Source organism: Larus michahellis, chromosome 14 (genome assembly GCF_964199755.1).
Source record: "Larus michahellis chromosome 14, bLarMic1.1, whole genome shotgun sequence".
Lineage (NCBI taxonomy): Eukaryota > Metazoa > Chordata > Aves > Charadriiformes > Laridae > Larus > Larus michahellis.
In genome coordinates, this window is record NC_133909.1 from 744,484 (window position 1) to 1,216,879 (window position 472,396).

At 50.6% G+C, this 472,396-nt stretch overlaps 6 protein-coding genes across 29 annotated transcripts; 2 read left to right on the top strand and 4 right to left on the bottom strand.

The window, feature by feature from the left end:
* Positions 1–6,793: 6,793 nt before the first annotated feature.
* LOC141751366 (myosin-3-like) lies at positions 6,794–34,258 on the bottom strand. Its single transcript, XM_074607985.1, is given in 40 exon segments — positions 6,794–6,996; positions 9,547–9,684; positions 9,806–9,901; positions 9,978–10,082; positions 10,175–10,345; positions 11,675–11,800; positions 11,927–12,130; positions 12,216–12,524; positions 12,723–12,847; positions 13,495–13,660; positions 13,897–14,080; positions 14,292–14,488; positions 15,004–15,122; positions 17,428–17,554; positions 17,663–18,052; positions 18,432–18,522; positions 18,608–18,753; positions 18,834–19,010; positions 19,389–19,631; positions 19,789–20,044; positions 20,121–20,257; positions 20,349–20,472; positions 22,195–22,312; positions 22,404–22,491; positions 24,177–24,253; positions 24,423–24,732; positions 25,377–25,547; positions 25,997–26,146; positions 26,348–26,466; positions 27,015–27,153; positions 27,234–27,337; positions 28,672–28,803; positions 28,872–28,920; positions 29,241–29,333; positions 29,854–29,959; positions 30,041–30,068; positions 30,813–30,969; positions 31,052–31,195; positions 33,436–33,647; positions 34,206–34,258. Coding segments are annotated over 39 exon segments (5,826 nt in total). The 5' UTR covers positions 33,622–33,647; positions 34,206–34,258; the 3' UTR covers positions 6,794–6,972.
* Positions 34,259–48,354: 14,096 nt separating this feature from the next.
* On the bottom strand, positions 48,355–59,526 carry SCO1 (synthesis of cytochrome C oxidase 1). 2 transcript variants are annotated; one of them, XM_074607212.1, is made up of 6 exons: positions 59,369–59,526; positions 59,153–59,243; positions 58,115–58,312; positions 57,094–57,186; positions 56,871–56,986; positions 48,355–52,054 (listed from the first exon to the last, which is right to left on the bottom strand). In XM_074607212.1, the coding sequence occupies exons 1-6, from the start codon at positions 59,510–59,512 to the stop codon at positions 51,926–51,928; spliced, it is 771 nt and encodes a 256-aa protein (XP_074463313.1). In that variant the 5' UTR covers positions 59,513–59,526; the 3' UTR covers positions 48,355–51,925. The 2 variants fall into 2 exon arrangements, with proteins under 2 accessions (XP_074463313.1, XP_074463312.1); XM_074607211.1 differs by having other exon boundaries at positions 59,153–59,246.
* Positions 59,387–62,304, top strand: ADPRM (ADP-ribose/CDP-alcohol diphosphatase, manganese dependent). Its single transcript, XM_074607209.1, has 3 exons — positions 59,387–60,130; positions 60,710–60,826; positions 61,061–62,304. Exons 1-3 carry the CDS (start codon positions 59,572–59,574, stop codon positions 61,345–61,347), a joined length of 963 nt encoding a protein of 320 aa, XP_074463310.1. The 5' UTR covers positions 59,387–59,571; the 3' UTR covers positions 61,348–62,304.
* TMEM220 (transmembrane protein 220) lies at positions 60,506–69,503 on the bottom strand. Of its 4 annotated transcripts, XR_012589850.1 has the most exons (8): positions 69,389–69,501; positions 69,251–69,280; positions 67,765–67,825; positions 65,695–65,818; positions 64,833–64,892; positions 61,780–61,907; positions 60,693–60,793; positions 60,506–60,561 (listed from the first exon to the last, which is right to left on the bottom strand). XR_012589850.1 is itself a non-coding variant. In XM_074607215.1 (7 exons), the coding sequence occupies exons 1-6, from the start codon at positions 69,458–69,460 to the stop codon at positions 61,820–61,822; spliced, it is 435 nt and encodes a 144-aa protein (XP_074463316.1). In that variant the 5' UTR covers positions 69,461–69,501; the 3' UTR covers positions 60,657–60,793; positions 61,780–61,819. The 4 variants fall into 4 exon arrangements, 3 of the variants coding, with proteins under 3 accessions (XP_074463316.1, XP_074463314.1, XP_074463315.1); XM_074607215.1 differs by lacking the exon at positions 60,506–60,561 and having other exon boundaries at positions 60,657–60,793; XM_074607213.1 differs by lacking the exons at positions 60,506–60,561; positions 60,693–60,793 and having other exon boundaries at positions 61,596–63,542.
* Positions 69,504–77,551: 8,048 nt separating this feature from the next.
* On the top strand, positions 77,552–184,070 carry MAP2K4 (mitogen-activated protein kinase kinase 4). Of its 5 annotated transcripts, none has more exons than XM_074607131.1 (11): positions 77,552–78,143; positions 115,357–115,459; positions 134,697–134,871; positions 144,931–145,050; positions 158,091–158,210; positions 159,900–159,951; positions 160,344–160,471; positions 176,005–176,082; positions 177,139–177,287; positions 179,730–179,775; positions 180,945–184,070. In XM_074607131.1, the coding sequence occupies exons 1-11, from the start codon at positions 78,068–78,070 to the stop codon at positions 181,056–181,058; spliced, it is 1,161 nt and encodes a 386-aa protein (XP_074463232.1). In that variant the 5' UTR covers positions 77,552–78,067; the 3' UTR covers positions 181,059–184,070. The 5 variants fall into 5 exon arrangements, with proteins under 5 accessions (XP_074463232.1, XP_074463231.1, XP_074463235.1 ...); XM_074607130.1 differs by lacking the exon at positions 77,552–78,143 and adding an exon at positions 78,416–78,634; XM_074607132.1 differs by lacking the exon at positions 77,552–78,143 and adding an exon at positions 113,793–114,896.
* Positions 184,071–194,075: 10,005 nt separating this feature from the next.
* On the bottom strand, positions 194,076–454,897 carry MYOCD (myocardin). Of its 16 annotated transcripts, XM_074607629.1 has the most exons (14): positions 454,771–454,897; positions 311,761–311,990; positions 222,384–222,449; positions 217,232–217,287; positions 212,629–212,704; positions 210,118–210,279; positions 206,048–206,223; positions 205,202–205,327; positions 204,417–204,679; positions 203,904–204,057; positions 201,769–202,722; positions 198,403–198,516; positions 197,384–197,441; positions 194,086–196,701 (listed from the first exon to the last, which is right to left on the bottom strand). In XM_074607629.1, the coding sequence occupies exons 2-14, from the start codon at positions 311,906–311,908 to the stop codon at positions 196,133–196,135; spliced, it is 2,922 nt and encodes a 973-aa protein (XP_074463730.1). In that variant the 5' UTR covers positions 311,909–311,990; positions 454,771–454,897; the 3' UTR covers positions 194,086–196,132. The 16 variants fall into 16 exon arrangements, with proteins under 16 accessions (XP_074463741.1, XP_074463731.1, XP_074463739.1 ...); XM_074607630.1 differs by lacking the exon at positions 198,403–198,516 and having other exon boundaries at positions 194,083–196,701; XM_074607638.1 differs by lacking the exons at positions 198,403–198,516; positions 311,761–311,990; positions 454,771–454,897 and adding exons at positions 221,448–221,574; positions 232,969–233,336 and having other exon boundaries at positions 194,083–196,701.
* Positions 454,898–472,396: the final 17,499 nt, after the last annotated feature.

The window sequence follows — 472,396 nt, forward strand, 5'->3', positions numbered from 1 at the left end:
AGTCACATGAAGGCGAGTTCAGCTGCCTGCATCACAGTTAAAGCACTGGGGCCCCAGTTCTGCATTTGACCTGAACGTGTCCATTGGCTGCTCCTGCTCCACTTGGCTGACAAAGGGTACATGGCTTTCTGCAATGCTGCTGGTTCTGGAGCAAGCTTGGAGCAAGCCTTGCCTCTGTCTTCCTCACCAGGGAAGGGATTGGTGGACGGAGGCCTCTTGCTGATAAGCAAAAAATAGGTTTTCAGGTCCACAGGCATTGCTTTAATTTGTTGGTGCCCAAGAGAAGTGACGTTCCCCTGCACCACAAACTGAGCCCCAGCTGAGCGCTGGAAGTACCTGGGCAGCTGCTGTGCTCCCTGTGGGACAGCACGTTCCAGGAGGCCACAGCGAGCACCCAGACGCTGGGTTGGCACAGCATCATTCCACAGACGTCAAAGGGGCCGCTCCTGATTTATGGTCTTACCGGGGAGAGCACACTCGGGCCTGCTTCTGATCTTTAACATTTCAGCTGAGAAAGGGGCTGTGCCGGAGCAAGTCTCTCTCGGGTAAGAATAGCATCTGCCGTCTTAGGACACAACGCAGTTGTCCCGCTCCTACGTGGCAGCACATTGCGCTGAGATATAGAAGGCAACCTACCCGCCCAGGAATGTCTTCGAGCGCTATTAGTGGAAGCGTATCAGCTACACAAACAGGCATGACCCCGCACAGGAGTCTTGCAAGAGCGGGGCTATTTTGAGCTTCTGACAGTGAGGATGAAGGCAGACAAATGAGGGGCTGATCCTCCCAGCATGGGCAACCTCCAAAACTCTCTGCGGCCTTGTCTCCTCCTCTGGGAATGACTTGTGTGAAGGCTGACGGGCGATTTGGTGGGACCTCAGAGCCCAGGAGGCAGGGGCCAGGAGGGAGCTGTGAATGTGGGGGGACGCAAGGCTAGGCCTCAGTCCCACCACACGGCCCACCGTGCTGATGGCAAGTCCTGCCTGAGGCTGTGCACCTGTCCCCAAGCTTAGGGCACACAGCTGCCTGCTTTATTTTTGACTGCATCCGTGAGAGCTAGAGAGATGTGAGAGGTGTGTAACTGCGTGCAAGGGAAACACAAATCCTTTTCATCCAGGAGGGTATTCTCTTGCCACCTGAAGCTCTCTGTCTCTGAGGGGTTCTTTGGTATCATGGATGTCTGAAATGCCTCTTTTCCTCTTCTTCCCAGCCATTTCAAATCTCCTCCCCAACTAATTCCCATCCTTTTAACATGCTCTTTCTTGTTCTGGTATGGATTTCTTTCATTCAATTATTTTTTATGTCTCTTTCATGTTTTGTTTGTTTCATGTCCATTGCTTTGTGAAAACAGGATCTGCACATTAAGCTCTCTGGGGAAAAAAAAAAACCACTCTCCTAGAAAAGTTTTCCAGCTGGATCAGCTGGCCTAGTCAGTCTCCCTTGGGACTCCACATTCGGCTGGACTGATGCACACAGCAGTGTTAGCAGGCAGGAACAAGTGGTCAGGGGATTGTTAAAAAGTACTGCCACTAAATGCAATCCTGCAGCCTTAGGGGATGGATCTGATGCTAGCGCTTGGAAGAAGGCCCCTTGGCACAGTGCCAGCCTCCTGAGCTGTTCCCAGGCATGTCCAGGACTCCTGCAGATGAAGACTCAGTTGGTTCAGCTGGCAGACCAGAGGAACAAATATTCATTCATGGGCATGTCATTTGCCCAGCCGTCTAATAAGTTAAACTGATTCCTCCTACAACCCTCAGTAGTATGGCTTTGCCAAGCACCTCAACGCTAATTGGGCATCCCCTGTGTCTATCACAAGACAGCACAACTGGGTATGGGCAGTGCGAACAGCCCCTCCTCAGCTGCTCACCTAAAGATCAGGCTGGTGATAAAAAGAAAGGCTTTATCCCCCCATCTTGGTGCCATGTGATGAGGCTCGGGTTCCTACAGAGCAGCCTTGCCAGGTGGAGATTCAACCAGGATCTTAAAACCTTCTCCCTGGTGTGGCAGGCTGCGTGATGGAGATGTCGGACAGGACTGTGTCCTCCTCTGAGGCTCCCCAGCAGTGGAGTGCTCCTGTTTGTGCTGCCCTGAACCATCATGGCTCAGCATGGGCCAAGCTTCCTTGCAGTAACTCGAGCTGTGAAGCTTTATGACCATGGCCATGCATTTCTTTCAATTTGTTTTATTCTTCTTGCATGAAATTGGCAGTATACAAAGTAGACCACAGGCTTTCCTCAGAGCTGCATTGCTACCAGCAGGCTCTGAGCCCAGTTCTGTAGTCGTGCTCTCAGGATCCTCAACTCCAAACTAGCCAGACCGACCTACACACATGGCATTTTACGCCAATGCAGGCACAATGGTCTCCAGATACAGTCAACCTGAGGACTCAAGGCTACCAGGTGGGAAAGCCAGGCTCCCCCCACTTGCCATTCAGCCAACCCTGTCATGAGTCAAAGCCAAAGCATTAATGCAAAAGAAAGTGAATTCCCCCTCTTGGAATGGGAGAGAGCCCCGTTGCCAGCAGAAAGGACCTGCTGGGGTGAGGGTAGTGATTATCCTGCTAAAGTCTCATCCCTGCAGATCCCCACTCCTCAGGCACTGCTGGGGCTGCTGTGCTCTGCCGACTGTGCTTGAGCAGGTGGGAAAGTCTCAGAAGTCCAGGGACTGTGTAGTTGGGCAAGAGCAATCAGCAACTTAGTACCAGAAGCAGGAAAGAGAGCTGGGAGGCTTACATGACATATCCAAGCTGATGCCTGGATACTTTGGCATGATTAATGACAGTCCCCTGATTCAGGTTGCTGGACTTTCCTAGCAGTTAGTAATTTCCCATTGGTTTTGCACAACTACCCCTAAGCAAATCACAGCTGCTTTCCTACAGGTCTATGAAGTAGATTATTGTACTGTGCGACTAGCTGTTTTACACTGTGGGCTAGGCTCAAGAACGTGACCTAAGAGCAAAGCAGGACTTTGGGTCGCATCCTGAGACAGAGCAGCATGCAGTGAACTACTGAGAACAAGATGCAGGCAGTCCCCTGGAAAAGCGCCATTTCCAGGCAGCACGAGCTGAAACAGAAGTCTTCCCTTGGGAAAGCAAAAGACCAACACATCCAGATCTGTCCCAACTGGTGTGAAAAACTAGCATTTGATTCTGGTTCCCCCAGCTAACAGGGCCATAACAGCAGATGGAGGCCCCTCTTGAAAGGATCATGGTGTGGGGACAGTTTTTGAGGAAACTAAGGGCTAGACTGACTGAGAAGGTTTATCAAAGTTTCAGGTTTCTCAGACAAGCTGAAGATCTTGCATCTCATCAATTCAGTATCTCATGAGGTTATTTTTTGGGCAGAGCGATAGAAGGACTTGGGCCATTGCATAACAATCATTATCAAAGACTTCTAAACCCATCTGTATCTAGGGCAGTAGTTCACAGACCTCTGGAGAACAAGGTGAGAGGAGAAATCAGTAACTGCAAACCCTGCTCAACCCGGCAACAGTTCTGTTTATCTTAGACCAGGAATCTGTGGGCAACAGTTAATTATCTGAGCAAAACAGAGTCCCTGTACTGGTGTTTGCAGATGATCTTCTTCCAGGTCTTGGGACAGAATGAACAACTTGACTGATGACAGCAAAGTTGGTTGCAAGCTCTGAGGACACAAGTATGGAAGTATGGAAGTGCCATAGGCTTTACAGCACCTTGGCATTCGACTCATTCATGATGAACAGTTGTGAAGGTTTAATAGTAACCAAAGTACTAAACATGGTGGTCCCAGTGGGTTTAGAGAAATATCTGGGTATGAGGGTGGATTCATAGTTTGGACCATCAAAATGAGATCTCACTTCCAAACTAGACTTGTAGATTAAACCCACACAGAAGAAGAAAATGCTTAATGTGTTCATTGTTCCAAAAAGCCCCATCTATTTTAAACTGCATTTCATATATAAAGGACAGTACACTCACTTTTTTGGATACCAGTATATGGCAGTAAGGTCCCTCCATATCTCCACATGCATGTATAGTCTTCTGTATTCAGTAACAAGAGGTGGGAATGGATGGACTCACAGCCTCATTCCCTTGTCCAAGCGTGGTGCTTGCACAGACTTGCTAACTCAGAAACATGGCAACTCATCAGAGTGTCCTGGAGTGTGGATTTGAGAAAGGACATAAGAATTGAGAATTATTTTTTTTGAGAAAGGACACAAGAATGTGGCTGAATGCAGGAGATAAAAGTGAGACACCCAATTTTCATGCTCTCAACCTCAATTTCGTAATGCCCCAAGTATTAAAGGATGCCAAGGAAATGGTGAGTAACTGAGAGACCTCCTACGCAATATCAGGTGCTCTAAATCTTGCAACTGAAAAAAAAAAAATCACCAGTGGACTAAACTGCCTAGAAAGGCATGCTGTGTGGTACATACTGACAACTCCAGCAGGAATAACCAGATCTAGATTTAGCAAGGAAACCCCGAGAAACTCCTCTTTGTGGCACTACTAAACTACTGTGTGAAGCTACAAGAAACTGCACATCCCACCGGAGAGTTATGAGGTCAGAGCCTAGAAAACACATGAAAGCACTGCAGACACCATCCCAATGATTCTGAGACCTGGTCCCACACTTTGGGAGCCCACCTGGCAGCACTAGTAAATCCAATCAGTGAGCACAAGTTCATTGGTAGCCTCATAAAGAAAGAAATAATGGGCAGGGTCTTGCGAGCCCCATCCTAGAAGAGCAGTTAAAGAGCTCAAACTGAGCTTGTGTTTGTGAATAACAGAAGTGCCCACATGTCAGGGAAAACTGTCAGTGACAAGAGAAACAACTACGCTAGAAAATAAAATACATTGCTATCAGTTTTTGCTAGAACAAATGAAAAATCTGACACTTTCTAAGGAGCATGTACATTGTGTTTTCCATGGGGGCCAGAGGGGAGTGATGCGGGAGGTGGAGGGACCTGATGACCTCCAGAGTTCCCTTCCAACTTCAACCATTCTGTGATATGTGGAAAACAGAGAAACAGTGAAATGTCAGAGCAATGGTGGATTGATGGACTGCTCTGTAAGTTGGCTTTGCTGTGCTCTGCAGGCATGACAATGTCTTTGCCAACCTGGGAAGCCATGACACACCACCTTAGTTTCTGCAGTGGTTCCTAGGTGGTACCTCTGGCACGGAACTCTGAAGGTTTTTGTTCTCAAACTGAGAAACCACTTACAGTTCACGCAGACTGAACCAGGGATGTGGATCTCCAGGTTATCTGATGCAAGGAAGTGACGTACTAACCGGCTGCCACAGGGCACCGTTTGTTTGGACAAGGTGGTGTTCAGCAGCGGGTCCCATCTGTTACACAGCTCTACCTCCCTTTCTGCACACTGAAGTACAAATCCCACGTCAGGTGGGCCAGATGTGTCTGGCACATAGGATCTCAGTGCGAAGGGTACAGTGCAGTGCTACAAATGAGTGAACTGTTGACCTCGTGTGGTGGCAGCCAAGTGATTAAGGCACCTGATAATTTTGTGGTAATGGAAGAAAAAGGTCTGCCATCCAACAGGAGCATCCCTTACATAGGTAATGTTGGACCAGTAAGGATTAGGCAGAGACATTGACCATGATGGTAAGGCCATCCTGACTCTTTGCCAAGGAGCATGAGTGCACTGGATGAGGACAAATGGGAGAAAGTGGGGGTCTAATAGGGAGCCATGGTGAAACCTTCAAAGGTGTCATGGGAGGGACAGGTATCTTCTGTTTTTATTAACTCTTCGTAGTTGAAAACTAAGAGGTGAGGCCCATCCTTTTTCAGACAGGAGTGACAGAACATCGTAGTTTTCTCCTCTCCCGTCCTTGTAACTGACAGCAGAAGCAGGCCAGACTGCTGCCTGAGTGCTGGTGTGGCTGTGTCCTGGAGTCAGGTAAGGTGAGATGGATTTGGATATACCTTTCCGCGGCACATAGACACAAAGCAGTCAGCTGGCACTTCACAACAGTGTCAGCATCCCATTTGACCCAGTATCCAGTGCTATGCACAAACTGATTCATCTTCTCAGTGCACTGGGATGTCTGCACAAAGGTACCCCATTCACTCTCTACCCCTTACTGTGCTGCCAGGTATGTCTCCTCAGTAGTCTTGCCCAGTGCCAAAGTATCTGGGTTTTCTCACTACCTGCAAGCCTGCAGTTTCAACTATACCACACATACGCCACAAAGTAGCTGAACATGTATTTCTCTTTGGGAAACACCAAGCAGAGCTATGGTGCCCAGTGCCCCTGGGGAGATAAGCTTCAAGCAGCTATTCAGATTTTCCTGCTAACATTACAGACTATTTGTTAACTATTTCCAATGTAACAAGTATGTGAGACACCTAAGTTCAAGCCTTCATCTGCTCGGAGCTGCAACACTGGAGCTCAGAAGCAGGCCAACATTCTGAGCTGACGTTTGAATACAAGGAGATTAGAAATACTTGATCTGTAACGCACACAGATGGCTGCGGGCTCATGGGCTGGGTCAGTCTTGTTCTTCCATGCAGAGATACAGCAGTGAAACTAAGCAGGAATGCTGTAATTTTGTTCATGTTGCTTGTTTGACATACCACATCCACTCATACAGTAGTTTATTCTCAGCTTCATTTAACAGGGTCGGGATATCTGCTTTCAAGCAGAAGGTATGGGGGAAGGCTATCGAACACCTAGATTTTAAGGTCAGGACAAAATTACTAAAACAAGATCATAGCAGTAAGACTTGAACACGCAGTTTTGACTATGCTTAACTTAACTTAGAAAAAAAAAATGACTCTCATCTGAACATCAACATTTGGAGCATCTGAAGTTGCAGATATCTACTTTATTGACACTGGTACAGCAGCAGAGTGACAGAAAATGTTTATGTCCATAAGCAAATGAAAGATTACTTCCTACCAGTGTAGCTCTAGCTACTGCAAATCCACAGCTGGACAGATAGCTGGGGTGTAAGTTCTGGTTATCCCAGAGGAAGCTCATTTTTTACTTCCTAACACCACCTGGAAAGGAGAGGCTTTGTTTAATCCACCCACGTCAAGACGAGTCTTTAGTCCCTAAAATCATCTGCCTCAATGCAACAACCAGCTAGGATGTGCAAGTGGAGCCCAGGTCAACGTAGCAGTGTCTGTAACCCTTAAGACTACACATCATCAAACGTTATGCTGTCAGACTGAGGTTGAAATGGAGAAACATATCTGTTGGCTTTTCTGAAGTGCTACTTTGCTGTTGCAGTGCTTAAGCAACCCACACCCCCATCCTCTGGGGCAAGTAGGATCCCAGCAATTCCAAAAGCGAATGTAAAGCATGGAAGGGAGTAAAAGGATGTATTGATCCATTGTATCTATTAAAATATTCAGGCATTACAATTCTGAATTTTTAGGCCTCTCAGAGCAGAATCCAGAACTCGTGCCAGGTGCCCAGGGTCCATAGATACTGCACAGTATCAGGCACTTCAAAGCAGGATCTGAAACTACAACATATTGCAGAAAGAGTTGCCCATAGTCAGTATGTTCAACATGCCTTTACCTGGGGATACCCGATAGAAGCTATCTGAAATCTTGCCCCTGTCTGGGCTTTCAACTCAATTACAGATTCAGCTCAGTGGAAAGAGACCTGGGAGTCCTGGCGGACAACAGGGTGACCATGAGCCAGCAATGTGCCCTCGTGGCCAAGAAGGCCAATGGCATCCTGGGGGGCATCAAGAAGAGTGTGGCCAGCAGGTGGAGGGAGGTCATCCTCCCCCTCTGCTCTGCCCTGGGGACGCCACATCTGGAGTGCTGTGTCCAGTGCTGGGCTCCCCAGTTCAAGAGGGACAGGGAACTGCTGGAGAGGGGACAGCAAAGGGCTACCAAGATGATGAGGGGACTGAAACACCTCTCTGATGAAGAAAGGCTGAGGGATTTGGATCTCTTCAGTCTGGAAAAAAGACGCCTGAGGGGGCACCTTATCAACGCTTGTAAATACTGAAAGGGTGGGTGTCAGGAGGATGGGGCCAGGCTCTTTTCAGTGGTGCCCAGGGACAGGACAAGAGGTAATAGGCACAAACTTGGCCATAGGGAGTTCCACCTCAACAGGAGGAGGAACTTCTTTGCTGTGAGGGTGGCAAAGCCCTGACACAAGCTGTCCCGAGAGGTGGTGGAGTCTCCATCTCTGGAGAAATTCCAAACCCGCCTGGAGGCATTCCTGTGCCACCTGCTGTGGGTGACCCTGCTCTGGCAGGGAGTTGGACTGGGTGATCTCCAGAGGTCCCTTCCAACCCTATGATTCTATGATTCCCTCTATAAGGTAATCTCATGTCTAGAGACTTTGCTCAGGAACCTGGACACAGCCTTCCAAGTGCTTCCACTGGGGTCTGGGCAGGATACCCTGATAAGCACTGAGGAGTCAAATCCTTTTACTGGCTTTGTGGCATTAATAGCACAATGGCATTAAGTGACTCATTGAAAGTTGCACACCAGGCTCTGGCAAAACCAACATCGTCTATTGAGTCTGAGGCCTGAGCCTTCAGAAGAAAGCATGTTCTCCATAGTGTCTCTTCTAGAATTAAAATGCTGTATGACTAAGAGGATGCTGTGGGTAAGCAGAAGGCAGCCTGGAGCCAAGGCTCTCCGTTTCCTGCATACATGCTCTAGGCACTAGTAATTTTTTCAAAATATGAACTGAGGGTATTTTACCTCCAACCAAAAACTGAGCTAGACTAGTGCAGTCAAAAGGTGTTACACCTGTAAAGATCAGATTAGGAAAATTAGGCTCCAGATCTTGTACCAAACAGTCTTGTTTGGTACAACTGCCAGGGAAGTTCAGCTAAGGACACAGTGCTGCTGCACATTTCTCAATCAGAACATTAATTCTGCCTAAGGCTCACAGGAAGGTTGTTTTAGGAATGTTCGGAGTTAGGCTGGCTCTCATTCTTCCACTTTATGAGGCAGTTCCTTAAATCCGAAACTAATGTGATAAACTAGCCAGAAGGCTCATGCTTGGCACCAGAGCCTAAAATGCCAGAGTCACAGAATCATAGTATCACAGAATGGTTTGAGCTGGAAGGGACCTTCAAAGATCATCTAGTCCAAAACCCCTGTCATGGACAGGGACATCTTTCACTTGATCAGGTTGCCCAAAGTCCTGTCCAACCTGAGCTTGAACACTTTTGGTGATGGGGTGTCCACAACTTCTCTGCGCAACCTGTTCCAATGTCTCACCACCATCATCATAAAATACTTCTTCCTTATGTCTAACCTAAACCCACCCTCTTTCGGTTTAAAACCAGTGCCCTTTGTCCTGTCACTACAGGCCCTGGTAAAAAGTCTTTCTCTGTCTGTCTTTATCTGTCTTCTGCCCTTTATATATTGAAAGGCCAGAATAAGGTCTCTTCGAAGCCTACTCTTCTCCAGGCTGAAGAACCCAAATCCTCTCAAGTCTTTCTTCAAAATCCCTTCCTTCCAGAACCGTTCTTTCTGGCTACACCCATCTGCAAGGCACAAATCTACTGCTTGACCTGCTTGAGCAAACAGTACAAACTTGCACACCTGCCTCCTGCAATAAAGGCTTACCTTTGTAGAAGGCACTTCTCGGGTTTTAGCTCTGAGCTTGTTTACTTGACTCTCAGCAATATCTGCCCTCTCCTCGGCCTCTTCTAGCTTATGCTGTGCTTTTCGGAATCTGGAGAGATTAGTATTGGCTTGTTCACCCTGAAATGGCAAAACAAAAGGAACTGACAACCACCTGGCAACATGCTGGTGCACAGAGCCAACTTTTAAACTGACAGTCTGTTTATGGTAAATAAGTATTTGCTTCAGTTGAGTGACTCACAGCTTCCTCAGCTTGTCTTTTGTAGGATTTGATTTTCATCTGCAGTTTATCTACCAGATCTTGTAACCTCATCATGTTCTTCCTGTGTTCTTCATTCTGTGGAAACGGAATGTGAAATTATACGTCCCTGTGAGACAAAACATCAGGAGAATTGCTTTCTAGTTATATGTACCTGAAAAGTAAGCTCTTTGACATGCCGCTCATATTTGCGGATGTTTTTCATAGCCTCTGCAGATTGTTTATGTTCTTCTTCCAGCTCAGCTTCTAACTCTCGGATCTGGTGAATCAACCATCAATTAGCTTGAGCCCTCACACAGGACTCAGAGAGGAAAGGTATCTTTGACATTCACGTTCAGTGCTGGTACCCACCCTGGCCTCCAGCTTCTGGATTTGCTTCTTGCCTCCCTTCAGTGCCAACTGCTCAGCCTCATCTAGACGAAGCTGCAGGTCCTTCACCGTCTGGTCCAGGTTCTTCTTCATCCTCTCCAGGTGGGTGCTGGTGTCCTGCTCCTTCTTCAGCTCTTCTGCCATCATGGCCGCCTTGGAAGGGAGATGACACAAGAAACTGGAAGTATGTGAAAGAACAGTGCATGCTGTGCACCATCTGAAGTTTTACTCCTGGTTCCTGCTGGCTTTTCCTGCTACTGCACTTTCTGCTTCGTTTTTTCTTTTTTTTTCTGTGACACGCGATAGTGGAAGAAACATGATAAGAAATAGTAGGAAAAAGGATGGGAAAAAAATCTGCCTTGCTGCACACATGGAGCTTGGAACAACAGAAAGGGTAGATGCTCTGTTCCACTGTACGCTCATGACTCTGACTCGCTGGCACCCAGGTGCCACGGCGTAGAGCAGGAGCCACAGCAAAGCTGGGGAGCAGGGCACAGCACAGCCACCGCTTCTCTGCACAACACACGTGGGGCATGACGGAGTCTGTGCGCTGTGACTTAGTGCGCGCCCTGTAACTGCCCCAATAGCCTGGATGGCCAGTGTTACGAGGCAGAAGATAGTTTAAAACAATCTATATTATTTAAGACTAAACTAGGACATATTTTGCTTTCAAGCATTTGATTCCCACACGATCAAATTAAGTATTTTTGCTCACAAATAGTGCAAAATTCAACAAATTGCTTTGGCAGTAAAATACCTGAAAAAGTCTAAATTGAAACATGTGAGAATAAAATAATGGCATTAGAAGTTTTAGAAATATATAAATATATACGTGGGTGTGCATAATTCATTGTAATACTCCATTTCTGTTTTATTCAAACAGAATAGAAATTATTATAAAAAAAAAATCACTTTCATGAGCAAGTGGAGATGTTTTCCTTCAATTTTAACCTCAAAGAATGTTTTTAAGTTTTAAGATTTTGTTTTGATCCTATGTATCAAAAATCATTAGCAGGTTGGGTTTCCTAATACACCAGCCCTACTGCCTGCCTGAGCTTCACTGGACGTGCACAGGAGGATATAGCACCAATATTGAATGGCAATTCACAATTCTCATTTGCAAAGTTCTTAAATAGGATTTTGAAAAGATAAATATTTAAACAAATTAGGCACTGTATTGGTTTCCATATTGCAGAATTTTTTGTGGCTTACATTTTCGTGCAGCACTGGAGAAAGTTATTTGTTTTAGACTGACTAAATGTGTGTTTAGTTCATTATGATGACAACAGCCCCAATAATTCATCTGTCAGCAGGCCAATTTCCCTGTTGTTCTAACCCTCCTTTGACACATAGCCTCTTCATCCGGGCCCACAGACTGGTTCTTTGTCCAACTTGTGACAAGAGTATTTACACTAACTCCCAGCAGCAATGCCATTGGGAAGCCCTGAAAATTCGAAGAGAAAAACACAGTAACATCCTCACATCTGTGATTGCCTTCTTTGCTCTTTCTTCAGCATTTTTTGCTTCATTCGTAATATCTTCCATCTCAGTTTGGATTTGTGCCATATCAGTTTCAAGCTTCTTCTTTGTATTAAAAAGGCTGGTGTTCTACGAAGGAGAAAGAGAGGCTTTGAGTGTCTCTCTTTGGGCTCTCACACACAGAGACCACGAAATCATTCTTACTCTCCGAATCTCTAGATGCAAATATATGTCTGCCTTAGCAAAGCAAACTACCTGGGTATGGAGGAGCTCCACACGTCCAGTGGCATCCAGAAGCTCCTGCTCAGCCACTTTCCTGGAGCGCTCCATCTGCTCCAGGGCTGCCCGTAGCTCCTCAATTTCAGCCTGCAGCAGGTTTGCTCTGTGCTGCACCATGGCCACCTGCTCCTTCAGGTCCCCCTGTGTCCTGAGAGTGTCGTCCAAGTGCAGCTCCGTGTCCTAAATATGAAGAGCCAATTATATCCTAATTAATTTCTTGGATACTTTGCTTAAAAATAAATCAACCAGAAAGGTAAACCAAGACCTTGAGAACTCCCTGGATGCTATGCAGGTGTTTCTGTGCCTCGGCAGCCTGGCTGTTGGCATGGCTCAGCTGGATCTCCATTTCATTCAGGTCTCCCTCCATCTTCTTCTTCAGCCTTAAGGATTCACTTTTGCTCCTTATCTCAGCATCCAAAACACCCTGCATTGTCTCCACAGTCCTTTGATGGTTCTTCTTTAACTGGCTGATCTCCTCATCTTTCTCAGCAATCTTTCTGTCAATTTCTGATTTAATCTGAGTCAGTTCTTGGTTGACACCAAGGATTTTGACCTCTTCATGCTCAAGAGCTGCCTTTAAAAGAAAAAGAGAAAAAACAAACACAAAAGTAACATTTCAGAGAACACAATCATTGTGATGTTACTCAGTGACTTCACACAAACTCCTTAGGTTTGTGGCAATCAGCCTTGCACACAGCCAGTGCCCAGGAGAGAGAATAGAAAGCATTTGGACTGCTCTCTACTTTTTCCAGCGATATTTAAATTAACTCACCTCTGCCTCCTCCAGAGCTACCTGCAGCTCAGATTTTTCTACTTCGGCCTGCTTTTTGGCTTTCTCAAGGTCTCTGATCATTTTGCCATTTTCAGTAATTTGTTCAGTCAGATCAGCTATTTCCTCTGTGAGATAAGACAGACATCAGCCTGCGGCAGCCAGAGAAGCTGAACTCTATGCTCTGTGACTGTGTTCAACACCTCTTTTGTATATCTGCATACATACATATGCATACGCATACGTACACGTGTAGACAGTTGTATATGTGTATGTATATGTACATACAGATAAAAACAGATACAATCAATTCATGCAGGATGACAAAACCACAGGGCCATCAGTGCGCTTTCACAGCCCTGCTTACAGAGAGCCTGGAAGACACCTGCATGTGTTTATGTCTCTGGACAGGCCATCACGGTAACGCTACAGGTCTTGTCATGATACGTTCACAGCGCATCTGTAAAACTCACTTTCCCAAGCTCTACAGCCTCCTCAGGGCACCACCCTTACCTGGGAGTGGCACCTAAATGCCCTCGATCTTACATCTCTGCAGCAGATCATGGTGAGCCGGGACATTTCATTTGCTTTATTACATCAGTCACTTTACAAACGTGCTCGACAACTTTTGCTGAGACTTTTATATTCTCAATTAAAATGGAGAGAATAGTAATGACAGAGCCCTGTACTTTAGTGTACCTCGTGCAGACCTGAGCAATGCCTTGTTGTGGTAGGACTGTGAGCAGCTAATGGGAAGCCAGAGCCAAACACTTACGCTGGAGAGTCTTGTTTTCCCGTTTGATTGTTTCGAGCTGATCTAAGGTTTCCTCATAGGTATTTTTCGCTTTGAAAAGCTCTGTGTTCAGCAAGCGTGATTCTTTAGAGAGAGCTTCCCGCTCCAGCTGGCTCTCCTCATACTTTCCCTTCCATTCTGCCACCACCTGAAAGGCACCATCTTTTATTCCCTGCTAGTACTGAAAATGTGATTTTATTTGTGGCTATTTTCTGTACTAAATAAATACTGCAGTCTCTGAAAACAGGACAAATTCCTATTGCCATGCTCTAGAGGAGTTATAACTGTTAGACTCAACTTGATTTCAGTATTGATTTAAGTAAGGAGTATTAGTTTGGCCTTCGAGGAAGGCTAGACTTAAAAGATACTGTGCTCACTTATCACCTTATCAAAGTTCTGCTGTTTCTTCTCAAGGGCAGCTGCCAATGTGTTTGCTCTCTCTTTATCCACTGTCAGATCCTCCACCTCCCCCTGCAACTTCAATTTCATCTTCTCCAAGGAGACACACTTTGAATTCACACTCTCCGCCTGCTGCCCTGTTTCCTGGAGACGCTGAGAGAGCTTTTTCCTTAAGAAATATGAACAAAACAAGCATATAATTCAAAAAATCAGTGTATTTTGTACATAATGTAATGAGTACAATATCGGAAGTCGTTTTTTTTTTAATTAAATGCATATGCAAACCCCAATAAAATAATTTACATTTAGCTACTAAAAGTATATCTGTGTTCTGTACAATGCACGTAACATCTGGCCAGTTCAGCCCATCTATCCCATACTTGGCCTCCTCCAGCTCCTCCGTGCGCTGAATGGCGTCCGTCTCGTATTTGGTTCTCCACTGGGCCACTTCGCTGTTGGCCTTGGACAGGGCACGCTGCAGCTCCCCCTTGGCCTCCTGCTCCTCCTCATATTGTTCCCGCAGCAAGTCACAGTCATGGCGAGCAGACTGCAAGGCGCGGGCCAGGGCGTTCTTGGCCTAAAAATTACCCACAATAGCACGTATTTATGTTAGCTATGGCCAGCAGATGACCCCATGACCTTACACACTAAAAATATGGTCACTGAGGCTTGGGCAGAAGACAAAGGGCCAGAGGTTTACAAGAGTTCAGGCAGCTATCTTCAGCTGCAGCCAACTTTTCTCAGCTCTACCACCAGAAAAGACCAAGAGTGATGCTCTCACCTTGGCATATGCTGTAGCTTTTCTTCCCTGGGACTACAGAAGCAAAAAAAAAAAATCAATAGACCAAGGCTTCAAAGTTAAAAAGCACGTGAAAAGAATTAACCAAAAAGTGAAACCACTTACAATGTGTCAGAGACCTCCTTAGCAAAGCAGTTAAACACAGTGCTCACTGTACGCATTCTGCCCAGCAGTAATTTCATTGTGTTAGACTGTAGGCAACAATACTTACAAAGCTGCAAAAGTGTTTCTTAAATGAACTGAGGCCCTGATACATTTTGAAGCCTTAGCACGTGCTCAGCAGTTAGCACTACCTTGATCTCTTCCTCTAGCTGCCTTGTAAGCTCTTCTATTTGCTGCGTGACTGCCTGCTTGCTTCTGGACAGTTGCAATGTCATGGTTTCTTTCTCTTGGAGTTGACGGCTTAGATCACCTGTGACAAGAGAAGACAAGTTTCCAGCACTACCCAGATTAAGCATCCTGAAAACATGCAGATATAAATAATAATCAGTAACAGACAAGTGGAATCACACAACGTTGTTTACCTCATCAGTTGTTACCTTTACGTACGTACTTTTACCATTCTTATTTTACCATTCTCTTTGCATATATATTTTTTACCATGTCATCTTTTCTCTTAGCATAATGCAAGGTTTGGTAATGAAATTATGAGACAGATGTCTTCCCCCACATTTATCTATTCTATCTCCTTAAACATTACTCCTATTCCGCTTTAATCCTGAGTTTTACTGTTCATTCAGACCTCCATATACATGTGCTTAACCCCCAATTTTCTCAGCTTTAACTACTTAAGGGCATAGCACTTATTTTCTTAGTTTCAAACCTTCCTTTCTCTTTCCTTTCTTGTTTGTTATACCTTCTAAATTTCTTCTACACTGACAACCTTTTTTAAAAGAAGATTAGGGAAACTGGCAATCCTGTCTCCAGTTCAAGATGTTTTTCTTCAAGTTGTATCACCCTTTCTAGCTTATTCTGTGTTTTCTTCCCATTCCGTTTTACCATACCTTCCACTAAACACTTTAATAGTCTCCACCTAATCTCCACAGGATTAGTAATTTCTTCTGCTTTCCTACCTCTGCTACCAATGTTTACTTGACCTCTCCTTTCTCTATCCATACTATTCATTTTAGGTATATCCTAAAATTTCACTTCATAAGCTTTACGATAACTGGAAAACATTTATTCTACATCACTCTCTGTCCTGTGGGCTGAAGTAACACCTCTCTACTTTCTTGGAGAGGTGCCTATAGTCCATGCTGTCATCTCTAGAATTCTTGGGACTTCTTGCAGCCCCTCAGTATCATCTTTTTCAGCCTTTTCCTGAGCCATTTTAGATTTTTTTCTCAAGCTTTCAATTTCATTCTAAGATTCCCCTTGAGCACTATGCACAACGACGTTACAACAAGCTGGTCAGATTTACAGAATCATCTTGCAAGCATGATCACTTCAAAGAGATCACTCAGAAGAAAAGAAGAAAGAATTTGGTTATGGTCTGTGTGTTCCCACATCTGTGTGTTCCTCCATCAAAAGGTGTTGTAAATTCCCTTTTCCCTGACCAGGGATGGACATGGGGGAGTCACAGATCACAACCAGTATTTATTTGGACACCTTTAACTAATTAAGTTGCTGCAGTTATTAGCCTCAGGCTGTTACTCTTAATGCCAGGCAACTCTGAACTCAGCACATTCACACATTCCTTCACAGCTCACTCGCACACACGTTCAGCCGTATCTCCCTAGTAGGAGCGATACCTGTTGGGCCAACCCCAGCCTCAGGGGCTCCCGTTTTCACCAGGGTGTATGTATAATCCCATAGTCTTTGCATATTGCAGCCACCACCCTCTTGGATGTGGCCCCAGTCATACAGCCCCCTTGTTGATGCTGGTGTTTGCCCGTGGCCTTGGGCTGATTTGGCAGACCTTGGCGGTTCTTGTGGATTCATCAGGACCACTACCTTCCAGAGACTTCCAGATTTTGGGAGACTTTCACATGCTATGCCCTCTTTGGTCTGCTGTTTCCTTGTACCTACATCTCCGTCCACATACAGATGTGCCTACAGAGTTCGTTCACATGAATTCATATAAATTCACTTAAAAAGGGTTTTCATGGCAGGCAGAGCCCTATGGATCAGCTGCTAGAATAGCGTATGTCAGAACTCCCTGATCTACTATTGTGTAAAATCCCTAGAATTCAGAAGGTTAGTCGAAGCCAGTTCAGTGGCATTTTAATTTGAGATGTCCGACCTTGCAGTCAATCAGAGCAAGGACCTTTCATGCTTGTCACTCACACCGTTCCCAGAAGCCTGCGTGGGAGCAGCACCAAGCTTCATGAGGGTAGCACATACACAGATGCTGTACACACAGTGGACACGTGCACTCTTGGAGGAGAAAGTGCAGTTCTAACAGGTTGCTCAAATCATTTGGGACTGTCCCAAATTCCTAGTCCCCCTGCATGGAATCAGCGAGCTATGTCACATCATTCTGGGAATTATTTACCTAAGCAAATAATGCTTGCAATTGGCATATGAACTCTAAAGTGTCACTCATGAACTCATCTCCTTTCATTTATTTCTAATGTTGTCTGTGCCTGTACCAATGACTCTGAAAGCAGAATATGGACTTGGGAACAATTAGGTCTCACTCATGGTACTCGCTAGAGGGTCTTTCTGCTACTGAAGGGAAAAAGTAGCCCCTCAGCAGATCTTTGTGCCTTCCTTACCGGACTCTGTCTGGAGCTGGGCTTTTTGTATCAACATCTCGTTCATATTTCTCTGGTTTTCCTCAAATTTGCTTTTCATATCTCTCATCTGGTCTTCCAGTGTGTGGTATATTTTTTCCAGATTAGCCTGAAAGAGAGTAAGAAAGTGGAATCTGTGTATGCGTGCTTGAATTGCATTAAATTCCCACCAGACAGAAATATTCCCAATTCAAGTATTTCACTTATAAAGAAACACCTTGGACTTAGTAATGGTCGTTGTACTACTGGCCAAGTCATCAATCTCCATCTTCAGCTCACTCTTCTCCTTCTCCAGCTTCTGCTTCACTCGCTGCAGGTTGTCGATCTGCTCCCCAAGCTCAGCTGTGCTGTCCGCATGCTTCTTCCGCAGGGCGGCAGCCGTGGCTTCATGCTGCAGCGTGGCCTCTTCAAGGTCACGACGCATCTTCTGAAACTCTGCCTCACGCTTCTTGTTAAGTTCAGTTTGAGCGCTGGTGGCTCCTCCAGCCTCCTCAAGTCTTTCACCGATTTTCTCAAGTTCATTAGCCAGCTCATCACAATGTTTCTCTGCTTTTACCCGTGTCGCTTTCTCACTCATGGTTTCCTCTTCCAGCTCTGCAACACGGGCCTGAATCATGAGGAAATGGCATATCAGGAATCATTAAGGGGAGAGATAATTCAATGCTCAGGTTAATGCCTAATTGCCATAGCAGAATACCAATCCCATTGTTTTGGGGACTATAAGCAAAACAAAGTTCCTTTGAATTTTAATGCTTTGCCATTGGAGGTGAAGGCTTACCAACAAGACAAGACCTACCGATCAACTCATACTAACTTTAGATCGTGGCTTTCGGTTGTGGGAAGAAAATTATTACAACCTATCGAGGTGATTGCTGTGACTGAGTCAGAGATTTTATCAGTGACCAACTGTGGACAAGCATTATTCATGCTTCTACATTTTCACCAAACAAACAGTAAAAATGTTACAGTTACATAAAGTCTCTTGCCTGCAATTCTCTGATCTTCTTCTGCAATTGAATACGTGAACTCTGCTGTTCTTCAATTTTATTTTGCATCTGGTTAAATTCAAAGTCTTTCCTGTAAAGGAAATGTTCTTTTAATAAAAAGAAAATATGTCCAGTTAAAAACAAATAGTAAATTTGTCACCATTTTTTTCTCATACTTCTTTAATTTTTCATCTAAATGTTGTTTATCATTCTCCAGATCCACTATGGTTTCCTGCGCAAGTTTCAAGTCTCCCTCAAGCTTTCTCTTTGCTTGTTCAAGATCCATACAAACTTTTCTTTCCTGTTCTGAAGATCCTTCAACCTGTAACACAGAAATATATCAAGATGACCAATGGAACAACTGAAGAATCTGCCCCTTTTCCTCGTGTTGACTGTGCTCACATGGTTCACTTGTTGCTCCAGCTTGATCCTGGCTTTGGTGAGGGTATTAACTTTGTCCTCCTCAATTTGTAGGTCATCCAGTGCCTGCTGGTGGGCTTCTTGCAGGGCCTTCTTCTCCTTGACTAACTTCACAACAGTCTCATCCAAACCTGTCATTTCTTCAGTTAGATTTTTAACCTATTTTAAGGTAAAATACTTGAAGGTCTCTAATAATTTTGGCTTTTGTATAGGTTAGTGATCACACAAAGGTAATAAACACATTGCTAGACTACCAAAGAGTCTTAATTAGTTCCATTATATGGTCAGACTATACAATATCTCTGCTTACGTATCCACCCTTCTGAAGCCACAAGGCAATTCTGAACTTTCATTTTAAAGCATTTTGTATGCTTATGGGCTGGTTTTCCTGCACAATAGAGGTGACCAAATTTAACACCAGGCCCATAGATTTCCTTATACAACATCGTGTTATTGTTCAAGTTGACTGCACCCTTACATCCTATATATAGACAGAGTAACTATTATTAAACATGCAAATAGCAGAAATAAAACTACCTTGTTTTCCGTGGCGTGCTTTTCCTTTTCAGACTTGGCCAATGTTAACTCAAGGTCATCAATATCTTTCTTCAGGTCAGAGCACTCATCCTCCAGTTTCCTCTTTCTGGCTGCCAGATCAGCATTTATCTCCTCTTCATCCTCTAGTTTTTCCACTACCTCCTTTATTCTTGCTTCCAGATGGAATTTTGCTTTGATCAGCTGGTCACATCTTTCTTCAGCATCAGCCAAATTTTCATTTTCCTTTTTACAGAACACAGAAATGTGTTTCATTGTCACACATTGGAACTGACACTTGCAGAAATCACCTGCTCATTATGCAATCAGAACATGAAATAACAGAACACTCAGACAAAACTGATGTGATCTGACAAGCCAAGGATGGTTTTAAATTACGTACAGTCTGTACTTGCAGCTGCAGGTCCTTCTTCTCTTGCACCAGAGTCACCATTTTTTCTTCCAGTTCTTTCCTCTTGATTTCTGACTTAGCCAGTTCTTCTTTCGTCCTCTGAAACTCTTCCTTCATCATGGCCATTTCTTTCTCAGTTTCCACACTTTTTAAGAGGGGTTTTATCTTGAAGTACAACTTCATCCAGGGCCAGTGCTTGACATTCATGAATGCACGAATGTTGTACTGGATGCAGAAGATGGACTCCCTGAAATCACAGTGATCCATCAGTACTGTGTGAAAAGCACAGCTTTGGGGAACCAGACCTTGCAGAAGATACCCACCTTCGGTCTAACATTCTTTTCAATTCAAGTCTCCTGAGGTATCCCCTGCAAAAAGCCTGTGTCTGTGTGATCAGTTGTCCTAAGCAATCATCTCGCATCTCTTCCAGGACACCTAGCAAACCTGCCTTGAAGAACACCTGCAATCAAAGAGCAGAGATCAGTCATTGCCAGGCTTATATTTTAATGCAATGAATGATTATTCATTGTGTGGAAAAATGTAATGTTTACCTTAGTGTGTCCAAGTTTGTACTGAGTATGATCTATCTCAATGGAAGACAGCAGCCTTTCACATGCCTTCTTGCTATCAATAAACTGTCCTTCTGGAATGACACTGGTGTTCAGAAGGCGGTATCTGACAAAATAAAGGCAAAAAAGCTCAACTGTCGGTATCATTTCAGTGCACAGGATGCTACAAGAGCAGCTGTCACTTTGAAGACACGGAGTTAGGCTGAGTCTGACTCACACCTCCAGCCTTAAGTAGCAAACAGTCAGCAGAGCAGTTCAGGAGGTTCCCAGCACATGTTACAGCCCTCGCTGAGACTGAGGGCATGGATGGTCTGTTCTCCGGACCTGAGAGACTCTGCTCATCTATGTCACAGTCATTTACATTAATCTAGTGGGGCAGCTCACTGGGTTAGCTGTAAATTCAAAAAATTAATGGATTTTAAGAATGGGGGGACTGCTGCAAGTATCTAATCTGACCTCCTGTACAACACAGGTACACGGTCCTCCCAGTCCCTTGTTCATCCAGCCCCCATTTTGTCATTAATCTAGTACACGTGTTTTTAAAAAAGAAATTTCAATCTTATTTGATGCCTTCAAACCTTTAGTGTCCCAGGTAAGCTATTCACTCTCACTGTAGGACAGGTATACTTCACTTCTACCTTGACAACATCCTTTTTTAGGTCCCACCCTTGGACTTCTGCTTTGAGTCTGTCTTTTTGATGACAGTTTCCTGTATATTCAGAAATCTTTACACCCGTAGGCTCTCTACACCACAAATAAATCATCTGTTAATGTACAGTTTCATGAGTTAAATAGTTTGATTTAACTCTCACTGCACTTGAGTTCACATTTGTCCTGTAGCTCTTCTCTGAACCATATCCAGCTTCTCGCATTCCTCCTGAAGTACATAAACCAGAATTAGACATAGTATCTAGCAATGTATTCTTCCTAATCCTCCATTGAGAGATTATTCCACCCCCTATGCTTTTCAGCATGCCTCTCTTCACCCATATACAAATCTGCCCACACACATCAGTGCCTTGGGAAGTCGTCTTCAGTGAGCGCCCAAAATGCCACTGCTCCCATTTTCAATGCCCCTGCTCCCCAGGATACCCCGTTCAGTGCTGTAAGTGTGCTGTACTCTCTTTGTTCTTAGAGATCTGACTGTACATTTGCTTTTTCAAATACAACAAGCAGATGACCCCAGCTAAATTTAGCAACCCTTTGCAAATGTCCTATCTGCATGGCAGTTCCGGAGTTAAAGTCGTTTGTGGGTTTTTTTAATCTATAAAATAATGTAGCTAAGGCGCTGCAGAAATGTTAGCCCTGTACAAAATCAGAGTGCCATGTGGAACTAATTTAGATGTCCCGGTGAAGTCTCTTTTGTTAATGTAGCTACATTTGCCAGTCAAGCTTGTAATTTCATCAGAAAAGTGGTATCGGGTTTAACACAATTTCCTTTCAGTAAAACTATCCTAGTTAAAATTATTCAAACAGCATTCTTCAAACTTCTACTAGATAATGGTTAAATATAGGATGCGGTACAGACCACCCTCCGTATTTTTGCTGAAACATGCTTGTGTCAAATTTGAGAATTTAAACAAAGAATATCCAAACAATCACATGAGCGTGAATGAAGTGAAAATACATTTTGGCATATGATATTCAGGAAGTTATTTGGGTGGGCACTGCCCACACAGACCCTGCTATTAGAGATGTCTTCATACTTTCCATAGTTGTTAAATATTAAAATAGTCTTTTCCTAAGAACTATATCATTGACTTGTTTAGCAAGACTTTTCTCTCAAATGAACTGGGCTCGATGCAAACGCAAGAATGTTATTACAGACCTTTGCTTAAAATCCCCATATAATATCTTGTTAGGAAATCCTTTCCTGCAGATTCGAATGCCTTCCAGAACACCGTTACATCTCAGCTGGTGCAGAACAAGCTTGTGATCCATCAGGCCTATGACAGTGCAACATGGGGATATATTGATTTTTCTAGCATTGGTCAATTGGTCATTCTGCCAATTTCTACTCCGTGTTCTATAAATTACCTGGGGTCTTTGTTTCATTGGGAATGATACAACGCACAAAATGAGGATGAGTTGTTCGCAAGTTGGACATGAGCTTATTTAGATTTTCCTGTAAAAAAGAAATCATCTGCAATCTCTATATTACTTCAAGACATAATGCAAATATTCTCAGTATGATTTGACTCTGATTAAAAAAAAATTCAGAAGTTTTTCCCTCTAGTGAATATTCTACAATCCTATGTAGGCATCAGCAAAGTAAATAGCTACTAACAGTGGATACAACTTTCCTCCAGTTTTAAAATGACCTTAGTGGTTAGAAACTAATCATAAGAGCTATTAAACAGGATGAGGATGGGAAGAAACGAACAATATCCTGGGATACCAATATCTTGTCTTTCTTGATCAAATGAATGAATGGCTTGAACTGTTGTTTTTATTATTTAGATATATTAGCTATGTATATTTAAAAGAGAATTGAGCCACAAACCCCACTTCAAGTGCTGTGTCCACTTTTGGGCCCCTCACCACAAAAAAAGACATTGCAGTGCTGGACCGTGTCCAGAGAAGGGCAACGGAGCTGGTGAGGGGTCTGGAGCACAAGTCCTGTGAGGAGCGGCTGAGGGAGCTGGGGGTGTTCAGCCTGGAGAAAAGGAGGCTGAGGGGAGACCTTCTCGCTCTCTGCAGCCCCCTGAAAGGAGGGGGTAGCCAGGGGGGGTCGGTCTCTTCTCCCAAGGAACAGGCCATGGGACAAGAGGAAACGGCCTCAAATTGCACCAGGGGAGGTTTAGGACGAATATTAGGAAAAATTTTTACACTGAAAGGGTTATTAAGGATTAGAACAGGCTGCCCAGGGAAGTGGTTGAGGCACCATCCCTGGAGGTATTTAAAAGCCGGGTAGACATTGTGCTTAGAGATATGGTTTAGTGATGGTTTTGTCAGAGTTAGGTTGATGGTTGGAGTAGATGATCTGAAAGGTCCCTTCCAACCTGGGCAGTTCTATGATTCTATGACATCAGAAGTCACCCGCTCTGCAGTATAGGTTTTGTTAACTTTGCATTTCTTGAATCATCCCATGCAATAATGACATACATAATGAATAAGGCCCACGCCACAGCCGGGTGGATGCTGCACTCCTCATCCTGCCAGGAAGGGCTGAGCCTGCACCTGGCCCAAGGATATAGATATGTCACAGCAGCATCAAGGGGCTGCAACGTGTAATTTGTGTTGTCCACACTGACTGCAAGGCACTGGTTGCCACACAATGCCCTGTACTCAGAGAGACACTTCCTGGAAGAAGCCAGTTACAACCAACTAAGGGAAGGATGCTGTGAGCACCAAAGGTCAAAGCCAAGACAGCCTTTGGTCTCTCTTGAAACTGTGCAACCTGATCAAAGCACATGGATTCCCTTCTCCACCACCATCTCATTGGACTGCATCAGCAAAGTACAATTCAAATTGACCTTTACCGGATCCCAGAGGTAACTTTCCACAGTATGGTATGGCAACAGAGAAAGTGGGAATGGTGAACTAGTGCAGCCAGGTCTGACAGGACTGGCCCAGGTTGCCCAGGGAGGTTGTGGATGCCCCATCCCTGGAGGTGTTCAAGGCCAGGCTGGATAAGGCTTTGACCAGCCTGGTCTGGTGGGAGGTGTCCCTACCCAGGGCAGGGTGGGGGGAATGAGATTATCTTTAAGGTCCCTTCCAACCTAAACCATTCTGTGATTCTGCGTGTGTGTGACTGCCTTCTCTCCATTTTCTGCATCTGAACCATGCTGTGCCAGAGAACACACCTACCCGAAAGAGTACAGAGACAGTTTGGAAGGAAGAGCCCTTTTTCTTGGTTCCTTTCTTCTTAATACCACCACCTTCAGCTGGAAAATGAGATGACAGTCCAACTGAGGTACTGCTGTAGATCCCTTTGACAGCATTATAATTGTGCATCTAATACATAGAGCACAAATGCTGACACAACACTGATTCAAGTCAGGTGATAGGTACAGTAGGAAACACAGGACAGGAGACATAATCCTCTGACCTTACCTTCATCTATGGAAGTAAAAGTGGCATAAAGATTGCATAAAATTTTCATAGATGATTTCTGGTACAGCCCCACAACAGTTTCATTCAGGGGGTCCTTGTTCTTCTCAAGCCAGCCAGAGATATTGTAGTCCACTGTGCCAGCGTAGTGCACCAGGGAGAAGTGGGCCTCAGCCTTGCCTTTGGCAGGCTTGGGCTTCTGGAAGTTGCTGGACTTGCCCAGGTGCTGGTCGTAGAGCTTGTTCTTGAAAGAGGTGTCAGTTGCCTTGGGGAACATGCACTCCTCTTCCAGGATGGAGAAGATGCCCATGGGCTGAATAGAAAAAAGGTGTTTTCAAATAAGAGTAATTCAAGTTATAATAACATGGAGTGAAAGAAATGCCGTATTTAGAGTACTGGAGGTATTTTACAGAGAATTATCTTGGAAGGAGCAGATAAACAAGATTTTTTGTGAACACCTGGCAAGATACTCAAAAGCACCAGATTTTCATAAATAGGCTTTTGCACTACCTAGACATTGTCTGGAAAACAAAGAAAGCCAAGCAAAAACTGTGCGGTAACTTCTTGGAATATAGTAGTGACTTGTCCTCACGCAGGAGGTAAAAGCAGGCAGACATGAGGCATTTGAATTTAATTGAGAGGAAAACCCAAGGAGGAACCAATATGCAAAGACAGAATACAACTGGGACAAATATGATAATGAAATGACAATTTAGAATGATGTGGAAGAAAGAAAAACAGAACAGAGAAAAAAAAAGCAATGTCTTTTTAGACGGCAGAATACACTTCCAGTCACTGGATAACTAATCACAAGGGTTATGTTTAAAGGAAGGCAGGAGGTAAGGAGTCCTGGAGGCTTCACAGAGAGAGCGTACTGGAGGCGCTCAGTGCAAACACTCTTAAGAAACGCTTCCAGGTCTGATTTGTGTGATTGCATAAGTCGTGTAAGAAACTCACCTTCTCAATGAGCTCAATGCAGGCAGCGAGGTCCATCCCAAAGTCAATGAATGTCCATTCAATTCCTTCCTTCTTGTACTCCTCCTGCTCCAGCACGAACATGTGGTGGTTGAAGAACTGTTGCAGTTTCTCATTGGTGAAGTTGATGCACAGCTGCTCCAGGCTGTTGAACTAATATTTGAGTAAATGTGTAAATATTGTTAAATCAACTCTCATCAATTTATTTCATACAGATGTCAAGCCAAGGTCAGCCAGACTATCCCTGAAGCGTTTTGATAATAGCGCAGAGGATATATCATGGGTGGTTGAGGGTTACAGAAGAGTTGTGCTGTGCAGCACATGGCTGATGCAGCCTGCGTTGGTGTGTTTTTGGGTGACCCTAATGTCACTAAATACACATTCTATGGGGAGGGTGACAGCAGCTTCATGGCTATGCTTCTGCTGTTTCTTTTCTCTTACAAAGCGGGTGATGGATCTACAAAGGCAGAAGCAGGTTCAGAGAGATTGGCCCTCTTCTTGAGGGCTGCCTTGGGGTGAGGAGGAAAGGTCCAAAAAGTGAAACAAAAGGAAAACGTGTTTAAAGACAGACAGAAGTCTGAGAGTGCTATGTGAAAACAAACCTCAAAAATCTCAAAGCCAGCAATGTCTAAGACCCCAATAAAGTGCTGTCTTGGCAGCTTTGTATCCAGTTGTTGGTTGATGCGCATTACCATCCACAAGAAGAGCTTTTCGTAGACTGACTTGGAGATGGCATTGACTGCCTGGTGCACCTGCAGGGAGATGGTTCACACAGTTGTGTCAGGGCACTGCTACTGCATCACCAGAATAAATCACCCTCCACCACGCACAGATACTGCCAGCCCACAGAGTGCGTTAACAGGCCTTAATGGTCTTGACCATCCTCAGCCGTGACCTGCACCCACTCCTGTCCCTTAAGGAGAGGATGGCCCCTGCTGCTCCCTGACACTCACCTGATCCACTGTTTGGCCCTTCACGACATATTCATTTCCCACTTTCACCCGGGGATAGCACAAAGCTTTCAGCAAGTCCGCTGAGTTCAGGCCCATCAAATATGCTGCTTTGTCCGCCTCTGTAAAACAAACAAACAAAAAAAAAAACACACAAAAAAAACCCTGAAAGACTTTCTTCTTAACTGGGACAGACAGAATGCGTGGGAGCCAGCCAGACCTCGCTCTGAAACCTGGCAAACTAGTTGGCTTTACCCTATCCACAAAGCTTCACCAATATTCTCATTTACTTTTCCAAATAGCCTTGCAGGGCTGGTCCTCATGATTGAGTGGCTATGGCAGCCCCAACAGTGTGGTAAAACCAGTGAGTGCACTGGTGATGGGACAACAGAATGCTTTTCCCTGCAGGCCACTTCTCCACAATGTCACCCAAACAGAACAAGTCTGGATGTTTTACCAGAAACCGGTGAATTCTACAGTAACATGTCCCAGGCACAAGGTCCTTCAGCAGAACCATCAGGAATAAAGTGGTAAAGTGGATGCAGAAAGTGACTCTACAGGAGATGATAAATTGAAGGTTGAACCTCCTTTTTACTCTTATCAAGGAACATCTGCTTTCCTGGTACAAAACCAGTTGGAAATTAATCTCTCCAAGCCATGAATGCATTACCTTCCGTGCCATCTGGCTCTGCCTGCTCTTCACGTGGTTTCTGCTTGAACTTCATGTTCCCATAGTGCAGGATAGCCCCTGTCAGTTTGTAAATCCCCATTCTCTCATCAGGGCTGAAGCCCAAAATGTCGATGGCTGCCTGCAGACCAGATAGATCAGCTGGTTATAATGGTGGTGATGGTAAAAGTGATACTGTCTCCCCTTCCTAAGTGTACTCACATCTGTGGCAACAAGCTCCTCCTGGTCATCAATGCTGGCTACAGAAATCTCCCCTTGACTGATGAAGGGGTAGTCGTATGGGTTGGTTGTGATGAGGAGCATCTCTGAAAGGCAAACAAAGGAGTGAGAGCCAGATCCTGGCAGTGAAAATGGAACAATGGCTCAGCAAGGTTTCACAGGATCTTTTTCCTTTTGTACCCCCAGCTCTTGGTTTTCTATTAAGAGGCAAGAAAGACAGAGTGAAGCCATTCATCTGCCTTCCACTGGATGAGCAGAAAGTCTCAGAGAAGTTCTCAGTCCCATCAGTTTAATATGCTTGGAGCTGGGAGCTGAACATTCAACGCTGGCAGACAAGGAACAAGGGCAATCCAAAGAAACAGCTTTTAAGAAGGACACCTCTAGGTAAGACTCGTATGTGCTTATCCTCATACATGACATATACTAACCCATCCTGAATGCCCTTTGCACCCACTGGGGTTGTGTGCTAGTGCAATAAGGGATACAAACATGCATGTTTATCTCATTTTCAGTCCTGAATCCTATTGCAGAGCAAGAGGAGAAGCAAAGGTGTGCAGATGTGCAGTGGGGTTGTGCAGCGTGCAGGAGAGGAAGCCCTCCATACAGTGAAAATGAATCCATCTGTGTCCTTGTACAGTCCCCTGGCACACGGCAATCTCTCTGGGAAGGGGAGAGAGAGGCGGTAAATGTCGGGAGGGCACATAGAGGGAGGGTGGGGATCAGAGCTCCACCTTGGGAGATGTTCTGTGGACAGTTGGGAGGGATGGGCAGAGTGAGGTGAGGACGAGTGCAGTGGTTGAATGTGTGGCAAAAGGGTTTGGGACCGCTGGCGGGGCATGGGTGGGGTATGCCATGGGAGTGGGAAGGGGAGAAGGCTGGAGGGGCTATACTGGAAAGGGGGAAGAACTTTTGCCCATATGATGAAGGGTTCAGATTTTGTAGATCGAGGCATCTGGCCATCCTGCACCCAGGGAATTTCTCACCTTTCTATCGAAGATTATTCACAGGACCTGGCCCATATAAGTTGGACTTTCCACACAAGCAGGAACAGTCAATTAGCCACCCCCCCCACCTCACCTGCACACAGTTTGCATTAGAACTTACTCAGGGAAGATAAACTGGAGGCGGAGTAACCCCTAGGGCGACACTGTTAAGCAGAGATAAAAGTGCTGTGTACAGCTTTGGTAGCCCAGTCGTCACTGGCGTTGGAATACAGAGGACACAAATAAGCACGTGATCAAAGCTTCAGTGCTGCGTGCAGCCTGAGGCACCTGCTGGAAGGGGAAGCTGGGTGCCTGTGACACATGGTGCTAGGCCAGCAGGTGCCACTGGACCCTCTGTCACTGAGCTGGCATATTTAGGGAAAAGTTTCCCATGTTGATTTTACTGTAAAACACCAGCAGGTGATCGCTGTCCTTACCAAGCAGTTCAGGCTTCTTATTGGAGAGGATCTGGTAGAAGATGTGGTAGCTTCTCTCAGCTTTCAGCTGGAAGGTGACTCTTGACTTTTCCAGCAAGTCTGTAATATGCATGCACGTATAAATTTTTCAAGCTCTTCTTTGCTTCACAGGAAAGCAGTAACCCCATTCCCCACCATTTACTCACAGGTCTCAATGTCACCAGAAGCCAGTTTTCCAGAGGTACCAAAATGAATACGAATGAATTTACCCTGGCAAGCAGACAAAAGGTAGTGGTCAGTGCAGTATTCTCAGGGTACGATGCCAGAGCGATTTTCTCTCTTGAATCCCAGTGAGAGCATCTCCAAATCAGTCTGGATTATCTTAGATATTCAAAGATGGATAAAAGGAAACAGTTTGCTGCCGCCCACGCAGCTATGAGCATGAAACAGCTGTAAATACATTAGTATCTGACAAACAACCAAGAAATTTGTCAGCAAGAACATTTCTCCCAGTGACTCCCAGTTGCAAGTAAGAAGCAGGCAAACAGGATTAGAAATGCAGGAGGCCAGAAAGAAACACAACAACTCACAAAGCGCGAGGAGTTGTCATTTCTCACAGTCTTGGCATTCCCGAAGGCCTCCAGCAGTGGGTTAGCGCTGATTATTTGATCCTCGAGCGTACCCTGAAAGAACATTTGAATAATTACTGAAAAACACCAGGGGCTATGTGGTAGGAAAAAGTTACTCTATTGCAGCTTGCCTGACCACACGTGCAACCACGTGCCCTTCATTTCAGCTGTACCGTGTTACTACAGCATCTTCTCCACTGCAGCGTCAAGAACCAGCACCGTGTGTAAATGGTAAATAATTCATTTTTCTCATATTCAGAATTTCTCCCATGGTCAGAGCTCTCATCTCTCCGCCACAGGGACAGACTGGTCCACATGAAGAAACTGGAGCCTCTGATTCTTCCCGGACACCAAAGCCCCAAACTGTGTTTCACCTGGGCAGTGACAGTGGCAGCTCTGGTATTTGCTGTGGTCCTAACTGCCTATCAGCCCCTGGCCTTACTGGCCCTCGAGAGAGTGGCTGAAGCTAATAAAAGGTATTTCATGTTTTGAGGTAAAGGTCACCCACGCTCTCTGCAGCCACGAGCGGGTAACATCCCGCACTGCCCCCCTGCCAAGCCTTTCTCCCTCACACCTTCATCCAGGACTCCTTCCTGGCTACTTCCCCGCTCGCTGCAATAGTTGCGAAGTACTGGATGACACGCTTCGTGTTCACGGTCTTCCCTGCACCGGATTCTCCGCTGCTGAAAGAAAGCACAGAGCGAAGAATTATCTGCCCACTTTTTGTTGGAGACAAAGTTCAAAGCGACAGATGTACTTACGTGATTAGGATAGACTGATTTTCCCGATCTGTCAAAGAGAAAAATAACTGCAGTCAGAGAAGCTGTAGGGAAAAGTCCTGGTTCTCAGGTAGCCCATGACCTAGTATCCATCAAAGGCAAAGAAACAAAATCTCTGCAAGCAAAATTGAAAAGACGCACGGTCTTTCTCTTCTTCTCTCTGCCCCTCCCCATACTCTGCTTTTTGTCTTCTCTTCTTCACTTTTGCTCCATCCTGTACTCTCCTCTTTGCTTCTATCTTCACCATTCTTTACCTTTATTACTATTTAATATGGGACAGGACTCAATTCAAACTAAAAACATGTATTTTGGTGAAAATATTTCTTCCAGCTCTGTTCTGAACAGAGCCACGTGCTTGTGTGCTGACTGGGGACCTCCCGGCTGGCGTGTCCTACCCGACCACAACTGCCCTTCGCAGTGGTTCCTGTTATGGTGCTTCGCTTAGTACTTAGACCAGAAATACAGATCATGTGCAGCACAGCACTTCAAAAATAAAAAGCCTACTTCAGGAGACAGGGAAAACTGTCTGGAGCTGGTTTTGCATCACCTAGCAATAAAACATCTAATTCCATAGCACAATAGTTGGGAGCCCAAGCAGATAATCTGCAACGTGCCAAGGAACAAGGAATTAGGGTAGCACACTGTGAGATGGCAAAGGCAACAGAGTCCAGGCAGATAAGGAATGGCATTTGGCAGAAGTAGTGTTTCTGACACAGTTTTTTCCTATGGGTCTGGTCAAAATCGAAAAGCTCACCGGTCAGCATGGACTGATAGGCGTTGTCAGAGATGGAGAAGATGTGTGGAGGGGCCTCCTGGCGCTTCTTGCCTCGGTAGGCCAACACCACCTCCGGGTTGTACACCGGCAGCCACTTGTAGGGGTTGACAGTGACGCAGAAGAGACCCGAGTAGGTCTGCAGGAAAAAACCCAGAAGAGTCACTGAAATCCATCTCCTGGCAGCTGGATTTTCTCCTTTGCCATGAGAGGGAACTTACATAGATCATCCAGGAGCTGTAGCGGTCCTTGAGGTTGTAGAGGACAGCAGGTTCATGCAGGTGGGTCAACATGGCCACATCCTCAATTCTGTCAAACTTAGGTGGGTTCATGGCATATACATCATCAGGTTTGACAGCAACCATCTATCATTCAGAAACAAAGAGTTAACCTTGATTCAGCAACTTTCAATGCTCCTTCCATGTGTACACACAGAGACACAAACACAGAGAAGTAATAACATTTGCTAAGTGTGCTCTAATTCTGATTTTTCTTTCATTAAACTGTGCAAAACAAGGTATGGCTGTTACAGGGCAGATACTGCTTCCAGCCAGGAACTCTACAACACTGACAAACTTATAGGATATAAATTTACTCTTCTGGAATTGCTACAACCACACAGGCAGAGTTTGCGCTGGGCAGATCTTTCTCCACATTATTGCTGCTTGTGAACTTCAGCTCGCTGCTGCTCACGGCTGTAACCACCTGGCACACAACCGCTGGCCGGTCTACCTTTCATTCTCCAAGAGATGCACTGCACGTTGCCAGAGAGACAGGACACTAACAGCACAAGATTTGTCAACAGCAAATCCTTCCTTGGAACAGATTTGTTCCACTCCTGCCAGTTGCCATTCCTAATTAAACAAAGGCTCTAGCCCTACCAAACAGCACCGTCTACTGGGCTCACACCGCGGACGAGCACCCTGTCGCACAGCCAGAGCCCGTGGATACGCTGGGGTGGCCAGATGCGCAGGAAGGCAGATGTACACAGATGGCAGCAGCTTATCTTGGCCACACTGAACCATGAAGGAACTTGAAAATCCTGTTGCCATTTCTCCAGGTGGTTTTTCCCGCTGTTTTTATCCATTGCTTTTATGCTGTAACTGCTGCTCCCATGGACTGGCCGAAGCTGACTGGTGCAATCCAAGGAGGAAATGGTGTTACTGCAATCAGATTTGATTTGGAAAGATTGAACACCATTTCCAAGCTCAGGTCCCGACTAGTGGAATAATCTTGGGCTTCTTTTGACAAAGCAAGAACTACAGGCACAGTTTTCAAAAGCAGCTCTGTGATATGTGCCCCTAAATACCTTTCTAAAGCGTTCAAACACTTGAGCAATTAGGATTCACAGAAAGTCTCTGTATAGAGTAAGAGATCGTGCATTAACTGCTACTCACAGGACATATCTGGGAGTCACTATAGTTTTCTAACATAATGCCAGTTCAATGCTCAGAAGAGGGCAGGAAGCTCTAGAATATTAGGAATTATTAGAAAAGAAAGGGAGAAAAGAAGAGAGTTTTACTTAGGATGTGTCTGACAGTTCAATCACACCTTCATTACTGATCACAGGATATAGTTGTACTAGAAACCATACAGAGAAGGGAAACAAGGATAGTTGCAGGTATGAAACAGCTTTTCTATGTGGAGAGCATAACTTGATTGTGAAACTTTTGCAGTTTGCACAGTCAGGAATGGCAGAGACAACCATGGCCATCGCAAGGGAGCGTTACTCACTTTTTCTCCTTGTGAAAAAATAAGCAGAGATTACCAGGCTGTACATTGCAGAAAAAGGAAGCACTTTACACAGACTCCGATTTTAAACTGTGGAAATCTTTCCCACAGGACACTACAGAGGCAAAAAGCTCCAATGGATGTAAAAAAGCCAGCCCCGGGACAGCAGGTCCTTGTGCACAGCAGTCTGCTGCAGCCTCTGCTCAGTCACACATCTGCGACTGCTGGAGGCGGGGGTGAACCAATGGATGTCTGCTTTATTCTTTATTTGCTTTATTCTCTTTACTCTTAAAAATTCGGTAGCGCCTGCAGTCAAGACGTTGGTTGAGGTGGTTCTTTGGGCCGCTGCAGCTTTTCGTACAAAAGTTATCAGGACAAGCTGCTAAGACATTGCAGCGTTTTTGCAAGATTAACACCTTGGAGGCTCCTTTAGGAAACTGTTCACAGCCAGCGACACTGCTAAAAAATTCACATGCAAAGGGGACTTTCAAGTAGCTGCCCGCTCTGCTACCAGTAAAGGAAGGAATTTATCGGTGGATATGACAGTATTAGGTGAGAAAGGGTTAAAAACAAAGATTGAGGAGCGCTAAGACTGGCAAGGCTACAACCCAACCTGTTTCAGAGCATTGCCCGATCTTTAAAGCCTAAACCAGGAATTATTATCCAGTGGATACCTTCATCCAAGCATCCAGACCAATACGTTCCTCTGGAGGCTGGGCTGGTCCCATCAGAGGGTAGGGCAGTGCAGATGCTGGGCAGTGCAGGTTTCTCACCTGAGCCAGTCTCGCGCTTTCTGTGTTCCTTGCCCGCCCTTAGCAGAGGTCCTGGGCCCTCAGCAGGGCAGGGAGGAGCAGGCTAGGAGGAACGCACTTACTCTGCCATCCTCTGTCTCAACAGTTATCTTCCCATCCTGTGCAGCCTTGATCTTCCCTTTGGTGTACTCCACCTCGGGGTCAGCCACAAAGCAGTAGGTCTTGGCGTCAAACGGCTGGTTCTGGGCTTCTATTCTCTCCTTCTCTGATTTGCGAAGGTACGGTGCAGCCTCACCAAAAACCTCCATGCCAGCGTCTCTGCTCACGGCTGAAGCTGAAAGACAGACCCTGCTGTGCTGGTCCCCTCTGAGGTCCTCAGAGTTGGGCAGAGTGGAGCTGAATGTCCACCAGCCTCCCAGGTTGGCTGCTCTAAGAGCACCCTTCCCATCTCTCGGATGCGTGCTGCAAGGTCTTGAGGGAGATATTTGCCTTTCAAAGCCAGAACGTACAAAAGGAACAAAGAAGAGCTGCCACCCTTCATGGCCCCAAGGAAAGGGGATCCATGCCTGAAGGAGCAGGAGGGCTCCCTGGGGAAGTGTGGCAAAGGGGAGGGATCTCTGAAAGACTCATGTTGTCCTTAGTAAGACTGAATCCCTAAAGCCTGTTTTTCTTTGAGTTCTCCACTTATGATTTCCCCCACTCCCTTTTAACAGGGAGCCTGTCCTAGTCCTCTGGTGGGCAGCCGTAGCGGGCAGGAACGGACACATGCCATGGCCCATTAAAGCAGCTCATGCAGGGAGGAGAATGGGGACCTGCCCACGGTGAGTGCAAGGGAAGAGCCAGCTCACACCAGTCTGGGCAAGCTATTAGTTTTCATGCCTTGAATTCTCACCTTAACAATCAGTCAACAGAAAGAAGGAAGGAACGAGCTGACATCTCTGATCTCTGAAAGAGAGAGAGCAAAAGGTCAGACTCCAGCTGAGCTATAGCTTCTCCAAAGGCCCAATACCTCTCACTTACTGAGAGCAACCACTCCAGTTGAGGACCAGCAAAGCGAACTGCAGATACTGGTCCTTCCTTACCCAGGGAATGGTCCAGCCGGGAATCTAGAGCAGATTTTTCACCGCAGTACTACAGCCTCGTGAAGCTTCAAGCACAGGGAACAGCACCTGTGGCAGGAGCCCTCCACCCCTCTACATGGCCATGAGCATGGAACAGGGGATTGGAAGCCACCAACAAGAGCTTTCTCCTTGACAGCTTTTATAGGCTCAGCCCCTTCCCTTAGCTCGGCCCCTTCCCTATATTTGGAAGGAAGGGACTGACAGTCCCGCCTGCTCACCAATTCATGTTCATTTTCTGCCATATACAGTATGTAAAGAAAGGAGACGCTCTTTTTTCCAATTTTAGTAACTTCAGGACCTAACTGGCTTGTAGACTCTTTGTTGTGAGAATCTGCTCTACTGGGAACATGGTCTCCTGCCAGCCACGGCCGGCACGTCACTCGTACTTGCTCTCACCTATGTCAAAGAAATAATAGTCCAGGAGGGACCTGCCCCACTGCTCCTGCTCATGGGATGACTGGGCAGAGTTGCCCAGTGGCAAGGAAACACAAAGTAGCTACCCATGGGTTGGAGGGCAAGGCCGTGGGAAGGGAAAAAGGTGAGGAGGATTTACGTAGGATTGGTTATGGCAATCCTTGTGGCTTCGCATCACTGCATGGGTCAGGGAGGGTGGGAGGGGAGGCTGTGACTAAAGTATGATGTGACAAACCGTGGCGAAATAGCGGCTAATCAGAGAGAACAGCACCCAAATCTAGCTAGGGATGGACATCTCATGAATGCCAAACCCTGAATATGCTACAGAAATTTAGCTTCAAACAGTGCTTTGGCTGCCGAGGACGTTCGCTACCGCTGCTGCCAAAAGGAGCAGCAGAAGCCATGTCACACAGAGCTATCAGGTTCTTAGCCACAGCTGATTGCAATTCCCAGGTGAGAAGGACATTGGTAAGGGGCCGTAGCAGCCACCAAAACACTGAGCACTAGTGACCCAGAGCACCACTGTCATGAGAACCCCTGGGGCGGTAGGTTTGGCCATGCCTGGGGACAGGCAGAGCTGTGTCGGAGGAGAAGCAGGCTGTGCAAGCATACGCTGCACCTACGCAACTCCTGCTTGGGCAGCAGAGGCCGAGGACTGGCAGCCAGGCACGGCCAGCGCGGGCTCAGACACCAGAGCAGGGCTGTGCCACAGGCTTCCAGGACCACGCTGCCAAACCACCACCTGATCCACTTTAGCCTACACGTGTGCCCTGAGAAGTGCAGGAAACCAGTGGGAATTAGCACGGAGAAAAACAAAATTGTAGTGAGATTCTCCAGCTCTGCAGGAGAGGCGGGGGGCCAGGCAGGACCCGGAACTGAGCTCTCCCATCTTGGGGAGAAGCACCACAACCAGCAGCAGCACAGCCAGGCCCCTGCTGGGTTACTCTCCTTCTGGCCCAACAACCTGTGTTCTCGATTGCACGTTTTCAACGAGATAAACCCCTCACCAACTCTTGCACAACTCATAAACACTTGCCAAGGGGGTATGAACCGCCTTTGGACCAGGGTGGGCTTTGAATGGCAGTCTTGCAGTCCCAAATGCTCTATTTGGTTGGTGCAGAGCAGACAGGCAACGGCTGCAAGTGGAGCTCACCTGGCAGAGCAGGTGAGGACAGCAGTCAGCAGGAGCCATGGGAGCCTTCATGCCTGAGTGGATAGAGGTGGCTTCTGGTGCATGAGGGTCTCCTCTGCCCTGAGTCATCCTGCCTGATTTGGGCATTTTCAATTCAGTATCACCCATTGGCCCCCAGCACTGAATGCACGCTCACCCAAGGCTGCAGCACCAGCCTTCCCTCACCAGAACAAAGCCTACAGGACTTGCGTGAAAGCCAGAAGCCTACCCCATACAGCTCCTGCCACCACCCAAAGCACCAGCTGGAGCACCCTGGGGCACCTGCAGCTGCTTCTGCGGCATGGGGGACATTACCTTGTCTCTCAGACACGGTGGCTGGCCCCACTTGCGTTTGCCTGAGGACAGCTGACCCTGTGGTCTTGCAGGAGCGTCATTGTCACTAGTGTTCTGACAAGCATGTTCCGTGTTGCCCTTAATTTCATTTAAGGTCACTAAAAATGGACACCACAGCCACATACCTCATGAACCATGAATTCCTAGAATCCCCCTAAGCCTGGAGGATGAGGGAAAGCTTTTTTTAGCAAGCATCCCCTGCAATCGGCCCTTTGAACTCAGCACAGTGGATGTACTGAGTGACTGCAAAAAGCCGAGATGCACCAGACCAACTATCAGTTAGGGACTTTGTCCTAATACTAAACTGTCAATGGGATCCAGCCATGCCCACAAGCAGGGGGACCAGACCCTGCTCCCCACACCCAGCTGTGGGATCCGAGCAAAGAGCACCCGCAGGCAGCGAGAGCCACTCTCCCTGTTTTCTCTCACTGGTTTGGGTGCCCAGCTGGGAGCAAAGTGCAGGAGAACAATTAGCAATGACCAGTGACCCCAAGGTAGCCAGCCCCAGCTGCCAACTGGTCACAGGCATCTGCTGAGCTCTGCACCAGCAACATACTGGAGTGTTTAAAACCATTTGCATGCAGCCATTGTCTCAAATGCTGTAAATCAGGGCCATCCAGTACATCCACAAGTGGTAGTATCATTTCATGTTCTCCCCAGCTCAGCAAGGGTTAGTAGCTAAAAAAATACACATTAATTACTTTCAGCTCTCTAAGTAATTCTGATCTGTGAACTATGCAACCAACAACAACAGCCATTGCTACCCCATGCTCGCTATTTGAAAAGGCCCCACTTTTCCTCATAGCAGTCACACTCTCATTTCTAGCAGTTCTTCATCGTTGTATGAAAACATTTCTCAAGATAACAGTTGCTGTAAAGCCTTACCAGAAGGTAGCCTGGGGCAAGGGCTGAGAAACAAAAATGGGCCTGTTACACTGCAAAGCAGGAATGCCGAGAGACTCGGGCAGTGCAGATGAATTTGCACACTAGATTTTTGGGTTTTTTTTCTTTGGTCTTAAGGACATGCATTAGATTTTTCTGGCTCAAGAAACAACTGTACAAACCTTTCTATGTATAACTGTACAAACCTTTGTATGTTCAGATTTGTCTGAGTTTTGGAGCCTTTAAATGTTTGCCAAGCTGTATGAATGATAGATCTAAAACTTAAGTCTCTTTTTATAAATTACAATGGGAGTTGAATGAGTGGGACACTGCAGGTCTTTCAACCCAACCAAGGAGATTCCAAAATTTCAGCAAGCTAAAGAACGATGACTGCTTTTATTCTATGTACCTGGAGTTTTCCAGAAAGCAACTGCTTTAGAAATACTCTGCATTTCACTCTGCCAAGGTGGCTGTTCTTCCACTCTGCAGAGTAGAAGGAAACCTGGCTGCAGCCTGGCGGGTCCAGGGCTCAGATGGTGGACTTTTTGCTCCCAGTACAATGTCTGGGTTTTGGTCCTATTCCTGTAGAGAGATCATAGAATCACAGAATGGTTCAGGTTAGAAGGGACCTTAAAGATCATCTCATTCCAACCCAACACCTCCCACCAGCCCAGGTTGCTCCAAGCCCCGTCCAACCTGGCCTTGAACCCCTCCAGGGATGGGGCAGCCACAGCTTCTCTGGGCAACCTGGGCCAGGGGCTCACCACCCTCACAGCAAAGAATTTCTTCCTCAGATCTCATCTAAATCTCCCCTTTTTCAGTTTGAAACCGTTACCCCTCAATCCTATCATTACACTCTCTGATCCAGAATCCCTCCCCATCCTTCCTGTAGGCCCCCTTCAGGGACTGGAAGGCCGCTATAAGGTCTCCCTGGAGCCTTCTCTTCTCCATGCTGAACAATCCCAGCTCTCTCAGCCTGCCTTCACAGCAGAGGTGCTCCAGCCCTCGGATCATCTTCATGGCCTCCCTCTGCTGGACCCTATTCCAATAGGTCCATGAACTTCTTGTGCTGAGCCACCTCTGCACTTGTGGAGGATCCTGCCAGCCCTCAGGAAACCCCAAAGCTGCCTGTGCTGTGGCTGAGCGGACTGAGCAAGATGAGCGCAGACCTTGGGCTTGCTGCTGTGAACCCACATTGAGGTCCACCACATCTCAGTTCAAGGTGCCTGTGGCCCAGAGCAAGGGTTCAGCTGCACGCCCGTGCTCAGAGCAATGGCCCCCTTTAATGGGCATCTTTTCAAATGTGAACAAAATGCACTAAAAATTTAAACTAAGTTAAGAAATGGTGTGGTGCTCTTACGGTTTGAGGAACTGACAACAATTTACTGCTGTTTAGACAATTACTCCCTCACCCAATACCCCTCCCGACCTGGGAAGGGGAACTGGGGAAAAAACAAGGAAACCCTTAATAAGACTCTATTAAGAGTCTTAATAGATTAAGGATAAATACTTAATATTAACAATACTAAAGAGCCACTATTGATCCCGATACCAATATCAAATATCCAGGGATAACAGCCCATTCCATCAGCAGAAGCCGTGCACTCCCAGCTGGGACAGCAAACGTGGGACGCTGCGAGCGCTGCGGCTGCGGGAGGAGGGAAGGGCTCAGGGCTCCGGCACCGGGGCGAGGAGTTCTCAGGATGGCAGCCATCAAGGGAGAGAGAGAACTTCGCAGCAAAGTTTCTAATTTATATCGAATGGGATGTTCATGGTATGAAATAATCCTGTTGTCAGCTTGGGTCAAGTGCCCGGGTCTCGCTCCTCCTCATCCTCAACACTGAGACCTTGAAACCCGCACCCCAGAGCTGGCTAGACAGTAAATATTTTCACTAATTCAGGCACTGGAGTCTTCTAAAAGTGCAGTTTTCCCAAGCATTAGAGGAGAAATAGTTCTGTGTTGCTCCACAGGACAGGTACAAAGGGAGAGGTCGGCGGATGAGGAGGGATATCTCACCTTCTCACCAGCCTGTACCTCACACACGGACTCTCAGGAGCCATCGTTGCTGCTGTGAGCTGGCGCTCCCAAGAGCTCGTGCTCCCAAGAGCCTGGAGGGCAGCTGTCGGACAAACCTCAACCCGGCACCATCCCACCAGTGCCACAGGGCACCTTCAACAGCCCAGGCGCAGCCCAACGTGAGCAGGTCCGTGTACGCAGCACCAGCAGGGATGGGGCTACTGGGCCTTTCTAAAAACAGTCTGGTCTCGTGGGCCACTGGAAATTACTCCAGTGAAGGCAAAGGTCTAATTAAAGGGCTTATAAGTAAATCTGATCTTTTTTTTTTTTCTGAGAAATATAAATTATATAGAAATGAGCACTCTAAAAAAGCCAGAGGCTAGCATCACACCCTCTTCTGCACTGCAGCTTTGCATTACAGCCGCTGTTTCCAAAGTCCCAAGTACTAAAACCACCTGGAATAAAGTATACAGATTACATGTGCATCAAACTGCATCTAAGCTAAATTATTGCTGCAGCCAAATGTTTTCTGACACACAGAATGGTGCTCATTGCTGCATTCCTCCTAATCTTCACCAGCTTCTGGTTTCCATTACTTTCAGCTTTCTTGAGAATAAAAGGACTGGGCTGGCCTTTTCCCTGCCGGCTGCCTACGGGGAAAGTTTCCATGAAGAGTTCAGCAAAATACATCCAAGGACCGAGGCTTGGAGCGTGTGTCCTGCAGGGACCTGCAGTGGGTACACTGCGCACGTGCACAGCCGAGATGTGCAGGATCTTTTCAACAGGGGAAAATAGACCCAAAAGCAAAATGAAGACCACAGAGTCAGAGTCAATACCAGACTGTGCCACGCTGATCTCCTCGCAAAGCCCTTCTCTCTGATTTGGTCCCTAAGATCATCCAACACAGAGCACCAACCTGGGACCCAGCATGGGGAACAAATCACCGGCTAATCACCCAGCCCTCCTCCAGAGACCTCACAGTGTCTCCACCATGCTCTGGGGCTGTCCCTCTCTTTCCAGGGACATCTCCCAGGCTGATGAGTGCCTCTGTGCCTCACTTCACGGCCCCAGGCTTGGGCGCGGGGGGTTAGGTCTCATACCCCTGAGTCAGGGGGACACAGCTCCCATGCATGGCGTGGGCAAGGGAACGGTGCTGGGTCTCAGGACCTGGCCAGGGGGGAGGCCCATCAGCTGGCTGGGGCTGAACCAAGAGTCACAGCTGGCGGAGAGACCCAGAAAGGGCTGCAGGGACCACAGCTTGCTGGAGGACCTTCAACAGTGCCCACACAGGATGCTGGTTACTGCAACAGGCCACCAGTAGGTATGGAAAACAAGAGGACCAAATCCCAGCAAATCATACCTCAAGCTCCACCCTCACATAACCCTAACCATGATGAAGAAATGCCTAAGCGTAAGCGGCCATTTCAGAGGGTGTGGGAGCCAAGGGTGTTACACAGAATGGGCAACATTCATTCCCAGTATTTTCTTATAAAATCAAAGGATGCTTATTTCTTGGCCTTGCAAGAGCTAGATAGGGAAAAGCAGCCTTTTTGTTCTCCATGTTGAGTGCCTGGACTTCCCTTCTTAGCTCAGAGCTCTGGGCTCCTTGCTCCTCTGGACTCAGTGCTACTTGTGCCTGGGGCCACCCTGCCTCTCGCCCCCACCAGGCAGTCAGAGGCGGTGCCAGTCGATTGCTCCTGCGAACGGGCCAGCTGCACGTGGGGTTGGGACAAGTGGGCTGCTGCCTCAACAGGGTACAAGACTGCCCCTTGTGAAGAAGCACTGACACCATCCCACCACAAGGACTGCCATAAGCTCTGCTGCTTGGTGTTTGGGCAGGCATGAAATCATGTCCTAGGAAAAGATGAGATTTTGGGTGAGACTAAGGGCAACAACACCCTGCTTCAGCTTCTCACAGGCAGAGGACAGTGAAACACCTTCCTTTACCACCAAAACCTTCCCCAGAGCGCACATGTAGGTGCACATCTACTTGCGAAGAGCCCTGGGGAACAGCAGCTGCACTTCTATCTGTTGCTCCATGCTGCCAACACCATTTGCAGGCACAGAGCTGTCCTGAGGTGAAGGTCACAAGGGTGCTATCACAGCCAGCTGCATTGCCTTGCAAGGCTCTCTGCTCCTGGTTTTGCCAGGGAGCTTTTATTACTGCCTTCAGATAAGGGCACTCATGGCTCAATATACCCCCACAAATTAAAGGTGGATTTACTGGTTGGTGTCCATCTATTTTTGCACAAAGAACTTTGGGAGAATGAGGAGGTTTTGTAAGCTGTAGCTGAGTAAGTTCCCTGGCACGCTGAAGGAACCTACTTTATTAAACTAGTAATACACAGCTTAAAACACGGAATGAGCTGGCGCTTGCACAGAGACAGATGCAATCGTTCCTGCCCAGGTCTCACCAGCACAGATCCTCATACCCCCAGGAACACGCACAACTGATGCAGAGCTGTCAGAAGTCAGGGGCTAGATACTCTCACTTCAAAAAAAAAAATCAGTTTCCGTTTGAACCAAACCATACCTTTGAAATTCTCTTCTAAGGGGGAAAGAGTGAGCTTTTTGCTTTTCTTTTTAGGGGACCAAACCTAAGAGCAATCCAGAAAAACTGACCTGCTTATCAGTTCACATCTAAAAGCAAGGACTGTGGCCATTGCCCCTGTAGCACAGCCCAGAATATCTGCTTCACTAAGTATCCCCTCACTGCCCCATGGCTGGGGAGCTCTCGAGCAGCCCCAGCTCACGCTGTCCTGGAGCCACAGCTCCTGGGTCTTCCACGTGAGCACCCTACCCCAGCAGCAGGGACTGGAAAGCCTCGGCTGCAACCAGCAACCTCAGTGCATCGTGGCAGGCTGTTCATAGCCCTGTTTGACTGCTCAGCAGTCCACGCATCGCTTGTTTTACCTGACAGAAGATCAATACTGATTTGCAGCTATGTGGCGAAGAGCACAGCCTTCAGCTCCAACCTGTAGTTCACCAAAGAGCACGCGAGAGCCCTCTGTCATCCCACAGTGCTGGCTACGAGCCGATGGGAGCGCACCTTCATAACGATGAAGTGAGAAAAGGCTCACAAAATGTACGTATTTGCAAAGTTACTGGAGAAAGGGAGGATGAGCTACAGCACCTCAAACCACACGTAGCCTTGACCCAAGATAGAGATCAGGAAGAGCCTGTTTTTCCCTCAAGTTGCTACTAGCTAGCAAGCAGCAAGGATTAGACGGTTCCGGGTGGCTGCAGGAGGATATTAAGTTTCAGCCAGCTTTCTTCAATGGCCAGGCATCTTTGCCACTGAAACTCAGTGCCACCAGCTGCCATTTCTGAAGGACTGCCAAGACAACAGCCTCATTGTACCATGCCTTGCAGCACTCTGTGGTGCTCTTCAGTCCATCATTGCCAAAATGCCGCCAAGCAGGGCTGGCTGTAACATTTCTATCAGCACTAAGGAGCTTGAACCCTGAGTGCTTCAGGGCCCTGAGTCTTCATCAGGTGAACCCCTGTGTGAGCAGCGGGTCAGGGAAAAGCAATAGGGCTGGGAAGAGCCTGGAGGGATGCAGGGCGTGTGGCAGCCACCGTGGAGGAGACACGAGCAGAGCGACAGCCACATGGCCATGTGTCATCTCAAGTGCACACCTCGGTCTCCATGCAGCCCACTGTTGCCCCCAGGTCTGTCCCATCCCTTGGCCTCATGTTAGTGTTTTTTGGTGCCCTCTGCACAACCTGCTCGAGCCTGTACTTAAGCCTGCTGTGCCCGCAGCAACCTCCCTGCTCCCTCCCGTACCCCCAACACCCAGGAAGAGGGACCCAATACACAAAGGCAGTTTCCAATCAAGGAGCCACCGCAACCAGCACAGAAGAGCTGTCCTGAGCTCTGCACCCCTCTTCCCTGCCCTCTCCCACTGTCACTGCAGCTGGCCCCTGAGTCAAGTTGGCTGGTTCGTGCTCTGGAGTACTCCTGGGGTTGGCTTTGTCTCAAAGAATCACAAAATTGCCCAGGTTGGAAGGACCTTTCAGATCATCGAGTCCAACCATCAACCTAACTGACAAAACCATCACTAAACCATATCTCTAAGCACTATGTCTACCCGGCTTTTAAATGCCTCCAGGGATGGTGATTCCACTTCCCTGGGCAGCCTGTTCTCAAACAATAGCTAAAACTAGGGCACCCTGCATTGCATTTGAAGGGGCACAAACTGGTTTAAAACGTTCTAGCTCACACACTAGAAGTTTAACTTAATATAAACTCTTACTATAATTCATGCTACTTTATACTTCAGATATGTTACCAGTAATTTAGAGCCAAATCCTTAATATAATCTGCAAACCTAGAGAGGCTGTCGTGGTTTAGCCTCAGATGGCAACAAAGAACCACGTGCCGCTCGCACGTGCCTTCCTAACACAGGAAGGATCGTAAGAAAAGGCAAGACTCTTGGGTTGGGACAAAGGCAGTTTAATAGGACAGTAAAGGGAACAGGCAAACAACAACAACAACACGGACAGGGGAATATACAAACGCGATTACGGAACCGCCGCTCCCCGCCGCTCGCCGACCGGCCGGACCCGGGACGCCCCAGCCCGCTTTTAAGCAGCAACTTCCTGCCCCCTCCCCCGGCAGCTCAGGGTGGGCGTGGCTCACATGGCATGGAATACCAGGAAAAGTTAACCCTATCCCCACCGGAACCAGGACAGAGGCCTACAGGCATCCAGGCACCTGAAACCAAGACGAAAATCCTCTAGACTTTCACTGACTCCGCCAGCTTTGTCCCCTTTCTGAAAAGAGCAATTGCAGTGCCAGCATCCAAGAGAGACTTGCTGTATGTGGGCCCCCACTCTTCTCCAGTGCACTCCTTGCAGGCAGGGCTGAGGTACCCGAGCCCTCGAGAAGGATATCGTTTCAGATACAGCTCTTTCCAGTGCTGTGTTTTGACCAGATGAGACAGTTCCTTGCTCTGTGTGTTGGTACAAACCCGAGCTGAGCAGAGCATTGCCAGTGACTGCTCAGCCCCCAGCACCCTGCAGGCCCCAGGCTCACAAGCTCCTAGTCCAGAGACTCATCAACCCCTGGAAGCACACGGGCCAGCTGGCACCATCAGGAAGCACTGGCTGAATATAAGTTTTAAACCAGAGCAGGGCAGGTTTAGGTCAGACATCAGGAAGAAGTTCTTTCCACTGAGGGTGCTGAGACACTGGCCCAGGTTGCCCAGAGAGGTGGGGGAGGCCCCACCCCTGAAGACATTCAAGGCCAGGCTGGATGAGGCTCTGAGCGACCTGATCCAGTTGAAGATGTCCCTGCTGACTGCAGGGGGTTGGACTAGATGGCCTTGAGAGGTCCCTTCCAACCCAACACATTCTATGACTCTATGATAAGTGGTCAAGGAAGATGACTGATGTCTGTGGACCTGGAGCCTATCAGGACACTCTACCTTGTTGCCAGACAGCAGAAACGTCTATTTTTCCTCCCTCGCGTGAGTCACTCCATCAGACGGGGAGTTTGCTTGGAGGCAGCAGGTAAATTCAGTGCTGTGGGAAATACCTGCCCTGGAATTGTCCTGAACAGTCCCTCCAGGGCACAGCAGGTTGCTCTGGCTGGGGACAGTCACGAGTGGTTAAAGACACTACCATGGTTCAGGTACACGAGGGGACTGCAGCCAAAGAACTGTGTCAACGCGTACGACCCAGGTAGTCCTCATGGCCCAAGCGCAAGGCTCAGGCTGAAGCAAGAGATCTCTCCAAAAGCACCTGGTCCCACGCTGGGGCACAGCTCAAGCTCAATCCGAGTAGAGAGTGGGGCTGCTCAGCAGCTCCTGGTCAGAACAAGCTGCTCTGAAATGAACGCTGAGGACCAGGCACTAACTGGATCAGGCCAGGGAGCCACGTCCTCTCTGCTGCGCTCGCCTGCTCAGGGCACAAGTGAGCTCGTCAGCTGCCGCGCACGCGGTTTCAGAGCTGGAGAGCAGATGAATTCCCATGTCGCAGGCCATTTGATCCAGGGCAATTCTCCTTAAGCTCAAACCTGGATTTGGACTGAGCCCTTTTGACTATCATGGTAGGCATATGGAGCTTTTTCACGCTGGCAGTACACATGTGACAGAGCATGGAAAAATAAAACCTGATTTGGATTTTGCCCTGATGACTGTGGACTGATGCCCAGTCTGGCTCCTGCATCCTCTCAAGAGACTACAGCCAAGATAAGGCCTAACTTTCCTGATAGGTTTCTTTTTTAAGTGCAGGGGCAGGGGGGGAAATAAAAAATAAATCAATGAAGAGGGAAAAATACCCCACAGGAATGTGTTTGAAGCACTTTTCTGGGCATGTAAAAGAGGTGGTGACTGGGAACAGTCAGTGTGGATTTACTAAGAGGTAACTCACATCTGACCATCCCGATTGCCTTTTATGACAAAACGGCCAGATCTGTGAACGTGGGGAGAGCAGTGGGTGCTGCCCAACCTCAGCCACGATATTCCTGTGTCCAAGCTGAGTTTACAGTCTGGATGGGAGGGCAACTAGATGGGTAAAGAACCTGGCTGGGCAGCAAGACTCAGAAGACAGTTGTAAATTGGTCACACGCATAGGTCAGTCCTGGCAGTTTCCCTGTTTAGCGATGACCTGGCAGAGGCAACCCCACATTTGTTTATAAAGTTTGCAAATGGCGGCATAGTGGGGGGAGCAGCTGATACCCTCTAGGTCAGAGCTGCCACCCAGAGGGATGGGCTGACAGGAACCGTATGAAGTTCAACAAGGACTAATGCAAAGTCCTGCACCCCGTAAGGAAAACATCCATGCAAAAACAAACGCTGGGAAGTGACAGGCCAGGGGGCAGCTTGGGGAAAAGAATGTGAGGTCAAGACGGTCAGAGGCCTGGAGCCAGCCATCACATACAACAGGAGGAGAGGCTGAGGGAGCAGGGCTTGCTCAGCCTAGGAAGGAGAGGCTTCAGGAGGACCTAACAGCAGCCTTCCAATACCTACGAGGAGGTTATCAAGAAGGCAGAGTCAGGCTCTTCACCCTGGTGCACGGTGAGGGAACATGAGTTTAAATGCCAAAAGCTCAGACTGGATACAAAGAAAAAGGTTTGCTCTAGTGGAAACATTTTTGTACCCACCTAGAGAGGTTGTGCAGCTTCCATCCTTGGAGGTTTTTAAACCCTAGCTTGCCCTTGAGCAACCCAGTGTGACCCCATAGCTGTCCCTGCTTTGAGCAGGAGGTTGAACTACAGACCTCTCGACGTTCCTTCCCATCTGAGTTATTCCGTGATCTGGACTGCAAACGCAACATCAGGCTCTGCAGACATTTGAAGCCATGGTCTCTGTACCTCTTCAGTCCCTGGCTCTGCCTGTGCTGGTAGCGAGAACATTCCTAAAACAGCCAGCTTCACCCATGTGTCTTCGGTATCGCTCAGCTCAGCTCCTCCATGGGCTACATGCACAGCACATAAGGAATGCGTCGCCTTCCCTGGGTAGACAAATGGAGCCGTCCCGCATTGCTCAGACATCTTGTCGCTAGTCCCCAGCCTGGGATGGCATCAGCTCTGCAGTTGGTATTACAGATGCCAGCAGCTCTGGAAAGATGCCATTTTCCACTGGTATTTTATGGGACAGGTAGGCTGGGGGTGGGCGTGGTGTGGGCACACACAGCCATACTCATCAAACTGGCCTCTGCCAGGCTTGTATCTACTGTCCCTCTGTCCGCCGGGTCTCCCTGGGTCCTCGTTTGCCCGAGGTAACAGCAGTTCACCTTCACGGCACCGGTATCCAACAAATTTGGTTCCCAAGCGAAACCTGTAGTCTGGTAATGTTTCCATAGGGGAGAGCCACTTCGGGAGCCAGGCCGCCCCCACCGCAGCCCAGCTCCCAGCACAGCCACCGCAGGGAGTCCCCTCGTACACTCCCCCTGGCCAGACCTGAGCTCCCTCTTTGTGGGCCTGGCACGATGAGCACAGGGGGAATTTGCTTTATTTCTAATACCGAAGAAACACTGGACATTTGCTGACAAAGGGTCTCCAAGCCCCCTCAGCATATTCCCTTTCCGCCACTCCATATCCACCCCTGGAACAGCTCTGCTTCCTCCTGGTGAGCATTCAGCACAGCCCTTGGTCCTCCTAAACACCCAGGGAACAGAGCTGCGTTCTCTGCTGTCACCAAGGTTGGGCAGTGAAAGTATAACACCTGCCTAAACAACAGATTTTTATTTAAATACATAAATAAATAAACCCCCCCAAAAAAAAAACAAACCATAGCAACAACAAAAAAAACCCACACCCCATTTCCAAAGAAAGTTTACCTCCTGGGAAAAGCCAATGGAAAAAGAGATGGGCAGGGTCAATGTGAGAGGCAGAAAGCAGCAGCACATCAGCTGCTCCCACTGCCAGGAGGGCAGGCACGTGCTCGAGGGCTGTGACACGACCCACGGGCCGGTCCCTCCATCCGAAATCTGTCTGTGCCCTTCCCACAGGCCGCCCCAGCCTGCCACAAGCTTCCCGTGTCAGCTGGCTCTGCCTTTCAGGGCACATAAAAACAAGTTAAAGGACATGACATTTATGCCAAAACATCTGGGAGAAGACAGAAATTTTACATTTGTCTCTGTAGGGGGAAGTCAGCTGCAAATTCGCTTCAGGAAAATAAATGCAGATAGAGTGATCACTGACACCTGCAGCCCACAGACTTTGTACCAAGTTTGCAAAACCTCGGGACAGAGGCTTTGAGCCTTGCCTCATCCAAGTTTCGACTGGCTTGTACTTTGTTTTAACTTGGCCTAGCTGCGATACCAATTTTTTTTCTTCTGAGGAGGTGGTTCTGGCTGATTCATTTTATTTTTATTTATTGCTGCTTCATACAACCCTAGTTTTATACAGATTCCACTCTGTGTAGAATAAGGTATTTGTCACTAACATACTGATGCGATATGAAGAAATACAAGCCTGATGGGGCAGCAGAGACCTCGAGAAGTGCAAAGGATGCTGTGTAGAGAAGTGCAGCCACGGGATGATAGAGAGATGGGTCAGAGACTTAGCCCTGGAGACTCCACAGCCATAAACAACTCGAGAGTTGCCAAATAAAGAAATACAGACCTGCAGGAGTTACCCATGAAAACCAGTTTTATCCAGAGACAAGTGTCCAATGTATACAAAAATGCATGAGAGATGTAATATGGAGTCACATAATGGAAAAAAGGGAGCATCCTGTGGTATGACTGACCTCACTACAGTTGCACAGATAAGAGAGGTGAACAGTAGCTGTTTAATAGCAACCTGCCATTATCCAGCAGGAACAGGAGTCAATTTTTCTCTTTCCTGCTGCCAGTAACAAGTGACCAGAATGTGCTGAAGATCACTGCACCACCAGCCTAGCCCCTCTCATGACATTTTTCACAAGCATTTCCTTTACATCAGTTAAACCCGCTCCCTTAAACCCGCCTCCTGCTGCAGAGCACGCACATGCCCCTTCTGTGCTTCCATTTAGGGGAAGACTCAGGGAAACTGCCACACTTTTCACACATGGCCCCCTGTGAAAAACAGAGGGGCAATAAGAGTCCCCAAACACAAAGAGAGGTCTCAGTCCCAGGAGGCTGCGTGCTGGCATGGCAGGGAGAAACCCCTTGTGGCACGATACGCCATGCTGGCATTTCAGTGACTGCTGCTGGCAGAGACCCCCAACACCACCAGAAGAGACGGGTCCCCAGGCCAAGCCCTGTTGCTGGCAGAGGCTACCACATACAGCAAATTCAAACCACTCCTCTACTTAGTGGCCAGTTAAGTAAAATGGGTTTTCAATAAACACACCCTCTCTCACCCTTCGCCCCACGATCAACCTGCTGCATTTTTAGCTTTGAAATATTGTCTCTTTCCCATTCCTTCTGGAGACAGATATGGCTGAAAAACATGTATTATGAATCTTTTCAGTCCCTAAAAATTCAAATTACAGTATTAAAATTTGACTTTTCTCCACAGGATATTTTAAGCACTTGGCTGTAATCAAGAGAAGCACAAACAGACTTTAAAGAGGCAAACAAAACAGCCTCCCAGATCAGCTGCTCTATCTCTTAGTCACATTCCCACCAGGTCTTCTATGTCAGTATTTTCAAGAAACACAGAAGAGAGAGGAATGGACTCTAATACAGAAGCAGCAGCAAGACAGGCAGGACAAATTCCCCTCCCACCCCCAAGGAAAATATTCAGATTGTTTCTGACTTGATCAAAAAGGAAAAAATTATTTCCCCAATGAAAATGAGGTAAATAAGAACTTGGGGACATACAGCATGTGAGAGGGCATTAAAAAAAGCTGCACACATCTGCACTGTCTCCGCCAGCAGTACTCACTGATAGTTTGTGTTCGTTACCAATTAATACGCACAGCTTGTCCACTATAGACTGACCCTACTGAATGGCCAGAGTGTTGGGCCACTGATACTCCTAAGGAGGTGGTATTTCGATGTTGCTTTTATCACAAGAGCAGATAAATATCATTTACCCCACCTTCTATATCCTAGTGCACTGCGTTGCACAAGTCATCCTCAAAACAACTGCAACAGAAGTTCAAAAAGGAGGTGATTTTCCCTGGTAAAGGTCACGATGAAAAAAGGAGAGACACACACGCTCCCTGGAGCGGGGAGGCTCAGAGCACTGAGTGAGCACAGCCTCAACACGACAAATTTCACAGAAACACAGAAGTGTTTGTTGGAAGGGAGCTCCAGAGCTCTCCGGTCCAGCTTCCCACAGGACCAGGTCAAGCCATGGCCTGTCTTGTTCCAAAATGAACTGGTGCACAGCCACCTGGACAAAGAAATGCAGAACTAGTAGGTGCCAAAAGTCAGCTCTGAAGGAAAGTTTTGAAAATAAATTACCTCCAGGATAGTGGGGGAAAAATAAAAGGTGAGGAAAGGCTCGTTAGTCACCTGCAACCACTCCATGAAAATAAAATCATCATTGCCAGGGTGCCACCTACCACCGACACTAATATTATTGATAACACCTTGGATCTGACATAGCCTCTAATTGACAGAAGACTTGAAGTGTGAAATTTCCTTTGGTAGTCATTCTTATTGCCTATTGCAATCAAGCCAGACACCACAAGGAGGAAAAAAAACCTAGCTTCCTTTTCAGACCTTGAGTTTAATTCTAAGACACTTAGACACTTCTTAAAACTCCCACTGTAAACTGATAAAGAAAAGCTCTTGCTGATCCTTCAGCAAAACAGAAAAACAGAAACAGAAAAAAAAACTTCTTTAAACTATCTACTATTTGAGGGGGAAATTCTATCTTGGAATTTCAGGAATCTTCCTGTCTTGACAGAGCTTTATCAGAAGAGTGCAGTTTTAGACATATTCTATCAGAGTAACCTTCCCTATACTCTCAGGAGGTCGCCATAGTATAGGGCAGGTGATGTGGACCTACACTACTTCTTCATGCTTTATAACTGCTCTGGGACAGGTTAAGTTTATTGTTTTTCAGGATTTTGAAAAGATGGAAGTTTACCATAGACACTGCACCTTCCCTCGGACAGGAATGCTCTCTTCCAACCCCCACACTCAGAAGAACGCCAGCGCTACCAGCAGGAACACTTGTGTTCAGCTTGAAACACTCTGGGACTTGCACCAAGAACTTTTCTGTTTTGTCTCCTGTGGGCCATTCTCTGGGGTTCAGCTACCTTAAAAAAGCATATTCAGCTTACTGTTTACAGTCCTACAGAGAAACACTATTTTCTAAAAAGAGATAAAACACAGCAAGAATATGAAGCTTGACCAGTATACAAAGTTCCAATGATACTCTAGTCAAACCTAAAACGAAAAAAAAGAAATATATTGCTATATATTGCTTATACAAAGCAATCTTTATTTTCAAATGCTGCATTGATAGAATTTATCTGACTGACATCCCTATGCACAGACACAGACCCCATTCATCCTTCCCACTTCACTGTTCAGCATAGCACAATCGGGCCAACTATGCATAAAACCATTTAGACCAGAAGAAAAATCTATTTGCAACCCATTAATCATTTGCTTATAAGTTAACAGAATTCACTTGGAAAAAATCACCAAGAAAAAACATTTCATTTCTGCATTCAAATGAAGAAGAGATCAGGCACACCACAGGGCTGGTCCCACGCGTGGAAGCTGCTGATGCTTTCAGTGCTCTTCACCTCCTTAACCTTGATAAAGAAGTACTCTTAAGGCTCTGCTGCTCATGTTGTAACTGCCTCTCCCAGAAGGCAAAACAGTGCAGAAAGAAAAGGGCAGGGGTCCTCCAAGAATGCCATGGCCCACATGGCTTTTCATCAAGTAATCAACCTTCTGCAGTAACCATCCTTCACTGATGTCTTGCCAACATATACCAATTAATTTTACCAGTAATACACGCGCTTCTCCCAAATGAAAAGTGTTTTCCATTTTTTGCTCCCAACAACGTTTCAGAGAAGTCCCAAATTTCATTCTGTAGCCTAGATCTTGCCACAAATAATATCCACGGGGAAGGCTTTATAGAGGTTTTTGATAATGGTATTTTGCAGAAGTATGGTTGGCCTTTCTTGTTTGGAAGAAAGGAGGCATGTGGCGACAGGAAGTTACGCTTGTAGCTTCTGCTTTAACTCCAATGCCCAATTACAGCCAAACCTACAGGTGACGTTCACATCAATCTTTGAAGAACTTTTGTTTTAGGATCTGTATTTTCTCATGTGTGCAGCAATAGAAGCAGAAATCTCAGTGCTCCTCTTATTCTGGCCATAATAGTCCACAAAGTCACCATCTGGCCCGAGGAGGTACATTATTATCGTGTGATCCACCTGCAAGAGAGCACATCGTGGCTTGGTGAAAAAGATCATAGAATCACAGAATACCAGGTTGGAAGGGACCTCAAGGACCATCTCGTCCAACCTTTCTTGGCAAAAGTGCAGCATAGACAAGATGGCCCAGTACCCTGTCTAGCTGAATCTTTGAAGTGTCCAATATTGAGGACACTTCCCTGGGGAGATCATTCCCATGGCTGACTGTTCTCATTATGAAAAATTTTCTTCTTCTGCCCAATTGGAACCTCCCCAGGAGTAACCTGTACCCATTACCCCTCATCTTTTCCATGTGACTGCTTGTAAAAAGGGAGTCTCCGTCTTCCTTGCAGCCACCCTTTAAATACTGCAACATCCCGCACATCTCTCAAAGTCAGCAGTAACAGCATCCCATTCAGCCTTTCGTTCAGCTGTCTGACAAGACTTCTCACCAAGAAGCTAAAGCAAGATAAGGAAAACCTCATCACCACCTTGGCGACCTCTTCTTGTTTTACCCAAGAAAAGAAACAGAGAAAACCAGTTGCATACTCAGAACGTATGAAGAATGCATAAGACAACAAGTCTTCCGTAATCTGCTGGCACCCTTGCTGCAGCACAGACAAGGCTGGGGGCAATCCTGCGGGCTAATGGTCTTTTCTCCTCACTTTTCCCAGTTTCCTTCTACTTCTCATGATGCTTCATGACCCCTACAAGGTATTCAAGCTCCTGCTGCTAATGTGATGTAGATCCAATATAAACAGAGGTATTTCATTAAACCAAGTTCACTGTCAGTGCAAACAATGGGACCAAGGGCACCACTGGGATACAGGAGCTGGCAGAGAGAAATATATGTGCTGGGAGGGGGCTCCCTCTACTGTCCGAACTGAAATAACCTTAAAAAAATGTTCAAAGTAACAATTTCTTGCACGTTCAAGATATTCCAATTTGATTTATATAAAAATTAACTTCTCTGTAAATTTATTTAAAATGCCACTGCAAGTACTGTCTGCATCTAACTGTGACAACATGAGCAAAGACACAAAATACTGAAAATGGAGGCCATGAAGCTGCAACTACTCAAGTGACTACATCATCTCACTGCCACCAAAGAAAAAGAACTGAAAGGGACTTACGCAGTGAGACTTACAACTGTGTTTGAAATTAAGAAATCACACAAACATTTCCAGTACCACAAGGTAAAAGGATGCATTAAACTTAACGGGACTTCGGTCACTGAAAGCGTGTTTCTCAAAATTTTATTTACAAATGTTTAATTCAAATATTTTAATCTAGTTTCAAATGTTCAATTTAGAAATCAAACAATTTAGATCCTTCAACTGGAAACTAGCCAAAAAAAAAAAATCAGATAGCCTGCTCAGAATCTTAACTCCCCAGCCTATGGAAGATTAAATACAGTCAGAATGGAAAAAATACCACTGCTCTTCAAGCTGTGCCTGAAGCCTGCACTGTTCCCACTGTATGCACATAAGATCATCATTCAAGTTTCAATGAACCTTCCAAGCCACGGAATAAAACAAGTAAATTGTATGTTCTGGTATTGAGAATTATAAAATTGGGATTATTAAAGAAGAGCTGGTAATATTCAAGTAATACTTTAAAATTTCAAACAGAAGTTTAGAAATTACTCATCTCAATGCTCTTTTCAAGTCGAAACAGGCAGCAAAGTTTAATTGCCTGTAGTGCCCCTCTTCCTCTTCCCCACCTCCCAGCAGCGTGCGGAGAAAACAGAACCCGCTCCTGCACAAACATCAGCCTTAATCACCAACTGGCAGAACAGGCCCATGCAAGACATAATGAGTGAAAAAAAAACCTTACTGGAAGAAATGTCAGAGTAGTAATTACATGAATAAGTCTCAGGTAAGCACAAAACCAGCCTCGAGCTCTCCCTCTGAGGCCTGTTGTTACAGAAACCTGTGTCCTCTGGCCTTCCTGCCCTGAACACACAGAGCTCACTGACTCCCAAAACCAAGAGCCTATAACAAACCCTGAAGGGATGCAGGTATACTCCTCCTCGGCACCACGTCTGGGGCCTCCAGGCTGCCTCAACTTCAGTTCACTCATTTAGTGTCAGATTCTACCGATTTTTTCCCCTCTCCTGAGCAGGGATCCTTTGCCAATCCTGTTCCTATAACCTATTCTTGCATTTCCACCAGCGCCCTTTTATAAATCTGATTTTAAGCACTACCTTTAGATTGATTTCACATTGATGCTAGATTGATTTAAATTGGTGTTGAACTTCTCTAGCAAGCTTCTCTCCTCCATGCAAATACAGTATCTTAGACACCGATGGCTGCAGCTATTGAGTTGCCACTTTAAATGAAGACAAATTCTTGATCTCCCACTTCACACTTCAGTAACGTAGAGCAGTGCACATCACCACTACAATTCCACCTTCTCTTTACTGAGATCATGTGCTGCTCTTGCTGTTTCTTTCTGTGCACCACTTCTTTGTTCCACCAATCTTTCTGTCCATGTGGATAATTTATTTGCTGCAGTCAGGTGGTTTTAAAAAATAGATTGAGAATAGACAATACTGGATTAGACCAAAACCAATCTGCCTCAGCATCCTACCTCAAATAGTGGCCAACAGTGGTTACTTTAAAGAAAAATATAAAACCAGCACCAAAAATGTGTTCTCTTCCTCTATTATCTCCCAGTTTCCAAAAAATTTTGTCCCACAGACTTCCTGAGCTAGGCAAGACTTCTGTGCATTTCATAATCATCAAGAGACTGCTTTTTCCAAAGACTAACAACAATTCTTCCTGTGGACTCCCATAAACTTCTACCATTTGCATCTGTAGCGAGGGATTCCACTTCTCACACGCCCATTTCATAGAATCATAGAATCGCTGAGGTTGGAAGGGACCTTTAAGATCATCAAGTCCAACCATTAACCTACCCCAACAAAAACCACTTCTAAACCATGTCCCTAAGTACCACATCTACCCTTTTTTTAAACACCTCCAGGGATGGTGAATCCACCACCTCCCTGGGCAGCCTATTCCAATGTTTAATAACCCTTTCAGTGAAAAAATGTTTCCTAATATCCAATCTAAACCTCCCCTGACATAACTTGAACCCGTTTCCTCTTGTCCTATCACTTGTCACCAGGGAGAAGAGGTCAGCCCCCATCTCTCTACAACCTCCTTTCAGGTAGTTGTAGAGGGTGATAAGGTCTCCCCTCAGCCTCCTCTTCTCCAGGCTAAACAACCCCAGCTCCCTCAGTCGTTCCTCATAAGGTTTGTCCTCCAGACCCCTCACCAGCTTTGTAGCCCCTCTCTGGACACGCTCCAACACCTCAATGTCCTTCTTGTCGTGAGGGGCCCAAAACCGAACGCAGTGCTTGAGGTGGGGCCTCACCAGTGCCGAGTACAGGGGGATGATCACTTCCCTAGTCCGGCTCACCACACTATTCCTGACACAGGCTAGGATGCTGTTGGCCTTCTTGGCCACCTGGGCACACTGCTGGCTCATATTCAGCTGGCTGTCCACCAACATCCCCAGGTCCTTTTCTGCCGGGCAGCTTTCGAGCCACTCCGCCCCAATCCTGTAGCGCTGCATGGGGTTGTTGTGACCCAAGTGCACGACCCGGCACTTGGCCTTGTTGAACCTCATACCACTGACCTCAGCGCATAAGTCCAGCCTGTCCAGATCCCTCTGCAGAGCCAACCTACCCTCAAGCAGATCAACACGCCCGCCCAGTTTAGTGTCATCTGCAAACTTACTGAGGGTGCATTCGATCCCCTCATCCAGATCATTGATAAAGATATTAAAGATTAAAGATATTAAAGAGCCCCAGCACCGAGCCCTGGGGGACACCACTTGTGACTGGACACCAACTGGATTTAACTCCATTTACCACCACTCTCTGGGCACGGCCATCCAGCCAGTTTTTTACCCAGCGAAGAGTACACCTGTCCAGGCCATGAGCAGCCAGTTTCTCCAGAAGAATGCTGTGGGAAATCGTGTCAAAAGCTTTGCAAAAATCCAGGTAGATAACATCCACAGCCAACAAGAACCACCACCTTTCTTTTGAATTTTAGTTTCCTTTAATGCCTTTACTTCTTGTAATGAAGAGAAAAAAGTGAAGACCATATAACGTGTATCCTCATTTGTACCTCCTCCAGTTTGCTCAGGATGGGGCAAGTCAGGAAGGCCTTGGCAGCAGCTGAGTCCTATAACCAGTCCTATTCACTTCCAGGCAGTAAGTTTAGCCTCACTTAAACCTCGTTTTCCCCCTTCACACTATTACTCTACATATTTTATTCCCACTTAATTTAGTATTAACATGTTCTCTCTTCCAGGTCATTTGGCACAGGAGGAAGATCCCCACAGTATCTGCATAGAGACTTTGCATCATCCAAGTCTCTTGCCAGGAAAACCTCACTCCTCAGTGTCAGTTTGGCAGGCAATGACTTGTTACTCACTTTCCCCTCTCATTTATCCCTCTTCCTATTGCCTTAATTTCACAGTTCCATTTTGACTTTGGAGCACACAGGAAAACAGCCAAACAAAAAAACATTACACTACAGAAAAAAATTCAAATTAGTGCCAGGCTTGCTAGTTCATATGGTGTTCTGTATGCAGGCCTGGGATTGTACATTTTTTAGAACGTGTTTCAATGAGGTTCTGAGCTTGTAAGAGGGCACCTTGATTCTGAGTGAGATCTCTAAAATACAGCTTAATACATTGGTGCAACAGGGCTCCACCATGTAGATCTTCAGCACAGTTTGCAACAGCTGCCTTCTGACTATAAAATCTATATTCTGCTCTTATCCAAAGCTTTTCATTAGGCAAAGGCCCTGCATTCACTTACTATGTAATCACTGTCTTCATCTTTGGGACCTTCACTGTAATACACACGGTAAGCTTTGGCCACTTGGTCAATCTGTGCCTTGGTACCAGTCAATCCGATCAGCTTCGGAGAAAATTCTAGACAGAGAGAAGATATTTAGATGTTTTAGTGAAAAGAATCCCACCAAGAGCTCCTTTTCAGTGCTTTACATGCTGCAAGACATCGAGGAAGAAATCAGTAATACCTTTAACATATCTGGCAATGGCTTCTTCGTTGTCCCTCTCAGGATCAATGGTGATGAACAGTGGGGTCAGATTAGGCAAAGATGGAATTCTATCTGTGACATAAGCAATTATTATTTTTCTTAGAAAAATAAAAGTCATTTCTCACCTCCCTTCAAACAAGCTCACAGCCAAGCTACCGTAACATCAATCCAAGCCGACTCTAAGTGACAAAAAAAGCCATTTGGTGCAGCTTAATTTATGCAATTTGTGAATGAAGCAAATACCATGAAATCAAATGCTCGGTGCTTTGTGCTGGGTGCAGGTACATTTCCAGCCCTGGAGACCAGGATTTCCAGCTGGAGACCCTGCCCTGCTTAGGATAGGGCTCTGATGCAGAAAATGCCACGGCATGATGTGCGTATCGAAGCACAATGGTCAATAAAAAGAGAGGACGCCTGTGATGGTGGAGCAGGATAGGTGAAGACACAATTCAGGCTCTTTCCCTCATGTTCCAGCCATAGCCTTCACTATATTTTCTTCACTTTAGTCCCTGCTCCCACCTGCTTGGTTACTATCACCCCTGCTCCATAACTCTTCAGGGCCTGCAGGCTGAGAAACCCACCTCTGTCACACATCCTTCCCCCAACCTCCATTCTACAGCACAGTCACTCTCAGAAAGGACTCTCACAGAGATTTGTTCTCTCAATGAATAAAATAGAGAGGAAAAACCCTAACACACCCCACAACCACTTCTTGGCAAAAATACAACGCAATGGCCCTGCTCCCTGTAACCTGCCACCGTCACATTCTATTATGAAAAAGTCCCCTGTTGCAGAAAGATCAGTGCTGTCATGCTCTAAATATCAGATCCCAGTGACAGTCAAATTGACGTATGTATTATTAGCAATTAATTCAACAACCAAATAGTAGCCAACCGCATTTTTTAAAAAAGACCATCACTTATTATGATTTGTGATATTTTACCACAGTAAACCTGGACCTCCCATAAAAAGGGCCATTATGCCAACTGAATTCCCATACCAATTTCATCTACCACTTCAATCATTTTCTCCAGTTCATCAGGACAGATGTCAGGGCAGTGTGTGAAGCCGAAGTAGATCAGCACCCACTGGCCGATGTAGTCCTTGCTGGTCCTGGGCTGTCCCTCATGGTTGACGAGTGAGAAGGGCCCTCCTAGAAGCGGTTTCCCAATGCCTCGGTTTCGTTCCTTCTCCAGCTCTACAAAAAACAAGTTGGGATCAAACACATCCATGCTGCGAGATCCATGCTGCCTCCAGGCGAGCCTCAGGAGCTGTCGCAGAGCCACAGCCCAGGGCATCGAGACGTCCAGATCTACCAACCCCCACTGCGCTGAAGCCTAATGCAGACCAGACTTCCAAAATGCATTCCATTTTCGGTAAAATCAAATACATCACTAAACTCCTTTGAAACATAACAATCTCTTTCATTGTTATCTGATTGTATTTCTATTTAAGAAAAAAGAAAAAAAGAAAGCAAAAGATAAAAACAGGTACCTGGCTTGCTGTGAAACAGAAAAACCAGCATCCTTTGCAAACTGAACATATCCTAAAAGCTGTAATATCACTGATTTTCAGCTTTAAAAACACGAAAATGAAACCCGTGGGCAGTTACAGCAGGACAGGGAAACACAGGCCTACACTAGAGAGAGGGAAACCAACCTGCATGGAAATCCCCACCGCATACCTGCGCCGCACCGACCGGTGTGCACAGCCAAGCGCAGCTATTCCACAGCAAAAGCAGATTTAAGAATTTCACAACGCTTAACCTTGAAGGCATTTTTAAAAATTTTCTGCAGCACTTATATACACAGAGGCACAAAGTGTCACCGCGAGAAGCATAGTGCGATTCAGTGGAATGCCGAACGGGGTAAAATACAGTCGAATACAAGAAATCCATCATCTAACCACAAAAAAAAAAATACATCACCGAATACAAAATAAGACACTCCTGCTGCTTCTCCCGCCCGGCCGCAGGCTAGCAGCCCAGGCCGGGTCCCTCTGAGGCGGGAAGGCTCCGGTCCCCCCCGCCTGCACTCACCCTCCTCCTTCTGCCTCTTCACCTTCTTCATGACGGCCAGCAGCCCCCCGCACAGCACGAAGGTGGCCGCCAGCGACCGCCACGACACCAGCTGCTGAGGAGAAGCTGGTTAGTGACTGAAAAGGCGGGGGAGCAGGGGTGACGCAGGCCGTCCCGCCGCCCCGGACTCCTCCACTGAGGGACGCGGCTCCCGCCCTCCCTCCCTCCTTGACTCACCCTCCTCTCCGCGCCCGGCCGCGGGCCGCTGCCGGGCGGCGGCAGGCGGGACAGCGGGCGGCTGCCGGGCGCCGGCAGAGCCGCCCGACACGCGCCCGGCAGCCGCCATAGCAGCGCCACCCGCCCACAGCGCAGCGCCGCCATCTTGTGGCCCGCTCTTCCGCGCCCGCCTCTTCCGCCCCCCTCAGCCGGGAGCTGCCGCCATGGAGGAGGCGCCGCCGCCGCTCTTCGCCTTCGGTGTTATCGCGGATATCCAGTACGCGGACGCGGAGGACGGCTACAACTTCGGTGGGTACCAGCGGCGGTATTATCGGCAGAGCCTTCACCTGCTGTGGGACGCTGTGGAAGCATGGGCGGCAGAGAAGCCGCCGCTCGCCTTCGTACTGCAGCTGGGCGACATCATCGATGGCCTCAACGCCCGCAGCGGAGAGTCCGAGGGTGCCTTGGCACAGGTGCTGGCAGCGCTGGGGCAGCTGCAGGTGCCGGTGCATCACACATGGGGCAACCACGAGTTCTATAACTTCAGCCGGGCCCGCCTGGTGCACACCGGCCTCAACAGCCGGCCCGCCGGGGCCGTGGCTGGCCCACCAGCCGAGGACTGCCACGCCTATCACTTCAGCCCGACCACGCGGTTCCGCGTCGTTGTGCTCGACGCCTACGACCTGAGCACCGTGGGCAGGGAGCCAGACAGCCCCCGCTACTGGGAGTCCCTGCAGCTTCTGCGGGAGAAGAACCCCAACGACAACCTCAACAGCCCCGCAGGTACCCAGCTCGACCCTTTGGCAGGGAGTGCGGGCGGCTGAGCCTCCGCTTCCCAGAGCGATAAGGTGGCTCCCGGGGCTGACATGTGGTTCCCTGGGGGCTGAGGCATATGCCCCGTTTCTGCCCTCCTCCTTCACCAGCCTGCTGTCACCTGACCACCGTCAGTGGGTCTCTAGGTGGGCACAGGAGATGCTCCCCCATCCCCATCATGCTGCTCTGGTGCTTTTGGGATGGGCTTATGTTGTGCTCTGTGCCCTGTGGTACCAGAACCACAGCTGTTGGTGCAGCGGCTACTGCAGAGTGTCGAGTGATGTCCACACCATCCCATGGTGGTGAGGGGGGACACGCAAGAGTGGAAACCCTGCCCGTGCAGTGTAACCAAAACCCCCAGAAACACTAACAAGTCGTTTTATCTTGTTTGTCCAGGAAGGCTGGAGTTTTGATTCAAGGGATGCAAAAAAAAAAAAAAAAAGGTTGTAAAAGTAAACCACCTATCATAAACAGACTTACATAAGGCAAGCAATTAGGGAAGCCACAAGAGGTGCATGCAACTATGCCTAACCTTTTTCTTCATTGCAGGACTCGAAGAACCTCGGTTTGTAGAGTTTAACGGAGGATTTAGCCAAGCCCAGTTGGACTGGTTCAATGAAGTCCTCAAGTTCTCTGATGAAAACCAAGAAAAAGTTGTAGTTATGGGTAGGTGGATATAAGCAAAAAAAAAAGTTATGTAGCCAGTGTATGTTAGATGAGGAAAACATGTAGCAGCTCTGTAGCTCCACTGTGTATGTGACCTGTGAAGCAGGAGAATAGCAACAGTGTCTCACACTTGGGTGAGCTTTCTCTGTACAGTTAGCTGTCTGAACTTCCCAGCAATGAAGGCAGAGTTAACGCTTCAAGTAACTCTCCTGCATCTTTCCCTCTGAACTGCAGGTCACCTGCCCATTCATCCCGATGCTTCAAACGGAGTTTGCCTAGCCTGGAATTACGAAGATGCCCTTTCAGTCATACACTCCCATCAGTGCGTGGTCTGCTTTCTCGCAGGGCACCTGCACGACGGTGGCTATTGTTTAGACTCTCATGGAGTTCATCATTTGACTTTGGAGGGGGTTATTGAAACTCCACCAGAAAGCAATGCCTTTGGAACTATTTATGTCTATGAAGATAAAATGGTATTAAAGGGAAGGGGCAGAATTTCAGATAGAGTTATGCATTTCTGAAAATGGTAAGCAAATACAAATCGCTCTTCTTCAGGAAGTACTCTGACAAAAGCAGGGGATTCAGCTTATTATGTGCTTGTAGAAAGATGTGCGTGGCTGATCCTTATAGCTTTAACTCAAACACTTTTCTCTCGGATACAGAATTTTAGAAATTACATTTCTGTAAGAAAACAGACCTAGTTTCTTCATGGAGAAGAGAGAAGGCCAGTAACCATGTTTAAAATAAATATACTTGAACGCAGAATGTTGACTTCAAACACCCAATCCTGACCGGATTGCTATTTATTGTGAAAAAATGCAAACTATATTCTTAATATTGTCCAAAAAAAGCCTATTTTTTTATATCAGTCAGAATTAAAGTGTGCAGAGTTGCACCTGCCCAGCTGCCTTTCAGTATTTTTTTTGAACACTGTAGTCAATAATGTCTCTCACCTGGCAGAATTCGTCCATCATGTAGCCTAATGCAGTCTTCTTAACACTGCTTTAAAAGACTGTGGGAAAGCAACAGAAGATCAGCGAGGAGGACTGTAAACATGCTCAAGTGACTCGAACCTAGGGTACTGGAAAACACATATATCACACTAATTGTTATTCAGTCTCAGGTGCTTGCAAGAAAAGCACTTGCACTTAGATAACATAAGTCTGTGATGGACTCAGGGACACCTTATCTAGCCGCTTGAGAATCCGAGCCTGTTGTTGAAGAAGACCAAAGCACGGGAAAACTATGCCTGTTTGAACCCTTTAAATACCAGCAAGAACAGGGAGTCTGCGCGCGCTCTTGGAGTCCATGCACGCTCTTGCTAACAAGGACTCTCTCGCTGCCAAGGACTCTTGCTAACAAGGACTCTCTCACTCCGTGGTGCCCGCAGTCCCTGCTTGCGTGCCTCTGCCTGGGTGTTGCTTCAGAGATTCCCCGGTCTGTGAGGTATCAGGATTAAACTTGTTCTTTGCCTTTCATCCGTGGTTTGGTGGTTGTTCCTGCGTCCTGCCTGCATCGGCTCACACAATGACTAAAGTAATTTTCAAAAAAATCTAAGCCCAAGGAAACTGGAGACCATCTATGCTACATCAGAGCACAGCGCAGAGGGGCCCAAACTAAAAAAAAAAACCAAAACATTCAAGACAATAAGGCTACGGCATCGTGCAATGCTGCAGATGCACCTGCTGGGATCTACGTGCGCACAGCTGCAGCAGTACTGAGCGAAAAAGCCCTGATGTGGGAGGATCTAAAACATGCTGCTGTGCTGCATCTGGACCTGTTCTGGCTCTCACACACAGCCAGCTTGTGTGTCCAGCACATTCACCTGTGCTTTCTTCTCCAGGATTAGCAGCAGTGGAACGTGCTTACTGTCGCTGTGCTGCTATGTGGGTTCTGCTCGCCAGGAACAGAAATTCTGTGAGAAGCAGAGTTGTGATAGTGACCGTGTCTGCTGGTGGCAGCCTTGAGCACGCATCTCACAGAAAATAAAGATATGGAAGCTTTCATTGAATTTTCTTTAGAAAAATAGTATTTATTACTGTGTAAAACCAGTGATTTTCAGTTAAAGATAATAGCAAAAATATTCCTTCAGATATATTCTACCACATGATTTTAGTGTAGGAATAGAAATACAGACTGCTGAATTTCTCAGTTAGTCTCAATGGACTGTCCAGGCAGATACCTGCGACTTTGATGGTTGTAAATAGTCATTTATTGAAACAAAGTGTTTGCTTTACTTTTCCCTTATGTAACAGGAACAGTAGATTTCCCAAAATACAAGGTGGTTGGAGAGTGATCCAGGGATGCCAGGATATCTTATCTTGAATATACCATTAGAACACACATTAGATCCACAGTGCTCTGAAAATGTATGAAGAAGGCAGCTGAACAACAGTTCCCATAGAAAAATTCTCCACTCAGATTTGACAGTGTTCCTCAGTTTTTTTAACAAATCTCAAACGGCATTGCTGGAGGCAGCCAGGCGTTCTTGGGTCATCTCAAACTGATACTAACTTTTCATTAAGAACCAAAAGCAAAGGCAAGTAAGGTCAGAATATTTATTCTACACTTTCTTCCACCCAGTTAAATCACTGTTTTGCAGTGCGTTGGCCAAGATGCTCGCATCTCTTTGTTCAGGTAAATGTACAGCCAGGAAGCAAAGGGGAAGAGGGCGACCACAATGGCAGCAATCAAGCGAACTCCACCCAGTGGCCTCCTACAAAGAAGCAAACGCATCAGAGCTACTTCAAATCAGACTGCTATGAACATTCACACCTGGCTGCACTTGCAATGACACTCTATATTCACTAAAGACAGCAGAGTGCCTTTGGCCACTTTAATGTAGCTCCTGTGGATGCATCAGCAGAGTCCTTCACTGGAGAGGCACCACATGCCAGCAGAAAAAAAAGTTTTTCTACCGCCTCAGGCTACATAAACCAGGTGAAAAAAAGGAAAAGCACCCTGCTTGCCCAGAGCACCCGTGACATGTTTTCCCAGCACAAACGTACTGTTTGGCAGGTTGGGATTTCTCATGCTCCTAGCTAGCAGGAGCTTGGCAAAACTGCTGTAGCACAGTCCTCTGAAGAGGCTGGAGAGGAAAAGTGTGGAGCCACTGCAGCCAGGCAGCCACCCAGAACCTTCTGCCAGTTCTGCCTGCATCACCCGCCTGCTCCGGTGGGCGCAGCAGACACCAGTACAGAGACCCTCACCAGAAAGTTCTGTAAATTGGGAGCAATGGCAGAAATGGCTTTGCAGTTCATTAGCAGTTGTGGCCAACACTTGCTACCCTGTTCCACAGAAGGGGCGCACTGTCCTTATTCAGAGGGAGAATATCTCCTGCGCGTTATGATCATCTTATATCAGATGAGCCGAGGGCTGGAGCCCCTCTGCTGTGAGGACAGTCTGAGAGTTGGGGGGGTTCAGCCTGGAGAAGAGAAGGCTCCAGGGAGACCTTATAGCGGCCTTCCAGTCCCTAAAGGGGCTACAGGAGAGATGGGGAGGGACACTTTATTAGGGAGTGTAGCGATACGTTTTAAACCAAAAGGGGGGATTTAGATGAGATCTGAAGAAGAAATTGTTTGCTGTGAGGGTGGTGAGCCCCTGGCCCAGGTTGCCCAGAGAAGCTGTGGCTGCCCCATCCCTGGAGGGGTTCAAGGCCAGGCTGGACAGGGCTTGGAGCAGCCTGGTCTGGTGGGAGGTGTTGGGTTGGAATGAGATGATCTTTAAGGTCCCTTCCAACCCAAACCATTCTGTGATTCTCTGATTATGGCAGGGAGAGCAGAAAAGAATATTTCATGTAGCTTTACTTTCCCCTCACAGACTTTTATCTGTGCAAGATCCTACAGCCTGTAGCACCAGCTGCTACTGAACAGTCTCAGATACCTAAGCAGACAGTGACATGAAGCAGAAAAACAAGCAGCCAAAATCAACTATGTGTTTTCAAGAAGCTAGTCACTAAACGTGAATATATGAATGGATTGGGGAAAAAAAAGGAAACAAAACTTACTTTGCTGAACTGCGACAAAGACTCATCCATATTGTAATAATCACCAGACCAAACAACTCTCTGAAAAGCCAAAGTAAAAAACAGATCAGAAAATAATACAAGGAGATGTTTACTTCTAAAAAATACAAATTTTGTCTCCACAACAATAGTGTACGTATTCATTACCTCCTTTTGGAGAAGTTTAACATATTTCACTAGAATTATAATTATAAAGGTATTTACATGGACGAACTTGGCCTCCCACCACAAATCTACAAACAACGTGACCCAGCTATACAGCTGCAGAAATTCCTGCTTTCGCTTTTTGTTCTGCTGCTAAACTTACATTCCACAGCACATTTCCCTCATTAGCAGAGAGCAAAGCGGTATTCCAGACAGTAAACAGCTGCAGTAGCTGCCGGTGCTTCCCCTCAAATACTGAGCAAGCACCTGCTTAGGGCAACAACCAAATGTCCAGGTGAGAAATCCTCCCCGGCAATTCAGAGGACTCAGCGGCCCCTGCCAGATAAACATGTGGATGGTATTACCTCAAGAGTTTTTAAACATTAATTCCCATTCCTACAGTTGCTGCAAGAGAACACAAAGCTGTTTCACTGTGATTGTGCCCTGGTCTTTGAAAGCCCGAACTGTCCCCAATCAAATCCAACTGCCCCCAATCAATCACGACTGTTCACTCGCCATTTAGCTCTTTCGTCTGACAAATCGCTGGTTTGGAGCACTATGGTCCCTCCTCCTTGGTTTGATCCCCTTGGACCAACAGCACTCACTGCAACAGCCCGGCTAATAAAGTTTAGCAAGGCGACCACCTGGATATGGCCTGTTGTGCTGAATTCGTGCGGGGAAAATAAAAATCACTGCTTACCTGCCTTCCTCTTCGTGCAAAATGTTTCCTTGAGTGTAGGCAAACAAAGAGCAAGCCAAGGCAATGGTCCCAACAATACAACCAGCAGAATGAAGGTCACAGAGGCTCCTCCAAACGCCATTATCTGAGGAAAAAAACCAGACTGCCAGCAACTGCAATGTAGTATGAAATACAGGCTACGAATCGAAAAGCAACTGAGTTGCTAAAAAAGATGCCTCCAGCAAACACAACATCTTGGGCAGGAAGATGGAATTAATACCAGCATCTTTTAGACCAGTGAAAGCTGCTAAAATGTGCTGTTGAAAATAAAAACTAGCGGGCTTGGGGCTTGCTTTGCTAGGAATGCAACTTCTTGGCAGCAGCACCTCAAGGAAAATAGTTTCCTATTCTCTCCAGCAAACAAAACAGGCTCCAGCATTCAACATGCATGGAAAAAAATAATCACAAAGCACATTACAAATGAAGGTTCTCTTAAGCAGGAGGAACGGCCTTTCCGGAGCTCACAGCCATAACCAGATGCTCAGCGTGACCCCAAGGGACCACCGGGGCCCGGGGAGGGAGCCCCAGGTCCCAGCCAGACATCAGGCTACCACCGCACTGTAGGGAGCGTCTTCCCTCGCACTCCCCAACAAGCCTCTGCCTGAGCTTTGCCCGTGATGATGAGCAACGCGGATGACATCTCTGCCTGGGCACCGATGTTTTTAAACAGAGAAATACAGATGATGTGAAAGATCTGAACGAGCCCACAGATGCTTGTGGTTTTCCATGTCCATTCCCAGGGGTTCATGGGGGAGAGGTGAGCAAACGAGACAGGCACAGACACGGGCATTTCTCGCTGATCTCAGCAATGTCAACAGCAAAAACAGTAAAGTTCAAAGTAGTCTTTTCTGAGCACTGACCCCTCCAGGCAAGCATTAAAGATGATGAGCTGCCAAAATTCAGGAGCTCTGTGTGACCCAACGTTGCAATCGATTCCCCATTTGGCTGAACTTGCTGCAGCTCAGCAGAGGCAGAATCTGTGTTTTCCACAGACTTGAATGGCAAGTATCCCTAGGTGCATTTACAGAAATGTCCAGTTCTACAACAGGTGTGCTATTTTAATCTTTATTTTCCACAGATCTTGGCACAAGTAACAAAAACCTACTTGTGAGTTCAACATGCAGATTCTCTTGACCAGCCAAATGCCGTTATGTTGAAGCAACACCTATTACGCAAATAAACCTCCCCTGAAATGTTCAAAACCACAGGCAACCAACCCTCATGGGTTTTGGCTTTATCAACGCTGACGTTTTATACATTCAAGACAGCCAGAATGCTGAGAGACTGCAATGGTGTGATTTGAGTGACAACAGCATGCACGCCTCAAGATTTTCTTTTTTGGCTAAGTGTGGTTTTAGTTTTTTCAGAGTAAGTATTCATCCAGAAAAGATACAGTCACTTTGTGTATATAAAATGTCATTATTTTAAAATTATTTCGTCTGGATGAAAATACAAAAAATGAACAATTTTCTGGAGTCCTGGACCAAATCTGATCTGACAGATTCTCAACGTGTGATGTGGCATTAACTCCCTTGGCATACGCACTTGAAAACTCATCCATTGCACTGAAGCCTCTATAAACACCCCCATCGCTGCCCGCGCTGTTATACCCTACACTGAACAGGACCTTTAGCTCTTTCAAAGGACCGCGCAGAGCTCAACTGCTCTTCATGACGTAGATAAGCAAAAATGCAGGTTTGCAACAAGGAAACAAAGTGAATTAATGTGCTAACGTCGACAGCTGAGCCAGGTTCAAGAACGTCCTCCCAGGCTTGTGCTCCACTCGGCTCTGAGCGCTGGAATCAGGGTGCAAAGGTAAGACCCTCCCCGCAGCAGGCCTTCACGCAGGGCTCCTTTGTTCACCTGCAGCACGGCCCACCACAAGCACTAACCTAACGACCAGCTTTTTGCCCTCAAAAGGTAGCAAGACATGTTTCCTTGTGGCCTGATCTTAATCTGTGATTCAATGAAAAAAACCTTTCAGAGGCAAAATTTGAGCAGAGACTCTGTTTTGCACACCCAATATCATACCTGTTACTGAGGGCTTAATGCTGACAAGCAGCGTCAGGGCAGATGGCACTAAGTAGGCAACCTGTTAAGGAAACATAAATCTACTCTGTAGCAAAACTTAGCAAGATAAGGAAGCAGAAGCCCCATCCACATCAACGCTCTTCCCCTTCACAGCAGTTTGTCAGACGCGCAGAAAAGCTGCCAGTCCCACTCCCTCTGGCATTGCCTGGCCCCTCTAGCGCCCATCTTATCATAGAACGCTTTAGGTTGGAAGGGACCTTAAAGCTCATCCAGTGCCACCCCCTGCCCTGGGCAGGGACACCTCCCTCCAGACCAGGTTGCCCCAAGCCCCGTCCAACCTGGCCTTGAACCCCTCCAGGGATGGGGCAGCCACAGCTTCTCTGGGCAACCTGGGCCAGGGGCTCACCACCCTCACAGCAAAGAATTTCTTCTTCCGATCTCATCTAAATCTCCCCTCTTTCAGTTTGAAGCCATTACCCCTTGTCCTATCACTACATGCCCTTATTTTAAGTCCCTCTCCGCTTGTCCTGTAGCCCCTTCAGATACTAGAAGGCTGCAATAATGTCTCCCTGGAGCCTTCTCTTCTCCAGGCTGGACAACCCCACTCTCTCACAGCAGAGGTGCTCCAGCCCTTTGAGCACCTTCACCATCACCACCCAAAATCCTGGGCCATCAGCTGAGTGCCAGTCCTTGTTCCTCAGCTTCTGGGTTACCTCATCCTCGCTGCCCAACCAGCCGCTGCAGAGCCCCTGAGCTGCACATTGATCCCTCAGGATTGTCCCTACAGGATACCCCCCGGTCCCCCAAACCCTCCACCTGAGCAGGAGCACCCTCTGCCATCACAGCCCAGGCGCTTTCATCTGGGCTCACCTGTGCAAGGGATGGCCCCCTGCACAAGGGACATGCAGGGGACAGCCCCTGCCCACCCAGCAGCTCCTGCCACATGCAGAGACATTCCCCCTTGCCCCTCAGCTCCAGTCCCTGTGCACAGGGGGCCAGGGCCGCTGGGCCGTTCGTGTGCCTCAGAGAGGGCTGGCAAAGCTGAGGTTTGTCTCTACATCTCCTCTCGGGAGCAAGGAAGCCCTGCTGAGCTGAGTGGGAGCAGAAGGCAGCCAAGCTGGTGACTCAAGGCAAGCAGAGGTGGCCCGGAGAGGGGGGCTGGAGCGCCCTGGGGGGATCGAGAGGAGTTTGGGGTGTTCTGCACAGGGAACCAGCGCTCTGCGGGGGGTAGATGCCACTCTGAGGCGAAACAAGGAAAATCCTGGAAGCACGGTGGGATTCCAGCCGCCGCCGCAGTACAGATGGTTTTCCCGGCGCCTGCTCGGTCTTCAGCCGAAGGCAGGGAGCGGGTTTCCTCCGGCGGCCCCGGCTGCGACCAGGCCCCTGCGGACGGGCTCCACGGAGCGGGGCCGGGGCCGGGGCCAGCGGGGACCCCTCGGAGCAGGGAGAAGAGCCGGCCCCGGCGGGAAGGGCGACCCGTACTCACCGTCCACAGCGCGGCGTCGGGGTCATTCACCTGCAGCGGGAGACGCGCTCTGAGCCCGCGGCCGCCCCCGCCCGGGCCGGGCCGCGCCCCGCGGGAGGGCACCGGCGGGCACCGGGAGGGGAGCGGCCCCGCACTCACCTGCACGGCGGCCGCCAGCCCGAAGAAGGCAGCCATCAACAGGTTGCAGATCCGCCACAGCAGCCCCGCCATGGCCGGCGCCGCCGCCGGGGCGGGTCAGGGCCGCGGGGGAGGGAGCTCCCGGGGCCCCGCCCGCCGGGCCCGCGCCCGGCCGCCCCTGCCGGGGAACGGGGTCGGTGCAGCCGGGAGTGCTGCGGTGTGGGGGACGGTCAGCCTGGCTTGGTCGTAGCTACTGACATTTTAGAGAGATTTTTAGAGGTTGAAAAATGACTGTTTTCAAAATCGAGACAAAATGTCTTCATGGAAAGACACTGAGGGGCTGGAGCGTGTCCAGAGAAGGGCGACGGAGCTGGTGAGGGGTCTGGAGCACAAGTCCTGTGAGGAGCGGCTGAGGGAGCTGGGGGTGTTCAGCCTGGAGGAGGCTGAGGGGAGACCTTCTCGCTCTCTGCAGCCCCCTGAAAGGAGGGGGTAGCTGGGGGGGGGGTGTCTGTCTCTTCTCCCAGGAAACGGCCTCAAGTTGCACCAGGGGAGGTTTAGGACAGATATTAGGAAAATTTCTTCACTGAAAGGGTTGTCAAGCGTTGGAACAGGCTGCCCAGGGAAGCAGTTGAGGCACCATCCCTGGGGGTATTTAAAAGACAGGCAGATGTGGCGCTGAGGGACATGGTTTAGTGGTGGATTTGGCAGTGTTAGCTTGTTGGACTCAATGATCTGAAATGTCCCTTCCAACCTAGACAATTCTATGATTCTATGAAATTATGCGTCACTACTTACAATACGTGTATTCCAGGAATTACAGGAAAGCAAGTGTTGTTCTGTCTTTCACCTGTTGTATCACAGGTTGTATCACCTATTGTATTACACAAACCAGTCTGCACATAACAGGTTGTCCATCAGGGAGCTCCTCAGGCAAATAAGTCCAAGTACCTCCTGGACTCCATGAAGAAAAGCGTGACCAGCACATTGCAGGGATTTATTATTCCTTCTTTGACCCAGTGCTGGTGTATCTGCAACTTTCTGTCCTGCCAGGGACCCCACTGAAGGATGTGTACCTGGTGGGGTTAACCAGCATCAGACCCGCTGTGCCTGAACCTGACCCTGACCCTGACCCTGGCCCTAGCCCATAGGTTGACTTCCCAGCTTGACCTCAGGCTTGCCTTGTCTCCATGAATGTGGATGGTGATCTGGATTCTCTGTTGGATCTGGTTGCAGTCCCTGGGTCTGCCCTGCTTTCCCTGTGCCAGTGGGATGGGCATTGCCCATGTCTCCTTGGCCATGGTGTCCCTCCCTTAGTGAGCAGCCGGCCCTCGCTGCTCCCTGATGAGCTCCTTCCCCCAGTTCAGTAGGTGTGTGCCGGTGGCCAGGGAGGGTGGGAAGGTGATGTCAGGGCAGCAGGGGAAGGCTGGAGAGCTGAGTCCTGGTGCAGACTGGCTGAGGCTGAGATGGCTGTGGAGCTGCACCGCTAGTCACCACAGTGGCTGACGGGGGCTGGAACATGCCTGAGCGTGGGGAGTTCCTCTGCAGGGGCTGGGAACAGCCGTGGCTGGCAGGGCAGCTGCAGATCAGACCGCGCGTGCTGACACTGCTGGGCAGGCACCAACTACTACTGCTGTTTTGAGGGATACCTCCGAGGTCAGGCAGGACTATGCAAGACCAGATATTCTTTTATTCAGGATAGGGAAGGCAAAATAAGGAACTACTACAAATCCTGAAGTTTGTACCAAAACTAATTATGAACAGTGAGGTTTCCGCTGAGTTTCTGTCCAGTCTGTCCTCATAGTCAAGAACCAGCCTGTTGGTTGCAAAGGACATTGCGAGCCCACCTACATCCACCTACATGTGAGAGGTTTGTGTTTGTTATAGTTAACTTTGGCACCAGGTGTCTGAAAGGTTTTTTTCTCTACCGTAGAAGTAACTAAGCTGACTGAGAGCTGGCATGGCTGAAGAGAAGTAACTGTCTCCAGAAAGGCCTCCTGTTACACAGCAAGAGTGAACACCAACTCCAGGGATCCCCAGGGAGCTCGTCACAAGTGTCTCCTGTCTCACAAGGGCCATGAACAGATGTGGCGCTGGGTGTCATGGCTATGCCATGGCTTGGAAATTTGGTGGTGTTGAAGAACCACAGGTGTAGGGGAGGGACAGTGAGTCAGGGATAAGAGGAGACTTCTTTCTTTTCCTTGCCAAGAGATTGGGATTTAAATGGAAATTTATGTAATGACTCAATGGTCTAGAATTAGTCTTGCATTTATGAAGAGATTCAGTCTTTTTGTGTTGTCTGGAGAACCAAAAGCATATTACTCAGAAGAATAGTGGTGCTTCATCTTTCGCTGATCATTTATGACCAAAAGTGATAATTAGTGATGAACTGAAAGTGGGCCCTTTAGGAATGTTTTATCTACCACATCCACCCCTGAGTCTCTGTCAGATCATTTCTCCCACTGATTTCAGTGACAGCGTAATACAGTCCCCTCAGCCCCCAACAGAATTAAATCTTGCTGAACTGTTATGCAGAGGACGTGTGAATGTGTCCACATTTGTGGAGAGGATTAATGCTCGTCTTCTCCTCTTATGTTCAGCTGAGTCTTTCCTTGAGCAGGTTATGAGAGATGAAATTACTGCAGAGAAAGTCACAGAGAAGTAAGAGCCGTCTTTGTAAATGGCTGCTATTGTTAGAGCTCCGCTGAGTAGGCTTTATGGTTCATAATAATCGTGTTATTCTGTACATTAAACAACTGCTGGCAGCTGCAGGCAGAAAAGCAGGCTATGTTCACTATAACTAAATCCCTCATGACATTTAAATTGATTCACATTCCCATCCTGAAGCCCAGGAAAATTAAACCACTCTCTACAGGCGCCCTTAAGAGTACAACTTTCCTGTTCACAAGCTCTCTGGGAAGGGACTACAGATGCTTAAAGGAAAGGTGGGGAACAACACATTTTGTTCTCTTATCAAACTCAGCCTGACGCATGGATTAGCAAGAGCAACAGTCCAAACGTGCCTGCAATTTCTCAGCGGGTCCCCGTGGAGCCGCACTCCCTCACTGGGGCACCGCGAACTACACCACGCTCCTGGTTGGGGTTTCTTAAGGAGGCAGGACCTCACTGGAGAGCACTCAGCGACATTTGTCTCTGTGCTTTAACCTCTGTCCCCAGATCTTCAGTCCCTTCCCCTCACCTCGAAAGGCGCAGAGCTCTAGTAATGAGCCTGGTAATGTGCTCTCGTGACGAATCACTTTCGTGCTTTGTTTCCAGGCCCAGGATAAGCTTTTGAATGCATTTCTAAGGCAGGGGAGGTATCTCAGGGTAGAAAATGGACATGTCAAGGACTAAAAAGTAACAGCGGTGTTAATAAGAGAGAAGAATGTAAGAGAACAGTGTGTTTTTCATTAGAGTCATTTATACAATAGGAAAGTAAAAGCAGAGAAGCTTTTCAGGCACACCAGTTCTTCTTTGTGTGGGAAACAAAACCCTGAATTACCTTCCGTTTTTTCCAACTGATCTTGTGAAAAGTCAGCTGCAATGGACTCTATGGCTCTTTCATTCATCTGGTCACAAGCCACTGAGCAAACCCATACACCCCCCTGGTTTCTGTGCTGCTCTTTGCCGCAGCACCAGTGCTGGGCTGCAGGTCCGCAGGGGAGACCGCGACTTCTGGAGAGCAGCTGGGAGAAACTGGTGGAGACTGGGAGAGAGGCAGAGAAACAGCCGGACAGGCACGTCCAGGGCCCTGCGTGGGGTGGGACAGGACTTCAACCAAGGGGAAGGGGCTGGCAGAAAGCAGCTCCTCCTGGGCACTTGGGAGGGACAGCACGGAGGGTTTGGCAAGTCTGTAAGTGAGCAAAGTTCAGTGGCACAAGAGCAAGAGAGGGCAAAAGGCCAGTTCGTCTCCTGTGAGGGCAGGGTGGGAGGGAAGGGATTGCTTCACCAACCAGGGCATCAGACGCTGTCTCATTCTCTGCTGCTTTAATTCAAAAGCAATCTGGCCATAGTATATATTTAAGAAATAGAAAGGTTTTTCAGTGGTTGGTGTTCTTACTCTAAAGAAAAGGTCGAGGCTGTTCACTTTAAAGCTTTACCAACTACCACGAGGACTTCCTATCACCACCCCCGCCATGGACAGAGGAGACTTCTCTGTCTGAAGAGAGTCTCCAGCAATACTGCTTTCTCCCACAAGAGGGAGGCCAAGAACATTTAGTACCCCTGAGTATAATTAGAGCTACCTGAAAATTAGTTCCTCAATATTAGGTAAAACATTTTCCCTCCTTACGCCTCTCTGGGGTCTGCTGCTCCGCTCATAGAAGCCCAAGCTTATCGGCAGTTCAGGAACTTCGCCTGTAAAGGCCAGAGGTGATAAAGGCATCTGGAGCACAAGTCTGGTGAGGAGCAGCTGAGGGAGCTGGGGGTGTTCAGCCTGGAGAAAAGGGGGCTGAGGGGAGACCTTCTCGCTCTCTGCAGCTCCCTGAAAGGAGGGGGTAGCCAGGGGGGTCTGTCTCTTCTCCCAGGAAATGGCCTCAAGTTGCTCCAGGGGAGGTTTAGGATGGATATTAGGAAAAAATTCTTCACTGAAAAGCTTGTCAAGCGTTGGAACAGGCTGCCCAGGGAAGTGGTGGAGTCACCATCCCTAGAGGGATTTAAGAGATGTGTAGACGTGGCGCTGAGGGACATGGTTTAGTGGTAAGCTGGCAGTGCTGGGTTAATGGTTGGATTTGATCATCTTAAAGGTCTCTTCCAACCATATGATTCTATGATTCTAAATGAGAGTATTGCAGAGATGGACCCAGCAGCCAAGCTGTGATATTAGGAGAGCCAGGCTGCTTCCCAAGAGCCTGTACCAGAGATGTTACTGAAGCATTGCCAAAGCCACGCACCCCAGTGACCCACTCCATAACAGCACTCATCCTTGTGGACACTGATGGCACTGCCAGGAATGACAGCAGATTGGTTTTGACCAGATCAAAACTGGTGAAGAGGCTCCAGGTGGACAGGGGAGAGCTCGGGGGCTTTGCTGTGTGTCCTGGCCCCAGGACCCTGACTGCAAGTCAAACAGGGACATGTGGAAATAAATGTATGGTTACACAGCTGATAACGCCAAAAAAGCTTTGGTTTTAATTGCCTTACGGAGTGGGTCGGGTGCCATGAGCAAGGGAAGGACAGAGCCCCCCTTACTGAGACGGGGAGGAGCTCCATCTCACCTGATTTACTGACTTTGGGGGACATATGTCTAAAGTGTCTGACAGATTGACCTCCTTCTCATCCTTGTTATAATCCTATATTAACCACCTTCTTCCTACCTCATTAGTTTTATAGAGCTCACCCAAATTGATCTTGTTTATGCTTTGTCAGCTGCTTTCTTTAATCCTAATTTAAAGTCCTTCTCAATTCCCGAAAAAGGTTCTGGAACAACTCGTTAAACAAGGCACCTGTATGCAGCTGGACTACAACAAGGGGACGGACAACAGCCGCCGTGAGCTCAGCAGGAGCAAGTGCTGACAAACCAGCCTGATGTCCTGCTACAGCACGATGTTTTAGGCATAAAGTGAAAGGTAGCAGATGTCATACATGTTGACTTTGGGAAGGTTTTTAACACTGGCTGTCCTGACCCTCTCCTAAGAAGATAGGACCACATGGTGAGTGCAAGACTGGTGAGATAATTGTACCTCAAGTGCTAATTACCAGTGGTTGTCAAAATGGAAGGACACATTTTGATGCCACATCTTTTTTAATTACTTTAGTTAACAGCCTGGATGATTAACACCCATGATTGCCTTATTAAACCTGGAAATTACTGCAAGCTGTGAAGGACAGCAAAAACGACAGAATTCAGCACTAAAGTGACCAATGGGCTGAAACTGACGAGGCAAAGTTCAACAGGTATAACTTCAAGAGTAACCTTTATGACCAGTGAGCAACAAAAATACAACAGAGGGAACAACTTGGGTGGATGCAGTTTTTCAAAAAGGGGTCCAAGGTATAATGGAGGGCAAGCTGAACACCGGGAATGGGAAAGGCACCACACCGGAGCCTACGAGCCAGGAGCGTGCCCTCCAAGACAAGCTGGAGTAATATGCCTAGCTAGGGAGACTGTGCTTCAAAAAATACAAACCAACAGGAAAAAAAAAGTCAAAGAGGGTCAGTGAGGAGGCTGGGAGGCACAGAAACCATGAAGAAAGGCTGAAAGAATTGAGCTGATGTAGTCTGTAGAAGAGAAAGCGGGAACAAGGAGAGGAAGGGAAACATTGCAGTCATGGAGGGCCTAAAAGGTCATTTCAAAGAAGGCCACAGCAAGCAGGACAGGATATAAAGGATTTCAGCTCAGACAAAAAAGCTTAAGTTAGCCTTTCAGATAATGTCAGCATAGAAGTGTGCCAGAACAGATTGCTGAGGGATGGCGCAATCTCCATCACTGGAGGTCTTTAAGAACAGGTTTCACAAACATCTGTCAGGACAGGTAGTGTTGATCCTCCCAGATTTGCAGGGGGAGCGGGATAAGCAGTACGATTTTACCTAATTGTGAGCAAACCACATACAGGTGGCACCAAGCAGAGGTCAGCTGTCAGCTTCTGCCAGTGTTTGCCAGCTGGCGGTGGGTTTCTGCACCATGGCCTGCAAGATGCCAACTTTGGAGCTGCACTGTCGGTGAAGGCAGAAGAGAAGGCTTAAGGAAAGGGAAAAGAAAGGAAAGTTGTGGAACTACGGGTGGGGGGAATGTCTTTTGCATCAAGACCTGGACTGCAACCCCTCCCCAGGAGTTTAACTCTCAGCATTTAAGGCTAGTTTTTCTGGTAAGAGTAAGCAGTTTAATAAGCATCAGGTGGCTTTGGAGCACTTTGGAAAAAAAAGCTGGGAGAAGCCTGGGCGGGTTGGGTGAAGAAATAAGTCTTCACTCTTTCCCCTGGGGGCTGTTTTAGCCAAAGATTTTACTTTGGTCCCCACCTAAGCTACCTTACGGCTGTGCTGCTGCTGTGCCTGACCACGTCCTGGAGCCATGACCCAGACCCTGACCTGGGGACTTGACTTAACCTCAGACCTGCCTCATTGCAATAGACTTGTCTGGAGTCCGGGCTGAACCTGGTTCCTGCCATGGGACCTGCCCTGCTCAGGTCTGGGCTCCTGCCGCCGAGGCTGCTGCCCATCCACTGTTGACCCACTCCGTGCAGAGCAGCCGTCCTTGGTGCTCCCTGGCATTTCGTAGGTGGACGTAGGGTTGGGATCCCACTTTGTGCTAGGTGTTGAGGTGTCCCATATGGGAATACGGGAGGAGAGGATAAGGGCACACCTCCACCGGACATGCGTGCTCATGCTGCTGCATGCCGTGGGGCCTGTGGTCTTTGTTACAGGCTCTGCCAGGCACTGGCACTGATTGTTACCACCCGTGCTGCCCACACAAACCACATTCAGGAAGGGCTGTTCTTGTGGGAAGCTCTGGGTGCAAGTGCTTCCTGCTCCTCTCCAACCAAAGCGATGGAGGGGACAGCTTTGAAAGAGTCAGCAGTGTGCCCAGAAAGAGCAGAGGCCAGGGTGGGACAGTGTAGGGTAGCAGCCTAAGTTCAAACCTAGCAAACAGGCTACTGGGATTTTGGGCCGAGTGGGTGAGGAGGTGATGGTGTTTCCCGAGGCCAAGAAAAGCTGCATCCCTGACAGGGAGGAAGATGGCTTTGCTGGACTAGCAGGAGTTAGGAGGATAGAGCAGAAAGAGGGAGGTTGTCAAGACCAGCTCTGCCCCCTTCGCCCCCTTCTCCCGTCTCCTGACAAAGGCGAGCTCTGCGGAGCATGAGATATTCACTGGAGAGCAGGGTTTAGGCAGAAGGGTGGGCTCCTTCTGTGCCCCAGGGACTACTTCTTGGGTCTCAACCCATTTCCCTGAGCCCATGTGCAGGTGAGCAGGGAAACCAGAAGACTCTAGGACGGGAGATGTTTTCCCAAGCTCAAAGCACAAGAGGAAAGAAAAATCTTGGCCTTAACATGAGGTGAGATAAATAAATATGAGCTGAGCTGGAGGAGAAAGAAGAAAAAAATGAGGGCCAGAAGGGGAGGCAGCTCCTGCCCCAACCCTATTCCCCCCATTGCATCTGCACTTGCACATAAGGTAATGGTTTTGAGCTTCTGGAGGCACATCCAGTGTATGTTCAGGACTTGAGGTATTTGCTCCATCACCACCTTCATGAGAAGCACGGAGAAGGCTGGGCAAAGGAGAAGCAGGGAAAGAGTCTGCATGCTGCTGTCTAGCACTCGGGTGTCCAGCTCTTTCATCAGCGGATCTCAACTCATAGAGGAGGTCATTATTATTTCTGTTACACAGATGAGGAAGCAAGGACTCTCATAGGTGAAGTGACTTGCCCAAATCATGCAGCGGCTGGAAAGAGATCCCCCCGCCCGCCCCCGAGAGATCTCTGGGGGACCCTTTTCGCTGCTCTAATTCCTGGCATGTGCTGTGCCTACGACTAAGGCTGTAAGTTCGCTGGAGTTAGAGGTTGGATCAGAAACAACGCGCTGGAATGAACAGCAGTGGCTAAGGGAGGAAAGAAAAAGCGGAGGAGATCGTTGGTGGCAGAAAGGGGACGATGCCCTGGGCATCATGGAAACCACAGGAGGGAAGCCATGCCCTGCGGTGGGCAGGGAAGAGGTCTCGGGGAAGACATGAGAAGTTTGCAAGTAGCTGCTTGAGTGGGAGGAGAAGTCATGGGTGAAGATGAGGAATCCGATAAAACTGCCTGGACCAGCCACCGGTCCCCAAGGGCCCTCCCGGAGCTCGCAGGTGGGAGACGCGGGAGAGCGGCCCGGGGCTGCCGGGCAGAACGCTGAGCGCTGCGGGCGCAGGGCGCGGGCGATGCCCCCCTGCCGGGGGAGGCCGGGGCGGAGCGGGGCCGGCACCGGGCAGGGGTCTGGGGGCGAGCGCGGCCCCGGGGGCGGCGGGGGCTCCCCGCTCCCGGCGGAGGCAGCGCCCGCTCCCGCCCCCGCCGCAGCGGCTGCCGCAGGGCGCCGGGGCTGCGGGCGCCCCGCCTGGGAGGGGTTAAGCGGCGGCCCCAGCCCGGGGGCGGACGGGGCGGCTGCGGCGGCTGCTATACGGCGGCGGGGCTCTAGGTGTCCTGCCTGGGAGGGTCCCTGCTGCATTGCAGCCGCCGCGCTGCTCCCTCTCCGCGCACACAATGGCGACTCCCAGCCCCAGCAGCGGCTCCGGCGCCGGCGGCGGGAGCGGGCCGGGCGCGGGCGGCCCGCAGGCGCACGCCGCCGCCAGCAGCATGCAGGGTAAGCAGCCCCGCGCTAGGCCGCGGCCCGGCCGGCGCTTCCGGGCCGGGCGGCGCGCCCTGCTCTAGGCCTCGGCGGGCCGGGCCGGGCCCCGACAGCGCGGTCCCCGCCGCCGCTCTCGCCCGGAGAACCGCCCCCCGCCCGAGCAGGGGAGCGCGGCGCCGGCCGCCCTGTGCCCCCGCGCTGGGGCCCGGGCGGGCCGCGGCGCTGGGGGACCCCGGGGCGCGGCCGTGTCCGCCGTCCGGAGCGGCGCTGCCCGTGGGGATCCCGCCCCGGGGTGCCGGGCAGCGGGATGGGCTCGGGCCGGCCCCGGCCGGCCGCGCTCTGGGCCTGCCCCGCCGCTCCCCGCGGCTGCCGCCTCCCGCCGTGCCCGGCGGGCTCCCCGGAAGGAAGGGCGGCCCTGGCCGGGGCCGCCGAGGGGCGCGGAGCCGGGCGCGGAGCCCTGCCCCGGGCGGCGGGGGGAAGCCGCGGGGCGGGACAATGGCCGGCTGGACGCCGCCGCCGCTGCTCCCGGCCGGGGAGGGCTCCGCGGCCTCGCCGGGGTGCCCCGTGCAGGCCGCGGCCGGCAGCATCCCGAGGCGTCTCGGGGGGGACCCGGCCGGAGCGAGGGGCGCCGGGGGCGGCCCGTCCCCTCGCCCCGGGAGGCGGCCCCGGCGGGGAGCGGGCGGGTGGCCCGGCCGGTGTCTGCGGACGCCTGGGCCTCGGCCCCGCTGGGCGGCCAGCGCGGAGCGCCCGGTCCCTCGGTGTCCGTTGGTGTGTTTGTGTGGAGGCAGATGTTTCAGTCCCAGCAGTGCAGCGGGGGACTTGTGGTTCAGTTTTGTTTTATTCTGATGGAAATTTACAGTGCTATGGCAGGGTCACGTTGCCAGGGTTCCCGCCTGCGCCTGGTGATGGTTGAGCAGTCTTGTGAAAACGGTGGATATTTATTTTTCAGAAAAGCTGCAGCTTTCAAGTTCTTCCTTTAAAGTTAGACCACTGAAAAATGCTCTCTGCTTGAGCAACAGTTAAGGCTTCATTAGGCAGGGGTGATGCACGGCTGGTTCTTTTTTTTTTTAATTTAATACAGGGATGGTAATACTGAAGAAGCTGTTTCCCCTGTTTTGGGAACTCTTTATTTTTTTATAGAAGAAGGAAGGTGTGCTCCCTCTGTGAGAGGTGCAGGTGCTCTCAGCAAATAATGTTTGTCACAGTTGTTTGCTGTACTGTGTGTTCTGTCCTGCTAGGACAGACTGCACCAAGACCAGTGGGGACCTGTTCGGGCTGAGAACTGATCATATAAACTAAAGAGTTTGGTATACTTGGAATAAAAAGGTGAAATTTTGCTGTTTGCAGCTTCCGCCATGTGAAGCTCTCGTGTGTGCTGGAATGGAGTGGGGACCTGTTGGGCCTTGGGAAGGTGGTGGTATCCATATTTACAACACCTTTGAAAAACCAGAATCCCAAACCGTCTAAATTAAACACATGGATTAAAAACTTGACCATGATATGCCAAAACAGTTGCAATAAAACAAGAAATAGCCTCGTTGCAGTGCAGTTACATCACTCTGTGTTGCCCCTTGTATTTCCACCTGACCCCTGGTTTTCATGTTAATGACCGTTACCCTGAATCCCGGGTATCTTCAGGGCTGAGAGCTGGTTTCGCACCCTGACTCCAGAACCCGTGATGCCCTGTAAGATGGAGCATCTCCATCCTTTCTCCAGGTGGAGGAAGGGCTGTTGTTTCTGCTGTAATTGGTTTTAAGTGGCTGTTTAAATGTGAATTCAGGACAGGGATGGTTTGATGATATGCAAATGCTTGTGGTGAAAGCTGGTGTTAGGGTTTGTTTAATTTTAAGGTAACAGCTAAGTGTTTGGGTGTTTTGGGAGGAGCTGAGGGTGGGATCTGGAGGAGCAGGTAGCTGTGATATTGGTGGTGAAGGCGAGTTCCTGGAACCAGCGAAGAAACTCCACCCCAGGAGGACAACCCTCTGCTGCCGCACGACCGCCTGTGCAGAGCCGAGGGAGCCTGGGGGTGGGATGGGAAGGGGCTGGATGCGTCCACAGTTTGCCAGCGCAGGCCTGGCTGCTCTCAGAGGTGGCCTTGTCCCCAGCACCTGTCCCATTGATGCCAAGGCAAGCCGAGCTGTCGCAAAGTGAACCCACCAAAAAGTGGTGAGTTGTCCGCAGTTTGGATGCCCAGCGTTTGCTCGTGGTGGGGTTGGGCAGGCGCTGGTGCAAGGGAGGTGCAGGAATGTATTGCTGGGTGGGGAGAAAAGTAGGTAGGGCTGCGTCAGTGTTGATTTAATTGGCTTAAACAGTACGGCGAGGTGGAGCGGGGAAGTCATTAAGCTGGAAACGGGTAATTATATTTTAAAAAAAAAAAAAAAAAGCTTTGCTCAGTTAACTTTCAGCTAGAAATGTTCTCTGACCTGGCTTGTGCAACTGCTGCTGTGAGGGAGGTGGTGGGAGCAGGAGAGGGTGGGACAGCTCTCACCGTCCTGGGGGCCGTGGCGGTTGCTCCTCTGGACAGCCATCAGAGACCGTGAGATTTGGAGGCTGTGCGCGGAGGACGTGTGCTGGGGCGGGCTGGCCGGAGGGGAGAGCCTCTTGCAGGGGGTTCCTGTTTTGTACAGGGAGTCTGCTGCCGGGGAGTTTGGCAGGGGCTGGAGTGGGGCTACAGGAGAGAAGTCTTCATGGAAGTTGAGCGTTTGGAGCTAGGGTAGCAGATCCAGAAGGTCTCTACAGGCCACCCTGTTCTGTTTTTAATTCAATATCCTACAGTGTTTTTGATATGCACAGGCTAAAGCCCTTCCAGGTGACAGTACTGAGACAAAGGGACACCTACCTGTCCTCATGCTGGGCTTAGCGTGCAGCCATGCTCCTCAAGCCTCATGATCAAGCAAGGGGTTGCTTCATGTCTTCTCACCCTTAGTGTTCTGCGTGCCCCACCTTCATGCTCGCGTCTTCTCCTGGCTAATGGCATCAGCTGTTCATGCCCATGAATCCGGGAGGTTCGTTTCTTCCCAAAGGGTCCCCCTGGCCAGTGTGTTGACGGTGCTGTGTTCAAGGCACAGCTGGCGGCTCAGAGACCAAGAAGAGCTGGAATTATAAGTATTGAAAATAGAATCTGTTTCATAATTTTTGAAATTCTTATTTGTTAAGTGAAAACTCAATTCTCTCTGGATGCTGGTGACTGCTGCTGTGAAGAATTGTTGTCCTCCTTAGTTATGTGTTGTTTTAAAAGTCTGGGAGCAGTCCTGTATGTTTAGTGTCCTGGATGTTTGGGAAGTAGGATCCCACTTTGACAGTGATTTAAGAAAAAACAACACCCAAGTTGTAATTGGAGCAATTTTGCATTTTTCTCAATGCCAAAATTAGTAATAGTCTTTACTGCTGACATTATGTAGAAAATTACCATTTGAAGAATGGTGATGTGAATTCTAGAAAAGTAATTCATTCCAAGGCATAGGAAGAATTTTGATTCTATTTGCAACCTGTGGAGTCACTTGTCTTGCTTCCAGTGCCAAGCAAGAGCTGGAACCGCTTATAACTGGCTGTTATGGGTTCAGCTCTTGCGTACGGCATTCGGGAAGACTGGAGGAACTGGGACTTCTCAAAGTACTTGCTGCTTGGTGTGCTCTGGGGTCTTTCAGAAGCAAAGCATATGTACTGTATGTGATGGTTCAGATGTACTGGGTGGGAATTCCCGACCTGTTCAGCTGGAATTTGGGATTTACAGTTCCCTTCACATGTGCGGTCCTGTCTACTCCCCCATTGAGGCCTTTGCCCTCTCTACCCTACTCCAGCCATAACCTTTTTGTTTTGTTTTTGGCAAAAATCAGAGAAGGTCCGTACCTGGTCAGAAAGACCTCTGTGGATACAAGGAAGGAGCCTGGGCTGGGAGGTTGTCCAGGGGTGTATGTCTGAGCGCATCAAGAGACTAACTAGAGTGTCGCTCTCGCCCTTGGATGCTGGTCATCACGTCAGTGATGTTCTGGAGCTGGGAGATGGGTTTCTGCCTACATACGAGGAAGGTACGGGCTCTGTACCTTTCTCTGCCCGATGGAAAAGAGTTTCTGGGAGGCTTTTTGAGAGGTCAAGAATCGTTGTGTTTGGCAGATGAAAGAACTAGTGAGTGCTGTGGTGGACTTTGTTGGTCACTGTGGTCAGATGAATTTGGTGTCAGTGTGTAACCTACGCTGTGTCTCTGGGGTAGTCATAGTTACTTCAGACAGCACTATCAAAAGCAGAATATTACTTGAAACAGTTTGTGGGCATCACTGTGACTGGTACAATCCTTGGCACAGGAATTCGGTAAGAGATGCCATGACTCCTGTATCCTCCTCATCCTGTTAGTGTCACTGCCTTTGTGAGTGCAAGGAGTGACCAGAGCAGCTCCTCTCCCCGCTGCTGGAGGTGCTCCTGGACGCAGGCCTGGCAGGAGGAGAGGGATGAGATGTTGATGCCTCAATATTGAGATGGTGGATCTGCCGGGGCGCAGTGTGGGCACTGTGGACTGTTCTCTCTGAGCAGGAGGCCATAATGGATGGGGAAAGTAGGAGGAGCCCCAGCAAACCTGGTGATTTGCTTAGGGAACCTCAAAGAGGGGAATTCGGGGAACAAGAGGACAGTGGGGAGGTGGAGGGTTGTGAAGCAAAGGGAGCAGCAAGCCTGCAGCAGGTTAGGTATGAAGCAATGTATGAATGGTCTGGTAAAATGAAACGTGATGTAGATAAGAAAACAAGGAAGATAGACAAGAACAAGATAAGAAAAGAGGCGGGGGCTGGAGGGGAGGATTAATCCTTGTCCTCAGTAGGTAAACTACGTGTTATCTACGTATTAATTACCTGTTCTTGTTCTAATGTAGGCAAAGTTAGTTGTATCTCTAGCGGGTGGGGGCTGATTGAATAAAATCAGAAGATGACTGCACTTACTCTTGCCCACAGTGGAATTATAAGACTGGTGTGTGTCAACGTACGCTGCTGGTGCAAGTTGACACTGGCAGATTTGTCAGCTCGATGGGTGTATGTCTACTTGGACACGTCTGCATGTATTCTGGAAGGTAGAGATAGTTGTGCGGTGAGCAAACCGGTGTATTTCAGTTCATTTGTGCCTAGCAGTTTATTCCTGTGCAGCCTCTCTGCCAGGATATGGCTGACCGTATCAGCTTTGTGTTGGAGCCTTCGTGCACACCTGTGGGGGCAGGACTGTATTTGTACGTAAGCATATGTTTTTCCATTTCAGCTTTCCATTTTGGTTTACTTGTAATCAACTGACAGTCCTAATGTGTATGTTTTCCTGGTAAAGGGGCAGCCCAAAATTACTGGTTAGTCTCATCAGATGCTGGGATGCTTTTTCAGTTATTTGATGCTGATTTCAGGGAACTGACAGGAGTGGAAATAGCACCGTTGCCTGTCAAAACGAGGGCTGTTCTGCCAGAGAAAGATGAGTTTTGTGAGGAAGCAAAACAAAAAACAAAAAACAAAAAAAAAAAAGAAAAAAAAATGTGTACTTTACAAACTTGCTTTTGTTGCGGAGTCTCCTGAATTAAATTTATTCATAGTCCCAGTGTGCTTGCAGTGAAGCATTACTTACAGGAGTCTTGTGTAACCACGTTAAGCTCTGCGTGTATCAAACAAACATAAACACCTTGTTAGCATCATACAGCTGGGATGCGATTGCTGCCTTTGAAGTCAGACGTCTTCTGTTGGATTTAGGTTTGATACGATTTTATGCGAGTTGAAAGAAAAATGGAGGTCTGCTTCCCGATGGGAGGAATGGCTGCTGTCTCCTGTGGGGGCCGGAAAGGAAAGATTAATGAGAGGAAGAAGCTGCGTGGGGTGTTTGTGTAGTGCTCTGCCATGCAGGGCAGGAACCGGCGGCATAATGTCCACCCAGGTGTCACTGAAGCACTTTTATAAAGAAAGTACAAAAATCTCTGAATGTATGTGATGCTTCTGGCATCTTCTCACAGGCTGGAGTGGACTGATCTGGACCAACTTTCAAAGGCGCTGGTTGTGTTCCCCGATCTCACGTACCTTATTTAAAATGGATTGCATTGTATTCACCAAGGATACAAATGCCTCCTTAGATGTGTGTGGGTTTTGTTGCCCTTCTGCTGCGTGCTGAGACAACAGCGTCCCACTCAGGCAGGTGGGAATGGCAGCAGCAGGCTTGCTGAAGAAAAGCAGGCTGATTTTTGGCAGTTGAACCTTTTCACTGTGGTTCAGGAGTTGTCACCTTGGGGCGTGAGCTCTTCCATGGATATTCTGGTCAGGATGGATGATTATTGTGGTACGGTCTGGCCTCCTGCTTTGGAGGGATGAACAGATGTTTTGGAGATTCCTGTGTTGATCCTGGTCATTTGTGGTTGGGCTCTAACATCTCTTCTACAATGAGAAACCCTGTTCCTGTAACAGGAGAATCTGTGTCTTTAAGTCAATTGGTCCAGTAGTTATTTCATTTTTAAGTTGTTTAAGCTGGTTTTTTCTCCTTTTTTTTTTTTGATTCGTTTCTGGGGGTTGATTGCTGGCAGAGGAGCCTTCCTCTAGCAATCTCCCCGTGCTGCTCACTTGGCCAGTGTCTTCAGTAATGCGAGTCCTGCCCTGTGTTACTGGAGCCTGCTGGCGTTCCCTGCAAAGGGCTTTTCTTTTTCTCCCGGATCCTCAGGTTTTTTTTTACATGGCAGGCTTGTTTGAGTGCCGAAGAAATGTGTGAGCGGTGGGTAAATGACAGTGCAATGCCTGTTGAGCGCTGAAAAATGTCTTCCTTTTTAAAAGATGTGTTGCTATAGCTGGATTAATTAACGTGCGGTAGTTACTCGTGGTAATTCCCTGGTGAGAGACACTTCACCTGTGTTTCTTCAGTTCCACTCATACGTAACTTGAGTACTGTGTCTCTGCTAGGCTTTGACGGTGGAATAGCTGAGGGATGGTAGTTATCCCTCCCTGTGCACGTGCTGCTCTTTGGTGGCAATGACGCTTCTGTTGGAGGCGTCTGAAACAAGAGCCATGAGGCTTGACCCTCTCAGTAAGCAACTGACTTGGATGTTTAGGGTGACTGTTAAAATACCAAAATATTTAACTGTCAAAATCAATGAGAAAGGGCTCTAAGTTATTCTGAAGTTGTTTAGTGGTGAAGTTATTGTCTGTAAAGCATAAATAGCAGGGAGAGTGCATTTCAACTCCTTCTCCTGGGCTGGGGTTGCAGGAAGGATTTGAGCAGCCTTGAAGCCCCCTTTGGTTTTCACTCGGTCACCAGAGAGGTGGTGGAAGCCCCATCCCTGGAAGTTTTTAAGGCCAGGCTGGACGGGCCTCTGAGCAGCCTCATCTAGTGGGAGGTGTCCCTGCCCATGGCAGGGGGTTTGGAACTAGATGGTCTTTAGGGTCCCTTCCAACCCTAACAATTCTATGATTCTGGTTGTCCGAACGAGACAGAGTAATTTTTGCTGTGAGCCTGCACCCTGTTTCCTCTCCTTACTCCACCTCCTTGTACCGCTGCTGAGTTGTTAGACAAGTTACCTCTGTTACAGACCTCTTGCTGAGGCTTGCTGGGTGGACTTGTGTAAACTGTATGTGAGATGCTTGGAAAAGTGCCACTGCAGGTGTCACGACATGTGGCAGACACTCCGAGGGGTATTCCTTTGTTACCAGCTTTGTATTGACTGTTGTTAGGGACGTACCTGTAACATAGACAGCCCCTCTATCTGTTCACCTTGTAGGCCTCTCCTTTGTTGAGGCCGTGTCAGTGCCCTCAGATCGTGACCGGTCCCGGCTGAGGAGGGGACAGAGCTCCCTGAGGGGTAGGATGGTGCTGTTGGGGCTGGCAGAAGGGGGGAACCCCATTTTCCCAGGCACAGGTGGAGAGCATGGTGGGTTGGCACCATCACTCGTCAGACCGTGCCTGTATGGCACGCTGGGGTATGTTCACCCAAAATCCCCTGCCTGGGGGGATTGGCCTAAGCCTAAGTTCTTTGCTCGCATCGGGAAGCAGGTCTCCTCGCGAGCTCCCGCCAGGCGCTGACACCGTGTCAGCGGCCAGACAGCCCCATAGCTGGCGTTGCTGGCAGGGCAGAGGTGTGCGCCGTCCGCCCCACCGCCTCTGAGCAGCCTCTGCGCCCAGGCTGTCCCGCTGCCAAAGAATTCGTGCAGCCTCCCCAGCCGCCGTCTCTCCGGGGCGCGTAGCTGGAGTGAGTGAGGGGCTCGAGGAGTTCATCTGGCTCCTATTTTCCTTTTTTTTTTTTTTTTTTTTTGTGTATGTTTTTGCTTGTCAGGGATCAAGCAAACTTCCACAGTTGTATTGTGCTGGCCAGCTGCAAGTATAAGAAATCAGTGCTCTGGTATACGATAACTTATGACTTACAAAAGCACAATATTGGAGCTAGTTAGCTTCCTGCCTGCCTTTAATCATGGTGTTTGTACCTCTTTTTTTTCTGAGGCACTTCTTGAAGATGAAGGAAAGGATAGACTGCAGGGAGATGTGCAGTGGGGCAGACTTGGGCTAATTCATGTGATTTAATACGGTAAACTCGGAGCACCCAGAGGACAGGAGGGACTCATTTTAAACAAAAGGATGTAAAAGAAGACCCATAAACTTTGTCAGCCAGATGCATTTGGAAATGGCAATAAGGAGGGAAGGGAGAATCGAAAACTTGCTCTGCTGCAGCGTTTGAGTGTGCCTCGGCAGAGCTTTGTGTCAGCCGAGCGTCTGCGTTCAGGAGTCGGTATTCTGGACAGGCTGCATTGCTGACTTTGGCTTTAAACTTTTCACTTCATTTGAAATTATGTTAAGCTGTCTCTTATGGGCATCTGCAATCTCACTGAGATTTTTTTCATTCGAGGAGAGGCTTTAGATTTTGAAGATACCCATGAAGTGTGTTTCTTGGTCTACTTAGGCTGCTGTTGCTTCAAGATAAGTTCTGCGGTTTGCACGGCTGCAGCGTGTTTGTGCCTCCCTGTGGTTAGGTGGAAAGGTGCGAGCATGACTTTTATCAGATGTCATAGGTTTATTTAAGTTCCTGTGCGCAGAGTCTGTGAATTTTTGAGAGGAGACCAGGCTATCAGTAAGCAAAGCTCCTTGTGGAGATGCCTGCGCAGACCCTGCACAGGGCATCTGAGAGATCCTTGGCCAGGATCTGCGTCAGGACCGTCATGTGGTGCTGCAGAGCATCTTCCAAAATGTGTGACCTTGACTCCTCAGGCTGTAGCCCTCCGTGGAGGGATCTCTGCTAGTGCTGTTTGTGAGGAAATACAACATGGGGTTGCCAGGCATCCGCTCCCCGGCTCCCTCCCAGCTCTGCTCTCCAGCGAGCCGTTCACGTGAATGCGTGCAATAACTGTGCTTAGCAGAGTATGGCCCATTAACTTTTGTATGAGCATCAAGGGAGATGGAGAGTATGTATATTGCACAAATTGCGTATTTATTAGCTGCTAAATTGATTTCCTCTTCTGCAAATCGAAGCCTTTGTGTTTGCCCTTTACTGGAGGCAGAGCGAGCCCTCCAGGAAGCAGACGGCTCGCGCTGGTCCTGGAGCGAACAAAGAGTCCCAGCGCCAGGAATTAGCCTGCGTTTTGAATAATTTATCTGATCTTTCTGAGGTGCTTCAGGAGATGCCCTGTGGCGTAAGGAGGACAGCTGTTGGGAGCAGACAGAGCTGAGCCGAAAGGGAGTCGGTCCTTTTATCAGCTTTTGTCTGGGTTTATTTTTTTCTGTGGTCCAAAAAGGGTTTTATGGTTTGCTTTGGACCTAATTCTCTGGAAGTGGTTCTCTGAACTGAATTAGCCATCACTTTGCTTTTGGACCAGAGAGCAAAGTGTTTGTACTTTGAAGAGGTTTGTGGACAGAGATAAAACAGTTTCCTTTTAAAAAAACACACGGCTGTGTTGCTTTGACCTGGGAGGGGTTATGGACTAAGATAAAAGCATTGCCTTTGGAAATCCCTTCTGGGGAGCGATGGGACCGTGTCTAAGTTTTCCTGTAAAGCCCAGTTCCCCTCCTGAACAGTGTCAGTTCAGGACCTGGTATCATGTCAAACACTGGAAACTCTCGCCCTACCTTTGATGTCCTCTTCTTTCCTCCAGCCCCGCTCAGAAAACCTGGATGGCGGAGGGCAGGAACGGGGAGGATGATCAGAACCACTTCGTGTAGGGCTGGCCAAGACTGGTGGCCCAGAGCCGAGGATAGACGTGGGAGTTTTGTCCTTTCTTCGAGGTACTTTTTGCCTTGGGGTGGCGGGAACAGTCAGCGTGTGTAAACTGGGGTGTTTGGATGTCTGCTTTTAAAGCTGGTTTCCTTACTGATTTGTGGAAAAGTAGAGGCCAGGTCTCTCCTTTCTGGTCTGATGTAGCCCAACTGTCGTGACTGGAAAGGGTGACTGTATGGTATAAGCGCATATGCAAGTTTATGCAAAGGAGTTGTGAAAGAGCTGGGATGTCTATTGGAAGAAGAAGGGGTTGGGTGACAAGGTCCGGAGACGCGCTGCTGTAGGCAGCAGCTTGGCAGTTGAGTTCTTGCTGCACTGGGGGCACACGCTGTTGAATATCTGAACGAGCTTGCCAGCCTTCTCCTGGAAATGCAAAATCCATTTTAAAAATATGTTTCTAATTAATTTATTTATTTTTGAGAAGTGTTGGAGTAACATCCTGGAATTTATCTGCCCAGCTGGTTATACCAGAGTTGTGGCCAAATACGTTTCCTGGAGGTTAAGCTTTGCCACTGTGTATCAGTGCTAGACATCCTCGGGGCTGAGAACAAGAATTTACTCTCTGGCCTGTTCCAGTGGCTTCATCCCTGCAGATCCTGCCGACGAGGAACACAGTGTAACAAACGGGAGAAGCATCCTTTTGGCAAGCACTGAAGTGGCAAAGATTCAGAGAGGAGTGGTGGGAGCTGGTGTCTGTGGCCCACGAGTGTCTCCAGCGCAAGTGTACAGGGCTCAGCTGGTTTCCCCATCAGGGGCATGATTTGGGATCCTCTGTGACTCGAACTGCAAATTCCGAGTCTGATTTGTCAGTACGGCTGCTTTTTTTCCTGCCCTACAAAAATAAACTGTAAATGAAGAATGTGTGAATGCAGGGTTTATTTCAGTGAAGACGTTAAATGTTTCTGGGGCTGGTCATTTGCTTTAATATAGATGGGTCTTAGTCACGACTGACTTGAACGGGAGCCCGTAACTGAACTGGCAGGAGGGAACCTGCTTCATCGCTGAGCTGCCAAAGGTCTGAGCTGCGCCCTGCCTCGTGCCAGGGCCCTGTGCTGCTCACAGCACCTGGGACGGAGTCCAGGAGCCGCTTGTCCATGGTGCTATTTCCATTTAGTAAATAGAAGCTTTCTGGGAAGGTTTGTGTTGGGTTTCCCTCTCAAACCTGATTAATACTCTGACTTCTTTGGCAGCGAAGCTCTGACTGCCCAGCGTTCGCGTCCTCGGAGTAATCCTGTGCTGGCACGTCATGGGTCTTTGAGACCCAAACCAAACACAATGAACGCTCTGTGGCGATGTTCTTCAACTGGTTGGTTGTCCACACTGTGGAGCAATGTGCCAAACTGCGGATGTAATAATACTGGGGTCAAAATCTTGCTGTCCCTTCGGGCATCGCGTTCAAGAGGTGTGTGTTTAGCAACCAGTATTGGTTGCTCCGTGGCAGCTGAACTGGTGGAGGTGAAGGTTGGGTCGTCTTTGCCCAACCTGGCGGGAGCTGCTGCTGCTTTGCTGCCCAGCAGGAACAGTCATTGACTCATGTGCCAGGAGAACAAGCGACTCTCGGTCAGTGTTACCTCCGGAGAGGTCCATGGATGACTAAGCCGAGTGTCCCCGTTCACTGCGGGTTATCACAGCGGTCTCACAGCAATAGTTTCTTCCAAATTTTTACCCATAGTTAAAGTCTGTAAGCTGCCGCTGTGACGTGCTGGAGGAAGAGGCTGTTCCAGGTACTTTGGATGTTGCAGAAGTGGTAATTGTGAACAGATCTTGCATGTGATCCTGTGAAGTAATTTTGCCCAGTGCTTCAGAGGAGCAAGGTACTGGTATGTGCTAGAGGAAAAGTTCCCTCCATCCCAAGCCTGGCAGTTGTTTTGGGAGGCTATGAGTTTGATATGCTCTGGTCCGTGCTACGACTCAAAGACAAAATCCCTTGGAAATCTCCTTTAAAAATAAAATAAAAATAATCACGGAATGGAGACGCAATGAGAGAATTCTGTCTGGTGCTCCCCGCTGTGTGCGCAGACACCACGCTCGCTCTGCGTGATCGGCTGGAGCCCAGCTCCTACCGTAAGCCCTTCACTCCCCCCTTAGCGCTACTGGAAAGCCCAAGAAATCCTAGCACAAGTTTAATATTTTATCTCCAGTAGTTATCACTTTCTACCTCATAAGTAAGCATTTCGAGCTCCTTTTTAAAAACAGTTTGGACTCTGCTTTCCAGAAGACAATTTCAGTCATTAGCTGGAGATGTTCTTTCAATTGCCAGGCTGCGGTGGTTTCGTGACACTGTGTAGCTGTTGATCTGTCACCTACAACATGCATGCTGCTGCCCCCTCCGTAAGGCCTGTTTCTTGGAGGTGTTTCAGGGCGGGATGGCATTCCTGCCCTGGCATGCCTTGGGCTAGGCAAGGAACCAGCCTCTGCTGCCCTTTCCAGGAAACGGATGCTCTGCTCCCGCTGGTGGGAGGTTATTTGTGGTGACTTTGGAGTTCACTTTGAATCTTGAGTTTATCGACGGCCTCACACAGGGTAGAAGATGTGGGCAGCAGGACCAGGCTGATGCCTCCAGCTTCCCCATTCCCCTGGGCAGCAGCACCAGAAGCAGCCCCCAGCTGGGGATTGGCCGCGGGCAGAGATGAGCATTGCACAGCTGATACAAGGGGGGCACCGAGCAGCTCCCACCTTCTCAGCAAAAAATCGTGAGTTCTGCTGTAGTGGAGAAATCGCGACATCTTAATCCAAGGCATTGCACGTTCAGTTTTCTCTGGGGTGATGGCGAGCAGCATTGGCTCTGGCCATAAGCTGTGCGCAGATGGCTGTGAAGGTGGAAGACTTTCATTTGTGGCGCTCTGACACCTCGCGAGAGCCAGGAGGACCTTTTGGTGTTTTTGTATGGGACAGTCAGATTTTTGTATGCAAAATTGGTGCATGAGTTCCTTTTTTGGGGAGCTCTGAGGGAGAAGGAGTTAATGGGGACAAGGGCAAGGGAAGAAGATAGCTGGATCTGTGTTGGGGCTACTGGCTGATATTTTTGCAACAGTCTTCTGTTACCCAGCGTGAGACCGTGGGGATTAGCTGGGCAGACTCCCAGGCTCCTTCCGTACTGAAGACCCGCCTGCCCTCCGCACAGCGGTAGAGCTTTTTTCCAAGGACTTTCAAAATCCAGCGGAGTTGGGGACTTTTGTTGAGAGACTCTATGGTGCTTATTTCTTTAGAGAAACTTTCTCTTTGCCCCTAGTTCTGGGACTTCGAAAGAATGAAAAGACTCATATTACCCCCCCCCAAAAAATCGTGTCTGGCATAATAGCTTATAATAACATGATCTAAAAGGAAAGTAAGGAGATGATCAGAAAGGAGGGGCTTTCCTACCCATCGCGTGATTAGCTGATGCATTTCTTATTTTCACTAATTGATTTATATCAGTATTTCTAATAAGATTTCAGAGCCTTTAAATTGGCATTAGTAGACTTCTACGGCTAATTGCAGTTACGGTTCTTGCTTGATTATTGCCCTCTGAACATATTGCCAGGCTGCTGCGGCAGCTTGCTTGTTATTTTTCAGTTTTTATACATTCTTGTAGAGAGAACCAATTGAAAAAAAACACAAATTAAGTCTGTTTCAGGAGGTTGTGTAAGTTGTAGCTGCTGGTGTGAGGGGACACCAGGTCTTGTGAGACTCATGGTGAAGTCCAGAGCTGGCAGTCGTGCTGCTGGCTGGGACCCGTCGGGGGAGACAGCAAGGCTGGATTTTTTTTTTTTTTTTTGGTGTCTCCATGGTGTTGGATTACATAGTTTTTGTGCACTTCTCCTTACTCAGAATCAAAAATGTCCCATATTTTTTGTATCGGAGGTTACATTAAATTCAAACGTGCCTGCAGCACAGAGGGTGTGTTTTGCGAGCTAGAATGGTCGCCTGGGTCAAGCCCTTAGGCTGGGTGATGAGCGCAGACCTTCCTCCCTGGTGGATGATGTTTCTTATTCTGGTGGCCAGCAGACGGTGATGTGCTCGTGCTCTTTTTGCTGCGTGCTTGGCACATGCGCGTGTGCCATGCTGTTGAGGCGCTGAAGTTCAGAATCTGTCTCTAGGTGCTTCTGAGCAGCGCTGGGGAAGCTCCAGCCAGGTCCCCCCTCTCTGGGTGTCTTTATAGCTTTACTTGCCACATGATGAGGTGAGGGTGTGGAGACAGCAGAGTTCATGTTTGCTGTGGTAGTGCGTATAGCTGACATCCCGTATGGCCACGATGAGAGAGGTGATTCTCCCCCTCTACTTTGCTCTGGTGAGACCCCACCTGGAGTATTGTGTCCACCTCTGGAGCCCTCAGCACAAGAAGGACATGGACCTGTTAGAGCGGGACCAGAGGAGGCCATGAAGATGATCCGAGGGCTGGAACCCCTCTGCTGTGAGGACAGGCTGAGAGAGTTGGGGTTGTTGAGCCTGGAGAAGAGAAGGCTCCAGGGAGACCTTATAGCGGCCTTCCAGTCCCTGAAGGGGGCCTACAGGAAAGCTGGGGAGGGGCTGTTTGCAAGGGCATGTAGCGATAGGATGAGGGGCAATGGTTTAAACCAGAGCAGGGCAGGTTTAGATTAGACATCAGGAAGTTCTTTCCACCGAGGGTGGTGAGACACTGGCCCAGGTTGCCCAGAGAGGTGGTGGAGGCCCCATCCCTGGAGACATTCAAGGCCGGGCTGGATGAGGCTCTGAGCAACCTGATCTAGTTGAAGATGTCCCTGCTGACTGTAGGGGGTTGGACTAGATGGCCTTGAGAGGTCCCTTCCAACCCAACACATTCTATGATTCTATGATAATGTGTTGTGCAGACTTAACGTGGCTCATACTGGTTCTGGGGTGATGGATGGTTCCGATATAAACATCCTAGAAGCAGTCAGAGGGAATACCCATCTCCATTGTCTTGGTCAGCAGTGGGCCAGGGCTGGTCTTGGCTCTGCTGCTGGCTGGACACCTGCTGCCCGTCACAGAATCATAGAATGGTTTGGGTGGGATGGGACCTTAAAGCCCATCCAGTGCCACCCCCTGCTCTGGGCAGGGACACCTCCCACTAGACCAGGTTGCTCCAAGCTCCATCCAGCCTGGCCTTGAACACCTCCAGGGATGGGGCATCCTTGGGTGGCCACTGTGCCTGAGGGAGATACCACTTGCAGGCCTTGCTCCAGGTGCTCGGCACGTGATTGCAGGGAGCCCTGTGCTTCCCATGGCTGGAGTGATGTCAGATCCCTTGAGCAATGCTGCCTTTCGCCTGCCCTTAATTTGTCAGCTTCAAAGGTAAACTGGTCAGAAACAGCAGCCTGTGCCTTCCTGAGAGCGCCAGGGTGCTAATTCCCCGTGCACGCGCTTTAGTGCCTGCACCACCGCAGCCTGATAGATCGCATGTGGCTCTTGGGAGTGTTGGTGGGTTGTTGTTATGCAGAAAACCTGTAATAATTTGTTGTCGTTTAGACAATTATTCTGTCACCCGATGACCCCTCCCCACCCAGGAAGGGGAACCAGGGAAAACAAGGAAACACAATGGTTGACATGTAAATAGATTAAATAGGGTAAGACTAAATAATTAACAACAAGAATAAAGAACCAGTATCAATCCCAATACTAATATAAGGTATACAAGGATTATACCCAGCCCATTCCATCAGCAGAAGCCGTGCGCTCCCAGGCGGGACAGCAAACGTGGGACACTGCGAGCGCTGCGGCTGCAGGAGGAGGGAAGGGCTCAGGGCTCCGGCACCGGGGCGAGGAGTTCTCAGGATGGCAGCCATCAAGGGAGAGAGAGAACTTCACAGCAGTGTTTCTAATTTGTATTGAATGGGATGTTCATGGTATGAAATAATCCTGATGGCAGCTTGGGTCAAGTGCCCGGGTCTCACTCCTCCTCATCCTCAACACTGAGACCTTGAAACCCGCACCCCAGAGCTGGCTAGACAGTAAATATTTTCACTAATTCAGGCACTGGAGTCTTCTAAAAGTACAGTTTTCCCAAGCATTAGAAGAGAAGTTAGTCCAGTGTGGCTCAAACCAGGACAGTTGTCTTCCCTGCTGAGGCAGCTGGAGCTTTGCCATGGTCTGTCCCTCATATCAAGCAATGGATCCGTACCCAGGTCTGAAGTGACGTTACTCCTGGTGTCACCTTGGGCTCGCTGTGGAGGGGACGCAGCTCTGGGCAGAGAGGCAGGGGGCTGCGGGCTGTGCCGCTCACCCCATGTGGACTGTCCTTGGCAGCACCTGCCTTGGGGTATTACAGTAAGTTGTAGTTCTGGGCTCCCCGGTTCCAGAAGGACAGGGAACTGCTGGAGAGGGGACACCAAAGGGCTACCAAGAGGATGAGGGGACTGGAACACCTCTCTTGTGAAGAAAGGCTGAGGGATTTGGGTCTCTTCAGTCTGCAAAAAAGACGGCTGAGGGGGGACCTTATCAACGCTTGTAAATACTGAAAGGGGGGGTGTCAGGAGGATGGGGCCAGGCTCTTTTCAGTGGTGCCCAGGGACAGGACAAGAGGTAACGGGCACAAACTTGACCATAGGGAGTTCCACCTCAACATGAGGAGGAACTTCTTTGCTGTGAGGGTGGCAGAGCCCTGGCACAGGCTGCCCCGAGAGGTGGTGGAGTCTCCGTCTCTGGAGACATTCCAAACCCGCCTGGAGGCATTCCTGTGCCACCTGCTCTGGGTGACCCTGCTCTGGCAGGGGGTTGGACTGGGTGATCTCCAGAGGTCCCTTCCAACCCTATGATTCTACGTGTCCCCACGCTGGCCAGGCGTGGTGGCTGTGGGTGGGTGCTGCCGCTTGCTGTGCCAGGTCTGATGTCTGGCTGCGGTGGCCGTGCTGGGGAGCTGGAAATGGCCTGGGCACGTGCGGCTGGACTGAATAGTTTAAAACACTACTTCATATGAGCAGGCTTAATGCAAACCTTCAACTTTCTGGGGACAAAACAACCATGTTACCACCAAACTCTCCTGGCAGAGCTGTTCTGTTCAAGTAGGCTTTTTATAACGAGCGGCAAGAAGTGCCCAAACAGCTGGAGAAGACAAGCCCTCCTGCCAGTACCCTCATCTCCTCAGTGCCTGTGGGTCCCGGCGCTGCTCCCTTGCTGCTCTGTTGGGACGTGCAGTCCCTCGGGATTGGTTTATGAAGTGATGGATCCTGACATGATGGGATTGCTCTATATCCAAAGCAACGCAGTCTAAAGTTTGACCTAAAAAAGTCATTTTATTTGTCATTTTAGAGTTAATATTGAAACATAAAACATGATTCTTAAGTGATGCGCTGCTTTGACTTTCTGTGAATGTCTGTCTTGCTTTAGGCTTTCAGATGAACTTCTGTGAAAAGGCGCAAAGCAAGCTATGCATTTTTTTTTTTAGTATTACCGTGCTTTTTTTCATCAGTCTTGGTACTGGGAATTTTGCTTTTTCTTCCAACTAACCAGTTGCGGCAGTCCTGCTCCTAAGAGAGCCTCCATTTTTCCCAGTGCTAGTGAAGGAAAAGCTCAATTAAGGCTTTTAAAAGGTCACTAATTGCTGAGGTGGCTTTATGCCTTCAGTGTTACCTGTAAGAGAAGAGCAGCGCTCCGTGACCATCCCGGCACACTAAGTGTCGATGCAGTGTATGGAGCACCGGCGACTCGCTGCCTCCTAAATTGCTAAAAAACCCACCAGCCAGGTGGGATTTGGCAGTTTGATTTGCACTTGTTAAAACGTCCACTGAGCGAAGGCCTGCCCGCTTGCATCCTTTTATGTGGCAGCGAGGGAGATCATCACCTTACAGGGGGAACACCCGATTTCTGTCGGAAGAGCAGGCAGCACGGGCACTGGCTCCTCGCAGGGGCCGCCTCCGGCCCTGCTTCTTCCTGGGAGGTGAGAGCAGGCAGGGAGGTCCGAGACGTTGTCCCGGGGACTCGGGGAGCTTGGTAGGATTCATCTCTGTTTTCTGTCACTGGCTGAGGCTGTGCACGGCTCAGGCGCCCGCTCGGAGTACCCTCTGTGGAAGGCGAGAGATTTATTAGAAACCAAGTCTCTGCTCCCCCCACCGCCCCCGTCCCTTGTTCTTTTTAATCTGAATTGTAGAAATCGTCTGACTCTGCATTTCTTTCAATTTGCCTTTAGATTTTTTTCCTATTTACGCTCAATGTGCGTATTTGTTACAGCTGTTCTAATATCCTGGAGATTCAGTTGTTAATGTTTCTTATACAGTCGGTGTCTTCGGGTATTATCTGGGTATACTTGGGGACCCCTGTTCACACGTTTCTTCTGAGATACTGCGTATAGAAAACCCATTGTTGTCCATAGTTTTTCACAGACTGATGCTTTTCTGTCCTGGAAGAGCTGAGAGGGACGTGTGCCCCGGTGTTACAGCCCAGAGTGAGCCTGTCTGTCAGAATTGCTCCCCTACGACAGGGCTGGGAAATGTGTGCTTTTTTTTTTTTGTTATTAATACAATTTTCTATTGGCACAGGATATACAAATCTTTAGGGAACTTGATGTTTGAAGCGGGAATCGCAAATCTCTTTTGCAAGCTAGAGCTGTGTGGCAGGACTGGAGTTAGACTTGCAGACCTTTCTGGTAAATCCCTGAGACGACCGTGATGGAGATGTGAAAAGAGGTGGAAGAGCAGCGTGTGCCGGGGCGTGCGGGCTCCGCTGGGGCCTGGCCGGCGGAGCTGCGGTAACGGCTCCGCAGGTGAGACCGAGCTGCAGACAGGACTTGCTGCTGGGAACAGCTGGCATGCGATGTCTTATACGAACCTTGGCTGCTTAAGGAGGTTGACTAATATTTATTGAGGATGATGGCTTACTTTTGCATCAGTCTTTTTGCCAATTCCCGGTTGCCTGGCACGTTAAGAAGACTGTAAAAGCTTTGGCAGGGTTTTTAGTTACTTCCCCAGCAAGTGCTTTTCATCTGGCGCTGGGATCTTCTGTCAGGCATAGGCAGTCCAGGTGCGTTGGAGGGGTTGACATCTGCTACAAAGCAAAAAATCCTCAATAAATGATATTTCAGGAAAAAAAAAAAAGAGGTTTGTCATCAGAGGGTTCTGCGAAATAATGTTGTCCAGAGCTCAGCAGCTGACTCTGATGTTAGGTAGCCCCAGAAGCAAACTGGTAACAAATGGGGCCTTACGGAAGGGAATTTGTTGTTTCCCATTGCAGGGGTGGACGGGCTCTGAGGCTGCCGTAAGCTGAGCACCAAATAAGCAGTGACTCCTTTCTGAACAGCTCGGTTGGCTGTGGTGGTTATCTGAAAGGTAGGAAAAACATGTGAACGGTTTTGCTGGTGGCAGGAGAAGACTGCACAGCACAGTGCTGGGGCTGCTGCTGCCGTAAGGACTTCAAGAGAGCAGGCGACAAAAAACCCTCCAGCATCACCGTGGATTTATGACGCTGGTAGTTTTGAAGGGAAAATGCGTTAGAGTTTCCAGCTTCTGACTGCAGTGCGGTCTGTCCTGGAGCGGTGGTGTGCCGCAGCCTGTGGGGCTGCTGGTGGAGGAACCCCCTGTGCGTTCCCCGCGTGGGGGGCTCCATCACGGACCCTCGCGGCAGGCAAGGCTGTAAAATATTTCCAATAAAATAGCTTGTCTGACTCCAAGGAGGTTGCAATTCGGGTGTGGCAGACCTAGGAGGCTGAAAGGCATTAAAACCAGCCCTAAACCAATACTTTACAGAATCACAGAATGGCAAGGGTTGGCAGGGTCCTCTGGAGATCACCCAGTCCAACCCCCTGCCAGAGCAGGGTCACCCAGAGCAGGTGGCATAGGAACGCCTCCAGGCGGGTTTGGAATGTCTCCAGAGACGGAGACTCCACCACCCCTCGGGGCAGCCTGTGCCAGGGCTCTGCCACCCTCACAGCAAAGAAGTTCCTCCTCATGTTTAGGTGGAACTCCCTATGGTCAAGTTTGTGCCCGTTACCTCTTGTCCTGTCCCTGGGCACCACTGAAAAGAGCCTGGCCCCATCCTCCTGACACCCCCCTTTCAGTATTTATAAGTGTTGATAAGGTCCCCCCTCAGTTGTCTTTTTTCCAGACTAAAAAGACCCGAATCCCTCAGCCTTTCTTCATCAGAGAGATGTTCCAGTCCCCTCATCATCTTGGTAAAAAAGAGCAACCTGCCTTTCGCAGCTGCCTGCCAGAGCACTGTGCTTTACCTTAAAAATGGGGAGAATACCTAAGAGCGGTTTTAAAAATGGTGCTGTACATGGCTTCCTTTTGCTGCCGGGGAGCTCCTGCATAGTGCAGATTTTCATCCCCAAGAGGTGTTGTGACAGACATGACGTGTGTTTCTGTAAGAGCAGCTGCCAGTGTGCATCCAAGGGTAGGTTGTCTTGGTTTGAATGCTTGAAGTCATATGTGACCTGAGTTTTATTCCAGGGAAGGTTTCATGTGCTGCTAAGGGAGAAGAGCGTCTCCTTGCACGTTGCAATTGGCCTGGTTTCCTCGCTGCTTTGGAAACCTGTGTAAAGTATGTTCAATCGGCTGTTCCCTGGAGTTAGTCATTGAATCACAGAATGGTTTGGGTTGCAAGGGACCTTAAAGACCATCCAGTGCCACCCCCTGCCCTGGGCAGGGACACCTCCCTCCAGACCAGGTTGCTCCAAGCCCCGTCCAACCTGGCCTTGAACCCCTCCAGGGATGGGGCAGCCACAGCTTCTCTGGGCAACCTGGGCCAGGGGCTCACCACCCTCACAGCCAAGAATTTCTTCCCGATATCCAATCTATATCTCCTCTCTTTCCACCATTGAAAGTATAGATGAAGGATCTGAATTGGGTCAACAAGAAGCGTCACCCTAACGCATTAAGGTCCTGGGAGAGCGCGCGTGGCTCCGGGAGGGGGTCTGGGCAGGATGGGGGGAGCCTGTGGTGTGGCGGGGCCGGATTCCAGCACCCTCCTGCCAGCAGAGACGAGGATGGATGTCACCCCGAGAGCCGTCAAGAGGACAGGGTGGCTTTTTCCCCTCTAGATTGTAACTGGTTGAATCAAGAAGCGAACCGTTAGGAAGGTACTCAAGACTCTCTTGACAGAGCAAATACCTGATTTTTCCGGTGCTCAGTAGATGTTGGAGCGAAGGTGGTGCTGGCAGAGGGCAGGAGGGGTCTCTCTGGGTCTGGCACTGGGTGGCATGTGCCTGTTGCCCCCTCCCAGTAAGTGACGGTTTCTGCTGTGGATCCATTTCTTTGCCAGAGGAACACCATCTAGCCTTTAAGCTGAAGGTGTTTTTTTTGCGCCGAGAAGGGAAAAGGTGGTTGCTGTTCCCCGTGCGGGAGGGTGAAGGGTGTGCAGAGGAGGGTCCTCTGTTTGTTGTAAATGAGAGGAGTGTCACACAGGTGTCTGAGTTTCTCTTGTAAGCTGTCGAGAAGCGGCAGGATTTGATCCCCAGCTCTCTGCATCTCTTTCATGGAAAACCAGCAGCAGGTGTCTGGGTTCAGGACGGCAGCTTTGCCTTACTGAGTCGTCAGGGAAAGCTGCGCGCTGTCACCGAGGCGCGAGCTCTGGCGACGTTCTGTTGAGCTGTATGTGAGAGCAGGCAGCAGCCGGTTTAGTAATAAACTCTGAACGAGGGGGAAGGTTCCAACGTGACCCGCTCACCACTGACCTCAAGGGAGCAGCTTTTTGCTGGTGGTTCTGCTCTGGGTGCTGGGGTGCTGCTGCTGGATGCCACGTGGACCCTCCCGGGCTTAAATCCCCTTCCCATCCCCAGGGAATTCCTCGCGCTGGGCTCTGCCTGCGCCCACCGGCCCTCTCCGGAGCAGCCCGGCTCCCGGGGGGCTGCTTCCCCATGTGTTGTTTGCTAACAAGTCCGTATAGCAAAAAGGAAAGGGTCGGGGGCTGTTCGTTCTTTCTTTCTTCGTATTTTTTTTGCTGTTTCTTTTGGGATCGCAAATATCAAAACAGTTAGAAGGGCATTTCCCAGACTTTGATATCAAGATCATTTCCCAGTGTAATTTTATTTCTCCAAAGAAGAAGCCCCGTAGCACTAAAGGAATGCCATGAACAAGTCTATTTTTGTAGGCTAGCTGTTTCAGTGCTTTGGCTACTGTGGCAGTTTGTTGTTGTTGGTTTTTTTAAAATGCTCTGTGTGTGTGCAGTGACACTTTTTGGGGTGGCAGCTGTTGTATTTCCATGGCAGCAAGGGTTGCACTTTTATTGGGCTTCACTTCAGCGACTTTCTCGGGTTTTGTTTTGAGAATGAATCAACTTCATGTAGCTTTTTGTGCTCTGGAGCACCGCTTTGCTAACCTTTCAGGACTGTTATTTTCCAGTGTTGGGTACAAAGTGCCCTTCAAGGGACACGTGAGACTTAAACGTGTCACATTATACAGTTTTCTGCCTGTCCTGTACTTCATGGGTCGTATTTAGGGGGTTTAATGGGTGGTATATGTGTTATTCAAGAATATTCTGAATTATATCAGCATCGCTGGCCCCACTGCTGCCAGAAACCTGATTTAATCATCTCGGGGGCAATTTTCATACAACCTATAAGTGAAGAAAGATACAGCTTTAACAGGGCTTTTTGTCAGAAGATATTTCTGATTCATATTTTCTTTCCTAGTATGTACCAGAACAGATTTTTCAGGATACTGACTTTGGGTTTTTTATATCAAGAATCTTCTCTTGTACTATAAATCTTAACATACAGGACAGGAGAAATCAGTGTGCGTAGTTTTCTTCTTTTGTAACCAATATGTAGAGCTAAAGTGGTGATGTTCCAAAAAACGTCTGCTTTATGCGTTTAATTACTGGTGAAATGACTATTTTATCTTTCTGGTTGAATACATTGAATACAAGAAATGGAAGCAGTCCAATCATCAGATATGAGGAAATAAAAACAAAAATTAAAAAAAAAAAAAAAAGAAATCAAGAACAACTCAAAGGAGAGTCTGATCTAATGAGCTTCTTAAACGGTGTGAAAACTGGCTTATTTGAATCCAATAACCTTTCCATTTCAAACATGGATTTTCTGCGTTAGGGGAAAGTTGCTTGCTTTAACAAGGCTGGTTTTGCTAAATTTGCTAAACTGACCTTATTAATTTTTGAGACTGTGTTTAAAACCAGAATAACACATTTTTTGAAACTTAATTTGTTTAAAAAAAAAAGTGTTTTTCTTTTTTACTTTTTTTTTTTAAAGTAAGCAATTTGGATTACAGTGCTGTCTGCTGTAGCGCAGGAATAAGACCAAAACAGAGGATGTATATGCCTGGTTAGGAATATACCTTTTGGAGGGAAAACAGCATTTCGCGATATGTAACATGTCTTGTTTATAGATGTGCCAGGGGCTAACGCTGGCAGTTAGCTAGAGGCGGAGCATGAAAAGTGTCTGCTGGATGTCTCATGGTGAGAGGACCACTTCACAGTTAGAGACAGTTCGCTGAAGAACTGTCTTGTTGTTTCTCAAGTATCAGCAGAATAAAGCTGAGGTGATTCTTACCAGCTTTTGTCCGTAAATCAGGAATTGGAATTATTTGCTGTAGTTTATAGCCCTGCTTGTTTAGTCTCTGTTTCCTTGTCCTCAAGCTCTGGAAGAAGAAAGTTTGGTTAGACAGAAGGATGGCCAGCAGTGGCCGTGGACTTACACAAGTAAACGTTACTTCTGGCCGACACTGGCTGCTTGTGGGTCCTGCTTCAGGTGACTGCGTGCCAAGGAGCAGAGCGCTTTGGGCTGGGTGGTAGAAGGAGACCAGAGCTCTCGAGAGGAGTTACCTCCTGACTGTGATTCATGTGCTGGAGCCAAGCTCTTCAGGGGCTTGGTTTCATCCTAGCTAGAAACACTGGGATTTTACTTGTCTGGAACCACCCAGAAAAGGAAAACCACAAAACCATCAGCTTCCTGCTTTGCAGGTTAATGTGGTGCAGCTCTTCATTTCTTTATACTCTTACTTTCTGCGCAGTCTGTGCTCTCATTAGGAATGGCTATATTAAGATCAGTAGTTATATTTTCTTTTTTTGTATCCTCTTAGATCCATCCCCTCTGCCCTAAGCAGGTGCGAGTTCTGTGTTTAGAGTTGCATCAACTGATACACCAAAGTCTGTGGAGTTTGTTGCTGCAGATCCCTTGGCTGTTAGTTCACGGGCAGAGTTGGTTGTGCGCAACTATCCAGGTCTTCCTTTGGGAAGAAATGTAAACGTTGTAACGCTTCCATCTGTATTATCTTGGTTAACGAAAATGAAGACTTCTGCCACATAGGTAAGTATCCACAAAAAGTATGAGAGCAGACCGCTGTTGGCCTGTTAGAGGCAGTTTTGGCATCTGCCAAGCCCTTGACAGCGGCAGCGCTGTGACCGAGTCCCTCGCTGGTCCAGCCTTCGGTTGAGGCATGGAAGAGGTTTGGTACCTGCTGCCTTCTGTCCTTCCAGCACAGCAGCGAGGTTCGCTCCTGGCATTTCAGGTCTTTTGGCCATTGAATGGAAACATTGAGCAAGTGTGCCATCACTGTGCATCTTTCTGAAGAGGCTTTGATGCTGCCAGGCTGTTAAAGCTGCAGATTCGGTTGGAACAGGGCTCGGTTTTGGGGCCAGTTTTGTTTAATATCTTTATCAACGATCTGGATGAGGGGATTGAGTGCACCCTGAGTAAGTTTGCAGATGACACCAAGCTAGGTGGGAGTGCTGATCTGCTTGAGGGTAGGAAGGCTCTACAGAGGGACCTGGACAGGCTGGATCCATGGGCCAAGGCCAACTGTATGAGGTTTAATAAGGCCAAGTGCCAGGTCCTGCATTCGGTCACAACAACCCCAAGCAACGCTACAGGATTGGGGCAGAGTGGCTGGAAAGCTGCCCAGCAGAAAAGGACCTGGGAGTGCTGGTGGAGCCAGCTTAACATGAGCCAGCAGTGTGCCCAGGTGGCCAAGAAGGCCAACAGCATTCTGGCTTGTATCAGGAATGGCGTGGCCAGCAGGAGTAGGGAAGCGATCGTGCCTCTGTACTGGGCACTGGTGAGGCCTCACCTCGAGTGCTGTGTTCAGTTCTGGGCCCCGCTGTACAAGAGGGACATTGAGGTGCTGGAGCGTGTCCAGAGGAGAGCGACCAGGCTGGTGAGGGGTCTGGAGACCAGGTCATGTGAGGAGAGGCTGAGGGAGCTGGGCATGTTTAACTTGGAGAAGAGGAGGCTGAGGGGAGACCTCATTGCCCTCTACAACTACCTGAAAGGAGGGTGGAGAGAGGTGGGTGTTGGCCTCTTCTCCCGGGTGAATAATGACAGGACCAGAGGAAATGGGCTGAAGTTGTGGCAGGGGAGGTTTAGATTAGATATTAGGAAGAATTACTTTACTGAAAGAGTGGTCAGTAGCCCACAGCCTGCCCAGGGAGGGGGTTGAGTCACTATCCCCAGAGGTGTTTATGAAATGTCTAGATTTGGCACTTCAGGGCATGCTCTAGCGGCAGAGATTGTAGGTTGTTTGGTTGGACTCGATGATCTCAAAGGTCCTTTCAAACCATGAAGATTCTATGATTCTATGAAACACTGATCGTCGGGCATTGCCGTGCATGTCTCAGCAGTGTGGAACGAGGGCTCCTTGCTAGGCTCTGCTTCACAGCATATTACTAATTCGTATTGAAGGCTTCAGAAGACAGAATAAAGCTTGAATTTTTATGAGTGCACAAGATGGTAACTTTTTTTTTCCTGTAAGAACCCAACAGCTGGTGTTCGCAGTATATAGTGGTGTGATGTTTAGTCGGGCCTCTGAGGTGCTCATTAGAAGTGCATTATTTTGGTGCTGAGAAATAACTGGACTTAGAGACGTGTTTGGCTGTTTCTGCTGGATTTCAGCAAGAAGAAAGGTTTGAACAAAATAATGGAAAATAAACCAAAGTTTGCTTAAGTTTTTAGGTTTTTTGCTGCTTATTTTTATGCCTCACAGTGTGAATTTTCCTTCATTTTTCCCCCTCTCCAATTCCTTGAAAAGCAAAGTAATTATGGTGCTCAGAGAAGAGCTACGACATGGTAGCAGGGGACTTGTGGCCATGTGAAAGCATGCTGGGCAGACCCCGGTGCTGGATTGCGTGTGTCCGTTGCGGCATGGAGGGTCTGCTGTCCTGCGAGACAGGGCAGGAGCATGTGTGGACCCAGCAGAGGCGACCAGACCTGTTGTGTGGCCATGGTGAGGTCGATGCTGCTGCTGCGCCGAACTGGACTGTGGAAATTCAACAGCCTCATGTTGTGTCTGAAATGCAAGTGCCAGGGAAGGACCCACGCAATGAGGGGAGAGGGCGGATGGTGACAGGGTGGTGGGCACAGGTGGCAGCTCCTGTGTCTTCTGACAGCCTGCTGCATGTAGATGAGCTGCTGGGTTGGGCTTGTGTTGCACAAAGTCCCTTCGTGTCTGAGGGCTGGAGAGCCAAGGGTTGTGTTGTGCGAACTCCTGCCAGCTTGACATGACGGGAACCAAAAGCTCCCAGGAAGACAAGAGGATGGAATACAAACAAGGAAGTAAAACCCAGCAATGGTTCCTTCCAGTCCCTGAAGGGGGCCTACAGGAAAGCTGGGGAGGGGCTGTTTGCAAGGGCATGTAGCGAAAGGACGAGGGGCAATGGTTTAAACTAGAGCAGGGCGGGTTTAGGTCAGACATTAGGAAGAAGTTCTTTGCACTGAGGGTGGTGAGACCCTGGCCCAGGTTGCCCAGAGAGGTGGTGGAGGCCCCATCCCTGGAGACCTTCAAGGCCAGGCTGGATGAGGCTCTGAGCAACCTGATCCAGTTGAAGATGTCCCTGCTGACTGCGGGGGGGTTGGACTAGGTGGCCTTGAGAGGTCCCTTCCAACCCAACACATTCTATGACTCTATGATAATGTGTTGTTAATGGTTATTAAATGCAGGGATACCGTGGCTGGCTGAGGAGGTCCTTGAGCTGAAAGGGGTTGGAGGCTGAGAGAATACCTGAAAGAAGGATGTCATGGAGTTGGTTATTGCCCTCTTTGCTGGCATCTTCTCGGGGGCATGGTGGGCACAGGACACTGTGCTAGATGGGCTGCTGCAGCTGTTCTTACGCTCTGTGTCTTTGGGTCTAGCTCTTACCTTTTGTATTAAAACACCTTTTTTCTGAAATTACGAATTGAAGAAGTATAAAAATAGATCATTGCCAATGTACAGGTACTGTTTTGGAAGCTTATCATAAAATTGCCTTGGATTTAGTTTGTAAAAGTTCTCTGAAGAAGTTAAAAGTAGTAAGAAAAAAAGAAAGTACTTTCAAAGACAACTAAAAACTTTTTTGGGACCACGTGTTCCTACATGTTTTTAAGATCCAGACTGAAATCTTTCCCAGTGCAACACGATGCAGATAGATAAATATTTTTTAAAGAACCCTGCAGCTGAGACCAGGTTTTCAGAAAGGCTCAGCTCCTCTCTAAGTCTGTAAAAGCAATGACTAGATGTTCCTAGGACACCTGGGAGCTCACAAGCAAGAAACCAGCTTAAATGAAGCAGATCCAAACTTGAAAATTTGGCTTGGCATATTTTTAGCTATGCATAGATATGAGGTGATAGTATGTGGAAAAATCAGCATATATTGCAAAGTTTTGGATTCAGCCACGGAGATCTGCTCCCTTGCATTGCAAAGGATTATTTCTTGTGGAAATAGTGGCCAAGAGGAGAGGCAGCCTGATGCTGGGATCAAAGCAGTGCCCCTGCCGGGTGGAGTTTGGAGCGTGTTAAAAGCTTGCTCTGGGAGGAGTCTCTTCACCCTATCACAGGTTGTTTGCAATGTTTTATTTGTGCATGTTAGTGCAGCTTTAACATTTTCACACACATACGCACTCTCTCTGTTATTCAGCCAGTCGGTGACAGGTAACACGTGCTGGTGACTATTCTTTTTCCCCCGACTCTGAAGGGTTCCTGAGATGTTCCTCTCGGCCTTCTCTTGCCCAGTTTGACTGGTTGTTGTTTCAAAACAACTCAATCCATTTTCTTAAATATGCCCTATATGCGTGTGCTACATGTGGCTTAACAGTAAAACGAGGTGACAGCATTGCAGTGATGGCATCCATGTGTGTGTGCACCATGCGCCACTCTCGTGGCTTAAAGGTGAAGCAAGGAGACAGCATTGCAGTGGTGGCATCCTTAGGTGGGCCTTTGGCTGAGGTCTGGCTGGGCGCGCGGTGCTGGCCTTGCCCACTTCTTTGGTGCCTGCCTTTCTGGCTCGCCCTGTGCTGCTGAGCTGCATCTCAGGTTGCCTGGCCCTCTGCTGAGGGAGAAGGTTGTGTCCTGTCCTGCAGCGCCATCCCAGCTCCCACCTGAGCAGATGGCCTGGCTGTGGCCTGTAGTAGTGCTTTGGTGCCTACACACATTGCACAGAGGCTGCCAAGGGCTCGTTTTAGGGGGCAACGTGAATGTAGAGTTGCACCGGGATCCGTATCTTTTGGGTTTGGTGTTGCCTGACTGACCCTGGGCCAAAACCTCTTGTAGAAAAGCAGTGCTTTGTCAGTCAGTGACTTCCCCGGAGGTGATACGAACCTCAACAAATACCCCCTTGGTTTAGGAGGCTTAACGGGGAGAGACAAAAATGAAGCCTCCTGTGCCGCGAGGGCGTGGAGCAAAATGTTTGGCGGTGGGGGAGAGCAGTGCCGGGACAGGGAGGGAGCTGGGCAGGGGGAAGGCAGGGACAGGGACGCTGAAGTCCCTTTCACAGCTTCTTCCTGAGAGGTAGCAAGTGACAACGTGGTGAGCAGAGGGCTGGAAACCTGTGTGACAGCCCTTGGGAGAAGCAAGAGAGGAAGACGTGTGCAGGAGGAGGAGTCAGATGCTTCCCTCATTTCTGTTGGCATCTTGGGGAACATTTTGCTTAAGTGAGTCCAGACTTGCTCTGCTAATCCCACCTGAGACATCACTGAGTCACCGCCCCGTGGACCTCTCCTCTGTTAGAGAGTTATCAGCAATTACACTTAGGAAATCCAGACCTGCTGTGTCAGGAGATGCCTCCTGGCTTGGTGGCCGAGGGTTTTCCTTGTCCTTCCCTACGGATGTCAGGGCAGCAATTCCTGAATCCCTGTGCTGTTTCTTGCTTTCAGCAGGATCCACTTGTGGTCTCTTTTGTCTTCAGAATTTAAAAAACCTGATATACTAATGCCAAGGTGGACAGAATCGGTTGCTCCCCCAAGAATAATTGTGCCTTAAGATGGAAAAAGCCCCCCCAGTCCTCTGGTTCCAGCTTTTCTTCCCGATCCGTGGCTGCAGGGCTCTCAGCGACTGGGTCCGAGGTGTTTATCAGAGCCGGTGGGATGCAGGCTGTGATTGACATTGCCACTTTTCTGGCATAAGGTAGCTAGAGGGATGATGGAAACATACTTGTTGCTTTATCCAAAGAAACTAAATCCTTTCCATTGACCTTAAGCAAAGGCCTCAAGGGCAGATTTTTTTTCCTTGCTTTTAGTCTAAGTACAGTCTCCCAAAATTAAAAAGGAAAAAAAAATAAAAAATTAACTGACCCCTTCCCCAGTCCTCCTCCCTACAGTATATTTTATAATTTTTGCTGTGCCGTTTCATAATGAAAAAGTACCTGGCACGGCCCTTTGCATAATTTATCATTGTTTTACATCAGGAAGGGCTTCAGGTGCCTTGCAATAAATTTCCCAGGGTGGGGTCACCATTTCCTTCTGACAGCTGCTCCGGTGCGGTCTCCTACGGGATTATACTGCGGCTGCCTCAGACAGAGGTAGCGTGAACATTTGGCAGTATTTGTGATGGAAACGCAGTGCTGTTTGAGAGCACCCCTGTCCCATGGCCCGCCGGCCCAGCTGCTGGCCGGTTGGAGGTGCCGGGGACACCCAGACCCTCCAGCTTCTCTCCATTGGTGTTTCATGGGTTTGGCGTTGGACTACGACTATGAGCAACGTGTTAAATAACGCTCTCCAGCGAGACATTGCCCGAGCTGGGGTTTGGGAGGGAAGCTGCCGTCTAACGCCGGGGTTCCGCTCTCCTCCCCAGGCAGAGCTGCCGGCCATGGCCTGGCGCCTCCCTGCACACTGCAGCCCCGGCCTCCTGCATTCACACCCAGCGCACGCCCGGGCACACGTTTAATCTCTTCTGCCACAGCTGGTCTGCTCCCAGGAGTCGGGTGGTTTGAGCTCTGTTTATGGCTATTCATGCAAATGGTATTTCCACGCCAGGGCAGTATCAGTGTAAGAAATACTAAAGGTTAACGGTGGATTTTGGAGCTTTCAGAGACTTCGTTCTTGGGTCTTTACTGCTGGGCATTTCCAGTCTGAGGGAACTAATCTTAATCTGATTGCAATTTCTTGCACTCAAAGCCTAACCTACTGTAGCCAGGCTTCACGGTGGAGGTATTTATAGAAGCTGTTGCAAGTGCTGTTGGATGCAGCATAAATCATGGATTGCAAGCCGCGAGGTGCGGGAGCGTCTGCGCGACCGTGAGCCACCTCCCGGCCTTAAATCACCGAGGTGTCTTGCTGATGTTGTGTTTAGTACAAATGTTTTGCTCTCTAGGGGTTTCGTGATGGTGATGGCTGGTGGCCCTTCCAGAGTCCTGGCTGTTCTGGGCTTGTGTGGTTTTGTGCTCCCTGAGTGGAAGCACATGTGGGGCTGTAGGTGAATTAGGGATAAATAATCTTTCTAATGACATGACTTCTAAAAACGGGCATATTTAGCACATTCCAGCAGTGCAAAATCCTCACACAAAATTTGAATGCGGACTCTTGTATTATACTGAATTGAAGGTTTCGTTAAAAGGCAGTAAATGTCAGTAACAGACAGACGTACTGAAAATACCCGTAACCTTGAAAGAGAGTTTCTGTAGTTACAGTTCTTAAAACTAGTAACTCAAAGCCCAGGCTTCTTTCATTCAGGCTCCCCAAATAAACTGAGCTATAGGCTGAAGTTCTTTGTGTTTTGTTTCAAAATTTGATGAGTTTTTTCTTGAAAAATGGTTGTCTGCAAGGCAAGGCTGGAAAGCTACTTTACTCCCAAAGCGATCGTGCTAATTTGGAGTACATCCGCGAGGGAGGCTGGGAAGGACGGCAGTGGGACTGGGAGGGAGTGGCTGGGGGGGCCTGCGGCAGGCAGCGCTGCGCTGGCAGCGATGGAGAGAGGGAGCCGTGGATCCCGGGCGCCTTCAGGACGGCAGCAGCTGCGGGGCTGCAGCTCGGAACACGGGTGAATGTTCCTTTGCTGTCTCTACATCAAAGCGAGCATTTTGTTAGCTGACAAGATCTAACAATTTGGAAAGTGAGAGCTGTTAGAAGAGCAGAGGGATTTGTGGTGTCGGGTTTTTTTTCCATCTCAGGTGAGAGCTGGCACCAGCTCTGCTTTGAGATGCCCTGGTAGAGATCAGACCCCATGTTTTGCAGTTTTCTTCTAAGAAGATAACCTCAAACATTCAACTCTTCCCAAAGGGACCCAACCCATCTGGCCTCCTGACATCCCTTCCTCCCTGTTTTCATGTCCCTGTTGACATGTTTTAATTTTACCAGGGAGAGGTAAAAAGGTTACGTGGCTTATTGCAAATCCGTTGGTCATCTTCCTGCTGTTTGCTGCCACCACTCATTTTCCTGTGGTTGTATTTCTTTTTTTCTCTTTATAGTAGAGTAAGGAAATGGTGTAAACTTGGTTCCTGGTGTGTTGCTACTCCCCAAACAGCAGAGAGGCTTCAGCATCTGACCAGAGAGAGCAGTCACCTTTGCGCTAGGACAGCGTCGCACTCGCACTGTGACAGCAAAAGGTTGATATTGCAGATTTGAAGGAAGTGGAGAGCAGGGATCAATTTGTATTCCTGCAAGACAGAAACCTTGGAAAAAAAACCCAAAACATTAAATGACTGCCATTTTGAAAATCTTACTGCTTGGGAGGTGAGCACTTTCTTACGTGTAATGTGAACGTTGCTGGCAACGGTGATGAGGTGTGGGATGGGGGTGAGGAAATTCTCGGAAGAAATTAGGATTGCTTTCTCCAACAGGAGGTGACTCAGAGGCTTGAAGATGTCCTGGGTGAAGTAAAGGTAGAAATAACAAATATAACTTTGGAGGAACACTTCTGGACTGCACATTATCCACCAGATAGCTGTTTCTTCTTGTGTGAAGACTGGTTGGCTGGGTTTGTGGTAAAGGGGCCTCAAAAAGAGGGATGAGAGCCTTATGGCGAGCCAAGTGCTTGGATTAATCCTAGTGATGGATAACAGTACATAAGTAATTACATACTTAACCCGACCTCCATTTACCAGCACGGCAAGAAACAAACGTGTGCTGTGAGCCTGAATTCTTCTTCTGTGGCCATTGTGTAGGTGGGGCTCCAGCGGGCTTGGCAGGGCTTCCCGGCCACTCTTCACTGTGCCCGTTTTGGTGGTGGTCTGTGAAGGGCCAAAGGATGTGCATTTGTGGAGTAGCAGGACACAAGGGATCACCTGTCCCTTACATTAGTTCCACGCAGTGATCTGTTGCTGAAACAACAACATCCTTTTAAAAAGGGATTTGAGAACAAGAATACCATCGTTTATGGCTGCAGTGATTTAAAATAAGGTTTGCTGTCCTCATGGTTACAAGATTAACTTATTTACAATCAGAAAGCTATTTCGGCTGTCTTTTTCCTCTCTGACAGCAACATAATTTATTTCATAATACTGTTTAGATTTCCCTCAAAACACAAGCAAATACTTCCCTTAGTGCTTCACCTCAGCCAAAGCCAAGGCCATCCTGCATTCAAATATAGTCTGGACTTAGTATAACCATTAATATACAGCTGAACAAACCCTCTTGTCAAAATTGGGAAGACCCAAAGTCAAGAAACTTCATAGTTTCAGGCTTGGTTTTGAGGATTAACCTAACTTATGGAAAAGTGATATGTTCCAAAGTTAGTTTTGGTTTCTTCCGAATCATTACTTCTCCAGTAGCGTTTACTTTTACGGTTCTCAGAGCAGTAGATGTTATGGTGGTCGATGATTAGAATTATGTATTAAGTTAGCAAAACCTTTAAAGGATGTTTAATTTACATACGATGGATATTTCTGCAGCACAGTTTAGGACAGTTTTGAACACACAACCTTGACGGCAATAGGGGCATTCGCAAATTTCAGAAGCAACGTTAACCCTGGACTTCTTAATTATAGCAGAATGGAGTGCTCTGAATTAAACCTTTGCATAGCAAAATCACCAGCAAAACTCTTGGGTGTAAAGAGGCCCTATTGTCTCCAGTCAGTTTTGAGTGAAGTTTCTGTAAGGAATAGGTGCTTGGAGCTGTCAGAAGTCTTTTTTGGAGTGAAACTCAAGACTCATAGACTCCATATTTGAAGTACTCAATTTTTTTGAAAGGCTGCTGAACTGGAGAAGACAGCTTGCTCTGACTCTCGTCAGGCTTCTAGTGCATTTTAGTGTGTTGTTTCATTTACAGTACGGGTGGCTTGCACTGAACAGCAACTCCCGGTATTCCTCAGGATGTTTCTCCCCTGTCGTGTTCCTTCTTCATAGGCTGAGCAAAAGCAAACCGTCCTGTTTGCCTTCCAGGGGCAGCTTATGCTTCTGTATTTGTTGGATTTGTAGAAAATCCAATAGTGGATCAATGTCATTGGAACTATTCTTAGAAACCTACTGAGGTAGAGATCAATAGGCTGACGTTTAACAGGGATAAAAAAATATTCTGTCACATTGTGAAAACAGGAGGAAATCTGCTGTATAAAGTTTGCAAGTAGTAAGAATAGGAGTAGGTTTTGAGAAGAGATTTTTTTGGTAGGAGTTTGTAGTTAACTGTGTCATTTTCAGTGTTGGGATACTTCAAAGACAAACGCTCTTCTAAGTTGTATAAATGTTGCTGTTAGAAAGGGAAAATCTTATGTCACTGTATCATTGCCCTTGAAAGAGGGAGAGTGTTTCAGGTAAGTGAATACAACAAAGCCAGAAGAGTGAGGGCTGCTGTAAATCCCTGGACCCAGTCCGAGAGCAGCGTTTATGCTGCGGTAGCAGGGCACGTGAGTGAGGGGCTCTATGACCCTTATCTGCAGGTACCTGCCAGGCCCCACCACCCACGCCTGTCCGCACAGCAGCGGGGAGGACCTGGGGAGAGCAGACGGGCCCGGGAAGGTTTCAGGCGTATGCACATGGCTGGTAAGTGTCTGCATCCCCTGGATCCTTGGCAGTCGTGAACTCGGTCTGGTTCTGCTCTGCGTAAGAAGGGAGATGCCCTCAGGGATGTGGTCAGAAGAGGTCTCGGAGGTCAGTCAGGCGACGGCGTGGTGTTGTGGCCGTGTGACAGGTTGTGCGCTTGCAGAGGGTCCTGCCAGGAAACGTTTGGCTCCTTGGTAGTGGCAGACCTGCCTGCAGCCATGCGCTTCGGACGAGCCCTGCAGAACTTCTTAGGAGACAGACATGAGATACAGATTGCTCTCCACCCTGGTATCGTTTGTGTTGTCTTTAAGTAGATTTTTACAGTGGGGGTGGTGAAACACTGGAACAGGTTGCCCAGAGAAGCTGTGGATGCCCTGTCATTGGCAGTGTTCAAAGTCAGGTTGGACGGGGCTTTGAGCAACCTGATCTAGTGAAAGATGTCCCTCTCCATGGCAGGGCTGTTGGACTAGAAGATCTTTGAAGGTCCCTTCCAACCAAAACCATTCTGTATTCTATGAATATTCCCGTTAGTCATGCAAACATCTTATCTTTCAGAACACTGCGGATGACTGACATCAAAGATGTGGAGGGGTGATAAGTTCTGCAGAAAATAATAGAATTGGTTTTACCACCTTTTTGGTTTTGTTAGCTCTTCCTTTGTTTCTGGGTCATTTATAAGGGTGAATTGATCTCTTTGACTTCTTTTAAGTGATTCTTCTGCATTGTGTTGGGCCCACGTGCTGTAAGAGCCTGAGCTTGGAAACTCTCACGACAAGAAAGACACTGAGGGGCTGGAGCGTGTCCAGAGAAGGGCAACGGAGCTGGTGAGGGCTCTGGAGCACAAGTCCTGTGAGGAGCTGCTGAGGGAGCTGGGGGTATTCAGCCTGGAGAAAAGGGGGCTGAGGGGAGACCTTCTCATTCTCTACAGCTCCCTGAAAGGAGGGGGTAGCTGAGGGGGGGGTCGGTCTCTTCTCTCAAGGAACAGGTGATGGGACAAGAGGAAATGGCCTCAAGTTGCGCCAGGGCAAGTTTAGGTTGGATGTTAGGAGAAATTTCTTCACCAAAAGGTCTGTCAAGCATTGGAACAGGCTGCCCAGGGAAGCGATTGAGTCTCCATCCCTGGAGGCATTTAAGAGATGTGTAGATGTGGTGCTGAGGGACATGGTTTGGTGCTGGACTTGGCCATGATAGGTTGATGGTTGGACTCGATGAACTTAAAGGTCCCTTTCTATGATTCTGTGATCCTTCTAATACTTCATGCCCTGAAATTGCTGTAAAGTACTTTGACTAGTAACTATTTTTTTTCTCTTTTTTGTTTTTATATTGGAGTTATCCAAAACGCCTCTTTGTGTAAGGTAGAGGAATGCTGCAGAGCAGGATGGTCCCTCCTGACTTTTCCCAGGAGGGCTGTGAGGTGGCTGGGAACACGACACCTGCTGTAGGGTGCAGGCAAAGGAAGGGTGTTGGAGAAATCCAGGTATTGGGCCAGGGTTGGGTGGCCGGTGCCTCCTGGGATGAGCAGCAGTGAGTCGTTAAGACATCGCTCAGGCAGGGGGAAGCCCAGGGGGGTTCAGTCGCAGGCTCCTGGGAAGGTGGGCTGGAAGAGGGCCCCTGTCTTGCTGTGTTTTGGTGGAGAGGAGCACAGGTTTCCTGTGGCTGAACAGAAACAAGACGGGGTCTTCTGCAGCCCAGTGGAAGGGCTGGGAAGGGCCATCTCCCTTCGTAGTCCCTGATCCTGCTGCTGCTTGAGCAGGTCATCTCAACTTCGATGAAAAATACACTGCCAGTGGCTGGAGCAGTGACCAGGACCACTTCCACCCTTCTGTTTATTTTCTTTTTCCCCATGTTTTCTCAGCTGGCTGCAAAGCAAAGCTTTCTCTCACCTGGTTGCCCCTCCGACCGGCTGAATTTTGCTCTCTGTTTGGTGTCCCACTTGGCAGAAGGGAGCGCACAGCACATCTCCTCCATCCTCGCTCAAGCCTGATTATCTCCAATTGCTGAGGAGGGTCAGGAACCCCGTCAGCCCTCCGAGAGTTGAGCTGTTACATAAAAGACATCTCAAGGTGCCCTTCCCCTCCCCAGCGCCGCCCACGCTGCGGCTGGTGGCGTGCCCAGGCTGCGCCGTGCAGGTCGGGCCCCTTTGCCACCACGGCTGCAGCTGAGCCTGCCAGCACGGGTCTGTTGAAAGGGGCGGTGGCATGCATGGAAGATGCTCAGGGCCCTGGTGTGGAGGTGCCCTGTACCCCTGGCAGCTGGTCCTGGTACTCCAGCTGTCACAGGAGGTGCTTGGGACACCTTGCTTTGGCGACTGACTTGGAATGAGATGGGGGAAGACCTTGGGGTGAGAGCTGACGCCGTTTCTCCATCCCTGTGTCCCTAACGCAAGCTATGATCTGCTAATGTTGTTGTGAAATGTTTTTTTCCTTTCCTTACGATATGTTTAACTTTTTTCCTATTTATTTCCAGATGCTCTTAGTATTTTGTTGCTGACAAAAAGTTTACTTTATGTTCGTTGTCTCCCAGGTAAACGCAAAGCGCTGAAGTTAAATTTTGCAAATCCACCTTTCAAGTCCACAGCAAGATTTACTCTAAACACTTCTGGAGTTCCTTTCCAAAATCCACACATGTGAGTATAAAGCCGAAGGCACAACTAGTGGAACAACTTTGAAATTATTTAGCCAACGTGCAGTGTTATTTTAAATGCAATTTAAAATAATCAAGTTATTTGTAGGTCAGTCAAATCTGTCACTGTAAAAGGATTTTTTGGTTTGGTTTTGTTTGTGCTTATTTTTTTTTCCCCAGAATTTAAAAAAAAAAAAGGTTAAATTTGGGATCTTTCTGTTTTTCACTGGAGCAATTGCCTTCCAGAATTGATTAAATTGAGATAAATTGTAGCTGCTAATTCAAAATACGCCTATAGTGAAGTTCCAGACCTATTCACTGTCATTTCCCTGTCTTTTTATTCAGTGCTTATTACTTTTTGTTAGAGAGAAGTTCTTGTTTCTGTGTTACCTGTGAAGGATATAACTGTGCTAGATTATTATTTTTTTTTTCCAGCACTAAAATAAACAAAGGTTTGAGGGTTGTCGTTCTACCACCATAGAGATGTCAGGGAGTTACGCAGTGGTTAGCTCTCACTGAGTTTCCCAGACAGCTACAGGATATCCTTATCCAAAGTCTGAATGCAGGTGTGGCACAGAGCTGTTCCTGACGCTAGTGAACAACAGTAGTACATCGTCACAGAGAATATTAGCTTTGTATCCTCAGATCCACCAATCTAGAGGGATGGGTGACGCACCCACAGCCTGTACGTGTGGCAGAACGCAGGTAGCATGCCGACATGTCCCAGATTTTTCCTCTCTAAGTTCTCCAGCAGGTCTCAAGATTTTGTCAGTGGCAAGTCTCAGAAACTGCACCCGCAGCTCCCCCCGTGGCTGGGACTCTGCGGGGCGTCCCTGGTTTTTGGCTGCTTCTGCTCGGCTCTGCATGTCGCTGCCTCTCTCCTTGAGCTCAGTGCCTTCTGCTTCACCAGGATGCACCCTCCGGGGTTCATTCCTGTTTCTGGGAGCTTCTTTATGCTGGGGATTTTCAAGCAAGCTTTTATGGAATTAGAAATATGTTTCTGATGAGTTATCAACAGTAATTACAGCATCTAGAAATTTTAGAGAGTACTTCAGACGATTCTTCTTACCACCCCAAGTGACCTTTCCAGTGAGTCCTTCTCTCTCCTTCTCTCTCTTTTCCTATCTGAAATAGAGTATTCTCACTGGTTGTAGAGCTAGTGTTTATATATTCACTTTTTGTATCTCTCCCTCAACATCATCAAACCCTTATAACAATTTTCTGGAGAACCCCATCTGGGACTCTTTCCTCTCTCAAACCTCCCCATGTCCATTAAGTAAAGGACCTAAGCCTCAGATAACGAGTTCCCACCGTCAGCCATCTGTAGGGATTTGACTTTTCTGTGTTTAGCACATGGATTTCTCTCTCAGGTTCACTGGAAGTCACAGCGGCTCCTGTATAGCACAGAAGAGCTTTCGTTGCTAGTCAGTGACATCGTAAGGTTCATGTTTGTGCAGGTGACTGTCAGCATTGTCCATTAAGACAGTGCTTCTCTGTCTCTGTGGGAGTTGCAGTTGTTGGCAGGGGTGGGCTGGTTAATGGTATAACTGGTTCTGAAGGCTTCGAAGTGGTTTGGGTTGGATGAGATAGCTGTTCAGGTGTCAAAAATGATGGTAATGTGTCTGTGCTAGAGCTTCCTTAGGAGGCTACAAGCTGTAATAGCCGTTTCTGTTTGACAGAGGTGGATGCTGTTGGTTGGATTGCGTTCTCTGTGTTGAGGCTCACTAAGCTTGGATACGTCCTCACGTCCTTTGTCTTGTCCGTAGTGGATGCGATGCTGTTCCTCAAAAGCAACGTTCACATCTCCTGGTTGCACGCTTCTCTCGAGTGTTTGTCTTGCGGCTGGTGCATCGCAGGGATGTCTCTGCATCTCCTGCCTGCTTCCCAGAGAGGCTGGAATGTTTTTTCCTCTGTTGTCTAGAAACGTTTCTAGATTTCTGATTTGAATTGGATATTCCAGACCTCCTGGACCGGGTGCAAGGTTCCCGATGCAAGGCATGTTTCTGTTCACTGAATTGCTTTTCTTCCCCAGCCTGATGGAGCGGAGTGGCCTCGGTGCCCTCCCGAGATGAGTGCTGGCTCGGCGCTGGGGATTTCCCTGTGCAGACCCTGTTGGTCCAGATGGGTGGATCTGAAGATACAGAGAGGTCAATTTCTCATACGAAATTTGGGTTTCTGTGACTTGGATCCACCGATCTGGAGGTGTCCTGTTGCTCCTCCCTCCAGGAGGACAGAAGGTCCTGTCAAGTGCCCATTGCCTGTGCCGAGCAATGGCTGGGGCTCAAGAGGAGGCAGCCAGCAGTGTCCTGCAGCTGCTACGAGGTGTAATTTGCCTATTAGCTGTATTTTGCTTGATTAACAGGTTTTGGTCGGGGAACTGATCAGTCTGGATTGGTGGATGTTCAGGTAAGAGTGTAGTTTCTTGCTGTGTAGACAGAAAGCAAAGGAGCAAATGGGGCTCCCTGTGCCCGTGCGTGTGTTGGGAGGGAAGAAACCTCCATGTAACCTGCACCACCGGAGCAGAGGCACCGTCGGTGAGGAGGAACAGCACATTGTGCCAGAGGCGGCCTTGGAAATTTCAGGCTATTGTGTTTAGCCCTGTTACTCCTCAGTGCTGAGGCTCCGTACCCTGGTAAAATGGGTGTGGACCCTGCACGAACCATCAAGGTGCGATTCAGCTTTCTTTTTAGGGTTTGTTTCTCAGTCTGAGTGGTCTCAGTAGTGTTCGAAAAGAAGTTGGGGGAAACCATTTTGGGAATCCCTGTAAGCCAGGGGTGGAGTTTAGCTCCTGTGGGCAGGGGTGACGCACATGCAGGCTAGAGGGGACGCAGCGTGGTTTCCACAAGGAGGTTTCCCAGATGATCTGTGCGCAATTTCTGACTCCAGTCATTCACGCTGTTTCCCTGGTTTTAACGGCGTGTTACCTGGAGGCATCATTTCAAGGGCCATGGAATCCCAATTGCAAAACATGACATTACTAAGACTCTGACCAGTGCTTCCCAGTTGCCTTACATCCCATGGCACAGAATGCCCTCTGTAGCCCGGCAGACGTCACGCTCACTGTGCTCCTGCCCGGAGCCTGTTTCCAGAGCTTCGCTGCTCTCATGAGTAGAGGCTTTTTATAATACATAGGCTGTGCCCTGGAATACTATTTCCAGGGAGAGAAAGCACAGATTAACGCTACAGAATATAGGAAGTTGGGACGTGGGTTCCCAGATCTTTTTCCTGTTCCCCCTTGTGTTTTCTTTCCCATCTGCAGAGGTTCTGAGCCATGTCTTATGGTTTGGATCTCAGGCTGGGGCTGTGTCCCTCCAGGATGTATGAGTGTGCTGCCGGGGCTGCGCAGGGACGGCAGGAGGTGGGTGCCAGGGCAAGATACAGAGCAACACGCAAGAACATGAGACCACGTGCAGGAGCAGGAGGAGCCATTGACTGGTTGGGACCTTTGAGCTTTGCTGTGCCATCTCTGCGATGGCCATGGAGCTGAGAGCTGGTGAGGACTGCGGTGGCTGAGTGGCAACGGGGTGGCATGGCCCTGCTGCTCCTGCCCCGTTCCTGCCCAGCCCACAGCACCCCCTGCCCAGGACGCCTCTTCCCCCTTGCCAGTATGTCCACTACCAGCTGCGTTGGGATGTCTTGAAGGAGGAGGTCATCTTTGTCATGGATGACCAGAAAACCAAGTGAGGAGACTAGCAGAGCAGAGGCTACAGCTGCTCAGACTGGAGCCAGTGGCAAAACGTCTTATGTCTCTAGTGCTGCTAGGGTTTTGCCTTAAATATTTTTTGAATTAGAACATGTGTTAAAACCAGGGGGCTTTGAAGTGACCTTTAGATAGGAGACTGACTCAGGATAGCTTTGAATGAGATCAGAATCTAGAGGTACTTTTCTCGTTGCTGGTATTTGGGCTCTGGCTCCCTGAAGGCTGCCCTCCTGGTGATGCTGAGGCCTGAGACGTCCCTTATGGCAACTGAAAGGCACCGTGGGTGGCTTTCCTGCACGGATCCTGTGGGGCAGGTGGGCAGAGCCCCGGCATGACCTGTTGAGTAGCAGGGAGCGAGGCAGGGGCTTGGAAGGAAGGTCCGTTCTGGTTCTGCGACTGATGGAGCTATGGAGGATGTGCATCTCGTTCAGTTCTGCTGAGCCCGCTGCCGCCAAATCTACTTTATAAGTGCAGAGAGAGATGTTGTCTAGTTACGGCGTACAACGCAGCCTGCCTGTAGACAGCGATGCACGTTATTTGCACGTGACCTGTACAGGGTAAAGGCAGAATAGAGCCTGAATTACAGAGAGTAGTTGTAGGGTAAAATTCTTACTTCAAAGGATGCAGTCTGGAGAAGTTGTGTCTTCCTGGCAGCTGATGCCCCACTCCAGGGAAGCTCGCGCCTGCTCATGGTCAGCAAGGCTGTGTGCGATCGCTGAGCTCTGTGGGCTGGCTGACAGGGCAGGCTGAGGAGAGCTGTCAGTTGAGACCATGGTTCTCATTAGTTCAGACTCTATTTCTGACTTAGACCAGATTAACGAATGCTGACTTTGTTGTCCCTGCAGCAGACATTGCAGAGGGTGGAGGGCACAAGCCACGGTTAGGGTGAGCTCTTAAACTTCCAAGCCGCTGTTTTTCAATTGCTGTTTCCAACCGACTGAAAAGCATCCCACCTTTTACCTCATCTATTCCGTGTCCAAGTAGGATTTAGGTCACAAACAAAATTAGATTACTCAATTATCTATGTGTAAGCTCTGCGGAGCTACTTGCAGCTGGTGGCCTTTGCTGAAAGGCCAAATAACACCAACGCGGGAACGACACGGTAAGATGTGCTGGTGTAGCGCGGCAGGTTTGCCTGGCAGCTGCCTGTGGTGTGCTGGCCGTCGCTGGCGTCCATTGAACCAAGTTGTTCAGTTTGCTGTAGGTGAATTCTGTTTGGCGTCAGGTTCGCAGCACGGTGCTGCTTGAGTATCCTGTCAGAGGTGCCACCTCTCTAGAACTTGAACACCAGAGCATTGCGGTCTCATCTGGAAAGGTGACAAAATGAAATGACGCCTTCTAATGTTGACAAGCCCAGCTTCTGAACTGTCTCGTGGGCTGTTGGACTCTGTGGAGTCCTTGTAGCATGTGAGCATATTCGTGGATTCATTGTGAATTAAGCTTCCAGAGGTGCCCCGTGTGGACCACCTTCTCCTCGTGACACTTGGGAGAGTCACACGCTTTCCAGAGAGACGCCTCAAGAGTGTGTTGGCAAATGTTTGTTCAATAGACCTTTGGGGTTGGATTCCTCAAATGGAGCCCCAGTTGCACGTCAGACTCCGTTCCTTCCTTTTTTTCTGTATCGTTCAGGGACTGTCTTTATTCCTGAAAAGTATTTTTCGGGCTGTCCCAAAGTCTCTCTCAAGCGTCTACTTCTGTTTTAATCGCCTCTTACACTTTTCCAAACCTTTCTGGCACGTGGTGTCAGGCTCTCTGGCTGCATAGCCTGCAGCTGGCTGAGTTCGTCGGGAAATAACCTGTGAGAGTTACTACCATTTGTCTAACAAATATTAAAAATGAAAGTGGAATATTCTAAATTGGCATGTTCACAATAACTTGTGTGAATTGCCCTGTAAATACTTCTCTCTCTGTTCCCCATTTCTACCACAGTCATTTTTACATCTTTATTGTTACTGATTTCTGCTACCTTTCTCCGCACTATAGCTTCCCGTCGCAGGGTGGGATGCCCGGATGCCTGAGAGATAGGTTGCGGTGTAAAAGGTACCAGTTAAGAATTTGAATTCTTTTCCTGTGACTGGTCTTCAGCGTTTCCCGAAAGTTGCGGTACCTGAATGTAATCACTGGGAAACTTGCTTGTATTCTCAAGAAAGCGCAAGTGAAATGGATACCTCCAAGGACTCAGCAAATACATTTAAACGTTTGAGTGAGTCTATGGAAAACAGGTTTTCACTTTTAATACAAATATCGCTGTAGTTTAAGTGCTAGAGCAGTGTTTCTTAAACATTGGGTTTTTTTCAGGCATTTTCTTGAGAAATTGAGGAGCGTTGTCTTGCCTTTTAACCTTCCTGTTTCTTCCAGAAGTTTACAAGTTTGTTTGGCCAGTGATTTCTGTGGCCTAGATGACAACGAGGTGATACGGCACGTAAAACACCCATGCTCGGTATCTCAGACTTCAAGTAGCTCGCCCCTTCAGAGAGGGTGCTGCCAAAGTTAGTGTGAGATTTTGCCTGAACGTGCTGCATTGAGGTCTTTTTTTCTTTTTTTTGTTCTCTTTTTTTTCCACTTCTAAGTTTCAGTATTTCTCTAAGATGCTAATCCTTCTCTGCAGAGGAGCTTTTTGGTGTCTGCTGCTTCCCAAATAAATTTCTTTAGCAAATTCCATGTCCCTTGGAGCATCTCTGCCTTAGTAGGACTGTTCTGTTCTTTCTGCAAGGGTTTTGATATCTCAGCACTCTGCTTCTGAATTTAGGCCTGGAACCAAAATTTGGAGCTTGTGTATCTCCATTAAGCTAATTGACGTTGATTTTTCAGAGGTGCTTAACACCTAGCTTCTTGCCACGCTGTTGGCACTTGGTCTCCTCAGAACTTCTGGAAACCTAATCACCTACATTTGGGTGTCTAAATCAACTACAGCCCAACGTTACATACTAATCTGGCCCCTGTGGGTTCCAAGTGCTTCACACATGCTGAGTGATTGAGCTTTGCAAACCTAAAGGGTTGCACAAAACTCTGTGTTCCCCGTTTTGCAGATGGGAAGCTGGGGCGTGCTGTGATTTGGAAGAGGCAAAGGTTAGGCCAGGAACTTGTGATGGGGCAGGGAGTTCAGCGGGGATCTCCTGACAACCAGTGCTCTGCAGGTTGGCTCTGTTACGTGTCCCGTTGACAGCGCAGTTGGGGGCTGTTGGCCGGGCTCTCGGACGCACACAGCCATGGTCAGAGCTGCTTTTCTGGGAGCAGCGTTGTGACTGTGCAGCCACGATCCCCTCGGTGCGCTCTGTGGTGTGAAACACGTCCCCTTTCTGCTGCACGAGGGGAGGCCCGTGCCTTCCGTGGTGGGGAGGAGCAGCCCATGGGTAAGAGGCTGCGAGAAGATGGCGGCAGTGGCCTTCCAAAGCACCACGACCTGGTGCGTCCTGCCCAGCAGGGGCAGCAGCCGGGGTGGTGGGAGCGGAGGAAGGGCCCGGGGGGCAGTGGGGGGATATCTGGAGGCTGCCGCACCTGCTCGGATCCGCCCCGGGGCAGCCCTGCCTTTGCGGGCCCGTCCTCGGTCACGCCTGCGCCCTGACAGTTGGTGTGACGGAGAGAAAAAAGACTTCACGGAGGGGTTCAAAATAACAATTTATTTGGACTTCACTCACAGGTCCCATGCGCCACTATTGCAAGTTCTTATGGATACAATGGAAGAATGCACTATTGCAATTTAAGGGGAAAAGAACAAAACAATTCACAGAATACGCTATTATCACCTAACAAGTGATCCCGAAAAGTAACAACACAAACCGCCAGCGCTAGATATGAATACCTTAACGAATGCACAAATCACGATCTAGAGCATGCTAGACATCATACGTACGTTATTAAATCACTTACCCTCTCTCTCTCAGGTAAGGCCCCTCAATCCCGGGAAGTTTCCTTGCACGGCAAGGGGGGGCCAAATCTCCTACAGGCCATCTGTATCTTTGGAAGATTCCCCCTTTTTCTCCCCAAAACTTTGGACTTAAATATCCTTTTTCGGGACTGTGTTTGAATGGATTACACTATCTGGGATGGTTTGATGGCCCCTCAGACAGCAATGTTTATTTTGTGATGTCTGGACTCACACTCACTGAATAGTGGTGGGACTTGACTCGGGGCGTTTTGTTTGTTAAAGGCACCGTTTGGGTTTCAGTTCTGGTTTCAGTTCTTATTATAATGCAGTGTTGTGACCACCCCGGGGCTGAGACATTTCCACAGCTCCCCCCAGGTTATCCCTGCATAGATAGGGATCCATAAGCGTCTGCCAAGGCGAGATGGAGCTGAGTCGAATGACAGCTCCCTGCATCACACCTTTTGTGTTCTGAAACCATTTTAGCCAGTTGCTCCCATTCAGTTAGCACATAGATGTCTGAGACACACCGAGGTGGGAATTTGCAACATTTCCTAATTCCAGGCATGATGTCTGGTGGCCATGGCGCCTCCTCAGGCCTGCTTTCACCAGCACAAAGGGGCAGAGGCAGAGCTTCTGTCCCGTGTTGCCTGTGAAGGTGTTTTTAGCGATGCTGTCCATGGGTTTCCTTCAGCAGGTACACCGAGATGGTGTTTGAGGAGGGTCTCTGAAGAGCAGCAGTTTTGGGTTGACTACCGTATCTTTTTCTGCTGAGCTGAATGGTGCGTGGAGGGAGGTGAAGCATTCTGGTTTGGTGGAAATTGGAAAACTAACAGGCAGAGCAAAAAGATGGAAATGTTCATTTTCAAATTGAACCCGACTTCATTTGCCGTCAAACCTGCTTCAGTGTGGCTGCATGTCGGCCCACAGAGAGGCGGTACAGAAGAGCAAATCTGGGTGATGTCTCCCTTGGATGGAAGTGTCCTGTAGACTTTCCTTCTAGTACCTGCCTTTTAGTGAGATATGCTGCCTACCCTTTGTCTAGTAACATGGGTCCATGGGTGACCTGTGACTGGCCAGATCCTTCCCTGAGACACACAAGTTGGGAGTCATCATCCTTGATTCCATCCATGCTCATGGCAAAAGCCAGGTGCCTGCAGCCTGCTGAGGACCAAGCTCCTGCTTTGGAGGTACCTGTCACGCGCCACGACCTGGAGAAGAGCCAGGTGGTGACTGTGTTTCTTGCTTAGTCAGCTTGATTTAAAAAGCCCGGGTTTATAAACCTGACTAGAGGTCAACACTTCGGTAATAATTTGTGCAGTCTAATGAGGAAGATGGTTTGGGAAATGTCTGTTGTCCTGACCACTGGAGAGTTGGAATCTCCCCCCAGCGTTTGTGAGCTTGGGAAGGGAGTGTGCTGGCTCCGTTTGAGGTGGGGGCCGGTGCTGCCGCTGTTTGAAAGCGCTTCAAGGTTTCAGATGGTAGGGAGGGCTTGATGTCATTTAAGAATTTTGGGTTTATTTAATTCTGCTGCTTGTGTCCTGGTGGTCCCGAGGCGGCGCTGAGTCTGGCAGGAGCAGAGCTGTCGTGTTAGTGTTCAGTAGACCCTGGGGATTCCTGAGTTACAGCCCTCACCGCGCATCAGGACAGGCTCATTCGGTCCTGGCATAGCTGCGTAATTCACACGAAAATGTAACTACTGCAATGCTTATTTAAGAGAAGTGAAAGTAGGTCAAGTAGTTTCAGAGTCAGTATCAGCTCCTCTATTTTTCCCCCACACCGTTGTAATAGCAGAAGCATGATTTTTCTCTCCTTTTTCCCTTTCCATTATTTCTAGGTGCTGCATTCCCTAGCAAGGACAACAGTGTGCATGCTTGTATGCATCTGGTTGTAAATCTTGGTGTGTGGAGACTTTAAAAGCATTCAGGACACCAAAATACCCATATCTTCTCTGGAGGGTTAGAGAGAAAATGGGAGACCACAGCTCCATTCATGCTGGACTTTTCAATAACGTTTGAATCTGTTGGTGTATTTTTCAGAGTATTTTAAGACCCATGTGTCTGTGCTTTACCATTTTGTCTGGTAAATTTTCTTAAGTCCTTCTAAAACTTACACTTCATGCTTTATAGAGAAAGTCTAATGTGTTGCCATCTCTGAGCCTTCAAACGGTCTGATTATCTATGTTCAACAGTAACTTTTTGTGGTTGAGAAGTGGAGGGGAGATCCAGAATGGGAGCTGGTAGTTGCCAACATTTTTTCCCTTCTTTCCTCCAGCGATGATCTTTGGGACTTGAGCTTTTTGATCAAAAATGTCCTATGGCACCTGTGTGTTATCTGTGTCCCAAAGTGCCCCTGGGATCTGTTGGGCTGTCCTGCCTAACATCAGAGGGGAAATCGAGCATCCCCGTATCCGAACTCACCGGTTTGTAAGGCATGCTCTGAAAACCTATCAGATGGTACAGATTTCGGTTAAAATTTATTCAGGGAGTGGGGGATGCTGTTGCATCTTTATCTCAGAGGCTGGACTGCCCTCATGGCCTTTCTCCTTTAGCTTCTTTCCTTCTAGACCCATGAATCTGGCTTTCTGAGCTAGGGATCGATCCAAGGTTGACAGGGGCAGTAGGTGTCCCATCCTGTATGTCTCAGGGTCTGCTCTCCTGGAACACGGATGAAGTGCTGAGGCTGCAGAGAGCCTGTATCCCCACCTTCCCGGGCAAATACAGTACCCGCTAGCTTAACGTGCAAAACTTGCTGGTGTTTGGAGAGGAAAATGGGATGAAGCAGATTATTATGATGTAATGTCTTTGGATATGCACATATGTATATAGTGCACACACAGAGGTTTCGTCTCTACTCTTTTTTTGGATAAATATATTGTTCAATGATTATTTACAAGTAAGAAAGCAGGACATTGCTTACACATTGATCTGAGTCAGTGCCTGCGCGTAGGAGTGGTCCGTGCTGGATGGCACCGATGATGTAGCTGGTTTCGTGGCTGTCGCTGTTGGACTCCAGTTAATCTGAGATGGTCAGTCACAGATTTTTTTTTTTTTTTTTTTTTGCCAGTTGTGTGACATACAGAAATGTCAGAAAGGATTTTATACGTGGACCACCACTATTCATATCTGTGATTTAAGTTGGACTCGAACCCTACATTTCCCCATGTGGACCTTGCAAACCACATTCCTGCAGGAAACCCTAATAAACAACTGCCATTGCTAGCTGCGGGAATAAATTTGCTCATTGCTATTCTGCATACTCGGGATCACACCGCATTTCTTCAGAGCAAGAGTACATCCTTTATCTCTTCAGACATTAATCACCACTTTGTAGTAAAATGTCGTGCATTTTTCCCTGGCTACAGAGAAGTGAGATGACTCTTCTGCTTTGTGGGTTCAAACTGAAGGGATCAGTCATCCCTTTTGTCTTCTGTACACATCAAGAAATGGAGAATAAAGAGAGGAGAGTGCGGATTTGGAGACTGCTTCGACCCCACAGGTCATCGTCAACAACTTTTGTTTCCATCCTTTGCATAAATGAGTGACTTGCAGCGTGTACCATGGAGGACAGCTGGACTGAATGAACAGGGTGCACCCAGGACAAACGGCTGCTGTGCAAAGAGTTCATGGAAAGGCCACCGTGGGTGGATTGGATGGGCGTGATGGAGGTGGGGGTTGGCCTGTGGGGCTGAATTGGTTTTGCCATTCTGGTTGTTTGAGGAACTGACTTCTCGAAAGATTAATTTGCTTCATGGTATATTTGTCAGTGAAAACTACAGACACCTGTGAGATTCAGGTGGATATTCTTGCCTCCTATCATGAAGGTCCCTACATTTTGAGAAACCTCAGAAAAGAGAGAGCAAATGGCCAAGCCCTAGTGTACAGTGGATTATGGCGACCCTAAATAGTCTTCTCTTTGAGCCTGTCTTGATTCCCTCCTTTGTAAAATATGCTTGGAGTAAATCTGGATGAGCAATTGGTCCTTCACGCCCAATGACACTGATACCTTTGCAGAGACAAGTGAGAATCAGTTGAAAGTTGATTGTTTCAAATATCTCTTGCTACAGCAGCGTGAAGGCTGTTGTCCTCTCTGAGGAGCATGGGGGCTTCTCTATAATCCAGCTGGGGTGTTTTTTTTGTCTCTCTGATGTTCTAGGTGGGTATTTCGTACTGGTGAAAGATGGGAAAGGTGATTCTCTGGAACCGTTGGCCTAACTCCTTACAGCAACCTTAATTTTCTGGAAGCATCTTTACAGAGCTTACAGAAAATTACCTCTTGGCCCCTGGAAGTCAGTGGAGAAGACTGAGCCCCACGCAGCCGTCTTGGAGGAGGCCAATGCTTAAAGTCTCACCACACTACTGGACTGTGGAGCACGGGGACGTTCAACAGGCGGTTGCTTTCAGTGACCTGTAGGAGTCTGATGTCTTAGATGTCTCTAAAATATGTCACATTTGGTCTATTTAGTCTTGGTAGAAACTCTCTTTTGGTCACCACATTTATGATAGCTGCATCTCTCTGAAAAAGCAATCTTTGTCTTGCAGTTAGGCGATTTCTTTGTCTCCCATCTGTCCTTGTCTGACACAGAAAGAAAAATACTGTCAGGTACGTCTTTGGCGCTGAATTTCAGATTAAGCCCTGTGATGCAGCCCCAAGGGTTTTTTCTTTAATCCCAAATAGAAAATAAATCCTGCAGGAGAAGTTGGAGAGCTTTTCGCTTTCCCAGACTAGGGTTGGAATTTTATGACATACAGACATTTAAACTAGAAAAATGGCTTGTTAGAGTAGTTGTAACAGAAGTGTTTCATGTAGTTGAAATAACAGTGCTCGTTATCTACCTCTCAAGTGTTTCCAGTACGGAGCTGAGCAAAACCGTAAGTTTACATTGCTGACCGTTTGTAGGTAGCTGCATTGGCCATTTCTACAAGTACTTGAGAGCTTGTTTCCCTGTGCTTAGCAGGAGCCCATCTCGCCTGAGCTACTTGAACCGTTCTGAGATAACAGGTCCTTGTGTTGGGAAAGGAGATTTCCAAAGCTGGACAGTCTGAGGGACTTGGACATCCAGAACCTGATTTCTGTTCTTGGAGAAGTTTCATAGTAGTAATAATTCTAATTAACCTTCTGTTTATCTGTTAGTCGCGTGTCTCTGAAGGTAATAAGAAAGGACATATTTGTTCAGGTCATGCAAACTTACTCGTGAGGAGAGAGGATAAGATGAATCAAGCCCACCTGGGAGAGACCACCAGTCCTAGATTGGTGGATTCAGGATGGAAGCTAGATTTTTTTAAAAAAAAATTTTTTCTTTAGTAATTTCTGCTTTAGAGACTGCAAGAAAACCAGCAGTGATGGTCCCTGTGCAGTGAGGAACCAGCACGTCACTAACACAGAGACATTTGGTTAGCAAGTTGAAAGCAATTATTCATGGTTCTAATCGCAGCAATAATACAATTGGAAATAGTAATTGCCATTGCTGTAAGAAAACAAATTGCTTACAATTTTGTATGTTAAAACACAGTTCAAATCATCAGACGCTGCATTGCTCCCAACGAGGGGAGGTTGTCTAGGCAAAATTTGGAAGGAAAATCTGTAGCTTACCCATTTCTTATGCTAAGCACTCCGTGGGTAGGTGACTAGCTGAGTATTGTGTTATACGTTATTGTGTCATGTGATAACAGCACCATCTTTTCCTGTCATTTTCACAACTTTTCCTGGCTGAAGTGATACACAAGCAACCCTGGGTAGTAATCACATTGTCCCGTTCAGTTTCAAAAGGAGAGAAGTGGACCTCATCCAGAAACTTTCCAGCAGGCTACAGTAAGCTTAACTGTCTGTTAGCCATTGTCAGATATTTTCCATACCCGCAAAAATGGCATCTATTAAAGTAATGGAATTTGTCTCAGAAATAGTGTCATTCCATGGGGTGATTTTTGTGTGATGATAATGATATTGCATCGCAGTATCATTTTGCAAACTATTTAGAGTGTACGTTCAGGTTCTTCTGTTGATTCTTACGGATGTGCTCGTGTCTCTGTTGCCTGTTCTTTCTCGCGTAGGTGCCCACGGCTCAGGAGACGTAACGTTTCAGAAAAAGAGTCGGTGTTCTCAGAAGGGCTGTTTAAATTACATTAGCTCAGTTTTCTCTGGTGTTATTCTGAAATGCTCGAACCCGGTGTAAGTTTTGAATACCCAGCCGTGGTGGGTTCAGCGAACGTGCTGCAGTCTGGCTCGCGTCCAAATCAAAATGAGTTTGGGATTAATGTGCTCAGTTAAATTCAGTACAGGCTTCACCACGATGAATTGAGAGGTTTCCTCAGTGTCAAGGGCAGGTTTAATCAAAATCCGTTATAACTCAGTAGTTTACCAGGGGAGCTTCGTACCAAATATTGACGTTTTAAAAGCCTCAGCCAAACCCCACCGAAGTCAGGGAGACGCTTTGCAGCCGTGAGCGTGTGCTGGACCGAGTCTTGAGGGGAGGGCTGTGGAAGGGGCTGTGCCATCTCCTTGTTAGTCTCTTTATTTTAAAATCCTGGAGGGACGTGGAAAGGCAGAGCAATGCGAGGGATAACGCCTGCCACTTGGTCATGGTGAAAGGGAGCAAGCGGGCTCTTGCTTTTAGTCTCAGTAGCCAAGAGATGCAAAACTGAACCCTTTCCTTCCTTTGACACGTTTTCTCTATCTCCTCTTCATGTCTAGGAATCTGTTATTCAATGTAACTAAGCCTCAGGACAGCTTACCTGGGTCAGAGCAAAACCAATTTAGTTCTGCCCCTCCTGAAAGGATGCTGCTGCTCATCAGCTTATTGGGTGCAGAAATGTCTTCTCGTGAAAATCTGAAAGATTTGTAAGAGCATCAACGTTTTCAGCCCTCTAGAGAAAAAAAAAAAAAAAAAAAAGCCAACACAAAAGCCACTTCTTTTGGAGACTTTCCCCAGTGAAATTTAAACTAGGGTTGCTTTTTTATTAGTGTTAGGCGGCAGGATCTGAAAACTGTTTTATAAGTACCACAGACATTGAGACATTGCAGCCTCTCCAGGCTATTTGAAAGGCTCGGTGGAAACACGTTAGCCAAAGTCATAAGCCATGTTTGTACTCCGAAGTTACCACCAGTGCACAGTGTTATTAAAACCCTGCATTTTGCACGGAAGCTTTTCTGTTAGGATTTACTTTTTAGCATTCCTTTGGCTGACTGACCACAGATCAGATGTAAAGTCCCCTTGTGTTGAGCAGCTTTTACCAAACTTGTGGAGAAGTAGAATGTGTTCTCATTAACTATAGTGTAAATAGGAGCCTTAATGAGAGACTTCCTAGACGAGTCCAGCGCTAGGCAGGCTTGTGAAGCACAGCTGGACCCAAGTGTGCTCAGATCTTTTTGACTCAGCAGATTTTTTTTATTCATGCCAACTGTAATGTCCAATACCTCAACTCTTGGGCTTCTTTGAGTCCTGCATAACACTTCGCAAAGTAAAACAAAGAGGAGATAGGTAGCTACCTACAGCATCTTTCTGGCCTTGCTTTATGTCTGATAACTTTCAATTTTGCTTAAAAAATCCACCAACTTTTCTCTGCTTCTCCCCTCGGTCCTCCTTTTTCATGCCAAGGAAATGCTTGTTTTAAAAGGGTTTGGCATCCCTGCAGTTTGGGGCTAGCAGCAGGGCTCGGGGAACTAACACAGCCTGTCCGAGAGCTTTCCAAGGTCTCCGTGGTTCTTCCTGGGAGGTTTCCTGGGCCTCCAGCGGTGGCAGACCTTCCCGTGGGCTCTGCCTGGCCAGGCTTGCAGTGAGCAGCAGGCGTGTGACCCCGTCCTTGGCCCGGCCGCGGTGCCTGGCGCCAGCCGGCCGCCTGCCTCCTGCCAAGCTGGACCCACAAACGTTTTCATTTCTGACAAAGGGCAACTGTTTGGAGGAGTTGTTGTCTTGCTTGGTGCTCCTAATCCCTGGAATAACTGCTGTGACAAGCATAGTAACCATCTGCGCGAAGACCGATACATTGGCGCCTTTCAAGTGCAGTAATCGCAACGACATTCTGAGCCTATATATTTTTTTTTTTTCTTTTAAAACTTTTCAAAAGCAAGATGAGGGGTTGGAAGCTCAAGTAATCCTGGACAAGTCATCAGGAGCTATAGTCCCTAAGGCACGTTTGAAAATCCTACTTTTAACTGTTTGAGGAGTCTCTCACCCTCTTTAGCTATTTATTTTACTTTTTAAATCCTACATGAAGCCCCACAAGTCCATTTTAGACATCTCAATCATTTGGAGAGAATATCTGGCCATTTTTGCCCAACATTCCCAGCCTTGGAGAGATTTGGATTGCACAGTTTAAAAATGAAATGGTGAGAGGAGGCACGTGTCTGACCACATCTGTGCAAACGAACGAGCACTGACCGCAGGGACTGAAATCTGATCGGCTGCAGAAGCAGGGACTGGGCATTAATTACTTTTCACCTTTGTTAGACACTGTTCTGTGTGGTTACCCTTCTGTTTCTGAAGCGAGCTGTTGTAGTGTCCAGCGCAGTGGGATGCAGGGCAGGGTTTAGGCAGGGTTTTGGGTATTTTGGGGGCATGTCCGCCCCGTGGATTTAAGTTCTCGCGTGTCTGCAGCAGTGCAAATCTAGTAATAGACGTACTGCATTGATAATTTACTGGTTCTTATTGCCTCACTTGGTTTTACATCAGAAAATTCCCATTTGATATCAATGCAGAGAGTCTGTGTCCTACATTTGCGTTTTTTGAGCTGCTTTCTTGACATGGGAATCCCTTGGGATTTTGATTTACACTGAAAAATTCCTGACATAAAGCGTAGGGGTTTTTTGATGCGAAAAGTAATCATTGCGTTCCAGTTACTGGCCCTTAGGAAAGACCATGCTGCTTAAAGGAAAACTGCATTGTTTGCATGAGACAAATTAGCTAAATGAGCAAAATCTATATTAAAGTGTCTGTCGCTCTGTCAAACCTGTCATTTGGTTACTTGACCATTTCCCTGGGTATTTGAAAAAAGACAAGCAGGAACTGTGATTGCAAAACAAGGCAGATGGCATAATAAATACGTAATGGAAATTAAGCCCAGCTCCAACGCGTGAGGTTTTGTGGATGGTGATGGCACATGTCGATCCAAACCCCTGGAGCTCCGCTGCTCCCCACCAGAACCCAGCTGCGGTGGGCGCTTGGGGCAGACCCGTGGAGCTCCCAGCTCCCATCTTCTTCCCGTCGGCTCCAACCACCCATCCCGCAGCTGCGGGAACAATGGCACAGATCTGCTTTCATGCTACAGCTGGGGAGAAACAGGCTTCTTGTGTAACAAGGAAATAATGAATTCAAATTCGTTTTCTCTTCTGATATAGGGTAAGAAAAGCAAAGTTTCCTGGGCAGAAAAACAGACAGAGGGAAGATTGGAGATGGGTTTAATTGCTTTATTTGAATAAACCATGTCACCATTTGTATTTTTTAACTCTCTGAGAACTTCAATATGACTTTTTTTTTTTTTTTTTAAACAAGAGATGGAAAGGGTTTGCTCAGAAAAATCAAATCTCACATTTCACCCTCCTGGTGACACCTCTCTGCCTTTTGGAACAAGATTTAGCTCTGGATGGTCGTGGCTCTTCGCCAGCTGGCAGGGGGTAGGCAGGAAATGCCCGTTTGCCAGTGCCTCAGCGTGACGCGTGTCACCTACCTTCTCCCATCAAAAGAAGAACTGGTTTTATGGTGCTGACAAAATAGGATGGCCGAGCAGTTAGATAGTGATTCATGCAGTTTCCAACGTAAGCTGCCTGCAAAGACAGCTGGCAAGTCTGGAGGTCGTGTTTCTTTTCCTTTTTTTTCTTCTCTTCTTTTCTTCTTTTCTTTTTTTTTTTTTTTTTCATTTTACTGCCTTATTTTCATTCCTTGCTTTTTAGTAAGCGAATTCCATGGAGAACGCCACTCAATGCAGTGTTTTATTATGCACAGAAACTCAGAGATACGTAAATAGTGCTAACAAAGGGGTGCCACCTCTGCCTCCGTGGGCTGCTGTGTCCGTCACATTTGTGCCGTGTTGTAGCACTACCAGCAGGTTTTCCGAATTCTTCCTAAGGGCAGTGGAGGCGCAATGGAGGGAGCAACAGATGAAAAATCTGAAGGTAGGCAGGTTAGAGAGCAGGAAGGACCAGGGCAGGCCGAGCACAGAAGGGGAGAGGAGCTGTTGAGCAAGGCTCTTCATGGAACGGGCCGAGGGTTCAGGACATGCAGCTGCTCAAAGCCCGGAAGGTGCTAAACCAAAGCTTTGCAGAGAAGCTGGAGTGCAGCAGATGAAGCCATCTGAACCGTAGCTGCGCCAGTCAGTTGACCTTTGGATCTGACCTCGTCGCCCTTGCAAAACCCGGGTTCCAAATAAAACCAGTGGAGGTCATGGTTGGGTCTACCATCGTATCCAACAGGGTAGTGTTTGCAGCTGCTGGTTGACAAACAGTCGGTTTATCAGCGTGGAATTGGCCGTAACGTGTGTATTCCTCTGGCTGATGAACTCAATAAGCTTTACCTGTTTGGTTGGATACTTCATGTGTGTTCTGCTCGTTTGGCAGGAACCTAGATCAAGTGCCCAAGAGAAGTGATCGGGCTCCAAGGGATGAGTTTGACAGAATTTCCCTTGTACACAAGGTGGCCAGAAGTACCTGTGGGCTTTAATATCTGCATGAGCTTGGTGTGCCCTGTCATGGGAACTGTCTTTAATGCCGTTAATGCTACTTGAAAGTGGGAAACTCAGGCTTTTGACTTACTTTACAATCCAAGAAGTGTGAATCGGCTAATTAATTAATCAAAAACTGAAAATTTGCATGGCATTTTAGGATGACCAGTGTTGAAAATACTTGTGCTTTTCCTACTAATTCAGTGATAGCGTTGCTGTGTTTGAGTGAGTAATTGTGGGCACCTTAAAATAGCCGTTGAACTCTTCTTGGTCTGCTCCTTACCTGGGCACATCCTGGTGGCTTCAGTAGGAGCAGTGTTTGCCCGAGAACATTAATTTAGGTGTTTGGTAAAGACACACTTGAACAGTCAGTTTGTGTTTTCATATATCACAAGCCATTTGTCTTGGTTTTTATGCGAATTATTGGCTCTTTATTTGTTTTTGAATAAATTAAATGATTACCTAAAATGTTGTTTGTTTGTTTTTTTTAAATTAATTGCAGTTTTCCATTAAGAGCAAACTCTTTCTAAAGTCCCCTTGATTCCCACAGAAGATCTTGCCTGGGTCGCACAGACACCCAACTAGAAGGGAGGCAGATGCTGGGACCGTGGTGGTGTAGAGCAGCAGAAGCTTTTGGGAGATGGGGCTGGGGAGAGCACTTTGGACTCTTGGTTCTGCATGTTACCAGATCGTGCTTGAAGCCTGATGTATTTTATGCAAAGTAGAAAGAAAACTGTGTAAATAAGTGACTAGAATGACTCTACTGTATGAGACACATTGAATTTTACACCGCAGCTGGAGAAACTTATCCTTAATTGGAGCTGTGGGCAAGTGTATGTCATTTTTGGTTTAACATTTTCCCCTCACCCCTGCACCCCCTACCCCAACCAAAATCCTTCGTGGAGTTAGATTGTTGCTGTAGCCTTTGTGAACCCCTCTCTTCTAATGTTTAATCAAGTGCTGAAAAGAGAAATTTACAGACTATTTAAAATGTGGAAAAATTGCTTCCCAATATTTTTGACAGAGAGAGACTGAGAACACACAGCATTGAATCATCAGGAAAATTGAAGATTTCCCCTGAACAACATTGGGATTTTACAGCAGAGGACTTGAAAGACCTTGGAGAAATTGGACGAGGCGCTTATGGTTCTGTCAACAAAATGGTCCACAAACCAAGTGGGCAAATTATGGCAGTTAAAGTAGGTGATGCCCGTACTTACATTTGTACTTCAGTCCATTAGGGATGAAATGTGATGGAGAATTAATGTTCTTCCATCTAGCACCCATCTACTGCTCTTTTCTGTTTATTTCCAGTGTAAAGGCTGCTATTTGCTGAAAATGCGTTGTATAATGGCCATATTGTCAGTGATTTGTGAAGCTCTCATAATTGCTTGTGCCCTTTGAAAATGCCTATCAGGAACCTCCTGTTTTGAGGGGATCACGTGTCTCTGGAGACTGATAATAGGGCATGGGCCTTTCACCTCTGGGTCACTGGTTCAGGTACAGCCTAGGTTGGTGGTAGGCACAAGTTGACATCTAATAGCTTCTTGGTGTCTTTAGTGAAATAAGCTAGTGACTTAAAATTTGCTTTTTGTGTAAGTATGTGCCGTGGTGTAGCCTCACCGGAAGAAGTGGGAATGGAGTGGACACCTAGAAAGTGTTTTGCTCTTGCCGAAGTATGATGGAGCGTCTTCGCTTTGTGCTTACCATGCCGGACCTGCTCTGGAGATGGAAAGCTTAGCAGTTTTCTGGACTGTCCACTTTCTACCTTATGCCATCCCAAAAATCACCTTAAAACCAGAAACAATATGCAGCCTCATTTCCCAGCTGGGCGACGTGGAGTAATCTTTGTCTCGCCGCAGTGGTGCTGCACCCTGGGCATCTTTGAGGAGCTGCTTGCCCATGGAGCTGGGCGAGGTGGGCAGCAGCCGCTCTCTCTCTCTCTTGTCCTTTTCTTTGCTTGCTGCTGGCTGGTAGCTAATGGCATCAATCTTTTAACTCTTGATGGTATCAACTGTAAGTGCTCCCACGACTCCCATGAAAGAGTAGATGTGAGCTATGTAGGAGTCTGTTGCTCTCATTTCCAGCTCTCTCTGTCTTCTTTGGAATATTCCCTGATCTGATCTGGAAACCCTCACTCCTGCTGGTCTCACGTGCCAGGTAGACATGTCTCAGCCCCAGCTCTACCTGCTGTGAATGCAATTCGTACTTGTCTCTAGTGTGGCAGGTTACTGGAGTAACCACCATCCTTTGATTTTTCTCCAGTAAATATTGACTTCTTCACAGCAGTGGGATCACTGGCCAGGGCTCTGAGTGTTTTGGACCACCATGCAGTGGTGTTTCAACCTGTTCTTGAATCCCTAAAAGTCTCCAGTAGAGGCTGCCTGTAGCTAAAGGCTTGTTTCTCTTAGTTGCCTTTGGTGGAGCTCGTAGATGGAGTTTGCAGATGGCAGGTTGAAAACCGCTGATGTAGTGAAATGGTGCCTGGGCACCCCCAGCTTCCCAAACCCAGGGTGTGTGACCCGAGTAACTATAGTTGTGCTACAATAATCACGATAGCCGTGGGTAAGAAAAAGGCATACCTACAGCTGCTTGCTTTGTTATCCAAAGCTCTGCAGCGGGTACAGCTGTGCCAGGACAAGAGCTCTGTTGGAGTAGCTAACGTCGCCCAGAAGGAGATATGTCTGCTGGCACAGAAATTCCGTTGTCCCAGACTGTGTTGCACAAGGGGTGCTCAGCATTGTAGGATAATCTTATCAGCGTCGAGGGTCTGTGATGCAGGTACAGCTTCCACCTGGGAGGCAGAAGGCACCAATGCCGTGCCGTTGGAGACGACGTTGCACAGCATGTTGAGCTGGCTTTCCCAAGGGAAGAGAGGTGGTCTGAGCCCTACGGGGGTGCTGGCCTTGGGGGCTTACTTTTAAACGAGCAAAACCTGGTAGGTTTACAGTGGCTAAACTTTGAAATGCCAAAGCTGTGGGCTGGGATGGTGCCACCTTCTTTTCTCTGAACCTGCTCCACTTGGGCAGGCATGGCTAGGCCTGCAGGAGAAGGAAGGTCGGAGGGTCTGGGCAACCACATAGTTTCTAAAACATTAGTGGCAAGGGTCTGTTTGTCCCAGTGGGGATAAAACATGAAATTGAATGAAGGGAGACCTGTGAGTGGAACGTAACTGAGGTCTCCAAGGCAGCAGCAGCTATGGATGGTGCAGTTATTTGAGATGAGGTTGCAGGACAGGGCTGAGCTTGGACTAGTGACTGCTTCATCCCAAACTACTCAGCCTTTTCTTTCTTTGATTGCTGTTGCTTTTGGGGCAGCTGAGATTGTGCATTAATCTCCCTGTTCCTGCTCTGTCTAAATCTGCCCCGTGGGCCATCCACGTCTGAGGCTGTCCACCTCCTGCTCTCTCTGTTTCCTTTGAGCCTGTGGTGGCTCGAAGCCTTCTGAAGCCCCAGCTCCCCACCTGCATTCAGGGAAACCAGCTGCTCTCTGCGGTCTCTCTCTGCTCTACAGGCAGGAACTTCACTTGTTCTCTTCTCCTTCAGCATAAGGCCCTTCTGTAAGAGAACATCAGGAAGGTTTAAAAGAGGGGTGGTGGTTTGGGAAGAGAACATGTCAGTCTGGTGATTTGAGGTCTTGGCTGTGATCTTAACGACGCCTGCTTGCAACTCCATGGTGTGACACCGTGCTGCATGCAGGGCACCAGGAGCACTGCCCTGCCGCTAGCGGGATTGCGAAGGCAGTGTCCCTGGTTATTTGGTGGTGCTGCTGTCCTGCTCCTGTGCCTTCCCCAAGAGCAACATCAGTGCGGCAGGCACATCATCCTTGGAAGGACATTCAGCAGTAGGAAATAGCTTTGTGGAGGTCACAAGCCAGAAGTTGTTGGCTGTTCTGTGTTGATGAGTGAAACACGGAGATGGCTACAGAAGCTGCTAATTAGATGCAGATAAAATTGGTATGGGGGCCTCCCACAGCTGCTCCGCTGCCCTTCACCAATACCCGAATTTCCACTACCACGGCTGCAAATTTCCAGTGCAGTCAGGTATCTTCCTACCCCGCTTCTGGAAGGGCCGAGTCCTGTTTGCAGCTACCGTGACGGGGCTGCGCCCCTCATGGCTTATCAGCCCCTTCTGTCCTGGGCAGATTCAAATCCTTGTTCTGCCAGCGTGCTGCAGTGATGTTGTAAAGAGCAGGGGAAACATTACTCTTTCCCGCGAGCTGGAGGCTTCCTCTGGCTGATCCCGGCTCCTGCTGCGCCAGGGCAGCCCGGGGCCTCTGGGCACTCATCCTGCTCCCCTCAGCCTACGCGGCTGACGGAGTGCACCCTCAAATCCTGTTTCCAGCTTCTTCCTCTGTTTTTTCTTTCAAGCCTGTCGTGCCTTGGCGCAAGGTTCCTTGCAGTGTGGTTTATCTCACCCGGCCACTTTCTCCCCACTGGGTGTGCGTGGCACCAGCGCCGCAGAGCAGCCGGCTCCTGCTGCCGCAGGAGCTCCCCGAGCACAGCCCTTCTGCTGCACTTCCCGTCTGCGTTCCTTACCTCTGCAGGAAAACAATCCCTGAGTGCTGAAATATCACTGAAATAACTTGAGATCTGCAAGCGGGGGCACCTTTTTCTTTCATTTTTCCGTTTTACGCATTTTGGCCTCATCAGCCATCATCCCGGCAGAAGTAATCCTGGCACCTTTAATGGAGGTGTCGAGCTGCTCCCGGGCAGGGCTGCCAGGCCCCTGGGTGACTCAGGAAGCTCTCATCTGTGCTCCAGCGTCAGCGGCAAAAGGAGGAAAATGAGCCTCGTCACATCGCTGGCATGAAACCACTGCAGCACAGCTTCGGCTGGCCGAGCATTTCTGGGGAGAGGCTCGGATGATGGGCTCGTATCCCCAGTCCTGCTCCTCCCCCTCCTTCAGCCTGTGTCATTCTGTGCCTCTATGAATTTAAATAACGAAAAGGCATTAGTGCCTCTTCTGGAACAGGCTGGAGCAGCTGCTGGTGGCTGCAGCAGGTTGGCTTCGGAGGCAGACAGTTGTAGACTTTGCCGTGATGCTTTTGCATCCCTCACCCTTTCTGCCGTAGACAGCTCTTCCTAGAGCCGTGAGGGAGAGGATAAAGGAAAGAGGAATCCAACTCAGAGGATTTGTATGCAAATTTTTCTCATTTTTGCCCCTGGAAAATGTTGTATTTTGTTTTACAAATCTTAGTAAAAGACATTCCTCTTGTTCATTAGGTCTCTTCCTCTCCCAGATCTTCCTAGAGATGCAAAGTCCCTGTTTGCTGTGGGTCAGCTGGCATCGTGGTCTTCCTCTCACTGAAAAAAACCCTGTTCGTTGTCTTGAGAGTTTATTGGTATAGGAGTTCAAGACTCTTCCAGGTGGGAAAGAATCACAGACTCTTCAGAGTTGGAAGGGACCTCTAGAGATCATCTAGTCCAACTCCCCTGCTAGAGCAGGATTGCCTAAAGCACATCTCTCAGGGCTGCATCCAGGCGGGTCTTGAAAATCTCCAGAGAAGGGGACTCCACACCCTCCCTGGGCAGCCTGTTCCAGTGCCCAGTTTTGTCCAGTGCCAGCTCTGTGCAAATTCGCAATTTGCAAGGCCAGTGTGTACATTAACTCCTCACCTCCTTGGCAGGTTTCTCTTCTGGGCTTCTTGTTTTCCTTGAAGAAGTCCCTGCCCTGGCTAGCAGCACCAGCACCAGCTCTCTATGGCGTTGCCTGGTCTGGCTTCCAGTTCCACGCAGAGTCCTTTGACTTTTGCGTCTGGTTTCTTGTTTTCCCTTCAGTCCGTTATAGCCCGGCCTGTGGAGGTTCACAATCTCCCCAGCTTCTTCGCCCTGCGGAGAGCCCCGCTCCCTTCTCGCCATCTGCTCTGCTGCCGTGGCCCCGGGTTTTATCGCAGCGACGTCACAGTTTGTGCAGTTCTCCAGCCCCCTTTTGTCTTTACCCTGCAGCATCACCATGTGTCCTTGTCCCAGCTGCCCTGGGGGGTTCTGCATCTTGTTTCATGAGAGTACCACAAAGTCAAGGAACAGGACTGTCTGTGGCACATCAGAGGAACCATAGGGAAGCCCCATTTTATTTGGGTGAAATGGTTTTCTTGGGAAGCTTACCCAGCAGCTGGGGGGTTTCTTTTTGTCCTGAGGTTTCCCTCTGGCACTGGTGATAGTTCACGCCAAAAAAAGTGCTTTACAAGATCCTTGGCATACTTCATTTTTCCAAACTGGTATAAAAATACATAAATGAAAAAAAGTCCAAAGTGGAACGAAAGCTGGGGGGAGTGTTCTCCCTGTTGGAGCAGGATGCTCTGCTTTTTACTTACGTAGCATATGTAATACCTAGTGTGGGGTTTATTGGCCAGGGGACTTAAAACGGCCCCTCGAAGGCTGGGAAAGTTTCTTTGAAGAGTTCACAAGATCAGTATTCTGTTAGGTGGCACCTGTGCGGGTCAGCAGCCCGAGCGTGGCCGCGGTGTCCCGAGGCCCCCCCTTCAGCCCCCTGCCCCACAGCAGGGAGCGCCTCCCTGTTTGGGGTTCAGTATTGGCAGCTTCTGCCAGTTTCTCATCCAGAGACGAGTAGAGTGGTTTGTGCTTTGGTTGACCTTCAAGCTTCTTGCCGTGGCCCCATGGAAACAACTTGCACCTCTTTTTAATGAAACTGTTTTTCTGTCAGAAATGGTTATACCTAGGAGCGTAAGCCAACTGAGGAGAGGGCATTTCTGTCCACCGTCCTTGTGTTTGGTTTTCCCCCACCCCAAAAGACGTAGTGATTTTCAGCCACATACCAGAATTTTCTGTATCTTCCAGTATCTACGATGTAAATCAGCCCAGCTGATTTAGTTCTGCTCTGCAATATTGCCAAGCCTAGTCTCCAGTTCCAGCTAGTGTCATCAGATGTGATCGCTGGTTTCTTGTTCTCTCTTTATCTAGCGGTATTTTTGACCGCGCTACAGGTGGTCTTCTGCTTCTTCTACTCTAAACTTGCCCTAAGAACATCTGAAGCAGTTTCAAGATCAGTTGGCTAATTGGAGAAGCTGGCCGGGGCACTGTTTAGAGGTAAATAAAATTCAGCAGGACGTTAAGCCTGTGAGGTGTCCATAGAAGATCCCTGTTCTTCCTGGAGAAGCCCAGTAAGCTGTGGAGCCATTTTTTGTTCAGAGTGCAGTAACGCTCACATCATTTTGCCTTGGAGTCAGTGCTTACTCTCTCATCCGTAGCTTTGAAACAGATGTTCGTGTCTTTGGCTTTCACAGATTTTCTCTGATGGCAGCCTTGCAGCTGAAATAGCCTGCTAAGGATCAGATATCCCTGAGAGCAGAAATTTAACATTTATTTACACCTCCGTAATCTCTCCATCCTTACCTGGATGCCTGATAGCCCACAGAGCCCACCAAAATGACCCATTAGCGTATTAAACTCAGTCAAGGGACAAATTTCTCTCTCCTTACGATTTCCCATATGGCTTCTGAAGAGAGTCTTTGGACTTTCTGCAAGCTGGCATTATTGCAAATCATCATTTCCATTCTTTGCACAACTAGGTACCCTCTCCCAAGTTGACTCATTGTGATTTAGTGAGCAGCATTTTCTTTTCACTCATCCATTTGGGTGGCTGGCTGAGAGCTGGGGAAACCAGTGCTCCAAGCCCTGCTGGTGGTGGTGCACTGGGAAAGGAGCGAATGAGGAGGGGCTGAAAGGAAACAGTGAGGGAGAGCGGGACCCTTACTGCAGGAGGTGGGAAGCTAGTCGTGATCAGTGGAAGACCTGACATCCTTCTGTCAGGGGGAGCTGTGTTTCAGATGGGTAGATAAATAGTCTCGTCCTCAGCAGCGAGTGGGCAAACCCCCTCCTTCCTCTTGGTTTGGTGTCCTCAGTCCCTGCCATCCCCCGGCAGCACCAGCCCTCCGGTGACACTGTCAGGCCCTGCTGGGGACACACGGGAGCCCTGCACGCAGGGCAGCACTGTGTGGTCTCACAGCTCGAGGAGCTGGTTTTCAGTTTGGTGTTCATAGCTTTTTTTTTTTTTCTTTTCTTTTTGTTTTCTTTTGTTCTCTCTTTTTTTTTTTTTTTTTTTTTTTTAACTGGTCTCTGCCCACTGCACCTGAATCTTTTCATGTGCGTCTTGGGGCTGGGTGATTTCTGTTTTGGGTCCGGTTTCTGGGATCTGTCTGGTTTTAGGTTTGAGGGTGGTCCAGTCCGCGGGATAACTTGTCCTTTTGCTGTTGACGCTGCCTGGGATGTTGCTCTCAGAGCTCTTGTTCCCGATGTCACAAGGCTTTGTCCTAACCTGTGTTTTTATTAGAAGGGCTGGAGAATTTTCTCCTGGAGGATTTGATGCAGTTCAAATTTGAGACCAACAATGAACTATTGAAAAAGAGACTTTCCATAAGCCTCTACTGCAAAACCTACTTTTTCCATATGTGGCTTGTTTGGCCGTGTCAGTGACTACAGGCAGTAGAGTGACCAGGCTGAGAGGTGTAAGACCTGAAGCTAAGTCAGACCTGTCCATCCCTCTCTTAAATCGTGTCTTCAGGCTGTTGCCTCACCTGGTGTCCTCCTTCCTTGCCATCTCCCACGTTCCTGGAGGACTCTGTCTGTGGTAGCTCTGTGGTGTCTTGCTCTCTGCCTTGGAGTTAGGTGGCAGATCGTCATTGTGGCTCCCGTGCTATTTGGGCGGTGGCTGCTTGTGCCTTCAGTCACCTTTTGCCGTTTCTTCCTTGTTTCGCTGGTGAATGCTGGTTCCTTAGCTGGTGAATTGGGACCACTGGCCTGCAGCAGCCTCCCTGGTGCACTCCAGCTAAACAAAGCCATCTTTTCCAGCCTGGGCTGACCCCAGCTCAGCGCTGTGCTGCACGCTGCTCCTGGTAGTTTCCCCCTCCTCTTGAATTTGCCAGTCTCCAGTCTCCAGCACTCTTGTATGAGACCTCCCAATCTTGCATCATGTCCTTACCTTCGCTCCCTGAAGCAGGGTTTGTGGGGGAGTCCCTGCTGGCTTCTCAAGGTGTCCTTTGGCTCCCCTGTCTGCCTATCCAGGCAGACTCTGCCCTGTAGTCAACCCACTGTCCATCCTCTGGGTTCTCTGCCTGCCCTTTCTTTTTCTCCCTGGGGAGTTTTTATTTGGGAAAAGGAGGAATCTTTGGGTTCAGTGTTGTTGTGGTGTGCCCTTAAAGCCACCTCTGCCATACAACATATATTTCACGTATTTTGCAGAGCTGGAGAAGTACAGAAGAAAAGGAAATATCAGAGTGGGAGGAGATGCTGTCAGGGGAAGTTGTGGAGTCTGAGGAGCGTGCTGCAGGGATGGCTGGGACAGGATTGTGCAGATGCAAAGGGAATGCAGAGGGGGGCTGGGGAGACTCCTGGGTGACCAGGAAAGAGGTTTTTTGGAGACAGATGCAGAGTTGACACAGACGGGAGACGTGAGTTACAATATGGAGAAAAGCTCCTTTTGGTATTGCTCCTCAACAAAGAGGCGAACTTTTCAGAGGAGCGGGTAGACTAAACTATTCTTCATATAGGTCTCAGCACGGTGGCTTTGGCATCTGTTGTCTTCTCTGGAGGTCAGAGCAATGGTGTTATCATTTCCCACAGTGCTGATAGTGATGACCTAGAAGGAGACATTCGGTCTGCTCAGCCTTTGATACCTGAGCAGGGGGCTGTCGAGCTTCGTGTGGTGTAGACGCAAGACAGAGAAATAATCAAGCTCATCAGGCTTTTTTCAGTGGCATGTCTGAACTTCTGTGAAAAAGACTTGAACCAGTGACCTAGAGGTGAAGCTTTGGAGTTTCATTACTAGTCCCTTGCTCTGTTTGTGACTACAGAATCCCACCCACTCAGTGGCATCGCAGCGTGTGGGTGTGCTGGGCAAGGCTCTTGCCAGTTTGCCCAAGCACTCTAGAATTTGCCGGGAGGGAAAAGGGCAATATGAACGTGACAATTACTAGTCTAGGCCAAACTAGAGCTACTAGAACATAAAGAACGAGTGGTGAAATACCAAAATATCAGGATACACCAAAGGTAAGGAAAATTATAGTGTTGATACTGTCCTCATTTTGTGTGGGTCATGACAAAACAGTCATGCACCATTTCTCAAATGGCGGTATATGAATGGTCAACCTTGAAAGTACCTTCATTTGCGTAGCCTTGTGCTTGCTGATGTGTGTGGTCTTGACGCCACCAGCAGTTGCTCCCAGGGCAGTAGTGTCGGTGGGAGAAGGTGCTGGTGTCTTGCAGATTTTTCCCACAATCTTCAATAATTTTTCTTTCTGGGATAGCCAAGTAGTTTTTCTCCTCAAGAAGGGTCCAGGCTACCTCCGTTGCTTTGGACTTCTTGCAAAATATTTTTTTCTTATATTTTTTTAATGGTTTTTCAACATGAGTCACACCTTCAGGATCACAGTTTTCCTCACTTGTGATTCTAGGAAGGCATTAATTAGTGCAAGATGTTAAATACGTCTGTAAAATCACATGAAAAACTGGGGATGGTCTTTTCCATCCTTCGTTTAACAAACTTCACGTTTGAACATGTAGAGTTTTCTATTTTCAAACTGGTGTTCTTCTTTCAAGCCCAAATGAGACTTTTCCTTATATATGATGTGTATATATAGTGTGTGTATACACATAGCATATATTTTATATATGCAAAGTACCTTTATATAGCGTTAATGTTCCCTAGGCCAGTGTTAGGTAAAGAATTGTTCGTGTTACGAGAAGAGCTCAGGGGACCGTTGCCCACCATCAGTGTTACCAGAGCGATGTGTGCCCTCGGTTCCGTGATGGTCCCTTTTCACTGCGCCCACCGTGCTGGAGGCGTGGTGGAAGGAGCCTTTTTGTCTTCTGTGCTCATCTTAGAAATTTTAAACGTAACATTCCTGGTTAAATTTCAAAACAGCCTTTGAGCCCCATCCAACGTGGCTGAGAACTGTGTGGGAATCTGTTTTGCAATGAAAGCCTGAGTATGTTGTTTTGCTGGAGTAGCTTTCAACGAAATCTCTGCTCTTTCATTTCATTCTGACATTTCATCTGAAACTGTTGATGCTCCTGAGAGGACTGGGGATTTTATAGCCTGAATGAAATGGCTTGAGGGGTTTTCAGTTATGTTTCTTACTTGAGAGCACAGCTTAATTCTCTAGAGTGTGTTTGAGCATGCCTTGGGGGTTGCCTGCTCAGCCTGGGGTTTGGGGTCCCTGGCGCGTTTCTCCAGGGGCGGGTCTGAGGATACAGTAATGGCATGTAAGTGATAAAGTCTCTGCCACTCTTCCTCTTTCAGAGAATTCGGTCGACAGTGGATGAAAAAGAACAGAAGCAGCTTCTGATGGACCTTGATGTAGTAATGCGAAGCAGTGACTGCCCGTATATTGTTCAGTTTTATGGCGCACTCTTCAGAGAGGTGGGCACTCCAAACTTGCTTCATTCATAGCAGAGTTTGGTTTTTACCTTTTTTTTTTTTTTTTTAACTTTGCAGTTTCCAACTTGCAATAAGGAGGAGAAAGTTAATTTGTGTTAGGTTTCTTAGCTCTCCACTTTGAATCAAGGGTATTTAACCAGGAGACCCAGACGTCTGGGTGCTGCTGGGCACGTAAATGCTATTCCCATCGGTTGTCACATCTCTCTGCGTATTTCAGTCTCTCCTTCTTTCCCTCTTTTCTTCTCTCTCGGTGCGTTCTGGGTCTGAGTGTGCTGCCGGGCCGGGCGCAGCGCCGGGAGCCGAGGGTGGTTTCGGTCAATGGCTGCGAGGTGCGACGCTGGGGAGGAGCTGTGTCGCTGTCACGGCAGTGGCAGCTGTGGAAGTAGTGGCAGCTCCCCAGAAGCGTATCCGGGGAGGGTGTGTACGTAGCCAGCCTGGGTCAGGACTCCCGATTGACACTCATCTGCCTCGAAGTGCTTTGTACCTGCAGATACCTAAGAAACAAGGGCAACCCTGCTGGGTCGGACCAAAACTCCTAGCAGAATGCTCTGTCCTGGCAGTGGCCCACAGGAGCCGGTTGCAGAAGCGCGTGTGATACTTTGCCATAGCCGTCAGTCTGCAGCTGAGTGTTTTCTGAGCTAATATGCTGTCTTTGTGCTGAGTGATTCTTTTTTATTTTTTTTTTTAACTGGATTTCTTTTCCATGAAAGTGTTCAGTTTGCCCTTGAATTACGTGCACCTTTTTTTGCATCCATTTTGCTCCCTGAGGGACACTTCCCTGGGCTGTCCGCCCATCGTTTGAAGGCCATCACCTTGATTCATTTTGAATTTTCATCCTGCTGTTCTGAGTGGTGCCCGTAATAGTTCCCCTAGTTTTTGTATTTGAAGAGGCGGTAAATAGTTGATCTTTATCCATCCTTTCTGGGCCACTGAGGATTTTATGGACAGTTGCCACGTTCCCCCTCTGTCATGTCTTACCCAGCCTGGTAAGTGCCAGCCTGTGTCATACACAGAACCCTGCCAGACCTTTGATCATCTTTCTTGCTGTTCTCTGCATCTTTTCCAGTTCTACTCTGTCCTTTTGGTACAGAGACCAAGATTGCATGACTGTTCTTGTAAAGAGCAATATCTGCAATAGCTAGCCTAAAGGCTGTAATTTTGCTGGGCCCTTTGGTGTACGTAGATAGCATGTGCCGTGGAGTGGGTTATTCAATGTGATGCTTCCATGAAGTCTTCCAAGTGAAGAACAGAATTAGAGCGCTGAGAGCTGTGTCAGCTGACCACAGTTAATCCTGACGTGTTTTAGCTGCTTGTGGACAGGAATGCGATGTTAATCACTGCATGTTTGTGACTGTTTTAGCATCTACTTGTTGTAATTTAAGGTAGATACTATGCTGCAGGGCTACAGAAGGTACCCGTCTGTCTCCTTGTACCTTTGCCCAAGTACTCCTACTCCTGTCCAGCTTCAAATGACCAGTAAAAACCGTTGGGAAGCTGGCCTTCTCCATGCAGCCCAGACAGCCTTATGCCGTGGTTGGAGGCCAGTCATCAGGCCGAGTAGAGCCTGTTTAGTACAGGCACAACAAGAGGAATATAGCCCTGGTGAGCAGCACTGCAAGTGTTTGGTCCATTTGCAAGAACAAGAGTTTTGGAGATGAATGAGAAATCCTGGCTATTGCATCTCCTTCCGCCGGAGAGCAGCAGCTCCAGCAGCTCTGCTGCAGGTGTGGATTATTCCTCTCCTGTAGCTGACCCGGTGTTGAAGCTGGCACAGTGTAGGGGGCCAGAGGTGTAGCCTTGCCTGTTACACACTACCTCAGCACAAATCCAGTACACCTGCTCAAGGGGAAAAGGCAAATAGAGACCCACTGGCCGCTTGTTGTCTTTGCATATTATTGGGTATAACAGCCTGCGCAGAGTCTGTTGGGGCTTTACTGGGGAACCAATAGAGGAAGAAGGTCAATGCTATAGTTAAAACCCAAAACTGGGACTGAATATTCAATTCCTGCTTCTAGAGTGTCTGCCTTTGTAATTTTGGCAGGTCCTCTGGCTTTAAATCTCAATCTCTAAAATAAGGGTAGTAGTCCTTTCTTTTCCCATGCTCTGCTTTTTATTATCTGTTTAAACATGAAACCATTTTGGGTGAGGAGACGTTGTCCATGTGCACACAGTACCAGCTTCTACCAAGTGTTGAGCCTCAGCCTTGGCTGAAAATTCCCAGCTTTGACGTTCAAATGATAAGGCTGTCAGCTGCTGTGAAGAGGAGTCTCTGGGCAAGAGAGTATCTTGTCAGATGCTGATGAGCAACATGTTCAGAGCTGTGCGAGCCTGTCAGCTCTCTGCAGCTCTAGGCATATCCCAGGATGTAAGTGGAAGTACGTAAATAGCACAAAACCCTACCTTGGATCAGCATCCAGACATCAGCCTGGCTTCAGCTGCCCCCTTTTTCTTGTCCAAAAATCCCGCCCTTCTGCAGCCAGGCAGAGCTCCTTGGGTTCTCCTTCTGGGAAAGGTTTCAGTAAGGTCACTCAGGGTTGTGTCGTGTTGGTCCCTGGAATTCCCTTTCCCACCCACCCTCAGCATCAGTGGTGTTTGTCTCTAAGATGAAAGCAACCTTCCCCTCTCCTCGGTCCCGTACTGCCAAGGGGATGTTCCAAGTCACGTACCTCAAAGGGACACAGGGTGAGCTGGGATGCTTGGGTAAGGTTTTCTCTCTTGTCACATTAATTACGTCTTTTAAAGCTAGCAAACTGACAGCGGAGAAGCACAGAAAGGAAAAAAAGAATTTCACCGGTGTGTTTGAGCCCGTCTCACTGCCCCCACTCTGCTTAGCAGATCTGTTCCCAAAGAACAGTGACTGATCCAGGTCGCTGCTGCACCATCCCCTGGAGTGTCAGAGCACGTGGGACAGTACTGCAGACTGAATTTCTCTCAGGAAGTCCTACAGCAAAACATGTATAAACAAAGCTCTTTGTTCCAAGGTTTCAACGTGAAAAGTAAGGAAATAAGTTCCCAAAGGTAGATCCTCTCGGGACCGTCTGCTCTGAGCCAGCATTCAGATTTTTCCAGGGATGGATGGAGCTAGAGATAGGAAGTCTTCTGCCTGCTCCTAAAAGGTGAAAGACTTCAATTTGAGCCTCTGTAGAGGAACTTAAACATCAGATGACTGGCAAGAAGGTTGTAGCAGCTTCAGGAGCAGCAGCCGGGCAGCCGGGCGGTTTTGAAAGGCAGGGAGCCCCTCTGGCCGAGTGAGCTGTTGGTGCGGGGAACCGGGGCTAAGCTCTTGGATCCTGACCGTTTGGGGAGTGGGAAGAGTAAACCCAAATGGGACAAAACTGCTCAAGGAGTTATTTTGAAGACAGACAAGTATCCCAGCTTGCAGTTAGGAAAGTAACCGTAAACAGACAAGTTACAGTTGCAGCCTCCATGACTGTGACAGGTTGGATTTGGAAAGGCAAAAAAATACTACACCGATATTTTTCCCTAGCTAGAGCTTGTAGCGGTAGCTGCCTCCCTTGTTCAGCAAGCATGTTCTGATAGGAAAGGTCTCCTCAGGGAACTGGTCCTGCATGTCCCTCAGCAGCCGGCATCTTAACATGTTATTTGCTTCTTGTTCTTTAATCACAGGGGACGTCCTTCTGTTACTGTGTATGTCTTTGTATATAACGTAATGTGTAACAATGCAAAAACTACCAGTTGATAGCTGGGTACGGGACTTTGAGTTTATCGGCGCCCATTAGATGAGATTAAATTGCCTGTTTAATGAAACAGTAACCAAGCTGAAAAAGCAGAAGATGACATTTCAGCCTTTGCATGGAGTAAGGGGCTTCACTGCAGTGGTGCCAGACAGCACACCTGGGGTCAGGTCTTCCATGGGACAGTGCTCTGCTCACTCCTGCTCCCGTGGATGAAGCCCTGACCTTCACATCACCATGTTACACCTCCCGTGATGTTGCAGCATCCTTCATTCTGCTAGTGCAGCTGTTGAGCGAACTGCTCTGTTACTTGGTTCTCTAACAATCCTAGGTAGAAAAAATAAACCTGTTTTCAGTAACAGAAAGAGTCCCTGGGCACTGATGTCGTGTTGTGTGGCAGTGGAAATGGTTTTCCTGCCCGCAGACTGACATGCATCTAGTAAAGGCGGGAGAATGAAGAGACTCAGAAAGAGAAAGGCCTGGAGGAGAGTGCACCAGGGGTAGTGATACCACTAGCTCTGTTCCTGGTTACACTGGCTGTAGAAGGGATTCAGTGGCTGATGAATCATATAATCATTGAATCGTAGAATGGCTTAACTTGGAAGGAACCTTAAAGATCACCCAGTTCCAACCCCCCTGCCCTGGGCAGGGACACCTCTCACCAGCCCAGGTTGCTCCAAGCCCCATCCAACCTGGCCTTGAACCCCTCCAGGGATGGGGCAGCCACAGCTTCTCTGGGCGTCCTGGGCCAGGGGCTCACCACCCTCATTGTAAAAGATGTCTTTTTTTTATGTCCAAGGTAAATCCATTCTATTTCAGTTTAAAGCCGTTGCCCCTTGACCTGTCGCTATAGGCCCTGGTAAAAAGTCTTGCTTCGTCTTTCTCACAAGCACCATTTATATATTGAAAGGCTGCAATAAAGTCTCTTGGAACCTTCCCCAGACTGAACAACCCCAGCTCCCTCAGCCTGTCTTCACAGCAGAGGTGTTCCAACCCTTGGATCGTTTTATGGCCTCCCCTGGACCCACTGTACCAGGTCCACGTCTGCCTTGTGCGGGGGAGCCCAGAGCTGGATGCCGTGCTCCAGGTGGGGTCTCACATGAGTGGAGTTAGAGGGGGAGATTTACCTCTTTTGACCTGCTAGCCACACTTCTTGTTATGCAGCCCAAAATACAGTTGGCTTTCTGGGCTGCAGGCACATATTACTGGCTCATACCCAATTTTTCATCCACCAGTATCCCGAAGTCCTTCTCTGCAGGGCTGTTGTCAATCCATTCATCCCCCAGTTCTTATTTATACCGGTGAGTGCCCCAACCCAGGTGCCGGATCTCGCACTTGTTGAACTTCCTGAGGTTTCCCCCGGCCCCATGAAGCCAGAGGATTTCTCTGTATGCACCATTGAGAGCCCCGACTCCCGCAAACGCGCCCAGAGCTTCCCGCATCAGTCGTCCGAGATGCTGTATTGAAGAGGGTCTGGTTACTCGTGTCCATTTCTTACCTCTTAAAGTAGTACTTGCTAGGTGCGGGAGGAAAACAGCTGATTGCTAGGATTTCTGCAAAGATTTCACTTGAGTCACTTCATTCTGGTGAGGGGTGCTAAGTTGTAGGGCTGCATTGGGCAACACTAAGGCTTTTGCCCCAAGTGTTGCTGTTTGGAGGGTTTTTAGGTCTAAGAAAAAAAAAGCAACCTTCTTTTCCTGCATGTGTGCTGAAAGTTTTACAGCTAATCTAGTTTGAGACAGTACCTGTAAGGCTGGGAATATTTGGTTATTTATCATGACCACACTAATTGCTCTTCAAAAGTAACTTTTCCTGTTACTTTTCTTCTCAAGAGAAGAGGAAAAAAGCCTCTTTTGACTCGGGATCTCAGCAGTGAGTTTTACACAGTGTGAATGTAGCCAAGCCAAGTTTAAACAAACAAGCTCAATAGCTGATAAAATTATTCAATGAAAAATTCATAGCAAGTCGCAAACTATGCCTGGGAAGGCAGGGGAATTAGTCTGTGGGGAGCTTCTGTTGGTAGGAGAGAAGAGCTAGTGTGGATGGGTCAGTAGCACAGTGCTGGTAGTAGAGAAGAGCTAGTGTGGATGGGTCAGTAGCACAGTGCTGACGTTGGTGTGAATTGTGGACAAATCCTGGGTTGGTTGATAGAAGGTGTTTGTTCTCTTTGCTATTGATGCACAACACTCCCTTTCTGTGGAAGTCTTCGCCTGTGTTGGCATTACTCAAGGTATCTGTCCCCATGAGCAGTCCCCGGTCCATAGGAAAAGGGTATATAAGGATATACAAGGGTGATGACATTGTTCATTCTCTCTCACTAACGTAGATGCAACTTGGATAAAAAGTTGGCCGCTCCCTGCAGTGCGCTAATCTGCTGAGCCTTCAGGGTTGGTATCACAGAATGGCTGGGGTTGGAAGGGGCTTCCGGAGTTCACCTTGTCCAACTCCCATGCTCAAAGAGGGCCACCTAGGGCCACTTGCCCGGGGCCATGTCCAAATAGCTTTTGAGTAGCTCCAGGGATGGAGACTCCACAGCCTCCCTGGGCAATCTGTGCCAGCGCTCAGTCGCCTTTTGTTACGGTTTAACCCGTCAGGCAACTAAACACCGCCCAGCCGGTCACTCGTTCCCCTGGGGGGTGGGGGAGAGATTCGGAAAAAAGGTAAAACTCGTGGGTTGAGATCAAGACAGTTTAGTAGGACAAAAAAGGAAGGGAAAAGAATAATAATAATAAAAGAATATACAAAACAAGTGATGCACAGTGGGGTTGCTCACCACCTGCTGACTGATGCCCAGCCAGTCCCTGAGCAGCAGCTGCCACCCCCCCGGCCAACTGCCCCCAGCTTTATGTGCTGAGCGCGACACCGCATGGTATGGAATATCCCTGGGGTCAGCTGTCCCGGCTGTGTCCCCTCCCAGCTTCTTGTGACCCCCAGCCCATCGCTGGTGGGGTGGTGCGAGAAGCAGAAAAGACCGTGACACTGTATAAGCGCTGCTGAGCGGTAACCGAAACATCCCAGTGTTACCAGCACTGTTTTCAGCACAAATCCAAAACATAGCCCCATACTAGCGACTACGAAGAAAATTAACTCTGTCCCAGCCAAAACTAGCACACCTTCGCAGTGAAAAAGTGTTTCCTGACACTCAGAAGGAACCCCTGTGCTTCAGTTTGTGCACATTGCCTCCGGCCCTGTCACTGGGCACCACTGGAAAGAACCTGGCTCCATCCTCTGTGCACCCTCCCCTCAGGTATTTATATACATTGATGAAAGCCAACCGCATCCTGGGCTGCATCAGAAGAACCGTGGCCAGCAGGTCGAGGGAGGTGATTCTCCCCCTCTGCCCTGCTCTGCTCTGGTGAGACCCCACCTACAGTACTGCCTCCAGCTCTGGAGCCCTCAGCACAAGAAGGACATGGACCTGTTGGAGCGGGGCCAGAGGAGGCCACGAAGATGGTCCGAGGGCTGGAGCCCCTCTGCTGTGAGGACAGGCTGAGAGAGTTGGGGGGGGTTCAGCCTGGAGAAGAGAAGGCTCCAGGGAGACCTTAGAGCGGCCTTCCAGTCCCTAAAGGGGGTCTACAGGAAGGATAGGGAGGGACTCTTTATTAGGGAGTGTAATGATAGGACGAGGGGTAACGGTTTCAAACTGAAAGAGGAAAGATCTAGATTAGACACTAGGAAGAAATTCTTTGCTGTGAGGGTGGTGAGCCCCTGGACCAGCTTGCCCAGAGAAGCTGTGGCTGCCCCATCCCTGGAGGAGTTCAAGGCCAGGCTGGATGAGGCTTTGAGCAGCCTGGTCTGGTGGGAGGTGTCCCCGCCCAGGGCAGGGGGTTGGAACTAGATGATCTTTACGGTCCCTTCCAGCCTGAACCATTCTGTGAGATCCCCCTGAGCCTTCTCTTCTCCAGCCTGAATAGTCCTGGCTCCCTCAGCCTTTCTTCACAGCAGAGATGCTCTAGTCGCTCAGTCATCTTTGTGGCTCTTTGCCGGACTCTCTCCAGTATGACCATGTCTCTCTTGTACTGGGGAGCCCAGAATTGGACACAGCACTCCAGGTGTGGCCTCACCAGTGCTGAGTCAAGGGGAGGGATCACCTCCCTTGACCTGCTGGCAATGCTTTGCCTAAGGCAGCGCAGGGGACCATTAGCCTTCTTTGCAGCAAGGGCACATTGCTGGCTCGTGGTCAACTTGGTGTCCACCAGGACCACCAGGTCCTTTTCTGCCAAGCTGTGTTCCAGCTGGGTGACATCTTCGTGACGTGTTTGATTGTCCACTGGGAACTGAGGACTCTACATTGAGAACTTGAAGCAGCCTAGTTGCTGGTTAAGCAGTTTTTGTGTATATCCTGGGGACGGGCAGCGGTATTTTGAATGAAATGTGCAGGCTGTTCCTGGACGTTTTTTGGAATGCCTACAAGATGTGCATTAGCATCTGGTAATTTAATACACAATAAGGACTAAAATATATTCTTTGGAAGAATAGCTCTAACAGGAAGAGAAAATTAAAATGTCTCTTCCGTCATTTTATAATTGGAAATCAACCTGAGCTAAGAGCATAAATTAAAGAGAAACTTCCATTAAGACCGTTCTGTCCTCACAATTCACGATGAAGCAGAACTTTCCCATGCGCATCAGCACTTTTTTGTATTTGATCAGAAAGGGGGTGGGTGACCCAGACGTCCCTGTCAGTCTTCCTTTTTGTTGTCAGTAAAATTCATCAACTTTGCCAGTAGATAAGTCCTTTCAAGTCCCAGGAGGAGATAAGAATTTGTAAAGTTTTGAATCTTGCCCCCAGCCTTAATGAAGCTGCATGATTGAAAAAGTCTGTCATCTCTTTTCATTGATCTTGCTGACATGAATTCAAGCTGATCAGGTAGATTTTTATGTTACCAGATCAATAAATGCCCACCCACATCCAGGATTTCTACACGGCATATGCTGGAGGAGACCAAGTAACCCAAGTCTTTCCTGGTGCTTCTGAATCATGTACAGTTTTTTTTAATGCTTAAATTAACATTGGATAACAATTTACTGTACATGTTTGAGCGTTCAGTAACACATGTATCCCAGCCCTGCAGATGCACAGGGTACGTTGTGAAGCTTTTGGGGTGATGATGGTTCTAATAAGGTTGCCTGTTGTTTCGCTTCAGTTTGCATTTGCTTTTTATGTAAAGCAGGTCAAAACAGAAACCGTTTTTTGAATGGTCCTGCAGCCAGTAGAACGAGTCCATCTTTGCGGGTAGCTTGCGAGGGTCTGGCGTGGTTCCAGTTCACTTGATTTATGCACATCCCTAGTACTGGATCCACGTTATTTTCCATGAGCTGCTCTCAGTAACATGGAAGTGCCTCAACTGAACTTTGCATTTGTGGAAGAAGGAAGATTGCTGCATGTGTTGCCTAATTCCATTTCTGCAGTTTAAATCTGAGCGGGTCCTGAGCCTAATTCATCCATAGCCAGTCTGTCATTCTCCGGCAGCCTGAACTCACCTTTCTCCACGTCTTCTCAAATGCCGGTCCTGTCCTCTGCCTGTTGCACTGCACTTGCCTCTTTCATGGTGGTGTCTCTGCTTCCGTATCCAGCACAGCACCTTTTTGATCAGTCCCTTACAGAATCACAGAATCATTTAGGTTGGAAAAGACCCTTGGGATCGTCGAGTCCAACCATCAACCCCACTCTACAAAGTTCTTCCCTACACCATATCCCCCAACACCACATCTAAACGACTCTTGAACACATTTAGGGATGGAGACTCCATCACCTCCCTGGGCAGCCTATTCCAGTGTCTGACCACTCTTCCTGGGAAGAATTTTTTCCTAATGTCCAGTCTAAACCTACCCTGCTGCAGCTTGAACCCATTCCCTCGTGTTCTATCGCTAATTACCTGTGAGAAGAGACCAGCCCCAGCCTCTCTACAGTGTCCTTTCAAGTAGTTGTAGAGAGTGATGAGGTCTCCCCTCAGCCTCCTCTTCCTCAAACTGAACTGTCCCAGCTCCTTCAGTTGCTCCTCGTAAGATTTATTCTCCAGGCCCTTCACCACCTTCGTTGCCCTCCTCTGCACTCGCTCCAGCACCTCGATATCTGTCTCGTATTGAGGTGCCCAGAACTGGACACAATACTCAAGGTGTGGCCTCACCAGTGTTGAGTACAGGGGGACAATCACCTCCCTGCTTCTGCTGGTCACACTGTTTCTAATACAAGCCAGGATGCCATTGGCCCTCTTGGCCACCTGGGCACACTGCTGGCTCATATTCAGACACTTGTCAATTAGAACCCCAGGTCCTTTTCTGCCAGGCAGCTCTCCAGCCACGCTTCCCCAAGCCTGTAGCAATGCATGGGGTTGTTGTGGCCCAAGTGCAGGACCTGGCACTTGGCCTTGTTGAACCTCATACCATTACCGTTGGCCCATCGGTCCAATCCATCCAAGTCTCTCTGTAGGGCCTCCCTATCCTCATGCAGATCAACACTCCCGCTTAACTTGGTGTCATCTGCAAACTTGCTGATAATACACTCTATGTCCTTATCAAGGTCATCAATAAAGATGTTGAACAGAAATGGTCCCTACACTGAGCCCTGAGGGACACCACTTGTGACCGGCCGCCAGCTGGATTTAACTCCATTGACCACCACTCTTTGGGACCGGCCATCCAGCCAGTGCTTGATCCAGCAGATCGTATGCTCATCCAGGCCATGAGACGCCAGTTTTTCCATGAGAATTCTATGGGGAACAGTGTCAAATGCTTTTCAAAAGTCTAGGTAGACAATATCCACAGCCTTTCCCTCGTCCAATAATCGGGTCATCTTGTCGTAGAAGGAGATCAGGTTCATCAGGCAGGACCTGCCTTTCCTAAACCCATGCTGACTAGGCCTCATCCCCTGGTTGTCCATTATATGACTTGTAATGGCACTCAAGCTGATCTGCTCCATGACCTTCCCTGGCACCGAGGTCAGACTGACAGGTCTATAGTTTCCTGGATTCTCCTTTCTTGTAGATGGGCGCTACATTTGCTACCCTCCAGTCCATTGGGACCTCCCCAGTTAGCCATGACTTCAGGTAGATCATGGAAAGCGGCTTGGCGAGCCCGTCTGCCGACTCTTTCAGCACTCTTGGATGTAACCCATCCGATCCCATAGACTTGTGCGCATCCAAGCGGTGTATCAGGTCACTGATCACTTCCTCTTTAATTGTGATGACCTCGTTGAGCTTCCCCTCCCTGTCTCCTAGCTCACGAGGCTGGGTGCCCAGGGAACAGCCAGTTCACTGCTAAAGACTGAGGCAAAGTAGGCGTTGAGCACCTCAGCCTTTTCCTCATCCTTTGTGACTATCCTCATCCTTTGTGACTATCCTCATCCTTCTGCTTTGTTTTGGGTGAAATGCGTGTTTTCTGGGCTCAGGCTTGTAGCAGCCATTTTGCTTGGCTGGATGACGTTAGCTCCCGCTCTACCTCTGTGCTGATGTAAGAAGCCTGGTGCCAAATGAGCAGTGTAAAATGGGGCTGCCCGTGGCTCTGAACCCATAGTTGCCTTCCACAGCCACCGCGCTGGCAGCTCAGCCTTTCCCAGGAAAGCTGATCCATTATTCTCACAAGGGAGAGTCTCTCCTCTCGGAGGCGGCATCCCTCCTTCGGCAGCAAGCGGTGGTGGATTCGCTGTCACTGAAGCAGCGGTGCCGGTAACGCTGGTGGCACGTGGGACGCTTTCTGGCCGCTTGCTGTCTCTACAGCTGGAAACAGCCTCGCAGGTGCGTGAGCAGCCCCAGACCAAGCTGGGTGGCACCGCAGCCTCTGCTGATGCTGGCGTGCAGCGTCTGACAGCACCTTTCCTCTTCCCGCTAAACCAAGCACTCGGGCTGGAGGCATCTTAGCAGATGCAGTACCTTGGCTTGTGTGTCACAGGAGGTCATTCTGAGTCATCGGAAAAGCCCTTTTTAGCCTTAAAAGCTGGGGCTCTTCAAGTTTTTTAATCATCAGAATATAACCTGAGAATGGCCGCTGGCTCTCACGAGCACTGGGAGCTTGCTTCAAACAGAAGTGACTTGGGTGTGCAGTGTGGGAGCACGGGGCTTTGCCACGCCTCCAGCATGTCCATACCTAGGTTTTTTTCCGAATTTCATTTCCATGTGTTAACATAGAGTTTAGTTGGTTTGCGTTTTGTCTGGTTGGGAAAAATCTGCGTTCTGTAGGATAATTAATTGGGGAAGTTTCTCCTCTATTTGTTGCTTCTATATCACAAGAGTGTGCAGCGTATTCGTAACCAGAGAGGCATCCCGTGCTCTGACCCCCCAGGCAGCCAGGGCCATGCTGCCTGCACCAGCTGCTGCTCCCCACGCGAGGGTTTTGGGTGGTGTGTAGCCAGGAGGAGACAACCAGACTAATCACCTCCATTCCGGCACATAGCTTTTGCCACCTAACGCAGTTTTAAAACTCAATGTAATGTGGCCTGTCAATGATAGGTGGGAGTACGTCGTTTCTGGTGAGAACGTGTCTAGTTCTTGTATTTTAGTATATCTAGCAATGAAGAGTTGCCTGAAGTGCGTGAGAGTCTACAGATAGAACTCACACAAAGCCTTCTGGAGGTGGAATGTTCAAGAAAATTGAAATAACCAAGATCGATGCATGGCTAAGCTGTTCATCACCGTATGCTAGACACAGACTAAAGCAAAAGATTAAGTCCTTTTGTAGGTCCTCTTTGTGGGGATCCATTCCTCATCCGCAGCAATTCCGTTGTGAGTGGGTAGATTTACAGATCTTGGGAGAGAATTTATTAAAAAGATTTGTTATTCTTCTATGACAGCTAGGCTTAGCTTGATTTAACGCAGATACTAATATGTTTTACAATTTTCTGCCTTTAAATAGTTTAACTACAAGATGCAAATCAACAAAACCTCCCATGTACTTGAATTTTTTTTTTCATTTTCTCTTGCTTAGATGACATATTTGAATGTGGTGTGAAACGTCCTCTGTCCTCTGCAGGGTTGTCATAAACTGCAAGGGATTTTTTTAGTCTTACTGTGCATGCTCGTGTCTCACTGTGCCTTCTGGAGAGCCAGGTAGTTTTTGAGACTTGGATTCATCTAGGTTCAGGCATCTAAAATGTAACGTCAGGTCTGAGCTGGTCAGCCAGATTCCGCTGCTGGGGAGTGCAGTCGGGGAGAGGTATGTAGAGGGGTGACTCTTCCATTGCTAAAATAAATCAAGATCAAGTCCATCCTTCCTGTCAAATGCTTGTTGCCATTCATGTGTGTTACTGGATTCAGAGGATCTTTTTATGCTCTCATGGTTTTTTGTTTCTTGTTTTAGCCTGGCAGTAACGCAAAGTCTTTTCTCTTTCCAGGGTGACTGTTGGATCTGTATGGAGCTCATGTCTACCTCGTTTGACAAGTTTTACAAATATGTATATAGTGTATTAGATGATGTTATTCCAGAAGAAATCTTAGGCAAAATCACTTTAGCTGTGAGTATTTTGTTAAACCTTTTCTTTTTATATGTTTTTGAAGCTAATGTGAAAAATTCAGATCTCTCTCACTTACACGTGAGGTTGATCTGCATGCAGCAGAGCTGCTGTTCTGCTGCTGCACCACGGTTTTAATGATCCTTGAGTATATTCTAACTTTCCGGTATTGCATGATGGAAAAGCAGGTCCGGGGGTTTGTAATCAGTTCGTAAAGACACCCCAGGACTGGCTTCCTTCTCTATCTGCTTGAACATCGGTGCTGCAGCATAGACATCAGCCCCGTCCTCAGGCATCGCTGCAATGTGGGCTAGCGGTGGCGTCAGTGGAAGCTGAGCACAGGTTGTCTTATCCCAAGGAAGGCGCCTAAAATAGATCAATTGTCTCCCCTTCCCTTGTTTGTAAAGTGGAGAAGGGATTGGGCATTTATAGCCAGGACATGTGAACTCCAGCAGACCATTAAAGAGGAAGGGTCTGGTCTCAGTACGTTGCCTGCCCTCTCTCTCGAGTCAGTGTGGAGAGGTTGGTGGCTCTGTACAGAAGCTGAGTTTCCATCTCGTGGTGCCTTTGGTGGTGAAGTGAAGTGAGATGAAGCTCACCCAGGGTGTCTGAGTGCGGCCCTGCTACGCAGAGCCCCGTGTCTCCCTTTACGGAGCTCTGTAGAATTGTCCTTGGCTTTACCCCAGGGTGAAGAGCTGTGAGCTTCTGCTTCACCCACTTGAGGGTTGGGGCAGAAACTTCTGGCAGGGTCAGCTGGGATTTAAACCAACATTCAGTCACTATGTCCAACAGGCTTTCTCTTGCTGAAGCTTAGATCCAAGGAGGCCGTCCAGTCCCATTCCACTGCGGACCTGCCTGAAAGTCAGTTGCTGCTTTGTTGTTCAGAGACGTAGTGGGTTCTGCTGCCAGAGCAGAAACCTGCACTGGAGGAGCAAGGTGGGCGGCGAGGAGGAGACGGCACTGCGCCTGCCCCAGGGCCTGCCAGAGCTTTTCATGACCTAAACACTTGAATTTGGGGTTGGGCGAGCCCGAAGGACCAGTCTTTTGGGAGTTGTTCCTCAGTGCTAGACTTATCCTTGCTGTGGCACAGCTTCAGAGAGCTTTGCAGCACAACACAAACACCCTCTTGCCATCCTCTTCAAGGCAGTCTTTTGGCCGTAGGTTTCACTGATCTTTTCAGCAGAAGCGAAATGAATTAAAGTGGTGAACTTTCAGGGTTTTTTAAAATGATCCTGTGAGATCAGGCTCCCTTAGCGTCTCTTCCATTTGAGGGTGAATGGCTAAATCAGAGCAGCCTCCTCTGCTGCTCCTCACGCTGCTGCTGCTCCGGCAGTGGAATGGGAACAGTTGTTACCTACTGAAAAAGTACGGCATAGGGCTTGAAATAAGTTCTTACTCAAGACAATTAACATCAGAAATTGCTTGACTTCACCTCTCGCTCCCCTCTCCCAGAGTGTGATCTTCCCAGGTTAGAGCAAGTGGTATGTGTTTGCTCAAGCACATGCCCTCTCCGATACCACCTTCTGTTAGCAGGAAAGATTGTGAGAAAAATGCTTTAATTACATGGCATATTACAGATTGATACCTCAACACGTTAAATGTTTTTCCCCCCTGTTCTTGGAGCTCCGAAAGTTTAATGACCACAGGAATCTTACGACATTTGCTTATTTTTCATCTGTTTTTCTTTCCTAGACTGTGAAAGCACTAAACCACTTAAAAGAAAACTTGAAAATCATTCACAGAGGTGAGTTCATGTCTTTTCTTCTTGCCTACAGAAATACTTGCAAGGATTTTCAAGCGGCCTTTGCTTCAAGCCAAAGTGTAATTAGCACGCGTACTACTGCGAATGTGAATACAGGTTTTGCACAAGTGTGTCCCCAGTGGCTGTTCCATTGCCCCTTTGGTCTGTGCTTTTCCATAAAAGCGTGGTTTCAAGGTTGTTGGGTGTCCGGCTCTGCCTCTGGGCACATGGTGTCTTCGGGGCTGGCTCCATCTCCTCTTGCTGCCGGTCGGGATGCCCAGCGATGGCGAGCGTGTCCACGCGCGGCACTGCCGGTGTCCATTCTCTGCAGCTGCTGTGCTTGAAATGGAAACCCACAGCAGTGGCTTACCGGTTTCAATTTCTTTCCCTTGCAGACATCAAACCTTCCAATATTCTTCTGGACAGAAATGGAAATATTAAGCTCTGTGACTTCGGCATTAGCGGACAGCTTGTGGACTCCATTGCCAAAACGCGCGATGCGGGGTGCCGGCCGTACATGGCGGTGAGTGGGGCTGAGCTGGCGTGCCCGTGGGCTGGGCAGGACCGTACCCTCCTTCTGCAGGCCTGGCTCGGCGCGGCCTTGCCTGTCGCCTGACTCAAGTGTCAGCCTGTTTCCCGTGGGATGAGCACCCCCTTCCCAGATGAAACCAAGCTCTGGATTGAGCACTGCTGCTGGCAGTGTCAGCAGAGGCATCCAGGCTGTGGCAAAGTGACCAAATTCCCCTTTTTTTGCTGGGTTCCTCTGCTGCTGCCAGTGGCACTGGACCAGAGAGTTCTCTGTGCCTTCCAGCAGCGCCCGCTCACACTCCAAAACAGCGCACGGAGGAGGCAGTGCCGTCTGTGTGCGGGGTTTTCTTGGTCTGCAAGAATCCATTTGCCACGGTAAGATTATGTCACAGGAGTTACTGCAGAGCACAATTACAGTGATTTTTGCAAACCACTTTAATTCCAAAGTGTGCCATAACTTAAATCCAGAAGAATGTGATTCTGGAGGGCAGCGGTAGCGGAGCAGCTGTGTGGAAATTGCTTGGGCTGAGCCGTGGCTCCTGGGAGTCTGTCCTGCACATTGCGTCCTGCCCCCTCCCAGGGAGAAAAGCTGCGGTGGGGATTTTCAAAGCTGTCTGAGGGTTTTAAACACTTCTGTGCATCAGGCTCCTTTGAAAAGGCATCTCTTGGTTTCACGTGAGCTGAGGGTGCCTTGCACAGGGAGCTGTGTTTCTGCTGCTGTCAATGCAACTTTCATTTCAGTGGACTGTGTTTAACTCTCATTACTTGTGTTATGGCTCTATATGCTGAAAAATACTGGTTTTTGAACACTCCTATCTGCCACCAAGGAAACAAAAAAGGAAAATCTCCTGTAAGATACAGTGCACATCTGGTCCAGGGAATGGCTCTCATGTGGCTTTTATCCGACTGTGGTGTCCAAGGCAAAACCTGTATGCCCCATCCTGACCTGGGCAAGCACAGCTTCTGGGTTTTAGAGCATTTGACCTTTTCCATTCGCTGTCCTCGTGGCAGAGGTGCTTACAAAACGAGCTGTAAAGAAGAATACAGATGAGATCTGTTATTGGAGACCAGTGCTGTGATACAATGAAGTGTGTGCGAGCCCCCGAGCTACGTAATGTAGTGAAATGGGGCAGTTTGTTTAAATAAAGACCTCATGAGGCTGGAGAGCGGGCAGAGGCCGGTCTCTGCTCTGAGCACTTCTGGCAGGTGCGTGGAGGTCCCTGCAGGGAAGGGGATGGTCAGAGCTGCCCGGTCTGTGGGGCTGGTGGGGCGCTGAGGGCAGCAGCACAGAGGGGTGCCCCGGACGGGCGGGGGCCGCTGCAGGCTGAGCTCGTCTCACCCCAGCCCTGGGTGTTTGCATCTCAGACCGCAGGCGCTTCTGATCGCATCCCTCAGCGGAGTTATGACCGTTGTTGACTTTTCCCTGTCCTCTGAGGTGTTTATCAGGTCTGTAAATAGGGCTCTTGAAAAATTGCTCGCTCCTGTCCCCCTCCCAAGTTCAATGGGCTATAATTATGGGAATTAATGTCCCTACTTTTTCTTAAAACCGTGGGTAGATGGTTAGCTTTGCACAGGCTGTTGGTTTAGTCACCGCAACGTGTCTGTAAATAGCTGCGCTGCTTCATTTCCCCGGGACTCGGGTGGGTGGGTGCTGCTGGTAGCCCCTTGTCTTTCCTCCCTGTCTGTGCGTATCCACCCTGCTCTTTGTGCATCTCCGTCACCAGCTCCAGACTCTGTTGGATTTTTAAGTGAGCAGAAGTGTTTCAATTCAGTTTGTGATTCTAAGAGCCTTGGCACGGTATAGGGTTTGTGGGACGAGCCAGCAGCTGGCAAGCAGTGTGGGAGATGGCTGGCCTCTTCCCTCCTGCTCTCCGGATTCGGTGACTCCTCTCCAAGTACATGAGCATTTCCACGTACTGGGAAGCCTGGGAAATGGGGAGATGTCCCCAGCATGCAGGCACATCTGCCAGCTCTTTTTCCAAGCCAGCGGAGGCTGATGGCCGAGTGATGCTATGATCAAACCTGAATGTACCTGGGACGGAGTTAGGCCGGTCACGCTCCTTTAGAAAGGATTTTTTTTTTTTTTAGTGCAAAATAGGTGACTATTTTTGGTACAAAATAACATGACTATGTTCAGCCAGGGAGGGACTGATAAGGGCTGCTGGACGATGCTCTCTGACGATGAGAGCGTCTTGCTCTGCAAGGCACACTTGGCCTGTGGCACTTGCAGTAATTCTTGTAGCGTGAGCCCTCGCCCACCGAAGGAACCTGATAACACCGTGTTCACTGGAGCTGCGTCTCCAGATAGCCGCTGATAACAATAACCCTAGATGTGGGCCAGTGTGACCGCGAGCAGCCTGGTTAGGCGTCAGGAGCCACGTCCAGCTGCTAAGCCAGTGCTCCGTGGTTTAACCGAAATTGTAAGAGCTGTCACAGAAAGCAGCATGTCAGCCGTGGAGCTGTCAGTGCTGGAGAAGTTGTTTTGCTTTTGGCTTTGAATTCCCCTGTGATCATTATATTGAAGTACATGTTGGTGCCTTGTGTTCTCTGAGAGAAAGGAAGGAAGGCCCGGGCCCTGGCCTGCCCGAGGCAGTGGCCTGCGCCCACAGGGGTCTGGGCTGTTTGCTGAGGGCTCCCGGACGCGTGCCCGGGCCAGCAGCGGGGCTTTGCTCCGGGTGAGGTTTCACAATGTGCTGGCGGCAGCCTTAGACCTGCAGTGGGGCTGAGATCGCTCCCGGCCAGCCCCGGGTCCTCCCTGGAGATCCCTGCACCGATTCCCGGGGCAGCGAGTGCTGCTGGTTTGGGTGGGAGGGGAGGCCCTGGGTGCCACGCTGAAGCTGGCTGTGTTTGTGGCATTACTGCTTTCGCCTTCTTAACACTCAAGTGAACCCGGTTTCTGTGTCAGGGAGGAGGGATGAGACTGGAAGCACCTGGTTTAGGTAGGGGAAGACCTGGCCAGTGTGAGGATGGATGTCCTGCCCTGCCCCTGCTCCTTTGGGACCGCTCCAGGGGCAGTTTGATGGTGTCACACACGTCCTCGGTCCCTCAGATACTTTTCCCAGGTCATCCGGGAGCTGCCTGCTGCGGCTGTGCCCGGGTGCCAGCGCCCCGCGCTGCTTCGCCCAGCCTCCCCGGGGCTGCCTGCTGGGCAGCTGCTGCTGCAGAGCTGTCGAGATGAGGAGCTGTTATGGTGTCAGGAACCCACAACAATTTATTGTCATTTAGACCATTACTTTCTCACCTGATGGCCCCTCCCCACCTGGGAAGGGGAACTGGGGAAAAAATAAGGAAACCAAGGGCTGAAATATAAACAGATTTAATGGAATATGACTAAATAATTAACATTAATAATACTAAAAAAACAATATTGATCCCGATACGAATATCAAATATCCAGGGATAATAGCCAGCCCATTCCATCAGCAGAAGCCGTGCACTCCCAGCCGGGACAGCAAACGTGGGACACTGCGAGCGCTGCGGCTGCGGGAGGAGGGAAGGGCTCAGGGCTCCGGCACCGGGGCGAGGAGTTCTCAGGATGGCAGCCATCAAGGGAGAGAGAGAACTTCACAGCAAAGTTTCTAATTTATATTGAATGGGATGTTCATGGTATGAAATAATCTTGTTGTCAGCTTGGGTCAAGTGCCCGGGTCTCGCTCCTCCTCATCCCCGCACATGGTGAGCTCGAGAACACTGAGACCTTGAAACCCGCACCCCAGAGCTGGCTATAAGGTAAATATTTTCACTAATTCAGGCACTGGAGTCTTCTAAAAGTGCAGTTTTCCCAAGCATTAGAAGGCACTTTAGTGAAAAATAAAAATACTGAAAGAGGAATTAGTCCTGGGTCACAGAACCACAGAATGGCAGGAGTTGGCAGGGATGTCTGGAGATCACCCAGTCCAACCCCCTGCCAGAGCAGGGTCACCCAGAGCAGGTGGCACAGGAACGCCTCCAGGCGGGTTTGGAATGTCTCCAGAGATGGAGACTCCACCACCTCCCGGGGCAGCCTGGGCCGGGACTCTGCCACCCTCACAGCAAAGAAGTTCCTCCTCATGTTGAGGTGGAACTTCCTATGGCCAAGTTTGTGCCCATTACCCCTTGTCCTGTCCCTGGGCACCACTGAAAAGAGCCTGGCCCCATCCTCCTGACACCCACCCTTCAGCTATTGATGAGCATTGATGAGGTCCCCTCTCAGCCTGCTCTTCTCCAGGCTGAACAGCCCCAGGGCTCTCAGCCTTTCCTCAGCAGAGAGGTGCTCCAGTCCCTTGATCATCTTTGTTAGCCTTCTGCTGGACTCTCTCCAGTAGTTCCCTGTCCTTCTTGAACTGGGGAGCGCAGAACTGGACACTGAACCCCAGCTGTGGCCCCACCAGGGCAGAGTGGGTGTTGCTCAAACCAGGACGGGGTGGTCAAGGGAATGCACGGTGCTGGGGGGTACAAGCAGCCTTCTTGGTGCAAACGCATGACCCGTGTCCCAGCAGACGCACTTCTGCTTGTCCCTGCCTGTGCAGAAACAGAGGGCCAGCGCAGAGCCCCGTCACTGCAGTGCTGCAGCTCGGGGTGTCTCCTGCTTCTCATTTCTCCCTGGCAAAGATGGGCGCTCACTGGCATCAGCATTCGGGGCTGGGGAGAGGCTGTGTCCCCGCGCTTGGATGGCTCATGTGCGGAAAAGGAAAAATTCCCAAGGCAGATGCCAGTGACGGCTCTGAGCCCTGCTTCCTGCACACATAGAGGCTGTGTGGATGCAGGAGCTCTCAGGATCCTTTACCCAAGCAGAGCCGGAGCGAGAGCCTGTACTTCAGCTTCGCAGTCCTGACCCAGTGCCCACGTTTTCATCAGGTTGAGCCATTCATTGATCTGAACAGGCAGGCTCTTCGTTTGAATTCACGCAGCTAAAATCCTCTTGGATGCTCCTGAGTATTGATGTCTGTTGGACTTTTTTTTTCCCCCCTTCTTTTTCCTCCCCTCTGAAACTTGTCACCCAGCCATAATGTTTATGACTGAAAAGACATTTGGGAGGAGACTGGGAGACATGTGGCACCATCCCTCTGCGAGCGGCGGGGACTGGACCCAGGCGCTGCCAGCCACGGCGTGGCGAATGCTGGGGCAGATGCCTGAGCTCTAAGCACAGCCCTCCCCGCTTGCGTGCTTCTGCTGCCACCCTACTGCTTCCGGGGCTTCAGCTGAGAACGTCACCTCCGCTTACTCATTCACCGGCTAAAACTGTCCACGAGGTCTGCCCAGCGTGGGACCTCTCCTGTCCAAACTTTGCTCCTGGCATCAGGCGGCGCAGAGCCCGTGCCCAGCGGCTGCAGGGCTGAGCTCCTGTCTCTGTGTCGGCACCTCCACCCCGGCAGGACGGGATTTTCCTCCTCACCCGTGCGGGTGCTCCCCCGCACAGGGGGTTTCTATAAACCAGGGGAAACGTGTCAGCAGCCGCCTGCGTAAGCAGACTGTTTGGCCAGAAGTATTGCAGGCAGGACGGGAGTTTTGTGGAGGAGTATATTCAAAGCGGGGAAAAATTGTTGTTTTGGCCACTAGAATTTACATGGGGAGTGCCTAAAAGTCAGGTTTGGGAGATGGTTGCCCTCGGGAGGCATTGGAGGTTCAGCTGGAAACAGCAGCAGTTCCTGCTTGCCCTGGGTTTGCCCTGTGCAGGGCACAGCTGGCTGTGCTGGGGCAGCCCAGGGGAGCCCCCGCTGCCACCGTGATTAGCTGCAAGAAGGGCTAATTGGAAGCCACAAACAGCAGGACGTGATTGTCAGGGCAGTGAAGATGAAGAAGGGGATGGGCAAGGCTCCTTAGGGCAGGGAGGAAGCAAAGGCTTGTGCAGGTCCCAGGTCTGCAGGTCTCCCATCCCCCCGAAGCCTGTTTGGCTCTCGCTGCTCGTGCAGGTGAGGCTGGTGGGATTCTCTTCAGGAGGACACGTGAGTGTTTTGCAGGGGGACTGTCCAATCCTTTTGCTATGGCGCGGGCTGCTGGAGCTGCTGGAGCACCAGCCTGTTCTAGAAGAGTCTGAGAAGACCCTCCTGCTGAGTGGCGAGGTTCAGACTGGACCCCCTTGCTTTCTAAACTCCTTCTCCGAGAGGAGTCCAGGTGCTGCTGTGTCCAGTCTTAGCCTCTGACTGTAAAGAAGGGTTCGGACCCTCGGTTCTGCCACAGAGTTGGTTTATTGCAGCTCGAGCTGGGTAACTCTGAAGACACCCCCCCTTGATTGTTTCCCTGTGCCTTTTAAGGTGTTCATACGTCTGTTCACGCAACATGCGCTGACTTTTTGTCCAATCAGTTTGTTTAATAATCTTTAAATAGATTTAATAGCCATCTTTCGAATGTTATCTACTCATGCAGTTTCATCATACTCCCATCTTATCCACACTTGGGTCTCATCTATTTTCTGTTGACTTCAGATGGAATGGTTTCTCTCTTTCTTTGAAGGTCCTTTCCTTGAATTATAGGCTTGGTCCAGTTCATCTCGTTGTGCAAGACTCCCAGTACTTCTCCTTTTCAACCAAGCAAAGGTTCAGCTGAAGTTACGGTTTGTGGCCCAAGGCATCCACACTCATCACTCATGCCAAGCAAAATAATTCGTGCCAAGCAAAGCCACTCAAGTTTCAATTCAACCTAATTTTAAGGATGACACAATTATATAATGTTCTGTAAGTAAACTGTTTTAATCCCCAACAGAGCCTACCCCGGGCATCACGGTCTGGATGCAACTGAGTCTGGACTCCACCTCCTCCTTCTGTTCCCTGCTGCGGCGTGACCCTTGGTGGTGGGGCACACAGGGCACCCCGCCTGGTTCAGGATCAGGCATTCGTGGAGTGCAAAAGCTCCTGATTTCCCATAATGTGGATGGGGCCAAGATTAGAGCTGGGGGTGAGGGCTGTGCTTTGCAGGTAGAAACTTTCTGGGGTGAGGAGGCCAGAAGGACAGCCTACTGAACGCAGCCAGGGAAGCCTCCTGATCCTGTGCCCGGACCAACAGCTTCTGGTTGAATGGAAGACATCTTTTAGAAAGAGAAACCAAATTTTAAGGCTCATACTTCTAGTGACTCCATTTGCCACACGATGATTCACCTTTGCTGATGACTATCTGCATCTCGTTATGTTTTATTTTTGGTTAGGATGTGTGTAACTTCATCTCTGGGACCCTCTCTTGGTTCCCTCTCTCTGCTGCATCAGAGAGTCCTCTAGGATCAGAATCACACAGAATCACAGAATGGTGGGGGTTGGAAGGAACCTCTGGAGATCATCTAGTCCAACCCCCTGCCAAAGCAGATCCCATTGCACTGCTTCCTGCTGGACTCCTTTCCTTTTCAACATGTGTTTGGAGGCTTGTGCGTTGGTTAGGCTTTAAGGCTGTGAAAAAATAACTGGGTTTCCTGCAATTCAGTCTTTTGTAATTACTTCAAGGACTTCTAGAGCATCCCCACCAAAATGTCAGGCCCTCAGTGAGGTTCTGTGACAAAGTTACTTAGCAGCGCTGAAACAATCCCTTACAGCCCTCCAAAACTGCTGCCTCGCCGGAGCTTGGCCCTGTTAATCTATTTAATAAAGTTGTTGGAAGCAGCGATGGGGATGGCATTGAGGGGTTGCGTCGAGCTCTGGGTACTCAAGTGTGGCCTTCCAAAGCAACGCCAGAGGCAGAAGCCCTCCAAAGATTCTGTCCTGCATTAAAGATGCCTCTTCAAGCGTTGGAGAATCTACCACAGTGCCCATGAAGTTGTCCTGGTCATTAGTTATGCTCCTGATACCATCTTTTTTAATGTCTTGTTTTAATGGATGGCCATGGGCTCTTGTTCCTGCTTTGTTTGCAGGATTGACTACTCAGTACTTGCCACAGCTTCTTTCCCCAGTGGGAACTTTCTGACTCTGATGTAGTCACCTCTTAAGCTTTTCTTAGGAGAGATTAGCGACTGAGCGGCTTATCATCTTAAGGCGGATTGGATTGTATTTTATGGCTATGCTATAACACGCCCCCCAGGTTTTTACAAATGTAGACCCTGGAATTCAGCAAACTTCCAGCGTTTCTTTCATCTGCGGAGCATATAATAAGAGCCGCAGTTCCTAGCACGTTGCCCCAGCTACACAGCTTTAATCGTGAGGGTCCCCTGGGAGCCCTCCTGTCCCTCTCTAGGAGCCTGTCTGTCACCCCGGGGTGCTGCTTGTCCTGTGTCTGGCCGAGTGGGTCAGCGTCCGGCCTGACCCCAGCTTACCAAACATTCACATCACACTTAATTCTTCAGGAAGCCTTATTTGTCACACTAGCAATATTTTTATAATACGGAGAACTTAGCAACGCTAATTTTATATTTTCATGGATATTATTAGCCATAGGCCAAGGGAAGACAACACTGAGGTCCCATTATAGATCCTTTTCCCACGCAATAGAGTCCTTTTAACAACAGTTACACTCTGAACTCTATCAGTGAAGCCATTTCCTAACGCAAATTACTGATGCTTGATTTAGTGGCAGCCCAGACAATGCATCGCACTAGTTCGAGTTTATTACAGCCACGCATTTACTTTCTTTAACAAGACGAAGAAGGTCATCGAGAATAAGCTGTGCCAAGCCCAACGGGACCTCGTTGCCTTCATTAATGTTCCTGCCAATCTTTCTGTGCCTCGCAAGTGTCTGCCGTCCGCCAGTCCATCGCTTTCCTGGGATCTTCCTGCTATTGAGATGGAGGAATTCAAACGCAGCTAGGAAAGCCAGCTGGGAGGGGACGGTAATCCCATGTGAACGGAAACCAGCGTCTCCACCTGGAAAAAGCTGCCGGAGAAGTTTTTAAATGAAACATTCTCTCAGAGTAAATATGTAGAGGAAATAGGAGGGGAGGAAAGGCCATTCTCTAGAAACATGATCTCTGCTGATAATCTCCATGCAGCCACAGGCTCCATGGCTGACCAGGGGGGGGACAGGAAATCAAAGAACAGAGGGGATTTTGGAAGGAAAGCCTGAATGCAAAAGGTCCAAGCGGGGATGAATATTTTGGCTGAAGTGTTTTTTGTCAATAATAATACTCTTACCTCTTAGGTAGTGTTTTTCTTCAGAAGGTGTAGAAGCGGTGCACACAGAGACACTGTTACTGCTGCTCTCCGAGAGGTGGTAGACCGAGGAGCCGGGGGAAGTGGCAGATCCACCTAGCCAGCAAAGACAGAAGAGCTCATGTTCTCCCCTTCCCTGTCAGCTCTTCCACCCATCATGCTGTGTGTCCTTTGCTCTGCTGCGTCACACGCTGGATGAGGAGCCGTGTCTCCCCCTGCATCCAGGCTGGGCTGCCGCGTAGGACGCTGCACGCCCTCGGTGGCAATTGGTGCTGTGATACGGGTCCAGAGAAAACAAAGCGTTAATAGCTTTGTCAGTCACCTAGTACTGGAGAGCAGGGCTATAACTGTAGACAAGACTTTATCCGTCCCAGTGCGACTGCGATGCCTCGCTTGCTCGTGTGAATGACTCACATCTGTGCTCTTAGGCTGAGGCTTTTGCAGCACTGAGGTCACCTTCTGTGAGCTCCTACGTGCCCAGGAGGAGATCCAGAAAGCTTGTTAAGCTTCATTGCACATAAAAATTGAGATCCACATGAAATGAGACACCTCACCTCTTTAACAGCCAGAAGAAGAATTTGGTGTCACCAAAGGGAGATCGGTGTCACCTAAGTGAGAACCTCAAAACTCCCCATAGAGCAGAGCAGTAACACCAGCCAGGAGGAGTGGATGGGAGTTCACATCAGTTTGGAGCTCCAGCACCTACCGTAGGGCTTCACCTTGGCCACCGAGGTGTGCACAAGAACCAGCACAGTGAGTTCCCTTGAGAACAGTCCCCTCACAGAGCAGGACTGCCTGTCCTCTCCTTTCTGGAGATGGTGGTTGTGTCCGCGGGGCTGGTGGTGAGCGTCTCGCAGGGAGGTGAGCAGTCAGGCTCGTCCTCAGCCTTACCGGGTCTGAACTGCCAGCCCAGCCCTGTGGAGAAGTCAGGGAAGGGGCTTGCAGGAATGAAACATTTGGAGGTCTCAGCGAGCAGACGAGAGGGAGCTGTGTGCAGCATCCTCACACTCTGGAGGAGGAGGAGGAGGAGACAGGAGAAGCAGGTCCGAGAGCCCAGTGAGTCGGTGCCTCCTCGCCTGCCCCACTTTGTGCCCATCGCTTGCATCGCAGCCTGGGCCACGCTGTGGCACTGACGCTGGCTGCTGCCCTGTGCTCCGCTGGGGTGTGCAGGGGAGAGTGACAACATTTTCCTGTACTGAACAGCAGAAGAATTTCCCAAACCAGTTGTTTATGGTCCTAAAGATGGTTGGCATTGCTGTTGTACACGCGTGCAGGCAGCTGTTCAGAGACATCGCTCCCCTCCTTGCTGTGGCTTCGGGTTGGAGTTGGCCCCAAGAGCCAAATCGCTTGGGCAGCGACAGGTGCTTCTCTCTGCGAACCCTTGTGGGGCACCAAACGAGAAAGCCACAGTAACGGGGTCACCACCGCGGGGGAGTCGGCATTTTTGTCTTGAGCATCCCTAAACAAATACCCATGTGGTATTTCGGTTAACACAGCAGCAGAACAACATGCTAGGGAGCCTTGACTGTTGGTGCGAGACTCGTATCCAGTTTGCGTCAGGGCAGTGAAGGTCTGTCAGCTCTGACAGGCCCGGTTCCTGGCTCCCTGTATGCTTTGCAGCTGAATTTGGCACAGCTGATGCTGCAGCTGCACCCCCCAGCCCCGCTTCCAGGTCTGCGGTGCTTCACCTTGCTCCTGCCATAGGCCAGCGCCAGCAAGGTCACTGGACTTCATTTCACGTGTTTTTCAGTGTGAGAAGATAGTCTCCAACAGAGGCTGGCAGCTTCCGTCTCGCATCCGTCTGTTCCCCGTGGTTGGAGCAGAGGGAGAGCTTGTGTCATGTAGATTTTGTTCTGCTTTTTGTATTGCAAAAATTTAGCTCTTTCTGGTCATTCTTATCTCCTGGTAACCTTTCATTTTCTTCTAGTTTAGGGACACATTGGCCTAAGTGGCAAATAAGAATTTGTTATGTACATTTCAATGCCATGGAGGCAGTTTTGAGTTCGCAGTGCATGCAGGATAAAATTCCCTGATTGTATAACCAGTGACAATCCAGATCAGGGCTTCAAGAACTGGGTTTTCCCAGAAATGCTGCTTTGCTCTTCAGCAACATGAAACAGCTGAAGGCTGCGGGGATACGTGTGTGCATCTGTCCTTGTGTCACACCCCAAATTGCCTGTGTTTGCCTGGCTGGTGGCTTGGAGGCGAGAGAGGATCAGTGCTGCCCGATTCTGCTCGTTTTTTCAGTCAAGATGCTGGTGCCGAGGTGGACGCTGAAATGCAGAGAAGCCCCATGACAGCCTGCACCCTTCTTCGATGCATTCATACCCTGCCTCTTCACTGTCAGCACATCCAGCAGAGGGTCTCCATCTCAGCCGGTTCCTTTCCTGGCTTGCGCTTGGCGTTAGGTCACCTGGCAGGAGCCAGGCTTTGTCTGCAGCCCTCGTTCCAGGTGCCTGGAGTGTGACGTGCTGACTCTTCCTTCGTTGGTGTTAATTGCTCCCATGTCATCTCCATGGAAAATTCCTAGGATTCTTTTGCTCTCTATTTAGACAGGATTTATTTTGGTCCATTCTGCTTTCCCTTTAACTGTGCCACCAGGGTCTAGGGCCAGGTCCCTGTTGCTCCATCTGCTGGGTCGTGGTAGAAGGCTACCCCTTCGTGGGTGCTTTGGAGCAGCTCTGTCTCATCAGTGCCACCTACCTCACCAGTCCCTGTAACACACAACCTTTTAGTACTTCACTCCCTGACCAAACTACCTGCTCTCCAGGCAGTCCCGTAATTCACCGTGCTGCATGGAAAATGAATCCTTCTTCTGCAGGCTGTGAATTGCTGTACTCTGCTGCGGCACTTCCCTGTGGATCCGCGGTGTGGGAGCCCCGGCACTGGCAAGGCTGGCATTCCCATAATTTTGTGTGGCCCTGTACTGGCTGGTCCCTGGTAGCAGCCTCCAGACATGGTGATGTGTCCCCAGCAGCACGCAGGGTCAAGCCACTCACTGGTGTTCCCGCGCACCAGCGTCCATCTCATGGGCCCCATGGTGATGTGTGTGGGACTAAAGAGACAGTCTCTTGTCACGAGGTGGTCCTTGTTCCTGTGAAGTAATTTCATGGTGGGAAGGTACGCGCCAGCCAGGGAATCCATCTTCTGTTGCCAAAATTCATGTGGCCTGGCATGGATAGCGACCATGCCCCCGGAGAGCTGCCTTGCTGTGGGGCAGTGGTCCATAGTGGCCTGCAGCACAGGTAGCATCAATACAATCATCAAATCATTGAATCTTAGAATGGTTTGGGTCGAAAGGGACCTTCAAAGATCATATAGTCCAACCCCCTTGCTATTCACTAGATCAGGTTGCTCAAAGTGCTGTATAACCTGACCTTGATCACTTCCAACGATGGGGCATCCACAGCTTCTCTGGGCAACCTGTTCCAGTGTCTCACTGTCCTCATCATAAAATATTTCTTCCTTATGTCCAATCTAAACCTGCCCTCTTCCAGTTTGAACCTATTGCTCCTTGTCCTGTCACTACAGACCCTGGTAAAGTCTTTCTCTGTCTTTCTTATAAGCCTTCTTTATATATTGAAAAGCTGCAATGAAGTCTTCTGGAACCTTCTTTTCTCCAGGCTGAACAACCCCAACTCTCTCAGCCTGTCTTCACAGCAGAGGTGTTCCAGCCCTCTGACCATTTTTGTGGCCTCCTCTGGACCCACTCTACCAGGTCCATGTCTGCCTTGTGCTAGGAAGCCCAGAGCTGGATGCAGTGCTCCAGGTGGGGTCTCATGAGAGCGGAGTAGAGAGAGGGAGAGTCACCTCCCTCCGCCTGAGGGACAGGGAAGGGACAGCTTGGTCTGCTTGACACCCACTCTTGCTGCTGGGAACCAAGAAGGCAGGAGGAGCCACCAGCGTCTGGCAGGAGGGGTTGGAGGCAAGAAGATGCAAGGAGAGCTTTGCACAGAGGGACTGGTGTTGCAGGGCTGCAATCAAGGCAGCGCAGTACCAGGCACGCTGCTGGGCCAATGGGGTCTGGCTCTTCTGGGGCCTGAGGCCCGGGGATGCTGGGGGGGGCTGTGTGGGGGCCGTAGGCAAACAAGGTTGGTGGGGAGGGGCAGGTCCATCGTGCTGCCCATGGCATTGGGGCAGGGCAGGGTAGACACAGCATCACTCGTGAGCATGATTGATGAGAGTCCCTGGAAATTCCTTTTCAGTCTGTCACCTTCTGTACAAGGGGACAGAGGAGATGCCTACTCAGCCACATCTAATGCTGGTCTGTTGTTGATGCCATGTTCTTCTGTCCACCTTCCCACTGCTGGCATTTTCTGTTTGCTTTCTCAGGAATATTTTGTTCACAGAAATACATCACTGAGACCATTTTGACTTTTTCTGTGCCCATTAGGTGATGTTATTCCACATGTTACTTCCGAGCAGGGGACAGCTTTGATTTATAAGTCTGAGCTTCTCTTGTCCTTCCTGAGCTTGAGTGTGAGCCAGTGCTCACCCACGGGCTCCTCCTTGAGATGTTTTGCTTCTCACTGCAATGTCCAGTAACTGCCTGATACACCCAAGAGCATCCAGATGCTCAATGTCTGCCGCTTGTCAATTCTTCCTCCCCTCAAATGAGCAAGTAGCAGGGGCTGGGAATACACATTTTTCCATTCAGGTTCTCACCCCTCTTGCTGATTTCACGTACTTTTCCCACTCTTTTAGCTATGAAATTGTGGAGAAGTTGTCATTGCGTTTCTGTTCTCTGTATCTAAAGAAATGGGTTATTGTATTAGCTCTTAATTCTTTATCAGCTCATTGGCAGCCTGTTGGTATGATGTACCCGGTATGGAAAGACTGAACTCATCCAGCAAAGGCAGGATGCTGGGTTGTGAGCAGTTAAAAGCATGAGTATACCTGCAATATAGATGTGGTTGGTTTTGACTGAGCTACAAGATGAGCATGGGAAGGGCTGATGGTAGGTTTAAGAGAGGTGAATTTTAGTAATTTTGTTATTTTGCACACCCTCCCTTCAGAATTATTGAAAATTCCATCCGAGTCCTGAGAGGAATAACTAATACATGAGCTTTGGATGAATGGAAAGCACAACCAAAGCATATGAAAGCAAAGTGAAGGGCAGACCTGGGAGGGTGGGAAAGGCAGCCTGTTCCAAAGCTGTAACTGGGAGTAAGGATGATAAAACTCATCAGTTGCGCTGGGAAGGCAACGTACCATCTCCTGAGGAGCAGTGGAGACGAGGGTTGGTTGTAGGAGAAGCCACATGTGGAACCACTGAACCTTGGTGGAAACTTCTCCCTTCTCTATGCGGGTATGCATGGGTGGTGGCCTGGGCAAGTTTCCTTCTCGGAGAAGATCCCGGTGACGGAGAGAATGGGAGAGGTGTGGAAGCAGTCACAGCTGGGACAGCCGCGTGGGAGTGGTGGGCTGCAAAGAGGAGAGCTGGCAGCAAGGCAGAGCAGCCAGAAACGCCATGAGGGTTTGGGGGCTGGGAGGTACTGTGGGAACGTGGTAGTTTTCTCATGTGGTGGTCCACTGGAGGGCTGAGGTTGCACTAAGGGGCTTCATTCATTGCATGGCACTCTTCAGCTGGTATCTGCCACGAAATTCTATAAAAATGTAGCTTACAAAGCAACCAGGGCTTTCGTAGTGTTTCCTGTACCCGATAATTTAGTATTTTATTGCAATTCAGGTGCCTTTATTGTTGTTGTAGTCAAAATTGAATGAGACTCTGTTTCTTTTGACATTTTAATTATTGCATTTTTAACAAAAGAAGGCAGAATTGAGGTTTCTCATAAAGATGACATGCAAAGCATAAGGATGTTTTGTGCTGGTTCACCTCTCTGGATAACTCGCTTTTAGGTGCAAATCACCCATGCCTGGCTCGATACTTTTTTCTACAGAAAACTTTTTTGATGTCTGAAGAACTTGTAACATCATAGTTGCCTTCAAGGGATTCCCAAAACCTTGTAAAGAAGAGCTGTTCTTAAAATGCATTGTTTTTAATACCTCCTGAGGTTAAGCAACCTCAGAAGAATTCTGGTAGACTCTGCTAAACCTCAGCTCCTTGGCCTGGTGAATGAGATGTTTATTCCTGTTGTTATGATTCCCTCGGGCCAACTTTGCTGTAAAAACAAAGAAAGTAAGACTTCGTGTTAAAGGGAGCCGAACTTAAAACAGAACTAAACAAATAGACAATTACAACTGTTCACGCTGCGTGTAGAAAAGAAGAAAAACCAACAGCGGTTGGACTGTGCTGAATTGCCGTTTCAGATCACCTTTTACACTGTGCCCCCATAAAATCAATGTTTGATGTTAAGATGTTTCTCTGCAGGGGCTGAACATCTGCCCTGGCAACAAGTTTGCCTCTAGGGATGTGCCAGGCTCTGCCCAGCGGGATGAACTTAGAGTTTTTTCTAGGTTTGCAGATGCTTCTCATTCCTTCCTGCACGGCTCGGTGTTTGACTGGTCCTTCTTCCTGTTTCAGCCTGAAAGGATAGATCCCAGCGCATCCAGGCAAGGCTATGATGTCCGCTCAGACGTCTGGAGCTTGGGAATTACATTGGTGAGTGAGCGGGGGTTAAACCCTCTGCTGCGCGGTACGTTCCTGGTGGGTAGGCTTGGTGCGCTTTGCAGCGTGATGGAGTTGGTTGGTGTCAAAGACGTGCTCGAAGCAAAGCGCAGCTCCGCTGCCGTGAAGCATTTGCATGTTGTGATTGAAGTGGGCACCTCCTGGCTCAGAGAGAGTGTAAATCCCTTCAAGACAGATGGCTCTCCTGAGCCCCTGAGGATACATTTAGCTGCAGCGATGTTTTGCAGAGAAAAGAGATGTGAGCAGGGAAGAGGTGTCAGATCATAAATGAATTTTGTCCTCAAAATCTCAGATGAGAAGGGATGGGGAGTGTGGTGGTGCAGAACAGAGCACCCGGCTGGTGTAAATAAGCCTCTCTCAGCCTGGCGTCTGATGTACTTCAACTGTGTAGGACTTCAGTTAATCGTGGATCCCGATTGCTGATTCCTCTGTGCCTTAACCACAGACTGCTGGGTGCACACGTTGATAAATTGAAAAGATCTTCCCATCTTGAGGTAGTGAAGTAGAAAAAGCAGAAGCAATAAGTATGAATCAGTGCTTTTCTCTTCCCCACTGGCGTTTTAAAATGCTCATTTTCATTGTCCTGCAAGGAGTTTGACTTGATGATCCTTACAGGTCCCTTCCAACTTGAGATGATCTATGATTGTATGATTCTCATTATCCATTTTCTGTAGTGGTCGGTAGGATGCTTGGGAAGGGACTGGAGGATTTCACTCTCCTACTTTTGAGCACCCTAGTAAGAGTCTTGGTTCATTTTATAGTCAGTGGAGGAGAAGACATTGTCAGCATGGAAGTATGTTCACATTAAGCCAGGTTAAATCTGGAGGTTCTCCTAATGTAGGCAGCAGAACTTGCTGTTGGGTAAAATTTCCCCATCTCTTCTCTCAGCTGAGCTTCGTCTAGGGAACGGGATGAAGAATCTCATCTTAGTCTTCCTTTTTGGAGCTTCAGGGTCCTCGCAGACATTTTCTTACCCCGGTGGAACTTACCTTGTATAACTTGCCTGGTGCTGTTGCTGTCTCTCTGCAGTATGAGCTGGCCACGGGGCGATTCCCCTACCCCAAGTGGAACAGTGTGTTTGACCAGTTGACACAAGTAGTAAAAGGAGACCCACCGCAACTGAGTAACTCAGAGGAAAGGGAGTTCTCCCCAAGTTTCATCAACTTCGTCAACTTGTGGTAAGTGTTTCCTACTGAAAGCACTTGGAGTTGGCTTGTTTTGTCATTGCTAGGTATTCGGCAAGGGTCACGTGCCAAGCACTTAGTTTCTTTCTCCTGTGCCAATGTGAGGGTGAGGACCTTTCACGTTTCACTGTTTGGGAGTGATGGGAGACTTGTCTGGGTGGGGGCTGAAGGGCAGAGATTTGCTGAGAGTCTGTGCTCAGGAGAGGCATGAGAAGACCCACGGCAGGAGGTTTGTGTGCCCAGGTAAGGGCCTGGCCTCTGCATTCTGTTCCTTGGTATGACACAGCCGGGGGCCAGACCTGCTATTTGCCCTTTCTTCTGCAGGCAGAAGCCCAAGACACTTGGCAGTCTTGTCTCGTGGTGGGGCTGAGGATCTGTACTGGTCCTGCCTTTTGCCTGGCAAAGCCAGGAGCCTTCCCACCCAGTTCTGCTCAGCACAGTGACGGTCAGGACCTGCAGCGGGTGGCTTGCTTGGTGTTGGCTTCATGTCTTGTGTCAATCATGTCAAGATCAAGACTAGAGGTGCTTTTCTGAGAGGGCAGGGCTTCTGCAGCATGGTCAGCCTTGGATGGGGAGTGTGCAGGGTTTGTGGAGGTGGGGCTTGTGGCCGTCCATCAGCCCATCCTTGGATGGGGAGTGTGCATGGTCTGTAGGTTAAGGGCCAATTGGGAATTTTCTGATGAAGGTTCAATATCATTCATATCAAAATGTGGAAGGTGGTCAACATAGTTTTGTTAACCCAATGCCAAAGCACACAGGAGATCCACCAGTGTGACGACCTGTGTTCCTCTTCTGGGACCTTCTGATGCTGGACATCCCCAGGACAGGGGTGTCCAGCTCAAAGCTCTGTGACAGAGAGACTCAGCTTTAGACAATTGTAACTTTCATAGAATCACAGAATGGTTTGGGTTGGAAGGACCTTAAAGCTCATCCAGTCCCACCCCCCTGCCCTGGGCAGGGACACCTCCCACCAGACCAGGTTGCTCCAAGCCCCGTCCAACCTGGCCTTGAACCCCTCCAGGGATGGGGCAGCCACAGCTTCTGTGGGCAACCTGGGCCAGGGGCTCACCACCCTCACAGCAAAGAATTTCTTCCTCAGATCCCATCTAAATCTCCCCTCTTTCAGTTAAAAACTGTTCCCCCTCATCCTGTCGCTACACTCCCTGATCCGGAGTCCCTTCCAACCCAAACCAGTCTGTGGTTATGTGGAAGCGTGCATGGAAATTTCGGAGCAAAACTTGGTCTGTGAGCTGAAGGTCTGACTAGTTGCCTTAAAGGTGTTGTGAGGAGCTTATTCAAACCCCAAAACTCTCTGAGGTTAGAAAATGAATTGCTGTTGGGTAGCCTGAAGCGAGGATGTGTTTGCAGCGGCTTTCCCTGCCCCTGCACAGCTCTGCAGGCAGGTCACAGGACCAACCAGCGCCGGCGTTAATTACCCTCTGCTTCTCCAAATAATTTCAGTCCACGCAGTGGTAGTGCTGGTGCTTGAGAAAGGTCCAGCCGAAGCTGCCAGGGATGGAAAAGCAGCTGTTGGGAATTGACCTTGACTCCCCTCGTTTGGACAAGACGCTCCAGCCCTGCTCTCTCTTCCCGGCGGAGCAGCTCTGGCTCCGGGGGCTGGGTCTGCTGGTGCTGCACATCGCCGAGCCCCGTCCTGCAGCCCCTCTGCCTCTGGTCCCTGTCACCTCTCCTGTCCCCTACCATGGCCCCTGCTGCGGGGGCTCAGGTGGCCTTTGCTGCCGCCTGGGGCTGGGCGGCCGGCGGATGGTCGAGGTGCTGGCGGAGCCCCGCAGGAGGGGACGCTTTCCAGCCGGGCTCCCCTGTCCCCCGGCAGCCTGTGGGCAGCCACGTCACCTCTCCTGTCCCTTCCCGGTGGCCGTGGCCTGCTCAGTGCTGGATATGCCACCAGTGCCGGGAGCCCGGACCTGGCCCTGCAGAGCGGTTTGGGCGTCCGCTGACTGCTGCAGCCCCGACGCCTGCCCACGCAGGCAGAGACAATGGCGAGGTGCCTGTGTCACCCGTCTGTGCCCTGACAGGCAGCGCGGGCTCTCCCCTGCCTCCGATGGATGGAGGACAGGCCAGTGGCTGCTGAACACAAGGCGTGGTGATGCTGCTGTCAGACCCGTTGCCGTATGGAGGCAGTGGCAGGTGGGATGGCGTTGCGCTTGCAGCTCCTTTGGGCTCCCTCCCCAGGATTTGTTGGTGGCCACACTTGCTGTTCACCCATGCGGGGAGGGAGGGAGTCCCTGTGGCCACTCACAGCATGACAAGGATGTGTTTTCCAGAAAACACATTCCTGGTCTTGACTGGTTTGGGAGGCGGTGAATCCCACCACAACAGCAGTGGATTCAACGTGTCGTGTCAAAATTTGCATTTGATGTCTGTAACAATTTCCCCAATCCCACCTTCTCCTAATTCTCTTTCTGCTTTCTTTAGCCTTACAAAGGACGAGTCCAAAAGGCCAAAGTATAAAGAGCTTCTGGTGAGTGTGAAGCGTGGCTGCCCGTGCTGGCCGTCGCGGCGGTGCCGGTCGCAGAGCGGAGCTGGGGCGCGTGTCCGAGGTCGCTCCTTGTCTTCTCGGGCCATCAGGGCAGGGTGTGCAGCTCCACAGCCTGAGGAAGAGCACCACCTCTGTGCCACCGTCCCTGGCCTGTGGTCATGGCGATGGCCGGGATCGTTAGTGCCTGTACATAACCACAGGAGATGAGCGTGGAGGGATATGCCCCGCTGCCGTGGGTTGGTGATCCCTGACGTGGGCAGGCTCAGGCAGAAGCACGCTGGGTGCGCCATGTGAATGCTGCCTTTGCTTGAGGTCCTGGTACCGTGCAGGAGCCTTGTTGAACTGCTGGCCAGCACTGTCACGGGTGAAGGCCTCCAAGGCACAGGCCACACAACGAGGTTGGGAGTGCTCAGGCAAAAGTGAGACCTGAAAGCATGGCTCTGGAGTGAGACACCAGCAGAGCCTGTCTGTGGTGGGGGCGTCCTAAAGGAGGGAACGCAGTGAGGCTTTTGGGCTGGATAAGTCACACTTGGCAGCCATGCACCTTCATGGAGCGCTGGGCATCTGGAAGCCACCTCTTCAGGGGATGTGTGAAATCACGGCCTGAGTCCCTGGTGGTGGTGGTGTGATACGGAAGGACTTTCCCTGGTGTCCTGGCCCGGAGGGTCACTGTGTCGTTACATCCCGGCGGCTCTGAGTTGGGTCCGGCCAGTGCGGCCGCTGGGGCAGAGCAGAGGGTCAGGGTTCACAACTGGGCTTGGGACCTGATCGTCTGTTTGACCTCCGTAAGCCGTATCTCCCCATCGCTCCTGTCTCCCCATTGCTGACACGGCTGACAACGAAACCTCTCTTGAAAGGATTTCAGTGCGTGCCCATGCTACAAAGCCGCCAGGCGCTGCTGACACTGCGCCCTCACTGCCTCCTGCCCAGCAGTTTTGGCACCCCTGGAGTCCCATCCCGCCTCCGTCCTGCACGTTAGGGATTCCCCATGTGTAAAACCCGTGGACCAGGCTGTGTCCTGTTGTCCTACAGCCACCACCAAGCCCCGCGTTCTTGCGTCAGGCAAATCCATACATTAAGCTTCTATCTGGGGTAGCCAGCATGCGTCAGAAGGGTGAACGTAACCGTGTTGTCTCTTTATCTGATTCCAGAAACATCCCTTCATCCTGATGTATGAGGAACGCACAGTGGATGTTGCATGCTATGTTTGTAAAATCCTGGATCAAATGCCAGCAACTCCCAGCTCTCCAATGTACGTTGATTGATATTGCTGCTACATCAAACTCTAGAAAAAGGGCTGAGAGAAAACAAGCTGTAAAGAATTTTCATCACATATTGCAGTGTTTTTAATGCTCGCCCAAACACCATGTGCAATAATATTGGTGTTATTTCCATCCTGTCTGTATACTGTTGTCACATATAAAGTGCATCCCTGTAATACCTGATCACACAGTGTTAGTGTTGGTCAAAGAGAGACCTCATCTTGCTCTTTTGTGGACATATTCATGAAATGTGGAAATAAGTACATTTATTTGTTGACCGTGATTGGATAGCACCTAAAATTCATTTCTAGACTCAAAACTTGGAGACTTCTCAGCAGCTACTGGAAAGATTTTTCTCTCAAACTCTTCCAATTGTTGTTTCAAGTAATAATAAAAAGCAAACAAACAAAAGTTAGGCGTTGTCTGTCTGAACATTAAGAGACTTTGCCTGGAGGGAGAAGAACGTGCTTAACCAACGAGATGCTTTGCCTTCTGGAGCTAGAAAGGCAAAGGAGAATTTTATTCTTCACAAAGTGCAATAGATTTTACTGCTATGAAATTCTGTTGCTTTACAGTCGCAGTGTACTTTCTGGGGACAGTGTGCTCAGCTGAACTTCCTGTTAAAGAGAGATCATGTTAAATATAGTGAATATGTCTTTACCAAAAATATGTTGCGTTGAAAGAGGCTAACATTAAACTATTCAGAGATGGGACATAATGTATTCTTTCTCCTTTTACCAAGCCAGCCACTCTTCACTCTTAACTAGGTGTCCTGTAAATTGTTACCTGGTAAGATAAGACCTTTGACCTGAAGAATTATTAAACTACTCAATTGAATTTAACCTGCTTGTGACCTGATTTATAGCTGCACAGTGCTCACCGCCAGCTGGCTTTGCCTTGCCTTCGATGAGTGCCGTTCACAAAGTCTGCAGCTGTTTTAACGAGCCGCCAATGGATGTCTGTGACTTCTGGCCCGCGTTTCTCCTGTTCTCCCCTCTCCCCAGCCCTGATGCGCCTTTTTGCTGACCCGAGACCAGCCCGGCAGCGCTGCCACCTCCCAGCCCAGTGTCCCTCTCAAGAGCAAACCTCAGCGCTTCCTTCTCGCCGCCAGCGGGATGGTGGGGATGTCCCCTGCCGGGTGTCCCCCGCCGCACCGGGCTCCGTGCCGCCCGCGCCTGCCAATGTCACGCTCTGCTTAGCTTGCTGGAGACCTCGTTCACCACCTTCTGGGCATGTTTAACCGCTTTTGTGACCCTCTCTAGTGCTTGTCACTGCACCCCAGAGCAAACCTCACTGAAACTGGTGCAGATGGAGATGAGGGCACCTCTAATGCCTTGTGGGCTTTGGGCTGACCCAGCAAGTCCAGGCAAGCTGTCGTCTCCTCGCCCTCTGCTCAGTAAGAAAGTGCATCAGTCTTTTTTTTTTTTTTAAATTGACATATTTTTCAAAGATTAATTGTTCCCGAATTAATTTTTTTTCCCCAAAGCATTGCAGCTTTCGGCTCTTTGGGAGCATACCAGGGGTACAACGGAGGCTGCAGGGTCTCTGATTTCTGTTTCAAATTGTCCAGTTTAGCCACTTGTTAGGACTTTGTCACTGTTACAGCGACCTACTGTCAGAGCTCTGCGGCGAAACGGGACCCAGGACGCAGAGGGCTCGAGACGCAGTGGGACGGGAAGCGGCGGTACTGGCAGGATGCCCAAGGAAGGGGCTTCCCACGTCAAACCAGTGCTGCCGAGAACAGACTGGGCTGCTGTGGGAGCACTGGAGACCAGCACATCCCTGCCCCGGCTGCTGGGCTGGGCAAGCAGAGGGCCAAGGCTGTGCTCGTGTGGACGGACACTGGGCGTTTCTCTGGCCGTGGAGGTGACGCCCTCACCCAAGGCGTACAGCGCTGGCATCTCCCGCTTGGCGGTGGCAGCGGGTCCCCGGCTGCGGCTGACGTGGTCCCTTGGGGTGCAGGGCGGTGCCCTCCCCCTGCCCTCCCCGGACGGTCTCCCAGCGGGGCTGCTCCTCAGGCGGGGCAGGCGCTAAAGTCTTCCCGAGGTGGAGGAGGCAGAGCTTTCTGAAGTAACTGGTCATTCCCAGCAGCTCTGGTGAATCACGTGGAAGGATCAGTTGAACAAGATACTCAGCGTATCCAAAGAGGTAATTCTCCCCCCCGGCCCATAGCCTCAGAAAACGCAGCTTTTCTCAGGCTTGGCAAATCCCCGCAGCTGCGATTCGTCTCGGCAGCCTTCATCCCCCGTAGGGGGACCTCGGGCGCCCCGAGCCTCTGGGGGTGTGGGCTGGGGGCACCGCAGGGACCCAGGTCCGGTAAAGACAGACGCAGGCGGAGGTGCTCTGGCTCTGCCCCCACCTTTCAGTCATCACGGTCTATTTCCCATCCTGGTGACAGGGAGCCCAAGCGCCTGCCACAGGGCTGACGCCGAGATGGAGCCTCCCAGGCAAGCGCCGGGGTGCGCTCCCTGCTGCCCACCCTCCGGAGCGGGGCCCTGGCAGCGCCTCCGGTTTGCTCTGGACGGATGGGAAATGGAAACGCGAAGCTTTGAGCCGCGGGTGGCCGGTTCAGGGGTGAGGTGCCGTGGCGCGGGCGGCTGTATGGCAGGACACGTGTAGCGTATGGAACACGGCTTATTATAAAGGGTGCACCATTTGTTGCAATATATCTTTATTTAAAAAAAAAAAAATAAAAAAAAAGGTGTATAGTGTTCCAAAGCTGTGAAAATAGTGTAAGAACTGTACATTGTGAACTCTGGTTATTATTTTTTTTCTTGTACCATCGAGAAATGTATAAAAATTATCAAAAAGCTGATGTGCAGGGATGTCACCTTATTGTCTGTAAAATGGAGCTCAGGAACATAACTGCTTCAAAGAGCTTCAGAATATTTTGTCCAGTATCCTGGTTTGACTTCGTCTTCTATTTAAGATATTATCCATGGATCAGAGTGTTTATGTAATAGTTCTATCATTTGCCTGCAGGTCAGTTGTAATAAAACTAGGATGCGACTGTGACCTTGGTATTTTCATTTTGTAAGGTCAGACATGAATGGGAAGATTCATTAAAAAAGCTGTTGGAAATACCTGGCTTCCAGGAGATTCCTCCAGGCAGACGCAGCTGTGCAGGAGACGAGCAGCCTTCGAAACCGCTTATGCTAAATTTAAAAAATAATAATAAAGTGTAGGGAGACCTGGATATATTTTCTTTCCCTGGAAGGCTGCCGAGCTCTCTGCGCTCGGGGGCTGTCTCAGGTGAGCTCTGCACGCTGTGCTGGTGGCCGAGGACACCGTGTCCCTGTGAGGAGGGCGGGCGGCCGTGCCCGCGCTCTGGGGACAGGGCGGCTGGTGGGCACAGCTTTACTTTGGCGAGGACAGCCCATGTCTGCAAAGTCTGATCTAAGCATACCGAGGAATCTAATTCCTACTGCCAGACCTCCTGGTGCTGGGACAAGTGTCTCCTGCCTGGAAGCCACAGAGGGCTCGGAGAGTGCGCAGGCAGGTGGGCAGAACCGGACCCCAGTGGCCCCACTGGACAGGGGACACAGTGTTGGGGGAGAGGGGCTGGCCGTGAGTGCTGTAGCGCTCAAACTGGTTTGATGGGACTGCTCCAGGAGCGCCCAATCCAGGGATGGGGAGAGGCAGAGCGTACTGGCAGGGATCACTGGTCACGGCTCAGCTCAGGACCAGGAGTACTTCCGAACGGGTCGAGTAACCTGGGATTGGCTCTCGCAGTGTCCCTTCATGTGAAGGGTGAGAATTTTATTAAGGGAAGGCAGATAGCAGAGCTGAAGAAGTCTTGCTGCGTAGAGAAACACCGTGTGAAAGGTTAGTGGTGGTTGAAGTCTTATCAGTTTGCATAAATTCAGTGTTTCCACCACATGAAGCTTTTTTTCTGGAAGGTTCCTGTTGCCAGCACAATACTCGCCATATTTTGGACCACCTGCTGTCCCCGCTCTTCAGCCAGAGCCCAGGATCCCTGATGTGGTGATCTCCAGGTAGAAGACAAAATCCAACCACGCACCAGGGCAGCTGGGCAGAAGCTGGAGGACCTGGTTCTTCACCTTACAGCTCCTTTTTCCATAATTGGGGCTGCTCTGGGTTTCTGTTCTGTTTGCACTGCAACCTGCCTTTGCATCCTGAGATTGTTCTCAAGGAAGATGTCCCAGCTGGAGGAGCGAGAGAAGCTGGTGGCTGGAGGCGAGTCCACCTGCACATACCCTGCACTGGCTGTTCCCATGCTCTGCAGCGGGCAGAGGATCCCTCTCATCTCTTTTCTCCTGTGACGGTGGCATGCAGAAGGGACTGTGTTCGCAGCCATTTCAGCTCCTCTCAGTTGCCCTTTGTTGAACTCATGCTCAGTTTTCCTCCTGTGGACTCTTTTCCGTGCCCATATGGACTTCACTGCCTTCGCTGAGGACCTTCGTTGTCATTGTGTCACTGCCAAGGGTGGAACAGAAAAACCCTGACCCACATCCCAGATGCCGCTAGTGTCTCAGACAGGACCCGCGCCTGTGCAGTGCCACTGTTGCTGCTCCTTTGAGCCCTTGGACAATTCCAACATTCCTTGCTTGAGTGATGTACGATGGCTTTCTCCAGCCCTGGTGCTGGAAGTCCTCCTATGGACATCCTGACCAGGTCCATATGGCTTGACTCTGGCTTCTCCCTCTGAAGCACTCCGTGGGCTCTGAGACTGCCCTGGGGTCTGCACTCAGCGCCGAGGCTGAGGAGCAGATGTTTGAGCCAGGCTCCAGGTAGACCTTGAGCCACTGACCACCCTCTTTGTGCCCAGTGGTCCAGGCTGGCATCTCATACCAATTCCTCACATCTTTATGCACCCTCTTGCATGACTGAGAAGCTTCTCAGACCTTCACGAAGCATTATATAGCATACTGTTATCTATTATTATTATCATGAGTCTGTGGAACTCCAAGACCAGCTTTGAGGCTGGGATGAGTTCAAGCACATCCTTGCCCGGACCCGAGCACTGTGAATGCAGACGTGCACCACCACCTCTTCCTGTCAGGAGCTCTTTGAGTTGTGTGCTCCGTGTTTCCACTGATCTTCTGCCTGGCTTCCCCTCACCTTCATTGCAGCCTCTTGTCCCCTTTGGTGGCCATGTAAGTATAACTGAAGTGCTCAGGCCTGGGTTAATAGCGCAGGTGCTGCTTAGAAATAAATATCTTCATTTTCACTTTGACTCCTGATACAAATCACAAGCGTGGGCATTGCTTCGAACATGTTAACGGTCCAGGGAAAGGAGGAGTGGCTGCTCTGATGAATAAGAAAAGAAAGCGGCTCTTGAATTTTTCCATTATGTTTCAAGCTGTGCAAACGCTCGGAGAACGGATGGAGGGATGAAGCACAAACCCCCTCTTCTGGAGACAGACAGTGCACCGCCACAGTGGCAGTAACAGCAGGGCAGGCTGGGGGGCTCTGCCAGGCCGTGTGTGACTAGAAGCCGTTATTGTTGGATAAATCCCAGATGGAAGGGCTGGGCAGGCCCTTCTGCCAGGGGAAAGTCGGTGTCTCCAAGCGCTTGCTACTTCAAATGGCAGATCTCTGCTCAGCTGCAGCAGAAGGACTGGGTGCAGGGACGTCACTCCGCAGGAGCAGCTGTGCCCCCAAAAGCGCGGAAAGGCTCGGGGAGTGGGGAGGACGACGGGGACTGGTGTGTGCGGGGAGACCATGGGCTCACGCTGGGGAAAACGTGCGTGTTGCAAGGTTGTATGGTACCTGCGTGTGTCCGTAGTTGTGCTTGTGTGAGTGCAGACATCAGACCGATGCTGAGAACCATTGGATGACGTGCTTTGTGTGAGCCGAACACCTCATTAGACACCAGACACCTCCTTATTGGCAACCATCCCCCACCGTCCTGCCCAGAGGACTGGTGCTCTGCCCTTTCTTCTCCCAAATATGGTCCCTGCTCGACAGAAGTCAGCACCTCAGATAGAAAGACAAGAAGCAAAATTTGGATGGCTGAATTCTTTTTATGCCTCTGGGGAGAAACTTGACTTTAGTGGCCGATCATGGAGGTGGTTCTCTCCGCTGGCCAGACAGGAGTGCAGCTTGTTGGACAGAGATGGAGCCAGCCACTGCTGCAGCGATCTGGATTGTGTTCAGTCAGATTATTTTGAGAAGAGGAGGAGATCCTGCACCACCACCTGAGGAAAACAGGTTTCTCACCAAATTCAAGATGGACTGAGAACCTGTCTGCTGCACGTCAGTAGCTCCATGGACCAATTACAAAGGGCTTGTCTTGAGAAGCTGTTGGGTGTTTCTGAGAAGATGAGAAGAAAGAACTTTGACACGAGGCCCACCAGACATTTGCAGAAGTGGTTCATGAGCCATTCAGTTTGTGGCCACCTCTACAGCCACAGTTTGTGGCTGACCCAGGAGGCACACTGAAATGTCGGTGCTCCACAGAAGCCCAACCCAGCAGTGCTGCTCCATGCAAGCACACCCTGGCCAACTGAAGATGCTTTAAGAGAAAAAATACGTGGAGAAAACTGTGATGGGTGCGTGGTCGGAAGGTGTATCTCAGCCTTCTGTGTAGTGCAGAAGGCAGCCGCTCTCCTTGTCCCTGCGCCAGGATCCTGCACTTCTTTCTCCTTCTGCAATTGGGTGTGAGCTGGAAAAGCAGGAGGGAAGCAAACGAGGAAGGAGGATGGAAAGATTCAGATCCTGGGATTACGTATCACAGTGCTTTCCTAACGACATTGGAATATGATCCCAATTTCAAGAGGTCAGTGGAAACCAGCTTGAAATCCAGCCAATTCCTGCTTCCTGCAGAAAAGTCAGTGCAGCTGAAGCCACGCTGGTGGGATCCCCACCACCAGCATGTGATTTGAATGCGGGGGCGTTTCCAGTGAGGGGTGCCAGAGCCACTTCTCCGCATGGTGCTGGCTGAGGTTGGCACCAGGAAGGGGGGTTACTTGGACGGGAGAGGTTTGTGTCCCTGGGGAACATGTTTTCTTACCAGATGGGCAATGCAGGAGATGCTCCATGTCCTCTCCTGAGGTCCCATGCTTTTGTAGTGTTGAAGGCCAGTAAATATGGTGCTGCTGCTGCTGCTATGAGACCGCAGCCTTGTGCTGGGCCAGCAAAAGGGTCTCAGGACCTGCCAGACCTTGTCTGAAATGGCCTTAGCCTGCCTGGAGCTTTGCTGTAGCTTATTTAGCTGTAACAGCAATTCTCTAATGACGAGACGATCATTACTTGCTTTGTTTTAGCTCTCCTCAGTTGTGTGATGTAATGGAGTATATATTTTGTAACTAATGGCTAGTTATAATGAGAAGTTCTGTGCAGAAATAACCATCTGTGCTTCTCTAGCAAAGCGCCTGCAGAGGACTGCGGCCGCGGGGTGGCAGCAGGGGCCAGGTGGAAGAGGCACGGGATAATGCCAGAGGCCCCAGGGCCGTGAGTATCTCATCAGTGGTCAGTCACTGGTCACCAAAGGAATGGACTTGGGGGGGGGGAGGGGAGGGTCAAACCAGCCTTAAAGAAAGAGAACAAAGAACAGGCCTCCTGCATATGTAAATCACTCCAAGTACAGTAAATCCAGATGTAACGTGGAGTTACACACCAAGGAAGAAAGAGCATGCGAGAATGAGCAAAGGTGTAAAAATTGCTTTTACAGCAAATTACAAAAATTTACAGCCGATTGTAAAGTGAGGAAGAAAAACCTATCACCATCATCTTTGCTTCTCCCGGGCAGGACTGAGGACACTGACACATGCTATGAAATGACACATGCTATGAAGTGACCATGAAATGATAGAGTTTTCAATTCTGCGAGAAGCAAGGAGAGGGGTCAGCAGAACTGCTACCTTGGACTTCTGGAGGGCGGACTTTGGGCTTTTCAGGAGCCTGGTTGACAAAGTCCCCTGGGAGGCAGTCCTCCAGGGCAAAGGAGCCCAGGAAGCCTGGATGATTTTCAAGAAGGAAGTCTTAAAGGCGCAGGAGCAGGCTGTCCCCATGTGCCAGAAGACAAGCCGTCGGGGAAAAAGGCCGGCCTGGCTAAACAGGGAGCTAGTGTTGCAACTTAGGGAAAAAAAGAGGATCCATGGCCTCTGGAAGGAAGGGCAGGCCACTCAAGACGACTACAAAGAGGTAGTTAAGCTATGTAGGGAAAAAATCAGGAGGGCCAAAGCCCAGCTGGAGCTAAACCTGGCTTCTGTTGTCAAGGACAACAAAAAAAGCTTCTATAAATATATTAGCAATAGGAAGAGGACTAAGGATTATCTCTGTCCTCTAGTAGATAGGGCCGGCAACATAGTGACCAAGGATGAGGAAAAGGCTGAGGTACTTAATGCAGTCTTTGCCTCAGTCTTCAGCAGTAGGACCAGTTGTTCCCTGAGCACCCAGACCCCTGAACTAGAAGACAGGGATGGGGAGCAGAATGAAGCCCCTCTAATCCAAAGGGAAATGGTGAGGGACCTGCTTCAGCACCTGGAGGTGCACAAATCTATGGGGCCGGATGGGATCCACCCAAGGGTATTGAAAGAGCTGGCGGAGGTGCTCGCCAGGCCACTTGGTATCATTTATGAGCAGTCCTGGACAACCGGGGAGGTCCCAGCTGACTGGAGGTTAGCAAATGTGACACCCATCCACAAGAAGGGCCGGAAGGAGGATCCGGGGAACTACAGGCCAGTCAGTCTGACCTCGGTGCCTGGGAAGGTCATGGAACAGATCCTCCTCAGTGCCATTACACGGCACATGCAGGAGAACAGGGTGATCAGGCCCAGTCAGCATGGGTTTGTGAAGGGCAGGTCATGCCTATCAAACCTAATATCCTTCTATGATAAGGTGACCCACTTAGTGGATGAGGGAAAAGCTGTGGATGTTATCTACTTGGATTTTTGCAAAGCTTTTGACACTGTTTCCCACAGCATTCTCCTGGAGAAACTGGCTGCTCATGGCCTGGACAGGTGTACTCTTCGCTGGGTAAAAAACTGGCTGGATGGCCGTGCCCAGAGAGTGGTGGTAAATGGAGTTAAATCCAGTTGGTGTCCAGTCACAAGTGGTGTCCCCCAGGGCTCGGTGCTGGGGCCGGTTCTCTTTAATATCTTTATCAATGATCTGGATGAAGGGATCGAATGCACCCTCAGTAAGTTCGCAGATGACACTAAACTGGGCGGGCGTGTTGATCTGCTTGAGGGTAGGTTGGCTCTGCAGAGGGATCTGGACAGGCTGGACCGATGGGCTGAGACCAATGGTATGAGGTTCAACAAGGCCAAATGCCGGGTCCTGCACTTGGGACACAACAACCCCATGCAGAGCTACAGGATTGGGGCAGAATGGCTTGAAAGCAGCTCGACAGAAAAGGACTTGGGAGTGTTGGTGGACAGCCGGCTGAATATGAGCCAGCAGTGTGCCCAGGTGGCCAAGAAGGCCAACAGCATCCTAGCCTGTATCAGGAATAGTGTGGTGAGCCGGACTAGGGAAGTGATCATCCCCCTGTACTCGGCACTGCTAAGGCCCCACCTCAAGTACTGTGTTCAGTTTTGGGCCCCTCACGACAAGAGGGACATTGAGGTGTTGGAGCGTGTCCAGAGAGGGGCTACAAAGCTGGTGAGGGGTCTGGAGGACAAACCTTATGAAGAACGACTGAGGGAGCTGGGGTTGTTTAGCTTGGAGAAGAGGAGGCTGAGGGGAGACCTTATCACCCTCTACAACTACCTGAAAGGAGGTTGTAGAGAGATGGGGGCTGACCTCTTCTCCCTGGTGACAAGTGATAGGACGAGGGGAAACGGGTTCAAGTTACGTCAGGGGAGGTTTAGATTAGATATTAGGAGACATTTTTTCACTGAAAGGGTTATTAAACATTGGAATAGGCTGCCCAGGGAGGTGGTGGATTCACCATCCCTGGAGGTGTTTAAAAAAAGGGTAGATGGGGCACTTAGGGACATGGTTTAGAAGTGGCTCTTGTCAGGGTAGGCTAAAGGTTGGACTCGATGATCTTAAAGGTCCCTTCCAACCTCAACAATTCTATGAGTCTATGATTCTATGGCATCCTGCACCCTCCTCCTCCAGCCTGGAAGCCCCAGAGAGGTGGTGAAAGGTGAGCGGAGCCCCCAGGGAAGGGGGTCGGGCCAAGGGGGTCTGTGGGCATTGATTAGAACTGTCAGTAACCCAAACGATTAGGGTCATTGTAACTGAACTATTTTTTTGAATCGACTACTACAACATCAATGAAACTAACAATAAATTAATGACGTTGTATAAAAGCCTGTTTCCTTTTGCATGCTACAAAATTTTGAGTGTAAGAACTTGGTAGGAATACAAGGAACGTAGTCCCTCACTTGCATGTGGAGAGTTGGTACAAGTTTGAGGGTGGGGAGCATCTCTCTGAAGACCATCTTGTCCTTGACCTCCTGTGTGTAAGCCAAGACGTGCAGAGAGCTTCAGTGATCTCAAATGAACCTGGCCATGCAGCTGTATCACTACCAGTGCTCCAGAGTGAGCAAGAGTTTGGGCTTTAAAACCAGACGTCGACTATGCTGAAGGCCCCCGAGAACTTCAGTGCATCCTGCACACCCAGGAGAAGTTTTTCCTCCTTGGTGGCTTCCCTTTAGGTGTTACAGTATGGGGGTGACAGCAGGTCAAGGGGGTGCAGAGGCTCCATGCAGGGGTGTGGAGTGGCCCTGTTTCCCCCCCAGTGAGTTTGGGGGCAGGGGGTGGGTAGAGGCTTTGGGGGAACTGGCCAGGGATGAGCTGAGGGGTCTGGATGGGTGGAGGGTGGCGGTGTGCTCACAGAGAGTGTCCTGCGCTGGTGAGCAGGCGGGAGGGGGCTGTGCGCGCTGGTGACGAGGTGCCAGGGCTGCCCGTGCACGGAGGACCACGGGGCCCCTGGCCGGCGGGCGGTGGGGAGGGCTGGGGGCTGCTGTGGGTGCGGGGGTGGCACTGGGGTGCAGAGAGGGACGCCGATGGTGCTGGTGTGGGTGACACAGGTTGACGGTGTGTCGGTGACGGCGCGGTGGAAGGCGCTGGCAGCCATGCTGCTGGGCTCAGGGGCTGCCCCACACTGCCAGCGTCTGCGATGGGCGCGTGCGCGTCCCTACCTCTGCCCCCTCCTCATCGCCCCCCCCAGAGGGCACAGCGTCCCCCTCTGAGCCCAGAAGGAGCAGGTGTTTCCCCCTGTCACCTGGGAGGGGAAACTCTGCCTAGAACACGGTCTGTCTTGACCTGGGAGTGGTGGAAAGATGCTGTTGACGTCTCAGTGCCTCCTATGGAGGAAACACTGGATGGTGCACTGAGACAGGCATCTCACATTAAAAAACTTTGCCAAAGGCATAAAAAATGTTATTTGACTCTCAGAACATTTTATTTTTCTTTATATTTCCTGTATTTTTCAGGCAGGAAGGCCCAGGGAGAGTGGGACATCACTGAGATCCTCCAGTGATGGAGGTTTTTCCTTTGTCGAATCCAGGCCTTGACAGGAAGAAAAGCCGCAAGAACCTAAATCCCTTGGGACAGCCCGTCCGGGAAAATCCCCCACATGTCAGAGGCACTGACTCCTTTGGGGCATGGAGAGCGTGGTTCATCAGCAGGCACAAAGGTTCATGGCACAGGAGCAAAGGAAGGCAGAGCGCCCATGGCCTTGCTCTGACGCAAGGTGTACCAGGAAGAGCGAGAGTTACCCGAGCTGCAGGACACCACGGCATGGGAGCAGGGTTACAGAGCAGGAGGGAACAACCCCGAAGCTGTAAATGTGAGGGTTTTCAGCGACCAGCGGGGTCGGGATCCCTGAAAACACCAGGAAACTGAAACACCTCCCAGCCAGGCCCCGGGGCTGTGCCCAGCCAGCAAGCTGCTGGGGAGCTTCGTGATGGGGGCTGAGTGCGGATGGGGCTTTGCGGGCACTGCTCTGGCCGAGGCAGTGGGAGGGGAGAGCAGGTCCTGTCCTGCTGCCCACCCTGGGTGACGGAAAATCGACGGCCGGGGCAGAGCTGAGCTCCAGGCAGCGGAGGAGCTCGGCTGCAGGCACCTTTTGGGGCCCGGAAGGAGATCTCAGGAGACCCTCCAATCCCTCCCTCCGCCCCACAGCAGGACCTTGGTCTGGACTCAGTTTCCCCAAAGGCTCTGGTCCAAACCTCGGCACCTGACAAGCGTCTTTCCTGCACTTTAAAGCAGTGACTCCCTGTAGCCCTCACCCTCCTCTTTGCCTTTTACATCGGGAGACGGGCAGCACGTCCTCCCAGCTCCTCTTCTGCAGGTGGAACACCACCAGCAGGCTTTCCTCAGCGGGCAGCAGGACAGGCAAGTGCTCCACCAGTATTCCTGAAACAATCCTAGACTGTGGCTTTTCTTCTCATTTTTCTGAGTAACCATAATGTGGCTCAGTCCAGGCATTTTATCACAACACATTTGGTTGCAGTGTGGTTTAGAGGTTGAAAGGATGCTTGTAGGAACTAGTTGTTTTTTCATCTACATCTTTTCAGATTAACTTCTGCAATGTCTCAGGGTTCTTCTACCTTTTAAGTCCATCTGTGGACACACAGGCAGTCCCTCCCTGCAAGCAGGTGGGTGGATGTCCTGTCAAAGGAAAGATGCGATGAATCCGGGAACCGACACTGATGGGCAGCAGGGAGAAGGAGCCAGGGTTCTCGGGAGAGCCCTCCCGCCTGCCTCTGCCGCTCGCCGCTGGGCAGCGGGAGGTTTGGCTGCGTGGGAAGCTCTGCCCGCGCCCACCATGTGCGTGTCCTGTGTCCGTCAGCCAGATGCCGGCGGGAATGCGGCTGCTGGAAAATGCAAAGGGTTTGGGCAAGGTGTCAACCACTGCCTTTGGAGGGGACACTGACCAGAGGAGCAGGGTTTAAGGAGAACAAAACGAAACCAATGCCAACAGAAGAAAAAGCCTTCAGAAAGAGGAGACTCCAGCTAGCTTGTTTAGGAATCTTCCAGGAGAAACTGTAACTGTGAAAGAAACAGTGCTGCTCTTGCAAGGACTGTAGCTGCCCCAGCGCATGGAGGTGGTACCAAATGGTGGGTACCCCAGCCCGAAAAATCAAACAGCAAACTGCAAACAGACGAGCGGCAAGACAAAGGGGGTTTTAATAATCAAGGTGTTGCTGGTAACATAGTTAAGGAAATGTGCTTGCTTACAAGTTTGAAGCTGACAGCATCCCTTTAAATAAGGAAATACATTTGCTGAGAGGAGAAAGTTACCTGGAAAGCCCTGTACAACGACGCAGTGTAGCAGCTAACACTACTCTGTTTCAAGTGCTATTAATATTCTCCACGGACCAGCTTCAAAAAATCTCTCACTTAGAAAAAGAAATTCTTTAAAAAAAATGCAACCTGTGATCATCTACCCTAGCAGTGCACTGTGACCGTTTGTACAATAGAAAAGTGGTGCTTTAAATAGTGAGTTGAAAGCTACTGCCACGTGCTTTATACAGCATGCAACAACGCCAGGACCAGGAGACCCAGCAGGGGCTGCAGAGCCTCCTCCGACAGCTCCAGCACCCCGGGGGGGAGCGTCCCGTGGGAGCCACGGCCAGGCCGCCCGCAGGCCCCTCGCGCCGCGCCTCCTCCCCGGCTGCTGCATCTCCGATGTGCTGTGCTTCCAGTAACACAAATATTAAATACGCTCAGTCTGTAAATAGTTTAACAATCTTAGTCAGCAACAATATTTACTTTGGCAAAACCAGAATTGCAAAGAAGTAGACGTGTCCATCAAACAGTCTGCAGCAAGTTCTTCGGTGGAAGCCAAGAAGTGAAGCAAAGGCTCCTTCTTGCTAGAGCCTGAGGAAGTATATTGCACAGAGACTCACAGGAGAAATGCTGGTGACTTCAAACGGAAGGCATCACTGCAGGAGAGCATCCATCTCTGCCGGCTTCAGGAGAACTAGCTCCTCCAGGCTCAGTGATTCACAGCTGTTCTCCGGGGCCTTGCTCTGGGCTGAGTGAGCAGTGACACTGCAGTAAACTTGGGAAGAAGGGGATGACTGCTGGGGATCAAGGAGGAATGTGAAGGAGGATGGAGGGAAGGACGGCAGTGAAGTGGAGGCAACAAAGGCAGATGCTCGCACAAAACCGCAGCCACGCAAGGGCCCGCTCAGCCCTGCCCCACATGCAGGTCACTGAGTGCCCGTTTCTGGCTCCCCCTGCTCCCAGGTCATGGAAGGTGGGGGACATCCATCCTGACTCTGGCTGTGCAAAGGACAGCCCCTCCCAAAGCCTGGCTGTATTTTCCATATGACTTGCTCCTACCTTGGACCAAAACACATTACACATCTCTTCATCCATATCACACTAGCTGGGACAAGGAAGCTCCACCGAGATGCCACGTCCCTTCGATACCTGAACCTACAGCCTGAGCATCTGCCTCCAACGTCCAGAGCTCTCTGCTCCAAGGTCACAGGCTTCAGCCTGATTCAGTTCAGACTGCAGCCAGGATGGCTTTCAGGCCTCCAGGCACTGTGAGGACACAACAAGGTGCCACCACGAACATGGTGGTCTCCATCGCTCATCCACCTGGAGTAGAGCTGTGCAGGGATTGGGCAATGCAGTGTCGGGGGCAGGAGGAAGGAAGCAAGGCGAGCCTGGATGTACCAAGTGTACTTGTTGCCCTGGCTGGGCACAGCCTCCCTGCTTCCACCAGCCCTGGCCTCTGCAGGACCAGGATGTGCCCAGCAGAATGTGCCCAGGGCTGGACGGGCAGGAGGGCAGCAACGGGCTCTCCTCTCCATGATTTCCCATTGCCACGCAGGTGAGGTCTCCTCACCACGCAGTTTTATCATGAGCTGCTCCAGTTCTCACGAGAGTGACTGCTAAAACCAGGGGCGGGGGGAAAGATAAAAGAAACAAAACTGAAGTTCTTGTCAATCTAAAGAAGTGTTGTTAAAGGCACTGGTGTCATCTGTGGGGATGTGTCAATGGAGGAAAACCAAAGTCCCAGAGCTGTTGTGCTATCAATTCGCAGTAACTGGAAATTCAAAGAAGTTTATATGCTGGGAAAATGACTCCACTTTCCCCTGGACGTGGTACGTTAGCCCTGTGTGTCCTCTGGCATGACAGAAACACTGTGCTGGCTGCTGTGGGCTTACAGTATCCTGCCTCCACCACCCTCCCTTTCACCACTGCTGAAGGTGCAGGTCCATGCTGGTGTTTAGATTGAGATCAGTAACATCTAGGAAATCAATGTTGAAGATGCTGGGACCCGCGGGGGTGAGCGAGCCAAAGCCAGTGGCGGAGCTGGGGGGGGTGAGGTCCAGCCACTCCATCGTTTCCCACGGAGATTCAGTGAAACTCATTTGTAAACCGGATCCGTCGGCAGGGGAAGGGGAGAGCTGGGTTTCCATGGGTGAGAGGGGAGTCTGTAAAATCTCCTGGGAGGTGAGCAGTTCATCTGCGGCTTTGCCGGAGAACCCCTCCATCATCCCTTCGAAGTGGGACTCTTCTCCCCCCATCTTCAGCAGGGCGATTTCACTGACCCTCCCCAGGGGGCTGTGGGCGTTCAGCAGGACCTCGAGGTGAGCATCGCTGCTGCCCGGACAGTGCTCGAAGGAGAGCTGGGCTGAGGAGACCTGCTCAAACGGGGCAGATGACTTTGGGAGAGGAGCACTGGAGTTCCCTGTAGACACTGTTATCTGAGGTACTTTCTGGAGGCAGGACCGATCTTCCTTGGCGTTGGCTGGCATTTCTGTCAACAAATGAGAGGGGTCTGAGGTGCTCTGGCAGCGCCCACCACTGCTGGGCGTAGGGGCACCAACACAGCCCCCCAGCTGGGCTCTGGGGCATGCCTACAGAGACCCGCTCCCCACTCAATCCCCTTGGCATTGCTTCCCACCCTCCCTGTGGGAAGCCTCACACGTTCCTGCTTTCTGACCTCAAATTCCCTGGCTTTGGACACAGTCCCCAGGGCACAAGCACTGGCAGCTGTCCCCATGGGGCTGGGCATGGGTTGTGCATGGGCAAGGGCACAGGCAGCAGTTTGCACAGGGGAGGGCACCAGCAGTGCTCTACGCAGGAGATGGCACTGGCAGCACTGGGAATGGTGGGGGACACAGGCGGGTCTGCATGGGGAGGGTGCTGGCAGTGCTGTGCACGGGGCTGCCACCCCGCTGTCCCTTCTCTCTGCGCAGTCTGCATAGGCGATAACCAAGCCTGGACCACCGCACCAGGTCTGCACATGCAGGAGCAGGCTCCGGGAGGGCCAACACCCTTTTGGATTCAATCTCAGTGGCTGCTGGCACAGGGAGGGCAAATGAAAGCTGTACTCAACTCAGGCAGCTCTGCTGGGCTGCACAGAGTGCACTGAGCCCCACGGACCAATGCTGGCCTGGAGGGGAAGCCCTGGGGGGGAACAGGGAAGCAGTGCATACCTCCACTCTCAATCAGCACGTCCAGGAGCTCATCCATCTGCTGACTTCGTGTCATCTGCTGCGGCAAACGACAAAGAGGAGAGTAGAGGGCATTAGGAGGAGAGTCCCTCCGGCCACAAGCCAGGTAGGTGACTCTAGATCCCACAAATGGCTTTCTCTCATGCAGGAGAGATGACACTCCGACATGGGGCTGGCAGCGGCTTTCAGGTGAGCACTGCAGAGCCCTGGGACAAGCACAGCGGATCCAGGGAGCATGGTGCCAGGTTCCCCCCGCCCTGCCACCAACCCTCTGCTCAGTGGCCACCACAGAATGCATCTTCCCAGGGCCATCAGGACACACCAACTTTGGCCCAAGCACCTTGCCCTGGCATGTGCCTCCTTGCACTCCCTGGGGCAACACATTGTCATCCTCCTCTCCCTGACTGGAGACTGGATGGTCTTTCCGCACACCTTCCTGCCAGCCAACACAAGCCCATTTTTATCACTGCCAACAGCATCACTCCGTTTTCCTAAAGACACCATCACGACTGGCACTGAGGCTGCTGACATACTCTCACAAGCAGTAAGGGGTTCATAGGTGATGGAGACAGTCCTCCCACTGGGAAGAGCACTCCAGGATAAGGCTAAGGGAGGCAGATGGCATGGAGCAGGGCACTTTGCTCATGGTTTCCTCTTGACTTGGGAATGCTTAAGAGCCTGTTTCTCACATAGCACTGAGCACCCCAAGTAAGAGTACACCCAAGTCCTGGGGTATTTATGTGGGATGTCAGGACCCCAGGGTGGACTGGCACCTTTTATCAGCACAGAAGACACTATCCCATCCAGCGTGGTGTCTGACTACTTTGTGGCAGTCATTCAGCAAATAACTCTTCAAGAAAAGCCCATTCCTTATCGAAACAGGTCTGTTCTACCCAGAGATCTCCATAACAGGTTGTAACTCCTGCAGATGAGTTACGTTAACTGCAGAAGAACACCTTGCACAGCACTAGCCCTATAGAAAATAAAAATCATGCAGTTACCTGCTTTACTGCATCCTCATAGGGTGGAGGCTGCTTTACCTCTGAAAGGGCTGGGCTTGACTTAGAAAAACTTGGGGATGGAATAGAAAACTTTTGACCTGCCTGCGTAGCCATCTGCATGGGGGAAATACAGGGAAATGGAGTCAATGCACAGAGAGGCACAGCAGGAGGCTCTGCTCTCTCACCCGTGTTGAAGACAGAGTGGTGCCAGGGAAACTGACAATTTTCTGCGTCAAATCAGCTCAAAGTGCCTGGCCTCTGAGCAGGAGAGAAGGAGGTAAACTAGCTGTCAGCCTAGCTCTGAGACCCAGGGCCAGGCTGGCCTCTGGCTGCTGCCGGAGATGGGCATGATGCCACAAAGCACCCTGATGCTCAGTCCAGCCGTGAACGTGCAGAGCGAGGGGGAGAGAGAAATGGTTTATTGGTGGTCAGCTGCACCCAGATAGTGACGCAGTGCTTCCCTGGCTGCCAGCTGCCTGCCAGCCCCTCTGCTGGGGACCCTCTCCATCGCCACCTCTCTGGGGGCATCTCACAGAGCCCAGGCCAGGGAAGACCACTCAGAAGAGCCACTGCCATGTCAGCACCTAGGCTTTCCCTGTGCCTGTGCCAAACACCTGCATATCAGTGCCAGCTTTTTGCCAGTCCTCCCTTCAAGGAGGGACCTTATCTGAAGGTCCAGTGCCTGCCAGCTGCTGTCCCCACCACCTCTAGGCCCTTGTGTGCACTTCCCCACCACCTGGCCACAGCTGCCTTGTCCCATGAGAGCCAGTGCCAGGGGATGCAGCATGGATGCAGCCCCAGCAGGTGGATTGGATCCAGAAGTGGATTCAGGGCGGTGGTGAGGCCACTTGATCTGGCCATGCACATCCTGGCCACCTTTCTGTGGAGGGCGGGCGGGAGGAACAGTATCTCTGGCTTGGGGTGGGGGGGGGTGGGGCACTCGAATGCTGGGCACAGAGAAGGAGCTGTTGCTGAAGAAGGACCCTCGCCCCTGGGAGCCCCTTGCAGGCAGCAGCAGAATGCCTAGGATGGGTGGTGTCGCAGCCTGGATGAGCTGCAGGACACCATGGTGCCGTCTCCTTTGTATGCCCCTTGCTCTCAGACAGCAAGGAAGGAGCTGGAGATGCCCCCAGAGTGTTGCTGCTCACTGTTGATGCTCGCTGACGGCTGCCCGGTTGTCCAGAGCAGCCCCACCACCTCTCTTGGGAGTATCACCTCACAGTACTGTGTCCCGCTGCCTATTGTACCCACAGCTCTGTCCCATTGGCCTGCTCACCCCTACAGCTCCGTGTCCCTCTGCTGAGGTCACCCACTGCATCCTACTGCCCCACTGCACCCCCAGCTCTCTGCCCCACTGCCCAGCTTACACACAGCACCCATTGCCCAGCTCACCCAAAGCACTGCTCCCCGTTGCCCATTTCACTCCAGCAGTAAGCCCCACTGCCTACCTCACCCCGACAGCGCTGCCATCCCACTGGCAGCACGCTATCGCTCTGCCCCCTCACCCTAAGCTGCTCCCCGTTGCCCACCTCCCTGGCAGTGCTGTGTGCCAACTGCACGTGTCACCTATCTCACCACTCTCTGAATGGCTTAGAGACACCGCTGCTTCCCATTTTCTGCCACCTTGCAGTGCTGCACCCCCCTGCCCGCAGTGTGCTAACTGCAGGAATGCGATTCATGAGCTGCCCTGCTTGAGCGCTGGGTGTTTCGCCGTGGCTGTCACTCTGCTGTGCAGCTGTTGCGCACCCAGCAGGCACTTGCTGTACATCTTCCCTGAATGCAGTATGCAGGCCTTGCACCCCTCTGTGTGCTTCACTGACTGTATGATAGTTGTTGCTGCTGCCTGGGAAACCCTGGTAGGGCGTGGGGATGAACTGGGGCTGCGATCAGCAGCACCTTGTGCTGTTTTTGTGTGCTGTCAGCATCTGTCCTCCCCAAGCTTTTGTATCTGTCCAGAGGGCTCAGTGAGGAGTGGTGGATGTTGGAGGGACAATGCTTTGCTGTGCTGGTTTCCTGGTGGGGATGCACAAGCTCTATCTGACTGCAGATCCCAGTTGCAAGCCCTGCTCTGTCTTTCCAAGAAAAGGCTTGCCATATGATAGGTAACTGCCCTCCTTCAACCCAGTGGTCAAAATCCCTCAAACAGTTCCCGGAGCTGCAATGGCGCAGCAGATCATAGAATCACAGAATGGCTTAACTTGGAAGGAACCTTAAAGATCACCCAGATCCAAACCCCCTGCCCTGGGCAGGGACACCTCCCACCAGACCAGGTTGCTCCAAGCCCTGTCCAACCTGGCCTTGAACAACTCCAGGGATGGGGCAAACACAGCTTCTCTGGGCAAGGGGCTCACCACCCTCACAGTGAAAAATTTCTTCCTAATATCCAATCTAAATCTCCCCTCTTTAAAACAGTTACTCCTTGTCCTATCACTACACTCCCTGATCAAGGGTGCCTCCCTGCCTTTCCTGTAGGTGGCCTTTAGATACTTGATGCTGAAAGATGCTGAAAAGCCCTGTAACACTGCAGTGGGGCTCGCCCAGGGATGTAGGAAGCTGTGCCAGTGCTCTCCCAGGGACTGAGGATTCTGTGCTGGTGCTTCCCCTCTATGGATAGAGCTTTGCCAGGGCTCCATGGGGCAGAGAAACCTGTGCCAGGGCTTCCCCAGGGTGGCGGGAGCCAGGCCAGGGCTCCATGGGGCAGGGGGAGTGATGCCAGGACTCCCCCAGGGGCACAGAAAGCTGTGCCAGGTCCTCCCCCTGAGGGGAGAGGCAGCTGAGTTAGGGCTCTTTTAGGGCAGCAGAAGCTGTGCCAATGCTCCCCCAGGGCAGAGGGAGCTGTGCCAGGACTCCTCCAGGGGTGGAGGGAGCTGTGCCAGTGCTTAACCAGGGGCAGAGGAAGCTGTGCCAGGTCTCCCCAGGGCAGAGGGAGCTGTGCCAGGGCTCCATGGGGCAGAGGATGCTGTGCCAGTACTCTCCCAGGACACGGGAAGCTTTGCCAGTGCTCACCCAGGGACAGAGAGAGCTGTGCTGGGGTCCTCCGGGGAAGACGGGAGCTGTGCCAGGGCTCCCCCAGGGCAGAAGGAGCTGTGCTAGGGCTCCACAGGGCATGGGAGCCGGGCTGTGACCCCCCAAGGAGACTGGATGTGGCAGCAGGGATCCCCAGGAGATGCCCTGCAAAAGACCCTGAGGTGCCATCAGCTTCTAACCCGTTGTCCACTTGGGCTACTCTCTGCCTTTTCAGGCAGCCCCACATGCTGTTGTGGCCCTGTATCAGTCTCAGTCTGAAAGGAAAGGACTCAAACTGGGATTTGCATGTTCACCAGTGTGTTCACCACTGCTATGCCATCTGGGGTGCTCTCCACTTACCGATGCTGTGCGAAGGCAACTGTTGGTCTGTGGGGACCCGCTGCGCCCTTCTGCCTGTGAGCCAGGGGACACTGAGAGGAGATAGTGGCTGTTGGGGGACGGTGGCAGGCTGATGTGCTGGGGGCTCTTTGCAGCCCCGAGTGGAGAGTGCTGGGGGGAGCACTGTGGGCTCAGGAATGTCGAGGAGGTGATGGTGCTTTGCCCTGCAGTCTCCAGGCAGTGGCTATTTACAATGTGAGGCAGCTGCGGCACCCCACAGTTACTTAACTTATCCGAGCTGCTGGCTTGGCCTTTCAAGGCAGTTTGTTTGGATGCAAATGGACAGCTGGACACTGCGTTTTCTTGCTTGATGGGGACACCAAAGAAATGCTGAGCAGGTTGCTGCTTCTCCTCAAGGCCGTTGCTTCTCTTTCGCTTCTGGAGCTGCATCCGCAGCTCTTCCACCTGCCTCTGCTCTTGCTGCAGCTTCCACGTCAGTTCATTGATGACCTTCTGTTTCTCCACTAGCATCTTGTCTTTCTCTGTGTCAATCCCTTCCAGCTCCAGCTGGATGCTCCCTCCATTCATGCTGCCCATGAGGCTTTCTTCAGCACTGCCATGAACCGGAGATGGCTGGAGGCCGAACTGTGGAGAAGACATGGGCCCATCGTTGAACGTGTCTGGCAAAGAGCCACTCACAGAGAGGTCAGAGGAGGCGGGAGAGATGGGTGGGGTGGAGCTGGTGCTGCCAAAGTGGTAGAAGCCATTTGATAACATACTGGTGGAGGACTGCGACTGGTAACTTGACAGGGTGCTTGTTGGAGTGACTGGGAAGGTGACGGTGGTGATCTCACTGAAGTTTGGCACTGTGTTGCTGCCGCACTCCTGGAAGGGCCGCAGCCGTTCCATCAGTGCTGTTTTGGTACCTGACACTGGCAGACCTCGTATTCGGAGCTGCTGTCTCAGTTCTGATACCTAGAAGAAAAGTCACCAATGATCAGTCCCAAATGCAGATGAGCCCCTTAGAAATGCAACATTTCTACCAAGGAGTCTCAGATCACAGGCTCCCAGCTCCCTGCTTGGAAGCTCTCAACCCCCAGGTGCTCACTGTCTCACTTACAGTGACCAGAGTCACCATGCGCAGCCCTAACCACTGCATGCAGGACCGCAACCTTTCCTAACAGGAAAACCTTCCTTCCTCCTCCAGGAACTGTGACTGCACTCTGTGAACCAGCAGTGGTCCCTGGGCCACGGAGGTAACTCAAGATTCACTTCCTAGTGATAGATTTCTGCATGAGTAGAGGACTTTCACACAGAACTAGCTGATGGCATCCTTTAGCTCAGAGAACATGAAAACATACCTTGGAGACAGAGACGCCACGTTCAAGCATCTGCACACGGTTCAGGCATCTGAGCTGGGGCAATGCTATCGCCAAACTAATTTCTACCTTATCTTATTTCTTTCTCTAATAATGAGTATTGCCTCCAGGTCTCTGCTCCTAAAAGGACTTGTCCTTCCCTATGGCTGAGGCTCTATTAGCAAAGTACAAAAGAACCACTGATGTGAGTGATTCTCCCTTATACCCTGCCTATCTTGCTTACATGAGAGATTTAGGTACTGTTCAAAGCAGCGCTCATAGCTGCAGACTCCAGGAGACACCTGCTTGTGCAGAGAGCTGTGCTGGAGTGGCTGCAATGGCCACTGAGAAGCTGAGCCACTAAGTGGAGGCCATGCTGACCTCCTAGCTTCTGGTTGGTCTGCTAGCAGCATCCATGAAGTCCATAATAAAACCACAGAAGGTATGGAGCCATGAGCTGCAGGAGCAGCAGCACAGATCATCCTGCAGTCCTCGACCTGATGGCCTGGCCTCCCGCCATCTCAAGTTATACCTATAGTTTGCTGATACATGCCATGGGGCACATGCCACCTGCAGAGCAGCAAACCCTGTTTTAAGCTACCGTCATGGTGACGAATTCCTGACCCAGCGCAATGTACTCCTGGGTTTGCTCACAACATGGTGGTTCTGGTTTGCTGATCTGTAACACGCGGTCATTCCCCCAGCTCAGCCTGTGGCACTACACTGCACGCTTCAGGGGTAGCAAAGCACATTCAGGCTATAAGATTCTGCTCCTGTGGTGACAAAGTTTGCACTCACTTTCAGATCATCCAGGTTAGAAGGCAGAGGGCCTGGCTTGATAGATGAGACACAAGTCTGGCCTGAAAAGGTGGTTTTCACAGGAGAAAGAGGGGTGTTGTTGACAGAAGTTGATGAAGAATTTGAACTTTTGACCATTTGCTCATTTGATTGCCTGAAATAACAAAGGAGATTTGGGGTAACTTGTCTGCCCGCCCCAGGGTCTCTGTGCCCAGTGTACCATCTCTGCTCCCTTGGGGATACCATCTCCTGTATGAGGCCTGAAGGACCAGCAACCCCAAGGAAAATCAGACTGGGCTGTAAGAAGATTGCTGGTGACCCATCAGCAGGACACAGGTGCCCCAGCCAGTGCACAAAGCCAGAACAGCTTTGCAGGAGACTCTGCTATGTTCCCAAGCTTTTGTGTTTCACTTGCATGCATCTATCCCCCTTGCACTGGCACAAATGGGTATGGGAGGGGAAAGTTTGGAGAGAGACAGGGCTAAACCCTGCTATTGGCACATTACCACTCACTTTAGCTGGCCTTGGTGCATCCCTGGGTAGCTGAAGTGCTGCTGCTGCTGCTGTTGCTGCTGCTGCTGCTGGCTGAGGATCTGGAGCTGCAGAAAGAGCTGCTGCTGCTGGAGGAGTCTGGCATATGCAGAGTCCATGGGTGGAGGGGACTTCTCTGCCTTCTGGTCCGGAGGGATGTACTGGTGATACTTCAGCTTCTTCACCTTGGGCTTGGTGTCCTTGGGCTTTTTGTGACGGTTCTTGCTATCACTGGATGATTTGGACTGTTGGTGCAAGAAGGAAAGGAATTAGCTAAGAGAAGAACTTCTGCCACCCTCATGAGAAGTCAAAGGCCTGGGACAGAGAAAGGGCAGCTCCTGCTGGCACCCTGACACTCCAGCTCCAGGAGCTGCTGAGCCTGGAAATCAGGGACTCCCTCAGGGCCACATCTCATCTCAGTTGTCCAGGAGAGCACATGAGATGGAGAATGACCCTTCTTGCCTGGAAGGTATTTCAGCTTTGCCTTGTTATCTCCTGCTCCTAGCCCCAAGGATTGTTTCCAGTGCAGGGCCTGAGCAATCATCTCTTGGAGGGTGCAATATTATACCTTATACCACTACAAAATGAGTCAAATATTGCTGGTTTTGCCAACAAGATTTGTCTCCTTGCGTTATTCCAAGTCTTAAGGCCAAACCCCAGAGCTCCCACACATGTGGGGTGCATCATGTGGGCACTTCAGGCTTGGACACAGCCAGGTGCCCTGGGCTTGTTCCCTCTCCCGGAGAGCCTGGTGGCACAGGCATTACCTTCACAGCGGAGGTCACCGGGAGGGATGGGCTCTCCTGCCCTGCTGCTTGCTTGGGGCTGTCGCACTGGCTGCCCTGCCCCGCGGCCGGGTCCGGTGTATGGCTCTCGGTGCCGTGGGGATGATCCTGCAGGGGAGAGGTGATCCGTGCGATGGGAGAGGGGCTGCGGGGCCTTCCCGACGGTCACCTCGGGACGGCCTCTGCCTGCAGGGGCACCTGCTGCCCCATTCCCCCTGCCCCATGTTGTCCTCAGTCCATCCCAGATGCCTCACCCCAACCCAGTCCCCCATGTCTATCCCAGCCCACTATCCCTGCTTCTCCCAGGCTATATGAGTCCACCCCAGCTCCTCAGTCTCCCCAGTCCACCCGAGTCTCCAAGCCCTCTCTATTCCACCTCAGCCCTGTACCCTCGTTCCCCCAGCACACCGTTGGCCCCTCAGTGTTCCCCAGACTAGCCCAGTACCCAAAGTCCACCTCTGGCCTGTCCCGGTCCCTCCAGCTACTCCCACCCCGCTCCGCTTGAGTTCACCCCAGTCTGCCCACCCCTCCCCCGGGCTAGTATCCCCAGTCCCTCCCAGTCTCCCCAACACTAGACTAGTTTCTCCACTCTCTCCCCCTCCCTGCTCCACTCCTCCCCTTCCCCAGTTGTCCCAGTCCCTCCCGCCATGCCGGCGCTGCAGTGCCCAGGCCCGTCAGCAGGGGCCGCTCCGGCACCGTGCAGCCCCGCGGCCCTCGGGGCGAGGCCGTGGCCGTGGGGCGGGTCCCCCGCGGCCCTGCGGCGAGTGCCCCCCGCAGCCCTGAGGCGGGTCCCCGGCGGCCCAGGGAGGGGGCGTGTCGCGGCCCTACCTGCGGCGGCCCGGCGGGAGCGGCGGGGGCGGGCTCCGGGGCCTTGGTGCCGGCTGCCGACTCGGTGGAGCCCGGGGAGTCCTCGCTCCTGGCCTGCTCAGGGGACAGCCCGTCATTGCTGCTGTCCTCTTCGAAGGCGAAGGCGTCGGCCGGCTTGGGGAAGCTGACCTGGGTGCCTGGCAGGGGAGAAGGGGGCGACGGTCAGGGCTGGTCCTGGAGGACGGGGACGAGCGCGGCCGCGGGGTGAACCTTATGGGACGCCTCAGTGCCTGCGCCCACCTCCTCCCGACCCCGCCGCGGGCGAAGGACGCGGTGAGAGCTCAGACACCTCCTCCCATCCCCAGCCACGCAGGGGCAGCTCCTGGGTGTGCCCCTGCAGCCGAGGCTGGTGGAGAGCAGGTGGCATCAGCCATCGGCTCCTGGCCTGTGCCGTGGACCACGTCACTCAGGAAGGGCCCTCCGAGGAGCCTCGGGGCAGGAGGCTTTTTGCCCGCAGGCGGGGCTGGGGCAGGAGCGGCTGTGCTGTCCTACCCCACCTGAGGTGGGGAGGGGGCGTCAGAGCCACCCTCCCATCAGCTGGGCATCCCCACCCCAAGCCCGCAGCGCGCGCAGGACCCTGTCCTCAGCAGAAGAACTGAGGATGAAATCCACCCGGAGGGTGACCTGTCTGTTCGTGGCACAAGAGCCAACACGCGTGGACCCGGCTGCAGCTGAACAGAGGATTTTGGATCCTGTCTCTGTCCACAAGCTTCACCTGCACGACATGCTTCAAACCACTGCCGTTGTCTCCTGACTGCCCCAGACATTGCTTCTCCCCCTGCAAAGCGCCCCGCGTGCTATCTCCTAGTCAGATGGGCAAGAGCTCTTGACCCCCGGCTTTTGCTGATAAATAAAGTGCTGAAAAAGAAAAGGTCTCATGTGAGCCTGGAGAGGGCTGCAGGTGGGGGTGGAGGAAGGAGTAGTGTGGCCACACTCGTAATCTGCTCCTGCTCACGTCTGGCATTTGTCAGGCAGCTTGGCACGCCGATAGCGAGGTGACAAATGGGGAAATAGGAAGGGCCCGGGGACAAGCTTCCACCTGTCCCTGCTGCCGGTCTAGCAATGTGCACCTTCTCACTGACACACACCCTCCTGCGCTGACCCCTGTCCCTATCTGAGAGATAAGGGTTATCTCCGCTTGCTCCGGCTCATGGTGCCAGGGTGGGTGAGGAAGCAGGGAGCCCTGGCTCCGCGCCCCGAGCTGCTGCCCAGCCGCCGTACGGGGTGGGGATAAGAGAGCAACCATGTGCCGTGGAGAGCCTCTCCTCCCCACTCTCCAGGGCACGGGGCTCCTCTCATGTCCCTGGAAACAGGGCCTTGTCCCCGCTCCGTCAGAGGCAGCACCCAAACTGGGTCTTCCCTGAGGAACTGCAATGCTGCATGATCAACCACCTGGGCTGGGTGGGAACTGCTCCCCACGCCTGCAGACCAGCGTGGGCATCCTCTCTGGAAAAATGACACCAAGCAAGGGCGACTTGTGGATCTGCAAGACTCCTGCTGGGCTGGCATTTAGTAAGCATGTGTTGAGAAACAGTGCCAAAGCCGGGAGACCAAGGGACCTTCAGGACACAGCGTCAGCCCAGAGCATGACAGGAATGTGCTGCATCCTGCTGCTTGATACCGGGGGCCTGTGCTGGGTAGGGAATGCTGCCCTTATCTGTCCTGCTCTCACCCAGCCCAGGGCTGACCGTATTTTTTTGCGATCCCATGTCTCTGCTGTAATCTCAGGCAGAATGGTGTTTGCTCGGGGCTGTTTCTAATGCACTGGGTATTGTCCTCTCAAGCGTATTGGACAAAGTGATGACAAGGACCTGGTAAAAAAGGGTTCTTATATCACTGCTCAGCTATGTAGGGCACTGGCGGCCTCCTGTCACTGGGACGTTAGGGCTTTCGGTTGGGGTCTGGCACTTTCTGCTCACCCTGCCGGAGGTGATTAGAGGAACACGTCAGCTGAATTTTCCACTGTATAAACAGTTGAGATTCCAAGGTTAAAGTAAAATGATTTTAAACCCTGTCATCTTTCTGGTATTGCAAAAACAAAAGGCTTAACATTCAGAAGTGCCAGTGCTCATCTCTGCTCTGTGTTCAGCCCTTCGCCCCAAACCCTGAGCACCACAAGGCACCTCTGACTCCAAAAATCAGCTGGGGGATCATTCACCCTGAGGTTTTCTTCTGCAGAAACCTGAGGGCTGGGATTGTGTTTCTGGTGCAGGTGCACCACCTCCTTCTCACGGCACCACACAGTACCAAGGAAGTTCATGCGTGACCCTAATGTGCTGTGTGTTTCACCCTAATTGGCATAAAACTGGCTTACAGGACACATTTTTTTTCCCCAGCAATGTGATAGAAGGGCATTGCGAAAGGGAGAAATTTAAAATTGAGCATATCGTTTTAAGCCAGACTTTTTGTTTTTAACAATTTTGTCCCATAAATCTCTGTTTACCACAAGCTCCTGACGAGGCAGCTGGAGAGGAACTCTGCAAACTTCAAGCACACTTGCCCAGCCTCCAAGCCTCAGCTCCAGTGGATAAAGTCATGCTCAAACTGCCTTGAATGTTTATAAAGGGGGGATTTTTTTTAACTTTTTTTTTTTTTCTGCTCTTCTCTCCTTCGATAAGTGTCTGGGGAGATTTTACTTGAACTCTCCTTAAAAATTCCTCTTCAGGCAGAGTCCTGGAACATTTCACCTTCAAAGGCAAGAGCTGTAAAACGCTGGAAATGGAGCAGCTCAAGGACCAGCCGGGAGAAGCGCCTGTATGAGCCCTGCGTGCACTTCACAGCGGGAAAACCAAGAGCAGGAACAATTGCGGGGCAAGACAGAGCAGTATCTGGGCCTGGAACATTTCATGTCATTTACATTTGTTTCTGAGATGAAACGAAAGTCAAAGTACTTACAGTTTCAATTCCCATTTTCGGCATCACTCCTGTCATTCAAAGATCCCCTCCCGTCCCAGAGCCCTGCCACTGTCCCCAGCTTGCTCTGAGCCCCAGAACAGGCACTTAACACGGGATTGTGCCACTGGAAATAATCCCATGCATTCAGGAACCAGGAGCAACAGAAGAAGGAATTCCCAGGGGGAAGAGCATCTCTCCGTGCCTCACTTGAGACCCAAGGGCCAAGTTGGACATGCAGAGATGGCCCCAGGCTTCAAAAATTCTGCTGCTGTCCTGGCACTGCAGGAGCCTGCTGGCTTTCCTGCTCCTTTCTCTCCTTTTTGACCTCCCTGTCCTGGCACTGGGGCCTGAGTCAAAACCTGAGTCACCTTTTTGCTTTGTGTCGGCTCCTGCACCAGCCTCCCTGCAGCAGCACGGGGGAAAGGGTTGCAGAGGATTCTGCCTCCCTCCTCCAGCTGGGGGTAGGGGATGGAGGAAAACCAAGCTGAGGCATAAGCCAAGCGCTGGGCACTAGTTGGCAGGAGTGTACCCTGCTTTGAGGTGCAGGCTGCTCCTTGTACTCCCCAGCGGTTTAACACCCCAGCGATGATTTCCTTTTCCCAGCCACGCAGCACCCCACTCTGTTGGGCCTTGCATGCCACTAGCGTCAGTGGGGAAAAAGGAGCCTGTCTGAACCGGGGCCACTTTGCCTCCATCTACTGGGATGTAAAAGCTTGCCAGGGCACAAGTGGGATAATCCAGGCTGGCCTCACGACCACATGTGCGCACCCAGGTCCTCTCCCACACAGAGGCAGGAACGAACGTCCTGTCTCCAGCAGTATCATTTGTGTGCTCAAAGCCTCGGGGAAGGCAGGGGTTTAAGAGGGGAGGTTCTTTCTGAGGAGACATGGCTGAGCAATCGTGCATGTTTCTGTGGTCATTGCTCTAAGGGCTCCCTTTTCATAGGCCTGGATAAGAAAGCATAGGCTGTGCTGGACGGGGCTGCTTACTGTGAAAATAATAAAATTTAAGCAATAAATGCAGCTTTAACTCCAGGTCGGTCACTTCCTGCAGTTGCTGTGGTACGTCCTCATAACCTTGCAAGCCCCTGCCCTGTGCCATGCACATAACACAACATGCACGTTCACTTCCACTACCTTTTATGGCCTCTTTCACAGCTGAGTCGACAGGAATAATATTCTTCTCCACCAACTCCAAAGGACCCGGCCTGAGAGCAATCTTTTCATTGAGATCATCTGCCAGTCGGGCTCTTTTCAGCTTCATTTGAGTAGACTGAATGGACCCCTCTGCAGCTGAGTCTAAAAGGCCAAATGGAAGGCATCAGTTCATGACCCAGGGCATCTGTAAGCACAGTGCTCGTTGACAATGTGCTCCCCCTTCACCTCAGCCTTTCTGGGATGCCGCCAAAACCTAAGCTTGGCTTAGTGCACAGCAGGAGCTGCTCTGAGGCTGGGAGGCAGGATGCTGGATTAGATGGGGCTGGTGGGGTTTGGGACATGGGTCCTCCTCTGTGCCTTAGGTCCAGCTTCTCCATCCCCAAATAGGAGCCTCTGTTTACTAGCCTAGGCTTGCAAAAACAGCCTGCAGCTGGAGCATCCTCTCCAAGGCCCAGGAATGATCTGCAATGGAAACTTCATTAACAAACTGCGACTAGCATGAGGGCCAAAGTGGATTCCAGCTCCGGCCTGCCAGGAGCCCATTGGACCTTGTGTTCCCTACTTCTGGAGAACATCTGGAGAAAAGAACCATTAACAGTGTTAGACAACTGGAGTAAATGCCTTACACTGGAAGACCAAAAGCTGTCTTTGAGAGTGGACATTTGGAAGTGGCATGACTGCAGTGCTCCAGGCCTTCAGGGTAAAAACCAAGCTGGTGGAGAGGAGCACAACGAAGGCAGCTAGATCTGGAAGCTACAGCCCTACCGAACTCAGATGAGAAGTTCCCAATTATTGAGTGGTGACAGAAGAGTGGCCAATTACAAGAGAAAGTGGTGATTTCCTAAACAAAGGTGATCTGGCTCCTCTGGTGGCACAGACATGAGTAGTGAAGGAGTGGGATTCTAAACTAAACCATGCCTATACTCTCGGAGGGCTAAAGTAAGAAGGGTTGCATCTGGGTTGTGCTATCTTCAAAGACTGGACACTCTTTTAGAAGAGCAACTGTAGGCAATACAAGCTACAGGGCTTGACACCAGGGGAAAAATGCTCTGCAGGAGGCCAGGAGAGCTGGTCTAGCGTCAATGCTGACCTCGGGCTATATAAGACAGTGAACACACATGAATTCTTTGAGGTGAACAGTAACAGAAAGTGTGCCTAGAAGGTATTTTGATGATAGAAGGTGTCTCAGCTGCCCAATTGCAATCATCTCTAGTGCTTGTTATGAACCAAATGGACATGTGTATGTCCGTGATATGCCAGGGAGCACCTCCATGAAATGCAGAGCACGACGGGCAGAGGTGTGAGCAGGGCTCTGGCTGAGAGCTGTGTGTAGGGCAGCACAGCCAGCTTGCTCAGTGCGTGGCCAGGCAGTCTCTGCTCCACCTCTCCTCCAGCTGTGTCTCACCGTCCCTGTCCATGCCTGGTGACTGCAGCTGCCTCCACATCTGGTTTGCAGGCCCTGGTCCCCAACTCCAGTCCGTATTGCGTCTATTATTTAACCTAAGGAAAAGACACTTTCCACCTGTTGAACAGGCAATGGTGCTGGCCTATCTTAGGGATGGAGACCCAAGGGAAAAGCAAAGCAGCGGCACTGGTCCGGCATGGGCCCCTGGCTCAGCCCTCCCGCATGCCAGAGGAAAAAGAAATATGGACTTCATCCATGCTGAGAGCAGAGGCCAGCATTTACAGTTGCCAGAGAGTGGTCTGCTTCTTCCAGGGGACTGACAGGACTCAAGGAGAGAGGCTGCACATCCTCCCTGTCTCTAAGGAGGTTGTTATCTCTGGAGATAACGAGGGACACCACAGTGTTCTGCTGTCTGTGATGGGATGCAACAGAGCCGTGCGAGCTCTCTGGCTGGGAGGGGACACCAGGATGGGAGACGTGAGAGCTGCTGTGGGCAAGGGCTCACCCTTTTCATATGGCTGTGCTTGGGTCACTGACGGCATCACTATGAATTGTCACATAAAATATCCAGAATTAAGGCAAAACAAAAGATGTCCAGCTTTAGGAGGGTATTGCAACCACCTGCTACAGGGATTTCAGTGCCCTGGACAACAAATACCCCATATATGCTTTTCATTAGGATCAGCCCGTGGCAATTCTGTCTAACAGAGTCCTTTCTCGCAGCTGTTCTCTGCCCCACTGTCCTCTAGACCATCTTATACTGGTCCCTGCCAGAGATGGGATAAAAATTAGATAGTCTTGGATCTACTTCTGTCATGGGGTTGGACTAGATGATCTTCAGAAGTCCCTTCCAACCCCTATCATTCTGTGACTCTCTGATTCTGTGAATAAATGTGTGTCCTGTCTCCTGAAAACCTCCTGAATTCTGTACAACATGTGTCCCATTCGAATCTGCCTCTCATGAGCAGCTGGGGAAAAGTTAATCGTGATGAGACTCCTGAAGGGTACCCAAGTGGGGCAGGAGAGACGTGAGTCACAAGGTAGGAGACACAAGGAGTATGTGGGAAAAGCTCCGGCAGCCTTACCTTGTAAAATGTGCATATTGACCAGGTCTGATCGCTCAGGCCTGCTTCTGATCTTGTGCTTGAGATAATCTTCAGTCTGCAGAACACAAATGCAGAGTGTTACCTAGCTAGAGCAGCAATAAGGTACAGAGAGTGTCTGCCCCTGTGCCATCCCATGGTTCTTTTGGATTTTTTACAAGCTAGGTTGAGTGAGCTCCTAAATGGCTTTTTTCTTTTTTTTTTCCACTCAGACACTGACTTGTTCTTGGGCAGAAATTCTTCAAAAAGGGAACAATGTGCATGGAGCTGCTGACGGTTCACTATCCCTGCTCCTAAGCTGTGTTATTTCCAATTTCCCTTGGGATTCTGATGCCTGAAGCATTATGATAGCTTAAGGGAAGGATGAGACGTATTCACCGGGAGTTTTGGATCTGCTCCTAGCTTAGGATACCATGTCACCACGTACAGCTAGCAATGGCTTCTGTGGGAATCCTGGCACTCTGGGGTGAGTTATAAGGCTGAGCATGTCATGAAGACACCCATACTCTCTACCCAGCTCCTTCGCTCTGTGGTTCCTCACCCCAGTTATGATGTGGGGTTGGAAAAATCCACTTGACAGATCACTGCAGCTGAGCTTGTGATGAACATGGTCCTGGAGCTTTGTGTCAGCTTCCTCGTGGCTTTAGGACAGAAAGGTATGCAGAGGTACAATAATGCCTTCCATTAGGGCAAAGAAAGTCAGTGTTGAGGGCAGCTGACCTCAAGAATACAAATATAAGCTTATCCCCTGGTGAAGAAAAGCTAGAGCATGGCTTGGACAAATTATTAGCTGTTTGCTAATCTGAGATGCAAGAAAGAATAGTACAAAAAATGTACATAGTTCAAAGAGGTTAAACTCTTAAGGATAAATATAAAAGAATAACACAAGCAGATGTAGCAAAACCGTAAAACCCACAGTACAAAATGTACAGGATCATGAGAAAAAGATTTTTGTAAGCACTTCTGTAGCCAGGAGAAGGCAATGGAAAGTGCTGTCTGTGTTCCATAAACAGGAGAAATAATTGTGGATGCTGCTGAGATGGCTACAGGATTTAATGCCTTTTTAAACCATCTTCACTAAAAGGATAAATGGCTATTATCAATCAGCCGACTAAGCCAAGAACCTTCAGCAACAAAAGAGAAGAAGCTCCAGTCATCAGGTTGGAGAACAGGTTGGAGAGTACTCAGATGAGTTAAATGTTCCCAAACAGTTTGAGATACACGAGACTAGAGTAATAGCAAGTATCTGTGGGTCTCCAGGAAACTGGGCAAGGGAGAGCATTATTTCTTGCTTTAAAAGAGATGGAGAGAAGAAACCAGGAAATTATAAACCAGTCAGGAAGATATTGGACCAAATAATCAAACAATCTATATAAATGGATTTTGAAGATAGCAAGGAATTGACTAAGAGCCAGGATGGATTCATCGAGAACAAACCACATCACACCAACCTAATTTCCTTCTATGGAGAGATGACAGATTTCTGTTACAGGAATAAACAATGAATGTCATGTACCTTGAATTTAAGCATGTTTTGACATTATCTCACATGGCTTTCTCATATGCAAGCCAGAGAAATTTGGTCTGGATAAGACTAACATAAAAAAGGAGCATAGTTGTGGGTCACCAGAGGAATTAGGAATGGCTCACAGTCTAAACAGAAGAGTATATCAAATCATGTTACACAGCGATTTTTCCTACCAGTCAATATATTCATTAATGCCTTGGATGATAGAAGACACTCCTTAACTCTGCATCATTCAAGGCTAACAGATTACAAAGCAATGTGATTTTCAGTAATTGAAGAAATGATCTGAAATGCTTTTGATACAATTTAAAGGACATTTGGAAAGGACTGCACTCAGGTCACAGTTAGCCACAGCTAAGCCAGCTGATTAGGCACTGGGATAGATGAAGACTTAATCCACCAGAGATGCTTCTGTAGTGGTCACTGGACTGTGGCTTTAGGCAGAAATTAGTTACTGCATAAACAGAGGAAAAAATATAAAAGGCGCTGGAGAATCTAGTGATCAGCAACTGAACCGCGTCCCCAGTGCAGCAGGCAGCTTTCTAGGGGACAGAGCGAAGAGTGTCAGACGGACCCTGTTCTATAGCCAGGCGCTGTTCTGTGCCCTGCATCTGAAAGGGCCATGGGAAGGGTCTGGAGGACCGCTACCGAAATCGCTACTGAGCCAGAGAGGGGATCGGTGAGGACAGGCTGAAGGGAGAGGAGGCTGGTCAATCCAGATGTGAGATGGCTATAGGGAAACAGAATGCAAAATACTTTTAAAAAGTGCTACAAGAAAAAAGATAAACAGTTCTACATGTGCATGCATGTTGGAGAAAGAGCGATAGGCTTAAACTGCAACAGACAAGCTTGGTCTGGGAATCGGGGACACTTGCTAACAGCACAGGTTGGGGAGCATTGGAGCAGGTTGCTGGGGGTGGGATGTCTGCCAGCGGTCACACACCTGTCAGGAATGACCCAGGTGGGGCTGCTCCCCTCGGGGGCAGAGGCACGCTACCTGTCCCCCGCAGTGCCTCCCTGCCATGCTTGCTGGGCTGCTGGCAGTAAGTGCTAAAGCCCTGCTGAGCCAGACTACCTTGGGAAAGTCAGCCTGCTCTCTGTCCTCCAATCCAGCAATCTGTTATAGGACATTGACTTCAAAGTCTGCTGCGCTGGCCCCTTGCCAGCCTCTAACATAGCGAGTGACATGTTTAAACAAATAATAGACATTTTATTTACTGAAGTCTTAACAATTTCTTACCCTTCCCCCCTGCTTTTTTCCCCAGCTTATTTTCACCAACACAATCCCTTGTTTGGAACATGTGGAGGTTTGCCTGGTTCCTGTGCCAGGTCAGAGCAAGCTGGTGTCTGCACCTGAGTGCCGTTAAATTCACCTGATGCATTTCCAGCTCACCCTCAGATCAGATCCTGACTTGGACTAAGCTCCAATTGCCATCATACAGATGTGGCATCGTTTATGTTGAACCCAGCATTCACACTGCGTTAGCCTGACTTTCTGCTGTGATTTCTGTTCCTTTTGACCTTTCCTGTTTATAAGCTGCATTTGTGTCACTGGGGTGCAAATGGTGGAGAAAGAACTCCGATGTGGTTTTTTTTAGCGTCAGATGAAGTAGAAGAGCTTTCAAAACACATGAAAGCAGTTATTGTTATCTGCTTTCTGCTTGCAGAACATTGGTTTGAAGGAATATCAGCTAAACAACAAATGCCATTGAGTAATTATCCAGAAACAGCTGCTGCTCCTTCCCTGTCACAGCTCTAAGCAGGGCATCCTTGCAAAGGAGTATATGTTTGTTATGGGCTGTGCTCATTAGTGTCTTCGTTAGCATGCTCTGCAAGAAAGAAATGCATGCAGTTTGGGATAGACTAGACCTTTTCCCCAGGCAACTAGCCAGTGAAAGCCTTTGAAGAGAAAGACAAAGAGACACAAATGTATACTTAAACTGTAAAATATATGACACTTCAAGGATACTTTGGATTGCTTGAAATTTTGTAAGCATACTAATTTTTCAGAGTCATATTATGTTTCTTATGCTAGTCGTTTATTACCACAGGAGACTCAGGGCAAGTGATTTGGAGTGTGTTTAAGTTCAGAAGAGCACTTCTCCATATTTCACAATCATTCTTTCTTGCAAGGCTCCTTTTCCACATGACTGCAAGCACGTTTTGCAGATTAATGGAACAAACTCTTGTGTTCAAGCAAAACCCGCGTGACTGATTTTTCCCTTTGCTGTGGACATCCCTCTAGCTCGGTCAAGGCTGGATGGTGGGTGCTCGGAAACCAGTGTGATTTCCCAAAAAGCGATCGCATCACAGAATTTTGATGTGTTCTGGAAATGGCTACTTATCTTATCTCTGCCTCCAGCAATATTTAGGGAAGCCTGAGTGCAGTTAGATAATGGGGCCAGTGGGAGCCTGGCCCACTTAGCCCCTTGGACGTTGTGTGTCGTAACAGCCAAGCTGCACCACCGAGCTAAAAGCCAGGCTCTCGTCTGATGACAAGCATGAGCTCCTTGGGGACTTGCTCCAGGTGACAAAGGGCATCTGCATTCCTCCTGCACACTTGCCAAATAGCTAGGCTCCGTAGGTCCTGTTTGCTGCTGGCCCTGCTCTAACCCTGCTGACTCGAGCAGGAGCGGGGAGCAGCCAGCACAGCGAGGAGCGGGCTGTGGACCTGGCCCAGAGAGGAAAACGGCACTTCAGCTGGTTGGACATTTACTGAAAGGATAGCCAATGCCATGCTGAACTACGTATGCCCTGGCCACAACCTCTTGTGAAACCCAGGGGCTGTTGTGAAACCCCATAGCTCAGGGCACAGATGGCCCCTCCGCCCTTTTAAACCTCCCCTGCTTGGAGAAGGGTGCTCCAGAGCATTTGTGAACCCTGGCTTGGCCCCACCATGTCTGGAAGCAAGGGAGAGGTCCTGACCCTCATCCTTGGCCACAGAGCCTGGGTGGAGGATGCTGGAGGAGGGGACAGTGGTGGAAAGTGCTTTCAAACCCCAGAATGCATGCAAAGCGAGCCCACGTGTGCCCTCATTGGGATGGCTGCAGGAGTTACCTTGGCTCGCTCCAGACTTTTTCGCTGTTCATGGAATGCAGATGGGCTTTTCAGTGCTGCAACAGGAAAGAAAGAGGAGCAGTCAGCACAGGAGCAGAAGCAAGCAGCCACCAGGATATTCAGCAACAGCATTTTAATGAGTGCTATAAAAATAGCAACACAAACTAGCCGTTCTCTTTATTGCGCTGACTAAAAATAACTCAGGAAAGCTCTGGGAAATCCCGTGCTCTCAGCCAGTCCGTGGCAAGAGAGCAGGGGGGACGAAGAGCACGGGGAGCGCAGGAGACACATGGGCAGGGAGGGGGTGCAGGCTTTGAAACGTAGTGCTCCGTGGGACACATCAGAGAGCAGGTGAGGCTTTTCCCTGGAGTGCTTCCTGCAGGTCGTGGAAAGCATCGCAGCCCCACGAGACAGGTCTGGGAAGAGCAACAGCCTGAGAGAGGACCTCACCTGCAAATAAAACCTGCAGGTGACTGGGGCTTGAGGCCAGCAGGAAAACCGAAAAGACCTGCCTTGCCTTTTGGGGCCATGTGGGCGCAGCCTCCAGCGATGGTATTTCAAGCAAGGCCCTGGAGCTGGGGTCCCTTGTCCCTCTTCCATCGCTGACTAGCCTTCCATCTCCTTTAGCTTCCCTCTCACTGGACATTTGTTCTGTCCCCTGCCCAGAAGCATCTGTGTGACGTGGAGCTTCCCTGAGCAGCTGCCCGGCCAGTTACCAGGAAGCAGATCATGCTTTCGGCATCTCCTGACACCAAGAAGGATTATCCCAGAGGGGATCCTGAAGGAAAGCCAATAATCCCTGACTCTGGACCGGTGAACACCAGTCCCATGGAGCAGTCTGTACCGGGGTCATGGAGGACCTTGCACATTTCCTTGTTTACTCTGGTTCAGTAGAAATTGGAGCAGAATTTGCACGGGGAAGGGGTTAATATTTCTCAGATCCTGCAAAAATTCTTTTCTGGCTGTGTAAGCAAGCAAAATTAATTGTTCCCATTGGGAAGGGGAAGGTGTCCTGACCCACAAAACCAGTCTGCTACAACTTTTTGTTTGGCAACAGGAATTCCCTTTCCATCTTCTGAATGGGATCCAATAAGGACAGAAATTATTTTCACACAGGACGTGTTATCCTCCATAAGTCTAGAGGAGGATGAAGAGAAGACTAAGGGCAGCCGGGAAATGGCCCTCTGAATTGGCTTTTGGTATGCAACACCCAGGGTAACCTGCCTAACCTCCTGTGAATCACAGTAAAACACAAGGCACATTCCTGCTCCTAACTTTTGGAAAGCGGACATACAGACAAGCTAGCGTTACTGTGCCATGCTCCGGTGAGCAGCCATGAGGGCTTGTGACAGCTGGCTTAATCAGAAGCGAAATAAAATGGTGCACACAAGAAAACGAAGTTAGCAAGAGAGATGACTTTTACAGCCCTGCTCACTGTGAAGTACTGACACTGGGAGTGTGCCATGGGCATTGACCAAACGTGCTATTCAAGAGGAACATGTTGCAGAATTTAGCCATTTACCAAGATTTTTGGAGGAATTATGTGGATGCTGCAGCTTGTATTAGTCTGCAAAACAAATAAAGACATCGCTAGCACTTGTTATTCAGACAACTTGTCAGGGGATGACATGTCAGCTTGAGATGGCTGAGGGTCTGGAGGCAACAGGGCAACACTGTGCTTGGTGTTGATAATCTTGTGACTGTTGCCTCTAAGATTTAAGTTAAGTTAGAGGATGAGGTGGTGGCTGCATACAGCAAGAAGGTCTTTCCTTCAAGTGCAGCTATTTCTGAAGCTCATCACAGTGGGGGGAACCTTGTCTGGAGGAACCCTTGGTTCTGAAAGCTGTCTCCCCCTCCTTTTGGGTGGGTGAGCAGGGTCTGGCTGGGGTTCGGTATAGGTGCCTGTGCAGGTCTAGAGGAAAGATTCATCCATGCTCAGCCCTACAGCCTGCCTTTCTGTAAGTGACCCCACATGCTCTTGTTTAAAATGCTTTTGCTGGGTCTATACCAGTTTAACTGGGAAAATAAAACTGCATGTGTTGTTGCATGAATTGCAAACTTCTGACTCAGTGAGCATGAAGAATGGGGCAGGCTCTGCCCTCACCTGCACTCCTGTGTGTCAGGAGCGTGGCTGTGTCTTAATGAACCCAGATCTCACCTTGCTTTCAGAGGACCCCCCCATACACAGAGTCATGGGGCTGAAGGGACTCACAGGCTGCCCTTGCCTACTAGTCTGCGCCTGTCCTCATTTGTAGAGCCTTTTTCAGTAGTGTTGATTGTTTTGCCAGCCAGTTGTTCAATTTACAACCTGAAAACATCTGACAATCAGTCCAGCTTTGAACATGAAGTCTTGTGCAATGCTACTATCTTTTGCTCCTGAGCATCCTCCTTTAGGCAGTGTCCTGCCTTCCACAGTGATGGGGCCATCTGAAGGTTTCACATTTCTGAGAGGAACATCCAAGGGAGTGCGAGCAGAGCTCAGGTGTGCAATGGCATTGATCTTTTCTAGTCTAACCAAACACAGGTTGGGCAGGATATTCATTTCACTGCACCATGCTCAAGTAAGACTGACATTTCTCCTTGCACTATTCTCTTGGATACCAAAACACAGTTTCCTAGGATTTACTCCAATGTTTCACGCTCACACTATAGCAAGTCTCCCATGCTACAGCTGCACTGCTGAACAGCTCAGCAAGCTCTCCGTATAGTCATCAACTCCCCTTCCTCCAAGGGTTTCTACAAGCCCTCAAAGTTTCTATCCAAAGCTATCATGTTACTCTGACCTTCCATCTCTCTCTCTGGTCTCTGTATAAAATGGATCAGTTAGAAAAACAAAGTTTCTCTGGCCTGGGATTATATCAGCAGAAAATGTATGCAATGGGTTGAAAACAATCCTTGTGCAAAATCTGATGTGGAATGTGGGATCAAGTGCATGCTCCAAGCCTGGTACCAAACCTGGCTCTCACCATGGAGACCAGAAATGCCCATCTTTTCTCTTTTCAGAAGGGCTATTCTCAACCACTGTGTGTTACAGCCATAGGGGTTCATTTCCTGCCCTACTGCAATGCATGTGAACTGAGATCCTGTCCAGGTGCACCTCCTCAAGTCCACCTCACCTGCTGGTCCTCAGAGCCAACAGAGCATGGGAAGACATGATTAAACATAGACTTATTCTTCATAAGGAACGACTGCACACGCCCAAGCCATGGGGAAGCTGGCTGGGGCTCCCATGTATTAAATGCTAACGTCTGACACTTCCTCCTGAGGTCAAATTCAGCAGTTAAATTTTACACGTTTGTTTTTTCTAATGGCAAAAGTGCTTTTTCTTGTATTACTTTCAGTGAGTGAACTGCACTCAAGCTTCCCAAAATGGCCTTCTTGGACAGAAACCAGACTGCAGTATGTCAACCTAGAAGCTGGGAGTGCAAAGAATCCCTAAGTAACAGGAACATACACTTCAGCTGCCACCAAGTAAATTGGACCTAATATGTGGTCTGCAATGTGTAAGGTTTTAAAAGTTAGGTGCCATTTGTAAAAGCGTGGTCCCGTGCACCGGGCCCCGCGGGGCAGCGTCAGTACACAAACCTCTCACTTGGCACTGCTGCTCCGTGTATGTGCAATGGGGTGTCCTGCACCTGTCCGAGTGTTCCCACTTTCACAGAGTGGACTTAGCAGTTCAGGAATTGTTAGACATATTTTTGGCCACTGACTGTATTGCCAGGGCTTGCAATACTATAACAAATGTCACAATGCCCAGCTCCAACTCCTGCAGTCCTGTGATGAAAATGCTTGCCCTTTGGTGGCAGGCAGCATAAAATCTGAACTTTTAAAGAAATAAACAGAAGAAAAATGAAAAGAACCTTCATGTATCAGTCGTAAAACCATGGGATCATTTTGACGGTGATGACTTTTGTCATCCTGCTCACATTTTCTTAATGCTTGATGCCGGCAGTACTATACTGAGAAGGTGTCTGTTGCTGGCTGCCTTGACACAATCCTTTAGGAAGGCAGCTGCGTGAGAAGGGCAGGAGGATGGGCAGGGTGCAGCAAGCAGTGCTATAGCCGTGCTCTTAGTGAGTTGTTCTGCGGTTTAGACAATAGCTGCGTCACAATCTTCATAAAAATGACGCAGCCTTTGGAAAGTTGTGATCTTAGCAGTGAACCCAAAGACACAAAGGATAATATCCTTTCTGAGACAGAAAGGATAATTCTCTACCTGGGTCCCAGATAATCACAGATTCATGCACACGGAGCCTGAGCTAGGTCAGGATGGAGTTATCCATCGAGCAGGGCTGAGCTCCCAACATCAGTTCTCCAGTAGTGCTACAGGTTTCATGATGCACCTGCAGGTGCAGAAGGGGATAATTTTCATTCACTTACTCTTTGGGCTCTAGCAACTGGCTTTCTGATGCTGAATGATTACGTGACAATGCTGGCCTGGAGCTTGTCCTTCAGGCTTGAATGCCAGGTTAGCAAGAATGAATGTGGTCAGAGACAGGACATCATTCATCAGTCTGCAGGCCCAGGTGGGGTTTCACTGACCTCAAGTGTACACACACAGTTCTGTCCTGTGGGGTCCTGGCTGGGCACAAGCACAGATCTGGATGTGTCTCACTCATCCAGAGTGAGTGGCTGCCCTCCACACTGGGGCCAACGCTGTCACTCACCGCTCCCTTCTCCCACAGCCTCCTGGAATGGGCCCTCTGTACCTCTTCCTCGTTCTGTGGGTCTGATCCTGACATAGAGGTTCCTGGCTTTTACAGGAGGACATGAGATTCTCTGCCCTTGCCTACGTGAAGAGCTTCGTGAGTCTTCTGCTTGGAGTTGGATATGCTTGTCCTGCTACAGCGACCTCTGGGAAAGGGGGCTATGCAGCTGGTGTTTTGGATGGTGTAAGATAAGCATCTCTCCTGACTTCAGTTTGAGCAGTGGCATTATAGTCTGTGTGGCAAACGCTGGGCACCATTGTACAGCACCAGGGACCACCATATTTCTACAGGGCAGGAAGTAAAATCCCCCCTAGTAGCAATCTGCTCAGAGCTGAGTGGGTCTGAGCAGGCAGCTAGTGCCACGCAGTGCCCCGTGAGTGCCCAGGAGGAACACAGCCCCTCTGAGCCAGGAGTGGGTGAAAAAGGCAGAAAAAGATACTCACGTGGCATGATGCCTTGGTCTGCCAGCTGCTCACGGGTCCTCCTCTGCTGAAGCCGTAACTGCAAAACTGTGAGAGAGAAAGCATCAGGAAAAGCTGCAGGATTTTACTGAGGTACTAATACATCTATCAGGGACAATGTTTCCGGGGGTCTGTGTGTGGCACAGAGGACTGGCATGGATCTCCGTGGGTGCTGGACCATTCTTGGTGACGCAGAGTGCCCCAAGCCAAGGAGGGCTGCCAGGGAGGAGCCTGCACCGACCTAGTCCTCAGCTTTGCAGACAGATGATCAGGGCAGGGCTGCTTCTGGTGCAGGCAGTACCCTAGTGCCTGGGACAGACTGATCCCTGCCTGGCACCTGTAATAGCAGCCTCAGGTGACCTTCAGCTCAAATAGTTGCTCAGCTCTGAGGTCTGAAGCTGGGAGGTCCTCCCTCACCCCGGCACTGTGGGTTGAGTAGGGCTTTCCAACACCATCAACCTCCTGAGGGTCTGGCAGCACGTTTCCCATCCTGCAAGGCTCGGGACTGGATGCACATATGCTTCCTCTACCGAGGGGGAATGCAGATAATGTGGTGTGGAGAGGTTAGTGCCATCACTGTATGAACCCTCTGCTCCAAGGGCCTGCAATCTCCAGTATACCTTCCTTCTGGAAACAATGCCCTGACAGGTGGCAGTGAACCACTGATCAGGGTCACTAAGCGGCTTAGTGGCATGGCCTCAGCTACAGAGCATCGATTACATGTTTAACGAAGAAGCACCTCTCAATATTTACAGCATACAATGGCAACCCACCATACACCTGCAGCCAGCCATGTGCAAGGCTGCAGCCATCTGCATGGCCCAGGACTGCACATGTTAGTCCATCCCATCACTCAGGTAACCCTGCCTGTACTTTGAGTTAGTAACATATTCTACACCTTTGTTTTTGCAAATTTATCTTCAAGAAGGTCGACATTTGTATCACAAGGTGAAACATAAAAATCCTTTCCAAATTTTCCTGCTGGACACTCAGTACAGCTTGCCACAAGGACATATATCTTTCAGCCCTCACTATATAACTGCACGCATATCCCTGGACTACCAGCACAGCCCCCCACTGCATCCCCTTGTCTGCCCTGAGAGAGCTGGTGGTGGAAGGGGAAGAGGGGGAAGAACGGCTTTTTTGTCCTCAGGAGCTCTGCCACCAGCTCACATCCACAATGCGCCTTCTCTGGCATGTGGGATGGAGTTGGATAATAATCCCTTCCAGAGGAGGCCCCAAATCACAAGGCTCCCTGAGATGCCATTGCTCGTGACTTTTCCATGTCCTCTGGACAAACCATGTCTCACATTCAGAGCAAATGTTTAGTGAAGGCCTCACGTGGGACAATGATCTCCTGCCAAATTCCAGCTCTTCTTAGGACTCCAAAGATAGATTCTTGCTGTGAGGGAAAAATGTAGCCTTCAGTACCTGGGGAAGTCTGCATGCATGGTGTTCCCTTTTTGCCAGAGTGAAGCTGGTGACTGGAAGTCGCTGGCTGTCAGGGAAGTCTGTAGCCCTCCATTGCCCCACAGCACCACCCCCAGTAACTGCTGGTTCTGCCCATGGACATGGATTTATCTACATCGGACCCAGTTATCTACACCCCCTTGCAGATCATCACCCTCAGGGGACCTCAAAACCAAATTGGTAGTCCATGCTTAAGGAATGCCTGTCTTTCCTCCTTGACTATAGAGGCAGTTTAATGGTAGCCAGCTCATGGCAGGTGTCTTACACAGAGTGAGGTGGACCCCAGTTTCTCTGTGTAGAACCTTCTCCGTGACTGGTCACAATATTGAAGAACCATCTTTCCCTGAGGAAGAGATGTATCTTTATGGAACAAGTGAGCTAAGGGTGGTCGGAGACTGTCCAAGAATGAAGAAGCTTTGTAGCTCATCCAAGAATACTCTGCTCTCCTGGGTCCTGGTCCAGTGTCCCAGGCATTAGAGCATCTTCCCTTAAACTGAGGCAATTTGCACACAACAGCTCATCATCAAACAGGAATCAGAGACAGCAGACGTCTAGAAACAGATACAACACTGCCAAGGACACAACGGTCTGCCCTGTGTAGCTGTAAAATATCCCATGTGAGGATGCTCCATCACTTCCCTTCACAGCTCCCACACGTGCCAAATTATTTGCACCGTTTTGTTCCAACTTCCGACACAGCCAGGCCAAGTGATACACCTCATCCAAATGAGCAAGGGGGATGCTATTGGTCAGATGACTGTGCATTCAAAGCCCACGTTCTCTGCTTCTTCTGCTTATTTCATAGCCCTTCCTAGAAGACAAATAATTTAGCGGCCTCAGGGTGCAATCAGCTGTCAGCCAGGCCTGTTTAGAGGAAAAGATGTTACAATTCCCTTGAAGCATAGCTTGGAAGTTGATGATGATTTCCAGTGTGGTGGCTATAAGATATAGCATCTGCCTTGATGCAAGAAGTGCTGAAAACGTATGGAGGTTTCACTGCCATAGCTCTGCCTTTGCTTGGGTGCTGCGTGCACTCAGGACCCCAGATTTCCCAGGTCCTACTGCCTGCCAGCAAACAGTGCACAACCCAGGGGAGCCAACCCTACCACAGCTGGTCCATGCTCCAGCAGCAGCCTCTCCTTTGCCTCCTGCGCTAAGCTCTGCTGATAGACCATCACAGAGGGGGCCTGATATTACGTAATGGTAACTTTGTGCAGGGAGAAAAAGTCTCCAAATTGCTTTTCATGCTGACAGGTATAAAGACTGTGACCCAGCAGTGACAGAAGCTGTTCTGAGCGCGAGAGCTAAGCTCTACCGTGGGTGAGCGGCTATGGGCAGGCCATGCAACCTCCCCCAGACACGTGGTTCTTCTTGGGCCATGCTGAGCTTACAAACTTCCTGGCCTATTCTTAAACCACAGGGCAAAGAGGAAAAGTTTATCCAGCCTTGCCTGTTCAGGGCAAACTGACAGAAAATGTGAGGACAGGCGTGTGCAGACGCCGGCCATTTCCAGGAGCAGCCCAGGCTCAATGGTGGAAACAGTGATTTCAGCCACTGAATATTCATCCATCTCTGGACCCCCTCATGCAGCAGGATGTATGCCTTAACTTCCAAATATCATCTCTATGAACTTCCAAATCCTGTTGCAAACCATCTGAAGAAGCGCAGCTGTGGACAGCATCAGACAATAAGACTGAACATCCCTGCAGGAAGAAGTAAAGCAGCCACCACTTTCGTCAGTCTCCAAGTCAGTGCTGCAGCCTGCAGCTCAGCTCCAGGCTTGCACCTTTCCCTTACAACCAAAAATGCCTAAAAGCAGGGCTGGAGGAGCCCCTGGCACCATCCCAACGACCGCCACTTAGGTGTTTCTTGAAGGGGACTTGAAATCTGTTGAAGTTGTATCTGACCCCAGCTGCATTCCTGTTCTCTTCCTTCGCAACCTGTCTGGAAGCCTGAGCTCTGAGTGCTGCCGGTGACTCACTTTGAGGATGCTGTCACCCACCACGTACGGGAATCATTTTTTTCCCGAATATTCTTATTTTTCAAGGAAACTGCTTTGCTAACACTTCAGAGGAATTGTTTTGTTAAAAAGATTGATGGCTAGAGTACTGCTGGTGGAACAGTCTTGGTCCCACACTCCCAGCATCCTTGTTCCCTGTCTGCACCAGCTTGGATGGAGAGAAGACCTAGATGACCTTTAAAGGTCCCTTCCAACCCAAACTATTCTAAGTACTCCCAAGGGAGCAGTCAGGCACACTGGTCACCCTGTGGTGCCAAGCTGTGCTGGTACCATCAGCTGCCATCAGCTGAGAGACAGCCTTGCTTTCAGCAAACCTGCTCTCTCCTATGGCACCCCATGATGAGAAATCCCTCCCTAGATGATGCAGGGCCTGTCACAGCTATTCCAGCAATTTTGCCCGTGAACTTTTTTCTGCTAGAAATAATCCTCTCTTCTATGCTAACGCCGTCTCATTTAGTGATACAGCTTCCAGAAGCATCCTCTGCAGTGGGGCTGTGTCATCGGTGCAGTGAAGACCTCCTGGTGTCAGTCATGGCTTGCTCTGGTGGCCCAAGCTCTGAGCACTGTCCATGACTCACAGTCATGACTCATCCTCATCCCAAGGAGTTGACCTCAGAGCTTTAGGAAGCTAAGAGGATAGCTTGGGCCTTGCCTGGCCTGGTGATGCACTGGGAAAGACATGAGCAAATCCTCCCTCCACCCCAGCAGCAGGCAGACCTGGCCTTCTGCTTCAGTCTGTGGGGGCACTTTGGGTCCAGTGCTCTGCAGCTGGACGGGATGGGACTTTTTTATCACCTGCATCAGAGCATCCCCCATTCTGGGGCATTGCCAAAGCACTCATAGCACCCTCCTCTCTTTGGGGAACTGGCTTTAACAGCAGAGGGGGCTGAGCAGCACTGAGGCACATTGCCCAGGGAGGTGGGGAAACTGCTCTTCTCGCAGGGTTCAGGACCAGGGCAGGCAGGCAAAGCCATGGCTGACCTGACCTACTGTTGGTGATGGTCTGTATCCAAGAAGCTGGCTGGATCAGAGCTCGCCCCTTCCCACCAACACTTATGTAGCAGCCAGAGCAGGTTCCCTGGAAACTCTGAGGCTGCATGAGGCTTTCTCAGCATTCAGGTCAGGCTCACAGCTGAGACAAGCTGCCCAGGTGGAGCTGCAGATCCGTTGCTGCTTCTTGACTTCAGACCCACCATCTATCTCTGACAGACCCTCTGGGAGTGGGAGTCACTGAGGCAGAGGCTCTACTGCTTCAGCTCTTCCCAGCTCTCTTGTGTGGTTTCAGGTGAAATTCCAATAATTGCTGGTTGTCTCCCTGCCTGGTCCGTGCCAGCACCTTTGCTCTGGTTGGGAGCCACATTCACAAGCAGTGCAATTGCTGTGCTCTCATCTTTCTCTGAAATAAGTCACCGCTGTTACCAGAACTGATGGTTGGGCAGTTGCCTGCTGATCCCTGCACCTCGTGCTGCTTCCCGGTGCTCCTGGGCTGTGCAGTGAAGGGGACCAGCAGAAGCACCACCTTATACAAGTTTGGCCGAAGTGCATGACCATGATGGGAGTCAGCAGTTTGACAAACAGCTGAAGCTGTCACTGCCACTAAGAAGAGCAGCAGCAAGTCACTGTCCCCTCTGCCAGCCACCCCAGCAGCTCATTCCTGCCCTTTGTGGCCCAAAGTTGGGGTTTTAGGAGCATGAGTGCAGCTGAATGGTGCACAGGACGGGGGCTGCTCTGCTGGGCCAGCGGGGAGCTGGCTGCAAATGAGGAACGAGGTGATGGGGAGGAGGGACTCCTGTTTTCAACAGCAGCAGCTTTGTTGCATGTCAAACGGCAGCTGAGCAAATGTGAAACACGTGTTTGTCCATGGCCATGGTGTGTACCAGAGGAACCCTGTGACTCGCCCCTGCTCACACACTGGCTGGCAGAGGACGGCCCTGTTTGGGACTCAGCCTCCCTTGAAGGGCAGAACTGCTGCCTGCTTTGGGACTGTCTTTACAGGTGGTGTCTGAGGCTTTCTCACGCCAGCATGCCAGGGGGAGAGAAGCTGCCCAGGGGGAGACACATGTGGGATCCTTCGACAATCCCAAGGTCCCAGCAGGGCAGGAGCAGGGCTGGCTCCGTGGCAGGGTGCCTTTGTATTGCTTGTGGCCTTCTCGGGGCTGTGGCTGTTTCTCGCAGCATTGTCAAAGCAGGACGTCCACAGGGCAGGGCAGCCAGGAGCAGTGGTGCTCTGTCCTGGCTGAGCAACAGGCTGACACCAAGCTCCTGGTGTGGGGTCTGTACTTGTGTGAATTAATGCGGAGTCACCCTGAGGTGGGTGACAAGCCAGCCAAAGTCCTGGGTGCCACCACCGGCAGGGTGAAGCACTGGTCCAGCAGAGCATCGTAGGATGCTTTTCTGGAGCTGCTGTTTTGCAAAAACACCTTGGCCGGGCTCTGTCCCGAGCCCCTCCATGGCTCTCGGCCCACCTACTCTGCTGATGGCCAGGTGCCACAAAGGGATTTCTCTGTAGCATCACATCTCCAGGCCCAAGTTATCCTCTGACAACATGGCCCTTGTGAGACCCGTGTGAGCAGAGATGAAGCTCAGCCAGCCACAGCCCAGCTGAAAATGGCACCACTCAGCCAGGAGAGCCGTGGAAAGCCCTGGTCAGTCCTCTCCTGGCTGGGCACTGCCTCAGAGGGGTCCCAGCCACACCACCTTTACCTCTGCCCACTTCAGAGGTGGGAACGTTTTACCTTCTCCAAGGCAGATGTGCTACGAATTTGTGTGTTACCCAGGAGGCTGCTCTGCACCAAAAATCTCATCTACATTGGTGAGAATGACATCGCTAAACCGACATCCGGGCCTGCAGGTGCCTTGGAAGAGACATAGAACCACCAGTAAGGATCCCAGACCACCACAGGTCACTACTGAAAAACAACCAGCTGTGAAATCCTTCCAAGAGCTGTGTCCATCATAATGTGCAACCCCAGCCTCGCCACGGTCTGGAGAGCAGGCTGTCACCAGCCCTCCTTAGAGTCATCCCTTCAGCATCCCTTCAGCATCCCTGTGAGCACCTCATCCATCCTTGTCCTCAAGCAGTGAGGCACATTTCAATCTGTGCTATAACACATGCCTGACTGACAGAGAAACACGCCTGTCAGGTAAAACACCAAGGTATAAGATGCTGGAAACACAAAACCAAGCACAAACCAATCTATATCAAGGCAGCGTTTTACAAAAACACCATGAAATCACAAAACAGTGTCACCAGTTACAGAGGCCATGGTTTGAACGCACACACCAGTTGTGAACTGTATGAGTTCATGATCTGAGAAGAAACACATGCGCACGCTTTATCTTTGGACACTGGGAAAATGAAAATAAAGGTTCTGCCAAAATGCCTGGCCTAACACCCTACCAAGAAAGACCTACTCTCTTCTGCCTTTATTAACCTGCTGATTTTGGTCCAAATCCCTCTCTCTGTCACAGGCAGACAGACTAAATTCCTCCCCCACCTCAGCCAGCTTCATTCAAGCCCTATGTGCAAGCAGGAATCCTTTGCTCCGTGTAGCCAGGCAAGTTTTCTCTGCAAATTCACACCCACGTGTCCACAATTAGGCCTGGATATTACCCCATGCCAAGCCACGCAGGGCCATATTTAGAGTGTTAAACTTTCACTTCTCACCGATTATCTGAACTACCACTGATGTTATGCAGGTGTTGGCCTTGGAAACTCTCTTTCCATGTCGCCGGACAGAAAAGGTCAGTGTTAAGGCTAAGTCTGCGTTTGCCAGCTTTCTTTGCTCTGTCCGATGACAACGCTTCTCTGCTGCTGGAGTACAATTGGTTTGTATTCAAAGCGGGAGATCACTTCACAGAAATGATCGTCTCTGGGAAGAGTTAAATATATTTCTGGAACAGCCCTTAGATGTCCTAGTTGATTTAGTGCAATCCCATTGATAATTGGAGCACATGGGATAGCATGGCAGGCTTGAATTCCTGCAAAATTTGTCAGGATGACCTCAGATCAGTATATTTATCTTTGGCAAAACAGACAAAATAAGCATGCTCACAAATCCTCGAGGAAGGGGAGGGGGAACCTGAAGGCCTGCAGCATGTTGGTGATTTGGTCTGTCTCCTATGGGGTGGTTCCTGGTGCCCTGCGCTGGGGTGGCTACCATCTCTCCGCAGTTCACGGCTATGCTGGTCCTTCACTGTGGACCACTGGAGAGAGAAGAGCAGGAGAAAACCCTGTGGGAGTCAAGGAAGGGTTGCTGGGGACTGTGTGACAAAGCTGCTGCCTCCACCAGATCATCCTTTCCCGGACAAACTCTTTCTTTTTATTGTTACTGACGCTGCCAGATGGAAGTAAGAAACTGGAAAGCTGATGCTTGAGCCACTCTAGGAGGGACACCTACGTGCCATCATCTTCTAGTTGTCACCTCCTTGCCCCACTTTCTGCCTGCTGTGTGCCACAGAGATTAAAGGGATTCTGGGATGAGGAAACAACAAGCAAGTAATATATCTCTAGCACCCTTTAACACACACATAGCTCTTCCAGCTGCCCAGTGTGTGCAAGCCATGGAGAGACAGCAAAAATTTAGTTATTAAGATTTACCTCAGCCCTCATTAACGCTGGCCTGGAATCCTTCAACAGGGATTCAGACTCATCATGATTCACGGAGCACAGCTAATCCTTCCCAAACCTGGGGAGCAAGCAGAGCCTCACACCTGCCAGCGCAAGACCATTTCCAAAGCAACGGCGCATCGTGGAGCGCAGCTCCTCAGGGCTTGGCGTTACAGGGCCTGATCCCTCCTGGTGCGTCCGTCACTTGCTGCGTGCAAGCGGCGCGGCTGTCCGCGGACACTGCTGCTGTCTGTCAGCGCACCACAGCCCTGAGCCATGCAGAGGGGGGTCGTGCAGGACGATGGGTTGTTTGAGATGTTCATCCCTCCGCCGAGCGAATGGGGGACAGTAAATCAGAGCTCTGCACCTCCTGCCGTCCTTGTGGGGTTTACATCTCCCGAAGTCTGCACAGGGAGCAGAGACACCACAGGAAACGCTGCCCCATAGAGACTTTGCACATAAAGGAGATTTGAGCACTTCAACCATCGCATGTTAGCTTTTCTTCTCTACGTTACTAAAAATCCAGCACAAATTGAAAGCAGCACTGTGATTTGTTTGTGTTCCTCAGCATCCCTCCTTCCTCCCCTGTCCCACAGATAGCGATGACCAGGGTTGCGCTGTGGCCATGTCCCACGTTACCTGCAGCGGTCCCAGCAGTGGGGACAGCGAGATGCAGACACACATTTGGGATTTTGGCAAGCCCGCCTCAAACAGAAGAAATAGGCAGAGAAATCTTGTCAAACGGGAAACCTATCTTTCACCAGGCAACAGTGAGGGATGGCAGCTGTGGGAATAAGTCATGAACCAAAGAATGCCCTGCAAATTGACTGCCCTAGAAATGCTGAAAGGCACAAGAATTTATGGATGCAAAGACCCACCAAGTTTACTTTTGCTGGAGAATCATTTGAAAAATATGTTTAGAGATCCCATTGTTGGTTCTATAATAAAGCCAGCTTACAAATAAACCAGAAATGAGGCTTAAAAACAATACTGGTTCATTTGAAAAGAATGCAGGGACATGTAGCAGAGCCCATCCTCCTCTGTCAGAAAGGTGGCAGTGTTGCTTTGTAGTTGCTGGAGGAATTGTTATAGACCGAGGTTTTTTTTCAAATGAACAGCAATGTACCATAATATACCAACAAAATCTAAGGAATGACTTAATCTAATGAAATGTAAGATCAGAGCGATATGGAAACCACACCAAAGCCCTGGACCCCAGTTGTGTATAATTCAGCCAGACTAGGACACTTGTGTTTGCACACACACTCTTGGGTTTTCAACCAACTGCCAACTTTGTATTTGCTGAGAAAACAAAGTTTAAGTTGACCACCCAGCTATCTAAGAGATCCTGATAACACCACTCATGTCTACCATCTGTATCATAAATCTCTAATTTCATTATCTGCAATGCACAAGGAGGCAAAAACACACACGGCGTGGGTGACATGCCAGACCTGCTGCATGTTCCAACGTGACTGCCCCGTCCGGTTTTACAGCGTCCCATACGGCACACACAGCTGGTTTGCCTGAACATCCTCACAGATAACATTCCCGGGAAGAACCTCACCGCCGGGAAGGTCAGAGAAAGCTCCTCGACAACATTTTTTGACATTACCATTACCATTAATATTACAGTATGTTATGTTCATTTAAAAAATTACAAGTAAAGATACCCACTCACAAACGCGGCATACTTACTATAAATAAAGCCAGTGAATAAAGGCATGAATATCCAGCAGAGGGTCTGACTTAGAAGTGACTGTCCCATAGTTCACCTTCACTCACCTTCACTCGCGCTGAGCGTCCTCTGAGAAGCCCCTTACCGGTGCTTCCCCTAACTTACGAGACGGAGGCATGTTTGACTTGCAAACCCTCCGAGAGTGGCAATCAATTGTGTGGCTCTGGTTTTATTTCTCTGATGATGTCACTTTAAATACTTTTCATGTTCCATTTGTTATTTTTACTTCTAAAAATGACGCATTTCTTCAAATTCATTTTTCTCCAATTAGTCACAACTTAATGGAACAAAGTCAGCTGCCTGCATGGCAGAGAGCGTCAGGCCCATCCTCACTGCGATTATTACAGAATGGACCCACACGAGCACCTGGAATATTCGGATGGCGTTAGGTACCTTGTTTATCCCAGATGCCCTTTTGGCTTCCTGCCTGTATCCTCTGCATCAGGGCCAGGGCAGGAGACCTGGGAACTGCAGTTTTACCAAAATAAACCACAGACATAAATCGAAGACAATGAAAAACCAGGAGGGAAAAAAAAAAAAGCAACCGAGAGGAAAGAAGATGCGTTTCTCCACTTGCGGAACAGCCTCTGTAAGAGCAAAGCTGTGACAGCTCTACGACCCCCTGAATATTTTGCTCACATGCTTCTTCCACACATTTAATGCAAAACAGTCTGTGGCTACGGCTTGCCGGAGAGAGAAGTTTTAAGAGAAATCTCGAGGTTTCCCCTACCTGATCTGAACTTGCTCCGAATCAGCAAGGAGTGCTCAGACCCCAGGAGTGTCATGGTGACTCGGGGACCGGATCCAGACGCCCCTCACTTAAACCATTAACTTCCTCCACAGGGAAAAGCCGACCAGACCACGGCTAGTGCTCAGCATTCATCCAGCTCTCCTGGACTCTCTGGGTGCTTTTACAGCTGGCCGGCAAGAAGCAGCAAGTGGCTTTGAGAGATTTGGTCCCATCCAGCACTGACCCTCCACAGACACCGACTGCTGCCCCTGGGCTGTGTTGAACTAATTAACGTGGAGCTGGCGAGAGCCTCCTCCCGCCCGGAGTTTACTACCAGCAGCTGGGTGTCCTGGCTGATGTCATCGTCTAGCGGGGAGCAGCGACTATCGGAAAGGGTCTTAGCAAAGACAGAAGTTTGATATCTGATACTAATTACTACCGGCCGGTACGCAGCCAATCAGGGCGCTCCCCGTCTGGGCTGACTTTGGGAGCTGCTTGGAAATATCAACAGAGCGAAGGCTTAACTCTTTGCAGCGTGGTGCGAGGCTGGCCCCCCGGACCCCGGCTCCTGCGCCGGGGCGGCCAGTGTGGGTCTAGGGTCTGTGTGACCCTAAGACGAAGGAAGGGCTGCGGTCAGGGCAAGTGTCCCGGGCCAAGGGGACGGCTGGGTGCAGGTCCTGAGTGCCGTGTTGGATGCCCTTCCCATCAGGGAGCCAGAGGACGCGGCTACTCAGCAAATGGGGCTGTGGCTGCGGCTGCTGCTGCCCCTCGCCCAGGGAATTCGGGTGCTGGCGCACAGAGCAGGCAGTGCCTGGGCTGCACAGAGCCCCGACCGCGCCGGGAAGATGGCAGCGAGCACAGGGGCGCTCAGGTGTCTCGTCTCCGCGACCCTCCTGCAGCATAGGCGTGCCCAAAACTGTGCTGCTCCGTGCACACCTTTGTCAGTACGTGACTGCATCCACAGTATTATCCACTTGAGATGCTCACGTTCGCCGTGGCTCAGGTAGGATATGGTGCAGGCACTTGGAACACGCCTTCTTGTTCTGCTATACACAGACACTCAGAATAACGCCAAATATACAAGGCAGGGCTAAATCTTGCCTTAAGGTTTCCTGCGCTGCAGATGAGCGCGAGGAGGCTGGGCACATGGAGGAGCGTAGGATGGTGCTGCAGCGGAGGACGCTTCTCCACCGACCAAACATCCTCTCAGAGAAGAAAAACTTTTTGCAAACACGCAAAGTAAAGAGATATAGATCCTTTGAGGGTGTCTGCCCCCGCAAGCCCACGTCGGGTTCACTTGAGGTGAGTGGAAAGAAATGAACTGATGGCACCTTTTACCTTGTAACAAGTCAAGCTAAGTCAAGGACAGGTCTCAGCTTCCCCAACACATGCGTCTCACCTAGGAAGCTGCCTAAATTCCCGCTAGATAATAAACACCCACCTGAAAACTCCCTCAGACCTGGTTTGAGGTTTTGTTGGGTTTTTTGGTTGGTTGGTTTTTTGTTTGTTTTCTTTTGTTGTTTTTTTTTCCTTTTTTTTTTTTTTTTTTTTTTTTGATCCTGTGGTTTCTGGGAAATCGTCTTAAACATTTTGGCTTCTTGATAGGAATTTCAGGGCTTCCAGACTTGTAGGCCCATGGTGCCAGAGACCGTAGAAACCTGGTATCCCCAGAAGGTCTGATTCCAGCAGTGCCCCAGTTGCAGCTGAGAAGCGCTGGGGTCCCTCACCCCCATGTAGCCCATGCAAGGAGGCTGTCCTGAGATGAGCACTCTCCCCGTCACGGGCTGGACATGGGATTTCCTGATATCCACTGATGAAGTGGATATTCCTTAAGGTCTGATGAGGAAGAGGTTATTGAAATAAATTAATCTCCAAGCATTGATCTGAGTCAGTAAACACAGTTTACTGCAGTGCCCAGCAAGGTGGTCAGGAGGCTTGTTCCTTAGTAATTTTTCCTAATGTTTAGTCAGCTATGTTTGAAATGTCTAATGGACTTCTTATAAGTAACCCTGTCCTGAAACAAATGCCACCATTTAGCAGAACCACACCATGAGCAGCTCAAGGACAAGAAAGGACTCATCGATCCCCACAGTCTCCAACTGCAGTTTCTTGTCCTTTGCAAACTCCTGTGTGATTTACTGCCTCTGCCGGCCAAAGCCCCACTCAGGTGTCCCTCCTCCCTTTGGAGCCTGCTGGTTCCTAATGTCTTCTCCATCGTGCATTAGGGGGACCCACCTGCAGAGGCTCTGGCCCTACAGCGCTTCATGTTCTCAACCTGTCCCTTCACCCCTTCAGGACTATCTGCAGATGTGATGGAGAGGTCCCTGGTTCCACATCAGCCATGACAGTATACACGTCACCCAGCAGCCCAGAGGAAGTGTCTCCAGGACTTTTTCACTCCAAGGCTACATCTTCCTGTGAGAATGAGTGGTGCTTCCTCAGTCCCCTCTTGCTGCTACTTCAGTGGTTCGTGTTTGTGTCCTTTTCTGCCTGCAAGTTACCATCTCCAGTCTTTTGAGTTCAGTGGAAGAGGGGTGGAGTGCAAGGGAGACACTGCACAGTGTGATCCTACTTGGGGTAAATGTCCCTGTGGCAGCAGAAGGCCATCAGTGGGGATGGCTTAGGACCAGCAAGGTGAGGTGAGCTGCCCAAAGCACACAGCACCTCATGTGCTGATCTCATCCTGGATCTGACCATCTGCCCCTTCAGGATTATCTGCAGATGTGATGGATGGGCACATGAGCTCCAGGTCTGATACCAAATGCTTGGAGGAGGCTGGCAGGACAGGCCTAGACCCTGCTGCAAGGCACTCTGCTCGGTGGGCTTCTCCCATCTCCTCCACCACCGGCACCTTGTCTCTGCTGAGACTCGTGCACAGAAGAGGACTTGTTGAAAGACCCCACATCAAGGATGAGGACAGCGTAGGAGCCTTCTGGTCCCCTAAAGCCCTTGAGTATCATAGTCTTCCTTCTTTCATGGTGATGCATTGCACACCTGAATGACAAATGAAGACAAAGGCCTTCCTTTTTTTCCTAGCATGGAGTACTAAAATGATTAGTGGGTGAGATGGATACAGGCTGCGGTCTCATAGTGTTTCTGGGCAGTCTAGAAGTGCCTCTAAAGCAGTGAATAAAACAGAACCAATCAAAAAAATCAGGTTTTGACTTTCAGAAAATTTTTCACATGGTCCCACACAAGTGCGGTGAAACCTCAGAATTGTTCCAAAGCAGGTATTGTGATGAGTCAAAATCAGGAATACACAAGAAAAAGTAGAAATGTTGGGCAATGATCAACAGGGAAAAAGGGCAAGCGCTACATTTATTATTCCTTTAGATGGGGTAGGGGCTGCAAAATGTGCAGCTGAAAAAGTAAACAGGTTAGTAAAATCTCAGAGTGAACAAGAAATTGGTGTGTGGTCTGTCTCAACTGGGGAGGATGGCCAGACAGCGGCAGATGGAGTCTATTTGATGTGGATAAATTCCTTAGTTTCATGACAGAATGGAGGATGAACCCTGCAAACTCCCCAAACGCAGAAGCCTGGGAGAAGGAGTCATGCAAAGATCGCAGGTTCCTTGAGCTTGAGTCACTGTGAGTGTACAGAGGCTAAGTGGACAAGATGGTATCTACGCTTCAGAAGAAAGCTTTCTACTTTCTTGTTTGGTGACTGTTCACCCAGATTAAAGTGTGGTGTGATTTAGTGGGCACATCCTTGTCGGTAATTTGCTAGGGATGTACACGGTGTCCCACCTGGGTGATGTGACCTCCATTTTGATGGGATGCCTTTATTCCTTCCTCCCTACTCTTTTCTCAGGACTTTTTATTAACCTGCAGGCGATTCCTGAGCAGTTAGTTCCTCTGGAGGGCACGTATCATACCAGCACTGCATATGGGAGGCTGTGCTGGCCATGTATCTCGGGGTGTGTAGGTAGCTCTTCACTAGCTGAAGGAGTGAGCCTGCTTCTGTCTGAGCACATTTACACCAGATGTTTAGCTGTGTGAGGCACCTAAGCATCCCCTCACACAGCGTGAGTTTCTCAGTGCCAGGGTTTGCTCCCAAGAGTTGTCAGGGCTTGTTCTGAACGCCAGTGCCTGTGCAGGACTGCTGCCGTTATGGCTTTGCTCCCTCTTCCCTACCCGTACAAGGCTGTGAGGGAATGGATGAGACTGTTGCAGCTTTCCTTAATTCCATTTTCTTGTCAGCCACAGACTGTTGGCCATGGATATTCCTTCCCTTGAATGCCCAGATCCCAAAAATCAGCATTGGCACTCTGCTGAATGACACCAAAAATGAAAGGGAAGAGCAGGAAGACTGAAGTGTTGAACAAGGGGCTCAAACTGCTGCATACGATCTCATCTAAAAACTCACCTCCTGGTTAAACCGAAATTTTCTTAGGGAGGCTGAGGAGAACTCTATATCAGTACAAACAACATCTCAGTATGATCTTGCTTATCTGGCACTTCTCTCCATGTAGTTCCCTGTCCAGGTGGTGTTGGAGCCAGCACTCTGAGACCACTGAGGTGCTCTTCTGAGAAGGCTATAGAAACTGTACCGGTCACTTTGTCAGCCCCTAGACATGGGTCTGTCATTTCTCAAGTCTGAAGAGACCCCAGTCTCTCTTCCTTGAGTGCTAATGCTGGTCTCTTGACTGTGGAGCTGCACAGACTGGCTGTTTCTCTTCCCCATTCTGTGCATTATTTACTTTTATTGATGATGAATCTCATCGGATTGAGGAGGAACTTCTTTCCTGTGGGGGTGGCAGAGCCCTGGCACAGGCTGCCCCGAGAGGTGGTGGAGTCTCCATCTCTGGAGACATTCCAAACCCGCCTGGAGGCGTTCCTGTGCCACCTGCTCTGGGTGACCCTGCTCTGGCAGGGGGTTGGACTGGGTGATCTCCAGAGGTCCCTGCCAACCCTATGATTCTATGATTCTGTGATTCTATGATTCTTACCGTCTGGTTGCATCAGGCCCTGGTAAGTGCCATCTCAGTGGCATTTGCCTACTTGAACTTGCCACTGCCTGCCAGGGGACAGGACAAGAGGTAACAGGCACAAACTTGATCATAGGAATTTCCACCTCAACATGAGGAGGAACTTCTTTGCTGTGAGGGTGGCAGAGCCCTGGCACAGGCTGCCCCGAGAGGTGGTGGAGTCTCCGTCTCTGGAGAAATTCCAGACCCACCTGGACGCGTTCCTGTGCCACCTGCTCCGGGTGACCCTGCTCTGGCAGGGGGTTGGACTGGGTGATCTCCAGAGGTCCCTGCCAACCCTACCATTCTGTGATTCTGTGGATGTTTCATCTTTCAGGCATTCAGCATGGAGAGAGCATTCTGCAACTCTTTGCAGGAAGTTTTACTTCTAACTGTTTTAGTCATTTTGAATCATCAGCCGTTTTCCCTAATGTTTCTGCTGAGGAGCCCTCTGCAGAGGGCTCATGTTCCTTTGGCACTCCACAAACTACCTCACTCAGATGGGAAAAATGGCCGTTTATTCTTATATTTAACAAGTTATTAGTCCCTGGAAGGCTCTTCCTCTTCCCACCTACAAGATTTGAGCTAGAGATGTTTGAGGAGAAATCTCATTAAAAGTTTGGTGGAAATCCACAGCCACTGTATTCTTTCACCCACTCTTATCTGTACTGTCAGTGAACTTTCAAGGAGCCTTGAGCAATTGGTGGGCTTGATAACCCTCATACATAGAATTCCTCCATATTTCTGCTACCTCTATTCAACAAATTTCCAATCTGGAATGAACATCTATTCGTTTTCAGTTCCTTGGATCCTCACTGGAGTCTATTGTAAAAATGAGCATCAGATTTAGCACTCTTCTCCACCCATGACAGATAAGGATGTTGGTTCGCACACTGTGCTTAGCAGCAGAGACGTGTTCCTTTGAATATTTCAGAGTTCTGCAGTCCTCCGGGATGACCAGGTCCCAGAGATTTGTTACTACTCATTTGATAAATTTCTTCTAAAATCACTTCTGATGGTACTTCAACAGCTCCTTAATCACAGTCGCAGGAAAGACAGACCCCAGCACACTACTGGCCCTGGAGATGTTATCACCTGGCCACCATCCTTTCCACCTCTTCCTCTTCTGTTGGTGCTTGCAATGGCTGTTCCTTTCTCCTCGTGATGCCTTAGATAGTGTGCCAGTTGTTCATCCCAAATGAGGGCAATGCCCTGCCCTTATCAAGCCAGGTAAGTAGGGTTAGGTAAGTTATACGGGTGCTTAGGGAAGAAGCAGGCCAGTTCCTGAGCTCCACCAGGCAACCTACATTAACTGAAACACAGTGTGCTATGTACCACTCTGTTTAATGCAGAGATAAGCCTGTGATGGAATTAAGTGATAATGAAGAAAACCATTTAGTCAGATTGTTAAACAATGCCTGAGTCTGGTTGGGCCAGGAGAAACTTCTCCTGCCGCCTTGTGAACACTGTACATATGCTGTACCCACTGAGGTACCTCCACAGGGAGCAATGCCACAGGTCTGGCTTGGGTCTTGCAAACTGCTGCCTCTCCCTGCTAGGGCAGGTGTGGGAAGGGATCAGGCAGACATGGGCTCTGGTGGGAGGCTTCCCCAGGCTTCTGAGGTGGTGAAGATTCAAAGTCCCATGATGCTGATACCGGGACAGGCTCTCATGTCTCCTTTCCAAAACTGAATGGCCACAAACTATGCCCTGTAAAACCACGCCACTGACAAAGGCTGAGAGTTCAGAACAGTTGAATGACATTTTCTTCTCCTCCTCTCCCTCCCTCCTTCTCCCTTTCCTCCTCCAGGAAATACCAGTGTCCAAAGCTTGCAAGCTCTAGGTTCAATGGCCATGCTTGTTTTTCAGGAGGTGATGCAACCTCTAAGACAAGACTTGTCTCCACAAATGACTCAACTGCTGAATTCACAGTTCAGAGCTGGTGTTTCCCTGTGCTGGTCATTAGATGAGAGTCAGCCCTGCCCACATGTATTCTTGATGTCCTCAGGAAACAGAGGTAAGCTGTCTCCCATAACCCTCAGACTAGAGGCAAGGAGGACAGGCGCTGAGATCACACCACAGATATTGATCCATTTGCCTGGAGGCTATCTGCCTTAGAAAGCCCAGAAATAGTAAAACCCTCCACAAGTGCCTCATGCATTTCCAGAGTTCACACTGCCCAGCCCTCACGTGTCTTGGATGTCTGCCACCAAGCTGCTGTGCTGCACCACAGTCACTGTTCAGCTCTGAAAAGGGCAGGCATCACGACCAGTTGACACCTTTTGTTGGAAGATGAAACAGGCAGGTAGATACCAAAGACTGCGAAGACCAGCATTGCTCCCCGTTCTCCTGTTTCCAGCGCTGCTATAGGCATCTCTGCTGTTAAATAGGGTCATATCGATGGCAGCAAGTGAAGGAGTGAGCCTTAAATACCAGAATAAATTAGTCATGGTAGGGAATTCCTTTGAACTGAGAAGTCACACCCCAGAGCCATAAGGATATCAGCTCTGTGTTGCTCACCAGATACCAGGAAGCAGCCCCTTCTAATCTTCCAGCACACTCTATTGTTTATGATACTGATTTATTTTAAAGCAGATTGTTTGTTTCTATGTAGATTTGCATCTGTGGGAAAAAAGACCCAAATGAGCTGAAGTTTCTGTGAGATCCCTCTGGGGACTTGGAGGGGTCAGCGTGTGACACAGTGTCTGTGCCACAGAAGGCCAGACTCCAGCAGGTCTCAGGGCTGGTAGAGCCAGCGCCTGAGGGAGGGATGGCTCCCAGGCCCCGAGGACTGCACTGCCAGGTGAGGCTGGGGTCTGTCTCCTGCCCTCTCAGCCTTGTGCCTGGCCCACTGCTCTGCCATTTGCTTTCTCGTTGCACAGGAGATCCAGGTCTGCACCAGGGAAGACCTGCCCTTTTGCCCGTGTACTCCAGCTGCTGCTGGTGTTGATGCCAGCACACTGTGTTTATCAGCATTGTCAACACCAAACCCCTGAGTTCAGCAACCTGAATTCACTGCAAGACTTAGCGTTGGATGTAATGCCAAGTAAAAGGTCTCATAAAGACTTTGCAATTGTCCAAGAAAACAGTTTTTACTCAAACCTAGTATCCTACCAGACACATCTGCTCAGACTGTCCTCTCCTGTAGGAATAAGCCCAATTTGCCTTTGGATTCTTTTCTCTAGCACCTGGCAGCGCCATTTGGAGAAAAGCCCTCCTGCCATGGCCTTATTTCTTGCATCTCCACAGCATGCTCTGGGAAGACAAATCTGACGGGCTGAAGTCATGACCCTGACTCTCCCCACCCCGCGTGTAGGCTAGTGATAATTTGCTGCGTGCTTGTGTAGCTGTGCTGGCGAAGGTCCCATGGGGACATACAGCTGTACTGGCACAGAGCTCTGTGCTGAACATCCCCAGGCTGGTATAACTCTGAATCCTGAAGAAGGAGGAAGGCTGGAGAGAGATTTGCCTTTACAATTATGTCTCCCAGGAGGAGCGCAATCTTTCATTAATAACCAGTACAGCTGCGATAAACTGGGTACAGGGCAGGCGTTACAGCAAAGCCAGTAGCTGAGGCTCACAAGGAGCTCTGGACATCCTTTGAAGATACCTACTACCAGGATGTCATCACCCTGATAGAAAGTGGAAGAAGAAATCTTTCCCCGAGGGAGACTTTTACAATGGGCCAGCTGAACTGCCCATTAATGGGTCCCAATGATGGAGACATGGATCACTGCAGTCATCTGAAGTTAGGGCAAATACGAATCTCCTCAGACGCTCAGACACTGCTCAGCAGCAGTGTCTCCATCACTGTGAAGCAGAGGTGGTCTCTGGGGAACAACTCGGAATGATCCTAGCTTGGTCTTAGCTCAGGACTTAGCCCAAAGTGTGGTATTTCTTTGGTCAGGAAGCTGTGAGCATCGATGATTGAACACAACCCAGTCCCGGGGACAGGACAAGAGGTAACGGGCACAAACTTGACCATAGGAAGTTCCACCTCAACATGAGGAGGAACTTCTTTGCTGTGAGGGTGGCAGAGCCCTGGCACAGGCTGCCCAGAGAGGTGGTGGAGTCTCCGTCTCTGGAGACATCCCAAACCCTCCTGGAGGCGTTCCTGTGCCACCTGCTCTGGGTGACCCTGCTCTGGCAGGGGGTTGGACTGGGTGATCTCCAGAGGTCCCTGCCAACCCTATGATTCTATGATTCTTACCGTCTGGTTGCATCAGGCCCTGGTAAGCACCATCTCAGTGGCATTTGCCTACTTGAACTTGCCACTGCCTGCCAGGTGCTTGACTGATCTGCCACCTCCCTATCTCCTCATAGAGCTCGAGGGCAAGAATTTATGGTGGAGATGTCACGAGCTCTTCCCGTTCAGACAGCAGACAGGCCTTATTGAATTCAAGCTGTGAACTATTTATGACAGTGCTGCAAGCGTCCAAGCAAGGTCCCTTAATTTATGAAGGTCCAGAAGATATTATGCAATTGACAACACGAACACAAAAATACTTCTGCACTTTACTAAAGCTACTATTAAGCTGCCTGATGTTTTCATCATAATATTTACTTCTTTGTAAATACGCTAAATTCTCCAATCCCAATTCAAAACAGAGAGACCAGAGAATGCAAATAGGGAGATGACATAGCTGTTTAAAGATTATGTAAAATGTTTTTTACTAGCATAAATATTTGATTGTAAAACTCTGCCTGTGCGATGCGCAGTGGGCGCAGGGAACTGCCGCAGCCGGGCACGGTGGTGGAGGCTGCCCCGTGTCCCTGCCCGGCCCTTCCCACTCATGGTCCAGGCCATGGGGACAGTGGGTGCACTGACAGCCGTCCCCGTCTCGCTGGCTCCGGGCAGGGGGCAGAGCTGGGAACTCACTCCTGACACACCGACCGGTCCTTGGGCAGCGGTGGCTGCAGCCGCCCCATCATCTCCCGGAGTCGAGGGCAGGGTAGATCAGAGGGGGTGAAGGAAGGGTTAAAGGCTCACAGTCTCAGCCTGGTTTGAGGCCGGGGAGGTCAGCGGGAGGGGTGACACTCTCGATGGGGACACTGGCTTGAGCACAGCTCTCAGGTCAAGCGGGCTGCTCTGGCAGGAGTTCAAAGCACTCGGGGACCTTCTCTGTCCACGCAGAGCAGGGGGAAGGGCCAGGCTAGACATGGCCCGTGTTTTCCAGAGGCAGCAGTGATCTGGTCTGTGGATGGAGGATGCCAAGAGCTGCCTCCTGACTCATGATCTTGGAGGGACACCAAGGTCAGGGGCTGCCCTCGGCGGGGGGTCAGGCCCAGCAGCACCGTGTGTCCTGAGCACGCCCCTGGTATGGACCCACGGGCGGTGGAGGGTCTTGTCCCCCATGTCCCTGTGGGGAAGAGGACTGGGGACGGGCTTTGCTGATTCCCCGCGGGCATAACTGAGGGAGGAGGATGCTGAGAGGGACAGTGCATTTCTGTGTTTCACAGCCGGGGCAGGCGAATTACTATTTTAATCCACTGGAGATGATGTTTTGGGGATGGTTTACCAATGGAGCCGGGCAGGGACAGCAGAATCTGGTGACTTGCTGCCCTCAGGGGACTTCTCTAGCACCCACGGCTGCTCTGATGTCTCGGCCACAAGCAGGGTGCTCGCAGGTGCTGAGCTCCCCTTGCAGCAGTGCCTGGGGAAAGCCTCAAATGCTGCACCTCAGGAAAGCAGTGACTTACTCCCTCCGTCCCACAGGTGCCTCGTGCACGGTGCAAACCAAGCCTGCGGTTGGCTGCTTGTGTCCTTCCTCCTGCATCCCTCAAGCTTTTCCTCCTTCTCCCCCACCCTTTAGCAGACAGCCACAGAGGTCACCCCAGGAAAGACTCCACGCACACCTTCACATCCCCAGACCATGCTGTAGATATGCCCTATGTGCTGCCTGGGCCGCAGGTTGACTGCATGTTCCTGAACGGATCTCATGGTGAACAAGACGGTTGCTGCACGCAGCAGCTGCTCGGCTCTCCTGCCTTTAATGCCAGCCAAATGTGCACCCACTTTGGTCAACCCTCACCCTGCCCCAGCCTGGGCAGTACCCGTCCCAGCAGCATCGGTGCTCAGGAGCCTCTACCAAAGCATGGGAAGGGGAAGGCTGTGAGGTCTCTACAAGCAGGGCTTCCTAGCCAGCCAGTCTTGTGCAAGCAGCTGTGGGACCAATATTGAGAGCAACAAGGAGCACGTGAGCCTCTAACCGGAGCTGGTTGGCTACGCTTTGTAGCCTTTGGCTGTTTGCTGGATGGCCAGTGCAGGCAGGAAGGGTTTCTTGCACCTGGCCTGGCTGCTCCAAGCTCTGTTGGCTTGGTGGCTGTCTGCAAATGAGGGAGCAAAGCAATGGCAGTGTCGGCATCACCTGCAGAGCCTTGCTGACCAGATGACACGCTTTGTTGACCTGTGTCCCACCCTCACCCTCTGCTCACTGTTTTCAGAGAGGTAGTCAGCAACATGCAGGTGGCCAGAGGGGCTGCACAAATCCTGCTAGTCCATGTGAGAGACTCGGTAACCAAGCAGTGCAGAAGCCATCGGGCTGACAGACCCAAGGAGGACGTGCCTGAGCAGGGCAGTGCACCCCGGGCCCTGGCCGCAGAGTGTCCTGGCTTCTGTTCCCTCTGCAGTGGGACTTTGGGCAAGTCACGTCTCCTTTCAGTTTCCTTATCTCTAAATGGTGGTAATGAGGCTAACCCCTTCCTAAAGCTCTTGGAAATCTCCCACCGAGCAGGGCCAGATAAGAGCTGTATTGTTGTAAGCCCTGCAGCAGCTCCAAAGCTTGAGGTTTCACTACAAAGCAGCCTATCAAGCCCTACCTCTGCTCCAACGATGCAGGAGTGAGGTAACGAATTGAACATTTCCATCCACGTCCCTCCCTCCTGCCCACTAAACTGTCTCGACACAGCCACTTGTTTTGTGGTTCAGCCCTAAATATGGAGCATGTTTTTGGGGATGGGGTGTGAGAGGCACTGCTGAGCGATACGAAGCAGAGCTGGGCCCAGGTTAGTGGTGAGCAGAGCTAAAGCCCCAGATATACATCGGATGGGCTGGGAGCATTATGTATTTCTGGAATGCCTTCTGGTCTTTATTAAAATGAAACCACAGCCAGCCCAAGAGAGCTCATCGCCCAGGCACGGGGCCAAGTATAAGTTACTTCTACAAATATTTATTTAACCATATCAATGACAAACTCTTTTGTATAAATGTTTTTATTTAATCATAATTTACCAATTATTTTAAATCAATTGTTTGCCTGGTTTCTAAACACTAATCAAGAGGCTTGCATTAGCATTACTCAGGCGGATTAGATGCATTATTTCACTGAAGCCTGTGCCATTGCTTGCCTGCCTTGGCCATGGAAGAGGGTGCAGATGCATCCCAAATTTCTCTCAAACTGTCAGATTCCTGGAGGACCATGCCTGCGGCATTGCCAGCCCTCCCCACCCAGGTGACCTCTGGGCTCAGAGGAGTTCATCAGGCACAGGGACACACAGACCCTGATCCCACCCGAGCCCCTCGGAACAGGACTTTCTTCTGGTCTCCCTTGGCTAATGCTCCTTGCTCTCATGGAGATGCTGGCCCTGTCACAGGTGCTTCAGGTGCCCTGCCCTGCCACTGCTTACCCCTCACGCCTGAGCCTGGACCTCGCACAGCTGTAAGGGAGGCTACTCAGTGTCCCCTCAGCCCAGAGTATCTGGCAGGAATAGGTGCGTGTGGCCATGGTGGTTTGGGGAAGAACAGGAGCCCATGGATGAAAGTGTCTGTCTCTGGTGTCCAGCACCCTGCGCCCAGCCCTCTGAGCTCCCTCACCTCCTCAGGAGCATCCTGGAAGGCCCCCAGCTCCCAGGCACCATTTACCCCAGCTCCCTCCCACATGGACCTTCTCCAGCCCAATTCTCCCACCTCCGCTCCTGAGCTTAGATAATGCTTAAAAACACAGAATGTGCAACTTCTGCAGAGCTTTGTCTCCTCCAAAGCACTGGGAGATGTGGCGAGGGCACAGTCTGCACCCAGCAGAGCTGCTGGGGAGACGGACGCTGCCGGGGTCCCTGGAGCCGGCCACTGTGGCCTCTGGCTGGCCCACCTTCGGGGAGCAGCTGGTCCTGCACCGCCGCGGAGACCTGAGGCAAGAGCAGGAATCTGCTCCTTGCGATCTGCCCGCGTTGTTTATTTATACGATTTCAGGCTGCTACTGTCTTGCACCTTGGCCGGCTGCTCGGCAGCGCCTGGTGTAAGCGCCGGGGCTGCGGGGAGTTCTCGGTTTGCGCACGTTCACCGTCGGCGGCATGCGAGCTGCCGGCTTCCCGAGAGCACCAATTCCCCGCAGCCCTCCCCGGGGCAGCTTTCGTCCTGCTGCAGAAATCCCCCCCCGCCGCCTTTCACCGGCGGCCGTTTAATCAGAAAGGGGAGCCGTGTTGCCGTGAAGCCGGGGGTGGTGGTTAATCCTGGTTACAGCAGCCTCCGCAAGCCCCCCGCTTCAATCAGTTGAGGCTGCTCAAGCAGGAGAGAAAGTAGAAGCTTTGAAATTCTCCCAGATGGGGAGGGATACGGAGGTGCCAAGGTTGGCAAAACACAGATCTGGAGATGAATAACCTGAGCACAGACCCCGTTACAGCCCTGCGGCAGAGACGCAAAACTTCCAGAAAATTTCTTCCGAGATAATAAAACCCAAATAAACACAAAGAGAAAACAGGACAAGTTTGATGTAACCGTGGGACTTAACCTACTATGTTAAAGATTATGAAAATAGAAATCAATGCTAGCTATAACCTCTTAACATTTAAGTATAGGTTTGTTTTTTTCTGAATGATGAGAAATAGAGCCGCTGCTAGAGCCCGAGCAGCACTGTGCTTCAGAGCTCGTAGCTGTGTGTCCCTGGAGTCCTACCTCTACAGTGAGAAAACATTGAAGCAATGGTAATTGGGAGCTTCCTGCTGTTGACTTGTAAACAAACAGGGAAGTTATTTGGAGAGGGGTTTGAAATGCTGTGTAAACACAGACCTAACGCTGTGATGCAATGAAGAGGAAACTCTTGGAAATAAAATCATTTCACACACTGCTCTAAAAAGCCTTTTCCTGTCCATTCTGAGGGAAAATGAACCAAAAAGGAGGTATCTCTCCTTGTTCTTTACAATATCCTATTTCTTACAAATCTGGTTTTAGAAATTAACTTCCCCCCTGCTCCTTGAAAGTATTGAGGGATTTTTCCGAGCTTCATGTCTGGATGAGAAGGAGGAGAGGCTGTGAGAACCCCACACCTGACCCCCGCTGGTGCGATTCCTCCCTGTGCTGGTGGGATGTGGCAGAACTGGGGCAAGCCGGGGCTGCCTTTAACCCCCCGCTCCGTTGCAAGCAGCAAGGCTGCTGTTCTGAGAGCGCCTCATTCATCCTTCCCAACCTGACTCTCTAAAAATTAGATGCAGAGTTCAGCTTTTAGGTGTCCTGCCCAGGCAAAGGACAGAAGCAGGTGCTGGCAGAGGGCCATCTGCTCTGCTTATCTTCCACCCTGAGCTCAGACTGGGAGGAACTGGTCCTTGGAGGAAATGCTCTCTTTCCATCAAGCAGAGGGGAAGCTTAGATGACAGCCAAGACTAGATTCTAACTTCCAGATAACTGACGTGAGAGGAGATGAATCCCACCAGACGTGGCCGAGGGCAAAGGGCAGAGAGGACGGCTGATCACTGGGCAGCACGGAAAGACGAGTGTGGAGGGAATGGACTTGTGGGGGCCAGAGAGATGTGAAGTGAGATGTGTGGTGAAGTGAGAGCAGTGCGGCGGCAGGGTAGGAAAAGAGCAGATCTGAATTCCTGGGAGACAGAGACGCGAGCAGTACTGAATAGTGACACTAGAAAGCATGCACGATGGGCCAGGAAAACCTGGTAGGACGGGCCAGGAAAACCTGGTAGGACAAAGCAACTTAAGCGCCGGGGTTGAACACTGGAGCCCTGCCCTTACATTCCTCTCTCCAGTCCTCTTCCAAAACCCTTCAGATGTGGAGCTCTTGCCAACTCGTACCCCATTAGTTGGGACAAGATGGCAAATATCATCTTTTTATGTCTGTGTGAGGGATGGATTCCTGGTAGTGGTTCAGCCTGATCTTATCACTGGTAGAAGCATTTAGTGTTTACTGTACAATTACAACCTAAATTGTGCCGTCTAATGTCAGTTCTTTTTGTGGGCATGGCACAGAGAGGACAACATTGGGGGTCTTTATGTGGCAATGTGATAGTGGAAGGGGATGTGAGCTTGGTGAATAGATAGCAGGATGTTGAAAACAGACCAAAGCGGCTTCCCTGAAATGTCACTCTTGTCCTATGTGGTGCTGTGGGCCCAGCACATCTCCGTCAGTCTGGCCTGTGTGCCAGATGTCAGTGGGATGGCGAGGTGCCAGCTGTACAGCAAATCCGGAGTGTCCTGTACCATGCGAGATGCCGTCAGTCTGTCTAATGAATCTGGGTCTTCTGGCAAAAGGCCTCGGAAAGTGATCCCAGGTGTTCTTCGCATGGGATAATACTAATAACAGGTGTTGGGGCTGTTCACATCCAAGGTATGACAAGCCTTTCTACAATGCATCCAGGTACAGTCAGAGGGCTCCTACGGGGAAATGTCACAGGCTGCAAAATGTGACACTTTTTTCTTGACGAAGCTCACAAGCAAAATAATGTGAAGATCACTGAGGACAGTGAGGTTCTTGGTCCACTGCAACGTCTAAGTTTCTGCAGTGATGATGACCACAGGACCAGATGGTCCAAAGGGACAAAAGAGTTTGAAGCCACCGTAAGAAAAAGAAACTGCCTGACAATGATCTGCAGGACAGACAAAATCAAGTGAAAATGTGTTTTCCATGAAATATCAAAGTACTTGTTCAGGCCAGGGAGAACTGTAGAGAAGTGGATGTGCTGTAGGACATTTATTCTGACTTATTCTGTCTGAAGAGTGGGCCTCACGTCACGTGGCTTCAGACCTCTGATCCCAAACTGGTCATCCAGGCACATCTGGAAATGTTAAATATACTGGGGAGCAAGGAAGGATTCCTGGGTTCTGTGTTCAATTCAGGCTGAGTATTTACGTAAGATACTTTTCTTATCTTCTCTAACTATTTATAGTTTTGTTTGTATGTTTGGGACCTGGACGTATCCCACTCTGCTTCAATAAATCTGAAGTATATTTGTTGACAAAAAGAAATGTCGTCTGCTGTTAATGAAAAGAAGGTAATCATGGCATTGGATTACTTATATAGTTAATACTTTAGTGAATGCTCTCTGAGCAGACTTTGACTCATACGCATTAATTCTTATTTTTTATTTCTTTAAAAAAAAATTAAAATTTATGAATTAGGTGTTTTAGTGCGAAGGGTATTCATACTATGAAAACTAGGAATAAACCAGACAAAATAGATCTTCCTTTCAAAAGATCTGCTATTGTCACTAACGCTCCCCACCACACAGATCAATACAGACGTAAAATGACTTCCAAACACCTGCCATCAACGGGACTGCTTGTGATGGAGCAGGGAGGTGGTGGGGTACAAGAACGGGCTGTCCGGCGGATCAGGCCACCCGCAGCCTCCGGCGTTAAACCCCGAGCAAGCAACTTGCCCCCCGAGCTGGAGACCAGCAGCCCCAGACCCGACAACAGGTAACTCAGCACAGCAGGGACAGAGGGGCGGTGGTGAGCCAGGGGAGCATGGTAAAAACAAAAAATTACAGCAGGAAGAAGAAATCCCATCTTTTGTGAGGAAAGGTTTTTAATTTTTATGTAAGGAAAGGGATTCTGCAAGCGATTTTTCTTTCAGCCGAGCACAGGTAATTTCACCAGGCTGCCGAGCAGGGTGATTTCAATACCTCCTTCCTAGCCTCTTTTAATAAAAACGTCTCTGAATGCATCCAGTTTCTCCAGACAAAAGCTACGGAGGGGGCTTTGCAGAGTCCTTGGATTAGTGTAAAATGAGATTTACTGTATTCCCTGCAAGTGGCAGCTGGGGTGCTTCATGGCGAAGCGGGGGTGGCAGGGACAGCCCAAAAGCCTGTCTCCCGGGGCGGGTAGTGGTGCAGAGCTCGACTCGGCACACAAAGGTGTGCTCAGCCCCAACCCCGTCACACGGGCTCGGAGAGATGAGGTCGCGAGCTCCGGTACCTGGCCGCACTGGAAACGAAAACAGACAGGCTCTGCTCCTTTAATATGCCTTAAATATTCTGAAAATGAAAGGAGGCAGGTTAGTTTGATTTCATTTACTCTGAGATTTTATTTTAATGTAGGCTTGATAACTAAATGGAAAACAAATGTGGTGCATTAAAGGGAGGCTGCCCAGCCCAGCGGCGGGAACAGGACCGGTGCAGGAACATTTTTCTAAAGATCCTTTCTGGAATGTTATTTTGAACTCTTCAAAACGGCAAAGGTTTTTAGACACTGTATGTTTTATTAAGTGTCCCTTGGGAACGCTGGGTTTAAAATTAGTCAAACTCTCTCACTTTTTTAAACCCTTCCCTAAAATAGTTGATATAAAATTTGGTGGGAATTCTGCTGAGAGCTTAAATTGGCCGAAACAGACGACCTAATGGAAATGACATTTGGGGAAAAAATGTAAAAAACCTGGTTTTCTTTCTGCCTTCCAATGACATAATCAGGACACGGCAGGACTGCCTGCTCCTCCGAGCACGGCCCTGACCCTGGGGCCCTGGTCACCAGTTTCCCTCGTACGGGAGAAGGAGAGAAGCAGCTGGGAGAGTGCTAAAAGAGGGAGATGACTGCTCTGGTACGGCACTGCCCATCCTACTCAGTTGTATTCCTCTGTGGGCTGACGTTCATCAACCTTGGAGCGTGTAACCTGGTGGGTATGCCAGCAAACATCCACGTCTCTGCCTAGGGGTGTGTGGTAGAGCTGTTGCTCTCCGATGGCACACCTGGCTGGTTTTCATGCTTAGGAAAGGAGAGACAGGCAGGTTTTGGCCTTAAAGGAAATATGGGAGAGTTCTCCTGGTGACATCCAGAGTGATTCTGCATGGAGGTTTCCAGCCCAGGGGGACCTGGCTCATTTTCCAGGTGGTCATATCTTTGCAGGTGATGAACATCTTCGCGACAGCTCACATCATGGTCCCAAGGGACCTGCTTCTGGACAAGACTGTGTCACCCTGCCCTCCCCTAGGTCCAATGGAGGGAGACACTTCCTTTGAGTGCTCTCTTCACCATGGGTGTCAGAAGTGCTGATTATTACGGGCAGTTCAGGCCTCTGCTCTGTGCCCTGGTCGTCTTGTTCTCCACGGGATGTGAGGAAGGCTTGTGCTGGCAGTACACACCACTCCTCCACGCACTCCTCAGCAGTGAGCTGTGATGGCTCAAAACATGGCCCAGAAACACATCTGGGACCTTCCCCAACCCAGTAGCTTATTTACTCGAGGCATTTTGTCATCTGGGGAGATAAAGCCGCCTTCACACACCTCAGGTTCCTCTCAGCGCAGCTGGGAGATAAGGGCTGAGGGACACTGGCTCCTACTTGCCGTGAACCTCAGAGGATTTTGAGGAGAGGCCTCTTTGGGAAGCCACCTCTGCTATCGCTTTGACAGGTGTCAGCTGCGCTTCGAGCAGCCAGCCGCAGACGGAGATTAGCCAAATGCGTCTCCTGCCCAGAGTGCTTGGGCTCTGCAGGCGTTGTTTTAAAACATGGAATGGGAAAGGATTTTGAGCTGAGATAGCGGGCTTTATTCAAAAATAGTCTGACCTAAGGACCCCGCTATCAGCAGTCCCAACAGCCATCACAGATGGGGTCTTTTCCGAGAGGGGTCTAGTTGATAACAAGGAGGAGGGGCTGTTCTCCCATCACAGACCCCAGTTTAGTGTCATGGAATCATGGAATTTCAGAGTTGGAAGGGACCTCTAGAGATCATCCAGTCCTGCTCCCCTGCTAAAGCAGGATTGCCCAGAGCACATCACTCAGGACTGCATCCAGGTGGGTCTTGAAAGTCTCCAGAGAAGGGGACTCCACAACCTCCCTGGGCAGCCTGTTCCAGTGCTCTGTCACCCTCACCGTAAAGAAGTTTTTTCTCATATTTGATTGGAACTTCCTATGTTCCAGCTTGTGCCTGTTACCCCTCGTCCTGTTACTGGGAACCACTGAAAAGAGTCTGGCTCCATCCTCCTTAAACCCACCCTTTAGATACTTGTCAACATTAATAAGGTCTCCCCTTGGCCTTCTCTTCTCCAGGCTAAAGAGTCTCAGCTCTCTCAGCCTTTCCTCATAAGGGAGATGCTCCAATCCTTCAATCATCTTTGTTGCCCTGCACTGGACTCTCCAGTAGTTCCCTGTCTCTCTTGAACTGGGCAGCCCAGAGCTGGACACCGTATTCCAGTTGTGGCCTCACCAGTGCAGAGTAGAGGGGGAGAATGACTTCCCTTGACCTGCTGGCCACACTCCGGTGTGTCTGGTGTGCAGAGTATGAGAATGTCCTTTGCATTCTGCTTTCTGATCCCCAAGGCATGCCAGAGACACAGCCGCATCAGAGCAGCTGCTTGGGAAAGTCGCAATCCCTTTGGAGAAATAAAGTTGGGTGAACTCTTGCATGTATGTTACTGAAAAGACACCTGATTTGGGGAATATCCACAGGCCTCTGGAACTTATATCAGCCAGAGCAACAGGCACTTCCATTGCACCAACACAGCCATGAAAGTTATCCCTGCCCTGAGGCCTCCTACCTGCTTCTACATGTGTGGGAGCACGGCCTGTGAGCAGCGGAGATCAAAGGATGTGGGATATGGCCGTGGGCAGAAGGGAAGAGAGAAATCAGTGTGTGGAGAGCAGGTTCTCCCAACGATGGGGAAGGGTCCCGTGGAGAAAGCAAGGACTACTTAAGGGGAGACCAAGAAGTAGCCAAGAATGCAACATGCTGACTGCAGATGTGTAGAACCACCAGTTTCTGAGGGAGGTGGGTGCATGTCAAGGTGGAGAAACTAATTTAGGAAACAGAGCACTGGTTGGCACCGATGCTCGGGGAACCTGCCTTTGTCACCCACCAGCTCAGGGAAGTCCCTCTCCAGCAAGTCACTTCTTGGCCTGCTTCCCTTCCCACATGGGGTTTACTGAGATGCTAAATTCCTCTGGATAGGGGGTGTCCCTTGTCATGGTCTGTACAGCTCACATCCAAATGCCTCGTATTCTTGTTACCTCATTGTAGATGGCATTTTTTTTCTGGAATTTGTGCGCTGTTGCCCTGCCAGTCAGATTGCCTGGAGCACTCTGCAGCTTTCCACAGGCTTTTTCTTGCCAGCTATGCCCAATCTATAGGTCGTAGTGCACAGCCAGGCACAGGAGAGGCACGTATTCTGGGCAGGACATATGTATCCATGCTATGCATCTATTGTGGGGCCCATTCTGGTAGCACTGAAAACTGGCATTCCTCGTGGTACCCACATTTTCATGCCAAGCTAAACTTTCTTGTCCTTTTCAGAGATATTTATAGATGGGAATCTTGACAAGAATGAGTTTCTGTTTTGGAAGGAATGGTTTTGCTTATTACTAACGCCGATTTGAGCATGTGTGCTCAAAGGTGCAAGCAAGTGACAAAAACGTCACCTAAAGGATGTGATAAGTGAATCCCTGGGGGTAATGATGATGAAAAATGGGACAGTCTTTACTAAAAAAACTTGACACAAGCAAACTGTTCTGGATGGTGCGTGGGGCCAAGGAAAAAGGGCAGGCGCTGCCAGCTGTGTTGCGCTGGTGTGTGCTGCAAGCAAACAGAGCTGCGCTCACAAGGGAAACCTTACTTCCACGCTGCAGACTGCTCATACCTCACTGGAGCAGTATGTGCTTATTTCCAGTGTTTTCCAGAAAGGAGTTGTTTTTTTTTCCAGAGGAAAACTATTGGCTAAGAAGATTATATAAAGTTGTCCTCAATTAGACTCACTAATGTCTCTGAAAGGCAAACACATCTGAGCTGTTGTGGGAGGACGGGTTGACAGGGGGGACAAGCCATTCCAGCTTGGAAAAAGCAGTATCTCTCAACAGATTTACTGAGGGTTTTCACCATTACCATAGTGACGAAAGGGACAGCCAGTAGACATGATGGGAATGACCGTAGGTGCATTCCTGGCAGTAGCTAATTCTGGGAACACAAGATGGCAGGCATGTCCCACAACCCCTCCCCTTGCCGGCTGCCTGCCTCAGTCCCACCTCCATGTCCAGTCAAAGGGCCAACCCCTTTGACTTTCCTTTCTCCAGATCCTGAATACATCCATGCACTTCTGCCTCCCGGTGCCTACAGCCTCCCCTCCTGCATGCTGGAGTCGGAATATACTCTTAAGTCTCTGCAGACAGAGGTTGTCCTCCGGAGGGCAGTTCCATGGCATTATGAAAAGCAGCAGTAAGATCTGAGGAAAAGCAGCGCAGAACTGTTGAAATGAACTGAGCGGTACCCAAAGCTCTGCTTGATTCTCTGCCTGTTGTTGAACACAATCACTGCCCTCAGCAAGCAGAGGAGGCATCGCCGCTGCTGGGCTGCTGTGGTGCACAGTTCCCAGCCCTTCTTGGCTGCGCACCAAATGACCAAGAAAAAAATCTGTTACTACAGCCTGGAAGAAAAGAAAGAAACTTGGTTTTGTCTGCTTATGAAACTGCCCGCATCTTGACATGAGCTGCAATTGAGAGGAATTCAAGGAACTTGCCCCTCCCCAGGAAAAAAATAAAAGAAAACCAATTGCTTCAACGTATTTTGACTGTAGGTTGTATATGGAACAAGTAAATAAAAAATAATGCAACACAAATAGTGCAGAAAAGAGTGAGAAGTGTAGAACAATGTTTAGAAGCCCAACAGAAGGAAAGGAGGCTTCAACCACCCATGTTTTACCTCTCAGATATCAAGCACGCACTGGCAGCCCCAAGGTGTCAAAAACTTCTCCTCATGAGGTGCAATGCAGGGCTGCACCCACAAAGCAGAGCTTCAGCATGGATAAGAGACTGTTTTTGGGGAATCTTGCCCAGAGCAGGGCACTTCTCATACCCCTCAGGAATTAATGAGAAGCTGCTGTAGTACAAGCATGGCAAGCAATGTTTTCTCACCTTCCTTCCAGGTAGACCAGAGCCAACTTTGCTGTAGTTTTGCTACTGCCTGGTGAGCTGAACCAGCTGCTTCATGCCTGTGGTTACTTCTGAGTATTTGCCCAGAGAAGATAATACAGCTTCTCACCTTCAACCATTTCCATTCATTCTTCTCCCTTTTACATTTTTCTCTGGCCTAACATAAAACTTCGTGACATCATTAAATACCTCAAGGATCGTGGAAAGATCTATGAAAACTGTTAAGATTATTCCTGTTGACCTTCCTACTTGATTTCAGCTAAAATTGCATGTTTATGATTTTGCTCAGCATCTTATAGCTTTTAGCACAGGAGGACCATGGTCCACAGCAGGTGACACCACACATTATTTAGATGGGCAGTAGCAGTATCTCCAAGGCCCTTGAGATACTGCTGAGAGTCTGAGAACAGACAGCTCCTGGCAGCAGTCTCCTGCTTGGAGACGACAGCCTCGCTAAGAATGATGCTGCTCCTTAGAGACAATGTCAAATTTGGCCCTGCATGACCTTGCCCTGTAGTCACACACAGTTGTCATCTCCTACACTGCTGCTGTTGCTTCCCATGCAGGGCGACTACTCTGTGCAGCCATTGCACTATTCGCTTTTGCCCCAGCAGTAAGCACGAAAATATGAAACAAGAACCACCTGCTCTTGCAGATACCGGTATCTTTGGAAAATCTCCCTGAGAGAAGGAGTAGACTGGGCTTTCCAACGCCTACTCTGGCAGGACAGCAAATGGCAGTCATCATGGGTGCCTACCTGCGTTTTACAATACCTGCCTGCACCACGGGTACCGTTGACCCGAGTTGAGCATCAGTGAATGTCCCAAATCTCTAGGCACTGGATGACAGTGGTGATGACTGACAAGGCTGGTGGACTGGGGCCATCAGCTCCAGGCCAGTGGCTGGGGCTATGCTCAATTGTATATTTGTGTATCTCATACCTTTTGCATCTTTGCTCCAGACTGCTGTAGAAAGGCCCTTAATAAACACAGTTCAACAATGTTCCCACTGTAGTGCTGTGGAGCCCAGTGCTTTCCACCAGGAACACGACACAAAGGCGGACACAGCCCGATGGAGCAGTCACACAGCCATTTCCCAGCATCTGGCATGTACTGCACTACCTGGTGCCCAGGAAAGAGATAAGCACCCCTGGTCCGTACAATGCATCCCTACAATAAACCTGCAATTGCAGCACCTTGCATGTGACCGCACTTGTCACCTACTACAGAAAATGAGGATCAGGAGCACTGTGTCCATCGGAGGTGGGGATGTGGCAGCATATTGCTCCCAGCTCACCAGTCCTGGTGCTGTGCACTGGAATCTGGGCTGGCCCATCGAAGGACATCTCCTGGTGCATTCTTATCACCCTAACTGCAGCCTGCTATGCTAGCTGTGTGTGCTGCTATGAAAATGCTGCTAATTTGTCTTTTGCGAACCTGTATCCCTGCGGACCAGCTCTCCAGCAGTGCTGTTAACAACTTCTGAGGTCAGCAATGGGGATGCAATGGCAATTCATTCAGACCTCTGAAGGCCACAGTTCCCCAGGCCACATAAATAGGCATATGATTACAGCCTGAACTGGTGAATTTAGAATCCTTTTTCCCAGTTTCACCACTAGTTATGTCATGCTTGGTCTACGTACCCCACTGTATTTCCAGTGACTGCAACAAGCAAAGCAAGTTTAAGTCTACAGCCAATGTGATGGCGTTGGGATTCCTTCAGAGCTTTGAAACAGAGCTACCAAGCTGCCCTTTTCTTCATTAGTACCCCATAAATACAAAGGGCCTTTAAATTATTTCAATATAGCCAGGAAGTTCAATGTGAGACAGAGTGAAAAGCAGCAGGCTTTGCAAAAAAGATACTCCTGATTCATTGTGCCCTGGCTAGGAGGTCTCTTTTTCAGATCTGCTCTCCAAAAGGAAAGCCTTTACATGGGAGAAGAAAACAGGAAGGGATGTTCAAGTTCAGATGAGCATGGACACTGTTACTCTGAAGTCTCCACTTCATGTCCCTCCTCTTTCGTCTCTGGGGAAAGGGTTGGACATCTCAGACAATAGACACAGGAAAGACGTAGTTGAAGCAATCCTCCAGGGAAAACCAGTCCTGGAAGAGGCAGGCCAAGATGCCAGCTTCCCAAGCAAGCTAAGACACAGTGGCAGCTCTGGAATGCATTTCTTATTATAATCCTAATCATGGCTTTTATTGGTCTATATTTTTGTAGCTATTTCTAATATCACAAATATTTGCATTTCCCTGATTTTCTTAGATCTGCGTCACATTCTCAGCTGCCATCTGCTCACAAAGCCCACTCAGCTGAGTGGGGAACCACACGGATCCATCCTGCAACCCCTCGGAGGACCTGCGCCAGACACGTGGTGGGGAGTCCTGTGAAGTAGGACCCATCTTCAGCCCCTCCTGCAGAGGCCCATCTGGACATTATCCTCTTTACAGATGTACACTGGCAGCAGGAAAGACTGGGGCAAGGGGCCAATCCTGACCCTGTCCTTCAAATGTAGCTGGCCTCCAGGTTCTTGGCTGTGAGCCTTGTCCTGCACTGAGATGGGCCAGCCTCCTCTTGCAGAGAATCAAAGGTCCATGGGACCCTCCCTCTTACCAGGCCAGTGAGACACTTGCAGGAATGAGGAGATTGAATCCCCTTTAGGGGTGATTTGGCACCAGAACCTGGCAGTGTTCTGCCCCAAATTCTTCCCTTGAGTTTCCAAGATGGGATGCTCAGCCAGCCCTGTCAAGAGGTCCACGCCATCAGCATGAACCCATCAGGGGTTGGGAATCGCCTGGCTCAGTGTCCCCCCAGCACTACTCAGGATATAAAACCTGCCCTGAGTCCTTGTGGCAAGTGAAACGTGCCTTGGCATACACCACAGGCGCAGATCCCTCGAGCAGGGTTTGGGCTGTGGGAACCGGCGGTGGGAACCCTGTCATCCTGGAGTGCAAAGCGAAAGCGGTGCGGTGCCTCTGGAGGGGGACACGGCCGCTCCTCTAGCCTTCCTTGCTGGTTTGTGTCTCAGTTGCACCCTCTGCGCAGCAGCTGCCGGGGACATCCCGTGCTGACAGAGCAGCCCAGACCCTCCTGCTCCTGCCACTCCTGCTACTGGGGGAATTTCCTCGGCAGCATCCCGACAGCACTGGGAGGTGCAGCTGGCAGTGATTTGCATGTGCAGTGATTTGCAGTGATTTGCAATGCAGACAGCCTTGTGGACAAGCAGAGGAGGTGGCTGCCTTGGGCTGTGAATGAGCCCAGCAGAACCCTGCGGCAGGACTAGGGGACAAACCGTGGCAGGGGCCTCTTTCAGTCAAAAGTCACGACTGCCAGGTGTCGAGTGCCTGCTGGTGCCAGGCCACCAGGAGGGAGCTGGAGTCGGCATGGCCAGTGGAGAGATGAAGGGATTAACAGCTGCCAAGCATTTGTTTTAGAGGTTGCTGGGCTTCTTTTGCGATGTACAGGTGCTGGGGGACGATTGTCAGGCTGGGGGAGCAGTGACCCTACAGCGCTGCACCCACAGGGAGGCTCCTGTGACAGTGGGGCTGAGGCCAAGCTGATTTTCCCTGAGCTAATAAGCCCCTGGGTAGTCAGCGCTTGACAGAGATGTGCCTGGGCTCCTTAGTGGGAGGCAAAGGGATCTGAAATCTTTCTTGTAAAATTATTATTCCAAATTCCCAGGCAGCCGGTGAGACATGTGAAGCACCGAGCCATTCAGCCGTGGGCTCTGCGCTTACCTGCCCTCCTCACCCGCAGCTTCTCACCCAAAGCCTGCCTGGTTGGCCCAAACCCATGTGGAAGTCAAAGCACTTCTGAATTAGGAGATAGTCCCACTGGTGACAGCCGTGTGTGGTCAGGACCCCCGTCCTGCTCTAGGAAGTTCCTGAAATGGCTTTCCTGTTGCTAGATACGCCGGCGGAGATGCTTGAGGTTTCCTTGCCGGCTGGTGTCAGTCCCCGTCGCTGTGCTCCCTGGCAGCCTGACAGCCATGCTCCCCATCGCGAGCAGAGCCCGTCCCGAAGAGGTTATGCAGCAGTTCCCAGGAACTCGCAAAGCACTTCCTTGGAAAGCCGGTGTGCCTAAGCCCGGAACTGCACTGCTTCCTCGCTACACGCGGAGAGGAGCTCTGCACCAGCTCTGCCTACCTGCCAGGCAGCCTCCTCGTCCCGCACCCACCGCAGCACTCATCACCTGATTGAGACTGCCCAGCAATGTCTGGCTCCTTGTTTCCCCTGCAAGGACTCGGAGAGCTGCAGCAGGTACCAGCTCCTGTTTCCAGAATGCCTCTGAAGAGAGAGACTGGGACATTCTCAAATGGAGACAATAGGTGGTGAGAAGAGCAGGGTGCCTGGCACACACTTTGGGGTGCAAGTCACTGCCCCATGGCTGCACCTTCCTTACACATCCTTTTTGTGGTCTCCAGGCAATGGGCAGAGTACCAAGAGGTAAGGTACTGAGTCTGTTCTCCACTGCAGATGCCATTATAGCCCATAGTCATGGAGGCACTGCGTTCCTCCCCTCTGCTGCGCACACCTGTGCCCAGCCAAGAGGTGGTTTGCAGAAGGGCTGAACGTGCTGTGAGAGAAGGGGCTGTGGCATTCACCAAACCGCGCAGGGCTGCTAGCCACGGTTCTTCCGTGCCCAGACAGAAGCCATGACCATGAATGCTTTGCTAGATCCACGATCTCCACCTCTGCTTGGCAGCCTGGAGGAAGGAGGTGGAGAGGCAGGGTCAGAGGGGCCGGACGGTCTGTAACCGGTACAGCGACTTGAGTCATGACGGCAGCAGTTGTCCAGTACAGAGCTCACAGCAAGGACCTGAAGGCACTCTTCCTCCAACAGAACACGTGCAGAAGAGAGCACAAAGCTCACAAATAAAACAGGTCAAACTTTGGAGAGGACCTCACCCCCCGGTGCTCGGAGCAGTCTCTCAGTACCCCCCGGAGCCAGTCGCACAGTAAAGAACAGGAGCTTTGCCAAGATGTGTGCTGAGCGTGGCTTGACGTCCAGCTTGCTGGGATTTCTGGGAGTGCTGGGGTTCCTGGTGAGCACGTGCATGACAGCTCCACGCTGGGGCAAGTGTTTGCAAGGCAGAAGCATGCAAAGTCAATCCCATGTGAATATTCATCTGATACTTCTTACCAGATTGTATTTTTGGGTCCCCTGTTTAAAAGCCATCCAGTTAGGGAACAGAAACAATGGCAGATGATTTAAACTATCAATCAGTCACACAATGTGAATGCTAACAAATAGCCAAGTCAAATGATAGCTGTTTAAACTCTTTGCTCATGAATAAGGGCACATTGGCAGAGCCCTGGGGGACCAGCCTGATTTCTGGCTGTGGGGTCTCCATGCTCCCCCTTGCCAAGTGCTTGTGTGAGGAGACTTGCTTGGTCTCACCAGGAAAGGGGGGTTAAAAGCTGCTCAGTATGAGAGAAGCTGTCACTATCCTGCTCTAATGTGCAACAAACACAACCTTCTTTCCCCCAACTCACATCTCAGCATGCTCCTGCCTCTGCTTTGGGTGCGTGATAGGAAGGATTTACTGAGCTCCTGTGTGGGTTTGTGCTTGTCTCTCCCCTACCCACCCCCAAGTTACTGAGCCCTCTGCACATCCCTTTCTCCCTGCCTGGAAGAGGAGCTGGGATTCCCTGGGGCTGAGCACAGCTGGGCTACCTAGGGAGGAACCGGGAAGACCAGCTGCAGGAGCTGTACGTGGCAGACATATGCTGTCTGCCCTAAGAAAGATCATTGCGGAACTGTGTGGTACAGGGATTGGGTTGGGGGTAACTTCTGAGAGAACATTTGCTATTTTTGTGGCACAGGGAGCTACAACATCAGCATCTAGCAAACCCTCTCCATCTGCACGCACATGTTGCAGCAGCGCCTCTTCTCGTCACCCAGAAAATCCCAGTCTGCAAAAAAATGGGACTTCAGTGTGTCCTGGGAGATAAAAGCTGAACAAAACAAACAAACCATTCTGGAGAGAAGAGAAAATTTCAGAGGAAGGGCTGATAACCACCGCCTCTGCTTCAGCTCTGCTCGGCTCCTCTGCCCCAGCAGTCCCTGTGCACAAGGCAGGTCGCACCTGGCACCGGGAGCTTGTGCGAACGAGGAACCACCAAGCTGCAGTTCGCTGGACCCGACCCCACAGACAGCAGCGTGCCTCTATCCTCCAGTGAACCACCTCCAGTTTGCAGCGATGTGGTTAGTCGCTGCTGCTCATAGGGAAGGCTCTTCCTGTATCTCGCTCCTGACCGTCAGACTGTATTTCCTCATTTTCAGATTAAATTCACAACGACCGGTTTATACCCATTTGTTCTTTTGCCAGCAAAGATCTTTAGCTTAAAGAGCCAAGAACAGCTTTTCTTAATCCCTGGTATTTACCCCAGACTTAGTGGAGAGAGCAATGAATGTGGGTCTCCTGAAGCAGGCAACCAGAACTGCGTGCACCTTTCCAGACATGGTCTCTCCAGGGCTCCCTGGCACCAGTTTCTCCCTGTCACTGCTGGGAGGAGCCATCCAGGCATTCCATTTTCCTCTTTCATGGTGACGTTACATTGGTGGGTTATGCTTGTCCTATGATGGACTTGTGCATTCCAATCTTCCCCATGACTCCCAGCTGCCGAACTCCCAGTCTGGAGCAGAAACACACTTCCTGAGGGCATGCTCCATGCTGATATGTGGCAGCCAATTGCCAATACTCCAACATCAACTAAAACCAAGATCAAATACCGTTCATCTAATCAAAAGTGTGATTTCTACAAAGCTCCCTCCTGTTATGGCTCAGACCATCACCACAGCAGCAACAGTAGTGCTTCAAGTACTCGATGTTTGGTAAATTGTATTAATTATTGTTACTTAATTTCCTGTCCCTTTATTCAGGAGAATGGCAAGTAACAAACTTCTACCATGTGTCTATGAAGAGGAAAAACAGCCTCGCGTTTCCACCACACCATGCTGACCAACCAATGCACAATGGAACTCTGCTTTTGGCTGGAACTGGTTGGCGGCACCGTTTAGTTTAACTGAAAAGAGCAGCCTAGGGTTTATCCAGAAATGCAGAAAGTCTCCTTGTGCCCTGGAAGGATTGCAGGTAAACACCATGGGGGAGCAATTCTTACATTGGCCAACCTGTGCCTGCTCGCCGGAGGATCAGCTCTCAGCATTGCCTGAACTCAGGACAAGAGCTGCAGTATTGCAGTACAGCGACTGCGGAGACATTGTCACTCTCCCTACAATAATGTTTCAGAAATCACATGCTTTTTTAATCATGCATAGCTGACAAGGAACCATCAAGAGGGCCGGTGAAGCACAGGGTACCTTTGACTTCGACTGCGTGGGGCAATGTCTCACAGGGCGTTCAGAGCTCCAGGGAGAAGCTAAGAGGGCCAAACCCTGCTGTGAGGCAGTTACCTGGTGGTGTGATGTGCCACTGGACCTGTGCAGAGGGGGCCTGGAAGACTGTCACTAGTATATTTTATATGGTGCTTATTCTGCTAGGAAAAACAGGGATTATTTCGCCTAGAAAATTTACGTTCCATTCTCCGCAGTTCACAAAATTTCCAAAAAAAAAATTAAACCATGATATTATCTGTCAATAACACAGAAAACTCACCACCTGAGAAGTCAAACCTCCTGTCACTGGCTGTTAAATAAACTGCAGCACACCTTGAAGTTTAGCGTAAACCAGAGGTTGTACCGTGGCAAGTGGCAGAGAGCCTGTGGGGAAGCCAGGCAGGGAAAGGGAGCTGAGAGGCCACAAAAGGCTCATTGCTGCTCTCGGAGGTTCACGTGCAGGTAGTGCGACCTCAGAGTTTGTAAACTGTTTTTCTGCCTTTGGCCCCAGAAGAACTGTGTTGTTATATACCTGCTTTGGCTGCGTCCAAACTATTCCCAAAGTATCCCTGAAAATCCTCAAAACCCCACTCTGTTTTTTCCCTTCCCCTTTCCCCTGGGTGTTCCTGGGGTGGAGACTGAGGTGCTGAGACCTGCCAGGCTCGCAGAGGGGTGCTGGGGCTGAGCCTGCCCTGTGGTGGGACCTGCCCGCAGACGGCCGTGTGACGGGACATAGCACAGAGGATGCTGCTGGCAGGGTGAAGTGTTCTCTGGAACTGGCAACGGGCTCACAAATGCCTCCCTGAGAGCTGCTGCGGGGCTGGGGGGAGGAAGGGCTGGGGTTGGGAAGGGGAGGAGGGCAAGCCTGGGCCGGAGTCGGTGCCAGCAGCTCCCTGACCCCAGCGGCAGAGCTCTGCCCTGGCACCCAGCGAGCCTCCAAGGACCCTCCAGGCTCTGCCAGATGTGAAGTGTGTGACAGACCGTGGTGGATAGCCTGTGATGGGGCAGCAGCCTCTGTGCTGTGCAAGGAGGTGATGGCTGCCCTTGCTTTTGGGTACCCTCCCCTCACATCTGAGATGTTGGCCTGGCTGGAGGAGAAGCTGGCTCCGGCCCTGGCGCTCCCTCCTTCATGGACTTTGTCACAGCTGCCTCACATTCCCAAAATCTGCTGGTGATCCATGCCTTGACCTGAAGACCTGTGCCCCATGTTTTTACCAGCAAGAGAGGGCACAGCCTAGAACACTGATCGAGTTAGGGAAGCCAGAGCCAGGCTGGCGTCCCCCTCTGGAGGCTGCTCCTGAGGGTCTGCGCCCCCAGAGCAATCTTGCTCTGCTTTCATGGGGTTCACTGCCAGTAGGTCTCTGTCCTGTGCCAGCAAAGGCACCCGTAGTCCAAAATCCTCAAAACCCCACCCTGTTTTTTCCCTTCCCCTTTCCCCTGGGTGCTCCTGAGGTAGAGACTGAGGTGCTGAGACCTGCCAGGCTCACAGGGTGGGGTGTGCTGGGGCTGAGCCTGCCCTGTGGTGGGACCTGCCCACAGACAGGGACAGGAAGGCCAAAGGCAGGAAGAAAGCGAAATAAAGCAGACGAAATCAGAGTGGGAATGGAGACCTGCACACGAGTCAGGTGTGCGGTGGGCTCTGGAGCCAGCTGCGTGTGGGGTTTGAACGGGGACCTCTCCCCTCCTGGGAGCACACGCCATTGTGAGTACATGCACAGCCCTTGCTGGGAAGGGCCCTTTTCCAGCTCATTTAATAGCACCAGTGCCAGAACTCGGAGGGGGGTTCGGGAACCTTCCCCCTCACTGCCTCACAACCCGGAGAAAATATTCCTGACTGCTTCAGCATGAAATCCCAGAGCTGCCTCCCGTGATCCTTTAGAGAGTAAATATGATGGCATGGGCACATGTGGGGCTTGGTGGGAAAAGGCAGGGGCACCATCTACGCTGTTGTTGTTCCCTTTACAAATGAAGCACGAAACACAGCCTAGATAAGTAGCAGAAGTTGAAACCTCGCCTTTGCCCCTTCAGGGAGCTCGGGAAACTTCAGCAGCTCAATGCACCGCAAGCGCGTGCAGCTAAAGCCAGATGAACAGGAAAAACTGACCCAGCATCTTCAAAGGATTAAGGCAACAGGCGTAAGCTATACACCATGTAAGGCTCTGACAGGGGGAAGCAGAGCTTTTTAATGAATCACTGCACAGTCTGCTCTCTCTTATGCCTTGCCCTGCAGGATGAGGCAAAGTGATAAGCATTCCCTAACCTGCCTCGACCACTTGAACAGCGTTTCATCACTCCCCTCCCCACACTGCTGAGAAGCAGAACAGAGACGCAAAGCTCACGTCCTCCTCTTGGCCTGTGTCGTCTTCCCTTCCACCAGTAAAACTGAGCCCTCCCTGCCTCTTGCAAAGGGCATCTCTTTCAGGGCAGCCTCTTGAGCCTTTTGTCCCTGATCACAGAGTGGGGAGCAGGGACAGTGAATTGCCAAGCTTGAGATCCCAGTTCCTATAGGCTTGGAAGATTTAAACGGTGCTGGAAGAACCACGTCTATATGAAAAGGGGTTTAAAAGCAATCAGGGAATTTAATACAGAGGAGATCTTGTCAACTAGCTGGTTCCATTAGCACTGTCAGGAACACTAAGAATATAGACATTACATGGTTTGAAAATGTTTCCAAGAGTTCTGTGTATTATTATGTTATCTCTCATCTAAACCCCTGTTAGGGATTTCATGCTCTTAGCCTGTGTTTGAGATTCAGCACATTAATCAGTGAGATCTCTCTGAGATGTGTCAACAAATTCAACCCGCTGTTCTGAGTTAGTTGCTCCGAGTGAAGGAGCACCGCGTTTAGGAGCAGTTCGAACCTGCAGGGGCTGAGTCACACTCAGTGCAGGACCTCACAAAGGAAGAAGATGTACCGGAGCACCTTTTCCTAGGGCAGTGGAGATCACAAAGCAACAGACCGGGGGGACAATCCTTTCTGTCCACCCTGGCTGCTCCCCTCCCTCTTCATATTGCTTCTCTTGAGAGGCGAAAATGGAGTTTCAAAAAAGGGCAGCTAAATATTAAGAACTTGGATAAATGGAGCATTTGACTGTTGATATGAACCCAGGGAGGAGGACTGCTCCAAATGCCCCCAGCCTGCACGCAGAGCAATGAAGAGATGAGTGAGGACTGTGCCCAGACCCAAGAGCATCCTCTTGCAAGAGGGGGCTGGTGTCACACCTGCAGTGTCTCCCACGTGGAAGAAGGTGGGCATCTGGCAAAGGGACAGTGGCACTTGGGAGAAGGAAACGACAGATTTCTGTGCCCCAGCGTTCCCAATCACAAAGTGAATGGGGGGGTAGCCACGGAGCCAGCAGAAAGGAAGACACGATAAAAGGTTGTGCACCGTTTGCTGATCCATAGGTCGTGCTCCCTGCAGCATGCACAGCTTGGCAAGCATTGGGGCTGATGAAGATTTATGCTTCAAGCTCTGGAGAGATGGAATTTCCATCAATCCCAAGAATGCAGAGCACCCTGTGGCCCATCTGTATGAAGCCCAAAACGTTAGAGAAGGAACACTGTGATGGCACGTGACAGCAGGCCCGTGTCGTTGTGCGGGTGCTGAGGGCAGGAGCACGCCGTGTCAGCAGCGCTGGGACCCCCGCGGTGTTTGCCTGAGCACAAGCGTGTGCCTTATTGCGAGTGACAGAGTCCCTGTAAGAGTGTGAATGTTTGCGTGAATGCCTTGGCAGTGGTACGTACACATGTGTGCTGGTGATTGTGCAAACGTGCGAGGGAGACATCATGAGTTTCCACCCTTAGATTTGATTTCCTCTCTAATGCAACCCATGCCTGGGAGTCAGTTGGCAACACGGTGTGGTGCAGTACCCTGATGTACACTAGAAATCTAGTCCAGAAGGCTAATTATTCTCCCTGTTGACCAACATTTCTGAGACAATAGAAAGACGAAAATTAATTGCAGAACTCATGTTTTTAAAAGTAAATGGAATTAAGCAAAATGTTCTCTGCCAAAATCTGATCTAGTAAGAGTAAGAGTGAAAGGGAAAATAAAGGGAATGTCATGGGAAACGCTACTTTATAACACTGCATTTCCCCAGGAAAGATAACCTTGGATACAACCTCTGATCAAATCCACATTGTCCTAACAAGGTACCACTGCATTAATCAACTGCGTTTGTAAAGGCTGGAACAAAACTCAGCCAGCAGAACCGAGTAAAAGCACCCCAGGGGCAGCATTGTCACGCAGGACTTTGTAGACAGCCCATGTGAGTCTGCAGAGCCCCCAGCGATTTCACTGGCCAACAGCATTGGTCAAGCTTTGCATCAGCACTTTGGCTGGCTGTTGGTGATGCCCACCACAATCCGTGTAAGCTGTATTAATCGGACATTCTCTTTCTTTAAACAAACTCTGTGACAGCAACACCAGTCCTCCACCTATATATATATGCATAGTGTTGGTGCAGACCAGTCGCCACACATTAACCGATTTTAATTTCTTACAAATGTGTATAATCACAACTTCAGTCAACAACACTGATTTGGGGGTAAAGATAACCTTGTAGACGACTTGACCCTCTGTTTTCGTTACATCCTTCTCAAAGCTTTTGGGCAAGTTTTTATACTTCACCCGATCATGGCTGGGGACCTCTTGCGCTTGACGTTATTAAAACTCAAAGGGAAAAAACAATTTCTGCGCCAGGATCTCATGGGAACAAGGTTTGCCTTGTCTTGGGTCCTTGTAGCCCCCAGTGCCACCAAGCTCTGGAAACTATGTGCTCAATGGGCTGCTCATGGTTTGAAAAGTATCTGCTGACAAATTCTGTGCTCCGTCAGAAGCAGAGCACTGCCGTCCCCACTGAGCCATCCCCAACACGCAAACCCTTAGCATGAACACCACAGTGCTCTGACATTGAGCTCTCATCCTGCCGAAGATGCTGACGCCTGCCTGGGCTTCTGCAGGTCATCAGCAGCCTGCTGCCACCACCCTGGGTTACTTTGCACCATGGATGCTCTCATGTGGGTCTGACTAATGGAATAATTTGACAGAAGACAGCTTAAGGACCCTGGAAATTCCTGCCTGTTCCATAACTCAGGCTAAGTGAAGGTTAGTGAACCCCTTAGCGAGGTTCTGCCAGTCTGCTCCAGGGGCCTGAAGGAACTGTGCCTTTGTTTAGGTTCAGGGTCTCTGTGAGGAAGGTCAGCCTCTTTCGGTTCAAAGCTCCTGCATAGTCATGGCTCCAGCACAGCAATCTCTTGGGGGTAGCAGGACCCCATGGGTACCAGCAAGCAGTTACAAGGGAGCTCTACCCAAACCTACAGGATGCTTTGCAGGTGAGGACTGGGACCATGAGGACATCCGGAGGATCCAAAACAGGCTGAAGGACACTAGTGTGAACTATACTGATCATTTTACCCTGCCATGCATCTCAAGCAGTGGAACTGCTGCTCCTGACATCAGCCCTGAGAGCACAGCACCAGCTGAGCTGGAGGTGGCTGCAGCCTGGGCTGCAGGAATCAGCTGCTGCCCTCATGGAAAGCCCAGAGGGGCAGTGAGATCCTGTCCCCCTTTACAGATTAGAGTCCCTAGAACAGAGGCCAGTAACGGCAACTTACACCTTCCAGACACTCAGGGGTGCAAGAGCCTCTCAAAGGGTCTCATCCATGACCTGAACACTGGTGTGCCACTGCAAGGCGGACAGGAAACAGCACTTCAGGGAGCCCAGGGGGATGGCACCAGTGTTTCCTTTTGTCGTGGAGAGGTGATGGCCCTGGAATTGACCCTGTAATGGTGAGAGTCAGTCCAGGAACCACAGGCAGGCACAGGTGGGAGCCTGTCCATGAAGAAGAGAGCAAGTCAGGGTGCTCTGCCTCCCTCCCCCTTGGGATGGAGCAGCTGCCATGTTCCTGTCCTGCCATGGCCTTGCTTTTGTCCCTCGTTGTTGTCTCAGGAAAGCTGCACAGTCCCCTCCCGCAGCATAAGCAGCCGCAGTCACCTACCTAGTGAGGGCCTCCGGAGAGGAGGAGCGGTGGCTGATCAGGGTTGCCATCCCTTTGGGGACGGAGGGGTCCATCCCCCCTCCGGCAGGACCAGCCCCAGTCCTGCATGGATCCTGCCTCCTGGATGCTTCAGGAACCAACTGTGCTGAGCTCAGTTTCAGGGAAAGACTTAGGGCTTTAGAAAACATGAAAAACAGCTTGAGCAGTGTCCAAGCCGCCTAGCTCCACCTCATTTTGGGAAAAGTGAGAAGAGGGGGATATCCGAAATAATGAGTTTTCTGAGTATTTATTCAAAACATAACAACAGATAAACTCCAATCACATGTTGCATTCAAATATTGGAATATTTATTCCAAATATGGTCCTGTTGCAATTGTGTGATAAACATGAAAGCGAGAGTGCAGTTATTTATGTCCTGCCTTCAGCTTTTCAATAGCATGTTTAAGTTTAGGGTATTTGTGCTCTTTCATCCAGCTGTCTGACTTTATCAAGTCCTGTACAACTTGGGAGAGGCAACCATGCCAACGGCAGAGCAAGCCCCAGCAGACCTTGACAGGACGGGCTTCCCTCGTGGAAAGCACATTATGTCCCTCCTGCTTCTCTCCTGGCCCCCGCGGAGCAGTACTGGCAGAAAACTGTTGTATTACATAGGCCCCTGGCAAGGAGGGAAAGCCTTTCTCCCTGGCTGGGGCTGAAGGAGCTTCCAATATCATTTAAATGAAACAATAACTCAATGGTAGCGAGCGAGGGTTATTTGGGGTGCTCCAAGAAGGCACATACTGTGCCCAGGAGCAATGGAAAATTAGGCAAAGGGAAGTTTTGACTGAACAGCCAAAAAAAGATCTTGGCAGGACCTCCTGTACTCTGTGGAGCCACCTCTCGTGTGGCAGAACGGATGCCCTCCTTAACTGCTGATTTGGAATTGGATTCACACTTACTGGTATGATACGATGTTTACCTTCATGCTCTGCTGTGCTCTGGCCATGGACCGAAACTGTCAAGAGTCCTGCAGAGGGACAGGGCTGGAGCTGTACCCAGCACAGATATTTTCCTGCGTCTTGGTCAGGCTCCAATGCTCAGTCTCAGAGAATGGGGCCAAGGAGTCCACAACTACCTGGTAGAAGAAACTTGAGGGCACGTGGGTGGGGCAATGGAAACTGGACAAGCCACCGTCACCTGAGGTAACTGCAAAGATGAAAAGGAAAACACTCTCTGTTTGCTCCTTCCTAGTTCTGGATGAAGGATCTCAGAAACCCACTGCTGACTCTGACTAGTCTGAATTATGGGCTCCAACATTGTGATTCTGGGCTCAGTCAGAGACCCCGCGGCTCTTTGTAAGTAGAAGTTTCCTAAGGGAAACTTAGTACGTGAAGGACTACTAGGGGGCAAAATCACAGAGCTGTTAAGACAAGAGATTCTCCTCCCCACCTGAGAACAGCAACATGCCAGGGATAATCCAACTTCTACCAAACAATCATGGAATCATAGAATTGCCTGGGTTGGAAGGAACCTTTCAGATCATCGAGTCCAACCATCAAAGTAACTCTGACAAAACCATCACTAAACCACGTCTCTCAGCACTATGTCTATACATCTTTTAAATACCCCCAGGGATGGGGATTCCACTTCCCTGGGCAGCCTGTTCCAATGCTTGACAACCCTTTTGGTGAAGGAATTTCTCCTAATTTCCAACCTAAACTTCCCATGGCGCAACTTGAGGCCGTTTCCTCTTGTCCCATCACCTGTTCCTTGGGAGAAGAGACCGACCCCCCCCGCTACCCCCTCCTTTCAGGGAGCTGCAGAGAGCGAGAAGGTCTCCCCTCAGCCTCCTTTTGTCCAGGCTGAACACCCCCAGCGCCCTCAGCCACTCCTCACAAGACTTGTGCTCCAGACACTTTGCCCTTCTCTGGACATGCTCCAGCACCTCAATGTCTTTTTTCTGGCGAGGGGCCCAAAACTGGACACAGCCCTTGAGGTGGGGCCTCACCAGTGCCGAGGACAGAGGGATGATCACGTGTACCACAGGCCCAGCAGACAGGTTTCCTGCCTCTCCAGACGATGGGAAGCACAGACACTGAGTGCCACGAGTAATGGTAGACAAATTCCACCCAGTGTCCCCTTGTGCCCAGCCGTGCACATACACCCATACAGGGATTGCTCCCCTCAGCCCTGTTGGTTTAAACTCACAAATCTCAATCGCCTGATGTCACTGTCCCTCAACCCCAAATTACAGACATATTGTTACATCAGCTCTTCATAAACTTGTTAGCTTATGATCTACAGAGAGCTCCCTGGAAGCTCAGCCCCTCGAACCTGCCCACAGCAGAAAGTGCAGTCTGTGCCTGTCCCGCACACAGGCTGTACCGGGTGCTTTGCAGAGAACATAAAACTTCCAGAGAAAAACCAGTCAAATAGTTCAAGTGCCTACTATGCACTTGAAAAGTAGTATTGGATAATGCCTCGAAGTCTTAAATTTATCCTCTGAAGCTTTGTCACAGGAGATTTCTTATCCACGTAAATGTACAATGTGCTCAGAATCCATGTGGTTTCTGCATTTACAGCATCCAGATTCTCCTTTAATGTGTTATTTTCTAAACTCATTGAACATTTCTTAGGACTGGCAACAAAAACTGAAGGGGGAACCTTGGCATGCTCTGATGTTTCTCTGCTGTCCCTCAGGTTTTTTTGTGTATATATTAAGTCATGGCAACCATGTACCTTGTCCTCAGGTAGGATGCTTTCTGCCTCCCCATCTTTTCTGCTCTTGTTTCCACCTTTTCTATCTTCACGGCATCCTCCTCTGAGGTGAGGTGACTGATCCATCCCAGGTGAATGCATGCCAGGCTTTTACACAGGTCTATAGGAGGGTAAGGTTCTGCCCTCGGTAGCACTCAAAGTAAGCCTTTTTTGGTTGGCTTAGACTATGCTTTTGCACTGATCTCCTGTTTGGACTCATCACATGTTATTTCTTTGAATGCAAAACTTTGCACTACCAGCTCAAAAATTCACTTGTCAGACTGACCTAAGATTAGCTGGGTTCCTTCCAGTCTTGACTGAAGTCATATAATTTTCCAACACCTGCAATACTTTCCACTTCACTGTGTGAAGCCATTTGCGTATTATTTACTATTAATCTCAGTAAAGCCGGTTCTCTCTCATAAATGTCCATTTATTCTCCTACTTTATTATTAGTTCGTGGGTATACATTCAGAGAACAACAAAGCAAAGAGGCGCCTGTTAAGATGCATGAACAGGGTGCTTGCCCTCTTGAACCACTGCGGGTCATGCAGAGGATGTGGGCTGAGGAAAGACAACCAGGCCTCCAGGACCTGAAAATACAAGTCTAGTCTGGAATCCAGACCATAACACACAGATCTGTAGAAAAACTTTTCTGGACGGGCAGAGTGAGAGGTGTTCTGGGCTGCACCGTTTCAAGGTGGACAGACAAGGGCAATCCCAGTTGCAGTGATTCTTAGAGCACAGTTTTGTCGCCTGCAATAACGAGTGCGTTCACATCACCCAGTTATGCTCCAGGCCTGAAGGTGCAAGTTTCAGAGTCGTGCCTGCAATCTAGAGGTTTTTCTGCATTCACCAAACAGAACTTCATCGCCTGGCAGAAAACGGCTTCTTCCACATCCACCCATGAGTGCGCTGCTCTGTTACACCGAGTTCCTCTCCCCAGGCATCTCATAAGTCACAGCAAAAGCAAGGGGATTGTACAGGCGTCTCTGAGGCTGGGATTTAAACCAAGCATCACAAAGTCCTGCACGTCTGTTGTTACTGATGGTGGCATCTCATCTGGAAGGAGCCCAGCATGTTTCTTACAGCCTGGAGTGCTGTGGTGCCAGCTACAGAAGACGTGGCTGTGTTTGTCAGCTGAGACCATGGAGTATGGTATCTGCTCCTCCATCCTCTCTTCCTGCAGCTGTGCTTTCTCTTTACCAATGCTTCCTCAAGCCCTGTGCTGGGAAACAGCAGTGGACAACCCTCTTTGGCTGAGCTAAAATCAAGGCTGGAGGCAGGGAGATAAAACCAGTTCTCCCACTGTGCTGTACTCAGCAGAACTAATTGAGAGGCCTATTAAGAAACAATACGCAGCAATATCCACATTATACAGACATTTGTGCAGGCCAGAACCACACTTAAAAAGATCTTCCAGTTCTTTTGCCACCCATTTCGTTTTCAATCTGGGGAAAATGAGCAGCAGTGGAAGCTAAGAACTTGCTGATTGCCTCAGATTAGTCAATAAAGTCTCTTATTAGCTACCCTCCATCTCTGTGACCTCAAGGCAGTGCTTAACATGGAGGACAAGAAGAGGGAATGCTGCACATATGGAGGTAACCAGATCTATTTATCTGGTAGAGCATCACAGGTTTTCTGCTAAAAGGCATTGCTCCTGCAGGTTTTTACACGCCAGGTCAAGTAGAGGATCCCAAGCCCTTTGAGCACCATTTATCTGCAGCAGCATTCCCATTGCCTGAAGCCTACTGCTTTCAAGAAAAGAACTGACTAGGAGCTCGAACCATTTGGAGACAGCATTTGGCTTTGGCATATGAGAATTTAGGCTTCAAATCTGGTAAAGATGAAGCTGATACTGGGAGCAACAGCTTGAAGGTGAGGCTGAGGTGTGGTGCCCACCCCAGGCCACTTGTGGGCTGGAGTTGCCAAGGCATTCCCCAGAGCAAACAGGACAAACGCAGGTGAGAGGTGCCCAAGGTGACACGCTATGCTGCAGGAAGCAGGATGTTTTGATACAGATGTCAGTGGGGCAGGCTGCTGCCCCAGTGGTGGCCTCTCCACAGCCTGAGGAATGAGACAGCAGCTGCAGAGCCGCGCACCAGAGATGCCTCCTCAGAGCATCTGGCTGCTGCATATGGAAACATAGAAAGGGAGCAGCAAGATGGTTTGTGCTCAGGCAAGCTACCAGGAGACGGAGTGCATGCAGTCATGTAATCAGGCTGCGCAAGGGGAACAGTAGGGTTTAGAGATAAAGAAGAGTTATGTGTACAGTTAAAAATAATGAATGGGCTTCACCTATGAAGAAGAGCAGGCAGAGAATGAAATAAGCATTTGCAATCATGTGGCACCAGAAAGAGGAAACGCGGTTTTGGAACCAGCCCTGAATCTGTTGGAAAGGCTCATCCTGAGTCCAACAGAGCCATCGCTGCATCCCAGACGGCTCGTCCCAGCCTCGCTCAGCCCTGTGTGACAGCGCGTGGGGTGGGCAGGGCACCGGCGGAGCCGTGGCAGGGCAGGGCACAGCAAAGCAGCCCCTTTCCCCTGCCAATGGCCCCCTTCGAAACTGGAAGAATCACCCCCAGAGGAGCAGGGGATGTGGCTCTGAGCTGCCACTTCCACAACGTGAGCTCTGGTGTGCTGCGATGGCCCAGCCACGCTGGGGTGCACCGAGCAGGGCGAAGGCTCAGGCTGCGGGTGGGCTGCATGCCACAAGACGGGGGCATGGTGGCGGAAAGCACTTCATCAGAAAGGACCCCAGCGCAGGCTGTGCTGCAGTGCGGTGGCAAAACTGCCCGGGGCACCTTCCAGGGAAGAGAGCACCTGGGGGTGACAGAGAGTGAGCAATGGTAAAAGAGATGGCAAGTACTGGGGGGTGGCAAATCAAAAAGTAACCCCAAAGGGAGCCCAGAGAGACCAGTCTAGACTGAGATGGCAAGCCAGAAGCTAACTGAAGTGAGCTGAGGTGAATCCCAACCTGAAACCCAGCGGCGGCCTAAGGGAATGGCTGCCTGCAGGCCAGGAGGGGATGTGGCCTTTCTCATTTTATTTGCAAGTCCAGAGCAAGGAGACAAATATTTACTGGGATGTTTATTTGAGAACAAGTTGGTGGGAAGAAGAGCACGGCTGATATCAAAGGAATGCTCATTCGTGTCATAGCCTTTGGAAACAGTGTTTATGATTAATTCATCTTTCTATGACCAGCACTATCCACAGAGTGTTTGTTATTTATTTATTCATTTATTACCCTTTTCTGTATCCATCAGAGTGATTTATAACATGTAATGAACCAAAGATCATTAGTGCGTGACTGAAGAACTGGTACAAGCTTATCTGCAGGACATTGCTCGGCAAAGCACCAAATTCTCTTCTGAATTTATTTTTCCCCATCAATGCATCATCTAAGATGTGGTGTTTTCTTGAGCCTGGCCATTCCGAAGATGTTATTTCCCTTTGGGAGGCCCTGGTTGTTCGAATGTTCAGCGGTTGACAGCTGCCTGGAACGTACTACAAAAGGATTAAAGCCAACAACATTTCTATCTTTTCATCTTTCTAGCCTTAGACTGAATCAGGCACTGGCTGCTACTTGTTGCTGCTATTCATGACATAGCTGGTGTTGCTGTGACCTTTTCTCTGTTACGGTCTTATCTGATGTTTGCAGGACTTTGTATAACTGAGGAGTTTATGTGTAACAATGTTTCTGGGTCATTTTTTCTCTGTTTCTGGAGGAATTTATCATTGGTGAAAGGTGCTGCAGAAGTGACACCATAGCATGAAATCCTCTGGGCAGCCACAAGGCAGCTATTGCAAGGAGCAGCTCAGCTCCTCCACGCTGCTGTGAGCGGCTGCCTCAGCCCTGGGCAGAGAGGACAACCACAGCCCAACATGGGATGTCCCAGGGTGCAGGAGGCAGAAGCTATGGTAGAAGGTGAAACCAGAACAACTCTTCTTACTCCAGAGTTGTTCCCATCCAGCAGAGCCTGGGGCAGCCCAGCAAATGAAATATGAGTTCATCACAGCCTGGAGGGGAGTGTGTTTTTCTGTCTGAGTTACCATTTCTAACAAAGTCTTACCCTATCAAGGCTGCACAACTGCACACAGCGCCGTCTTCTGCTCTAGCAGCATTAAATCTCTCACCCACAGTGCTCATGATAGGGCAGGGTGCTGCCACACTCCCTTTGCCTGTTCACGTGTTGTGACTCAAAGCCCACCCGTGACATGTCCTACTGGGTCTTTGTGCCCAGATCCCTCTGTCTGACCTTGTCCCCAGAACGTGTTTTCCCAATGCTTTTGGTGTTTCCTCCTGCTCTGCTTAGTGTGTGCACATCTTGGGAGAGGTCACCTGCTGTGGCCACTTGTCCGTGCAGATCACAGTGATGCTGGTGGAAGTGGGTGCAAATCCACACTTCTGGACATGGGTTTTCCACTGGTGGCTCAGTGACAGGAGCAGAGCCATTGGAGGGAGGAGAGAGAGACTCTGCAGCTGTGTGGGCTCTCCCACATCTTGTGACTACAAAAGCACCTGGCTAAGGGAGGAGACATGGCTCTAAGCTCCCAACACACTTCAGACCAAGTTTTAGCAGCAATTTTAACTTCAAAGATGGGACAGAGACTAAGTCTGAAGAGCCCCAAGCTTTGGATGAGTCTTGGTGTTGCTCCCATCTAAGCCCCTGAAGGAGGAACTTCATTTCTCATACCTCCCAGCTTAAAGCATGAATCTTTGAAAAGTCTGACTGAATTTATAAGCTGCAGCTTCTGGGATTGTGAGATCTAACACTTTCTGCCTGGCACTGGCTGCAGCACCACACAGCATTTGAGTTATATTGCAAAATTTTTGAAGGCTTTATGACACTTTATTTGGGAAAATAAAACCATCTTTAGGAAGAGTGACTGTGTAACATCCCTTTCAGAGGCTGTATTCCCAGCACCCAGGGGAATATGTGTGTGTCCTATTTTGAGATAAGTCAAACAGAATCCATTTCCCTGAGGCAGAGTGTGCGGTTTGCACCAAAGGAGGTCAAGAAGCATTTCCACCCTGCAGCTGTGTGGCATTGCTGAAAAGCAAAGAAATCCTCAAGGAAATCTTGTGAGAATACAACTCCAATGGAGAAAAGCAGGTACAGCCTGGTGGGAAGGCTTGCTAACTGCAAAGCCCTTCCTTTATGAAAATAGGAATGTTTTAAAAAGGAACAGCTCTTAGATGACATAAGGGGTCCTACAAGAAAGCTGGGGAGGGACTTTTTAGGATATCAGGTAATGGTAGGACTAGAGGGAATGGATTAAAACTAGAGATGGGACGATTCAGACAGAACGTTAGGAAGAAGTTCTTCACCATGAGGGTGGTGAGACACTGGAACAGGTTGCCCAGAGACGTGGTGGAAGCCCCATCCCTGGAGGTGTTCAAGGCCAGGCTGGATGGGGCTCTGCGCAACCCGATCTAGTGGGAGGTGTCCCTGCGCATGGCAGGGGGGTTGGAACTAGATGATCTTTAAGGTCCCTTCCAACCCTAACAATTCTATGATTCTATGATGTCCTCTCCATATGGCTGTTTATGTGTCCCTGAAATAGAGTGGAGAAAAAACCACAGAACCATAGGTCTGTTGACAGGAAGGGACCTTCAGAGCCTGTCGTCCACGCTTTTCCACAAAGAGGGATTATCAGCAAAAGCAGGTCAGGTCAGCCATGGCTTGTCTACCTAAGTCCCCAAGACACCCAGGCATAGAAAGCCCGTAGCCTCTCTGAGTGGTCTGTTCTAGTGCTGCGCTACCCTCTTACTGGAGTTTTTCCTGAAGTCCAGTCTGCACTTCCTACATGAGTGGCTTTCGGCACTTGCTATGTTGTCTCCCATTACTGAGAAGAGTTTGACGCAGTTGCCTTTGTAGCTGCTTTTCAAATAGTTGCCATCTGCTGTTAGATTCCCTCTGAGTCTCCTTCTTGACAGATGTTGTTTCATTTGCCCAGCTCCTTCCTCCTCACTTCATAGGCCATCTGCTCAAGCTTTCCTCTGTGCTATCCCCTGTTTCTCCCATCCACCATCAGCCAGGGGACCCAGGACAGAACAGGAAGGAAGTCAGCAAAGCTCTCCCTGTAGCCTATTTTTGGCTCTGCAGAGCCAAGGTAAAGGGCAGCAGCACAGAGCAAGCAGTGCAGTGTTCAGGATGGAGCTCCCTTTCCACAGCCTTCCCAGAGGTAAGAGGCAGTCACTCTAGGAAGCGTCTCTGCACCCTGCCTGTTCTGGAAGATGGCAGAGCCTTTGACTCCAGCTATGACCAGCTGAAAGGGAACACAAAGGCAGCCATTCTGGGTGACTACAGCCCATCTAGCCAACAATCCAGTCTCTGGGAGTGGTCAATAGCAGACACCTATGGGAGAAGAGGAGAACAGAGCTAGCATGCAAGGACATTTTCCTAGATCATGGTCCCCACCTCCAGCAAGGCAGCTCAGGGTCACGAGAGCTCTAAGTCTCTCTTGTATGCTATTGTACTACACTTTGATAACAGTGTCTGATATACTAGGTAAGAATCACAGAATGGTGGGGATTGGAAGGAACCTCTGGAGATCACCTAGTACAACTCCCTGCCAGAGCAGGGTCACCCAGAGCAGGTGGCACAGGAACGCCTCCAGGCGGGTTTGGAATGTCTCCAGAGACGGAGACTCCACCACCTCTTGGGGCAGCCTGTGCCAGGACTCTGCCACCCTCACAGCAAAGAAGTTCCTCCTCGTGTTTAGGTGGAACTCCCTATGGTCAAGTTTGTGCCCATTACCCCTTGTCCTGTCCCTGGGCACCACTGAAAAGAGCCTGGCCCCATCCTCCTGACACCCCCCCTTTCAGTATTTATCAGCGTTGATAAGGTGCCCCCTCAGTCGTCTTTTTTCCAGACTGAAGAGACCCAAATCCTTCAGCCTTTCTTCATAAAGAATGCTTTAATTGATGCTGGTTGAAATTTTAAGCAGATGAACAAACCTACGTTGGGCTCAGCTCTGTGATCCACACCCAGCTTTCAAATTCAGTGGTAACACTGTACACCTACTGCAGGGAAATCGTTATATCAGCACAATGGGCATTGCTAACGTTCCTTAACCGGGGGAAAAGGATTGCTGCCCCAGGGAATCCACAGGCAGCAAAATACACATGGGAAGCCAGCTGCACCCGCAGCCTGGCACGCAGGAGCTCGGACGTCTCAGTGCTGCCAGCACCACGCCGGAGTGGCAAGGGATGGAGGTCTCCACTCCACCCTTCTCAGTCTCCACTGCTGGGAGCACTGGCGCTCCCGAGGCAGGATACAGTCCATGCCAGAGGGAGAAGCTGGTTAAAGGCAGAAAGGATGGAAAATGTTCGCTGCTGTTTCTGTTTAACTTTAGGAACTGATCCAGCTGAGATAATAACAGAAGAGTTCACTTTGCCATGTCAAATATGCAGGTACTTTGCGGTATTAAGATTTGATGCCCTGTTCTTATAAAACTGGCCCCTGCTGGTTATGGGAAGAGAAAGTTGCCCATAAACAACATTTTATTTCTTATTTAACGCAAATTCTTGGTCAAAAGGAGTCAATCAATTTTTCATAAAGTATAAAACAGAGATAAGTGCCTGGGATCATGTGTGAGTCCCTGTCAAACAGAACCGATAAGTCCATGATGCAGTACAGGGAGTGCTTTGCAAGTATTGTCCAAGTGACCTTTTCATTAGTTTGCCTTAAGCAGTTAATCTCTTTTTTCCAGGATACATACTATTTTAAGTCCCATTACATCATACATGCATTTTAAATATTAATTTTTCTTCCACGTCATGCCTAGGAGGATTTGGTTGGTTTTTGCTTTTTTTTTAACACAGTCCTCCCCATCTTGATGAATTTTCCAGCAGGGTCGGAGTTAAGGAGCTTCCAGGCAAGAACTGAAAGTGCTTGTTTGCAGTGAGTACGCGATGGCTGAGGGGCAGGATGTGAAGCCCTGCGATTTAGGAAACCCTGCCAGGCCAGAAGCAAGGATCTGGCCTCTCCAAAGGCAGCCCTGTGATGGCAAGGGAACTACAGGGCCAATGAGCGGAGGCATTTACTGCCTGTGTGTGGGGTACCATAAACGGGAGAAACCCAAGCCTGAGCCAGTGTGCCTCAGCAGGGCTCCAGCTTCTACAGAAAAATACTTGAAAATGATTTAGAGGAAAAAAATGTGCTTCAAAAGTGTCGCTGGCATGTTGTTGTTTATGACTTGTAAATCATTTTAAGCTCTCTGTGCCACTTCGGAAAAAAAAAAAAAAAAAAAAAGAGGTACCAGCTGCTACCTGCCAAAGGGGACCAGAGCCTCTAAACAAAGCTGTTCCTGGACCCACGCTGGCCCTCACAACGGGTGTAAAAAATGCTTCAACAACACCTTCAACATATTCCCACCTCCCCTGTATTTGGAATCACCGATTTCATAACAACAGAGCCCCTGGTACAGAGATGAGCTTTGCATGGACTTCATACTTTATTATTAGCCACAGTTGAAAGAACAATAATAAATCAACTTCGTTCTTTCGGAGTTACGGGTAAAACAGAGATCACGATATTTATAAGCAAGGTTGCAAAGGGTAAAGCAGTAACATGTTTTGCTGGTATCCAGCAGTAACATGCACTTCTGAGCCCTGGAAGCTTACGTTCAGCAAACCTTGCCTCTCCAAAACTGGCTCGTTTTCCTTCGCGGAGGGGAGTCCATCCAGGCTGTCCCCACTTTGCGCAGTTACACAAGGAGTCACCACTCTGCTGGGTGCCCCCCGGCTGGGCGCCCTCCTCACCGGCACCGGCTCCGTCACCCCAGCCCCTCACCCAGAGCATCACTGCGCTGCTGCGATGGAGAAATGGACCCCGGAGAAAGGACTGGGCAGCCTGTCTTCACCAGGACCAGGGTGTCTTCCAGGTCCTCCTCTCAAAACTGAAGCCATAGGCTGTAGGTGTGAACCCTTATTTCTGCCTTGGGCATGCTTTCTACTTCTCTTCAACCAAACATGCTGTGGGAGAGAGCATCTGTGGACATGCCCCACCACCAGATGGATATCATTTGTGTAAGTTAAAAAAATACGTAAGGGTTTTTGAGTGCAGTCCAGAGAAGTCTAATACAGAATACCTGGGTTGCCCTGGACCAACATCCCTTTCTCCAAACCTTCTGGAGAGCTGGAACTAGTGGGACAATCACCTGGCATGGTCATATACAAAAAGGATCACCCAGCCACAGCGATCCCAGCCTGCTGAGTCCAAAGTGAGGAATCAGGGGCCTGGGCCATGCATGAACCTCGGAGAGGAACAAGTCAGTGTTACACATCTAGTTTGGCCCAGTCCCATGCCATTTATTCTGGTTCCTCCACCACATCAGTGGGACTCTTCAGGCCTCTTCTCTGGGTCTCAACTATTTGGAATTGCTCCTGTGAACCCGCCAACTGGGACACCCCCAAGCCTAGATCCCACCATCTCAAGAACCAGAGCGATCATATCTTCTCCAAAGGAGTTCACCTCCCCAGAGTTTCCATCTTCTTCTCCAGGGTTGGAGAAGAGAAGAGGACAGCTGGAGAAATCATTCACATGGTTATTCCCTCAGCAGGCCTGGTATTTCAAGAAGAGAAAAGGGCTTGTCCCAGGTATTGACTGAAGGAGTGGGGGCTGGAGACAATTCCTCTCCATCCTCCCCTACAAGAAAAGTGTCAGGTGGCTGAGACAGAAGACAGACAAACAGAAAGGAAGAGGAACCTGCCTGTCCCTGTGTTGCTTTGATTATGTCCTCAGCTCTAGTTACTGACCTATTCAACCCCAGGAGGTGGGCAGATGGGGCAGGAGGCCAGTCCAGAGAGCTGGGCTGAGATAAGCTTCCCCCAAGATTCACCAGTGCTGCAGCTTCCCATGTCATCATCAGTCTTGGCCATGGCTGCAACCATGAAAAGCCTGAACTGGCCACGCTGCACTATTGCTACACTTCCTGCAAAGGCAGAACAAGGAATTAAAACAGTTGTGATATTTCTATAATCATGATTTTCTGTGTTTTTTGTGCAGCACTTCCATTTTTTCTCCTTCCTTCTTATTAATAACGCAGTTTTTTTTCTTTACATTTATATCATGCAAACAATTTTACAGTTACAACAGCACTTACTCTGATAGTGCACCTCTCCTTGTTACATTTCATGAAGATTTAGTCAACAAAAACTACACCCTGGACCATTCTTTGGACAGATTTTTTTATTCTGGGCTTCTGTTGCATACTTAATAGAAATATTTCCTTTTCAGCAATGGCTTTTACACCTTTTTTTAGCCAAAGGGATTCCCTTCCCTGGGTTTCAGAAGTGAGTTTCAGTCCACAATCACAATAAAACAGCACAGGTTTAGAAAAGTAAAGAAAAGCACTTTTTGTGCTGGTCCAGGCTGAGTGTCCAGATCTGATGTGCTGGCTGCCACACAGCGCATCCCATCCAGGAGTGCTTCCACCAGCACCTCTCCCGCAGTGATTTGGCCAACAGGGGGAGGGAATTTAACATAGAGGCACTTCAAAAACAAAAATACTTTCTGAATATACAGCAAGTCAGCTGAGCGTTATCTCAAGCTAAAGGGCCAAGCACTGTTCGTAGCTACTTGATGAATTGTTAGCAAGCTGAACTTTCCCGATGACTCCAGGACCAGCTTGCCAGCTCCAGGGTGCGACCAGCAAGCACCTTGCAGGACCCCAGCGTCTCCCCTAGCACAGCCCTACCACTAAACAACCGTGATGCCGCGTATACGACGCACCAGGAACATATGGACACGATCTCATGCAGACTGTTGTGGCTGCCGCAAACACATGAAATGTAAATTGTGAAAGTGAAATCGCAAGGAGAGCTAATCTCCACATTGTATTAGACAAAATACCAGTGTGCACGCAGATAAGCACCAAGTGTGAAGTGTCCGGCGGGAGGAGGTTTCACATTCCGCCTGACTCAATGGAGACTTAAAATAGCACTTCCCACTGCAATACTTTAAACAAAGACATCCAAGGGATTATTAATCCCATGAGATAGAAACCAGTTTTGTGTATTCCAACACAGACGGGCAGAAAGGCAGCTGTACATGTGTAAGCCACGGAGGGGTGGGTGCGAGGGCAGCTCTGCTCGCCCTGGACGCCGGCTCTGCCTGTGCTGGGGGACGGAGCCTGGCAGGACTGGCTGCCCTGTGGGGTTTGCCAACCTCCCTGCAGCCCAGCAGAGGAGGATGGGGACTCGCTGCCGCAGCAGGCATGTGGCTGCTTCCCCACAGCCCCTCAAAGTGATTCTGCTCTGGGAGAGCAGGATGAGTGCGGCAGGGCAGATGCTGTTGCCACGCTGCAAAACCCAGTATTGGTCCATGCAGACCCTGCAAACTGCAGCAGGGGCAGCAGCTGGGTTCGTCCCCTCAGCCCAGGTGACAGGCTGCTCTTTTGGATGCGGCCACATCAAGCAAACAGGGACTCGAGGTCTGCTTTGGAGATCCCTCTTGCAGGGAATGTCCCCTGCCTGGGTAAGCAGCGTCCCCTCCTCTCCGAGGGGCAGCTCTGCCTGCCTGGCAAATGCTCTCTCCTTCCCTACCTGCCTCCTCGGAGCAGTCGCCCGCTCTGTGCCCAGGCATGGCTGCTCACTGGGGACGGACCCCATGGCTCCCCCGCCTCCAGCAGGCATGCCTGCATCCGCTGGGAGAGTCCTCTTCTCTGCAGCCACCCTCTGCCCTGTGCCCTTTCTCAAAGGGCAGGGGAAGTTTAGCAATAGAGAGACCTCTCTTATTTTTTTGGCTGTCCCTTTTACTGTCTCCGACCCCATTCCCATCATTCCCTGGAGCCCCAAAGCATCCAGCTGCCATTTACATGCAGTTTTTCTTTGTAGACTGTTTTTTATCCGTGCCTTGGGAGAGAGAAGAACAGAGGAGGTGCATGAGCCACAACAAACAACTGCACCTTTTTATTTTCCCTGTTGCAGAGTGCTGTACAGAGTGCACAGAGGCCTTATCAAATCAAGAAGCCCCAGAAATGTCTCAGCTTTCTGTATTTCTAATACCACATTCCTACACATCATGGGCAATACCAAACTGGAACGTATATTTGCAATGTGCTGAATGAAACGTGCTGGCACATGGAAGTCCTGCTTCCAACAGAGAGAGTCACTCTCCAATGGATGCTGCTGGACCTATCCCTGTCCCTGTCCCTGCCCCGGGCACCTGGGGCACCTCGTGTCACACGTCTCCTCCTCCCACAACTCTGCCAGTTGCGGTGCATCCTCCCGGCTCTGGAGCATCCCAGTGAGGAACAGCTAGAAGCACACTTGAGATCTCAAAAGATCAATGGGACTGTGATAAAACTGATAGCCATCAAAAGCCACCCAAAATGTCCACACTATGCTACATCCTCCATGCTCTCAAGGAAGGGGAAAGGAAACTAGAAGGGCTTCATGAACAAATTGAACTAGATAGGCTGTTTTACCAGAAACAGGCTTATAAAACCAAGCGGTGAATGCAAGAAGTGAAAAAGGTTTCTCGATTCTCTGGATTTCTAACCACTGTAACCTGACTTTGCCAGAAATAAGTAAAACAAAACTTGGTCGTATTCTTCCATCACAGGCATGGTCAGTAGTCATTTTCAGTCTTTGTGCCTGCCTTCCCCTTTTGCCAGCACAACCACTTAGGTGGCAAAACAAAGGTCAGGGAAATGGTGCAGCTAAAAAAAAAAAAATAATTTTTTTTATTCCAAACTCTAAATCTGGTAACAATATGTCAGATAGATATTGTAACGTGATTTCCTTCAAGCCTGAAAATTAATTTCCCCCATCATAATTCACAAGTCTTTTGACTTATGAAACTCCGAACAATTAAATTTCACTTGTTTCTCTTTTCTCTTTAGAGAAACATTTCTGGGTGGACCAGGACAACGTTTAATAGGCTAGAGAGACAGGATATCCCGCTCCATAGCAATTAATAGCAATTAATACATTGCACAACATGCAATGAATACACCCAGGCACACATCTGAACGAGCCTTCCTTAACTGTCATTTACAGTTTCTCGCGAGGTGAGCGTGAGGAGAGCACACGGAATTGAAACCCAGGCCACATGCAGCAGGGGCACAATGATGGCACCAATGGAGCATCTGCCAAAATCTGTGACGGATCCAGAATTTATACTGGCTAAAAGTTTTCCTGCAGACTGCTTCATCTCAGGAAAACTTTCTGAGAGCTGACTGGCACGGGTGCTTCTGCAGGCTCTCTGGTTTGACTCCTCTTGCTGAGGGCCGTGCTGTCGCGGCGGGAGCACCGGGGGCCCCTCTGCTGCCGGTCCCTGCCCACGGCCAGAGTGGCGCTGCCTGGAAACCGGTGTGTTTTCGGGGACCTAAATATTTAATACTGTTGGGTTTCAAGTACCAGCTCTCGATGCAATATCTTGAGGCAAAACCGACAAGGACTGCGACTGTTAAGGAGTGTCAGATGTTAATTTGATGTGGGTACATCATACCAAGTCACAGATACGCTGGTTATTGTCACAAAAATTAGCAAAGTTTCTGCGCTGTGACTGATTTTTTCGTCTTCCTCAATTTGCAAAGTTTGGGATGAGGTGTTTGGACCCATAGTTCTGGTTAACATCTCATCTGAAAATATGAGTAACAAGGATGTGTAATTATTTTTTCACATAAAAATATTGTTGTCAAGGTAAAATATAGGGTCTGTTACTACCTTAAAAACATTAAGGAAAGACAGAGTATTGTAAACAGACAAGCAGAAAGTGATTTATAATAAACATGTATCGAACCAAAACTTCCGCACAGCTCGCTCTGCTGTCTCTATCTGCATAGTTACTGACAGATTTAACGGTACTTGCTGCCTTTGCTCACTGCCTGGTGCTCGGCTCACAGTGTTGGGCTGCGCGGACCTGCCCAGCGTGCGGGCACTGTGGGGACATCGTCCAGTGGCTCGTCTTCCAGAATGCACACTTTTTCCAGCTTGGATTCCTGACACCGAGCACACTCCTGGGATGCAGTCCAAGCACAGGCGGAGTGAAATCCTAAACTGTCCGTGAGACAGCATACGCCGAGCAGCAGACTGACAGAAACCCCGGCGAGGTGTTTCCAAAGCAAACATCTTGTACGCAGTGATAGGATCTGAGCTGGAGGCTTTTTTGATGGAGTCAACCTTTGTTGTTTTCCTTATGGCAATACTAATGAACTCAATGGTAAAATATGGCATTTCCCAAACAGCAAGTCTCCTCCCCGAGATGCACCATCTCCTGTACGGGCCTGTCATCAAGCCTTCGCCTTTAATCACTGAACACATGTTTTCAATCCGCATGTTCATATGGTAATAACTTCACTCTATTAGTTTTCATTTGTCAGACCAAAATGCCCTTTAGGTTGGAGCATGCTGTAGGACACTGTCCAGGCAGGTTATTCTTAGCAACAAATGAATTTACAAAGAAAAGGCAGGTCTGCAGCTCGGCCTTTGTTTTTATTGCCTGCCCCGCTCCCATCACGCCCGACCTCCAGCCTTTCCTCCAGCCCACCCCAGCAGCCACCGCAATCTGCCCACCTTGCTCTTTGCTTTTGGAAGTTATTACAAAATGACAGTGAGACCTTCAAACGCAGCTGGTTTGGCCCTGGAAATTCCCTTTCTGTCTCTTTCCACTACGCCCATGGCAAACGAAATCATGTGTCTCAGCAAGATCCCGACAAATCCAGCAGAACGAGACTTGTGGATTCAAAAGGTGATGTGCGGTGGGACATGTTGCCGTGCCGCTGCTGGAATACACCAGGTCTGCTCGATGCCCCTCTTGAAGCTGACACCCCCCAGAGGGAAGAGTTCAAGACTGCCCGATAAATTACTGGTAACAGAGTTGTTTCATAATGGTTTCTAATTGCCCTGTGCTGATCACAGATATCAACCGTATCTTCCAAAAGGCTATTTAGGCCTATATATGGTCAGGAGATCATTGGGCCAGCATATTTGTTTTGTTTTGCTAGAATCAGATAGCCAGGGCCCATCGCTGACTCCAGTGGGGTGAACAGGGAACTCTGCTGAAGGGTGACATTTCTGAAATTATGGAGCCTATGAACTTGAATATGAGGAAGTTATTTCTCCTTCTTAAAGAACAAATGCTGGGAAGAAGGAGGGGAGTGAGAAACAGCAGCAGAAATGTCAGGGATAATAAAAAAGCTGAAGAGTCATTGCACAACTTTCAAAGACGAGCAAGAGTTAGCGGAAGTTGCCTATTCCAGTATTGGTAGGAAGATATTTCCCACAGTGTCCTCTCTCTGTATCATTGGATACAGGAGTTTTTGGCTCTCAGTTAAGGGAGGATGCACATAGGGAGAAAATATACATTGGCCACCTCAGCTTAGCTATAACCAATCCTTTCTTTCACAAGTACCAAGAGCTATTTGCAGTTCTGATGCATCATTGTCATTAAGGTGAGAATGAAGGAGCTGTTTTTTTCATGCAGAGAAAAGAAATCACAAAAGTGCTTGAATCATGATGGGTGTGTGGCCATCTCTCTCTGCCCGTATCAGCCAGCCCCTTGTTTTCCTGTTCATGCCCCAGCTCTGCCCAAAGGCCTCTTCCAAGCCCTTCACTTCAGGTGGGTGGAGAGACCTGCCCCTGGTCTCTCCACTCCCCTGTGCATACAGGAGGGTTTGGATCTTCTGTCACCCTACAGGCTGATCTCAACCAACCTGCAGTTGGTTGCACCAACCAACCAGCAGCACCTTTCAAGGGCACCCTGGGGACACTTAAAAGCAGAGTCTCCCTTTCAGATGCAACAAGGGAGGGAAAAAATGGGAGAGTCTGGCCACGAAGATGATCAAAGGGCTGGAGAACCTCTCCTATGAAGACAAGATGAGAGAGCTGGGGGGGTTCAGCCTGGAGAAGAGAAGGCTCCAGGGAGACCTTCGAGCCCCTTCCAGTGTCTGAAGGGGGCCTACAGGACAGCTGGGGAGGGGCTGTTTGCAAGGGCATGTAGCAAGAGGACGAGGGGCAATGGTTTAAATGAGAGCAGGGCAGGTTTAGATGAGACATTAGGCAGAAGTTCTTTCCACTGAGGGTGGTGAGACCCTGGCCCAGGTTGCCCAGAGAGGTGGTGGAGGCCCCATCCCTGGAGACCTTCAAGGCCAGGCTGCATGAGGCTCTGAGCAACCTGATCCAGTTGAAGATGTCCCTGCTGACTGCAGGGGGGTTGGACTAGATGGCCTTTAAAGGTCCCTTCCAACCCAACACATTCTGTGATTCTATGCTCTGTACTGTGTTTCTCAAGGGGTGCAAGAGCAGGGCAGTTGGGAAGCAAAGGCCTTGCAATTAATATCAACTGGAGGTCCTAGACCTTCTCTGGTGACTGAGATCCACATCACGCATGCACTGCTACACCCAACAGCAGCGAGGCAGAACTGCTCCACGGAGGCCCGTATATGTTCTTTGCGAGTGGAAGACCTCTTCTAGGTGAGACCTGGCAAGTTCCCAATGGCTGTGGATGTTTGACGGTATGAATAGAAAGGTGCAGGCAGGTCAAAGAAGCAGCCATTTCTCCTCGGTGTACACTTGCTCACGTGGAAGATTTTGCTCAGTGCTTGGAGTATATAGCTGAGGAATATGACGTGGATTTCAACCTACTTCCACCATTTTATTCTTGAGTTTTTTGAAGATGGCTATCAGAAGGCATGGCTGCAATGGCAGTGTGTTTCAAGAAAGTTTCCAGATACCAAACAAAAATATTGTTAAATTGAAAGAATTGTAACTTTGGTTTGGTTTACACATCTTACTGCTGATTTACGTGAGCAGAAGTAGAAATTAAAGAATGGAAGTCTATTTGCACTGTTTAAACTAATAATTTACCGCAACTCTCCATCGCTGAATGAAAACCTGAATCAGACCAGCTTGGAAACGCAATATATGCTGTCAGAATAAATATTTCTCTTTACCAAAGGGGACTCAGAGTGCACGTACGCAAACAAATGTCTCTCCGAAGTAAATCCATTAATATACATATTGTCATAGCATTACATCAAACCACAGATATAAATCTGTCTCTGACATTAAAAAATGGAATAAAGGATTTGTTCTCTGTTTATTAATAAGCAGAATTTTTTTTCAAGGACATATAATCCCATCATATTATTTTCTGAGACACAATTATGCACAGTCTTAAAGTAGCGGTGTTTGACTTCTGTGTTCTGATGAAAGCTAAAATGCAATTTTGCATAAGAATATGCCAATTTATGGATCCCAAAGTTCCCCCAAGTTCATATGTTGCTTACCTGCACCTACGAATTGCCCAGAGCTGCTTTTCAGTGTGCCAGGAGAAGCCAAAAGAAAGTGAAGATATTCAGACTCTTTGACTGTTAAAAGCACCAGGAAGTTCTTATTTCAAAAATCATCAGTGAGCTGACAGGCTGAAGCCCATTTCCCAGGGATATTTCTGAACTGGTTTTAGGTAATAGCTGACTAGTAGTGTTTCTCACTATTGAACTGAAATCTTTAGGACAACCCTTGCTACAAGGCTGTGTTCTGTGTGCGTGGGATAGCTATCAAAAGTCATAGTGCTAAACAGGTAATTCAGTCAAAAGTAGCAGATTTTCATACTGTTCTGTCCTTTCCTCAGCCTAAGACTGTAATCTGGCATTTCCTAAGTGTTGCTGTAAACAACAAGCCTTTGTTACACTGCCTGCTGGAGAAGATCCCACAGCAGCCTCTGACTCTCTCCTCTGCTCCCTTCTCTTTTGGTCTCAGATGATAACTTAATAAAAAAGAGGCCCTGCAAATCTTATGTCTTTGGCTTCTCAGGATGTACCAGATCCTACAGCATCTACACCTCGGGTGCCTGAAGGGGACTTGAGCACAAACTACACCTTGGTTCATTTCTTTGTTATATTGCACACAAGGGGAGAAATCCATCGGAAAGGGTCAAGAACTTGGAGTGGCAGGAGCATTGGAATGACCTCTTTATACAGAAAAGCAGCAGGGTAAGAAGCAGAAAATGACTTCTCCCAGCATCCAGGAGATCTGGGAACGCCAGCCCTAACTTCCCAACAGGAAGAAAATCTGAATATTGGGGTTTTTTTTAGGAAAAACTGGTTTGGGTTCTTTTTTTTCCTGAAGCAAACCGGAGCAACTGAATGTCCTTACACTGCCCATTTTGTCTTCAGCCCTGCAGGACCCTTCCAGCAGCTCCTGCTTGTTGGGCCAATACAGGCAATTGCCCTGAGAGAGCTCGGAAGGTCTGGAACACTCAGAGGAAACCTGTGCAGACGGCTCTGAGAGGGAGTCGTTTTATTTCATTGTTTCATGCTCCAGGTGAAGCCGAAGTAACATATTTCTTTGTGATATGAGCCTTAGTCGCATACCAGCAATCTTTCCCCAGCAATTCTTATAGTTTGAGGTGCATGAAAATACATATACACAGAGCCTCAGGCACCCGATGAGAGCAGAGCCTGTCTGTGCTGTAACGGATCTTCCTCTGGCAACAAACCGGGGAGAGGAATGAGAGAAGGAGATCAAACCACTGCTATTCGTAATTTCACACAGCTAGCAGCGTCCCTGTGCCGTATAGAAGTACATGCACAGAACAAAGCCCCCAGCGGGAATGATTTATCTCTGAAAGGGAGTTTGTTTCTATTCGTGTTTCTGTAAAGTGGCTTTTCCACTGGACAAACTCCTTGCCAGCAGCTCTTGCACATCCAGCTGCAGCTTGCTGCCTAGAGGGCCTGCTGGAGACTGTCTCCACAGCACTTGCTGCTCCTGTCTATAAATAACATTTTTAGATGCCCAGGCCACACAGTCACACTGCAGGAAAGGTCAGGCATAATCGTCATCGCCCGAAGAGATCACCCTCCGTGATCGCCCTGCGGCTGAGGCTTGCTTTCTGGACTGCAGCCAACGCTCCCGGCCTTATCAGAGCTGGATCTCACTGGGAATTTTCTGATGAGACAATTTTATTGGAAAATGCTGATTCATAGACATCAAAATGTTTCATGGAAATGCACCAGTTTTTATTAATTTACAAGGAAACCCAGACGCTATTTGGATGTACTAGTGACTGGTCGTCTGCCAGGGTATCCCATGGCTTCCAGTGTGTCTGCTTGCAGGACAGCTGTGTCCTCTGGACAGCTTCAAACATGAGAGCCTCAGCACTGCAAAAGGCCTCTGATGGCCTTGCTCTGATCTAGTCCTTGGCAGCCCTCACACCTCATCATGGGACGGGCTGTGGGGGCTTTGGGCTCCATGCGCTAAACCCCTGGGGGGCCACCAGGTGCTCGGGGCCCATGGGCTGCCACCTTTCCCCCTTGGAAAGCAGGGCGAACCGTGTGGTCTCTTTCCAGAAGTATGGATGACAATTATCCAAGTATCCTGGCACAGCCTTCCCACTCCGGGCAAATGACATTCAACATCTCAGAGCTTTCCTGGAGCAGGAGCCCTGTTGCACCCCTCTGCCTGGTGCAATAGCCCTGCCTGCAGCCTGACTCCAACCTCCTGCTTTGTTCCCATACACCATGAATTCGTGAGAGCAGTGAGTCACAGACACAACAGCCATCTGGTGAGGTGCCCCACATCGAGGCCAGCTGTGAATGGCCCATCCATGAGCAAAGGTTATCCAGCATGACTCTGTCACCAACTTCTCAAGCTCCTGGTCCTTTTCAGCCCTTCCTCATGTGGGCAGAGGAGCCCTTTGCTGCAGGACAACATCTCCGTGGTGTTGCACTGCCATGAAAAACAGAGTCCTACACTGAGGCTTTGCACCCACTCTGGTAAGAGTTTGCATTGGGTGCAATTTTTAGGCTGCTTCCATTCACTCTACTTGCTGGATCCTTGCTTCTGCTGACACCTTTGAGGATGTGTTGCTTGGCCTTTCCAGGTGGCTGTATCCATGCAGGACAGCCTACCAGGGCCCTGCTCCACATGACATGGCAATAATGTGCTCACCATCCTCATGGCCTCATCCCTTTCCTTTAGACCCCACCATGGCTGCTGTCCAGTTTGGTCTGTTATTTTTAAGGACAACAAGACCCAAATCTTACCCCCTCCCTATAAGGGAGCTTAAGCTGAGATGAAGAAAAGCTTAGGTCTCCAAAGAAAACAGACTGTAGAAGTTTGGAAAAAAAACCCAGTGCACTGTTCACAGTGTTTTTATGGACATGGTGTCCTCTTACCCTCAGTCCAGCAACCTTCAGTGCCTCTCTTGGTGCTTCTCTTGGTGGTAGCAAGCTCTGCATGGTTTTCTCTGCATCTAGAGAAAAATCCCTTTCTTTCTGTCACCCTACAGCTGCCCTCGTGTCTACTCCCTGCTCCTCAGTATTTTCCCACCTCTGCTCCACCACCTGGCTGTGTCCTATCTCTCCCCCATGGACACCCCTCCTCTCCTCATCCCCTCCAGGCCTTCACCTGCCCCAAGGGCAGGGCCCAGGATGTACAGCCCAGACGGGGTTATTTTACCAAAGCAGAACGTACAACAGGACACTGTGCAGAAATCAGATGCCCCTGTTCCCCTTCCCTGCCCCTCTCTGCAGCTAGACTACCCTGGAAGACTGAAATCCCCCTGGCATCTGGGGCTTCTCTGTGACAAGGGGCAGGTGATAAGTCTGTGGGAAGAAAGGGAACTGATGATGCCAAGTCCAAGCAACTGGGGATGGTGAATGAGCAGAAAGTTTCATGAATTTAGTAAAATCTTTGCTGGCTTGCAGTACGAAGCCCTGCTATGGAGCAGGACACTTTGGTCTCTGGTGGGGCTGGTTGAGGCCTTCCCTCTGCTCTCCCAGAGAGGTGCCATGGAGGCATTCCTCTTTTGCCCCAAGAAATCCCTTTCTCATGCCCGCTCTAAGTATGGGGAGACCCTGCTCCCCAAAGCACAGTGAGAACCTTTGCCATTAGGTGCCATTAGTCAGTCAATATAAGCACTGCTGTGCCGAGGAGATGCACGAGGAGACACCACTGTCATTCTGGAGGGCTGATGAGAGCACTTCCTTCATGAGAACATTTCCCACACAACTCACAAAAGGTGCAGGGAGACCTTTCTGTGGGAGAAGGAGTGACAGGGCACAGAGCAGCTGGTGTAGGCGCTGCTGCTTTACCCCATAGGTGGGTGCTGGGATGTCACAGGCGTGGTTATGAGATGGGCAGTCCTGAGAGACAGAGAGAGACAGCAATCCCACGGGCTGACAGGGTGAACCATAAGCAAAATGTGAAAAAAACCTGTCAGCGCAGAAGTGGTGCACCCAAGGCCAGCACGTGCTCCCATGGGGCTGAGTGGATGCTCAGGAACTCAGCTGGGTCCCTAGTTATGGTCTTTCTTGTTCCTGCATCTTCCTGCAGTCACAGGTGGACAACATCGGCTGCAGCTGCCTGAGCAATTGGATGCCTGTGATATTCCTTGTACCAAAGAGGAAAAATGAAAAAAGAAAATCAAATTTTCAGCCCTGTCCTTCCAGCCAACACTATGCTGACACCTGAGGATGAGATGAACGATCCCTGGTCCCTTCCCTCTCCTGCTGAAGGACCTGGAGGGGAGAAGCTCCAGTACGAGTCATCACAACTACAGCTGCACTTCTCTCTAATGTTGCTGCTTTCTTGCAGAGCAGAAACAGAGACTTTTATTCAGGAAATAAAATACAGCACAGAAAGTCACAGCAGCCCAGAAAAAGTGAAAGTCAAAGTGTCTGAGGGAGGTGAAAAGTGCAGGAAAGGGGTTATCTTATGAAAAGCAAAGATGAATAGATCTCCAAGATAATTAAGATAAAGGTTGTTTGCCTCACTGCCAGATTTCAGAGTTCTAGAAGTTTTGCTCATTCTGTCCTCCTTTTCTGCCTGCGAGGAGACCGAGCTCAAGTCAGCCAGACCTGCACCAAAACACAGCGGTCACCTACGCTGAAATGCAATAGGGTGGGCTGAACACAGAGCCAAATTTACCCTGCGAGTCCATCTTATACTATAGACTAATCCCTTTGCTGGGCTGGAGGGGCGTAGCTCCCACACTGAGTTCAGATATCTTCTCACTGACACACTCCGAATCTCTCTTCCCTTGCTGGCAGCTGCCTACCTCCATGCTTTGGGCGCTTCTACCCAGAGTGGATGGGTGGGATAGATTTCGTCTCCAAAGCACAGAAAATAGACTGTTGCACAGATGTGGGAAGTTGAAACGGTTGTAGCTGGCATCACAGGAAGAGTGAAGCTGCTCACAGGTTTGCCAGAGCCGGAGTCTGGGTTTCCTTGTGGACAAAGGGGAAAAGCTTGTGAAGCTGCGAGCTCCTCACAGGTGTGGAGGGGAGGAAATGTGGGGACCAAAAGGAGCTAAGTGGCTACACAGCATCGGTGAGGAGATGAGGAAAGATTATTGCCAAGACAGCGTTCCTGAATTTATGGGAGAGGGAAGCTTAAATCAAAACAAAGAAAGAAATCAAGACCTGAAAACAAGATTTGATCTGAGCAAGGTAATTTTCCCATTCTTTTTGCGTGCATTGCACATGATGAACTGTGAAGTGCTGGAAAGGCATAAAGAAGATTAAACTTTAGATTTCTTCTATTTTTATGGAAATAAACTCAAAGTTATTAAAATACTCTCAGTCAGCTGTAGTGGGTTATGCTATATATGGTTAACAAACTGACCTGCATCCACAACTTCCATAATGCTCTATTATTTTATCAGGGCTGGCTTGTTGATGCAATCAATATGGGATTACACCTTGTGCTGGGAGTTGAAGTCTGCACAGGTGTAAGCTTTCCATCTGAGACTACATGAGCCATCTTCGGGCTTCTCCCTGTTCCCTCCAGCAGGTTGGACACTGGTGAGCGAGCGGCTGCCCAAGGCTGAGAGTGAAGGAGACCATGTGCAGTGGAAGGGCACCCAGTGCCTGCAGTGTTTCTGCTCATGGCTTAAAAGGGAGTCCAGGCTGGGTCTGGCATTGCTGGAGGGTCTTGGCAGACAGGAAGGAGCAGTGTTAGCCTCTGTTTTCCTCAGCCTCCATCTTTCCCAAAGACTGTAGTATATCCAGGACAGGGGCATTTTGATGCTTCCCAAGCTGTAACTCAGCATGAGCGAGAGTAGAAAATTATATTGAGCTGTGAAGAAGAAGAAACCAGGACCATGTTCCTGGGTCAGATGGAGAAAGAGATGTCATTCCTGGACTCCCTCATTTCCTTGGGTAGTCAGTGATATGCTCTTCTTAGAGATGCTTTGGGTACCTGCTCCTTCTCTTCTCCTGGTACTGTCACCCAGCCTTGTTTTTTGCCCCCGAGCATCTCACCTCCTTATCTCCTGTGAGGGCACAGTGGGACCTTGCAGAGCATGGGGATGTGAAACCATACTCTTCCTTCCTTCTGCTTAAGATGCCTCTATTAACATTCCTACTGTTGTATTTAATTAGTATGTTTGTGGTTTTACGCATCTAGTGAGGTGCATTTGCTTACACTCCATTTACGACAGACGACTTCACACTGTCGGCTGGATATGAGCCAGCAGTGTGCCCAGGTGGCCAAGAAGGCCAACAGCATCCTGGCCTGTAGCAGCAATAGTGTGGCCAGCAGGAGTGGGGCAGTGATCATCCCCCTGTACTGGGCACTGGTGAGGCCCCACCTCGAGGGCTGTGCCCAGTTTTGGGCCCCTCACCACAAGACAGACACTGAGGGGCTGGAGCGTGTCCAGAGAAGGGCAACGGAGCTGGTGAGGGGTCTGGAGCACAAGTCCTGTGAGGAGCGGCTGAGGGAGCTGGGGGTGTTCAGCCTGGACAAAAGGAGGCTGAGGGGAGACCTTCTCGCTCTCTGCAGCCCCCTGAAAGGAGGGGGTAGCCAGGGGGGGTCGATCTCTTCTCCCAAGGAACAGGCCATGGGACAAGAGGAAACAGCCTCAAGTTGCGCCAGGGGAGGTTTAGGATGGACATTAGGAAAACTTCTTCACTGAAACGGTTGTCAAACACTGGAACAGGCTGCCCTGGGAAGTGGTTGAGGGACTATCCCTGGAGGTATTTAAAAGACATGTAGATGTGGTGCTGAGGGACGTGGTTTAGTGGTGGAGTTGGCAGTGTTAGGTTGATGGTTCAACTCGATGATCTTAAGGGTCCAACCTAAATGACTCTATCACAAATCACTGTTGTATTTCTTTGAGAGCAGCACACGCACCGTGCACGGCAATGGCAGGATTTGCAATGGAGAGGCATAGCTCTATAAACTCCCCTACACTGAGTTACACTCTGATGCTACCCTTCCAATGGTACCTCCACTGTGGAAATACTTTATTTTTTTATTAAAAGGGAATTACAAAATTTTGAGCCTCCATGCAGCTCTTCCCAGAGCTGTCCTCTGTCTCTCATCAGTGTATTTCATTACAGGATAATACCCCTTCGTGCAAAATGCATCTCTAAGCAGCTGTCACATGCCCACTGTGGCAACCACCTAGGAAGAGTAAGTCTTGGAAATAATCAGTCAAGGTACAAATGAACATAATTCTGCCTTCTATGCGATAACTGGGAGATACACATCTGCTGTAATGTTCTAGGAGGTACTGTCAACTTAAATATTTTTTTGAAGACACAAGGCTGGAATAGAGATATAAGACTTTATGGCATCAAAAATGGTAAAAAGATCATCTGTTTTTGAAAAAGGGAAATCCTAGATCAGCTAGTTTAACTTCCATTTCCAGAAAAGTACTGGGGCAACTAATTGAGCCAACAAACAAATACTGAAACAAATCAGGGAAAAGAAATAAAAAACAGCCAGTGTGAATGTGTCAAATCTAATCCTTCTGTGACACTTGTGGATAGGGAAGAAGCAGTACATGTCATCCATCTTCCGTTTAACAAGGCTGTTGACACTGTCTGACATGACATTCTCAAAAGCTTATTGGGAAAACATGGTCTATATGAAACTGCTCAAGGTGGTGCAAAATGCTTAGAAGGGCACACTCAGAAAGAAGCTCTTAGTGGGTCACTAAATGCCACAGAGTCCCCTTGTCTTCTATGTGTCCTTCTACAACGTGGAGTAGAAAATTATTTTATTTAACAAGAGACGAAGTTGGAAGGGGGCACATGCATGCAGCAGAGCAGGATTACAGCTAGAAATGATTTTTAAAAAGAACTGTGGGGACATTTACTGAAACAAATCCAGTGAAAATTAGGCAGGAATGGCCTACTGCACATACGCAATGCACAGAGCAAAGTGCTCTGTAGCTCTTCTGTGGAAACGGACCTGCGTCATGATCCAGGTCAGGACCATCGGTGATGCTACAAGCGTGAGAAGGCTGAGCACTGGGCTGGTGCAGTGCAGGCTACAAAACAAACCCCTTAAACCTCCTGCTTGGCTCAGCATGGGCATGCCCTCAGCCTGCGCACTGTGTTCTGCTGTGCATCACATTCAGAAAGATGAGAGATGATGGAAGAGAGCCTAAAGAACAGAAAAGAAGACCAGAAGTCTAGAAAATAAGACCTTCAAGGGAAGACCCAAAGACTGAGGGTCTGGAGAAAACTGGGCTGAGGGGAACCCTAATAAGCTTTTAAGTGTGGAGAAGGCTACCATGGAAATAAACAGAGCATTTTATTCTCTGTGTCCCTTTTGGGTAGGGCTAGGAGTTACGGGCTTGCACTTCAGGAAGGAGCTGGAGTGAAGATGGCTTGGGCAAGAGTTGGAATCTCCATCAAAGAAGGTTTTTAAGAACAGGGTGGACAAACTTTTGTCAGGAATGACTGAGGGAAAGCTGATCTTGGCTTTGGGCAGGAGAGGCTTCCTCCAGATGTACCTAGCATGCCCATATGGTTGTGTGGATTTCGAGGGGCTGTGGAATGCTTAGTTCCAGGCTCCTGACAACACTGTGGTGTTTTATATCATTTGCTCCCAGACGTATGCTCTCAGCTTTAACAGCTGAACACTGTTTCTTGTCTAAGAGGACCCTTTTCCTTCAGCTCATCTGTGCTCCTGCTGCATAAGCCATTCCTCACCCTGCAGAGATGCTTAAAGGCAAGAAACTGTGAATCCCGGGCAGAGTCAACCAAGAGGCACCTCGGGGGCTCAGGCACTATAAGAACCCTATTTCTAACCTCAAAGACCATCATGGGAGCCTTTGTAAGCAACAACAGAAACAAGAGCTGTCTCTGTTCCTCTGCAGAGCGCAGAGGCAGGGGCAGCGGTGGGGCAGCAGCCGGGAAGCAGCCGCGGGAGGAATGCTGCCTGCTTCTCTGGTTATTGCAGCAGAGCCGTGATTTACATCCCTCGGTAGGCTACAGCGGAAGCGGCAAATCACCTCTTTTACAAGGGTTCAAAAGACAATTAGACAAATCCGTGGAAGAAATATCCACTGAGGCCATTAAATCTAAAGTCTTTCTCCTGGTTACGGAAAGCCCCGCATCGCTAATTGCTGGGTGGGAGAATTGCTACTGTGTTTTTCCACATTTCTTTTGGCTACTGGTGCTGCAGACAGGAGGGTGAGCTGCAGGAACCCCTGCCCTGACCCAGCCAGGGCCATTCCTGTGTGCTTCGTCTGCATTCTCAGTGCATTCATCTGCGATGGCCACAGACCCAGGGGTTTATTAACAAACAATTGGAGGCTGGAAACGGGACAGAACCCTGTGTCTCAGAGTCAGGCCACATCCCAGACTTGCTGTGTTCTGGACGCTGTTCAGGAAAAGCCAGGAGCCCTGTCCTGCTCTGACTTTTCCCTAGGTAAGCCACGGGTTTCGGCTGTGAGGATTTAGCTCCAAGCCTTTCTCTGCCAAACAGATTCTCCCCTGCGCTGGACAAACAGCAGTAAAACAAACTGGCAAAGCAAATGCCATCCCATTTGCAGAAGCATGCTTGTATTTAACTAGCACTAAAGTTTTCAGATGCAAATAGCTTATTGAGTTGGATAAAAGTCATGGCAATAAATGTCCCTTTCTAACTTCACCCTACAAAAATATCTTTGAATAATAGGATTGCGTTTTTCCAAAAATATTCTTTATTGATTCACAGCAGTATCACATTAAAGCAAAGCATTAGAGTTTCTTCATTAATGAAATAAGACACACAAGTCATTATATTAGTGATTTTCACAGACTAACTCAGTAAGCTATTTTTAATATTCTCATGGAAGCATGCCAGAAGGATAATATTTTTATGCTCTATAGCCGAAAAAATATACTTTCAGACAGTTTTGACTGACTTTAAAGTGTGCTTGAATGCCCAGGCATGTTTTCCGTCCCTACAAAGTGACCAAGAAGAGAGGAGTTTTATCATTAGCACAGAGCAAAACCTTAACAGAATGAAATCGCACTTGCCACAGTGTCAACAGTGTTTCCCACACACCGTACGAGGGGAGGCTGGATATAAAACACAGTCACTGCTCCCTCTTTGAAGGCAGTGGAATGAATCACTGCTGATGCACTTTCACATCAGGAATGCTGCATTTCACAGGTAACTGAGGAAAAACCTCTGCCCTTTTTCTGCAGCTGCCAGAATCCTGTCTCCTTACCCGGTTTCCAGATTACACTCACTGCATGTTTTCCAGTCCAATTCTCACTCTTGTTTCTTCTCTCTCCAATGTGTCTCCACTCTTCTGTGTATCTCTTTGGTATTGCATCTCAGGAAGAGGGAGCACCAAAACATTGCTGTCCTGAGTGATGTACGTCAGGAGCAAAGCAACATCCCCGAGCAGCCTGTGCACCTGTGGCTGGACCAAAGTGCAGGCAAACAGCAGTTTCCTTTCTGCTGTGCTGTGAGTGTTCCTTTTCATACGATACCTATTCCAGACAGTCCCATGCTGCAAAGGGCTATTTCAGGCCTAATGAGGGGCTCTTATCAACTTTCAGGCTCATTTTCAGTGGAGCAAGTCTCTACTGAGTGAGCAGGATCACAGCACACACACACGTCAGGGTCTGCCTGAGGCTTCTAAGGCAGATCGACATCTAAACCCACGTTTCAAACCTGGGTTCGGTGTTTATGAAGGCAGCCTCCTTCAGGCGACCTTTGGGCGTACAGCAAAGCTGCTGATCATTGCCTTTGAGGATCTGAGGCTGCACAGAGCTAAGGGGAGCAGGCGCCCATCAGTGGGATGTTTTAGAACTACCAGGTGCGTATTTGGATGACAGCAGCCCATGCTTAGACAAACTGCACAATGCAGGTGTACAGATTCTGTGTCATCCCCTCCACGGTTTCAACACAAACATCCAAGGGCTGGCAAAATCTCCAGCTTCTCAGGATCACTGCTCCCTTTTGGTCCCTTTCCCTGCTGGAAAGGTCTGTCTTCCTCCCTTCCTTGGCGTCTGTGCAGAGCTCACCAGGGTGGCAGAGCACTTTCAAAGTGATGCCAAACCATTATCCCTACACAACACACATCAGAGTCTGTAGGAAACTGAGGTGACCTGCACGGATCTCTCAGATCATGCCCACAGACCTTTATGCCCAACAGATCTTGCAAAGCAAGAATTAAAATATGCTGCCAGGGGTTCAAGTAGCCAGGCTGCATTTGCAAATTCTGGAAGCCAACTTAATGCTCGTTCTTAGAAGTTCTTACTTTGAGCAGTGCCTGTGCCAGTACAGCAGACAGGAGATGTTTTGCAGGGGTGGGCCTTGAATCCGAGAAACCTCCTGTCATCACTACATTCACGTACCCTTGTGCTGGCGTGGCATCATACCCTTCACAGGCATTTTAGCTGAGCTTGACCACCACATCTTGGGATGATGCAGAACTGTTGTGGGCTGTACCTGCCTGTAGGAACTTCTCAGCAGGACTGAAGGCACGCTTAGTCCGAAAGGAGTCTCTTGGCAGTGCTCTCCTCTGCTTCCAAATGGGCTTCAATTGCAAACAGATGGTCATAATTTTGAAACCTCAAGAACCACAGGACGAGACTGCAGCATGCTTGAAAGCACCTTCAGGAATCTCTGGCAAGATCTCCAATGTGACAATGTTGTTTATGGACTACATGCATCCATCAGGAAGGGATCTGTCATGTTTACGTTAATGTTACGATTCCTCTTGCCTTACTAACATCTTTGCTAGTAACCACGTTCCTTCTGAGCACTGCTCCAGCGGTTTGCAAATGCGGTCTTGAGTACAGGATGTGCAGTGCTTCTGCTGGCCTCATATTAGTCTCTCCTGTAACCGATTTGGACAATAATACTGTAACAAATCCACAGCCACCTTGGTCTCCATGCCTGTCACGATGCAGCAAACCATGGCTGCTCATAGCTGCGGGTGACAGCAGCGCTGGCAGTCCATTGCTCCTGCTGCTCGGGCAGTGCTCCTCTGGTTGTGAACCACCTGGAGCCTCTTCCAGGCTTGCTTTGTGGTCCTCCAGGACTTCTTGCTCCTAGTCCCCTCGCAAACATAGGTGCTCGACACTTGGTTTTTATGGGCATGCTAAAACTTTGGCCAGCCTCCCAATGCCATTGCATAATTAACAGTGCCTATATGGCCCGGTCCTTCTTTTTCTTCTCCTCTTTAACTTCCCTGGGTAGCTGGAAGCTACGCTTCAATGTGAGCAGTGCTGCTCAGTGTTTACTTTCACATTGCCAAACAGTCTTTTGCATCCTGACCAGTTCAGCCGTCCTTGGCTAAACTGCGTACCGCTGAGGACAATGTCTATTGTCCTGCATGCTACTGGCTGGCCAGAGGAGTGCTTCACATCTGGTATGAGCACTGTAGGACTGTGGTTTTGGGAGAACCACCCATAAAAGGAACAAACTGAAGTTCATTACCCATGAGCTGATTAGTGTTTAACGTCCACCGCTAACAGCATTGTGTGCCATACCCCTAAAATCCATCTGCAATTGCAACTCCATCCCCTGCAGCTCTGCAGGTTCTGCTGACGTCCAGAAGGTTTAACAAGTGCTTGGAAGTGCCATAATCTGCTCTGCAGCATCAGGAATGGGGGGACAGTGAACACAGCGATGATGGGAGAGCCAGGCTTTGTGTTCATGGGTGCCCATGCCACCTGGGCAGTGTGGAATTGCAGCCATGACCACGACGGTAGTTAGCCACGAAATTTTTTTTTTCTTTTTGCTAGTTTTAACATGAGACTGTGAAAGGCTCAGCCTGACTCCTGTGCCCTGCCCCGTCCATCGCTGTTCAGTGAGCCCATTTGGGAGAAACAGTTTTGGTCTCAGTGAGTTTTATCGGCCTCCCTCCTTCCCTGATCCTGTAGTACATCCTCCCAGGCCTGTCCCCACTTGGAAAGCCCAGAAGCTGTCCAGGCAGCGTGATGGGCGAGAGGCACACATAGCTGAGCACCTCCCTGGGAGCTAACAGCCTAGCCAGGCTGTTCCCCGTTGCAGGGGAAGCGCGTTATCCTTCACCCAGACAAAACAAGTGCAAAACAGCACCGGGGCAAGAAAACCAGTTGTGCCCTACCCACCTGGGGAGAGGTTCATGAGCCCTAGTCCAGGTGATGTGAAAGCCAGCAGCGCTCCAAGGTTGATGATCATAAAACACATCCCTCTCTGGAGCCTTGCAAGGGCTGACACTGTGGAAACAGGGCACTGAGTGCTAAACAGCTGCTCAGGTGCTGATGCTGATCTATTTGCAAAATCTGCAGCTTCTTCATTTATTTCTGACCCTTCATCTGCGACAGGTGTGGCAGTGCTCTGGTTACCAAGCCTTAAAAGAGAACTCACTGCAGTGATTGACATCTCTTGCTGCGAAAATCAAAAACATCATGCTGGGAAACAAAGTACCAGCAACACAACACAACACAACAGGGCACGAGGTAGTCCATAGTAGAGCCAAGAGGTTTCCCAGACCCCAACTATCAAAATGTTCCCCTCCTGTGGAAGAACTCAGTGAGACAGTGTGGGAGGCTGTGTCGGGAAGGTTTTTAAAGCAGAAACCTCAGCAATACAAGAAGGAAAGTGCAGGTCCTACCCCAGTCCCTGGTGTCCCAAAAAGTACCCACATTGATCTCTCGTGTCCCCACTTCACAGCCTCCAGCCTCCGTGCAGCAGGGTTTAGAGGGATGGGGGAACAAGGACAAGGCAGCAGAGATTTCCTGTATCTTCTGGGAGATGTAGTGCAGGAAAAACAACGGGTGTGCAGACCCGGAGCTGCAGCAGTAGCTTTGGAAGGATTTTGCTGCTGCTCAGCAGCCTCAGAAGGAACAGCCCTCTCCCTGCGGCGTTCTCTACGTCCAAGACAGAAACAGGCCTGATTTGGCCCTAAATGAATGTACAACAAAGACACAGCTGTGAATTTCCTCTCTTCTCATTTTAAAATATATGAGCTGGTTTGTACAACCCCAGTATGAGGCAGCTTTTCCCATCCATGGAGCTGTTCTCCGAACACCACCCCAGTGAACTACTGGGAAGCAGCCACAGCACTAAACATCTGCGCAAATGTATTGTGCCAGATGTTACCAGAAGACGATGCAGCGCTGGGTCTGGATACACATTCCTGGAAGTGCCACCCCTTCAAGCCCTCCCAGAACCCGCCCTGAGAAAGCAGGATCTACAACAAACATGGGAACGGAGCGCAAGGGCTACGATCGCAGCCTGTCTGTCCCCCTGGGAGATTTTGCTTGTCGCACAAACAGAGCAACTGGGCACACAAGGGAGCACGGGGGCAGACGGAGCTATTGTGACCGGAATGTCAAAGGAAGGAAGGAACTCGCCCTGGCCAGCCCCACATAACCAGCTCCAAGCAGGTCTCCCGCAGAGATCTCCCTGGCCATGGGAGCAGGCTTTTTGGCACGCTGGTCTCCCCGGTCTCCCCAGCCCTCCATGAGGTCCGTGGCTCCGGCTGCACTGTCAGCGTGCAAGCCCAAGCAGCAGCGCAGGTCGTGCTTTCCAGCCATGGACTGTCTCCTCCAGCTCCGGCACAGCCAGCATCCCCACCACGACTGCTCAGACCTCTCCTCTGGGCTTTGCAAGCGAGAGAAACATTGTGGTGGAAGTGAACACAAAACTCCGCTCCATCCCCTCTGCGGGAAGCTGGAGGCCAGCCCCAGTTCACCCCACATACTGCCTTGCCACCGGGGGTGGACCTGGCTCCTCCAGGAGCCCGGCACCCTGTCACAGTGCCCTCCCAGCTGCCTGAGGAAGCCCCACACCCGGGACCTGACCCTGGTCCACATGGGGAGCCCCTGGTTGACATGGGGAGCCCCTGGTCTGAGTCTACCTGCCCTTTCCACAGCTGGGGCTTGTTCCCAGGCGTTTCACCCTGGGCTGCCTCTACTGCTGACCATTTCCACGAAGTTAGTTAAAAAAAGAGTTTGCGCTGCACCATGGAGAATGTCATGAGGATTATGTGGTGCCGTGCGGTTTCTGTGCCGTTCCTCTGTAAATTGTGCAGAGGTCAGGCAGCTCGGAGGGAAGTGCCGGCGGGGTTCACACATGCACACGTGCACGTCCACACTCACAAACACTTGCGCACACAGACACCCAGATACAACTTACGTACTTGCTTTCCTTGTTGTCTCTTAATTTAAAAAGTCATTCAGAGTGAAAATATGTTTCCTCTTTGTGAATGGACAAATCTAACACAGATGGTGCATTAACTGGAAACATCTTTTGTTCCAGTATGTTCATATATTCATTCTCTTCAAGGATGGGAGGCGCCATTTATGAGCATCTCCTCAGTGTTCCCGATCTTTACGACTTGGTGATCTCCTACTAAAAGCTATAACAAATCATCACCGTTTCCTCTCTTACCAATGCTACAAAAGCACAGGTTTAAAGACCACCAGTGTCAGCAGCGAGGTATCAGTTATAACTTGCTGATGTGGAGCAACGCTGTCTTTGCATTTGACTGTAACGAAGTTTCTAGTACTTTGTGTGTGCTGTGACAGCCTTCTGTGCCTCCTTTGGGCCTGCTGCTTGCCAGCTGAGAGCGCTGAGGCAACCGAATATGAAGCAAGGGCCAGAGAAACTTTCCCAGCTGTTTCTGCATAAATGTGGCATTTCTTTTTACATAAGAATGGATCTTTTGGAAGGAACACAACTGAAAGACTCGAAGTGCTGGAAATTGCAGTAAATCCCTAGGTAAACTGGTTTAACAGACAAATTACCACAAAGAGCGATTTAAGCCTCATTTCTCAGTTAATTTTTCTATTAGGCCATCTTACCTAAGGACTTACCGCAATAGGTGTCCTTCCCTACCATTCCCTGTTAGATTCTTCGCTTGGGTATGTGCCTGCTTGCTTGTTATGATGTTGTAGATATTCCCATTGCATCCAGAAATTCGTAGTCCTTTCCAGAATCCTCCTGATTTTTTGGTGTCAGTGAGCTCAACATGCTACTGAGTCCCGTAGGTTAAATACACATGGAGTAAACACGGTGTTATTCTTGCAAGAGGATGTTTTCTTTTTATGATTTCAGGGCTATCAGATTTTATACCACAGATCACGGTTTCAAAAACAAGTGTTCAGATGTCATTCATATGCCATCCATCAGGCTTGATCATGAATTAAAAAATGTGTCCTGGGTTGAACTTTACCCTTGACTAGCTAGGTCTCAAAATTGCTCCAAAGAAGAGGGAAATGCTAAGTGCAACCTGACCGCAGGTGCTCTGAGCAACGGCATCAAGAACGTGCAAATCGTGAAAGGAACACAGAAATAGCCACAAATGAGATGAAACACGAACGCAAACTGTGCAGGGAGACATCAGTGCTCTTTCCCTGGTGCAGCAGGGAGAGGAAAGCTTATAGTCACTGACACACTTTGTTTATTTAACCACAGGCATGGTTACAAGGGAAGGACAACAGGCAGAGCCTGGATACCAAGTGCTGAGGCTGGTCTGACAGCGGCGTGAGGAGACCTGGTCTCCTGCAGGCTCAGTCCTGCTGGGTGCTGAGCAATGGTCCTGACCAGTGGGGCACTCAGCCCCACCCCAAGAATGGACCCAAAGAAGACAAGAGCAGCTCAGCACCCCTCAGCACTTCACCCCTCAGCACTTCACAGCGCCAGGGCTGTGATAAGCAGCGGGATGGGGTCACTCCTGGAAGCATGGCAGGACCTGGTTGAAAGCACACGGAGATGGAACAACAATAGGGATCATGACACATGGCTACCCCATTTGAGTTTGATTCCTGAATGAGGAAACAAAGCAGCAGCTCTGAGTCATAATGAGATTAAAATTGTTCTTAGAAACATCTCAAAAAACACCTGAAAAAAAAATGGGCGTGACACACGTAGCCCTACTGCGAGAGGGTGTGAAGGTGATTACACTGAGTTGGGCATGGGTAGAGACCAGTTAGCCGGGCAGGGACACCACGGGACGCAGAGCAGGTTTAGTCAAGGGACGGGGGAGAGGCGAACTGACTCCAGCCTGCTGGCCACCATCCTCACCCTGCACGTGATGTCCCCATCCAGCAGAGAAGGGAACCCCACCTGGGGAGCATGGCCAGGGTCCCCACACATCCAGTGGCTTCTGTGCTGGAAGGTGAACTTGGGACTCGACACGTGAGAGAATGAGACTCAAGGTGACTCTCAGGCTATCAGGCAGGCGGCTGAAGGAGGCGAAGGCCAACCTGCCTGTGAGAGGAGTTCTCTGCAGGGTGGGCCTTTTCTATCTGAATGCATCCCAGTGTCCTAGAAGCTGGGAGAAAACAGTTCTGCAGTGCAGCCCTCTCTCGACAAGCCAGTTCTTTTACCCTGCAGACTGCAGCTAGCAAGGGCCAGCAGCCAAGAGCAGCGCTGATCATGAGGTGTCAGGAAATGTTTGCCGTGACTTTATCCTTAAAATAACCCTCATAGACATTTCGCTCAGCAAAGAAAGGTCCTACCCAACCTCTTGGTGCACAAAGCAACACAGACCCCCAAGGAAGAATGACGGGTCACTCAATGAACTCCTATTAAAATGATAACTAGACTCCAGAGGGCCAGCAGGGAACAGAGTGGGACCAGGGTCCAAGGCAGGGTCTTCAGCCTCTGCCACCACCGCTTTGAGCACTCAGACAGACTCAGAGCTTGTGAGAGGTCTGAGACATGCAGGCAAGTGGTTGTCCCTTGGCTGTCTTAAAGAAAGAAAGAGATCCTAGGAAACAAATGAACGTCTCAGTGCCTTAACAGAAAAGTGATGTGTGTGGTGCTTGTGCAAGTGAGATGCAGCTCAGAGCTCTGTTATGGAAATTTTGCTCTGTGACAAATATGTTATGAATGACTTGTCTTGAAAACACGCCAATGTGTAGGTGCTGCTATCACAACATTCGATGACTTTAACTTACTGTGAGCGTTCTTGCGATAAATCATGGAAAACCTTGCTTGTGCTATCTTTAGTCACTGCAATGTTTCACTCTCACAAGTCACTCACAGCTCTAAAAATACAGTTTGTATCATTGGATTCCTGAAATTCTTTTAGTTCTTACATTCTGATTTAAGTGGCATTAAGGCTGGGCTGTGCAGTTCAAGGCTGCAGGCTGATATTTCATTGCGGATTAGGTATCACCTGGGTTCAATACAGTGTTTGCAATATTTATTTGATTTGGATCCAAAGGTAATTTGGAAAATCTTCCTGTAGATACACCTCTTACCTGGCTATGTGGAACAAGGGCTAGATTTTGTTTGGGACTAGATAGTAATTTAATAACCATTCCAATATAGATTTAAACTAAAACACATGCTCGCCACAAGGACTAAGCAGGGACTATGTGAGGTTTTCTCCCCAAAACCTGTAGGTATCTTGCCTCCACTGGCCTATGCACTGTGATGTTGTGATGACTTCTAGGTCAGACATCTCTTGCTCCTTTTTTTTTTTTTCTTTCACTTACATGTCTTTCATAGTAGTTATTGATTCAGAAACACCAACAGCAAGAAAGTCTTGACCTCCCACCAGCCTTTCTGGATTTGATTACCAGCTCACCGATGGCTGATAGTTTGAGCAGAATTTAATGCTTTCTAATTTTCCTTGATAGGGACTACGAAGCACGTTACTTTTTTTTTATCCCAACTGGCAGCTCAACAAAGCCCAGCAATAAAAAGCTCCATTTGTGTAATAAACTGTTGTACAATCTACTACTTATGAACACAGGCCCTGAAAATGTGCAACCTTTCTGCACATTACATTAAACGCAAACCAGATGGGCACTTGAAAATCCTCCCCTTTGTTGCAGGGGGCTAAAGGAGCTGGTGGTCAGAAGGTCTGTTTCACTACACAAATAAACAGAATTTAACTACTTCATTTTCCAAAATCAGCAATGGGAAACCTGCGTGGAAACACTATGAGCAGTTAGCAAACGTGCTGCTGAACTGGAGTAGGCACAAGGGGAACTCTTCAGCTCTCCTGACTGCAGTAGCCAGTCAGTGGCCTCTGGCCACCTGTGTCTGGACTAGATCCATCACCTGCAGTGGGAGCTCTGACACCCAAACTTGGAGACACGTAACTAGAGACAAATGGGTAAAAGTAATCTCTTCTCTAAAGGCTGTCTTGGTCAGAACTTGTCACCTAATTCTGATAGTAATTGGAAAGAAATGGGACCCTCCAGAGGGGACTGAGCCCATCCTGGGCAGTTTCTGAGGCAAAGAAACCTCGTCAGATCAGACAGGATGTTTCACATTTAGATAACTCCGTAAGTGAAATACATCTCACTGTCAGAGTCCTAGAGCAGGAAGCAAGGGGCAGGAGCTCTGAGCCAAGGACTTCGGTATCTCTGGGCTGTACCAGAGGATACCTAACTCCCCGCACGTCGAGCACACACACTGAGACAGTTTTGGAGGGCAAAATGTTGTACAGCTGTTCCCAAGGCACAGCTGCCACAGATAAAGTACAAGTGTGCAGTGTGACAGCCACCTCTGGATCAGGGTGTGATGACCTCTGGTACCTCCACAATGGGGCTCTCTCCCTCATTGTTCCCAGGCTGAAGGCTCCAGCACCTGAGAGAGCTGGCTGCTGGGAACCCCAGTGCCATGCAGGGGCCCATGTGCTCACTGCATCATGAGTTATTGCTTTTTGTACCTGCCTTTGTGTGTGACCAAACCAGCTCTGTGAGGAACAGACGTGTGGGCAAAACACTGTGTGTCCTCAATCCGAGAGATGTCACGTATTGACCTTGCGACTCAACAGTCTCACTATGTGGACAGGCAAAATGGGCTGGGTAAAGCGTTGGTTGAGAGGGTAAAGTCACCACGTTGAGCTCAAAGTGCCTCTCTCTGGCAAGACAAAAGTGCAAGAGCCCACAGGTCCAGTACTCAGCTAAGGTGCATGCGCAATGGGTAGGGCGGGAGGTCTAGGAAGATCTCATCTCTAAACCCAGGGTTACTAGTGAATTTAGGAAGACCCACAGCGACGTTTGCCTTAGGCTCTTCCAAGAGAATAGTTCACAGCTCTGCCCAGTTCAGGACAGTGTGGACCAGAAATTAGGAGGAGAAGTTGTCATTGAGCACATAAATACTATGGTCTGTGGGATTTGGCAGTGTCACGGTAAAAGTGCAGCCTGCCATGGTACCATCCCAGGGGAGAAAAAGGCCAGGGGCTGGGGGTACAGCTGGGCAGGCAGATGTCAGGATTCCTGCTTGTGGTAGGGACAGCAGTTTCCATTTTCCTGGGCCTGTGCATCCAGTCCTGAGTTTTTGTAGGTCCTGCTGAATGGGCTTTCTGCTTGCTCAAAGGTGATTTATTTTTACAAATTTAAATTAAATCCCCTGAGCCATTTTTGAGTAATACTAGAGTTAAAAAGACTATTTTCCTATTTAAAAATATTCTAGCTAGACTGTTTTTATTAAATCAAAGTTAAGTCAAATAAAGACTGCAGTTTGAAAGTTCAGACTCGGGCAGGAGCTAGTCCTCTCTGAGGAGCTGTGCCTTTGACAGACATGTGTCTGTCCAATGCCCACCGAACCACCACAGATCCCCAGCCCGCGGATGGAGGGCTCTGCTGGAAAGATCAGGGGCAGGGGCCAGATCGTGCCTGGCTGAGGTGTTCACACCCTGTACCCTCAGGAGATGGGATGCTACAGGGCAGGTGGAGGTGGGGGTCACACATCTTGCACTTGCCTCTCCTTGAAATATAACATTAGCGGCAGTCCTAGCATGCCACTAGTTGGGTTCAAGAGGCATTACATGCCTTGGAAGATCCCTAAATACAACAGGTGGCAGTTACGTCCCTTTCACCTGACTCATTCCCAGGCATTCCCTTCTTCAGTGCCATAATTCCTGGGTTGCATTCCCAGCAGCGTGGGCAGCAGGGCGAGGGGGTGGACTCTGTCCCTCTGCTCCGCTCTGGGGAGACCCCCCTGCAGTGCTGCCTCCAGCGCTGGGGCACCAACAGTAGAAGGACACGGAGCTGTTGGAGCAGGGACAGAGGAGGCCACAGAGATGCTGGGATGGCTGGAGCCCCTCTGCTGGGAGGACAGGCTGAGAGAGCTGGGGGGGTTCAGCCTGGAGAAGAGAAGGCTCCGGGGAGACCTTCCAGCCCCTTCCAGTCCCTGAAGGGGCTCCAGGAAAGCTGTAGAGGGGCTCTTTGTCAGGGACTGTAGCAACAGGACGAGGGGTAATAATTTTAAACTGAAAGAGGGGAGATTTAGATTAGATATTAGGAAGAAACTGTGTGCTGTGAGGGTGGTGAGCCTCTGGCCCAGGTTGCCCAGAGAAGCTGTGGCTGCCCCATCCCTGGAGGGGTTCAAGGCCAGATTGGACGGGGCTTGGAGTAACCGGATCTAGAGGAAGAAGTCCCTGTCCATGGCAGGGGGGTTGGAACAAGGTGATCTTTAAAGTCCCTTCCAAACCAAACCATTCTATGATTCTGTAATTCTATAATCTTGGATGCTGGGTCTCTGCTTCCTCCTGCTGCTTATCCCCATGTATCCATGGGGTGAGGGTGGGAGTGGTGAATACAGCTGTACAGGTGCCCTTCTTGGAGGTGGGATATGAGGAGACACTGACATATTGCTTTTTCCTTACGGCAATCCCAACTACTGACCCTGCACCCTGTGGTGAAGGGATGGGGTAGAAGGTCCCTGCTGTGCCAGCCCAACAAATGGCACTGAGCAGGCCAGGGAGGCTCTGCCCTCGTTGGGGACAAATCTGCTTCAGGGCTCTGCAGTATCCTGCAGGGTAAAGGGAGATGACCACTGTGTACCACTACGGGGAGCAGCCTGTGGGGCCGTGGGATGCCTCCCTCCCTGTCTGCCCCCCGGGTGCTCATCAGGCTGCTCCACCAGCCCTGCAGGAGCTGTCACACCAGAGAATGTGACATCAAAGGCAGGCCTGGCTGCCACACAAGATGCGTGACACTTGGTGGGCCCGCCAGCTCCTGAGATGATGTGAGATGAAGGGAGACGGCTGTTCCCAAACGGGGACGGCAGGAAGAGCCCAGCCCCTACTCTGTCTAAATGTGTGAAAGAAAGGGAGAAGCAGCAAAAAGAGAAGAGCAAAGGGCTGGAGAGATGCCCAGACTGTGGGGGGCTCTTTCCACTTAGAGACTGCAAACACCCCATGTTTGGTGAAGCCATGCCCCAGTGGGCCACCAAGCCAGCACCCTGGGGGGCATGAGCCCCCGGCACAAGGTCAGTGGCAAGGTAGATGCTCGTGGTGCCGTGGGGCTCAGTGCAGTTGGTGTCTGCTGGTCATGCTCAGAGGCAGCTTTTGCCTATGAGCACCTGAAGATGTCTCTCTCTTTGCCTTCCCATAACAAAAATCATGTGGGAAAATGGATGCAAAATATAAGGATGTGAAAGCCACAGAGGAAACGTGAATTTTATGCATCACCAAATAGTCTTAACACTGCCCCTTTTACAAGTCAACGTCACCTTTCCCATTGTTATCATAGTATCTTAGGTATACTTTGACACCTGAGACTGCAGAAAAGAAGTGCCCTCGCGGGTGTGACTTAGTCTGGGCAGCCTCTGGGCCTGGTTCTCTGCTGTGTTACTCCAGTCTGACACCAGTACACTGCCATGATGACATCATTTGGATTATTTCTGATTTATAGTGATCGAGAAAAATTGGGTCCTGTACAATAATGCAAACAATCAAAGACACAAAGCAAAAATAGTGCCTTTGAGCTGCACTTTCACATTACATGATATTTTGAGGACTTAATGTTGAAAGCCTTAGAGTGCACAAAAGGAATTTTCTTCATTTCATATATTATACAGTTGCCTGAAAGAAATGGCAAACAACTCCTCAGCCTGAGCATGCTTTGTGCAGGCTGAATTGTGGGTTTTTTTGTCCATAAGCTTTCTACCAACAGATCCCTACTGAAACTCAGATCAACATCTGTCAGCAAGACTAGTTGCTGGACCCATGGCCAAGGAAACACAAATGACCCCTGCAGAGGCCCAGGCCAAATTCTGCTCTCGGTTACATTGATCTGAAGCAATTTTGCTGAAGACAAGGTTATCCGAAGCACCCAGTGCTCTGTGAGAGCAGAACAGGTCTATCAGCACCTTTGCAAACAGAATACCCCCTCCGTTTCTTCTCCACTGATCAACTTTACATCACCCTAAATCCCCAGCAAACCCCATTACTACGGTCAGAACATCAGTCTCTTCCTAAGACCTTAAAATGCTGCATTTCAGCCAATATTATACCAAACACTCGGATCGCAAAGAACATGGTAACTGCCTCAAGTCTGACAACAGCACTTAAGGCTGACGCAGAAATATTGAGCTGAGGAGGCACTTCCATTAAATCTTAAAGTGTTGCCATCAGAAACACCCTCCAAAGCACCACACATAAAAATAATGATGAACCGCAAACCCAGCATGTGTGAGAGATGCTAAACTAGCATCTACCCAGCATTTGTGAGAGATGCTAAACTAGCATCTACCCAGTCTCACTTCCCCTCTCTTGACCCCACTGGGCAAGGAACTTACCGTTTTTCCGTTCCGCAAAGGGTGGTGGCTGGAGCTTGGTGCCATCTCTCACTTCGCTGGCAGCCTTTTCTCTGGGTGCCTTTTCTTCTTCATTTCCACTGGGTGCACTTTTGTGGTCCGAGCGATCCTGTTTGATCACACCATTCATCCCCGTGCCTGAAGGGACTGGTCCAGATTCTGGCTGCTCCACTTTGGATGATCAGGTAGAGAAGCAGACACCAAAGCAGCCTCTGGAAGAGAGGAGGAGCAGGTAAGGAGGGAGCCCCCAGTCAACCCTTGGAACAGTGAACAAAGACGGGCATTTGTGAAACAATCAGACCACAGACAATTAATTATTCCATCTGTTCTTCTGTGTTGGAAACGTTGCAGGGGAAGATTTCAGGGTTCCCTGTTGCCTGCTTGATTCTATTCACCTTATCTGCTGGGTCTGCATCCGTGGCTGCTTTGCTGGAAGAATTTCCACCTGTAAGCACGGAATATTTGCAGAAAGCCAGGGGTGTTATGAAAAAAGCACAGTCATGGGGAACCCACATGAGAGAGCTCTTGAACCATTAGAAATACAGAACAGATCTACAAATGAGAACAGTCTTCCTTTATGCAAGGGTCTGGTTTGCTGAGAAAACTGGGTGACAGAAGTGATTCTGCACACCACAGAACAGGCCGCTAATTACATGATGCAGATAGCAAATAACAGCCAGCTTTTACACCAGGAAGCGTACAAACACCCTGCAAAGCAAAATACGCATGAAAAAATTATTCTTTGACATCCAAGTTTTCATTAGCACACATGGTAGGGTTAAAGCATTTATGAAGAATCCAATCAGGTTAGGTAAATTTTTTTGAGAGTTTTTGAAGGATGAGAGGAGTTGTTTGTTTATTTACCACATTGTTCTACTCTGAGGCTTATGTGGGGTTTACTGTCAAAATATATCAGGAAAATCTGCAAATTCAGATTGTGCTTGTACAAAACATCTGGGCAAGGAGGTGCTCTCCTTGATGACACCCGTATCTTGCCCGAAACAGGGAGAGAAAGGACTCAACTCACACCAAATGTCTTTGTCGGATGCAGGCACATGACCCAGGAGGAGCTGCTGATACTAAGCACAGAAGAAAGCTGCAAGGACCTTTTCAACAAAGCATTGTCCAAAAAAAATCTCCAGATGCTAAGTGAAAGTGAATGCCTGTAAGAATCAGCACCAGCTCCTAATGAGTCCCATCAGGAAAGAGCTGAGGAGAGCTAAAAAAGGTCATTTGTAGAGAACAAGAATAGAAAAGTGCAAGATTGACTCAGTGATAAAATCTGATTTAATACAAAAAAGTTACCAATTTACTGTATAAGGAAGTAAGAATAGTGCATTGTATACGATACCATCTCCTGCGTGCTACGTGTGCCAGGACTGTCGCGCACCCCTCTTCCTACACTGCACCAGCAGGGACTTTGCCATCTGCTTTCTCCTCCCCGTCCATCTCATTGCCCAGCCCCACCTGCCCTAACCGTCCCCCCACGGCTGTGTCCCACTGGCCGCAGGTCAGACACTGCGTCCTTCTGTCTTGCTTTACACTGTTTCGTTGTTGGGAGATCCCACGTAGGGTGCCCATGGGGTGGATGCACTGGCCGGGGAGGAGGTCCCAAAGGTGCCTGGGTCGCTTTATTCCTTTGCAGGTGGGACATAAAACTGACCTTATGTGCATTGCCTGGGACAGACTGTGTCCATACCCAACCCTGCTGTCTGGGCTCTGAAACAAAATGCAGAACCACACTTGAGCCAAACTCAGTCCTTACCTGCACAAAGCCCCACACCAGACCCTCCTTTCTGCTGTCTGCTTCCCACCACTGCCTTCTCCACTCGCCTTTGCAGCTCTTTGCCCATCTCCTGTGCTCACCTATTCTTACCAAAGTCTGATGTGCTGCCACTACAGATGGAAACAGCCCTGCAGGCATCCAGACAGGCCAGGGCAGCGCTGTGTGCCACATATTTGGACTGACAGTCACAGTTTCCACCTCTGCTTGAGCATTTTTAGCTCCCTCGAGTAGCTTACCGTCTTATTTCTAGTGGTGCAACTGCTATGCAACGCACCATCAGCGCGGTGATGGGCCACCAGTCTGCTGCACGTCCACCCTCTGGGGCCTGCAGGGCTGCAGACCCACTTAGGCACGAGCAGCGTTAGCCCTGAAGCTCTCTATTTAATTCATGGCTATCATGGAACATGCAATAAGTGTTTACATTACTATTTTAAAATGTACATTTTTTTAACTTTTAGAAGTTGCTGATACGATGCATCTTTCAAGTGGAAACAGTGGGTGATGATAGGACAATCCAGCAAACTGCATCTGCTTACAAAAATCAGACTTTGTTCAACAGAACACTAAATCTTTGATAAATTAGTGAGGGCTTTGGTGACGTACATGTTGAACCAATATGACAGTTTTATATGGATTATGATTATTAATGTTTTTGAAAAATAGAGAGCGTGAGCCAGACATCCAGTGCTGAAGCTGCAAGACCACCAGCAGAGGCAAGAGTCTTTCAGGAAGGCTTCTTACAGGCACTGTGTACAATCTTTTTGCACTCGGAGCATATGCAACATTTTAATTTGCAGTGAGAGTACTGGGGTCCTTACTGTCTGAGCCAGGAGGTCACGCTGCAGCCCCGGAGACGCATGCTTCACAACACACTCAAGTACCACTGGCCCAATGATGTTTTTTTTTCTGAAGTCAAATTTGGCCTCAAAACATTCCACATTGTTCACTCGCTTCAGCCTGAACTGATTGTATTTACAAAGCTTAAGCACACTTTTGAGCCGCAGAACACATCTCCCATCAACCACTGCTGCCAACACATAAATTGCAAGGCTGTACACAGTACAGGCCATGGCCCATCTCCGTCTGCCTATAAATATTAAATTCATAAAGCTGGACTACCATGGCAGCTCATGGGTACTTCCTTGTAAGACACTGGAGATCCTCCGGAGCAGATGCTTGGTTTACAAGCCTCCCCGCCTTCTGTCGAGAGAGCAATGTAGCATGGATGAGGATCAGCTTCACTTCCCCCCAGATGTGCCTGCCCACCCATAAAGGCCCAAGTAGGGCTTGGCTGTGTCTCTTTCCCAAGGACTTTGGTTCACATATCAATCCAGGGCCTTCTGAGAGCAGCCTCTGCCAATCTGGTCAGGGATGGGGCACCACAACTGCAGTCTACCCAGCCAGATCTCTTCCTGGGCTAAGTCAGCACAGATCCTCAAGGGCCACACACTTCATCTCATGTATTACTTCTCAGGAAAAGGCACAGGTTTCCTGGCAGATGCAATGCCCGCATCCCACTGCTGCTTCCCAGTGCTCTTCAGGCCAAAATGAGGGCATGTGAACGAACTCTTTGGCTCCAGTGGAGCGGAGAAGAGGGAGAAAGCACAAGGGGCACAAAGCCCCATGGTCCATGGAGCCTGGAGCTGGATGCTGAGCTTGGCACTAAGGGAGCCTGAACCCTGTGTCAGCCCTGTGTCCCTGGGACACGGGCCAGGCTGGATGGACTCTTCTCCTGACTGCCGCTGGGGAAGCGACTGGCCAGGAGAGGTACCTGAGGACTTTTGGGTATGGCCAGGCCATGCCACCCACGGCACCATCTCCCATATTACCTTCCTTGACTTTGCGTCACGGCAGCGTAGGGTGCTCACGTGCTCCCCAGTGACTGTCACCCATTGTGTCCCTTACGCCTCCTGCTGCTGAGCTTGGGCCTACGACGTGGACAGCTTGCATTGGCGCTGCCCGGCAGACTGACTGCTCTGGGCAAACACCCTTGGGTGCTGCCCTCCTCCCACTCACGCCGTTATGGGAGGAGATAACGGAGCAGTGTGCCCAGACAGGCCGCCCCTCTCCCCTCACCCTGCTCCCCCACCTGCCTGGCAGCCAGCGCAGGGCCACAGACACCACACACACTTTTGGGTTTGTCCTGCTGGGGGAGATGTCGGCTGAGGATTGTGCCAGCAGCCCTGGGAGGTCCTCTGTGCTGCCCAGACACCCAGAGACCTGCAGTCCTGCTCTTTGGGAGTGAATGTTTCTGCACGGGGGGAGCAGGTTTGGAAACCGTAATCTGAGGCAAGTGCAGCGCTGGCACATCCCTGGCGAGTGGCACGGACTGGGAGCATGGCTGCAGGTTCCCCAACCTCCCTTCGGGCTTCAGCATGCCCCATCATGCAGCCAGGGCAACTCACCAAAGAGGTGGCCCATGCCTGGGGGCAGCTTGGCAAGACCAGATCTGCCTAAAAGCCGGCTGTCAGGAGAACGACACCATCCCAGTTCCCGCCATCCATCACAGCAAGGGGCTGTGTGTCTGCTGTTCCCCTCCCTGGCTCTGTCCCTCTGCCCCCAGCCCACCACCAGCAACCTGCAGGCAGGCTCACAGCCGAAAACTGCTGAGCATCAGGGCTAAACCCTGAGCTGTCACTGCCCTTACCCAGCCTGGGTGCTTGGTGCTACCCGGGCTTTGCAGAGGTGCTGTTGTGAAATCACCCGGCATTAACTGGAGGAAGAGCTCCAGCACACCGTCCACCCACGCGCGTGTCACCGGGGGCTCTGCAGGCTGCTCTTAGCTTGTCACAGCTGGGAGGAAGCCGTTTTCCCACACAGCAAAACTTTCTGTGATTTTTACAGGTTTCCCTTATCCCAAATTGCGGTGGGGAGATATTGCAAAATAAACAAGAGAAAAAGGGGTAGCAGGTCACTCATAATTTTTCACTGTATAATTCTAAAATATTTTATTTTTTTAACATTTTTAAACAAATTATTTTAAGAAGTGGGGAAAAACTTTAGACCTATCTCCCTGAGAAACGGTTTTGGCTTCAGCAGCTCATCTTCCAACAAAAACATTGTTGGGCTGGACAATTCCTAACTGAAAAATTCACTGTCCATGTCTCAGCCATCCCCTTCCACATCTCAGGTCTCACACATCAAGCAAAAGCTGGATCAAGCTTCTTTCTGGCTTCCCAGGAGTGAGCTTTGTGCCAAGGTGCACACCAGAAATAGGATCTGCCACTCATTAGAGCAACACAAGACCCTTCTTGTGTCCCGCGCTGGGTTCTAACATAGGGACAGCCACTTCTCCTTTGCTTAGTACCACTGTAGTCCTGCAATACACCTTAGCAATCCAAAAAAAAGGAAAAAAAGGAGATGGATGGTCTCTCTGTCACATTAAGCACACAGGGCTCCTGGCTTAATCCTAGTGTCTGGGCATAAGCCTCCAGCACTGCCTGAGATACCCGTGCTCGACTGGCAGATAGGATCCAGAGCCTACGGCAGCTGGACCTGAGGCATCTCTGCAGGCTTGAGACACCCGTCTGTAAGCACCTGGCTCCTGCCTGTAGCCTGCGTAGGCTCAGCCGCAGCACTCCAAGAGGCATTTTGCTTCTAGCCTTTAGAAATGGCTTGATGAATGACACTTCCACGAGGAGTTCCATCCTCCTGCTTAAGTTACCATGATGCAACATTGATGGTCTGCACAGCTACCCCCAGCCCAGCATGGACCCAGACTTCTAATCTTCACTTTCCACCTTCTCACCTTTTCCCCTGTGCCACCTCCTGCCTGCACCAAGATGGGAATGAGCATAGCTTGCACTTCCTCAGATACTGGATTCATCTAAATCCTCCCCTGCTTTCCTGTTTGCCATGTTGGGGGCTGAAGTGGAAGTAAATATGTTTAGCTCTAATGCATGTGCAGTGCCTCTTAAGCAATCGTGACCTACCATAAAACTTTAAATACCCAGAGAAAAACCAGGAGAGAGATGTTCAGAGATGCAGTTCAGCCTTATCAAATTCTTCACGTGTTTGTTGTGGTGTGTTTGTATTCCTGGGCTTCTGCTTGCAGGAATGTTGCTGATAAAACCATCTCACTAAACATGGACTTTGTGTGTTTTAGCTGATGTTTACAGTGCTCAGACAGTAGGAGTAGCTCTGGATTCCCATGGGCAAATGTCCTGCGCTGTCTTGTTGCAGATGCTGATCAAACTCTGCTACATACGAGCTCCAGCAGGAACCTGCCTGGTCCTCCTTAGAGCCATATCATGTTTGGAAAGGCAGAAGTCAACTCTGACCTCTTGCCCCTGCACCCAGAAAAAGAAGAGACCTTTGCTTCTCTGAGACCATCCTACGGCTGCCAGGGAATGCACCACTGCTATTATCTCATTGTTTTCCTTGCGGACGATGTCCCCGTTGGGTGATTCCCCTCACTGAACTCCCTCATGCCTCCTCAGGGACGCAGAAAGCCCCATCCCGTGATGGCGCTGAGGCTGGTGACATGGCCTGGAGCCCACAGGCTGTTTCCCACAGACCGTCACATTCCTCCCATGGCCTGGAGAGGTGACCTGCTCACCACTTCAACGTCCACACAAGGAGCTGCAGCTCAGGAGGAGCACCTGGAAAGGCAGCCAGGGGACTTCCCCAGTGAATGGAAAACAAACCAAGGAACCCTGCCACAAGCCTGGATACCCCCCCTCCACCAACGCGTTATTCCATACACCTTCTTGTGAAACCCCTCTGTGGGGCCAGTGCCAAGACCCAGTGACCAGAGCTGTGCAAACATGATGCCGTGAAATCTTCACTGGAGGCAAACTGGCCTAGTATTTGGTCACATTGTGATCCCCATGCTCAGCAAGGTTTGCCAACTCTTCAGACCCCCAGGGGTTTTAGGATAGTATCTTCTTCCCAGCCTCCAAATTCCCAGCGTTGATATCAGCTCCAAGCTGCCCAAAGGCCATGTGGCCTGAGACGGCAGTAAAGACCCCAGTGATGGAAAGTGGCAGCTGTCTTCATCCAGGACAACTCCTGGCCTTCAGCCTGGGGAAGATGATGAGAGATAGGGTCTGTCCTCAGGAGAGCATCTCAGCTCTGGCCTTAGCCCCATCCCCTCAAGCTATTTTGAAAAGTAGTGATTTCTCCTTCATTTTTCATACAATGAAGCTTTAAGTGGTGAAAAACAGAAGAGAAAGTGGCGATCAGGAAATGGGTTATTACCCCAGATGCTGCCAAGATCCACTTCTCTGTCAGTCCTCTAAATAGGCTAAGAATATCTGGGGGAAAACCAGACTGACAAATTGTACGCTTCTGAAATAATTGATCTTACAGTTAATGTGGACTCGTAGTGATCAGATTCACCAGGGCAAATTCCTGGAGAACTAATTCCCTGCTTGTGCATCCATGTCCATGGCACATCTGCTGGCACCCAAGGGCCCTTCCCAGGACCGGGACTCCCTCGTGCTGCCCTGTGAGCACAGGCAGGTTGGTGTGACCCCTGTAATGTAATTTATCGCACTGTAGTAGCACCTAGAAGCTAATTTATTAGTCTGGAGAGGACATACCGTGTAGAGCATTGCAAGTGTTGTCATGAAGTGGTAGCAAGGGAAGACAAACACAGAAAATGTCAGAATTGAGGAGAATGTTAAAAATCAGGCTGACTGACTATACACATGTATGACATGTGGTGAACATCACAAGAACGTGAGGCTGCCGGGGCAATGGGTTGGCACAGTGGTGTAGCTGGAGTCAACATTTTGGCAGGAGGTGTCTCCCTGGAGGGAGCTTCAAAGAGCTGGGCATCCCAAAGAGCTGTCAGCCCACTTTGTCCTGCTGCTTGCAGTGCTGCAGAACTGAGGCTACTGCTACCTCCTTCCCTTGCTTGCAAAGTGCCTGTGACTGCGGGACGTGTGGGGACACCTGGCAGAGCCTGTAGCATAGATGGGATCTGGGGTGAGCCCACAGGGACATTTCTGAGCAACGAACTGTATAGAAAAGCCAATGCAAAGCACTCCTCCTGTTCCATGTCTGCCTGCTGCTTCTGTAAGACCTTTTTTAGAGTGGTTTTTAGAGAAATACTGGGTCAGTATTAACCTTCCAAAAGGTACCAGCTTGAAACCTTTGCTAAACAATGAGCGTTCTCAGGGGAACTGGGAGGAGGCCTGTGCTATACAAAATCCCTTAGCTGACATCTGTGCAAAGTCCAGAGTTGTGCCCACTGCCAGCTGTCTGATCGGACCCAGAGCACCAACAGTCTCCATAAACATCCAGGGCCTTGAGAACAGCATGTCTCAGGTCGGTGACCTGGTGCAGCTCTCAGGGATCTCTCATCCCTCTGACCAAATGTTGCGGTGCAAGTGCAGGCACTGGAGCCAGGCACTCTCGGCAGCCTTTGCATTCACCAGGGTGAAACAGGAATTTCTAGGGCATGGTCATCCTGTCTGTGAGCTAAAGAGCAGGTGAGATGATCTGCTCCCTAAACCCCCCATTTCTCACCACTGGCTATAAAAAGACCCTGTGTGATGGATGCAAATGGAGAGGTCTAACATTTGCTGAGACGATGGCCACTCTGTGCCACTTCCAGTGATTATTCCAGGGTGTTCAACCCACAGTCCCAGCTTTGCTTGGAGTCTCTTCATTCACAGCAGCTTGAAAAAATACCTTATCTCACTGCTCCAAATGGCATTCATTTATTACAGCCCTGGTCGCTCTACAGCCAGAATCAAGCAAGCAAGCCCTCCCCACATCATGTGCCGCAATAGAGGGGGCACATCATCGTCACTGGCATGGTCAGGAGTGAAACTCTGAGCACTTCCCAAAATCACAGAATCACAGAATCGTAGGGGTTGGAAGGGACCTTCGGAGATCATCTAGTCCAACCCCCTGCCAACTTGTATATCACATTGCCCAAGAGAGCTGGGAATTTTGGAAAATCTCTGTGTAAGTGGATTATTAGCCCTGTGACTGATCAGCACCATACTTAGATGTCTCATCCAGCCAGCACTCCCTGTGTCGGCAGTTGGAAGAGATAGGCCCGCCAGAGAACCAGCCAGTATGGATAAGCTCAGTGCTGAGACAGGATGGAGACGATACCCCTTTTATGCTCATGGTCCTCAAGTTTTGACACCTTCTTTTACAGCCCCACTGCTCCTCCGCACAGGCTCTGCGTTGGCACAGAGGCAGCCCCAGCTCCTGGCACCGTCCGGGGAAAGATGTCCCTGCAGCCAGCGGGCTGCAAACAGGAGCCATCCACAGGAGGGGTGTGAGTGACGGATGGTGGTGTAAGGGATGGATGGCGGTGATAATGCTGGGACATTGTGCTGTGCTCCAGACACACACGGCAAAAGCTCCAGAGGGAAAGGGGGAAAAACAGAGACATCCACATAGGGAGAAAGAATGAAAGCTTTTAAAAAAGGAGCAGAGCCTGCCTGGGCATCTTGGCCGCAGGAGGCACAGGAGTAAAATTTAACTTCTGGATGGACAGAGGACACGTCTTCGTGTGGATGTGCTGCGAGTCTGAGCACTCCAGCTGCCTCAACTCCTGTTCTTGTATGGAGCTTATTCAGGCCTAGTTGTGGCAACAGCATTGAAAGTACGGATGGCAGAGCCAGGCCTGGTACTTCGGCCTCCCTGCAGACTCCGTGTTGCCTAATGCCACACGACACAAGCCCTGTGGGGACTCCAGCACTGTTCCCTAGTGCCCTGGGCTCATCCCTGACCCCTGTGAGCAGGCCCCTTCCCACCAAAGCCAGCCTGCTCTCCTGTTCACAACCTCAGTCCACGCTGAGAAAGAGATGCAAACACCCCAAAGGCCAAAGCTGTAACTCTGCCCCCTACAGTCCCCAGAAATGGATGGAGAAGTTGGGTTGGGAGCTGAGCCGCAGCACAGTCACCCACAGCCTCTGCCCTGACGGTGGGCTAGCCCTGGACAAGGCACAGGGGCTACAAGCCCTCGTTATGTGGGCTGCCCTGCTACTGCCCTCTGCCACCAGCACTTCAAGTTTTGTCACCTGTGGTTGTGGTTTCTGCATTTGGCTTGAGATTGGGAGTACTTAAGGACTGCAGTTCCCATGTTGCCTGGCATTTGCCACCAGTTCTTGGCCCTGCTCGTGTATCCAGGGCTGTTTTCTGGCAAAACAGTCTGTTAAAAATACTAGTATAACTTTACTGGACAACACATGCAAACAGTTCTGAGTTAGATAAAACACCTCCTTATGAATCTGGGCCATGCTTGTAGGTTTTAAAGTAATCTTAAAATAAACTTAAAAATCTTAAAATAAGCAATAATGTTCTAAGTATGCCGAAAAGGCTCAAAAAGTGGCTATCAGCCTCAGATTTGTTCGTGATGCTTGTTCTGTTTGCAAAACTGCTTTTAGGCTAATCTTGTGAATTGTCCAGGTCTGACTCATGAGCCCTGTGTGCCGGCGCTGGCGGCGCTGGCGTCACTGTGGTTACTGCCGAGACACTGGATGCAGAGCCCTGCACACCTGGGGACAGCCCTGTCCCCAGCAGCCATGGTGGGATAAGGACACAGGCAGGATGAGGCTTTTGGTAGAAGTAGCGCTTATTTCTAAACTGTTATTTGATTTGATTTTGGTTTATTTATAAATGTTTAGCAATTGCTGCTTCTGCTAGTGGCAATGCAACCTGGACTCCTTACAAAGGACAAACCATGCTCCTAATTCTGAGGAAACTGCATTGTTTTCAGAATTCAATTTGAACCCAGCCCAGGCCAAAACTTGTGTTTTTCAGCTTTTTTGGTGAGATGGGAATCCCTGGTCTCTGGAATTGTTCCCTGGTACTTAACATTACCAGCATCACTGTTGCCATTAACACTGACACTGATTCCACTCCGCATGGCTCTGACAGCGACGGAAGGAGCAGGTTTCTCATTTCAATGGAGTGTGGAGGGTTCCTGAGCCAGGCCCTACAGCAGGCTTACCCATCCTGCTCTGAGACTCCTGAGCTCCCACAAGTGTCCAAAACATCCAGGCTGAGTTTTCTCATAGCATTGCATTGGGTTCAGGAAAAAAACTTACTGACATGGAGATCTGTGCCGGACTCAGCAGCCCGGAGTCCTCCACCAGAAAGGCTGGTTGCCTGTGAGGGGCCCTGCAGCACAAAAGCAAGATGCTGGCAGAGGAACCCCACGCGGTTCCATATCTCAGTGCTGGGCAGGGCAGCTCCTGTCCCAGACCCAGCTCTGCCTGCCCTGATCACTCGGCATTACACCACGCTGGGTTCGTGCAACGTGCCCACATCCCAGCGCCACTCCCTGCCCAGCATGACTGCTACCAGCCACTGGAGTCCACCTCCCAATTCAGGTTCCTGTGTGTGGATTGAGGCAGTGTGGCCACCAGGCATGTCTAGCTGTGGTTGGCCACCCATGAAAGACTCTCCCAGTGACTCTTGCACCCCTACCACCAGCTGCCTCCCCACACTTCTGCAAGCAAGCATCGGCTTCTCTTGTAGAAGGTCATTTGAATGTCTTTGGTTATTGCTGCATCGTTTAACCATGTCCTAATTTTGTGGCATTTGCGGTTATGTATGATCTTTGTCTCTTATTTTGTTACATTTTAGAAATGTAATAAACAAAATCTTTCTAAAAGAAAGAAAACATGGCAGAGATTTGAAATGGAAAATGAGTGCAAACTGGACCCATGCCTCTTTATTAGATGCCAGAAGGAGGGGAAGAAACAAAACCCACAATGACAAACACTATTAATAAAGTGATGAAGGCGGTTCTCAAACAGGAGTGCAGCTGGAGGCAGAGCCAGCTCGCTGGCCTTGGACGGTCCCTCTGCCCGGCGTGGGGGCCTCGCCAGCTTGAGTTGGCACAGTGAGCGTTCAGTGGGTGGGAAAGGCCACAGATTGACCCTGCAGGGCTTTGGGAAAGGTCCCAGACTGCTGGCAGAGGACTTGTGCCCAGGGGGTGTGTTCCCGCTGCAGCGGGGACTAACCTGAGCCAGACTGCGAAGTGGACCTACGCGTTGGGTAGGTCAGGCCCTGTGTGTTGTCTCTCTAGTCCCGTGGCTGTGGGTCCAAACACTGAATAAGAACATGTTTGATGACAGGGGTCACGTCCAACTTTGTGTTTCAGCTTGGCGACCTGGAGCCTCTCTGCCTTCGGCTATCCCAGAAAGCAAGAAGCCAGGAAAGGCAGGGCTTCTGCCGATCTCTGTAGACCCTGGCATCTCCTTGCTCAAAGTCTAGCAAAACTATGGGGTGTTTTTGTGCAGACCTCTGTCTCTCTGGCCCTCAACTGTCAGCACGGGCAGGAGCTGGGGCAGATGGGCTTTGGTGTGCATCCTGTACGAGCCACTGTACTGCATAAATTAACAGAGCTGCCCAGTAAAAGCTTTTCATAATAAACCCCCATAGGGGATCCAGCGTATAGCCTGTCTTGTGTTCATTGATGATGTCAAAATACACTTTAGTTTGGAGAAGAGTCAACAGAAAGTGCCTACAACTGCACGGCAGGTCCAAAGAGAATGAGAAGGAACAGAACAGAGGTCCTGTGTGCAGGGATGAAGTGCTGCTCAACCTTTGGACCTGTTCCACAGTGCTTCGCTCCAGAGCCATCACACTCTCCACCACATCCATCAGAAACAGCATATCTGGCCCTGTGCAGCAAACAGACATCCCTTGTGCTAATGGGTGGGTCAGTGTCCCTGACAGCGGGTACTCCCAACGCTCGGCAGTGCTGGGAGCAGGAGTTGGACTGCAGGGCAGAGGATGGACAGTGGACTGGTGGCCAGTGGCTCCAGGACTGTGCTGTGAGCGGGTTCTGCTCCAGTGTGTTATGCTCCCCAGATAACACTGTGTATCAGTGCTGAACCCTGCAGAGGTCTCCAGGGCAGTCTGATTTTCTGAAAAATGCATTGCTGCAACTGTCACATCACAGACATTGCGACTGGAAACCATGAGCGGGACACGGGTGGGGCCGCCACAAGCTGGAAGTGGCTACAGGGCTTGCGTGAAAGGTTCTGCTTCAACTCTTCCCTCTATAGGTTTCAAGCACCCTTCACCTCCTTGATCTAAGTGTAGCCAACCCGGGATGTTCCTCAATCTCCCGCTGCACTTGCTCAGTGCTGTATGGACCAAAGGACCAGGCTATGTGGTCATAACCAGCCCATGATTAACAAGGAGGGAGCCCGTCTCAGCCCCTCTCCAGCTTGGTAAACAGCTTTTACAAATGGGAACCATCTTCAGTCAAAAGACAAACCCCATGGTTTTGCAGCATTCTGCAGGAGACACTTTGAATGAAAGATGACTGCATAATGGTCCTAACCTTGAGAGCACCCTGAGGTGCGTCACTGACTCACTGTCCCATGGCAGTTGTGCCCATTACAGTGAGCAACTGAACTGTTCACGGGCTGAAGAAAGGACACACACCAAGACCTGCAGGAGGCCTCCGTATCTACAGGAGAGAGATTGCAGGATATTCATGATTCATGCTCATTTCTCTACAGAGGAAAGCAGGACAAGGGGATCAGCATCAGTCTTTGGGTCTGATGCCTTGCAATGATCTCAGTGACCAAAGTAGCTCAACATCTACCTGCTTTTCCTGCACCCACAGGACTTTTAAAAATGAACCTCCAAGGTGAACCCAGGTGAACACACACTTCATTCCATAAAGTAAGGAAAAAAATGCAGAGGGACCTGACTGTCCAGCTGAAGGCAAAATGTTTTGTGGCTCCAAGTTCGATAAACGTATTACTGCGAGCAAGATGCCTCACCCAGGCACGCAGGAATGGGCTGACACTAGAGAAGCAATGCATCAGATCCAGATCTCATCTCTAGCCAAAATTATATGAAATAAAGCAAGATCCTTTCTCCACCAAAAGCCACGGCTGCATCAGGGGGATAGAAAACTTGTGGTTTCTTCAGACAACTAACTAAAGGTTTGTAGCATGGGGATGAGAAAACATAGTGCAATAAAGAATATCAATAACTGAAGAACGCCTCTCTTCTTAGCAGTCTTCCAGAGATACTAGCAAATGAAACATTCAAGGCCCATTATCCCATGATTTAATTTTTCACTCGAGGATCATTCCTGTCATGTCATAAAATCCCTTCCATTAACTTATCAAGCTTCATCTAGAAACAACATAGGCTCCTTGCCCCTACTTTCCAGTTTGTAATTCTGTTCAAGAACATCATTCTTCTACTGGCTAGAAATTTTAATCTATCCTCCAGTCTAAATATATCTGCAAAATCACCCAGACTCAAAGCACCAGGCCTGTGACCAAAAAGGGCCATGTTTAGGTAAGCACAGGTGGCGTTATTGCAAGAGGCAAAGCTTGACATTAACTGGAACTCCAGGTCCAGTTGCTAGTCTCATCACTGGTCCCTCTTATTTCAGTGCCCATGACCCACAACTCCGTGAAACACCTGAGAAATCAGTTCCCTGGCTATGTGGAAAGGGATCAGGAGACACAGCAAAGCTGCACAGGAATTACAGACCTCTTTCATCATGGCTAACATTCATGACAGAAAAAGAAAATAATTGTTGTCCCACAGTTGTACAAGAACAGATACCCAGTGTTTCCATGCAGAATCCAGATTCCTATTGGAATATCCTTTCTGGAGGGGCTGAGATGGGCGTGGAAAGGACACACACGTAGTTACAGGACTACATGCAGGGAAGTGTCTCCATTGATGGTTTTGTCTTATCTTGGCGAGTAATAGCCTTTGGAAAGCAGTGTCTGGGGGTGAGAGAGGAAATCTCCCCCGTCTCGTCAAATACCCCAGAAAGTTCACCAACTATGGCTCCCCCTGAAGCGACAGGATTATATCAATGGATCCCCATCCCCAAGCCACAGCTCACTTCAACAGATTTAAGCCTTCCCTAACCACAAACAAACGGGCTCTCGGTGCAGCCAGGTTCGCCAAGGTAGAGGAGTTCCAGGTTGGGTGTCTCTCAAAGCTCAAACCCTGGCATCATCACTGGACATGCCGACGGAATAGTAATGAAGAGTTAGAAGGTGTATGGTACATGAGAGACACTTCCAAATGGCTTTCACAGTGCCTCATGCCTCAAGTCTACTAGAGCTATTTGAAGGCACCTGGATAAAGGTGACTAGAGTGATCTTGGATTTTAAGAACATTTCTAATGACTTTCCTCAACAAAAGCTGTTAAAGAAACAGCTGTTATAGAATATGAGTGTGAAATAATGAGCAAAGGGTAGGTTTATTTTAACAAAGGCAAAAGGCAGGAAATTGTGCTAGAGCTTGTGCTGGTCACAATAATGGTCTAGATAAAGAAATTTTCCTTATAATGCCCAATTACTCAGTGCTCTGAAAAAGAAACCTAACATGAAGAGCTACAGAAGGATATCCTGATATTGAGTGGCTGAGTGATAAAAAGGTAAAGTAATGTCCACAGGGAAAAACAATCCACACAGAAGAGCAACAAGGATGACCAAAAGAGAGGTGAAATGGGCTGGGACTCTTAGCTTGGAAGGAGAAGGCTGAGACAGGAGACCACAGTCTGGAGGACAACTCAGTCAGGAGTGGCCCAAATAGCATCGATAGGAAATGGTTGTTCACTGCAGGAACTAGGGAGAATCAATAAAGTGCTCATGCATCAGGTTTAAAAAAGACAACAGGAGGCATTTTCTCACCTACTTTAGAGCTGAACTGTGGAACTCTTTGCTGCGGGGTGCTGCACATGCCAAAGGGTTGGATGGGTTCAAAAGGCACTCAGATACATTTGGGAAAGAGAAATCCATCAGGAAATATTAAACACAGAGATGCCAGACCTGGTTCAAGGAGCCTCTGAGGCACAGATGGTTTGAAAACAGTGAGAAGGTTCCCTGAGCATTCAGTGGTGTCTGTAGCCATGTTCTCGTCGTTGGAGACCAGACTCTCAACTAGACTGACCTGTCATTTGACCCTCAATAAGGCCATTCTTCTACTCTCTGTCCTTCACAGATGAACGTGCTGCAGAGACTGCCTATCAAATATGGTTTGTGGCACTGTGCGGTGCAGGCAGGGAGGAGAAACACATCAGGAAAGGATGGAGATTTGTGGCAAGGGCTCTCGAGGCCTCGCTGAGACACCATGCGCCCAGCACAGCGAATACTCCAAGGCTGTGAGGAGCTCTATGGCCCCACCGCATGCCCCTGCTGCCAAAGGACATTCCTCAGAGCTACTTGCTAAATAATGGAATCTAAATTTCCGCCTTCTTGTGGCAAAGTTAAGAAAAACATTAAAATTAACCAAATTATACCCTGGTCTAAACAAAAGAGGGCTGGGGCTGCCAACTTCACAATTATCCCAAATGGTTCTTAATATGACACAGATAAATACTTTCCAATTAACCAATGGAACAAGGCTGCCCTGGGGGATATGGAGAACAATATATTACAGGGGCCAGAGGCCCAGGAGATTAAGGATTTACACTCCACTACTCCTGCCACAATCCACACATGGCGGGGGGGGGACGGCAGGGCAAGGGCCCATCCTCACCCACCCCTGGTGCTGCAGGTGGGACTGTTCTCCCAGCAGTACCAATGAATGGGCCAGCGAGGGGGGCTTCTATCAAGGATTTTGCAGCTTCTGCGGACAAGAAAGCTGGGGGTGGACGAAGGGCTCGCTGACAGGGGCTAGGACTGACACCGCTGTCCTCTCCAGCACGGCTGCAAGTGCAGCGTTGCTCTCTGTCCTGCTGCACAGAGAGTGGAGCAGGCGGCCTGGGACTGTGGCAAGTGCTGGTGGCGTCGCACGCACAACACAAACGTGCTCTGGGCTGCTCCTGGCTCTCACACTCATCTTGCGATGAGATACCGTGGGAAAGCATGGGTTTGAATTCAGGTACCTGTACAGCAGGAGGGGAGGATGGGTGGTACTCCTGCCCAGACTGCTTCGTGTGTTGAGCAGTGCCCTAGGATGGCTCTCGGCAACGTGTGTTTGCCTGCGTTTTAGCCCTCACTAATGCAGCGGCACTTGCAGTATTTTCCTTTTAAAGATGGTAGCTCAGTCTTCCATTACCCAAGGCTAATTTAACTACAAAATCTGAAGAACTCTGCAAGAGAAGTATGGGTTTTTATGCTCTCCACACCCAGGATGATCTGTCCCCTGGGAGCACGGAGGCGAGCTTCTCCCCAGGAAACAGTGTGCACATTACAGTAGCTCTGCAGGATTTCTATCATTCAATATATATATTTTTGGAGACTCTGTTTTCTAACTTCTTTGCCTCATTGGTACTCGCTGGACTTGTAAGTGTCCTCTGCTCTCACAGTGCTCCTAAAGACCACCCTCATGTGTGTAACCTGGATTTGTTTCTGCCAGAGAACCCTTGTGCATGCACAACCCAGGCAGGAAAGCATTTTCTGTTATAGATGAGGAGCCCTGAGACCAAGACCCACCTCTCAAAGGCAGGAATGTCTGGGAATGCTGGTTTTACAAACCCATGCATGAGGCACCTTGCTAGGCCTCACAGAAATCATAAACTAGCCTTACAAACACATGACTTCGGTGAAAAATAACCACTGCTCCCCTTGATGGCCCAGGTGATGTCCAGACTCAAGGGTTCCCTCAGACCAGCATGTTCTAGCTTTTCCCTGCACCCAGAAGAGCTACAGACATTTGTCTCCAAATGACTGTGCTGTTGTCCCTCAGGCCTAGGATCCAAGGTCTGGAGACAGTGCTGGACAACACACGGACTATGAGGAAGCAGGATAGCGGCTGTGGCAACATCTGCTGCTCCTGATTGTGTGGCTGGGGAAACTGTACCAGTGACCACATCCTGCAGCCCTTCCCTGGCACGCAGTGCCTGGTGTCAAACACTGCGTCCTTATCTCCTGTCAGGAGCTGCACAGCAGCTGGGAAACAGACCTGGCTGGGGCAGGAGAGGAACAGGAATGCCATGGCCAGTGTGCTTCAGGCAAAGGAACATGTCATGGACATCCCAGAGCCTGACCAGCCTGCCAGTGGCACAGCTTTCACTGGAAAACAGTTGATGACTTTCAGAAAGAGGTTGAAGGCTGCTCCTGAGCTGCACAAAATCCTCAGAAGTCTCAGGATAGGAGCTACTTTTCAGATGAAGACAGACTACTGTTTTATCAGTCTTGGCGAGCGCACTGGAGTTATGATGGTGTCAAAAAGCCCTCAGGACAGCAACTGCCCATCACACTGAGTTTTTGGAGCACCACAGCCACCAGGTCCCTGCACAGAGCCTTGGCACAGCACCCAGGGCCACAGCCATCCATCGCCTGCACTGCTCTGGCAGAGGTCGTGAGGTCCCACCAATGCACCGTCCAACACCAGCTGGTGTGGACCCATGGACCAGTTCATGGCTGGGCAGAGGTCCCTGGTGCTCAGGTCGGCCTGTCAGCAGCATGGCTGCATCAAGCATGGCTCTGGGTGTATGCCCTGTCATGTGGTCTGCTCAGCCCTGCATGGCTTGGCCAGGGGAGCCATAACTTCCCCTCACACTTTGCCGTGTGTGCAGGGGCCCTCCTCTTCCTCAGCATTCCCACCTCAGCGGACAGACAGGTGGTTCCCCCATGGGGTGTAGGGTAGGTGGTCTGCATGCTGGGTATCTTCTACAGAGCTCTGCTCATCCCAGGCATTGAGCAGGAGCTTTATTCCCACCCACAAAGGTCCTCACAATCTCAGAAATGTTTCATTTCTCTACCACAAGGAACAAGTTTTAGAAATTTTGCATTGGAGAAAGACGTTTCTCTCACTGGGGGAGCTGAGAGCCCAGGGCTTGCTCTGGGGCTGGCTGAAGGACCTGGGTATGTCAAGGTGTGTCCATGCTGTGCGTAGCAGCACAGGGCAGGCTGAGCCTGGGGCGAGGAGCAAAGCCCACGCACTGAGCTGAGGGGGCCGCTCACTGCCGCGTGCTGTGCTGGGGTGCTGGGAACCTTCCTCCCGTCATCCTTTTGCTCATTCAAAATGCTCGAGGACCCACCTGTGGCCTCAAGACCTGTGTCCCAGCCTTCCTACCTCACTTTGCAGGGAGCCGAGGTGCTAAGTGCTATAACCATTAATACTACAGCGCAAGGGAGGCTATGGACATCGGTTACCTTAGAAACCCACAGAGGGGTAATTTTCTGATTCATATCAGATCCAGAACCAATGCTTTAAAATTACATGCAGGCTTGTTGTTTTGGTAGAGTAACCAAAAGCAGATGCTGGATGGAGCAGCCAGGGAGAAGTGTAAGGACTCCCCGTGGGCACGCACAGCCCAGCACACAGAAACAACCGGCCTGAGGAAGGATTTTCTTGCTACCTAAAGCACCCTGCCATGTTCAGAGCAAGCCAGCCCGGGTGACCGCAAGCCCCGCTGCCTCCTGCAGACCAATCCCACCTTCAGGATCCCTTTGTCCCTTCGGACTGTCCCAGTGACAGAGCTCATCTTGCGCCCTCCCTGATGCTCCGCAGGCCTTTCCTCCCCTGGCTGGGTGGGTCTGGTGCTCCTATGAACGGGGCAGATGAAGCGTTGTGGGGAAAAGCGATGCTCTCCAGCCATGGGCTCCCAGGGACAAGTGCTGAGGGGGACATAGAGGCCATCAGGGTATGCCCAGTACTTATTAGCTGCCAGGCCACCTGTTTTCTGCCCCCCCGGCCATTTCAGCTCCTCCCTGGGTGCAGTTAGCTGCTTTTCACAGGTAAGCCAGGCGCCAGCACTGTACCACATGCAGGGTGGGTGCACGATCATTTTGCAAACCGTGCTCTGTCTGTTTGCAAGGGGAAGCCCTGCAAAAGCAGCCCCATGTACTTCTTTTGCTGCCACCAGCTCCAAGTGAATGCACGTGGCTCACCTCACTCCCTGCAGCTGAACTCCCTTGACCACCTGAGAACCTCTACAGCAAAATCCACCATCCCAGACCACTCCGTGCCAGCTGTGCGTGAGCTCAGAGCTCCCATGAGCCCTTCCCAGCATACCGGCAGCTGGTGAACCAGGCACAAGGAGACACGACCTCTTCCCAAACATTCCTGGCATCTTCCTGTCTAACCTTTTCTTTCCCTGGGACAATCTGCATGTCACCGCATGACAAAGCCAAACTGGTTACAGCCCCATCTCCTGTCTGCAGAGGCTTTGGCTGCTGCACTGAGACCCATGTCCCTGGGAAAAGTACAGGGGAGAGCTGAGGGCAAGCTGGGACTGGTGGGCACTGCCCTGGGGGACTCTCTTGCAGTATTTAGTACCAGTCCTGTTAGTACCTCCCAAGAATCATGCATCTCCTGCTCAGGACAAGTTTTTCCCCTGCCAGAAGAGGAACTAGGGTCGAACAGAGAGAACTGAAGCATGGGGTACACAGGGGTGACTGCGAGGCCCATGTGCAGGGCTAAGAGCACCACGTGCTGCTTTGCAACATCCCAAATCCTTCTTCCAAGCCAGAACCTGTGATGGACCTTTGAAGTCCCCAGTCTCTGGTCTGTGTTGTCATGGATTTCTCTAATCTGATCACTGATCTTTGGTAAGATTTGCATGTGCCTCCTGACAGCAAGGATCGCAGCAGCACGCTGAGAGTGAAGCAGAGGCAGTGATGCTAGTGCTGCATTAGGAGAGTGAAGAGTCAAGTGAAGAAAGAAGGCAATGAAGAAAAGAGATGAACGCATCCCTCTGGTCACCAGATCATGCAGTCCTTCGGCTGGAGAAGAAGGTGAAGACACCCTTTCCTGATGCAGACTGCTTCCAAAGATGCTCCCCTGTACTGCTGCCATCTGCCCCCAGCGCCAGGTCTGTGTCCGCAAGGCAGAAGCTGCCTGTGCTGCAGCAGCAGCCACCGGGCTTCCCCCTCGGCGCAGGCAGCCGTTATGCCACCTTGAGCTGCTTTCAAACCAGAGCCAGGGACAGATATTGAGGGACGAGCCTGGGGCTGCTCAGTGGAAACTCCATTGATTACTCGGTGCGGTACCTTCCCAACATCATGAACACCTCAGCCCCGGGGGAAAATCTGGGTTCTATCAGCTCTTATAAGCAAGTGTTTCGAAAGGTTTACAGAAAAGTAAAGTAAACAGAGCTCTGAGTAACAAAAGAGCCCCGTTTATGCATTCTTTGATTCACTGTAAAGGATGGTGTAAACTGACTTTTTAACCAAGCATTAGGCAAGATTTGGGCCCCCGCCACTATATAATAAACAGTGACATGGCTATATTAAAATATTTACTTAATGCACTGAAGTGACTTATAGTATGAGTGGCTACTCAATAGGATGGCCTAAGTGTTAAGGCGTCAGGTGCCATCGCCTGTATAAATATTCTGTGTGCACTTGTTTATAGGAAAACCCCATCTGGATTTGGCTAAAACAGCAGACACCCTGCTGACCCCAGTTTTTGCTATTGGAAAATATAACACAAGTGTTCACTCATCTAGAATAACAGCAGCGGTTAAGTGCCATCTGACAGACAGAAGGGTATTGGCTTTTCTCAATAGACAGCAGGCTTGGTGCTGTGAAGGGCTTCACAGCAGCAGCTCCCCAAGATTTACAGCATCCTGTGGACCAGAAGCAAAAGCCTCTGCCTCCCTGCTTGTAGCCCTTGGCTGACAGGAGTCATCAGGATGCCTGGGCACATGCAAAAAGGCTCAGACACCCCCCAAATCCTGCTGAAACACAGTGGTGGGCTGTGCCACTCTGTGAGAAGACAGGAGGTCAGGTCCCCTTCTCCATCTGTCTGGCTGCATTGAAATGTTAAGCAGCTTCTGCCCATCTCTGTTGTACAACCCAATGGAAGAAGTACCTGGGTCCAAGTAAAGCACATGCTGGAGCAGCAGTATGCCTGCAGCACCTTGCCACCTCCTGGGCTGGCAGCAGGAGAAGGGAACCTGGCACTTTCTGCCAAAAATTTTCTTAGGTCCTTGCTGGCATGCAATGGAGGAGAGACGTGGAAACCCTCTCATGGGCTGGAAGGAAGAGGTACCTACTCCCAGCTTCTGTCTCTCCCAGCTCCTCTCCCCATACTAGGCCCTGACCCAGGCAAGCAGTGCTCTCCTCCACGAATGAGTTGCTGTTCCTCCCACACTACGCTACATGTGCACACCGCCATATCCAGATGCCGGCTCATCCTATGAACCAGTTTCTTCACCTAATTCAATCCGAGTTCAGCTTTTTTGAAGTGAGTGACATGAATTACTTTTGCCTTCCAGGCAAGACCTCTTTGGGACCTGCCACAACATCACCAGTGTTCCTCTCTCACAGAAAATATCATCTGTGACAAAGCCAAGAACTGCATCTTTGTTTTTCAGATACATCTTTTTTTTTTTTTTTTTTTCCCAGCCAATGTACAAACAAATAACAGATTGACATCTTTCTCCTACTTATTTTCAAAAAAAGTGGGAGATGTAGGGCCATGCAGGGAGAAGGAAGGCAACACCCTGTCCTGGATCACCCCACTTAAATGAGGGACTATGAAAGTATCTGACCTTCCCATCACATCATGGGCCAAGGCAGAGGAAAACACCTTAACTGCTGATGATCTTGACTTCAGTGTCTATGTTAGTGCTGAAACCACTGTGTCCGCTTTGGCTCCAGGTGTTTTAAACACTGGTGAGAGACAGAAGAGAAGGGAAAGAGCGCAGATGCACTTGTCAGGCACAGCACAGGGGAGTTCTTCCAGGCAGTGGGCACTCACGGATTACACACGGTAGGCACTATCCCTACGAAGGCTTCCTCTCGCTCTTGTGCAGTCACAGGTGTGTTTGTGGAAGGGACCTCTGGAGATTTCCAGGCTAAACTTCTGCTCAAAGTACGACTCAGGACATCAAATCAGGTCACAGCGTTGTATAGCTGAGTCTTGAAGGGCAGGCAGGAGGAGGAGAAATGAGGAGGCTTTTTGGGCCCTGATTCCTACCCTCTGGGAAGGCCCTCACCACTTGAGTTTCCTCCAGAAGGCTGCTGGCTCCAAAGACCTCAGCCTCCATCTCTCCACAAGTCCTTCCCTGAGCGCTCCCAGGTGGGACACACGGATGGCTCAGGTGCTTGGTGCTCCCCAGCTCTTGTCTGAGACTCTCTTGCCAGCTGGGCTTTTTTCCTGCAGGCAGACGTGAAGCTGCCAGACAGCTGGCATTTCAGATTGCCAAATAAAATCTACTAAGCTAGTAAAAGAATGATACTTTTCCATTGGAAAGTGATTCTGAAGGAGAATTTATGGCTGTCAGCAGAGCTCTGTGTGCCCTGGAGGCTTGATCTGACTGTAGGCAGCGATCTGGAAGTTCTCTGCAGGGACAGTCCACCAGAGCTCTCCTCCCCTTGGCCAGTCCTGCAGGAGGCAGCAGCTGGCTGAAGAAACCAACCTACTCCCTGGTGGATGGGTTTGCATGCTGCCAGTGGCTGCAAGAAATCCCCATCCTGCTGGTACCCTCCAGTAAAGATCTACCACAAGCCCTGGACAACAGGTATGATCTTGCTACCTCCTGGGTGAGCCCACCACCAGCCCAGGGCTGGATGCATGCTTCGTGCCCCGCTCCTTCTGTACCCTAAGGAATGGGACCTCATTGCTTTCAGACTGCTTCTGCAGTTGCTCTAAACCAGTCTGAATCCTAGTCCTGCCCAGCTGTGAACTTCTTCCCAGCCTGCGATCAGTCATGGAAGCAGTAAATACTCCATTGCCCTGGTAACTCATGGTCTTCAGGGGTACCCCACCGGGGCAGACCCCAGCTGTCTCATTCACCACAGCCTTTCAGGCAGACACCGGATGATAACAACCACTGAGCACACGTGCTACCTCATTTTGTACCCAGCCTTTAGCAATTCCACACAGACCATCTCCTGCCTGCACGTACACAAGGATGTCATCTGACAGCATGAAAAATCTCTGCAGAATTAAGTTAGTTGACAGCTCTTGCTTCTCCCTGCCCATAATACATACGTTGGCACAAAGGAAAGGAGGAATTTCAACAATATATTTTTCTTGACAAATCGACGTCTGCTGGCTACTACACCTCATCATGTCCCAGTCTAGATGTCTGCAAATGGCACGTTTGATTATTTGTTCGTGTTTTGCATGTGATTGGCATTATGTGGATTGTCCCTTATACCTGGACCCTTTTTTCTGCCTGAGGACAGACACGATCTTGCCCCTGTCCTTGTTCTCAGCGACAGCCACCAGGAGTTGTGAGACGGCTTCAGTTCCATAAATGATCAAGAGAAATTCAGTAGAATTTCAGCAGGCCCAGCTGAGATAAAAATAAGTGGATTTCACTTATTTAAGCACTCTCAAACCGCTTCTTTTCTTATTCGATCCACATTTCTCCCCCTTTGTAGTTAGTTAATTGCATTAATCACTTCATTGAAGTTAATCATTCTAGCAACAACTGAAGCAGAGAGAGCACCGAATTCTTCAGCCCCACCATTTCATCTGTTGCTAACTTTCCCTCTGCACTGAGTAGAGGCCTTGCTTTCTTTGACCTTCCTTGGACTGCGTTGGCCCAGCACCATTTTTAACCAGGAGGAAACTGCAACTGGGCAACCTTGCACACTGCCTGGAGAAAGCAGAGATCTTCCCCTGCGGAAAGCCCCCGCAGGGTGCAGTGGGTGCCGGAGGGGAGGGATGGACCGCAGTGACGGGCAGGGTCCCCTCCACCCGCCTCTCCCCGTGGTGGTCCCACACCACTGTACCTCTGCCCCAAGGTCCGGGTGCTGCTCCCGCAGCTCAGCTCACCCTCACTGGATTGCAGAGGGCTGGAAGTTGTAAAGGACTCCCAGAATCTGAGTCTGCAGCTCTTCCAGGTTTGTTTTTTTACCTTCCCTGCCCTCCCTCCCCCTGCCCCACTATCCCTTTTCCCTGTCTTCCAGCCTGTAATTATACAACAACCCGGGTAGTGTAAATACAATCACTCTCACATCCTGTCAGACAACACTTAGCAGAGCAAACCTGCCTGCAGAGTACTGGCACGGTGGCTGCACACGCACGCCGTGCGTTGCACTATCTTTACGAGTAGGATAGTTTAGTCTAGTACCCCTTCTGTTGAATAACACCATCACACAGGGGGTCAGGACGCAGAGATGACAGCAGCCTTACCTTGTACCGGGGTTGTGAATTGATGAGATAGCAGCTGAACTTTTGTGCAGGAAGGATGGTGTATGTCAGCCCCCTGCATGCTGCAGCACAGCAGACATAAATCCTTAGGCACAAATTCTGTTGCTCACAAGAACACGCTTCCTGTGGCTGCTACAGCTGTTAACAGGAGGTTGTGGAGGGTTTTCTCACCTGGAACCCCAGCAGAGGGAGGTGGTTTTCTCACCATGCAACCCCAGCAGAGTGCAGTGGGACACTGCAGAAGGGGACAGAGGTGTCCTGCACTGAGCCAGGATGAAATGCTGTGTCAGGAGTGGTGCAGATGACCATCTTTTCCAGGGAGCTCCCCTATGTCTGAGGCAGGTGTGCACCTGCTTCTCAGGCAGCTCCTCAGGACTTCTGACCATCCCGCCTTCTCCCAGTACCACCTCCTGCCCAAAGCATCAGGGCAGGAGTGGTCCCCGCCTGCCGTGAGGCACCGTGAAAAGCTCTTGGGTCCTGCAGCTGGTGAAGTTTTTACAAAGGCAAGACTTTCTTATCGTCTCCCACCATGCGTGGACTAGTACAGCTATGCTCTCACTCCAGGAAGCCTGTGGTTGCCTCATGTGTAGTGGGCTCTTCCATCCTTTGGGGATAACAGAAACCAAGAGCAACTGCTGCCTGCACGGACCTAAAGTCACCAACTAAAGATGGACCCTGAAGCTGGGGACTATAGACTCCAATAACACAGATTAGGTGAGTGTCAGGTGGGTGGGAAACAGAGAAATTGGGTAATGATTTGGAACAGAACTACAGCATTCCCGTCACAGGAGGCATCACAGAGAAGGACCACATTCTCTGCGATGTGCGGTGGCATTGAGGGAAAGACTAGAGAGCGTGGAACTGGGGGGAACAGTTAAGAATGGGAAAACTGACATATAAGGAAAGATTAAACATGACTGCTCTAAGCAGAGAAACATACTGAGGCCCTAATTAGTGTTGCCCTATGCCTTCCGTGAGAGTCCTCACTTGTAAGCACTGAGCACCAGAATAATGGTATCACTGGCTAAAATGTTAAAAACATATCCTAACGAGATTTTCTGCAGAATATTTTTAGGAAAATAAAAAACAGAAGCAGAAAACAAACATGCGCTAATAATGCAATTTCAGTCTTTAAAAGAAGATAAGATCTGTTATTTTTTTTTTCAGCCTCTGCTATCAACTTAGCTGGAAACCAAATGTCAAGGGTAGGTTTTCCTAGAATTGCTAAAATCTCAGCAAAATCAGCTTAGACACTTCTCAATGGAAGGAGGAGAACAGCTGACAGTTTCTACCACCTCTAGAAGTTGAAATGGGAAACCGGTATTTGGCTGTTAAGTGAGTCTGGGGAGCAGAGAATAAACTCTTGCAAGTCACCCAAATGCCACTCACATCTGGGTGAGCTACAAGCTGAAAACTGCCAAAGAGCTAAAGATCTTTGTGCTGAATCTCTGCTGGTAGGAGTTGGGAACATGCTGCTTGTCTGAGCAGAGCGCAGCCTGTGCTGCCCCTGCCCATCAGCCCCCCCGGGACTGTCCCCGACACAAGGCATTGTGACGGAGCGGGTGCTACAGCAAGGTCCCTCTCGCTCTGCCACAACTGGTCCCTGTGCCCTCAGAGCTCACCTTGTTGGCAGCTGATGCCACAAGAGCCCTGTCTGCCTCAGGGAGCTCAGGAGATGCCCAGGGGCAGCGTCTTCTCTTCCAATCCTTACCCAAGGGGACAACCAGATTCCTGCAGCCAAACCCCAGCCCCTCATGCCTCTGTGCTACGTCTGTTTGACCTGACTGATATCCGGGAGGTCTCCTGCCCCGCCACCTCTCCTCTCGGGGTGGTGTGTAGAGTCAGAGCCCCGACTGATCCGGGGAAGCCCTTAGGCACCATGTGGCCATAAGCTGGCTGACATCGCAGCCCTTTTCCAGGTGTGTGGGCAGGCAAGCTGAAATCTTTCGATGGCAGACCTTTGCAAATGGCTCAGCCACATGGAAAGGAAGGGACACACGATCCTATCCCATCCCTTATCCCATCTGCTCACACAACGCTGTCACCGAGTATCATGCTGTGCTCAGGCCGTGAGTGGGACCAGGTGTAACAGACTCTTCCAGTCTCCAAGTGCATCCAGCATGTTTCTGCTTTCCAGACCTAATGCTCCCCTTCTTCCTCTGATCAGTCCTGAGGGTGACGAGTGTCGTGCCCTCCTGCCTGCATCACTCCTGCAGAGGCCCCCGTGCCTGCGGCGAGTCCCTCTGCCTCGCACACAGGCTTTTGGCTGAGTCACGGCAGCCGCAGAGGCAGCCCCCCCCACTGCTGGGGGGAGTCTGGCTGTGCCAAACGCCGTCCTCCCGGCTGAACTCTTCCAGACCCTGTGGCATGTGCGCGGCTACAGCTCAGCATGGCCAGGTACGTTCCGAATGCAATCTGCTGATCAGCACTGATTTGGTACTGGCTTCCCTAGGAATGACAACGCAACGCAGTAGCCAAGGGTCTGCTGGATTTTTGCACTCCCTGCTCTGCCTGTGGAGAGGCGATCCAGAGCTGCAAGAATAGAGCAGTTGCTGCCTGCTTGTGTTTCGAGAGCATCATCCTGGCAGGGCTCCTGACTCTTTCACAAGTGATGCAGTGGCTCAGAAGTAATAGCGCTTTGACTTCAATGAGATTCTCATCATGAAAGCCACTGCACAAAGCCTTCCTCCTGATGGTGATGGTGGGAGTGAGACGGAGCGTGCCGCTGCCAAAGTACTGGTGGCTTTTTAGGGATGACAGTACGGACAAGTAGGTCTTCTGTTTCTCAGAGACAGAAAAAGCAATCCTGATGAGACAGTGCAGTTTCACTACTGGAAACCTGCAGACAGGAGTGCTTTCTCTTCCCTGTGTGTACACAGATGGCAGTCCTTCCTTCATATCACTCCAAGTCCAGAAGACAAACCTGTCTTCTCAGGTTGAGTACCCAACACTGTGAAGCTGCCATGGCAGGGAGCACAAAGCCCCAGCTTGGAGGTCTCCCTGGCTGCTGCCTGGGCTGCTCTGGGAGACGGCTGAGGCCTCGGTGGAGAGGTGGGGAAGGAGCCACAGGTTTCAAAAGCAACCTCTTTCCATGTGGCACTGGGAACACAGAAGTGCGAGGTAGCTTGTGGGTAATAGCCCATAAAAAGTGAGCTCCAGTACTTATCTGTGGCATTTTGGCTTTTTTCTTCCTGCTATATTCTGCACTGCTGGTGAAACACAAGATCCCAGTGCCCCAGTCACTGCTGGGAAGCTGTCAGTTTTACTGTGAATTTCCAGCTTTTGGGGCCACTTAGGCCCCATGGGGTACAGAGGGTACCACACCAGTCAATGGAAAGAGCTAACTGACCTTAAGTTTGCTCACTCCCCTCCCTTAATGCTAGGGACAAGTCTGCAGTTATCCAAGCAATAGTCAAAGTTCTGGCTTTACCCTATGCACGGGCTATATCCAAGGAAACTTCTCCCATGACAGATAACTGAGCAGTGGTGCCTTGAACACACAACCAGAGCATTAGGCATGACTGCAGCCAGAGCATATGAAACACCAGATATCATCCCCTAGACTGGTTGCAGCCCATCCACATTCATCCCCAGTATTCTGTTAGTTATTGACCTGGTAAGTGTCTGTTTGACAAAACTATAGATAAAACCTGTGTTATTTACCAAGCTGTGGTCTTTCCTCTGCTCACAAAGGAGAGGTCACGCCTTTGGCTTGGACAGCTGCTCTGGACCACACCAGGGCTCTGGTTTACAAAGGAAGGTACAAAGCATCCTCAAATATTTTTCTCCAGTTAACAGTGATGGAAGTCCATGGTCACTGGTAGGAACATTCAGGGAACAGTGTTCCTTGGAGGACAGGATGGGACAAAAACTCCTTCAACACCTCTACTCTCTAGTCAGCTTAAATGCTTAAACGTGGGACTGGATGCCCGTTGGAGTGAAGCTGGCAAGGGTAAAGCTCTGGAAAGCCAGTGTTGCACTTTTGGGTATGGCAGTTTCTTCCTGCACAGATCCAGATTCACCCTGCTGAAACCGGGCACGTCAACCTGTGTCTGAAGTTAGGAATGCTGCTGCCTTGAGCCCTCTTCCTGGTCAATGGCGAGAGACAGATCCTCCCAGATTTACTCTGGCCCTGAGAGCAAACATCTTTCTGAGTTGTCCAAGTCATCAGCTGAAATCAGGTGGGATGGAGTGCGGCCTCTCTGTCAGGTGGGGTCTTCATCCCAGGATTGACCTGCTCTGAGCAGGCTCTGCACAGGGACGTGCTTGAGAGGAGTGATGCAAAGCAGCGCTGTGCAGTGGGACTGAGCCTTCTCCAAAGGAGCCAGCAGCGGAACAAGTCAACATGGAGACATTAGCTGACAAACATGGCTCCTGCACCTGTACCAGCTCCGGGTGAGCTGCTGGGGTCCTGTGGGGGCCTTGCTGTAGACCCACAACTAAGCCCAAACTAAGCAGTGCTCTCCAGCCTGCACCGCCTGCCCAGGCGCCTGCCTGTTGCGTGCCTCACATTAGGCACTCGGAACACCTCCTGAGGCCTTCTGCATCCAAGCCTTAACCTCCTGCTCTGCCACGAACCCCGGCCATGCCCCAGCTCTTGGGGGTCGGTGAGAGGTGAATGTGTAGAACCAGACAGGGCAGACCCAGTGCCCCCATCCAAGCTGCTCCCTTACATGGGATCTGGCCCTGGGTTCCTCTTTGTCCTGCCCACGCGCTCTGGGTGACGCCAGCAGACTCTCCATGTGGTCCAGGTTCCGATGCGCTCCCCCTGCTTCTTCACAGCCTCCATCGCTCAGCACCCATCAGTGCAGGGGCCCTGGGTCTCTTTGGGCTACTAAGTGGAGGGGGACCTGCTGTAGGACAGTGGTGGTTGTGAACATGGAAGACGAGAAGCCTTAGGCCAGTTGGCCTTCCAACTGTGCTTGGGTATGTTCCTCCAGCTCCTCATGCGCCTATTTAGATTGCCCACCATTGGAAAAAAGGTCTCTGCCTTTTACTTTCATACACCACCAATTAAAACGAAATCTGGTCATGACTGAAACTTCAAAGTGATGTAAGTACAAAGCACCTCCTCCCTCAAATCTCTGTGTGCCTCAGTCTCTCTTCCCCATCTCTTGCTTGGTCTCCACCCTGCTCTGTTTTCCAGCTCACTGCCTTTCCTCTGGCCCAACTCCTTGCACTGAGATACCAGGCCAGACCTTTTGCTGTGCACTCTTCACACATCCTCCAGGCCCTCCAGCTCTGACGTCCCATGTCACCTTGCTCCCCTCTCCACCCCTCCACCAGCATCACTTGTCCTCAGACTCATGTATCCCAGATCACCCATCCTACCCATTCCCCACCTAGCTCCCCATAGTGTTTCTCTGTTGCTCCCACCTGGGCTTCTGAGTCCATCTCCATCTCAGGATTCTTCTCACGTTTTCTCCCTCTGCCCTCCAGGATCTGTATTGCTTTTCAATATGGTCACATCAAGAGACAAGCTTGTGCTTCTCTCACAAGCCTGTCACAAGCAGGAGTCATGGAGAACAACCCACTGAACAGGGCTGCAGCATGACCAGTGTAGACAAACTCTTGCAAGATTTTAGGTGCTAAACTCTAGATAGTTTCCATTGAGGTTATGTGAACTGATACTTTTCAAACACTTTTAACGTTCCCAAATTTGGGCATCTTTTCTTTAGGATAGCAAGAGACACTTCTTGACATATGCACCGCCATCTCTGCCAAATGTCATGTCCTGCTCCATAGCCTGTACGTGCTGGAGCTTCTCAAAATAAAAGTCCTAAGAGTTTTGGAAAATGGTAAAAATCAACTGTTTTTCTCTAACGACATTCTCTGATGTAACTTAACTAATTTCAGTGCAATGTTTCAAAAAAATCCAGCGCAAGGCAGATACATGGCATGAGGAATCCTGGTCCTGAGTGTTCATCGAAGTTATTGACAAATGAAGATAGACCCTTGAGTTGAGAAGTGTTGAGTGACCTGAACTGCAATTATTACTCACTCCCTCCTCATTAACAACAAGCCACACTTCAATCTTGAATATTAAATTTAAGCTTTAATTGCCCTGAACTCAGGTTTGGTTTACTTCAGAGGTAGCAGTCACTTTGTAAAGGGTGATGCTGATGCCAAAAACCAGGACATCTTGTGTAAGATGAGATCAGAGGAATTAAAGCTGTCAAAACACAGTTCTTTAAAGTGCCATTTGAGAGCACATTCGGTCTCCCTAGACCAGTCAAGACAGACCTGCACACAGAATTGTATGTGCCAGCCCTTTGCCCATCCTGTGATGATCCTTCTTTCTGGGAGACTCTTCTATCTTCCATCTGGAGTTGGTCCTGATAGTCAGAATAACAAACACATGTGACTTTGACCAGGAGCATCACAGTACTCGGGTTGTTCTTAGCACATGAGGATTCTCCTAAACACTCCCCTGATGCCCACTGAGATGTTCAGACAGATCCACTCCTGCCCCAGTACCCCACTCCTACCTGTTTCTTACTTGGTTTCCATAAATGAGCCAGCACATGAACACCACTAGCAAGAATAATTAAGAAAGGTGATCTCCAAGCTTAAACCTTTGAATAGCCCACACTGCAGCTGCTGGTCTGAACTATAACATTTGGAATTCACCCTGTGAGGGTATATTCCATAAATCCTGTCTGAGACCAGAAATCCTCTGCTTCCCTCCCAGTCCGCGAGACCAGACCTGAGTGCACGGACCTACCTGCAGTACCATCAAAGGGCACTGGCTTGAATTTCTGGTACATTTACAGCATGCAAATGTTTCGAGGGTCAAGAATTATTCAGTGACAGAGATTAATTGCAGATCACAGACAGATTCAAGACAGTCACCACCTGCTCGCAGTCAAATTATAGGAAGATGCAGGCAAAACTGTCACATCTGTTCAATAATTCATTATTGACCTTTTCTACGCCTGAACCCTTGGAGCAATCCCTCTGCCTGCGCCACGTAAACACCCTGATGGTCTGTGTAGACTGAGACCGCCGCACCTTTCATTGCTGTTTAGCTTAGGAAGACATGCAGTGTTTCAAACCGCCGCTAAATGGTTTGCATTTCTGCACCAATATAAACTTGTTTGAATACAATTCAGCACTTCATGCTGCGCTCAGGATGTCACAGTGCCCTCTGTCCTGCGGACCCAGGGCACTGCCGAGCGCCTGGACCAGCAGCTGCTCCCTCCAGCCCCTCTGTTACCCTGCTCAGTCATTTTCAGCGGCGACATGGATCACCACTTCAGAACTGCCTGGTTCACAGCTAGGACAAAGTTACTGTAGGGAAGATAATTTTTCAGCCGAGGATACTATACACAGCATTGACAAGATTGGTATCACAGAATCAAGGAAACTTAAGATATATTTTTTACTTAATGAATTTAGGTTTGTCACCTCCCCCCTCCTTTCTCTCATTTTGTTTCCTACCTTTGTTTCCTACTTTCACAGAGATGGTATCTCACATTTTCCTGTCTGAATTTCATTTATCCAGCCCTTGACCAGTTCTCTCACCTTTCTGTGCCTCCACTGTTAGTACCTGACTGTTGCAGCTGGTGCTTGCAGCATGCCCACTCGGTAGGACCGCGGCGCACTCCTGTAGGTGCTGCGGGAGCAGGGAAGGTGCAGCCTGGCGATGGTCTCCTCTCCGACAACCAGAAGAGCTGACTCGTGGGCCAGTGCAAGTTCCCACAGCCAGACCACCTCCACCCTCCTCCTCGGAGGGTCAAAATGTCTTCTTCACCCTGAGGGGAAGGCTCCGAGCTGAGCAGGAGTAGCACCGCAGCTTCGCAAGCAAACGGGAAAGAGCTGTGAAGGGGTCAGAGGGTGAAGATCACCCCCAAATCTGGTCCTACTGAGATAGAGGATTCCCTTAATCCATTAATCCCTTCTCCAGTTCCGTGGTACGGTGGGGTCAGTGCACACTCGACATGATTAAAGTACTGCAGGAACGAAGCGCTAATAAATAACTTTTATATTCTTCATTTCTTCAGTTGTGACATATATAAAAGAGATAAAATGAGCCCTCTGAGAATCCAGCCTTAGCTCTTATCTTCTGTTTGAACCGTTAAGTGCCAGCTTGGTTATTACTCATGCTCTTGACATTGAAGTTTTTCCTTGAGCAGTAACTCTTGTGCTGAGGTTGCTGTGAGTAATCTCTGGGATTTAGGCAGCTGCATGCTCAGGCAGACACTCACCAACGCTGCTGAGCCCTGACGCCTGCTCCCCTTTCCCTCTGCTAAGCCCCAGCAGAGCTGGCTTTGACCCATTCCTTCCACCTGCACTCGGGGATGGGGAGCGTCAACGAAGTTAAGACCCTGGGTGCAAGGAGAGCTCACCAGCCTGTGACAGGACTGCAGTTCACACACACAACTGCATAGTTCTGCCAGGCCCTGGGACTTCTCCATTCACAGAACCAGGACCTGTGCCCCTCTGACTCCAGGGACCAGCAACGTTCACCAGCCTGGCCCAAAAGCCCATGGTGACTCGGAGACAACTGTCCTTTCCAGCTGGCTGGGGCACGGAGGCTCAGTTGGCTTTCAGGTTGTCAATAGCAAGTTCAATGGCAAGTTATCCCAGAGAGCTGGTGCCAGACATGTCCAATTTATACAAGAGGTGTGAGGTTCACACACACGAGCCAGGTCGTTACCAGAATCCAAGATGATGCAAGGAAAATGAGATGGCTTTAGTTCATTTCCCAAGACTTGACACAAAGCCTGAGTTGTCCAGACTGGTCAGGGACAAAGGTCCTGACTGCAAGCCAGTCACTGCCCCGTGGGTTTAGGACAACGCTTCTGAGATCAGCCTACAAAGAGGAGCAGCAACATTCTGTAGCCAGTGTTACTCCGTCCATGGGTACTTTACTACACATTTCCCAGAATAATTCTCTCTTTCAGTCTTTAAAATATATCTTATTGCTAACCAATAAAGTTGCTTAAAATGCACCTGTCTACTACGAAAAACCTTTCTGAGGACATGGCCATGTAAAACAGTTTGTCCATGCTCATCACAGCCTGCGAAGCCGCTCTTATAACAGGAAACCAAGGGTCTCCTGCCACTGGCAGGTATTGATCTGCTACAGCCCATCCCGAGAAAGAAAACACAAAGTACCTCCTGAAGGGACGCCTAACCCAGGCTGTAATGATCCTCCAAGATGTGAAACCTGGTGGCCAGGACACAGGCCCAGTGTGTCCCAGTAACCCACATGCCCAGCTGGAGGTCTAACGACACCAGAGGGAAAAATTTTGGCCAGAAGTTTAATGGAGCTCAGGGATGGATTGGCCAGTTCAGCTGGAGGTGTGGGCAGCCATATCTCACTCCCTCCAAGAGATGATGCGCTCAGCCCAAGGCAGGATCCTACCCATGCCCAGAGGTCCAGCACTGCTGCTCAGAGTACAGGGCACCTTGTCACATTGGGTGGTGTCTGTGAAGCCTGACCTACCACTTCCTTACTGTGAGAACAACAACCATATCCATGCCTGCAGTCTTGGCCTGTGGTCACCAGCTGAGGCTATGAACCCTCAGAGCCAGTCCTGATCCAAAAGCCAATGCCTTCTTTGGACAATCGCTTTCCTTGGCCTGTCCCTGAAGGTCTGAAACCTATCTGGGCACACTGGTTTCTTCCAGCCCCACCAACTGTCAGATCTGATCAGACCAAACCAATAAACCAAATGAATAATCTCTTCCAGACTACGCCATATTATCTCCGCAAAAGGTCCATCTCCCCAGTCCCATGCAGTAATACCTGCAATCACCAAGTGAACTGCTAAGGAGTGGCCTTCAGTGCCAGCGACGGATGTGTACCACATACACATCCCCACCACGGTGCTGGGATGAAGAGCTGCCTTAACTCATCCTGAGCAAGACGGAGGCAGGGAGGTTTACAGACAGGGCTAGGGCTCCTTTGGTAAAGGTTCACGCACCCTGTGGTCGTTTAGAAGCACTGTTGGGTTCCTGAACTTTCACAGCAGCATCCACAACTGGCTACCCTTGCTGGACTTCTGCCATGTCATGTCCCTAGGCACAGACCCTTCAGCATGTGGGAATCACTGGTCTATATCAAATAAGGCTGCATAGCCCTTCTAACACGAGGTCCTGCAGGGAGACATCAGTCCCATCTACCACTCATTATCCTTGTAACGGTGCCAATGAAGACCAAGGCTTCAGCCCTCGTCCCCCATGCCCACAGCATGGCCGGCAGCTCTGCATGGCACAGGACGGTGCACCCTGCAGCTTTGTGCATCCCCTCTCTGTGGCAGCAATAGGTCTCATCCCCGCAGAGCGCAGCGTCCGCCCACTCCATCCCGTACATGTCTTGTGCCCAGCCGAGGCACAAGTCCACACAGTGCCACAGCCCATGTCCACACTCCAAAGTGAGAGCTCAGGACAAGAGTCTTCATTGCCTGAGCTTCTCTCTTTGGTGAGGAAAGGAAAACAAACAAGAGGCAGGACAGAGCATTCAAGCAGAGCAGGAAAATACTCTGTACCTGCTGTGATGGGAAACAGAGCAGAATAGACTTGCCCATCCTGGCAGCTGTATTTGCCTCTAGAGTAAAATCTCATTCAAAAATGCATGTGAATTTAGTATTGGAATTAATACTCAGCTGCTTCCTCCCCTCCGGGGAGCGAGGCGAGGTGCTTCTTTCTGAAAATGGTTCTAAATCAGAGATATATTTTTCCCGACAGAAAAGCAGAGCATGAAAAGTCTGTATGCTAAAAAGCTGCAATAAAATTGATCATTTATCCAGAATAGACAAAGCCCGCCTTACTCTCTTATCACTCCTGGCAGGAGGTGGTGGGTCCTGCTGACCTCATGTTTCATGGACAGAACAAATGGCTTCTCCAGCAGCTTTCTGCTGGCAGGTTTCCCTTCTGGAGCTTCAATGGGCCCCTTCCCTGCCATAAGATTGGTCCTTGCAGACCCTGTAAGTACTGTCCACAGCAAAACGAACTGCCTTCCCTCTAGACTTTTCACCCTGCCATTGTAAATCCCGCTGGCTTTGTGCCAAAGACTACTCTAGACACAACCATAATACAGTCATTTTTCTTCTACATGTTGGAGAAGGAAACAGCAGAAATGCTATTCTTTCAAATAATTTAACAAAATACAGATCCCAGCTCAAGGTAACTCTTTAACCTCTTCAGTGAAAGTCGTCACTCCTGCCAGGGCCGTCCTGTCCCGCAGCCCGTCTGAGCGCGGCCGCGTGCGGGGGCTCTGCAGGGAGAGGAGCTCCGCGCTGCCATCGGAAAGCAGATCGCTTACAAGCCCGGGTAGATGGAGTGATAGTGGCTGTCCCTCGAGAGTCCTTTATGCAGTGAAAGCTTAGATGAATGGATGCGCTGCTGGGAAGAGCCATCCTTTGAGACTCCAGGGAATGAATGAGAGGAAATGCTGTTTCAGAAAACGCCTGTGTCTCTCAGTCCTTCTGGTCTGCAGCAGCACCCTGACATGTCCCAGGCAGGGCCTGCTCCCTGGGCATGCTCTCCTTCACTCCAAAATACGCCTGTGGCCAGCAGACCTGCATGCTCCCGTGTCTCCTGCTCACCCCCACGCACACAGCACGAGGGCACGTCGGCTGTAGAGGGTCCGTGCCCGAAGAAAGCAAAGCAAAGCAGCGAGGACTCAGCTTTGTCCTGCCCACAGGCAAGTCTGAGCAACACCTTCACATCACTCCAGAAGCATTTCATGTACTGACTGGAGGAGCAGGGAGAGCACAGGCTCCTAAACAGGCAACGGACAGCCCAAAATGGACTCGAAGGGTGGCAGTTTCCCGTAGGAAAGCTATGATTCAGTCTTCCTCAAAATGGTGCAATGACTAAGGCATTTTCTCTCCATCTCTGGGGCTGCAATTACAAAGTCTTTGCCCCACTGAAACCTGCTGTGACCCAGAAGAGGTATGAGCTAAGCTAGTGCTGACTTCATCTCTGTACTCACAAGGCAAACAGACTTTTTTTGATCCTGACTTAGATCTGTCTTGTAAACAAGGGATTCTAGGTTTTCTAGGGATCCTTTGAAAGAGCCACTGAAGGGTCCTTCAGCAGTCAGCATATAGGAAGATGAGTACAATATAAAAGTCCATGATAAACTAGGAGCTTATTTTGGGTTAACCCAAAAGACTGAAGTGTACAACTGTCTCCGAGGAGTTGCATCATTCTGGGGGGTGGGAGCGGGCCCAGGACACCCCCAGCCGGGCTGCACTGTGCAGGGCAGCCTGGTGCAGAGCCCGGACTTGCTGGGCAGCATCGCCACTTCTCACCGCCCTGCAGGTCTTGCGATGGGGCCTGTACACCTCAGCACACGGGCCTCTCCGGCGGGATGGACAGTCTTTACAGCCCATGACTGCTCCTTGCTGAAACGCCACCAATCTTGAGAGCCACCAAGGCTTGTGGAAAGCACTAGCAGGTGCTCAGCCTACCCCGTCCTAAGGAACAGGGAGCAGCCCCAGTATCGATGCTCATCCCCATGCTCTGCCTTCCTCTGAGGGTGGCCTCATGACCTCTCCTGGTGGCACCACCACCTGCGCCCACAGCAGCTCCCCCAGGGCTATGTGAATAACAGTGAACAGGGTAGCTCCTTCTCTAGCCTGGAGCTGATGGGACCTTTGAATTACTGACCCTCCTGCTCCTTCCCATTGAGGCTGAGCCCACTGACTCTGGGATTGACACAGCGACGCAGCACAGCCGAGCCCGGTGGACCCCCGCAGAAATGACAGTCAGGTTAGGTGGACCATGGAAAACATCTCATAGTTCCAGATAAGAAGGTGGGTCATGTGCTTCCTGTTATTTATATCAGAAAATAAACTCTCTGTAAGATGAATTTTAACATTAGGCCTAAAGCTACTGTATGATGGCCAAGCTCTGAATTTCCATATTATCCCTCTACTGCGTGCCAGGTACATGTTCCCAACCATCAGCATCTTACTATACCAACCATGAAGATTCTATGATTCTATACATTGGATGTGGTGACATCCAATGATGGGCGGTGTCCAGCTCAACCACCAAGTCAAACAGCTCTTGACACTGGGCTCCTGGAGGAAGGAGGGCTCCTCCCCACTCTGAGTGGGAGCAGAGGATTGTGGCTCAAGCCTTGTTCCCTGGGAGGGCACAGCCAGAGTCCAGGCAGCTGCCTGCGGTGGGCACAGTGGCCCATCTCCTGGGCCCGCAGAGGAGCTCAGAGCATGGGTAACAACCTCCCTGGGCTTCCTCATGTGTTTGTCCTACTCCTTCATCCCACCCACTGCTCTACAACAGCCTGGGAAGAGGGTGGCTGTGCTGGACGAGCTGCCTTCCCGGAGCGGGTCGCACAAAGCTGGCAGCTTCAGCGTAATGAGCAGGCGGCTGTGACGGTGACAGCAGCCTGCCGGTTGCTCCTCTCCAGAGCAGAGCGGTTCATCCCCGTGCACTGGTCTCTGCTGACACAGATATACAGGCAGAAGGCAAGAGCCCTGCATGTGCCGTGTGGTGCAAAGCTTTACACAGCCCAGAGATCCTGCCTGGGCCCTGCAGACAGAAAGGGCTTTTCCAAGGAAAAACAGGACAGGAAAGACCTAGTAATCCCTCGAAAGAAACACCAGCACATTCCTCCAGGCAAACAGTTACGTGACAGGCGGCAGAAACGGCTCCCCAAAGCTGCTGGAGAACGAGTCGACAAGTACCATGTGTGGAAATTTCAGCTCCAGTCCTGCAGCGCAGGCTATAATCATGTAGGAGGTGTAAGCCAGCCCTGCCAAGAATTCGGGGCTCTGCTCGGCAGAGACGCATGCGCTGTGTCCGCACGCAGTGTGTCCCCTGCCAGACCTGCAACGCGTGCGCCATGGCCCCGGGGTGCACCCCAAGGGTGCCTGGAGCCAGCGGGTGCTCCTGGCTCTGCTGCAGAGCACTGACACGCTCACTGCACCTCCCGGCCCTGCCCAGCGCACCAGGCAGAGGCTGGTGGAGGCGGACGCGGGTCTGACCGCTGGGGCTGCATCCCTCGGTCTGCTGGAATGGAAGAGCCCGTAACACAGGAACACAGCCACCCAGCGTCCCTGTCCCTCCTGCTGCTGCCGTGCAGTGGGACAGCTGATGAACACAGGTTATTGTAGGGTCTAGCACAAGTCTGGGAGGTGGGAGGGGATCACTGGGATACACTGGTGCCAGCCACAGCCTGCAAGAGCCCCTTGGGCCATGCTGCATGGGAACAGCCTGGCGGCATGTCAGGGCAGCCAGCTAATTAACATTGGGGCTGGCATGGGAAGCGTTTAGAGCTTGGAGGTGTCCCATCCCCAGTCCTGCATGTGTTGCCGAGTGTTGTGGGCTGGCATGCTGCAGGGACCTCCACAGCACGTGTCCCAACCTGGGGCAGCTCTGACAGAGGAGAGAACAAGACAGGAGGAGACCAGAACCCAGTCTCTGAGTGTCAAGAAGGACATAGTGGAGTCAGAGAAAGTCTGGAGAGCAGTGATGGAAATGCAGAGGGGATGAAGGTGCTGCTGTATGAGCAGACACCTGCAAGGAGACTCTGGAGAGGAGAAGGCTGAGGCAGGAGGCAGCAGGGTTTACAAACTCATGGAGGTGATGGGTAAACTGAGTGCAGGACTGGTGTTCCCCCACCCCTGCTGAGCTAGAATCAGGGTGTAGGATGATGAAACTGTTAGGAGACCAATTTGTACGATATGAAAGCACTTCTTTATAAAACCACTAGTGAATATCTAAGTACTGGGCTGCCATGAGCGGTTGTAAAGGTAGGTGCTATCAGCAGTTCAGAAAGAATTTAGACAAATCCATTGATTAACTAGACAAATTAATTACTTAGACCCCTGTTAAACTGTCAGTATAGCAACAGAGGGATTTCAGGCAGCATGTGGTGGTGGTGTCAGAGCCCTGAGGCCAGCCTGCAGGAGGGACGGTGTCTAACACAGGAGGAAGGCCAGGCTCGCAGCTCCTCCTCACCTACACCCCATCAGAACACACTGAGGCGATCTCTGGGGGGCTCAGCAGCGGGTGAGCGGGGCAGGGAGGTGACCCAGGGCTGGGGGCAGCGGAGGTGTGGGGGCTTGCAGGCAAACCCGGTCTGTGAAGGCAGAGCCCTTTTAATCAGCTGGAAAAATAAATCTGTTTACAGCAAGGAGAGATGCATGGCGTGAAATGACTGACAGGCATGAAAATTGTTCACAATAAAAGTCCGGACGAGTGTACCGGTGATCCTACACACACACATCCCACACGCGTATGGGAACTGCCTCTCTTCCCAAACCCCAGTAAGTACCAGCCCTTATGTTCCAAACTACTGGAGAGGTCTTTCCAAATCAAAGCTTTCAGTCCGACAGGAGAAGTATCAATTCCAGACTCGGCAAAGGGGGGAGATACATAACACAAGGGACGGGGCTGGCACAAGAGCGTGGCTGTAAACAAGCTGTGAAGTCACTTGGGCTGTAATAAGAGGATGGTCCCTGGCTGTCAGCGTGTCCTTGGGCTTCACGCCTTCTGAAGAAGGTGGTGGATCTTGAGTCAGTGGGAGCAGGGACGAGACTCCAGCCCAGGCATCCATGAAAGCCAGTCCAAAGGGTGGTCTGTCTGGTCTGGTCTGCAAAACATCTCAGGCTGTTCTCCTTGCATCCCCAAATGAAGGTCCCCAGCTCACTGAAAATGGGAATCCAGCATCTTCTGCCTATGCCTGTAGTGTCACCTGAGCTGGGCCTCAGCACCAGGATTCTGGTGCTCCATATGAGACAGCAGAGATGCAAACATGACCAGGAGTCAGGTCTTAAGCAGGACTATCTCAAGCAAATTTTTTTTTTCTTTTTTTTTGAAAGATAATCTGACACCAGGTTTCTCCCCCTCCTTCCCTGCCTCCCCTGCTACCCACCCTAGGACTTTCTGGGGAAAAATATGAAAATCCAAAGAAACCTCCCACTCAGAAATGATCTCTGCAGCAGTACATGGAAAAAACAGCAGAAAGACCTCAGTATCACAGCAATTGAGTTCAGCTTCTAGAAAAATGTTACCATCTGTACTGCTTTCCTCCAGTGCATGGACTATAGCTTTCCATGTCTCATGCCTTTCCTTCTGAAAAGATAGTCCAGAAAACTTGTCACCGCTTTATTTCTGAGAACGTAAGGGGAGGGGAATTAGGTTCCTGGAAATGTCCGAGATGGGACCAGTGACAAGGCTTAATGACCAGGGTCGGATTCAGTCGCTTTAAGAATATTTCTGTGTGCGCATGGTTTTGCTGCTGCTGCTGTACATCTTCTGTGGAAGTACTGAGATAAGTGCGGTGATGGGAAGCAGCACCAAAGGCAGGCAACTAGACAGACAATAAAGAGGCTCTTTTTTCTTTCATGAGCTCTCATCTCTCATGGCAGGTTTATAACAGCTGACTCCAGTCGTGCTGGACTTGCAGAGAGATAGAAAGCCGTTACCCTTCTGGGAGCTGGCAGGGCACCGGAACGTTCACCTGGGATGGGGCCCAAAGCGTCACCTTTTCAGAGCCTTGAACTTTCTGAGTGAATGACTTAGTTTAGATTAAAAGAATCAACAAAACCGAGTGCAAGGCATTCTCTGCTGGTACGGCAGCATCAGCCCTGCCAGCCCTGCCAGCAGGCTCCTGGGGATTTAAAGGAGAAGCAGACAGAAAGCAAATACTTGGGAAATACAGAGATCCCAATTACTTGCTGGGGCCAGGAGGATGCACGGTCGGAGAGCAGCTTTTTTAGTTTCAAAGACGCACTCATGTTTTGATAGCTCAGTTACTTTTTTCCAATAACTACCAAGGAAAAAGAAACTGTCTGCTCAGAGATTATCTTTGCAGTGATATGTGGAAAGCAAAGCAGAGCTGTAAAATATCTACAGTTAGGGATCACAATCTGGAAGAAGAAAACAGGAAACATGAAACCAGTGGAAACCCAAAGATAAATGATCGTCCAGCTAAGGAGAGTTTGAGACAGGGAGATATTTCCTGCTAAAGAAAGGAGAGTTTGTGGAAGTGACACCTCATCCTATACGTCAGGAGAAGACTTTCCATCCAAGAATGAGGCAAAAATATTATTGCCTACCTTGGGGAAAAGGAGAAAGAGGACAGGGAGAACATTTCAGTTCTGCAGACAACACCATACTGCATGTGATATGGAGAGCTGTGATAGGGAGAGCTGACCCGTGACAGAGCTGGCAGGTAGCGCTCGGGTCCTGTGGCACAGAGTTATTTTTCTCTGGAGCGAGCTGAGGTCAGTGGGGGGATGCTGCTGCCCACCCCCTTCTCTGAGCTGAGCTGCACATCGTGGTGGGGCAGGAGACAGCGCTGTGCTGGGGTCGGCTGCGGGGGGAAGCCAAGGGGGAACCACCCAAGGGCACAGCCACTAAACACCGCTCCCCCCACACAAAATCCCAGGAACCAGTGGAGATGTCTGGAAGGAACAAGCACCAAAGGGAATTGAAGCCACCTGCCAACCTGTGAGGCAGTGACTTCCCACCCAGCTGGGCTGCACCTGATGTGCCCTTCTGTGCTGGCTTCTCCAATGGATGTGGGGACTTTCCCATTCTGTAGCCATCCTGCCTTAGCAGAGGCACCCCGGCATTTCCTACCTCTACAGCTTGTGCCATTGTGACCTTCTTGGTGTCAGAAGGGAGCATTTGGGGGTGGCTGCATGCTCGTTGTCTCATTCAGTCTTGTCTCTACGGACAGCATGCCCCCTGCCTTACTCTGCCCCGAAGTGCTGGCACCGCTCTGTGCCTACAGACACCACAGCCTCAGCGGAGCGAGGGGAGGCCGGGAGGAATCCTTGCCCCTCTGCACTCTGAGGCTGAAACCCCATTGGCTTCACAGGAGCGAGGGTTTCACTTGCTGTTTTTCAGGCTGCACTTGGTCAGAGATCCACTTGGGAGCTTTATCAAAACAACGTCCAAGCGAGCTGCCATGACTCGGGGACTGGAATGTGTCCCTGGGAAAGCCTCCCCGGCACTGCCGCGGCACCAGGCATGGCACGGCCGAACCTGCCACTCTCTCCTGCCCCACAGGACCACAGCCCCCAAACAAGCCGTCCACACCAATTGCAAATGCACGGCGCATCTGTTCCCCCTGTTCTCCCATCTGCCTCTTGCTGCAAATCACATGTACTGGCCCTGGATGTGGATCACACGTACCAGGGACTGGATCCAGCTGTACTGGAGTTGGGGAGACAGCACAAACTACATGGTCCACGCCTTGCAGTGCCAAGGGTGGGGGCCCATTGACCCCCCAGACATCTCAGAAATTCTCACCAGCAGGCTATGGCTCTTCCAGCAGTACTGCCTCCCCCATGGCAGTGGGTCTTCGGCTCACAGCATTCAAGTACTCCAGGAGAAAAGAGCAGCCTTTGTAACAAGACTTGCCTTGGGAGATCTGCTTGATGGTCCACTTCTCAGAGCCCTGACAAAACCCAACAAGCTGGATGACAGACCGTGCCAGCTCCAGCTGGCACCAAAAATCAGCTCTCACTGAAACGTCTCCTTCCTCAGTGTCTGGGTCTGTACTCAGTTTCCTCCTCTCCTCCAAGCCCAGCTGCCTGCCTCCCTGCCGGCCCCCAGAAAACTTGTATGGTTTTACACCTGCGTCTGGCTTTGCAGGTGTTAAAGCCACAGCAGAGTTTCACGCAAACCTCTGGGGAGATGCAGCTGGGGAGGGTTCCCCCATCAAACCTCCTCCTCTGGAGGATTTAGAGCCAAAGACGCTTGTCCTCCCTATGTGTTTTGTTTTGGTATCTTGTAGGTCATTTTTTTCTTTACTTGAGTGTGTTATTTTAACCTCATGCCATTATATAATACTAGAAACATAATGAATAATAGTACCAGGCTCTTAGACTATTTGCTCAGTGTTTCCCTGGGGTTTGACGTAGGCATGCTTTCCTATCCTTGTTCTCTCTGTCAGTCTTTTCCAGCAAGGCAGAGAGCCTGCATTCTCTCTGCTCTGCGCTGGGGATGCTGTTGGCACCTCTGTGCCACCCGGAGGAAGGACATTCTCCAGCTGCAGCACAGCGATTCACGTTCACACTGCACGGCTTTACCAAGGTCAGAAGTGCTAGTCACACGGGTGAGGACAGAAGAGACAATGGTGGCATCTTCTCTGGTTTGGTCTGTAGCAAAAGCCAAGAAACAACCAAGAGGAGTTTTCCATATCCAAGCCATGTCCCTGCCGCAGGGAGGTGGGTCTACAAGGTGCCCATGCTCCCCCACGTTCCTATTCTCTTGTGGCTGGGGTTCGTGGTAGGTGAGCACCTCGAGACCACAAGCCAACAGCTGCACCAGGCCGTCTCTATGGAAGCACGGAACATTTGGACCAGCTCTCACCCTCCTCAGCTGCTATCCTGGTATCCATGGCAGGGGAGGATTCCTCTTACACCTTAGAGCGTTCCACTTTCCCTTTTGCTTCCCTGGGCTGCTCCAACAGATTTGCAACAAGCTTGGCTGTTTGGGGGGATCACAGCTTCATTACAAAAGCAATGGGGAGGAAAAGACTCTGAATGCCCACCTTCTTCTGGCTACTCTGGCAAACTCAGTGCCTGGTCTCCAGCAAGATGCCTCATGTCAGGTGAAGGGAATGCCTCCTTAGCTTCTCAGGCTTGCTCAGCCTTTGTGGGTAACTGGAGTTCCTAACTAAAGTTGGGAAAAACTCATCCCTGAACGTTGATGGGTTTGGAGGCCAAGCTTTCTTCCAACCCACATATTTGACACCCCCAGGCCTCACGCATCCTTGACCCCCATCCCCGACTCCTGCTAGATGATGTTCCGCCAGCCCTGCCTATGTTCTGGCCAACCCGCTGGGGGTCCCCATCCATCCTCTCCCTTGTCTGATGCTGACCCAGTCTGCAGCTCTCATCTCTTGGCAGTCCCTTCGTGGAAGCTGAGACTTAAAAGCAACCTGCGAGTGTGAAGAGGTCTCCTGGGTGAGCACACCCAGACGCAGCAGGGTTTTTATCTGCTGGATGCTTCCCATTCACCGCACCCTGAGGTGACATCTTCATGCTGAAAGCAGCAAATATTGATGCAACTACTGTCAGACTGGTCGCAGGTTGGAAAGCTGAGACGTGGAAAGCAGAGTCTCCCTTACAAATGGCATGAACCTAAAAATCTGCACATAAGAGTTTATAAAGAATTGGGCCCTGAGCTCCGCCCCATTAATGTTTATTTTTAACAAATGTTGGAATATTGTTCCAAAGGACTGGAAAAGGCCAACAGTGTACAAATATTTACAGAGCATAGAATAAACTGTCAGCCTCTTAACTTGACATCAGTCCCAGATGAAATTGTGGCAAGCTGATACAAGACTACTCAGAATTAAAAGCTGTTTCTGCTCTTAAAGCATGAATTCTAGATAGAATTCTGTGGAGTTTGGTCAGTAAAGGTAACAACTGACACGCTGGCCTTCCCTGAGGACTGAAACTCAGTGATATTTTGTGCTTGAGATTCTCATTGACCAAAAATGACATTTGCTCTGCTAAGTAGATTTGCTCCTGCCCAACAGAGAGATCCTGAACTGCTAATAGGGTGTCATCATCTGATGGTACCGCAGGAGTTTCGGGTTGGGGGGGGCTGCATTAGTGTCCTGCTCTAAACCCTGCACAACTCAAGCTCTTTATCAGTGCTCAGGGAAAAATACTTCCTGTTGAGGAAAAATATTTGTCGTTGTGGTTTTCCAAGTTCAAGAAACGTGTTGTAGTCAAAACCATAAGTATTTAGTGTATGCAGCATTTGAACAGCGTAGTAATTGAGGGTTTGGTTAACTAGGTGTTACTGACCATGCATTTTAATATCACTCAAGCCAGATAAATCTTATACTTTCAAGAAGGAAAATGAAGATGTCATTGACAGGACAGCGGACTGTACCCTGGAAAGCCATGACCTTGAAAATGACCTAAGGGTCAGTGTTGATAATATTAGCACAAATTGCCAAAGTGATGCTTTGTCTATATGTGGGAATGCAATCTTGCCTGCAGAAACTGGGTAACACTGACTCTGAGAAATGTGTCAAAGTTATCTGTTTATGACATTGATAAGACCATACTGGAAGAGTCTTCCCATTTTTAGCCTTATGAGTTTCTTTTAAGATACCAAAAAATGAAAAAAAAAGAAACGGTTCAGAAAAGAGCTGCAGAAAAGACATAGTGTCTAAAGGGCATGTTTTAGTGAGAGATTAAAGTAGGTCAATTAATTTAACTTATCCAAGAAAAGATGATGAAGTGACTGAACAGTGTTTATAAGTCTACATTTCTACAAGAAGAATCTTTGATTTAGTGGAAAAATAAAGAGCAGGGCTTACTAGCTGGTGGTGGAAGTGAGACAATGCCAGCTGTACTGGAGGTGGCCAGTTCAACAAAATCAGCATCTCAGCTCAGGGATATGTTGGTTGCTTCTGTTCCCCGGAGTGTGTGGCTGGACCCCACTTTCCACCGCACCAGTGCCAGAGAGCTGCACGTGGACATTCCTGGGCATGATCCCTGCCCTGCGGTTGCCCCTGACTTGCAGCCAGGGATCTGTGAATCTGTTCGGAAAAGCAAAGGCTTCTTGTGCTGCCTGTTCCCCAGAATTGTGCTGTGACTCTGGAAAGCATCTGCAGGATTCATAACTCTGATGCGTTAGACCCCAGCAGTGATGGCTGTTGCCATTACAAAATAGGGCTTGGAGAGGACTAAATTTGCTGGCTATTGTAAGTACTGGCTGCACTGAGTCCAGGTATGTGACAGCATATTAAATTAAGACTTTGAATTCATCTTATGCTGCAATATAAGGCAGCAACGGACTTCATTGGCAAGAGAGACATGTAAACGAGAATCTCAACTAACAATAAACATTTCTTCCATGCCAGCAGCTGCTTACAGGTTGTACCCAAGCATGTAAACCAAACCAACACAGATTGTCAAAAATAATAGCGGTCCATCCTTTCTGCTGCAACGTGACACCTTTCAAGTGCTGTGGCAACGCACAGGGTAGAAATGCAGCTGGATCTCCCCAACTGGGCATTCCTTGGGAATGACAGCAGCTGGCATTGCACGGAAGAGACGGCACGGAGCCCCTGGCAGACCAGGATGCTTCTGATCTCTGGCTGGCCAGAAGCAGAGGAATGGACATCATCTTGGAGGCCCCTTCATGTGTCAGTGGTTGCTCTGAGTAAATGGGTTGGCTCATTAGTTATCTTGTCCTCAAACAGCAGAATGATTGCTGGTATGTTTTCAGTTTCAAGCGTGCAAGATAAATGCTTTCGAACTGGAAGATCTCTACTGGAGGTGGGCACACAGAATCTGCCTACCTTTCTGCCTGTCACATTTCTATGGGGTGATGGACAGGAGCTTATCAGACACCATACTGCATGAGGGGCAGCTCATTCTGGGGGTGTGCTGCATTCCCCATGCTTCAGCAGGTCCGCATGCCAAACTCGTGACAGACAGACCTCACGTGCCGTTTCCAGCATCTTATGCACAACAGCAATACATGACAGGATACAAAATGAGCTCAGTCCCTTTGCTTGGTGGCCAGAGCATATGGTAGGAATCTTCTAGAGTCCGACACATGAGGCATTTGGACTCTGAATCCTATTTTCTTCTCACTCTCTTGAGCACCAGGGATTACAGGCTTAGGCAAGTCAGCTGGGGATAACAGAGCTGTGTCCAAGGGCATGAGTAGAAAACGGGGAGGAAAATCTCTCCAAAACCTATTCCTCAACTCCAAAGAAAACATGAAGCAGCAGCATATAGCATCAGTTAATTCTCCTGCCACTGTTTTGGAGACTGCTGTTTACATTAATGTGCTAGCTCACATAACAGAATGTATAGCTCTTGACTCCAGTCCTAAGGACAGGAACCGAGTACAGCCGTCCCGTATTACACAGAGGAAGCGTTCAACAAGAAGTGGTCCTTGGGCTGCCCTGCAACTGCAGCTCCACCTGGCAGAGCACATCCTCTCAGGTGTTTGGTAAGACAGAGGACTTGCCCAGACTGTCCCTGTCTGCAGGCGTCGGCTGTCCAGGGAGGGCTGGGCAGAGCAGGACTTCCCATTCTGTGGCACTGGCGTTCCTCAAGCTCTTCACCTCCACCTCCTAACTGTGATGAAGCCCCAGACAAGGCCTGAGCCAGCGTCATGCCAGACTGCCACACATTCCACCACTGCCAAGATGCATCACATTGAGGGCAAGGACGTCGCCAAGGATACAGCCACCATTTCCATGGGGAAGGGGATCGAAGTGCAGCATCAAGCAATCATCTCTGAAAGCGCCATTATTATCGTGGTGAAAGCATCTTCACATGACTCAAAGCATCTAACAGTTATTACGGTCTACAAAATGAAGAATTTCTACCTCCCAGCTACTATGAAACACCCTCTGCTTTCTGATGGACCACCAGAGCTGCACCCCATGGCAGTAAACACCAAGGCTGCCCAAGGCTGCCTGACCCAACAGCACCCTGGTCGGTCAGGCGCCACACGAGGAGAAGGACCAGCAAGCATCACCATCCAAAACAGATGCATCTTCACATGGATTTACAACTGTAACTTCCCTACTCACAAGTACCCCAATTCCCTCCAAAAACTGTCATCTGGGTTCAATTTCACTAGATGTCCAGTGTTTTGATATCAAACAACGTTCCCCTGGAGGATGTACTAGTGCCTTCATTGTGATAAGAGGCTACTCAGAAGGCTGGTGTTAGTTGCCTGTTTGAAACCCACAAGCTTGACACATGCAAGCCTGGTGCCTCGCTCACAACTGGAAATCATTTATTTTGAAATTACAGACATTTGAGAATGGCCCCTAAGCACAAGTGGCATGGCATATGAAATGCACGGGTGACCGTGTTCCTGGGTTTTTGCTTTCTGCTATCACATCGGCAGGGCAATAGATGGGAACATCTGTGAGAGCTCTGGAGTTCCTGTGAGATATTATGGGAGGACGTCCCGAGAATATGAAAGTGCTGTTTTCTCAAAGGCTGATAGGTAGGTACCCTCCTGTGCCACGCCAAGGCCATTGGCTGGTTCTCAACAAATACAAAATCTGTGATGCCAGGCAGGAGCGCTGCCTCGGAAGGCCTCAGTGGATATAGATGACAAATTTCCCCACATAGCCTGGCTGTGGCATCAAAGTGAACTGTGTGGTTCAGCCACTAGACCCTGCTGGGAGCAGGGTGCAACCTGTGTAGAGGAAATCCATGCCCAGGGGAGACCCTGAACAAAATCCAGACCCTTGTTAGCCTAATCCTGATCTCAGTGAAACTGGTGTAAAGCATGAGTAAGTCCACAGGGATGAAGACGTATTCAGACGGATCCATGGAGAGGCCACACATCAGCTACAGCAGCAGAATCTTAGACCCATCTCTGCATGGTGCTATGGGTTGCGGTTTGATGAGTTCATGCAGGGATAAGGACAACGTGTAACCTTGACACCACTTCAACTCCCTTGACCCAAATCTGCCCTAAAGTGAATTTGTCCAAAAGTAGGCTGTGAACTGTATCTATTTGCACCCACCACAGTAACCAGCAAGTTGCTGCCGGCACTGCACATTGTCCAACTTCCACTGAGGCAAGATCCTCCATGAGACATCCTTAATCTGTGCAATCACCCCAAACCTTGGCCCTATAGCACGTCCCAGAACCACATGCTACATCCAGGCAGATGTTCCTAGACAAAATACACTGCCACAAATGGGGTCTCTGCTCCCTGCCTCCTCATAAACAGGGTCTTTGCTCCCTGCCTCCTTTCCAGCCCACGGGCCTGCAGAGTCACCTTCACTGTCTCACCATATAGGAGGAACTGGAAAAAGGACCTGAAGGGCAGAAATGAAAGCAGATGTGTAGAGAGCACAGGTGTTTCAATAAGGGTTGAAACTGAATTGTGCTCACTCTTATTTAACCTGGAAGAAGAGAGTCTGTATAAGGCGGCTTTAGTTTGAATGAAGGTCAGGATCCAGGACTGCTTAGAATGCTTACGTTTTGGATTTGGGATGCCGTGGGCATCACAATACATTAGTTACGGACACTAAGAGGAATGAGGAACTGAGAGCGCATCCACCAGCCTTCCCACCACAGCTATGGACTCTGTCTTGGCGTACAGAACAATTCCTGACCATCGGCCCTTCGTGCTCTCTTCCTTTGCTTGCTTTGTTGCCTTTCCACAGCTCTGGGCTAGCAGTTCACTGTTCCTCTCTCCAAAATCCACTTTTAATGCTGTCCCTTCTCTGCTGCCCATGGCCATGATGCCTCCAAACCAGATCTTCCTGCCTCCCTGGCCTTGAGACCCCTTTCGTGTTCCCATGTCCCTTTTCCAAGATGAAAAAAGTCCAAATGTTCTCTCAAAACGGAATCAAGTATCACAAAAGGTTTCTTAAAATATCATCTCTCACTGGAAAAGGGTGAGTTTTCTAATTAGAAAAGACATGTCAGGGCCTCATGGCGTTTGTGTCAGGTTGGACTATAGCCAAGGGCTTTCATCATGCATCAGCCCAACTCATAGGGAAGACCTCATGGAGCACCATGGGTGATGTAGTCCAAATTCGGAAGGCTGTCCCAGCCAGGATGACAGTGACAGGAGTTTCCAAAACTACAAGTCCAGTGACTCACCTCGTGGCATCCCTGGGTCAAACTGCCTGGCTTTTAGCCAGCTCTCCACTGAAATAATGTGGGCTGTGATTTTTCACTAGAAAGTAAACATTTTTTCCAGAGAAAAAGTCTTACTTATGAGAAGCCTCATCTGAGCATTGCAATAACTTTGGTCATCCCCTTCGGGCTGCCCACCCTCGGGGGATGACCCTGGGTAGCCTGGGCTGTGCATCCCTGCTCCCAGCGGCTTCTGGAGGGAGGGCTGTGTGTTTGCTGGGATGCAGCCCCGTCTCTGCGCTCCCACACACCCTGTTTTACAAAACTGAAGGTACCAGCACTTTCAGACGCAGCTTTTCATCGCGGCAAGGAGGCTGGGGGGCTTCCCTTTGGCCTCCCAGGGAGCTGCGTGAAATTCAGCCTCTTAAAGGCGCTGCTCATTAGTGATGTGCTTTGTTATCAGGCATGGCTAATTGCTGACACCATTTCCCATTCATAAGTGTTCAGCTTTGCAGAAAACCAGGAAAGCTCTTACCCACAGTGCTAATTCCTTTGATGATAAAGTTCTGGATGTGCCATATCAGCCCTCAACCTGCCTACGCCAGGAAGCCTTTATTTAGCATCAGCATTTATCATTGCTAAATGTATAAATAATACCATTAGACACTCTGAGCAGTGATAAAATTAGCAGTGTAAACAGAGAAAGTGAGTGACCTTAGTGGAGAACCATTGTTGATTTTGACCCAACACCTACCAGCATGATTAGTCACAGCAGAACTGCTCAGGGAAAGGGGCCATTGGGGCTTGTTTGGAAATTAGAGACTTGCACTGTTTATTTTATGGAACAGATCTAATTCCTGCTGAGTTTCTCTATAAGCACCGGGTCATGGCCCCACCTCCGTTCCTCCGGATGCCCCGCGGGCTCATCAGCTGGGAGCCTGAAGGCTCGGATGAGTAATGCTCCTGAAAGCTGGACTCTCAAACCAGCGGGAGGAGATACCCTTCTGCCTGCCCTGCCTGTCCACTCCGGGTGAGCAGGGGCAGGAGGTGCCACACAAACATCGCCACGGGAAACTGACACACTTCTAGTGGCTTCATACCCTGGCAATTTTCCACAATGATGACTTGTGTCTGGTGCCCCTTCTCCTCTCGTCTGTCCACCCAGCCAGCTGTTCCCCTGAGTTTAGACCCTGCAAAGCATCAGCATTTGCCACTCCTTCTCTGGCAAAAGTCTCAGTGGGCACTTGGCTATGTGATGAGGAGTACAGGAGCCAGCACAACTCCTGGCTGTGCAGATAGCCACACAAGTGAGGGGTCTCAGGGAAGACGTATCTGCCAACGGGTAGGACAGCCTGTAAAGACTGCAGCATGGATGGCTACTCCAGCTGAACAGGCTGCCTGAAGAGCTGTTGGGTGGATACTCAAGCAATTAGAATTCAGTGTATGCCAGTTACAGGTTCACGTGGTGCTTGTTGATGTGCTAAGCTGTCAGAGTGTAAAATAAATAGGGAACTCCCAGGGCTTCACCTGGGCTACAGTAGGCGTGTTGCTTTGAAAAGGTTGGCCAACTGTAGCTGTGAAAAGCTGAGATGAAATCATAGAAAATCATGCAAACTTTGCATTTCTTAATTATTTTTTCAAAACGGACCCTTAAAGGTGGCTGAGAGTCCCACCTCCTGAAGGGTCTCAGATGACCTACAGTCCTGTGCACTGGGAATATTTTTGGATCCAAGGACCTTAAAATCCTGGAAAGATACTCTCCCTAACTGCAGAAATGAAACTTAATTAGATCCACTGGGTTGTGCCCATGGCCTCAGTGCAGTGGTATCCCATTGTGGCCACTGAGGGACATCTGACAAAGGGACTTCTCAGGACAACAGCTCAAACCTGGGCAAAGGAAGAGTCCTTGCAGCCAGCAGGCAGCTCATGGCCTCCAATGGATGTTGGTTGCAGTCTTGCAGCTTCCTGATGCCAACATAGTTGACAAAGAAACCTGTGCTTATATTCTCATATCCACTATCCACTCATATCCACCAGCCTGAAGGCAACCCTCAGCTTACAAAATACGATTCACCGTCCCTGGGCAAGTAATCTCCAGGCGGTCAGTGATCATGCTGACACAAAGCAGCGGGGCCCTCAAGATCACCTGCTAATCTTCTCAACAGAAAGCCAGGCTCCAGAGGCTGGACAAAATCACAGTACCCGCAGGTTTGAACCTTCAGGGACATATTTCTTTTCCTAATCCCTAGCACCAAACAGCATTGCCTCAACCTTAGCACTGGGTCCTGGTCTCTGCCTTAGCCTGCCCAGCTGGCTAGGAGTAAGCTGGCACATGTGAGTGCGGTGACACCTACCACCTACCACAGCTTTGCTCTCTGAAATGCCTCCCTCCCTCTCCGTTTTCCTCTCTCTCCCACATATGTAGTTGGTAGGTAACAAATTATATGTTTAATGTATGTAAGAAACCACAGTCTTTTCATCCAGGTCTGTCAAACTGCATCAACTGGCAGCAGAGCTCAGTGGGCCTCTAGAGAAGCTGAAGCCCCTGTAAAAGGTTGACTCTCCTAGGACAAGTTATTAATAGAAGCAAAGAAACATTGGTTGGAGGGACTTCAGGAGGGTGTCTAGTCCAAAATCCCCATTGGGTTGGAAGAGACATAGCTAGTCAAATGACAGCTGATTTGGGAAGTTCAGAGCTAAACAAAACTGATGTCGTTCCAGAAAGCTGACACGGATCTGTTACTTGATTTACTATAATTTAATCAAGCTGATCATTAGGTTAATTTGACGATCTGATGTAGAATAAGATGCACTGGAACAAGTCAACCAGGGCTGTGGGAGGAGTTCCAACTCAAGAATCAATACAAAGCAATTGCTGAAAATACGTGCTCTACAAGTACTCACTTGGGGAAACACTCTGGCCTACTCTGTGCAGGAAGACAAGCCAGATGACGTCCCTTCTTGGACTAACCATCAGTGAATCTCTGAGTCCCTTCTCCGACCATCCCTCTGGCTTTACTTAGTTACCTATTTCAGTTATTAATAAACATTATTTGGGCACCGGTGAGGTTTAATGGTTCCCTGCCTTGCTGCTGGGATTTAGAGATATCTCACAGTCGATAAATGAGAGCAATCTCAGAAACTTTACCTGTAGTCCTACTATTGTCCTACTACCTTGGAAGAGGAGTGTGGTTGGGCTTGGAGGTGAGCTGGTTTCCGTGCAGAAATTCTCTTCCCACGAGCAAGGTGGTGCCCAGATCTCAGGGAGAGGGGACACAGAGTTTGTCCAGATCGCTGCGAACCACAGAGCTTCACTGTGAGAAACTCATGAGAAACAAGAAGGAAAACGCCCTGATACACACCTCAGGGTACCCAGAGAAACTGCTCTGAGGGAGTTTCTTCATCCCACTGCTCTGAAGCCAACCTCCTCCTGCCCTTCCCCCAGCAGTGCCTTTCCATCGTCAGCCTGCTTGTTCCCCGTCCAGGAGAGAGGGGTTATCTCACCCATGTCCAGGCAGACCCTAGGCAGTCCCCTCCTGTGGATTTTGCTATCTTGCTTGTCTTTCTCGTCCTGTAACTGTCTGCAGACAGCCGTTGGGGAAGACTTGTGGCCTAATTGCAAGCACATGCTGGCCAGCCCTGCTCACAGCCTGCTGGTCAGAGCTCTCTCAGGAAATGTAAGCGAGCTCTGACGCGTGTGTGTGTCACATTAGTTTTCCTGTTGTGCTGCTGATTGGCGTGTTTGACCCAAACTAAACAATACCTACGCCATGCACTCCACAGCGCTTTCCCACTTGCGACTGCCAGGTGCTGGCAAGCACAAGAGGCAGGAAGGTTGCAGAGCCTTACCAGAGCCGCAGGCAGGTCCCAGCCTGCTAAGGCAGCTTGCAGTGAGCAGCACTATCCTCAGGAGGGAGAGCAAAGCGCTTTGTCACCCTTCTTCGCTATTTCCCGTTTGCTCCCTGCCTGGGTTCCCATCACAGCCACTCTCAGCGCTGGCCCCAGCCTGTGTGTTATACCCATTTCTCAAGGGCCTTCCCTGGGTTTGGATCTCCTTCTGAAGTCTTGCAAGCTGGGATGAACATTCTCGCAATCCCACGCTGGCCACAGGCTCCCACACTCAGTGCCACCTGGGATTTCCTTTTCTTCTCTTCGCTGGCTGCTCTTCACAAACCAAGTCGTTCCGTGTGTCACCTCCACACACAGGACAAGAAATGGGGTCCTCCTCTGAGGCCATCACATTTGCTGACATGCCAGGCTGAGCCAAGTTAGTAACAGGGTAAAAAACTTCTTTTGGCTTGAAAACGAGCCTGGGGGAGCTGGCCACTGACAAAAGGGGAAATTCTGGAAGGGAAGCACAAGGAGGAAAGAGTGTGCTGGTAGAGATACACCCCCTACATGGATGCCCTACAGCTGAAGTGAGGGGAAGCGAGGCAGTGGGGAAGATGACAAAGACACTCTTCTCCAAGGTGCAAGGCTGGCACGAACACAGTGCCACTGTGCAGCCGAAGGGACTCAGCTGCAGAAGGTTTTGGTGGCACTCAGAACATGGCAATAGGTTGGAGAAGAAGCTCCAGTCATGGAGCGAAAAGGCTTGATGCACCCAGAGCCCGTAGGGTGCAAGGACCAACACTGGTGAGGTGAAGCAGCTACGTCCCCTGCCTTCCATCAACGGCACTTCAGCTCACCGACTTGACCCCCTTCTGAACCTGCACCCCCAGATCTCTGCTGAGCAACACTTCCCACCTGCCAACCCCTGCTGGAGTTCGGCCGAGCGCCAGCTGCCCCTGCGCGCAGCGGGGTGTCTGTGCCAAGGCGTTAGTGCCATCGCTCGTGGCACACTGAGCAGGCCACCTGCATCCCACCCTGGTGTCACCCACCCACAGCAGGGCTGCGGCCATCGGCTTGCGCCCGCCCGGAGACGCAGCTCAGCTGTGCGTTTGCAAGCCACCGCCGTGCTGATGGGGATCTTGCAGAGCTGCCAGTTGCATTCCAGCTCGTTACGTTTTAATTTAGTCAATCCATAGGCTGCCTATTGTGAGGATATCAGCGCTGAGAAGCAAAATCCAAATCCAGAACATTGCAGAAGAACCAAACTGCCAAAATGCAGAGACAGAGAGACAAAGTAAATCTGTCATAAGGCAGTCCTGACAGACCTCCCACCCCGAGAGGAGCCAGTTCCCAATTAGCGCAAAGAACTTGGGCAAAGAGGAGGAACAGATTCAAAAACAAATGAAAGGGACCAAAAATGGTCAAGAAAAGGCCAGTGGAAATACTCAGGTCAGCGCTGTGCCACGTAGCACGGGGGGCATCCCTCTGCTCCTTGGAGCTCTCCCCTGGCATGGACCTGCCCCAGACCCACCCCGGCAAATCTCCCAGGGACTTTGGGAGCAAGGGTCTGTCCGAGAGCAGCTCCTGTCCCTGCCTGGCATGCAGGACACAGGACTTAGCCATGATGGCAGCTAGAGATGAGGGGAGCAGACGGGTACGAGGCGAGGTTTTTGGGTCGTGGTGTGGCAGGGATGTCATGGGAGCCCATAGGGACAATGAGCACAACTCATAGGGGAGAGACACGGGGATGCTGGGAGGAACGGACAGGCAGCTACCCAGGGCACTGAGAGGAGCCAAAGCCTCCTCACAAGGTTGCTGTGCTGCCTCTATACCCAGCCAGAGCCGCGTTTAGTCCCCAAGGGGCTCTGAAGACACGGCCAGCAAATGACAGGCCATGAACCAGCAGAGAAACCACCGCCTTGGTGCTTGCGTGGGGACAGCAGGGCAGCAGTGTCCCATGGGGCTCCATTCCCTGCGACATGTCTGAGCTGGAGGCATCGATGCAGGTGGGCACTTGGATGCTCCCCAGATCCTTCAGCTGCCCGTCAGTGCTTATGGAGAAGGAGGGAGAGCAGGGCAGCGGGGAGGAAGAAGGGAAAGAAAAAACTCTTCTAGTGGTATAAATCATGCAGGGTCTATGGCTATAACACTATTCCAGCTGAGCATCTGCCTGTAGAGCTGGAGGCCAAAGGGATGTTGGGTCTGACCTCCTACATAGCACAGTGCTCCTCAGCGACTCCCTCCTTGCGCCGGGCTCGCGCTCAGACAGCACATCACGAGCCATTTCCCGTAAGAGCCCCGGTCCCGATCACATCCAGCACTGTGGCTTTCACTGATCTTGCTGTGATAAAATAGTTTCCGACTCACTTTGAAGCTTTCGGGCTCCAAGTTCAGTCCATGTTTGCTGGCTGCCTCAGTTGGGATACTTGGGATGCTGTCTCAGGACAGAGCAGACGTCCACATGCTGCAGCCCTCGGTGAGTGGTCAGGGGCGGATCTCAGCTCCCCTGCGAGGACCCGGGACCCCCACATCGATGCTGAGCCCAGCCCCCCCTCCTGGCTCAGTGTTAGATCAGTTTGTGCGACCACTAAATCAATTCTGTAGTGCCTGGGCATATCAGAGAGGCCAGATGAGAAGAAGAAGGGCTGGGGGAAAGATGGGGTCACCAGCTGCTGTCAGATAGGCCCACTGAACTTCCCAAAGCAGCCAGGCACCAGGCATCACCCCCTCCCTGACTGCACTCTGCTCTGCCTCATCCTGGTCTTCCTCCTGGTGGGCTCCTTGCCCTGCTCCTGCCCTCCCACCCCCTGCCCCTTTCCCCGGGAGCCCTTTGGCTTTCCTCAGCTCCCTGCAGTCCGCTGTTCTTCACTAACCTAAACAACTCTATGGGCTCTATGAATTTTTTCCCCTTACTGCTCATCCTGGTTTCCAGAACATTGCAGACTATGCAGATCATAACAGCTATATTTAAGGTTGCCTGACAGTTTCCATGATATGACCCATTGTTCGGTTGCTTACAACACTGCCAAACTTTAACCCTTTTGGGCTGAATAATTTGGGATAGCTTCAGCAAGAACAAGTTCAGCCCTTTTGAAAAGCAAAATTAGGGGGAAGCACTTGGTTTGCTCCAGTTCTTATCAAGGCTTTTTCTGTGAAGCAAAATCAGAGACTTGCCAGATTACGTGGGGAGGGTGCTTTGGGCTCAGGTCCGTCTCCACGCTGCGTCTCCTGTGACAAATCCATCCAGTTATGTGAGGGCCTGAAAATCACGTTTTCTCAGTCGCCTCCAAAGCAGCGCTGTGCCAGGCTGTCTCTGCAACTGCTGCGACGGCGGCACACGGAGCCTGCGCCCTCCGTCAGCCCCCACCCACCCTGCAATGGCAGCACACTGCAGCCCCAGCCCCCGGCACCCTGTCCTGCCCCTGGCCCCAGGGCGGACATCAAGGACCCGGCCTCTCCTGGGCTTCTGGGGCTGGGACACTGCACCGCCGGACTCGCACGTCTCCGAATTCCTCTGCTGTCAGCAGGCTGCTGAGAAGCCAGCAGGAGAAGGGTTTGCTGGTCGGCCCATACTGTGGGTGACGCTGTGCCTGGTGCTCTGGCTCTGTCAGTTTGGGTGCTGGAGGGACACTAACTCTGCAGTGGCCTTTTGTGCATCGCTATGAGGACAGATCTGCTGGTTTTGCTGTCTTTTTAAAAAATGAAATTGCATTTAATGACTAAATTTTTCCCCACTTTTAAATATGTTGTATGCTGCAGTGTGTATGTGATTGCATATGTAATGTCACCATGGCTTTGCTTTATCTAATCTCAAGATCTCAGGGAACAAAGAATGTGCAATTAATAAAGCTGGTTCCTATAAAAAAAAAAAATTGCGTCTTCATATGACTAAAGCTATCTCACGAAGCATACACACAGGGGACTAAGCTAAACTGCACAGGCAGCTTCAAATGGCATTCTCTACACTGCAGCTTCGTATCAACTCCCTTAGTTTTTGTACAAAATCCATACTGATACCCGACAACACAGAACCCAGCAGGACACCCAGAAGCCCTGTCGTAGGTCTGCACCAGGGCGAGGAGGTCTAACTTCCCTTCCCGCCTCCAGGTTTTGATCCCTGGCCGTGCCCCAGATGATCCAGCTCCTTCAGCCACCTCTTACGAGGGGCTTTTGAAAGTCCATGTAAATTATTTTGTCAGTGATCCTTCTTTGCCCGCTGTTTTGACAGGCTCAGAGAACATTAATACAACCTCCGTGCAAACGGTGCCAGGCATGTTCTGTCCTACCACGCTGCCGTCGATGGCCGGCACACGTGTGATTCCTTGATCTCTGTGGAGTTTGTTACTCTCAAACCCTGCACAAGCACCAAAGCCCCATCCTGGCTGGGGCCCTGAGGTCGCTGCCAAGGCCAGTTATTCCCTGTTCATCTCACCAGAGTTAAAAAGTCAAATCCACACCCTCAGACACTAAAACAAGGGCTTGGAATGAACATGGGCTCTAACTGATGGGTCCTGCACAAACTGCATGCTTATCCCACGTGCTATAGAAACTCTCCGGGTTGCTGGGGCGAGGCTACGGCTAACAGAAATAGTCACAATTCAAGAGTGGTTTGCACGCAATTCCGTAGCCAAAAAGCTGACACGACTAATTTTTCCAAACTCCAGTCAAGCTTTTTCCTCAGCAATGAAAACACCCGTGTCAAAGACAAGCAAAAGTGGAGGAAAGGCATGAAAGCTCCTGTGTGCCTCCAAATTGTCCTTTGAGTTGGTGGATGACTCTGACGCACCACCCACCCGCTGGTGAAGGTGACACTTTGTATGACCAACCTACCCCGTGCCTTCTGTCCCCCAGGTCTCCCTTATAATTCCTTGGAGAGCAAAGAAGCCAGCACTAGCTCTTCCTGTCCTCTTAAAAATAATATTTCACAACCCACTTCTAAAGAATGATAGTCTTTCTTATAGTCATTCTGAAACTTGAATATTTTATAACGGATAAAATGATCACAGAAAATTCCAAGGACAGCCAAAGAGCTCAAAATGATCCGATCATGTTTCCAACCATGAGACCTTTGGAAAGAGCCCCAGAAAGAGGGGGAAACACATTAATTTTACGTTTTAATATTCAACAAACAGAGCAGACTCTGCAGAGTGGTAGTGTCCAGTTGAAAGTGTCGAGAAGTTTATTTTTCTTCAAACCTGCTATGGGGCTGAGTTTGGGACTCGCTGTTTAGCTTTTCAGCCTGCAGTTACATTGTGTAAACAGTTTATTTAACATCATTTTTGGCACTTCTTCAGTAAACCCACCATAATAATCCTACTGGCAGACCAAACAGATCACAGATTAGCAGACAAAGCTGCTGTAAAACACCAAATTACCCATCCCCTGCTTTCCTGTTTTTGTGAGATGTGAAGTCCCGTACTTAGCCATGTTTACGCCTGGTTCCGTGGCCGCTCTACTGGGTCACAGAGCGGCTCCTCGTAACGCCCAGCTCCGGCCCCAGCGGCATCGCCACGCGGGAGCAGGGGAGGGGAAGGATTTTTCGGCCCTTTTAGAAGCTCATAAAACGTGCTGGGGTGCTGGCTCTTGCTTAACAGGGAAGGTATGCTGGCTTGATCCAGATTGGAAAAGACTCTAGACTAATGCTAAAGTCACCTATTGCTTACATTTCATTTTAATGTGCTTGAGTTCAATAAAAGTTTATCATCTCCATTAAAATGGTGCCTATTGGAACTGATTTAATCTCGTTAGCACAGAAAACCACATGAAAGGAATCAAGCTCATGGACAGGATTGAGCACAGTTACTTTTGGAGCATAAATTACATAAAAGCAATGGATAATCAGCCAGAGCCACAGTGCCTGTCACCTGCATTACTCACATATTTATGCCAATGCACTTTGCTGGGGAAGGTGCTGGGCAGGAGCCATATCGCAGCGGGACTGAGAGCCTGCCAAGCACAGGAGTAATCGGCTGCTTAATGTCACAGCATCAACACTCTCCTAAAGAGTCTATGAATTGTGTTACATTTGAACAAACAAATGTCATGTGTAGGGGTGCTGGTCAAATGTCTACTGGCAAAAGGACAATGCAGCTGTAAATCTTGCCTTCAGTATCACCCTGCTTTCAGCACGGAGATGTTCTGCCTTTCTCAAGGGAAATGCCAGCTCCACCACCGGCCCGGCTGCCCAGTGAGTGCCCTTGGTGCAGGCCATGGGACAGAAATACGCTGTTATTGTGTGCACGGGAGCAAGGAGGTGCAGCAGTGGGGTTTCGCCCTAGTGGGCGAGCATCAGCCCCGGCCTCTCCACAAGGCACTGCTGGTACCACTGCCTGGGGTGGCCACCGGGATGTCCTTGAGTGAGGAGGGTTGGTGGCAGAACAGAGATGCCCTGGGGCTGCAGCTGCAGCTTGTCCATGGAGAAGGGCATTCCTGTGATCCCCACCCTCTGCTTTTACTGGTGCCATCCCCTGATGGAACAGCCTGTTTCCATGATGATGGGGGCAGACTGGGGGAGAAGAACATGGGAGGTAAGAAAAAACACTAGGAGAAATGTGAAACCCACCTGCGCTGCCTCCCTCCCCTGACCTCCTCAGGATGGGCTGCTGCAGCAGCGCCCGCCTCCCGCAGGACCCCCGGCGCGGCCATCCGCTCCTGCGCTGCCACGGCAGCCTGGCGCTCAGCCCCTGCTCCACAGGATGGACTGGACTCACCGTGTCGCTGCCTGCAGGGCTGGGGTTTGCTGACAAGGGCTCTCCGAAGAACAGGAAATCTCTTGGTGTCTGGCCAGTATCAACACAGCACACCTCTGTCTCCCAGTTCCCCCAGCAGAAGGAAGCACTGGAGAGATCAGCTCCTCTCCAGCATCTTGCTCCGTCAACAGCATCTGCTCCTCCCTGCCAAGGTATCTGCAGCCCTGTCGTCCCTCTGGATTCCTCGCTGCTGCCGGCTGCCCAAATGCCACAATGGGCAAACAATTACCTTTTCCTTCCGCCAATGGTCAGATAATTTTTGTCTCATTTTACTGGGAACTGGCCCAGCTTTTGACCTTTCTGGCTGAGACCCTGAGTCTGTGTCTGCACTTGCTTCTGACTAACTCCAGCACCTGGGTGTAGGGCACATCTATTACTCAGGGCTCTCTTTGGGACAAGCCCCACGTGTCCCATGGATTCATCTCCCCACAGCCTGCCTATGCAGCCGAGTTTTGCTGCAAGAGGTAAGTGTCAGGCAGGTGGGAAAAGCAGTGGTCAGAGGGCGAGGGCAGATGAACACCTCTGATGCGGAGCTGGCTCTTGCAGGAGATGCTGATTCACTCCCCTGAGCAAAGACTTCCCTACATAATTCTTTCACAAACACATGCCCCAAAGTCCATCATGACCTGTACCATCCTTAGCACCTGCCTGAATGCACACCCCTCCACACTCCCACATCCCCTCCCCTGTGCATGCTCATGGGGTCTGCCCACACCTACACAGACGCCCAGATCCCGACCTGCTCACTCCTTGCCTCGAAGCCGAGAGACAAACGTACACAGAAACAGAAAGGCAGAGCTGTCACATTGAACGAAACGGTTTGCTCTTCAACAAGCTGGAAAAGAAGTGCTAATGGGACACCAGGATAAAATACAGGCATGGGCCGAGGGAGGATCCTACAGGCTCACCAAGGACAAGGAAGACGCCATGAGTGCCATGTTCTCTGCACTCCAGACATGCTGAAGCCATAACCCAGCAGGACACTGTGAGCCAGATGATCTTCTGGGGGTATGTTGAAATCTTACTGAGCTCCCAAAGATGTTCCAGATGTGCCAGGGAAGCTCCTTTGGGTACCTGTGTCTTCCTCAGGCCCTGCAGAACAAGCGCAGCTGGGATTTGCAGCGGGATCTGCCCTGCTGCAGCCCTGCAGCCATGCACCGTAATCACACTCATCCTCATTACAGCCAGCACTGCCTTCTTCTTGCCTTAAAATGGAAGGGCAGGAGGAGGCTCGGGCAGCTCTCCACGTGGCAAACTAACATGTGCACACAGGGACCTCAAACTCTGCTTCATCTTGGAAGCATGGAGGTGACCCAGAAAGGACGCAAGATCTGAAATCACAACTGTAGTGAATATATGTACATATACACATATACATATGTATGTGTGGTGTGCGTATACGGGACGTATTCAATCCGGAGGCCCTAGACCTCACCAGTTACCCCTTGCTATATCACCACCTCATTTTGGGCATAGCACAAGGCACCAAGTCCCAGAGCCACCTTTCAGCTGGAGATAAAAGGGTTTTCCTCAGGTAAGCACACAGTTCTGAGCCCAAGGGACGCAGGCAGCCCATCATGTCCTCCAGCCCAGCATGGAGGAAAGCCACGCTGGGCTTACTCCATCCTTTAGGTGTGACAACACCCAAAATTGCTGTTTAAGCAACACCAGAAAGAGATGGAGAAAAGTGAGACAACTGGGGTGAAAGATTCTGATTTGAGAGGAAAGATTTGAAGAAGGATTTACAGCCTCCAGGTTGCGGTGAGGATCCTGGTCTTTGCTACGTGCTCCTATTTTGGAAAAACTCTTGTCTCAGCCAAGCTGATGCTGCAGGATTATGTAGTGCACACTGCACCCATGGAGAGAAGGGGAGATTTCCTTAAATCAGAAGCAGAAAGACCAATTTCTGAGTCCCAAAAGGAATCTGGGAGGGCAAAGAATCCCCCCTGCCAGTACATCTGCACTAACCTCTGCAGGGGAAGGATATATTCCACTTGCTGGACAAGGGTGGCACAAGAACTACTGCCTTTATATTGACCGCAAATGCACTTGTGGTGGACATTAGTGGTTTCTAATCACTGCTGGTTCCAGCCAGCTTATGGAAACAGTAAGAACAAACCCAAGGGCAACCCAAGGCCCCCAGCTCTCCACGCTCAACATGTCATTGTGGCAGACTGGAAACAACCCATGCTCCCGCCGCCTGCAAACCCGCTTACTGCAACACCAGGCAATGCCGTGCCCTCTGAGCAGGATCCCCGGCCATCCTGACTGTCCCTCTGAGCATGCACAAGCGGGCATGACAAAGCAAGGCATTCCCTCTGCTCTCGCTGTCTTTTTGCTTTCCAGCTTTCTCCACGGCATGTGCAGCCAGTGGGGCTCAAGTCACCCACTCTGTGGCTGCAGTCAGGCACTCACTCAGAGGAGGTGAGATGAACCGCATCCCGCTGGCCACCATGGCCAAGTGCACCAGCCGTCCTGCCAACCACCAAAGAAAATGATTAAATAGTGTGCAAGTAATCTCCCCAGTCACCACTTACCCGTTGGTGCCATATACTGGAGACGCTGATGTATGAAACCCCTGCACCCTGGTGAGACTCACTAGTGGCCAACATGGACCAAACACTGGACTACAGCAGTGTGACACTGCTTGGCCCATACAGCCAGAGAGCTCATGATGGCCCCAGAGAAGTGCTGTGACACCGAGCTCACATGTGGCCCACGGATGCCATCACAGCATAAAAAAACATGAGGAGACCTTTCGTGCCACCTCAACGGGCAGTTCAGGTGCATGGTTACAAAGGCTTTGATGTGCAATGGTTGCAAATAACAGGAATATTGGTGCTTATTCAGGAGGTTTCATATGAACACATCAAAGCTTCTAGCAAGGGCCAGGTGGGAGAGGAGACCTGTGCATGGGTCTCACTCTGTTACTTACTCAATGACAGAAACTGGTCACAATTAATTTATATGCATGCATTACTTCTGATAGGCGCAAAAAATTTCATGTCATTTGGATGTAAGGAGATCGTAGTGACCCCTTGTCCTGAGAAACATTTACAAAAAGAAGCCCTTTCTCATTAGCATCCCATGGTCAAAGGGGGATTTATCCATTATTAAAAATCTCGCCGAATGTAGGAAAGTTCATAGAGGGTTTGAGCAAGATTTTCCCCCTTTCAAGTGACTGCCTGCGTACACCACTTCAGAGGGAATGAACAAGCATGAAATTCAATTATACAGGCACACACTTAAACACTTGAACCAGAACTGCTTCCCTTAATCTTTATGTTGAGGACAGGGTAAGACTGCAAAGCCACTCTCGGCATGACAGCACTTTGTTTCATCTGCAGTCCTGGTAAGATACACAATTCACTTAACTGAAGAGTGGGGATTTTGGGCTGTGTGCTCCTCACTCCTTTTGTAAGCAACACAGACGAGCAGCGCTTCCCATCACTGTCAAAGCCCCCCGTAGAAAGTCAACTGGTAATAGCAAATAGTCATGGGCTGACCGAGACCGAAGTCTTTGAAAATCTCCCATAAGCACCAATGCATCTAGCGGTCCTGCAGACACAGGACCAATGGGGTGACCCGGAGAAAAGGCAAAGCTCTGAGCAGCCCATGTCCCTGTGGGTGGGCACGAGGTGAGCAACACATCTGTGAGGTCTTCTGCAACGCGCCTGTATCCAGAGGAAACTTGTTTCCACCCTGTCCCACAAACGGGCATCTTGGAGCTACAGCAAACCACTCTTCACCTGATTTAAGACTTGTTTCTATCTTCTGGACTAAGATTTCATTTGTACAGCAAAAAGCAGAGCTGTGTCAGCCCAGACTTATCAGAGGCATCAGCTTACTGCCAAAGATCTGTGATGCGGCGGCATTCAAGGAAGCGACTGACTCTTTCTGGCAGGCGCAGCAAATGTTAGGTGGACCAACATGCTATTTAAACGGTATTTCTCAGTTTCTGCAAGGATGCAAGTGTAAATCGCTCTGCTGTGATAAACTGGAAATTACGAAACCGTTAAAGATGGCAGACCTGTTTGAAGCTGCTCAAAATGGGCTTTCTGACGTGATTTAATGGGTCACAGCATTTACGGCAGTGAAGCACCCTCAAAACAATGTGTTGCCCTTCAGGCTGCTCTGAGCAGCAATGCACAGAGCTCTAATTTGATTAAAATAAAACTGTTTTCCTTTCACATCTGCCTCAGATCACAAATCATTGGGGCAGGTCCCAAGGTCTGTGCCGGCGCATGCCAGGGGAAATGACTGTGGCCAGGCTCCCCTTCGGCCAGGGCAGGGGATGCCCCGCGGTCTGTGCTGACCGGGTCTCATCTGAGCCTAGGATGTCCGACTCCACATCAGTCAGGGCTTTAAACCAGAGTAAAATGGGTATAAGATTAGAGCTGAATCCACTTTGTTAGAGTGTTTGCAAACCAGAGAAGTCTTATTTTGGAAGTCTTTTGGCCTCTGTAAAGCCTCCAAAGCCTCTTTGATGCAGAGTTTCATCCATTTCCTGCTGAAAGCACTCATTGAACATCATCTGGGAGCTACACACAAAGTAATTCAGCCCTGGCTCCTTGAGTGCATCAATAAAACACACATGCTGTAGCCCTCCTAATTACTGTTGGCTATGAGCACCCACCATTATCAGGTGGGAGACCCCAGGATGACAGTGTCTTAGAGAAGTGACCTGGCTGTCATTCATGCAACAGTGTTCTGATGGAGATTTAGTGAATACTGGAACTCTTTTAAGCTGTGATCTTATGAGCAGGCTCTAGTCAAAGCCCTCAGAAGAGGGAGTAAACTGGGGATTGGAGATGGAGGCTGAAGTAGAGAAAGGCTCTCAAGAGAGGAATATTTCTCCAGTGCTGCTGTGCTGAGCTGCTTCTTAGAATCACAGAATGGTTCGGGTTGGAAGGGACCTTAAAGATCATTGTTCCAGCCCCCTGCCCTGGGCAGGGACACCTCCCACCAGACCAGGTTGCTCCAAGCCCCGTCCAACCTGGCCTTGAACCCCTCCAGGGATGGGGGAGCCACAGCTTCTCTGGGCAACCTGGGCCAGGGGCTCACCACCCTCACAGCAAAGAAATTCTTCCTTATATCTAATCTAAATCTACTTTATTCCAGTTTAAAACTGTCACCCCTCATCCTATCACTCCAATCCCTGATCCAGAGTCCCTCCCCAGCTTTCCTGGAGCCCCTTTAGGTACAGTAAGGTGCTGTAAGATCTCCCTGGAGCCTTCTCTTCTCCAGGCTGAACTCCCCCAGCTCTCTCAGCCTGTCCTCACAGCAGAGGGGCTCCAGTCCTCTGATCATCTTCATGGCCCTCCTCTAACCTGCTCGAGCAGGTCAATGTCTTTCTTATGCTGAGGGCCCCAAAGCTGAACACAGCACTCCAGGTGGAGCCTCACAAACGCAGAATACAGGGGTAGAATCCCCTCCCTCACCCTGCTGGCCACGCTTCTTTTGATGCAGCCCAGGATGTGGTTGGCTTTTGGGCTGCAAGCGCACATTGCCGGCTCATATACAGGTTTTCATTCACCAATATCCTGAAGTCCTTCTCCACAGGGCTGCTCTCAATCCACTCATCACCCAGCCCGTATCCATGTTTGGAATTGCCCCAACCCACATGCAGCACCTTTCACTTGGCCTTGTGGAACTTCACCAGGTTCACATGAGCTCACGTCTCTGTCAAGGACCTGTGCCAGTCCGTCTGGATGGCATCCCTTCCCTCTAGAGCATCAACCACACCACTCAGCTTGGTGTCATCCACAAACCTGTTGAGAGCGCGCTCAATCCCACTCAATCTGAGACTTCTTCCTGAAGGCTGCCTGAGCCCACCCTCACTGCACTCCACGAGCAGCTCCGCTGACTCATCAGCAGCCTGTCCCTGGAGTCAGGTGTGCTTTGTATTTAGCAGTGCTGTAATGACTATTTACTCCTTTAAAAGATGGGAAAACCCATATTTGCTGGGGTGCTGGCTGAGGATGACCAGCCCTATGGCCATGCAGGCCATTTGAGACCCACACATCTGGCTAAGCCCATGAGAAGATCAAGACACTGTCAAATCTGGTTCCGCAGGGGAGAATTACAGCAGAAACAGAGTTTCCTGCACAGAACTGACTGTTCCTGTGAGCAGACAGTATGACTGACCTTACGTCGAGCTCAGCAGCCCCTCAGTGAAGGTCCAGCATGTGTAAAAGAAATATCTCCTAGGCAGATTTTTTTAAGATGTTTTCCCAACCAGAGAGCACAAAGTATTCAGAGCCAGGGTTGCAGAGACAGAAGAATTTAGTCGCTCCGGCTCTCTGAACATGGCTTTGAAACATCAGAATTTTTTAAAATGGGCAATAAATGTGTTTCCTCTGTTTGCATTAAACACTGTGCAGATTCCTGTCACGAGGAATGAAAACAGGAGTTGGGTCAGTAAATGATAATGAGCCTCCATATGCCTTTCAGGGGGTCAATGCCAGATCACAGAGCCCAGGCCTGCGCCAAGAATCCGAGGGAGGTTTCCTGGAGCGGCTCGGAGCACGAACAACCTCGACATGCTGGTCCCAGCGCCCCGAACGAGTCCCAAACCAGGGAGCTGCTGCTCGTTTGCAAATGCCTGCAGCTCCGATGGGCACCGGAGAGAACGGTCACGCAGCACTGATCCCATGGGCTGGGCAGATTTTTCATCCCTTACTGGAGAGTGGTATTTCTGCCAAAGCAGAAATTTTAATGAAAAAAAACAAAACAAACACCTCATCTTTCTCCCCTTGAACTTTAGGGAGGATTTTCATGGAAGAAAACCAGGCGAACACTTCAGAAGTAAACATTTCTCAGTTATTAAAAGCAAATAAATAAACAACCCCTGTCGTATTCCCATGTAAACAGGAACACTTTATTAAAAAGATGAAAATGCAATGTTTTTGTGAAAGAAAAAATTAATTCCACACTACCTCCACATAGTCCCGGAGGCTTTTGGCCTTGACTGGACGTGCCTGCATGCTACAGGGCTGGAAACTATATGCCACCACGTCCTCCAGACACGTGCAGGGGTCAGGGGTGGCCAGCAGCAATCTACCTGGGCACAGGTTTTGTGGAGACCAGGGACTCTGCACAAGCAGTGTGTCACCTGCCTGGTGTGCCACGGGCACATGGTCATCTGCATCCCTACCTCCTGCCCACTGCACCCTGAGCATTGGCTGTGCTTCAGAAGGAGAAATACCCTCACAGGGGACACGTCCCCCAGCCGTGACATGGCACATCCCTCTGGATCAGGCACTGCTTGTCCCCAGCATGAAAAAGGGAGACAAGTGGCTATGGCTTTGGCAGCAGAGCCTGGTCACTTCTGGGTAACTGGATGTGCTCTTCTTGTGCCCCAAGCTTTTTGAGATCCAGAATGTAGAGTGCCCTCCATCATGAGAGGAACCATTGTGGCAGGAGACCTAACCTCTGCTCTCAGGGACCTAACATCTGCTCCTTCCCTGGGAGGAAGTGTCCCAGGGAGGAAGCATCCCAGGGAGGACGGCCTCCATCCTCCCCTTCTCCATCTGAGCACAGGGCCTGGCTGTGGAGGGGGACAGCGCAGACTGGTGGTACTGGGGGCACAAAAGCCTTTTCCAGAGCTGTGAGCTGCAGGGCTGCTACGCAAGGAGGAATCGTCAGTCTTCATACCTTGCAGAAGAACTGCAGTCCCCAACAGTGAAGCAAGGTAGCAACATGCAGAGAGGTGCACAGTTTCCTCTCACCCAGACTATTCAACCCCTAAAGTGTCCAAGGCACTTTCAACATGGGTTGAGCCACTTGGGTGACCTGAGAATGCTGACCTCTTCCACCACCCTTTGCTTACCCCTGGAGAGGAACACGAGACCGTTGCTTGTCCTGCAGAGAAATTCCAGCCAGGCTTGTTGCTCATTTTGGTGTTTAACATTCCCGTGGATTATCCAGCACTGCCTGAGAAAAATGTGCTTGGAAGCAGTGGAGTATTGTGTCTGGGGGGAGCAGTGGCTGCCCCCGGGGAGCTCTCCTCCTGCAGACCTTTCCTGCCAAGTCTCAGTTCTGACTTTATCTTTCCTGCCAGCTCCCAAAGCCCTGGAGGCCCCATCTCTGCAGGAGGCTGAGATGGGCATGGCCCCAACCTCCTGGTCCTCACAGCGCTTCGGACCAGGGGACCATCCCACTCCCACAGTTCCTGCTGCAGGGGCACGGCAAGGCTGGCTCTGTCACCTTGACCCGTCAGCTTGGGGATTCGGAGGGTGTTATTTGGGAGTTGGCTGCATTTTGGCTGCAAATTTTTGTCATCTTAAAGCTGTGATTCAGAAGCCAGATAGCCATCGATGCTTGCCAAAGCTCTGGGCTCTGCTCCAGCCTGCAGGCACTGGCCCAGGTTGAGGAGGACATACAAGTCAGCCTCTCCTGGTACAACCAAGGGCCTGGACCTGCTGATATAACCAAATGTGGTGCTTGTGGGGTTGAATTATTCCATGGTAAGGAGCAGATTCAACAGCAATAGCCCCGCCACGAGCAGCAGCAGGCGCACACTGCTGCTCTGGACCTCCACCACCACATTCACCACCCTGCGATACTCAGCCCTGGCCTTGGCTCCTTCAATATGTCTTGAAATTAGGCATGATATGGGCACTTCTCTCTTCCCCTGCCACTACCTCCTTACTATCAGAACCATGATGTTCTCGATGCGTCTCCCACTACTTGTGGAGGACGATGGAAAAAGCTACTGTGCTGATTTCTTATTTCCACTCTGGAAATCAGAAGTATTACAAAAAAAAACATGGAAAACACAAGCTCTGTGATTAACACAGACAGGTAATGACGATCAATTCTCTGCTGTAAACCCTTCATGCCTCAGAGTTTGCCAAACCCCAGATTTGACTGCCAGGACGTCTGCTTCCACTCGAAGGTTTTGCAAGCAGTCAGCTCAAACAGGTCAGCAAATCCTCAGAACAGGCTTTGGGGAAAATATTTTGCTTTATCCATGATGAAAAGCACCTCAAAGCCACCATTCAGAAGTTCGAACCACTTCATTTTGGAGCAAGGGCTCACAACCAGTTATCTTTGGGAAAATTCAGCTATATTTGATCAAATTATATGTCTCCAAAAGTCTGAGTTTACACATCATGTCCCATGGATAAATAACATCTGTTCATGTAATCCCACATTATATCAGAATGCAGGCAAATGAAATTTCCCAGGCAATCAGAAAAAGTTTGGGAATTTATTCACAAAATTTGAGCAAAATATTTTGGCATTGGAAAATGCAGATCTGTCAAAAATTAAACCTGCAAGAACATACTGCCTTTTTTTTATTTTGCTTGTTAAAAAATGAGAAAGGTATACATTTGAAGATGTTGAAAGAACTCCCATATATACATCAGTGTGAACTTTTCCAGGTTTTCCTCTCACAACGACACATTGTTTAAAGTTTCAGATTGATGCATTTTGGTTTTTTTTTAAAATGAAAAAAAAAGACCAAAACTCAAATGAAACATTTCAAATTTTCTGAAATAGAAAGTTTTGTTCTGTTCTGACCTGAGCATTTTTTTAAAGTGTCCAGTTGTGAGGGAAAAAAAAAAAGAAAAAGATATATTGACTGGCAGGCGGGAAGAGCTGGCTGCCTTCCTCCACCCTGTGCCACCTGTAATGCTAGTTCAGGAATTTCCAAACAAACCCACATCTCCCCAACAAACCCAGAGGCCGTGAGCATCCCCTGGACTGCTCACAGAGTGTCACTGCTGCCCTGCAAACTCTCATGTTGCACAGAGGCAAGAGGAACATTTGGCATTTCTCTTATTTCAAATCCCCAGTGATGCAGTGCTCTTTTCAGTCTTCTCCTCCTCTCTGGGTGGCTCAGGGTGGGCCAGCAGCCCAGGACATCATGTGGACATCACCATGCCCCTGCCTGCTCCGGCAGCAGGCCTGAGGAACATGTCTGCAGAGGGTAGGGACATGCGAGGAAGGGGAGCACAGGATGGCCTTAGGGCTTGGTGCCAGGAGCTGCAGGTGCAGGTGCAACAGCCAGGGACCTGCCTGTGCTCAGCACCTGGCTGGGCGTGCACAGCGCTCCGCAGGTTTCCATGAATGCCCAAGAGAGAGATACATGCCTATTCCCCATGACTATTCACGTTAACCTCACCCTACCTCTCCAGGCAGCCTCTGCTGTGCTGGAAAGCTCTTTACACGACCAGCCCCAAGGAAAGCAATGGCTGGCTGCAAGGACACCATGGTACACCTGTCCTCCTGAGGGTCGCAGACGACGGGACACTGCTCCCCCTTGCCACAGTCTCCATGCACCAATGTGGGGCAGACACCCTGCAGCAAATGCCACTGGTGGCCCAGGGCAAGTGACTGGGACTTCTTCCTGGGCCAGGCAGGAGAAGCAGGAATGAGGGTATTTCATGACTGGCTGCAAAAAGCTGGGCTTGTTTAGCCCAGTTGCGTTTTGTAGGTCTCCATCCAGGCAGAAGGCAGCTGCCTTTGCTCAGCCCAGCGCAGCCCCGCTGCCCGGACCACACTGGACCAGTACTGAAGGACTAACGCAGGTATCACGCAGGGTGCGTATATGGCATGCATGACCTAGAGCAGAGGAAAGTTTCATCGTTTGGTTTCCACCAAGCTTTCCGTTCTGCTTAGGACAGCTTTTACATCACACGTGAGGTGATAACTGCCAGCAGCTGTTCGTACTTGCCACGGTAATTCCACAGTGTGCTGTTCACCTCTCTTGTTGCGTCCCTGCTGGGGTTCCTTCTCTCCCAAAGTTCTTCTGAGCTCTGCCTCCCCCTTATCAGTCAGCAGTGACATGTTTTATCCACTCTCTTCAGCTGATCACACTGGCTCTCTCCTACGCTTTTGGGGACATACCTTCCTGCTCCATCCCACACACCCTTGTGATCACTCCACTCAGTGCCCCAAAGCCACTTCGTTATGTTGTCTGGACCTTTCCATCAGCCACTACTCCACATCATGCCTCTGGTGGCAAGAACAACTTTTTGATTCATCTTCTGCACCACATCCGCCACAGCAAGTTCCCAACCGAACTTCCAAAGCAAACAGCAGTAGCCACAGCACGTCTGTGGGTCACAATGGCTCCATCCATACTACTAAAGCAAAAAAAGCCAGGGCCTATTTCCCAGCCCTGTGATTAAATGGCAGGGCCTAAAATCTCTAGGAATGATGACTAAACTCTCTTCACCCCAGAGGAGGCTGACTGCCTTCAAAGGGAGAAGGGTGTCTGGGCTGCGCCAGGCACCGCACCCGGGTACAGGCAATGGCTGGTGAGCCCGGGCAGAACCCGGGGGTGCTGCCAGCCCTAGGACATGCCCTGGTCCCTTCGCTCAGCTGGATGCAGCCAGCAGGTCTCCGACACACTGCCATGGACCTACAGAAACTGCATAGTGAAAAACAGATCTCCATGTGCTGTTATCGCCTTTCATCCCACCCGTAGGAACTGCTTATCTCACTCCCGAAGGGCTGGGATATTAACAGCAGCAGCAACACTATGGCCAATATTGGGGGGGGAACAGAGTCCCCCCAGGTCCCTACAGGCAAGCTGGCCTCCCCCTCATCACCCCCGTCAAGCCAGCTCCTATTTCGGGGGCTGCAGAGAAAACCCTCTCCTCAGCCACGTTGTGCACCAGTCCGGGATACTCCAGAGAGATGACAGCGGCAGCTCAGCACAGCTCCGAGCTGTGTCCTGTCCACGAGCTTAGCAGCAAGCCCTGGCTGCCTTGTTCCCATCCCAGTCCAAATTCTCACAGCGTGGGTGGGTGGGAAGCTCCCTGAATTGCTTCCCCACTTGCTGAAATGGGCTGAAATTCAGAGCCGATCACATTTTCCCCTGCGCCTGTCAAAGCCCAAACGGGAAGCCCAGTAACCGACACATAAAGCTACTACTGATAGCAGCACACTTGTTCCAGACAAAAGATCAGGAGACGTATGTCATAAAAAGGCAGAGATGTCTTCCAGATGTTTTTGTGTGTTGGGTCTGCACAGATGTTTTCGATGTCTGCCCATAAATGTAAGAAATGTAAAACATTTGTGTCCCACAGATGTAGAGATTAAATTATGCAAGAGATGTGATAAATCTCTGGGTAATGCGAGAAGACCATGAACTATTCACATTCATTGTTTTTAGTAAAATCGGCCCCATTTTCCAGAATGCGGCTGTGAAGGAGACTTTTATTGTTATTAAATGTGACTAAACATTACGTAGGATGTTGAAAAGCAGCACACATGGAACTGTATGAAACCATATATTGCAAACAGTCCTGCAGGACCTTCAGCGTGGAGCAGCCGCGAGGTGAAGGCTGGTGCAGCTTGGCGGGGTGATGGTGGGACACAGGGGTGATGGTGTCAGAGCAGCCTCTGGCCAAGCCAAGAGCAGGGCAGGCAGCCCATGGCTGCCCATCCTTGCTCTACGTGCCGGCAGACGGAGCCTTGCCTGCCCCCGTGGCCACCCGTGCCCTCTGCAAGCCAGGCGCAGGACTGAGCGGGTGCCCGCAGGCCCGGGGTCTGCTGTTTGCCTTCCTCCCAGCATGCGTCCACACGGGTGAGAGAGCTCGGAGAGGCAGCAAAGAGGGAAAAGGCGTGTGAACGTGTTCACAGACAGGTTTTGGAGGGCAGGAAGAGGCAGCACTGCCCAGTACGGCAGAGCTTGAAATAACCTACAGTGGACGGCACTGCCAGGGCAGAAACGAGTACAAAAGTGCAGTGATTGGTACTTCCGTGTGATATTAGCTGCCAGCCTGGCGCTTTGTGCTAAACACCCGTCTGAACCTTGCGCTTCCTGAAGGAAGTTCAGGTGCTGAGTGCACTTCACAGAATGATAGAATGGCTTAACTTGGAAGGGCTCTTAAAGACCACCCAGTGCCAACCCCTGCCCTGGGCAGGGACACCTCCCACCAGACCAGGTTGCTCCAAGCCCCGTCCAACCTGGCCTTGAACCCCTCCAGGGATGGGGCAGCCACAGCTTCTCTGGGCAACCTGGGCCAGGGGCTCACCACCCTCACAGCAAAGAATTTCTTCCTGAAATCTCATCTAGATCTCCTCTCTTTCAGTTTAAAAACGTTCACCCTTGTCCTATCGCTGCACTTCCTAATCCACAGCCCCTCCCTATCCTTCCTGTAGCCCCTTTAGGGACTGGAAGGGGCTCTAAGGTCTCCCCAGAGCCTTCTCTTCTCCAGGCTGAACCCCCCCAGCTCTCTCAGTCTGTCCTCACAGCAGAGGGGCTCCAGCCCTCGGATCATCTTCGTGGCCTCCTCTGGCCCAGCTCCAACAGGTCCATGTCCTTATTTCCAAACCAAGCTCAACCTCAGCGCAGATTTTGCAGCAAGTCCCAGGCATGGGAGGAAACGGAGGCTGAAATGTACTGCTCCAAAATCCTGTGGCACCTCTCTGCCCCCAGACACACACGCATCCTCTCACCCTGAGCCCCCGGTCCACGCTCCAGCCGGGCTTCACTGCACGCCCACCACGTCACTGCCAGGAACAAGTGACACGTCCCCGAGGAGTGAGGCCCCATGCCCCGCAGGTTGTTGTCCTTGTGCATCCCAGCTCTCCCCCCGTTACATCAGAGAAAACTATGAGTTTTGTGTCTATCTTTGTCAGGCATGTTGAGGAGAAACTGTGCCCAGATTTCACAGCTTCTACGATATGCCTGTTGCCCGGGGAATTTACTGCTATGCTCCCTGCATGGCAGCCACAAGGGAAAGAAAGGTCCCTATTTTGGGGCTTGAAAGTCAGCCTAGCTCCGTCTCAGCCTGCCCTGCACTGACCCAGTGGATGTGCAGGCCAAGGCAGCTCTGTGCGCTCCTGGCTGCCCCGGGTCGGGCTCTGCGAGCACCCCAGGTAAGCAGACAGCTCTCCCATGCCCTTCCACCTCGCCTCGGTCCATTCTCCGTCACACCCGGGGTGGCCCCAGCGGTGCGTCATGGGCTGGCAGTGTACTGTCACACCAAGGACACCAGCTGCTGCCCAGGTAAATAGGGATCTCGACTGTGCTTGGTACCGTGCATCCACTCTGTGTGGGAAGTACCAATGGTCTCCAAGACATCATGGTACCAGGTAGGAGTAAGGAGCACTAGGAGCAGATCCCCAGGCCAGATAGATAATTCTTTCCAGCTCTGGCCAGTCTTTTGTCTCCTGAATTGAGCGCTGGTTCGCTCACCTACTTGTTTAACATCCGCACTCCTTTTAATTTTGCCGGTGCAGAGGAGAGTAAAGCAAGAGTTCCCAAACTGCCATCCCGTTCCTGGGCCTGCCGGGGGATGTGGGAGGCTCTGACTCTCCTGTCACTAGGAAGACCTCAGTGTTTCCCCCTGCCAGTGTACTAAATCCTTGCTTGCATCAAAGAGACATGGCATTTTCTTGGGAATCCTCTCTGCTAAGAATATCCTCTATTTACATATTCACCAATGTGGGGGCGGATGGGAAGCAGGGCAGTGAACTGAATGTACTTGGAAGATGTCTGTGTTCGTTACTATAGAGCTGTGTGGCTGGCTGTGTCTCCGTTTGCAATAATCACATGTGATTACGGCATTAATGACAGCCTCAGGGGCTGGTTCTGCCCTGACGTCCGCCACCTGCTGCTCGCAGAGCCCCCCATTGCCTCCCATTGCCTTCCAGGTGGTCAGGAGAGCATGGACATGGTGGTGCGCGGGTTCGTCTGTGCTTGTGCGTGCGTGTGAGGGTCTCTGGTTTCCCTGGTCTCTTGTAACCACCAACACACATACCCGTGTCCAAGCAATGCCAGCACTAGTGCCATTTGTAGGAGCTCTGACATTTGGCACGGCACCAGGAGGCGGCATTTGCCCCAGCAGAAGGCAGCAGACTCTGCCACACACACACACCCCAGGGAGCTGGTGTCATTTTGTGTACCTTCTCCTCCGTGGTGGACTTGGCAGTGTTAGGTTTATGGTTGAACTCAATGATCTTAAAGGCCTTTTCCAACCTAAATGATTCTATGATTCCTCTCTGCAAAGCCTGGGCTCTGATCTGGTCAGTGGCAGCCTGAGCAACCTGATGGCAAGGGAGTGGTCGGTCAAGGTGCACTTCTGCAGAGTGATTCATCTCATCTGAAGGCTATGGCAGGTAAAATGGATCAGTCTGGGGTTTAATTCCTCTTTCTACATCAACCTCGGAGGGAAGCTCCTGAGACCAGCTCCTAACTTCTGCTTACGAGCTACCCAGCAAATTACTGGTTCTGTGTTTTGGCCTCACATATCTGTTGCTAGGGAGAGGGGATGGCTCCTGTACACCTAACGGAGAACAGGCTGGTAATTAAAGCCCTGAGTAGATCCTGTTCGCCCAGAACAAAAGGTCAGGCAAAACCTTGGCAAGATGAGGTTTTCCAGCTCCTCTGCAGAGGGCTGGGGCATGGGCATATCTACACCCAGTCAAATGAATCGCCCGCTGGAGAGGCTCATTTCTCTCTGATGGGGATGGCTATCTATCTTTGGGATGTTTAAAGACCAAAGCTGAAGGAGAAGACAGAAATTAATTCCCCTCAGGCTGAGAGTCAGGAAGGTAAGGACAGCTTTGAATAGGAGAAAACATACAATGGCCATACTGTGTCAGCCCAACATCCCCCCGTGTCAGCCCGACATCCCCCTGTGCCAGTGTGCCCTCTCCACCGGTGGCCAGTTATGTATGCTGAAGGAGTACATAAGACAGCAAGGATCTCTGATGTGATACTTCTCTGTGGAATTCACAGCCTTTGGATCTGCTGAGCGAGAGGTTATCACTGGACCCTCATGTTTAATAGTCTCGGTGATTTTTCTTCCTGAATGTAATTGCTTTTTGAAGCCGGTTATACTTTTGGCCTTATGCTGTCCCATGGTAATGAGTTTCATGATGAATTATGAGTTGTGTGAAAAAGTACTTCCTTTTGCTTGTTTTAAATCTGCTACCTGACAATTTCATGGAGTGCCTCCTACTTCCTGAACAGAAAGAAGCAGTGACTGATCATCCCCTAGCCACTCTCACCAGGCTGCTCTGGGCTGCTGTACACCACCCCTATCACCCTGCTCAGATGTCTCCTGCTGAAGCAAAAAAATCCTTGTCTATTTAATGGTTCCTATGGACACAATTAAATGCCTGTGGTCATGGTGGTTGCCCTTTTCTGGTTTTCTAAACTCTCCTGAGAAGGAAGGAGGAGGAGACAAGGAGGGATACGCCAGCCAGCTTGGGGCGTGGGGATGCTGTGGACTTACCACGGCAGAACTGCATTTTCTGTTTTGTTCCCAGTTCCTCCCCTAGACATTCCCAAAAACTGAGTCCCTTTCTTGCCCCCTACTGAGCCCATGTTTTCCGTGACCTAGCCCAAGAACCCCAGATTTCTTTCCCCAGTGGTAATTGCTAAATCAGAGCCCAGTGCTCAGTTAGCAGGGAGTCCAACCACTACATTTTTTTCATTCTGTTCCAGTTTGGGCTCGGATGTGATTATTCCAGTGCAAAAATGGCCCGGGGTCACACGAGGTACCCACAGCACAGGGCTTCAGCCAAGGATGGGCACGAGCCCCTGCCACTTGTCCCACTCTCCTTGGCACCTCTTCCATCTCAGCCCAGCTTTTCTTGTGTCCCTGGTCTGTGCGCTGACGAGAAGATGCTGTGCTGTGACAGTGGGACAGGGGAGAGGAGCTAAGGGTGTAAAGGACACGCAGTGAGATACACCAGAGGACCGTGGTGGGGAATGGGGGGTGATGGACACCCACAGGATTTGCTAGCAACAGTATCCACGTCCTCCACTATGGGAAAAGGGGAATCGCACGGTGCCTGTCTGTCCCACACTGGCCAAGCAACAGAGTAAGAGGTCACCAAAGCAAGTGCAGAAATGTCCCATGAGAGGTGGAGCCAATGGTGGTGCCACAGCTTGAGCTGCAGCGGTGGCATCAAGGTGGGGAGATGCGCAGAGCAGGGGAAGGGTGGGAGCTCACACTCCCTGGGGATGCAGGTGCCTGTGCTGAATGGGGCCTCGCTGCAGGACATCGCAGGCCAGCCATCTTTCCAAGTGCTTCATCAGGTTCAGCTCAGGTTTGCACTCAAGAGTACTTCCAGTACTGAGAAATAATCTGAGAAGCAATCATTGATTCTTGCTGTTTCCTTGGTTATGGGATGGTTTTTTTTGCAAAGGATGGGCACAACGTAGGACTCTTCCTTCCCCCTCCCACTGAGCGCCAGTTTAGCTATTTAGCTCTTGAACTGCAACATTAACTTTCTTCTGTCTTTTCCTATATAGATCTGAGTCAGGGCCACTTTCTGATGAACTTCCTACTATTTATGCTTTGAGAAATGTTTTATTATTGGCTTTTATGCTTTTAGCAAGTTTTTCCTAAAAATATTTTTGGCCTGTCCTTATTATGGATATTACTTCTAACAGACATGTTTTGTGCTCCATTCTATCTTCCTTCTTTGGAAATTATTTCAATTTTGATGAATCTCTCTTTCTTCTTATAACTTCTTTCACTACTAAAGCATGGCAGGGTTTTTTTTTTCTGGATATTTTAGCACATTCTAGATTGGTTGTATATATTTATTCCGAGCCTCTAATACTTTGTCTTTAAACAGTTTTTATGCCTTCTGTAAATATTTTACCCATTTAGCTTTTCTTTTGAATTCCTTTTTAACTACTTTTTTGTATTTTTATCTTGTTCCCATTCTTAAAATTAAACTTTAGGACAGACTTCTTTGTTTCTTTTCCTTTTCTTTTCTCTTTCACTCCTAGAAGGATTTGTCTCTTTGGGAGAAGTTGCCATGGGCCCAGCAAGGTCCAACAGCTGGTGACTGTAGAAGTCATAGAGAGACACTGTGGTCCAGCAGACCCACCACTGAAAGCGGTGGAGCCTGAAATTCCCCGACAAGACCTCAAAGAACATGTGGGAGAGAAAAGGAAACTTATCCATCTCAGAAACTCTCTACGTTGTATGCTAAGTAAGAGCAATGTGCTCCAGACTTTTAAGCACCTGCATCCGTGTACCTATGCGTCAGGCTAAAATTGCTAACCCCATCGCCAGCATCCAGGGAAATGCTGTGTACGCTTACTGGGGAAGCCTACCAGGCAGACACCTACCCCAGGACCCGGCTTACAAAGCTGCGAGGTGATGCTCAGGCAGGCAGGACACCAGATAACGGAGCCATACCTAAGAGTTTCAGCGTCCGAAGCCTGGTTTCTAGAGTCTCAGGAGAGCTGAGAGGTGCCCAGTACGCAGCATCTGGCCCATCAGGGACCATGGCCGTGCGACCTGGGAAGAGCTCATGTGTAGCCACAACGTCCCCAAGGACCGCTGGCAGCCCGAGAGGAAGCCTCCCAGCTCATTCCCAGAGTCTGATACAGCAAACCTTAGAATAGATACCATGGAGGATCCCAGAGAGACGAAACAGGCTTATCCACCCCCTCAGTCCTCTCTGCTCAGTTCAGCTCTGAGAAACATGGGACTGCCGAATCACAGGGCTGGCTCCGTGGGAATAAGGAGCAGCAGCCTGGCATCGGGTAAGCCAGGCATAGGGCAGTTATTATTTATCACTTGCAATGATTGTAGATAAGCCCAGCCATTGCCAGGTCTTGGTCCAGGTGCCCACCTGTGCACAGGCCTGATGAGGACAAGGCTGGGTATGGCTGGAGAGACTCCTGGAGAGGTGGCTGCTTTTGCTGAGTAAGATAAATAGTAAATAAAAGTTCATGGGCTACTCTCTGTCCCTAAGAACAACTACAGTGGCACGATTTGTGTCTACACACCTAAACACTCTTTTCCACAAAATACAGGGACCCTTCTGTCCTGCCCGTTGGGAAGCGTCCCTCGCCCACGCTTGCCCCTAAGCTGCCCAGGAGACCCCTGACTGCCGGTGCCAGATCCATGCTGGGGGACAGGCACGGACACACGATGGATGGATGCAGCTCAGCACCTGGACCAGTATCTGATGAGCAGAGCCAGGCAACCCTCGCAGGGACAGGCAGCCTGCTCCTCAAGCCCAGCCAGACCTCGCACACAGCGGGACCCAGGCAGCAAGGCTCAGCCCGCGCATGTGCTGACCCAGAGGAGGTGGGTTGCCACTCACCATGCTGTGCACAGACTGGTCAAAGCCAGGATGTCCTGCTCTTATCTTTGCTAGAAGCAATATTGCCAAGGTGGCAGCTCCAATGAGCTTTAACCAGAAGAAGAGAAAACTTCAGGGCTTTCCAGCTCTGAATTACGGACACAAGTTTTTGAAAGAGGGCCTAGACCTAGACCCCTTGGCATATAGACTGGAAAGTCTCAGCTACACGTGCTTGATTTCCCTGGTGTGTTCCACCTGCAGAGGTGCATTTCCTCCTCAGGTATCACTATTGCACATGAGTCTCCTCTGCTGTGCCATGCACCTTCTCCTGCCAGCGCCGAGACCAGGCTGCTGCCCCTTGACTGGCCTGGGACACGGTTCTGCTGCTCTGTACAGGGCAGAGTCTGTGCCCTCCATGGGAGGGGACACCACGGCTTCCATCCTCTCCCTGCTGGTACAGCCCCTGGGGCAGCGTGACAGCCACAGCCAGGAGGGGTCTGGGGCACAAGCCTTGTGAGGAGCGGCTGAGGGCGCTGGGGGTGTTCAGCCTGGAGAAGAGGAGGCTGAGGGGAGACCTTCTCGCTCTCTGCAGCCCCCTGAAAGGAGGGGGTAGCCAGGGGGGGCCGGTCTCTTCTCCCAAGGAACAGGCGATGGGACAAGAGGAAATGGCCTCAAGTTGCACCAGGGGAGGTTTAGATTGGATATTAGGAACAATTTTTACACTGAAAGGGTTATTAAGCATTGGAACAGGCTGCCCAGGGAAGCGGTTGAGGCACCATGCCCGGAGGTGTTTAAAACCCGGGTAGACGTGGTACTGAGGGACATGGTTTAGTGATGGCTTTTGTCAGTGTTGGGTTGATGGTTGGACTCGATGATCTGAAAGGTCCCTTCCAACCCAAGCAATTCTATGAATCTCTGAGAGCAAAGCACGGAGCTGAGCAGCCGTGCCAACGGGTATGGGTAGTGTGTGCAAACAGCCACCCTGAACATGAAAATATTTTCTTGACATTTCATGTTTTTGGAAGAATTTTTGCCCTTTTTTTTGTGGTTGGGTAGTTGTGTTTGGGTTTTGTTTGTAGCTTTTCCTCATGACTTTTAGGGGGATGATGTTGATGGTTTGGTGTCGGAGAACACGGTGCCGTGGGAATTTCAAAACACATCTGGTTAAAAACCATTTCACCCTCATGAATAATAATAATAATAATAATAACAGCAACAACCAGCAATATGAAAGCCAAGCAATTATATCTCAATACGAAATACTAGCAAGCACATCTGGGGCTGTTTTCTGCTCTGATGCGTACTTGCCATTAGTTCTTGTATGCAGAAGGCAAAGCACACTGTTTATGGTTTTACTGTAGCATCCAAGTACTTTATATGCTTATTTTTCATAACAAAATTACTTTGTCCATAAATCAGGCTAAACTCAGAGGCAGCTTTGACCCATTACCTCAACCTTTTGCTGTAGATCAGCTGTGCATAAACTGTGTGCCCAGATTTGATGTCCAGGGTTGCACTAGGAATGAAATATTTGGGAAACACAATTTGCATCACAGCTCTTTAAGTAAGTATTTGGCTTCCTGGAAATGATGACTCATGGTTTGGATGTGCAGAAATGTACCAATAACATAACCTTTCGATCCTCTAATGCCAGACAGATCCGTATAAATCCGGGCTTCGTGCTGCCCAGATGAATGGTACAGCAAGCCGTATATATAGTACCACTTTAGACTCGGTCTTTTTGCAATGTGTGGGAAAGATAAAAAAAGGGGCAGAACATGAGACGGAGGTCAGTCAGCTCCCAGAGCCATGCTTTATCAGTTCATCTCTGACCAGCTTCTTCCTCTGCCACCCAGATGATTTAATAAGCAATGGTTTCTGGAATGAGTCCTGCGTCCTGGCACATTTTATAGGATCTTTTCAGCGCAGCGGCTTGTCTTAGGTATAAAGAGCTTTACCAAGAAACCTTCTGAGTGTGGGTCTAGTCCCAGGCAGGGTGAAGTGGCTGCACTGTTATTGCTCAGAAAAGTTATATAAAATTGTCATCGAAGAAGCCTCCCTAACACAGGCACTTAGTGAGCAAAAGGCTGGTTCTCCAAACAGCAAGTGGATATTCACCCACCAGAAAAGGTTTGTGCAGAGCTCTGCAGCCATGGGACATGGGTGAGGACACTGTGCTCAAACCCACCTCAAATGCTTGGTGGCCGTCAGCTGGGTTTTGCAGAGGTGCATGTAGAAGTGGACCCCGCTTAGAGCCTGGATGCCAAATAAACCAGACTAAACTCAGCTCCTCTGCAGGACAAGTGAGCTCTGCTTTCTGCCACAGCCATCTTTTTCCTGCAGGAAAATGCACGTCTACAAAACCAAAATCACAGTTTTCTGAGGGATTTTTTTTTTTATTTCCCAGCAATTCCGTTTGGCATTAACCCTGCGTCTGCCTCAGCCGCTGCACTGCGTCCTTGGCATTCCCAGCCTACCCAGTCAGCTGGGCTCCTTGCCCAGATCTATCCCCTGTGATGGGCTCAAGCCGCTGACCAGATCGGATGAGCCTCATGGGAGCCACATGGCCACTGAGCACCCGAGAGCGTCTCACCAGTGAGGGCGGGCCGGGCATGGGCACTGAGCTCCGAGGGGCAGAGCTGTGCCAGGGCAGACGCTGTGTAATGCGCAGCCCAGACAAAAAAAGTATTTTGCCACTTCTGGGATGGCTTTCTTTTTTTATTTTCTGAATATTTTGCTCTTTGAGATATGATTCCGTTTTCTCAGACTGAGTCAGGACAAAGAAGAAGAGTAAGAGCTTCCTGCGAAACAGCGACCTTCTGCTCAGCTCCAGCTGTGACAGGAGGATGTCTCAATGCCACCGCCCCAGAGCAACAGCCCAGTGCTGCTCAGGGGAGTTTACGGATAATCCTGGCAATTTTAGTGCCACCCCAACAGACCTGCATGCCAGCCTGCACCCGAATTTGCCAGGCAGCTCTGCCATCTGGGGCAGTGCCCAGCAGAGCTCTTGTGCTGAAGGGGCAGCCAGTAGGAATCACACCTGGAGTCCCAGCGAAAAATGCTGCTCTTGTCACAGGAGAGCTCTGTCCCTCGTGGGCAAAGCATGGTGGGTCGCCAGCACAGCCTCTGCCAGCTTTAAAGGAGTTAGCAAAGCCATGGGACAAACAACCTCCTGAGACTTCCTGTGCTCTTGCACACCTTCTGTTTGTCTCTCTTTAGCCACAGCCCCCAGGTGATGTCCAGTCCAGGCATCTGCCCCAGGCTTTGTCACTTTTAACAACACAGACCGACAGAGCTTAACAGATAAAGCCCTGAGCATAGACCAGCCCCATGGAAAGGTAGCATGAGAAGCAAAGCACCACTAGATCCCATTTCTGGGGACTTGTCCTGTTGCCAGATGTGGGAAGGCTTTGCACCTTGTCCCTGCAAACCCCTGGTACTCCATGCCTCGGAGACAAAACATCTGCATCTGCATTTCATCAGGTGGCAGGGAGGCCAGGGGTGCTGGTGCTCGTGCAGCAGGTCACACACCCTGCCTAGCCCAAGGAAGGGGCAAAGCCCCCATGGACCATCGTGCCCCTTCTCTTTGCAGCTGCAGGGCTTTTACCACCCACCTGGCCCTACCAGGCTGCAGGAGGCAAAGGGGATGCTGCCGCTCGCGGCTTTACCTTGAGCCTCCCTCTGCTCCTGTGCAGGCGTGGGGCCGCAGCTGGCCGGCAGCGCGTGCTGCAGCTGGATCGCACAGCTGTGGGGCTCTGGCGGGCAGCTGGCTACTTCCGCACTTGTTAGCAAGGAGAGACGAGCGGGGATCGCCTCCACCCCAAGGGTCTCTGAGCAGCCACCTGTCCCAGCACGCTGCGTGCCACGGCTGCCCAGACATGGGTCCTCCACAGGGACAGTCGCTGGGGATGCATGGGAAGACCGGGACGCGTGAACCTGCCCACATTTCTGCATTGGCAGCGCTGCACTAGGATTTCGTCCAGGCTGACAGTCCCCTCCAGACCTGCCTTGGGTAGAAGCGGAGATGAACACGGCCATTGGGGGGTACACGTGTGCAGGATGTTTATTGGGAAGACTGAGCCCGTCCGACATCCCTGCCAATCCCAGAGCACATGCTGGTGGACACAGACACAAGCCCCAGGTCCTGACAGCCCCAGCGTGCTGTGTTTCTGTATTTCTAAGCAGGGCAACTCCAGCACAGCAGTGGCAGGGGCTTCTCCCGGCTCCCCCCACGCCAGCCAGCAGGGTCTGCTGAGGAGGGCAGGGGTCCGCTCGCCTGGGGCCGCCCGGCTTCCTCTCGCTTGGCCCAGCTTGTCCCTCCCCAGCAGGCAGAGAGCCAGAGTACCATCACCTCCAGCAGGCAGTTTTACTGGCTGACACTATAAATGTACTGTGCTCTCATGGATTTGATGCTGTTTTTATGAACTTGGAGCTCAGTGCGGCTGTTTAGTTTGAGATGAGCGAGGAATGTATTAATAGTTGGGTAAAGCGCACTCCGAGCTTCTAATCTGACCGAGCTGTTTGCTTTAGGGAAAAAACACTTCACTTTTTCCATTCATTACTATTCTTTGTTAGTGGCTCAAGCACCCGCCCACAGCACACCGGCGGCTGCTTTAACCCCTCTCCCACTGCACCCCAGCCACCCACGGTGTCATCTGGGGAGGAGGGAGCATTTGGCAGAGAGCACCACCAAGCTTTGCTCCCCCCGGACCCTGCTGAAACCCACGGGCGTGAATCCTAACCTGTGCTTGCAGTGGGAGCAGTGACCCAGCGCAGAGCTCGGCCAGGGGCAGGGAGCGAAGATGCTGCCTTGCAAACATGTGGCTGCTGGCACTGCACCCACGGGCCCCAGCAGCAGCAGGGGTCTTGCCCCCTCTGGGCAGGACCCTTCACCCTGGCAGTGCCCGCAGCCAGGGGGAGGACACTGGCCTCGCAGCTGTGTCCACCGAAGCTGGTGGCCGGACCCAGCTGGAGCCTGGCTGCAATAACCTGGCAGCTGCCCTGCTCTCCCATTGATGAGGAGAAAGTGGAGCCCATTCACCAAACAGTCTCTTTTTAATTAGAGAAGACACGTCCTGTTCCGGGGGTTTGTCCTGCTCCTGCCTGCCCGCTCCGCTGGGAGTGCAGCGATTGATTTACGTTCAGATGAGGATCTCAGCAGCATCCTGCTAAGTCTCTTATCCAACATGAACTTTCCATAAGCAACGCTCTATTTTTAACTCTGCAAGGCCTAGGAGAGTGGTTGTCTTGCGGGGGCGCGAGGAAGTCACTCTGCACAGTGAGCTTTGAGCTTGTCAGGGGACTGGTACCAGCAGTCTGTCCTGGGCACTGCTGTGCCACCCCAAGGGCCAGCACAGTGGGAAAGCAATGGTAAGGTGGCCCGTGGGCTGCAGCTTGGCAGCCTCCTGCTAACACGGAGGGATCAGTGCAGGAGAGGGCACTAGAAGAGACTGTTCTGGTGGAGGAATGAACTGGGGTGAAAGCAGGAGAAGCACAGCGTAAACCCCATGCCTAGCAGCCTCAGCACAGCGTGAAGCAGGGCTGTCCCTGGGACAAGGCAGCCTGCAGAGACAAGCAGTCCCTCACAGGGGTGGTGAAGCATCTCCAGGAGAAGAGCGCAGGGAGGATGGGAGCCCCAGAGACTGGGGGGAGAGCTGGCAACAGCACGCCGGTAATGTGGAGGACAGCTCGAAGGAACAACCCACAGCACCGGCAGACTCGATTGCCGTTGCACACACTCACTAGCGACACCTGCCCCCAGACACACGTGCACAAGCAGGCTCTGACCCAGCCAGATCTCCAAATCTGCGGGGCATGAGGGCTTTGCTGCCAATGGCAAGCCCTAGGGCCACATGCTGCAACGTGCCACTGAAGGAGGTTGGCCCAGGGCTGCAGGTGCCTGGCTGACACTAGAAGACCCTTTGCTTTTCCACGGTGGGGTAGACGTGGGGGCAGGCAGTGGGGTGCTCTCCCGTTGGCCTCCATGGAGGGGAGACCCCATGGCAGGAGCTTTGGGTGCAGCCCAGCGCTAGCAGGGCAGGACCATGAGGGGTCTCACCCCCGTGCCGCAGGGTGCCCCATGTGGGTGAGGGTAATGGGCCCTTCCAGCACTTGGGATATGATGGCGTGAAGCCGTCACTGATGACCCAGTGGGTGCCAGCAGCCCATTGTGTGGGGTACAGAGGTGTTCCCCCATTACTGAGCCTGACTTCAGCTGCAAGGACACAGCTCTGCCGCTAGCGGGGGGCAGGGGGAAGGTCTCTGCGTCCACCAGCTCACCCCCCAGCACAGCCCGTGGCCCCCACGTCTCCTCCCAGCACGCAGGGCCTGGGCTCAGCCGCTGCCATCGCCCAGCGTTGCAGCTCCACCGGCGCTTCCCAGCTCCGCTTGTTTATTATGATGTTTTGAAAGAGAAGCGCAGAGGTTAGTGGAGCTGGGCAGAGTGCCGTAAATCACGGCGGAGGAACGGCACGCTGCCGAGGCTCTTCCAGAGGAGAGCAGCCCACACACCAGCTGGGGAAGCGGAGCGGCCATCTCCGCTGTGGCAGCACCCTCGGGAGTGCCTCGTGTCCCTCAGGGCCCTTGGGAGTGCCACATGTCCCTCAGGGACCACAGGAGTGCCACACGTCCCTCAGGACCCACGGGAGTGCCTCGTGTCCCTCAGGACCCACAGGAGTGCCTCGTGTCCCTCAGGACCCAAGCAGCCGCCGGGCCAGCACTGCCTGGTAGGACGGCGTGGGACCAGCAAGAGGCCCTGCAGTGGCCACCGGCGGGGGGTGCCAGTGGGCGTTGAGCTGCGGGTAGAGGTCACATCATCTCCCCGGGTAGTAAAACCCCTCCAAATTCCTCCCTGGCACAGAAAGGCCAGGATCCCACCAGGAGGTGGACGGGGGGACAGCAGAGACCCTCTCCCTGGGGCGCCACGAGGAGCAGTGGAGCCCCTTGGCCGCTGCCCCAGGGCACTGCCATGTTCCTGGTGGCCCCGGGCTTAGCAGGGACCAGCAGCCTGTGCAGCTCATCTCCCTGGACCCAAAGCCTCTCTCCTTCTCCATTTATTCAAATCCTCAAACCACCGACTGATCACGGATATATCCCTCCGCAGCAAACTTTTATTTTCCATGCACGCTAAATTTTCACACAGTCCCAACCCCACAATTAGCCTCTGCAGCATGTTCCCAAGCACTCTGTCCCATCCAATTTTAAATTACTCCAGCAATAGAGCTCTTGCTCTGTCCCCTGGGAAACCAATCTGCTCCCATAGATCTTGCTGCCTGGAAGACAGGATTTTGCTGATATCCAGCCCACATTTTCCTCCAGTTGTATTCACTGTGGGGCTCTCCGCTGTGCTGCCACAGGCAGTTACATCTCCTCTACTTCCATGGTTCTTCGAGCATTTGCCTATTTGCGGTGACCTTTCTGGTCAGCTGTTTTTCCCACTTTTAGCTCTTCTGCCCTTTAGGCTTGTCAGCATCTCATCATTTTGTTTAGCTTTGCACAAGAGACGGGATTTCAGCAGGGCTGTGCAGAGGATTCCTACAAACGCTTTCCAACCCCATGGCAATGTCTCCCTTCCCCAGCTTTACGGCGCAAAGTGCTGTTTGATTAGGAAGGGCTGACCCTCAGCGGGACTCGGACGACGATGCTCTCACGTCTGTAAGGGAGGAGGTTTGCTCCCCTCAGTCACACAAACTGGCATCGTCCCTCTTCCAGGCTGAGTGTTTATCATTTTCCTTGCAAAATAAACCTTGCTTTATTGTTGATACAGAGAGAAAGTCAGTGTTAATATGGGGTTTAGCACAACAGGCATTTGCAAGAGTCACTGGTTTTACATGTTACAGTACACAGCTCGATTCAAAACTTCCCCTACGCTAATTTACAGTGGGGACTAATGACTTCTATCCTGACAAATCAGAGCACCAGCACATCAGAGTGCAAGAAGACAAGCACAGGAACACCCAATTTCCACCCATCAGAAATGGGTGAACTGAGAACCCTGAGAACTTTCTTCTGATTCTCATTAAATTAATGTGTAAAAGTCTGCACATTGACTGGGTCAAAACTTAAAAAAGGAAGTTTCTTATTGTCTAATTATTATACCAAAGGTAATAATATGATGTCTAGTATATAATATCATCCAATGGCATACTATAAGATCAAAAAAAAAAGAAAACATAATAAAACAAATTTACTTAATGAAACAGCATTTTTGCATTCAAGTGCTTCTAAAATTTTAGTTGTGCATATAAAGCATGAAAACTTCAGTGATGGATTTAGACATTTTTCTGACAATAACGACCGTGGAAACCAAACCATTTCTATGTGCTCTCCACAGCAGCACCCAAGGGAAAACACTCAACCCAAAACTCCTACATGAGGAGCCCCGTGAGGAGCCCTGGGACCAAGGACCCCCTGCAGCCGAGCCCTCAGCAGTTCTCCCTGGGCACCTGGTCCCACAGCACAAACCCTTTCTTGCCCAATTTTCCTAGAAATTTTCTGGGGGAAACAAGCACATCTTGAAGCGGGGGCAGAATACAGTGACACAGGAAATCTCAGCCCCAGTTACTGGTATATTTAATGGGAAAATTTATTTTTTCACTTTGTTTCTCAGATTATTTTTTTTTCCTTCGTTTTCCGTGTGAGCACACAGCCAGGCCTTGGGCAAGGTGACAAAGCCAAGCGCTCCCCCACCGGCACAGCATCATTGTGCCCTGATGTGCTGACGTTGTTACCAGTATCAAGGGCATCACAGGTGTCGAGGACACCTCAGGTGCCAGGGTAGGTGCAAGGCCAGGAGCGGGGCGGTGGGCGAGGTGTCAGCATCTCCCTGCTTCCCCTGAGCGATGGCTATTGATAAGCAGCTTGCCAGCACCCTGCCTGTTGGGAAGCAGAAGGCCCAGCTCTCACTTCGTTTCTACTGGCACATTTCACCTCTAATTTGGGAAAAAATCTGGCATCCCACCCTTGCAGGGCTGCCAAGGGCCGCTCTAGATAATCTCTTTAAATAGAACGACGCAAAGTCTCCACTGCGCTGAAGTCATGGGCAAAATTCCTGCCGGATTTGGCGAGACCCTGGCCCACCCGTGGCCATCCCAGCATGAAGGGGACGAGCCCGTCCACCCCATCATTGGCTGGCCTGGGGTGCTGTGCCCACAAGGGTAGGTTTGGGACAGTGGTGGCAGGTCTGATCCCATGGTCCCCCAGGCCAGGGCTGTGCCCACATGTGTGGTGGTGGCTGTCAGCGCTGGGTGGGAGGTCACCCCAGGTGAACTGTGTCACGCAACACAGTTCATGTCTGGGATCATGTCCCCCATCTGACAATTTCCCTACAGCGAATGACACTGATGCCATCACCCTGACAAATCTGCTTTCCATCTGCCCTACGTGCAACAATGACACTGGAGACAACAAAGTGTTCCTGCAGTGCTCGTGCTGAGATGTCCCTGTGCCTCAGCCATGGGAGGCTGATGGGGGACCCCAGAGCAGCCAGCAGTGCCCCTTCCCCATGCAGGTGGTGTCATCCCTCCCCACACAGAGGGATGTTCCCTGGGGACACGGTCACTGCCCAGCCAGCCAAGCACTGCTTCCACGGCCCTCTAGCACACTCGTGACTTGGGCAGTTCACAGAGAAAAGGGACCAGGCTCCCTCTCAGGTCTACCACCACCAGGCAGAGCTTCCTGCCCCGTAGGACCAGCTGGGGGAGGAAGGATCATCTGCTCATAACCCTGACCTGAGTTTTGGGATCACAGGTTGGGGGAGGCCTCAGAGTACATGAAGTTCAGCGCCCACAGCTGCAGCACACATCAAACAACCTCTTTTCCAGGTTTATCTTGCTCCATCTGAGCCCTGGTCCCAACCTCAACCTTTTCCAAACCCTCCCATTTTGTCCCTCGTGGTGAGCCAGCTCCCAGCCCGGCCGGTTCCTCCTGCAACGCTCCGTGAGTCCTGCCCAGCCCTCAGGAATAAACTGAAGTTGCTTAAAACCCTTTTCTTATTTCTCCCAGAAAGTTTTGATTCCTGGGACATGACTGAAGACCAAAACCTCCGGCTCCCGTGCTGAGCCTGTCCTTGGCCATTGAGTCTCACAGGTGAGGCTGGCTGGCAGGGATAGCCTTTGGAGGAGGATGGGGATGGCGACAGGGGAAGTCCAAGCAGTTCAGCTGCCAGGAGATGTGCAATGAGAGGCCAAACTCCAGTTCCAGACCATTCACTTCTTGATCAAAAATTAGGAAGATTTAATGGAAAACTAATTATTTCTGCAAAACGTGCTTTCTTTACATGCAAGGTTTCTGTCCTGATCTCCCTCAGTTCCCTCCTAATACCACGCTCCTGTCCCTCCAGCCTGTTTGTGTGGGACACACTCCAGAGGCCGTGCTCGCACCTCCTGCACCAGAAACAGCGACCGGCCTCGGGCTGAGCCCTTCCCAAGGCAGCGCCACACCCGTAGATTCTTGATTTAATGTGAGTCATGCAGGAATAAGCTCTACAGGTGCCTTCAGTACTGATAAAATACATTTTCACAAAAATACACACGCGTCTGCTTGCACACATGGACACACACACATGCATGAGGCAATGAGGCTGGGGAACCCCTTGCTGCAAGATACCGTAGGCACTTTGTAGATAGGACGTTACACTGCTTCTGACCCCATTTGAGCAATACTACTGAAAATAAAAGGTGGTAGCACAATAAACCAGTACCTAACTGTGTAACTCCCTGGCAGAGCATCACGGTATCACTGTGTGTTACAGGGATTTCCAGGCCTTTCTCTGAGCTGGTGATGAGAGAGGGCAGGACATGGGGGTGCCATTATGCTAATGAGAAAATTGGCCCTAGATCTGGTCTGCTGCTTCCAACAAGCAGACAACTCTCCATGCACTCTGAGCAAAGGGATTTTTTTTGCTGAGACCTAAATGCTCGGTGGGCTGCCTCTGCACCGGTAATCCCAGGGGCTCCCAGGTAAATCCCTTCCAGGTAAAACCAAGGTGGTGTCCCCGGGGTCTTTGGCTGCTGAGAGGTCCCTGTGCTGCCAGGGCAGTCGAGGTGTCCCTCCGTGAATACGGAAAGGCTACAGCACCTGGATTTGTTTCTGCCTGGGGCTGAGCACCTCCTGCAGCAATGCCACAAGTGCAGAGTTCCTCCGCTCCTCTCTGCAATCCCTGGGTGCCCTGCAATCAGTGGGTGCAGGATTGGGCCCCTCCTGGCTGGTCTGTGCTGAGTCGGGGGAACAGAGATTGCCCTGTCTGAGGTAGCCCATTCTGGACCTCTCCTTCCTTGCAGCAGCCAGGGGCTGGTCAGTCAGCACTGTGTCGGGTCCACCCCGTTTTCCAGGGAAAGTCGGGCAGCGGAAGGGTTGTCCCCATGGGCTCTTCTCAGTCTCTTAGCAATGGATGAGTTGCACCAGCGCTTGAAGAGTCATCGCTGTTGCGAGAGCGTGGCTGGGCCGGGGTGCTCTCTGCAGGCAGGGGAGGACCGAGAGTGCAGGGGTGACCAGAGAGCACCCAGGATGGGACCCGCTGGAGACGCACGGCCGCATGCGGGAGCTGCTCAGGGAGGGATGCATTTCCTAGGCTGACTCTAGGGGTCATCAGCCTTCAGCTTTTACGTATAGGACTTGTCAACTCGTTTATCCAAGCCCTTTGAAGGCAGCTGTCTCCAAGGGTCGTCAAGAGACCCAGACAGCCAGTGGATAAACAGACGCTGTGTTTTGCTGAAGGGTGCAAGTCCAAAATCCAGCTCTTACAAGCAGGAAGGGTTCCCCACCACAGCGGCATGATGCAGGCCAGGGCAGGCAGTGGGTGCTGCACCTTCCTGGGAAGAAACCACACATAATTTCTGCTCAGAGGACAGAAACCAGCTCTGAAAGGAGCCGGACCTGCCCCCACGACAGGCTTTCAGGGCACGGGGCTGCCTCTGGATGGTGCTGACCCAGCCTCGCTGGGTGGAAGGGACTGGCAGTCCTACCTAAAGCTTCCCCAGCAGAGCTGTTAATAAGCTGTCTGCAAATGCCTGCTTCAACAGTCACAACGCCTTCAGGGCAGGGGCTGTTCCCTCAATCTGCAAGGGGAAGATGAACAGGGAATATCAACAGTAAATTAAGTGGCAGCTCCTCTGTGTGGCAACCAACTAAAAATACCTCCAGGTTTTTTGAGGCAGTAGCTGTAGCTGTTCTCCAGCATCCCAAGAGAAGCGGCTCCTTCTCAGGGTGCCAGAGAGGCCAGCTCACAGCAAAGGAAAGGCTTTGACCAAATGCAGCAGACCATGAGCTAAAAAGCACCTGGGAAGGACTCCCATAAACCACCCCAGACTGTCCCTGCTGCTGTTTCCCGGTGGGGTTTGCTCAGGAGTGATCAGTGCAGAGGTAACGGAGGATGCCAACAGAGCACACAGCCGCTCAGTGCGGTGCCCTGCGCTCAGCCCAGCTGCGGGCACACGCTGCTGCCCTCCCACATCTCCGCACCCCGGTGCGGCGCGATGCTGCCGTGCAGAGTCACCCACACCCCACGGCAGCCAGAGCCTCTGCCTGCAAGGTGCAGAGCGGGCACAGCTTCACAGCAAGCAGCCAAAGCAAAGAGCTCCTCGCTGCCTCAAACAAAGTGCGTCAGCAGTATTATGTCAGTCTCTTCAACTAAATGGAAATGGTCCCATGGGATGTTTAGATTATGCTGTACTAGTGTTTTCTGGCTGGAAAGCCTTCAGACCAACCTCTTAGAAGAACCCTCCTTGGTGTGTGGCAGAAGAACATGCCCATGGCCATCCAGAGCAGCAGAGCAGAGCTGAGACACAGGAATGGTGCCCAGCCCCTGGCCCTGGTGCGCAGGACTGCCGAGCAGGGAGGGGAGGGGGCGCAAAGGGAGAGGAGAAAGGTTGGAGCAGGGGTGATGGTGGCCACAGCACCCTGAGGTACAGATGCAGGGAGGATTCAGAGGTAGGAGCAGTTTTGCTTCCCATACCCCTTGCACTGGATTCAGGCACCAGCTGGCAGCAAAGTGCAGGAGAAGCGAAGGGAATCAGGGAGACGGGAGCTGGAAAATGCTGGGGAATGGGGCAGCGCAGAGGGAGATGTCATTATCTGGATGTTAACAGCTGCTCCAGCATGGCCAGACGCAGTCTGTCCCCCCACTCCTGTGTCTCCCAGACAAAAGGCGAGTGTTTGCCACAGGAGCCCCCCCAAGGGGAGCCAAAGCAGGGGTAAGGAAGCAGCGAGGTGTTCCCTTGGGGACACAGTGCATGCCACTGACTGACACCCAGGAGAGGGAGACAAGATGGGCTGAAGGTGAAAAAGGTGGCGGTGAGTTGTCACCTCTGAGCTCAGGGGACATGGGGACCAGGTGGGGTCACAGGGTGGTGCGAGGGGACCCTGGGTGGGATCTATGCTTTCAAGGATGGAGGCTACTCACTGGCACACCAGGGTGCTGGCAACTTATTGAGCCTCCCGGCTGTTGTTTCAGGAGGAGGCAGGGAGGACTTGTTGAGTGCATCTGCGCTGACCCATGGAGGGGGAGGCTCCCCACGTTGGCCCCCTCCTGGCCCTGCTCCAGGGGCACAGCAAGTGAGGTGTGCACGCTTGCAACTCGAGCTGGCAGGGTCATAATCTCAATTCAAAGAAAATTCTGCCATTGGGAGATTTGATTTTGTCTCTAGTCAGGATGAAAACAACACATTTTCAACTGGCCAGTCACGCGTAATTAGAAGAATGGCACTAGGGCCAATTGAAGTAATTTCTTTTGATTTTTTTTTTTCTTTTACTTCTTATTTTTATGAGGTATACTAGAATAATAAAGTCAGTAGGATATAGAAACAAAAAGTCAAAACAAAAAATCAGAGCGTTTCACCAGCTAATGTAAAAGCCAAACATCTTGACATCAGCAGAATGTTTCATTTCAATGGTTTTTCTAAACAAATTTAGTTCCTATGGAAAGTTTCCATTGAGATGAATTGGCAGAAAAGTGTGACCAGCTCTCCTGGCAGGGCACAGGCTGTCTCTGGGGTTATGCACATCCTTGTGCACAGAGGAATGGTACACAACCCACCTCTGAGCACAAACAGGCACCCGCATGCCTTCTCCAGTATGTTCCTCAAATTCATCACCTAGAAATCCCTGCATGCCTGTTGTGGAGCTGAACTTGAGCTCTACATCCAGCTATCTGCCTGGTACTTGTTATAATCTGGTGGATACAGAGCCACTGGGCCACAGACCACCTTCAACTGGATCCCTTCAAACTGGAGCAGGATGTCAGGGGAGGTTGTTCATCTGTTGTTGATGTCTACCAGGCCCTGCCCATGGGAAGACATCCCTGCTGTCACTTTCTGGCGCAGAAATGATCATGTGGGCTTTGTGGCTCACCCCCTGCCAAACCAGTGCTTCCAGTCTGAGCTGAGCAGAAGGTCAGATGGCCTCCCAGGATATGACACTCCATCCAGCATGGCTGTGGAGTCAGTCAACATGGGGTACTGATGGGTGTATTTGTGGGTTTCAATGCCCCCCCCCCCCATTTGATGGCAGCCTCTGCTCTACCTGAATGACAACCATCTGGCACCCACGGACAGGGGCAAAGGGTCCCCAGATTTCACCCACACAAAGCATTGGAGAAGGCCACAGCTTCCGTTTCCAACCCACCACGGAGGAGGCAGCAGTGCCCCATCTGGCACACCTGTGTGGCTTTGTTCTGCAGGCTCTCCAGTCAAGTGAAGCAACAGCCTGCTGGGCAGGACTGCCAAAGCTGTGACCATCCCTGCCCATGAGGCACACCAGGGCAGAGGAAGGCTGTGCTTGCTCCTCGAGCCCTGGTGATCCTTCATGGGCATCTACCTGCCAACTCGGGCGTCCCCATCCACCCTGACTGGCTGCAGCTCCTGCCACCCTGACCAGAGCTGAGCTCTCCAGCTGTAACCAGGGCTCCCCAGGCAGGGACGCGCCTTCCCACTGAGGGTGGGGGATTGCTGCATGGCTGTGGCATTGCTTGTTGCAGACATCACAGGGCACACAATGTGCTGAGGTCTCCGAGCACCACCAAGCTGCTCCCTCACCTTGGCTGCAAAGCCGGGACTCACAGCAGGAGCTGGGCAGGAAGAGCATCGCCATTCCAACAAAACCTCTAAAAGCATCAGAAAATGTTCTCATCCCACACCAGGAGCAAACCAAAACCTCGAGTGATTTCCATGAAAAACCAAAGACACTCCCAAATGGATTGCCATGGCATGAAACCAGTTGGGGTGTGGGAAGGAGGGCCACAGTCTCCTCCAGCGCTGGCTGAGGGGGAACTTGGCTGAAGTCCCCCAGACCCCAGGCGGAGCACTCAAATCACCAGGCTAGGGGGTTTGTACGGCCTGTCCCGCTGCAACTTTCCACACTATAAATAAAGGAATAATCACTTGAACTTGCGCCCAAGTCGGTACCTTAACGAGCAGACTGCAATCCAACTTTCCCTTCGACTTAATGAATATTAATTAACTGTACACAATTGAGCAGCTCCAACAAGACAGGAAAGGCATGCGCTTGTCCTGGAGTGTAACGAGCGCTGTACTCTCCTGGGACACGAGGAACTGGGGTCAAATGTCTACTTTGCTGTCTTCCCCCCTCCCAGCTGTGTCCTGACCGGTAGGTGAGTGGCGATTGCGGGGTGGTCTGCCTCTGTCTTAATGAGACATTCCTTCCCAAACTCCGGTGACCTTTTCAGATAAGACTTTAACTCGAACTGGTGCATTCCTATGCAACTTTTTCCTTTTGATTAATCAACTCTTTCATTTTTTCCCCCAACAAAACTCTATTGTGATGGAAAACTCCCAGCTGACACAGAGGTGAAGCTGCTGCTCGAAAGCAGGCTCAATGCCACAGCTGTAGGCTGTTGTTCTGCTGAGTCCCTAGGGTAGGTGGGCACAACAGCCTTGCACTGCTTTGGCACACGTGGAGAGACAGGCCTTTATCTCCTGCATCAAGGGAGCTGATTCCCAGGAGAATGGACACGTTAGGAGACCCTCCTCTTCCTCTGTGAAGCAGGCAGGTGAATCCACAAGGAAGACGTGGCCCACAGCAGGGCAAGCAACTCTCCATCAGCGGAGCCAACGTGGTTGTCCCCGCACCCTGCCATAGCCTCCCGCACAGCTGGGAGCAGAACAATGTGCTCAGGCAGGACCCCATGTGAGGATGCGATGGGGGCTTTGGGGAGTGGGGAAGGGCTGCTTCTCTCATGCTGGGGAGAGCACAGCCTCCCCGGAGCATCCATGCCAAGAGTTCATGATGCTCTCCAGATGCTCCCTCTTCTGCTCACAAAGGCAGAGATTGACACAATAAACAAACTATTTGTAAAATTCCTCAGTGAGGGCAAAAAACACCACATTAAATGGAAACATCGATACCCCCTGAAAGAGTGCAGGAGGGGGGAGCATTCCCAGGACCTGATGTTATACCAATGGGTATAGAAATGGAAACATGCATAGGACTGGATTTTCTAGCAGGGCAATTCACCAGAGAATATGAAGTTGCCAGTCCACAGTCCCCAGACAATGTATTGACTTGTTCAGCAAAGGGGAAAGCAACATGTCTGCACGCGGCTCGGCCTGCTGGGGGGCAATTGTGCAGGAGGGAGCACACACACGCTCCTCACCCATCGCCGCGCACTGCTGCTGCCACCGTTGGGGCTGGGCTTCTCCTCCTGGACTCTGCCCCCCGCCCCAGGCAGCGCCAGGTGCCACGGGCACGTTCACCACCTCACGAGAAGGCTCTGACTACCCAGTTTGGTGTTAGGTGATTTTATTTAAAGCCCTGTGTCCTGAAAGATTTGTGAGAATAGAAGTTTCCCTAAAACTAAGTTGTTTGCTTTCTGAATTTCAAAGAATGACTCAAAATCACACCTTTGAAAGGCTTGGGCACAACAAACCAAAGCAGAACCCCAGAATGCATTCTTTTGATCCTCTTTTAAAAGCCAAGGCCTGATGCAAAATCAAATCACTATTTCCAAGCTTACATGGAAGAAATTCTGGGAAAGGGACCATGGCTCCTCTGTGAGATCTGTCCCTGACCTTTCGTGCCACCAGATTGGGTCTGGTTCCAGAAAACCTTTGCTCCTGGTGGTATTATCCTACCCATAAAGTCCCTGAAATAGGACTAAACAAGGAGGGCAGTCCAGCTTGTCAGGGTCTGACTTTAAGGGAGAATCTGGCCCAGTCTCCTTGGACGCACAGTACCAAGCACCCAACGGTGTTTGGTACCATGTCACGGCAAAGAGACTGCTGGTTCACTGTAGTCTGCCAGTGGGGACTGTCCAAGGTCAGCACAACTGGTGTGACCTGCTCTGTCTGTGACGGCCCAGCCACAGCCCTGTGCTCCTTTTCCTCTGAAACACAGACCTAGGATTCATGGGAGATGGCAGATATCCACCCAAGCCCAGTCCTTGCTGTGATGAGCTCTATGGCATTAGTTTTCTGTTTCTTCCTCATTTCTCACCTTTGGAAGCTTTTCTGGTATCTCCCTACTTTGATGACTAGAAAACACTTTCTCCTCTTTAACGTTCATGACTAGATTTTCTTGTGACAGTGATGTCCTACAGTTTCAATAGCCCTCTCTCCACCTAGAGTTTGTCCCCTTCTGTTCATGTTCTGGAGTCACAGCCCCACACAGCCTTTGCTCTGGATTGCCTGAACAAGCCAAGACCTCAAGTCCCACCTGGGGTGACAGACTCTCCATCCCTCAGCTCTTGGGAGGTGACATTCCTCATGTTATTCAACTGCACTTTTAGTGTGGAATTCTCCAGCATGCTCCCCCTTTTTATGGCAAAACCATTATTTAAAGTAATTTAAAAGTATAAGATCTCAATGCTTCTTTGAAGAATCCTACCAATTACTTCTCTCCAAAATGATACTCCTCTTTTCAACGCCATGACCATCCCATCTCTTCTACCCAGACTCACTAACCCCTCTCCTGTCTAGGCTCCCGTCAGTCCCCGGTGGAGTCAGGAGCAGAAGCAGATTCCAGCACTTCTGCCACAGATTAAGACACAGCCGCAAACTGCCCCACGCTGGTCAGTGATGTTAGAGTTCAGTGTTGCTCTAGAGCATCTCCTACGACTGCAGTGACTAACGAGCCAGAAAACCACCACATTTGTTCCCAGGCAAATCAAACACAAGGATGCCCACACCACCGGGAGACCCATCTCCAGCCACCTAGTGTTGGGAGCAGGTGGAGGAGCCCCTGGGACAGATCCTGTCCTTGTGCTGAGATGGATAGTGGGGTCTTGTCAGCATCATGGAACTGAACTGTCGCTAACAATAGGCTTCAGCTACAGACCGTTCGGAGTCAGGTCTGCAAACAGCCCCATTGCAAGTGTGGCCTACACAGGAACAGCTCCAAGAATGATTCAGAATCAGTTTGCATGTCATGCCCCCGCTCCCATAGAGAACCAGTTTTCACACGACTTAGGTGGGCCATTACTGTAACTCACGTCCAGCAGCTGCTCCACTTCTCCTATCAGATAAAGACCAAGGACTTGTGTCCAGGACTCACTAACAAGCACAATGTGGAGCATGTGCGAGCGGGAAAGAGGAGAAAGGCTTTGGGTTTGCTGCAAATTCCAGACGGCTTTGCGGAGGCAGGAAAGTCTTTCCTGAAGTTATTTCTGTCTTTCCGTTCATTGCAAGGGGGGAAATGGCATTGTAATTTCTAACCAAGATTTCACTATACTATTGCTTCTTCCTGATTTACCATCCTCAAATCCCAATGGAAGTGCCTTTGCTGGTCTGGGCCAACTTTTACTTTGGCAGTTCAGGAGGAAAAATCACAAATGTCTGTGAAAGTCACCAAAATATTCCCTAAGTTTTCATCACTTGAATGAATAAAAGAATAAAAAGCAGAACAGAGAAGGGGGAGGGCTGGAAGGGGTGCAGAGAGCAAACAAACATCGTTTAGAAAAGCATGCTGTTATTCCTGGAAGTTGGTTTGTGGAAACACAATTTACAACGCCTATGAAAAGTTTGGCTATTCATACCATTCCCCTTTGGAGCTGGTAACCACAATGGCAAGCTCTCCTTTTGCGTACAATTACATAGCGTGATCTCCAAACCCAAACAGCTTCACCCATCCCAAAGTGCTGGATTTCCATCTACGTTGCTTGGGTAAATGAGCTGCGTTTTACACAATGGGTAAAACTTGGCATCATAAATGAGGCCTGTATAGAAAATTGCATTTAACTTTTGTTTCCCCTTCCCCCTTTTTGCAAAAGCAAAATATTTTGTAGTTTGTTTCCAATTTGTTTTCTACAAAACATAAAGGAATTCCTCCTGGTGACACAGAGAGATTTGGAGGGTGGAAAATCAAAGAACAACCACTGAGAAACAGGATTAAAAAAAAAAAATGGTCTCAAAGAAGGTAGTTTTTAAATTGTATACCTCACCAAAAAAAATAATATTGGGGAGACATGGGAAATTCCTACTGATTTTTGTGATGAAACAACCCGGCGATGCTCAGCAGAGGGCTACCTTTTCTGTGCCCCAAGGCAGGCAGAAGAGCTTGGGCGATGTCCAAACCTCTGTGCATCCTCCAACTCGCTGGAAGCATCGGCGCTGACACCGGGACTCCTTCTGGCTCGATCCCACTTGCAGCCAAGTGACAGATGGTGCTGCCAAGGTCCAGTCCCTCCTCAAAAAGTTTCTCTGGCGTACGATCACGCAACCAGCATGGAGAAGCAGATGGGTAGCTGACTCTAAGTCTCCAAACTTCAGAGCTGTTTCCCCCTTCCTACGGCCATATCCCCCACATCACTCCCTCAGGGGCTGAGAGCTCAGAGGGAAATGACAGAGCTTCTCCAACGGCACTGGGTGCCCTGTCCACCTTCATCTGTAACTGCTATCTCTGGAACGTCACATTTGATCAGTCCATCACTTCAAGGGATGCTCCAGTCTCTCAGGAACCAAATCACCTTGATTTGGATGCAAATCAGATACCAAGAAAAGCCCCATTTCTTCTAGCAGGGTCTAGAGGGAGATTCCCTTGGCAACCTTCTTTGGTCAGCAGAGCACAGAATTTGGCTTTACCTCCTAACATAGGCTAACAGCCTATGAAAAAAATCAGAAGGGTTTTGAGCTCATATGTGTCTGTCTGTGCCATCCTCTGTCCCTTTTCTATTCACTGGAGGAGGAAAAATCTACCTGAAGAACCTTTGCTGGATGAAGGATGCAGAGAGACAGACTCAGCTCCTGCCTTCTCCTGTGGGTGAGGAGAGATGGTCTGGTGGGGAGGGGGGTGGTTGCTCTGGGGCTTTGCTCACTCTTTGGGGCACACCAGGAGAGCACGCAGCGAGGATTCAGATACCCGGGCAGAGCTCACTGGCTGAGCAGACTGAACGAGCAATCGGATTCTCACAGATCCACCGGGTCTCCAACCCTCGCAGCTCTCAGCCAGGCTCACTTCCACGTTAGCCGGTGCCTGGGCGCGGGGACAGCTGCTCTCGGCTCTCCATCGCTCCTTTGCTGTCCCCAGCACCAGCCTCCCCCAAAGCCGAGGCCGGGGAGCCGTGACCCCCGGCTTTGCCGCACGAGCGCGGCACTGCAGGCGGGGGCAGCCGTGGCGGGGACGTTGCTTGCCGCAGCGCTTACTAAATAAAGAGCCTTTAAAATAAAAGCCAGAACATGCATGTTCCTGAGCGCGGGATCATACTATTTAGGGACTCTGCAAAGCAAATAAAATGCCTATTACAAAATAACTATTTAGAGAAAATACTGCAGAAAGATCTAGAGAGAACTATGTGTTTTAACATGGTCTGTTTACAGTGCATCATTGCTGGTCTGTCTAGAGCTGTGCTGTAACACAGCAAAAATGCATCTGCATTCCTTTGGTGCAAAAATACTCATGTACAGACATCACAACAGTATCACAGCTATTTTCCTTTCTCCTTGGCTTTTTGTTGTGCTGTTGTTGTTTTGGTTTTGTTTGCTTTTTTGGTACTTTCCCAGCTTCTAGAAGATTGACCTAATGTATACTTGGCCCAGGCTAGTACTGTTAGTCAAATCACTAGTAATTAGCTCTGCTGCTAGAGTGCTGGGAGGCTGGTAGCTCGGGCAGAGATCGTCGGTGCCTTCACAGCGCTGCAGCCTGGGGACGCTGGCACGGAGGCTTTATGGCGCTGCAAGTAAATAGCGAGCAGCGACCCGTGTTGTTCCTCCTCCAGCACAGTTCATCCCTCCCTGGAGAGGGAGTCTGGGGCTGGGACACGCTGTGGCTCTTTGGCTGTGTCCCAGAATCACTGCCGGAGCCCCTTACCGCCACTGGCACCAGAATGAGAGACGGGAAGAAGATAAACTCTGTCCTCAGGGAGCTGCTCTGAATAGATGGATGAGGAGAAACACTTGCCAGCAGATGTAAGTTCAGGTATGCCAAGGAATCAGCCAAACTCTGGAAAAACATCTACAAGAGAGCTTTGCATTCCAGTCATTTGCCAGGCTGGATAAAGTAGACGGTGATAGTGGTAGGGAAAGGTTTCTAAAGTGCCTTGGCCAAGACAGTTTCCCAAACACAGACATCTTCACTTCCACCTTCAGCTCCATCTCCATCTCCGCCTCCCCCTCCCTCTCCATGGAGAGATGTGCAGGTGGGCAGGCAGGTTGGCTCTGTCTCTTGATTGTAGCCAGCCTGGCAGCTGCAGTGGGAGAGCCTGGAGAATCAAAGGCTTCTCACCCTGTTTTCTGGCCATGAAGCTGTTCGGACATGGGAGACTAAGAAGCAAAGGCAGCAGAGCACTGTCTTTCCTCAAACTGCTCCCGCGCTCCCTAGCATCCCTGAGGGAGACTCTGAGCTCCTTCTGACATCCCTCGCTGCCAAACTCTGTGTGCCAAAGGCCCCGGCTACTTCCAGCAACCTCAGAGCCAGTGGCACAAGGCAAAACCCATTGGCCCGATCCCCTCTCTCTGGAGCTGGCTCCTGCCCCTGCCCTGCTCTCGGCAATCTGCCCTCGGCTCCTGGGTGGGAGTCGAACGCCCTCCCGGGTGGTGGCGGTGCACGTGAACAGAAGCTTGCAGGGAGTTTAGCTACATCATCCCATGCTTTCCCACTTCTCGTTTCTCCTGGCTCTATACCCCTGTAACATCCATGCTATTTTTTTTCCTTCCCTTTTGCTGGTTTATTGCTCCCCAGCCCACTCTGGGTGAGCAGAGCACTTCTGGGACAGATTATTTACTAGAAGGTATTTGGTACATTGCTTTAATAATGAGAACAATTTTTTTTTTCAAAGCCTTACAAATATGTTTAAAATCTAAATACAATGAGGCAATGCAACATCATTTAATAGTTCCAATAATATGCCAAGCCTGAGAATGACAAAAGCTGCCAGCAGGGTGCTACAAAGCAGGGTTCAGAACCCCACCGCTTCCCAGCTAAGCAGAAACAGATTTCCAGCAGTAAGACATTTGTTAACCATTTTCAAGGCAGGAGGACGGGGCGCGGAACCAGCCCGGCCGCCTGTGTGTCACTGCGTTGCAAAATCCTTGGCACAGGCACGCATCAACGTCCTTGGAATTAAGGCCCTTGTGAAGACTTAAAGGCTTAGAGGGCTAATATACTTAAGATGGATATTTCCAAATATTATTCTAAGTCATTCAGAGACGCCGTGTCCTGGTGCTGATAAGTGTGAATGAACATAGCTCTAGGAGCAGAGCCGCCGTGTTCCAGCAGCAATTCCTACAGGGCTGCGCACGGGAACAGAAGACGAGCCAGGCCGTCCACCGAGCAGAGATGTCAAAGTGTCAGGATCAGGATGGTGAGGATGCTCACCCGGCATGTGTGCACATCCCGCCCGGGGACGAGTCCGGCAACAACAGTCCCGACTCCATGCAACAAGGTGACAGCCCTGGCAGCTTCACTACCGTGGGGCTGCGGATTGGGCACCTCCTCATCAGTCGGGCTCGTTAGTATCAGCCGCTGGGAGGGCGCTGGCTGGGGGCACGGGGACCACGAGCCCAGGTCCCTCTGCACCCCCCGGTACCACCGTGCCCCCTGCAGCCCCTGCAGCCCTGCCCCGGGTGGGCTCCCTGCCACCAGCCCCAACCCTGCCATGCTGTAGCCAGCGCTCTGGCCCGTGGGCAGGGTCCCACCACACGCTGCAGAAACGGAGATCCCGCTCCTGAGTGAGGCGCCACTCTTTATTTCCCCAGAGGAACAGGAGGAGAAAATAAAAGAGCGACTATTGACAGCAGTGTTAGCGAGCCAGCGGAGAGGATGGAGACCTAATGCAGTCTTCAGCAATCAAAACCAGCCACAGTTTGGTATTGGTCTCGCATAGACCAAAAGTCCTAATAAACTGTTAATGGGAAAAGCGATCATATTTATTACAGGAAAACAAGTTTGTGATTACTACAGAGATGACATCATAACCCCCTGTGCCAGTTTAAACAATATTTGGAGAATTCATTTGTTTTGTACTATTTAAAATTATAGTGTGGGAGCCTATTTTAAGTGCGTGTGTGAGCGTGTGTGTGTGTGTGCGTGTTGATGTGTCCATGCTAATGTTTATTTAAATCTTTTATTTATAAAATTGATGTTTCTACGCCTAAAATGGAAATTTTCTGCTCTAAAACATCTCTTAATTGTGGAAAATTATTGTATATATTTACGTTTTTCCTCACATTCACATCTGTATGCTTATCACCAGGCACGTGCGCGTACACATCTGCACGGTGACACACGTGCCTGGACCTCTCCGCTCAGCAGCCGGTGCCGCCACCCACACTAAATCCCCCATAAAATGCCAAACGTAAGGAAGCGAGACGAAAAACCATCACAACCCCCAGCCCCAGACACGCACCCTGGCACTCCTGCATCTGCCGACCAGCCCGAGGGGCAAGGGACAATCCCCTGACCCCTCGGGGCCTGCCACCAGTGGGGTCCTGCAGCCCTGCAGCTGCCCCGCTTACCCAGCCCCACAGACACCCTCAGCGTAGCACTGATGTGCCACAAGCCCCCGCCTGCCACCGGGGTGAGGAGATCTGCTGGTACCAGGACTTTCGGCTCCCGCCTCTCCTGTGGGCGAGAGATGTCCCCCTGCTTCTGCCACTGCTCCCAGCACCACTGAGCATCACAGCCACGCGTCCCTGCCCTTTCCAATTAAGCTGCCTTCCTTTCCCTTGCACACATTTGCAGAGAGGATCACTCCTTTGGTGGTCTCTCGCACCCGCCCTGTGCCGGAGCAGGTTTTTGCTGCCCCGGCCCTTCCGCGCCTCCCCCCAGCCCCACGCCCAGCCCCGCTCCCATGGGGCTGAGACCCCAGCCAGGATGGGGCAGCCCCCTGGGGCCGTTCAGAGGCTCCCTGCAGAGCCATTGCCAGGATCCTGTTCTGATCTCATCCCTTTGGTTTCACAGCAGAGAGGGAGCCGGTGCCATTAATGAGGATACATCCCATGCTGACAGCCAGCACCCTCCCATGCCCCTGGACAGTGCTGCAGCCTGCTTTTTGGCAAAATTCCCCCTGGTTGGCTGTAAGATGAAGGGCCAGACGGCCAGAGATGGGCCTCCTGCCTTTCACCAGGATGTACCTGTCCTCCCAGGCAGGTCGGAGCTGGTCTAGACACCAGGGCCGTAAATCTGCTGGCTGCCGCTCTCTGCGGCACTCCCACCATCGCTGGGACGGGGGCAGACAACGCCAGCGCAGTCTGACAGGGAGCTGTGTCAAAAAAGGCATAGGAACAGACTGAGGGAGTTGGAAGGATCCTACAGGAATATGCCCTACAGCCTCCCCTCCTGGGAACCTGGGAAGCTTCATGAGCACGATGAAGCACCTTAGAACCTCAGAAGAAGGGCCTACGTGCACCCGAGATGATGTGAGGACCCAGCATGGTTTTCTGAAAGTTTTCAGAGCACTTCTCTTCCTTTGCAAGTGGGGAAACTGAGGCACAGCCCAGGGTGATTTCTTCCTCTGGATGATGCAAGACTTTGAGTCTCAGCCTGTTCTTGCCTTCCCCCTTGTGCCATGGACCAGAGGGGGGCCAGGGCAGACCTCAGTGCCCCGCCACTGGGAGCTGACATGGGGAACTCTGGAGCAAGGCTCACCTGCAGCCACAGCTGTGGGGTTCAGGATAGCACCGTCCCCTCTCTCCCCTGACCTGGCACCACCCAGCCTTGCCAGGCTTGGCTAGCAAGCAAGAGCAAAGGGATGCATGCAGGACCAAAAAAGAAGAAGGGCTCAGTTGGAGTGAGCATGAATCTCTGTGGAAAGCCCAGGACAACTTCGTCCGGTGAACCCTGTCCCTGGTGTGCATGAGTGGTGGGAGAGCTGGGCCAAAGTCCCAGCAGTCTGCTCCAGCTCCAAACCACCACCATGCCCAACCCTTGTGGGTTTGGCATCCCCCTTGAGGACCCAGACCAAACTAGCTTGGTGGGTAAAGGTCACACACATTGCAGCTGAACATCTTCCTGGCAGAGACATGATTGAAGCATTAAGTAACGTTGAGTAAACTTTGTTTAAAGGAGACAGCTGTGCAACTGGAATGAGCTACAAACGAGTGAGATTCCCAGTGACGTGCCTCCGGCTCTGCTGGAGTCTCCCACCGCCCACGGCGCAGTGCTTGGAGGGCTCTGTCCCCGAGGAGCGGGCGTGAAGCAGAAATCTGGTTGGAGTTTTGGCAGAGGGTTTTGGTTCACAGTCTCTCCTCTGTTCAGAAATGTCTGCCCAGGGTACAGGTTTGAATGATACGCAACTGCCGACCTCTGCCTCCAGGCTCCCGGGGGATGCTGCAAACCCATCCAGATGGATGAACCATCCCAGAGGGAAGTGTTCTTCCAGCAAGTCAGGGTAGAAGATGGCATGTGCCTGAAACATAAACTACAGCCCACTGGGGACAATCAGACAGCCTGGGGCAGAGAGACCTGCAATTCCAGCTGAAGCTTTGAACACTGGTAGAAGGCAACTTCCTTCAGAACAGTTCAGAAAACAAGTCAAGACTTTCCTTTCGGGTGCATCCTTTGGCCTTTCAGGTTTCAAAAGTTCCAAGTCTTTCGTAGGGCTTGGAGAACATGCCTGAATCCTGCTCCCACCTGCACCAGCCAGGAAGAGGTGAAGCACCATCTGCAGCAGTCAGAAGGTGACTTAGGCCTGGTCAGCTGGATCAGGAGGAAGAGCTGAGCTGGGGACACTGGGCCTGAATGAGCTCCATCCCTGAACTGTCCCTGAATGAGATTGCCCGCTGAAAGACATGGCTGATATTTCTGGAGAAACAGAGCAATCTCAGGTATCCCCTGGGAAGATGCCTGGATATAGCAGTCCTGCAAGGGGTCCAAGGGATCTTGTGACCACAAAATTAATAAAAAATCACTTGCTAATTTTTCTGAGCCAAGGTAGCAAGGCCAGAGCAGGAAGAGAACAGAAAGGGATGGACATCTGTATTGTATAAGGACATTCTGTAACTGAAGGGACGGAGGAGCCAGGGCAAAAGACCTAAAAGATGGAAAACCCCTCACTGATGGAGAGAAGCCACATTAAAACAAATATTGCTTATGGTGAAAGTGACTGAGTGGCTGAGGAGAGGATATGTTGGAAAAGCGCAGGTATATGGCTCCAAGCAAAAGAAAGACTATTGTGCTCTGTGAGAACATCGAACAGTGAAGGGAATGGGAAAGACCCGGGGTCCTGGGCTGACAGGAGCCCCAGGAGAGGAGCTGCTGCTTCTGCAGCCCTCATGTTACAGGTGAGAGAGGGCACAGGGTCAGCATCCCACGGCCCTTCACAGCCAGCCAGGCTCACGAGGTTCCTGTGGCCTCGTTGAGCTTCCAGGAAAGGAGACAAGGGTTAATGAGCATGTTGGGGAGAAGAAGAGCCTGGGGGAGCATAGTCTGTCTGTGTGGGTGTGTTTAAATGAGTCCAGCTCAAGAGATTCCTTAGATTGTGGTGTTATCTCTCACGGCAAGGAATGGGAACCCATCTCAAACCGGAGGAAGTCCAAGTATCAGGCTCCAGTGAGCGGTGGTGCCTGGGAAGGGGCTAGCCGAGCGCCGAGGGGGAGGGACTCAGCTGGGGTCCTATGCCCATTCCAGCCTATAAAAGGCTCTTTGCGTGTCAGAAACAGAATTGACTTCCACTCCTGACAGCTCCTAAGCTCTAATGTCTCCTAATAAACTCCCTATCTTTATGCAAAGGAGTTGCTTCATGTATACAAGATAGGCAGAACGATGAGGCTCAGAGCCAGCCTGAACTTCCAGGACAAGGAGTGTCTTTGTATGCTGGAGGTCTGCTTCGGGAAACTTCTTCACTCTGATGGCAGGAGTCTGGAAAAGGACAGCCTCTTCGTGGGACCACTAGTGATCAGGGGTCTGGGCACAGCAGGGGGAAAGCCCACCTCAGCAGCAGGCGGGGTGGAAATAGCTTATTACCTTCAGTGAAGCTCCGGGTGGACGCTGAGTGAAGAGGGTCCCTGGAGAGCTGCAATCCTGAGAAGTGACTCAAGGGGAGATGCCCTCAGAGGTGGATGGTGGTAGAAAACAGCAGTGACCCCAAAGTGTCACCTACAATGACTGAGCTGGCAAAGAGGCCTGGGCATCCCAGAACAGCTACTGCAATGCTCAGTCCCTCCTTCTGAAGGGCCAAGAGCAATGCTCAGACAACTGCTCTCCTCCGCAGCTTTCCTTTCCCCAGGCCTGTCACACTCTGCCTTTGTGCAGCTTTCCTCTCAATTGTCCCTCCTGTTTTTTTCCCTAGTGAGTCCCCTCTCCTCTGTGCCACAGAGACAGCACTTCTCATGATGGCTCGGTACTGGCACAAAAAAAATAGGCACTGTCTCCCCCTCCTTCAGGCTTTGTTTCCAGAATGAAAAGAAGCATGCGAAAGTATAAAGAAAAAGGAAGGATGAATTCTGGACACCTGGGTTCACTTCCAGACAGGCTTCCTATGACTGTGACCCTTTTTTGTCTCTGTTTTCACAGTTATAAGAGGGGGCCGTGACATGCTTTTGATGTTTACTGCCAAGGGCAGAGCTGAGCAGTGGAGAGATGTAGGCTGGTGGCACCTCAGGAGGGAAGCCGTGTTTGTGCTTGCCCCATCTGTCTCCATCCTGGAGACATCCAAGAACAAGACCTTGGGATCACAAGCTTTTGCACAGAGACCAAAAGTGTCACAAGTGCTACCAGGCATCAAGAGGCAGGGTGTCTCCCTCCGTCAGTCTGTAGTGATTGGTGTAACGAGTTGTTCCTCAGATGAGAATGACATGGGAATAATATGTGCCACTGCACATAGTCATTCAAGGCCAATATTATGAGCTTGCCAGAAGAGAAGCCATACCCTGAGGAGGGCAACCACAAGGCACAGAGGTGGCAGTACCCCCCATATGGCTGATGTGCCAGGAACCACATATTCCCCACCATCTGACAACCCAGTGGGGGATCAGCCCTGCCATGACTGAGGAACTCGGCTGGAAACAGCTCCCAGCCACGGTCCTGTCATTTGAACAGCCTGCAAACAGTGACTGATGGAAGGGCCATGCAGCCATTGCTGGATCCCTTGCTGGCTTTAAATATGGTTTGAATGCACTGAAAAAACTGTGGGGAGTTTTGTAAAACAGAAATAGGGTGAGTTAGGTGACCAAAGGGTTCCCTCCATCATCGTTGCTGCACCACATCTTACTGCTTACTGCCACACAGATCCATGAAACTGGAGTTTTATACAAAGTACCTGCTTTCTAAAGAGGCACTGAGTCTCCATTGGACAACACCAAGGCAGAGAAGAACCTGTCACTGCTGCAGTGGTCTCTTGCTGCCACACACTTCTCATCCTCACCCGGGAAATGTGTGCGCCTGACTTCACATCTCCACTTCTCCACCTGCAGTGTCCGGTCACCAGGGCGAGTTGCACACTCACCTGTTTAGAAGTCGTTAACCCATAACACAGACATATCTCAAGGCTCCCTTGGATCAACCAACTCCACGCAACATCCTGGGGCAGTTTCTTCAGCCTTGAAGTCAGTATGAGACTTTTCCCCCGACTGCAGACGCTCTGCGAAGCACCGGCTCAGGTCAGCGAATGACATTCCCTCTACAGGGACATTCCCACAGCACTGTGCAGAAAGCATGGCTCCTTCTCAGAGCACTGACCCCCATCTAGGCATCATCCCTTTCTCTGCAGCTAGCCCACTTGCGTTGACTTCACCTCCTCACCAAAGTCCCTGCTCCCCTCTGGCTGGCACAACACGCGTCCCTGAACCCACCTGGAGGACAGTTTCCAGCATCTGGATGATGAATCTTCTCTGGATGGGCTCTATCTGCCACCAGACCTTGCTCAGCTTCCTACCTCCATACCTCCAGCCCTCTCCATACCTCTCCAGGAGCTATGGTCATCTGCACTACTGGGTCAATGAAGAAGCCTTGGCATCCCTGGCTGAGTAGTGACCCACGCAGACACATCCACAGCACTGCTCCGCACCAGTGACCTGCTCTGCTTCAGGATCACTGTTCAAACAACAATACCCTGCTCTTCGTCTTCATCCTGCCCAAGCCGATATGCCTCTGCCCCAGCGTTTATTGAGCCCAACATCTCCCCACCCCAGGCACAGTCGGTCACTCCATCCCCTTCCCCGGACAGGGAGGAGAAGTCCTAAAATGGCACCCGGTAGCCAGGACTGGCTAGGCCTGCTGGTGGTCAATGTCACAGTCTCTCCTTTCACCCCTCGGCTACTCTCGGCCACACAGGGCCATCATAGGAGCTGCCACCAGCCGGGCACTCAGAGCCCCATGGCTGCCTGAACTGCCAGGCGCGGGCTCTGCTGAAGTGCTCCTGGAGAGGGCAGCCGGGGCCAGCAGAAACCCACTCGAGTTGTGACATGTGCTTGCTGGCAGCCAGAAGACAAAATGTCCTTAAATCTGAAGTCCCCTGGGGAGAATAAATGCTCTCGATTCGCTTGGACGGCTGGGGTCTGCTGTACCGACCCACACTGACCTTCGCCTTGTCCCAAGGCTTCTTGACACCAAAAGGCAATCAAGAAAACCCAGTGTGGGAGAATAAACACAGTCCATGATACCCAATTTGGGCTGTTGGACACTAGAAAGGGCAGAGACACTTTGGGTGGATTTCACAAGCCTTTAGATAATTTATACTGGGACACTGGGGTTAGTGGCTCTGGGCGCTGTCCCAGGCGCCAGGGTTAGCCGGCTCCCACCGCTGTCCCAGGCATGGAGGTTACACAGCGCCTTGGTTTGCCAGTTCAGATGCCAAGTCTGCCCTGAAGGGTGAGCCAGCACGACAGACCAAAGGTAGGCTGAAGCTGCAAAAAGTCAGGGGTGGGGCAGGGGAGAAGCAAGAAGCAGCAGGCGGACGTGGATACCCAGAGCAGCAGAAGGTACCCCGTTGATGGGGACGGGGCAAAGGGTTCAGCCCAGCCCCAGGTGCCAGATGAACACAACGCAAGAAGCTGACACTCAACCACTGCTGCACCACAACTCATCAGGCTCCTGGGCCCACTCCTGGGGAGGAACTGTGGACCTTCGTGGGACCCCCATCCCACCGGAACGATGGGCATCCTGGGGCTGGCTCAGCCAAAGCTGGCACGCCGGGTGGAACCCCATGAGCTCCCCATCCCACCCAGCACCCCCGGCAAAAAGCATTCTTTCCGAGCACCCCAAGAGGCTTTCTTTTGCAAACCCTTCCAGATAAACCCAACTTATTTAGCTGATAATATATAAACAGTTTATCAGCTTTGCGCATTTGCAGTGCAGCGGGATGGATGTTGTTCTTGGAATTCTGTTTGGTCATAATATTTAGAAGAGGGCTCTGATAGCAAAGATAAGCAGCTCGCCCGCAGCAGATGGCTCGCGAGACGCTCAGCGGAGCCAACATTCTGCAGGGAATGAATAAACTTGTAATGCAAGTTGTTTGTAAGTGGTTTTAGCTAAATGTCACATGTAAGACTGCACAGACATGCTCTGTCCAAGGTGTTTGAATTTATAGGAGCAAGGATTCAAAGTCAGGGGCCAAATTTGCTTTTAAACTTCCTTAAACAAACGTACAGAGGATAAAATACCTCTGGATTTGCTCTTTGAGCAGGGGTGTGAGCAAGACGCGTGCAAAGACACGGCCCATCCTTCCCCAGCAGGTCCTTGCCAAGAGGCTGTGCCTGCCACCATGCCCAGCACGGCTGATGGAGCGAGGCAGGGCACCGCGACCTCTGCCGAGGTCCCCCTGGCCCCCATCCACTTTATGAATGACCTCCGTTGTGGCTGGCTCATTCACCTTCCTACGTAAGGCAAACAGGGAAATACTCCCTTCCCAGCAAGTACCCAGTGAACTCCTGCTCCGTCCCCTCTGGCCGTGTAGCCAGGCTATGACTGGGCCCCTGGGCAGCCATGCACATCGAAGGCATCCCAAATCACCTGCACATTGCTGCTGCAGGAGCTGGCAAAGGATGCAACACACCCCACCTCTGGTCACTGGGAGCGGTGGTGGCTCTCCAGTTACTGCCCATCCCACCATAGTCCCCCAAAACAGAGCTTTCCATAACGTCGGCCCTGAGTACCCCAGTGTCCAGTGCCCCCCTCCTCAGCACAGCCTTCCCTCCCCTCCCCATGTTTCGGGGACAGTGATGCTGTTGAGCTGCGAAAAGACGGAACTGCGGGAGACGACACAAAGGAAGATGCCAAACTCCCGCCTCGCAAGTGAGGAGACACCACGGGCAGTGCTGCCTGTCCGCTGCAGAAGGCTCTGCGGGGCTGTAGGCACACACCCCGCTACCCCCGGGACGGAGCGGGGCAAGCCCTGCACCCGCACTGTGACTGCGCTCCCCTCCCTGGTACCCAGACGTAGGATCGGGTATGATGAGCACTGCCACCAGCACAGCTGCTGAGGCCCCACGTGCAGCAGACTGTCCCTCACCCACAACACACGCCCGGAGCCACCGTGCACAGGAAAATCTACACTCCTTCATTTCACCTAGCTCTTCCCAACTGACTCCTCTCCACAGATGCATGCAGCACACCAGTGCTCTGATAAACTAACAGTGCTCTTTTTACGACAGTCTGGGTGGAAAAACACACAAAGATGGTGTTAATATGTATTTTTTCTAGTTTTTTCTTTAAAGTCTTCTGCACAACTCAGTAAAGGCGGGCAGACAGTCGCTCTCTCTCCTGTAGGGCCCATACAGGCTGAGTCTCCTCTCAGAGTATCACCTGGTGGAGAATCAGCCAGCACCAATTGCATGAGCTCAGCTGGAGGAGCTCGACTGAAAGACTCCTCACACAAGTCACCTCGACACCCCGAGGCGACTCTAGGACTGGCTACTCACCATTCAGACAAGCGTACAGAAAAGGAAAGAGGCTGAAGCCAAGGTTTATTTGTCTTGCCCTGTGTGGCATGACTTAACGGACTTGGTGTTTCCAGCCCACTCCATTCATCCGGCCTTTCCCTTCCAGGTACTAAAGTGTCACACAGGTCACTTTGCTCCAGTAAGTCCTCATGCTAGAGCTGCAGAGAGCTTCGTTTCCAAAAATCAGCCTCCTGCCCCAACATAATAGTGTTGGGCTTCTTTAAGCGCATCTCCTAATTGTCTAGATTTATGAGGCCTCTACTGAAATGTTGAAGACAGCATTTAGAGTCCCTCAGTTCTTGTTCTGTTTAATTCATTCCCTTTTTCCCCGGGTTGCGATTCCAGCTCAGCATGTGAAGATCTGCCTTTGCCAGCAGGCTCTTTCATTTCCAAAATGAGGCAGATGATCGAAATCTCTGCGATTCTGTTCCTTTCCCTCTTGTGGTCTCTCTTCACCTTTTTTACAAGTTTTTTTGCTGGCAAATTAACTGAGGGCTGGGCACTCTCTTCACCGTGCACACAGCCTGGCACTGGGGATATAAATTCCTCTGGCCACCAATAGCGTCTTTCTTGTTTTCCTAAGGAGGACATCGCATTTGCAATCTGTATGGGCTTAGTGTTTTGATGTGTTCAGAAAACTTCATCTTCTCCGCAAGCTCATCAGTAACATCAGTCCTACAGCTTTATCTCCCCACTGTCTCCAGAGCGCTCTCTGAGGGACAGACTGAGACTGAAGGTCAAAAGCTTCCTCATTCTGGTCACAGTCTTGAACTTCTCTCTCCACAGCCAGAGAAACACCAAAAGCAACAAGTTTTGCGTACCCCAAGATTGGTACTTTCACCCTGAGGCACCCTCATGCAGCAGTTTCCCTTGACGCAGACTAACGGATGCGTACACTCAGGATGTAGGTGATCCTTATTTTAATAAGAAGGATTTAGCTGAAGTGATGTGATCATTTTACCTCTGAACTGAGATTCAATGCAGGATGGTCATGTACCTGATTCCTACTTGTGCTTAATTCTTCTGCACTTTCCCAGACCTGCTGCTGCAGTCCAACTCAGCGCACACAGATCTGCTTATCCTTCTCTGCTCCTTCAGCACCTCTGCAAAGCCACCACCAGAAGCACCCTCCCAAGATACAGCTAGCACGGGTGGCCAGAGGCACAGACTCTTTTGAGACCAATAAGTGAAGGCAACCAGGGCGTTCAGACTCAGTGCCTCAAGGTGACACTTCCAAGATCCTCCAACAGACCACGGACCCTGGTCACACTCGGTGAACCCTGTCTCTACTACTCAAGGAACAGGAATCGTGACCTGGACACTTCAGAGCAGCAGAAGAACCAGAAGCTGAACCAGCAGCAAAGCAGAGCTCAGCTGCTCCCTCCCCTGCCCCAATAGCATCCCTCCACAGATGGGGTCCTTCAGAGCTGTGCCAGCAGCTGTTGCTCTCCATTGAGATGCAGCCATTGAACAATCCCTCTCTAATTGGCATTGTTTGCTAAAAATAAACTCCTCCTGCTCAATGAAACACAGCCAGGAAGACACAGCTCCCCCAGGGCTTGGGCTCTCCATCGGACCAGCTGCCCGCATGCATGGCTGTGATCCTGCTGCCAGAGTGCCCAAGCTGCTGGTGGTGGCATGGGCAAGTACAGTTCTTCATTAGCTGGGTGAACTCTTGAAGACTGTGACCGCATGTCCTCCAGGTGCCAGCTCTTCCACAACATGTGGGATAGCTGCCTTGGCAGTAGGTCATGAGTACCCAGCATGGAGTTTACTCCCTCTCTACCCAAGAGGGAGTGTCCCACGGGTTTGGGTCCATCCTGGGTGGTCATGAACCCCCCTGCATCCCCAACAGTAAGAGCATGGTCCCAGGCAACCAGCACAGAGACACTCCTACCCAAACGAGGGGAGGAAGGCAGATAGCAAACTTCGTACACTGAATTTTCTAAAACTAACTATAAATGGTAAAAACTCAAAGTATTGCTTTCTCTGGAGGTTTTCAAGCAAAATAACCCCAAGAACGGCAGCTTCAACTTTTATTCAGATGAGAAAACATTCTTTTATTTTGACATCATCTTTGTCCGTTTTTATCATAGGGGTAAAGTGTCTTTTATCTGGACATAATGCATCAAGTTGCAGAGTGAGTCATAAAGTGAATCTATACAATTGAGCCAACGTGCTGTGCCTTGGTGGGGACTGGCAAAGTCTAAATGTCACGCTCAAGGTACAAGGCGATATACAGGCATCTCGGCTCTCCGTGCAAGCAGAGTCTGCTTTGGTTGAAGTGGCAGAAGAAACCGTTGCGTGTCACTTCAGAGACACTCATGTGAGGCTGTTGGAGAGCTGGACATGGACCAGATCGCATGAGTGAACCTTTCTCACACCTACTTAATTCAGGAGAGATGAGGAGTTTATTGATCTGCCGCAGATTTCGTTACACACACTGACATGTAGGCAGGTGTGGGAGCTGCCGTGGGTTTATGGATGATGCTCTATCAGCAAGGACCAAGCAGAGTTTCCATCTGAAGCATGCTTGGGCTCCCCATGTTTAGTGTCAAACATTCAGGAGATTAGCTCAGGGTCTGGAAGACAGTAGGACACAGGTCTGCACTGCTCGTATGGGAAGGCAACCCCTGCATAAACTGCAGAGATGTCCCTTAAATGTAAGAAAGCAGGAGGAAATAAAGCCTCATTCCATCCTGGATTGCTTCAGACTCATGGTCCAGAGCCACCCTTGGTGGCCGGTGTGTCCAATATTTGTGCACCTTTTTTGGCAGGAACGGGGACATCTATGCATCACATTGGCTCCGGGGTGTTGTCATGGATAGCCCGTGTCTACCATGATCTAACCTGCCTGTGGGCAGCAGCCACACCCCATCTTTTCCTTGTCCTGGAGAGCCTGCTGAGCCAGCTGAGGGTGAGGAGGAAGAGGGTCACAAAGCATTACAATGCTTTCTGTCCCTGGGGCTCCCTGCACCCACCTTTTGCCACTGTGCAGGGTCCATGCCAGCGCACAAGCAGGGCAGGGCTGCACAGCACGCCTGCTGTGTCAAGGGGAAGTGTCACCACAGCACATGGCCTTCCTTTAGGTGAGTCCCCAAAACTCTCATACCATGCAAAGGAGTAAGAGCAAAGCACTAATCTAACCAGGTTGTGCTCCCCAAGGGCAGGCAGACACATCCAGCCCATGTCATGGGCAAGCCTTCAGACAAGCCCATGGTTGTCTTTGCAAGGCTCAGGACCAAGAGAAGCAGCACAGCTTCCCAGAGCAGAGGACACTCTGTGCTGGACACCAGCCGCCCCTCCAAAAACCTCAGACCATCATGCCAGGAGACAGCGGTGGGAACAATCCTCCCTTCAACCTGGCCAGACAGACCTCCTGGTGCACCTCAGTGGGGAGCAAGCTGTGAGGTGGGCACTGAACTGCCCTGGAGATGGCAGAAGGACTTTACTGCTGGGGGTTGACTGCTGCCCTGAGGGTGATGCAGAGCTGACACTAGGTGTCCTCCACTGTCTTACTCACCATGTGAAGACCCATGCTGCTCTCCTTCCCCTCCTGGACACTATCAGAAGGCGGCATTGGCACCTCTGCAAGGGACAGTCATTCTTCCTGGGATGGGAATTTTCAGCCCCGGTCTGCTCAAGCTTCCCTGCCCAGCTCGTCCCAGGAAACAGGCTGTCCCCGGAGGCACTGGTGCACAAAAGGTGCACATCATGGGGAGAGGGCACCACACCAACCTACCCCAAGATCTGCCAGTTTGGATCCCATGAGCCCAGGCCAGAAAGGAAAAAGACCTGCTCTTTGTCTCTGTGCATTGTTATTTCCCTGTAGAACCTTGCCGGTAGTCAAACAAGAGTAGGACATGAGAAAATAAACGACTTGCTTCTAACTACAGACTGATCCAGCCACCTATACATGGGCTTGGGGGCTCACAGAGGCGGGAGTAGTTTATTAATGAATAAGTGAGGGCTGAAATGAGTGCTTCTGATCTAAAAGCAGCTGTTGAGGGCGGCCTTTCTAGAGATGCCAGTAAACTGCCTTTGGCTGCTAAATGAGAGGAGGATTACGGGGAACACGGGGAGTCAGAGCCGTGGGTCCTTCCCAGGGGCCAAGGCCACATTAGCAGCCACATTGGCAACCTCAGCTCTGACTCTGCAAACCAGGACCGGGGACACAGCTCCGCGTTCCCCAGGTGACCGTTTTCCTCCAGGCAGGGACACATCCAGCGACCTCTCGCTCCTCCAGGGAAGACAACAGCTCTTACCTACCCTCTCCTCCAAGGGGTCTTTTACTCCCCCGAGCCCTCACCCACCCCCTCTCTCAACTCCTACAAAGCTGCTGGATTAAAATTCAAAGGTGAAAGCACAGCAGGAAATGCTTTGATACCAGGAGACGGACCAGCCGAGGAATGTTACAGGATTTTTCCGTGGCTGTTTCTTCTCAAGCATGTACACAAGCAGCACTGGGTTATGCAACTTTGCATCGGTGCCTTTTAGCTGCTCCAGGCAGGGGAGAAGCGGGCGTTATTTAGAATACCCCTCTCCTTAAATCAAGCTGAGAAATGTGCACTGGCACGAGTGGCAGGATTTGCAAAGTGTGCCAATTCCAAGTGTTCCCTCTAATTTGTACATCCTTTCAAGAACAAGGGAAACTCCGAAAGCCCACGGCAGTCTAGTAATGTGCAGCCCGATGTATATGTCTTGAGGGCTGGTGGCGAAGTCCCTGTGGATGTGGCCTGCTTGGCTGACAGCAGAGCCTGACCACATGGCAGGGCCTGAAAAGCCACTCAGATAAATGCACCCTTCAGTAGCCTTAGCGATTTGGATTCACTTACTCTGGGGAGGCAACTCCCTTTAACCTTCCCACAGACGGTCTCATTCCACCCCTGTGCCCCAGGAACACCCCACTGCTACCAGTTGCTCCACCTTACTGGGCCACCTCAACAGCTGCAGGACAGTCATGGTGCCACGCAAATGGCAGGAGACTTCAGCCTGAGGCTGGAACAAAAGAAAGGCACCCCCTCACAGCTTCTTCCCATATACCTGATGTTCAGGAGCTTCAGGACCAGACAAAAGTGTGTCCTTCAGCTTTGAAGATCTCAGCTTTGCTGTCTGGCCTCATGATCTCCCTGGGGTTGGGCTGCAGCAGGGCAGGGGACACCTAGATCTGGTGTCGGGGATCTGCCAAAGATGTATGAGAGCCCCGTTCTCAGTGATGATCTCAGCTGGATGCCACCCTTTCAGTCAGGAGCGGAAGGATGCTATTGAGGGAACCAAACACCTCCTCTCTGAAGACTCAGAGACTGTCTGCAGAAAGTGCAGCCCAATGTGGGTGTTTGGTGGAAGGACCGTGCCTGCGGCACTCCTCATGCTGTTCAGTAGCACTCACATCTCTCATCCTGGAAATCATCACTAGCAGCTTGGAGTCATCATACTTGCAAACCTCTAGAGGGAACGTGGGAGCTCTGCTGCCCATGCGCACTGCAGCTCTCACACGTTTGGCTTCCCTCCGCCCTGAAGCTCCAGGCAGGAGTGGGACCGTGGCTCCCTGTGGTTCCCGAGGAGGGAGGATTAGTGCGAGCAGCTTCTGCAGGTTACATCAGCTTTGCTCCTGCTAGGCTGCTGCTTTCACGCTGACCCGGAGGAAGAGCTCTGCCGACGTTCCTGCACAAGCTGTGCCCTGAGCGCAGACTCAGCCGTGCTGAGCGTCGGTGCTCTCCTGGCCTTAGGATGACACCACCCAAGCGAGGGAGGAGAGCTGGGCAGCACAGCATCCGTCTGCTGCTGCTTTGGTCAGTCACTTCCAGCCTTTGCCCGGCATCCTGCAGCTAACGGGATGCCTGTGCAGCTGAGTGCAACTGAGTGGCTTGGTGCAAGCACACACAGTACAGCAAAAACACGCAGCATGCTGCATTTCCATCCCCCTGCGTCCAGATACGGCTGCCCTGAAGGAAGCGACTTGGTGGATGTCTGCAGAGCTCAGCGCCAGACTGGGTGGCAGAACCAAGCCTGGTGCTCCCAGCCAGCCCAGCCTCCTGGGGACCGTACCACGCTGGCTTGGCTTTTATTTTTAGTTCCTCCTTATCGCTACGGAGGCGGCTGCCAGCTGCTCCCTTCAGTGCAGCACAGGAGAAATAATCAGCTCTGGCAGCGGCCGCGCTGGCAGCAGGGCCAGCGGCTGGTGAGCCAGGCGAGCATGCGCCTCGCTGCCCTCCGCTCCGGAGCAGAGTGGAGAGAGGCACCCCTGAGCAACGCAGGAGGGCTTCCCTGCGGGTCCTCATCCCGGCTACGTGCAGCACGTCCTCCCAGGAAAACACGGGGTTCAGTTTGCAAGTGCTGGGGGAGAGGCTTGAAAAGCATCCATGTACCTGTGCTCATCTCTAGCAAAGGAAAAGTTCCCTGACGTTCCCTGGCTGCTGCTCTGGGATTTAGGATGCTCTGCACGCCCACCCGGGGGACTGTGCCCCGGTTTTACTGTGGGGAGAGCTGCCAGGCTTTTTTGCCAAATTGTGACTGCTGTGGCCCTTATTCAGTGCTGGCTCCGGACCACCCGCCTCAGCTGAATCCTTGGAGGCAGGAGTCTAGCACAAGCTGGGGAGAAAACACGGAGAGGGATGAACCGCCTTTGGCCACGTGGCAGGGCCCCCCGGGCTGTGATGCACATCCCCTGGACGGCACGGTTTGAGCTAAAAATGACATAGCAAAAGCTTTCCCAAGAAAAGGAGTCATCCAGACCACAGCATACCCCCCGCCATGAGCAAAGTTATCTCCACAGCACCCTGATAATTAATGAAGAGAAACTGTATTCCCACATAGCTGAGGAAAGCACAGCACCAGGCAGGCAGTACGGAAAGATCAGGGATCTCCAGTGGGATCACGGCTCTATGTGTCAAACAAGTGCAAAGAGGACTAACTGCTGAGGTCCAGTGGGGCTTTCGGCATGGGATGAGATGGGAGAGGTGGAGTGGGGAGTCCAGGCTGCAGCCGGAGCCAACTTCACTCTGCCACCTCCAGGCAGACGCGTGCTGCAGCCTGTCCAGAGAGCAGAGGCAAAAGTTGCCCTGAGAAAATTAGCTGCAACCTGGGATGGTCGAGGAAGGAGATGCAGCACAGCGATCTGGATGGCGGCTCAGCAAGCAGGTGCTGTGCAAAGTCCCAGAACACACCGCAGGCAGAGCACTGATGCTCTGCCAGATGCCAGGCAGTACTGGCCATGAGCTTCGAGGAAGGCAGGATGAAAAAAAGCATTTCAGAGAGGCTCAGGTAGCTTCTGCATCACCTCCTAGACAAGACCATGAAAAGCCGTCTCCTCTATCCAACACATCCTGCTCTGGGACAGCATGAGGGAGGAACAGAGAAAGCTGAAACCCCCCTGAAATCGCAGGAGGTCCCTTGTGGTTCCTGGCTCAAGCTGATGCAGATCCATTTCAGCTGAACGCAGGATTATCTTGACAGCTTGAAAGCTATTCTTAAATGTAGCTCGTGCACAACGCACTACGTAGCTAGCGGAGACACCGTAAATCACCGCTTGGTGGACACGGGATACCAAATAAGTGAAGAGGAGATAAGAGACCATAATATAGGTGTGACTCACTTTGACAAATGTCTTTGAGATGGCAATTCAAGGCCTCATTATTGCAGCCACATGAATCAGCGGAAAAGGCTGCACTACGACAAAGACCTGGATTAATGGACGAATTGGTGGACCCAGACTTGCTACCACATCCTGCGACACCTCACAATTCCCACTGGAGTTAAGGGCTGCTGGGCTGATGGACAAGAGCCACAATGCCAGAATCAAGGAGGCTTCTGGGGCCAAAGTCAATGCATCCTAGAGCGAGAAGTAACAATTCCACCTCCAAGAAACAACGCAGAAGAGCTCCAGGCAGAGCGCAGATTATTCCCAACTTGTAGGCAGCAAAGGGAATCCCAGGGTAAACAACACTCCAAACCTTCCTGATGGTCTGCATGACCCAAAGGTGGCAGACGTACAGCAGCTGAGTGGCAGCCAGCAAGTCCCTGACCCCGATCCCTGTTCCAGCCTGACCCTTTGTAACAGGCGGCTTTCCCATAGCCCTGTGCCTTGGGCAAAAGCAAAATGGTGCTGGTGACACAGGAGGAGCTCTGCCTCTGCTCTTCAGCACCTGAGTGGCAAAGAGAAGAGGAGAAAGCAGAGAAACTCCTACACCTCACAGCACGTCTTCCCTGCCTTCCCTCCTGCTCCCCGGCTCAGCCGCCACACCTTCCTTCCCTTTCCACCTCTGCAGAGGGGAGAGGGCAAGAAAAACACTGGGAAGAAAGCAGAGCAGATGCAGCATGCTGGTGCAAAACTGCCCAGGATGAGCAATGTGGGGTTGGGAAGCACCTGGAAAGGTGGTATCCTCAGGGAACCACTGCAACTCTGCAGCGAGACCCTCATCCCCTCCCTCAGGAATCAAGGATGCACCTTGTGTGGGGAGCCCAGATGTGCCCAGGCAGCAATTGTTCCCCACCATGGGGCCTATAACCACCATAAGCCCCAGCATGATGTCCCCTGGGCTGTGGAGGCAGAAAAGTGTTAGAAGTCCTCAAGGCTGCTCTTCGGGAGTGCCCATGCTGTGACCTGCAGGCTTTGCTCGTGGGGTACGGATACTATATCAGGTTTATGTTTTCTTCACATCACTAAAAGCAGCCCTGTCATCAGCAGTGCTCAGGCTGGAGACAACTCTGATGGTCCCGGGCCTGCAGCAGGAGCCAGGAAGCAAGCGGCAGTCATTTTTCCAGCCTTGGTGGGGCTGGCCCTTTCTCAGACAGCTCAGCCAGTCCTCCAGACCAGCCCTGCAAACCAGAAAGGGTCTTTAAATAGTGAGTTTTGAAGGTGCCAGCATCTAACTCAACTACTTCTCTTAATTTTTGCCTTCTTGCCAGTGCTCTTGTTTTACAGACAGGGCATATCACTTTTTCTAATTGCTCAAGGACTCTCTGGCCAGGGCCTGTGTACGGGTTTCCGCCATTAATAACAGAGATGGAGCCATATCTCAACCAGTGTCCACCTCCCTTGCTCACAGTTCCCTCCCTTTCAGGTGTGTCTCTGCCAGAAAAGATTTGGGATCTGTGGCAAACTCCAAGGCTCTCTGAGTGCCTTTGGCCTCCTCCGCTGATCTCCAGCCCCAACAGAGTGACTATTTGCTTGCTCAGTGCAAGTTTATCCTGGACGCCTTCATCGATACTCAGCCACATTCGTCACTTGAGTCTCTGCAGACCCTCTGCCAGTTCAGGTGGGGTTTCTTACTTCTCCCTTTCCCCCCAGCTCCTAGCTCTGCTCGGGCCAGCTCAGAGAGATGCCTGGCTCTAAGCCACACATCAAGAGCTGGTATCAGATCTGGATCACTGAGTCTCTTTTTTATGGGGATAAGTTTGGCAGCGACTGGTCCACTCGAGATGATTGCTAAAAGCTCTCCTCTCAGCTGCTTTTCCCAGCCATTCATTGCACCAGTAACTACCCCAAGCCAGAGGCACCTCCTGGGGAGATTTCACTCCAGGCAATGGTCTTTGACCCCATGTGAGAAGAACAGCCCTCCATGTCCTGTACCAGCAGGAGACAGTCTACCGCAAATGCCAGGTCCTGCCCATCTCCACCTCCTCAGAGTCGTCCTTGCTGGCACTCATGCAAATGGACTTTCTGCCCCAGAATCTTTTCCACAGGCCTTCTGTGAAAACTTCCAAAGTGATCTTTAACGCTCATGTCCACTTCTCCTACGGCTCCTCTCCACTCCTGCGGTATTTTTTGCAAATATCCCCATCATCCATCTCACTGTAGTTCACCAAGAATATCAACGCACAGTGTGTGTTACGCACACACTTAGTCAAGACCTGGGGTCCTATAGGTTTGCACTATTAGACAGAAACATTAACAATTGACTCAGATGTTTCTTTTATACACTCTTGCCTGCTTACCATCAATTGTCTACAAAATCCTGTTCTTCCGTAGATGCGGGGCATCAAATCACAGGGGAAACTCACCATGCTCACAACCTTCAGCCTTCCCTGAGTCACTGCTCTTCCCAAAAAGTCCTCTCTTAGGAGCTGACATTCTCTCCTGCCCAACAAGTGCCAGAGCACACAGTTGCCTCTTCATGCCACTGACACTTCAGTGCTCTTCGTTCATGTCATTATGAACAGTAACACCAAAAATGACCATTAACCCTAGAAGTCTTTAAAAAATACTACCTATTGAAGAAAAGTTATATTACAGAAGGGACAGAGCAGCAGCAGACGGGACAGACAATTGTGTGCTGGAGACATTCATAAGAACACACCACGGGTTCAGGAGATGCATCTCTTCTGGATGTGGCAGAGCACATTAAAATACCACAAGCCTGACCTGGTCAGCGATGCGAAAGCTGCTCTGTTCTGACCCTAAGAAAGGAGATCAAAGAAATTTGCACATTCACTCTTTTTTTCTAAGTGTAAGCTTGGTACTCATAGCTCCAGAAAGTCAGAACAGCTCACAGAGATGTCCTCGCTGGAGGAATGTTCCCTTCACATTTCTTGTTTAATGTTCCAATGAGATTTTTTTGTAATTAGTAAAAAAAACAGACAAAAGCCACCCTGGGCTGCCGTACTGAAAGTACATCCCAATAACTCAGAGTAAACTACCTTACAAGACAGAAGTACTAAGTCCACAGCCAGCTAGTTGAGCAAAGGAAATTCCTGGTTAAACTCCTTGGAGACCCGGCCAACGCTAAGGAGGCGCACAGTTAACAGACTCAGATGAGCCTGATGCTACCTTAAAACACTCCTAAAAATTCCAGAGAGGGGTCAGCGTCCATGGACACCTTGCAGAGGAAGCATTCAAAGGACTAAATAGCATCTTTCTGCCCCTTATTCTTTAGAATTCAGATTTTGTTTTCACGTGGCTGTAGCATCAGAGTGTTGGTGGGAAGGGACCTCTGGCCAGACCTGCTCCAGCCTCCCACCTGCAGGGAAGATGAAACGGGGGAGAGGGTGACATCCCCTGGGCCCCAGGGATACCTCAGAGGACAAAAGCCAGAGGCTTTGCCCAAGGGATCCCTGTCTTCAAGCACCCCCAGAAGCTTAAAGAGGGAGAGAACCAGGGCACCTCTTGTTCGTGCTGGAGGAGGATGAGCAGCCCCACCTTGAGCACATCTCCTGGGGTCGTGGCTGTGTACAACCACAGGTCTCTTCTGAACAGGTGAGAGGCAGCCACAGGACAATCCGTTCAATGGTTCCACAGTGGCCACCAGTCACAAAACTGGAGGCCACAGCAGCTTGTAGGTGATGGATCTGGGTGTCCAAAAAGACCCTCAGGTCAGCCCAGCCTGCGGTGCCCACACCTGCAGTGGCAGATGAGAGGTGAAGGAGCCCAGCAGCAGGGTTGTAGGGGACCCTTTACAGGCTATTTTCCCCTTTGAGTTTGTCTCCTTGGGGTGGGATGCCCTGTCCCCATGCCTCCGCAGACTTGGACAACAGCCACATTTTGGCAAGCGCCAGGGTAGACTCAGCCAAGAGACAGCCCAGGACTTCCGCTCAGAGGAGGCTGGTGGACCTGTATGTGTCTGGTGACACCACGGTGCCAGCCTCCTCTTCCCAGGTGCTTGCAATGGCTAGAGAGTGACCCATGGGCCACGTCCCTGGCTGCCCCCGGGGCGATCGGCCCCAGCCTCCGGCAGCCCCTGGTGCAGCAGCGGGTGTGAGGGTTTCCAGATGGCCCCAGGAAGCAAGGGTGGCCGTCGCAGCCTCCGGCGAGGGGCCTGTGCCTAATTTGAGCTGTCCCCAGGAAGCAAGGGTGGCCTGGGAAGCACGCGTTCCAGCTCCGCGCGTTGAGCAAGGCGTGCTGGCCCCCGTCGGAAGGGCTGGCCTGCATGTGCATCTTGCTTGTTTTTCATCTCCCGAGGGGTCAGGCAGCCCCTGCAGGGCTGTTAAATGCGGACGGTCTTTCAGGCTCGCTCCTTGCCAGCAGTCTCTGTGTGAGGCCAGCGCAGTTCGCTTGCACAAGACAACAGAAAGTGATTTTTACACTTGACAACAATGAAGTATTCTTGCGTTTAACAACAAGTATGCGCTCTCTAGACTCCATGCCTTTTGGAAAAGCCCTTAAATCCATCAGGCCCATCCCGCCCTCCCAAGGGGTGCAAATGACAATCTGCCTGCGCTCTGCTTCTGCCTGGGGGGGATGTTCTGGGGCAAGCTGCTCACGTCCCACGGGACAGCAGACACCCCAGACCGCAGGGGAGGAAGGAGGGTGGGAACGCAAGCCAAGAGCTGTGGCTTCAGCTTATTGATGGGAAGGAAGGCGGAGAGGGCTGAGGGAAGAAGAGGTGGCCGAGGTGGATGCTGGTGCTGCCTCAGCCGAGGCAGACCTTGGGGACCCCCAGCAGGTCAAGGGCAGTGAAGGGGCTCAGGGCTGTCGCCGCGGGACCGTGGGCAGCCCGGCACCTCCCACACCATGGGAACAGGCAGGAGCCGTGTGTCACGAGAGGGCTCCTGGGGAGCAGCGAAACCCCGCGGCGGGCACCTGGACGGGGGTCCCTCGCTGCAGCCACCTTGGCCTGGAGCAGCGGCGTGGGCCCAGCCACAACCCATTCCTGGGGTGCTGCTATCCCAAGCCGTGCTGCCATGCTTAGGGAGTGCAAACTACATCACACGCTGACTTGCAAAGACAGTTTGGAGGATTTCATTTTCTTTCCCCTTTCACTATGACCACCGAGTTAAGGTCCTCTGAGCGAGGAGCTGGCCATCTTTGCTGTACTTCAAGCCGCTCCATGGCAGTGGAAACGTCACTGGAAAGCTGTCTTGGCAGGACTTCATCAGGAACTGCCAGTCTGTGAATCTCAGGTGTAGTTGGCAAGACTTTTGCAGGGCTGTGCCTGGTTCCTGCCTCCCAGGAAGCACACCTTGGGGAGCTCTGGCAAGAGAGCCAGGCACCACCAGAAACTCATCCAGAACAAAAGCTGAACCCAATCTAAGAGCCATTCCAGACATTTGTTTGAAAAAAAAGGGAAAAAAAAGGAAAAAAAAAGGAAAAAAAAAAGGAAAAGGAAAAAGAAAAGAGAAATTACACAGAGGGAGATTCAAGCTGAATCAAACTGAACATCCTTATTTCTTATCATCCTTTTAAAGGTCCCTCTCTGTTGGTTTTCAGCTGAAAAATGCCACTGATAAACCACTTGCATTCAAGCAAAGCCACCTGGTTTTGATTCCGATACTTGCATTCACAAAACCAATTATTTTTTTTCTTTTTTCCGAGAACAGACCTTTTTCTGTATAAAACGTCCATTTCAGGGAAACCCTCTCGTTGAGCAGGAAAGCTCCTGGCCTGAGAAGCAGAGGAGGAGGAGGAGGAGGCTGAGGACCAAACGCTGCAGCCCAGCCAGAGAGGATCCCACGGCTGGTGCCCCAGCCACCCCAGAGGCGTCCGTGGCTCCTGCCTTTGCAGGACCTCCATCATCCTGCCCGTGGCTCAGCGCTGGGCTGCGGCCCCCCGGCTCCACCACGCTGTGCCCTCCCAGGGTGGTGGGGTGGGTGGACGCGGGGCTGCTGCCACCCCGGGGGAGGGCTGAGTCCCGGCACCGGGCATGCTGCCGGCATGAGGTTGTGGGGGCTGGCGGGCACCTCTCCCTGGGCAAATGCCGAGCTCATGGTCGTCTCCCTCCCCCAGGGCAAATGAAATCTGTGGACCACTTCGCTGCTGCGCCTCCCTGCAGGGAAGCGGGGGGAAGGCTGGAGCTCTGCAGCGGGGCTTCTCCTCTGCTGGGAAAACCATGCGCACTCCTGCCCCAGAGGATGCCACACGCTCCCGCGCCAGGGACACCGGGACACCCTCATGTGGGAAACTCGGTGGCTTTCCCACCGCTGACATGTGCTGTCACGGCAGTCCCAGCTCTGCCCCACACCATGGCGGGACCAGGGCTGGTGCCCTGTTGCTGGGGACGGAGCCCGTCCCACAGACACCCCCCTCCATCCTCACTGCAGGGACCTGCTCTCCCAGGCACAGCCCAGAGACACCAAAGCAAATGCACGTGGCTGGTATTTACAACGTCTGCTCAGTCAGAATGGAGCGGCTGTGGGGCGCGGGGCGTATTTCATCTCAGCTCAGCTTAACGAGGCATGAGCTCATCGTATCTGCCATGACATCACACGGCATGGTAACCCACAGCCCAGGGTATCAGGCGGGGTGTGCACATGGGGTATATATTCCCCTTAGAACCGTCTGGCCCATAAATGCCAGAATCTTCCTGCACGGAACTAAAAACATTTATTCTGGAAGAGTCTAGATTCTCGCGGCTAAAGGCAATAAATACAGATTTAATTTCATAGTTAATAACCTGTCCAGAGTAAAATGCTCATTTTTAATATCGTTGCCTGCGATCTGACATTACCAACAAGATGTTGCAATACAATATCTGAGTCATTGCGCCGGAGATAATGGTATTTTCTTGAGTTCAATCTGGAGGAGAGTTGGCCCCATTAATCAGGCTTGAAAAAATGATGCCAGAGAGTCTGCCAGAGAGTCTGTCTGGCCTGCGCTGAGCACGAGCTACGTGACCCCGGGCTGCGGGGAAGAGGGGGAGAATGAGCAGACCTGGATGTTGGGATGGGGGATCTCCCGGGAGCGTGTCTCACGTGCACTGGCCCTTTCTTAGGGTCCGCCAAGAGGTTCCCGAGTTTGGGGCAAGAGGGAGTCAAGAGTGACCATGTCACCCCAGCTCTGCCTTTGCTTTTAGGCTGCCCCAAGGCTGCTGCCGTCCCACAGCGTGACCAGGGTGTCTCGGCACAGCTGGCGTTCAGGATGTGGGGAGTCCCGGTGGCATGGAGGAACTGGCCAACATGACAGGGTCCCTCCAGTCTGTCCACCACCAAGACTGAGAGCACCATTGCTGCTGAGACCAGGGACAACGGTGAGCTGCAAAAACACTCGGTAAAGCAGCTGAGAAAGGAATGTCCATTAAATATAAAAAATAATAAATCTCCCAGGTAGGGACATGGGGAAGGGAAGTCATGAGCAAGCAACCCATCAAAGAAATACTGCCCTTAGAAGCATGTGTCAGTCTTGTAGGCCTCCTCAGGGTAGGAAGCAGAAGAAGGGGAGGATGGGAGCTGGGAGAGAAGCCTGCCTGGGCTGCCTTGGGCTCTGGGAGTGTTAATACGGCTTGAAAGGTCTGGAGAAAACCAGGAGCTCTCATAGGAATAATGGGCTTTCTTTTCTGCAGGCAAGCAGGAGCGTCTCCAGTTATCCAGCAACACCAGCGTGGGAGGGAGACCTCTCTGGCAGAGTGCTCTTTAATCTGGCAGGCAAAACCCAGGATCTATGCAGAAATATGCAATGCACTTTTAACACTGAGCACTATTGGCCCATTGGACCAACTTGGCTGGGAATGCAGCGGATTTGCTTTCAGCAAGAAGGCTTTATTTCAAGACTGGGTACCTCATTGCAAAAGAAATGCTTTTTCTTGACCAGACATTGCAGACAGGATGCAAGAATCAGCAGATGAAAGTCCTTGGCCTGCTATGCAGAGGTCAGAGCAGATGATTCCTTCTGTCCTTGAAAGCCAGTAAATGGTTCTGCAGATACTTAACGTGTGAATGAAAAAGTGACTCATGAGAATAAGACACGTTAACTCCTGTAATCTTACCTCCAGAGGCAGCATGCCACATCCGGGCAGAGCCAAGGCTGTGAGACAGCGCTGAGCTTACCCTGGGGTCTCAGCCAGAGGAGGGGTGAGGGAAAGGCTCCGTACAACCAAGGCGTCCTCATCAGGAGGGTGCACAGACAGGGACTGTGCTGAGACCTCCTCACCTGGTCATCTGGAAATCTCCGGTGGGTCAGTAGAGACCCAGCCCCATGGCTTGAGCGGCCAGTCCACTCTCCTGCTCCCCATGGTTTTCCGTGGGTTTCGGGCAGGGAAGTGCCTGCGGTGGCCTGTCCAGCTGTACCCACGGCCACCCACCTTCTCCTGCCTTCACCTCATAGAGCGGTCTGGTCGCACAGCAACCAGCTGTGGGGTGAAACCACTTAGGACTTGCCCTGTCCTCTGTGAGCACCGCCTGCCTGCCGCGCACAGCTGGCAGCGACCCAGGGAAGGTGCGGAGGGAGGTCTGGTGTCTTCTCCCCACCTGGTCCCCACTCACTTCCCACAGGAATGCCTGAGCTCCCCACCACACACGGGGTGGTTCAGCTGCTGGACCAGTACACGCTGCCCAACCGCTTTTCCCCATCTCTTCTGCCGATGAAAAAGCCAGGCACCCGCTGCACCATCACCCGGGACTGAGAGGGAATAGTGGGACCCGTCTCTGGGGCAGAGTCCTGCCATGAGCTGGGCAGCTAACGAGAGGCCTTCCAGCTGTAGGCATCCTCCGCGGAATGAGTCACAACTGCTTGCTCGAATGTTTTGTCAATGAAATGTGGTATTTTGGCCATCAAATTCACAATTTCAAAAGGAAATGTACATTTCCTAAAAAAAAAATAAAAAAAATAAAAGAATAAAAAAAAAAGGAAACTGGGTTTCCAGTGAAATCTGAACAACCCCAAAGCGATTACAGAGCTTCTCATTTTAGCTGCCAAACTCAAAATGTTGGGGAAATTTGGAAAATCAAAAAAAAGTTTTGGACTAAATGTCTCAGTCTTTAGTTGCCAAAAGAGGGAAAATGCCATCTTCATGCTGCTGGATTTTAGACAAGCCTCATTTTATTCAAATTAATATCTATTTTGACGAAAAACGACTCATGAAAACAACTTTTCTCAGGAACAATTTCCATTTCCCAGTTCTGTGACCCTAAAATGCATGCCAAATGTCTCTAAGAGTCAGTGTTTTATTTTATTTAACTGAAAAGCAAAATGACAATAAAGTGAATATTTAAAGTGAAGCTCTGTTCTGAAAATATATCCACTCAATGCTAAAAAGACTCAGTTTCACAGAGCTGAAAACAATTATGAACCGAATCAATTGGGAGAAGGAATTTAATCAGAAAAATGTGAACGCTAAGTGGGAATTGTTGAAAAACATTTTACGCGTTGCCCCAAAACCACAATCCCACAATTGAGAAAGAAGGCAACATTGGTTAAAAAGAAAGACGACTCTGGCTTGAGAGGGAAGTGAAGACAACTGTGAAAAATAAGAAAACCATATATAACTTAAGAAAGTGGAAACTGATAATAATGAATGAGAAGTGAGAAACTGTAAAAAACTGATAAGGGAAGCCAAGCGCTGAGGACAATGTATGGGCTGCGAACCTGAAGCTAACGAGAAGCAATTTCTCTCGATATAAAAGGAATAAATATAGCTCTTCTGAAGTTGTTGGTCGTATTAGTCTGTCTCTGGATGGATGCGCTAGAGATTGCTAGAGCAATCAACAGCAACAGAACAAAGCCGATGTTTGCCAATGTTTATAGAAGTTTTTGGCCGGACCAGACACCGGTAGGGCTGTCAGCCCGGCATCAGCTCCGGGCACTCACCTCCAACGGCTGCTACGGCACGCCACAGATAGAGATTTAAGTAAAAGAAATATGATTAATGCTAATTCACATAGATTTACGGAAAATAGAACATGTCAAACTAGGATTCATCTTTTTCCTGAAATTACAAGTTTGATTGATAAAAATAATATTGGTGGTGTAATATACTTAGACTTCTGCAAGGCAATTGACTTGGTACTGTATGACATTTTGATTAAGAAACTAGAACAATACACAATCAACATGGCACATATTAAATAGATTAAAAGCTGGCTGGGTGACGTGTCTCAGATGCAGTTGTAAATGGGAACTCCTCACCCAGCAGGGGTGGATTTAGTGGAGTTCCCCAGGGGTCGGTTCTTGGCCCTACGCTATTCAACGTTTTTATCAATGATCTGAAAAAATATTAAATCATCTGTGGTAAAGTTTGCTGATGACACTGAGATTGTGAGAGCAGCAAATAGAGAAGAAGCCAGATCACTGCTGCAGAATGGCCCGTGTTGCTGGTTAAACTGGGCACAAGCAGATAGTTAATATAGCCAAATATAGTCATACATCTAGGGAACAGGAACACCGACTACCAGCCACATACACAAGGCAGGGTGCTCTGTCCTGGGAAGCGGTGACTCTGAGACCCTGGGGAGTCTGGGAGAGCTTGAGTTGGCTGTACCCTCCTCGCACGTGAAGGTGGCCACAAAGCCACCGCGTTCCCGGGACAGCAGCCTCCAGGAGCAGTAGAGAAATTATACTGCCCTGCACCTGGGTGCCTGTGTCCACTCAGCACCTGGTTCTGGTGCTCTTCATTCACCGGGATGTTGAGAGACTGGGGGAAAAGCTGTGAAGATGATCAAAGAGGACTAAGCTTGCAGTGAGAGACGTCCAGAGAGCAATCTACTCTGCTTGCCAAAGAACAGGTGCTGATGTACGTAGATCACATCTGTTTCCCCAGAGAAGACTCTCCAGCCCCGCAGACAGAGCCTTACTACGATCCAATGTCCAGAAGTTGAAGGTAGGCAAACTGAAACCAGTAATATGGCATAACGCTTACTGGCATACCAGCAAGGGTAATTAACCACTGGAACAATTTGCTAAGGCAGTGTGGGAATCTTCATCATTAGCAAAGGTTACATCATGCTTGGTTGCTTGCTCCGATTCAAGCAGGAATAAATCTGGGCTCAGATTATACCTGGTAGCCAGACAAGATAATCACAAAGGTATCTGAAGGCCTCTTAGTCCAAACAACGATGGAAAGGAACTCTGAAAACGAAGCCGTCACTATTCTTGCTGACTCTGCTCGTACTCACAGGCAGGGACTGAGTCCCGCTGTTCCCTTTCAGCCGTGCCTCACTGAGACCAAGAGCTTCAACACGGGCATTTTTCTTGGTGATAAGTTTTCCACAAAAAAAATGTCCATTTCTTAGACCCGCAGGGATCTTATAGAGCAAAAGCAGAAGCAACCTCTCCTCCTTCCAAGACCTGCCCTTTAGGACCTCCTTGCCCTGGCAGCCTGTGACCCACGGGTGTTTTGAACCCCGTGAGACACATGGTCCCCCATGGTGGGACTGTGTCATTCGCTGGACCCAGGGTTGCTGAGCAGGCCTCCGACATGAAAGGTCCATTGTGGTCAATTTTAGAAGGGACAAAGAGCCTAAAAGGTGACATGCCGTGAATTTGGGAAGGGGCGGGCAGCTGGCCAGGTGCACCTGTTACTGAGCATTGGGCAGCCCCTCCTGGTATGTCACACCAGGCATTTGTGGCCTCCACCTCACCTTGCCCTTTGCAGCTCTCATCCTTCTGATTTTTCCTTCATGACTCCCCCTTTCCATCCTCCTCCAAATTAACTTTTTGCTAATTATTTTCTCCCAAAATAAGGCTTTTATTCTTGACAAGATTTCTTTTCAAATTCTTAGGGTTTTTTAATCCCAAATTAACTGAAAACTGGGCTTCCTAAACAAAGGTTGGCTCTGTGTACTGCTACCTGAGCTCTAGCTTCCCCTAATCCTGCATCTCAAGCAGTTTGCCTTATTCTCTTTAGATGTCCAAGCAGGAACACACCTGACTCACAGTGGCCAAAACCCAGATATTAACTTGCCATTTGACGTCCTCTCCCATCCGCTTCCTTTCTCCCTCCCTCCCTTTAGCACTGCCACCTTCCCAGATGCTCACATCGCATTTTTGGTTTCTCAGCTGTATCCAACCTAGCTGCTCCTACCTACATCATCTACTGAAGACTGACCAGGCTGTGAAGGCTTCTCATGGACCCCAAGCATGGGAAGAGCTGCTGTCATCCATATTTCATGACACGTCGGGAATCGTTCAGCAAAACACTCTTCCAGAAACTCTGACCTCTCAAAACTGACAAGGATAGGAGTCATCCTCTTCTGGGGTCAGGCTGCTTTGTCACTCTTCACACCCGGGTGAGCAGGTTTAGCTTTTCTGGTCAGCGGTGCTTAGGAAGCAATCGATCTTGCACTAAGTAGGTGTCTAAAATAGAGTGGATGATCCACTACCTAGAAATGACAACTTCTGTGCAGTGAAAAGGTGGCCATGGACTCCTGGGTCCCCCGCATGTCTCCGCCTGATAAACTCTGAAGTCTTTTCAGTGCCTTGGAGCCAGGAGGACTGTGGCTCTGCCCAGCAAGTGGAAATCTGTGTGCTGCTCCGAGTGAAGGCAGCTCCAGGGGGTGCGTAAGGACTGCAGAGCCAGATCCTACACGTTGTGCAGACCAAAGAAAGAAGCACAACCATGGCTACAGAGAGCCGAGGGCTTCTTGCTCCATTTCATCAGGGCTTTGTGAACCTTCATGAACTGCTGGAAGAAGGCGTCTTGCAGAGAAGTCAGCCCATGGAGGAGCTATTATCCACACCGTTGCAAGAAGGTGGAGGATGAGGGCAGGAGAACCAGCTCCTGGAGCCCTGCACACAGCTGCTGGGACCTCGTCTGGCTTCCAGGAGTCCCCTCTTCTCCTGGCCGCCCGCCTGCAGCCACAGGGAAAGGCAGGACGGGGACGGGCAGGGCACTTCTTGCCTTAACAGGGCAGAGGCCAGTCTAACCTGCAGTACCATTGCCGTCATTCCCAAGTGGAAAGAGTGGCTTCGGTTTGCTCCGGCTGCCTGTGTGCCAACATCAAACATATTTTACAACTGACCTGCAAAGAATGTGTGTCACTGAAGAGGATACGTAGCCCTGGAGAACATAAAACACAGCTGCGTTGTTTAATAGTATCTCATCCACCAGATCGGAATAACAGGAGAAGATGATCTCAGGGAGATAATTCTACCGAGTGTGTTAGCAGGAACGACTCCGCTACCTTCGCCAGTGGAAGATTCTTATAAATTCACTCCTCCTGCCATCCTTTTGCAAAGGGTCAGAAGATGTACTGACAATAGCAGCATGCAAATATTTCAGAACTTGGCCACACGCTGAGCAAACACTCTGGATAGCTTCACAAGCAGATTAAAATGCCAGATCAGCGAGCAGTGGTGCACTTTAAATATGCTCACTAATTTATTAAGTTTATTCTTAGCAAGCTTGCAGACTTCAGAAAGTTAAATTTCTCAGTGACAAATGGCTGGGGAGCTGGGCAGCCAGAGCGTGCGCGCTGCGGTCGGATGGCCCCGGCGAAGGCAGCGCAGGGGAGCAGATACCACCAAACACACTGCTCGGGTGAAAATCCCCAACGGAAGAGCCTGCGCCGGCTTATTGTCAAGGCTGCTGTACAGCTACAGAGTACACAACCAGGGCTCTTGGCACATCCTGCTCTTCTCCGGAGAGCTGCTGCCTCCCACTCCCGGCTTAGACATCCCTTATCTCTTTCCCTAGGCCTGGCTGTGCGTTGTGGGTTAACCACTCTGAGCACCGCTCCTCAGTGCACTCCTCACCTCCCGGCTCCAGGAACAGTCCCTTGTGCTCCAGGAACCTCCTGCACCTGGGGCTGAGCCGAATGCACCTCCCCTCTGAGGAAACCATCTGCCACGGTCCCAAATGACAACCCCGTCCCTCTTCCCAGGTGCCCTGATCATGCTGTGCCCAGGGTCTCTCCACTCTTCATCCCTGTCTGCTCCCTGTGCTCAGCCCACATGAGCCAGGCTTGGACTCAGGAGCCTACCAGTGCCTCATCCAAGTCAAGAGGTGGGAGGTGTCTCAGGTGGGACACAGCTGTTACTAGATACCCCTTCAGGCAGCAGTCGTGGGCCATTGCTGCCCCTCAGCCCTCTGCTGCTGCTGTTCTCCTGGACAGACCTGGAGACCTGCTCTGCAGACCTGGAGCGAGGTCTGGAGTAGCAGAATTTCCTCAGGAGGAAACCAAAGGTGGCACTGCTGCTTGACACATGTATATTTTTGGTATCCTTGTTCAAACTGAACTAAGGAGTGTGTTATAGAAACCCTTCTGAAAGGCCATGTGTCCACCTTTCCCTATCGCACGTCCCCGAAGATGAGGTGTGACAGCAGGACAGAGCTCTGGGATGATGTGGAGAGTCCCGTGCAGCAACATTATCCAACCTCTAGGAGCCTGGCAGGACTCTGATGGCCCCACAGCACTGCATGCCACAGGGACATGAGACAGGGCCTTCCAGGAGGGCCCTGAAACTGCTGCGCTGACGGGGTAAAAGAGCTATGCACCTTCTTCATCTCTGGTTTGAGTGAGCTGCTAGAAAGAGGTGGTGGGCACCACCAGAAGAAAGCCCCACAGTGGGATGGAGATGCAGGCAGCCATGGGATGCTCTGCCAGACTTGACGTTGGAGCCTGGTGGGACACAGACCTGGAGCCACCTTACAGAAAAGCCCCGGAGAAACAGAGAGAACACAGGGATGCGTAAGCAACGGCACAAAGGATTTCTCAAGCTCAAACAGCACCTAAAGGATCACTTGGGTCATTCGAACTCCACTCAGCAGTGAGGCTGGAGGAGCAGCAGGCCCGGCTGTGCTGGCAGCAGCTCGGTACTCCACCAGCTATCTGCAGTCACTTCTGCCCTTCGCCGGGCCACCGCAGAAACACCGGGCGAGGGAAATCCATGTGGCACCGGGACACGCGCTCATGCAGCAGAGAGAGGCCATCTCCCGGGAGGGAGCAGTTTGACAGCCTGGAGCCCGGGGACTCCGTACGGCATGCCGGGACGGCTCCTCGGGGTGGTGATGACAGCCGCTGGTGGAGATGCCTACGTGCTGTTTGTTGAGCAGAAATAAGACCCCGCGAGTTTTCCAGGGACAGAACGCAGCAGGGTCCTTTGAGCTGGAGCTTGCAGCTATGCGAGGCTGTTTCGCAGCATTTGCCACGTCTCTGGGGAGTTATTATTCATTGTCCCACTTCAGAAAGGAGTCAAGCCCCTTCTTCTAACACTGGGAGGGAAAAGACTTTCCCAGGAACATTTCCTGAGCTGAGAGCAAATCCCACATGGCATTGCAACCCTCCGTCAACTGCAAATGCGTGTTATTGTTACTTGCACTGCAAAACAAGCTGTTGGACCCAAGGCAATACGTGCTGCTGTTGGTAGTTAAACAAACTCCATATGCCCCGTCCAGCAGCTGGCTGGCCGATGTCAGAGCCCTGCGAAATGACCTGCTCTGACAGGCCTTCTCCTAGTGATCCACTTTGATTTATTGCATTAGCCTGCAGTGCAGATAGGGAACATCACGCACAGACATGTGCTGGATCTGGATCCGCACCCAACTGGGTCCATGTGCTCTCTTCAGCTCTTTCATCCCCGGGTCCCTCTGCATTTCAGCAAGTGCTTGTAGGAATGTCTTGAAACCAGCTCCTACGGCGAGATGCACAGACCAATTTCCTGATCATTTGCCCTACCTCAGCAGCACTTCAGCTTCTAGAAATGCTGGGAAGTTGCAAAACTCAGTTTGGGAGTCACACACTGTAATGCGCTGCGCAAACCGCATCACCCTGTTGCTCACAAACGCATCCTAAGAATCGAGAAGCTCCAGACTGTCATCCTCAATAGGCCATAGCCACGTTGTTTTCTTCCCCTCCGCTGGCTACAGCACCACGTGGGGATGGATTGGCCTTGGGAGGCCTGAAAAATAATGTAAAGGGTAAAAGCAGTTCTTCATTTAATGGGATTGGGGGACTACATGGAGAGAAGAAAGCCTTGGGGACCGGTCCAGGGACACACGGAAGCTAGGTCTGAGCCGCTGCGCTTGGGTGACAGCTCAGGGCTCAGGGACAACGTTGCTGCAGGACGACCCCTGGGCAGCATGGCTGGCTCTGCAGGCACACCACACCACTGGGGAAGCTGGCAGGACCAAACCAGAGCGAGCCAGAGCGAAACGCTGCAGACTTCTGCAGGTCCTGCCCTTCCCCGACTCCCCCACGGCAGAGCCACCCCAGCTCTCTTCCAGGTGACCCTCAGCACCCACTGCATGCAGGGCTGGGACAGGGCTGGGCAGCGGCACGGAGGAGACAGGGATTCCTGAGCCCACACTGATGCCGACAGAGAGAGCAGAAATGGCTTTGCACAAGCTCTAACAGGGCAAGAGGGATGTCACAAAGGGAACGTTGCAGGGTGCCAGAAGCTTGACTCAGGCAGGGGTACAGGGGTACAGTGAGCTCGCAGGTGTGTCCCAGGTATTTACTGGGAATGGAGACTATCAGGCAGACTGGACACCATTCCTGCTGCGAACATGCAAAAAGACACGGGCAGGCTTCTCCATTAGAGGTCAGAGCCTGCCTGTGGGCTGGATGGTGCTCACTGCGATACACAGTGCTAACAGGAGGTCCTCTCTCCCTCCCGAGCAGAGCCCTCAGGGGACAGACGGTGAGGAACATCCCTGGGCACATGCTCAGCACTGGTGACACTGGTGACACTAGTGACAGTCCGAATGGGGTCAGCGCAGAGCTGTCACAGGTCCCACATCTGCCTTGTGGCTCCCGAAGAGCGGCTTTCGGCACCCCAAGGTCTACTGCTGCCTGCACTGGGCAACGTTGGGACAGACCCAGGGGAGCCCGTGGGGGTTGGGGTGCTGCAGGCTGGGCTGGTCCCTGGCCAGCATGAGGGATGGGTGCCAAAGCCTGCTCATTTTAGCCTGGGTGTTATTAAGTTCATGTAATTCCTTCCCAGCTCTGCAAAGGTATCTATTGGTCCTTCCCCACACATCTGCAGGCCCACTGGAGACGCTCCACCGGTTGACACCAGGAACCACACTGCACAGTGTGCGGGTAGATGGGTGTCACCCCAGCAAAAACAAGCCACCTGGGAGGTTGTCCGCTCTCCGTTAGGCAGAGCTCTGTCTGTAGGGGAGAAACTTTTCTCCAGGTGCAGAGTCCCACCGCCAGCCCTGCCAGAGAGGCAGCAGGCCCCACACCCCGAAGCTCAAAGAGAAGGCATGGCCCCATTCCTGAGGGTGCTCGTGGCTATCACACCCTCAGGATGAGGTCTGGAGCCAGGAAGTCCCTGGGGACAGCTGATAAGCCCTCTGCGTGTGTTCCAACAGTGCCCATGCTAGCAGGGTGTATTTTTGGCTTGAGGTTGGGACATAAATCAACATGAGTCACAAAATGGAGCTAAAGGCAGATGTATGTCCCCTGCCCCGGTACCTTCTCCATGACAATGCTGCCGGCACTGAACTGGTGGCTGTTGTGTGTCTGGGACACAGCGGGATGGACATAGGCAGGTCCCAGGTGCAGTCGCCAAAGGATCGTGAAGGTCACTGCACTGGGTATTCTGGTTTATCACGTACCAAGGACCAGTGTGTGGAAGGGGACAATCCTGAGAGCAGCATTCCCCGTGTGCTCCATGACAGCAAGGAGAAGAGTATGCTGACCAGGAAGCCACATGTATCATACAGACAGCACCACCTGGAATCGCCACACAGATCTTCCAGGCCCCAGTCAAGTTTCTCTGAAATTACCTTGTAGCTTAAACTAAATCATTAGCACCTGATGCGCAGCACCAGCTGGCAGAACAGGAGATAGACACAGCAGGTTATGGTGAGGCCACATGTAGAAACCCTTAGTCATGAGATCCCATCTTGACACCAACACGTAGGTAGAAGGTTCCAAAGGAGTACCCTCTGATGGCTGGACGAACCACTCCCATGCATGGTGCCCATGTCCCCAGATACCCCTGCAAGCCAGAAGCCCCCGTCTCCTGGGAGCTGGTTGGAGGTGCAGAGCAGGCAGGGTCTGCCAGACTGTTCCCCCACCACGTATCAGTGCTTGGACACGACCACAACCTCTCTGACTGCATTCCTTGCACTGTTGTCTCTGGGACTGAAAACCAGCTAGGGGCTGGCTCAGAAGGAAGGACAAGTATGGAGGGTCCCCCTCTCTTCCTCTCTCATGAAATTAGTGCTCCTGGTTGCAGAATGGCCCTGCTTCGAGGCAAGCAGCAGATGAAGCAACTGGCCTGGGAAGCAGGGGGTACAGATGGAGACCCACTACCATCTACGGTCAAGTGAATCATAGACTCATAGTCATAGAATAGTTTGAGTTAAAAGGGACCTTAAAGATCATCTAGTTCCATGAATGAACTATAAAATGAACAAATGATGGGTGATCACAGAGATGGCAACAGCTCTACCTCTAGACTGCAAGGCTGGCAGCAGGCACCTGGAGCCACCGTGACCTGGGAGGAGTGTTTAGGATCACACCCCTGAACATCAGTGCCTAATACCACCTTTGGTGGTCGTGCACCGTTTGAGCAATAACAAAATGGAGGTGCTTCTACAAGAGACACAGAGTACGGATGAAGGCTCAGGCTCTGCAGACTCAGCAGGGAAATCTGCGGTCCTTGGATCACCTCAGCCAAAGAAATTATAAACTTGCCTTCTGTCCGCTTCCAGAAAGGTCCTGCCTGTAACTCACCACAACAGTGCTACCGCTAGTCTCCCAAACAGCAAGGAGCTGGACACCACGACCTGATCATAGAATCACAGAATCACAGAATGGTTCAGGTTGGAAGGGACCTTAAAGCCCACCCAGTGCCACCCCCTGCCCTGGGCCGGGACACCTCCCACCAGCCCAGGTTGCTCCAAGCCCCGTCCAACCTGGCCTTGAACCCCTCCAGGGATGGGGCAGCCACAGCTTCTCTGGGCAACCTGGTCCAGGGGCTCACCGCCCTCACAGCCAAGGATTTTTGCCTGAGATCTCATCTAAATCCCCCCTCTTTCAGTTGAAAACCGTAACCCCTCATCCTATAATGTGCCCTGATGTGGGGCACCCCTGATGTGCACTTCTCCCTTTCCCGGCTACCAGCTCACTGCTTCTCTCCTGATTTCCCACACAGGGAGGGGCTCAAGGTTGGACACAGCCTCCATATCTGACACCTGAATCCAAGGTATCCGCTGGCTCCGAGTCACAAGTGTGGGCACAAGTCCTTGAGGATCTCCTGGGAAGGAGACTGGCAGGAGAGGTGGGCTTTAGGGGAGTTTCTGAAAAACACTGTTGTCTATGCCATGTCTGGCCTCCGGGAGCCAGGCAAGTGCAGGGAAACCCAAGGGCTGAGTGCTTTTGTGGGGCACTTCGTGGAGGAGCAGTGGAAAGAGGCAGCCAGAAGAGCCGATTGCTCAGCACCGGTACCTCTTACTTCTGCCCCGCTGGGTGCGAGGGTCTGTGCTGCATCCCTGAACCACTCTCCAGCAGAGCCATGCAGATGGGTCCACTGGCAAGGGAAGCCTTGAGCTGTCACCATGAGCGACGTCCCCAGCCATGAGCTATGGGACATCATTGAGCTTCTCCAGGAGCAAGGGACCATCTGCAAACCGTCTGCACTCAACAGCCAGCCTGTGCTGGAGGACACACACAACCATCCTGCCAGGAGCTCAAAGGCAGGCGGAAAGGTGACCAATAACCCCGTCACAAACATGTCACGTCTGGCAGAACAAGATCCCAGCAGGTCCCTGTCCTTTAGCACAAGGAGCCCTGTCCTGTGTTTGCACCCCTGGTCCAAGGTACCCCTAACCCAAGTGCAGGGGCTGGATCTCTTCGCCATCTAATACCCAGTCCATTACTGTAGCTCCTCTCCAATAACAGGCGAGAAGGCCAAGAAATAAAGCAGGTACATTCCGGGAATGCTGCGGCAGCAAACACTGCATGAATCATGTCAGGCAGCGTCTTCTTCCCAAAAGACGCACTTGTCCACCCGGGGCGGGCAGCCCACCTTTGGAGCTCAGCCTTCCAAGCAGGAGACAGGTCCCGCACACCAGGGGTGGGAAGGAGCAGGATAACCCGCCAGGCAGAGGAACGCTTTGCTTCTGCCACAACGCATGGAAGAGCCTCACAGTGCTCCCTGGCACGTTTCTCTGGCTGCATCCCACCTCCATCCCACCTCAGCTTCTCACTGGCATCAAAGCAGCTCCACCAACTCTTCTTTGGCCATGTGAGCCCACCCCTGTCAAGTGACCGCCACAGTGCTCCTTTCCAAAACCAATCCTGCCTTTATCCCACCAGGGCCTTGAGAGCTCCTTTGCTCTTGGCACAGGGGACTACTCCCACCACAGCCCACAAACCTTCTCCCTTCTTCTCAAATGTCCCTACTTGAATGCCAATGTGGCCACATGCCAAACGGAGGGACCCTGGAGAAAAGCAGCCATGTGACAAGGTTGCAGGAAGGGGCACAAGGAAAACTGATTGAGAAGGAGCTCCGGACGTGGAACTGTGGCTTGAAGAGAAAATATGACACAGAGAAGGACATGCAGAATTAGGGAGATCATTACTGGTCGTTGTGCCTACACAAGTGGAGGGATGCTGGAAAATGGGAACGGGTTCAGAGAAGAGCTACAAGAATGATTTGCAGCCTGGAAAACTGCAGTACCACAGAAGGTAGAAGCAGCCCAACCTCTTCCTGATCTTGGCCAAAGCTAAAAGAAGACTTGGTCCCACTCAGCAAGCACCTGGTGGGAAGGAAGCTCTCTAGCCCAGATCAAAATGAGCTCCAGCTGAGCCTGGGCACTTCTGAATGAGAAAGCAAAGCGCCTGTTGCAAACCGTGTGGTTGCTTACTCATCCAAACCAGCTTTGACATGGAAACATGACATGGAAAGAGGATCTGCTCTGCCCACAGCTGCGAGGCAAGGGAGCACAAAGGTAACACCCCTGTGTCACCCAAGGAGCAGGCTGGCCTCCATCGACACAAAGGATGGGACAGGTCTTCTGCCTCCCTGGCCCTTCCTGAGTGCAGTAACCACCATGGCCGTGCTGCAGCCAGAGAGAGGACACGGGTGGCAGCGGTGGGGAGGCGGCGATTTTATTTGGAGATAGGGGTGGGCTCAGGAGAGCCCATCTCTTTCCTCTCCGCGGGGACCGTGCCAGCCCAGTGAGGTCTCTGCTGGCTTCCTCTTGGCTGTCGGGCTGCGCGTGCTGCGGCAGCCGTGCCAGGCTTTTAACACCAGCACGGCGCTTGCACAGCGGGACCGGGGCTGGCTTGGCCGGCCTCCAGCCCCGGCTGCCATAAAACGGGAAATAAGGGAATTGGAACGAGACCACAGCGACCACCAACCAGCTGCCACTGGCAGCGCTGGGGCACCCCCCGCATCCCCCGGCCAGGCAGGAGCGGGCGGCAGCGCATCACCCTGCGCCTGCCCAGCCCAAACGCACCGGCAGCTGGTGGTGCTGCCAGAGCTGCACGGAGGAGGATGAGGATGGGGATGAGGATGGGGAGGAGGCCACGTCCCTTTGCCCTCCGCAGATGCTGCCGGGGAGCTGGGCAGCCAGGAGCCCCGGGATGCCGCGCACAGCAGACAGCGCAGCCCTGCTCGCAGAACAGTATGGAGTTTTCTGCTGGTTACATGTTTTATGAAAAGCTGTTGGCAAAAATGTGCATTTTCTTTGGCTGCGTTTTGCACGGATCTGGCAAAAATGTAACGTTAGTGTCTCCCCTTGAGAAAACTTTATTGAGTGGAACAAAGTTGGATATTTTTAGCTACCCATTGTTAGCTGAAGAACAAAGCCATAACTAAGATATTTTGTCTCTTACACTGAAACGGGACTATCAGACAAATCCATGTACAGTCATATGTGGCTGCCCATTCAGATGGAGCACGAGAGGGAAACTATTTTTAGCCTGTAAGCTCCACACAACAACCGCATTTCCCTTCCCCTGCACGCTGGGCCACCAAAACACAGGGACAGCACCGCAGAGAGCCGCCCCGGAGAGCGGGACGTGGGGTCACTCACTTCTGCTGTCCCTTGGGCCATCGGACAAATGACATTTACAGGAGAGATCAGGTCATGAAATGAAATAGAAAAACCTTTAATTGTTCTGCCTTTCGGGGTGTTGGTTTTTTTTCCATTCAGAGCAGAGATGATGCATGTTTCACCAACAGGCAACAGGGAAAAGTTAACCAGGACCAAGATGGATCGTAGCAAAGCAGCGATTATTACACGCAGTGCTAAAACCTGAACCCTCATCCCTTTTCCAAAACCACGCCTGTGCGCCCTGAGCGCTGCTCCAGCGAGGAGAGAGGTCACCCATGGGCAGCGCTGGGTGATGCAGCCTGCGAAGAAAGGGAACGGGCACAGCCCCGTCCTGGCGGTGCTGCCGCCTGCCCCGCTCCCGCACCGGCAAACTGCTGGAAACCTCCCCGTTGGCGCCTGCCAAGGCGGTGCTTTCGAAAGCATTAACCCTGGAACACCAGAAAGCCTGACAAAACCTCCCCTGAGCGCTTCAGTGCTCAACAAATGACATCAGTAGTTTATGACTGGCAACATTTTGCAACGCATTCATTTAAAAGAAACAAAGCGGTCCATAAATGCCCTGGATTTCTGAGCATGAGCGACACTGGGAGCTTTTTCTAAACATTTTTTGTGGGTTGCATTGGTGAGTCACGGAGAAGTTGCATTTAACGGCCGAGCATTCGGTGCAACCAGAAAGACCCTCCACAGTTAACGAGCCTTGACGCTGTCCTCCTGGCGAAGCAGGAGCGAGAGGGACACAAGCAGGGTGCCACCGCACACCTGACCCTCCGGGAGGGGTGCCCTCTGCACGGCTGGGGTGGGGGGATTACAGCAGCCATCGGAGCAGCCTCCACAGGGCTGCAGCAAAGCAAGAGCCTTCGGGAACCTCACATGGCCCTTCATCATCACCCTCCCTGCGCAAAGCCAGCCGCTGTGTCCCCTCCACAGCTCCCTGCCGGCCCCTCCGGGAAGGCCGGCTCCAGATTTGCTCAATGCACCTTGTGCCTGTTCCCCAACAAGTGCCACGCTCCCTGTAGGTCTGCACATAGTCCAGGACCTGCCGGGTGCCAGCGGCCACCAAGGCCCCACCGACAAGCCCGAAGAGGTAGCTGGGAGCAGCAACGCCTGACTGTGCTCCGTCTCCCTAGAGGTGCCGCAGCATGTAGGTGCCGTGTGTCGACACAACCAGACACGCTTGTGAGAAAGCAGCTAGAAGGACAGAAAGACATGAAGTAGGAAACGTAAATTACCTGCAAACTTTTCGGCTGAGCTAGAGTGTCCTGGAGGAGATGCTGCTTTTGTGATTCCTTGCTTTCTCCGCGGATTAGGGCTGCTTTTATCAGGGAGCAGTGATTGTTTTTATAAACTTGAAGCACAGTAAGAACTGGTTTAAAATAGAGTGAAAGGAGCTGGTGCGGGTGGAATTAGACAAACTCTGAGAGCTGCTTTTCCAAAAATAAATTAACTTCTTGCAGCCCGCGGCGGGGAGGAGGGGAGGCCGGGGGCTGGCCGGGCGGGCGGCCGGGGGGCTGCCGGGGGGCTGCGGCCGGGGGGCTGCCGGGGGAGGAAGAGGGGGTCTCACCTCGCCGGGCCCCGGCCGCAGGTGAGGGGTGGGCAGAGCATCCCGGCGGGCGGCGAGCGGGGCCGGGGCGCGGGCGGACCCCGCTTCCCCCCGGCGGCGGCGGAACAGCCCGGGGGCTGCCCGGAGCCAAGTGCCCCCCCGCCCCCCGCGCTTCTCCGGCCCGGCCAGGGGCTCGCTGGGCTCCCCCGGCTGCAGCCCCGCACGGCGGGTTCGGCTCCGGGCCCCGCAAGGGTTAAGGAAGAGGCGGAGCCTGCCCGGCCCGGCTGCCCCGGGAGCGCTGTGCCGCCCCCGCCGCCCGCTCCACCTGCCCGCGCTGCCCCGGCCGGGGAGGGGGGGCCCGGGGGCGCCGGGCGGCCTTCCCGGAGGGGAACAGCGGCAGGGGACCCCGCCGGCCGCCAGGAGCCGCAGCCCGGAGCGCCGAGCCGAGCGCTGCCCCGTGTCGGGCCGGGGTCCTGCCGCCTCCTGCGCGACCCCCAGCCCCCGTCCTTGTCCCCTTCCCGTATCCCCGGCGTGGGCAGCTGGAAAAGCCCTGCCCCGGCAGCGATCCCAGCCAGGAGCCGGGCGAGTTCCGTGTCGGTCCCTGCCAGAGCCGGTGCCGCACATCCCCGTCCCCTGGGCGTCCCCGTTTGCCCAGGGAGGCCAGTCTGGAGGAGCGGAGAAACGGGTCTCCCGGGCGCTCCGAACTGGCCGGCTCTGGGTGAACTGGGGCTGGCTGCAGCTCACGTCCCAGCGCCTGGGCTGGCCGGGGCTCCCGCAGGTCTGCTCCCCAGGTAACCGAGCCCTAGAGGGGTTTATTGAGTCCAGCACCGGGGTTTCCAGCGGTCTGTCACCTCCGGCAGAGCCATCTCTGGCCACAGGCTGGTGACGGAGCCGGTGTGACACGTACCTGCTGTGAAACCCAGGGCAGGAACGGCAGAACGGCACGGCCGTGCACCCAGAGATCTGTCGGCAGGTCCTCTGCGCCGAACATCCCAGGATAGTCCCTCTGTGCTTCCCTTCGGGGTATGAGACACGTGTCCACACAGCCTCAACAGCCCCCTTCCACGGACCCACATACCCATGGAAGCACCAGGGTATGGCCAAAGGGTACCAGTGGCAGTTTTGGGAAGCACCACTGGAAGGGGAAGGGGAAAGGGAAGGGGAAGGGGAAGGGGAAGGGGAAAGGGAAGGGGAAGGGGAAGGGGAAGGGGAAAGGGAAGGGGAAGGGGAAGGGGAAGGGATGCTTTCAGACCCTGTTCCCCTGTGTCCTAGGGACGCAGCCTCACCGCAGGAATGGAGCCGGTCTTTACCACGTTCACTGCATCAGCAGGTCCCAAAGGACTTGATTTCTCCAGACTTGGTCCTCGGGACTGAAGAATGACCAGCTGCCAAATGCCCTCTGACTTCCCCTATGCATCAAAGCCCTAAAAACATCACCTCCTCACCTACAAACCCCCTTTTTGGGGTTTAGGCCGGCCTGGGCCGCCCCGGCCAGCGGAGCCGGGGTATGCTGTGCCACTGCAGCCTGTTACCAGCCCCCACACCAACTCCTTCCCTTTGGATCTCAGCGCCTGGCTGAGGCCTGGATGTTTGCGGGCTCTTGCCGTTGGGAAGGGAACCTGCATGGAGAGAGGGTCTTCCCCGTGTGCAGTCCTCATCACTTGGGCTAATATAGTGTTTTCTGAACACAGGAGCAGGCCGAGAGGCTATGGCTCTGCTCAGGCTGCGCCTCCTTTCCCTGTTAACACCCCAGAGGCTCCCTGCCCGGGCTCTTCCCACCTCTTCTGCCCTACACATCCTGGTGCTTTCTCCTAACTGATAAAGAGGGGAATGCCATCCACCCGCCCGTGCCCCACGGGTGCCACCGCTGTGCTGTGCGCTGGGAACGGCACTGGTGGAAGTTTCCCTTCCCCCCACCCCAAATTTTCACCCTTCCACAAAAAAAAAAAATCACTGTGGTTTTTTTTTTTGAGAGCAGCAGGAGCTCCCTTGAAGAAAACCCTTCTTCTGAGCAGCGTCTAGCCCAAGGGCAGCCTTCCCCGGGCGGGCAGGACACTGCTCCCTGTGCAGGGAAAGTCCTTTTTTCTTCTATTTATTTATATCCGTCTTGCTGTAAACTCACCCGCCGGCGAACCTGCTGCTCGTACTAACAAACACCTCTTTGGTCTGCGCAGAAGCCGCTGCCCGGGCAGACGTATGGAGCGGGGGGATCTCCCCCAGCCCTTCCCCAGCTCCTCCATAAATCCTCGGCTCCCAGCAGGTTTGTTTACATGGCAGCTTGTACACGGAGCGCTTTTGGCGAAGCAGCTCCTGGTCTAGGAGAGACCTAAGCCAGAGACCCAAAAGGGCCTGCACCGATAGTCTGACAGGCACCACGGTCCCTGTGGAAGGTAATTTCCAATCACATCTAGACACCCTGCCCAGGAGAGGTCTGCTCACAGTGTGTTTGGACAAGACAGAGCAATGGTCCAGAAAGTTTCCTTTAGGAGCAGGAGGTTTTTAGGACAGGGACGCAAAGGGAAACAGCAACATTTCTCAGGTGGGGCGCTGTTTCTGTACTAATGGGCTGTGTAGCACCAGTATTGTTATTTAGGCAGCCATCATTAGGGTTCAGAGTTAACAGTCTGCAGTGGGTAGTGGAACAACTACAACATCCTTCTCAAAGCTTCCTTCCAAGCCATCTGCTGTCCATGCTGCCACCGCTTGACAGGGGACATTTCAGTTTTCACTGAAAGGTCTTCACGCTGGAAGGTCCTCATGACAGTTTTGCCACAAGAGCTCAGGTGGGGCAGGACCCTTCTGCAGCGACACCAGAGCTGTGGTCCGGTGCTGGCAGCCAGGCCAGGGCCAGGGGAGGAGAGGGAGCTCTGGGCGGTGATGGTGGGGGCTTTTGGAGGACAACCTGCACGCCAGCTGTGCGGCAGGGCCCGCTGCCTGGCAGGCGGCTGGTGACACCGCGGACCAGAGGGTGAATGTCTTCCCTGCCAGGTCCCCACAGGGTGAGTTTATCTCACGGGCTGTGGGAGCTGACAGCACCCACAGCAGCTCAGCTCCAGCATCCAGGCCGTGCAATCCGGGGCGACGGGCGGGCTGATGGCATGGAGCAATCGATGGGTGGCATGGAGGTGTTGTGGCCGTGCTCCCCACAGACAGCTTGGGTCACCTCCGCTGGCAATCCCACGGGAGCGTGTGAGCAGCCGGCGTGGGGGCTCAGGGTCACTCGCTGCCTGTGCCACGCGCCGCCCTTCCCGTCTGCTCACAGACGCCGCAATCCTCCACGGGGTGCAGCAGCGTGGCGGTGGTGTGACGGTGGCGTGGCGGTGGTGTGGCAGTGGCATGACAGTGGCGTGGCAGTGGCGTGATGGTGGCGTGGCAGTGGCATGGCAGTGGTGTGACGGTGGCATGGCGGTGTGATGGTGGCGTGGCGGTGGCGTGGCAGTGGTGTGGCAGTGGCATGATGGTGGCATGGCGGTGGCGTGGCGGTGGCGTGGCAGTGGCATGGCAGTGGTGTGGCGGTGGCATGGCGCTGGCATGACAGTGGTGTGACAGTGGCATGACGGTGGCATGGCGGTGGCATGGCAGTGGTGTGGCTGTGCTGCCGTGCTCACTCTTGGGTGCTCAGGCTTTGCTCGGGACCACGAGACCAGAGGTGTTCTGGGGGGTGCTGGGCGGGAAACGGGATGCAGAGGGTGGATCTGGCAGCACCCCGGATCCAGGCAGGTGCTGGGGATGTGACCTGGGATGTCTGGCCCTGCGCGCGCCTTGCTGGGTTTCCATCCCGCTCCAGCCTCCCAGCGCCATGCCGGCTGCCTCTCAGACAGTTTACTTTAGCCACAGCGGCTGGAGCATCAGGGCCGAGGCTGCGTGGGCGGGAGGGGGCCGTCAGCCCGTGCCTCCAGTGTGTGTGACACGCGTTTGGTGTCACCCGAGTGGGAGTGCTGCGAGCGGGGTGAAATATGAGCTGCTGCGTGTTCCTGGCCACAGCTGGAGGAGTCTGTCCTGCAGCCTGGCCCCGTTCCCTCTCCGGGGCAGGTCAGCAGGAGCCGGTGCGGACCCCAGTGCTGGCTGCGGGCAGCCACGCCGCCCCGAGGACAGCCAGACGGACCTCGGCCGGACAGGATGGCCCCGTGGCCGGGGGGCTCAGCCCCAGCCAGGCTCAGCCTTGGGCCGGCTGCGTGAGAAACACCACCCTCGTGTGCCCTCAGCCTGGCTCCGGGATGCAGCCAGCAGCCCTGCCGGGTGGTTTTCCTCCCAGCCCTTACGTCTCAGTTGCTCCTGAGCTGCTGGGAGGGTTAGATGTCCCTTGCCAGAATCCAGCCTGATTCTGTGCCTTGTGCGCCGGCATTTATTGATCATTTCAGTACATCATATCATAGAATCACAGAATCACTGGGGTTGGAAGGGCCGTTTCAGATTATTGAGTCCAACCGCCAACCTAACTCTGAGAAAAGCCATCACTAAACCATATCTCTAAGCACAATGTCTACCCAGCTTTTTAACACCTCCAGGGATGCTGCCTCAACCGCTTCCCTGGGCAGCCTGTTCCAATGCTTAATAACCCTTCTTTCAGTGTAAAAATTTTTTCTAATATCCAATCTAAACCTCCCCTGGTGCAACTTGAGGCCGCATTCTCTTGTCCTAAAATCTCAGGCGCATCCACAGCCCAGCCCGGCAGCCAGGGCGCTCGCGGCGGTCATGATCCACAAAGGGCTCGTGGGCCGTGGTGCGGCCCCCCCGACAAAGCGCAGGGACCGCCAGCACTGCTGAGGGGGAATTACACCAAACAAGGACACGGGTGCTAGGGCAAGGCGGAGAGAGAGCCGCCGGGATGCTCCAAGCGTGGGACAGCAATGGCTCGGCTTCGGAGCAGGCAGCTCTGGGTTCCTAGACATTTATTTCAACCACATCACGTGCGTGTGCAAAGAGGGAGGTGTCGGGGCAACGCTGCCTGTATGACACCACACAAGGTGGTGGAGCGATTTGCATGGAAGGTGGAGCGATTTGCATGGAATCCTGGGGGGGTGGGCATGGGTGGGGGAGTGGGCACTCCGTGGGCGCAGGGCAGTGGGAGCTCTGCAGCAGGATGCTCTGCCAGCAGCACAGCAGGGCACACGCACTCTCCGCTTCAACCGATACCACCCACCCCCACCCCCGGCGGGCTGGAGGAGGCATCCAGCCAAAAGTCTGCACCGGGGCTGCCCCTCCTGTGCTGCCATGCCCTCCTGCTGAGCCACACCAAGCCCCGGCCCCCCCAAGAAATCTCCTTCCCTGCCTGCGATCCGAGGGGATGGGGGAGGACAGCCCGGAGCCTGTCCCCAAGATGCTCTAAACAAGGAAAAAAAAAAACCAAAAACCAAAAAAAAATGTATGAAGGAATAAAAGTGACCTTTCAGTGTCTGGGAGGCCAAGCCACCATCCAAGGGGAGCTCTGGGTCCCTGCCGTGGGCAGCTTTAGCAGCTCCGGCCGCCGCGATGCGGAACCGTCGGGTGTCGGGTATATATATGAAGCAGAGACGGGACCCCCAGCCCTGGGGGGGCAGTGGCAGGGATGCAGCAGTCACGCCCTGACACATGCAGTAGTTTCTTCACCCCACACCCTGCCTTTTCTGGGGGGTACAAACGCTTTCCTTAGACACCCGGCCAGCTCAGGGGACGCAGGGATGCTCTCCCGCATCAGGATGCTCTGCCCAAAGCCTAACTCTGGCTTGGCGACGGGAATTGGGCACCTCTCGCGCTCACGGACCCTGCCCCTGCGTGGGCAGCAAGCTGGGGAGGCGCGTGTCCGAGGGACACACCAGCGGGTGTCCAGGTCTGGGCTCCCTGGTTCCAGAAGGACAGGGAACTGCTGGAGAGGGGACAGCAAAGGCCTACCAAGAGGATGAGGGGACTGGAACACCTCTCTTGTGAAGAAAGGCTGAGGGATTTGGGTCTCTTCAGGTTGGAAAAAAGACGCCTGAGGGGGCACCTTATCAACGCTTATCAATACTGAAAGGGGGGGTGTCAGGAGGATGGGGCCAGGCTCTTTTCAGTGGTGCCCAGGGACAGGACAAGGGGTAACGGGCACAAACTTGACCATAGGGAGTTCCACCTAAACACGAGGAGGAACTTCTTTGCTGTGAGGGTGGCAGAGCCCTGGCACAGGCTGCCCCGAGTGGTGGTGGAGTCTCCGTCTCTGGAGACATCCCAAACCCGCCTGGAGGCGTTCCTGTGCCACCTGCTCTGGGTGACCCTGCTCTGGCAGGGGGTTGGACTGGGTGATCTCCAGAGGTCCCTTCCAACCCAGGCCATTCTGTGGTTCTGTGACCCCCTGGACCCAGGGCAGCCGCTCCTCTGCAGGGAGATGGGGCTGGGGGCAGCAGCGGGACCGTGCTCCCTCCCGCCCGCTGCAGACCTTGCGGGGCTGGGGACGAGGCGTGGGGCACCGCGGGCACAGCCGGCAATGCGCTCCCCACGCTATTCTTAGGAAGGGTAAAGTTTATACAAGAAATTTAAGCTTTAAACCCAGGCACCATAAATAGTCTATTTTTCAAGGGCTCCAAGTCAGTTGTAGGCTCAGAGCCAGAGCCAAAATTTGGCAGCTGTCTTTGTTTAATGATTAATTAAAATGAGGTAACAAAACGAGACATATCTATTAACGAGGGTATTTGCAGCGTCAGTAGAGGATTCCAAATGGCTGATTTTTTCCCCTTTTAATCTTCAAACTTCTCGTTAGGAAAACAAGCTCTTCCTCCGGCCACAGCCGGGCTGGGTGGGAAGGGCTGTGCCGCGGCCCCGCGCCCTGGTAGCGGGAGGGGAGCAGCGGGCAGGCGAGGCTTTATCTTTATAGTCCTCTTCCTTTAAACAAAGCGAACCCTCCGCAGAAAGATTTTTCCAGTTTGGAAATTTTATTAGACCTTGAAGTAAACTTCAATGGAGAGACCCTTGGCTGTGACAGAGGCAGGAGGGGGGAAGGTTTGCACGTCGCGCCGGCTCTGTGCTGGCCTTTCCCCAGCCGGTGCCACGCAATAAGGACTAAAATGAGAGCGCTGGAGACAAAGGGGCGTTTTCCAGGCTCTTTTTCACGTGTGCCAGACAAACGGGGCCAAACCCACGTGCACACCCCACCGTGGGGAGCAGCATGCAGCTTTCTGGGCACCGCAGGCAGGTGTGACGGGACACGGTGTCAAGGAGGATGGTGTGGAGGGAGCCTGGGAGGCTCGTTCCCATCGGCCGTGCTCTTAGCTCATCCCCTGACACTGGATACTTTTTCTAGCTCAGAAAACCAAGCAGAGCACGAAGCTGCCTTGCGTGGGAGGTGCCCGTGGTCAGAGGAGGGTTAAAGCATGCGGAGAGGTCCAGAGGCAGCTCTCAGGGGTGTGCGAAACAGGTTCACCCTCCCCAAGGCTCCACTTAGCCACATGGGAAAGCACCCAAGTATGAGGAAAAGGGAAAAACATCCCAAAATAGTTTAGTCTTGTTTTCTGCACTGAGACGCCCAGACAGGGTGGGAGTTCTGGTTGTGTCTGAGCTAAAAATTACAGTAAATAGAGAAGTGGCTGCAAAGCCCCATGTTCTGGATCAGAAGGACATGTGCAAATGCCGTCCATCAGGGCGAAGACGTGCCTTGATGAAGGCCCATAAATAAACGAGGAGGGGGATGGAGTTAAACGAGCTCCGTGCCGAGGGGTGAGCCATCAACCGCCCGCTGGAGTGTGTCTTCTCCCCAGCGCGTTTCATGGGGCGACAGGGAGTGAGGGGAAGCAGCTTCATATGTAGGGACGGCTCTGAGGAGCGGTGGGATCCCAGCGTCCCCTCCACACACAGGTCCAGGACCACCGAGCCCACCTGGGACCGAAGAGGGGCTGGTTCTGCCCCACTGGCTGGACAAAAGAGGGGTCAGGACGCACCTGCTCCAGGCTGTCCCACCCGCTCTGCACCGCTCTCCGGGCACATTTCAGCTGCCAGTGAAATCCCAGCATAAATGCCGAGGCCTGATCGTTGGAGGAGGTGATGGGGTGATGGGTGGGTTGTCCCTACAACAGCCAGAGAGGTCCTGAGCATTTGCTGCTGTGGGGATGTGCTCCTGCAGCACACAAGCCCTGCAAGCAGGCAGGATGGGGAGCGGGGGCTGGAGCGAGGCAGGCTCCGAGTGGAGGAAGGCCCACAGCTCCTCCTGGGGGGACTGGGGGATTGGTCCCCCAGGGATGCTTTCCACAGATGCTCCATTGTTCTATGTACTTGTTCAGGGATTGCCCACATCAAGGACCAGCTTAAGGTCCCACAGAGGGTCCTGGGGTGGCAAAAACCCAGCAGCACCTTGGGGTCCTGGGCTGTCCAAGCTGCGGCTGGAGCTGAGCTGGCCCAGGAGTGAGGGTGGGAGGTGGAGCTGGTCTTGGGTGCCTTGCCATCCTTGGCGAGGCAGGGTCCCGTCTCCTGGACCTCTGGACTGCAGCATAACGACCGCATGAAGGGGGCCTGCTCTGGGGAAGGGGACAGGACACCCCCTCGGGGCAGACGTCCTGTCTGTGGCTGCTGGAGCCAGCTCTGCTGCCCGGGGCAGGGTTCCCCGGGAGCCTGGAGCGGCTGCAGGTGCGGGGCAGAGCCACGGGGCAGCGCCGGGGGTGGGGGGATAGCAGGGAGGGGGCAGTGCAGGGGGCAGCAGCAGCGGACGGGGGAGTGGGGCAGCACGGAAGGCGTGTGGGGCACGCGTTGGGGCATGGGCAGCGGCCGGGACCCGTAGGGGCTGCCCCATCCTTATGCCTCTTATGAAGAAAACGCCTCTTATGAAGAAAGGGTGAAGGATTTGGGTCTCTTCAGTCTGGAAAAAAGACGCCTGAGGGGGCACCTTCTCAACGCTTATCAATACTGAAAGGGGGGGTGTCAGGAGGATGGGGCCAGGCTCTTTTCAGTGGTGCCCGGGGACAGGACAAGGGGTAACGGGCACAAACTTGACCATAGGGAGTTCCACCTAAACAGGAGGAGGAACTTCTTTGCTGTGAGGGTGGCAGAGCCCTGGCACAGGCTGCCCCGAGAGGTGGAGGAGTCTCCGTCTCTGGAGACATCCCAAACCCGCCTGGAGGCGTTCCTGTGCCACCTGCTCTGGGTGACCCTGCTCTGGCAGGGGGTTGGAGGAGATGGTCTCCAGAGGTCCCTTCCAACCCCTGCCAGTCTGGGATTCTGCGTGTCCTCGCCCCGGGCACCTTCTCCCCGACGGCGGCGGCGGTGCCTGCGGGAGCGCGGTGCCATCTAGGGCCGAGGCCGGGCTGTGCAGAGGCCGGCCGGGGCGGGCTCGGCAGCGGGCAGCCGGTACGGGCCGGGGCGGCGGGGCCGGTCCCGGGGCGGCGGGGCCGGGCAGGACCGTGCCTTGGCACCGCTCCGCCCCCCGCGTCGCCCTTCTCCCTTCGCGCTGAAGGCGGGAGCGCGGCGAGGAGCGGGAGCCCGTCGCTCCCCGGGGTGGGGGGAGCAGCCAGCGGAGCCGCAGGGGGCTCTCCCCGGCCGGGGTCTTCCCCCGCGGGGGCTGCGGGAGGGGACGGGCTCCCATCCCCGTGTCCCGCCGCGGGCCGTGCTCCCGCTCCGGGGGCTGCCGTGCCGCAGTAGGAGGGGGGCCGCAGGGGCAGGGGGACATCCGCCGGGCGCAGCAGCTCCGGGTCTGTTCCTGAGCTCTGTGACCAGTGACAGGCCAGGACACCCTGGTTGTGCATCCCCACTGCAGCGCTGGGAGCGCTGGGCTGGTCCTGTCAGTGTCCCCCAGCCACGCGCAGCCGGGGAGGGAAGGCCGAGGTGGGGGTACGGTCTGCAGGAGGAGATGGAGGCCACCTCCTCAGGGTGCGTCCCGTCCCCACAGGGGTAGTCCTGGGTGGGTGATGGGGCAGCAGGTGCAGAGGTCCCAGTGCTCAGAGTTTGTCCTGGCTCGTGGAATGTGGATCTTGCAGAAAGCCCTGGGAGCACACTGGGGCTTTCTTCGCTCTCGGCATTAAGTTAAGGGCACATATATCAGGTCTTAAGTCAGTCTCCCAAAACTGCAGGTAGCCTGCTTCCCAGAAGCACACTGGTGATGGTGACAGTGCCGTGATTGGACATCAGTCTGCTCGATGACGCCTTGCTGTGCTGTGAAGCCTTCTGCACATCCTTGGGCGCATCAGGCAGTCTCCCAGCCCACGTGCGTGGGAGGTTTCTCCATGCTGCCTCTGGCTCTGCTTCGGTCTCAGCAGCAGACCGAGCCTTACCCGCTATTGGAAACTCAGCCCCGAAGTGCCCCTCAGACTGGCTTCAGTTTGGTGAGGCTTGAGCACGGGGCTGGAAGCTCGGCACGTCGGCCCATCGGCACGTCAGCAGTGCTGGCTCTGCACTGTGTGATCAGAACCAGATCAACCTCCAGCGGGACAGTACCAACCTCCTGGGCTGTACAGTAGTAAGACCAGACATGTCTTGAGAAGAGAAAAGCAGAGCACAGCAATAAATCTTCCTGAATCAGAGACGAGGGCTGTTTCCTGCATGCTTGCAATTTGCCACATCCTGCAGCTGTCAAGGGAAAAGCTAACGAAGAAAAGGCTGGACCTAGGCACATGGAGCCCAAGGGCAGCCAAAGAGTGATAGACTGGGCAGCAAGCGGCTGGAGGAGGAGGAGGGTCCTGAGTCCAAAGCTGAGGCTGCCTGCGTGCCCTGCCTACTTCTTGTTGTATTTCCAGGTGTTTGGATTTCCTTAGCCTTGATTCTACAGCAAACTTCCTGGTCTCAACCCGATTTCTACTATCTGCCTCTCTAAAGGATTTCCCTCGACACTGTGCTCTACAGTGTTCACTTCAGGCCCAGTTTAATGAAGTTTTGACCCGGAAAAGTGGAGAGCAGAGGGCATTTTCCGGGGCACATCCTCTGGTTAACGGACACGACTGCGATCCACAAGACACCTTGACAGAGTTGTTTTTTCCAACACCACATGCCGTCCCCCTCTCCCAGGTCTGAGCCCTGCGGTTCACGGCAGCCTGAATTTACACGTTTCAACTGCTCTGTCTCTGGCTGCAGAAGGGGAAGCTGTTTGTGTTCCTGCTCACTTCACTCACTTAAAACCAGTGACAAATTCAGCTATATGGTGCTGTCTGGGCTTTCGCATGCCGTGGACAAAGAGTAAATTACAGGGAGAAGGGACCTTATTCCTTGTCAAAACAACAGGAATTGATTTAATTTATACTTTGACAGCCAGAACCGAAAATGATTGAGAGCCCCTGCAGCTGGGCGTGGGGTGTTTTGCCTTCCTTTTATTGAAAGAGCAGAAAGTAATATCCCCCTGACAGGGGCGGCTGGGAGAGCGAGATTTGCCTCCGCAGGGGGTCAGCCCTATCCAGACATCTGCAGATAAAGGACCAGGGGGTGAGATTGCAGATAAGAAATGTAAACTCGCTTTTAATGAAGCTCCCTGGGTTACACCTTGCTGTTCGCTCCCTGAAATCATCCTAAATTCAAGTATTTTCGTGGCCCAAGGAATTAGTTTCTCTTTCCTCGTTAGCTGCCTGTATTTTTACCTATTTATTTTCTGTTTCTTTGAAGGCTTTACTGGCTAAGGTAATCCCTGTGGTGTCCTGTGCCACTTTGTGGGAATGTCCCCATTTCTCTGTCAAGTATTCATTATTTGTTGGTGAGAAACAAGGCTTTTTCAGCAAAATGCCTCTAATCTGAGGGATAAACAACCTGAAAGTTCACCTCCTGGGGTAATCCTGTCAATTACCTCCATTCAAATACCATAGCTATCAGATGAAATCAGCATTGTCAAATTGACTTCTGGACTCCTTGGATGTCTGTTCTTAATTACTTGTTGTCACTGATAACCGCCGTTACTGTATCACTCAGAAACAACAGGTTTGTTGGTAAAATCCAGCACCGTGGTTCTGCAGAGCCAAACGCAGCAGGATTTAAGAGAAATCCTTTGACCTTTTGATCCTGCACGTTGCAGTGAGGGGACCTTCTGCGCGACCCTGCTGTCCCATTGCCCTGTGCAGCCCCTTTTGCAGGGTCACCACAGTGCACCTGAGGGTTTGGGGACTATTACACTTTTGACTTGGGAGTCTGAGAAGTCTTACGGGGAGCAAGGTTCACTCAGGACCCTTTGCCACATGTAACTGCCTGGCAAGGGATGTTAGAGAAGATTTAGGGATAACTGAATAGTATTGGCCCCTTCTGGGAGCTATATAAAATTGTGTGGGCAGATAGCTCGCTCCGAGGGTGGTGTTTGTGACACTGGCTCTAGCGTCATCATTCTTTTGTTCGCCGTCACATGGAAAGTCTCTTCTCTTCACGGTGCATTGGCTCTTTCTCAGGACGTAGGCAGAGAAGAGCATGTCTGTGGGGAGGCTCCAGCCTTGCCTGTATCGCATGGTACCAGGGATAACGAGGGTGGGCTTCCCTCTGGAAAGCAAACACATGGCAGGCTGCTGCTGCCACTCCGATTAACTCCATGGCTGTAAGCTGCCTTTTCTCTGTGGATTTGTTTCCTTTTTTGCAAGTACTTCTGTAGGCCCCTGGTTATAGCCCAGGCAGATTTTGCTGTTGGCTGAAGAGCCCGCTGAGCATCACCATAACATCAGAAAACGAATTCCCTGCAGTGTGGTGCTTCTTGGAGTACTGTGTCCAGGTCTGGAGCCCTCAGCACAAGAAGGACATGGACTTGTTGGAGTGGGGCCGGAGGAGGCCACGAAGATGATCAAAGAGCTGGAGCTGCTCTGCTGTGAGGACAGGCTGAGAGAGCTGGGGGGGTTCAGCCTGGAGAAGAGAAGGCTCCAGGGAGACCTTCGAGCCCCTTCCAGTCCCTAAAGGGGCTACAGGAAAGCTGGGGAGGGACTCTGGATTAGGGAGGGGAGCCATAGGATGAGGGGTAATGATTTTAAACTGAAAGGGGAGATTTAGATTAGATCTGAGGAAGAAATTCTTTGGTGTGAGGGTGGCGAGCCCCTGGCCCAGGTTGCCCAGAGAAGCTGTGGCTGCCCCATCCCTGGAGGGGTTCAAGGCCAGGTTGGACGGGGCTTGGAGCAACCTGGGCTGGTGGGAGGTGTTCCTGCCCAGGGCAGGGGGTTGTAACTAGATGATCTTTAAGGCCCCTTCTAACCCAAAGCATTCTATGATTCTAAGGAACAGCAGGAGCAGAACAAGCTCTGGATGCCTTTTGCTGAGGCTCCTGCTCATCTGAACCTGACTCCACAGAGAAAGAAGAAAACGGTAGTTTGTAATCCGGTGCTGTGAAATGCCAGCCCATCCCCAAACCCTCATTAACATTACTCCGACATCCAGTGTGGAAGAAGAAACGCAATGTTTAGAGCAAACTTCCTGCTTGGCCCACACCCACCTCAGAAGCGTCAGACCCACTCTGACTTCTGCACTGACCATGGCACAAAGCACACAAGCTAAACTCACCGGAGCATCACTGGTGAAAAAGGCTCCATCTGCAACCCAGAATGGCCTCAGCTCTTGGCCCCGACCCTACATGCTGCCAAGGAGACTCTACCCCAGTCTATACCAGCTTTTCGCTGTGTCAGACCCCCCTCAGCGGTGGAGCAGATCACCTCTGCTGTACCTTCAGCTTGGACAGGATGTTCCAGACACTAGTTTGTTTGGGATTCGAGTTTGTGCGGTTTACATGAGCTGGACTTGCCTCTGAGGTGCTGGCAGGGTGGGCAGGAGTGTGCCTGGCCCAAAAGGCAGCAGGAAAGAAGGTCTGGGACACCCTTGTCCTGGAGTACCAATGCCCCAGGGTCATGCTGGGCCCTGCAGGGAAGCCCATCAGGCTGCTGATGTGATGCTCCTGACCACCGTTTTCACTCCTGAGTGGCAGAGTCCTCTCCTGTGCTGGGACAGGCCTCGAAGCACCTTGAAGGCACAGGCTGGGACTGACCATGCTCTGCAGCGCTGTACCAGCTCGGTACAGAGGCCATGTGCACTGAGCCCCGGCTACAGACTCTTCCAGCTGCGAGCCCAACAGCACCCCTCACCTCCTACTGCCTCCTGCCACAGGGTGACATCTCCATCTCCGGGCAGCCATGAGCACTCTCTTGGTGTGTCACAGCTTCATGATGCAGGACAGACCTGTCCCTCAGAGTGCCCTCTCCTGCTCCCTGGTGTCTCTGGGAGAATCCCTCTGCCTGAGACCAGTATATTGTGGTTATTGCTTTGCCCTCAAGGTCTTCTGTTTTCCACTAATCTTGCTTCTTATCTTGGCCAGACTGGTTATCTTTACAAGCAACAAATTTCACAAGAAGCCTGAGTGAGCCACTGACCCACCTAAACTCTTCATATTGTCCTGTGCCATCTTTAATCTACATGTAAACCTGCTCTTTTAATAAAACTCCAGACTATAGGGGATAACAGATAATCAGTATAAGATGGAGTCTCCCTTAGCAAACAAATCAAAGCATCAGTATCATCTTGGGAAAGTCCCAGAGATAAACATCCTCCCTTGTCTGTTCATGATATCTGCTGGGATATTACTTTTAAATCTCTCTTGTGGCATGGCTGATGTTATTGCTTCAGCTGAGTTAGTTAACCAAACTCTGCATTACTGTGTGTTATTAAAGTATTAATGGGCCAGATGGGGTGCATTTCCTCGCAACCCGGAGGCAGCGCTGATTATAATGACTCTCCGAGCTGGGGCTGATTACTGCATGTGATCTTCGCAAGCTGGAGAGATGAGGCATTCGGGGGAAATTAGACTGTAATTTAGCATTTATTATCGATGGGTCGGGAGGCCTGTTCCAGAGAGCCACCTCCTCCAGGTCACACCCGGCCTGGCCCGGCAGGAGTTCAGACTCCCCATGGCTTCCCAGACCACTGACCATCGCTCGCGGGCAGCCCGTATCAGCGCCGGCACCGCACGCAGAAGGAGGGGGCTGAGGACGACACCGGGACAGGCCACGTGCCTCATATGGAGCCCAAGGGCACGAAGAGCGATGAAAGAACACATAGATAGGAGGCTGCAAACCAACTTGGCTTTCCCTGATGAGGAGGCAGGTTTTGATCTTTGGAGCCTCAGTTAGACCAGAGAGCAAGCCCTCGGCCTGTTACTGGGCACCTCTGATGGATGTCAAACAGCAGCGTGCTCTTGGATGTGCCCCTGACACCCCCACAGCCGCCACACACGGGCACTGTCGGAGAGCCTGCCTTGCACGGGCCTGAGCTCCGTTTCAGAGCGGGCCCTCAAAGGGCATGAGCCATTTTAAGTCGGTCCCTGTAGCGCTACAAAAGGGACTTTGAGAAATACACAGCTGTTGTCTGCAGCACTCATGTCTCCGGGCGATTCCTGGTCCTCATCACGACCCAGGCAAAGCTCACTGCCTCTGGGCACCCAAAACGTGCACTGACGGACCACAACTGTTACTCCAGATGACTTTGAGAAGCAAAGGATGGCTTTAATACACAGAATTTCTGAGGGAGAGAACTATTCCAAACTTTTACAAGGTCATGCTGAAAATTTGAAACCAAGATCTTTCCCGGCTTAATCAAGGACCCTATCTATAAGACAAAAGATATTTTTCCAAGGAAATCTGAATCACAGCAAGAACTAAGTTGGCAAAATGTGTGAGTCATTCACTTGGTAAGTACTATAGGGACTAAACTCTGGGATTTCCCTACGTCTCCGTCAACAAATCTGTTAGGCTAGGACCGCTCTTACCCAAAACAAGGACCAGAGCTGTAAAATAAAAGATATTTCCTCCTGAATCATGAACCATTCTTTGAAATTTGTCCCCAATATGTGAGCTGCCCAGACAACACTACAGCTGAAACGGCAAAGGACAGTCATGTACTTTTGTTAGCATTAACTTCACATCAGATTCAGAGCTCTTTATTTACTTCCCGTGAAATCTTCCTAAGACTGTTGAGATATTACAGGCAGTTTTGTGACTTCACAGAATTTTAGTGAAGTCACAGCTCTAAATACTGGCCTGTGCACAAAAAACCAAGCGAGCAAGGTTGCACAAAAATTTCCAGGATTCGTTTGATGAAAAATACACACCGTTATTTCATTGACTAAGGAAACACTGGCTGGAAACCCCATGCCAGCTGGTAAAAAAACTTTTGTGCTCCCAGAGGTGTAAAAAACATGCATTAAACGCTAAAAAGGGTATTTTTATACTTCCTAATTATTCACCTGAGCAGAGAATCATTGACAGAGGGAGGAGACAATGCAGCAGTGGGGCAGGAGTGCACAGATAGAGCACTCACCTTTAGGAAACTTCAATTTTTATTGGGAAGCAATTTAAGATCTAAACTGATGTTTCCCTTCCTGTGTGACTACAGGGAGCAGAGCCAAGTGCTGTGAGTGAGCTTTAGGCAGCAGGACTGTCATGTGTAAAACGTGCGTGAACAAAGAGTTTGCCATTCAAAGGAACAACCCTTTTATTTCATCCAGAAGTGGGGAAAACCAGGAAAAAATACCACGCTAATTTGAGCTATTGTGTGGAGAGATGGGAGTCAGAAGGAAGAGAAAGGGTAAGTGAATTACAGGTTTGAAGAAAGACTGACAGAACAGATGTAAACAGCCATGGCAAGATCTGGAGGTTTGGACAGGTCCCCACTCAAAGTGCTTGCTTGGATCACTGGAAAAGAAAGGGAAGAGCATTGGCACTGAGAATAAAGGGAGACAGTGTTTGGAAAGCAAAGCACTGAGAAAGATAAGGTTTGCCTTTGGAAGTAAGGAAGAAAAGGGATAGTGATGATTAGGGTTGTTTATGTTGGGGTACTCTGGTTACAGTAAAATTCAGTGGTTCTTTTTGAAGCAAACAGAAAGCCCCAGAGAACTCGGAGTGGGTTTAGAGAGCTCAAAAATAAACAGAGCTGTGGCCTGGATTGTCTAGTATTTGTAAACAGGCCCTGAACAAGGCTCATATGGAAGAGGCACTTGTGAGGAATGGGGAAATGGTGAAGAGGAGACTGGAGAATCACAGGGTTTGGAGGGACCTTGGGAGGTCCAACCTCCTGCTCAAAGCTGGGTCAGCTCTGAGGTCAAACCAGGGTCCTCAGGGCTTTATCCAGCCTGGTCCTGCCAACCTCCAAGGAGAGGGGCTGCGCAGCCCTGCCGGGTTCCCGACCCAGCGCCTCACCGTCCTCATGGGGAAGAGGCTTTCCCTCCACCCGGCTGGCACCTCCCACATTTTTACTTGCTGCTTCTCCTGCTCCTGACACGCTGTGGTGAGCCCGGCTCCGGCTCTTCGATGGCCGCCTTCTTGCAGTTACTGCGGAGCCGCCGGGCCCCACTAACCCCCACCAGGTCCTACCGAGCCCTCTCGCCCGCGGCCTGCCCACCTGGCCCAGCCCCGCAGGCGCTGGCGGGCCCCCGGCACGGCAGGTCGCCGCGG

Bases quoted from the DNA above. Each gene is read 5' to 3' on its own strand.
- SCO1 (XM_074607211.1), bottom strand. From the start codon at position 59,512: ATGGCGGCGCTGCGCTGTGGGCGGGTGGCGCTGCTATGGCGGCTGCCG. The intron at 59,247-59,368 runs GTGAGTCAAGGA...GCTTCTCCTCAG, and splicing joins GGCCGGGCGCGGAGAGGAGG to CAGCTGGTGTCGTGGCGGTC. The intron at 58,313-59,152 runs GTGAGTGCAGGC...TGTTTTTTGTAG, and splicing joins GAAGAGGCAGAAGGAGGAGG to AGCTGGAGAAGGAACGAAAC.
- ADPRM (XM_074607209.1), top strand. From the start codon at position 59,572: ATGGAGGAGGCGCCGCCGCCGCTCTTCGCCTTCGGTGTTATCGCGGAT. The intron at 60,131-60,709 runs GTACCCAGCTCG...TCTTCATTGCAG, and splicing joins CAACCTCAACAGCCCCGCAG to GACTCGAAGAACCTCGGTTT. The intron at 60,827-61,060 runs GTAGGTGGATAT...TCTGAACTGCAG, and splicing joins AGAAAAAGTTGTAGTTATGG to GTCACCTGCCCATTCATCCC.
- TMEM220 (XM_074607213.1), bottom strand. From the start codon at position 69,460: ATGGCGGGGCTGCTGTGGCGGATCTGCAACCTGTTGATGGCTGCCTTC. The intron at 67,826-69,250 runs GTGAGTACGGGT...TTTCCTTAACAG, and splicing joins CCGACGCCGCGCTGTGGACG to GTTGCCTACTTAGTGCCATC. The intron at 63,543-64,832 runs GTAAGTTTTGTT...GCTTCTTTGTAG, and splicing joins CTTTGTCGCAGTTCAGCAAA to GAGGCCACTGGGTGGAGTTC.
- MAP2K4 (XM_074607130.1), top strand. From the start codon at position 78,535: ATGGCGACTCCCAGCCCCAGCAGCGGCTCCGGCGCCGGCGGCGGGAGC. The intron at 158,211-159,899 runs GTGAGTATTTTG...TTTCTTTCCTAG, and splicing joins TAGGCAAAATCACTTTAGCT to ACTGTGAAAGCACTAAACCA. The intron at 176,083-177,138 runs GTGAGTGAGCGG...GTCTCTCTGCAG, and splicing joins GGAGCTTGGGAATTACATTG to TATGAGCTGGCCACGGGGCG.
- MYOCD (XM_074607629.1), bottom strand. From the start codon at position 311,908: ATGAATGGTGTGATCAAACAGGATCGCTCGGACCACAAAAGTGCACCC. The intron at 202,723-203,903 runs GTGAGTGCAAAC...CTTTTCTTCTAG, and splicing joins CTAACCTGGATGATCTGAAA to GTATCAGAACTGAGACAGCA. The intron at 198,517-201,768 runs GTAAGTGGAGAG...TCCCCCATGCAG, and splicing joins GTTGCCTTCGCACAGCATCG to ATGGCTACGCAGGCAGGTCA.